This window comes from Achroia grisella, unplaced genomic scaffold, assembly GCF_030625045.1.
Source record: "Achroia grisella isolate CSIRO2021 unplaced genomic scaffold, CSIRO_AGI_Agris_v1 utg474, whole genome shotgun sequence".
Classification (NCBI taxonomy): Eukaryota; Metazoa; Arthropoda; class Insecta; order Lepidoptera; family Pyralidae; genus Achroia; species Achroia grisella.
The window spans coordinates 2599706-3137344 of NW_026712878.1; the positions used below are offsets into that span (position 1 = coordinate 2599706).

The 537639-nt window shown below is 33.0% G+C and overlaps 22 protein-coding genes across 28 annotated transcripts; 13 read left to right on the plus strand and 9 right to left on the minus strand.

Annotated features, from left to right (window-relative positions):
- Positions 1-344: 344 nt before the first annotated feature.
- LOC131845509 (rho-related BTB domain-containing protein 1) lies at positions 345-11460 on the minus strand. Its single transcript, XM_059194576.1, has 18 exons — positions 11278-11460; positions 10125-10228; positions 9403-9486; positions 8862-8975; positions 8428-8635; positions 7896-7988; positions 7266-7421; positions 6771-6856; positions 6334-6460; positions 5350-5487; positions 5089-5112; positions 4343-4456; positions 3908-4078; positions 3269-3456; positions 3057-3117; positions 2525-2658; positions 1627-1748; positions 345-487 (listed from the first exon to the last, which is right to left on the minus strand). Exons 1-18 carry the CDS (start codon positions 11455-11457, stop codon positions 345-347), a joined length of 2247 nt encoding a protein of 748 aa, XP_059050559.1. The 5' UTR covers positions 11458-11460.
- A 1750-nt stretch (positions 11461-13210) lies between these two features.
- LOC131845449 (uncharacterized) lies at positions 13211-33055 on the plus strand. Its single transcript, XM_059194514.1, has 28 exons — positions 13211-13694; positions 14002-14152; positions 15594-15753; positions 16521-16784; positions 17498-17711; positions 18002-18155; positions 18754-18922; positions 19384-19548; positions 20013-20156; positions 20957-21056; positions 21822-21926; positions 22485-22607; positions 22997-23084; positions 23343-23501; positions 24060-24617; positions 24708-24816; positions 25127-25199; positions 25491-25542; positions 25760-25814; positions 26795-26876; positions 27922-28007; positions 28649-28891; positions 29699-29740; positions 30512-30928; positions 31596-31636; positions 32147-32221; positions 32678-32726; positions 33009-33055. Exons 1-28 carry the CDS (start codon positions 13276-13278, stop codon positions 33053-33055), a joined length of 4344 nt encoding a protein of 1447 aa, XP_059050497.1. The 5' UTR covers positions 13211-13275.
- A 2208-nt stretch (positions 33056-35263) lies between these two features.
- On the plus strand, positions 35264-40232 carry LOC131845501 (myrosinase 1-like). The gene is made up of 6 exons (XM_059194568.1): positions 35264-35289; positions 35584-35702; positions 36327-36997; positions 37585-37893; positions 39295-39533; positions 40091-40232. The coding sequence occupies exons 1-6, from the start codon at positions 35264-35266 to the stop codon at positions 40230-40232; spliced, it is 1506 nt and encodes a 501-aa protein (XP_059050551.1).
- A 1039-nt stretch (positions 40233-41271) lies between these two features.
- On the plus strand, positions 41272-46758 carry LOC131845478 (ubiquitin-like domain-containing CTD phosphatase 1). The gene is made up of 5 exons (XM_059194539.1): positions 41272-41574; positions 42122-42303; positions 43107-43242; positions 44371-44582; positions 45853-46758. Exons 1-5 carry the CDS (start codon positions 41403-41405, stop codon positions 46177-46179), a joined length of 1029 nt encoding a protein of 342 aa, XP_059050522.1. The 5' UTR covers positions 41272-41402; the 3' UTR covers positions 46180-46758.
- A 22575-nt stretch (positions 46759-69333) lies between these two features.
- LOC131845538 (chorion class high-cysteine HCA protein 12-like) lies at positions 69334-72472 on the plus strand. Its single transcript, XM_059194608.1, has 2 exons — positions 69334-69605; positions 71041-72472. Exon 2 carries the CDS (start codon positions 71536-71538, stop codon positions 71968-71970), a length of 435 nt encoding a protein of 144 aa, XP_059050591.1. The 5' UTR covers positions 69334-69605; positions 71041-71535; the 3' UTR covers positions 71971-72472.
- A 45578-nt stretch (positions 72473-118050) lies between these two features.
- LOC131845507 (uncharacterized) lies at positions 118051-135300 on the minus strand. The gene is made up of 12 exons (XM_059194574.1): positions 135041-135300; positions 132578-132808; positions 130489-130656; positions 128103-128228; positions 125545-125673; positions 124602-124760; positions 123892-124016; positions 122882-122989; positions 122184-122253; positions 121710-121840; positions 119179-119356; positions 118051-118803 (listed from the first exon to the last, which is right to left on the minus strand). Exons 1-12 carry the CDS (start codon positions 135119-135121, stop codon positions 118051-118053), a joined length of 2259 nt encoding a protein of 752 aa, XP_059050557.1. The 5' UTR covers positions 135122-135300.
- A 453-nt stretch (positions 135301-135753) lies between these two features.
- Positions 135754-141993, plus strand: LOC131845492 (epsilon-sarcoglycan). 3 transcript variants are annotated; one of them, XM_059194558.1, is made up of 10 exons: positions 135754-135779; positions 136516-136658; positions 137611-137753; positions 138208-138356; positions 138635-138766; positions 138969-139143; positions 139447-139697; positions 140152-140223; positions 140715-140819; positions 141300-141993. In XM_059194558.1, exons 2-10 carry the CDS (start codon positions 136523-136525, stop codon positions 141730-141732), a joined length of 1596 nt encoding a protein of 531 aa, XP_059050541.1. In that variant the 5' UTR covers positions 135754-135779; positions 136516-136522; the 3' UTR covers positions 141733-141993. The 3 variants fall into 3 exon arrangements, with proteins under 3 accessions (XP_059050541.1, XP_059050540.1, XP_059050542.1); XM_059194557.1 differs by lacking the exon at positions 135754-135779 and adding an exon at positions 136056-136342; XM_059194559.1 differs by lacking the exons at positions 135754-135779; positions 140152-140223 and adding an exon at positions 136057-136342.
- Positions 141994-147159: 5166 nt separating this feature from the next.
- Positions 147160-178111, minus strand: LOC131845582 (beta-alanyl-bioamine nonribosomal peptide synthetase ebony). Its single transcript, XM_059194665.1, has 17 exons — positions 177965-178111; positions 156800-156925; positions 155891-156038; positions 155073-155206; positions 154447-154623; positions 154016-154242; positions 153442-153718; positions 152864-153031; positions 151867-152025; positions 151271-151410; positions 150702-150792; positions 150038-150250; positions 149476-149617; positions 149046-149188; positions 148605-148751; positions 147934-148091; positions 147160-147468 (listed from the first exon to the last, which is right to left on the minus strand). Exons 2-17 carry the CDS (start codon positions 156918-156920, stop codon positions 147328-147330), a joined length of 2586 nt encoding a protein of 861 aa, XP_059050648.1. The 5' UTR covers positions 156921-156925; positions 177965-178111; the 3' UTR covers positions 147160-147327.
- Positions 178112-189197: 11086 nt separating this feature from the next.
- Positions 189198-205853, plus strand: LOC131845552 (cilia- and flagella-associated protein 58-like). The gene is made up of 19 exons (XM_059194623.1): positions 189198-189371; positions 190376-190504; positions 191272-191365; positions 192660-192795; positions 193111-193288; positions 194006-194125; positions 194627-194821; positions 195447-195568; positions 196030-196169; positions 196880-197018; positions 197382-197431; positions 197944-198122; positions 198527-198736; positions 199038-199188; positions 199507-199631; positions 201003-201160; positions 202890-203007; positions 203853-203919; positions 205248-205853. The coding sequence occupies exons 1-19, from the start codon at positions 189288-189290 to the stop codon at positions 205415-205417; spliced, it is 2565 nt and encodes an 854-aa protein (XP_059050606.1). The 5' UTR covers positions 189198-189287; the 3' UTR covers positions 205418-205853.
- A 1068-nt stretch (positions 205854-206921) lies between these two features.
- On the minus strand, positions 206922-312178 carry LOC131845554 (C-terminal-binding protein). The gene is made up of 14 exons (XM_059194627.1): positions 311913-312178; positions 274289-274326; positions 227688-227929; positions 223960-224022; positions 221729-221856; positions 217451-217710; positions 214655-214786; positions 213484-213683; positions 212684-212783; positions 211813-211943; positions 211036-211191; positions 210152-210316; positions 209570-209659; positions 206922-208113 (listed from the first exon to the last, which is right to left on the minus strand). The coding sequence occupies exons 5-14, from the start codon at positions 221809-221811 to the stop codon at positions 208051-208053; spliced, it is 1380 nt and encodes a 459-aa protein (XP_059050610.1). The 5' UTR covers positions 221812-221856; positions 223960-224022; positions 227688-227929; positions 274289-274326; positions 311913-312178; the 3' UTR covers positions 206922-208050.
- A 426-nt stretch (positions 312179-312604) lies between these two features.
- On the plus strand, positions 312605-320395 carry LOC131845553 (E3 ubiquitin-protein transferase MAEA). 3 transcript variants are annotated; one of them, XM_059194624.1, is made up of 10 exons: positions 312605-312652; positions 312883-312968; positions 314797-314949; positions 315686-315829; positions 316141-316270; positions 316839-316975; positions 317617-317755; positions 318494-318669; positions 319102-319266; positions 319706-320395. In XM_059194624.1, the coding sequence occupies exons 2-10, from the start codon at positions 312930-312932 to the stop codon at positions 319799-319801; spliced, it is 1179 nt and encodes a 392-aa protein (XP_059050607.1). In that variant the 5' UTR covers positions 312605-312652; positions 312883-312929; the 3' UTR covers positions 319802-320395. The 3 variants fall into 3 exon arrangements, with proteins under 3 accessions (XP_059050607.1, XP_059050609.1, XP_059050608.1); XM_059194626.1 differs by having other exon boundaries at positions 315686-315823; XM_059194625.1 differs by lacking the exon at positions 312605-312652 and adding an exon at positions 312659-312792.
- Positions 320396-326298: 5903 nt separating this feature from the next.
- Positions 326299-344191, minus strand: LOC131845498 (zinc transporter ZIP13 homolog). The gene is made up of 8 exons (XM_059194564.1): positions 343534-344191; positions 332251-332364; positions 329489-329779; positions 328760-328929; positions 328028-328148; positions 327247-327332; positions 326815-326884; positions 326299-326679 (listed from the first exon to the last, which is right to left on the minus strand). Exons 1-8 carry the CDS (start codon positions 343715-343717, stop codon positions 326504-326506), a joined length of 1212 nt encoding a protein of 403 aa, XP_059050547.1. The 5' UTR covers positions 343718-344191; the 3' UTR covers positions 326299-326503.
- Positions 344192-345146: 955 nt separating this feature from the next.
- Positions 345147-364316, plus strand: LOC131845479 (F-box/LRR-repeat protein 2). 2 transcript variants are annotated; one of them, XM_059194541.1, is made up of 11 exons: positions 345147-345517; positions 349770-349938; positions 354877-355032; positions 355935-356084; positions 356825-356985; positions 357729-357834; positions 359060-359261; positions 360098-360265; positions 361093-361147; positions 361907-362055; positions 362741-364316. In XM_059194541.1, the coding sequence occupies exons 1-11, from the start codon at positions 345428-345430 to the stop codon at positions 362874-362876; spliced, it is 1542 nt and encodes a 513-aa protein (XP_059050524.1). In that variant the 5' UTR covers positions 345147-345427; the 3' UTR covers positions 362877-364316. The 2 variants fall into 2 exon arrangements, with proteins under 2 accessions (XP_059050524.1, XP_059050523.1); XM_059194540.1 differs by lacking the exon at positions 345147-345517 and adding an exon at positions 348620-348829.
- A 22-nt stretch (positions 364317-364338) lies between these two features.
- LOC131845480 (protein TRC8 homolog) lies at positions 364339-376199 on the minus strand. The gene is made up of 2 exons (XM_059194543.1): positions 375752-376199; positions 364339-366753 (listed from the first exon to the last, which is right to left on the minus strand). Exons 1-2 carry the CDS (start codon positions 375996-375998, stop codon positions 364988-364990), a joined length of 2013 nt encoding a protein of 670 aa, XP_059050526.1. The 5' UTR covers positions 375999-376199; the 3' UTR covers positions 364339-364987.
- A 13698-nt stretch (positions 376200-389897) lies between these two features.
- LOC131845516 (protein glass-like) lies at positions 389898-406838 on the plus strand. Its single transcript, XM_059194587.1, has 10 exons — positions 389898-389958; positions 394925-395152; positions 397329-397537; positions 398497-398611; positions 400101-400235; positions 402269-402676; positions 403240-403457; positions 404217-404300; positions 404688-404792; positions 405183-406838. The coding sequence occupies exons 2-10, from the start codon at positions 395003-395005 to the stop codon at positions 405253-405255; spliced, it is 1497 nt and encodes a 498-aa protein (XP_059050570.1). The 5' UTR covers positions 389898-389958; positions 394925-395002; the 3' UTR covers positions 405256-406838.
- A 4091-nt stretch (positions 406839-410929) lies between these two features.
- On the plus strand, positions 410930-426492 carry LOC131845497 (protein O-GlcNAcase). The gene is given in 23 exon segments (XM_059194563.1): positions 410930-411103; positions 411231-411282; positions 412167-412395; positions 413006-413110; positions 413867-414029; positions 415919-416047; positions 416943-417086; positions 417399-417513; positions 417988-418073; positions 418845-419038; positions 419196-419580; positions 421440-421527; positions 421606-421645; positions 422245-422337; positions 423140-423325; positions 423421-423595; positions 423755-423808; positions 423964-424148; positions 424666-424754; positions 424875-425014; positions 425137-425285; positions 425459-425630; positions 426365-426492. Coding segments are annotated over 23 exon segments (3168 nt in total). The 5' UTR covers positions 410930-411036.
- Positions 426493-428445: 1953 nt separating this feature from the next.
- Positions 428446-437350, minus strand: LOC131845519 (leucine-rich repeat-containing protein 40-like). 2 transcript variants are annotated; one of them, XR_009357638.1, is made up of 5 exons: positions 437166-437350; positions 436377-437077; positions 435389-435728; positions 434230-434369; positions 428446-429114 (listed from the first exon to the last, which is right to left on the minus strand). XR_009357638.1 is itself a non-coding variant. In XM_059194590.1 (4 exons), exons 1-4 carry the CDS (start codon positions 437298-437300, stop codon positions 434301-434303), a joined length of 1245 nt encoding a protein of 414 aa, XP_059050573.1. In that variant the 5' UTR covers positions 437301-437350; the 3' UTR covers positions 434102-434300. The 2 variants fall into 2 exon arrangements, 1 of the variants encoding a protein (XP_059050573.1); XM_059194590.1 differs by lacking the exon at positions 428446-429114 and having other exon boundaries at positions 434102-434369.
- A 722-nt stretch (positions 437351-438072) lies between these two features.
- On the plus strand, positions 438073-449263 carry LOC131845514 (negative elongation factor A). The gene is made up of 11 exons (XM_059194584.1): positions 438073-438282; positions 440036-440290; positions 441255-441432; positions 443460-443633; positions 444149-444256; positions 444806-444918; positions 445431-445595; positions 445964-446050; positions 446694-446858; positions 447671-447770; positions 448636-449263. The coding sequence occupies exons 1-11, from the start codon at positions 438073-438075 to the stop codon at positions 448899-448901; spliced, it is 1821 nt and encodes a 606-aa protein (XP_059050567.1). The 3' UTR covers positions 448902-449263.
- Positions 449264-456259: 6996 nt separating this feature from the next.
- LOC131845529 (uncharacterized) lies at positions 456260-464421 on the minus strand. Its single transcript, XM_059194599.1, has 4 exons — positions 464151-464421; positions 463195-463335; positions 462394-462547; positions 456260-456656 (listed from the first exon to the last, which is right to left on the minus strand). The coding sequence occupies exons 1-4, from the start codon at positions 464274-464276 to the stop codon at positions 456580-456582; spliced, it is 498 nt and encodes a 165-aa protein (XP_059050582.1). The 5' UTR covers positions 464277-464421; the 3' UTR covers positions 456260-456579.
- An 838-nt stretch (positions 464422-465259) lies between these two features.
- Positions 465260-466254, plus strand: LOC131845545 (uncharacterized). The gene has a single exon (XM_059194615.1). It carries the CDS (start codon positions 465273-465275, stop codon positions 466242-466244), a length of 972 nt encoding a protein of 323 aa, XP_059050598.1. The 5' UTR covers positions 465260-465272; the 3' UTR covers positions 466245-466254.
- Positions 466255-476887: 10633 nt separating this feature from the next.
- On the minus strand, positions 476888-477874 carry LOC131845551 (zinc finger protein Xfin). Its single transcript, XM_059194622.1, has one exon. The coding sequence runs from the start codon at positions 477872-477874 to the stop codon at positions 476888-476890; it is 987 nt and encodes a 328-aa protein (XP_059050605.1).
- Positions 477875-516679: 38805 nt separating this feature from the next.
- On the plus strand, positions 516680-530155 carry LOC131845542 (probable sodium/potassium/calcium exchanger CG1090; the record flags this gene model as incomplete). The annotated part of the gene is made up of 15 exons (XM_059194611.1): positions 516680-516857; positions 517437-517633; positions 518237-518347; positions 518746-518887; positions 519541-519651; positions 519991-520168; positions 521144-521290; positions 522919-523016; positions 523747-523850; positions 524308-524442; positions 525400-525481; positions 526099-526263; positions 527736-527838; positions 528889-529019; positions 529956-530155. Coding segments are annotated over 15 exons (2082 nt in total), but the record flags the coding sequence as incomplete, so codon positions are not given.
- Between the last annotated feature and the right edge of the window lie 7484 nt (positions 530156-537639).

Below are 537639 nucleotides of genomic sequence, written 5' to 3' on the forward strand. Positions count from 1 at the left end.
TCAGAGCGGCGGATGGTGGGCCACGTCCGCGGCGCGGCAGAGCGCGGTGGTGACGTCAGCGGCGGCGACCGCGGCCGCGGCCTCCCCCGCCGGCCCCGCCTCCCCCGCGCCCGCGCTCCCCCCGCTCTCGACCGTGTACGAGTGGAGTGAGTTACCTCCAGTAGGGCAGGTGTCAGAGCGGCGGATGGTGGGCCACGTCCGCGGCGCGGCAGAGCGCGGTGGTGACGTCAGCGGCGGCGACCGCGGCCGCGGCCTCCCCCGCCGGCCCCGCCTCCCCCGCGCCCGCGCTCTCCCCGCTCTCGACCGTGTACGAGTGGAGTGAGTTACCTCCAGTAGGGCAGGTGTCAGAGCGGCGGATGGTGGGCCACGTCCGCGGCGCGGCAGAGCGCGGTGGTGACGTCAGCGGCGGCGACCGCGGCCGCGGCCTCCCCCGCCGGCCCCGCCTCCCCCGCGCCCGCGCTCTCCCCGCTCTCGCGCCGACCCTTGCCTAATGTAACACCATACTTGTTACACTGACAAGGGCAATGTCAGAGCGGCTATATTAAAACGTCCGCGGCGCGGCAGTAGCGCGGTGGTGACGTCAGCGGCGGCGACCGCGATGCGGCATCCCCCGCCGGCCCCGCCTCCCCCGCGCCCGCGCTCACCCCCCGCTCTCGACCGTGTATTTATAAAGTCGAGTTACCTATTATTAGGGCAATATATCAGAGCGGCGGATGTCAGAGGGCCACGTCCAAACGGCGCGGCAGTAGCGCGGTGTGACGTCAGCGGCGGCACGCGGCCGCGGCCTCCCCCGCCGGCCCCGCCTCCCCCGCGCCCGCGCTCTCCCCGCTCTCGCGCCGACCCTTGCCTAATGTAACACCATACTTGTTACACTGACAAACAATTAACACTATATTAAAATTGGTCCCAGAAATTACAGTATTTTGTTGGCTATCTTTTTTGCTGGTAGAAAATATGATGCGGCATTGAGCTCACCTTTTTCAGCAACCTTTAACCGATCTATAAATTTATTTATAAAATCGCATACACTATTATTAGTCAATATATAAAATAAATTTAATATGTCAGATGTGCTACCCCAAACGGTCCAGTAAAGATGATTATGTACCCTCGCGCCTCTCAGAGTAAATAGGTTCGCATGTAAAGTAAATAGATAAAAAGGTTTATTGTCCCAATTTACACAATATTTAAAATTTTTACCCAATAAAACTTTTTTCGTGGTTTGTATACCACCCTTAACTGCCAAAGTAGTACTGCAAAACGGGCCCAACCGCTGATATCATGGTTAAATGGTAACAGGATCCTATATCCTCCACCCTTCATCCGGTGACACCTCGTGGTTTAACGTTTGGTAATTATTGCCATCAATAGAGCAACATCAAAAAAGGAAAGGCCATAGACAGTATATTTTTATAGAGCTATCTTACACTAATAAATACTATTTTTACAGATTAAATACCAACGCAACCTTTGCCCTGTATTACCGTTTACTGCCATGTAGCTTCTCTTTCCTTCAACATGGCAACATCAAAAAAGAGGATACCATAGACTGTTTGTACTCGTATAGAATCAAATTGTTAAATAGCTCTATGAAATTGTCTTGAGAGATTAAAAATATATATTTACTTGTAAAACACAGGCATCCTGTCTGCTGGCTGGCCTGCAACGAGGTTGTGGGTCGTATCTCCTTCTGTTCTTTGGTTTGTTCGGTCACGCACTTCTGATAATAGTCATACTCTTTGACGTACCTGTAAATATTATAAAGTTATTTCCATTAATACGTACATATTATATAAACATATATTTACTATTTTAATATTATCATGCTCTATATTCTTGCGTTTCTATTATATGCACCTACATATACTATTATGATTAATGAAAATCTTAAAACAATCCTATTGTAACTAATATAGCGATAATAACTTTCTTTAATACTAACAATAGTATTAGACAGAAATAATACAAGTGTAGGAATAACGCTACATTTATAATATTTCTGTCAACACTCGAGACCCTTCCGTTAGTAACTCTCCAGATAACATACATTTCAGTTCAGTGTACAGTCAATCCACGTTACGACTGCGCGTAGAATGTACGCGTTACTAATAAGCACCATCAAATAAACTTACTAATGTGTAAATAGCACAATTATTACACCTGTGTACTCACTATCTAGATCCTACAATAAATTAATTATTTAGCGACACTTCATCACATCATACACAACGGTACAATGAAGAGGTGATTATCACCACGCTACACTATTAAAAATTAAAGAATAAAATGTGTTATAAGTCAATTTATACAAAAAGAGCCTAGTCCTAAGATAAGTAGAGCTTGTGTTATTAATAGACAACTGATTAAAATGACATTACTCAGTAACAAAAAGCTATATAAAACACTTTAACTCAGACCTATACAAGCAATCATACTCATACAAATATTAGTATCGAACCCGCGACTTTCAAAAGGCGGTGGGCTAAACCGCTAGACCACTGAGGTGTTAGAATAAAGCACTGACCAGACTGGCGGCCAGCGGTTGTCCGCGAGGTAGTCGCGCGAGGCGAGGCTGAGGTGACGAGCGCGGCACACACGGTCGTACGCGCCGCACAGCCGCCACGTGCACCACTCGCCCAGGTGCACTGCGTTGTGCAACTGACGGACGGACAAAGTACACTCAGTTTGCAAATGCACCAAGTGCCAAGCCATTACAAAAGAAAACAAAAAGTAGACATATAACTCCCATCACTGTCTCTTTGATGGCAGAACAAAACGTACAATCGACAACAGCGGAATCTATTTTTTATATTGAGGGGGTCCAAAAACAGGTCCAAGAACCTGGGGGGGTCCAGGGTAAGGAGGTAAGGATCCAGGGGGTCCAAAAACCTGGCAACAGCCCAAAGGGCTGTAGCACAGTGACCCTGACATACATACACATATAACTTCCTTCGCTGTCTCTTTGATGGGAGAACAAAACATACTATCGACAACAGCCGAGCCTATTTTTTAACTGGGAGGATTTGGAAAACTCTACTATACATATTGAATATTACCTTAACAGGCTCCAACAAAGATAACGCGATCTCAACCACTTGGTCATCCTCCCCACAGACTCTGTAAAACACAGACAGACGCATCATTAATATCCATTATATATGAATCATGTGGCTGAAATACGCGAGACGCAGCGACTTTACATATATCTAATATATACATCAACTAGTAATATGAAACAGTCATAATGACAAATAATTATAACCATTACCTGTCCTGATGCTGCAGCTGGTCAATGACCCTGGCTTCCACTAGATTCACCAATCGATTCATGCACAATCGATTAGCCAACTCGAGTAACTCGAGACATCGGATCGGTTCCACCATAGGTATCTTATCCGAATATATGTAGCAGAGGAGTATGTGGAAGGCGTACATTTTCACGCCCGGGAACGATATCTGAAACATTTTTTGTCATATGTAACTGGAATTTTTTTGTTGAACGCTTTTTCTAAAACTTATTTTATCTATATTTTGGGAACAGATGCTATTCATATCAAATTAAATATATTTATTCAAAGCTGAGTTTTTTGTCAGTTCTTCTTAACTCGAAATCACTCCGAACTGACGTATCTACGTACTTATAATAGATCTACTATTACAAACTCTTATTATATGTGAAAGCTACGGTCAGTTCAGAGTGCTTTCGAGCTTAGAAGAACTCACAAGAAATTCAGCTCTTATTCTTTTCAGATGACCTTGTACTTGTTTACACAAATATGGGTTCATTTTTAAATTGAAATAGGAAGAATAACGTGTGCTATTGCAATTTTATCAAAATTGTGTGTTACATCCATATAAAAATAGACCTTATAAAATAAGCCATAAAGTAATAAATTGTACCGCTCACCACTCTGGAGGTGCTCTCCCTAAAATGACCTTGAAACATGGCTTTCATAGGGTCACAACGGGCCATCAGTATAGCTTTGTGTGCAAGATGTATCCCATCGTCGAGATCAAACGTCACATCGGCGAATAGATTACGTTCTACGTACATATCGCGAAGTCTTTGGGGTAAAGGCTGAAATATAATAAAATATAACAATAAAATTTAATTTATTGGGAGCCTCGTGGCTAAGAGATCGTAAGATCAAATCTGCAGCATACTAAAATAAACTTTTATTTATTTATTTATTTGCTTTGAACAGTGTTACGCTGTTCTAGGACTGACCCGACCCACCACGCCGCCATACGTCTAGATATTTTAGTGAACAAGATTACTCATGACACTCGTGTACGTCGTGAATGTGTAGTTTCCCTTTAGTATATACAATTCTTCACTAACCGTATGAAACTGCAGCATAAATCCCTTATCAAATAGCAGATGTTGGTCGAGAATAAACTGACTCAGCTTGGTCAGCTCGTGGAAACCAAGCAGCTCGGCCGCCTGACGAATTTCCTGTACCCAATAAAACGTCATTCTCAGTATCATCCATTCAACTTAAAAAAAAAGATTTTATAATATTGAAATTAATTTTAGACTCGTACGCTCTTTTGCGTCGTCTTCTATCTCGCTCACACAAATTAGAATAATTGCTAGAATGAGATGTTCTCTTCTTATTCATACGTGTATATTTAGCGATTGCCTTTTGGTCTATCTTAAAGTGTTAAATTAAGTTTTATGTCTTTTAATTTAATATTAAATTTTAATAAAGAAAATCATGATGAAAGAAAATTATAAATTTAGATATGAGAAGGTATTTAAAGGTACACAAGCGGATAAATGCAGTGCTGGCAGAACAATGACTTTGACGACAGTAATTTAATTATTAATTATAACTCGTCTCTAAGTTAGAATAAAGATTAAAAACAAAAAATAATGATTTTTGAAAAATTTATTTTTCGTATAATGCACATAGAGTAGGTAATTCTAATATATGAAATAATATTGAAATGTAAATGCGATATTTATACAATGATATAATAAAAATAAATATAATGATGTACCTATCGATTTTAAAAATAATAAAAACAATGAATTATAAAAAATAATAATGTTTTAATAAATTCTATTATAATAATAAAATTTACCAGCATTAATCCAATAGCAGCGGACTGCGAAACAGCATTATAATTGAATTATTAAAATTATTATTACTATTAATAATACTTAGAATATGAGGAAATATTTATAGAATATAAAATAAAGATAATTTTGTACCATTCTATAGTATTCATATATCGGAAGATACAAATACCCTGAACATTTTTCGCTATTAAAAAATACAGAGTAACAAATTTTGAGTTGCCATTTCGGCTAGTTTTGTAAATATATCTAAATAGTTGCCATACCTGTTGTTTAAAGGCACTGCTGTCCAATGTTCCAGTGTATATAAAATTGATGATTTCCTGCATAACATTCTGTGATATTAACTTGCTCATGGTCACAATTGTCTGTGTTTGTGACGTAGCATGCTGGATCTTGTCACACTGAAATGTTATGTTAGGGTTAATTATTATAAAATATTTCGTGAATAAAATTATTCTTTTGGTTCGTATTGTAATATCTCATATATAATGATCGTTGTTACGAAAAATAATAATAACACTCAGTACTTTGTCATAATGACTGTTCGCGCCACAATCCGTTTTAAATGCACACCTCGTGTAATAGACAAAGATAGCCATACTTCACGATCTAGGACCGAAAGGAGCCGAGTACATCCGAGCCTCTGCATGAAAGTAATATGGCGAAATCAATTCGTTCGCTTCCGAACGTGTCTGATTAACGCCGCGTATGCATATTTTACTAATTTTATAATAGAAAACTATTATCACAGTGTATAAACAATTATTATGCCGTGCGTGTTGTGTGGTTTTCATCAAGCCATGTTTGCTCATAACTCCTTAATCAATGCCCGAATCGCGATCTGAGATCAGTCACATTGAAAAAAAATAATAATTATAATCTTGAATGACCTTATGTCAATAACATAGACTGTAAAAAGTCGTCTGCGTAGGTAACTTAAGTCTCACGAATTTCAACCGTCAAGCCACTTTCTTTGTAATATGTATTTCGGTTCTAAGGTGCAGATTAGGCAATCAAATTACAATAAATTTATCTTGATGGTTTCCAGCAGAACTGCGTGGACGTCAAGCTGATATGATACGTTGTTAGCAATGGGGTCATTAATCCACATTTGTAACAATCCCTCGTCCCCCCGGAGAGAGGACGTATAATTTTTTGACAATCCCTTGTCTCTTTCCCCGCAAAGAATATGTATGAATTTTTGACTGTAAGTCTAAAATTAAATTAGATATTGTTCTACTACTAACTTTGACGACTCGTATTGCGTTTATGGCGGGGTGGTTGACTTCTCGATACAAATCTGGCGGCTTCTTACAGCTATCGCTCAGCGGCAGGATTTGACACGACGAGCGCCTTTTTATCTGGTCCCATACCCTGAAAAATACATAAAAAAATTATGGCCAACCTTTGAAGTTATTTTTTTATCTACTAGCTGAGCTATAACAATTGTTTAGTTTTTTGTTTGTAAATCAGTTGGAATATAACAAATATTAAAATTATATGTGAAGACTACCTATATCCGATATTTGCAGACACAACTATACCGTCAAAAATCTTAACATTCAGAGTATTGTGTTTGTTACTTTTATAAAGTCCCCCAATAGTAATTATTCTCATATATGTACTATACAGAGATAACAATTACATATTTATCATATGAACAGAATAGATTTATTATATTTACCTCATCTGCTTGGCTTGGTCTTGCCGTATCAAGTATTCGGTGTCTTCATTGAATTCACCAGTAGTGGCCTCACCCATACTGCTCACCTATTAATAATAAATCCTTAATAAATACAATTCAATTTTAATAGACACCTGTTAGGACGCTCATTGTGTTCTAGAACATATATATAATATCTTTATATAGTATATAATGAAGTTATTTCCGCTGTCTGTTCGCTTAGATCTTTTAAACTACGAAACGGATTTTAATGCAGTTTTAATTTACACCCGTGCGAATCCGGGACGGGTAGCCAGTGATGTTATAAAGAATTATATATACATCACTTCTTTAAAATGTAAATGACAATATTGTAACTTACAACGCAAACAAGCAAGATAACAAGATTTACTTATTCTTGTATATTATTTATAGAAGGAAATTTTAAAAGGAATTTCTCCTGTAAGTTTATCATGTAATAGAGATATTGATACAAAGCGAGACAAATGATATTACCATACTGCTCTCACTGGAGCTCCGAGCCAGTTCTGCGGAGAGGCTGACGCAGTCAGTGGTGAGGAGCCTGTGGAAGGCTTCACAAGCCGCCGCCATCATAAATCGGTGGACAGGGAAACCCTTCGCTCCGCATATGATCACCATGTCCGAGAAATACTATGAAATTGATAACATATATGAGATTTACCTTAAATAAACTTTCTCATTTAAATTGTACTTTAGAACACAATCGTGGGTTAGAATCTCGTCGACAAAGTCTTCAGTATTACATTGTTAGGAAAAGGCCGGTCCCTGCCACCTCCAAACATCTTTATTCTAAACTTGATTAGGCCATGTTTTATTAGTGATGTCCAAATTGAAAACATACTGTACTACTCACACAATTTCATAGCTTTAGTGTACCACGATATCTGTGCCCCTCACTCTGTGTCTAAAATCTAACAAGTTTGGACTGTCTCATAGGGGACATATATATATATTGATTTTAATTTCTAACTACCTTTCCAATTATAGAAAACACTTATAAGACGCTTGGCTCTTCTTACAATGATCTCCAATATACACAATGCGTTACATTCAGAGTCAGTTTTTTTAGTAAATATAAGATTTCTTCTTTTATATTAAAATTACCTGTTGCCTCAGCAATGTGGTCATATTTTCCAAGTATATACTATTTACAACAGTCACCTCAGGTTCCATTGGTCGCGGTGGTCTGAACGGTGCCTAAAATAAAAATTATTTGGCATTATAAGAAGTTTTCTTTTTAATAGTAATTTATTTATAATAGTATACTTATAATAGTGTATTGTTATTTTTTGTACCTAAAATAGACCCTTGAAGGACACTTTAATTATATAAAACCCTACACTAAGAAATTACAATAAATCTACATTTAACTATGAGCAACTATTATATTGATATAACAAACGATTTAAAATATAAAATGCTAACTATATTAGCTTGAATGTAATCAACGCAACAAAAACCTTTGAAAAATAGCTTTATCTTCATGACGAGCCTGTAAATTAAACGCGTATTTTTTTAAATTTACTTATATTCCTCATATTTCATTGACCAAATAAAACATAGTACAAAAGATGAACTTACTGCTAGAAACATTATCTACATGTCAATCGTTACGATGATCAGAGAACTATAATACCTGTAAAAGAGGCCTCTGCACTCTCTTCAAATTCGTCATCCAAAACCTTTGTTGTCTTCGTGCGATCAAAGCTGCTCGTATCGCATTTTCGAAAACTTCGTTCACTCCGTAGTACGTGAATACTGATGTCTCATAGTAATATATACCAAACTCATGAGCTAGAGCTCGACCCTGATCTGGCATCACTAGATCACTTTTCCTTGGTGCTCTACAATTGAAAATAAAGAAGTAACCATAATTGAATAAAAGCATATGGGGCAGTTATTAGTAAAGAACAAAACAGTGAAATAACTACAATAGTTAAATTTTAACGTTTTTTTTTTGTATAATATAATATAATAAGCTAATGTGGAAACAATAATAAGTGTTATTTCGATAAGAATAGTATAAACTTGTCTTTTTTTTTAATTACTGTTATTGTTAGTAAAACTTACCGAATAAAAGGGCTACGATCTTTGCAATAGTTGAGATAAGTTTCATCTCTGTACATATAACGTAGATCATTCTTGCAGCCTACTAGCAGTATTGGAGTATTAGGGCAAAAACGTCTGAAAATAATAACAATATCTATCACACACCACATAACACCACCTAATTAATTCTCTCGCTGGACCACCAGGGCCATTTCAAATTGACCTTTATGACTTTACAAATAAGTACAAAACTATATATTTGTAAATAGTACATTCAAATTTCACGAAAATTTCAATATTGATAAACAATAAACTGAGTGCATTCCATTTAACATATAAAAGATCATTTCATTGATCATCTTTTAATAGTTTATTATAACTGTTTAATGTTAGCTCTCTTTTTTTTTTAATTAGATTAACAATATTTACTGCCGTTTATTTATTAAGAATGAAATACTTTATGAGAAGTACTGTAAATTTGTAAATTTCACATCAATAAAAATTATTGTTAAGAAGTTTCACATTTATAAATAGGAGTATAGTAAAATAGAATAATAATAACCTTATTTCTGGATACCACATGGCTCCACAATTCCTCAATGATATAGGGTTCGTTATAGAAAAACACAGTAGTACCACATCGGATCTGAAAACAATAAAAGAGTTTGTTGGATATATTGTTTTAATTACTACATTAATAACTATACTCTTCACACTATTTGAATTACAATAACAACAAATTCTTGTTCAAATAGCAGTGTCTTGTCAATGATATCAAATAGTGAGAAATAGACCTATGTTACTGGATATATAATAATAAAGCCTTTTTTTGTTGGGGTACAACTTTGGCAAAAGAAGCTTTATTATTATCATTATGTGGTTTATAAAATGTGTTTGTAAAACTCGGTTTGCCTTTTGGCATAGGCCTCCTCCAACTCTCTCCAAGGAACTCTGGTCTTCTGCAACCCTATTCTAAAGCAGTATATACAGATATATTGGTCATCATCATTGCCTTGCCTTTATCCCATTATTTGGGGTTGGCGCAGTATGTCATTCTCTTCCACTGCTCTCTATCGGTCGTCATATCTGAACATACTCTTCTTTTATTCATATCATCTTTCACACAATCCATCCATCTTTTCTTAGGGCGTCCCCTCCCTTTACATCCATCCACATTCATATTATACACTATCCATAAGACATGGTCCTCATTCCGCTGCATAATACAGATATATTGGTATATAGCTAAAAAAACTACATGAAATAGGCTGATATATTACTTACCTGCCATAAGCAAATCTTCTGTCTTTCTCATGATCACCAAATGTGTCCCACAGGCGTAACGAGACATTGACACCGTCAACAACCTCCCAAGATCTCTCCAACACCTATACAATAGACGTTTTATGGAGTACTTGTTATGCTATGTTCAATCACTAGATAATAATTTATTAATTAAGTCTTTCCAGAAGTACAAAGGACAGTCCTTTTACATAAGCAATTTAAAAATAAAATTACATATATATAGTTTATAATGTCATACAATATTCTATAAGGATGACATTCTTCCACTTGTAGAGGCATCATCATATTTTTTACAATAGAATATGATGGTTCATAACTCTTCTGCGAACTAGTTTGTTTGTTTAGTTCATTCACTCTCAACTCTAGTCATAGAAATGCAGAGTACTAGCCAGACACTATAAATAATTATTAGACCTTCAAATTCTGAATATATAAGTATGTTCTTATTATTTTTAGCAACTGATGAAGTACTCAACACTACAAACACTCTTAATTTTGTTTGTAAATGTACATTATTAAATAAACTAAAGAGCAGGAAACTGTAAATAAATTTACATAGTTTGTCTTCAGAAGTGATCTTTCACCACAGATCCTACTTCAGTTAGTAACTAGAATTTTAACAGAACTTAATTCTGTATTTATTTGCTATTATTGTTTACTTTTCTGCTTGTTTATATATTATTTAAAAGTAAAATGTGTTAATATGTAATAGACTAAAGCATCATATTAGGCAAATTGGCTGAAAATAAAAAGTTGAATCAAACATTTAAAATTACTACTGTACTACTGTTACTTAGCAACAGTAATGTCATATTTACAACTCTGGTGTGATGTAACCAAGAATAAATTAGATTTATTGCTGTCAACTTAAAGAATAACAAACTTCTTAGCATTCCATAAATTCAATGTGCGGAGAAGGAAACTTTGAGCAGTTCCCAAAACTTGTAACTGTCCATCCCTTTGCAGACATATGTCAACACTTATTCACCTTCGCCAGTCATGTTTCTCTCCCTGCCCAGCCAAAATAGTAGCCTACTAAAGCTGGTTTAGATACATGTACTAATATAGATGTCACACCATACTTATCTCCAACAGTTCATTCAGCAACAATGCAAGATTTCTTAGTACTCACATCTTTATATATCCGATACTGATCAATAGCCCAGACAGTGGGCACATGCGTCGTCATCAACTGGGACAGTGATACATGCTTGTTGCATGCGCGTGCGCATATGAGGCGAGTCTTTCCGACTGCCGTGTCGCCCACCACTACACACTTCACCAGCTCCTGGTGAGGCTGTTCGTTGTCCATGGTCTATATTTAAAAAAAAAGGAGGTGAGGTGAGTATTACAGCTGAGTGGTTTCTTACTGTTTTCGATCTAAAGGTTTTCATTTTAAATTGGGTATTTTGTTCAAAATCAAAATTTCTTGAAATATTTCGGTATATTCCATTTATCTGACATATTATTATATTCATCATCCACAAAAATAAAAATATATTACCAAAACTCGACATGATTATTATTATTAAAAATACTTTGGCGAAATGTTCCATATAAATAAACGACGGGAATATTTTAAAATGAAATAAAAATATTATAACATTTATATTTTCAAATCTTTATACCGGAAATAGAAACAATATTTATCAAAAATATAATGTCAGGAACGTCAAAACGCTGTCAAAACAACCGAAATTTTGACATTTCGTTAACTAAGTTCCATTCAATTAATTAAAAAATAGAAATAGCGTTCACGTTTTCTAAATTGGATTAAGTAAAAATAAATTATTATTACGGGGACTGCCCAGTGATTACAAGTTTATTTTCCGTCTAGGTACTATTACTGATACTGTATTGTACAACAATGCACTCTGCAAGCAATTCTAATCTATCGTATAACATCACCGACAAATTGACAATAATCCAACAAAAGACTTGTGTCTTTTGTATCACAATAACGAATGGCCAATGAATTAACAAAAGATTACTTGTAACAAAGCTTTAAAATTAGAGAGAATATCCTAACCGCAATAATAAAAAGATATATGAATATTAAATCTACTCACAGATTTTCCTTGCTAATTTTTTCGATTCTAATCTTGATGTGTTTTCATAAATTACACTATGATCACCTAAACATTTTTATATTATCTTGCAATATTACCAAAGATCACTGCACAAAAACAACTGCATTACGTCGTCTCGAATATTATCATTAAAAAAATATCGTTCCACGATATACACAGCTACGGAGTGAAGTTGATTTTGTAGCAATGCAGCGTCGTGCGCATGTTTAGTGAATGGACCCCTTGCGCAGCTCCGCAAGGCGGCTAAACAGGGCAAGTTCATTTTAATTTTATTATTGACAATTTCGTTAATGTCAACGAACTTTGAATGTGATTGAATTTAACTTTAGCTGTCTGAGGTGTTTGTCTCGACAAATTGCCTGTAATTACTAACTGAATCGATCAAATAGTTGACTTCCTGTTTTGTATTATAAGGATGCGTTCAAGTGTGTTGTATTTCGACAACAATTGAACAGAAGTTCATTGTATGAATTGAATTGAGTAGGTACTGTACATACTTTATTATTTAGATACACAATAAAGGGCAATGTACTGCTTGAAGACGATTTATTACATTTTGTTGTTAACGCCTAAAACGTTAAACGTTGTGGATTTTAAAGTATTTGCTACTGATGTTTTGGCAGGAGTTTTCAACTTAAGTAATTCAATAGAATATTGATATAGCAATTATATTTATTTAATAATAATTATGTATTATTAAGAAATTTACTTTCTGGTAATGATCTAGAAAGACAAGACTTAATAATTTCACCGGCTTCTAGGACAAATTTGTGATTACATAAAAAAAAAAAATTAAACATGTTCTAAAGATGTTAAAGTTTCTAGTATAAAAAATAAAAGTCAAAACCCTCGTTTAGTTGTAAGTACCTATCTATCTAGGTTGTACCTATATTGTACCTACACACGTTTCTCATTGCTTCATAATTATTTTTGTGACGTCTCGTCCATGTCATTCAGCATAAAATTGTCAACATGCCAAAAGATAAAAAAATTATTGATTTTACCAAAAAATTAATCAAACAAAATAAACAAAAATAGTTATGGCATACTTTGCGTTGCTTTGGAAAGCGAGGACTATAGAAAAATATAGGCAGAATTACGAAAATGAGAAATATAATTCGATCATGGCCGCAAACACACCGATACCAGAGAAATCGTTGTCGCAAAGATGGCGCTACTACCGTTCGGACACTCGCAAACGGATTTCAAAGATATTCAAAAGACTATACCCCGAAGGTTCCTCCATATCCCACTTTTTGCTATATTTGAAAACTGATTTGACAATTCCGAACTTTATTCTCAAGAGCGTACTTGGATTTCTTGGTGGCATTATGCTGACGTATCTTTGCTTCTTATTCTTGGTCTTTCAACTTTCTATTTCCCTTTTTCACGCGACCGTCGTGAGTTTTATTATTGGAGTACTGCTTACTTTGGGCTTGGCTTTTAGTAATAGAATCAGGTAAGTGTTGTTTTGTGCATCGTCATACTCGTGAACGGGTGGTGCTTGTGAGGACTAGTCCGTTAGGACTACGACCACTTATTAGATTCTTTCCTTTTGAAAAAAAAAACTGTATCATATGCTGGTGGTCAGAAGCGCGGATACCATAAAAATGTTGTATATGTACGTTTATTTTATAAACTAGCACTGTTTTACTAAGAGGTATTATATATTTTTATATAAAGTGATAGGTAATAATTTAAATAGAGAAGTAGGTACTAGTCATACTTTTTACTTTAGGATATTTTAATATGAATATTTATTACAGATGTTTAGTATTTCTTCTGATCCCCCAATTATTCTCTCGCGTGGGAAGGTACACCCTGACTTGTTATGCCTTAGTTCTGATTCTGACTGGTCCCGCCAAGAATACTTTGAAGAATTCAGAAATATTAACGGAGTCTATGGCGTGTCAACAGGTAAATGACAATTGCTAAAATTAAATTAGCACATACATGTAGTATCATCATGTCGACCCAGTCCTGGTCCTAGGTCCTAGAAGGAGGTGTTGCCGTTTTTTAGCTCTACTTCTATAGTCGCGTGGTCGATTTCTCGCCTCTGCGATGTTTGAGGAGAGTGGAGCGGTGGAGTTCTATGGAGATTTTCCTGACGTGTGAAAAATGTATGTCTACATATATTATGTAAGTATTACAAAACGTAGTCTAATATCCATAACACAAGCTTGCTATATGACACGAGATGTTCAGCTTGGAATTAGATGGCGCGTATAATTGTCCTGGTTATTATTTTGACCGTAATTAGATCTATCTATATAATGTAGATAGTATAATTAATCAGTGGTCCATAACCGACAGTCTGCGGACCATTAATGCTGCATATCTAAAAGCGTTTGAATTAGGAGAAGAAAGAATATTTTCGGAAGTATAAAGTACTTTTTTTTAAATATAAATTCTTTTTAAAGAACATACATAAAGAATAAATCTTTATTACTCGATATTTAGTGTACATAACCCACCAGTCTTAAAGCAGAACTTTTTCAAATGCTACCACACCGAAAGGTTAAAACCACTCTTCTTGATCAATTACCTTTTAGAAGTTGACCGTAATCCATGAAGTACCATGCTAGCGGTTACACTTTGAAACCAAAAGTATAATACACTTACTTTATTAATAAGACGTTTAATCTATATAAGTCTCAAATACCAACCTATACAATTCAAAGTTGTTTAAAGTACATAAATTATAGTCTAACGAAGTTGATAGCATATCTAAGTGAGGGATATTAAGTTATAATTTATTTATAATTCAAATAAGGTGTGCCTATTTCATTGACCTTTTCTTGCCACTAAGGAGTCTAAAAATACCAAATATTTATAAATAACGCCAGTTTAAAACGGTGGTGTTATTATAGATGGGGTAGAAAGGTTTTTTTTTGTTCATAATGGAATGGTGACATGCCTGCGGTAGCGGTGTTGGCGGGACACTATAGGAGAATGACAAGTTGAAGATGAAGTCAGATTATCCACTGTCTACTCAATCATGATGCATGTAACACTTGCGAGATGCTTACATTCAACAGCATGTATTTTATTTTAACTGACTAGGATAGGCAAATGATATAAAAAAAGTTCCCCATATATAGCACTAGTTTCTAAGTTAGGTTAAGCTGTATATGTCATCCCAATACCCCAAATTATAGTTATTTTCTTATTTGTAAATTTCGCGCTATATAAAAGGGATTAAATGCAGTCCCCGGGGGTTGTAGCCCCAGAGTCGATGCCAGGACAAAGGGGCTCGCCCGAGGCCCCAACCTGCACCAGGCAGAAGGCGAATGGCCCGGTTCTTGCTCATCGATAGGTAGCTATATCATCTCTATCGCTATCTATGTATTGACTACAGGTACAAATAAAGGCCACCGTCAACCAAATTAGATACTCGATGAGAAAACCATACAATTCAATGGGAAACTCCATAAATATAATTATACATAGACTGAACAACGTTAGAAGACAATTCAAGGCGATTTTACTGAAATTAAATCGATTGGTCTTAAGCATCCGTAAGTATTCACAAGACACGTTTAATGTATCAATTTCGGAAATAAGTACTTAGTCACTTGGTTGTTCAGCTAATAAATACTAATTGAAGTGAATGTGGGATATTACCAAAGATATTTTTAATAATAATTACATAGGTTGTATTCGATTCACAGAAAAAAAAAAGATTAACAAGAATCTAGATACGAAAATTTCAAGATCCGTTTATATTGAATTAAATAAATAACAGCTGTAGTTTTTATGTGTTATATGTTATTTATTTTGTATAGTAGTATCCAAAGTTTAGAACGGGGCGGTTTTGTTACAAACGCGTTTGCATGTAGTAATTGAAGACCAGTGGTTTGTCTCCCAGACAATGCATTGAATTATTGGGTTTTTGCATCACTATAGTACACATATAATAAAAGAGGAAAGAAACGTCGTTCATCAGTATTTACTACTTATTTTTTTTAATCTACTTTCTTAAAATTTACAAGACAGTATGTCTTGTGAAATTTGTATGTACCTACGGGTATCTGTTGATTTAAATAAAGTCTATATATCTATCTATGTAATTAGATTTCGGAGCGATGACAAAATATAATAAGGGGCTATATACTTTATCATCCCTCCGTACCATGTAATTTCTCTGTCATATCTCATACCTCAAATCGAAAGATAGCTTCCAAAGCAAGCTGCGTATCGGCTAAAGTACAACAGGTAGAAGTACCAATACAGACGAATTTGTACCAAATCAACCTGGTAATAGGTACTATATTTGCAATTACAGTAGAAGTCATACAGTCTGGATTCTCCTGGTTGAATTCATTGACAGAAATTTGCAACAAAAGATTTGGCACACCACTCGAAAGATGTAAGAAAGTCTTAAATGAAGGTATCGCACAATGTAAAAAGAGACAAGATCAAAATTCCAACTGGGATTGTGATATATCAGACAAAGCGAATATCATTTGCTCTAACGCCAAACGATATAATGTTATTTGTGTGTATGTTGATTATATCGATGGGAGTATTATTGCTACAATCAAAAAGAGTAAGTTTTATTTATAAAGGTTAAGTCTTAAATTATATCTTCTCGAATAGTGTGAGTAATCTAAAAAGATTATTAAAATATTTGTTTATTAAATTATATAGTACTAAATTGGGAATAAACACCTGTATCAATGACAAATATATAAACACTAGCTGTGCTTACGGTTTCACCCGCCTAAAATTTCTCCATTCAGTAGTTTTTGCGGGAAAGAGTAACAAACATCCATCAATACTCACAAACTTTCGCGTTTATTATATTAATAAGATGTAAGTTTCAGAGTCTATAAAAGTATAGTTTTGGTACACATCCAAACATTATTTTTAAAAGTTCCAATATCTAAGTAATCTTTTAAGAAATTTAGGACTACCTCATTTAACGCATTGGCCAAATCACCGATCATACTCATTTCTTTAGACTTTGCAAACCACAAAAAAAGAAAAAATAGCCGCCCCTAATGAGGTTAAAACTCAAGAACACACTATGAATTACTGCAAACGCTTTCTGTTACACAAGAGATATAGGAAAATAATTAGACACAATGTTTAAAATATCCTTAGAACTTATGTTTCATTGTATTGTCGTTTTTAATGGCACATTAATTGCAGGGTTGAAGGCATTTTCTAAGCTTTTGCGTATGGCGTAAGAACTTCTCCCAGCCTCTCCGTATCTTTTATTGTATTCGACGCGTTTTTAATGAAACATTAATATTCCAGGGTTGAAGAACTACTCCAAGCGTATCAGGAATATGCTCTACCTACAAATACACACCCACCATTCGTATTCATTCAGTAGTAACACCAGTCACTCCGCCAGCCAAGTGGCCGCTGGTATCGTAACTGAAATCAGGAAGAGAGCTGATCCATTGCTCACTTGGCTTTCTTGGAGTTCGTGCGTCACAAGCTTGTTTTTACTTCTTATAATATTCAGGTTTGTCGATTTCTTTTCTAATAAATTTTAACTAGAGCACTTCCAAAATTTACGTGTGTGTACTTATACTAGATATTTATATGTAGGTCTAGTTTTATTGTAAAAAATTGAATGTTTCTGGCGTTAATATAACTTACAGTAGGAAAATGAATTTTAAAATCCGTAAAAAATTTTGAGTTTATAGATCACAAACTAAAGATCGTTCCATTTATTTTTTTATTTTTTAACTTTTTACAACTAGTTGTGTCCGCCATTCCACTCGTGTGAAATTTGAAATTTCTGATTTTCAGAGCAAAATATTATCAACACATGTTCGAAACAAGGTCTCGCTTTGACAATCGATACATAACGAAGGAGATGCGCGATTTGGACTTAAAAAGATTGCGGCAAGGTAGAGATACTGTCTTACCTCTAAATAGAAGAGAACGCATAAAGTATGTTACGGTAAGAAAATGTTTGACTATTTTTCTAGTGCTCTGTCTCTTATGGAGTAGAACTAAAAAATTATCAGAAACAACCTTCGGCCTTCTTTCCATGAAAATTCACAATTTTTCAATTCAGTAGATGTCCGATTCAATTTCATTCAAAGCCTTCTGTAGCCAATCTCACTAATTGTTTTTTAAAGAATTTGTTTTTCTTTGAAAAATAATATCATGGTTCAGAGCAATCAAATACTGTATTGTCAATACATGTTCTAATTAGCTTAGAAAAGCCTTGTATATCTAACAAAATACTTAATCTAATACCTAATTTCTGTTTTGTAACTGGATACTTACACTATCCACAAGATAACAATATATATTATTTCAAACAGATATTATTGATTGCAAATATATTCTACTAAGATCATATCTGCAACTACTGGAAAGTCAGGCAGTATGCTAAACACATTAGATTTACAAAGGTCGTAAAATAAATGCAATAGGTTTTTAACCTTTTTTAGCTTCAAATAAAGAATACATTTGCTTATTAAATACATTACTGAGAATATATACTGACGTAGGTGTATACTTATAGAAAACTGTTTTATATTGATTTTCAGACGACCTCATTTCGACTTGTTACTTCAGAGAAAGTCTATATGACCAGATCTGCGGTATTCACGGCTATAACTACGTTCAAATTACTCATACACATGGTCGCTGATTACAGCTTGTTCTGGGTATTAGCTACTATACGACATCACGGGAAATTACAGACTATATTACCAAGTAGGTCAATTGTTAATAATACAATCAACAGCTCTTCATCTACGTCTCTTTTAATGAGTTGTTCAAATACAATATTGTAGGTACATGTATTTATGTTACTTGTGAAGTTAGTTGATATCTTTACGATTGTAAATGCCAGATAGAGTAATTAATGATATTGACAGTAATCGATGTGACTGTAAAATCATATATAAGAGTAGTTCTATATTATCTTTGCCATTTTAGTTTCCATGCGTCGTCTTTACGTCTAGCCTGTTTTTTCGTTTTTTAGTTTCAAGGATAGTAAATTTACACAGGAACACAGGATATATCAAAATTTGAAAGAAGAGTGGACTATTTCTTATTTATTTGACTTTAATAAAACTTTGGGTTCCACAAGTCCCACGTTGGGCGCCACTATAAATGTTATCGTTATATAACAAATCACACTAATAAAAACTCTAGAATACCATATGTTACAGTGGAAGCCCCTGATTCTGGAGTAAATATATCAGGAACAGGAAAAATGGCTGAGATGTTTCAATCTTTATTAAATGCCCTGAAAACTCCTTTAGAATATCAGCAAGCAAACGAGAATTGTCTGCCAAATCCTCATCCACCTGACTTGCAGCGATATTCGCAAATTGGTAAGCAAAATAATCACAAATGTATGACTTTTTTGCAAACTTGAAATATGATCTGACGATCTATCTAATCCTCCGATCGATCCCCCGTCTAATTAAAACGAGGATCGAAATTACGGTGGTCTGAGCCTAGGTTAGAACCCCTAACGGTGCCCTCAGACTAAAGTCGTATCAATCAGGCGGAAATTTGCCTTCAGCCGCTCCATAAGTCCTTCCATGGGTTTGGAGTGCCATTTGCACTCGCCCCCTATCGTCTGGTCGAACTGTAAAGGCCAGATGCGGCCAACAGCATTAGAGTAGTCCGAAAAAAAGACCTGTCTAATAAGACGCGCCTACTGTTGTCTGAGGATTAATATGTTATACCTCCTGATCTTTTAACTTTATTTTATAATAATATACCATCCTTTAAACCGATGAAAGCAAGCGTGCCTTTGCCTCAGTTATTTGATGTCATTAAATATTTTTAGGAATATTAATATTTCTTCTGTGGTTCTTTGCGTTATTCGAGCCGTATGGGCTTCGTCTGCGTCACGTGATCATGGGGCACTATAGGCCGGAACGTGCTAAGGCGAGAGCTGAATGGTTGTACAACCACATATTAAGAACGAGAGGTATTTTATTAATATGATTCCAATTAATATTATAAGATCATTTCATTGATATTGAAATGATCTTATAATTGTGTCTTAAACACATCATTAATAGTATAAATGTGGTGTTTGGATTTTAATTTATAATTTGTTCAGTTTTATACAAAGGACTAGTTTGTAATGCTGTTAGCATTCTCTATCTGCCAACTTTGTCAGTGGAGAGAATTTCAAAGATTTTTTTTAAATAGCGATTTAAGAGTTGTAAGATATAAATTTGATAGATAGCCTTTTTTAGATTTCTTAACATAGAAATTTGATTCTGAGATAAAACGAATCCTAGATTGACACATAATAGATCTTGTACTCGTATTGAGTTTACAATCATGTTTGATAGATGATTTTGCCCAATTATCTATGATCCTGTGTTTCTTACATCCTCATGAATTTTACTGCTATAGTCGAATGCATGGAAGATGCCCTAAGTACAACGTATGTTGTGACGTCATGCTGTTCATGTATATAGCCAACGGTTATGACCACAGAACAGATAGCTGTTCTGTGATTACTGAGTGACTAACAATCAGGTAGGCTGTTAGCTTATTTTTCATGTCGATTAAACAAAAAAAAAGTATATAAAATTTATGTGATTTATAAAAGTAGCAATAAAGCTTGTTGTTTCTAATTAAAAAATAATTAGTGCACTAAAAGTTAATAGCGTTAAACTATAACAGTACCGCAGCGCATGAAAAGTGCTAGGTCTAAGCGTTATAGGGTACATAACTATTACGTCTAAAAACCGTAAAATAAAGAAAAACTTTCAGGTGGTTTTATGAAATTCGCACGACGGAAATTACATCGTAAATATAAATATTGCACGGAAGAGAAATATACGTTTATAAAATGGCTGGAGACTCGTATACCGTTAGTAGTATTCGTATTATAATAGGTATTAAGACGTTAAGCTTATGGACTAACATACATAAATAATGTCATAATGATATAAATATAAATCGTCTCTGTTATCATGTCGTCGACACTGACGACGGCAATCTACCACGGTAGCGCCGATACACTACCCCCTTCAGCCAGTAGTCCTCCTCCATGAAGATGGGTAACATGTTGATGGGGACCCGGGCCACAAACGCCTTGAAACTCACGTTGTGACTCAATTCTAGTTGCGTCACCCTGAATGTCAGGTCACTATTGGTCCGTATATAGTCGACAATGTCCTGTTCCTTGGTGCTGTAGTGTAGGCGGGACAGGTAGGTACATTGCCGTGGTCGGTGTTACAGCACGTAACACTATGCTGTTACTCTATTTTTGTAAATACATTCGTAATGTACATAGAAAACACCAAGAGCAATACTGTTTGTATTGCTCTGGGTGTTATCATGCTTATGAATACAAATGTTTGTACCGTACGAGAAATCGAACTCACGATCATCGAAAGTAATGCATGCTAAATTTAGCAGTTTACTACCACCGAAGCCGTCAATATGGATTAAATGTCCCAAATTATATTTAATTTGAAATAATTGTGACGTATACATTGGAGGAGGAGTGGCAGCTCTATTTGTGACGTCTGTAATTCTGTAATTCTGTCATGTATACGACAATTACAACTTTCTATCTAGTGGGTCGTCAGTTTGAGATCCCAAATTCATAAAAAATATTGTTTTCCATTAGTTTTTGGTGGCTCCGATCCTTATTGGGCATAAATCCAAAAGAACCACACTGTCTTCTTTGTGGTACTGAGGAACATCGAAATGATGCCAACACGCGCCTTCAAAGGTACTTTTATATTTGATTGCTATTCGATAAATAGTTATATAATAACTTATATGTATTGTATGATTCTGTATTTAAAGTACAATTGAATTCATATTAAAATTGTAATAGGGATTTACTTTTTAAAAGATTTATTCCGATATTTCTGAGATATAAGAATAAAGATCGCTGGAAATATCTTAGACAAAATGGAAGTGAGATTCACTGTTTAATTTAACTTAAAGATACTTTTCTACAAAGAAAACGTTAATGTCCATTATAGTAATTAAATTTATTGTTTATTATTTCACAATATTTACCTTAACATTGATTCCTTTACTAGGCTGTTTTTATATTGTTTATTGTTATTTTATTGTTTACTAGGGTCTGTTCTGTACGAAAATTCATGTACAAAATATTTAGGTCTTAATATATGGAAAATTTGCTAATAAACCTAAACCTAAATCATACTAAAGTCTATTTTTGTATTTGTTAGTATCTCATTATTATATATGTAATTAGTGTGTTCTGCAGTTAATAGCGTAAACCATATCTCTTACTTCATATTTTCTTACCATTCAGGTGCAATTCCATCAATTGTCTTGGGATCTACTGTACAAGTTGTTTTGTAGATATAGGTCAACTGTGCACAGTATGTCTTTCCCCTAATGATTATGGAGACTTAAGCGACGTGAGTTTAGAAAAGTAAGTTAAGTTAAAAGACAATGTTTATTTTTGTAATAGAATAGAGGGTCCATTGCGCCACGGTATAGAGTAGAATTACAGCTAAAGATGAGTTTGGTTTCAAATGCATTTTTACTATGATATGCGCTCCAACTAGTGAAAATTAATTTGACTATAATTGCACCAAGCAATCTACTATACTACTAATACAACTAACTTGACAAAGATTTTTGATGAGATAATGCAATTACGATAAAACTTTAGAACACATAAAATGTGACACGAAGAAACAAATAATAATAATACAAAAGATTTGGAAGTGTGATCATCATTTCTCTAAAAATCGATTTGAAAGTACCCAACAAAATTTGGGAAACGAACTCATCTTAGATACAACCTTTTTGTTCAAGGGGTTCATCCGATGAAAGTGATGAAGAATCTGACAGTAAAGCAGGCAGTACAACACAATTATTAGACAAGACCACTGATGATATCAATGTAAGTTCGTCATTTTAGACAGAAACCTTAGTCCTCAAAAATGGCATTTCGTGGTATATAATAGTTATATAGTAATATCTTAAATTCATTTCGTAATGTCCTTGGTATTCTTGGTCCTTCATAACTACAGGCGCCAGTTTATACTTTCCATCAAGTTGACCGACAACTTGTGTGCCATTCAACATCTAAAACAAATTAATAGCGATGACTATTTATAATTTCCGATAATAAATTTAACATAAATTAATATGTTTTTAGGATGAGTTGCTACTTATTATAGAGGGTAAGAAAAGCAATATGTTACAAGAAAAAAGACAGATATTTAGTTCAATACAGAACGAAGATAGCACAGAGTTTTCCGAAAATACACCACTTCTATACGATAGCGGTGCAGTTTTTAATAAACAAACATATATTGTAAGTTATCACATACGTAAAAAGGTTATAATAATGCACCATAAAAAATATATTAAAGGGAATAATTATAAAGCTAAAATAAATAAAACAACAGGATTCAATAATGAAAATTATTTTATATGTCCAAACAAAAGAGATAAGACATTATCAATTACAAAGCAATTGCAATTACCACATTATACAATTCTATCACTAAACTTTAAATTGGACAAAACTTCTTATAATCAAAGAGGTATGTCGCAAACTATTTTAGCGCAGCGACGATTTCTAACCTCAGGCAGTTTTTCTAAAATATTACCTATGCGTTTAGGACAACTAAGTTATTATAGTATCGATATAAATAAAAATAATATTAGTATAACACGAACTTTTCATACTTTTAACGTATCTCAAAGAAAAGTAAAAGATAAATATAACATTACAATAAAGAAAAGAAAACGATTAACGCCAAAACATAATAAAAAAATGTTTGAAGATATTAATCTCTCACACTTTGGCTCCGAGCCTAGTTCTCACAATGATAATGTGACCAAAACACGGTGTAATAAATTTTATAAGTCATATAATGAATATTCTTCTACTAGCAATAAACGTGCTGTCATAAGAAGCGCTTTCAATATCACAAGTGAAGAAAATAAGCAACTAGATGACCAAGAATATGATAAGCGAGAAATATTTAACAGCAATATAGAAAATAAACATACTTGTTACTATGTACGTAAATTTCTAAACCTATGTTCCGGTTACTGGCACGGTATCAAGGAAAATGTTACTTCATGCAGTGATTTAATAAATGCATCAACAAAAATCAATCTTAAACGCGACAATGTTACAAAAAATTACAAACGTCGGAAAAAAAGTAAAAGTAACTCAAAAGCTACGACCAAATACAGAAGTTACGAAAGAAATGATGATGAAGAAACAAGGAAATATAGAATATCTGCATTCCTTGAAGAACAAGATTGGATTAAAAGACTAGAAAGGAAAAGATCTAAGAAAATTCGAAATAAGCGATTGAAAGTATTGAATGAAGGATTACGATTAGAAAATTTAAAAGAAAATTATGTTACTGAAACTGTTAAGAATACAAATTTTGATTACAACAATACAGTGTATGTAAGTAGTAGTTGTTAATTAATTTTAGAATGCTACAAAGCAAGTACCTGTACTGCTTTCTACAAATATATCTGTCTCAACCATTTGCAGGAAAACTTTAACCAAAACTTTGGAAATTTGCCCAAATTAGAGAAATGTGAAGTGTGTCAAGAACATATACCGAATTCATTAGTTGTTAACTCAAGAAATGAGAAGACATGTATGTTAAATTAAACTTATCTTCAAGCCCCAAGTTACTACTACTACTTACTAACGAGAATTTAGTCAATAAATTTCTTTCTTTAGTTCGTCTTATTTTGGTGTAATGTTTTTATTTCACCTACTTTCTATATGTATAATTTCTTACTACATCAAAGCTTTGGCTAATCTTCATCCTGAAAATCAAAGTCAACATATTTTATTGCCACAATTTTGATGATGTGTCACCATTTTAGATCCTACCGTTCAGTTTAGTACTCGTATATGTAAATCTGTACTTCCATAGAATAAGTATTAATATTTGCTTGCAGCTGCAGATATAACGAGACGAATGTCATTCTATAAATCAATAGGAAATGATGATTTCGATATATTGAAAAACGAGTAAGTATGCAATACTAGTCCTATACAATATACACCAATACAACAGTAGTCCAACTAGAAAACTAGCCCCAATAGATAAAGGACAATAAATATATTAGTAGGTAACCAGATATGTTTACGACATATAATAAACGGAGACACCAAAGACTGGCGTCTTTTTCTTGCTAATACATATTGTAGAAAACGTACTGGTGATAAATTCTTTTTCTTCTTTCGAGGACTAACTCACGCCTTGCCTAGCAATTATATAATTTTCACCAATTTTTAGCAATTATTTAATCTTTTTTACAGATTAAATCAAGAGCCTAATAGAAATTTTCCATCGTCAAGCAATACAGGCCAAGTATGTATTCTAATCATAACTAAATTATACTTGGCTTTTCATTAGTTATCATTCATAATATGTTAAATAGATATTTATTTTAGATAATATTGCTTTTCGCTTCGTTATACACCGTACATACACAAATACTTCCCCGGCCCTGTTTAATGTCGAAGTGGCTTTTAATTGTGACATTGATCTCAAAAATTAATTGAAATGTACTTCTTTCTAATTACAGACGATTCCAATAATGAGGAAAGAGGATAATTTGATCCAAAACGCAAATATTAAGAGTAAGAAAACGTCTCCTTGTTCTTTTAGTAGTGGTTTTTTGCTTTTAAATACAACCTATGGTTCTCCGATTATAGATATATCGTCATCCGTATCAAATAGTAAAGTCAGGGCTAATGAAAGATAAATCGAAATCTTGAACTTGGAAAAAACTTGACTTTTCATGTTTTTTACCTCCAAACAAAGTTTCTTTCGCACCTCTAAGTATAGCCTTACACTAACTATTATAGGAAATTTTAAAAGAGATTTGTATAATTATAGATTTATCGAAGAACGCTTTATGCCTTCAAGAAACTAGTGACAAAAGAAACAACAGTGACAATTTAAAAAGTAATGATATCAATATGGAAATTTCAGCTCAATCCAAGGAAACTCCAAACAGCAGGTTATGATTCTTCCAATAATTAATATGACGAAATTATTTTCAAATTCAATATTTGTTATACTTACATTTAATTTGTATAGTCATATAATTGAAATGATAAATTAAGTTATCCAAAACTATATTGTGATATTCAGTGATATCCAGTACTGTTACCATTCCGGATGATTAAGATATCATGCGAAAAATGTGTATTTACACATTTTAACAAACAAATAGCACTATCTATTTATAGTCAAAATATTAGATAAATATACAAACAACAAATTAAATAGCTAAATAAATGTAAATCAGTCGTAGAATCGAAAATTGTTACATAACAATGATATATTGTCAACACAAGTACTACAATAGTAAATAATACATTATGTAATATATATAATGTATTGAATTACAGAACAAAATTGTTAAAGAATCTGAAAAAAGTATGTTCAATACTTTTCTGCAAAGGGGACAATGAAAGTGCCTGTTATTTATGCAAGAAAATATTTAATAAAATTATTTTCGGTATGTCATTTAAATAAAGTATATTTTTAATATTAATCAATTTAAAAAAGGTCTTTAACCTGATGAATTCAATTTATATTTTTTTTATTATAGATGGTAGACATACATCGAATAGTAGAGATGTAAAATCAGAAAATAAAACTGTAGTGCCATCTCCAGTAGCAGTTCAATTCTGGTGCGTAAAGATTAATAAGATACATAGGTATGCATATAGATAATAATGTTTAGTGTAAAATATACATCACTTTTAACATGGAAATAGATAATATACATTTGTACAGTATAAATAAATTAAAAATTATCGCAGTTCTTGTATAAATAAAATTTCGAGTTAATGCATTATTGTATTTTAACATCCGAAATTTAATCAGAATATTAACAGTTTTTTTCATTGATTATTACATTTCCGTAGACCACAGCACTGTTAACTAGATTTTTCTTATAAAATTATGTATGTGATATAATGACATGGTATTATTTATTTATAATTACCTAAATTAGTAAAATTACTAACTTTTCATAATGACAGTTTTCTGCTTATTTAAGTAATTGGAATGACAAACAAACTAACAGCCCACCACAGGTAAGCGATGATAACTGCTCCATACACGAACAACACTACGGACATCACGTCATTATGTGACACCGGTGATACAATTGCGTTGCCACTCTACATTAAAATGCCACTTTCTCATGTCATTTCACTTCGTATTCACAATCTATAAACGAAACATAGATTATAATGCGAGCTGTTGGACCCTGTAATAGGTGAGACTGAGATATCCATGCAGAAAACTTTTATAGGTTAGGTACCCCGAATGAAAACACATTATTGAAATAATGAACTAACTGTGCCCGTAGTTAAACCCGCGTGAAATTTATAGCCTATATATTATTCTGATGTATAAGCCGTATTATTTTTATTTATTTATATATTTAAGTTTTATGAAAATCCGTTCAATAGTTAAAAAGAAACAAATATCCATCCATCCATCCATCCATCCATAGTCATACACTTTCTCGTTTATAATATTAGTTAGATTAAATAAAAGGATATAGCTGAAATAGTAGTTAACAATTTAGTCGTATAATATATATATATATATCGCACTATACGAGGTTAGTATATAATTGTTTTAGTTTCATGAATATGTATGCACTATTATTGAATTTCGAGTTTTTATACCTTTTCCTTACACTTTGTGCATTATGATCACCAGCGAGTGCCTATCTGAAGCTGGAACCAAACATCAGCAGCCAGAAGAGAAACCCCAAAGGAAACTAACACAGAAGACCAATATAACTGGTACTAAAATATGTATTTCTCATATAGTATAGGGGACAAACGAGTTTGCGGCTCCTGATGGTAATTGATTAGCGCCGTCCATGAGCACCAACAACGCCAGAGGAATTGCAAATGCGTTGCCGGCCTTTTAAGAAGGAATCAGCTCTTCTCGAAGGGTTTAAGATCGTATCGTAATATATTATTTTTGAATGAAAAGTTTTTAGTATAACAGACATCTCCGTAGGATAACAGTAGTCTCTGCCAAAAAAAGAAGAAATATTTTTCTAAAGTTTATCTCGAGACCATCGGTATAATAATAATAACATAAACTCAGACATCTATATATAAAAAAAGCAAGACCACCGAGACCGTTATATTACCTACTATTACTTATATTTGATATTTATTAATATTGATCATAATATACATAGGAAACAGACCAGTACAATACAATCAAACTGATGACTTCAAATATTTGTACCGTGTGGGGAATCTTCAGCCGACTAAATAAGTTCTTTCATTGGAGCCATCTGCACCGAGATCCTTAGATGAACCTGTAAACCCTAACTGCGGCCAACGGCACTAGAGTAGTCTAAAAAAAACTTCTTAATATTGTCAATATTCAATAGTAATCTTCGTAACATTATTTGTATAATAATTAGATGCTGAAGTGGAAGCCGCACCAGTTATATGTCACTGTGGTACACAATATACCACAACATCAGATAATGTCAAAAAAGATAAAAAAATCATTGCCAAAGTCCAGCTAGAGCAAAAAGAAAAGGCAACGAAAAAAGAGATGGCAGAAGATATAGAAGCTCAACCTTCAAAATTTCGTACCTCCAATTATGAAGACAGCAGGCCCGATGAGAGGAAAGAAGAAATTAGTGGGACCAGTTTTGAGAGTAAAATATATTTTTTTTTATATTACGATCATGACTATTATGCATATAGCCCATGTGACGGTAAACGGTTACCGTAGCCTATGGACACCTAAAACACCAGGGGTGTAAGTGCCAATTGTCGTTGCCGACTCTTAGGAAATATACCCTCCTTGAAGCATCCCATGCTGTAATCTTTAAAGAAAACCTCGTCAGGTTGTTCATTGAACAATCTAAGTGCATAAGTGTACGCAGCAGGAAGCTCTTACTATATTATTTTAGACATTATTTATAAATCTATGCTTGGTAATCGAGTAGTTTGATGTGAACATTTTTATTGAATAAGTGTTACTATTCTGTTGATGATTTTTTTTTTATTTATTTCATTATTAAGTATTATTGAATTTTCCACAATAGGCGGGCTTAATGCTATTAGCATTCTCTACCAGCCAACCTTAGAGAGTCCAGGCATACTCGAAGACGGTTTAGTTTACTTATTACTGTCATAGTAATACATTTACAAAGAATGATTGGTCGTATTGGACTAGGTGTTTTCTATGTATTTACAAAACAAATGTATCTATGTTTAACAGTCGTATAGTACCCATAACACAAGCTTTGCTTAGCTTTAAAGTTGATGGCGCTGTGTAAAATGTCTTATATATTTTTTATACTACTACACAACCGTAATCGTCACTAACTACTTGGATATTAAAATACGGACCATGAAATTTGTATTGGGTGCCTCATTAAATAGGAATAGAATAATTTGGGAGTGAAGAGAGCTCCGTCGATTTCAAGCCTTATAAATATTAAATTCACTTTTAACAGGTTCCAGCCAGATGTGCTTGTTGAGGAAATTAGCTGCTAATGGTATTTTTTTGTTTTTATATATTTTTCCCCCTATATTCGTGCCCTATTTTCGTGTATCGAATTTCTGTATATGAAATTCGATCTCCTTTTCTTAGTTTTCTGCGGTTTTTGCTCAATCTTTATATATAAAAATTACGTGTCACGTTGTTTGTTCGCGATAGACTCCTAAACTACTGAACCGATTGCAAATATGATTTGCACATTGTGTGCTATTTGATCCAACTTCAAAGATATAATAGCTTACATCTCAATTTATAGTCGCAATATTATTTTATTAAGGAACCGTAGCCAACAACATGTGGCCGAGTCGGCTAGTATATAATTTAATTAACTTGTAATTATGAATAAATTGGGAAGGCCTCCAGCAAGGTGGACCGACGATCTGGTCAAGATCGCTGAAAGGCATTGGATGCGAGCAGCGCAGGACCAATCGTCGTGAAGATCTTTGGGGGAGGCGTCATCATCGGACCTGATCTATGTCCAGCAGTGGACGTCTTCCAATGATGATGATGAATAAATTATTTAACCTATCAGATTTAAACACATAACGACGTCCTATGTATCCCGGAGTTTGTTAGCCAGTATTTGTTGACATATTTTGTAACACAAATATTTTTGGTTGTCCGAATTTGGCATCATATTATCTAAAACATAAAAAGGATATAAAATTTTTTTAAATATGAACGTGCTCATATTTTGGTAAATAAGATACTATATATATAATAACAAATTAAAAACTATTGACTATTAAATATTATTGCATTTTTATAGAAAACGTATGGAGCGAAATTTATGAATACACATCAGGGATTTCTATCAAATCAGATTCTTTAATAAGTAGCTCTATAAATATCAATGCATCTATAACAGACAACACTGTATGCAGCTACGTATGTATAGATAAAATACATGATAAGAAATTTAAAAAACCTAAATACGCAGTGGTCACTAAAGCCAATCAATGTACTACCACAGACAGAGCCAGGTTATGTGATGTTAGTACTATAATTGACGATTGGTGGAGTCCTATTGTTGAAAGGAAGAAGATTGGAGAAGTTTACTTTGAGAAGAAAGCGGGAGACTTTGAATTATTAAATAAGAACGCTCGTAACAAGAGAAAGAGCAGAGCAGCTGCTACTGATGGCAAATTTGTAACGTTTACAAGTAAAGCTCAAATTATTCCCAGAGGTAATTGTTACGTTACAATACATATGAATTTTAAAAGTATCTACGTAGATATCATTTAGTATTTTTAATCGTTAAATTATTAAAAAAAAAATACGAAATTCTTTCCTGGATTTTAATATGTATTTATCTAGGTGCTGAGGCAGTACATCATCCCTTATGGTACATAACAAATCATAGCGCAACCGATGTATCTAAAGACCTATTTACACAAAAAATAATACTTGCATTTATTAAAGATTTTTTTTATTAAAGAATTTAATTAATGATATTAAAGACACGAATTTCTACGATAATAATTTATAACTGTGGAATAGATATAATTTGGTAAGAACCTATATAGGTTAATAAATATAATTTCTAAAAACACTTGTATAAATAGAATTAAATTGCCTTAATGCTGAAGCAATATAATATTAATGCAATATGAATGCAATTTAAGAAAACATATTATGGATCTTGAGATTATTTGTTCAACTGGTATATTCGCAAATAAGGATAAAATAAAAATGTTAATGTTATAGAGTAGAGAAGGAGAACTGGATAATTTTGAGTAAGTTCTAATAAGAATTAAATGAATGGAGATTGAGCAACCATCATTATTGCATTGCTATAATATCAAATATTGGTTATTACATTAGCATTAATTTGTTTAATAAAATTATTTCAGGTACAGATGACATTCTATCGGCGTCACGTTATCTGCTGCAGGTAAGTTGCTTTCTCTACAATGTAATGGCAGAAATACTTTTACTTGGTCTTCTTAGGAAAATATAAACTAATTATTTATAACTATCTGTAATTATGTAGCTTTTGCTACGTGAATTAATGAAAAATAATCAAAATAGATACTATATTTTGGCTACCTCAGTGGTCTAGCGGTTTCGTATAGGTACTCTTCTTTCAATGATTGCAGATTCGATGCTCGCTATTAAATATCCCCAAAATTTTGTCTATTTATTGCTGTATAGTTAGGAGTTGGTTTATAGTCGCTACAGCTTTCTTTATAAGTTCTTCCGCAGGTTTGGAGTACCCTCTACACTTGCCCCCTTTTTTGTTCATAAAAGCTGTAAAGACCAATATTAAAATTCATCAAAATAAAAAGTGCCGGTCCTGATTAGTGGTGATCACTTAACATTAGTTTCTTCTATAAACCATCTACCTACGCCAAAAAAAAACTATTAATATCTATTTTTAATATCAAACTATTGTTAATTTCAGTCTCAGAAGTATTACAACGAATTGTTTAATGCGAAATATAATGGGTCGTACATGTATCCTAACGACGCGGTTCAGGTGACTATATCCCTAATTATATTTTACGAATTCAAATTTATAAATACGAAACAGTAGGGAAAAAAATATTGTTACAAAAAACTTACGTTCATAAGTGGCCAGAATGTCCCACATGAATAAATGATTTTTTATTTAATTTGATTTGATTTGAAAGTGTCTCTGTCTGTCTGTCTGTCTATTTGTTTGTTTGTGCCCTTATGACGACTAAAAAACTGAGCGGATCGTAACGAAGGTAGGTAGTAGCACAGATATCATAATATTATATAGTAGCTAGTAATTATAAATATGTCTCATTTATTTATGATACATAGGTAACAATTGGTGGTATAAATAGAGGTAAAAAAGAACTCCATGATAAATTTATAAACCCAATAGGTATAGAAATTTAGAATTAAACATTAATTTAAATTATTAAATTCAAATGAAGAATTAAAATTTTATTAATTCTTATTCCAGAATCTTGAGAGAAATCACTCGCCAAATGATATTCATCGCGCCCGCAAAAGTAAGTTATTTTTCTTATTTGATTGTTTTGCTATTTTATAATTTCTAAATTAATTGAAAACATAACAAATATTTACATATGTAATCCTTGCTGGACTGACTTTGATAAAATTTTGAAACAATTGAACTCAGTAGGTGGCTTAACAATTGAATGTCAGGTCTATAATGTATATATATATTTCTTCTGTATATGTATATAATTATGTTACTAGAACGATTTCGGCAATAAAAGACAAATTAGAAGTATTAGAATTATTTAATATTAATATTTCACTCTTTTTAGGTCACAGAAGTAAGCGACTGGAAGAATGCTATCCATCAAGAAAATAGTTAATTAAAATAAAATATAAAAAAAACTATTAAAAAAAAACAACGAAATAAGTGTGAATACGACTGTCTGAAGTCATAATTGCACACATCTCCTACAATAAGGGATTGAATAAAAAAAAACATTTCTTTTAAATTATAATATTATACCTCCTACCTAAATCCTAATTTAAATCTTTAGATTTGAAGCGGAATTTCAAAAGTTTGTAATTTTTGAGTTAATTCAATATTTTACTAGGTGTCCGATATATGAGTATATACTATTTTTGCATACTGTCAAGTGTGTTCATACTTACCTGCTTTAAGTTTGTTTTGGTTATTGATAATAGATTTTTTTTTTTATTATTTCAGTATTTTCATTGGTAACTTATATTGTTTTATCACATTTTACTGTCAATTGAAATATTGAATCTAATTGATTACTAGTCCCCATTATTAACAATTCATACCCTTCATACTTTACCATTCCACCTGGATGAAAATATCAGGAAATTGTATGATTTACAATATTACGCGTTAACTTAGAAAAAAATCATCAGGTTTTGTATAAATTATAATTCCTGGCCAAGAATCGAACCGGTGAATTTGATGATGTGAAAAACGCCGTTGTGCGTGTAAAACAAACACACGCTGTATAAAAAACTTGTAATTTTCTGGGCGATTATTTCACGGATCGGATCATTTCGAATTAAATATATTTGAGAATTCAATAAATATTAAATTTATTACAAAGTTTAAATATATATTTATTTAAATTTATGCTTATTTATTTTACTATCTACCTAAAAACAAAATCTCTTACCGGTGGTTCCTCTACATATACTTTACATTTCGCGTAAGTATCATCATGTAGTACCTATATATAAAAAATAAAGCACCTACAAAATACTGACTTGCCTCCACCTGGACCAGACGCTGAGTTCATGGATACCTCATAAATTTATCAATATGTGAGAACAGATAATTGAAATTATTAATTTTAAATTAAAATTCTTGTTTAAACATGTTTATTGCACGTAATTTTACAATCAAAATACATCAATACAAATACTAAATTGTAGTTGTAAAGGATCCAGACTACAAAGACTCTCTCAATCCACCACATACAATCTCTATTTAATTTAATTAAAAAAACACTTACTTGTTATGAACACAACTCATAACACTAGCGTCTGTTATTATTAATAATAGTACATTCGATATGCTATACAGGTATCATCAAATGCTAAAATGTTACAATTACCTAAATTTATTCCATTTTCATTTGGCCTCGGTGGTCTAGCGATTTAACATAAAAAGATCGTGGGTTCGATTCCTCGCACAAATGAAACATTTGTATCCATTCAAATTCAAATTTAAACATCATTTATTCATGTAGGATATTTTAGCCGCTTATGAACGTAAAATTTTTTATATTATCGTTTTTTCCCTACCGTCCAGATCAGTATATGTAGTAGTAGTATGCCCAATTGGATCTATATATCTAATTAATATATTATTAATTATATAGCCAGTTTATGTAACCAGCCCTTATCAAAAGTGCCGCTTTGGTTGGGACTAGATGGCCCTGTGTAAATTTATCAGGGTTATTATTATTCTTAGTAATTGGATTTGACACCATTATAGGGTTATTAACTAATAAAAAATTGTCACGTCAAACATTTATGAATTTGACTATACTCAAATTTATGTGGAAGTCAATTCCATTGAACAATAACATATCAATTACATTGTAGAGTCATTCTAAAACGCAGTTTTCACTAAATAACTTATTCTCATTCGTACATAACATTTCGTTTTAAGTTTATTTAAATTTTAGAATAAAATATACACGTACAAGATATCATTTTATTTGTGAAATGTAACAAACATACAGATATATACTCTTGCATTTATATCTAATATTAATATGAATCGATACATTTATAACTACGAAGACACTACTTTAAAAAATTCAGTTGAGTTTCTTGCCAGTTCTTCTCAATTTAATCTGTATACTGAACTGGATAGTAGGAAAAAAATTATAATACCAAAAAATTACATTCATAAGCGGCTAAAATGTCCTTTTGATTTGTTTTGACTATGTGTAAAATATAAAGAGAGCATATACATAAGTAGCGTATAAAAATCTAATCTATCATGTACAGAATAAGCCACTTCAATTAATACACAGTTATAGATCGTATCTTCAGTGCTAGAGATACCGTTGATATGATACGACCTTTTTTTATACTGTGGTAAGTATTTATTTATTTATTTTATTTACCTAACAAAATAACATACATGTTATATTTTTTTTTTTTTATTCAAACAAACATACATTGAAGCACTGTTAAACACAATCACTTATTTTTTGAATAACCGCTTATTCGGAACGCTGTTGTTACAAGAAGTACGAAGAAACTTGCATGTTGGTCTTTTAAATAATTTAATTGTAACTTTACATTTTTAATTTCAAATGTGTGAATACAAACTACCAACTTAATAATAAAATAGACTTAGCTTACTTAATTTATTTTATTAATTTTTAGTGCTATTTTTCACAATAATGGAGTATCATTGTCCAGCAAAATCCGCAAATTCCCTGACAGCTTCGAATTTGGAGCATCCACTTCAGCTTATCAAATAGAAGGTGGATGGTATGAAGATGGTAAGTTTAATAGATTATTATTGTAAACATACATAATAATATCTCTGAAAAAATCACACGCGCCAGTCCCAATTAACCTAGCTAGAGCCTGAGTTAGGGGTAGTAGACAACCGATACATATACATGAATATATATATTTTGTAAATACATATTATATATAGAAAACATCTAAACCGATACAATCATAGTCATGAGTACAAATTATGGACCGTGCAAGGAATTGAATCTTCGACCATTCGTTATTTTCGGACTACTCTAATGCTGTTGGCCGCAGCTGGCCTTTACAGCTTTACTGGATGACAGGGGGCGAATGCAGATGGCACTACAAACCTGCAGATGGACTTATGGAGCGGCTGAAGGCCAACTCCCGCCTGACGGATACGACTTCAGTCTGAGGGCATCACTAGGTTCGAACCTCCGCTCAGGCCGTCGTAATATCGATCCCCGTTTGAATTGGACGGAGGATCGATCGGAGGGAAACCATTAGTAAGGCGAATCGAAGTAAGGCGGATTGCTAAACCGCCTGACTATTGAGGCCGTCATAAATACATATACACTGTACACGATTAGATATAACACTCTTGAATACATTACTAGAAAACGAATGGCACTCCTATTTTCCAGGGAAAGGACTATCAATATGGGACATTGCCACCCACATGGATCCATCACAAATAAAAGACAAAAGCACAGGCGACATAGCTGCAGATTCATATCACCTCTACAAACGAGACGTTGAAATAGCTAAAGAACTTGGGTTAGACTTTTACAGATTCTCAGTATCTTGGCCTAGGATTCTCCCAAAAGGTCTTCCCAATCAAATCAATCAGGCCGGCATCGATTACTACAACAATTTAATTAACGAATTGCTGAAGAATAATATTAAACCTTTCTTGACAATATATCATTGGGACCTTCCATATGAATTGCAGAAGTTAGGCGGATGGATCAATCCGCATGTTGTAGATTGGTTTGTGGACTACGTCAAAATATTGTACGATTATTATGGAGACAGGGTCAAACTCTGGATCACTATAAATGAACCTAAACAGATATGCTATGAAGGATATGGCTCTACTTTAAAAGCACCAATGCTGAACGCAAGTGGCGTAGCAGAGTATATGTGTGCAAAAAACTTGTTACTCGCACATGCGAAAGCTTATCATTTGTATAATCAAAATTATAGGAAACTGCAGAATGGTACTGTTGGTATTTCAATCAGTTGCACATGGTTCGAACCAGCTTCTGAAACAATAGATGATCATCAAGCAGCTGTAGATGCTAATCAGTTTGATGTAAGTATAATAATAATAGCTGCAATTACGTCTGTTTTAAAAGTAGCCTATACTTATAGGTTCTGGAGATACGATCCATCTCCACGTCAAACTAAAAAGAGTCTGTTTGTCTGGAATAGTTTATGATACAAATAAACTGACAAACACACTTTTTTATCTATGTTCTGAAATACCGATATCTATAAAGACCCATATATAAAAAGACACTACACATGTATGGTCCTAGTTATACAGGATAGAGTGTAACAAAGGTTTACTGACTAGGGTATTCACCACAGACATAGTTTCTACCATTAGTAAACTCTACGTATTCTTCTTCTACCAGCAGGTAAACTTTGTAAATATTCACCTACTTAGATACCTCAGATTCTCACCTTTTTCAACTACCAAATACTTAGTTTAATAAGTGTTTTAGTCTTGCAGAAATTACATGATAAGAAGCATTTTAGTCCTAATAAATGGACACGCATGAGTGGCCGGACTGAATAAATATATCCAGCAAAATGACCATGTCAATTATTACATCCGTGACTACCATGTCTGAAAATATATTTTATAGAAATAATCATTATTTTATGTCTTTCCAGTGGGGCCAATACGCTCACCCAATATTTTCCAAGGCTGGCCATTTTCCTTTTGAATTAAAGAAAAATATCGCACTTAAAAGTGCTGAACAAGGATTCTCAAGATCTAGATTACCAGAACTGTCAGCTTCCGAAGTAGCCCTTATCCGAGGGTCTGCTGACTTCTTTGGTGTCAATACATACACGACTAAGTTAGCGTATAGAGACGCATCTCTGGACGGCTTGTATGCTGTGCCTTCGTATATGGACGATATGGCGGCTGTTGTAGTCGGTAATCCGACGTGGCCTCAAGCAAAATCTACTTGGCTACAGGTACTTTTACGCATTGTTATTTCGACAATCTCGGTCGTCTACCGGTTGGCATACCGCCCTTCTTCCGATGAAGGTACAGTTCCCTATAAATACTATACAAACATTTGTATTAGGAGTATCTATTATTTATATGTATATTGACGGCCTCGGTAATCCAGTGGTAAAAAGATACCGCTTTTATTCCGATGGTCGCGGGATCGATTCCTCGCACGGCACAAACATTTGTATTCATGAGTATGGTTGTTTGTATCGGTCTGGATGTTTTCTCTATATAATATGTATATATTTACTAAAAAAAACTATGTATTTGTATCAGTTTTCTAGTGCCCATAATACAAGCTTTAGCTAGCTTAACTTGGGTCTAGATAGCGCTGTGTGAATTGTCCAGGGTATACATGTATGTATTTCTATAAGTTATTTAATACCCATAGTTCAAGCTCTCCATAGTTTAGGACTAGATGACACTGTATGAATTGTCCAGGGTTATTTATTTATTAAAGTTTAAAATAAAGTTTAAAACTGATCTATCATATCAAAAATATTGGTTTTTATGATATATTTAAATGGATGAATAAGGAATGGTAGTTCCACATGCGCTAAAGGTATAAGCAACCGGGTGACTATGTAAAATGATAGTATAGTTGGTATAGGCACAGATAAGATAATATTACATAGTCTAGGCATGAAATAAGGTCAGTTAGTCCATTTTGGCGAATTATCACAAATTATAATCATAACGATGACTTGTAAATGGACCACGTTGAGGTCGACCTGTTAGGTTACATTGTTAGCAATGGGTCAATTAGACTCTATTAATAAATAACTTCTATTTATCTATCTATCTCTCAATATTATATTATTGTAGTATAGTAGTATTGTAGATATAGTCTTTGGCATAATTAATATTGTTCATAACATACTCTGTGCAGTTGACAGAGCCTGATTGTAAAATGGCGGGAACGGCCTAATTAAATGTGAAGCGCAAATTAGCATTTTATTTATTTAAATACAGTACAAATTGGCGACGAGTACAAATTCACGTGTGTAATTAAGTCTGCATTAATATTTTTTATATTTTTCATACAGAGATAAGACTTCGCTATTATACTAGACTAATTTCTAGTATACTAGCAAAGTCGTAAACACAACTCTATTTTTAACAATTTTCATCATTCTTGTCACTCCAATTTGTTGTTCTCACAGTAACTTTTATTTTATACTACTATGATGGCAAACAGGCATTCGGCCCATCTGATAGTAAATGGTTACCGTAGCCTTTACACGCCTGAAACAACAGGGATGTCACGTGCGCGTTGCCGACCCTTAAGAAACCTTAACTTGTCGATTCTGAAGAGTATCGTCTCTTCTATACTCAAATTGCATATTAACTAATACTTCCAGGAAGTACCTTGGGGTTTCTATAAATTACTAAAAGAAATTAAAAAGAATTACAACAATCCTGTTGTGTACATCACTGAGAATGGATGGTCGACGGCTGGAGGTCTATTTGACGACGATAGAATCCAATACTATAGGAATTACTTGAGTGTTCTCCATGACGCTATTGAAGAGGGGTGTGACGTCAGAAAATATACCGCTTGGTCTCTAATAGATAATTTTGAATGGAAGAATGGTTACACGTAAGTTTCCTTTTTTATGGATGACTATAGCGACTCGTCCTGATTTCGCACGGATGCACTAAAATGGCTTGCGCTGTACTATAACACGCTTGTATTACACATATAAACCTACCTCTTGAATCACTCTATCTAGGTACATCGTTTAATTTTAAACTTTAGGAAAAAGAAAAATCAACACGTTTTGTTTTGTTAGCGTTTAACTTAAGGTTGTTAGTTGTAAACCAGTTCATGTGATCTCTTTCAGACAACTTTTGGGTAGAGGTGAAAATACACAAGGTGGCGGTATGGTATTAATTGCAATTTCTAGTGCAGTCGCCTCTCAACGATTGGTATTATGGGAATGCAAGATGATACTTATCGATATTATCACCAAGGGCAAGAATTCGAATCCATACAGCGCCTACCCCCAATCTAAATTTTGAAACTTTACAAAATTATGTTGAAGATATTTGCGCACGGGTTTAATCATGATCATCAATATATCGTCACCCTACAGACACAGTTCGTCACTACTTTTACTTACAGCTTCTGTTTATTTTCTTTCTGTTTACTTCCAGTGAGAAATTCGGTTTGTACGAAGTGGACTTCTCGAGAGAAGATCGCAACCGAACACCAAGAAAATCAGCATATGTTTATAAAGAAATAATTCGAACCAAATCTTTAGACACTACGTACGAGCCAGAAATAAATACTGTCTAAATTTTATGATAATTACATATAAAATAAAGTGAATGAAGTATATGCGTAAATATTTTATTATTGTACGAAATGATTTCGGCCAGATCAAATGGGCTTCTTAAAATATGCACGATCGCAGTGATACGTCGTAATAATAGTCGTCATACTCGTGAGCAAGTGCTGCTTGTAGTGACTGACCTGCTCTAATCACTATTACTTATTTACTCTTATTTAGTTACTCAGTCACTTGGTTGTCTCTTTATTATTTTCATAATGAATTATTGCTAGTTGGTAGTTTGTATTCCCACATTTCAAATTACAAATGTTAAGTTACAATTAAATTATTTAAAAGTACCACACAAAAATATTTTGGGCATTCTTTTTGTGATGAATCTTCGTTCCGAATGAACGGTAGATTAAATTGAAAGTACCTAAGGTTTATTCAAAAATACATGCATATTCTAGTAATAGATTTTTTTATTATATACTCTTCTATTTTGTACTCACTTAGAAAATGAATAACCACTGAGCAAACAACCACTACGTTTATTGTACACTAGTGATTATTCGTTCAAATTAAAAGATGAAAAATTGACAAAAAGGATTATATGTAGTTATAAAAAAGTGCCATTTCTCTATAAATAATACAAAATTTAAACATTTGAATGAAATAAAAAAAGTGGATTAGTTTTATGAAAATGTTTCTATGCTCGAATTAAGATAGACTGACACATGTTAAATGTGTGACTCCAACTAAAATCTCGATAATACCTATATTATTAAATTAAGTCAACTACCAACTCTATTCGAAAGACGCCAGTACGCCAGTTATTACGTTAATGATTTCTTCCGTCTGCTACTAAACTAGTACAAATGAATTTGCCTCTACCTACAGAGTTTGTATATATAACCATGTGATTATAAATGCATTGGCTTCACGAAATTATAATCATGTCACCCAGTCACTGAGCAAATAATCACTAAGTTACATCTCGCTATTGATTGAGGTTCACGTCAATGTAACATTCTATCATTCAACGAGTCAATCATCCTTCTTGTAATCAGTATCAGTCAGTCGATTAGAGTTTGTCATTGAGTTTAGTTTGCTTCACTTTCCAAATTGTTTTGTTTACGTGCTAATCGTACTTTATGACGATAATTTTTATCAACTATAATTATTTTACATGAAAAATGTGTGATATAAACGACAACTCTTTAAAGTTGAGTGTCAAATGGAATGGAAAGGAATATGAAATACCGGAGTTTTCGCCTTCCGATTCGGTGGCTATGCTCAAAATCGCCATCGAAAATGCCACCGGAGTACGTCCAGAAAGACAAAAATTGCTAAACGTTAAATTTCAAGGTAAATATTACTCTTTTGTAATCATAAAACATGATGTCTTCATACTCTAAGCAAGGTTAGAACATCCTAAAAAGTTGTCAGAAATAATGCTAACCTAGAAACTAAGTCGTAATGAAAATTTTAATTAATGAAAGTTTTTTCAATGCTACTTGTTTATGTAACACTTCCGAGGCATTTACTAGCGCCAATCACATTCTGTGTCCTAAATATTTTACTAGAAATCTTACATTTTGTAGACATAAATACAAAATGCAGTTTTATGTGAGTATTATTATTTTTAAAATATGGTGGTGATTATTTTTTTAAATATGCTCAATTGGCGGCAAGCTGTAACCGTCAGCTATTTATTTGAGCTGGATCATGAATATTACCTTTATAAATTTTCATTCCGAATTATTAATGTCTGCCTGCCTGCATGCCCTGTAATTTCACCATTAAAACCGATAAAAGGCAAACTGCTTGATAGTAAATTGAGTACAAAGTCTATCTCAGTGAAATTCAATGTAGTCTAAATAGTTGTCTAATATTTTTATGTCCTTTTCAATAGGCAAAGTTGCGACAGATAACTGCACACTATCAGAGTTGAACTTGAAGCCAAATTTGAAAATTATGATGATGGGGTCCTTGGAAGAAGCAATTGAAGGGGCTAGAACAAAGCCGGATGTAGGTGATGAAGTTGTAAATGATTTGGATATTGAAGAAGAGGAAGTTGATGTTGAAAATCAGGAGGTATGCTTAATAATAATGTCAAATAGTATTTTTACTACCCTCAAATAATATTACTAATATTGTCTGAGTGTAGTAACTTTATGTTATATAAATAAATAAATAAAAATGTTAGTTTTATTATTTCCATAGACAAGAAAGATAAAATAATTACTGAAGTAATTGTCGGTTAAAATTAAAATATTATCATAATCAGATTTATGAACAAATTTATTTTTAAAACTGAACTAATTTGACAAAATATATTCAATGATTTGAATTTAATGAGTTACACAGTCATATTGTTTGTTCCTACTGGCACAGCAGTTATATAAATAAATATAAAATGCCATCAAGTTAATATGACAAAGGGATGTCACCTGTACAAGGACTTTCATAAAAATGTGATTTTTGGTAGAAGGATGTTTACAGCCTTATAGAAGTTTGTGCAAGATTTTGACTATTGAAAATCATATGATGATCAAAATACAAACTATGATATACAATTGTAGAGAGCAATTATACTGTATTTTATCAGATTTTTATTTCTTATTTGACTATTTTATTTAAACCAACCTTACAGTTGACGCTCCTGTATTCAAATTACTATACCTTTTATTTGTGCTGTAGCAATGTTTAACTGACATTACAATGCTACTCTGTATACTGAAGAAGTCCTTTTTAAAAAACATAAATGTGTCTTTTAAATTTAATACATGTTTGATACAAATATTTTCTAAATAAATTATAGTTTTACATCTACTCGGTATTAATTCAAATAAAACCTAACAGTTTAAATAACAAATAATATAATTATTTAATTTCAGATATACCTAGCCAAAATCAACAAAAGGGTTAAAGATTATAAAATAAACATTTTAAATGAACCCAGGCCTGGAAAGAAACTGCTTGTATTAGATATAGATTACACTTTATTCGACCATAGATCTGTTGCAGAGACAGGTATGTAAAGTTTTTCATGCCAGTATTACTAACAAACATTATTCCTAATTAAAATGGGGAATGTGCTTATATTAAGTGGCAACATTCTATAAACTTGAACAGAGCATTATGGACACCATACTATCATAAAACACCTAACGCAATAGCATTCATGTGTCGTAATTCCAAAGCACTAAGATATTGTTTGCAATCTCAAATATCCAAATAATGCAGTTAAAAATACAATTATAAATTTCAAATATGAAACATTACACATTCAACAGAAATATGACCACTTTTTAATAAAAAATATTAAAAAGTTTTTAAACTGCCACAGACTACCACTAACTCATAATTACTCTGTAATATATACAATTCTTATTATCTACACATATATAGCACTATAATAAATCGTCTGAAAATATCCTATAATATTTTTACTCTTGAAAGTCTTTAAGAGTAATAATTATTAAATAAAACAGTATTTTATTTTGTATAAATTTCACATATTTTATGCAGATATTATCAGACATACATTACATATATCAGAGATAACATTAATTTATCATAATTAACCTTTATGGACCATTTAATTAATTTCAAATTACTGGCTTGTTATAATATATTATTTATTAAAATTAAAAAATATATATTTTAGGGAACTTTTATATATTATAACATATTTTATTTTATTTCTTAGAATTTTCTATGTCGAAAACAATTTCAAATGTTTTACAATTATAGATATGAGTTGGTTTCATATTCCGTCAAGACTTAAACATTGTTTACATGACATTCCTAGCCATTAGGGCAACATAGGATAGGAAAATAGATCATTATATTATAAAATTTAACAGATGTGAATTTTGTACCTTTTTTTTAATACATGTGTCAACTTGAGAAACTTTCACCTTACACAGCCACTACTTACTGTGTCCCAAAACAGCTTACAAAGCAAGCCGCTTATAGCTGTGTAAGGTGAAAATTACTCATATATACATATACAATTTCATCAAAATCGGTTAAGCCGTTTTGGAAAAATATGGCTACTAATTATTACACGAGAGTTTTATATATATTTATATTTGCGATCAGGTGGACTGTCAGTTTTTTTGCCATTGTAATTACAAAAGAACTATATATTTTCAGGGTACGAACTTATGCGACCATTCTTACACGAGTTTCTAACATCGGCATATGAAGACTACGACATAGTAATATGGTCAGCGACGGGGATGAAATGGATAGAAGAGAAAATGAGATTGTTAGGGGTGTCCACGCATCAGGATTACAAGATCATGTTTTATTTAGACTATTTGGCAATGATCACTGTACATACAGCCAAATATGGAACCATTGATGTGAGTATATATCTCTTATTTCAATGTAGTAAGGTACATTTTTGGTACAACAGCCTCGGTGGTCTAGTGGTTAAGTTTGTGGTGTGTGGCCCCTTTGCTCTGTGTGTCAACACTCACCTGCACTGCTCGTGTTTCTCTTCCTGTCCAGCTAAATCTCAGCTTTAAATACATGCTATATATATATATGTGAGCAGCACTATGAACATCATATTGAAATGAATAAATAAATAAATAAAATAAAAAATATTATCAAGGGGATTGGGATTGTTAGTAATGTTAAATATTGAACCCATTGTCAGCTATGTACCATCCACGCCTGGAAACCATTGTGATAAGTTCCTGATGATATTGTCTCGATGGGCTAACCGACGTGATCTCATGCTCATCGTATCATCCTCCTCTAGTGTTCCGCCAGTTTTAACCCTGAGTGCAGGCGGGTGCACCATTCCATTATCATCAATTAAAAAAAAACATCACGTTATCATGTAATAACCCTGATACCTCATGCGCTATAATTCCATAGAACTGTTGCGACTTCATTGACAGCACTGCTTGCTGGCCGCTTATAAGACATAACTAGAACAGACAGAACAGTCTACAAATCGACGAATATGATATATATATAAAGACGGACTATATATTATATAGGAATTTTATAAATTATATTTTACTAGCTGTACCCGCGACTTCCTCCGCGTGAAATAGTGACCTTGACCAAATAATAAAATATTTAGTAATCTGACCCAATAAAAAAAGTTTCATCACTCTACCTTCCAAAATGAAAATTTCATACAGAATTCTATAATATTCAATCAACAGCCTAAAAAATAAGTTACAAACTTCTAGCTTTAAAAATGACGATACTTCCACACAACCTTACATCTCCCTTTTTAACCCCTTACAACCCTTTTTCTTTATTTATATTTTTTCAACAGCCTAAAAAATAACTTTCAATATCATCTCCTCTTTCTCTTACAACCCTTTTAAGCATTAAAAAGTAACCTATGTCCTTTCTCAGGATTTAGACTATCTGTGCAAAATTTTATTTAAATCAGTTCAGTAGTTTTGGCGTGAAAGCGAGACAGACAGACAGAGTTACTTTCGCATTTATACTATTAGTAAGGATTATTAAACAAAATCGCTTTTATTCATTATAGACGACAACCGTAACGGTCTCCTCGACTAGCAGACCGTACAAGAACTAAAATATCAAGCCTCTTATTGTGTAATTTCATTAATGATACATAAAGTATTCAATATTTAATTTCAGGTCAAACCTCTAGGTGTAATATGGGGCAAATATACTCAATACAGTTCTAAAAACACAATAATGTTCGACGACATTAGAAGAAACTTCATAATGAATCCAAAAAGTGGCTTAAAAATCCGTCCCTTCAGGCAAGCACACTTGAACAGGGATAGAGACAGGGAATTACTACACCTGTCTACCTACTTAAGGGATATAGCGCAATACTGTGATGATTTCGACCAATTAAACCATAAAAAGTGGGAGAAATACAAGCCGGATAAAAAAACGCAACAGGCCGGCAGCAAAAGGAAAGCGGAAGACAGTGCTCCGTCAACACCAAATGAATGACGCCAATAATATGTATATGTAATATGTACAAACCGACAAAGGCGCCTAATGGTATAAAGAAAGTCACAATTCCAAATACGAGAAACTTAAAGGCTCTCTATTAACGGATTCATAAGCAAACAACAATAAACTTAATGCTCTTATTTGTAAGAACTAAAACTGCCTGTATATCCATTTTAAACTAACAGTTTCTTTCATAATATATAGTTTGAAAAGAAAGAAACAAAAATAAAATAAGTAGTTTATCTGTATACCGCTATTTCATCTGTATTTTTAAAATAAAAGATAGCCTATGTTTCCTCATATCCAGTCTATCTTTACGTCAAATTTCATTAAGATCCGTTCAGCCTTTTACTAGTATAATGTAAAAATACACAAATATTTTTGTATTTATAGTATGATATAAATAAGTATAGGGAAATTGAGTTTTTTTATTCCTTTTTAAATAATTTGCAATATTTGAAATTTATTATAGGATTTATCGTATCGTAATTTGAAAATATATAAATAATATATTAGGATTTGTTTATATTTATTGTATTATGTAAATTCAGTAATTAAATTCCATTACTAGTATATAAAATATATACTATTATATAGCTCTAAATATGAACCTCCCTATATTCTCTATATATACTCATAATAACTCAATAACATATATCGATTATAAAATTAATATATTTGTTTACATTCAAATGTCAACTCTGACTACCCCACCTAGGGTTATAGTCGTGAGATTACTGTATGTAGCTATTGCATTAGTATATAATAAACATTATTTTTGTATCACAAACAAACAAGTATTCTTTAAATTTTGTTATTTACTGCATCACATTGGTTATATTTTAATAATATTACCGTCAAGCTAAATTAAGTCCTATGTCGGTGCGTTACGGTTGTCAGTCAAATCGCCTTATTGCTTACAAGACTGCGTATAGAATTAGTTGTACGTCAGTGTGTATATCCCAGAACAAAAAAACTGATAGAAACAGTATTATTATTATCTAGCTATGGACGCGGTTCCACTCGCGTTAAATTTCAATAAGAAATATAGCATGTGTTATTCTGACGCATAAGCTATATTACTATAAAGTTTCATCAACAAACCACAAAATTCGTTCAGTAGTTTTTGCTTGAAAGAGTAACAAACATCCATACTTACAAACTGTCGCGTTTATAATATTATTAAGATAAAGATATGTAACTGCACTACTGCTTTTTCTGTTCTGTGATATTGTACAGTCATATTTATGTTAACAATGCATGGTAGTGAACTATCTGCTAATGGAATCTTATTAAATAACGTATTAGTAAATTAATTGTCCTCAAAGGTTATAAAAAATACTTTATTCATTAAAAACATACAAATATAAACTTACAGTATTTTGTCACAACCCTCTCAAATTAACACTTAGGGGCTGTTCATAAATTTAGTCACACGTAAAAAGACGGGAGGGGGTCGACAATGAAAGAGTGACAAAGCATGGGTCACTCCCATCCCTTGTCATACTTTGTCACTCTTAATTTTCGTGACGTCACAATTAAATAAAATATAGCTAAATATTGAACACGAAATTGGAACTGTTAGTTTATTATACTATAATACGTATTATTTGTATATTATTGCAAACGATTTCATTGAATTCACTTAAAATAAAAACAATCATTGTAATCCAATACGGTACATACGGAGGCAGTATACACAATACTAACAGCGTTGCCTCTTAAAATATACATGCTCATCTTCTGGGCAAAGTAGCTATCAGTTCTCAGGTCACAAGTAACTTCTATGAGCCGCGCTGAAATACAGTTAAAAAAAAAATTACTTCTGGGCTACACGGGCAATTGTCTAAAAAAATCTTATATTATATGAAATTTTACCTATTAAAAAATATATATATAATTGAAAAATATGTGATGTCACACTAGATAAGAAGGAGTCTCAGAAATGTGACTAACTGTGACAAGGACGAGGGAAGGGACAAAATCTCATGTAATTCATCTATTTTATGGATGACCCCTAACTGCTGGGCGAATTCGTAGAAAACCCGGCTATAGAATCTCGTACCGTATATATTCAATTTTCTAGCATTTAAGCAGTAATTACTCCTGTGTGGGTAGTACCGAAAACAGCGGCGGCTTTACCCTTTGCGAGGCTCCGGGTGGCAGGTCTTGGCGAGGCCCTTTGTGGCCATATGGCTTTGTGGCTAACCATTGATGCGATTGAGTTATTCCAGCGTTATTCGAGACCCCAGGGATTTTCCATAAAAATCGTTCACATAGTTTCTTAGTATTTAAAAAAGATAAAAAATATATATTTGACCATACATATACCAAATGAATGGAAATTTTCCCATGATTAAAAAAAAATCAATGGTTGTTTAAAATTTGCTTTGGTTGATATGCGAGGCCCCGCGCGATTGCCCCGTTCGCCACACCCTAAGGCCGCCACTGCCTAAAAGTCGACTCGCCTAGCGTAAAGACTGGCCACCACCAGGCGAGTGAAAGTACGTACGATGTAACAACTCGTCCACGCGAATTCTCAGCTATTAAAAAACAGAGCTAAACAGTTCCACAGCAGGTTTTTTTATAGCCAGTTTTATGAATGTGTTAAGGTAGCATCTTGACATTGACGGTACGGTAAAATACAGTGCGTTATTTCTCTAATAATAATAATAATTAGCAATGTATCGCACCGCAAGCATTTAGATGCTACCTTTATGGAATAAAAAAAATAGTGTTCAAATTGAATAGCTTTATATGAAGAATATTAAAAATCTACTTACAATATCTGTCTTATTTACTCACACAGCATATGAAGAGCACGATAAACGATCTAGCATGTAAATATAGTATAATAATTATGTATTGAGCAAAGCGGTACAACGTTGTTTTTTTTTAACTATTCTAGTGGTGCTGACCAGAACTGCCATAGCTTCACCGGTCGAAAATGTGGGCGAGTGCAAACCTGAAATTATGGAATGGCTAACTCCCTCCTGACGGATACGACTTAAGTGTAAACGTACCCCGATTTAGGCTGTTTTTTTATGTATCTGAAATAGAAAATGGCGCCCGTTGCTTACATAAGACATCACCACTAGAGTCATCAAGACGTCGTTATGTGATAGACTGTACCACTGTACGCAGTGTACTTTAAACAAAGTTTTTTTCAGATTGCTTATGTAGTAAAACTAAACTACAATTAAAATAGCCTCGATTTTTTTAAATATTTGCTATAAAGTGTGCCAACAATGATTTCTCCGCAATAATCAACTAAGGGAACGAATCCTATCCAATAAAATTGGATTGCGCAGATTTACACCATATTGTAATCTTGAATTAAACTCTATATAATCTTATATTATAGAAACATATGTATTGACTCTATATTTCGTATCGATTAAAAACTATTATATCTAATATTGTTACCATCATTGTTATTATTCGGTTCAGTCTAAATTATGCTTTAAAATTTATGGAAATAGATTGGAATTCACATTGAGATTCGAATCCAAAATAGATCTTCAGTATGCACATTTGTCAAAAACATAAGTAATCGTTTACCAGCCACCTAATATTAAAGCCGTCTGCTTTGTTTAGTTGTATCGTTATATTAAATTTGTATATGTGAATGAGATTGTGATTCCTTTTGGCAATATAAAGACTTAATATTATTTTATTGTTTAAGGTGTTTTATTAATTTTATCTTTGCTTTTTATATTGACTCTCCAGTCATGAAAACACTGACATGACAGATCTGCACCCCCTCCCCTCCTAGAGGGGGGTGAAATGTTGAAGCCTTGGAGCGAACATCCCCGACATCCGATCTCCGGGGCAACAATCCCAGGGAACTGTATTTAAGCCTGGCTGGCAGGTACTGCTACCGCAGACGAGAGCTCCATCTACTATCTATTAAAAAAATACTAATAGTATAATAACTAATTAATATATTAAACAATTGTTTTTCTTTAGTTTTGTTCTTTAATTCTTCACAGAAATAGTATTAATATTTAAATACTTTTTCTATGGCAGTATTTATGGAATCAAAAACATACACTATTCAAAATGCCTACAATATAACGGTAATGATACCGATACTGCCATGTGGGCATACCAAAGCGGCACGGCAGAGACCATCCAGGAAACCAACAGTACGATACGAGACTTGTATGGCACAAGTCTCGTATCGTGCTGTTGGCAACCTGGATGCAATTAAGAAACGACCTTTGGTACGACAACATTTCCAAAGTTGTAGTACTTCGTACGAAGCGGCAAAAATATAATAATATACGAGAAACCAAACTGAGATCAAATACAAGATTTTAACAGATTTCATACTTCGTCGTACGACGCTAAATGTTTTAAGGTTGGCAACCCTGAGCCCGGCATTCATGTCACGCTAAGCTAAGATTTGGTTAAAAATCAATCATTGTGTGTGAACATCGGTGCAAAATAATACATATCATATTTTTTATTTTTTATTCATAAGCATGGGTACAAGCCCTTCAGCTGAAATAATATAAAATAAACGAAAGAAGAAAAATAACCCTATTTTATTGTGTTGCCACCTACAAAAATACCTAATACTTAAAAGTTAATGAAAAATTTAAATAATAACCTAAAGACTTATAGTCTATGTCTGGCAAGTTTATTAACGTAACGTAAAATAACTTTGTTATTCTTATATTAGTAAACATAAAAATTGTAAATTTTGTTTATGTATGGATATTTATCACATTTGTAGACTGGTTTTGTAGATCAGTTTTTTAGTTTGGCAACTCTGATGGAATGTTCTAACTTCCCGAGTCATTTCATAGGGATGTCAAAATAACGAAAATGATCGATTTTCGATATTTTGTGTAGAAATATCATATACCAAAATTAAGACACGCCCACTCGCACATGAACTTTCTGTATGAAATAAAATGGAAATTATGTCAATTTATTTAACATAAAGAAAGTCACAAACAAACTAGATGATTATTTTGCATTTTATTGTAAGTGATTTTCATCGATATAAAATTAGTGTCACTTTTGATAAAAGTAATGATAGCAGACATAAAATATTATGATTCTTGATTATTTATATACCTACATGTATATTTTCAATATATTTATTTTATATTGTATTACAATAGACAAATCACAAAATGAAATAATCGATATTTTAAACAAAGCTATTATAGTTATTTCGATTAGATATGTGCTAACTCGTAATAAACATGACTCGGGTTAACTTGAGTTAGAACAGATTTTTTTTTAATTTTTCTATTCTGATGTTGGCTGCAGCTGGCCTTAACAGCTTCACCGAACCATAAGGGGCGAATAGAAATGACACTCCAAACCATGGAAGGACTTATGGAGCATAACCATGGCTGCCGGTTAACTTCTACTATTTGATTATTTTTTTTTATATTATTCAATAACCAGCTCATATTTCATACATATTTAAAATGAATCCGAGTATTTCTTACATTTTATACGTCCATTCACTTATTAATTGTTTAACCAGTTGGTTATATATTCAATATTTTTTCGGCGATTCAGCAACACGCAAGTTTCTTGCTCGTTCTTCTTGTGATGAGACAGCTTTCCGAACGAGCGGTAGATTAAAAAATGTAATGACTATTCAAAAGTGCTTCAATGTAAGTTTATTTGAATAAATGATTTTCTATTCTATTCTATTCTATTCTAATGAATCCGAGTATTTCTTACATTTTATACGTCCATTCACCGGCGATTCAAAAACGTCCCAAACAAGGGATTTCCTCTTAAAATCCGGCATTTCTCCCAACTCAAATTAAGAGAATTCTACTCGAGTTAACTCGAGTTGACATATCTCTAATTTTGCACATTTGATTGAATTCAGCACAACTCGAGTTATCGTGTTGACACATCTCTAATTTCGATTGCATCATTCTGTATCCGACATTTATATAAACTCGCGCGCTTTGTCTCTCCAAAAATTCATCAGAATACTCTAAATTTACCATAAGTTCGTTTTGTTTTTGATCAAAAAACAAAGGAAGATGAATGTCAATGTACCTTTAATTAAAAATAACTCAAACACTCCAAAACCAGTCATAACATCGCAACCAGAAAATAAAACCTTGAGTCAGGATGGAAAGCAATTGCCGGTACAGATAACAGAAAGTATGCAGCCGCTGGTTGAAAAACACCAGAAATCCGAAGCAATTGAAGAGAACCGGAACCCGGCCTCAAGAGTTCCAGACGAAAATAATGATGAGTCCAGACGTTTGTATGTAAATTGCTTTTCATGGTTTACCGACTGTTTCAATGCTTGTTTTCAAACCTATGGCCAGGGCAATCTTCCTGAATGTCAATGTAATGACATGTGCTGTAGCATCACCGATTGTTTTCAGGACGGCTGCTGTGATGTATGTCAGGTTAGTGGCGATTGTTGCAGTTTAGACTGTTGTGCAGAATGTTTGCATTGTTTCAGTTTATTTACACAGTGTATTACTGGTCATTAAGTACATATACTGTTTTCAATTTACCTGTGATCATGGTGATTAAAACACTGCCGAAATATCACGAACACAATAAAAATAAGCCTTGATAAGATCCCAAGGTTTTGACTATTTATACCACTGAGTACATATCTTAAAATCTAGATAGCTTAGAGATTTATCTAAATACCTAACAATATAACTAAAGTTACGTACATATTTATAGTATAAACATTGTCGTAATTTATGCAAACATATTTTGTGGACCACGTGGTAAAGTACAAATAATATTCATAATTCATATTTTCAACTTTTATGTTAGAGTAGTAGTTATTAAATACTATATCAAACCATTATGAAATTGGAAATTACTATTAATCAAAATACTATATGGGATTAATACTATAATATAAATATATATAAAGTGGTGCCAAAATCTAGTTGACCTTGTAATATATACCTGCCACCATTGCATATACCAAGAATCATATATCTATCGCGTCTTGATTTCCATATGCCTACGTATAGGATGTTAGAATACTAGTTAAAATGTTTAGGTATCCAGTTTTATACCGTTATCGAGTTAAAAATATTACATTCATATCGAATTTTCTCTGATAAATCTTCAACTAGAAATTGATCTTTAAATGAAAACCTAAGTTCTAGTTATTGTCACATTGGTTTAAACATCACATCAGTTACTAACCTATTTCTTTGTTTTTCCTGTATCATAATAGGCATAATTAAACTTATATTGCTCAAATTTGTTATTATAAATCTTGTTAACAGTTACTTAATCACCAATGTTGACTTAATGGATGCGAAATATTTATACCTAAGGAATTTACTACACTAAACTTGTGATACAAAACAAGTGATATTGTGGACAGATACTTTTAAATGTTGTTTAAGCAAGTGGGAATGAAAATATACTCGTTATAATCAATGCATATTTTAAATTATAACAATAAAGTTACCATTTTTAATCAAGTAACTATATTCTTATGAACAAGTTACTAAAATTACCTATATTTCATCTCACATTATCTAACGTAATCTCATTCGTAAATTAAAGAGTCTGCTTATAAAATTAGTATTTCGTGAGAATACCCTGTATTCTCTTAGTATATCTTATCATTATGAAATATACGTACAATAAATATCAAATATCTAAACTTGCTATTAATATATTAGAAAGCGTACTGTTGGTGTAGTTGTTTCTACACCAAAAATAAAAGTTAAGATTGACCGACGCTATAAAACTTTCAATTCATATTTGTGATTTCCGATCATAAAAAATACTGATAGTATACCAAAAAATATACATGTGGACAAGTCAAGTGTAGCGTATAGCATGTCTACATTTATTACAACATTGCTTCTGAATATACCATCTCAGAAAACAGCCGCGATGGTACATTATTATTTAGTACTAGCCACTCGTCCCGGCTTCGCACTGGTGTACACATATTATATATATATATAACCATTCCATTCCTTCCTTCTAGAATCACTCTATCTATTAAAAACCGCTTCAAAATCCGTTGCGCAGTTTTAAAGATTTAAGCATACATAGGGACGGACAGACAGCAGACAGCGACTTTGTTTTATACTATGTAATGATAAAAGAAACTTTCGGTTTCCTTATCTTGATGATCACTATAATTTAGTTGGTTATTTCTAATTCAGAGAATGCGCCAATACCTACCGCCTCTACCAGTCTGTTCAGAAATTATTTAAAATTTTTTATTAGTAACAATATACAAATTCTAACAATAATAAATATAAAGTTGATAGTATTTATACATTTGTTCTTATGTATGTATGCGGCGATATGATGACGTAATAATATCAGCTGATCTATTTTATTTAATGTATAGCGTTATCTAGACTTTACGTGAATCTCTACCACCTCGACATTATTTAAAATATAGCCACCAGTATTTTGTCAATCAGTCCTCTAATAATAAGTATAAAGTTGACATTATTTGTGCATTTGTTATTATTATAAATAGTATTATAAGATAGACGTTATCTCAACTCTTATGAAATTAATATATCTGATTAGATTTAATATATGAAATCTCAGAAATAACGGAAGTTGTTTTGTTTGAATAATATATGTATAAAATGTGAATGAGGGTAGTATCAGTGACATCAGTGACACACATGTTTGAACATGTCTTTAATACTTAGATCATCCCTGTTGATATGCTATTTATTATTTTGTAACGTTCACTATAAATATAAGCGGTAGTCAGTGCCGGAATAAGTCAGGGTAGGAACTGTTGCCATGGCCTGGGTATTCATCAACTTTTTTAATGTACGTACATACTTTGGTTTTGGAATTCAGTTTTTAACACTTTGTTGACCGGGCGTTTTACACAGTAACTACGTCATGCCACCGGCTATTAATTGAATATGGATGTAAAACGTTCTAAATAAACTGTTTAACTATAAAATAGATAATGCAAGTACAATGATATGTCATGATTGGACATAACGTCACCGGTTAGCAAAGAGTTAAGTTTTAGTTTACAAAAACAACACATATGCATGTAAATAATCCTTTAGTTGGTTTAGACTGTAAGGTAATAATAATAATACCTTATCTGTGGTTTACTCTTAAAATAAATTTTTAAAGAAAATTTTTCGTCGATATTTCTGTATTGTATTTAGACAGGAGTGAATGATCGGGGCCCGTATCATTGGCTGCTCTTGCTACTAGTCTAATTTGGCATGGCGACAGTCACTATTCTGCATCTGATCGACAGTAAAATTCCGTTTACATCATAAACTTGTAAAACTATATGTTTAATTTGTAATTATTATATTAAGCGTATGTAGTATGGACACAATTTTATGTCTTCTGCGAGAGACATACAAAACTATAGTACTAAGACTTGTAAAATTAGTTAAGTAAAAAATTATGTTACCTATTAACATGATTTTTTATTCTTACTCATCACGAACTATATCAATTGTGTAAAATGTAATATTTTTATGAATTTTTATAAATGTAAGAGTTTCATAAATCGAATTTGTTTACTTAATATATTTTTTTAATTTATTTTATTTATTAGAAACGAACGGTGTTACAATTTAAATTACATTAATGTATGTTGTAATATTAAAGCTACTATAGGTTTCACTTAATTAACACAAAGTATGTAGTATTCTTTTTTGGAACTATTACAGGTTACATACATTAATTTTGATTGAATTGTATGTTTTTTATCGTTTACTTGTTCCTTTTAATATCACATATCATAACACCTTAAAGACTTAATTGTTGTGTATTTAATATGCATATAATAGTAGTATCTATATAGTACCTACATATATGTATATTGTAAGGTAGCAGTAGAATATAATAATGTGATATGGTGCTATGACTCAACAACGGTACATTGTTTTCCTATATAAATGTTTTTTTTAATGTTTATAAGTAATATATATAATAAAGATAATAATTGGTTTTATTCAACCTACCCTCGAAACTACAGCTGACGTTTACTAGGCTCCATAATACAACTACCTTAACCTAATGGTCACATTGACCTGTTGCTGGCTCACGGTCCAAGAGTGGAAATGATGGCCGAAAACGCCCTAGGCTAGTGGATCTAACCTTTCGATTGATGTGCGATAATTTGATAAAGTTTCTGCTTGGTCACCCACTGTTCGAGGAGAATAAATATTTCCGTCTGTTTATATTTTGAAAATGCATTATACATGTAAATATATAAAATATCAAAAACAATTTCAAAGTTTTTAATTCAACCTTTTTAATTCTTTTTACTAGAAGACGTAGTGATTTTACTCGTATCAAATCCAGTGTAATATTAATAGTGATCACGTAGACCACTTCAGTTGCTTCGCTTCCATGGTCCACTAGTTGTCTGTGAACCATAGGTTAAGAATTGTTACCCTAGACGGGTAAGTTAATAGTCGACTTAGGTCAGATATTACAATAATAAATAACCCTGGACAATTAACACAGCGCCTTCTAATCCAACAGTAACCAGAACTTGTGTTATGGGTACTAGACTAGATACACAGATATATTATTTTAAATACATACATAAAATATATAGAAAACACCGAGACGGTACAAACAATCATACCATTTGTTAAAACAGTAGTAGCAAACCTGCGGTGAGCAGTATAAAGCTCAAACCCCAGGCGCCATCCTCAACCACCACTGGTCGACGTCAAACGTTGCGTCGATGACGGCATCACACAATCGACCAGTGAGAAGCACCGCTCATCACGCGACACATATGGGCACCAATAAAAACTCCACCCCTATGTAATTTAAAAAACGTTAAGTTGTTGCAATAAACGCTTCATGAGAAGAGGTCACAGTTTCATTTAAAAATAGTCTTCCTTACCAAAAAACAAATTAACACCATTAGTATTTCTAACGGTCCAGATAAAAAGTACTTGTAATTGGAATGAATAAGCTATGAATAATAATGTTATGGTGGCGCACCTGCGCTGAAGGTCTATGTTGGCGGACATCAGTACATGGTAATAAATTGAGCATTAATTCTGGTCAGTTGACACATCGTGACGAATTTATCTAGAACTAACCAGAATAGTTCCGTATAGGAACCGCGTGGAGGTCGACCTAATGTTGCTATCAATGGGTTCATTAATTCCTATGACTACCAATCCCCTTGTAAATACATTATATATTACACTTTCAAATATATTATTTATGAATATTGTCATACCCTTCAATACTAACATTACATCCTTTTAAATGTCAAATTGTAATGTGTATTTTTATATTAATTTATTATTTACATAACCTAATTGTACAACTAAGAACCTAAAATTAAAAAGCTTAAAAATATATAATATGATATGATAACTAAAATATATTATTAAGGTCCCTTTAGGCAACGTTCCGAAGATACTGGCAGCTTTCCCTCTTTGAATAGCTAGACTAATTCTTTGTCCAAGGTAGCTGCCAGCTCTTCGGTCTTCTGTCATGTATGAATATTAATTGTGACAATTAAAATCGAAGGTGCAAAAGAGTTAAGCATAGGTGCATTAAACATTTTATTATATACTCATGTATTGATCATAAATTATTACACAGCGGTGCAATCTCTTGCGCTAACAGTATATGCTGGCGGACCACCGGTAGAGGATGAAATCAAGCCTGGTAGCCCATGGTCATGAATTGACCAAGAGGTTTACGAGAGGTTACGAGGAACCAAATTGAGCATAAATATAGGATTTTATCAGATTTCATGTTTCTTCTTCCGAGGCTAAATGCTTTAAGATTGGCAACCCTGGGCTCAGCATTAACGTCGCGCTTACGTGAGATTTGATTGGAAATCAATCATTCGGCATTACATCATCCCATCGGTACTAGATAATACGTAATTATATTTCATATTTTATATTTATAATTATGGATAGATACAAGTCCATTATTCTTGATAATTTTTATATTTTGGAAGAGTATAAAATGAATGTAAGAAAACAATAACCGTTATTATTGTATTTTCACTTACAAATATACCTGATACTTAAGAATTGAAAATGAAAATTAACGACATCTGTAAATTGGAAAGAATGTATTTTAAAGATTATTTTATTCACGTCCAATGAAATCTATGAAGTTTATCTATGATATAGGTATAGGAATAAATAAATAAATTATTCTCATATAAGTTACATTGTAATTTTTTAATTATCTACGGACATTTAGCAGTTTTTTATCATATTCCTTTTTGGTAATATTTGTTTAGTTTGGCAACTCTGCTAGAATGTTCTAGATTCCTGAGTCATTTCTTAGGGATGTAATAGTGACAAAAAAATCGGTTATAGATATTTTGTGTATAAATATCCTATATAAAATTTACATACATGGGTATATGGAATACTATAGAAATTATGTCATATTATTCAACGTATGTAGTTAAGCGCTTTCGAAATATACTTTTAATGTTTCTATGCATACCACGACTGTGGAGGATTGGTAGCATTATTTTATAATAAATATTTAACTACAAATTAAATCATAAAAAAACATTACTAAAAAATATATCACAAAACTCATGGAGGTATTTTTTTTTGTAAACATAAAGGAAGTCTAAAACAAATGAGATGAGCATTTTGTATTTCATTGTATCTGATTTTCAACGATATAAAATTAATGTCGCTGTTGATAATAGGTATAATTTCATATATTTATTTTATATGTGTTGTATAAATCGATAATCAATAATCAATATATCGACACTTTAGACAACCCTATTATGTATAATTTATATTCTAATCCACTGTTTTTCATTAGTCATTATTTTCTTTATTTTTCCTATTTAATAAGCATAACACTACTACACTAAACTTGTGATTCAAAACAAGTGACATGTATGACGTGAGTGATATGTAGTATCTATTGTAAATAGGTACTTTCAAGACATGTCGTTACATGTTGCGGTGTGTACCACGAATTATACTTTACAATATATATACCTACAATGCATATTTTAAATTATAACAATAAAGTTACAATTTTTAATTAAGTTGCTATCTCGCTAGGAACAAGTTACTAAATTTCATCTCATATTATCTAACGTAATCTCATTCAGTAAATTAAAGAGTCTGCTTATAAAATCAGTAGGAGTGATTTATTTCGAGTGAATACCCGGTAATCTTATCGTTATAAAATATACATACATTACAGTATGGATGTATAATTATATATGGATACCTAGACTTACTATTAATATATTAAAAAGCGCACTTTAGTGTAGTGGTACAGTTGTTACTACTCCAAAAAGAAAAAAAAATCTGACCGACGCTATAAAACTTTGTATTCGATTCATATTCGTGATTTCCGGTCATACAAATACCTTTCGTGTTTAATATACATTATTTAAATTATTAACCGGGTCTTAACACGAATAATTTTATGGCAAATAATATTAATATTTTACCGATAGTAAACCAAAAAATATTAGTGACATGTGGACAAGTCAAGTGTACTGTAGTGTATGTGGAAACACTAGCAGTTTATTATCTATCGTCTCGAGCCGAGCGTACACGGACCGCCGTGCGCAAGAGGGAAGGGATTCCCTGCGCAAGCGCCGCGGAGTAAAGACGTGGAGCTATGGCTAACGAGCCGATATTACGTCGATAACAACTTACATACAAGAAGATATAAATAACAAATAAGTGAACACTATATGTACAATATACCATGTCTACATTTATTACAACAATGCCTCTGACTGTACCATCTCAGGCGATAGTCGCGATGGTACATTATTATTTATTATAAAAGAAACGTTGGGTTTCCTCATATTTATGGTCACTATAATTTAGGTGCTCATTTCCAATTTAGAAAATCCGTTGTCTCTACATCCGACACATATACCTACCTACGCACTTATGTATGTATGGGGCTATATGATGATGTAATTATAACAGCTGATCTATTTTATTTAATGTAGTAATAAAAGGCTATTTACCAGTGCTTTATTCGTTATCTAGATTTTCCGTGAATATCTACCTCTATCAGACTATTCAAAAATTATTTAAACTTGTTATATTAATAAAAATATAGAAAATATTTAGAACAGTGTTTTTCAATTTGTGGGTCGCAAACGTTAGTATTATAAGTAGTATTACGAGATAGACTTTATCTCAACTCCAGGTTTTATGAAATTAGTATATCTGATTAGTTGTAATATATGAAATCTCGGAAATAACGGAAGTTGCTCTCTTCGAATAATATATGTATGAAATGTGAACGAGGGAAGTATCAGTGGCTGCACATGTTTGAACATGTCTTTAATACTTCGATGACCGTCGATCTTTCCTGTTAATATCCTATTTATTATTTTGTAACGTTCACTATAAATATATGCGACAGCCAGTGCCGGATTAAGTCAGGGTAGGAACTGTTGCCATGGCCTGGGTATTCATCAACTTTTTGAGGTACATACATACTTTGGTTTCGGAATTCAGTTTTTAACACTTTGTTGACCGGTTAACTACCTCATGCCACCGGTTATTAATTGAATATGGATGTAAAACGTTCTAAATAAACTGTTTCACTATACAATAGATAATGCAAGTGCAATGACAACTCGTGATTGGACATCACGTCACTGGTCAGCAAAAAGTTAAGTTTTAGTTTACAAAAACAACACGTACATATAGCTAATCCTTTAGTTGGTTTAGACTGTAATATTATCTTATCTGTGGTTTACACTTAAAAGACATATTGAAAGAAAACTCATTGTTACATATTATTGTGTTGCATTTAGACAGAAGGGACCGTAGCATTGGCTGCTCTTGCTACTAGGCTAATTTGGCATGGCGACAGTCACCACACTACATCAGGTCGATAGTCAAATTCAAAGACATAAAAAAACTGTACTTTTAATTTGTAATTACAGTAGACCCGCGGTAATCCGGCCCTGTCTTATCCGGCCCCCCTTGTAATCCGACATGGTCTATTATTTATTATTGAATCTTTTTTTGACAATCGTCGCTAATGCATGATTGAACAAGTTTTGTACGTGTCACCACTGTTATACTCGACGCGTAGGGTATTGTTTTGATTATGATTGCTTAGTTGAATTTGACTACTTCCATGTGATGAAGATAGTGGTGTTCATTGTTTACTGCCTTTTTTCATTGTGTATTACCTATCAGTTCAGAAGCGAAAGCACAAAACACTGACAATTCAAGAAAAATGTGATATATGTACCACCTAATTCATAACGAATCTTTTAGTAGTTGACATACATAATGAAGTAATATTTGTACTTCAGAGTGCATATACATACATATATAACATAGAACCTTATCACTGGACCTGTAATTTGTCGGATTACAAGGTACTCTTTTGTAAAAAAAATCCGGACTATAAGGGACCCCTAAGGCCCCTCTATGATCCGACACTACCCTGCAAAACGATTGTCGGATAACCGCGGGTCCACTGTATTATATTAAGCGTATGTAGTATGGGCACAATTTTATGTCTTCTGTGAGAGACATATAGTAGATACATTTACTAAGACTTATAAAATTAGCAAATATAGGTAACATGATTTTTTTTCTTACTCAACACGTATACTGTATCAATTGTGTAAAATAGAATATTTTTATGAATTTTTATAAATGTAAAGAGTTTTATAAACTGAATTTATTTACTTAATATGTTCAAACTTAGGTAATTAGAGAAAAGAGTTTGTATTTGTATATTCTGATACTATCTATTTTCTTTACTTTCTATTTTCTTTTGACTTAATACATTATATTTGTGAGATTGTATCATAATAACCAGACGTATCATGATTACAATATAAACTGAGCAATAACTAAATGTTTTCTTGTTAACTGTGACATTGTTTCAAGCAATTGTTTGCATCTATACATTAATTAATTAAATTAAATTAATTAAAGTAAAACAATTTTTCAGTGAAAACGTGGTTACATACCTACTGGCTATTAATTTTTAGAACTATTACAGGTTACATACATTATTTTGATTCAATTGTATGTTTTTTATGGTTTACTTGTTCCTTTTAATATAACATATCATAATACCTTAAAGACTTAATTGTTGTTGTACTTAATATGCATAATTATAATATCTACTACTATAGAACAGAATAAATAGAATAGAAAATCATTTACTCAAATAAACTTACATAGAAGCACTTTTGAATAGTCATCACATTTTTTTTAATATACCGCTCATTTGGAAAGCTGTCTCATCACAAGAAGAACGAGCAAGAAACTTGTGTGTGAACAATTTAAGTTTAATTATGTTAATACAAACTACCGATTAGCACTAATTCAATTAAATAATCAAATAGAAAAAATACACAATAACTGGTTAAACAATTAATAACAGATATCTATACAATACCTACATATGTGTGTGTGATTTAATTGTTGTTGTACTTAATATGCATATAATAGTAGTATCTATATAGTACCTACATATATGTATATTGTAAGGTAGCAGTAGAATATAATAATGTAATATGTTGCTATGACTCAACAACGGTACATTATCTTCCTATATAAATGTTGTTTTTTATGTTTATAAGTAATATATATAATAAAGATAATCATTATTTTTTATTCAACCCACCCCCGAAACCACTGCTGACTTTACTAGACTTCCTTGTACAACTACCTTAACAATTAAAGAAGTTCTAATTTTTTTGTAAATACATACATAAAATATATAGAAGGGTATTTTATATATATTTTATGTATGTATTTACAAAAAAATTAGAGCGGTACAAACAATAATACCAATAGTATTTCTAAAGGTCCAAATAAAAAGTACATGTACAGTGTGAATACAAACTACCAACTAGCACTTCTTCAATTTAATACTCAAATAGAGAAAATATTAAATATACAACCAACTGGTTGAGATATAAGACTGATTTACTAAGAGTAAATCTGTCGTAGTGCATGACGTGATGCCATTAAATATAAGACGAAAATTTTAGTTACATTTTATCTGTCAAATAGTTGTGTACTAATAATGGGTAAATCTAGTTTTAATTAATAATTCAACACTATATTCATATGAATATATTATGGCGGACTCGTTTACGCTAACGGTAAATGCTGGCAATTGTATGACCTATTATTGAATTAATATTAGGTTATTTATTATTACTACACTTATTCCGAATTGAAAACTAGTGGAATTTTCATTTCGGTAAATTTTAATTTATATAATTTTTTAGTTAAATTAATGTCATCTGTCAGGGATTACTGTCATTGATACTCTTATTACGTTTTCAAAGGCGAGATTATTGAAAAGTCAAGGATTAATTTTTATATTTTTTTTTTATTGCGAGGAAAAACAATAGTATGTTCTCTATGTAACAAGACACACCCAAAGAACCTTCTGTGATATTTATCTACCATCAAAAAAATATCAAATTACACTTTTGAATCAGAGAACAAGGTGGTAAAATTAAATGTTGCAGTAAATATGTGCTTAGGTACAAACAAAAAACATCTAACAGTCATAATATTATCATAATATAAAGAAGTATACATTTTATAGCAAAATACTACAAGATACCAAAAACAACAATGAAATATTTCTATTAATATCCTATCGCGACGCGCATAATCGACTGTGTATAGGTCAAGGTTAAAGCCATAAGCGTAGAGCAATAATCTTAACTTATCACCAAAAAACAGGCATATTCATTACATTAACACTAGATTTAAAGACAAACTTCCTGTTCCTAAGTAAGTATTGATTAGAAGAAGTTAATAGGTATTTTATAACAATGGGTATAACATTTTACAATAACATATCAAAGGATATACTTGAAATAGGTACATTTAAATAACTTTAAAAAATTATATTTATCGAGCAAAGCCTATTACTCACTAAACGGTTACTGCAGTTCAAACATAGTATTTCATTTAATGTTAACAACATATTAAATAATAAATAATGACTTTTAGAAAAATAAATTCAGTTGAGTTTCTTTCCTTTGTTCACTTATTTACTGTATCGCCTTACTAGCACCACAGATAATATAATATTACATACTAGCACACTTGACAAGTGGACATACATTTTTTTATAAAATACCCAACTAGAATACCTACCGTCTGATTAGATCTAATTTAACTGTAGTTAACGTATTAAAAACTAGCTGTTCCTGAGAATTCATCTGCGTGGAATGGACAACTAATGTTGAATTTCCATATGAACTTCCATCCCCAATTTTATTTTATTCAATTAAAAGTAATTTTTACAAACGTTTAATGTCATATTTATAAATAATATAAGATTAGTTATATTTAATCAGCACCCTAATAAATTCAAGCTTCTAGCATTTAAAATGACGATACATCCTTTCATCTCTTTTATCAGGGTCTAGTCTATCTGATAACCAAATTACATTAAAATCGGTTCCGTAATATTAGCACAGATAAGATAATATAATATTAATAATGATAACGATGTTTTGGAATGTAACTGTGTTCCTGATGTGTCGTCGCGTGCGCGGTGTTGATATGCCATGCCGCGTCGCGTGTATCCAGTAGGTAGGTATTAAGTAAAACTACGTAGTATTGTTATTTGTGGTAAAACGTTGCAAAATTTCAAATATTTACATTGCGCGGCGTCCAAACTAACAATCATTAGTTATTATATTTGTGAGAAAATAATCTGCCAGCTGATTCAGATCGTTCATCTGAATCAGTTCATTTTGATCCAGTTGTCCCTTTCATCCTGTGCATATGTATATTATATGCTATGTAACTCACGTCAGATAAAGTGATTTATCTCACTACACTGGTCATTCCATTATTGAATATATTCTACTATATCACCTGTATATACTTGGGGGAAGGAGACTGTTAGTGTAAAATATGTATATCTACATACCTAAGTTATTTTATTAGAATGGAAAATTTGTGATACATGTCAATGGATATTTTATATATATGAAAATTCAAACTAGCGACTAGTGGTCTGTATATGACAGTCCTCCGCCGCTATTCTGCATTGCTGGACTCATGGAGCCAGTAGCTGCTCCAAGTGCCAGCGCCACACAGCTCTCTGGTTGGAGTACTTCGTATAGATACTTCGTAGTGCAATCGTCCCAGTCTATCCACTATGTTGCCAAATCCCCATTTTGGCCCGCGTACAGAGTAACTTCTGGCCTGGACCTGGTTACCTGTTACATATATACATTTGTTTGATTCTGCTACTGCTAGTGGTGGTGTGGTGCGGAACACAACATGGAGCTTCGTGCTAACGTCTCGATTTAACAGCAGCTGATATGGTGTTCGCCGTTGGTGGTCGGTGTACGTCCGTGTCGTGTATTAATGGTCAGAGATAAATGGGGCAGAGAGGTACCTTATCGTTAAAATTCTGACCGTTGACATTCAAGTCATTAACAATTAGTGACATTCAAATTCCTGAGATATAAACGTAGATAGAATCGTCCGTTATCTGATACTGACGTATGTGGTATTCTAAATGTAGTGAACAGTTCTTCAGAAGTAGACTAGTCATTCTGGGACATCCTGAGACTTCAACAGCAGTTGAAGAAGAAAGAAAACTAGGAGAAGAACGTGAGCGATGTGAGGAAGACAGACGAAGGCAAATTACTAATGGTGATGATGATTCTTGGTTGATTACTGGTTAATGATTTCTGGTGATGACCAGGATACTGTTGTGTTGGTTTCATAATTGTTGTTGCGTGTGGTTCAACAGTACTAATACCTAGTTGTTTCCCGGATTTTGTAAACTATTTGATACATTGTTGTGATGGAGATACTGAACCACACTTACAAGGCACACCAATGGTATCTTGATGTGCCTTGTAAGTGTGGTTGTATTTCATTCGCAGTGTGTAGCTATATCTAATGTATTCACACAATTTCTTAAAACTACAATGTGTACTTATTTTATTATTGTAATCTTGATATGAATTGCCTAACATTTGAATACCTACACTATCTCATTTCGATGCTAATTGTATAGGAAAAATTGCAATTTTGTATGCCAATGCAATTAATATTTTCTGTTATTATTATATTATTGATTTAAAATATATTCCTTTATTCGTTAGCTATTAGATGACGTCCTCATAATCATTTTAATAAAATATTACTGTACTACTATTATTGTTATTAGTAAGTTATTTAAGAGTAAGTGACTCTTCAGAGAGTAAGTGTCAATTAGGACTAGAATTAAAAGTATTATAACTCAAATAAATTTATTGATAGATACCTAATTGTATTTGGTGAATAACTTTTATATTTTATTTTATAATTATACCTACATATTATTATTTATTTAGAGACATTTAACTATAGGTACACATATACATACATACAACAAATGTACATGTGTAAGTATGAATATACTTATGTGTACTTACACGATCTCAATAACTAACATCTCTAAAACAATTGCACAATTTGTAAAACTAACTTGTATTATTAAAAAAATTACATATATGTGTAGTCTCTGAGTCTAGTCTAATATAGTGTCTGAAGATCTATGAACAATCTCTTTCTGCTCAATAAACCTGTATCTCTCTGTCTGATACATTAATACTAATATCAGAGTTATTGGAGAAAAATATTATTAAAGAAAACAACAAGTATTGGTAACAATCGACGTTAAAAAAATATAAACCTTTCATTGAGGTTACTTGCTACAACAAGAGTAATATTTATAATACCAGTAGCAGGTTCTGTTACTCCTTCTGTTAAATAATTTCAATATAAATTGATACGTAGTTCTGTAATTAATAATCTCCTTTTGCTCAACGAATATCTTAGACATGTGATCTTTATAATTCTATCTAATACAAAATTAATACACATATAAGAGTACCTACTGTTTTAATAGATATATATTTCTATAACATTCCTAATGTTGAGTTTTACTTTATATGTGTACAGATAAAAAGAAAATACGGTGCTTTGATTGAGATATATATATATATATAATAAACCTTCCTTTTGAATCACTCTATCTATTGCTAAAAATTGTATTAAAATCCATTGCGTAATTTAAAAGATCTAATAGCGTTCTAAATTTGTATATAATTATATGTTTTGTATGTTTTTATGTATAATGTAAGAATATTATGTACAATGCAATGTTGTGACAATAAATATATAAAATAAAATATCATAATGATTGTTAAATATTATTATTTATTCGATGTTTCCATTGTATGGCTTTCAAACTCGGAGACAAATTAGACATTACCTATGTTGCCAGATTTTTATAATTTTCAAATAGGGTTGTAGCACGATCGGATTAATATTTTTACCTATTTTTACTGGTAATTTTCGTCATTAATAAACAGACTATAGTCGTATTTTTAATTAGACGAAGCTAGCTGACAGTAGCTAATGTCACATTGTAAAATAATGTTGCCATATTTAAAGTAATAGTGATGCGTTCAGTTCTCAGTTAGATGAATGAACAATGAGTGTGAATAGTTAATCATTACAAACTACAAAAGAAAATTGTATAAAAGTGCTCTGATATAAGTTACTAGTAACTACAATCAGTTTTTTGACGGCTTATTACAAAGCGCGCGGCTACTAGTGCCAACACAAATCAACGTCGCGAGCGTCTGTCGCCATTTTGTTCGTAATTCGGCTTCTAACCTCTGGTCTGAGAGCACCAATGTTTTTTTTTGCGCTCACGCTGTTTTATTAAGTTTTTCCTCATGTTGTGTTTGTGGTAATTGTTGGGTATATTGTATATTTACTATATTGTTTCATACAAAAATATGGATCCTCAACCAAGCACGTCAAGCCAAAGCTTGTCTCCAAGAAAGACGTTACCGAAAAACTTATGATACAAAACGTCTACAAATACGTATTTGAGAAAGCTGCTTCACTATTACCTATTGAGGCTCCCAAAAAAACAAATGTATTTCGAAAAAGCTGACATTTTGGGAATTGGTGTGACCTCAGTCTACAATGTATTAAAATAATACAAAGTGAACAGTTTAAGTCTCCGGAGAAACGTGGAGCGAAACACTGTTTCAAAGATAAATTATTATCAATTTTTAGACAGATTTATAATTAATGTCACTGAAAGCGACAATGATTTTTTTATCTGATGATGAATAAAAACAAATTTTGTAATAAGCACAGTTTTTTATTTTTATTACCTAACTATATTATGTTATATATTGTTATATTTTGTACATCTATAGTTTCAATTACATTATGAATTGTAATTAGGACAGTCTTAAAAGTTTCCACGCAATTTTTTCTTTACGTTTAAAATACTCGGTATTCAGTATAGGTAGATACAATAGGAACATAATCGTCGTAAACTCGTTGGTATGTATAAAGCACGGCTAAAATTCAAACCCCGTACCCGATATCGGCAGTTCGGCACACTAACTATTCACTAGACTATCGAGGCTATTCCATTAATTCAGGAGTTTTTTCAATGATTCACTTTGTCACAACACTATTTTTATTTCATCAAATACTGACAACACAGTAAACGTCAGTTGACTTCGTCTAATTAAAAATATGACTATAGTAATATATCGGTATTATCCAATAGAAAAATTGTTTATCAATATGTATTGAATATGGTAACAGTATGGAAAATGGAATACATTTTTGCCACAATCCTAAAATGTCTAGGGACGTCCCATACCTACAAGTATGTTTCCCTACTCATTTAAGCAACCACTCATCTGTAGTATTCATATGAGTACCAGTAAAGTATCAATACTAGAGGTGATACGGAACGTTATATTGTTGAATACCGGATCAACTTTAAAAAGGAATAGTCGAATATTTTAAGCTCTTCTATTTATATAATCTTTAATCTACATTTACTTACACGGAACCTAGTAAATATAACAGGTATTCGATTTCCTGTCCTTGTGCATTCCGAATAGGCTTTTTTAAGTCATCTATACACAGTTTCATGAAATTTTTTGAAATTTTCATCAAAATCGATTAGTACTTACTTAAATATAAATTAATACTCCACACTATAGTTTCGATTTAAGTAAATATGCTTAAAGCAATCAAAGTATCATAAGAAAAGGAAATTAGGATTCTTAAACTAAATTCTGGGGACATTCGACATAAAATTTGGAGGAATATCACATAGTCACCTGGCAATACTGTGTAGCTGTCATGAACGTCAAAACATTCCAATAGTTTCAAGTTGGTTTTATTTATGTTTTTGTTTGGTTGAACACACGTGTGTAGAGTAACTTTTATATAATAGTATTTTAAAGATCTGTTTAGTTATGTTAATTATTTTTGTTAAATGTCTTTGTTATCTTAAACTGGTTTGTCGCCTGTTTTTCTTATACCAACTTAAGTAGGTAACTCAAATGCTCAAACTTGATTTTTTAGTTATTATTATCAGTGACCATTGACAATAATGTATTCATCTTAATAATAGCACAGGTAAGTCACATAACAATCTTCATTTACGCACAATGTTGTGTAAACTTAAACTAAATAACTATTTTTATATTTATAATAATAATTATAATTATTGATTTCGACATATAACGCCTCTGCCATGTGGGTGTTGACGGCCACAACACATTATTATTTACTAATGTGGCCGTTATCGTTACACTACCCTACTTTGTAAAATATTATATTTGAGTTCAAATAAAGAAATATTAATATTAAAAAAATCGATGTATATTTTTTTTAATGTTAGAGAGTCCTGAAGTACTAACAATCTACCATCTTACAATAACTTTATCTAAAGACTTCAGCATAAAATATGTAGGAATTAGGTACCTTGACAAATAGAAATTAAACATAAAAAATACTTCCTTATTTTTTTAAGTACTTGGAATAGTTAATAAGTTAACAGTGCAGGTAATATTTTTTTTGTTAATTTTATTAAACAAATAAAATTAACAAAAAAAATATTACCTGTATCTGTTGTGTTTATTGTCTTATTTTTTTGGATGATATTAACTACTTCAGCCGCAATTTGATACGGCTAAAGTTTTAATTGTTTAATGTGTTCCTCTGGAGGGGAGATCATGTAATATTAAGTAGTGGTAGCAGATAAAAAATCCTGTAAATGTATCCCTAAAGTATTAGTAATAGAACTAGCTTAAGCTTGGAATTTGTCATCCGGGAGGATTTTACCGTTACCGTTACAGTTACCACTTTTATAAAAAAAAATTAATAAAAGTGGTAACTGTAGCCTATATACACAGATAAATTGTACTACAGGCCGCCATGATGCCGCTAATTATTTGCCATCCAGAGGATCAAAATATCATGCTCCTTGTCCTATAATTTCACAGATACAAAACACTAGATTCTACCATTCTGAAATGTTAAACAGTCTTTATAAAGAGGAACATTTCATTTAAGTTGTAAAGAGTGGCAATTAAATATTGCAATAATGATAAAACAACTTATTTATTAGTATTACAGGTTACCCATTGAGAAACTTAGTTCATAATTAATTTTAATTTTAAGTTTGCACAATATTAAAGTTATATTACGAGACTATATGTGTGTATATCAAAAGCATGACATATTAATTGATTATTTAGTAATAAACATGTAAAACAGGAAAAAACAAAATCTCATCAAATACAAGTTATGATTTCATATTATGACTCACTGGCTGTTTGTTTTTTGTGCTCATGATAAACAGTATTTCCTTATGAAAATGTAATAGACACTTTCACATTCAAGATTCAAGAAGTACAATATTAATAATATTGTACTTCTAATCATCCATATCTAAGAAGCAATAGAAGTAGCAGAAGAGAGTGGTAGTGGAAATAGTAGTATTAGAACTAGAGAACTAGTAAAAGAGATACCATAACACTAATTTATGTTTATATTGCCTTTTTCACAGAGCATATGTGGCATCAGCATCATTGGAGTTTACCACTCAGCATACATACTTAACACACATGAAGAAAGAATTGTTTACGGTATACTGTAAATAATACAAACTTATAACAAAAAGCCATATGTATATGTCTATTTATATACCTAATTAATGATATGATATGCAACTTTCAAGGTTGACATAATATGTTATGTTCTAATAATTAATTAAATATATGTCTATTAAATGTCAAATTATAATTATAGAATATGTACTTACATTATTTATACAAATAAATAAAATAATATTTTACTTCATAAATATATTGAAAAATTGCAGTCTTGCTGTTGAGGAAAACAATTAAATATATCTGATAATGTAATGGGAATATTATATTAAAATTATATAGAATATTACTTATTAGTTGCTAGAAACTAAACTACGAATTTAATTAAGAACAGTGTCAGAAATATAAGAAAAGAAGTCTTCCTCAATTTTATTTTTATTATATTTTTTAATATGGCGTCGGGTAATAAAAATGAACATATTATCACAACTCAACCAACAAGCAAAGTTGGTGATCTGGAACATCCTGAAACATTAATATCAGAAGAAGAAAGACAACTAGAAGAGGAACGTAAAAGACAAGAGGAAGAGAGAAGGAGACAAGATAGTATCAGTGATGATGCATTGATTGATTGCTGTTTTGTAATTCCTGATGAGCAGGATACATGTTGGTGTCTTCGTTTGCTCTCAGACTGTTGTGTATGGTTCAACACATGCAATAATTCTTGTTTCCAGGAATGTGCAAATTGCTTGAGTAATTGTTGTGATGGAGACACTGAAAATGATACTGGACATGGTGATGGATGCTGCAATGGAAGTAATGATGAGGGTGGCTGTGATTGTGGTGAAAATTGTTGTGATTGTGGTGACAATTGTTGTGACTGGTAAGCGTGTTTACAATTCCTGTGCAAGGTGCAATATAATCACAAAGAAAGACACAGGATTATATGATTGCCCCTTAGAACTTATATGGTACTTGCTACGACCACGTTCTATTAGCGCATTGACTGCTACACCCCACTCTCTTTGGTAATGTGCCAATCGTAAGAAACTGATGTCCCACCGCGATGTCAGACTTGATAATGTGAGCCTAGTCTTAAACTCAGAGTCTATGCATAGACTCACTTCCTGCCACCTAAATGTTAAATTGTTTATTTTTTTGTTCACTCTTTCGCGCGTGCTTGTGCTTACGAATCATCTCAAAGAAATATAATGTGAAGTCAAAAATAAAATTATAAAAGAAAGTAAAATCTTTTATAATTTTATTTTATATTTTACAGGTTTTATTATCCAGAGACATGTTTAAGATTTTTAAATTATCAATAAAGTTTTTGCAGTCATAGTCATTTGTGTCCGCCATTTTGCAATGTTAATTAATTATAAAAAAAGGTGCTAATTGAAAAGATTGAAGAACGCCGGAATGAGTTAGCCGACGGCGACCGTAATCTATTTCTCTTTGTCTACATTAACTTGCACATTCCTTCCTGCGTGAAAACATATTCGCACGCGTGCGAGAGTAGGTATGGAAAGGCAGCTATTTTGATATTGTTTTCTTTTAATTGTACAGGGTAAAAAAACATTTTATACCAATGCAGTTTATTTTAATGTAATGAGGAATTCGTTACATATTGCATATATTGTTATTATTATTTTTCATTGTTTTAAAATAAATTCATTACAGAAGGTTCTGTCTTCGTCCAATAATTATGACAATAATTTTAATAATATATTAAGTTATGTACATATACAGTTACTGTTTAAGTATAATATTTTTATAATAAATATTGTAGAATCAATACTTTTATAGTTAAAATTGTTTATAGTTTCTTTTATGTTACCTTTGTGTGGTTTGCCAATTTGTAGTGTAAGAAGAGTTATTTGTACATAATTACATAGTACAAAATTTACACATATAGCTTTTTAGGCATAGTAATGTAAACGAGATAGGTAGACTATTATACGAAATTTATACGAAGATTATTATACAAAAACTAGAGTATTGTATTTTCAACATATTAACGAATTTACTAAATTTGTTTTCATTCATCTTTGATACGTTTGAGAAAGAGACAGTTTGTTATATATATATATATATATTATTCTTAGTAACTTACATGTTACTGTTCGCGTGTATACCTATGCTGACATATTAAATAAGATCTTAGATGAGATGTCAAATTTCATGTTTTTTTTTATTACGGCTTAGCACAAAGTGCTTTCAAACCAAAGATGATTATATATTTGTCCAATAACTGTTTCAGAAAGAGGAATGATAACCGAAATTATTCCAAGTGAATTAGAAATATAGATTATTATTATTAATAAATGAAAATATATTGTAAATATTTTATAGATATTGTATAATAATTTTAATGTTTAATTATTATATTCAAAAGTATTAATCTTCCTATTATTAATATAGGATAACAGAATATTTATAATTATGTGCCATGTTACTTATAGCACCTCGGCTCAAATAGAAATGAGAATGGAAAATAATATTTATACTTTTAGGCCAAGAACAGAGTACTAAAAGAGTATTTGTTTGTGATGATTATGTCTACGCTAACAGATGTGAATGAAATAAAGTTAAATAACTTATTGTGGGGATCTTACTAGTAATTAACCGTAGACCAAAAGACTTGGAGGTCGACCTAGCAGAGTATATAGGTAGAAATCGGGCCAATAGTTACGTAACTAAGGATTTTCTGCTCAATGAATATATTAGACATGTCTCTCTATATGACACTAAATTATATACTAATGTAAGAATATGTTTTTTTATATAATTGTTTCCATAACAATAGTACAATGTATATTACATGTTTCGTGATATCTGTTCAGTATAAATTAAATATGTGTTGAGAAGGAACTGGGGCGAGTATATTATAAGTGTGTGTGTTTTTTTTATGAACATGACACTATTTCTAATGTATAAAATAGAATATGTTCATATAATTTGTGATAATATGAGGCGAACGGATTATGTCGGTCTCTACATAAGGTAGACCTAAAAATGTCGTTTGCCTCACAAACAAAATAAATGTAAAACCACAGATTACCTTCTTAACAATAGATTAAATGTATTGTTAATAATACCGCCCGAATTATTATTTTTTGTCATTATTAGCTAGAAGCCTATGAGACATGAATATTAGTGTCTCCCTCTGCAACTTGTACACCCATATCTGTGTACACCCATGATCTATATGTCTATTACAAAAAGGCAAGAACGGGCTTTAAAATACTTCTATTACACTTCTATTTTTTATTATAATTAATGTACAGTATTCATAGTGTAAGAATAGATGTGTGATTTGTAAATTATCAATTTTTTTTTAATTTGGAATTTGTTTACTTTGTTCAAATCTTTAGCAATTATAGCTCTGCTCTTCTAATTATCAGAATCACATTATTTACTGGTTTCTCTTCATACATTACATGCTTCGTGGTATTCTAGCATAATATAATATCCAGACGTCTCATGTGTGAATGTATATAGCATAACAGCAATTTTTGTATGGAAACTGTGATATGAATGATTTTTAGAATGGCTAGTTTTAAACAATTTGCATTTTTTATTTTGAAGGATTATATGAAAACCTTTTGCTTAAAACGTATTTTTCTGAAATGAGCACTTCTTTTTTGAATAAATTCCTATTTTATCTTGATTCAATTATTATAAGGGCAGTGTAAACGGTTAAAAATGTTATGATAATTGTTCTGTGCTTTGTACGTGTAGGTATTTGTACCTACACGCAAGACATTTTAAATTAGACTAGGCTGTACGATCTAAGGATCTTTGCCTGTTCAATCATTAAAATGGAGGTAGACGAATATGAAAAAAGAAATTTTTTTTTACCTACACGTTGTTTAGAAGCACAGAGCAATTATGATTTGTCATAATATACGAATTGTAGTTTGTGAGTGTTGATTTATATAATAAATATAAAAGTGATCTTCATTAGGTGCTTAATAAATTTTTATGTAACTTAAATATAACGTTAACAAAAATGAATATTATTTATATGTAGTAGATATAGATATTATATTTAATTTTCGAATTTATTCATTATATTTATATTCAAAGAATAATAACTATTACACACTGCCTACACACGTCTCTGCAATCAGAAGTAATTCATTGGAGCATTAGTGAGGTTATAATTGTCTTGGCGGGAACACTAATATCGGTTTCATTTCTCTGTGGACGAGTCGACCTAGGAAGCGATAGTGGCCGTTCCCAACACTGTTCAGAAATTGCTCCTGATTGTAGTGTCGTGTTACACTGTCACGTAAGGTTTATTATTATGGTTGTAGTACATACAAGTACTTAATAAAGAGTATTAAACCCTAAACTATTTTTCTGTTAAATGAATTTAATTTTATTTCTATTTATAATTTTATATTTTACGGATAATATACATATGTGTTATGATAATAATTGTTTTTTTTAATAACCCTGATTGCTGTAGTATCACTGCGTACTTTTTTTTTCACCCACCTGCGCTAACGGTTTACGCTGGTTGAGCACCAGTGGAGGATGATAAGATGAGCATGAGGTCAGGTCAGTTAGCCCATCGTGACAAATTCACCAAGAATTTATCACTATGGTTTCCAGGGGGAATCGCGTGGAGGTCAACCTGACATGGTACATTGCTAGCAATGGGATCAACAGTCCTCATTACTAACAATCCCCTTTCCCCCCATCACTGTGTACTTGTCTACTTACATATTTTGGATGTATCCAATCGAATCAACGTAAGAAATAATATTACTGAAATAGTAAAAACAATGAAAGGCTTGTAAAAGTATACGCAGCAACTTTAAAACAAGGTGTTGGTTATGCATAAGGACAATAGGAAGACATTAAGCATTTCTGTAATAAAAAAAAAATAAAAGGGTTTTTACAAAAATCGTATCTTTATCCTGAAAATATCCCATGATATTAAATGAAACAAGAAAAATCTTACTTCTATACTTTAGAATTATACTTTAGAATTAGTATGAGATGTACCTAGATGTATTTAAAATAAAGATTCAAAACAAATATGGTAAAATTTAATATTTAGCTTACATGGATGATATTTTCACCACATTTTGAAAACAAAGCATAACTTAATAACTACAAGACCTAGGACTATAAATTTGAGTATTTTTGTTAGATAATAGGTCTCACTACCCCCATAACCCGTTGGTTGAGTTCACTACTTACGGGACACCTGTATGTGAAAAGCAACGTGGTTAATTCCTAAGGAATTCACCATACACCACATTCACAACGAATCTGAGTTCCCGCTCATTATATCATTCTCCATTTGTGCCCAAATATTTTAGTGCAAGCAATAGCACTATTCTATATTCATTCATTAAAAAAAACGTGATTAAATATGTCTTAAGATATCGAGTGAGTTCGATATTTCGATGTTAAGTGAATACTGCGAATATACATAACACATAGTTCAGTCAAGAACTCGACACTGTCTTAACGTGTAACCTACTGCTATTTTTATTTCTTGTTAACAATTCTAGTTCCTGTTAACTCAATATACTTCCAGTTGATTTTAGTGATCACAGACTATAATGTATTCATCTTAATAATAGCACAGGTAAGTCACATAATAATCAGAATTTTCGCGTAATGCTACAAATGATTAAATATTAGCTGACCCGTGCTCACTTAATTGGTCGGTCGGTCAGGAAATAAATCATAATACTAAGGACTGTGATTTATTTCCAGACTACCAATTCGAATAGGTAGTTCCAACACAACTAGCCCTACGAAAACTTCTGCTGTATCAAATCGCAGCTGAAGTCAATACATGTTAATAAAAAAAAATAATGTCAGTGAAACAAATAAAATAAATAAAAAAAAAAAAGAATAGGTAGTTCGAATACCAGTTTTGTATATAAAAAGAATACTTAAAGAAATATCACTCAATAGATTATGGATTAGCGGTTCTATGCTCTTGTCGTTTTTTTTTTCATTATTTCATTTATCAAAATAGGTATCTGCAATTTTTTACTGGGTTTTTGGCTGTGACAGTCAAAAATGTTTTTCTTTATCTAATTAGAATGATGAAGAAGTTGACGCACCAACTGATGCTATGAATCCGTCGCCTATATACATAGGTATAGATGTATATATAGATAAAGAAAAACATTTTTGTCTGTCCCAGCGTAAAACTCAAGTTGTGAAACAAAAGTAATCAGAATTACGTTAAACGGTTAATGATTTCAAAATACTACAACTAGAATATGTGGAGAATCAAAATGATGACCTATTGCTTTTGTGGGAAGGTTTTAAATACTCTGTATAGTTTCAGTAAGTGTAGATAATATATGTTGCTCTACGGATGCATTATGTCATCCCTTTTATCCTTTTCTTGTTTTGGTATATGATCTCACCAAAGAAAAACTAGTTCAAATATTTATCTATTCGGCTGCGTCTTCAAGAATTTTAGTCGTTATGAATTTTATTTTTTATAGATGTTGCAATTTATTTCACTTTTATATTGATATACCAACTTACAAATGAATGTACCCACACAGTTAGCGAATGATATATTAGTGCTATTAAAAGAATATAATACATAATGATTTATTCTATTCTATTCTTTTAATAGCATTAAAATATCATTCAAAATAAAAAAAATGTATGTTCATGATACTATAATTATCATAATTCTGGGTTTATTTCGCTTTGTTCACAGTGTATTTTTGGCTACAAAGTCAATTAGGTACAGCGTGTATTAGTACTCAAAACACCTATTTAAAACAAGTGAAAGTCATAAACATCCTCGAAAGTATACTATAAAAATCAGAAAGTCATCTTTCTCAACATGTCTGACGAAGGTGAAATTGACACAACCTCTTGTTGGTGCTGCGCTGATCTCGTTTAAGATCAAGAAGAAGATGATGAAAATCAAGAAGAGGATGACGGAAATGAAGAAGAGGATGACGGAAATCAAGAAGAGGATGACGGAAATCAAGAAGAGGAAGGAAGTGAACAAGAGGACGATGGAAATCAAGAAAAGAAATCTAAAAAAAAGATAAAAGTGATTATAAAAAAAAGAGGTGGAAAACAGTCTGCAAGGGTAAAGAAACGAAACGTAGTCAAAACTTGTGGACAAGTCACAAGTTTTTGTATTCCTTTGATCTGTTTTTCTTGTTGTTGTGACGAACAACCAGAATCGTAGCGTGCCTAGGCGGGGTCCCGTATAAAAATTTGTTTGGGCGCCCTTACGAAGGGTAAAGATTTCTCACAAACAAAAAAAATGCATAAATTTAAAGGAAATATTTATTCATCATAATTATCTTCTTTCATAATTTTTGCAAACAATTTGAATTAAATATGCACTCTCCTTGTCTTTTTTCGGCAAACTAATTTAATCTATAATTTATACCTGATACAGGAAAAAAAAATTTGCTTTTTTTGACTTTGGTCATTTGTTAAATAAAAAGAAATTCGATAAGTTAATTTTTGCTTACGCACGTTGGCCCGGGGTTGGAGGGGGGGGGGGGGCATATAATTGATACGGCGTTAGCTACGCCTCTGAGAGAACCCACAAATTAATCCGACAATGGATGTAGAGGTAGAGGTACTGGAAAAAAATCGAGTTACCAGTCTGTGTCGAATATTATTTATTCTAGGTATATTAAATATTACAATAGGTATGTGACACTTGAATTCTTAGGTAGTTAATTTTTTTTATTCTGTTTATCCTATAGAGAAATGGCAAGTGAACTGTGCCTATCAATACCTAATAATATTAAGGTAATTGTTATTATTCATTGTCAAATATTTAAATTAAGAACACTTTAACTGTATCGGGTATGAAATTTCGTATACGGATATGAAATTATTTCGGAACATCCGTTAGTTTCGGATAATTTTGGTTACGGATATTAATGAAATATTATTACTTGATAATATTCGAAATTTAAATTAGTGGTCGTCAGCGCCGCACAATTAGCTGAAGTTCTTGTTCTTGTACCTACTACATTTAAAATTTGTATATATATATATATATATTTATAATAATAATAACTCTGGACCATCACACAGCGCCATCTAGTCAGAAGCTAATGAGAGCTTTATTTTAAACACATTTACTCTTTTATGTTGTTACGTTATATAACAGTACAGAGTATAATTATGACTATTTATTGCAAACAATGTGCCTAATACATTCCTTTAAGCTGTTATATTTAAATAACATAAATAATATACAACAATACGCAGAAGTGAAATAATTATATGTATAATACAAGTACATGCTTGGGAATCCGGGGCAGATAACTAGTAAATAATAAAACTGCGTCTGTGTTATACTATAGGCGCCTAATAATCCATAGGTCAAATATGATTTGGCAAATCTGCGGTATATGGCGAGTTATTTTAATATACAATTTTATAATTACACATATTATTACTAATGCAGCAAGTACTACCACCGCGTCAACAATTATTTTTATGAAATGTGCCAGAATAAAATTAGCACAAATTGTATTGAACACATTTCCTTATATATACATATAACGACGGCCTCGGTGGTCTAGCGGTTTAGCATACCGCCTTACTTCCGATGGTCGCGGGTTCGATGAATCGATCGAATGTGTATGATTGTTTGTATCGGTCTGGGTGTTTTGTATGTATGATATGAGTGCATTTACAAAAAATATCTATGTTCCCTATTAGTTATCTAGTACGCAAGCTTTAGCTAGCTTAGCCGGAGTCTAGATGGCGTTGTGTGAATTGTTCTGAGATTATTATTATTATTATTATATAAAGAATACCTATCTATTTTTTTATGTATATAAGGAAACGTGTTAAAACAATTTGAGCTAATTTTATTACTAACACCCCGTCCAAATACTTACGCAACGCACGCAACGCACCTCGGGGATATGTACCTAATGGGTATACGAGTACCTGTCAAACAGTGAAAGAATTTTTAAAATTGGCAAAACTTAAGGTTACCCGAAGAAATTAACATACAAACTTTATAATGTTAGTACATAGTACAAACTCTGCTTAGCTTAGGACTAGATGGCATTGAGTTGTCCAGGGAATAAATTTATATGCGGCTAATCTATTAAAAAAAATTGTCTGTGGTATTCTTACTCGTGGCAAATATGGTCCCATTAATAGTACAATATCTCTATCTTAAATAATATAACACAAATTGTTGTAGGTTTCATTTTTTATGATAAAAAAAAAGATGAGACAACTTTCAAATGAGCGGTAGATTAAAAAAGGTAATGATTATTCAAAAGTGTTTCAATGTAAGTTTATTTGAATAAACAATTGTCTTTTCTAATACGATATTGTAAAAGTTTGCTACATATATGTATATGCATTTTAATATGGATAATTCTAGTAAAGAAATTGGTACTTACACTTCCCAAAGTATTATTGTGCCAAATGTATTGTAGCATAATTATTTAGTGTCTCTAATAATTGTAGGTACCTACTTGTATATTATTGTACCAGAAGTTAGCCTAACTGACTTAAAATATTGGACAAAATTTATATAATTACAGTGCTAATGAGTGAACTTGTTACTTGTAGGAACTGGCCAGTTCCTGTTCTCTCTGATCTTTATGACTAATGTATTATGTTACTCAAGTAAATATTTATTTAGTATTTTACTCTTGTGTATTAATTGTATTTAATTTTTATTCGCACAGTATTTTCAAAAATGTAATGTAAGTATAAATGAGCAACAGGCGAGTTTCTTGCTCATTCTTCTTGCCTGAATCTGCATTCCGAATGAGCGGTAGAATACAAAAAATATTACTATTCAAAAGTATTATTATTTATGTTAAGTTTCCATTATAATTTTTAAACCATTTTTTTTTGATAAATTATATTTGTTGATACATAAATTTGTTTCATTATTCGTTCTAGGACCTACACTCTTCTTGATATATGTAAACAGTCTATGTAATATGAAAATACAAAATGGTAAAGTAATAACTTTTGCGGATGACACAGCTATTTTATTTGAAGGTTCTACATGGGAGGAGGCTAAACATTCAGCAGAAAAGGGTATCTGCCAAGTAGCCAATTGGTTGGACTACAATATATTGACATTAAATTTGAATAAAACGCAATATATAACTTTTTCGATGAGAAATAATTTACAACCTAACATAAATTTTACATTGAGAATGCATACTTGTGATGTTTCTGGATTTACTAACTGCAACTGTTTTGTTCTTTCTAAGATAGATAGTCTTAGGTACCTTGGAATTGTAATAGATCAAAATTTGAATTGGAAACAACATATTGAAACTATAAAATCTCGAATGCGACAACTTATACCGATTTTTAAAAGAATTAGATCTCTAAAAGATAAAAGGTTAGTAAAACTGTGTACATAGCTCTGTGTCAGTCTATATGTACATATGGCATTTCAGTATGGGGAGGTGCCAGAAAAAGTACTCTTCTGAAAATAGAAAGGGCCCAAAGATGTATTCTGAAAGTGATAAATTTTAAACATTTTAGATATTCAACAACAAACCATTTAAGGTATTGAACGTAAGACAGCTTTTTATCAAAACTGCTATACTTAGACAACATACGTGTTTAGATCCTAAAATTATATGTTCTGGTAGAAGATTGCATGAGGTATATAGGGTTCCTACATGTAAAACAACATTTGCTCAAGGTTTTTCTTACTTCTTAGCACCTTTCTTATACAATCACATCTGTAAAACTGTACCGCTGAAAAGTATGTCGAGACATAGATGTCGAAAGGCACTGAATGTATTCTTGAATAAATTGAATTATTGTGGAACTGAAAACCTATTAAAACTTGATGTATAAATGGGTAAGGGTGGCCTATAGAATGGATAATTAAAATAATTTAATGCTAAAAAAATAAAAAAAAAAAGCAAATATTGTCCATTCTTGTGTCCATCTGTCTTTAGTGGAATATTTACATTGTATACGTGTATACATATATACATTATATATGTATTGTATATACATTTATACATTGTTATGTTATAATTAATAGTATCTTATTATGTAAATATATATCGTGTATAGAATGTGTCTTACATATGTGTAAGAAATATATTGTTATTATTAATAAATTGTCTGGTAGTAGTATTAAGTTTCTTTTTATGAATTAGTCTGTAATCCGCATATTTGTCTGTTTTTTTTTGCATATACTGTTTGTTATTTACCACTTTGGATGATCACGCGCTTATTTCATGTTGTATGTGAACAGTAATAGAATGTAAAAATCAACTGTAAGTGAATACAATAGAGCCTATATTTAAATGTATCATTAGTATGAACCGAGCTGGACATTACCTTGCCGTCAGTTTTTTTAGCACGGGGGTAGTTTTCTTTCTTTGGTACTGGTACTGCCGTATGCTTAGTTTATTATGTATCCACTATAATTCTGCAAAATAAGGGTTGTGTCCAATTTAACATACAAATTATTATCTAACTACTTAGAATTGATAATTGTTTCATCAGCATGCATTTAAATAGGACTTAAATTTATTTTGTTACCGCACTATGTCGTTATTATTTGTTTGTGGTTTCATATTATTTGAATTGTTTAACTATAAACTAAACGTGTACAAAACGCTGCTGTATTTACTAAGCAATTTTATTTTTGCAAGAATATTGTCAAGGCAAGTTCAATAAACAAACAAACATTATTACCACAGATAAGGTAAAATTATGTATTAAGTAATACTAACTGATTAATAAACTTGAAAAGTCTACCAAATGTTCTCCAATGGTGTTCTATGATATTTAGTAATATTTATTCTGTGGTTTCCGTATGAGAAGAAATAATATATCTACCTGCTACGTTATCTACATATTGTGATTTTTTAATTTCAAACCATATCAAAGTATTTATTTACATGTAATATAATATATAATAATTTATTTATATAACTTAAATGCACAAAATAACAAGGCAAAAGTAGATATAGGACGACACACCATGTCATGTGACGAAAGCATTGCTTGGCGGCTGTAATAGGTCTAATTACTAAAGACAATCTGGTAGGAATAAATAAATATTTATTCATAAAATTACAATATGAATAAATGAATTTGAACTCTCTGAGAAGAAACTGAACTGATATTTTTTTTAACATAATATTTAGAAAATATATGTATAGGTGTAATGTCTATATATTATACTACCAGTATAATATTATAGAAATGTGTCTGTCTGTTACTTTTTTAAGACCTTACAGCTGAACAAATCTTAATATAATTCGACATGAAGATAGGCGATATTTTATCACAACATATTCTTCCTCTATTTGCTATAAAATTTATCTGAGCATATAAAAACGTTAATCTAAAAAAATACTTTTGTTGTTACGAAATTTGAGCGCATTTGACCGCAATCTCATCTGATGTTAAATGATGATTCGATCTAAGCTTACAAGTGTTACAAGCAAGCTCAAATAGTAGGCACTATTACTCTACTACTCACTCTTGACTTTTAATCCAATCTTGTAAGAGGCAGACATCAAACAATTTGCTAAGCTCAAGAGGAAACGTCACTAAACATCCAACGGGGTTGTATCATGCGTAAACGAAACATCTCCTTTGGAAAGTGTAGACTATCTTGAGGAGATAAAAACCATCGCTCCTAAGAATATCTTTCAATTGGTGTAGATAGAGAATTTTCAAAAAGGACGAGCACAATACATATGTATATGCAGGTCGCAGGTTATTATTATTAAAAAAATACTATACCTGATTTACACTCAATTAAAAAAAGAGGCAGCAAATATCAACGTAGGGAGAGAGTTGTACTCCTTAGCTGCTGGCATAAGGAAAGATGATGCAAATGCTTGATACGAGCATCAGGGATGTCAACTGTATTGAGTGGAGCCTCTCTCTACATCTTGTTGTATGGTTGTGGAACAGTGCTGGAGAACAAGGTTATGGAGTTTCTGAGCACATTGATCAAAATGCAACCTATAGAACACCGATTTACAAGACACTTTAGAATAATTCGCCACGCCTCATTCTCCACCACTCCTCCTCCTTCTTCAATTCTACCTGTAGCTCCTTCTCCACCCCTATTGCTAGCATTGTACAATGGTACAATTTAAGCAAACCTGCACTCGATCTTGGAAATCATAGTGGTATATTATTATCGTTGAATTAACTATTCTAACTTCATGTTCGTCCTATTTTCCTCCACTGATGCCCAGCGAATTCAGGCGCAATTACATATTCATAAAAAAACATTTACTCAAATCGATATATCGTATGGCACATACATCGATTAAATTTGATATATCGATATTAAATGAATAGTCTAGTCTATAATGGAATGAGTCTAGTCCACAGTGCTTATGTTCTTCTTTGGAACATACACGCATTGTAGTAATTTTATATATTATAGAAATTTAATATATTTAAGTTGTTTAAATTTTATTCTGTTGATCAAATTTTTTGTATATAATATAATAAATACCACAATTATTTTAAACTGTTTGTTGCCTGCTTTTAATTACTCAAATTTGATTTTAGTTATTATCAGTGACCAAAATACAATCATAGGTAAGTTCATACTATAATTTAAATTTACGCATTATGTCATTAATCAATTCAAACAAATCAAAACATATTTAATTTCAGAAATAATTTAAAATAAAATCCTGTAAAATGTTTCACAGATATCATAGTTTTATACTCTATAATTAAATAATTATTTTGACTATTCTGTTTTGATTAGTTTGCGTAATTGCACATCGTCTATGAATAGAAATCTAAAACTCTAAACCTAAGTATGTGTATGTGTAATGACATTGTGTGGTGGACCACGAATATTATTATTATTGTGTACTCTATTTACATAAAATCAGCAACAATACTATAAGTATAATGAGATAATAGAGATAGATTGGTAGATGATACAAGGAGCCTGCAACGGAGTACACAAGTCTCAACTCGTCATTCAATCATCATCACAATAACTTCTGGTTTCTCAGTAAAAATATATCCTCTTCCGTCCTGTGGGTTGCTAGTTATAGTCAGGGCTGACTGAATAGGATGAACACTCAGTCGATCCCTATATTATGTCCTAAGATGATGAAAATAATTAGAGAACTTTTCATCTCTATATGTATAACAATACGTGTTGTAGTTTTATTTTATATATATGTGGATAAAAATTAAATATAGATAAAGACTTGGAATACAGCGATATATATTATAAACGATTATCAATACACTGAAATAGAAACAAAAATGTACAATAACAGAACTACAAATTTAGAATAAAAAATACATTTCTGATTAGCTAGTTGATTTATACAATTTAAATTTCATGCCATTAGAAATATATTTAAATGAAGTAAAACGCCTAAAATCATTCTAGGCGTTTTGCTTCATAGACGTTCTGCAATTTGATTTTTAACTTTAATATATTTCTAGGCGTTTAGCTTCATAGACGTTTTGCAATTTGATTCTTAACTTTAATATATTTCTAGGCGTTTAGCTTCATAGACGTTTTGCAATTTGATTCTTAACTTTAACTTTAACTTTTATATTTCTAGTGGTAACAAATTTCATACTAATTATTATGACATCTTATATAGTAGATTATCTCACTAATATAATAAACGTGAAAATTTATGAATATGGATGAATGATTGTTACCTACCCTTTCGTGCAAAAACTACTCAATGGATTTTGACGAAATTAATATAGCTTATACATCAGAATAACACATAGGCTATAAATATCATTGGGATGAAATCACAGGCACAGCTAGTAATTTAAATATCATTGTTCCATAATGTAGAAAACATAATGTTTATTTTCCCTTTTCACAGTCCTTTTTGGCATCAGCATATGAAAGTGCACTATATAAAGTAGTTAACGCACATGAACCAAGCGTCACCAAACGCATATTGAAAACTAGACAAACTCAAAATTTTTAACATGTCAACTGAAGAACTTGAGTTTACTGATTTAACTGATTCGGTGGTCATAACTGAACCAACCAGCGTAGATTTAGTTTTTGATGTTTCTGCACCAACAATAGAAGTTACTACTAGTATAGGAGAAGAGGGAGCGACAGAAATCATATGGAACGACCAGGAGACGTGTACTTGTACGCCTTTATGCTGTGCTTGTAGTTATAGTGAAGAAGAGAGAGCAAAACAAGCTGGCACTCGTAAAAGGCGTTGTTGCTGTCGATGCTGCGACGATTGCTGTCGCTGCTGTGACAATTGTTGCAAGTGCCTTGTTACGTGGCTTTGCTTTTTATGTATATTCTGCTCCGAATTGTGAATAAAATGTATTACAATTTAACCACAATAGAAGAAAACATCAAATTACAATAGAAGTTACTAGTATAGGAAGAGGGAAGGAGAGAATACAGATGGAACGACCAGGACACGTATACTTATACGCCTCCATGATGTACTTGCAATTGTTGTGAAGAAGAGACGGCAAGTCAAGCTGGTACTCAACAAAGAGATGGTTGCTACCATTGCTGTGTCGATTGCCAATAGTCAACCAAGAGTCAACCTCCCATTTATTAAAATAGTTAATTTAAAACATAAAATAAAATAAAATAAAAAAAGAAGTCGATGACGGGAAACGAACCCTGAGCGTCCGTGTGGTAGGGTGATACACTGCTAACTAGGTTGTTTCGACGTTATTGTTAACAATGAAAAAACTATATTATATATATATATACATATATAATATAAGTTTCACGTGGACTTTAAAAGGCTTATTTCTTCGAAACTACTGGCCATTCTGAAATAATACTTTAGGGTTTACATTATGGGAAACTTCTACTACACGGAGTCTCGTCCCGAATTGAATTTCCCACATCGTGCCTTGTTAGACCTTTTACTAACTACGCAACGTATTTTAATGCAGTTTTTAGAATCTGATAGTGATTCAGGAGAAAGGATTATATGTATAATACAAGTACATGCTCGCGAAGCCGGGACGGATAACTAGTAAATAATAAAACTGCGTCTATGTTACACTATAGGCGCCTAATAATCCATAGGTTAAATATGATTTGGCAAATCTGCGGTATATGGCGAGTTATTTTAATAGACAATTTTATAATTACACATATTATTACTAATGCAGCAAGTAATACCACCGCGTCAACATTTATTTTTATGAAATGTGCCCGAATAAAATTAGTAAGTTGTGCTAATTTTATTGTATGAACACATTTCCTTATATATATATAACGACAGCCTCGGTGGTCTAGCGGTTTAGCACATCGCGTTACTTCCGATGGTCGCGGGTTCGATTCCTCGCACGCCACAAACATTTGTATTAATGAGTATGATTGTTTGTATCGGTCTGAGTGATTACTATAATAATAATAAGTGCCCATTATAAAAATATTCGGGTTTTATATACCCACCTTTTTACACGTGTCGTTTTTAAGTGCAGCTGCATGTAACGATGGCTCGAAGATCGCGCAGCAGCGTTTCTAATGTTACACGTGCAGTGCGACAAGGATAGTGAGTGTGTCTAGGAAGTTGCAAGGATGGTGGCACGTGTAGAAAGTAAGTCAAGCGAAGTACGATAGGCAGAGCTGTAGTAGCAGTTGAAGCAGCTAGTTTGATGTGTAATTTGGATGTTGCGTTGCTTAGATTCGTTGTGGTGAACTGGCTGCGAAAAATGTTTGAGCAGAACTTGGCTGATGAAATGGAGTTGACGCTCTATTCGCGGTGTGTCGCTACTGTTTGGCGTCAGTGTTAGGTTTGTGATCTGAGGATATGATGTCGTCATTACCCTCTATAACGATGTCGTCATTACGTAAACTTGAATAGCAGTGTACATTGCCAGTAATTTACGATCGTACACGCTAAATCGCCGTTGTGTATCGCTCATTATTTTTGAGAAAAAGGCCAGTGGTTTCCAACTTCCAACTTGCAAGCGTTGTTTACTTTTTGTTGCAGGATAACGCCTAGACTTGAGTCTGATGTGTCGGTGAAAAAACGTAACGAGTTGTGTACTGGATGCGTGAGAGTTGCAGCGTTGAGTATGCTTTGTCGGCCTTGCTCCAGTCCATGGTGCTGGTGATTTGTCATTATTCTTGTTATTTATTGTGTAGATATTGGTTGAGGAGATATTGGTGTTCGGCTTGATCGATGCTGTCCCTTCTGGCGACATTGTTTGTTGCCATAGTGGATGTTATATCATAAGTAAATTGTGTTCTTTTTGTAGCTGCGCGGCGGCTAGTCCTTATTTGATGCCCTGGTTTGATATTCCTTCGCCCAATGAGACCAGAAGTTTTGGCGAAACTAACTCTTCGACTCCATCATAGCGCTTAAGTCGATGAGCAGGCACCTCTATGAAGTCATGACTGACAAGCGCGGTTAGCAGACGGATTGCCAGGAAGTGTCCTGGGTTAATAGCAGTGAGGTTGTGCGGATCTGAGGATGTATGACTTAAAGGATATGAAAACAAAGGTTTTTAATTTGAAATAATACTGTGCTGAATACATTTTCAAAAACGCGGTACAAAAAAATATTACAGCATGGAATTCTAACTTCTATAAACCACCAAAATGAGGCGCATAGGATGGTATAAAACTAAAATAAATATAAATATAAAAGTAAAATTAACATTCAAATTTTGGCTATTATCTGAAAAGATCTCACATAGTGTGCGTTTGCGATAAATATGCATGAGTAGACGAGTCACTGACGAGTTCCAAGTGCAACGCGCGTGTCTCTAAATAAATAAGGGTGCATATGTATTCTACACTAGAATGCATGAAAGGTAGACTTGAAGTCATACGATTCGTAGGTAAGACCCATAAGCGGGACAGGAGTACTGCCTCCCAAATGTTTACAAAATATGCAATCGTATTCTATAATTCCTGATAAAGTTCTGTCGCCAAAAGGCCACAATGTTTCCTGGAAATTAAACAGAAACGCTTGTGGGGCTACGATAGCAAGTGTTCACGACGAAATAGCAATAAAGTAAAACTACAGTTAAATTAAAATTGAATGATTCTTGTATGAAATAAATTGAGGGGAAGTTACAATTTGAACACGAAAGTAATTTAATTTAATTTTAATATTAGACAATAATTTTAATACATTATATTTATTATTTAAAGTAAGAATATTTTCAAACAACATGTAGGTACTTATTTGAAGATGATTCTATTTGAGATAAATGAAGTAGCGATATATTTGATTCCCTCAACTCGTCAACAATAAAATACCCGACTGTCGATAAAAATAATATTTTGGGCCACATATAGTACAACCGCGCCTGAGAAATTAACACCACGACTTTACCAAACTCTAGTATTTCCTAATAATGTTAGTTGTAACGTGGTTGATTGTTGTGAGTTAGTCTTGGTCGCAAAAAAGGAATACAATGTGAAATTTGAAATTTATATACGCGTATTTCTCAAAATAGTGGTATATATAGAAGATGGTAATCTTTTTGAAGTTATCACGTTCTCATTTTTAATCTTTATAGATATGCAAATATGTGCATTATCCCTGTTTTTTAAATAAAAACAAAAGTCAAACAATTATACAACCCATCTGATGGTAAATGGTACGTGCGAATTGCTGACCCTTAAGAATCTTTAATACCCTTCTTGAAAAGCTGTGTACTGTAGTCTCTCAATACCTAGGCAGGTAAGTGTACGTGGGAGCAAGTTCATCTAAATCCATTAGGTACATACTCGTGAACTTGTTGCTTGTAGGAACTGGCCAGTTTCTGTTCTCTTTGATCACTATGACTAATTTACTATGTTACTCAAGTTAATATTTATTTAGTATTTTACTCTTGTGTATTAGTTCTATTTAATTTGTATTCATACAGTCTTTTCAAAAATGTAATGTATGTAATTATAAAAGAGCAACAGGCGAGTTTCTTGCTCATTCTTCTTGCCTGAATTTGTATTCCGAATGAGCGGTATAATACGAAAAAATATTATTATTCAAAAGTAATTTTATTTATGTTAAGTTTGTCACTTAAATATGTTACTTGGTTGTCTCCTATAAAATTAAATTAGATAATCATTTGCTTTATAATTGTATTTAAATATAATCAAGATAAAGCCCATACTATTGTAATTTTTATACCATTTATTTTTGATAAATTATATTTGTTGATAAATTTGTTTTATTAATACCACAAATAAAATAATATTATATATTAATACTGTTAATACTAACTAATTAATAAACTTGGAAAGTTTACCATGCGTTCGCCAATGGTGTTCTATGATATATAGTAATATTTATTCTATGGTTATCGTACGAGAAAAAATATACCTACCTGCTACATTATCTACATATTGTAATTTTTATAATTTCAGACCATATCCAAGTTTATTTATTTATACATAATTTCAAAGCAAAAAAAAACAGGTAAAAGTAGATATGGCAGACTTAACGCTTTACATAGATACATCAAATAAATATTTAGGTAAGTTATGTATTATGTAATACCTATTGTAGGGGAAAGTACTAGTACCCCCAAAGGGTGTACAATGTCAGGTCAATCATAACTTACTAAGTTATGTATTATGTAATAGATACCTATTGTAGGGGACTACTAATAGTCCCAAAAGATAAACAATATCATCACTGAAAATGATTGGGAATCAAAGCTGCTGAATTTGTCACGATGGGTTAACTACTCTGCCTGTATCCACCCCTGGTGCCCCGCCAGCATACATACGTCAGGTCATATCATCACTGTCCTGTGACGCCCAAGTCACTTCTCATGCGTTGTTATACCTGAGGGAGCACTGCGTTCAGCATTTATTCTAGAAACGTTGAAGTCGACACATCTCCAAATAGTTCTCCATTTATTATTACTCTAATAGTTATAAATATTCTTTTTATTATACGTTGGAATAATCTTATCTTAAATTAAGTTAGAATATATTACATATCTATTGTATGTTGATCATTTGAATTATACATTGTACTTAATTGTACCGATTTTGTTTGTAACATGCAGATTGTAATTATATAGCGGTATTTATATTTAGTAATCTGATGATAAGAAATAAATGTATTAATCTGTGTATTGTCTTTTAGAGTATAATATTATAAATGTAGAAGTGTGTCTGTCTGTTACTTTTGTAAGATTAAACAGCTGAGTGAAATTTAATGGAACTAGACAAGAAGATAGGTTATCTTTTATCTTAACATAATTTTTCATCTATCTGCTGTAAAAGCTGTCTAGGCATATAAAAACGTTATCTAAAAAAACTTTAGTTATTACGATATTTTAGCGGATTTGATCGCAATCTTATCTGATCTTAAGTGATGATTTGGTCTAAACTATAACATGCAAGCTCAAATAGTGCGTATTTGTTTTGTATTGCCTATTCGACTTGTAAGAGACAGGAATCGAACAATCTGACTTTTGGACATTTTGCCAAGCTAGGAAACGTCACACATCCTATGTGGTTGTAGCTCACTCGTGCATAAACGAAATATCTCTTTTGGTAAGTACGCCGTCTATACCAGGGATTCCCAAAGTGGTCGATATCGATACCTTGGGGTCGATATTGGTTTCCTAGGTATCGACATAAACGAAAACTGAATTTGGGGGTCGACCAGGTCTAAAAATCGACACCTATTAAATTAATACAAGTTCTTATTGAAAACTTTCAAGATAGGTAGGTACTGTATTGTTTATGTTGTGTCACGTGTTCTAAGAATAATTAATATTTTTGTAGGAAATAGCATTGTTTAGTAATGTAAAGTCTCAAGTTCATACAAGATGTCTTTCAGGCGCGTTTTGACTTACTCTCTATTTGACGCTTACGCGATTTAATACGAACGAATTCATGAAGAAGTCCAAACATGTTTCTGATATTTTACTATTTAACGAGCTTACACTTAGGTTGAAAGTTCATTTGCGTTTTTAAATTCGTTGGAGCTTGAACGATAATAACTCATATAAGTAGGTACACATTAAAAATTTAATTAATTAATTAGCTAAATTAAGTGAAGTAAAGTGACTGAAATGTGGTAAACACAAGATATCTACAACATATTTTATATAGGTAGGTGTAAAAGTATTTGTAAAAATTACTTACATTTAGGTAAGTACCTAAACTTTGAAGTGTTCAATTTGCTTTGGTTTTCGTTCTTATGTTGATAGGTACCTACTTATCTAATACGAATTTTCTATTCCTAATTACCTACTACAGTTGCTTACCTAATACAGCTATCCAAGTTTATCAATAAGTAAGTCGGTAATACCTAACAAGAATCAATTACATGGGTGTGATAAAAGATAGTGTGCAAATTTAACAGGTTATAATTGTTTTTTATATAGGTAGTTTTTATTCGCAGGATTACTGGGAGTTTTATGATGGCGGACAGGAAAAAAATGCAGACAATACAGTTTATTGTATCTCCATCAACACATCGGCAAGTGTTGAACTTGCCGATGTGTTTCATATGTGAAAAAGAATTCAGTTAAGGATGCCACGAAGCCTTCAAAATTGAATGACCACCTATCAAGAGTTCATGCTGACAAAAAAAGTAAGCCCTTGTCATTTATTCAAGCACTTAAAGAAACATCAATTTTATGGAGGTACTTTTTACCTCCATAAAATTGATGTTTACGTCATCATCTATTAAAGACGATGGTGGTTTACGAGCGTCCTATAATTGAAGGAGCCGCTTATCTTACCAGCCATTGCGGAGGTTTTTAACAAACACGCGCATGATATTTTAAAGAATACCTTTGAGCAATAACACCGTTCAGAGACGCATAGATGAGGTGGGACGCGATGTGGAAAACATTTTATGCAAGTTCTTACAGCCCAAACAGATTATCTCTCCAGTTGGACGAGTCTACATTACCCGGCAATGAAACTCTGTTATGAGGATATGTTCGATTCCTCAAAGATGAAAATATGTGCCAAGAACTGCTTTTTCCTACATATTTAGAGACTGACACCAGAAGAGAATCGATTATTCAGGCCGTGGCACATTTTTTTACTGACAAAACTATTCCATGGAAGTACATTGTTTCTGTTGCGACTGATGGTGCACCGTCTAGGGTTGGTCGTCATAGTGGTTTTATAGCTCACTTAAAGCGACAGCTACCTGATGTTCTGGTCATTCACTGCGTGATTCACAGGCAGCATTTAGTAGCAAAAAAGCTGAGTCCTAGTTTGCATAAGTCTTTACAATATGTAATAAATTATATCAACAAGATTCAAAGCAATTCTTTGAACTGTCGGTTATTTGCTCAGCTATGTGAGGAAAACGATGAAGTATTTACTCTATTACTTCTGCACACTTATGTTCGCTGGCTATCAAGAGGCTCTTGATTAGAAAGATTTTCAGACGTTTTTGAATCTGTGTTGGAGTTTTTACAAAAAAAAGATTAGAATTTGAAAAAAAATCTGAACAATTGTAAAACAGATATTTATTACTTGACTGACATCTTTGGAATGTTTAACAAAGTTAATTTGCATCTGCAGGATGACGATCTTAACTTGATTAAAACAAAATCAATAATATCGGCCTTCGTGTGTAAACTAATACTTACTAATATTATAAATGCGAAAGTAACTGTCTGTCTCGCTTTCACGCCAAACATACTGGACCAATTTGAATGAAATTTGGTACGCAGATAGTAAAGAATACAAGGAAGGATGAAACTTTTTTATTGTGTAAGATTACTAAATATTTTTTCATAATTTGGACAAGGGCACTATTTTAGGCGGATGAAGTCGCGGGAGCAGCTAGTCCTTTCAAGATTCAAGATTCAAGATTCTTTATTTGTAAAACATGCGTGATTACATAAGTAGATGATATACATACAAGGAATTTGTCCGACATGTTTAGCCTAGATGGCATACAATATATTTAAATGCTACAATAAAATATTAAATTTAAATGTTAAACAGTAATAAAAAAGAATGATGTCATAATAATACAAAAACTACAACTTAAGTATATGCACAATAATATAAAATTAATAAAACATTTCGTCAAATTTATCATCTAAAAAGTTTGATATACTATAATAACATTTGTCAATCAACAACCTCTTTAATTTATTTTTAAATACATTATTGGGAAGGCTCTTCAAGTATTTAGGTAACTTATTATATATTTTAGGTCCCATACATAATATACTGTCATGCATAAGCTTTGTCATAGATTTTTTAATACATAATTTATCAATGTCACGTCGATTGCGATTTACAATTTCAGAAAGTCGTGGAAATAAGTGCTTGTTTATTTTAACAAATACGCATACTTCATAAATATATAATGATGGTACTGTTAATATGTTATGTTGCTTAAAATAAGGCATACAGCTGTCAGTAGTTTTAAGTCTAAACATGGATCTTATGCACCTTTTTTGAGCTTTAAATGCAAATTCTTTCTTTGTCGAATTTCCCCAAAATATAATACCATACCGTAAAATCGAACCAGCAATACCATGATATGCAGCAAGTATACTCGATTTGTTTACGGTTGGAACTAACTTATGCAAAGCGTAAGCAGAAGAACTCAGTCTTTTGCACACATCATCTATATGCGCTTTCCAGTTCAGTCTTTTGTCAATTATGACTCCTAAAAATCTTGTATCCTCCACCGTTTTAATTTTATTGTCAAGGTAACAAACATTAATATTATTATTTAATGGTGATCTCTGGCTGAAATGCATAGTACTAGTTTTATTTAAATTTATTTTTAGATTATTGTTATCTAACCATTTTACAATATTCTTCAAAGCTTGGTTAACGTCATTTTCATATTCATCTTTATTTTGACACTCTATTGTTACTGTACTATCATCTGCAAATAGTGACATATGTCTATTAGTTATTTTGGGAAGGTCATTTATATATATAATAAACAACAATGGACCCATGACACTACCCTGTGGAACACCATATAAGATAGTTCGTTGATCTGAAATATAGTTTTCTTCTAGTTTAAATTTGTTGTTTATTTTAGTTATTTGAGTACATTGTTTTCTATTTGTAAGATACGATTTTAATAAGTTTAAAACATTGCCCCGAATTCCATACGTATATAATTTTTTTAATAAAATTGTATGATCGACATAATCAAAAGCTTGTGTCATATCACAGTAAATGGAGCATACCGGTATATTCTTATCCATGTTTGTTAAAACTACTTGCAAGAAATCATAAATTGCCAAGTTGATATCTTTATTTTGTCTGAAACCTTTTTGTTCTGATGTTAAGATATTTTGTTTTTCGAGGTAGTTATATATTTGTAAATATATATATTTCTCGAAAACTTTTGAAAATATTGTAGATAAAGCAATCGGTCTATAACATTCCATACAATATTTATCCCCCTTTTTAAACATTGGAGTTATGACAGTAGTCTTTAATTTTTGTAGAAAAATACCTGAGCATATGCTAAGGTTGATAATATGACTAAGGTGTAAACATATATATTCTGCAACAGTTTTTACAACCTTTGTAGATACATCGTCAATGCCTACAGTATTAGTATTTTTTAAGGATGCTATAATTTTTAATATATCCTGGGGTAGACTGGGGGCCATAAACATTGAATTTTTACTTGTTTTTATGGTATTCGTTACTTGATTCCCTGAGTTTGGATTAGGTGTAATTTTGTCAATAATAAAGTTATTAAAAGCATTTGATATATTCTGTGGATCACTAATTACTTTGCCATCTTGCTTCACTGTATTCATGGAAGTTTTTGGCGTGTTTAATTTATTTTTATTTATTATTTGCCAAATCGTCTTTGGTTTATTGGAAGACATATTTATCCTATGGTTATTTTGTGATAGTTGAGTAAGATTGATAATTTTTTTGAGTATTTTAGAATACTTTATTACAGCTTCTTTATTAGTATTTGTTGGATTAAATCTGTAATGCCATAATAGATTCCTTTTCTTTCTACAGCAAGCTTTAATTCCTCGTGATATCCATTTTGGTTTACTGAACATTTTTTTTGTCGTCAGTTTAGTTGGGAAGCACAAGTCATAAAAAAGTTTAAAGTAGTCAATAAAAATATTATAGGCTTCATTCGGGTCATCTGTAATGTAAATGTCACTAAATTTGAAGGATTTTAAGCATTCTATAAATTTAGTCATATTGTCCTGGCAAAAATCTCGTCGCTTAACTCGCCAATATTTTAATGTGGGAGTTCTTTTTATTCTACATTTCAGTAACTGGGAAGTATGGTCAGATAGCGCAAAATCTATAACTTGCGATTTACACTGATTATCTAAATTGTGAGCAAAATTGTCAATACATGTATTGGTTTTTAATCTCGTGGGCTGCCGTATTGCTAATTTGAAATTATAAGTTGAAAACAAACATTCAAATTGTAAAACGATGTCACTCCCCTTTAATATGTCAATATTGAAATCTCCCGCTATAATTATATTTTTGCGTAATTTTTTACTAATTAATTCCAGTATATGTTCAAATTTCTGAAAAAATACTGATAAATACTTTTGTTTTGGAACTCTATAGATGCACACAATAACAGTATTGTGTTTTATCAGGTCAACTGCACAACATTCAAATATTTCTGGTATGGAAAGTTCAGTTATTTCAGACAGTGACTTCCATTGAAGTCCATTTTTTATCAAAATACATGTTCCGCCTCTTTTAATGTCCTTTCTGATTTCTTTTAATATCCATCCGTCATACTCGTGAACGGGTGCTGCTTGTAGGGACTGGTCTGCTCTAATCACTATGACTGATTTCCTCTTATTAATTGTTTAACCAGTTGGTTATATATTCAATATTTTTTTCTATTTGAGTATTTAATAGAATTAGTGCTAATTGGTGGTTTGTATTCACACACTTAAACTTAAAAATATAAAGTTATAATAAAATTATTTAAAAGAGCAACACGCAAGTTTCTTGCTCGTTCTTCTTGTGATGAGACAGCTTTCCGAACGAGCGGTAGATTAAAAAATGTAATGACTATTCAAAAGTGCTTCAATGTAAGTTTATTTGAATAAATGATTTTCTATTCTATTCTATTCTATTCTATTCTGCAATAACTTGCAGCCATTTTGAAATTAGGTATATAAAGGAACTTCTCATAACCAGCCATAATAAAATGTTCAGTGATACATACAATGTCAATATTAATATTTTTCTGCAGTAATTCATCTAAGCAAACAGTTAAATTATCAGATTTATTGATTAATCCTGCTATATTCTGATGTAGTATGTATATATAATTATTATCGAAAAAAAATTGTCTCAGAAATAAGTTTATTACTATCGTCAATACTATTGATAACACAATTGTAGCCATATGAATTGTCAGAATTTTTTTGCAAAGCGTTAACTAAATTATACAAGTCATTAAAAATAACCCTAATGCCATGATCATTTATAGTCCCAGTATTGTATGCATTAAACATTTTGTGATCATATGACAAATTTAGATTAGAGTCAATAATGTACGCATATTGATATGTTAGTGAATCTAAATATAATAAGCTATTAAAATTTTCAATTCTCCAATTAAACATATTTGAAATATTATTACATCTAAAGGTGGGTAAACAAATTATTATATTTGTATGGTCTATTTCTTTAAGCGTATTTCTTATATACAAGATTAGATTGTAATTATCGGCTGTTGTTTTGAAGTCCTCTTCTCCAATTAATATAATACAAAAGTCTTCTAGTGTGAAATCCTTTAATTTTGTATTTAAGCCATTTAGTAGAATTTTTATTCCACAATGTGGTGTCACATAATGTTTTATTTTAAAGTTTTCAAATGCATTCTCAGCTTTTGATAATATGTTATTAGTATTATTGGTACTTAATATACATAGTTTGCGTTTATTGTTTTGCTTTTTTGCAAAGTATGATTGATTGTCTTCTCCATTATTTTTATCAATATTTTTCTCTCTCACCATGTTTTGCGTAATATTTTCTGGTGTATTCTGTTCCGTTTGAGATTCCATATTTTGAGGCAATATTTTACGGCATTTTCTTGGTGTGGCAGATTTTACTTTAGATGCAGACCTTTATAAACAAAATTTCGGTAGAAAAGAACAGTATAGAGAATTTTCAAAAAGGGCGAGCACAATATATAGTATATGCAGGTCACAGTGCTACAGGTTTTAACACCTGATAATAGCCCAAAACCTTCAATAAAAAAGAGGCAGGAAACACCAACGCTGGGAGAGAGTTGCACTTCTTAACTGCTGGCATAAGGAAAGATGATGCAAATGCTTGGTACGAGCATCAGGGATGTCAACTGTATTGCATGGAGGCGCTCTCTACATCTTGTTGTATGGTTGTGGAACATTGATCAAAATGCAGCCTATAGGACACCGATATACAAGACACTTTAGAATAATTCGCCACGCCTCATTCTCCAACTTCAGCTCGTTCTCCACCCCTATTGCTAGCATTGTACCATTTAAGCCAACCTGAACTCATACTCATTTCCTCTACAAGAGGTGAGAGAACTCAACCTCAAATCATAGTGATTAATTCACTATCGTTGAGTTTACTTTTCTTACTTCCCGTTCATCTTTTCCTCCACTAACGCCCAGTGAATTCAGGCGCAATTACACATTCATAAAAAAACATTCAATCAAATCGATATATCGTATAGCACATACATAGATTAAATACGATATAGCGTATAGCACATACATAAGTAAATACGATATATTGATATTAAATAAATAGTCTAGAAGAAAGTCTAGTCAGTAGTGTTTATGTTCTTGTTTGAAACATACACGCATTGTAGTAATTTTAATTATAATAGGTAATCGGAATTTCATATTTTTTAGTTGTTCATTTTTATTCTGTTGATCATTTTCCTTTGTTAAATACCAAATAATAAAAGTAATGTTTTAAACTATTTGTCACCTGCTTTTAATAATTTAAATTTGATTTTAATTATTATCAGTGACCAAAATATAGTCGTAGGTAAGTCATAGTATAATCTAAATTTACGCATTATGTCATTAATTAGTATTATACATATTTAATTTCATAAATATTTTTTAATAAAATCATGTAAATTGTTTCATAAATATCATAGTTTTATGGTCGACAATTAAAGAATTATTGTGACATCTAATTTCTATTTTGATCAGATTGCCTAATTGCAGACCGTCTATGAATCAACCTACAAACCTAAAACTCTGCTCAGCTTGGGACTAGATGACATTCTGTGAATTTACCAGGCATATTATTATTATCGTGTGAAGTACACAATTTACCTATACAAAATCAGCAATAATCTATACATATATACATATAAATAAAATTGAAGTGTCTGTTTGTAATATTGAAATAACCGTTTATTACTACATGCATATGAATATAAATACGGCACATACACCAAAATATCATTTTTTACAATTTTTGTCTGTCTGTCTGTCTGTTTGTTCCGGCTAATCTCAGAAATGGCTGGACCGATTTTTACGTGATGTAATAAGGAGTAACATAGGCTACTTTTATTTTAGAAAAATAAAGTTAAATACCACGCCGACGAAGTCGTGTGTACAGCGAGTATTAAGTATAATGATAACAGAGATTGATTGGTAGAACGTAGGAATGAAGATAATATTTTAAGGAAGGTGTTACATATGAATGTGAATGGTTATAAGGGCTGAGGAAGACCGAAAAAGAGATGGATGGAAGAAAGATGATATGGTAAGAAAGGGAGTAAATAATGAGATGACTGCGAACAGTGATGAATGGAAAAGGAAAACATTACGTCGACCCCAAATAAATGGGATAAGGAAGAAGCAGATGATAATGAGAGATTGATTGGTAGATGATACTAGAAGCCTGCAACGGAGTACCTAATCAAGTTTCAACTCATCATCACAAAAATTTCTGGTTTCTCAGTAAAAAAATATCCTCTTTCGTCTATAGTCAGGGCTGACTGAATAGCAAGAACACTCAGTCGATTATATCCTAAGATGATGAAAATAATTGGAGAACTTTCTTCTATTATACATATTGCAGTTTTATTTTATACTATGTAGATAAAAATAAAATACAGATAGACTTGAAGTACAGAGATATGTATTTTAAACGATTATCAATATATTGAAATATAAATAACAGAACTACAAATATAAATACAAATCTGGAATAAAAAATACATTTCTGATTAGCTAATATATTTATACACCAAGATTTTTTTGTTGTATGTTTGCGATGGCAGTACCTATATTGCCAAGATGTTTTATTTGTCTACTTCATGAAAGAATGTAACAGTAACTTCTCTAAAGTCTGATCAAAAGCTGGTTCGTGATAGTCTTACTATTTTCATTATGGTAATTGTTGATCGTCCAAAGGTTGAAGGTCCAAAGGTCTCTCTGGATGATTGGTGGAGAAAGTTACAAATCCCGTAATTTTGAAACGACATCCTTCCTTGAGTAATTTAAAGTCGTGTTTACTGGAGATTGATCCACAGAAGTAGGTACAGCATGAAAGTCTCTATAACCTTTACATTCCGCATCTTTTTTGTTTTAGGCGTCTTGCTTCGTAGACGTTCTGCAATTTGATTTTATTAGAAACTAGCTACTCGTCCCGTTTCGCCCGAGTGTATATCTATATAAAACTTCCTCTTGAATCACTCTGTCTATTAAAAAAAACGTTTCAAAACCCGTTGCAATTTTAAAGATTTAAGCATACATAGGGACGAACAGACAGCGACAGCGACTTTACTTTATACTATGTAATGTAGTTATAAAATATGTAAGTTAAAAAACTTTTATATATATTTCTAATAAAATGAAATTTAAATTTTATAGGTACCAATTATAACAAGTATAACATCTTACATTGTAAATTATCTCACTAATATTATAAACGTGAAAGTTTATGAATATGGATGAATGTTCCTTGTCTACTCTTTCATGCATAAACTACTGAATGGATTTTGATGAAAATTTACAATAATATAGTTTATACATCAGAATAACAAATTTCACTCTGGTGAAATCACAGGCACAGCTAGTAATTTAAATATCATGATTCCATATTGTAGAAAACATAATGTTTAATTTCTCTTTTCACAGTCCTTTTTGGCATCAGCATATGAAAGTGCACTATATAAAGTAGTTAACGCACATGAACCAAGCGTCACCAAACGCATATTGAAAACAAGACAAGCTAAATTTTTTTAACATGTCAACTGAAAAACTTGAATCTGACGAGCTTAATGATTTAACTGAATCGGTGGTCACAACTCAACCATCCAGCGGCGATTTCGTTTTTAATATTTCTGTACCAACAATAGAATTTACTAATAATATAGAAGTAGATGAGGGAACAGAATACACAAGGGACGACGAGGAGACGTGTACTTGTACGCCTTCATGCTGTGCTTGTAGTTGTTGTGAAGAAGCAAAACATCGAAGAACTCATCGAAGGAGTTGTTGCTCTCGATGCTGTCACTGCTGTGGCAATTGTTTCAAGTCCATTGGTGGGTGGCTTTGCTTTTAATACTCCGATTAGTGAATTAACTACATTACAATTTAACCACAATAGAAGAAAACACAAAATTAAAATAGAAGTTACAAGTATAAAAGTGGAAGAGGGAAGGAGAGAATACTGATGGAACGACCAGGACACGTATACTTATACGCCTCCATGATGTACTGGCAATTATTGTGAAGAAGAGACAGCAAGTCAAGCTGGCACTCCACAGAGAAATGGTTGCTGCCGTTGCTGTGACGATTGCTGTTGCTCTTATGGCTACTGTTGAAAGTGCCTTGGTAGGTGGCTTTGCATTTTCTGTGTACACTACTCCGATTTGTGAATAAACAGTATTAAGCCACAATTGCCACAATGCGTAGTAGTTCTGACCCAACAAATTAGGTACGAGTTGGGATCTGGCCAACACCTAATATTTCCGACTACTCCAGTGTTTCCCAATGTGGCCCACGCCACGCCACAGAGGGGAAATTTCATTGATTAAAACTAAAAACTTCACGGCACACTTCAGAGCTTCAGAGCACAAAAGTACTTCCATTATGTGCTACCTTGGCGTAGCGTGTAGCTATTATGTGCTGCTACGCACGCCACTACCACCACGCTACGCCAAGGTAGCACATAATGGAAGTACTTTTGTATTCTACCGCGAGTGCTGCAGTAGTGGGGCCCGCTCTGTTTGTTTAGAGTCAACCTCCCGTCTTTTAACTTCTAGCTTATAAAAAATGTTTGCATTCAAATATACCCATTGAGAGAGTATTGCGTTGACCACAATGTTGTCAATTGTCTAATAATTCGAAGATAACAGTTATGTAAGTAAAAATAAAGTAAATTGTATATATATTTATTTTGTAAATGTCATAATAGTTTAAGATCCGAATCATTTACTGTTGCAATTTTTCACCGATTTAATTTTTTTGTTAATTATTATATAATCTAATCTTTCTTAAAATGATATCAATAATATTAATGAAATATTACTGAACCTAACATTAAGTGGTAGAGTCAACAATAGGTATAATTTTTATAAATAATATTATATTTATAGTATCTTATCTGTTGTATGGTTTCCGAATTTGCGATGTACGGAGTTATTTTTAATTTTGTTATATAATTACACACATTAATACATGTAGATACTAATTTTTATATTATCCTTAATAACGATTGAGGTCGGTCTTTTTTTTATTGTTTAGACCAGTGTTTCGCAAAATTTTTGGAGCTATACCCCACACTAACCCACCCTTAGCCTTTCTAAAATTCTTATGTTTAGCTTATATAAGATTGCTCTGATCATTAAGGTTTATTTTATTTGTAACTCCAAAAAATATTTATTTAGTATTTATGTTTTTCTCTGTTCTTACTAAACTGAATTAGTAATTTGTATTCTCAGAATATCTATAAAAATATGAATTTCAACATCAATTGTGTAAAAGAGAAACAGGCGAGTTTCTTCCTCGTTATTCTTGTCTGAATCTGCATTCCGAATGAGCAGTAGTATAAAAAAACAATGACTATTTAAAAGTATTTATGTTGAAATTTTTATACAATTTGTTTTTGTTAAATTATATTTATTAATATCTACCTACATTAATTCAATTTATTAATACAAACTGATTAATAAACTTGAAGTCCTGACGTTGGCCAGTACTGTTAAGTTTATATTATTATATATATATTTATTTTGTATAAAAATTTGTTTCATTAATTCGTTTTCACATTTACATTAGCCAACGGTAAATCCGTTGGCTAATGTAATATACTAATGCTAATATATAAAAAAATAGACCAAGTAGGTCTGTTTCTTATATACCATTTATTATCTTAATATTATATATTAAGTAATATTTATTATTTTTATTTATTTCAGGCAACTTAATATTATTATATAACAATATTAGCCCATTTTGTATATGGTACAATTTAACTTTTGGGAACTGCAAGTTGTTATAATTGTATTTCAACAGTACGGTTATTAGACAACAATAAAACTACAGTTAAGTTTCAGGAATTGTTTAATTATAATCACACCGACCACAAGTATACATAAAATGACTAGACAATAGAGAATACAACGATAAAATAGTTGAAATTGCTCTAAGAGTATTATAGACATAGATTTAGACAACATACTTTCCTATAGCTTTTGTCACTATAATGTTACAACGCATATTTTTGCATAAGGGCCATCCTTAAATCACACCATACAAATAGGTATCATGTTTTTATGCCACCCCCGTTTATCACAACTGACATGTCTCTGTTACCTCCTGATTGTGACAAATTAGACACAATAATAAATACGGTCTATCTACGTTTATTTTATTTTTATTTTTCCGGACTACTCTAATGTAGTCCTCTGTTGTCCGCAGCTGGTGTTACAGCTTCACCGGGCGATAGGGGCAAGTGCAAATGGCACTCTAAACATTATGAAAGGCTTTATAGAGCGGTTGAAGGCCAACTTCCGCCTGATGGATACGAGTTTAGTCTGAGGACATCGCTAGGGGTTCCTGGACACGTCTTGTTAAATTCTTTGTCAAAACCATCTTGATAAATTTCTTGTGAATTTGTCACGATAGCCTAACTGTCCGGGCCTCATCCTACTCTTATCATCATCCAGAAATCCATAAAAGCAGGAGAAAGCACTATTCCATTTTCATCCATTTAAAAAAAATTAGGCTACTCTTCCACCCTTAAAGGTTTTCTAGATTTCATGATTATTACGCGAACTTTGTGACTCCTCTAAAGCCTTGTTATATAATATTACACTGTTAAAATAATTTACGGATGGCCCATTACTGTAAACGCTATACATATGGACTTCTCTAATACAAACGTACCTACTCTAAGCGATGATCCAGGAAAGTATATTAAGTAATAATAAATAAATAATTATTATGAAAGACAATAAGTGTGAAATGAGCTTAACAATAATAGATCTATACATAAAATAAACATATGAAACTTTTATTTTCGCACGTAAAAGAGTTTTAACCCTATTTTTAATTCTCTCAATTTTGGTGTTCATTTCGACGTTTTTTTTATATAGAATAACATTAAAATGTAGTAAAACTACGAAGCACCCGATCATGTAGATTCGGCTTCATTTGATAACATGTAGGATTAGCATCACAGCCAACACAGTGGCGTAACTACATCTTGTTAGAACCGACGTTACTAAGCGTTGTATCTAAGACAACAAACTTCCTACATTTTATGTCAATTTAAAACTACATTTTTACGAGTTACTTTATTAAGATAGTGGTATCTTAAGCGTTTTACTTTAACATATCTAACCTCCTTTGAAAGATAGATCGGATGGAACTCTTCCTAAAATATGAGTTTGTGTTTTAATGTTTCACTCAAAATAACTGAAGATATTACAATGAAATTTTCATAGAATATGATATTAAAAAAGGGTCAACACAACATATAGATTAAAGAAAGCTGGATAAATATTCAGTTAAACACAGTTTTTATGGTTGTTTACAAATTATATAAACGAGATTTTTACGATGATAATATTAAATATCAGATGCTTTTTAATTTTATCATGGTAAATATCTCAGTTATAGAATGTATCTATCTATAAATTATTAATAATTAAGCATAAATTAAATTCTATAATTTTTCAATACGCCACTTACAAATTTATTATAAATAACAGATGGCGATGGATGATTTATTTTTTTGGCGTTTTATCACCATCGTTAAAACGACGCTCTACAAATGAAGACGTTTACAAATTAGCGGGTACATTAATAATTAAGCGTAAATTGATAATCGTTATTTGGTGGGCGAAAGGGAGATAAAACTTTATGAATTTTTCAAAACGCCACTTAGAAATTTATTAATTCATTAACCAAATAATAGATGGCGCTCTACAAAGTAACGGCCACTGGTTTTTTTTAGTATAACATTTAATTAAGTGCCTTAGCTTATACTTAAATTTATAATTTCATAAGTTTCTTTACCCGCACTAATAAATTAGTTATTATGCTTTACATCAGGTACTTATTAGGACTAACTTCCTATGTATAGTATGTATGAGTAGTGTAAATTTTTATATGTTACCCCTGTGGCTACTAATATCTAATATATGGGTTAGGTGGGCTGTTATTTTCGATTATAGACAATATTGAGATCTAAAGAGCTTTCAATGCAAATTACTAAATTCTTTTGTTAGCTAAATCCAAATTATGTATATGCATTTTTTTCTTTCTATAGCAAAGACTGCTTTTGCAATAAAATTAGAATATCGGATATTTAAAATATATAGTATTATTCATAAAAAATCGTCGTTTCATGCCGTTGTTTCGTTTGAATGTTGGTCAAAAGTGCGACGAAGTCTGACGGAATTATAATGGGATTAGTGTACTTTTTTGACACGTGGAAAAATAATTTCTCAATGTGTCAAAAACAATATTCGTACTAAAAAGTACCTATTTACGGCGTAAAATATATAATTTGAAGTGAGTCTATAACGATTGAAGTGACATCACAAGTACAACAAAACAGCAAATATATTTTTTTATATAGAAATATTAATAAGCATTTTTTTATAATATGAACTACATATTCCTACACCAAAACCATTCTAAATAGAGAACAAATATAAAGAATCCTGAAAAAGTAGGTATTTGTTTTTTTTTATTCATTTATAATTGTAATTTGCTATAAATACAAAATTCTTTATTCCATACAATAGATATTTATATAATTAACTACTTAAGCATACTAATAACTTGAAAATTATAAACACGACGACATTACTTAGTACGTAATAATTAATTTATAATAATTGTTTTATTATAAAAACTGAATATAAATTCACTGGTAAATTATATTACCCTGTGATATTACTAGATTAATTATCAACTATATATATATATTTTTTTAATGATATAATGACAGTAATAAACAATGAAACATCGACTAGAAGTCGATGTTTCATATGAAATGAAAATTGGTAAAAATATTCCAATAAATTATTTACAAAAAAAGTAAAATTTCAGCTATCGAAGTATTCATGATGTCACGCTTTTCTTCTATCATTCACGTATAAAAATGTTTAAATATTAGAGTACATCATATTTTACATTCATTAAGTAAATAATCACTGCGTCTTTATAGGTGTGACGTCACAAATGTGCATGTGAATTGACGCGTTAATATTCGATATTTAAAATAAAAATTTTAAACGAATTAAATATTATCTTTGGCTGTTATTATACTAGCAAGTGCAAAATATAACACTTTAAAATTTTCTCATCAAATCTGTTACGGTGTATTTCATAAAAAATGTATCCAAAATAGAAAGTGTAAACGCGTATTAAAATTTTGCAAAAACTACAATACATTAAAACCACAGATAAAAATGAACTCTTTGGTAAAAAATCTTTGGTTAGTCACACGTGCTGAATTTTATTTTGCGAACGTTAATCCTAAATGTGAATTCAAAGTATGAAACTCGCGCGTAATTATAATAGAGAATTACGAACATGTACATATGTATATAAATTTATAATTAAAACTATTTTTTTCATATTTTTTTCTCATTATATCCACTAATAATAGGTTTATTTTGGAATGTCATAACAATATTCCCCTGTACTATGATACGACTATAGATATATTTGTCTATTATTTCTATTAATAAATAGATTTATATTAAAAATAAAGACTATACATATCGTCGGTTAAATAGAAAAATTGCAGTATTCAAAATGAACTTTTGTTTACAAGATAAGCTTTAAAAGTTTTTTTTTAATTTATTTAAATTATTTTTTCCTTTAGTTTTAAATTTACACAAAAGTTGTATATCATCATTTTAAAAGTATTTAGATAATGATTAAGACAACGTGGTTAATTTAATTGACTTAGGTACATATATAAATGGAGGCAACTCTAGCTTCTAATTTTGAAAAAAAATTATTTTTAATCGACGATATGTAGTTTCTGAGTATATACCTACATTACACACGCGGCACTAGAAACTTTGCTATGAAAATATTAAAAAGGTATGCAGACTAACCTGTTTTTAACCTATTTTATTACTGACGGCTGATGTATACCTCTCTGTATACAGCACAACAGTCATCACGTTATCAAGTGATGTCCGTGATACCACTCTTGTGTGGCCATATCGAAGGACGAAGTTGTGCTTTTTTACAAAGCCGACCTCGGTAATTATTTAATTATTTTTTAAAATATTAATAGAATAGAATAATCTAATATGAATGTATCATATTTAAACTATTGACTATAGAAGCTTCTAGATGCACCTAAATAATTAAAATGTAGATTATTAGTCAGGTCATTATTTTTGAAATGACATATACTATAAATAAGGTACTAATATTTTACTCATACTAGAAAGGCGTAAGAACTGCTATATATTATATTTTTATAACTTCTATGTTTTATCATACATAAAAGGTTTTGGATGAATCGTATGTCTCGTCACCGTCATATGCTTATGTTGGGTATTTATTTACAGCAAAAAATACTTCAATACTTTTTTATTTTTTCTCATAAATTTCTACGACTTTATCTGGATCTACTCTTGTCTATCTGATCTGATCTAGACTTGGATCTAGCTGTCGAAACATATGTATTCATGTACATTATGTATTTAAATTATAGTGACTATAGAATTATTTATTTATGTATTTATGTATCATAAGCGTAGAGATTATCATTAATCTTTACCAATGAACTTACTCTCGTGTAAGTACGGCATTATTGCTAAATATGTTTTTTTTTAATATGATAGGAACTTTCCACTTCAAAGAACGTCTAGGTATCTTACATTTATGTATTGAAATTATAATTAAAAGAACTTAGCATGAATAAATTAAACTAAATAGTTTTTAACTCTAACGATGATTTCCGTTATATCCTTACATCTAAATATGATTTTTTTTTAATGGCAGGAACCTTCTATATTGAATGAACACCTAAGAGTCATACATAGTTATGTAGGGTATAATTCTTTAAAAATACGGTAAGGACTTTCCATACTATACGAACACTCATTATTATGTATTGAAAGTATGGTTATAACATGAATTTGTTATAAAAACCTGAATTTACTTTTAATATTCTTTTTAACTCAACGATAAATCTCGTTACATGTAAATACGTCCTTTTACATAAGAAAACAAAAAATATTTTTTTTCTTTTTCGTACTTATACGTTATAAATATTTAAAATATGAAAGGGACTTCACGTATTAATTGAATGTGTATTACCATGTATTGAAGTTATGGTTTCATTATTAATTTATGGTAAATACGAGTATATATCCTTATTACCCTTTACAAATATTTTTACCTCACCGATGAATACCGTCACATGTAAATACGTCGTCATACATACCTAAATATTAGTTTCTTTAAACAAATGGCGGGAACATATTGAACAAACACCAGTTCTTATGTATGTAAATTGTTAGGTACAACATAATTTGTGATAAGAACCCGGATTTACCATATTTATTTTTACCTCACCGATGAACACCATCACATGTAAATACGTCATCATATCTAAATATCAGTTTCTTTAATAACTTTTCATATAGAACAAACACTAGTTATTATGTATTAAAACTATTAGATACAGCATTAATTTGTCATAACGGATTTGGCATATTTTTTACCTCATCGATGAATATCGTCATTTCTAAATGGCGGACAGTTGACAGTTATTATGTATTTATACTGTTAGGTACAAAATTAATTTGTGGTAAGAACGCGTAATAACTATAAATATTCGTTTTTTCCACACCGATCAATACCGTCACATGTAAATACATCGTCGTACCTAAATATCAGTTTCTTTAAATATATGACAAGGACTCTCCATGTTGAAATGGATGTATCTTGAATTTGGGGACTCGGCGACTGGCTCCGGCTGGACTTCAGAGTCCTCAGGCTTGGTGTGTTTAGGAGACGACTCCGAATAGAACTCTTGGCGGAAGTTTCCTGAAATTGTAGTAATATAATATAATAAATAAAGGTATTATAATAACCTCTATCAATAATAATGCAATTCAAATTTGGAACTCCAAATATATTAATTATATAATATTATTATAAAAAAAAAAACCTCTCAATATTAATGAATTCAAAGTTAAATTTCAACTTTGGGGCCATACATGAATTATGTCATATGTTAAAGGGAGATGGGATAGGATAGACAAAGTAATATATTGTATGACAAGGGATCCTAAATTTCGTGACCTCAAATATCAAATTCTAATTTAGCTAAGTTGTAAAACACGAAATATTAACGATATAAATCGTAAAACAGTTAAAATTTAATACGCGAAATCACACCAAAAGAGGGTGGGGTCTCATAAATTTGACCAACTGTGACAACAACGCTAGGACGACATACATCATAATTAGACAATAATGCAATTTTTTTAATTAATCTTAAAATATGTAAAGTATGAACTGTACCACGTAAAAGACATAAATGACAAATAATAAACAAAAAATACTTACAAAAAGCATCTCACATACATCTAACTGGAATGCAAACAAAGAAACTCACACAATAAACAATACATAAAAAAAACTACAATTTACATCACGACATCTAAAATCTACAGATAGTGCAACAAAGCGCGTTCTACTCGGACTAAAAAAAGGTATTATTTTTTTATACGTTAACGTAAAAACAGCTGCTGCAATAGAGTAAATAAATGTATAGAACAATATTGAAGCTATTTTTAAAAAATAATTAATTTAAGTCTTGAAAAAGAGTAACATTAATAACTTGATAATTTAAAGCATAAAAGTATAAAATTTGGACAGAAGAGAGAAAAAGAAAAAACGGCGCCTTTTGACAGCATAATCTCAATCGAAAACTTACGCAGTTAAAAAACATTACTCAAGTTTTTAGTTATATACAATCGAATGTCTGTATCAAAGAAAAATATGTTAAATATTTTAAAGAAAGTAAAAAAAAATTTACTCAGATCAAAAACAAATTTACATCACTAAAACAAAATGGAATGAAAAAAATCATTAATACGTGCGGAATGTTATTATGTTTATTAACGACAAACACACCACAATGTCGTTCTCAATTACATATAAATACTAGCAGTGCATTACGTACTTACAAACATTAATATTGAATTTGTAACGCCTCATACATTTTCATACATACAAAATAATATAATGAAATTTCAATATTACAGTAAATCATTTCTGTCAAGATTTATTTCAAATATTATCAAAAAGGTAAATATTCTATTTCAAAAATATCTAAAAATTATTTTTTAACCAATTGGTAATATAAACTTTTCCCTCTTAACATTTAATGCGTCATCTGTAGATGTGTATGAGGCCTTACAAACAATACACAATTAAAACATAAAACAGTCTTAAATTATACTAATGACTATGAAGATCAATTAAAAAATAATAGTTTTTCAATAAAAACATTACAATATTTACATTTCACAGTAAGCATTGTATTTGGTAGATAATTAGGACTTAAAAAATAATTAAACCTTGTTTAATGTACATACACGAAATAGGAATTTTAAATATGGAATACGAACTACGTTTGAAAATCGAACGTTTCCATCTTTAACGCGCCAAATAGACGATAAACTCCACTAAAAATTTCCTTTGCCTTAGGCTTTGAACTTAAAAATTGGTTTGAACATCTACATTACAGTTTTATTTTAATAAGAAGTTGCTTTATGCATTATATAAAATCCATCAATTGTCAATTATTTTATACTTAGCTGTTCTCACTAAACATCACCGTATGTATACATAATACAAATATATACATACATATATAAAATACCTACTTTCTAATGACTTGTACAAAACTAATTTCATTTTAGATGTGTATACAATTCAAGAGCACTTCATTGTAAGCGATTTCAAAATATATGAAATATATACTTTCCTGCTACGTGAATCTTATATAATTCTGTCTTTCAAAGGGGTCTCATAACAAAATTATATTTATTACAAGTTTAACCATTTTATGACTTTCTAATTGTTGATATCGATACAGTAACTGATTTTAATATTACAATTTGCATAGGTTGCTTCAATTCAGTTATAAATATGGTGTGAAATCCGTTATATATCCAACCATAGACACTATTAGCCCCTTACACAACTAAATAAAAAAAAACAAAAGAACAATTGGAGTTTAATGTCTCATTCAGTTAAATTAAAAAAATACCACGAAAGAAAAGGACAAACAATATAATAGCTAAAATAGTTTATAAATAAGGGCTTTTCAAATACAAATCATCAGACTGTGTTTCCTACTCTATTTATGAAATAGCCTAAAGGCACTATGCCTTTTTATGCCGTTCGGTAAGTAAACATAATGTTTGGTAACAACAATTATGTTTATTCGGTTGTTGTTGTAATGACGCCTTACTTAATGAATACCAAGAGATCCTAATAAAAATCAGAAAATATTTAATTACAAATTCGAGAGATACAGCTTTTAGCTAATACACTCGTTGCCACAAGAATATATAGGGAAATACAGATACCATTCTTAAACCATTTGTACACAAGGGACAAAGATGGATTCTGGATTCTATAGGTGTTATATATCTAGTACAGCGCTGGCACCGCTATACCTCACGGCCTCACGGCCACTTGTATTTAATAAACAGTGTGTTTATAGCAGTCCTTGGCTTCACTTGCCTCTCGCATACACTACAATAGGAAAGCACAATCTGAGTTCTCAGGGTACATACATATATACATAAGCACTAAAAAAAAAGAAATATTTGGCCTATTGTCAGGCGTTACCTGTAGCACTGCGACTCACATAGATCTATTGTGCTCGCCCTTTTTCAAAGTACGTTATTTGGGCCCATCAAGGACAAGAGTTGAAGGATATTCTTAAGAGCGATGGTTTTATCTCCTCAGGATATAGTGTATACTTTCCAAAGGAGATATTTCGTTTATGCATGAGTGGGCTACAACACATAGGATGTGTTCTCTTCTGCTTCGCATTATCTGCAGATATATAAGCACCAAATATCATCCAAGTGGTTAGAACTATTTGCTAGAGTTGTATGTAGAATGAACGAAGCTTGCTTCGTAAAATTAAAAGTAAAAGCACGAGTTATAAGTTTCTCTCTGCTGACCCCGTAAGGTACTTATTGTAGAGATATGTAGAATTACTAGTTTTCTTTCCTTCTTTTAAACATGAACAGTAAATGACATACAGAAATAAATGAATTTAGAACAACTAATAAAAAACATAATCATATTATTAAAGCAAAAAGTGTTATACATATATACATTTATATATTCATTATTTGATTTGCAAACATATATACATATAAAAATATAATATATTTTCATATATATTTGTTGTGTACTTATTGTGTTTATATATATAGATACATATATCTATATATTCCGCGTGGCGACGAGTGCATTATAAAAATGAGTGGATCATAATTATCTTATAATTATCCGCTTGAGCAGCACTAGACTAGATTTAAGATAAGCATTTGGTATTTGTTCTTACATTAGCATAAAATTAGCACACTTCAAATTTCAAACCTATACAGAGTTACTAAAAGATTATATACCAAAAGTCAGATAGGATACCAATCCAAACCACTTTCATAATGAAAAATATTGGAATACAGTAATCAAATTTTTAACTCATCATCTGCTTCTTCCTTATTCCATTTATTTGGGGTCGGCGTAATGTTTTTCTCTTCCATTCATACCTGTTCGCAGTCATCTCGTTATTTACTCCCTTTCTTAGCATATCATCTTTCACACAGTCCATGCATCTCTTTTTCGGTCTTCCTATGGCCTTATAACCATCCACATTCATATGTAACACCTTCCTTAAGACATGATCTTCATTCCTACGCATTACATGCCCATACAACGACAGACGATTACACTTTAACTATTAATTAACTTAAATTTTTTAACTATCCATACTAAATTGGTTACTCAAATGCGCAGTTTCTATGAATGATTTAAAAAAAATTGTGTACAAACCTTGTACTACACAGTCCGGCCGCTCAGAGTTTGCGTTTCTGCCAAGCCGGGAATGGACGAAGTTGCAATAATAAGGTATTGGCCTTATTATTTTTTCATGAAACAGGTTGGAAATCTAAAATCAAATGTTGTACTACATATCGGCCGCTCCGAGTTTGCGTTTCTGGCAGGTCGGGATCGGATGGACGTTGTAACTTTGAACATACAATTTATGGTAAAATTTTAAATATCATTTATTGGCCTTAGTAATGAGAGAAAATATTAAAAATTTTAAGTATGTTTTTGTAGTGATGTGACCAAATAACCTTAAGACTGTGCGGTTTGATGTGGTTGGACTTTTCAAAACTTTTGTTTTTATATTTGTTAATAGTTAATAATTTTAGACCAAAATTAATACGTTTATTGTACGTTGGAATAATTATTAATTTTTTAATGTAAGTGTATTTTAATGTAATGTAAGACATTTCACTCGTTAATAAGGCAAATAAAATATATTTAAAATTTTACCGTAAATTGTATGTCAGTTCAAAGTTACATCGCCCATTCGATCCCGATCTGTCAGAAACGCAAACTCTGAGCGACCGGACTTTCTTCATATTAAATTGATCACGCAAAGGGAATTTTTGAAAAATTGTATGAATTTTTATACCTTACTTTCGATGGCCGTAAAAAAAAGACACATTTTTTTAAAATACATATACAATATACATAGTAAACACCCAGATCTATACAAACAGCCATACTCATGAATACAAATATTCATTCTATGCGAGGAATCAAACCCGTGCCTATCGAAAGTAAGGCGGTATGCTAAACCGAGGCCGTCAAAATACACAATTAAATGACACCAACATGAGTCTTAACTGCTTAAATATAAGGCACGAAATAAACACGAATATCATATATGTGAGGAACTATGAAGTTTGAGATATACATAACAAATAATAAAGTGAATTAATAAAAATACCCAACCAACTCCCCTGCCGTATCGAAGCGCAATACTTTACTGTGTTTACTTGCAAAATAACTTAATTAATTAAAATTTAATTCTGAACATTTCATACAGAGGGTATGAACTATATTATATGTCAATATTCAAAAACAATTAATGCAATTTTCAATATAATCCAATGATTCCTATTGTTTGTATCGGTCTGGGCGTATTCCATGTATAATATGTATATAGTTATTCGAAATCTACCTTATACCTATTGTAAGCACAGACCATTATTTTAGAGCCCGTTAGTTTCTGTTCCACACAACAACTCTCTACTCTATTTCACACAACTGACCGTACTGTGGCCATACCGCACGCGTTGATTCCTATATTAAAATATTTTAAAACTGAATGTGAAACCTACAGTGAAATAGTGAAAGCTAGCGAAAATATCATCGAGACGCTAGCCTGTGTTAAGAAACCCAAGAAATCCTCAGAAGTATACAGGTACGAGACAGACGCTTCCACATATAGTATTTTTCCTAAAGTAAGATTATTAATTCCAGTCAGTAAAATGACATTTCCAGTGTTGCAGGTATTTAGTTCCAAATAAATAGTGATGTGGTAGAATCGAGTTTTAACAATTAAAAGTTAGTCGAGATTACATTTTCTTATTCAATATCAAATTGCCTTTTATATAAATAAAAATTCTAGTGTTAATTCCTCTGAATCTTTTTATACACTTTTTCCCAGCTTTTGTAATAATGTTATAGTGAGAAATTTTAATATTCTGGTAAGGTATTTCTAAAATCGTAATTTTTAATATGGTGTGCATTAAATATTTAACAATAAAAAAAAGCTTTGATACCTAATAAAATAAAGCATGTCTAAATGTCTAAGTCTATTGATTGCCGACCATCACTATTATAGCGGGTCACCCTTTTTTGCATCAGTGACAGTTGCACTTGTCATTTTACTGACTAGAATTAATAATCGTACTTTATTTTTAAACTTTCGTACTCAATATACATTATTTATTTATTTATTCATAACAATAATTATTGTGTCAAATTTCAAAGTCTAAATCTAAAATATATATTTTAGATTTAGATTTTATGGCAAATAAAGGTATTTAGCTCCCTCGACGTTTCGACTAGGTTGTCAATGTAGCGATGTCAATGTAGATAGGTGACAGCAGTTTTTTCATCTACCATCACTGGATTGTTCAATGAAAGATCGCGACACACAGCACTCACGTTATTCGTACACTTATTGACTGTTAAGACCCCGTTAATAATATAATTAATAATATGTATTTACGAAAAAACATATGTATTTGAATCAATTATCTAGTACACATAACACCAGCTCTAGTTAGCTTAACTTGGAACTAGATGGCGCTGTGCGAATTGTCCTGAAATTATTATTGTTATATAAAATAAAGCAGAAGTAATTTTAGAGATATCTACTTCGACCTGAGTAGTGATCAATATTGAAAATTGTTAAATTGTCATTGAAAAATGGCACATAATGTAATGGTGCAAGATTAGGATTCGTTTTGCTATCAGTTTTTATTAACTTAACTTATTATCAGTACCTTCATATTGATGGACCGATGTCGACTAGTTCAAAACACATCAATATATATACAAAGGTGGGGACATAATGATATTTAATCTCTCGTATGGATACGAGCTTTATTATGTGAACATTCTTGAATAATACTAGCCGTACCATACTGTACCACCTGCGTGAAATTTATAGTATACATTATTCTGATGTATAAGCTATATTACTGAAAATGTTCATCAAAATCCGTTAAGTAGTTTTTGTGTGAAAGAGTAATAAACATATATCCATCTATCCATCCATACTCACAAACTTTTGCGTTTAAAATAATAGCAAGATCACAAAAAAAAATACCACTGACATTTTTTTCACGTTTAAACAGCTTATTACATTCGAATGAAATTTGGTATACAGATAGATCATAACCACGATTTAAACGCATAGGATATTATATACCCAAAAGGATGCAGGTACCGCCGGGGATTTAGCTATCTTATCATAATCTGTGAATATCACTATGACAAAACATATTCACATAATGCCCGTAACTTTACTTGAGAACTTTTAAGCGACCATTAGACGATAAAAAGGTTTAAAGAGTTGATAAGTTATTTCTAATGTCATAAAAAGAGCTATCAGATCTATTGTCAAAATAACAGAACCATAAATTTACAAATTTTGTTAAAACATAAAAATTTGAAAGATTGATTTTGTTCATTAAAATTATTTCATAAACAATATTGCCAAAATGTATACATAAAAAACCAGTAAGTTGTGTGTTCTTTCCTACATTTTCAAGATTGTTTTGAAAATACATAAATTTTCAAGACAAAATATTTAGTTGCCGTTTTATATCACTCATTAAATATATATTTGAAACAGTATACAATTTTATGAAAAAATATGGCAACACTGTCCAAAATAGATGCAAATAAGTGAACGTCTAATGGACGCCTTAGTAATATTTCATTAAACTACATTACGTCACGTTACACTACTCTATGATTATTTTGCATTTCTAAAACAGTTACATAAAAAAAAATATTTTTCATGTAACTGTACAATTTAAATTATTAAAAAATACAAAGTGATAAAACAATAGTTTACAAAATAAACGAAATAGTTGGTCTATAAAATACATGCATGTCTCTTATTGAGATTTAAATAACCAATCAGTCATAACTAAATTCTTGTACAGACTAGTTTTTTTATTGAGGGTTTTGGGCTATCATGTTAGGTGTAACACTACAACCTGCATATATCTATTGTACTCGCCCTTTTTTAAACTTCGCTATCGATATTCGAAGATATTCGAAGGATATTCTTAGGAGCGATGGTTTTTATCACTTCAAGATAGTGTCTACCTTCCAATGGAGATATTCGTTTATGCAGGAGTGGGCTACAACCACATAGGAAGAATAGTGGCGATTCCACTTCTGCTTTGTAAAATCTGCAGATTGTTGTACTGTACATAAAACTAAGTCGTTTATTAAAAAAAACAGACCGACCAATTTACATCGCGCAAGTAGCACCAATCTATTACACACACATTAACTATAACGTCTAATCTACATAGTGAGATAAAAACACAGTTAAAATTATACAAATAATTCTAACAGTCATGCAAATAAAATGGTTATTTTTAATGGTAAAAATTACCACATATTTAAACAGCTATGGTAAATATTACCATTGTCGGTACAACCAATAAAACGGTTGAATCTAATTAGGAAATCACAATGCAAGATACACTATAACATTAGTGAACAAAATAATTATGCAGTGGAAACACTCACGACGTACAGCTCGATGAAAAATTAATTTCAATAAATTAAATCAAACACGAAATTATCTATGGAATGTAGCAATATCAAAAAAAAAACAATAAATTCTAAATTTGATTTTGATTTTCATCGAGCTCGTGCCTTGTCAACAACATTCGAAAATCGAATCACAAACGTCATACAGCTCAGGAGGTGCAACAGTTACTCAAGCCACTACAACCGCAATTGACCTTCGGCGCCCTCCGCCTGCAGAACCCGTAGCATTTCAAAGCCAAACAGCACAACCCCCCTTTTTTACTACCGTCCGACTTACAAGACTCTCTACTATTTAGCCTCTGAATCTCAGGTACACCCGTATACCTGTCCTCCGTCAACAACTTATCGAGTCTATGCTTCAATTGGGTAGGAGAGACGCTCCTGTCTCGATTCAACTTAATCGATTTAGATTCGATCATACTCACACCTAGAACGTCGTCTAGTTCGTTCGCGATTTCCTCAGCGCTGGACGCCTCTTCGACGTCGGGCGTATGAGAATCGATACTCTCCGGCGTATAGGGGTCCATGCACGGCCTCACAAAGAGTAAGGTGTTATCGATTTCGTTAACGAATACGCCGTCGTAACTCGAGTAGTCGGCCGTTGTGATTTCGACGTGGGGAATTCGGAGGATTTTCTCGTTTAGGGAACCGGTGCGCGTGCGTTTCGGTCTGTGGTCGTCCGTCAGGGTGTCGGGGTTACTAGAGAAGAGGGTTTTGCCCTTTTTGCTGGCGTAGAGGTCGGGGTCTGTGGGGAGGCGGGGCAGGGCGCGGGGCGGGCGCGGGGGGCGCGGCGGGCGCGGGGGGAGGCGGGCGGCGCTGAGGCAGAGGGCGCACGGCAGGCCGCCGCCGCAGCACGCTACCGTACCTCGGTCACTCTGCAGCATCACGCGCAGGTAGATCGGCTGCAATACAATTACATCATTCGCTTTTCAGTTAGCTGTCAAAACGACTTGAAGTCCTGCAATTGGTCCTACAGATGGGGACCTGTGAGACTTCTCACAGAAGGGGTTTTGAGCCCGTCGCCACAAATGGGACTACGGTGTCCGAGTCCAATAATTGGCTCATTCGCAAATGAGAGGATAACTATATTCTATTAGACAATATTGATTATTGCTGGTAGCTTATCCACAATTTTTATATATATTATGTTATTGCGATAACTGTTTTATAATTATTAAATTATTGGATTGGAAATATATTATTACCAAAATTTGCACCAAAGGCTGAGTTCCAATGTTATATTGATATTTTGTCTAGAGATTATTATTCTTATATACCTTATGGTCCCCCATGCAGGCGGTGTCCCCAATGACACCGTACTCGTTCCGTTTCCTGGCGGGCCCCTCCACGAGCCGCCGCAGTTCGGTCGAGAGCGCGTCTCCCGGCTTCGGCGATCCCTCCGACTGGTTGCGTACCAGCTTCCGCCGGATCGGGGAGTGTTCAGACTCCGCTACCCTACAACGGGCTTATTTCCATTACATTCAATCGATTTTGAACCTACTGCACAAAGCAGAAAGTCGTACGATTTTTGTACTTTGTACTTGTGCGCCGTCATCATTGTTTTCATAACAGATCGTTTCAGTCACATCAAATTTAGTTCACGTTTGGTCACCAAACATACCACGTGTGCTCATCTACCATTTTACCATTAATTACCATAAACAAAGGATTAACAAAACCATAGCAACCAAATATTCATATAAAACTACAAATATTTAAAATATGGAATGTCGTGCCAGCCAGCGGCCCGAATGTAAGGAGTCCTGTACAGTTATATTATAAAGTACAACCATTTGACTATTTAATTCTTAATATATTTAAAAAGATGTGTACTGTAACAAACCCGTACATAGAAATGGTCCTTTCAAGTTTCAAGCCTTTTTGAATTCCCAAAAATAGAATTCTACATATGTTCTACGCAAATCCATAAAATAAATCTTGTATGCCGTATTAGTAAATGCGCGAGTTCAAGTCAAACGCGCCAGGTTAAAATGATCCAAATCCATAATGTACGGAAATTAGTAAATAATCGCAATGTTTTCAGACTTATTTCAAACATCTATGTAACTTTTCCTAATTTTTCTTTCCGCAAGTGGACATAAGTTTTAGAAAACAATAAAATAAGAATTTATTGGTTAAATAGTTATTAAGTTAAGGCGTGACTAAGGATAATGGAGGCTAATTTTAGTGGCCATTTAATATTTATATTGTACTTACATTAAATATATAAATTAATCATACATAAATATACCCATTGGGTGCAGTGTGCATGCTAACATCTATTTGTGCATCATTATTAACAACAAAAAATCAGCTCTTGTACCCTTTAAAAAACATTTCATCATAACATGATAATGGGATGGGTGACCACTACTACACTGACACCAGACGCGGGCTCATCTAAAAATATGAAAACTGATTAATTAACCGATGTATCAAGGAATAGCTTAACTATTGTATTTTGAAATACAAAAAAAATATAAGATCGTTATGTTGTACATAAAAATTATGCAGTCATTTTTATTAATCAATACAACCTTTATTTGGTCCTTTGAGCGGGATTACAAGCAGTTGTTTTTTTTAATAAATCAATATTTTCCTTTATATGTGCTGTACATATATATGTATATCCATAATACATTTAGCACACCAAATTACTGTCAAAGATTTGCTTTGTTTGTTTGTGAAGGACTGAAGGCAGAGTTTGTAGAGAATGAAGGAGATAGCATGATGAATACAAATAGTTTACTATTTGCGTTTGAAAAAAACATAAATGTATATAGTCCGCCCTTTCATAAATACATAATACTTATTCAGTCAGTCAGCTATTCACGTCGTTGTGTTTGACATGAATTCATAATTCCATTTTTCAATTATGTGATTTTAGATGGTTATGTAGCGATATCACCTAGTACTTAATATTTTTAGGTTACAGCATACACACAAGACACCCGTCCTACCTTCCACATAAAACTCACCTTAGCAAACTGGTTCATATGAAATTCAAGATAAAATATTTATAGAACACATTAATTTTTAAAAAATACAGTTGTAGCAAAAAGGTATTATAATATATTTTTTTAACTATTCTTTCTTCATAAAAGATTTATAACTGTGTTAATAGTTCTACATGCATCACATGATGATGTTAGATCCGTGCTGCTGTTCATAGGCTTATTAGTTCTATATGTTATATATAACAGCAGTTATCTATATATACTACTTTTCATCTGATAACTGCCATGTTGTTTGCTATTCTATTTTACTAAAACAAATACATTTATACATTTTAAATTTCAATACAATTTGAATTACATATTACTTACATTCTATTGTAATTAATAAATTTGAATTATTTATTAATTACAATCTTTCTTCGCTGATAAAATATTGAAGGTATATGATTTTTTTACCACTTAAGCACATCGAAATTTTCCATCATTATTCCGTCGTCCAATTAGGTTGCCTACTTCAGTACAGAACTGGCAAGAAATACAACTACAACATTTTCTGTATGTATGTACACATATGTGTGTATGGTGTTTATCGGCTCGCTACTTCAGTATAGAACTGACAAAGAAACTTAACTAGAACATTTTCTGTAGGCAAGAAACACAACTGGTATATTTCTCTATGTATATACAGATATGTGTGTATGGTTATCGGATAACTACTTCAGTATAGAACCGGCAAGAAATACAGATGGAACATTTTGTGTATGTGTGTATGGTGTTTATCAGCTAGCTACTGTCTTAAAGAACTGGTAAAAAACACTATTTTTGTATGTATGTGTGTGTATGGAGTTCACCTGGCGTTGATGGCTTGCTGCACGCTGGTGGGGTCCGCGATGCTCTTCCTGCTGACGGCGGCGGGCGGCAGGCACAGTGCGTCCAGCTCGGCCACGCTGCCCTTCTTCTCCAGACCCTTGCCCGGGCTCGACTGTTGTCAATCAACCACTTGTTAGTGTGAACCCCTCAGGAAGGGGATGTTAGTAAGAACTTGACAACTAATAACCCCATTGCTAGCACAAGTTAGTTCGATATTTAGTGTACAACACACTAAATATCGAACAAACAACCCCTTCCCACTCGAATGGGTATTGTTAGTATAGTATTTGGACTAAAAACCCAATGTACCATGTCAGGTACACCTACATGCGGTTCTTCTGGAAGCTATTGTAGTAAATTGCCATTTGCCAAAATGGGCTAACCGACCTGATTTCATGCTCATCATATCGTCCTACACTGGTGCCCCGCCAGCGTTAAAAAAAAAATAGTTTTACCTGTCCTCGAGCCGGACTACCATCAGCGGAATTGCGACCGCTGCTTTCGCTAGACTCTGCCACAGACTTCCTGCAATACACAATAATTTTATAACAATCCATAATATATTGCTTGAAGGAAAGTAAAAAGCGTCATGTATATACATGAACTGCATCACAGGTATACCTAAAGCCATCTCTCAATGGTCTAGCTAAATCGCTAAAACATAGTCTTAATGCCAAAGCCACTGGAAGTAAGGCTGTGTGTACGCACAGCCTTACTTCCAATGGCTTCGGGTTCGATTCCTCTATTTGGAAAATTTCAGTACGTAATTAGTTAGTTTTAACAGAATGCCGACAGTATGACAAATTGACTTCTGCTACAATACCATACTGCCACTTCTGAGAACTAAGATCATAAGCCTCTTGCGTCAGTAATTGAATTAAAAAGAGTAAATGAAAAAAGTAAAGGATTACGTTAAATATTTTTTGTTGATAACATAACATGTGGTATAAAAACTTATTTGTCACACTAAACACCGTCCTCCGGCCATTAAAAGTAAACCCTCTTAGAAATGTATTATGTTCTTTCTCTTTATTTCAATTTACGAAAATAGCACGAAAGAAAGAGACGAAATAGTTTGTTAGCTAAAATAAATAGGCTTTGACAGATATGGGACATAGCTATGTATATCTCTAATAAATATCGACCAGCGTACCTGGATGAATGCAAATGTCTATTATCCCCAGTCCGACTGGTGTCCTGGTGCTGGACTAGAAGGCGCGCTGACTGAGACAGCAGTATGCGGTCGCACCAAGCTGGACATCTATAACAAATTATTAGTGGTCCCATTTATTTCAACCGTTTCATGGAATAATCGAATGGCTTGTATCCATACAAGCCTACATATCGTCACGGCGTAATAGAGAGGTAATAAAAGTAATAAAATGTAATCAGTTGTATGAAAAATCTCTTACTACACGTCTATTGATGCAAACTGTTTGCCGTGTATTAATATGGCTATGGCAGATATCGTGAAAGAAAAAATCGTACAACAAAATTATCGCACATAAAATACTATATAGTCATCATTATACTGTATCAGATTTTTCTTAAAACATAAATCATTACATACCACTCTTCATATTTAGCAGTATATATAAATTATACATTTAATCCTTCGAGCCGGATCTAATAGCAAATCCGAAGCAAATGAATGCATAATTAGTCTTTCTAGTTTGATTAGGTTATTGATTAACCTATCTAACAGGTTACTACTACTCTATTTACATTAAATTCTTACAAAAACTATTCATATTTAATTTACTTAGTTTTAACTTAATACAAAGTTTTATGGATTTTTATGTAATTGGAAGGGCAAATAAGCTAATATTTCTTCCAGATCAAACGACCCGTTGGTAAGTGGTAACCGTCGTATATAACTATTCTGGAGTACTAATACGTCATGCCTCTAATCCTGTAACATCACTAATGTACGAGTATCTCACTCCTCAACCACATCATCCAAAGCAAACTGCCTGGTGGCTGAAATATGTGCAATTGAGGTACCCACGTTTTAATAAAAATCTGGACATATTATTTAATTAGTTTTCATATCAAGTACGCAAAATCAAAGAATTCTACATTCAGTGTTAGCATATTTTACACATAGAACAATACAGATCACAATTATAATAGATATAATAAATGTCATATGAATAGTCATACCTGGTCTTCATATAATGCGTAGGTAGATGTATATCCTCCTCAAAGGGATACGACGGTGGGAACTTTACGGGAAATTCGTATAGATGCGGCCGGAGTGCTTCAAGCTCTTTGTCAAACCTTTGTAACTGAAAATACAATTTATTGCTATAAAGATACAGGTGATTTTTTAATAATAAAACAATTCATAAAAAATAATCATTTACTCTATCATCACTTAGTGAAGTTAAAACAATATTAATAATATTTTTATTCAAATAAATATTTCTGAATAGTTATTTCTTTATTCCACTGTTAAATTTGTAATGCAATGCAGCAAAAAGGACGAGAAACGGTCTTTATAGCATATACGTAAATATAGACAAAGAACGGGAAATAGTGCTCGCGACGTCAGCTTGCGCGTGCCCGAGTCCATCAGGCGTGCGTGCTTTAGAGTCTTTTTATAATAATTTATTAATATTACAAAATTGAGCATTGCTGACTATGGAAAAGACATAATTATAGAATTATTGAAATATTTAAAAGTTTTAAAGGGTCTTTGGAAAATAATCTGTGGAATCAAATTTTAAAAGAATGTGATTAGAAGAAGTAAAATGTGACAACAAAAATAGTTAAATAAAATCACCACGATTGCTCGTACTGTCTATCCCGCGCGATCGAGCGTGAAAGAATGTGTATGTTAAGTCAGCTATAGACTATACAATACAACGTACCCATGGTTCTCTGAAGATCTTCTGGTGGTCTGCATGAGCGAATTCCTTCTTGCCGATAGTCAGTACTATACGCTCGTCGGTACCTCGGAATTGAAGCCGCGACGCGTCAGCGCTGTTGCCGTTTTGCATACGAATTGATGTCAAATCTTCTGTCACTTTCTGTTGAACGTATTTATCTATTAGTGTTTTATCACTTATTTTCAAATTAGGAAAAATCGTGTGAAAGAGAAGGAATATAAAAATACGTTTTCAGATGTGTTTATAATTAATAATCGATGTTCGATATAAATTGGAATCATCCATACTAATGTGTTTTCTATGTATATAGAAGTATATAGTATAGATAGTTATAGGTACTAGACAACTGATATAAATAGATATTTATATCAGTTGTCTAGTACCGATAACACAAATTCTGCTTAGCTTGGGACAAGATGGCGCTGTATGCAATCCTAAGACACAATTATACTATCTCCGGTAGGTATAGTATGTTCACAAAAAGCAAAAAATCACAAAAAGGAAGTGGGCACACTAAAACAGGTAGACGCCGCCGGAGTCTCAGTGGACTGACGATACGAATATCGCTACTCCAGCAATAGCCGCTTCGTCGGGATACCTTGGAGTTTTTAGTGAGTAGGTGTCTCGCAGTACCCGCTTATCTCTCCCGGGACGGGCATGGGCAGTCACCATGAGCTATTTTCTCCAAATAAAAATAAAAGTGGCTAGTATAATTTATTTATTTATTCATTATTTTTCCATCACACAAATATTATAAAGTCGATTATACATTGGACCCCGCACTAAGCGAACCTGTATCGCGGGAGTTCACAAAAAAATGCCCGATGATTAGTAACTATTACAGATCAGTGAGTAGAGTAGACTTGACATATCAGGCGAATGAAAATATTTTAGTTTGATATATGTATATAATAAACTTGAGTACCTTAACGACACCGCCGGTGTCAGTCCTGAAGTTGAAGTCACCAAATATGAAGTACGGGGCTGCATTCACGTCCGAGTGGAGGTGGCGTAACGTGTGACGTAACGCGCGCCGTCGACTTCGGCAGTACACCTGCACGAATTAAGTACATACATACAACTATAATGATATAATAGACAGATGATAAATTTAATTTTTTGATAATTTCAAAACCACAAAAACGAGGTATATTGTGAAAAAGAAAATTCATACATTGATTGAAAATTTCATAGACAGTGAAAAAAAGTAATAATAGTGGGTAAATATCGGTCAACATATAGTAAACAACCTTGGGAAAAACATAGTAGTATTGAAAAACGTAGTAATGATAATAATTGATGGCATCGTGTATATATATTCATTTATTGTCGTCACCATCAAGAAAAAGAAAGGAAAAAATTGCATTATGATGGCACACACATTCATATAACCAATAAATAAATATGTATACATTATACAGACCTATATATGTACATTATATATAGTATATATATTTTATTAATATTATAAACGCGAAAGTTTGTGAGTATGGATGGATGTTTTTACTCTTTCACGCAAAAACTTAACACTTAACACGGACCCTGACCACGGCTAGTGCAACCTAGTCGAAACGTCGAGAGAAGTAAATATCTTTATTTTGCCATAAAATTATTTACGTTATGGTGTTGTAACATTGGAATCTTATATATAAAATTCTCGTGTCACAATGTTAGTTACAATACTCCTCCGAAACGACTTGACCGATTTTTATAAAATTTTATATGCATTTTTAGTAGGTTGCATATTTTTCATACCCCTAAGTCCTAAGGGTTGTCCACCTTCAAAACAGATAGTAGCCGATACTCAGATCTCCTGAATATACCTATAAAACTTAAAACCCACAAATTTTGTTTTTTGCACTAAATATTTGTTATATTTTTATATAATATGACATTAAAAAATACATGCAACCCTAAATTTTCACGCTTCTATCATTACCCTAATTTTTTAATAGCGATTTTTATATATATGGCAAAACAACGTTTGCAATGTCAGCTAGTAAATAAATAAAATAATAAATTTCATTTGCTAATACATAGGACTTTGTATTTCAAATAATGGGTACTTATACAGTCATTATTATCTTCAATTCACGCTACGCTATCTGACCTATGGTATGGGAATAAACACATGGCCGTACGTAATACTACTATATTATCGAGACAGACATCGCTTGCACAATACACGTCAAACCCTTATCACATGTCTGCAGTTTCAATTAAACATAAGTCCCTGTATCTATCTATATACTGCTATAACAAAGCTTCATTTGTGTGGAGCAGTGGTTTCCAAACTTTAACCTTTATACGTTATAGTCAATTTATTACTTCTATAATTTTCGTATTGAATTTGTTTATACATAATCGTTTCAATAACCCAAAACTTTTAGGGCTACTTCATATTTTGTTAGTTATACGAGTATTTAAAAAATAGAGTACATATCTAAGTAATCGTATTATTAAAAATCCGCTATTATTTTTAATTCTCTAGTCAATTCTTGGTCATCTACCACTTTCTGTCATCTCTTCTCTACCCAAAGTTTGTCTAGAAGACATTGCTTAAGCGTTAAGACCGGCTTTTGTACATTATTACTTATCTTTATATTCTTTGTAATTCACTTCTGGTACAATAAAGAATTAATCAATAAAAATATACAATTTAATATATTAAAGATGTTAGTTTCACTCTTAATTAAGGACCTAAGCTGTTATATTAAGCATTTTTGTACAGTTGTTTACAATTATCACATTATATGGTCTGCTCTTATCACTACGACTGATTTCATCTTATTGTGTTTTTATATTTGAGCCTAAATAAATTAGTGCTGGTTGGTAGTTTGTATTCACGCGTTTCGACTTGTAAAATGTAAACTTACAAGGATTGTTTAAAAGAGCAACACACAAGTTTCTTGCTTATTCTTCTTTCTTCTTGTGATGAGACAGCTTTCCGAATAAGCGGTAGATTAAGTGCTTAAATTAAGTTTATTTATATAAATGATTTTCTATTATATTCCATTCTATATAGAATAGAATAAACGTGATTTTTACTCTGATAATATTATTTGTAATATTAATAAAGACTTTTAAAGGTCGAGATGTGCCTTTTGGCATAAAACTCCTACGGCTCTACCCTCCGTAACCCTATTGAGGGCGGACCCAGAACTTGTCATCTTTTCAACGTGTTCTTTATTTAAGAGCTCTTAAAGGTTTTTTTGCAAAGATTACATTATATTTTAAGAATTTTGAATATGCCACCTACTATTCAATTAAGAACATAATAGATATCTTGATTTACGTTTAATTTATAGTCATTTTATTATAATCAATAAAAAGCATGTACACATACAGCCTGCGAAAACCTATAGACAAAGTATAGCAACCCTGGTAATTCAGGGCACGGTAACCGATTACGATCGATGGGCCGTATGCCTGTTTGCCAACGGCGTAGCATTAAAAAAAAGGTATAGACAAAATTATACCAACTGAGGGAAAGGGCTCCATGGCAAGAAGATTGGACGCGTCGTGGAAGAGGTGGATGTTGACGAACTCGACGGCGGTGCCGCGGATCATCCAGCGAGTCCGCAGTATACCCTTACGGGACCACTTACACTGCGGATATAAAGTCAAAGTATAAATTATTCATTCACATAAAATTCTTGTGTTCGTTTAAAAATCCTATAAAACGACTTGACCGATTCTTATTAAATTTTATGTGTAATCAACGACCAGTAGGAGGAGGTTTGTTTTTACAATAGTGTAGAAATAAAAAACGAATTTTGGCGATTTATGGAAAAAGCTGCATAATTTTTTTTATGGATGATAATGCCATTCCATATCATCCTTAAAAAATTATGCAACTGCGTCCATAAACCGCAAACATGCATATGCACCCGCCTGCGCTAACGGTTTACGGGGCACCAGTGCAGGATAATAAGATGAGTATGAGTTCAGGTCAGTGAGCCCATTGTGACAAACACACCGTTTACAACAATGGAGGTCAACCTGACATGGTACATTGCTAGCAATGAGTTCATTAGTCCACATTACTAACAATCCCATTCCCTCAGATTGCACCCTATTGTTATTATCTATACATATAAATAAAATTAGAGAGTCTGTTTGTAATATTGAAATAACCGGGTTTTCTACATGCATATGAATATAAAGACAGTACTTACACCAACATAACATTTTTACTACTTTTGTCTGTCTGTTTGTTCAGGCTAATCTCTGAAATGGCTTGACCGATTTTGACGGGACTTTATTTTGCAGGTAGATGTAATAAGGAGTAACTTAGGGTACTTTTATTTTAGAAAAATAAAGGGAAATTCCACGCGGACGAAGTCACGATAGTACAGCTTGTTATACATATAAACCATCCTTTGGAATCACGCTATCTATTTCTAAACATTTTGTATTCATGAGTACGATTGAATGTGCCGGTCTGGGTGATTTCTATATATATGTACATATATATAATACATATGTATTTCCGAAATAAAAAATTTTTTACAATATTTGTCTATCTGTCTTTTTGTTATCTGTCGGCTAATCTCTGAAATCGGTGGACCGATTTTGACGGGACTTTTTTTGGCAGGTATCTGATATATTACATCAGATACCTGCCTTAGGAGTAACTTAGGCTACTTTTATTTTAGAAAAATAAAGTTAAATTCCATGTGGACGAAGTCGCAGACACAGCCAGTTAGGTAATATAACTCATATAACTACATACAAATTTATTACAATACATATCCATTCAACGTCGGTGGCCTTACGATTTATCACTGCTGGGCATTTCCAACTACTATTGTTAATAGCATTCAGGGTCTTCATTATTATAATAATAATATCCCTGGACAATACGCCACTAAAAAACCAACTGCTCAGCGGAATGAGCCTAAAGTGACTCTGAAAATTACCCCAATGTGTACAAAGTCTGCTGACCGTGATGATGATGGTTTTGTCACGGTACAAAAGAAGAGGCACACAAAGAGGGTCAATCGAAACCATTGTGGCACAGCACTGACAGGGCCCAACTTCTTGTTACGTGCCGCAACACCGACCACGGCAATGTACCTATTCCGCCTACACTACGCTACCAAGGAACAGGACATTGTTGACTACATCCGGACTAAAAGCAACCTGACATTGAGGGTGACGCAGTTGGAATCGAGCCACAACGCGAGCTTCAAAGCGTTCGTGGCCCTGGTCCCCACCAACATGCTGCCCTTCAAGAAGGAGAACTATTGGCCGAAGAGGGTGGTCTATCGGCGCTACCGTGGCAGATTGCCGTCGTCAGTGCCGTGACCATAGAGACAATTTTATTTTTCATATTTTATTATTATTTCTTATGTATGTTAGTCTATAAGGCATTTATAATATGGGCCATGTAGCCTGAATTAAATAAATAAATAAATACACACGTCACCTAGTCCCAAGTTAAACAGAGCTCGTGTTATACTAGGCAACGGATATAAATACTTACAGTATTTATTTTTGTAACTACATACATAATATACATAGAACACTCAGCAAATGTTCTGGATTCCTCGCATTCGAACTCGAGACCATCGGAATTAAAGCGGTATGCCGCCGCTAGATCACCGATGTCGGCAGATTAAGTTACGACCTTACTGACAATTTAAACTAACAGTTACGAAATATCTACATATTTCATATACATATATTACTACGAAAAACTTCGCTCGCAACTGCAATCTCAAAATGTTAATAATAAATTGCAAACCTATTTATTTTATTCGTATATAGAAAAACAGTTTGTTTTCCATTACACTATTCGTGTATGAAATGAAATAAAACGTATTTATATGACAAAAAAAACTTTGATGTAATAATGAAAACTTACTTCAGGGAAGAAGTGCTGGGGGAACTTTGCTTTCTCTTTGGTGGTAACCTTCTCAATGTTCCCGCTGTGAATCTCTTTGCCCTGCACATCAACGTATGCCTTCAGATCAAAGTCCCAGATCTTCAGGTCTGTCAGCGAAGAGTGAGCGAAGTACATGTTGCCGAGAGCCTGCGAGAGTACAAAACAAATGCTTTTTATAATCAAACTAACTGACGCGGCAAACGCTGTTTTGCTTTATAAATTAAATCACTATTATAAAATAGGGGTAATGATAGAAGAGTGAAAATGTAGGGTTATATATTTCAATGCTAAATAACAATATATTAAAAATAAAAACATTTGACGAAAACATAAAATTTTTGGGTTGAGCCAACCTTAACAATTAGGGTTATGAAAATTTGTTATAAACCTATTCTCAGACATACTTTATACGTAGTATTACTGTATACTATATACATATAAAATTTCTGAAAAAGGGCGAGAACAATAGATCTATGTAGGTCGCAGTACTACAGGTCTAAAGCACCTGACAAAATCCCAACCCCCGGTATAAAAAAATGTATGGGAAAATTAATGAATTCCATACACAGTGATTAATTTGTATATTCTACAAATTTTGGATGTATGAGTAAGGAAGATATTTACAGTAAATAAAGACAACATTAGCATTCGATTTATTGTTACGAAGTTATATATACGAAGGTATATACCGACAAATACACACAATTTACCCGTACATAACAGATGTGACCTGAATGCAATCATTAATAAATTACGTAAAATCAATATCGCATGACGTATAAAATATTCAGATACTCGTACTTAGAATGTTAGAGTAGTGGACAACTTTAAATGAAATGTATGTACTTATTTAAACATTTTATGAACAATAATCTTTTATAAATAATTTTATTAACAAATTTCCCAATTCCTATAAACAATACTGTATTTGGTCCTTCGAGCCGGAAGAGTCACGTGTTTTATATTCATACTAGCTACCCGCTCTGGTCTCGCACGGGTGGTACTACATGTATTTTACATATAAACCAGCCTCTTGAAACACTCTATCTTTTGCTAAAAACTGCAACGTTACAACGACTTAAAAATGTAGTTACAACGATTATTTAAAAGAGCAACACCTCAGTTTCTTGCTCGTTTTTGTTCATCACAAGAACGAGAACAGCTTTTCGATTCAGCGGTAGATTAAAAAGACATAACTATGACTATTCAAAAGTGCTTAAATTATTTGAATAAAGAAATTTCTATTCCAATGTGGCAAGTGGTATAAATACTGAGTTTGAGTGCAATAACTGAGTTTCAATTAAATTTGTCCAAAAGGAATTAATTAAGGCTGACGTCAACGGAACCGACCCTATGACCTCTGTCGCCGCTACCACTTATGTCGGTTAGAGTAATTAAATTACGCTATCCTTGGTGTCAGCATTGTTAAACACATGTTATTCCTTGTTAAACAATAAAATCTTTTCCTTTTTTTAAGGACAGTAATTGAAATATGGAATAGTGCACTCGCCAGCGCTAACGGTTTCCTCTCGCGGGCACCATAGGATAAGCATGAGGCCAGGTCAGTAAACCTATCGTGGTAAATTCATGAAGAATTTATCATGATGGTTTCCGCGTGGAAGCCAATCTGATATGGTACATAGTAATGGGGTTATTAGTCCACATTACTAACAATTTATAATACAAATCACAAAATCTACATAATATAGGTATTAGTTATATATGTAGCAATAAGTATTCCGTGATTCGCTCGGGAAATTATACATCTGTGTATGCGTAATGGTTTGATTGTTCATGTACAGTACATAAATAAACAAACGCTAACCGCAATATAATTAAAGTACCTGTTTTTATTGTGAACATTAATTACAAAGTAATCTAATTACTATAACTAGTAATAAAATTCAAATTTTAATTAACTTCCTCTACCAAAAAAATCGCAATTATAACAGCATACTACACACTCCCACAACAAATCTACAGTCGTGGTGAGCCGATTGCAAAATATGGATATAAAAAAGAACTTATAACACGAGTCTTTTTGCATCGGGTCTTAAAAATAACTCACCGTGAACTTCTCCGGTGAACTAAAGTCTTCGTCCAGGAACGTTCTGATCTTGTCGTAGAGCCGCAACTCTGGACATTCGCAGAGTCTCTGCACAAAGTCCTTCACGTATTGCATTGACTTCTCGTAGGCTTTACCGCCGACCTCTTGTAGATGTAGCGCAATGAACTTCGGGTCCATCCGTGAGACCGCCTGTAGAAACTCTGATGTCCATATTGGGAGCATTACCGATGGCTGCGTGACAAAACAGCAAATATGTTATTTTACTTCAAAAACTGTTATATATTTACTAATGGTTATAATATTAATAATAATTGACGGCCTCAGTGCTCTAGCGGTTTAGCACACCGCTTTACTTCTGATGGTCGTGGGATCTATTTCTCGCACAGTACAAATATTTGTACTTATGAATACTATTGTTTGTATTGGGTGTTTCCTATATATTTTTTTTTCTGTGACTATCCTGCAGTCAGACGGAGAGTATGAACAGATGTGGTGTAAGTGCTACGTTATGTTACGGTACTACTTTCCTATATAGATTGCGTATATATTTACAAAAAAATGTATCTATGAGTATGTATATCAGTCGTCTAGTACCCATAACACAAGCTCTGCTTAGCTTGGAACTTGGGATGGCACTGTGTGCATTGTCCAGGGATATTATTATTAATATAACTTTTTATTGCATACATAAAAATATACAATCTTACATTAATGCACAAAAGGTGGCTTTACCGCTTTAAGCAATCTCACACAGACAACCTATCATACATATATAAACCAAGAACTTTTAAAATTATAGTTTAAACCCTATCAAAATTTGTAGTCTGGTATAGAAGTAAACTATAATTAGAAATGGATATTAAAATGGATTGTAAAAAATGGCTCTTAGGCGTGTAATTGTAATGTGTACTATAAGCCTATATTTGACTGTATATATTGAAAACCAATGTGGCAGGGGAGCGAGTACAGCCGTCTCTGGGTTTAATTTTTTTTTTAACATTTTTATTCTTTCACTAAAGATCCATTTGGATAAAGACAGATGTTAATAAAGGCACAACGTTATATTTCTTTCAAACTTTCAAATTTACGATACATTTTTTTAAAAAGATGATAATGGCATAGTGCATTCGCCACTGGTGGATGGTAATATAAAGATGAGATCAGGTCAGTTAGCCATCATGTCAAATTCACTATGAATATCATGATAGTTTCCAGCAAGAACCGCATGTAAGTCAACCTCATATAGTACATAGCTAGTAATGGATCATAAGTACATGTTATTATCAATCCACTGCTGCCCTACCAACATATATTGTTATCACATACGGAACCACCATTCAATACATATCCATCAAAAAACCACAGGCATTTGTGGTTTCTATTGTATAGGGCCTTAAAATCATTTTATGATTGTATATTGATCACACACATTTCAGGATAAATACTTCAAATAGTTTTTTGTATAATTTATTTAAGTATGACATAGCCTTGATGGTGTAGTGGTTTAGCATCATATTTGTCTAATGAGTGCAGGATCAATATCTTACATGACACAAACGTAAAATAGATGTATGTTACATCCACTTAAATAATTTCACAACTAAAAAAAGTATTAGCAAATAAATATACTTTAATAGTAGACACTTATTTTTTTTTAATTTTTAAGTCTTAGAACAATCTTAATGTTTTATTGAACATGTCAATTTCTGAGCTCCAAAAACGATAATAATTAATGTAATAAAAAATATTTTAATATTACAATTCAAACATAAAATAATTTAGGAGATTTTAGCTGCTTATGAAAGTATATATTTTTATATATTATATTTTTCTGCCTATTATTAATTTCATTATTTCATTGATATTCTATAAAAAAAATTTGTCATGACAATTAGAGTGGAGGTGCCATAATTATATTTCTGATTTTCAAGAATAATAGTAGTTAGTAATAGTAGTGTGACATTATCCACTATAACAATCTTTTATGTGTTTTTATTATTTATTTCCTGTTTTTCACTTCTACTTAAATATTATAAAAAACTATGCTAAAGAAACTATTTTATCTCCATAAAAGCAGTAGCATAACATAATATTATTTTAATAAATTTAATTTAATAATAATATATCACACCAACAAGGTAACTATTCTAAATTTGATATATAATAATCTATAATAGTAAATAATATTGCACTGTGACAGATGTACCAAAGAACAAAGTCATATCACAGGGATTCTATTTTACTCTTTTGGTTTGAAACTGTAAAATATCAATTTATATATTTATAAGAGAACTAAAAGGTACATCATCAAGTACAATCTACTAGGTCAGTATATAAATAACATTTTAAATTTAGAACACTTATCTCTTCTGGGCAGTTAATATTCAGGCAAAGGGCCGAAGGCAAGAAGGACCTAATGCCTATTGCAATAGAAAGGTATAAATATATTAATGTAATGCTTACTTCCTCAAATATAGATCCAACGTTTGCAGTCACAAGTAACAACGGCACTTTATCCGATCCCATTTTTTTGAACTTCAACATGATATAAACGATATATATGCGAAAACGATTGAACCACAACTACGAGGTTAAACGTTCACAAAGCCTATTTTCGCTGTTTTGGCGCGCTAACGCCCTATCTGATGCACTTCTGATTACATTATTGTTGATACGTTTGATAGTTCTTTCGTAAATAGCGATATTCGTCCGAAATCGCAAAATCGTTTTATACCGTAGCCCTTTTTGACATATTTGTCAATGAATGAGTGTCAGTGACATATTTTACACCCACATCCGCACATATAAACAGTGTTTTAACCGACTGATTTAAAGAGTCATTGTGCTTTTGAAGATTAAAAATATAAAATATCAGTGTTGTAATGTTCACTTTTTATTTCTATCTAACACTGCTACAAAATATAATACTTGCAATATTTTATGACTGTAGTATTAACTAATACATTGTATCTACTTTCATGAGAATATAAGAAGACAGATTATATAAAATTAAGCGTATAGACAATAGTGAAACGGAACGCAGAATTCAATATTTATGACGCCTCTATTCGGTTGGCTTTTAACAAATGACGTCTGTATAATTTTACGTCACGCCCTGTTTTCAGGGACGAACTCGATATTATTTTTGACATTGTATACGGAAATACGAATATTATTTTAAACCTGTGACAACTTTAACGACGTAAAGAATAGATTTTTAATTAGATTTATTGCTACTATTACTTGGCTCTGTGACAATAAGAAATTCTTTAAATAATACAATATAACTAAAATATTCCCTAACAATTTGTTATAGAAGTATAGTGCTTCAACGTACTACTTTATAATAGATATTTTACTATTTATTTGTACATATAGATAGAAAATCGTGTCTATTATATTTATAATATTAAAATTAAACCATCCGGTTTTTTTTCAGGTTAAACTAAATTTGTATATGTCGAAGGTGTTAAATCAGTATTTATTTTTATGAACAAAAAAATATGTATGTTCAAAATACGAATAACTTTGATTAAATGTAGAATAATCCTTTATCCCTCTCTGTTTAGCGATGGGCGTTCCTTTTACTGCACATGTGCGATACGTATTCAGTCCATAACATTCGCTAGGTACTTACATAGTTAAAATAGAAATCGATCGCCTTGTTTCTATTCTTGTGAATTAGGTCGAATTTTTTCATTATAGCACGTGCTCATAGTATTTTTGAAAGATGGAAGAATTTATGTAGGCGTACATATAAGAACCGTGCGTTTGTATTTCATATCTTTCGCTCAAATATTTATATTTACAGTGCATTTATCTGTAGAGCTCGTTCAATAAATAAACAAATATCAAGATTGTGTAGTAAAGTATATTCTATATTTCAAATGTTGCCTGTTGACGTAGTTAATAAAATTACACATATTTTATTATTTTAGACCTAAAATGAATACTCTGAAATTAATACCAATTATTGCGGTGGTGTTAGTAGCCGTATCATCTACTCACGTACATAATGCTGTTGAAACTGAAATGTTTGCTATACCAATCAGTCCGAATTTATTTAATTGGACATATCAAGGTATGTAACCTAATTTGTAAAGTCTAATTTAAATATAACATAAGAGCTAACTAATCTAGTATATTATGTAATGTAGGTATGTTGCTCTTAATAATTTCATGTTAATAAATATAATAATATTGCAACATAAATAAAAAATTTTGTTCTAATGGCATTAACTCCGTTCATGTTGCACACGCTTACTATTGCTATCGGTACTTGTATACACATTTTCCGCCACCAGTAGCGACTACAAAAAAATCACACATTGCGTTTATACATATATTTTTTAATACTTACCTATTTAATTCATTTTTCGATACCTGATAATTTTCAATTTGTCCTTGTCAATACAACTTCAATATTTTAAATTGATATAACCACAAATACCACTGCTGTATTTTTAAGTATTATATATGCTGACTACCAGTACGATCAGCATATATTTATATTCCTACTTTTTTACCTTTTACTTATATCGCAGTTCACTTGTATACTACAAAAAAGTATTTAACAAATTTTGATCGTTGAATAAAAAATGTTTAAAGAGAAGAATTTTGAATGTTAAAATTTAAATTTAATTTTAAATTTAAACGTTGTTTTGTGATTTAAACAAGGAATTTATCACTCCACTCATAGAACAGTGTTGATATTTCCTAAAAAAACCTTATGGCATGCGTTTCTAATTATAATTACTTTATTTTAATTGTAAAGTATTATTATTGATTTAAAATGTTATATTAATCATAATACTAAATTCGCATGCGTAAATTTTATAGTTTCTGTATATTCTGCCTATGGGCGGGATATACAGAAAATATAAATTTTACCATTAGCCACCCCTCTATATTCAGCAAAATAAAGTAATTGATTTATTGATTGAAGTATTATCTAATTAACAGTTAATTTTTGGATTGTTATAAAATTATGTAAGAATACTTAAACTAATAAAGTGTACCACTGTTGTTTCCAGAATTTGACCAGCAGTATCGTTTCCATGCATCACTGAAGGGCAAGCCGGAGCTACCATCTTGGCTCCGGTATATATATAGCGGAAGACACCATTCAGGTTTCATATTTGGGACTCCACCGAGAGGAACTAAGATTCCGATTATGGTAAAATTAGCAATAAAATGCTTGCTTTAAAGTAAACACTTACAATGCTCTTGTTCAGTGTTAGTACAATTTTGAAACAATGTTAAAAGTAATAGGATTAGAATCTAAGTAAATGATAATCTTTTTATAGAAAAAAATCTTAAACACATAAAACTTAACATTCATAGCGCTGACAATGTTATCTAATTGAACAAAGAATGAGTGCGTAGCGATTTCACGTTGACTGTCGCATGCCTAATCCTTGTTGATGTGTATTTACTTCGAACAAAATTTATTTGAAAGATCAACACGTAATTTTCTTGTTCGTTTTTCTTGCGATGAGTCTGCGTTACGAATGAGTGGGTAGTAAAAAATACGAGTATTTAAAAGTGCCAATATTAAGTTCATTTGAATAAAGCTTGTTTCTATTTCTTTATTCTATTTATTTAATAAAATTTTCCGCTTTTTATTGCAGCTAGAGATAATAGGTTTAAACCGCCAAGATTATGAAACCCGCCGTGTCCTTATTACTTTAAAAGTCCAGCCAAAAGAGAAGATGGCGCGTCATGAAGTTGAATTGAAGATAGATAATCTTAATGTGGAAGATCTACTTGATGAACACAGGTGAGAAAAATATTCAGAATTATATTGATTAACTCCGATGTTGACCACAGCTGCACCTGGCCAAGTCGGGAATGAGTACAGAACTATAAGCCCAATGAAGGATTTATGGAGCGGTTGAAGGGCAACTCTTGTTTTCGGTCTGTGGCCACTTCTAAAGCTTCGAGCCTCGGTAACTAATATGACCATTTAAATAGTATAGGAGATCGGTTGAAGGGGAATAAGGTATCGATCGGAGGGCAACACAAGATAGACTACAGCTCTGAGTTTTTTAATTTCAGAATGTCACGTTTAAAGGATATATTACGGACGAAATTGTGGACAGAGAGCAATCAAGACTTATACACTACTTTTCTGGCATCCGCAATAGATTTGGGTGCTAGATTACCACTAAAACCAGAGGATGGAGAAGGGTATGTATAGAAGAAATAGTACCGCAAATATTAAATTCTTATTAGCTTTAAATTATAGTCTCTGTTTCTAATTTTATATTGATTGACCATTGGTAGCACTAGTCTATCTACTATATCTTACTTAGTATAGGTACTGATTTTTTTTTTACATTTCTATTGTATATTAGAGTCGCAATACTATTAGGACGAATTACACTTCCAGGCTCGTTGTACGCCTCGGCAGTTCCATGCCATTTTCTACGGAACTAAAGAGGCTACGTGAAGAGGTACGGCCATTGTCTCGCTTACCAAGCTGCCCGAGGGAATACAAAAGAACTACGGTCGAGAGATTATTTCGAGATGCCGGGTTGACGTTGGATTGGTGCAGTTTTGAATTGGTAAATAGTTGAAGTTTTATGAATATCAATAATACTTTAATATACGATTACCATTGTGTATAGTGTGTGAGTTTTATATTAGTAATAAAAATTTGCTGCTTATACGTATTTACTAAACTAGATTATGGAAAATAGACTCAGTGTTTTTAAATAATTCTTCTATATATCGTAGGTTTTGAATGCTAATATACTGTAATCTAGGGTGATTAGCAATACCTTTCACATTCTAAGAGTTATATAATTTTATTTTTTTAGTTTTACTTGATCTGTCCCTGTTTTAATTGATCCATATACATTTTTCAGTACAATACAATCTACAAAGACCGTACCACTGAACATTTGGAATACTTAACCGAAATACCGAATACCAGCAAATCGGCAAAGTCATTTAAAGCCCTGGATACACGCGATGAATGGACGGCACCGAGCAAGAATGAGCTACCGTCACGAAGCTATACGAAGCAATTAACAGCAGCTGTCGCAGTACCACTTTTGCTGTTGTTACTGTCAATAGCTGCTTTAACTTCAGTGGTGTGTTTCCATTATGCTGCAGTGTGAGTGTAATTTTACTAATATTATAAATGCCAAAGTTTGTGAGTATGAATGGATAGATGAATGTTTACTCTTTCACACAAAAACTACAGAAAGGATTTTCATTTTGTAATGAAACTTTACGATGATATAAATTATACATCAGAATAACACGTACACTGTAAATTTGATGCCATCAAAACCGCGGGCACAGCTAGTATTTAATAAATGTAATTTCGAGTATTTTGTACACTTCGATTGGTTTACGCGTCTAGTAATTGTAACGTATTAGACGGCGTAAATATAATAATTATATAATCTTTTAAGTATTTAAAGTTTCTAAACCATTTATTCGAACAACATGCGGAATTTAATATGTATATATTCTAATCATGACCAGCGCCAGAACAATAAACTAATTTCGCCACCAACTATACAGTTAATAGTTATACTATACTCTTATTATTTTATTTCCAGAAGAGATCCAGAGTCAGAATATTTCTTGGAAAATATATTTCATATTTGTATAGAATACAGAAAAAGACGAAGGTTGGCTTCATTTGTCTAAATATAAGAGATTTTTTCACACTAATATTAACAAAAACTGCTTTCTCCATATTGCAACTAATGTTACGCAATTATAATTAAAATAAATATACTACACTTTCGTAGCATTAGAAATAGACTAACCATTACATCTCTAACATTTAGGAATTTATATAAAAATAATAATTTAAAGTAGAAAATGATGTAATGAATTTACTATTAATCTTGTAAGCAGTTTCCAGAATTAATACTATTTTGCAGACAACACTAGTTAATTGCATTTCAGCCAACATTACTAATTAATAACAAAAGCACTTTTATAATTTGTCTATATCCTTAGACCTCAGTTTTAAATAGACGCTTTAAATTAATTCAATAATGTTAACCTCGTATCGTGGATCAGCGATAAAATTCTGTTAAGTAGTATAAATTATATTTAAGGTAACCAGTTTACCACTAAAGCCGGATATAAATATTTTGTATAATATTTCCAGAGCCCACAAATCTGCTAAAGTGGAGTTGTGTAGATATGGGACAGGCAACTCAGAACAGACTCAAGTCGCCGCCGACAACAACAGTACCAAAAGTCATGGAGTCAGGTAAATGATATAACTCTCTATATTTCATTGTAATATATATGGACTATATTCCACGCCCTTGAATACGTCCCTGTTTATCCGCACTGACAATTTGCAACGCGGTTCTTTCGGCCTAAACGGAAACGCTCAAAATGCCTACGCCGAAAAAGAAGTGAAAATATGCACTGTAAATAGCCAAATAATAGGTTCTAAATTCTTTATATTCAATAAGATACAATAACTATAGCAAATGCTACGTGACTTTATAAAGGACATCAATAACGAGAGAGCAAAAGATCACACCGTGTCGCAAATTCTTTACGACACACTGACTAATGTCATGTATAAAACAATATAGTTATTATAAAAAATATTATTTCATTCACAATTAAAAACCGCGCTCTTGTCGGTGGAGATCTTAAACTATAAAAAAACTTATATAAAATAGTTTAACTTTCATTTTTCTTGGTGTTAATATATATTTTTTAATCTATATTACAGCCCAAATAACAGCCTGGCTCGGCCGTACAGTCCTAAATCGACCACGAACATCGCTGGCAGCTACAACCGCCCTCAACCACCTCCATATCTTGGTTCCACCAATAATTCACTTCACCATAGAAAATCTGGCAACACCGACAAAACCCCTTCAACTAGCGGCCACACACCGGAACACCGCGGCCATCTTCTAGAAGAATCTTTGAAATTATTAAACGAAGCAAACATCAATTCGGAATTTGAAAAACTTCCAATATTAAAGGACCCAATACTCGATTTAGCCGATGGTACAGAAGACTACGTGCCTATAAAACCAGATTCGTCCGGATATATTCCGATAAAACCGGATGCAACCGGTTATATCTCGATGAAATCGGATTTGGACGATATTGATGTCCCTGACTTGACCAAGTTTGGAATCGCTGGTCCTATTTGACACGAGATCTCTACTGATGGGAAACCGCCCGTCAAAACTTGGTTCTGCTAAACGTATTCGCTTTTATTGAAATAAAATTATATCATTTTATCTAATATCATTACTAAGATATAGATCTAGTCAATTGCTTTATTTTAGTCAATATTTATATTATTAAATTAAGATTAGATATAAAATTGTACACTAAAGGCCCGTAACGATTTTAAATAATTTTTATAATGTTAATATAAATAAAATTAGTATATATCTATTGTAGATTCAAATATTGTTTAATTATAGGATAGAAAATTGTAAACTAAAGGACGGGCCTTTAGTTTACAATTTTCTATCCTTTTAATATAAATAATATTAGTATATATCTATTGTAGATTCAAATATTGTTTAATTACTGGATAGAAAATTGTAAACTAAAGGCCCGTAACGATTTTAAATGATTTTTATAATGTTAATATAAATAAAATTAGTATATATCTATTGTAGATTCAAATATTGTTTAATTATAGGATAGAAAATTGTAAACTAAAGGACGGGCCTTTAGTTTACAATTTTCTATCCTTTTAATATAAATAATATTAGTATATATTGTAGATTCAAATGTTTAATTACTGGATAGAAAATTGTAAACTAAAGGCCCGTAACGATTTTAAATGATTTTTATAATGTTAATATAAATAAAATTAGTATATATCTATTGTAGATTCAAATATTGTTTAATTATAGGATAGAAAATTGTAAATAATTTTAGTTTACAATTTTCTATCCTTTTAATATAAATAATTTTAGGATATATTGTAGATTCAAATGTTTAATTACAGGTTAGAAAATTGTAAACTAAAGGCCCGTAATGATTTTAAATGATTTTCATAATGTTGATATAAATAATTTTAGGATATATTGTAGATTCAAATGTTTAATTACAGGATAGAAAATTGTAAACTAAAGGCCCGTAACGATTTTAAATGATTTTTATAATGTTAATATAAATAAAATTAGTATATATCTATTGTAGATTCAAATATTGTTTAATTACTGGATAGAAAATTGTAAACTAAAGGCCCGTAACGATTTTAAATGATTTTTATAATGTTAATATAAATAAAATTAGTATATATCTATTGTAGATTCAAATATTGTTTAATTATAGGATAGAAAATTGTAAACTAAAGGCCCGTAACGATTTTAAATGATTTTTATAATGTTAATATAAATAAAATTAGTATATATCTATTGTAGATTCAAATATTGTTTAATTATAGGATAGAAAATTGTAAACTAAAGGCCCGTAACGATTTTAAATGATTTTTATAATGTTAATATAAATAAAATTAGTATATATCTATTGTAGATTCAAATATTGTTTAATTACTGGATAGAAAATTGTAAACTAAAGGCCCGTAACGATTTTAAATGATTTTTATAATGTTAATATAAATAAAATTAGTATATATCTATTGTAGATTCAAATATTGTTTAATTATAGGATAGAAAATTGTAAACTAAAGGCCCGTAACGATTTTAAATAATTATTATAATGATAGGGTATATTGTAGATTCACATGTCCATAAATTATAGGATGCTACGTAACATCTTATTCCTCGAGGTTACGAACGAGTGGTATCACGAATATCACATGATAACGTGACATAGTGCTGTTCATGTATATAGACGACTGTTACCATTTACCATCCAGGTAGATCGTCAGATTTTTTACTGTTCCAATTAGCATAATAGAAATTCTAATCTAATACGTGTGACAGGTGCAAGAGACTTTCGCGGTCGTACTTGGTTTTATAGTAATTCGGAAAAACACGTATATGTAATGAACTATTTGTAATTATTCAATACATTTGTTCGTAAAGTGGATCTAATTTCACCGGTTTCATATCAAATCAACCAATATCTTTATTCGTATAGGTCTATAACTGACTCTTCTGATATGTCAAATCTACCATCAGTTCCAAATACTTCGAGATGAGGAGAACTGATAAAAAAGTCCGCTCGTATTGTTTTCAAATATGGTTGTACATGTTTACAATAATACAGTTTCATTTTTAAATTAATATTTGGGAGCATAGTGTGACTATGCAGCATATGCTATTGCAATTTTGTCAAAATAGTGTAGTGTTTGTTACCCGAACACGCCAGTCTCCACAAGCAGCACCCGTTCACGAGGATGACGGATGAGCCAGCCATCCAGTTATGATGAAATAGTTATAGAATACATTTAATAATTATGATGTAATAGATAAATATTTGATTATAGATACTATTTATAGTAAATACTGTCTTAGACGTAAGTAATAGGTATATTTAAATTACTATTTATTAACTTAAAGATAATATATGTAATTATGAAGGACTTCAAGCTTCGTTCGTTCTAGACTAGACTATAGACAACAAAATAACTTTGTGTCGATTTGTAAGTTATGTCACATGATTTTCGTTGTTTGATCCCTTCCCAAATGTTTGTCACAAATGTGACCAACTGTGACAAGAATATCCGAGTTGGTCACATTTGTGACACTCTCCCTCTCTATTGTGACATCATATAAAATTGCATTATATTACGTTAATTTGAATTTCAAGCGAAATTTGTAGATATATAAATGTAGGTAGATGTATAAATGTACGAACAATTATAGATTTTAGATGTAATGAACCTAGTCAACTATCTAGTCGATTTTCAATATGAATTATAATATACAATATTTATTAAACTAATCTTCGCTAAAATTAATAACTAATAAACTTGTTTCTTATTACCTGTGTTTTTATTGAATTTGTTTAACGATAAACAGTACCTACTATGCACTTCAGAAATCGCTGTTTTCACTTTTTGCTGGATTTCCCTAAGGCTCCATTGTCACTATTGAGCATTATGTCTTTGTAAGTATAATACGGGTATTATACTTACAAAGGTCGGGACTTTTTTATGTAATTGAATGGCAAACAATCTGACTGCCCATAGATGGTAGCTTTTTTTTATTTAGTGATAATTATTATAATAATAATTTAGTACCCGCCTGCGCTAACGAGATTGTGAAGGAAGTTACCTCCGAACTTCTCTGAACTTCTCACTTTAATAGAGTACCATAGTGTTTTAAATCAAAGCCTTTTATATTTAGTTGAATGTTTATTTATAAAATATTAACCAACTAACAATATTAATTATAGAGATACTGATCTTTTGTGCGCGCGTGGTTTTTTCCAATATCTTAACCTCGCTAGTTGTTTTGACAGTTGACCTGTCATCGCATTACTTTTATTTATTTATGAAATCCCTATAAAGGGAAAAACTGAACTAAAAGAAAAATATTATGGAATGGCCACAGATATATTCAACATATAGTGGTATCCAAGTAAATAACTTAGTATAATCACAGATAATATAATATTACATAGTTTCCAGTAAGAATTTGTTTATGGTATTATATATTAAGGATGATGTATATTTAAATAAAACAACATATAAAAACCAATAGTGTTTACTATAATAATTTATAATAACTATAAGACATACATAATATTATAAAACTACTTACATACTATGATAGGTAGGTAATTCTATAATCTTTAATAGGAATAATTTAAAAATATCTTCTATGATATTTCGAATCTACCGTCAGTTCGGAATGGTTTCGAGATGAGAAGAACTGACAACAAACTATCACCAGCAGGCGTATTATGAACTCCTAATCAGGTCAGTCTATGAACTGCCTGGAAACTGGAAACTGACTGGATTTGAAAGAGTTCATAATACGCCTGCAGATCATTATAATTTATTACCTAATTATTATAAAGAAACAAAAGTTGTTTTTGTGTTTTCATACGAAAATACTGAACAAGGTTAAACTAAGGACAATTCACACAGCGCCATCTATTTCCAAACTAAGAATAGTTTGTACTATGCTCTCTAAACAGCTGATATAAATAATAAATATATACATAGCCAGTACTATCTTAACTCATCAATATGAATATTAATAATAATCCAGGACAATTCATAGAACGCCAAGCTAAGCAGAGCTTGTGTTATGTACTAGTCAACTTATAGAAATACTTACCTAAATATTTTTTTTGTAATTACAACATAATATACATAGAAAACACCCAGACCGTTACAAACAATCATACTCATGAATACAAATGTTTGCACCGTGCTAGGAATCGAACCCGCGAACAATGGAAGTAAAATGATATGCTATACCGCAAGATTATTGTACATAATGTAGTGTTATGTATTATTTTGTACTTAATTTAGTTATTTGAAAAATATGACCCACACATATGCCTTTGTAATGTTTTGTACATAGATCATGAATAAAATATATTTAATACTTCTTCAAACTATGATTAATAGAGATCTAAAATATTAGTCAATATTATACATATAAAAGAGATCTAATAATATTAGTAGATAATATGTTGTCCAGTATCTATAACTAGATGTTAGTTTTTTATGGATAATGATGAAATTTTGCTTCCCTCTGCCCTAATGCCTGAATATACATATAAAATTCCATAAAAATCTGTCAAGCCGTTTCAGAGGAGTAACTAACATTGTGACACGAGAATTTTATGTATACATAATACACCAACATAAACTAAAATGTAAATGAGAAGATATGACAAAAAAATGATATTAGGTTACGGTTCAGGAGAGATTGTTCTCTCATTCTCTGATTGAGTCTATACGTCTATACGTCTGAAGGAGTCAAGAAAATCTGAAACCTTTTGCATAAAACGAGTTAAAAAATGATACGAAACATATGAATACGACGGTTGAAAAGAATAATAGAAATTTATTAAATTTTAGTGAAAATAGTAGATAAATTTTAATGAACACACTATTTTCTTAACTTCTCATGTTGTAATAAAGAAAATGTTTTAATGTGCGATATATTGGTCTGGAATGTTCTTAATATCAAATTACACTATAGGAAATAAGTTACTACTAGATAGAGAGCTTGGGAAATCACATATAGCCAAACTAAAAACACAGCACTACGAGGCGAGACACTATGTAATATGTGCCAAGCTAACGCTGAAGATTTTCGAAAGTCTGAACAATTTTCACAAAGACGAAAAAGTTCATTAAATCAAAAACAGCAGCTCTTTCTGTTACTATACTACATTATCTGTTCTATTACTATAATCTACCTATATACACATATTCAAGTATTACACACCAATAGGAAATACGAAAATAATAATTAATATCACATTAAATACAATACTATTTTAAAACTAGACTAACTTACAACAGCAGTGTTGCCAACTTCGGCTTAAATTGATCAAAAATATAGGATTTATCTTTTTAGAAACAAAATTTCACTGGTCTATTTTTATATTAAACTAAAAACAATACTTAACACTCCTCCAGTTCTTAAGAATGAGAACTGGAGAAGTGCTCCTGTTGTATTTGGTTGTCCCTAATCCTTTGTATATTCGTAACTAAGGGACTTAACTTGTCCCGACGGAACATTGAGGTTTATGTCAAAAATATATTGGATGTCCCTTGAAATATAGAACGGAGGGCAACCAAAGCTTTTAAATAAACCTTTAAATTACGAATAAATAAATATATTGATATACTAGTCGACGGGTTTCCAACAGACGATAGCTCTCATGTCATCAGGTGCTTTCCCGAAGGTCCTGTCTCCATTGGGATCTACGTACTGGTTGATTTGATAGTCGAGGAGTGTTTGGAAGCCGAGCACGTCAGTTCCTAATTGCTGTGAACAAAATGGTAGACGATAAATATTATGGTATTTATTACTTACCTTTACACCGTACTCTTTGACTGACTTTACATGTACACTCTTTTCTCCAAAGAAAGAAAAGGCAGCTATTGATACTCATAGTAAATAAATTGAATTGATAGAAAAGAATATTTAGCACACGTACTATAGGAGCTAAGTAGACACTACAGCAGACTTTAAGCTTCAGAAATTAAAATTTCATTTAGTGCTAACAAATTGACAGAGGTTTGGACGCTTTTGGCTACTGTAACATATTTATAATAACCAAAACCGTGATCTACAAAATTGCTACACACTTAAAACAGAGTCCATGTGTGTATTGTTAATTTATTATATGTAAATTTATTGTATATGTATTGACCAGTCGCTACAAGCAGCATCCGTTCGAGAACATAACGGGTAAGCCAGCTATCACTACTTAACAATAAAATGATTTACCTGCGTCAGAGGACTGGTGTTTGTGGTGAAGACGCCCTTGAACCGCCTGTCCCTAGCGATCCTCATTGTGGAGTGTTCCAACGCCCTGATTGCAGCCACGTTGTCCCGCGGTGACAGATCAGAGTGTGTGGCCATCATAAACGAGTGGAGAATAGCACCTGGAGTTTTTTGATCAATTGTTAAAATAATACTCGTAGGCAGGGGGAAAGGGAGTGGTAGTAATGTAGTCTACATTACTAACAATTTTGCAGAAGTTCATTTCATTACTTAATGGATTTACATTATTTTGTTTCATTCCGCTTTAATTAGCATGTATGAGACCAAAAATATGCGTCAGTGCGGAAACCTGATCATTGCTACTGGAAGCGCTACGAAGTTCTCTATTGGTGATCAAATTCCGACCGTTACTGAGTCTACACCCATTTTGCGGGACATGTTTCGTTTCTATACGAGGCATCATCAGGCATTGAATAGAGTTCGGAAAAGGCCTGGTTGACTGTTCAGCAACAAAATTGCAAAAATTGTTCGATGTGTGTAAATCTCTAAGTCTCATTTGTGCATTGTCGCATGCAAAAATTGTTATCAGTATATTCTTCTCCGATCAACTCTCAGAGCTAAAGAAAGACCAAGATTTCCAATTATCTTATAAGTACACTTCCTTCTAAACTTACCTTTGCCTTCTGGTAATACAGTATCCCTTACAGAACCTTCGACAAACTCCAAAAAACCCATGATCTTAGCCAGTCCACCAGCTAGTTCAATTTCAGGTTCATCTCGAGCGTCAAAATTAAGAGCCACTGCTACTGGGGTATTCGTACCTGCATCAGAAGGTTTTTAATTAATTAGTCTCAAAGTGGATTTGTCTGAGCAACGACCAAGATTCTAGCCTATACTTCTTCGCTGAAACTACATTTCAAATACGGCGTGTATTAAAAAAAATATTCGAGATTATTTCCATTATACTGTATAAATATATAGTCATGTCAGTATATTTCTTTTATTATTATCTACTTCCTTTTATTACTATCTACGAGAACTTTTATAGCACGAAACACCTTTATTTCTATATTTGTGAATAAAAGTTGTAATATATATATATATTATTTACTTACCATCTCTCAGCACGATACTGAGCCTGGCTTGCAGCAGAGCAGCCCAGCATGCGTCTATACAGTGCGCGTAGTCCATCGTATCAATCTCGTGTTTCAGGAACTGTTCCAACTCAGCCTTCTCGTAGAACGATGACACTATCATGCTAGAAACAAAGGGTAGGGACATTGTTCATAATTTTGTCTGCCTTAAATATTTCTTCTAAATAAGCAGAAACACTAAGAATAAAGTTAAAACTATTCTTATCCAAATTTATAAAAAGAAAATATAACTTTTTTTCAAATATGGTCCGTTTTTTAAATTTCTAGAAAGATTACATAAAAATTGAGTAACGTAAATTGTATCATAATAATATCTACAAAGTGCGAAACCAAGACGAGTCGCTATAACAATCTATTTTACGTAGCTAACTAGACTGACAGACATACTTACTCGATAACCTGTTGTTTATCTTCATCCTTCATTAACTCAGCTGAGAACTTGGGCTCATTGCTGTCTTCACCGTTGTCTGGACTAGTACTCATATTAGCAAGTACCTCTCCGAGGTTAGCTGCTCCCAGGAAGTCACTGATTTCTGTAATTAATATATGAAATTAAATACTATCATGACTATTACCCAATATTGTGGTAGGCATTATTACATGTAGATGAAATGGGGAACGGAACATGCCGTCATTTCGCTGGGTATCTTTCTATCGAATATTGCAGAGATAAAAGGCGTGTTGTATTAAATTAATTTGAAGATTTTGTCAAAATTATATTAGTATCGATCAGATTTGAAGTTAGGACCTTTTGGTCGAGTCAAAGGGTAGCAAACAAAGTCCACAACAGTTCCGTGTCTCTGATTTCTCCAGTAATCCTAGTTACTCGGGAATAGCAATATACAAGGCCTCTGTAACGAGAGCAATACTCATCAATTTCTTACTATTCTACTTATACTGATCAGTTATATATATATATACTTATTTTATAACAAAAGTTACTTTAAACTCACCGATATAGTATCCTTTTTCCCTCAACTTTGTGATTGTGTAGATGGAGTTGAGAGAATTTCCTCCAAGTTCGTAGAAGCCGGCTCTTACAGACAGTGTTCCTCTGGCAGCTCGCCCTAATACTTCTCCCACAGTTTCGAACAGAACTTTAGCTGCTTCTTTCTCTTGATCATCTACTCCAGTATAGTCAATATCTAATGCAATGGCTGTGTCCTCTGGAATAATTATTTGAATCATTGCAATTTATAAATCTCAACTTCAATTTCAAGATTTTAAAATATGATTAATTTAACTAAACTCTTGATTTTATAAATTTTTAATTTTAAATGCAATTATTATACATATTAACTTAGACTGATAGCTGTGTATGAAAATGATCTACATCTCTTAAATTCTTTTAATTCATAATAATGTAATTAAATATCTTTTTATAAATAAAAATAACTATTATGTCAAGTAACATACCATGTATAATACTTAGGTGCTAAGTGCATGTCTCACTACCGTACTCCGCTGTAAAGTGCGTTTCATACTCTTACCGAATCACTTTAGAGCAGTTTACTGTTAATATTCCACTTTACCTAATTTATCTATATTAATAGTTACTTCAGACCAGTCCAAAAAATGTAAACGTTAGTTTTTCAAAATTAAATATTAAATTATTACCATTGTTGTTCGTATTCTCGTACATTTTCAGCAATGCTTGTCTGTCCACCTTTCCATTAACCAATAGAGGGATGCTCTCTATCACGATTACCTAAAACATTTATAGTTAAAAGTTACTTAAAACTGTCACTTTAATTTATTGTAAATATACATATATAGTGAACTTTGTGTGTGGCATTTCTGAAAGGATACAGAATTTTGGATGATATATTTTCTTGACGGTTTCGGTGGTCTATAGATTTATCACACGGGTTGCGGGTTCAATTCCTCGCACGGTGTATACATTTGTATTTATGAGTATGTTTGTTGATATGGGTATGGGTGTTATCTATCTATATATATTAAATATGTATGTGTAATGTTACAAAAAATATATAATATTCCTAGAAAACACCAAAACAGGCACAAACCATCATAAACATAAAAACAAATGATGGTATCATGCAAGGAACCTACAACCATCGAAAGCAAGGCGGTGTGCTTTCGATGGCTGCGGACCACTAGATCACCGAGGCCGTCAATATATCGACGATACTTATAAAAAAAAAACAATGAAAAGGCATAAAAACCTGCGGTATCATGTAGCTGGTCAGCGAATTCTTGAGGCTAGCTTCAATGTGATGGGCGGCGATGCGTGCACTTTGTTCTATTGTGACGAAGGCCAAAATTTCAGGGTTACCACGCTCCAAGCCGTAGCACAACACGACGCCTGTTGAACATAATAACTGTTGTTTAAATAATCATGATTGGTTTATTGCATGTTTTCTTAATTCGACAACTCTTGGGGAAATCCAAGTCTATTATTGTCTTTAGAATTGGCAACGCTCGAAGGATATCACGACATATGACGACATGGAATCCATTGTCTACACTTTTAGCTTGTTTGCTACTTCAGTAACACTCACTCTGTTTCTGTCTAGCCTCTTCAAATTTTATTTAATGTCAGCTCTCCTAGTCATTCTTCGCCAGGCTCTTTTGTCCTGATTCATCGAGTCGTATACTTTTCTTTAAGTCACTATCGATAATTGCTATTCTAGTTACATAAATAAAAAATCTAATAAATACCTTACGACCAGAATTATCTACTCTGTATTCAGTAGTACCTAGACGAATTTAAGCAATTTGATGTTCTTATATATGTATGAACATGAATATATCAACTTACACTTTTCAATACCAGCCACTGCAGCAACAGCACGGTCGACCTCCTGTAAGTCGACCCTGTGACCTCTAATTTTGATCTGAGAGTCAGTACGACCAGCGTAAAGAATGACTCCCTTCTGTAGGATCCCGAAATCTCCAGTGCGATAAAGACGGCTAAAATCTGTAAATATTTCCAAATTTACGGTTCTACATCTGAAAGCTAGATTTTCTTCCTTATGTCATTATCAACAGACTCAGTGTTCAGTAAAAACTCGGGAATGGATTTGCAGGAAGGTTTTGACTAAGATTCAATATTATCGTTAGTAACAGCTGCAGAATATGATGACGTTTTATATAATTTAGCGATATACATTTAACTGACTGATGATTATTGTTGCTTCGGTACTAATTTGGGTATGGGTTATTGTTGCTTTAGAGCTGATTGATGGTACTATACCATCATGAGTACCAGAATCACATTATGTTTCAGTAGAAGACAAATAAAATAAAATCAATACATTAATTATATTACATTAATATTTTCTCAGGCATAGAAAACTTTAACGGATGATAATGGCTAAGATGATAATGGAGAGAGCCTAATTGGCTCTAGCTTCGGTAATGATTTAAGCTGACGGGACAATGAGAGAGTAGAGGATGATAAGATGAGATCAGGTCAGTTAGCCCATCGTGACAAATTCAACAAGAATTTATCACGATTTTTCCCAGGCAGAACCGTTTGGTAACCAATACGATATGGAGTATAAATGGCACTTAATTATATATGCGTCTTGTATAGTATATCTTTAATGTCATCTTATAGAGAGACACAGTAATCGTGAGTATAAAAATAACACATTATTGTTTCTTAGTTCCTACGTCATTATTTTAAAGATCAAGGACTAGCCAAATTAAATAGTATTATAAATTTATTTGCTTCTACTGTGTTCTAGGTACTTGAAAAAGACCCAGAAAAGTTACCTTTTCTAGACAAACTGGATAAAATATAAATTACAAACCTGGATGATCTGCATGTGGGTTGTCACAGAATTTATCAGCACCCTGGGCACCCACGTATCCAGCAGCCAGATTATGTCCAGCGACCCAGACTTCTCCTGGTTCAGTTTCACGGGATGGGTTCATTTCTTCATCTAGGAGGTACACCGAACAATTGTCTAATGGGGAACCTTTTGAAGAAGAAGTAAAAATAATATTTGTTAAAAATTCATTTAACATTTCCAATTTATTAATATTTTAATAATATTTTAAATAAATTTCAGTTAAATTTTTTATTAGTTATACGATCTTCCTAGCATAGTAGTTAAGAATTGCTTAAATGCAGGAGGGATTGCATTTTTGCAAGCATTTTATATATTACGTTGATAACAATTTGCTTTTAAAAATGGGCCATGATATTTAGGATGGCACTTCCACTTGTTTATATAATAAATTTTAGGTATTATAAATAAATAAAACTTTTTAGTAATACTGTCGTCGTAATATCAAAACTACACAATAAATCATAACGCTTTTGTAACAAACAGGATCAATAACAGTTGGGAGATATTATAAAATTCTGTTTAAAAAAGCAACTTACCAATAGGAATAGTGTTAAACAAGTCCAATTGACTTATTTTATCCAATACATAGTACGTGACATCTCCCATCACTTCAGTACTACCATAGAAATTAGCTAGTTTGTACCCATCATTATCACTGAAGTACCGAAAGAATTGTGAAGTTAACTCTTTACTCAAAGTCTCCCCAGAACAGACCCAAAGTTTCAGATGCTGTAAAGGCCTCTCTGAAGGTTTGAGGGACAGGTACATTAGGATTGATCGGAGGAGAGTAGGCACTAGTACCAAACGTTCAATCTGGAACAAATAGTCGAATGATAATTGCACATTTCAAAATAATAACAGGTTTAGATTTTGATAATTATACGAAGTCAAATCTTAAATCAAAGTCATCAACAGTACAAATAGGTCAAATTATTGTAGTAGGTATTTGTGTATTGTACACAAGCGCTGACACAGAATAGAAAAAGAGTAAATTGTCGAAAGTTGAAGTAAATATTGGCATCGTCTGAAAAACCAGTCTGTGGCATGGTGTAACTACTTCTAGTAGTACCATAGTAGCTACTATCAGTTAGAAGAATCTAAAACACTAACCTGATTTTCGGCTAAAACTCGCACCAATTTCTGTGGATCCCTAGTGGTCTCCTTTGGTAGGATTAACAGTGTTCTACCGTGCAAAAGAGGGCCCCAAATTTCACAAACAGAATCCACAAAGGTCAAAGCAGTCTTCCATACGCAGGTCGTCTCTGTAGTGGAGTAAGGGAACGTTCGGAATTGCCACCAGAGTCTATTGCATATTGCCGAATAAGGAAGACGAACGCCTGAAAATATTCATATAATGTAAGCCGTGACACGGTGATATACCCAAATTCCTCAGAGCGAAATGCTGTACTAAGTGCATGACTATATCAGGCAATTTTGGTTCTAAGTAGTTTAGTTTGTAAGTTCTGTTTGAGTGTTCAACCATGGGAAGAGACAAAAAATTTAAGAAAATCTTTTGAAATTTTACTTTATTTAAATCTTACCTTTAGGCACACCTGTGCTTCCAGATGTGTACAGCACAATAGCAATACTGTCAGTTCTGGACTGAGCCAAAACCTCTTCATTTTTGACCTCTTCACCAGACAGACCACTGGCTTCTTGAATCAATTCCTCAAAAGATATCAGTGGGACACCACTTCCTACGAACATAGCTGGATTTGCTGGAAATGAAAATTAATACTAATTATTATAACGAATTAATAATGCGCCTGATAGGATCTTCAATTCCATACAGATTGTTTATGGAGAGCAAGTAATTAAGTGACACCGTCTTTGTCTTACTCACCCACAGACCGCGTCTGGAGAGTTTAAGCTTAAGCGGAATATCAATTAACAGACAATGGTCATCAAAAATTCTGATACTATATGTATATCTATTAGCTATTATAATTTTCCAGACAGTGGGCCGTGAAAATAGCAAATAAAGACCATGACATCTTAGTCATCTGAAATGGTAGCGTATGACTGGTATCCTGGATGTCACATGATAACGTAAGGTCCGCAGTATGTACTAGTTTGCCATTAAAATTACATAAAAATCCCTGGAAAAATGACTATAAATTGCATATTATGCAGGTTTTGATAGAAACATAAGTTTTTAATTTCTCACCACTGTCATCATAAACAACTAAGGCAGGTTCAGCATCTTTCAATATGTGTGAGATCCTCGCTTGGGGGAAGCTCGGTTCCATTGGTACATACGCCGCTCCAGCCTTCCATGTTGCTAATAAAGTTAAGACTGTGCTGAAAATACATATTTTCTTTTTAAGCCAGTCTTCAGTTAATAGTCAATCGGTTCTTAACACTAATAATTTTATGGTACATAAAGATACAGAAGGATCTGTCAACCGATTGTGTTTCTCGTAATTTTGAAACATGAATCAGAATATTCCAAAGGTCATCTGGAATGGTAAGGAAAGAGTGGTATCACGAGCGTCACATGGTAACATATTGTATATGTCTATATATAAAGTATCTAAGATACGTTTACCACATACTTATTACTTACGTGTACTGTCAGATTGTTTACTATTTCAATTACATTAAAAAAATATATAAAGTCACTATTCTCGTCAGTCCATTTCTCAGTTTTCTTTTTCTAAATAAAACGTCAGATTTTAATACAGTTTCGCATAATTTCAAGAATTCTCCCTGGATGAACACTATACACCCATGGCAAGCAAAGCTTATATCAAAAATTTCAAAATTCAAAATATCTTTATTCATGTAGGTCTCTTACAGACTCTTATGATATATCAAATCTACCGTCAGTTCAGAATGACTTTGAGACGTGAAGAACTGACAAGTAACTCAACTATTCTTTCAAATAAATGTTGTACATGTTTACAATAATACAGATTCATTTTTAAATTCAAATTTCATCGCTAGCAGTACATTATTAAGAGTTTGGTTACTTTGGTAACTTACTTATGTGTGGGCTGCATGCAGACTGCAATAACATAGTCACCATCCCTGTTGGTGCCGGTTGGTCTGGCGTGAGCAGACAGTGCTTTCGCCATGGCATTTGTCTGAGATTCCATCTCCGCATAACTGATTCGAACGTTACAGGTTTCATCTATAACAATATATTTATTTTATATTTTTACTTTCTAGAAACAAAAAAGCAGTGAATGTACACGTGAGTGAATTGAAGTATAATAATAAAGTTAATATAAATATATAAATAACTAACTAAAACATGTATATAGGTATACATGTTTTAATTTTTCATTATTTCACAGGAGTAATTTTTTATACATTATTAAGTTAGCTAAAAAGTTAAAAAGAAATGAAATAGCATTATCGTTTCAGTAATATTATTTTAGTGAAATAAAAAATACTGTGTTAAATATATAATATCTACATATATCCAAACCAATTGAATCAATTCTACAAATAGGCCACAACACAATCATGAATGACATCTCTATTGAGACTTGTTATCTATTGTAGGCGCTGCCATACGTCATCTACGTAATAGCATAGAATTTAGAGGAGAGCACCTAATTCTAAATCCTATTATTAATATTATAAACGCGAAAGTTTGTGATATGGATGTTTGTTACTCTTTCAAGCAAAAACTACTAAACCGATTTTGATGAAACTTTACAATAATATAGCTTATAGGTACATCAGAATGACATATAGGCTATATATTTCATACGGGTGAAACCGCAGGTACAGCTAGTATATTATAAATGGCCCTGGCTCTAAATACTGCTATGATTACGGATAAACTGAAGAGCAGCGGGTAGATGGTAAATAAAATTATGGGCAGACATATTCTACCTTCACACGTCTTCGTTTGTTGCTATTCCTAATGCTGGGGTAACGTACCTGAATACATAAGTGCTGTGTCTTGACTGGTGGCCAGCCGTGCTAAGTGACTCGGCAGTGGTGCAGCCGGCACTGCCGCCCGCCCACCAGCTACCACCGAGATGCGAGGCAGAGATCCCATTACAGCTGTAACAAGTTCATAACTTTAAATTAACTATTTAAGAATTAAATGGCGAGTTCCTCGAAAAACAATCATTAAAATACATAACTACTTACATACTATCACGACTGATATCCCGGATAGGGTAATCAGTGGTATTGTCAATTGTTTATATTATATAAACACAAGATTTTCCCTGGCTATATTTGTATCCAAGTTGCCAGAAGGCAAGCATGCTGGCGTCGCTCATATAAATTGTTGGTTTAACTTTTACATTTTTTATTTTTAAAAGAATAATTTCAGATTCTTCCATTTTTTTGTAATTAGAGTTGATTTTTTTAAAGGAAAATTATTTATTTATCTACCAACAACATACACATTCAAACATGTATCTCTGATTACTCTACGGTTGAGAGTATTTATTTGTGTATTTGTGCATTGAATTTATAACAAATAAATACAACAATATTATGTATATATAAATAAGTTAATTATAGACAGATATCAATTATAATAACACGATACTTGCAAGTAAATAACACCGCATATATAAAATTACTTTTTTAAGACTACAGTGCGGCCAGTTCGTTTCTGTGTACATTCAATCTAGACTGGTAGCTTCTATTATAGGATTGTTTAATAATATTACTAACATATATTTTTTCAAACATACTTAAAATTCATAAATTATTTCTATATATCATATATATTATAATCTATTTTACAGTGTATTTATATTCCTTCTATTGTATATGTATTTAGGCGTCAATTACTCAATTACCACTTTCCATGGACTAAAACGTATTTTCTATTGTCATCTAGGCAAAAAATAAGTAATTAATAGAATTAGCAAAACGCGAATTTGATTCCAAGATTCGTGACTGATGAAGTTACCATTAACAGGCCTATATAGCCGCCACCTCCTAATTGTAGGAGCAGTCTTTGATTGGGATAATTGTAGCAATTGGTCCACAATTATTGACAATTACCACGCCGTCGCCACTTTCAGGGAACAACTATTGTGTACTAGCAAACGCGTGCAACTTCGTCTACGTTAAACAAGCAATGTTAAAGTTGCAAACCCAGTTTCGCACAGATGCATTACAAATCTTTGAAATTACCAGCTTGTTGTTGTTGCATATTAATAATGGGTATATTAACATGCATGTATCTATACATATAATTAAAATTGGAGTGTCTGTTTGTAATATAGAAATAACCGTTTTTTGCTACATGTATATGAATAAATATATGGTACATACACCAAAATAACATTTCCACAATTTGTGTCTGTCTGTCTGTTTGTTCAGGCTAATCTCTGAAATGGCTGGACCGATTTTGACGGGATTTTATTTTACAGGTAGCTGATGTAATAAGGAGTGACTTAGGCTACTTTTATTTTAAAAAATAAAGTTAAATTCCATGCGGACGAAGTCACGATAGTACAGCTTGTTATACATACAAACCATCCATTACAAACCATCAATCACATTGTCTATTTCTAAACATTTTGTATTTTTGTATGTGTTGTAGTATGATTGTGATTGATTCGGATTTGGTGATTTCTATGTATAATATATATGTATTTACGATAAAAATACCTATCTATTGGTATCACTTATCTAGTACCCATAACACAGGCTTTAGCTGGCTTAACTTGGGTCTAGATGGCGCTATATGTATTGTCTTGAAAAAAAAATTATAAATGCCATATACTCTTATGATTTATTATACATATTTAAAAATTAACATCAACACATCTTAATTTTTAAAATTTTGACAATTATACTTAATTCTAAAATGGTTTACTTTTTTTTATCTTAAGAATCATTCCTGAATTGTCTTTAACCTCGTTGTCAGGTTTTCCTTACGAGCATTGAACACGAGATATTAATAAATAACTTAATTAAGTAATTTATTGGTACCTATTTCGTGTTGCATTCTATTAGACGTAGTGATGCCAGGATGCGACATGAAATATCCAGTTTGCTATTGTTCACACTCAATTTATTATACTTTGTTGGATTCATGGAACTCTTTCTGATTGTGGACCGTGATGGATTTCATGGTATCGTTAAATATTTTATTGATTGAAGGTTTCTTTGTAACTTCAGCGATAGTCAAGTAGTTTAGATGATATCTCAACAATTTACACAGCGCCATCTAGTCCTAAATTAAGACAACAACAACTGATAGTTTTTTTTTAATACATTAAATGAAAGCACCCAGCTATTACAAACAATATACTGAATACTTTTGAATACAGAAATTTGTACTGTGCGAGGAATCGAATTAGTGACCATCGGAAGTGAAGCGGTGTACTAAACCGCTAGACCACTGAGGATGTCATATTTACCGAAGAAAACTTTGTACTAATTCGTCTTAGTGGATCTCTTGTCTCGTATTCATGTTTTAGTATACACACCTATATGGTGTAACATTTGTAGATCACCATGTACCTACGCGTAGGAAGGCAATTTTTTTTTCAAACTATTGTAATGCTGTTTGCTGCTGGCCTTTACAGCTTCATCGAACGATAGGTGTCGAGTACAGATGGCACTCAAACCCGCGGATGGACTTATGGAGTTGTTGAAGGCAACTCTAGCCTGACGGATACGACTTTAGTCTGAGGGCACCGCTAAGAATTTGAACCTCGGCTCAGGCCGTCGTTATTTCGATCTCCGTTCGAGCTAAAGGGGGATCCATCGGAGGAGAAGGGGGGAGGACAAGCCGTGGGCGCAACTAGTTCAATTATAATTTTATTACATAAAATGTGTAAATAGTCTGTAATGATATTTATGTAAATTGAACAGTAGTATGTAATATTTTGTTATCTGTGACAGTAGTAAACGGTTTATGTTAATAAATTCTTCCTTATGATGCAACCAACTGGTAATATAACATCATATGCGGTAATTATGGGTGTAAAGTACAATAATAATGTGTGTATGGAATGCAATGAAAGTATTAAATGTTAATGGAATCTAGAATGTCGTATCCCATATTTTATCTGTACGATTAAGTTAATATATACCAAAGATTTTCAATTCAGATATAGGATTAGTCATGTTAGTGGCATGTGATTTCCGTAAAATAATATTCTTTGTCCAATGATAATTGAATAATATTTTTTTCATATCGATATTTCCAATCGGCTCATCAAGTTTTTAGCAAATTTGTTGTTGAAATCTGTTGACGGGAGAAAACTGTACATCCAATGAGGAAGCTGTCTCGTTTTACTTTACTGTTTTATTTATTTATTTAGTTTTTCGCTTTATGTATAAAATCCCAGGCATTATATATATGTATTGTGTAGTGTATGATTTTTCCTGAGATATCATTTTTATTATTAAAATACGCAAAATATACCACAAAGATTACACGTTCGTGTTAACGTAGGTCAGTGAATTGAGTTACTTATTATCAATGATTATAATTGGTCGAAGATGATATTGATGATAATAAAGATGTGATCTTGACCGAAAATGCCGCTTGATTCTATAATTAGTGCTGAATAATTTATTTATGACACTAAATATAATCTTAACGAACGTCAACAGAGATTATAGCGGGTCATATGACTTTAAGTCGGAAATGATGTCACTCATAGATACTGTGTGGATAATTACCTATTTAAAAGTATTTATAGTATAAATGATATATTTGTAATTACATTACAAATTATAATATATGTACATTGGCGTGAATAATAACAGAGGACGTTATAAATTTGTGACACAGCAAAATGTGTATGTATAAACAATATTGACAGTCAACTTTCTTTTTTTTAATGCTTTCAGTATTAGATTTTTCAGCTTACGAGTTAATAGTAATATCTCAGGATACATTACACAGCGCCATCTAGTCCCAAGGTAAGCAGAGCTTAACACAACCTGGGTACTAGACAACTGATATCTATAAATACATAGATTTTTAGATATAAGAAGGGAAAGGGTTATTGAATTGATTTGTTAGCAATGTATGGTCAGATCGACCTCGGTTCCCCCATCGTGGTTAATTCCAAGTGAATCTATTATGGTGCATCAATCTATTCTCGGAGTTACTTTGCGTGATCGAATCAGAAATGAGGAGATCCGCAGAAGACCCAGAGTGACCGACATAGCCCGAAGAATTGCGACTGAAGTGGCAATGGGTAGGGCACATAGCTCGTAGGACAGATGGCCGTTGGGGCAGTAAAGTCCTCGAGTGGCGACCACGGACCGGAAGACGCAGCGTGGGAAGGCCTCCAGCAAGGTGGACCGACGATCTGGTCAAGATCGCATTTCGCATCGCATCGCACAAGGCATTGGATGCGAGCAGCGCAGGACCGTTCGTCGTGGAGATCTTTGGGGGAGGCCTATGTCCAGCAGTGGACGTCTTCCGAGCTGCGATGATGATGATGATGATTCTATTGTCATCCGTAACATCTATATGTACGGAATATTAATTTATTTGTTTGTAATGGATTATAATATATGTATAAATGTAGTAAAAACCCCGACACGACAGATAATAATTGACCTTTATTATCCGCGATAGAAATATATACAACCCTATAAAATATTTTCACCTATAAAATATTTCAGATACACGTGTGAAAACGTGGCAGTCCATTAGTCACTGGTAATTAGAAAAATGTGGGTACATGATCACTCTATTCTCAGTATCTGCCGCAGAATATCTAATTGACGGTACTTAAACGTGTTTAATATTGCGCAACACTGTCCAGTAGCCTTGGTGTTTACGCAATGTTCGTAACAGGTGCACTGCGTGCGTGCTGTTATTTTCTTATCACGTTTCCTTTAGGTATTCAGGAAATCCGATGATTTAATTTTTAGTGGATGTGTGGTGCTCTATTATAGGTGGATGACTGTGTTATGTGTAAATAACGCGATGACTGCGAACAGGGATGAATGGAAGCGAAAAACATATTACGCCGACCCCAAATAAATGGGATAAGGAAGAAGCAGATGATGATGTTTATATGCTCTATGCGCTATGGGTATGATCTGATGAGTCTTTTTATGTGTATTAGTGTTCGAAATACGATCATAATTCATTTAACATTCAACAATATTTTAGACAAACTAAGTCCGCAAACGTTTTTTTGTTATATAAATTAAAATCGATATTTAAAAATAGTGGTTGATGCTAGAAGAGAAGAAAATGTAGGGTTATATGTAATTTTTAGAGCCACATTATAAAAAAAGACTGTGTAATAAATTGTGTCCTAAAAATATAAAATAACGTTAGGCGTCGACGACCCTTGTTATTTAGGGGTATGATAAATAAGTAGTAGCCGATTCTCAGATCTATCAGTTAACCCTTAATTCGATAGTGTACAGTGTGACGAACAACTAATTTAATGAAATCTAACTACATAGTTTCAAAAAAAATACGTGTGACAATGTCCGCTGTGACGGACACGTGTTTTATCAAAAACTGTACAGCACTAATTTTTGTTAGCTTTTTTCTTGTACTTTATTTATATCCAAAAATATGACCACTAAAATAATCTATACAAAAATTATATTGTATGGTAACTAAAATTGTGACATGAGAATTTTATATACGAGTCTGGGTGTTTTCTATGTATATAATGTATGTATTTACGAGAAAAAATATCTATGTATGCATATCAGTTATCTACCTATAGCTTTATCTAGCTTAACTTAGGACTAGATGGCGTAGTGTGAATTGTCCTGAGATTATTATTATAATTATATATATCAGAATTTTTATTCGAAAATCTGTTCCTTCTCGTGTGATCGCATATATATTTGATTAAGATCTGACGCTGTAGTTTTTGAGTTATCTTAGTAACAATACGATCGAAATCGTTTTTCTCGTGTACTGAACACATTATTTTTATTATAATTACTTGTCTTCTGTATTTTTTACATACATATTTGTTTAGATCCGTAACAACGTACAATCAGACGATCTAAGCCGACGTCAAATTGTTTCTCTATTAATTATTAGTTTTTATAATGCGTTCATGACTATATTTCCGTATTGTGATGACGATAGAACAATACATTACATTATTACTTTGATATAACCCATCATCTTGATGCAATAATAAAATAAACTGCAGTATTTACCTCCATTAAAAGATCTATAAATATTGTATTTTTTTTTTATCAAAATTATATAATATGCTAAATAATACATAACTAAATATGTGTAGTGGTCTAATCTATACATATAAATAAAATTGGAGTGTCTGTTTGTAATATTGATATAACCATTTTTTACTACATGCATATGAATAAAAATACGATACATACAACACTTTTTAAAAAAAAATTCTGTCTGTCTGTCGGTCTGTTTGTTCCGGCATCTCTGAAATGGCTGGACCGATTTTAACGGGACTTTTTTTGGCAGGTAGCTGATGTAATAGGGAGTTACCTTAGGCTACTTTTATTTTAGAAAAATAACGTTAAATTCCACGCGGATGAAGTCGCGGGAACAGCTAGTATAAAATATATCCAGTATATAATATACTGATATGCTAAGAAGTTGACAGTATTCTGTCAATCAACAATCATTTCTATCAAAAAACAAATGTCGAATCACATCTTCAAGCCTTGGCGGTTTAATTAACTGAGACTCATTAACCCATTTTATGTTTGTGGGCATTGAGTTAAATTAAATTAAATGATGATAATGAGAGCCTCGGCAGTCTAGAGGTTTAGCACACGTCAACAGAAATTGTGAAGCAGAAAGATGCAGAAATTGTGTTCTAAGAACACAATTTCTGTTAGTATTAACACTTGTTAGTTGAAACACGTCTATATTAAACAAAAAATTTAATAAAGACGTCTTTATTGTCTACTTCGGTGAATCTGTTTGGAAGTAGTATATTAAAAACTATTAATCAAGGCTTACTACAATGACCAACTATTAGTTTGGATTACGGATAGTCTGAAGGATTCGTTTTTGCGTGAAACGTTAACGTTTGTAAACTGCAATACCAGGGTCAAAGTGTTGTTAATTTGCTGGAAAATTGTTTTGCAAAGAAAAAACCTACAACCGTTGCAAAAACAATACGTAACATTAAATATAATACAAATTAGTATAAAAATAATGTATTTTTATCACTTTTTGTCCAGAAACCATTTGACACTAACGGACATTATTTTAAACCGAAGTAAACTGTGTACTAAGTAGGTACCAGTATCTCACATATTATAATTAGGTATATTATAATGAAATGTTGTGTTGGTAAAGGATGGAAAGAATTAGCTGGAAAGATACAATAAGAAATTAAGAAGTACAGCAAATGGTTAAAGAAAGGTCACAGATAATAAATATAATACAGAATAGGCGGGGGAAAATGTTGGGGCACTTGATACGACACGGTGAACTTATGAATAATATTTTCGTAGGAAAAATTTAAGGGGAAGCGGAAGACCAAGACATCCATATCAAAAGTTGGAGTAGTATCGTGACCTAAAGAGATTGATGGAAGATCGTCGAAAATAGCAAGATCTCCACCGCCAAGATTGCGGCTTTTAAATATGTATTAATTAATGGCCAGTCACTTTATTTCAATGTCTTTAATATTTATTTCTCCAACTTTGATAGACTCGTAGTGTCATGTCAAGGAAGAGGAATTAGGAAATGGTATTGGCGTATGAAAACCATAACAAATTTTCTGATTGATTGACTACTAATGCCATGTTTGTAATTCCGGTCGTACCCGAATATCCATGAGAGCCAATTATGTGTATTAATTATTCGGAAGTAGGTAGTAAGTAATAATGTAATATTTTATTTCCACCTCACACACCTGTTTACGCCTTGAAACCGGTTAACTTAAAAATAGAAATTGCATTACTTTCTTAGTGCGTAGAATACATTTTATAAACAAAACAAACAAATATACCGCTTCATTTGCCATGATTGATACATTAAAAAGTCCTAATAACGAGCTACTCGAGTAGACATACTCTAATAGACTATTAAGTAAAAACAATATAGGTATGTATCATAACTAGGATCAATGGACAATGCAAATGAAATAAACATAGGCTGTACGCAAAGATTTGCAGATTTTGCCAAGATTTTGAAGAGGGAACGCCACTACAAATCTTATATGGTTGTAAGATGTTCGTCTCTCTGATGTCAATGGTTAGGTAAAAATGTAAACAATATATGTAGATATTTAATATCTGTAATTTATTTTGTAACTTGATCTAATTTAAATATTTTTTATCTGTCTACATCAAATCATGACTAGATACTTTTTAAAAAAACTTGTCTATATTAAATTTTTTGGTGCTAAATTTCATGGATAAATTGGATCATACAAAAAGTTGCAAACTGTATCGAACCTTGAACGTCTGAAGTGAATGTATTGTACATACAAGGTTTTGGTAATTATTACATATGGGTCAGTAACCTCAATACAAAATCACAGACAATTGACAAAGGCCACAGCGTCAAAATCCAGTAGTCGTATGCGTATCAGCTATATTACAGCTATACACACAGGACTCACCTGTAATTCAATAGAATGGATAAATCGTCAGCAATGTGGACTGGGTCCATTAGTCCCCAATGCTAAAAATATCATTAAATAAAGTCGGGCTCAATGCAATCTCCCCTGGAGGCTATCGAGGTTAATTGTGTGTCACGTTGGGCAGACATACTTGCCATACGAACTTCACCAGGAGCTACGAACGGCAAGTATATAGTATACTGGAGGCATTAGGGTCTGGAGGTGTCGTGCAGATCCGTTTTCGGACTATTCTAATGCTATTGGCCTCAGCTGACCTTTGCAGCTTCACCGGACGGTAGGGGGTGAGTGCAGATGGTACTCCAAACCTGCGGAAGGACTTATGGAGCGGCTGAAGGCCAACTTCCGCCTGATGGAAACGACTTTAATCTGAGGGCACCACTAGGGGTTTAAACCACAGTTCAGCCCGTCGTAATTTCAATATCGATTGCATGGATCTGGTACCCCATCAGCGCATTTACGGATAACGTACGCGGGTCCACCATTCCATTATCATAAGCCTTAATAATTTTCCATTCTCAAACCAACTATGAATGAAATATCAGACCAACTTAATTAATTTTATCGAGTTGTTTTCACATAAAAATAAAACATTATTAGGTCGGTATTATATACCTATACCTATTAAAATCGTTAGACAGTTACAAGCAGGTATTTTTATGCATTCAAATGTATTTTCCCATAATACATCAAGGTTGTTTATATTTAGCACAACAGCCGGTCACTCACCGTCAAATGAATGAGATGGTAAACCTTAAAGACTTGTTCACACTGAAACTACATGACCATAAAAATAGTGAGAGTATAAATGATACTACCCGTACTAGCTTTACTAAGCTATGGTGCGTGGTAGTAATTTGACGACCTCGGTGGTGTAACGGTTTAGTACAATGCCTTAATTCCGATCGTCGCGGGTTCGATTGCAAAACACAGGCAGCATTTGTATCATTTAACCAGTTTATATATTCAATATTTTTTCTATCCGATTGTTTAATTGAATTAGTGCTAATCGGTAGTTTGTATTCACTTAAACTTAAATTGTAAAGTAAGAATAAAATTAGTTAAAAGAGCAACACATAAGTTTCTTGCTCGTTCTTCTTGTGATGAGACGGCTTTCCGAATGAGCGGTAGAGTAAAAAAAATGTGATGATGATATTCAAAAGTGCTTCAATATAAGTTTATTTGAATAAATGATTTTCTATTCTATTCATGATCGTGGGCTAACTGATCTGAATTTATGCACTTCCTATCATCCACCACTGGTGCTCCGCCAGCGTAAACCGTTAGGGCACCATTCCATTATCATCTACTAAAATAAAACACAATCTATGGGACTACATGGCGTAGTGCGGATGGGTCCAAGGTTATCATTATTATTATTATTAATAATAATTGAAATAATAAATAATAATTTTGAAATACAAGATAACCTCATATGTCCGTCCTTATGATACAATGAAATGTCATCAAATTGCATTGCTATCGGATCAGCACTTTGTTGAGAAGACTAACAGAGTCACGGTCTCGCATTTACATTATCATTATGAACTAGCTTTTACCCGCAGCTTCGCTCGCATTGAATAAGAATATTTGTTTTTTTTTTATTAAAAATTCCAAATCCTACGTTCATTCTAGTACCTCTAAGAACATGTGTACAAAATTTCATGATGATCGGTTCAGTAGAGTACGAGAAGGCGTAACAAACATCTCTACTTTCACTTTAATAATATTATTAGGGATAACGGTCACAAAACGTGTCATTGGGTCAGCGGGTTGTTTTTTTAAATGTAATTAAACGATAACTGCATTCGAAGCGTACAGTGTATTATTGCAAGTAAACAATATCGAACCTTGAATGTTCGCTTCCGAAGTGAATGGACACCGCAAGGTTTTTGGCAATTAACTTGTGTGAATACGGGTCACCAAGTATTTGATCAGATTTCAACTTTATAGAGACGAACATAAAATCTATTTTTACTATTCTCATATTTAAGTACACAGAGTATTGTTAAAATATTTTTAAATAGCACCTATTTTATTGAGACATCTACTAGTATGTGTGTGAACAGGACTTTAGTATGTATCTAAACAAAAGGTATGCATAATCAATATTACAATAATTATATTGTTATTATCTATATTACTAATATATTATTTAATGATGACCTCAGTGACCTAGTGATTAAGCACAGGGCTTTACTTCCGATGGTCGTAGGTTCGATTCCTCGCACGAAACAAACATTTGTATTCATAAGTGTGATTGTTTGTATTGGTCTGGGTGTTTTATATATTATGTATATCAGTTGTCTCGTACCCATAACACAAGAATGAAGCAGTTTGTGTAAATTGTCTAGGTTTTTATTCATTACAAGCGTCTTTACATCGTCTTATGTTTTTCTGTCATCTCTTTCAATTGTTTATTTAAAAATGAAACTATAATAAAAATGAAACGCATAAAGCCTCTTTCCATATTTCTTGTGATGAGACAGATTCCCGAATGAGCGGTAGATTAAAAAAAATTTGATGACTATTCAAAAGTGCTTCAGTGTAAGTTTATTTAAATAAATTATTATCTATTCTATTATATTTTATTCATATTATATATAGCCCACTCAGCAAAAATATTCGCATGACGAAATAAAGTGGTTATATTTCAAGACGCAGTTTTTTGTACTTCCTACATATATTGACTTATCTGATATAAATCATCGCATTGAAATGAAAAACAAGTTGTACACAATATGCGTACATGGAAATATATTTAATTAAAAAAAAAAACAACACCACGTTTATTTTTAATTGTAGGTTGTAGATCACAACTGAACCGAGTTGGAAATTAATTATCTGAACAATTTATGTTTATATATTAATATAAAAATACGGACTTTTATATTAAAAATTATTAGTAATATACAATATTACAAATATTGCAAAAACCAATGTATTATAATTATTAAAATATAAAATTATAATAGTAACATTGTTGGGAATTCTTGCGTTCAGTCTTTTGTTTTTGAAATATGTCAAATTATAAAACGTAATTATTTATATAAAAACTATAATATCAGCAACAAACATTAAACTTGAATATTTTTAGTCATATATTTTTTACTAGCTGTACCCGCGACTTCGTCCGCGTAAATAATGAAAAAATATTTAACTCAATTAACACAATATAAGTCAAATAAATAAGTTTCATCGTTTTAGCTTCAAAAATGATAAAAAGTAAAAATAAATATTTAATCAATAGGCTAAAAAATAAATTTCAAACTTCTAGCTTTAAATATGACGATACATCTATATAACCTTGGATCTACCCTTTTAATCCTCTTGCAACCCTTTTTCACATTAAAAAGTAACCTATGTCCTTTCTCAGGATCTAGTCAATCTATGTCTGTTTCAAATTTCAATTTAAATCGGTTCAGTATTTTTGGCGTGTAAGCGAGACAAACAGATAAAGTTACTTTCACATTTATAATATCAGTAAGGTATTTAATAAACTAACCCTAAAAAGACAAAGAAAAAAGTTTAATCGTTCTAGCTTCCACAACCACACAAACAGCAAATTTCCACAATAACTGTCATTCTCTATTTTATTTTACTACCCCCCCTCCCCCTAAGAGTAAACATTTTACAAACATTGAATATCATATTTATTGATATTTAAACAACAGCCTAAAAATGAGTCTCAAACTTCTAGTTTTAAAAAATGACGATTCTTCCATACAGCCTACCATTGCAACCCCCTTACAATCCTTTTTTCACATTCAAAAGTAGCCTATATTCTTTGTCCGGGTGTAAACTAACTGTGTACCAAATTTCATTTAAATTTTTATTTTGTTTTGGAGCGTAAGACTGACAGAAAGACAAACAGAGTTACTTTAACAGTTATAACATTAGTGGGGTTTTTAAAAATCTATCCCAAAAGAACCAATGAAAATAGTTTCATCGTTCTAGTTTCAAAAATTACGAATTTACATAATAACTATCATCCCCTACTTTATTTTACCCCCTTAAGGGTAATTTTTTTACAAACAATGAATGTCATATTTATTTATATTTAATCAACAGCCTCAAAAATAAGTTTCAAGCTTCTAGCTTCAAAAATGACGATTTTACATAAAAACTTGCATCTCCTATTTTAACCCCTTAAGGGTATTTGTTTTTACAAACAATGAATGTCATAAGTATTTATATTTAATCAACAGTCTCAACAATAAGATTCAAGTTTCTAGCTTCAAAAATGACGTGTTTACATAAAAACTTGCATCCCCTATTTTATTTTAGCCCCTTAAGGGTAATTTTTTTACAAACAATGAATGTCATATGTATTTATATTTAATCAACAGTCTCAACAATAAGTTTAAGCTTCTAGCTTCAAAAATGACGAATTTACATAAAAACTTGCATCCCCTATTTTATTTTACCCCCTTAAGGGTAATTTTTTACAAACAATGAATGTCATTTTTATTTATATTTAATCAACAGTCTCAAAAATAAGTTTCAAGCTTCTAGCTTCAAAAATGACGATTCTTCCATACAATCTTTCATCCCCCCTTTTAACCCCTTACAACCCTTTTTTCGCATTAAAAAGTAGCCTATGTCCGTTCTCAGGGTCTAGACTATCTGTATACCAAATTTCATTCAAATCGGTTTAGTAGTTTTGGCGTGAAAGCGAGACAGACAGACAGAGTTACTTTCACATTTATAATATTAGTTTTTGTCGCAGCACAAAAATATATTTTTATCGTTTCCGTACAAATAATAATTTTACAGTATTAATCTACAAACCAACATTTTGTTTCTTACAATCAGCTAAATAATTTAAATAGTTCCATAATATATGGCATAATGAAAAGGTCATTTATTTTATAAAAAAGACAGTTAGTTTTTATTTTAGTGAAAAATAAGAAAATTCTATTTTGATACAACAACCATATATTTATTAATACCTATACTTTATTAATTTTGTGTTAATGCTTTTTAAATAAACACCCACACATTATTTCTGTATAATCTACAAAAATGGGTAAATAATTTAATTTCGGATAGTGCCACACCACAACATTCTTTAAAAAATGTAAATAATAAAATTTGAAGAAATTGTGATTGTACTGAACAACTTAAAAAGAAAACTTAATAGTTTTTTTTTAAGTTGTTCAGAACAGGGAAACAACATTTGACATTTATTATTATTTAACATTGGATATTGACTTTAATTTTTGTAATTTATATTGTAAAACTTTAAGTTGGGCTAAACTGGGCTTGTATCCAGAGCCGTAAAACAAATTGATAAAAAAAATCGCCAAATTTGTCTCGCAATCGGCCAATTTCAGGTTTAAAGAAAAAACACATACACACGATATACGATTTTATCATAAAAAAGTGTCAAAAACAATATTTTCACTAAACGTCAACGTCATGTTTCCGGCAAGATCTTTCGTTTTACATTATGTTATCTGTGGTTTTGTTCTCTGTGATGGATACCTTATTGGCGCAAACGCACGCGATGTGTTGATTGGTTGTTAGCTAGTGAAATGAAAAGATGGCGAATGGCGCAAACGCACGCGATGTGTTGATTGGTTGTTAGCTAGTGAAATGAAAATATGACGAATAAGGATTCAACCGCATAAAGATAACCTTGTATTTACATTTTGAACCCCTTACAACCCTTTTTTCGCATTAAAAAGTAGCCTATGTCCATCCTCGGCGTCTAGACTATCTGCGTACTAAATTTCATTTAAATCGGTTCAGTAGTTTTGGCGTGAAAGCGAGACAGACAGACAGACAGACAGACAGACAGACAGAGTTACTTTCGCATTTATAATATTAGTAAGGATTACATTTATACCTAACTAAACTAGTGATGACTACGCACTTATGCGTTACAAATCTATGAATTTCTCGGCTTGTTCTATATTATAACACGCATGTATTATACATATAAACCTTCCTCTTAAATCACTCTATATATTGCTGAAAACTGCATTAAGATCCGTTGCGTAATTTTAAAGATATAAGGGAACAGACAGCGGGGGCACTGTTTTATACTATGTAAAGATATAACTTTGTGAGTTTTATTTATATTAACAGAAAACAATGGAGATATTCTCCATTAGATGTAATGCATTCTCCTTCATCTTAATTTTTTTTTTAATGTAAAAGTGTGAAGGTATTCACCATAAAGTGCTAATGGTATATGCTGGTGAGGCAAAAATGGAGTATGCTTATATCTGGTAGCCTATCGTGACAATTTCACCAGGAAGCAAACTGTATGGTTTGTATAGGGAAAACGCGTGTATTTTAAGAATTGGTGATGTATTCTATCAGGTCGACTTGATAGCCATGGGGTCATCAGTTCCCAAGGACTTAATTTGTAATTAAAGGCCAAGGTTGTAATGCAAGATAAAAAAGTCTTTTAAAAACTAAATATCTTCTCTTCAAACTAGTTAGACGAGTGATTGGTATTTCATAACTATTTACCTAAGTTTTTTTTATACTACGATGGTGGCAAATAAGCATACGGGCCATCTATCAACCTAAGTACCAATATACATAGTTCAATAAGTGATTGAATTATTTATCCCTTACACAACCGGTTATAATAATGATATGTAAAGAATAATATGGAAAACTTTATATATGCGTATATATAACGCACATACGTAATTGTAAACAAGCATTTTTTAATAGAGGTTTATGAACATACGGACTTATAGGTGTGTTCATTTCCTCCCATTAAATACTAGCTACTCGCCCCGGCTTCGCACGGGTGTACATGTATTATACATATAAATCTTCCCCTTCAGTCACTCTATCTATTAAAAAAAAACCGCTTCAAAATCCGTTGCGTAGTTCTAAAGATTTAAGTATACATAGGGACGGACAGCGACAGCGACTTTGTTTTATACTATGTAATGATAAAGTAACCGAAAAGAGGTTAATAAAAAAATACATTACATTATTTTTTTTTATTCCTTCCTCGTCGTTTTTAAATGTGATCACATATCAAGACCGCTAGGGAGGGGGGTGTAATCATATTTTGAGACTTTATTAAATAATATGGAAATAATTTTTCATTAAAATGTTCTTCATAAATGATTACTGTGTTATACGAACATTAGGTTCTACAATGTGACGTTAGTAAACTTTGGACCTTCCACCCCTTGTCACATAATGTTGACCCCATAACGTTTGACGTACTCGTAATGTTTTTTTATTAAATGCTACTTATGAAACTTACCTATTGTTATTAGTGTAATTATAACTTACTATCTTCATGTAAGCTTTTTAATTTTAAATAATAAAAATGCTTAGATAGTATTTTAAATTAAAAAAAAATGCAAAAAATACTCGTTTTAATTTTGTTCTTCTTGTGATGAGTCTCGTTTCCGAATTAGTGGTAGAATAAAAAAAATATGACTATTCAAAAGTGCTTATATTGAGTCTATTTGAATAAAGAATATTTCTGTTTCTGTTTTATGTTTAAGTAATTTTCTGTTTTAATCCATCATCAATATATAGTACCAATGAATGTATATAATACGTCGTATTTTTGTAGTAAAATTATGTATGACTAATTGAATAGATATGTTTATTTTATCATCACGTAACTAATGAATATACCTGAGCAGCCCTATTAATCTTAGTCAGGACAATACATAATAAGTAAGTACATATTAATATTATCACTGAATAGGTAAAAACATGTCCAACATGTGTTTAAAGAAGACTGTCAAGATTATGTCGAAATATATAGTGAACTAGCTGTAAGCGCGACTTCGTCCGCGTGGAATTTAACTTTATTTTTCTAAAATAAAAGTAGCCTAAGTTACTCCTCATTACATCAGCTACCTGCCAATAAAAGTCCCGCCAAAATCGGTCCAGCCATTTCAGAGATTAGCCGGTACAAACAGACAGACGGACAGACAAAAAATGTATGTACCGTATTTATATTCATATGCGTGTGGTAAAAAACGGTTATTACAATATTACAAACAGACACTCCAATTTTATTTATATGTATAGTATGTAAGTGAGCTTTGAGGCATCAATAAAGATCATAAAATTTTACATTTAACTTACTTAATATTGGGGTTGGAGAAAGTTTTAAGTACCTTTTTATTGCTATCAATGAATTTTTCGCTTTCTCGGACGAAGTCTCGATACAATAGGAAGGTAAAAAAACATTATTACAAAATATATAAGAAATTATTTATAAGAATAATTCTTAGATCGAGACTTTTTTGTCTGTAACTTTTAGAGTCTGTGCGTACATTAATCGCTAATTTAAGCATATTATAGTTTCCAGGGGAAACTACGTGGAAGACTACCTGTATGTGTACTAATAACCCCATTGCAAACATAGTACATTGTTTGCAATGGGGTTATTAGTACACATACTAACAATTCCCTTCCTTGCGATATATGTAATAATATGTATATTATATTTGGAGTATTCTAATAGTTTTCTTTATTTTTATTCTGAGCTCTCTATATCTCACTATAAAATTAAGTAAAATTTTGCGGTCAAATATAATTGTACAATTAAAACAGTATCTTTTACTCTAAATTCTGTAAGAAAACACCTTGAAATGCCCTGAAAATCGCCTTGATTTTGTAGGTCACAGTCAGAAGCGATTCTGTATCACTATTTATGAATATATAATGCGCCGGCCAATTAAATATTTATAACTAATAATGTTGAGTTCGGAGTGCTGATCGTGACCTACAAATCAAGGCAATTCAAGTTCCCAGTATCGACAAAAAATGACAATGAAAATCTTTAAAAAATCATAATGCGTCGATTTATCTTCTTATATATAAAATTCTCGTGTCACAACGTTAGTTACCATACTCCTCCGAAATAGATTTACTGATTTTTATGAAATTTTATATTCATATTATGTATGTCTGAGAATCCGGTACTATTTATTTTTACTCCTAAGATAAGTTTTGTCCAACTCTATTTTTTTTTATCATCCCGACATACTACTTTAGGTTTATTTTATTATGATTTAGCATTTAAAAATATATATAATAAACAACCTTAAATTTTCACCCTTCTATCACCAACCCTTATTTTTTAAAAGCAAATTTAATTTATATAGCACTTCAACGTTTCGGGGTCAGCTAGTAAAATATAAATTTCAGATAAACATAAATTTAAACGTTGGAAGTTAAATTCCACGCGGACGATGTCGCCGATAACAGCTAGTCTAAAATGTATGTAGAGTCTAGACTTGTATATACGATTGTTACTTTCGATCAGGTGGGCTGTCACTTTATTTACTATTCTAATTACATAAACAAAATTATCTACATTCTCAAAATAAATCATAATAATAAAATAAGGGAATAAACCTCAGCATCCATTGCAAATTGACTCATTAAAATTAGAGCAAAATTGACGTCATATAAGTCCACAAAAATATATAGTTTGCGTCATAAACAAACAATATATACGACAACTATCGAATTGAGTTACGCACTTATAGAATTCAGTGGAAAACGGGACTTTACATCTGAGCTAAAATTGTCAAAGCTAACTGTGTACGTATTCGTAGACAAAGTTATTGTACACAGTTGTGTACAATAACTTTGTCTACGAATCAATATTTTACCTTACTACATACGTTACCATTTATCGACTAATCATTACATAGTATAAAACAAAGTCGCTGTCGCTGTCTGTCCATCCCTATGTATGCTTAAATCTATAAAACTACTCAACGAAGCTACTTCAAAATGAAGCTGTTTTATTTTTATTTTTTTAACGTAGTTTGAAGATTTTTTTTTGTTTTCTTTTAATAGATAGGGTGATTCAAGAGGAACGTTTATATTTATAATACATTATAATATAATATAATATAATATAATACAATATAATACATACTCGGGCGAAGCCGGTTCGAGTAGCTAGTAAATTATATAATCATATAATAAGGATTATTGCATAAAATATAATTTATTCCTTTAATAATATATATTGAAAATTAAATCACGTTTTTTTACGCAATAATTAATAATTAATTGCAGAAGTAATTGCAGAAGACAGTGAAACCATGTTATTTATTCTAAGACCTTTGTTATCTGTATTTCACGAATACAGAATTTAAATTTGAAAAGTTTCAATCGACAACTACGAGTTATATGACATTGACCAACCTTGATCTTGGCACAAGTTATCTCGTACACCGCTCGGGGAGACTCGGGGCGGGTTTTCAAGGTTCTATTACACTTGACAATTAAATATTTTAGGGCTGTGAGAACAAAAAACAGAGCTGTTTAAACTATGCCTCTAACACAATAACTTCTGTACATTTAAGACTGATGTAAATAAATTGAACATTCAAAATATTTTTTTCAAATTAATTTATAAAAATACAGTCGAATTGAGAACCTCGTCCTCCTTTTTTGGAGTCGGTTTAAAAGACGTAAATTATCCCCCCCGCGCTGAAATAACAATTTTTTCTGTTGGTCTGAAGTTTTCTTTTTATTTTTGTATAATAATAAAATAATAGATGGTATCATAAAGATGTTTTAAATATTACTGGTGACCCGTACCGGCTTCGGACGAATGCATTACAAATATTTGATTTTCTCGGCTTCTAACACGTGTGTGCTCGTATTATACACATAAACCTTCCTTTTGAATCACTCTATCTATTCTTAAAAAGAGCAATAACTTCGTTATGTTTTTTTTATAACACAAGGACGAAACGAGCATGCGGCTCATCTGATGGTAAGTGTTTACCGCCGCCCATGAGCACCCGCAACCCAGGGGAATTGCAAGTACCTACATTGTCGGCCTTTTAAAAAGAATAAGCTGTTTTCTTGAAGATTTCCATATCGTATCGGTTTGGAAATACTATTGCTGGAACGTCTTTCCGCAATGTGGTTGGGCGTGGCAAAAATAATTTAAAAGATATAATCGAATAACGGCAGCCACTTAGTTTTATATTATGTAAAAATTGTCTTTTCATTAGTACCATTGGTACCATCAATATAGGAAGGCTTAACGAATACAGACACGAAGTCGCGGGCACAACTAGTATTTACCAGCATAAATAAAGATTAAAGTTCTTAAAAACATCATTACTATTTACATAAAAATATATTAATGTACTTTAGTGACCCTCGGTATGTTTGATAACAAATAATGAGTCATTTGGTCGTTTCGCCTTCTCATTTCCTAGTACCACGTCTACCGTTGCTGAGAATGGGCAAAACCCATACGGGCTCATAGTAATACAAAAACCCCGTGTGATGAATGGCTTAAAGTGGCGTTAACATTTTTTAATGATTATTTGAATATGTCAATCATAAAATTCAAATTCATATATAAAAACATATATGTACTATATGTGTATAGTTGTGCCCGCGGTTTCACCCGCGTGAAATATATAGCCTGATGTTATTCTGATGCACAAGCTATATGACTGTAAAGTTTCATCAAAATCGGTTCAGTAGTTTTTGCGTGAAATGAATGAATTTGTGTGTGTCTTGAGTACAATCATACAAAACACACACAAATCCATTATATATTAATCATGAATAATTAAAATATCTCTTATTATGCAATTTACCGGCGCAACCACGCGATATAAATAAAGATGATAAAAATAGGTACCTACGTATTGAGATTTCAACCGACTTCAAAGTTGGAGGAACTATTTTTATTAGTTACGATATCTGCAATTGTAAATCGATATTGTTGATGCTTTTTACAATATAATATATAACTTTAATTACAATTTACATAGCTTTTTATAATATCATAACGATGTAAGTTTACTTTTATATTTTATATTGAAATTTTAAATACTTTTTCGAAGATTTCATTTTTAGGTATATACCTAAAATTGAAATAATATCTACTACCAACTTATTACATAATACATATAAAAAAGTTAAGTAATTTGAATAATAAAGCAACGAAATTAGAAAATATAAAATAAACATATTAATTCATGTTTAGGGTTTAATAAATATTATTAACATTACTTGGCCACATATATATATAATATTTTGTGTTATGAAGGTATAAAATATTTAAGCAATTCACATTACATTATTAAATAATACCAATTTCATTAAATAATAAATATATTTATTATTTAAGAATCAATTAAACAGCGTCAATTTTAAATATAACGTAAAATTTCATTATTTTGGTATTATCTAATTTCGTTAAATTTTATGTTAATTTCAAATATTTTATATTATAATTGTTTATACTATAGATATTTACGTATAATTATTTCTACAACATATATACTTTTATAGCAAAAGGATGCTAAATTGTCACAAATTAAAATAACGAATATCCAAGCAATTTACCATTCAATGTAATTCGTTAGATTACAATGATTGCTTTATTTTTGTGATTGTTAATATGCCTCCAATATTAAAATAAATAAATGCTGCTGAGAAATTATGAAAAGAAATTAATTGAATATATTTTAAAAATAGAATATATATTTTTGTAATTTATAAATGTATAAATACGTATTTTTAAAAATCTAATGTTTGTACTTACACTTCTTTGATATCCACTACACCACAGATTAAACACAAACACAGAGAATCCTGTACTTTCTTTCACTGTTGCAACTATTTCGCGGGAAAACGCGCGTTCGATATTTGAAATATCTTTTTAATGCAAGTGCATCGGCACTTATACGGTTTAACAGTGAACTGAGTGGCGCGGCCGGCCACAACCAATTTATATATAGTCCTGGCGTACCTAATTGTTTGCTTGCTACAAGCGTCCTAGAACAGCGCACGTGCCTTACCTCCAGAGATTGAATTTTTCTCTTTAATATTTTCAGGGAATATAATACTATGTAGTCGTATACAAATTATAATACTTACTAATATATATGTATTATAAATGCGAAAGTAACTCTGCCTATGTGAATAAATAATTCGTATGATTGTAACAATTGTTAATCAAGCTAAATAAATAACAAAAACTCGGGGACACGCAGTTAAAAACACACACAGTAATCTTACTAATATTATTATAGCGAAAGTAAATCTGTCTGTCCGTCGATCTGTCGCGCTTTCACGCTAAAACTACTGATCCGATTTAAATAAAATCTAATACACAGATAGTCTAATCCCTAAAAATGGACATCAGCTACTTTTTAATGCGAAAAAGGATTGTAAAGGGTTGAAAGGGTACATGAAATGTTGTATGGAAATATCGTCATTTTAAACCTAAAAGCTTGATACTTATTTTTTAGGGCTGTTCATTAAATATTAATAAATAAGACATTGAAAGATTGAAAAAAAAAATTCTTAAGAGGGTAAAATGTAATGAACTTTCAAAGTTTGTATGGAAATTCGTCATTTTTGAAGCTACAACATATTATGTTATCTGTGCTACAACTATGAAACATTTTTCTTTGATTTTTTGGGTTAGATTAACTCCAAGACCACTATTCCATGCAGACGAAGTCGGAGACATAGCTAGTTGTAAATACATAATAATAATAACTAAGAAAACAAATACAAACCACACTATGGGTAAATTAGAAAATGTTAACAACGTTACATTGAGGTCTTGTGGCTAACATTAATCTTATAGCAATCTCGTGTGGAGTATTATTTAATAAAATATTTTTATTATTTTATCTTATATTTTAATTAAATCATATTTATATATATAGCACAAATTAATAATACGTTAATTTGTGCTATATATCCGCCCTTTTGATACAATACGTTCATATATCTATAACATCAATGAGGAATATCCATTTATCGTATAAAAGGAACAATCATACAGACAGAAATGAAATAATATTAATTAGTTATATAAATATTATTTCTTAAACATACGACACTCACAATTACAATCGACTTAATATAAAATGATCACAAAACACACACAAAACAAAAACGTAAAACCATTACTAAGAATTATAATGAAAAAAAAGAACACTTCCTAATTTATAATAATACTAGCTGTCCCGGCAAACGTTGTTTTGCCATATAAATTAGTAACGCCATTTAAATATAGGGATTGGTGATAGAAGGGTGAAAATTTTGGTTTGTATGTCTTTTTAAACCATATTATAAAAATATAAATAAAATGTTAGAGGTGGACAACCCTTATCGCTTAGGGATGTGAAAAATAGATAGTAGCCGATTCTCAGACCTACTGAATATGCATACCTAAATATTTAATAAAAATGGATCAAGCCGTTTAGGAGGAGTATGGTAACGAACATTGTGCGTTTTTACTCAATAGCAGTAGTCTATTGGAGTATTTGTTCGAGTAGCCCGATATTAGGGCTTTTGAATGTGTCAATCCTGGCATTTCTTGCTGTTGTCTGTTCGCTTACCTATATCTTTAAAATTACGCAACAGATTTTAATGCAGTTTTATCGATTTGTAGAGTGATTTAACAGGAAGGTCTATATGTATAATACATACGTGTTATTGTATAGAACAAGCCGAGAAATTCAAAGATTTGTAATGCATCCTTGCGTAGCCGGGACTGGTCGCTAATAGTACATATTTTATAATATATAAATAGTACATATTTTATAAAACGAATTTCTAAAAAACATTACTTTATTAACTTGTAGTTGACTGTATAATAATAATAAGAATATATATACTTATATGTATATATATGACAGAGAATTACGTAGGTATGATTAAAGAGAGAAAGCTTTCGGTCAGTGTTTATTCTGAAAAACAGTTATCATTGTATATGGAAACAAAATATACGTTTTCATCTTTAAAAAATATCTATTCAGTAATTTTTTTACTCGGCTCAAAAAGTTTTCAAAATTGACTGGTAAAGAATAGCGCCTACAATAATTGGGTTATATATTCAATATTTTATCTATTTGAGTATTTAATTGAATTAGTGCTAATTGGTGGTTTGTATTCACACACTTAAACTTAAAATGTAAAGTAATAATAATTATTATTATAATTTCATAAATTCGAATTTAGAACTTTCGAAAAATTCCTCCGTTTATTATCTGTGGTATGTAATATTACAGATAAAATGTAATACTATTCAAGAATATGAATCTTTTATCTGTAAAATTTATTTGAATAAAACATTTATGAAGGTAATCATTTTAATTAGTTTGCCTTGTTTCATTATTACGCATAATTACATAATTATTGCCTGCAACATAACTTTGCAGGCAATAATTGACTAGATACCTAGTTATAGGGTTTTAATATTCAATCAATACATTAAACTATCCATAACTATATATAACTATAACTATAACTACATGACTGTAATATTTAATCAGATATTAACTAAGAAGTTTTTATAATAATACCATATAAAAATTACTTTTACAAATAAAATTATTATTATTATTATGGTTGTCTCATTTTCACAGCTTTTAGTAGTTTTCTAGTATTTGTATCAGTTATCTAGTACCCATAACACAAGCTTTAGCTAGCTTAACTTGGGACTAGATGGCGCTGTGAAATGTTCTAAGATTATGTTCTATATTCAATGCATCCATTAAACGAATCTGTAACTATATATAATTTTATAACTATGACGTGGTCGTGTGGAATGAGTAATATTTAAAATGTCCAGATATTAACTAAAAATGGTCGAGCGCAGTGATTTTATAATGAAATGCTGCTTATAAAACTGGTCTTTATCACTACGACTGATTTAAAATTATTATTATTATATTTGACCCAAAAAAATAGTGCTTGTTGGTAGTTTGTATTCACACGTTTCGACTTGTAAATGTAAACTTACAAGGATTATTTAAAAGAGCAACACACAAGTTTCTTGCTCGTTCTTCTTGTGATGAGACAGCTTTCCGAGACGAGACGAGTGGTAGATAAAAAACAAATGGTTTATATAAAAGTGCTTAAATTAAGTTTATTTGAATAAATGATTTTCTATTCTATTCTATTCTATTATTATTATATATTATGCCATATCATAATATATAATAATAATATAGTAATAACATAAAATCTAATGAATTACCCTCTTCTTATGGGAAATGACATGTACCTAATAACATATAATGTCATAACACTAATAAGTAACCAAATGAATAGGTATATGTTACCCGTTAATTAAAAAAAAAAAGAAAATGTTAGATTTATTTTTCAACGTATTTTCTTCTTTGTTTTCAATCTGTAGAATTTTAAGTACATATATATGTATGTGAATATATTTTGATAACTTACAATTCAAATAATAACTAAGTATATAATTTAAAAAAAATCTATGGCCAGTATTTTTTATATTTATAAAAATACACCATAAAGTTACGTTTAAAATCTTTTGACAGCCGCCGATTAAAAACTTTTGTACCAATTTCACAGTCTTATTTTGACCGGCCGATTTCGAAATGTTTGCTTTCAGCAATAAGGCCGCTTTATTGTAACTATACATGTTGTCCTTTAATATATTGTTTATGCCTTTTTCTTTACTGTGTGTTACAAACAAGGTATCATCATCATCATCAATCAAAAAAGTATATTTTATCTAAAATGTGTTTATACCCTAAGCTACCTAATACTATGTAATATTATTATATCTTACGAGATCTGTGTTAATATCGTGGTATTAAATTGTCAACTATCATATAAAATGCACTTAGATATATATACACAATTAAGTTCCAATAATTTACACGTTGAGGAAGTTTCCTTATTCATCTTAATTAAAATGCTATGTCTAACACTACTGTGAAATGCTCTGCATTTAATAAAATTAATACTAAAGGGAAATCCCAATATGTTCCAATGATATTTTGGGGTAAACCCAATCGTTTTCTATCACTTTTGCTATTACTTGATATTTATAACGTTGAAACTGCAATATATTTTCGTTATAATACTGAGTTAGTCCAGTCACATAAAAACATTAAAAAAAAATGTAATTTCGTGGAATACAACAAACTTGTAGAAATCGGGGTGCAAGTATTTATGTATAGATAAATACTTGCACCCCAATAAATAGAACTTTAAATCCCAACTCCTAATTTATGACCCTAACGCACTACCACCTACAATAATAATACAATGTGGCAACTAAAAAATATAAAATATATTCTGAGGGTTTAATACTAAATAAAAAAGAAAAACAGAGTATTTTGTAGAATATGAGTATTACTGCTTTAAAATGCACTACGTAGGTATTTACATTCCGGTTCAGATATGGCACAGATTACTTAGAAAGCGACAGATACATATACATTTACATGTATCTGTCGTATAGTAAGTAATCTATAATATGTACATACTGTAGGGGCTACTGGCGATATGTTTTGGCGCCAAATTTTATTTTTAAATGTAGAATCAATTAATGGCTTTCCATTCTCCACAGCCAGAAAGAAAGTATAATAAAAGGACGAATTTTATTCTAACATTTCCCATCTCTCTATTCAATCATTTACACATTATAGCAAATGTGTAAATAATATAAGTTGCAGATACGCAGCGGAGCATACAAAGTACTATGCAGTTGACGCAGATATACCTACGTCATTAGCGATATTGTGACGCATATATCATAAATGACAAGTACTTACTATGACTAGTATAATATATAGCAAACCTCAGCTCGAAGTTTGTTTATTCATTCATCCAAAATTCAGTTACTAACTAAAAATTATAAAAGTAGAGGTTGGGGCGAATGGCGATGATTGAGGTGATAGTTACCATGTTAGGTCGACCTCCAAGCAGCCCCCCTGGTAACTATCGTGATACATTCTTGTTTAATTTACAACTGTCCTCATCTCATGCTCATCTTATTTACCTCCTCTGGTGCCCAGCACGCGTAAACCGTCAAGGCAGGCGGACCTTTCCATTGTCATCTATTTAAAAAAACTCATCATGTGTAGAGCGAACTTTTGCTCTACACATGATGAGTTCATTTAGTTTGGATGTAGTAAGGCCGCTTTACGGTGTAGTAACCCTAGTAAAGCGGGATGACTAAATCCCAAAATGTCGTAAGTCCATACGTGACTGCCTCCAATATAATTGTATTGTCTATTCATATTTCTAACAATCTCCAGTGATGAATAGAAACACCGATAACAAACCAAAATATAAATTTTGGTTTGTTACCGATAGACGACTTTACATAGATACCTTCTTCAAGATAGATTGAGTTGAGTTTTCGAACGCGTAAACAAATCTTTGTATATTATTATACGTAGGTATAGCTATTTATATCTCAATTACGTCAGTTTTATATAAAAACCTCATGAAAAAAGTAGTCTACCCATTTAGGAGCTATTTACAGACATACACACATAAACTCTTTTTTATGTACCCACGTATATTAAACCACAAGTACAAATAAAATATGCACTACTAAGTTATTCTAAACACACCAGAAGACTTGGAGAGCCGCTCTATCTTAATGAAGGTCAAAAAATTACCGGTGGCCTTATGCTTCTTTGACAAAGACACACAAATAAAACAACTACGAAACAAAATATTCCATTTAATAATTGCACTTGAATACTGTTGTTAAATTAAGATCATTTATATTTATAATAATATGAATCTCAGGACAATTCACACAGCGCCATCTATACCCAAGTTAAGCTAGCTAAAGCTTGTGTTATGGATACTAGATAACTGATACAAATACATAGATAATTTTATTTTTCGTAAATACATACATACTATACATAGAAAATACCCAGACCGATACAAACAATCATACTCATGAATGTAAATGTTTGTGCCGTGTAAGGAATCGAACCCGCGACCATCGGACGTAAAGGGGTATGCAAGACCGCTAGACTACCGAGGTCGTCAATGTACATTTCCATTAATATGCATTGATCCATTTATTTTTTTGTAATGGATGACACTGCAATGATACCCTGCTGTTACTAACAGTATAGGCTAGAGAGGTACCCGTGAAATATTATAAGATGGAGGGAAGTGATTGTTAGTAATATTGACTTCATTGTTAACAATGTACAATGTCAGTTTGACTACTAAGAAGATCCCCTCGGAAACCATCGTGAAAAATTCCTGTTGAATTTGTCATGATGATCTATCTGACCTGGCCTCATGCTCATTTTATAATCCTCCACTCGTGACCAGCGTAAACTAGTATAGCTGGCGGGAGAACTTTTTTAATTGATGATAATGGAATGCCATTATCATCAATTAAAAAAAACAATCCCCTCCCCTGTTTTTGTACTGCCCGTAGAATCCGTCATACGTCATTTCAGAGGACTGGATGAGATCAGCATAACATTTCCATACTCTATATTTTCACTGCCATATCTCATTCTTCAGATACGCAGTTAACTAAACTGTTTTGCGGTGAGCTGAAATACATAATCCAGAGGACTTTATACGAGTACAAAGTATAAAAAATATATATATCGTTTATTGTCCTTAAAAAACAATTTAATTACAATAATACAGTGTTGGAATGAACTAGTAAGCATAGCAAAGTCTATGTCTAGTGCATCCCAGGTATTACCATAGGCGTAGTACGAGTATATCTTTGGTAAATATCTATAAATTAACTAACCACATAAGCTCCATTGAAGGAAGATAGGAATATCTTATATATAAAATTCTCGTGTCACACTTTTCGTTCTCATACTCCTCCAAAACTGCTTGACCGATTCTCATGAAATTTTGTGAGCGTATTGAGTAGATCTGAAAATATATTTTTCTATTTTTCATCCCCCTAAATGTTAGGGGTAGTCCACCCCTAATTTTTATTTTATTTTATGGCAAAACAACGTTTGCCGGGACAGCTAGTAATAGAATAAAATAGACACTTCTTTATTAAATTCAAATAAACTTAAATTTAAGCATCTTTGAATAGTCAGAATTATTATTTTTATCTGCCGCTCATTGGGAAAGCTGTCTCATCACAAGAAGAACGAGCAAGAAACATACGTGTTGCTCTTTTAAACCAATATCGTAATATTACATTTTTAAGTTAAAATTTTTGAATATAAACTACCAAATATAACTAATTCATTACGGTCAAAGTATTAAATACATGATGTGCACGTTGCTTCACCCGCGTGAAATTTACAGCCTATATGTTATTTTGATGTATAACCTATATTACTGTAATATTTCATCAAAAATCATTCAGTAGTTTTTACGTCAAAGAGTAACAAACATCCATCCATACTCGCAAACAATCGCGTTTAAATTTTTAATAATTATACATAAACAATTGATTGAGTAATTAAATAAGATCGGTTTAGGATTATTAATCCTAAACTAATCCAGATTTTTCTAAAGTCTGTCTTTATTCAACATAGTTAATAAATACAAATTTAAACATCAAATTAAATGTGCAAACCCTAGCCGCGGTTTCAACTTGACTAAGAACCGCAATGGCATAGTGCATCGCCCTTAATCTACTGGTTATACAGGTTTAAGTTTACAATTCCATTACTTTTTTGCTAGTAAAGCAAAAGCTAACTAAGGGTTAACTTTGTATTATGTGCTCAATAAATATAGGCTTACCAAGACCAGAATAGAGAAGTATGGATGCGTGAAGAGGAGGTCTTTGCCCAGCAAAAAGAGGACAGATTAAGATATTAAAATAATAACGTATTATTTACTAGCTACATTGAAAACAAAGATACTAAAACTAAATTAGTTAATTACTGTAGAAATAATTAAACTTTAGTAATAGACAACAATTTTTTGGTCATAAGTACTCGCAAAATTTTACAAAATGATCAAAATCAATAGATAAACTATTTTAGCTACTACTTTAGAACTTGTTTAGCTTGTCCGTCACTATTTTTTACTAATAAATAAATTGCGGTTTATTACTAAAGTTTGGTAGTCACTTTTGTTTTTTTTCATTGTCACTTGTTACAGGGCCACCTGTCATAGTATATACAGCCTACATTACTAGGTTACAATATTATTATCGATAAGTATTTTTTTTATTATGTACACATATAAAAAGTTTTTGTTTCCTATTTATAATATTGATATAGAAAATGTATAGTCAAATCATATACATATAAATATATAGTGATTCATTAGTAACTAAATTATATGAATTCTTAATTAACTGATAAACTTTTAACAAATAATTTAATAGGAACTTTATGTTTTGATTACGCACGAGCAAAGCAAAAATGTTGTTTCATTAATTTTTATTTCGAGTACACATTTAGGTGGTATTAAAAAAATTACGCAATTGCCGTATACAATTCTATTATTCTTTGTCTAAAAGTAACTATACTCTTTGTTGTATAATAGTAGATTTGCGTGTCAGTCTGAAATGCGAGGTTATTTTGGCAAAATGTGCACAAAGCTGCAATAACTATAGCCGTAGATTACGTAAGTTGAATGACAAACAAACTAACGACTAATCGGAAAGAGTCAAACATACTCATACCCTGCATAATAGTATTAATAAAAACTAACGATCCGTCCTGACTTTGCACGGGTGGATATGTAATGATAATAAAAGTAATAACCCTGGACAATTCACACAGCGCCATATAGTCCCAAGCTAAGCAGAGTCAGTATTATTATTTATTATATTTTTTTTGTAAATCCACACATAATATATATAGAAAACACACGGACCGATACAAACAATTTTACTGCCGAATACATCGTGCCGTGTGAGGAATCGAACCCGCGAATATCGTAATTAAGGCGGCGTGCTGAACCACTGGACCACTGAGTGCTATTTATGTATACAGTCGACATTTATAGCCATTCAGTGAGACAAAAGCGTGTTTGACACTTATTAGATTATTTTCTTTCGACATTATTGCAATAGCTGGTGATAACTACATTCACTTACAGACACCTACTTGAATTTAAAAATGATTTTATATTTTTGTATTCATATACAAGCTTCTTTTAATTTGAATGGCTTCTATCAAATGAGGTTTCCTTGACTATGTTCGCATATTTGAAAAGCTGAGTTTCCTGTCAGTTCTTCTTAGCTCGAAAGCACTCCGAACTGATGACTTGACATATCATAAGTCTGTAATAGACCTACATGATTAAACATATTATAATTTGATTCGAGTCCTCGAGTGGCGACCGCTGACCGGAAGACGCAGCGTGACCGACGACCAATTCAAATTCGCTGGAAGGCGTTGGATGCGAATAGCGCAGGACCAATCGTCCTGGAGATCTTTGGGGTGAGGCCTTTGTTCAGCACTGGACGTCTTCCGGCCTGAGATGATGATGATGAATTTGAAATAAAAAAAAAATCACATGGCGAGTACAAAACCGAGGGCACAGCTATAAGCAGTCGGCAATAAATTAGCAACGATCAAGCTACAGTTTAATAGTAAGAATAATTGGTGTACAACAATAAAAGTGAATTGAATAATGGAAAAGATCCGCTAGGGGGCACTGCAGGGCTCGTCCGTTGTAAATCAAATAAAACGACTATCAAAACAATTAATATATGAATATGTCATTGAAAGTTGTTGTTGGTAATTTAACGTTATTTGTAATGAACAATATATATGTACAAAAAACCAGGGATACGCAGTTAAAAAACCCACACAGTAAACTTACTAATATTATAAACGCGAAAGTTTGTGAGTATGGATGACTGGATGGAGGAATGGATGTTTGTTGTTCTGTCAGGCAACAACTGCTCAACGGATTTTGATGAAACTTTACAGTAATATAGCTTATACAACAGAATAATACACAGGCTATATATAATTTAAAATTTGTAATGTAAATTGGGCGAAATACGATGATAAATTTAAAGTAAGCGCGATACAGACGAACGAATTTCCCTAAATGTATGTATTTGAATGCAAAGTAAGGCGGATTTATCGCCATCTGTCGGATTCATTAGGTTTGTTATATGTTTTAATATTATTGGAGAGTTAATTGCAAAATTATATATTTTTAATTAATTAATTATTAATTTTCACGAGTTTATTTAGTACTTTTCGGATTTGCACAATATAAAAATGGAGAATGACGATGATGGACCGTTCGGGGGAGCCCTGAAAATAGGCTCCGAAACAAGCGAAGCAGAGAAAGAGTTTGAGAGAGTAAGTAAAACCATATCTTCTTCTGTTTACGTAAATGTAATACCAATTATCAATTAAAAATAATTGTTGATAATGGAATGATGCACCCACCTTCGCTAAGTATTTACACTGGCGGGGCACCAGTGGAGGATGATAAGATGAATATAAAGTCGCCAATAATTTATCACCACGGTTTACTCGGGAAACCTGGAGTTAATCTCACATGGTAAGTACATTGCAAGCAATGGAGATGTTAGGTCACGTTACTAACAATATCTTCCAATGTATTTATATTATAGCTAGGTGAAACATTTAAAACAAATCATATTAATGCATATCTTATTATTGATAGTTTTTTTGTAATCACTGTAAGTACTGTTACTTGTTACAATGCATTAGCACTAAATTTTTTTATATGTACTTATCAAAATTTTTTAATTACCTAATACGTGCGACGTCTTACGCTAATTAATTTATATAGTCAATTAAATACCAATAAAATTAACTTGCATATTGTGTATTCATTTTCTTCTCCTCCCGTCCAGTTCAGTTTACAAATACAATTGTGAAGAACTCACAACAAAACTCAACTGAATATCTCTTTGTTTAAATCCAATTTGTTAACATTATATACCTTTTATTTCTCGGCGCAAAACCTAATATCCTATGTTATTAGAGAGGTTATAGAGTCCGCGCTACATCTATAGAACCTCCACAACTTTGTACATGATAAGAACATCACCATAGCAACCAAACATACAGCCAACGCACCGTGGTAACAAAACGTATCCTTTTTATTATTATTTTGCTTTTTATAATTTTCACGAGTTTATTTAGTACTTTTCGGATTTGCACAACATAAAAATGGAGAATGACGATGATGGACCGTTCGGGGGAGCCCTGAAAATAGGCTCCGAAACAAGCGAAGCAGAGAAAGAGTTTGAGAGAGTAAGTAAAACCATATCTTCTTCTGTTTACGTAAATGTAATACCAATAATTGAATTGAATTAGTGCTAGTTGGTAGTTTGTATTCACACATTTCAACTTAAATACGTTACAACAACATTATTTAAAATATCAAACGCAAGTTATTCATTCTTCATGTGATGAGACAGCTTTCCGAATGAGCGGTAAATTCGAATTGAAAAACAAAATTGTGGTGACTATTTAAAAGTGCTTCAATGTAAGTCTATTTGAATAAATTATTTTCTATTATTATTCTAATAATAAAGTATACCTTCATGACTGTAATCCCAAATAGTATAGACAGAAGCATTGTCAACAATGCTTCAATCGACATCTTCATCTGTCGGTGAATGTAACATTGCATTTGAATGCTCTTGTCAACTCTTGGATTAATAATAATAATCCTAGACACTTCACACAGCGCTATCTGGTACCAAACTAAGTAGAGCTTTTGTTATTGGTACTAAACTGATATAAATACTTAAATATTTATTTTTTGTAAATATATAGAAAACATCAGATGACAAAGTCAGGCATACAAATGTTTGTATCTTGAGAGAATCGAACCCATAACAATCGGAAGACGGTGATAAACAAACTGTCTTATAACTACTAATGTAGTATCAATTTTTTTTATTTCATTGGCCTAGTGATATATTTATATTAATACTTGAAGCAACTTTGTACTTCATTTTAGGAATATTTTGCGTACGGAGGAGTATGAAATTTCGCACACCTATAAGTTTATATAGAGAAGTGCAGAAAACTAATATATTTTTAAATAAGATAAAAATACATTAAATAAGTAAAAAAAAAACATTACACACATTACCGCGTATTTGAAATCACCAACGTCAACATCACACTTCTAATATTATTTGTCTATGACTATGAAACATAACCATAGTGTAAATGATTTATGATCGAATTTCGACTATTGGACGATAACTAGTGTAATAAAATTTATTCACACATTAATTAACCAGGTTCTAGAAGAAATGAGGGAAGCCGAAGGTCTGAAACTTTACACGGATGTTTACACGAAGCTCTACGACTCCTATTACAAGATGAAAGATGACAACGTGGCCCATGTGCAAGAAATTGACGCCCTTCACGTATGTATGGAAATTAATCTTTACCACAAAAATTATACCACTTTCTGTTCTTTCTTAGTTACAGTTATGTTATCTGTGGTTATAGGGAGTTAGCGTGTACGCGATATGTCCTAAGAAAGTCCTAAATATATCTACAGATAGATACTTGTAGGAATCAGTTTTATTACAGAGTACGGAGGTGTAATTTAGGAATAGCAATGCATCAATGGCAAGGTATCAAGTAAACGACATTTTTTTTTAAATAGGTGTTATTTTGCGGAAGTCCATTACACTGCTTAATGAATTTATAATAGGTACTTTATTTAATTCAGCAAACATTAGCATATATGAGACCACTCATGCATTTACACTGGTAAATGAACGATTCAAGTGAAAGAGCGTGAGGATGATTCTGTCCTCGAACCGACAATGACATAAAGTTTTCCGATCATTTCATATCATACAATTTATGTCGTTATAATCTTTTTTTTGCATATTCGTCCGGTTATCATTAAAATGATGCGTTCTATAAGTCCTTCCGCAGCTTTGAAGTGCCATTTCTACTCGCCCCCTATGGTTCGGTGAAGCTTTCAAGGCTAGCTGCGGCCAAAACATTAGATTTGTTCGAAAAATAAAAAAAAACTGTTTATTCCTGGTAACTCGAATCAACTCGAGTTATGTTTATTACGAGTTAGCACATCTCTAGTGTATGTGTTCTTTTACCCAAAATAAAGTTTTATCATCTAAAGTAATGAAATGAAGTGTAACAATGAGTACTAATTATGTAGACAAAACTACGCCGCTTCGATGACACCGTATCGGATTACCTGGCAGAGATTACAGACTCCCATAAAACTATTGAGAAACTAAGAGCTGATATTGGTAAGTAATACAAGATATGATAATAATAACTGTTTATTGCGCGCATTTATACAAAGAACAATAAGTACAATAAATAAAGACAATAAAAATGTTTTACAACAGGCGGTCTTACTAGTATTCGCAATCTCTTACATAAAATTACATTATATTTATTATAATACCGCTATGGCAACCATTTAACATCAGATGGGACGTATGCTTGTTTGCCAACATCTTATATATAAAATTCTCGTGTCACAATGTTAGTTACCATACTCCTCTGAAACGGCTTGACCGATTTTTATAAAATTTTATATGCATGAATAGGAGGTCTGAGAATCGGCTACTATTTTTTATACCCCTAAATGATAAGGGGTAGTCTACCTCCAACATTTTATTTTTTATTTTTTGTACATTTTTTTTTATTAATATATTTTTTATGTGTCATTAAAAATACATACAACCCTAAATCTATCTATCTATCACCAACCCCCATTTTTTTATAGCGTTATTAATTTATATGGCAAAGCAACATTTGCCGGCACAGCTAGTAGGAGTATAAAACAAAATAGTCGTAAAGTATAGACTAAGTTTCCAAAGCCATGTTATGGAACTCATTTTTTTTTCGCTACCCTTGTCATCAAGATCGGCTAGCTATTTTAGTTAGTGATCTGGCAAGAAATTCAACTTATTGACCTTATCACGGCCCCGGTGGTCTGACGGTTTAGTACATTGTCTTACATCCAATGGTTGCGCGTTCGATTTTTCGCACTGCAAAAACATTTGTATTCATCAATATGATTGTTTGTATTTGGTCTGGGTGTTTTTATGTATATTGTACGGGCAACCGCACATGCCTGCTTACTGTGCAATACACAATTGCCTACACATGCAATTTCACTTCAATACATTTCACCTCATTATATTTATTTTAGTAATAAAAATCAAAAAAGTGTTCGAGTAGCATTCAACCGAGGCGGTTTTATTTAACAAAAACCCCTCATCAATCAATCAATAGCATTATCACGGAACTGTGGGCTTAAACCCCCACATATATTATGTATATACTTTATTGTACTTGCAACATTAAAAATAAAGATATATGTATTTTAAAAAAATCTAGATATATATTTCAGTTCTCTAGTACTCATAACACAAACAAGCTTGTGACTAAAAGGTGCTTCTAACAGTTTGTTACTTCGAATTCTGTAACAAGAGTGCAGCATATTTTTTTTAAATATACAATGTACAAACAGGGCCTTTAATATTTTATTGTATTATAGATCTATCATGAAAATATCTCATTGTAATATAGAGGAAGCTAGAGCGCTAGCCGACGCGATGCACGCAAGGGAGCTGATCAGCGTAGAAAGTCTGGAGACCATGAAGAGAACCGTGACTAGGCTCGAAAAGGAGTTGGATGCAAGGAAACGCGCCGGCGACGAAGATGCGTGAGTGTTTAGACCTTTTTTCACGGTTATTTACTACTAGCTGTCCCCGCTGTTTCACCGGATTAATTTCAATAAAAAATATAGCTTTTGTGGTATTCTCATGCATGAGCTATATTACTGTAAAGTTTTATCAAAATCCGTTCAGTAGTTTTTGCGTGTAAGAGTAATTACTTACAAACTTTCGCGTTTATAATTTTACTAAGATAGACTACTGATTGCACTACTGACAAACACTGGTTTAGTTACTGGTGGCCCGCCCTGGGTTTGTCCGGATATTAAACCGGGTAAATAAATATAACCTGTCTAATTTCAAAGTGGAGCCACATCAGCTGTAAAAGAGAAAGAGAAATTTGAGAAAGAGAAGGCGCGTCTCCAAGGTGAACTAGACGGTGTGAAGCTGAGGCTCTCCAACGCTCTCAAATATGTGGAAGAGTTGGAGAATAAAAATACGGCCGCCGATGAAAATATTGCCAAACTAGAGGAGCAACTTGAGGTAATATAATATAGACATTGGAAAACTTTAAACTTCGTAAATGGTTGGATGTTTGTTACTCTTTCACCGGCCGGGTTATTGGGCTCCCTAAAATATTGTAAACATGTATAATATTAATTTGAAAAGAATACGAGCTGAGTTTCTTGTCAGTTCTTTTCATCACGAAAGCATTCCGTGACTGTAGATTTGACATAGCATAAGAGTCTGTAATAGACCTACATGAATAAAGATATTTTGAATTTGAATTTGGATGGTCGAGCGCAGTGATGGCTGGCTCATCCGTCATACTCGTGAACGAATGCTGTCTATAGGGACTGGTTTGCTCTAATCATAACGACTGATTTACTATTATTTAGTAACTCAACCAATTGGTTGTATATTTAATATTTTCTCTATTTGAGTATTTAATTGAATTAGTGCTAGTTGGAAGTTTGTATTCACATATTTCAACTTAAAAATGTAAAGTAACAACTAAATTCTTTGAAAGAGCAACACGCAAGATTCTTGCTCATTCTTCTGGTCATGAGACAACTTTCCAAACGAGCGGTAAATTGAAAAAAAAATGGGATAACTATTCAAAAGTGCTTCAGTGTTTATTTGAATAAATTATTTGTATTCTATTCTATTTATATCTGGAATTTTAAATAATAATATATTGCAACCATATTAGATTGCGTTATATAATTCAGTTGTACATAACAGTGTAATTATTTGTAGGAAGCAGATAATAACACAGTGCGGCAAAATCGCCTGGTGGATCATCTGAAAAACGAAAGTGTGAGCCTCAAGAACGAAGTGGAGAGTAGAGGCACCACAATTGCAAATCTAAACGAAAGGGTATGTTATACAGATTACGTACATTAATTAAATTACCTTTTTACATAAGTATAAATTCAGGTAATTAAGATTGATTTACTTTCCGGTGATGGACCTGCCGATAACAAACCAAATTAATACGAGAGACGGCGATACATTCACATCCCGTTGTATTTTTTTAAATTAATGATAATGAACATCTATATATGCCGTACTGTACACATATCCCCACATTGTCTTTTAAGTCATGAATAGGACGACTAAGACGTAAACACATACGGAAACTGTTATATATATTTTTTGTTAACTGTAAAAAATATTTTATTATTATATAGTCTAAATATAAGATGATTCTAAGAGCTGTAAAACAATCAAATAACAAAAAACCTTCCGCTGAATAAATGAATTAACAAAATGAAATATCAATCGGATCACATTTGTCAAATTTTTTTTTCGTTGTAAAGTCATTCGGTATACATTTTTAAATCAGTTTTTTGTACACTCGCCTATTCAAATATTCAGGCGACGAAAGCAGAAAAGGCAATTGAACGTCGCGACAAGCAACTCCGTGAGACTGGACACAAGCTAGAAACCGCCCAACAGGAGCAAGAGGCTGCGTCCACCAAAGCCGCCCAATTCAGAGAACAGCTGGAGACCACCAATATAGAGTTTGAAAAGACTAAGCAGAAACTTAACAATACTACAAAGGAGTTAAAGGTAAAATTTTAAAAACTTAGTAATCGCCCCAATTATTAAATAATCAACCATTCGGGTTGAATTTTCAATCATTGGGGCGATTTGAATTTAAACTATAAGTTTTAACATTACTAAAGTTCTACTGTTGAAGATTTATATCCCTTGTGTGTCAAATAATAATGGTAGTGTCTGCAATGTTGTTTTTTTATTTATTTAAAGCAAAATTTTTATACATAGTTAAAAAAAATATTCGCATGCAGAATGCCAGTACTTTTCTAAATTAATCTCCTCTATATAAACTAGTAAGTGTAAGAAAATTCATACTCCTTCGACGGCGCAATATTCGTAAAAATGTGTACAGAATTTTTGATGAATCTATTAATGCTACACCATTAATAGATTACATTTCAGGAGCAAAAGAATTAAACGAACTTACATTAACTAACGTGTATATAATGTATTGTAAGTTACATTAGTAGTATCACGAGCGTCACATGATAACTTGCTGACCATAGTGTTGTTCATGTATATAGGCGACGGTTACCACTTACCATCAGGTTAAACATTAAATTATAAGTTATGCAAATTAAATAAAAAAAACGCGAGTGATATTTAAATAAATATAGAGTACAATTGTTATTAGTAGAATATGATCGACGATGGCAACAGACTTCGCAATGAGGTTTCCAAGTTGACCAAACAGGCTGTGCAGCAGACGAAGAAGTACCAACTGCTTGAAGGAAATAAAGCCAGTGTCGAGTCAGAACGGTACACATTTTTGTTAATTTACTGTATTACAACTAATAATAATAATATTGATGTTAGGTACCTCACTTGAGAACCATACTTGGGAAAAATACTGGCGAAAGCTGAGTAAAATAAATCTTAATAATGATAATTCATTTATTTGTCCTATCAAAGCGAGCCCCATCTATCTAAGACGAATAAAGATCAATTGCCGAATGCGAGTATCAACTACACTTCAAAATGCTATAACTTATTTGTTAATTCTTATTTATTCCTTTATTGGTGATAAAGTTAAAAAGATTGGTTAAATAATATCAAAAGTCCATATAAGGTCACCAATAGGTCTGAAGCTGCACTTAAAAATGTTGTAAAAATTGAGAAAATATAACGCAGAATAAGTTGCGCGGGTCGGCTAGTATAGATAATATAAAGGAGTTCGCAAAGGCCGGTTCACAATATTTTTAATATTCTTTCGTTAACAGAGAACGGCTACGTCAACAAGTGAGTGTAATGGAACGGGAGATAATGCTCGGCAAGAAACAAGCGGAATCTGACAAGAGAGAAATAGAGAATCTGAATAGAGAGAAGGACATACTGAACAAGAATATGCAGAAGATACAAAGTGAGTCTAATTGTCATTGATATCCTATTCTGTCACTAAGTAATCTGTTTTTACTTCAGTTCGGAAACATGACCACCGCTACTGAAAGCGTAACCTTTCCCATTAGTGATCAAATTCCGACATTGAATCTACACCCATACTGTTTGAGATGTAGTCTGATTGCTAACAGTCAAGGAGATGTTTCGAAACTACATATATCCAAACTCTATTAATTGCCTGATAATTCCGCGTTTAGAGGCGAAACCATATTGCAATATACTTAAACCAATATCCAATAATGAACTTAATCACTAACTGGGAAGTACATAACCTTCTAGTAGTAGTGGTCAGGTTTCCGCACTGAATATATGTGGTCTCACACATACAAATAATAGCGGAATTAAACAAAATAATATAAATACATTAGGCAATGAAATGGACTTCCTAAAAATAACAACTAATTTGATAAAATATAATGAGTCTATCTGAAAATATATAGATACAGAACATATAAACCTACGGTCTCGAACGTTCTCCCAGACAGGGTAGTCTGAGGCATTGGTAATTGGAACACTTGAGATGCCCATATTTTGCATTCTAAATGTTTAACCTATTATCTGTGATTTAACTGTGTTGTTTTTAATATAAAACAAACAAAGAGCACTCTTAACACGATGTTGCCAAAAACTCATTTGCTACTAAATAATTATATTGTTAATAATAAAAACCAGACGAAGCAATAGAAAACCTTCAAATGCTACATCTACAAGAACAGCGCCGTAAACAGCTTGAGCACGAGCTGGAATTGAACGCAACGCAGATCAACAAACAGAGACTGCTCATACGACAACTGGAGAAGGACAAAGACAGGTATCCTTCATCCATTATCACACATATCGCAAATTAAAATTTCATCATGACCATCTCCAGGAATGACAGTCCTCCACCGTGCATTTTGAGTGCCATCTGCACTTGACTCCTAACGTTCGGTGAACCTATAAAGGCAAACAGAATTTGAATAGTTAAAAAAGCCGAATGCATATTTCAAATTCATACATTTAAAAATTACTAACAAAATTTAGTTGGAGAAGATCAGAAACTTCCAGAAAATAACGTTTACTTTCCTAAAATGTCGGCAACACACCCGCTAACTTGGATTCTGCTTTAGCCATTACTACTATAAACTATTTTCATATAAAACCAGCTAAATAAATCCCTAATTATTTTAAACAGGATGCTGGAAGAAACAATTGCATTGAACGAGAAAGTCGACGAAATATCAGGTAAGGTTATCAGACGTCGTAAGGTAATAAGTAAATGATTTATCACTTTGTGGTTTAATACATGATTTATATTCTATAATATTACTCCATGGAACATGGGGATATCATTTGAAGATAAAATTCGCTAAATAAACTTAAAAAGATAAACGTTGCAATTTGAATAGTAAAACTCGAAATTTTAACTATTAATATCTATAAGCAGCTGTCCGGTACTGACTTTATAGATGGCCCCTTACGGCAATTAAAGATTTTTTTAAGTTAAAATATGTAGAAATAACCCATAGTATTCCATTCTTCGTCAACCATTTAGCATTATGTGTGTTTAATCTGGGTATAAAATTTTAAATCCTTACTACTTTAGTATACACCCTAATATTGAACGCCATTGTTTCGAAAAAAGTTAATATAGAAAGATAGAATTTAAAACTCTGAGTAATAAGTATTTACATAATGTTTTATTTTATTTCTAATAATATGTAAGTCTTTTAATACCCTGCTAATATTACAAACAGAGGAAATACGTCTCCGTACCGCTGACATCTTGGATTTAAAGAAAGCACTGCGCGAGGAAACGATCAAGACTCGAAAACTGTCAGTAGCGTTAGATGGAACGCGGGCGGAAAGAAATATGCTGCATAAGAACTACACGGAGGCTCTGGACGAAATCCAAGACCTTAAACAGAAACTGAAGGTACACTCAGTATAATAACATAAATTTGATGTATGTTCTTGCGAAGGAGTCGCACCATGACCTAGTTACTATATCCAATTGTGAAATTAAAATCTAGCACCCAGTTAAATGCACCTGAAATTTTCGTGTTATCTAACTGTTTAGGAAGACCTTACACCCCTCCCAAAACTGTAATATAAAATCTACATTCAGTCAATGAAAGAAGTAGACCTGTATATCTAGATTTTTTAATATATACTCGATGCTTCTCTAGGCGTTTTGTTTTATTCTGTTGGTAATAATAAAATATCAAGCTCAAAATGTACTTGTATATAAAAACCTTAATTCAGCCAATGAAAGAAATAGGCTTCACGGGGAGTTTCTTTACATTTTTATGTTATGTACTTACATAAAAAATATTTCAGATGCTAGCATATCAAATTGAGCAGCTAAAAGAAGACATTAGTGGCAAGGAGACAGGTCTGAAGTCTTGTGAGGGTACGCTCGCCAAATGTAACAAGAAAAATGAACAGCTACGGGCAGAGGTGCAGGGCGGACTTGCAAAACTCTCCGAAGCCAGAGCGGACATAGCAGCCCTCAGACAAGAGGAGGCCAGGCTGAATAGAATAGTACAGGTTTGGTAACAAATGCAAAAATCATTTCCAATTTTTTACTTCTTTTTCTCTTTTTTATTTTTGTACACTAAATCTGACGATAGCAATCCCATCCTACCCAAACTAAATAACAAAAAACAATAATCAACTTAACAGAATACGATACCAACCAAAATAATGTCATGTCATGTCTCCTTACCTATTATTACACTGCCTAATCTGCACCTTACAGCAGCAACACATCTTAAACACCAACCTGCTTGGCGGCTAAAATAGGTGAGACCCAGGCAGACTTTGAGAAACTCTCTGGCAAACTCTACAGGAAGGAGATACTGCTCGAGCGAAGCTGATGAAAGAGCTGGAAGGTCTTATGAACGAACGTGACGTGGTGGGAGCACAACTCGTGAGGCGGAACGACGAGATCTCACTCCTGTACGAGAAGATACGAATTTTGGAGGTCACTTTACATAGAGGTGAGGCAACCAGTATTCTGAATATGACCTATTTACAAAAAAATGTTCTCGATTGATGAATAGTTTTTATTTTAATCCTGGACACTTCACATAGTCCATTCCAGTCCAAGTCCAAGGTAACCAGAGCTTGTGTTATGGGTACTGGACAACTATTAAAAATACTTAATTTATTCTATTTATAATAGTGATCTATTTGTAAATATGGCTTAATAATAATAACAATAACTCTGGACAATTCACACAGAATTGTCGAGTTGTTATTAATATTATTTTATCTATACAAATGATCTATTATCATCCAAATGCTATACTATGCAGGAGAGCGTCAATACGAACAGAGAGTAGAAGACATCCGGTTGCTGCGACTAGAGATCATAAGACTACGCAAGGAGAAGAATCTACTGTCCAAGGGAATAGAGAATATGACAGACTTACGGCTCGAGGTAGCTACTCTCTACTTTGTCACTGATTTATTTGATCAGAAATATTATCAAATAGCTACTAGTACTCCCTGTAACTTTATACACGTGTACATTTGTGAAGCGCCATCTATTGATGTTAAAACAAATGACAACGATATCAAAGCCACACATTTTCGCCACATTTTTTCAATTTAAGGTAGCATATTAAAATATTCGCAAAATTAATTATTGCTCCATTTTATTTAAAATTGATTTAGCATGCTACGTCACTTCCAATGGTCGCGGATTCCTCACACGGTACAAACATTAGTATTCATGAGTATAATTGTTTGTATCGGTTTGAGAGATATCATTTGTCTAGTATACATAACAGAATCTCTACTTAGCTTGGGACTACATGGCGTTGTGTGGATTGTGCACAGATATTATTATTATTAAAATTTGATATGAAGATAGGCACGTGTATATATATTTTTTTAAGAAACAAACGAAGTCACGGGTAACAACTAGTCTAATATAATTTTGCATGGTAGAAACTATGAAACGTTGCAATTATTACTTTTAATAAGGTAATTAATTATACAATTAAATATCGTGATTGATGTTAATAACGAGAGTGCTGCGGAGTGATTAAGTTTAATTTTTAACAAATTACCCCATCTATTGTTGCGCTACAACTAATTTGTTGTTGATTTATTGAGGCTGGAGGAGCAACTCGACTGTTTAGCACCACCGGTTTACTTCCGAGGGTCCTCGTACGGTACAAACACTTGTATTCATTATAACTATGATTGTTTGTATCTGTCTGGGTGTTTTCGATGTATATTTTTTATAATGGAGGATAATGGTATGTTGCATTCGTCAGCGCTAACGGTATACGATGGCGGAGCGCCTGTGAAGGATATCATCCTAAGGAATATCCTTCACAGGATATTCCTTAGGATGTGTAGGATGTGTAGGAGTGAAGGATAAGCGGGAAGTTAGACCAGGTAGCCCATCGTGACGAATTTACCAGGAATTAACCTAGATGTCTTCCAGGGGGGACTTATTTACTATTTATTTTCCGTTACTAACAATCCCTTCCCCACTCTACGTATATTAAGTATGTATTTATAAGTATTAATTTATCTAGTACCATTAAACATTAGCTTTTTTATACTACTACTATTGTGGCAAACAAGCATACGGCCCTTCTGATGGTGAATGGTTACCGTAGCCTGTGAACGTCGTAACACCAGGGGTGTAACGTGCGCGTTGCAGACCCTAAAAGCTTTGTTTAGCCTGTGACTAGATGGCGCTGTGTGAAAATATTATTATTATTGTTATTATCCCTTTTCTAAATATCTCGGTTAGTTCTAGGCTCTAGGTTGCTAATTTAATTTCTATTTTCAGGTATTCAATCTTGAGCGAGAACTCGGCCGCGAGAGACTGCGGGTGCGGGCGTTAGAAGAAGCCCTAGAGACACCTTTGAACGTGCACCGCTGGAGGAAACTCCAGGGTACAGACCCTGAGAGCGTGCAGCTTACACAAAAATTGAGAGTGACGCAAAAGTTAGTGGGTTTTTTTTTATGTAATTGGAATCGCTAATAAGCTGACGGCCCGCCTGATAGTAAGCGGTATCCGTCGCCTATGTACACGAATAATACTACGGACATTAAAAAACTTAATGAAATATTATAAAAAAGTATATCTATCCGTTTGTTTGTTACGTTTTTGCGACTAAAGGGATTTTTATCTCTCACAGTACATATGTCATGTCAACAAAGTATATTATGTAAAATGTATTTTAATTGCTATAAAATATATACCTAATATATATTATTAATATTCGCCCGCATGAAATTTAGAGCCTATGTGTTATTCTGATGTGTAAGTTATATTACAGTAAAGTTTCATCCAAATCCGATCAGTAGTTTCTGCATAATAGAGTAACAAACATCGATCCATCGATTCATCCATACTCACAAACTTTTGCGTTTATAAAATGTGTAAGATTCTTTAAAACTAGCTAACCCGGCGCATCTTCATCTGCATCACACTTATCATTATATATCGCCCAATTTACATAATATTGTTTTAAATTGTAACCCATAATGTTTTTCCGATGTATAAGCTATATCACTGTAGAGTTTCAAAGAAATCCGTTCAGTAGTTTTTGCGTGAAAGAGTAAAAACATCCATACTCACAAACTTTTGCCTTCATAATGTTAGTAAGATTATTTAAGACTAGCTGACCCGCGACTTCGTCCGCATGGAATATAACTTTATTTTTCTATAATATAAGATTTTTTCTAAAATAAAAGTAGCCTAAGTTACTTCTTATTACATCAGCTACCTGGCAATAAAAGTCCCGTCAAAATAGATCCAGCCATTTCAGAGATTAGCCGGAAGAAACAGACAGACAAACAAAAATTATAAAAAATGTTATTTTGGTGTATGTACCGTATTTATATTCATATGCATGTAGTAAAAAACGGTTATTTCAATATTACAAACAGACACACCAATTTTATTTATATGTATAGATTATTGATGAACTAGCTGAACAGAAGTGATGGATAGTAAGTAAGTTTGCGTTCAGATAATGTCCATTGCGTGTCCATAGATCTACTCGTGCCAGCGTCATCACAAACTCTAGTGTAATAGCTGACACTAAGCACGGGTCAGATCAATCGGTACATATTTTTTGCATTGTATTGTTATAATCAGTCGCGTAGCCTCGTGAACTTCATTGGTGTTAAGTCGATTGTGACTGCAATAAAAACATGGATTAAGGAATACCGAGGCCACATGACTCAATAAAAACAAAGGATTAATCAAAGACCTTATACCAGAACGAAATGCAAAATACTTTTTTACAGAAATCTAGGTATAATAATAACCCTGGACATACACTGCCACCTAGTCCCAAGTTAAGCAGAACTTGTGTTATGGGTACTAGAGAACTGATAAAAATACTTTGATATTTAGTTTTATTGTAAAGACATAATAGGCATATAAAACACCCAGACGATACATAGAAATAATTATACGCCTAAAGACTAGACAACTGATACAAATCTATGTATTTGTATATTTAATTTTATTGTAAATACATATATACATTATATATATAAAAAACCCTGACCGATTCAAACAATCATACGCATGAATACAAATATTTGTACCGTGCGAGAAATCTAATCCGTGACCATCGGATGTAAAGTGGCGTGCTAAACCACTAGACCACTAAGGCAGTATTTATCGTTACTGTTATATTAAAAAACCGGTTGTTACCAGGAAAGTGCTGGCACAGAGTGAGATGCTGGTGTTAAAAGACCGCGAGTTGAAGGAAACGCGAAATCTCTACACTGCTGTAAAAGACATGCTCGCTTTGCAGCCAAGTCCCGAGATACAGGTATAAATAATAAATTATTCCCTAGTTTCACTCGTTATTTATATTATAATACTAAATACAACGAGTGAAACCATGAGGTTTATACATATACTTGCTACTCGCCCCGGGTTCGCCCGAGTGTACATGTATTACACCTATAAACCTTCCTCTTGAATTACTCTATCTATTAAAAAAAATCCTCAAAATCCGTTGCGTAGTTTTAAAGCTTTATGCATACATAGGGACGAACAGACAGCGACAGTAACTTTGTTTTATACCATGTAATGAAATATCTGCATAAATAAAGGGAAAAATTTATTGGTAACCTGACTTATTAAATTGACAGGTAGAAAATGCCACAATATATTAAGTCCGCTAAATGTACTTTCATCTCTGAACACATCCATTAAAGTTATCTATAAATTAATACGTGAAGCAAAAACTTTGTACCCCATTACGAAAATGCACGGACGAAGGAGTATGAAATGCCGCACGCTCATAGTTTATATAGAGAAAGAGAGCAAAATGCTAATATTTATTTTAATTATGTACAAAAAATACATTAAATCAATAACAAAAATATTAAACACACTACCATGCATTTGACACATACACGCATATATTCTTTTATTTATTGTCAAAGTCTGTGGTCAAATTGAGAAAAGATTGTCTTTAATATTATACATATGTCTTACTGAATGTCAAACAAAAGCATAATAAATTCACTAATTACAATATATTTAAATTATTTATGGCCGAATATCGACTAATGGGCGACCACTAACATAAATAAAAATAAAAATAAATAGAGTAATATGTTATGAGTTAACTTGTAATTTTTTTGTATTATACGTTTTTATTTTCAGCAAACATTAAATCGCACACAAAGGGCGCTAGCGCAACGGACTACGAAGATGAAATGTTTAATAGCGGGTATGTATTCAATAGTAAATCAAGCGTAGGACTATCCACAGATATGTGGAGTAACGACATACGTAGGGTTGCGGGTAATAACTGGAAATAGAGGGGCTAAAGATCGTGCTTTGGGGGAGCCCAAGGCGCGCCACTGAGCACGGGCATCTGCCTATGTACAGCAGTGGGCTAATGATGATGCACTCAATTACTTGTATGTTTAGAGTTCGAGGGACTATTGGGTAACAGAAGAAAACCACCGTGATGGGTAATGTGCTAACTTCAAGGTCATATCATCCATCACTGGTCTACAATAAAAAAAGCTCCCCAATTAATAAAAAAAAGCTCTACAAACATTACTTTTGCAATATACAGTGAATGACTTTTTAGTGAACAGGATTTAACAGCTAAAATATAATAGTTTTAGTTTTATTATACGTCTAGCGTTATTATTAACAATCAGCATTTGATTAAATTTGATTCGTCAGCAAGAAAGTTTATTAATGAATACCACGAGGAAACAGTGGGCATGCCTGTACGCCCGGAGCCAATTTCGTTTCGGGGAAAAATCCCAATAACCCCACGTCTGCGTCACTATAAGGAAACATAGTGTACATTTTTAAATTTATGATCTGGAGATGACGTTAGTAATCAGTGAGTAGGTAATATCAGTTTTAAATCAGGTGGAATGTTGGGGATAATACTTCACTGCTTTAGATAGGTTTATACACAAATTACAACATTATAAGTAGTTAAATCACACCTAATAAATATACATGTTAATAATACCTATGTACATTAGCATTAATTCTGTAAATTGCGCGGATGGAGGAATTTGAAATTTATTACTATACACACTATTTAAATACAATAAATCAAAAACTCACTATGTATTAAACTACATATGTATTTAACACACAAGAATTATAAATTATATAAGAGACAGACGTGCATAGCAAAAAATTTTCATTTTCATTTAATAATGTCGGACATCTAAATATGTAAACAATTCATAAAGGAAATTTCAGTTCTTCTCAACTAAACTGGACGGTAGAGTAAATAAAAAATTGGATGTTCTTAAATGACCAAAATGTCCTACTATATGAATAAATGTTTTTTTTTATTTAATGATAATATATGGCGAAGATAATTATTTATGTACATAGACATAAATAATTATCTTACTATAAAATAAATGTACTTATTAGTTGCTAAGCGTACATTTTGTAAACTCCTGGGCATGTTAAGCATTTTTGTTGATCAAGAGGCAAGTTCTTATGAAGAAAACAACGGTAAAATAATAATATTCAAATAAGCATACAACATTTGGAAATATATAATTGTTGCAGAGCTAAGTATGCGAGAGAAGCAAGTGGCAGATTTCAGACTGGAACTCGACCGAGTCAACAACGAACTGCAGTCGTTCAAACAACGATACTACGAAATAAAAAGAGCTCTGGACGCGGATGAAGCGAGGCGACTTCGTGTACCGTCACCACCACAAACTGTCCAACCCTAAGCTAATGAGGACTGTCTTCACCTCCATTTGTTATTACACTATTTGTATCAATTGTCTAGTATCCAGAAAACAAGCTCTGCTTAGCTTGGGATTAGATGGCGTTGTGTAAAATTGTCCTGAGATATTATTTCTCTTTATTTATTTTAATTATCAAGGAACTACCAGGCAAATATTGTTTATGATACTGAACCGCTTTCGTCTAGAAGCAAGGTGAAATCTAATAATAAATTATATAATTCAAAGTCAAAAGGGTCCTGTGCTGTCACTTAGAAATAAGGTGCCTTTCTGACCGGGTCGGCGCATTTGTTTCCGTATGACACGTTGGTGAAGACTGTCTGTACCGAAATGAGTCAATCGGGAAGCTCTTATTTTAGTTAAAAAAGTGTATACACTTTATATAAAGGGAATTTACCTTCATAGTATTACTTGAGAACAAGACGTTTATTACAGCTCTTAAATGGTAATATCATGTTTATATAGAATCTGTACAGATTCGACCGATGGGATCAGTCGCCTAAGCATGCAAGGTGTAACTGAAAATTAACAATTAACACAAAGACAATTCTTTATTTTGAGATATTACTGTTTAGTGCTTCATATTATGATAGACGTAAATCCACCGTAACATCATACCACTAACCTGATTTTATTTGAAATTTTCCATGGAGATGCCATTTTTCTGTATATATTACTTTATAGTATGTATAGTAATATATTCCTTTTGGCAGTTTCGTTACGCGATTTTTTAATCTATCCACACATCTTACGAAAACCATGAGTACAGTAACCTTTTCACTAATTAATAACAATTGTTTGTTTAGCCATATCTATTTTCCCTTAATTCACGAGAACTAATATCAAGATACCAAATCGGGTACGCTATACAGATTTTATGGCAAAGTACCCACTTTTATTATTTACTAGATTTTGCGTTCTGTTATAACCCAGTATATTCAGATAATGAATGGATCTCAAAAGGAGTATTAAATGTAGCTCAGTATTAAAAATACAGTTATATATTTGTTTATATTATATATCAATTATAATGGAGAAACTAGAAACCGATTTTTTTAATTTTCACAGTACATTTCATATTCTATCAGAAAGCGTATTGTACCCTTTCTAAGAATTTTGAGAATATCAGAGATTATTGCTGATGGTAATATAGTTATATGTCATGAATTAAATAATAAAGATGTTGTATGTGTCAATATAAATGTGTTCAAATTTACTTGTAATTTATCTACATGTTAGTGTTAATATTTATTTTTATATTATATATATTTTGTACAAAATGTATAATTATGGTCTAAATATTTTTTAGATATATTACTTGTTGTGCCAACTTGTTGTTCATGTTGTGCCAACTGATATCTCAACAGGCCCTAATTTTGAGTGAGGTGTATGTGTTGCAGTGATCTCATATTAATTATTATTGTTTGTGTATTTGTACCATTTGCCACTGCTAAACAAGGGCGAATCAAATAAAATAAAACACAAAAAGTAATTAATCCGAAAACAATAGTTTTATTTAAGAACTTTTTCACTTTCTCATAAAATATACACATTGTTTTTGTCATTAAACTAAACTGTAAGTAAATACTAATTTTAAATACCGATGTTCACGATTTTAAAACAGGTGGTTATTAGGTAACGCGCCCATTTGTGGTGTTCATGTACAAATTCGTCACTTAAACTCTATTTAGAAAAAAAAAATATATAATCAAAGAAAGCATGATTTTGTACATTTCGTAATAAAAAAAAAAATCTCGAAGACCTCCTGTTTTCTCGTTAACAAAATGTGATGATAGAATTCTACTACAGTCCATTGTTTGATACTTAAAAATAAGTTCGTATGCATGCGGGTGTGGATCTTGGACCTGAGGTGACTTATCGAGCATGAAATGCGATCAAATGCTTCACGGGATGTTCTCACGCTGTGCGGACGTGACTTCACCGTCCTGCGCACCACGCCCGTCACGCCCGCTACAATGTGACGCCACCGTACCACTGGTCACACTAGTCTCGCCGGCACACATCGGCCCGCGACTGTACACGCACTTTACATATAACAGTATTTATATATAGCTGTCCCATCTTAGGAAATACAAACACAGAATCAACTATCGCTCGATAACGCACCGTTTGCATTGAGACGCGTCTACACGTACAAAAAAATCCTCATACAAAATTACCCTTAATTAAAACGAATCTCTTGAATCACACATTTTATACTTTCCTAGTATTCAACCAACCACACACACGTAAAGTTTTTGAAGCGTTAGCGACGATAGCGTTTACTAGCCTTTATTCGCGTTTACTCATCGTTTATTTATAAGTTTTTGCTGTTGATGTAATTTTTTTATTGTCAAATGATAACCTGAGCACATTGGTTCGCGAGCGAGCTTGCTTGCATGCCGAGCCGAGTCTCCGTGGGGAACAGAACGTTAGAAGCTACGACGACACCTGTCTGCACCGGCGCCTCAATGCAAATGACGCACACATTATATATCACTCGTTGGCTTACGATTTAGGTACTTATGACATATTTGCGTGGAATCAATAAAACTATTGTTTGTATGTTTGTTTAGTCGCTCGGCGTACGGTACTGTAACGTAGCGTATTGTCGTCGCCTAGTGGACGTCGGAGCTCTCCTTACTGAGCTGGTGATTCGCCGGGTCCGAGGTGTTCATTGGCTGTGGACAAAAACATTAAGATAAAGTAACATCTATGACAGCTATTTGGATAAAAAGACACGAAGGTTCGACAGTAGACAAAATTTTGTCCGTGATGATTATTTTACATTTTTACACAATAACAAATCTAAGACCTAGATAATCTTCCACACACGTTTTAAACCATTGCTGAAAATAATTCACATTACGAACATACCCTTTCACTTAACTTGGAACTAGATAGTTCTGTGTGAATTCTTTTGAAATATTATGACAAACTCGAACCATTGGTTTTGCGATGAGATACTGCATCTCTATGCATTTTCAACAGAATATATCGAAGAATGTTCTGAGGAATTGTTCTGATCAAAACCAGCTACTGTTTTTCCTCATTACACTACACTTTACCCTTTTTTCCCCGCCGTTGATGCCCTCGCTGTAGGTGGCGGGCGGCGTGTGTGGCGGGTGTGGCGGGTGTGGCGGGCGTGGTGTGTCCGTACGTACCAGTGTGATGGGCGGCTGCTGCTGCGGCGGCGGCGCGGGCTGCGGCGGCAGCGCGGGCGGCTCGTGCACGGCGGTGGTGGAGTGCGCGGCCTGCGCGCCGGCGCCGTAGTAGCCGCCGTTGATGCCCTCGCTGTAGGTGGCGGGCGGCGTGTGTGGCGGGTGTGGCGGGCGTGGTGTGTCCGTACGTACCAGTGTGATGGGCGGCTGCTGCTGCGGCGGCGGCGCGGGCTGCGGCGGCAGCGCGGGCGGCTCGTGCACGGCGGTGGTGGAGTGCGCGGCCTGCGCGCCGGCGCCGTAGTAGCCGCCGTTGATGCCCTCGCTGTAGGTGGCGGGCGGCGTGTGTGGCGGGTGTGGCGGGTGTGGCGGGCGTGGTGTGTCCGTACGTACCAGTGTGATGGGCGGCTGCTGCTGCGGCGGCGGCGCGGGCTGCGGCGGCAGCGCGGGCGGCTCGTGCACGGCGGTGGTGGAGTGCGCGGCCTGCGCGCCGGCGCCGTAGTAGCCGCCGTTGATGCCCTCGCTGTAGGTGGCGGGCGGCGTGTGTGGCGGGTGTGGCGTTGATGGGTGTGGCGGGCGTGGTGTGTCCGTACGTACCAGTGTGATGGGCGGCTGCTGCTGCGGCGGCGGCGCGGGCTGCGGCGGCAGCGCGGGCGGCTCGTGCACGGCGGTGGTGGAGTGCGCGGCCTGCGCGCCGGCGCCGTAGTAGCCGCCGTTGATGCCCTCGCTGTAGGTGGCGGGCGGCGTGTGTGGCGGGTGTGGCGGGCGTGGTGTGTCCGTACGTACCAGTGTGATGGGCGGCTGCTGCTGCGGCGGCGGCGCGGGCTGCGGCGGCAGCGCGGGCGGCTCGTGCACGGCGGTGGTGGAGTGCGCGGCCTGCGCGCCGGCGCCGTAGTAGCCGCCGTTGATGCCCTCGCTGTAGGTGGCGGGCGGCGTGTGTGTGTGGCGGGTGTGGCGGGCGTGGTGTGTCCGTACGTACCAGTGTGATGGGCGGCTGCTGCTGCGGCGGCGGCGCGGGCTGCGGCGGCAGCGCGGGCGGCTCGTGCACGGCGGTGGTGGAGTGCGCGGCCTGCGCGCCGGCGCCGTAGTAGCCGCCGTTGATGCCCTCGCTGTAGGTGGCGGGCGGCGTGTGTGGCGGGTGTGGCGGGCGTGGTGTGTCCGTACGTACCAGTGTGATGGGCGGCTGCTGCTGCGGCGGCGGCGCGGGCTGCGGCGGCAGCGTAGCTCGTGCACGGCGGTGGTGGAGTGCGCGGCCGCGAGCGCCGTTGATGCCCTCGCTGTAGGTGGCGGGCGGCGTGTGTGGCGGGTGTGGCGGGTGTGGCGGGCGTGGTGTGCGCGATGGGCGGCTGCTGCTGCGGCGGCGGCGCGGGCTGCGGCGGCAGCGCGGGCGGCGCGCGCGGCCTGCGCGCCGGCGCCGTAGTAGCCGCCGTTGATGCCCTCGCTGTAGGTGGCGGGCGGCGTGTGTGGCGGGTGTGGCGGGTGTGGCGGGCGTGGTGTGTCCGTACGTACCAGTGTGATGGGCGGCTGCTGCCGCGGCTCCGGCGGTGGTGGAGTGCGCGGCCTGCGCGCCGGCGCCGTAGTAGCCGCCGTTGATGCCCTCGCTGTAGGTGGCGGGCGGCGGCGCGGGCTGCGCCAGCGGCGCCGCGGGCAGGACCGACGCGCCGCCCACGCCGCCCACGCCGCCCACTCCGCCTACGCCGCCCACGCTGCCTCCCAGGAAGTAGTCCTGCGTCACGACCGCACGACGTTATTACACAGTCCAAGTATAAGTGTACTTCGATATCATAAAATTTCACTCATAGTTACAACATTTATAAAATGGAATTGATTTTAATGATCGGTATGCTATTTCATCGATTGAAAGGAGTATTCAATAACATTGATCATAGAATATAATAATAATAAATTAAAATAAACGAAATAAAATTATAATTGAATGATACTATAATTAGCAGTTCTATATGCAGCAACATGTTTTAAATAACAATAACAAAGAAACAATACCTAATGTATATTGGTATTATTCACAAAAATGTTATGAATAATGCAACGATAATGAATCACGATTAAATTTGACAAATTTATTAATTTTCTACTAACCCGCACTATCTTTGCATGGGTACATTCATATCTTAGAATTTAACATTTTATAATATATTATAATTAGTTTATCCATCACAAATATCTGCATTGAACTCTGTTGTATAATGTAAAGGCACATTAAGCGATTCTTAACTTTCCACTGAGTACTGTAGGATTACTAACAGATACTGTGCTATTCTATCAAAACACTACGCCATATAATTGATGTGTGAGTGTGTGAGATTTATCCAGCTAAAGAACTTATTAGTAGAATTAATACTAAAGCACTCAGCTGATAAATGAAGGATGAGGTATGTAGGTATAAAATGGGTGTGGAGGCGGTACGGATGTGGTGTCCGGTACCTTGTTGACGCAGTTGCGCAGGCAGTCCGGTATGCGGCCGACGATGGCGCGCCGTATCTCGGAGGCGGCCATCTCTCGCAGCTCCTGCGCGGACGCGTCCGAGTAGAACGCAGCGTGCGGCGTGCACAGCACGTTCGGCGCGTCCTTTAACGGACCCTGCGGACCCACACGATACATTCATATCTTAATACATATGAAGCAAAAACATTATACACCCTTTTATGAAAATCTTATAGTTCGTTTACTTACATAGAGGAGTTCAGAATGCTAATATTTTTTGTTTACATTATGCAAGCAAAATACAGTAAAACTTGGATAATTAAGAAACCTCTATCATTGAGAGTCATTTCCCTGTATAAGTGAGAAAAATTAATCTGATTGGGAAAGGTTTTGACACGTTTGTATACAAACATTTGAATGTGTTTTGCATAGGCTTTGTTTGTCAGTGTTATTTGAGGTTTTTTCACCTCTAAAAATGGAATAACCGTACATATCGACCTCAATAAGCGGGAGCCTCCGTAAATGAGACAACTATAATTTTAAAATTGCTTAATTGGAAAACTGAATTAATGGAAACCTATAATTAGTACATATTTCTTAGCCTTTGAGATCCCAATTAACCAGGTTTCACTGTACATTAAATCAATAAAAAAAACATTACACAAATTACCATGTATATGCCATATATACTCTTTTGTACATTTACATTATATTTTTGTATAGTCTGTAATCAAATTGAGAATAGATTAATAATATTAGAATTAAAATAATTCATACCTGGAACACGTTGAAGGGCTCGTTCTCGTGCACATCTAGTGCGGCGGCGCGGATTCGACCCTGCTTGAGTGCTGCTGCTAGCCCCTCGTCGTCCACCAGGCCGCCGCGCGCCGTGTTCACCAGGAACGCGCCTGCAACCGTACCAATACATATCGTGAGCTATCGTTGTTAGTCAAGTAGCTATTTCTTTAATATCTTACTTTTATAAACGTAAAGCTTAAACAAGATTTTGTTTAAAAAACAGTAAATATAGATAGACAAAAATAATCTTCATTCTAATAAACTTAATAGAAAGCAATTTTGTATTTTTTTAACAATATTTCATTTTACATTTTGTATGTGTCTATGTGCAAATCTACCAATAAAAACAAACAAATAGCATCAATTCACAAAAGTAAAAGAATAAATAATTTGTTACTTGAGTAAGTAAAATAAATCATAGTAAGTACAGTCCTAGTATAAGCTGGAATGAACTCAATATGTGTATGTAATAACTTATAACGAATATTGACAGCAGGTCAGTGACATGTTAATAAACGCAAAACATGTACACATTGCATTGGGTAATGTTTAACGTAATTTTCCTTTAGGGCAGAGCCTTTTTTATACCACGATGGTGTCAACCAAGCTTACGTCCCATCTAATGGTAAACAGTTACTGTAACCTATGGACATCTGAAACACCAGAGATATCAGAACGCGTTGCCGACCTTAAAATTTTGACATGCTGTTTGTTGATTTGATTTTAGTTTCTGCTAAAATGAGTTTGAGTTTGAGACTAATAATAATGCTAAACTGTACTAAAACTAAAGTGTAAATGAAGTAATTATGTGTATACACAGATAATGTAATAGTAAATTTGTACAACATACCTGGACGCATTTGTTTAATAGTAAATTCATTGATGAGGTGATGATTGTGTTCGTTTAAACTGCAGTGCAGTGATACACAATCACTCTGGAATAGAAGGTCCTGAAATCATAAAATAATTATAGGTTAATTTTACCTTATTAATATTATGAACGCGAAAGTTTGTACAGATGGATGCTTGGTACTCTTTTACACACTGAACGTATTTTGATGGAACTTTTCAGTAATATAGCTTATACATCAGAATAACATATACGCTATAAAATACACGCGGGTGAAACCGCGGACACGGCTAGTATATCAATACTTTGTTACTGCAAGTAATATTTACTTAATATCAAAGTTTCAACAAAAATCAAAATAAAATTAATGTGCTTTATCAATATTTTTTTTACAACCGGAGTGGCAAATAATTTGATAACCCACCTAATGGTATATCGTAACCATCGCCTATATACATGTACAGCATCACGGATATTGTCATGTAACCCTCATACTTTAGAATTCAGAGGAGTAAACTATCATGCCTTTATCTTACTGCAATATCCAATCGAAACAGCTTACAAGGCAATTTGGTTGTTGCTGGAGTAGTTTAGTCAGAATAAAATAAGTATAGAATAAAAATTATAATGTTTTTGTTTTTATTCAAATAAATTTACACTTAAGCACTTGTAGTCATTACTTATTTCATTAATCTACTGCTCATTTGGAAAGCTGTGTCATCACAAGAAACTTGCGTATTGCTCTTTATCAGAGGTGTATCAACACAGACTACTTTGTACGTAGTTTAAATCAAAATTACCTGCAAGGTATAAACCCTGGTGAGCCCGAGCGACTTCTCGATGCCGTCGGGCAAGTAGGGGTCGTAGAAGATAACGTTGAAGCCGAAGGCCTTCGCGCGCAACGCGACCGCCGAGCCGATGCGGCCCAGGCCCACGATGCCCAGTGTGTCCCCGCGGATGCGAGCGCAGCCGGCCGCCGCCTCGCGGACCTGTTCCGGACCTGGAAATATCGTACCAAACGTATATTAATACTTTATTTAAAGAGAGCGTCGTGACCCAGTGGGCTGTTATCCGAAGGCATAGACTAAAGTGTCGTGAGTCCGTAACCATCTGATTGAATAAAACTTAACCTTATATTAATAAATTTATATTTATGACTGATAAAAACTTGTGTGTTAATAAAGGAATCACCCCAAGTTGTATTAAAATATAACCTGCGAAATGTGGGAGTCAATTGATAATGCCTCTGTCTATTTCATCTGGATCTATACGCCTCGACTGTTACAATCGAGGCTTATATAGTAACATATACTGTAAACATACATTGCTACTTTATCGAAAACATTAATATATAACTAGTACACTACATTTATTATACAGTAGACTCGCATGCCTATATCGTAACTGATGACTGACTTAAGTACACACTTTCTAAATGCACTTGGATACTTTGTTCCCAATTCGTCTACAAGTTATGAAACTTAAACATGACAAAAAAGAAGCCAAGGGAAATCATTCTACAATTAATTGTAGTGACACGCTGCGGCACCAGCTGAGTGGAAACCTTTTCAGCATAGACGATTATTAGTTTTTAAGTTTTCTTTTTTACTCTGTACTCTTTTTTATGCTGAATAAATGATTATTATTATTTTATTTATACTCTTTATTGCACCAATTACAGAACAAAAACAAAAAAAAACAATTAAAATGGAAAATATACACTGATACAAAAGGCGGTCTTATCGCTAAGCAATTATTATTATTAATTGCTTCAGTTATCATTTTATTTCTAGTTTCACATCCCTTTACTTCTTTGAATTTTCTAATAAACGTTATCTTCGCATTAAGAGACTTGACTTCATGCTCATCCTTTCTCCGCTGATATCCCGTTAGAGTTAGTGCAGGCGGTTGCGTCATTCTACATAACCACCCATATAAACAAAATACTGCATCTTGGCATTAACAAATTACCTGTGAATTTTTTCCCTTCCCGCACCATGTTGGCGAGCCAGTACGTCCGCCGGTACAAATTCAATATGAGACACATCGTCGTGTCCGCTACTTCCTCCACGCCGTAACCCGGCACATTACATACAGCTATGCCTGAAATAAACATAAAAGTACACATTATTAATCAATATAACTTACACGGGTTACACACAATTGAACAGAGTTAAACCTTATACAATATCTGTTTAATAATAGAAATAGCTTAATTCTACCGCTCGTTCTGATTCATCCAAAAAAAAATTTTTTTAATACAAACTGTAAAACAGTAATTTTAGGTTTAAGAGTATTATTATAGCTACTTAAGTAACAAAATACTGATCAAACACCACCTCACTCTCTTGTATAACGGATGAGAATATCTTAGTAAATCAGGTCAAGTTGACCTCCACGCGGTTCCCCCTGGAAACCATAGTTTTAAATTCCTCGTGAATTTGTCACTATGGGCTAACTGACCTGACCTCATTGCTCATCTGGTGCATCATCTTATCATCCTCCACTGATGTGTCGCCAGCGTAAACCGTTAGCGCAGGCGGGAGCACTATTCCATTATCATCATTAAAAAAACAATCACGGAAACACCTCAACCGAAACATAGCTTACAAATGCAAACTGAGTGAGACTGGGTTATCTCAGATGAAAGCCTATCTCTATAATATTATCTGTCATAACAATTTGATACTCAGTAATGACATCCCATACGAGGCTTAATCTATTTTGTGACATCCTTAGAGCTGTTCATATAATAAATAAAATTCTGTTATCATTTTCATCAGGTAAGCCGTCAAGTTGTTTGTCATTCCAATTATATTAAAAAAAAACACGGCTGACATTTGTCGCAGTCACAATTCCGTAATTTTCATCCACTCGGGCGTGGGCGTGCGCACATTATAACATGACTAAGCATATTCCATTAGAATTGACGTGAGTTGATAACAGTGACACCATTGTCACGTGGCCTGACAAACTCTCACAAATACGAAAATTTTCAATACCTCTCATCTCATCATTATCATCAATCAACAAATGATGAATACTCGCAAATGAATAAATGATTAATTATCTGTATGTCATCAGTCATTCACACAATTTTAATCTTGCGATAGTGCCTTAACATATCAAATGAAATGGAATTATCAATTACTTCTAGATATATAACGGTTAAGGTGACCTTTGTGCCGTTGTAATGTAATTGAATGTATTAATTAATGAAGATTTCATAAGTGTTGTTGTTGTGTTATTGGAATGGACAATACAAGCTGACGACTCATCTGATCGTATGCGATAAAGTCGCTAATAAACATAAACTGCACCACACACATCGCGTTACCATCTAACAAACCACTGTTATACCACTCATGCGTTGTCATTTCAAATAACTAAGATATCATGCCTTTTATCTCCATTTGACGAACTCGGTGGTCTAGCGGTAAGCACACCGCTTTACGTCCGATAGTCGCGGGTTCGATTCTTCGCACGGCACAAACATTTGTATTCATGAGCATGATTGTTTGTTTTCTATGTATAATATGTATGTAATTACGAAAAAAAATACCTATATATTTGTATCAGTTATTTAGTACCCATAACACAAGCTTTAAGTAGCTTAACTTCGGTCTAGATGGCGCTGTGTAAATAGTCCTGAGATTATTATGATTATTATTATTATCATCCTGTAAGTTCACTGTCTAACCTGCACATTTCAACCGAAACACAGCTTACAAAGCAAGCTGTTTGGCATCTTAAATATCTCAGGTCCACATGCATACTACTTTTTACACTCTATCTCAGGTAAATTTCTCGTTATAAAACCCATCATAAAATTCAGATGATAGTAACAATATATCAACTGCTTATTTTTATTTATTTAATGATTTTCTTCCTTTTATTTTTTTCTTGTTACACTGACTAATTAAAGAACAGAAACTTTCTCACCATTGTCTAACAAGACATCGTCTATAGTAGTCATGTAAATGTATATTTAATAGTTCTGGCTTGTAATAACTCATTAACTTCTCCTTAACTTTGTCAGTAGCAAACTTCTAGAAACTTTGAACTATTACCAGTACAGTACAGTGGACACTGTTCATATCTTATTAATTTATACATGACTTGGAAGTTTGAAACAACTAACGACACCTCGGAAGGTTTCAACCTAGACGTTCTATGTTATACCTACGCGTGGACGAGCATTATTCACGAACTATGTAAACACGGTATCCACTGAATACCAGCGCTGTGGCAATTAAATTTTCCAAGTGTAATATGGCCAAGGGAATTAATTGTAAAATTACCATTAGCGGAAAATAAACATGATTATCATTTTTTCATGGAATCCATTCAGTTTAGTAATCACTTGGGCGAGAGCGTAGACACAAGCAGTTCATTAAAAAAAATGATTGGCAATCAGACATAACCAGCGCTGTTTACTTTATTTTAAATCCGTCTATATTTTGTACCCAGTCATTTGACGTAGTAGGTATGACATACTCTATTATTTAAAACTGGAACTAGGTCTGCAGCAAGTAAGCTGCTTTATATCAGAATCTAAATGACTATGTAATTTAAACAGATTGCCTTAAAAATAGAGACACTTAGAGAATTATTAGAAATTAAATTCGTCACTCACAAACTTCACAATAATTTCGTCATATCCGTGTCACTCTTTACGTCTATACTAACGGTTACCACTTTCCACAAAGCAGACAATCAATTTGCATTCCAGTTCATAATAAAAACACAAAAATAATATGTACTCACCTAATTCTCCAGCGGCTTTGACATCAATGTTGTCGACCCCGGAGCCTATGCGCACTATAATCCTCAAGGTCTTGAACTTCTCTAGGTCCTCCTTGGTGAGTATGATCGTGTGCCACATTAGCGCACCCACCGCCTCGTTCAGCACTTTCTCGTGGATCTCCGACGTGGACTGCGCGTCGCAGAACGCAACCGTGGCCACGTCCTTCAGTATCGGCATCTCGACCGTGCAGTCCCGTCCGTCTAGTAATGCAACTAGGGGCCTGGAATAGAAAATATCAAACGGGTTATTACACAACGGTATCAAATCAAATCAAGTCAAAATATCTTTATTCATCTAGGTCTATTACAGACTCTTATGATATGTCAAATATACCGTCAATTAGGAATGCTTTCGAGATGAGAACTTACAAGAATCTCAGCTCGTATTCTTTTTAAACACGGTTGTACAAACTTACGATAAAACAAAATCATTTTTAAATTCAGTTTTGGGAGAATATAGTGACCACCAGCATATGCCATTGCAATTTTGTCAAATGCAAATACTATAACTCTGATGTTCAAAACTGAAACATAAAGACGTAGACCAAAAGTTTTCGTATACTAGATTCAATCAAAATAATTCTGTTTACAATAACTAATATTTGCTAAGGATGAATTTTTATCTTTGTATATACATTTATAAAACTCAATCCAAGAGCTTCGTATTATACTATTTCGACCTTTTTTAGACCGTTGGTCAGTCTATTGTAACATTCTGTCTACACACTGACATCCAGGAACGTGAAACGTTATCAGCTTCGAGCCAGTTTTAATTCGTGTCTCAGTAAATAATCTTCAAACAGTAGGCAATATAAACGCAAATAAAACTGATAAGATCAAACAATGAAATCATAATGTCGTTCGACCTTCGCCATATATACTATACTTGTTAAACATTGTACCTCATTATCTGGAATCGTACAAGTAGTTGGCATTATTAAACCTGTAGTAAAACAGTAGGTATGAAGCAAATGCCAATATATAAATAGATATGTACTTGTTTGATTGTGATATTAAAAGATTATATATTTTAGAACTGTGACGTCTGCACTACCTACCAGTTTCTGCTATACGACCTATATGTCAAATTTCATAGTGATGGTAATCAACAAACTATGTCACTTTTGTATCTATAATATTAGGATGAAATGTATAATAAAAATACACTTTCTTCAATTTAACGTGTCTTCGTAGGAAACAGTAAGGCTTTAAAATTCGAAAAAAGGAAGACAATATTAAATTAATAAACACCTCGAACGACAATTTAGATAAACAGTTATGCCGTATGGCTATCATAAAAAAAATTATCATCAAGCAAATACTCTCGACTTTTCCTAGAAGTATGTATTGCTTCTCGATATATAATTTAATATATCGTATTATCAAAAATACAATATAAACTATTCTAAAGTCATTGAAGATATTTGAAAACTTTATAATAACATTAATAATGTATCAGCTTCAGCTGCGTGTAATAATAAATTAATCATAATTATTAAATTACTATAACATGATTTCGGTAGGTGTAACATCCTTATTACGGTAGCAAACAATTTACATACTGATTCACTACATTATAATTTCATGTGCAAAAAACTGAATAGCCTGCCTTGTTCAATTTCAGTTACCAAAAATAAATTTATGATTAATGTTTGCTATGTAAATAATTTGTGTTTATAAGAACATACGTTAGGGTTCCGAATCATGTTACAACGAGAATTTAGTCCTTTTTTTGTTTTAATTAAAAACTTTTATTAGTTTGACTTTAGAATAAAAACATAACAGTCAATTTCTTATACGTTTTTCATAGAAAACATTTGAAGATATTTCGAGAACAAATTGAGTAAACACAACATTTATTGATTGTACAAAGTTGCTCGGGGCAGGTAATATTAGTATAAAATACATAAAACTAGCCAGTACAAAATACAATATCTATAATTTATTTTAAACTTTATGCTTCTAAATATAAAATCTAAATTTGTTCTTAAGCTTTCAGTAGTGTAGTAGCGAAGCAGACTGTAGACGGTAACCTAGCCGCGAAACACCGAACTGTTTCCACGTGGTTTTTGTGTCGCTGACCGCGCCGTGCCGCGCCGCGCCAGGCAACGTGTGCCAAGGTTGTGCATTGATAAACACTCGATTACCTACAGGTTATGTAAATAAATATGTATAACACGTAACACTGCTGCACAGGTGACCAACGAACGTATATTTTCAAGAACGAATATAATATTAGGATCTAATAGAAATATTTGATACAAAATATACATTTTTTTTTTAAGATGAAAAATGGTAAACGTCATATACAAAAATACACAATGAACACAAAATTCACTGCATCTGATTTGTTGGGTTGCTTGCATATATTAGTCTAGAAGTTACAACGTATAATTAGCATAAATTGGAAATTGATATCAATTGAAATCTGAATTCATTTCTTAACTTCAGAAACTTCCAAAAATGTTCTACAAGTACAGAAAAAAGTATTAAAATTGAATCGAGTGTCGGTAAATTTTGAATTCGACACTTCTAATTTAACAGTTAGTATACTAAAACACTAATCTACTCTGCAACGATAAATTGAAAATAAGTTACATTAATAATAATCGTTCATATAGTAGTTCTGATTCAATCGAGTATATACCAAAACTTTGAGCGTTGACATCAACCAGTGCAAACCGGATCTTTGCTTGACACGACTACATATACATTAACCTCATAAATATAGATTTATATAGTCTGCGCAAATATCTCAATTCACAAACAAGCTATATCGACAAACACATATGTATATTGACAAACAAACACTATTTCGCATCAAACCTGTTCAAAAATTTTAGTCGAATAAAATATTCGGTTTAAGTTTGAAGTTTCTTAATTTAAGAGCGTTGAACCTAAAAGACTCAAGTAGACAACATCTACGATATATTTGCAGTACATATTTAGCAATTAACACAAGCGACGGGACAATTTAAATCGATTATATCCAAATACAAACTGACAATCAAATTGAGTAAAATCAAATAATCTTGGACTCTCACGACAAAGTGAACCAATCATGGGACAGCGTCGTAGCGGGTCCACCCTGCGTCGCCTATAACTCTCCTATAATTAAAGCACGCCAGTGCGATTAAACTAATAATTTAAACTTTCGTCATAGCGGAGCAGAATTATTATTATTGCCGGCAAAAGTTTCAGCAGTGAAACGAGAAAGTAATTCCGAACGGTGAAGGAGTTTTCAGAAATTCCAAACTTTCCCGGGGCAGACGAAAACAGATTTGGTGGCAAACAAAGAGGCCGCTATCGGCCGAGGTGGGAGAGGGGACGTGGGGGCGCACGGGGAACGAGAGGATGCCACGTAGAAGGGGACAACCCCTTCGGGCAAGTTTTGATGGAAACCAAATAGGATTAGCGCGAGAAAAGAATAAGTGGAGTGAACCCAATAGAGGTTGGACGTCGCTTTGTTAACTTGCCGCCTTCTCCCGACAAGAATGTGAATTACCGGGACCGAATAGATTATGATCCCTGTTAAAATGTTTGCAAGTACAACAAAAGTATCCACTCTGGGCATATTTACGAAAGCAATGAATAATTAAGAATAAAAGGCTACGGTTTGATTAGTTTAATAACGTATTATTTACCATAATTATGTAAGACGTACAACTATTACTATTCATAAAACTCTATTATTAAACAGTATTAAATAGGTATATATTTCAATTTCTAAAAAACTATTAACTACAGCTAAATGAATTAGGTTGGGAAAATGCATTTAACTGTCTACTGGAACAGGAATGTTTTTATTAAATCCCATTTTGTAAAAAATATTGGTAATAAATAACGCTCCTTAAAGAATTCTTATTAGTGATCAATCTTCCGATGTTAGCAAAGTTTATACCCATAACACGACACCTGTTTCGCTTCTAAGTAAGGTATCATAAGACAGTTAATATTATAGATCGGAGTTTGAAAGTCTAATGTCTTTCGCACGAGAGGGACCGGATTGCTAGTAATGGAGTTCCCATTAGTCTATAACTAACAATGAATCTCGTCTCCGTAATTGGAATGTTTACCGATCAAATCAAAACAACATACGTACAGCGGGTTGATATCTGAATTAGCTCGTTAAGGTATTGTATAACACCCACATAAATCTCTTTCTCTTATAATGAAATCAATGTGATCTGATTTTTTTATGGATTTGTTTATAATAAAATAATACAATGAAATGCCCACCTTGATTGCAGGGGTCCGTTTGCAATGGGACCCCGCATGCTATCCATACGCGCTCTCTTTGGCAGCATCTTGCGTTTGTCCATTTAAAGCGGCAGAGCCGCTTTAGTCACCGCTCCGCAGCGCGTCACCTGCAACAACGCAATATAAGACTTTATTAAATGAAATTAAAACATATTTTAAGCTACTTAAAATTATTCAGCACCTGACGGTCCATCAGATGAAATGTGATATCCGTGCTCTATCTACATTAAAGCACCATAAAAGGTATAAAAATATATTTCTTCAAATAGATTACCTTAGAAATAAAGAAAGAATGATAAATGGTCTATTCAAAAGTGCTTAAATTAAGATCATTTGAATAAATGATTCTCTATTCTACACCTATGGTAAATCAAAACTACTATCAGGGGGAAATGTAGTTTCATACAAACTCGAATAACAACAACTCTTAACAACAAATTACTCTACTATATTCTGCGTTGCCATTCCTGAATTCCTGTGAATGTGTCTATGACGTGAATAGCTAGTTGTACAATATATTTAGAAGTATTGTAGGTGTACATGTAATTATTCGTATGTTGAACAAGGCATTTGAATTGATTAACTAGTAACACCCACCAACATGTAAAACTTATTACATATACATTACTACTAACACGCCAAATCGAATACACAGAATTATGCACTAGATATGATATCCAATCAGAGCTGTATTAAGTGGGATTGAAGTTCAATTAACGGGTGTTGAACCCGTCATGTAGCTTGCATATATACAGACAGTAAACGTGATCGTGTTTATATAACTAACTACATAATTACATTTAATGTCAGGTTAGGTGTTTAATTGCAAATGTATCATTTACAATTTTTTATTTTATGAAGACATTTTTCGCCATCTTCCACAAAAAAAAATTTGTCGTCGTTACCATATTTTCATCGTAATGCAAAAATCTTTATCGTAAAATCTAAAACGTCTTTTAAACTTTGAACTTCAAAGAAGTCTATATTTTTTTTAATAAATGCAATTTAATGTTAAAGTGCGAAATATCTGTAATAAAAAAAAATAAAATAGATGAATTATTTATAGTTTAAACTCTTTATTGTTCTTCTCACAGAAAGTACAGTTACATACACAATTATGTATAAGAAGATAATAACATTGGGCAATAAACAAGACAAAAAGGCAACAATATTATATCAGAAGACGCGAATCCATAATACCTATATTGAACTGTCCATTGTACGATGTCGTCAGAAGACAAAGCATGCTATTTACTGAGAATATGGAATTAACAAATTTATGTGCTGAGCAATAAGTAAAATTGTTTTTACACCTTCAAATTTTCAATCCTTGAAATGTTACAAAGAAACTTATTTAAATAACCGATAAAGAAAAATAGAACGATTTTAAAAAACCTTTCAGGTGTAGAGAACAACGTTATCAGTGATTAATCTGAATTACATATGTAAATATATATAAATAAATTTTAATGTCCTACCATAATCGCACAATATATAACTTCTACAGATGAAACTACAAAGGCAAGCTATGGCCGACAGCATTACAATAGTTCGAGAAAAAAAACACGTATATTTTCGATAAACGTGCATATCAAACAGGATTTATTTACTGTGTGTACGGCCTTGGATTTGGACACAGTGAAGCCAGTGTCCACTAATCGATCGATCAAGCCCGAAAATATTTTGACACATCAGCGATAATGTTATCGACCGGACTTAACACTTTACCAGAAACGCACTGATACGGACACACCTATTATTATCATGTTTAGGTGGAGTTAGACCTAGCGAATATTCCTCCACTTCCTACTTCTATAATTTTTATTTTGCGTAATTTCATTCATTATTTTAGAAATATTATGGAAGCATTCTTTCGTTAACTTCTTACTGAATCGTTTGTGGTCCGACTGAACATTCTGTTTCGCCCAGTTTCATAAGTACAGTTTTAGTGTTAACAGTAGGTAAATTGACCGAAAATAATATACAAAACAGAAGTTACATTCCTGATTTTTTATTCTTTAAAATATTACCTTTATTATAATAAAATTTTCAGGTTAGTTATATTTCTCATTGAAATATATAATTAAACAATGACTTATAAGGTAGTTAATAATAGATTAGGTAATTAGATAATTAGTCTCAATTTTGTAACTCTTGTTCCTCTAGTCGAACTCCACCCTTATATATATAAAGGAGCATCATGTACTCACAATTGTAATGTCATTAGTGTGGATGTCGGCTCAGTCTGGGCGGTGGTCGGTCGCATACTTTACCTGAGGCAAAAACATAACTTTGAATAATCACTTAATTTTTTTATGTAACGTTAATAGCAAACGTCAGAATATATAAACTAACAGCAATACATAACGTCATCATATAATCCCTCAAGCGTTGCCTTTCCGGAGTACTAAGGTGCCTCTGTACTCCTATAATTTCTTTGACATTATCTCACCCTACTATTATTATTATTGTATTTGATTACAGATAGTATTTGATATAATAAACAGTGCAAAAATTAGTATTTAATAGCTTTGAAAGAGACTTTTTTAACTGTACACGCGAATAAAATCTCTGGCGTAGCTAGTTATTGATAAATCGAGTTCTTGGTTTAAAAATATCATATTTACTTAATCATAGATTTAATAATTAAGAACCCCGTAATGGTATTAAAAAAAATATATATATAAACATTCACATATTTCCTTATCAGCCCGATCGGGTCATCAAAAGATATTAGTTTATTGTTTTCGAAACAAAATCTCTTTTCAATATTAATAAAATTAGTACTACATCAATACTAAGTTATAAAGTCTTAAAAATTAATAAAGATATTCGTACTTAAACCGCTTTATAAGTTACTATTCTCTGTATAATAAGGTACATATAACAACGTTGTTATATGAAAAAATATTGTAATAAACAACGTCATATGAAATATGAAATTAATGATACTAAAAAAAAACTTGAATTACTTTTGAATCAGGTAACCCTAAAATCCACAAGTGGTTGTCAATTATGTGGTATTGTCATTTTTGTTTTAATATAATATCTTAGAGGTAAATAAAAAGCATAGTTTAAAACTACAACTACAATTTACAGTGCCGTCTTGAAAAGCAAAAACATTTCAGCGTAATAAAGACACGTTACAACAGAATAATATGTGAACATAATAAAAATTCATTTACTCTTCGCAATCGATAGTATAATACCTCTCTAGGTAATGTGTTTATGTATTGGAAAGGGCTTATGGCAGCGAACAAGTAGGTAAACAATCATATTACATTACGCGCCGCCACGTACTACAGTGTTGAGGGGAAAGACGAGAGGTATTATTATCACGGCGCGTGTTAATTGCTGTTGAAGTATATTTTGATTCGGAAAAGTGAAAGTAGAACGATATAGGGGTAAATATCCCAACGCTTTACACTAATCGAAATAGGATTCATTTCGTATTGCCTACACTCTAGTGAAGGGCAGGCAGGCTATTGTTATTAATGGGGCTATCGGTTTCATTGCAAGCAATATGACCAGGCATGTTGACTTCCATGCGATCTCCATCCCAATAGGAATTAGTCACGAGGGCCTAAGTAACATGATCTCATCTTCATTATTTCAAAGCTAAAGATGTTGCAGTAGTTACTAGTTACAAAAAGAAGCTTAATATAATTATAAGGTTATATTACTGCGTTATACAATATGAATTCTATTACAATTTATGACTCCTACAAAAATGATATACACCTATGATATGCGAGATCGTGCCCAGTGGCGTGCTTTCGAAGAGCAGTGTCTTGCTGTGAGCTGCAATAGCGATGATGATGAAGATTATATAATCACATTTGTAATATGTACAAATAACATAGACAAGAGACAAACGAATGTATCTTATAGCGATTATAATATACCTATATGTAGAAAGATCATATTTGCTACGTTGAGAAGTATTGAGGTTCTTTGCAATGAGGACACCTGTTATCTCAGTCAGGGCTGGATCGTGAATTTGTGGGGCCCTGGGCTAAATCTATTTAGGGGCCGACCTAATTATATTACTCAACTAAAAAAATACACGGACCAAAAACAAGCAACCAGAAATTTCTCGTTACTTTCGATGGACGCGCACTTACATCAGTTGAGTGATCTCAGGTTTACTAATCTTATGATAGGTTTTTTAACATTCTAGATATATTTTAATATTCTAATCATAGTGGGGACTGGGGGCCCTTCGTATCCTCGGGGCCCTAGGCCCTCCCCAATTCTATTATTTATTAATTATTCTTCGACATTAAGTTCCGTTACAAATATTATATACAGATTTTGTAACTATTTTTCATTGATTTTAATAATCAAATCACTTATAGAGCATTTTTATAAAAGACATGTAGTTAGTTTGCATTTTCACACGCTACTGGGGACATTGCTGTTGAATAGTAAGAAAGCATTTGTTTGCATACGTCACAAATAATATAATAAATAATTACAGCCGAACCACGCCATTTATGTTAATAAACCGATGGCAGATAAGGACATGTACATAACATGAAACAGAGATCTATATATATAATATTCCTTTCTCTTTCATATCTGTAGATATAAACATGTAGTATGAAGCTGACAGGTTTGTTACGTAGTAAAATATTTTCAATATCTGTATTAATCAATCGATCAACCGGTGTCAGATCTAGCGTGAATGTTGGAACGCGTGGCGATACAAAAAACAATACGACTTGATACGTTTTACAATTAGAGATAGTAGTAGGACCTCAATTATTAATATTACGTATGTACAGTTTATATGATATCATGTTTTGTAGTTATATTAATAATAACAAAATTGATCTTTAATCGTTAGGTTATAGGATACAATTTCAATGTCTTAAAACATAAAAAAACAGGCGACTCAAACACACAGCTTAATCTTTATATACGTTTTTTAATAGGATATACATCAGCCCTGAATTAATAAGATTACATTTATTTATCGATATCACATTCTTTGCCATTGTTAAAATTCTATTTTTGGACAAGTTTGCAATAATTTTTGAAACAAAATCGGAACGAAAGAATTTCAATGTTACCGTTAGATAAATATCATACACAATATTATGAAACTAACATGAAAATATAGACTAGACTGGCTCTGCAACCGTGGCAGGTGCGGTTAGCCTACCTCTGTCTATGGGGTTAATTTACTTTGTTAACGAAGTTTATCAACACTTTACAAAAAGAGTTGTTACGAAAAATTTGTGATGTGTTGTATGTAAAGAACGTCCCAATATAGATGTTGGTTTAACTACATATAATTTTTAATATATACTCATTTATAATACAGTTTTAATGTAACATATCAGCAGGCAATATTCCAAACAAGGCTTTATTGCTGCGTTGGTGCGACCATGAGGAAAAATTAAGGAAACACAGCGTGAAAGTGGCAACAAGCCGGTATGACTAACTGACTGAATACATGATCGGTACGGTGGTGTACTCTCTCTGAGCAAGGTGGAGATAACAACAGCCTCTGCAACCCTACATATGTGGGACTGTTGTGAAACTACATAAATAAAAAAATATGTATACAGTACTAGGTATTCTCCTCTACTTAACTATATTCAAACAAGTTATACAGGTACATTTCTTCCACAATAGTTTTATTTTTACCCCAAAAACATACCCTATACATACACATTTAATCACTTTACAAATCATAAACCCTAAAAATACTTGTCACCGTGGCCCTATAACAACAATAAGTACTTTTAAGTTACAGTCATACATCATGACATTTTAGTCCCCAAGTATGAGTGGTAAAAACAGATATTACAAACGTGGTGTTGTTCATGTAAATAGCTGACAGTTGCCATTTAGCATCAGACGATCCGACAGCTTGTTTGCCGTTCGACTTACATATAAATATATATATGTACTGATCAGTATCACTCACCAACGCTGCAGTTGTGACGTAGTCAGTTCGCAATCACCGATCCATCGGCGTACCGGCATTGATGTGACTCCGGCCGCGTCCGCGCCGCACTGGACGCAACGCACCACACACAACAAACACACTGTCACTGACACTGACACAGCACGACTGACAACCGCACGTCACACCAGCACTACACTGACAGAACCGACCGGCGATGCCGTCCGGTCGCACAGCACTCACTGCACGGTGTCACTCAACACCTGGAACAAAACAAAACAACGGTTAGGAATTTTGCAATACATGACATGCTGCCCGCATGTTGTCCGGCCGTAAAGATGCTATCATTAGAACAGTGTTTAACGAAAGCATAGAATCTGGTGAAGTGCTAACAAAATATATATACATACAAGAGATGTGTTATGAAAATAAGTAATAGTTGATTTTTATAGAATACAAGAAAAAGCATATAAAAGGTCGACTCGATTTAATACCTCTGGTATTAAATAATAAGATAATAGCATAATGTGCGTATGGTGACAGTGGGTGTTTCCTACGTATTAAAAAGTAGGAGTATTTATATCAGTTGTCTAGTATTCATAACACAAGCTCTGTTTAACTTGGGAATAGATGGCTATATTTTAATTGTTCAGGGAAAGTGTATATATAAAATTATTAAAGAATTACTACTAGCAAAGTTATACACGTATAATTTAATGACAGATATAAAAGTCTGTATAGAGGTTTAACATCCTTTAACGAATGTATTTCTTTTGCCGATACCGTAAAGAAACAGAATGTACTACTCAATATTAATTAAAGAAATACTCCTCATTATACTAAAATATACATTAATGTATGCCTTTCAGCCATCAGAATCAATAACACAGTTATACCTACATATAGATATACAGCAATCAATAGCCACTATGCGCGGAATAGTCTCACGTCTGTTTATAACAATACGTAGACACTGTTGACAGTTAGGGTTGCCAACTATACTGTTTTAAACAGTATTAAACTGTTTTTCATACTTTTGTTCAAGAGTAAAAAGTATAATTTAGACTTTTTACTCTTAAACAAAAGTATAGAAAATACTCTTTTCAGCATTTACTGAAAGAGTTTTTCAGTAATGAATGCCAAGTGTCGGGATAATATAAATAGAGCATTTATTAACTTAATAAATAACGAGCTCCTCATTTATTTTGATTTCAATTATAATTGTAAAGATTGTAAATTAGTAAGTTTTGCGAGAAGCTCTAAAAATATGTATTTAAAACAATAAATAAATAAATTACCGTTCATTTTTCTAAAATACTGTTTAATATTTTTCAAAGACCTGAATATAAATTATTGTAAAAAAAGTTGGCAAACCTACTTACAGTGTCTGAAGGAGGCGTCAACATAGTAAGTTGCACCGAAACAGCGGCAGAACCAACATAATACTTTACGACCCATAAAACCAGGCGGGCAACACTGTCATTTTATTGCCCGCGTTACCTGCATTGTTTCCTTAATACACAAACTTATGTCTGAGCGATGGCAGACGTGATGACAACAGTACAAACATAAGGGGTTTACAGTGAGGATTTGCATTGTGAATTACCGCATGTGTGTTTGCGGGCAATTTAAGTTTATGTGAAAATGTTTTATTTGCATTTGAAATCCCTATATGCAATTAATCTCCTTGAATTTCTCACCTAATTCTGTCGCGAGCAGTATACTTCGCAAGCTTTATTACGACGTGCAGTGTAAGTTTTGCAACGAAAACTATGGTTTTATGAATAAATAACACAACAGACCACGAATGTCAGTAGGAATATATTTTGTGACGTCCATGGTGATGTCATATAATATAGGCTTCGGTTGCCATTTTCCAATCCGACGAACTTGTTTGCTATTCCAGTTTCATAAAGAAAACATTTGAGATATATCAGAAATAATAAGAACAAAATAATGTAATTCCTAATTAGAAGTAAACTCTAATGACTAACATGTCGAAATAAATCGTGTAACTTTTGTGAAATTAAGAAACTTAATTTTCTTTCATGAATTTGGTAGAAATACTAAATGATAAAACACAATTATTATTTCAGTAATATAATTAACAATAATTTCAACAAAGTTCGGCAACAAACAGACGACTAACTGTAACTCATTGTTTTAGTAATTATATTAAGTTAATAAACGCCAGTACAAATTTTAACAAAAAAAATACTAAAAAAGAATATCATTTATTTTGAAGTAATAAAAAAATGAAGGCTACTAATTATGTACGTGATAATAGTCATAAATAGATTGTCTTAAATAAAGTGTATGGACAAACGATAAACACAACAACTGTTCACTTCCATCTTGAAATCCTGAGAGCTATACGAAAAATAAAGACAATTCCCATACTATTTGCATTTGGAACGAAACTGCACGTCCTAGCGCACTCCATCTTGCGTATGCATGTCATTTCAGACGATATATTATTGTCTGAAGCGATATTCATGCAAAATATAGCGTCCAACATACACTTATGTATCCAATGAACTCTTTATTTACAGTTACAGTTCGTTTTATGAAATGCTATTACAATAAAAAATTGCTCCTTTTTATTATCACATTATTTGTTTATTCAATTTGAAACATACAAACAAGATATATATACTACATACGATATGTATGGACAGTCGATTTTAGTTTCTACTGTACCTTAAGAAAATAAAAAGTTGAATATTACCTCCTAGCAAATAGAAACTAAAATTCATTGCACGTTCTGTTGAACATAATTATTCGATAGAGCTGACAGTCATTAAAGCGGTCCAACTTGACATGGGTCTGAAATCTGAATATTATTATTATACCTTAGGGGTTGCGGAGTTACAATTACAATCCCTTCGTGTAGAATCCGGGCACGCTGCTCGAGTGAGCTCCCAAGACTACCAGCATACCGATAAAATAGTCATTTAACAGATTTACTATTAACTGGCGGCCCGTCCCAGTTTCGCACGGATGCAATACAAATCTTTAAATTTCTCCGCTTTGTCTATATAATAACACGCATGTATTATACATATGAACCATCCTCTCAATTATTTCTGAAAACTGGATTAAAGTCCGTTGCGTAATTTAAAACATATAAGTGAATAGTTCGTTTTAAACTATGTAGAGAAATGTCAAATAAGGACAACATTTCTTAAAAAGATAAAGTTATTTGGCGTTGCCGTTTTTGAAATACATAATTTATATTACAATAAAAGAACTAAGAAACTATATTCATACTAGCCTACATTCCATCACAAACAAATAATATCGTTATTTACCATGTCGTAACAATAAATTCTCCTAAAGAGCAAGCGATAAATATTAGGACTTTAGACCACTCCAAGAATTGGAAAAGCGATGTTAAACATTGCACAGAATAGTAACACTGTTTTCTTTCCACGGTAATATATGCCTATAGAATTAACAAACTAACAATCCTATTACCAAAGTCATTAAAGTTTATTATGGGATTGACAAAGTTTGCAAATATTTATGTGGTAAATGTGTGTGTCTCTAATGCATTTCGCACTTTTTATTGCTATGCAACATCGCTGAAAAACTTTGCCGTATCAATAAAAACTAAATATATAGCATTCATATCTAATTGCTGTATATAATGAATATTACCGGAAACCCAGAGAACTACAATTGCATACTACAGTTACATATTAAAATATTTTTTTAGAACCAAATAAAAACTAACAATCTTTTTTAAATAATTCCCAAATTAAAGATAGGCATCAATACAAAAAAATAAAAATATGTCATTTGAGTATTTTTGTTGTTGTCAGCCCTAAATCTTCGTGTCGAATGCGGAAGTTATTGACCGGCAAGATAGTACGATTTAACAGATTATTAGTAGACCCTATTGCTGTAAAAACTTTTAGTGCAATTAAAAGATAAGTGTTTTTGAACGATGGACGTTTGAATGCGCCGTAAAATAATAACAATTTATATTATGAACATTGGGACTTGATGTCTCAATTTGAAGATAACATAGATGTGATTTTTAAATTGTAAGCGTCATCAGAAACTATTTAAAGAAAGCAAACTAATAGTATACATAATTATAGTCCGCAATAGAAATCGCTAAGATTTACGCAGTTATTCATAAGACTGCTAAATGTCCTACAAACATATTTTAACTATTGAACTGTTTTAACCTAATTCGACCTAATGACGGTGCCAAAACATTATAATGGATGATCATCATCAGCCCACTGCAGTCCACTGCTGGACATAAGCCTCTCCCAAGGCACGCCACTGGGCACGATCTTCAGCCCTTCTCATCCAGTTACTACCCGCAACCCTACGTAAGTCGTCGCTTAGCTGCGGGGCGTACCACACTACGTTTGCCAATTCGCGGTCTCCACTCTGGAACACGCCTACTCCAGCGAGCATTGGTTTTGCGACAGATATGACCAGCCCACTGCCACTTCAACTTACAGATGCGAAGAGCTATGTCGGTGACCTTAGTTCTCTGGCGAAGCACTTCGTTTCGGATTTTATCCCTCAGAGAAACTCCAAGCATAGCTCTTTCCATAGCTCGTTGAGCGACTTTGAGTTGGTGGACCAGTCGTATCGTCAGTGTCCACGATTCGGCACCGTAAGTCATAACGGTGCCGAATCGGGTACCGAATAACGGGTAGGACGCACTGGTTATATATTGGTCTTAAGGCTTTGTGGTAGCGACGACAAGAAGACTTGACGAAGTTTCCCAAATGCCGCCCAGCCTAGCTGTATTCGTCTCTTGGCCTCCCTCTCAAAGTTGTGTTTACCTAGTTGCAGTGTTTGTCCTATATAAATATACCCCTGCGAATGAATGCGATCATTGAACATGATCTTGGTTTTGTCCAAATTCATCCGAAGACCGATGCGTTGAGATGATTCAGCCAGGCCGTTCAGCATCTGTTGTAAATCCTGCAGCGATTCAGCCATGATGACAATGTCGTCAGCAAATCGTAAGTGAGAGATGGCCGTTGACATTAAATTAACAATTCTAAACATATCCTCCAACGCATTAAATAATTTAGGGGATATAACATCCCCTTGTCTTACACCACGCTTTAGGTGGATATGCTTAGTCTGCTGGGTTTGTACTTGGACGGTCAAGCGTTATAGAGACATCTCAACACTTCGATGTATCGCCAGTCGACTTGGCATCGCTGCAGAGACTCCAGAACAGTGTCTCGATAGAGTCAAAGGCCTTCTCATAGTCAACAAAGGCTAGACACAGAGGTTGATTATACTCTTCTGTTTTCTGTATAACCTGCCTTACTGTGTGAATGTGATCTATGGTGCCATAACCACTTCGAAACCCGGCCTGTTCCGGAGGTTGAAACTCATGATTCGCGCAAGCCGATTCGTGAACTTGAAAACAGCTTGTATATATGGCTTAACAATGAGATGGGCCGATAGTTCTTCAGTAGGGTTTTGTCTCCCTTTTTGAAGAACAGAATAACTATGGCCCTACTCCATGCCTGTGGAGTTCTCCCGGTGGAGAGAATTGAAGAGTTCCCGAAGTACCTCCAGCCTTCAGGAGCTCAGTGGTTATTCCGTCTTCACCTGGGGCTTTTCCATTTTTGAGCTGTTTAAGAGCCATCACGATCTCGTCACGACTAATTTCGGGCATCTCCTCAGTGTAGTGGCGTGTCAGAGGAGCTCTGGAATCGACAACAAGAGATTCAGGCCGATATTTGAGGCGTACAGTTCTCCGAAGAAGTCTTCAACTTCCGAGAGAAAAGCGGTAACCGTCCCTGTAGATGTGGTTACCTTCGACAAGTGCCTTCTTTCCAGCTGTTGGACGAACACTTTTGATCCCCGATTCTGCTCAATTGCTTTTTCAATTAAAAGTGTATTTGAGGATCGGAGATCACGTCGTACCAATTTAGAAATTTTTTTATTCAATACCCGGTGTTCTGGTGATGTTAGCGTTGAGGACTTGTCGCGTCGATGTTGAATAAGCTGCAGAGTCTCTCCCGAAAGTCTAGTCCTTTTTCCTGTACGCCTCTTCTCGCAAAATTTCGTGCCTTCATCCTTGAGGCAAGCTATTATAGTATCGAGTCTTTGGTCAATACTGTCTGTGGTTTCCAAAACAGCAAACCGGTTTTCCAGTTTTAATTGGAATGCTTTAGAACCAACAATGGTTTGGAGCATATTTGGCCGGAGCGTCGACTTCATCAGGCGTATTCTTTCCAGCTTGAGATCGATATTCAGAGAGCCACGAACTAATCTGTGATCGCTTCCGGTTTTAAACCTAGCGATCACAGAGACATCTCTGAATATACGCTTCTTATCCGTCAAGATGAAATCGATCTCGTTTTTGGTCATAGAGTCGGGGCTCTGCCACGTCCACTTTCGTTGAGGTTGTTTCTTGAAGAAAGAATTCATCAAGAACAACCCCTCTTTCTCTAGAAAGTTGACGAGCATTTGCCCCCTATGATTCCTACTACCAAAACCATGTGGTCCCACAGCTGTCGATTCGCTGCCGGTTTGGATTCCCACTTTAGCATTAAAATCCCCCATAACAACGTTGTAGAATGCCTTTGAGGTGTTATGTATGGCCTTGGATATGTCTTCGTACATACTCTCTACTTCATCATCCGAGTGTGCCGATGTCGGTGCGTATACTTGCACAACTTTAAGGCTATACCTCTCAGTTAGCTTTAATACGAGATACGCAACCCTATTCGACACACTGGAGATTTCTACAACATTGTTTATTAGGGTCTTATGGACCAAAAACCCGACACCTTGGGAAGGTTGTTCTCCCTCCCTGAAATACATAAGATGGCCAGATTCCAGAGTCATGGTGTCCTCCCCCTCTCTTCGGACTTCACAAAGACCAAGAATATGCCATCCTATATATTTCAGTTCTTCTTCCAGTTGCGCGAGGTGTTCATCCAGTCGCAGTGTACGTCCGTTATACGTAGCCAGGGTCAATGAGTGTTGGCGGCCTACCGTAGCCCGGGGATTCTTAGCACCCCTTATTGCCGTTATGACCGCCGCCTTGGCCAGGAATAGCAGAGCGGCCGGGAACTAGGGGCCATGGTTGTGTAGGACCTGTCATGGGAGGAATGTGCCCATAATCGCCACGCTGGGCATGCGGGTTGGCGATCGCAGTACACAGTTTCTCGCACCGATGACGCTATATAATGGATGATAAAAATATAAAATCGTTACAAAATTGTCGATTCATTAGAAAGAAAGAAAAGAAAATTGTTTATTTGGTACACTGAAAATAATTTTTAAAATTAAATTTACATTTTATATTAAATTATTAAATAAAATTTACCGTCGCTCGTAAAGCTAAAAATAATTGTAAGAGAAGTTTTAAACGCGTATGCAATAAAACTCTATTAATCAACTTGATGGCGGCTATTCCAAAGCAACTCACGTATACACATCCCCAATTCCGCGATCGGTATTCCGCCTCCACAAACTACTTTAGAGTGCGCAGACTTCGTATTCTGCCAGCTAGTGTTACCATACACTCAAATTTATGCGGGACGTTTCAATTTTATAATCTAACATTTTTTAAAGCAACTATCCATCCTATTAATATTATGCAAGATAAAAGTGGCAAAAAAAAACAAAGGGCAAGGGTGTCAAGAGATTGTTAGCACTAGGGTGGTAGTCAGGTTGACATCCACGAAAACAAGTTCAGTTATTATTTTTTAATTTGCAATGATGGGCTTTGACTTATCCTATCATTTCCGAATGGTACCCCGCCAGGACATCGTCTAGGCGCAGGCGAGTTCACCACTCAATGTATTAAAGTCCACTAAAATGGCAATATTTTGTTAAACGTGCCACAACAACACCACTATATCAATAACAAACAAACGACGACAAGCCAGCCAATTTTGCCAAGACTATAGCGACCGAGAAGAACAAATTACAATCACATATTGGTTTTTCAGAAAGCGGCGCCTTTGGCTCGATCTTGAGCGTTCTATACTCAACACAATTTAGATAAGTGCTAATAATTTGCTAGAATATTACGACGCACACACTTGCATTCACTAGTAACATGGTAACATTTTCTTATATAGGTCTTTTAGCTTTAACTTCTTTTGTACCTTATTTTTGCGTGAATATATCTCTGCCCATTACTTTGTGTCCAGTATTATTATGTTTATTATACTATTTTATTATTAAAAGATCCATAATTATCTTTGTGAGCAAAATAGTTAATTAACAAATTATACAGGTTACTTGAAATATATAAATATTAAATATATATGTACATAAGGAGGAATATACTGCATAGTAAGGCAGAAGTGGTGCTGACCTCTTCGCCTATACGTCAAGCAGCACTCAACACATCTGCTTATAGTCTTGCGACTAATCGTCCATTAAAATAGAAAAAAAACGATTACTTTAAACATACTGACTTGAAATTAATTTCAAATATTTGTGTCTCGAAAGCTCTCGCTAACATTGGTTACACTATTGGAACCCCCACATCCGAACAGACAGATATGCAATCCATCCGCAATCAGTTTAATTAACGTTTTCTTATCTCCTATCTCTTGAAATGGGTTATACGAAAGCAATAAGCCGATATTAGACGGGTCGTTGTACTATCGATTGCCGGAGGTATTAGAAAGCGATTGTCTTGCAGAGGATCGACGTTAGAATGGTAAAAGCTTTATCTTGTGTGATCAATGACAACATAATGTATGATGTACGATAAAACTATATTGACCTAAATTCATAGTGAACTTGAAAGTGTTTTTGCTGATAATAATACAATTTACATTAATAAGAACACTTCAGACAAATAATTTAAAAGAACATCGACACATTGCTCCTAACATAACAATTATCAAAATTTTAGGAAAGCATTTTCAAAATTCTATTCAATATACATATGTCTACCTTTTATTTACTTCATAGCTTTTAGATTTAGTACCACTATAGTACAATACAATTATGTCAGTATGTCAATCTTTATAATATAAACATAGACAGATATTTATATAATGAATATTGTTCTTGTTTTATAAATAGAGAGAAAAATATGTCTCTATGCACGCAGCAAAGATGACGTGTGATCAAACGCATACAATATTTTTCTCCGAAACGGATAAAGTAGTCAGCTACAAGATGATGCGGGTTTTTATTTATTATCTAAAGCATTCCGCGGCTTTGTTCGTATGCAATTACATAGATATCCGTTGTCATGTAAAGCGCAACAACAGCTAAGCATGAAATTTATAAATGGTTAATTTGCGTGCCGTTGCTTCTTTTTAGAGAAAAAAATGTATGCAGTGATTCGAGATTAACGCAATGTCACGTAATTTTTTTAATATTAGACATTCTTTTCTAATCGAATGTAATATTGTATAGAATACACTAGTACTAAATAATTAACTAAAGTAACATTAAGAATATAACAAAAAGCAATTTTCAAGATTTACACCTATCTCCAATCTACCTTAACATTATTCTTAATGATATCTCAAAATGATAAATCCGAAAGCCAATCTACTAGCCTTTAGAACTATTTGGAACAAAACCAATCAATAGCACTAACCCGTTCGTTGGGCCCTTCACCGCAATTGATATAGTATACCAAGACCGCATCGTATCAAATATCTGCCGCTCTTTCAATGATGACGATGACGCACGTGTAACTTCATTGCAGACTAAGAAATAGAGAACGCCTTTTACCGGACAAAGATCTCACAGTAAAAGTGGGGCCTTATCGGTACTATGATGGATATCGGGTAACAGTGGTCGGCTTTGAAAGCTAACATGTGGCGATATCTCATACGTATAAACCTTGATAAATTGGAAATGGTTATTGATGGGAAGTATATAAACTTTCCAACAAAAGCCGAATATAGAAATAGAACAGATTGTTTTGATTTATTCTTTAAATAATTAAATAGTCTAAAAATGTTCAATGAAATATCTACACAAGGTAAATAGCATTCCAATAAATAAAAAAAAATGGAGGTCTTTTGTTTTTATTTGAAAAGTATTTCTGAATTCAGAAAATCAGCAAACATTAATTACAAATATACTAAAACGATAATATTGTACAAATTTAATAACATTTTGAGTAACACACCACGGTGGTCTATTCCATGGCTGTTGTATGTGGTTACCTCATTTTCAGAATTAGACAATTTTAATAAATTTTCGTATGGAATGGGTCTGACAGATTTTCTGGAAAAACGAATGTCAAGAAAATTTTCAGAAATATGTATAGCCCTGTCAAAAAATACATACAATGGTAAAGGTCACCTTGTGTTACTACAATAACATTTAATGTCAAACCTAATTATTATTGAAATTTCTGTCTATGACAGTGCGTTCAGGACATGTTTATCGATAGGCTGAAATTCACATTCATTCTGATCACGACAATGCATACTGATGAGAATGAAGATGGTACATTCTCCGCAGCAGTCTCTAACCAATTTCTAAACGAAGCCGAATCGTTCCGGTTGAAATGTCAGCCCAAGATGGCGATAATATTCGCTGAATATTTAGTGAGGCGTGGAGACAAGGCGTCCCCGTGGAGTCGGCCTGCAAGGGCGTCGCACACAGGGTAATTTACGGTTGCATTAGCGATATCGGCCTACCAGTAACGCTACAAATGGTGTAGATAATAATTGCAAATGCATGCTGCATATAAGCCGAAACGCCGGACTTACAGGTAGGTGCATTATAAAACAACAAATCTAATTCGCGAGAATTCGAAATGATATTCGCATCGAATAACATTAATATGTATATAAAAACATACTGACACCCATAACAAAAGCCATTACTTCCAAATAAGTTAATAACAAGACAGTCTCTGATAAATACTTTGTTTATATTGTTCAGAGATATATAATTATACATATCTGGGGCCATGAATAACTAAGTACAGAAACCGAAATTACTCCATTCATTTAATAAAAACAAACTGGTAAAAGTTCAACGAAAATATAAAATAAAATATAATGCAATGCAACGCATAATACCGACATGATCGCCCTATCCAGTGGGCGAGATAACGGTAAAGATAACTAGCATTACGTCAAAGGGGAAAGAGAGAAGATTAGACATAACAAATGGTTTTTAAAGGCCGATTCATGCAATACTTTTATTTCAGCGTTCCATTTCTAAATTTACTTACACAATTTTTACTGCATACACTTCCATATTCGTTACCATCTTATTCACAGTTCACGATCTAATTAATGTATTTTTTTTTTATCCGTAAACATCTCGAGTTACTGAACGTACATTTTATAATATACGCGGTACATAATTATATCCTTATGCTTACTGACATAAATACGACATCGATTTTTTTAAACAACCTATACATATGTGTACATTGTCGTCATGAAATTCGGCATACGAACAATTTATATTCGTATATACATGATGGAGGTTAGCGCACAAACCAGCTTTGGCTATAGATGTAACAACTTTGACTCAACTTGTTAACAGACACGGTCGGGGGCAATTTTCGCAAGATTGCGCCCAAGTTCGCGGTTCGTATTAAATGTAATAATCTCAGTTTGACTGCCTGCTACGTAATAATGTATATAGCTTTAAATGTCACAATATTAATATTTGCAGACCGTTCACAACGTATGAAGTCAGTCAGTGGTTCGACGTAAAGAACGATGTAAGTGTGTACATCAGATGAATCATACTGAAAAAAATGGCTATTAATAAAAATAGATCGATGCATTGAGGGACCATAAAAAAAATGTATGAAACATGTATGTACAAATGTACATTCGCTACATACATGTTTCATTCCTTTAATGTATTTAAAGAAAATTAACAATTTCTCTAACCTATGTTCACTTTATTTTCTGTCTAGTCGATGCCATGTTCTGCAAAGAACATAAATAATATAATTGTAATTTGTCTTTTAATCATGCCATTGAAAGAGATTCCGAAAATACCAAATAATCCCCACCTAATTTATAAGAATTCCTGTATAAAGATTCCACCGTTTTTATTGTCGTACACCAAATATAAGTTTCAATTGAAGAATCTTTAATATTTACAATGTATTAAGAAAAAATCCTTTAACAAATTGAAATACAAACAAACAAAATACAAATCTCGATTTTACATAAAAACAACACACACACACAAACACACACAAAATAAATGGGACAACATTAATCACTCCTCCCAACTTTCGCACAACAAATGTATCACACTGATATGTAAATCACGCAAAATAAAAACTAAAGCAATACAGAACAAAGCCGGGCCTGTTTATCTTACAAGAGAAAATCTTGTTTGCGGTGTTGTTTGCGTAAGTCCGAAGGCCCTGAAACTTGGGTGGGTCCGTCTAAAAGTCGACACCCGGCGCGATAACATTATTCCCCTTTACTATCGCCCCCACCAGCGAGTTGCGACCGTAGTTCGGTAGTTACACATCCAGCCGCCAACTTGCAGCGCATAGATCAACTTAATTACCTACTGGAATGGTCGCAAACAAACGACATATAAAGTTATCTGGATGGGCGGTGGGAAGCAGTGTCCTAACGTGGCGGAGAAAGTTTAGTCTCACAAAACAAAAATACATAGTTATAGGTGTCTAAAAATCATATTCTAAAAGTCATTAAAAGTCTTAAACGTAATTTAGTTTTGGAAACCGTAGTTCGTCCTGTCTGTGCATTTAAAACTTTACATGAAACATCTTTGTTTGTTTTTGAATTAAATAATTTATGTGTTGGACAGTGGAATATAATTTATTTGCATACAGAAAACTCTTAAATTTGCCAAAAAGTGCCAATAATTATAATGATTACTGTATTCGAAAGTAAGTATGATTGTTGCTTCTGAAGATTTACAAACAACAGAAAATTGCATTGCTTATTAGCATCTCATTATGATTACATTTGAATTGTGTTAAGATGGTAACTTTACCATTTGGATAAACATCGACTACAGACTGATATCGATGCAATTATCAAAGCGCGATTTATCAATACAAATATTTATTTCAACTCGCATTCCAACAATGTAACAGTCTGCACTAACGTAGATTTGAAACTTCATTCAAAAAACGTATAAGAGTTGTCTGTGAATAAAACTAAATGGCATCTTGTAATACTTGTGAACACATCCAGTGTGTGTACCTCCACAATATTTAGTTTCCGAGTACGAAGAGGGGAGGGCGAACTTGCCGAACTGCGCAGACCGTGCCGGGGATGGGGCCGAAAGCAAACTCACCCGAATAAACTTTCTCTTGGAGGCCAGCGGGGTAACTTGTGATGTGTCATAATTCTACATATAGCGTAGATATATGGAACGTCTGAACGATTAAGTACAAGGCACAAGCGTAACTAGATCAAATTATATGGAGCATATGCTTTGTTTAAGCAAACATTTTTGATTACTCTAGTCGTAACCCGTTAATGATATGGACAGATTGTGCTAGTGGCGATATGGATTCGTAAATCTTTATTTTCATACGTTAGATAAATTAAGAAATGACACCGATACAATCCGTCATCATTGATAGAACTCGCCTAATTATCGATAAAAGTATGCATAAATATTAATAGTAAAATATGTGCTGAGTGCACATCTTTTACTATTACTATTAATCAATATATACGAATTTCGTCAAAATCCATCCCGTAATCAAGTAGTAACAGACATCTTAACAAACTCTCATAGGTTAAGCTTTTATTTAGTGTACATTATTAAACACAAAATTTATCCATTAGTTAATAATTAATACTATCCGACGTATTAGAATATAATATTTAAAAATTTCTTTTAACATTTTCTACCATTCGTGTATAGTACCTATGTTTATTTGTAAAGAATTAAACGTAGATATGTATAAATTGGGAAAAAAAAACTTTGAAGCTTAAATTTTCTATTTATACACCTGCTCACAAGCAAACTAGTAACAGAGTAAACCAAAATTAATATGTTTTGATTAAACGGTGGACTTCTACAGTTTCCACAAACCCGAAGAAAGTAAGAAAAGCGTGACGTATATCTATGAAAAGATAAAACCGTCATTGCTGTAAAAGGATTACATATTTTAACGACTGGGAAAAATATGGCACGGCCAGCTAGATTTACGATGTCATTGAAACACTGCAGGGTACAGAAACCACGAGATAGGAGTCTACATGGCGAAACGTTCAATGGTACAGATGCCATAAAACTGTCCAATCGGTATTGGACATTTGAATTCATAGCCGGCTGTGGAGTTGTTTTTGAAAGCTATAATAGCTGAACTTTTTTTGTCAATCGAACGTTAACCGTTTACCATAGCACAAACGGTTTAGTTTCCGCTTAATATATTTTGAATATGCAATCATAGAAATCCCGTTAAAATAAAGAACGACCTAAAAATATGTTTTCAGAGTTTTTACGTACCTACTGTGAATTTTATTCAGTATTTTTCAGAATGGTAATGGACGGACTCAGAATGACACTCCGTCCGAATGACAGAATGGTAATGGAGATATATTTCTTGCTTTTTACGACTAAATGACTGAACGAATTTAAATAATAATAATAATAAGTTTATATACACTAGACAGTTACAAAATTGACTTTACTAAGTTTCTATACCCAGTAGGTATGTATATAAAATACAAGTAGTTCTTAAAAACCATTCAACATTAAAAAAAAATTAAGATAGATTAGATTGTATGTAATAGGCAGTTTATTTTAATAAACTTCAAATCCTGTGCATTATCTAGTGTATCACAAAATAAACCAACGGATCTACAATAATACAGCACAAGTCAATAATCCCATCCTTAGTCAAAGATATATTAATGAGGACAGTGGCATGGGAATCTAAATTGAAGCAATGTCTACATAGTCAAATTGTATGTACGTATACCAGATGTCGTTTGTATGCATTGTATCACATCGTATCTCAAGTCCCGAGAGCAAACTCCAACATAATTCGTACAAATTAGACAACAATCCTCATTTAAAGACATTAAGAGTAGAGGCTCGCAAAGTTATAATGAAATTCACGAGCAATAAAACTTCCCTTTTGACTAACCCCTAGATATACATTTGAGGATAGGGTTGCCTCAGAGGCTCACTCACAGAACTCAATATAATTAAAACTCAATTTTAACTTTCTAATTTTATCGGCTATAAATACTTCTACTTCCCAATATAAAGTTTTAGGGACTGGGATTATAATATACTTTTAATTACAATGACTCAATTTATGATGTGAAAGGATTCTTTCATAAAATGTCAAATAAACACTTTAGCTATTCCGAATAATGACTATAGTTTAAATTTAATTACTTTTAATCATTTGCTCGAGCTTTATAGATCAGTAAAACATCGGAGAAATTATGTCATCGACTATAACATTTTGAAATCGATATTTCTCAACATTAATTAAAGATATTTATTTAATGAAGATGCCTCTCTCCCTTTAGTCTTTCTAAAAGGCATATTATCTAACTCGTATAAGGGGTGCGGACACGAAAACTAGCGCAGATAAATTATAATGTATGTATATAGTCGTTTGTCATTCTAAATATGAGAAAACGAGGAAAGTTTTACGTGTATGTAATTTCACAATAGTTATACAGTATCTTTTTATTCTAGTAGTATGGTCAACGTTTATACGGAAGACTAAGAATAAATATAAGAATAGGAAGACAAGTTTTCTTTTCTAAATATCCTTATTTCTTTGTATTTGCAGTACAAATTAGACTCATTAAAACCCTGTTATTAGTGGGTTTATAATTTATAAGCTCAGATATAGAATTAAATAGCGAGTCCTATACGCCATGTGGCAGCCCTTAGGAGAGTCAAAGTTATGAAACAGAAGCGAGGCGGCGGGCAGACCAGTGCCAAACTCAGACAAAGAGAGACTAACTTCCATTAAATCTTTTGCAACTAAGTTTCGCGTCCCCGCTGACTCCTGTCTGTGCAGTATCCATATCTACCATAGTATAACGAATTCAAACTTGTATGCGAGAAATATTATTTCACTGTCAGTTATATAAACATTTATTCTAGCTGTATTATGAATAAGAATTCAAGATGCAATAATTATTATATTACATTGAATACTACGGCTTTAAAATATTTTTTGCGTTTTCAGTAAACCAAATATTATACCTACTACCTACTTTAAAGGTGAGATTGAAATAAAATAGAGCTGAAATTTTCACAAAACTTAATAGATCTATCAACAATTTAATACGTTTATTTTATATCTGCTGTAAATAAACATCCTACGCTATGTTTGCTGAGTCAGTAATATTCCTCAGCGCCCTCGTAAACCTCTTAACTACATCAATGTTGCGTTTCATTCTTCCAACTAACATACATGGTGAACTTTTAATTTTAATCCTCTTGTAAATGAAAACTTAAGCATAACACATATACACATAGATTTTATAATATAATACAAAGTTTCCTCGAATTCTGGGAAGGGAAATTCGTGTACCATGTTTTTGTTGAACACGTACAAGTTTGTAAGCAGCAACGCCAGTAACTTTCCAACTAGACTATGCTGTACCTACTTTATACTTCGCATTTACTTTTAATTATACATTCACGACTATTATGCTTAAAGGAGATCACGGTCGTTTCGGATTAACTTTAAGTTTGACACTGGAGAGTCAGTCAAAAATATTAATTGACACATACATTTTCATTTCGGCCAGATTAGAAGTTACTAACTTTAGAATCTATATAGTACTCCTATTTAGTCCCCAATCACTAGATTATGTAAACCACTAGACGCTGCGAGGCTTTCATAGCACATTTATATTTATAAGCCGGATATTTGCCAGCTAAATGCTACGCGTCTCTTATTTAAGTGGGCAACAGTGACCTTGGAATGAAAATTAAATTAAACACTATTTTAAATAATAAGCTCTTAAATAACATTATCTTCATAAATATTCCGTTTATATAATGTATATAAATGAAATTCTATCTATTCCACAAATAAAATTCTATTATTTCTTGATTAAAAAGAGCTGCATTATTTCCAAAGCACTACAGTTAATAAAAAGAACGTAGATACGGTAAGTAAAAGTGTTGGAAAAACGAACTGTAAACATAACAAAGGGTATTAGATAAAAGGAAAAAGAAATGCACTAGAAACGAGGTAATATTCATAACGTGATATTTACTATTGCGTGATTTCACTTCACGGAACTAGTAACAAACCTTTATGTAGAGGCAATAGAGTCCAAATTCGATGAGCATACAATATGTAAAGTACTTTATTGAAACGCAAACTGAAGAATTTAAAACCGTGACAAAATCAAGGGACCGTCTACGAGCGTGTAGTCGCTTCAACACTTAACTTAGTTACAACACGATACCAGGGTTGACAACCACATCTTTTTGATACTATTCTTACTTTGTATAAAGGAGGTTAAAATATAAGACAAATTTAAGGCCATTTACTTAAGACATTCACTTTGATAATCGAAAAATATTTTATCACTATCATTACCGTTCGTTTACTTAAATGAGTTAAGTAAAATTAGCAAGTAACTAATCTGGTTATTGTTTTTATATTGAACAAAGACATTCAACCTCACACAATACGTAATTGCATGACACTAACTAAGAATGACCGAAATCGAGTTTTTTATGTATTTTTCATGATAGGCTGATTCATACTAAAACATGTGTTTTTAGATTAATAGCGAGATTATATTTATTTTAATAAAATAAAAATGCAAAACATATCATCAATTCACCATTATAGATAGAACACCAATCAGGAGCACGTAATGTCACTCTTTCGCAAACAAATGACTGTCGTACAAAGTAGGTACTATACAAAGATCTACCATATTTATTTCTGTTTCGCGCTATTTCTAAATTAAACTTATCACATTGTTGTTAAAACCTGATGAAAATTAATTATTGTCCTACTATTGCGCTAGTAGAAAGTACCTTCAACCATCATGGAACAAAGATTCAAGGATCAAGGCAAATAGTTCTAAGCAAGAGCTAAATTGTATTTTTTTTTAAAGCAATTAGTCCCTCATATTATTTAAGTTTTTTTTTAAATATGAATTATTCTGTGTAAAGATAGATTGTCGTGGAGTCTTTTTAAAGAATCAGTCATCATGTCTATTGTGGGTGCAATTATCAAATTTTTTCCTATTACTAAGATGAAAAAGTCCTCGTACCTCGTACCGAAGTCCAATAAACTCGTACGGTTGGCATCCCTGCATGATATATTCACCGCGTCGAGTTCGCTACGAAATTCGTACTTTGGGCGGAGTTAGATATTACGTCTGCACTTATTGTGATATTAGAAACCCCAATTCGCCCGTGCGGAACGACGGGGTCAGTCTACTGCGAAATGACAAATACCAAGTTTCCGCTGATATTTCGAATGTTTTCAACTTCATTTGAATTTGTCGATATTTTTTAGATGTTATATTTTAATACGTCTTACACTCACTTTAGTACATTTAACGTTTAATCTGTTATACATAACTAGAAATCTATTCATTTTTTATGAGTCAATTCGAACATTGACAATTAGTTAATAGTATTATAGTTTGATTATGGGTAATAGTTATTATAGTTTGATTACCACTTTCTTTTATTTATTAGGAAAATAATACAGTAATATATCTCACATTTGTATTGTTTTTTATTCTGAAACATCTATAATTTTTTATATTATATTACTATCTACACACTTCTCTTTACAGTTAATTTCCATTGTGAATGTGTATTATCGTCACATTCTTCTGTGTAAAATCTATCGTTTCTACATTATCATAGGAGCAATAAATCCATTATTAAGCAATAACGACGACACGTGTATACCAGCATATTTCTTTTTATTTACATTTGTTACGTATACATCTTACACAAGTTACAATAAGCAGCAATTTGATACCGCTTATATTACCGGCATTGTATTACGAATTAGCGTTAAGGTGGCCGTGTTATTTCTGCTGACTGGACTACTGTGAGCGGTAACTGGTCGCGTAAACGGGACGGGGCAGGAGCCGCTCAGCGTGAAGCGGTGGAGAGCGCTCGATAGCGCGGGGACGCGCACCGGTCGTTCACCTCGCCGAGCGACCACCAGTGTACCGGACCGACTGCACCACGTAACTACATTTTAACTGTGAACCGTTCATTTGCCAGTTTTCAAAGACGGCCTTTCGACGATCGATGCTTTGAAAACGCATTTTAAGTCCGACGAGACTCGAGAAACTCCTGTAATTTTCAAACGGAACATTTCCCATTCTGTACTTTCAAAGTTTTATATCTAGGGTTGGTTGTTGGTTTGGGATATATAGTATAATAGCAATATCTATTTACTTATTGTCTCATACCGATTTGTATTTATGAATAGTAATGAATTTAAAGACTATATTAGTATAATAATACCTATATAATTCCATTAATCTAAGAGCTCCAATAACAATTGTGTTCAACCTAAAAATGGATCGGATTTATACATATTTTGTTAATGTTGTTTCTACAAACAAACTATACTACACTCAATTACAAAATCTGAGTATCTTATTCAGTAACTTGACTAATTAATACATGAAATATGAAAATAATTACAGTACCAATATCAACAAATTCAGCTATATACATGGTATACTAAAAATATTCAGCGTCACAAGATTTACAGAATTAACACTAACCACATAGAGTAAACATGTTGGCAAAGAAAATGTACAAAGCACGTCATTCACAAAATATTTACGCCAATACTAAGTAGTTGACACAGCTATTAGGCAGATATGGGAGTAAACAGACACGTCATGCTGTATCGCATAACTGGAAATTGTCGCTGTGCTAATAAAAAATGTTTAGGGTTGGGCGTTTGTATTAATATTTTTTTTATTTATAAAACTTTAATGCACACAGTACAATACACAATAGTACATTTGACGGACTTAACACCATGCAGTATTTTCTACTATAGTCAACCATAGGTATTGCTTAGAATAATTGTTATAATAATTGAATATTCTAAGGGAAATATTTTCATACCGTACATTAAATTCAATAGCTTTTTCAAAATTCGAATCCCGGAAAATCACCCACAATCATTTTGAATGTCGCTTTTATAAACAAAAGATTTAAGGAGAGATATATTTTATGGTTGAAAACAAGAGCGTATAAATAAATAATAAATTTTAGAGTGTACAAATAAATTCTCATAATAAGATACTTATTTTAAATTAGGATATCCCCACTTCCATTTAACAAGTAACAAAGTATTAATTATTTAAAAAAGTAGATAACTATATATTTTTTATTTCATTGCATATGTATTGGGCTAACAATATGTAAAACTTGTCAAAATTCAGAACATTCGAATAGACTAAAATAAAATAAAATACCCAATAAAGGATCAACTTATTTTTTTGTATGTAAACCTAATAATTTTATTTGCGCCCTACATAAAGAATAGAAGCACTATGATAAATGATAAATTATGGTATTTACATAAACAGTTTGTACATTAGGGATGGTGTAATATCTACTACACGCCCGCCCTATTTAAATGGTTGTCGGATGAATAAAAAATATTACAGATACATATATATCATACAGGATTAGTCGTAAATGCGAACGATAGCTGGAGTACAAGGGAACCGAATTCAATAACAAAGTGAAAAATTTTACAATGCCGCGCATTTCGTATGAAAGTTATAATTTTTTTTTATTTCTCCATGAATACTAGAAACGACATTTGGTATGGTGCTTTGCACAGTAACCATTTACAATAAATTTTTGATTGTGTCAAGGTTCAGTTCTATTAGTCAAACTTATCATCCCAATTAGTAAGTTCTTTGTTACGTTTTGAAGCCTCAGTAACACAACCAATCATCTTATGTATCCAATGCTTTCATACGTGCCAATAGAAATGAAGAACATACGCTACTTTATCCTTGTAATATCATTGATTTGACAGTAGTAGTAGTAAGTTCTTTATTACATTTTTACGCCTTAGTAACAACCAATCATCTTATATATCGAATGTCTTAAATCAATTAGCTTTTATAGAAATGAAAAACAGACTACTTTCTTTACTGGTCAATCATAAGCACGGAAATAAAATGACGAATATAAGAATATGATTCTATATTTAAAAAAATCTTTTAAACGACACCCAGTTCTTTTTAACTACGCCACATTTCACCGTAATATAACGTAACATTTGCAACGAGCGTGTAGTTTAGGGCGTCCGCTTTTAGTAGATTGCTTTTTTATTTCGGAGCGCCGTACTGACTGTACGAATATTAACATTATAACCTCCAATTCCTTTCCAATGATGTAATCACTAGCCAGAATTAATTGATGAGAATTCAAAGAAACTGTGTATAAGTTTTGCCCGAAGTTATTCTGGGCAAAAGGGTCTAAAAAAAACTGTATAAGTAGCAGAAAGCGAAAATCCTAAGCGATTTATTTAGACCGACGTTATGACAGCCCTGAGTGAAGCATCAGGGGTGTCATAAAGTCTGTTTAAACCGATTACTCACAAATAGAATAGTAGTTAACCAAAGAAACAAAATTTGTCAGTTAATTTTTCAAGTTATGTTTTTAAAGCTTATATTTCACAATAATATTGTTATATCCACATACGGGAATTTAATGAACTACAACAACTTCTTATTTCGTTGATTGGGATAATTATTTTAAACTCATACGGAGCTCTTAAAAGTTAATATCGTTCTAGAGTTATTTAATTTCATTACATGTATACGAAACGTAGACTAAGTTAACTTATCAAACAAAAGAAGTATAAACTAACAAGCATAGGTAATAAAAACAAACAAACAATAAAGCTGTTATTTTTAATATTCTATTACACGTACACTGTAATAATGAACCACAATTTGTTGAAATCATCAAGACAATCAATTACCAGTCTTATGTAAACAGACAAAAAGTGCACAATACAACAAATTATAGGCGTATATAGAAGGCGGGAACCCCCGTAATGCGAACTGGTAATTATATTATTGCCTGCGGTGAGAGATCTAAAACTAGGGTGTTTGTGTGTGTTGTGTGTGTGTATATATATGAGTATGTATAGAAGGGCAACAGGCTAGAGATTAAAGTAGTCTTTCTGTCATTCAATATACCGCGACAATCTTGTACACAAAAATAAAGTTAGTCAATCGAAACAAATCTGGAAGTTCGTCATAAGCATGTAGAGAATGAGTCATTTATCTATACATCTATACATATAAACAAAATTGTAGTGTCTGTTTGTAATATTGAAATAACCGTTTTTAACTACATGGATATGAATACAAATACGGTACATACACCAAAATAACATTTTTTACAATTTTTGTCTGTCTGTCTGTCGGTCTGTTTGTTCGGGCTAATCTCTGAAATGGTTGGTCCGATTTTGACAGGACTTTTTTTTGGCAGGTAGCTGATGTAATAAGGAGTAACTTAGCCTACTTTTATTTTAGAAAAATAAAGTTAAATTCCACGCAGACGAAGTCGCGGGAACGGCTTGTTTAGATATAAAATTCGTGTACTAAGTTCATAAAAACATATTTTACATATGCGTAAAAACTCATAGTATACAAAAACATACCACTATAGTGGTGACTCATATATTATATAAAACAAGAATTTTTTATATGAAAATATCAAAAATTCTTTTTTTTTTAAGTTATCGCAAAATATGTCACAAAAATTTGTTGTACAATATTATGGAACATAGGGTTACTCTATAATATATAGTATGGATAAATTTGCATCGTAAAAAACAATCCTAACTATTATATTATATCTTATCCTATATATTATAAACGTAAATGTTGTTACGTTTTCCGGCCTTAACAAATTAAAGAATCGTTACGAAATTTGGCATATACTTCTAACAGTTTGAATGTTAGTATAGGCAACATCTTAACTCCTGTGAACTTGGCACACGATATTCAAAAATCGACTTTTTTTTTTAGAGTTCTGACATCCTTTTGAATAGTTCTAGAGTTCTTTATAATCATTTTAAATAGTTCCGATGTTTAAATTAAAAAAAAAACAAATTTTAAAAAATCGTGCGCTAAGTTCACGCAGCGCACGAAATCACGAAAATCACAAATTTCTTCGGAGTTCTAGCTTGCTTTACAATAGTTCTACAGTTCTCTATCAGTTATATCAATAGTTCTAGCGATTAAAACGAAAAAATCTATTTTTGAAGTTCCGCCGCGTCCAAATTATAATTCATATAAGAAAAGATCAATTTCCGACGCGAGTTCTAGCCGATCTGATAATAGTTCTGGGCAGCATTCTCCGAGTTCTACAGAAAAGCTTCATAACTTTTTCCTGGAAAATAATTATTTTGCAAGTTATAGCAAAATATAAATCGACAAAAAAAAAAAAATACGAGTTCCAGCTGATCTGATCGGAGTTCTGGGTAGCGCTACCTGAGTTCTATCGAAAAGTCTAGTAACTTTTTCGTGTGAAATAATTATTTTCCAAATTATCGCCATTTTTTACTTTTCAAGACTGACTTGGAGGAGAATTTTTTTTTGACGAGTTCTAGTCGATCTGATCGGAGTTCTGGGTAGCGCTACCTGAGTTCTATCGAAAAGTCTAGTGACTTTTTCCTGTGAAATAATTACTTTCCAAATTATCGCCATTTTTTACTTTTCAAGACTGACTTGTAGGAGAATTTTTTTTTGACGAGTTCTAGTCGATCTGATCGGAGTTCTGGGTAGCGCTACCTGAGTTCTATCGAAAAGTCTAGTAACTTTTTCGTGTGAAATAATTATTTTCCAAATTATCGCCATTTTTTACTTTTCAAGACTGACTTGTAGGAGAATTTTTTTTTGACGAGTTCTAGTCGATCTGATCGGAGTTCTGGGTAGCGCTACCTGAGTTCTATCGAAAAGTCTAGTAACTTTTTCGTGTGAAATAATTATTTTCCAAATTATCGCCATTTTTTACTTTTCAAGACTGACTTGTAGGAGAATTTTTTTTTGACGAGTTCTAGTCGATCTGATCGGAGTTCTGGGTAGCGCTACCTGAGTTCTATCGAAAAGTCTGGTAAATTTTTCGTGTGAAATAATTATTTTCCAAATTATCGCCATTTTTTACTTTTCAAGACTGACTTGTAGGAGAATTTTTCTTTTGACGAGTTCTAGCCGATCTGATCGGAGTTCTGGGTAGCGCTAACTAAGTTCTATCGAAAAGTCTAGTGACTTTTTCCTGTGAAATAATTATTTTCCAAATTATCGCCATTTTTTACTTTTCAAGACTGACTTGTAGGAGAATTTTTTTTTGACGAGTTCTAGTCGATCTGATCGGAGTTCTGGGTAGCGCTACCTGAGTTCTATCGAAAAGTCTAGTAACTTTTTCGTGTAAAATAATTATTTTCCAAATTATCGCCATTTTTTACTTTTCAAGACTGACTTCTAGGAGAATTTTTTTTTGACGAGTTCTAGTCGATCTGATCGGAGTTCTGGGTAGCGCTACATGAGTTCTATCGAAAAGTCTAGTAACTTTTTCGTGTGAAATAATTATTTTCCAAATTATCGCCATTTTTTACTTTTCAAGACTGACTTGTAGGAGAATTTTTCTTTTGACGAGTTCTAGCCGATCTGATCGGAGTTCTGGGTAGCGCTACCTAAGTTCTATCGAAAAGTCTAGTGACTTTTTCCTGTGAAATAATTATTTTCCAAATTATCGCCATTTTTTACTTTTCAAGACTGACTTGTAGGAGAATTTTTCTTTTGACGAGTCCTAGCCGATCTGATCGGAGTTCTGGGTAGCGCTACCTGAGTTCTAGCGAAAAGTCTACTAACTTTTTCCTGTGCAATAATTATTTAATAATAAAATTTCCAGTCTTGAAAAGTAAAAAATGGCGATAATTTGGAAAATAATTATTTCACACGAAAAAGTCACTAGACTTTTCGATATAACTTAGGTAGCGCTACCCAGAACTCCGATCAGATCGGCTAGAACTCGTCAAAAGAAAAATTCTCCTACAAGTCAGTCTTGAAAAGTAAAAAATGGCGATAATTTGGAAAATAATTATTGCACAGGAAAAAGTTAGTAGACTTTTCGCTAGAACTCAGGTAGCGCTACCCAGAACTCCGATCAGATCGGCTAGAACTCGTCAAAAGAAAAATTCTCCTACAAGTCAGTCTTGAAAAGTAAAAAATGGTGATAATTTGGAAAATAATTATTTCACAGGAAAAAGTCACTAGACTTTTCGATAGGACTTAGGTAGCGCTACCCAGAACTCCGATCAGATCGGCTAGAACTCGTCAAAAGAAAAATTCTCGTACAAGTCAGTCTTGAAAAGTAAAAAATGGCGATAATTTGGAAAATAATTATTTCACAGGAAAAAGTCACTAGACTTTTCGATAGAACTCAGGTAGCGCTACCCAGAACTCCGATCAGATCGACTAGAACTCGTCAAAAAAAAATTCTCCTAGAAGTCAGTCTTGAAAAGTAAAAAATGGTGATAATTTGGAAAATAATTATTTCACACGAAAATGTTACTAGACTTTTCGATAGAACTCAGGTAGCGCTACCCAGAACTCCGATCAGATCGGGTAGAACTCGTCAAAAGAAAAATTCTCCTACAAGTCAGTCTTGAAAAGTAAAAAATGGCGATAATTTGGAAAATAATTATTTCACAGGAAGAAGTCACTAGACTTTTCGATAGAACTTAGGTAGCGCTACCCAGAACTCCGATCAGATCGGCTAGAACTCGTCAAAAATAAAATTCTCCTACAAGTCAGTCTTGAAAAGTAAAAAATGGCGATAATTTGAAAAATAATTATTGCACAGGAGAAAGTTAGTAGACTTTTCGCTAGAACTCAGGTAGCGCTACCCAGAACTCCGATTAGATCGGCTAGAACTCGTCAAAAGAAAAATTCTCCTACAAGTCAGTCTTGAAAAGTAAAAAATGGCGATAATTTGGAAAATAATTATTTCACAGGAAAAAGTCACTAGACTTTTCGATAGAACTCAGGTAGCGCTACTCAGAACTCCGATCAGATCGACTAGAACTCGTCAAAAGAAAAATTCTCCTACAAGTCAGTCTTGAAAAGTAAAAAATGGCGATAATTTGGAAAATAATTATTGCACAGGAAAAAGTTACTAGACTTTTCGCTAGAACTCAGGTAGCGCTACCCAGAACTCCGATCAGATCGGCTAGGACTCGTCAAAAGAAAAATTCTCCTACAAGTCAGTCTTGAAAAGTAAAAAATGGCGATAATTTGGAAAATAATTATTTCACAGGAAAAAGTTACTAGACTTTTCGCTAGAACTCAGGTAGCGCTACCCAGAACTCCGATCAGATCGGCTAGGACTCGTCAAAAGAAAAATTCTCCTACAAGTCAATCTTGAAAAGTAAAAAATGGTGATAATTTGGAAAATAATTATTTCACACGAAAATGTTACTAGACTTTTCGATAGAACTCAGGTAGCGCTACCCAGAACTCCGATCAGATCGGGTAGAACTCGTCAAAAGAAAAATTCTCCTACAAGTCAGTCTTGAAAAGTAAAAAATGGCGATAATTTGGAAAATAATTATTTCACAGGAAGAAGTCACTAGACTTTTCGATAGAACTTAGGTAGCGCTACCCAGAACTCCGATCAGATCGGCTAGAACTCGTCAAAAATAAAATTCTCCTACAAGTCAGTCTTGAAAAGTAAAAAATGGCGATAATTTGAAAAATAATTATTGCACAGGAGAAAGTTAGTAGACTTTTCGCTAGAACTTAGGTAGCGCTACCCAGAACTCCGATTAGATCGGCTAGAACTCGTCAAAAGAAAAATTCTCCTACAAGTCAGTCTTGAAAAGTAAAAAATGGCGATAATTTGGAAAATAATTATTTCACAGGAAAAAGTCACTAGACTTTTCGATAGAACTCAGGTAGCGCTACTCAGAACTCCGATCAGATCGACTAGAACTCGTCAAAAGAAAAATTCTCCTACAAGTCAGTCTTGAAAAGTAAAAAATGGCGATAATTTGGAAAATAATGATTTTACAGGAAAAAGTTACTAGACTTTTCGATAGAACTCAGGTAGCGCTACCCAGAACTCCGATCAGATCAGCTGGAACTCGTATTTTTTTTTTTTGTAGATTTATTTTTTTTGCAATAACTTGCAAAATAATTATTTTCTAGGAAAAAGTTATGAAGCTTTTCTGTAGAACTCGGAGAATGCTGCCCAGAACTATTATCAGATCGGCTAGAACTCGCGTCGGAAATTGATCTTTTCTTATATGAATTATAATTTGGACGCGGCGAAACTTCAAAAATCGATTTTTTCGTTTTAATCGCTAGAACTATTGATATAACTGATAGAGAACTGTAGAACTATTGTAAAGCAAGCTAGAACTCCGAAGAAATTTGTGATTTTCGTGATTTCGTGCGCTGCGTGAACTTAGCGCACGATTTTTAAAAATTTGTTTTTTTTTAATTTAAACATCGGAACTATTTAAAATGATTATAAAGAACTCTAGAACTATTCAAAAGGATGTCAGAACTCTAAAAAAAAAAGTCTATTTTTGAATATCGTGTGCCAAGTTCACAGGACCAACATCTTATCATGGTGACGTGGACGAAATTTCTTGCAATCACTAATAAACTATACCTACATATAATATATGAATAAAACAGCATAGGTAAGTGGTACCTACATAAATATGACATAAGAATAAAAACAGAATAGGTAAGTGTACATCACTGTTCCGTGGTTTCCCAATGTTTTGTGGCGGAAGTACAAAAAGACTTTATTCCGCTTCCATCGCTTAACTGGATGCACAAAACGATACCGAGCGCACGCCGTACTCCCGACAACACAAAGGGCGTAAGCCGACGACAGATGTGTACGTTTTTAAAATTAGAAAGTGCATATGCAAAACGACTTTTAACAAGGAGCAATCGCAAAATTATGTATAGGGAAAAGTTTGAAATTAAAAAGGACGCTTGGAAAGCGCCAACAAGGCGGAAGAAAAAACTTAACCATCTGGTCAACTGACCTATCAAATTATGAATGAGTACTCTAAAACATTAAAAAAAAGCGCGGATATAAAACGACTTTTAACAAAGACTAATGATTCTTAGAATAAAGTGAATCAAAAATATGACACAAATAACAAATGTTAGTCTTTTAGATCAATCGTTTGATTCATGTCGATGGAACACATCTTTTTCGAACAATGAACAATTTAATTGCCTATATTCCTACAAACGCCCTAATGAGACGCCTGTGAATTTCTTTGTCTCTCAAACTGCAAAGTTTCCCACGCGAATAACATCGATCATGCCTTATTCAGACGAACATTTTTACATTTTTCATAAATGAAAAACCGATACGTCCAACTTCCCAGGACTAACTTTTAAAACTCGAATAATTTAATTCTGACGCCTTATACGATGCGTAGCTAAATACTGGATCATTATTTTTACAAGCCATTATTTGACTTGCTTCGTAAATATGTGTCTATCTTTCCAGTTCATTTAAAATCAATTTTTCAAACATTTGATCGAACTGAAATTTTTTATCATGCGTAATTCGGATGACATTGCTTTTTATAAGTGTTATACTAACACAGACGTTGATTAAAATCTTTTAATTAATTCTATTAATATTACTAGTAGTGAAAAGCTATGTCATAGTTATTATGTTTGTCTTGTAACCACCATAACTTTAATAAAATCTAGTGTCCAACCCAGACAAGATTAATTCAGTCACGTTTATAGAGCATTTTTATGACCTTCAATAAATAATTACACACCAATAACTTGGTTTATTATTATGAGAAACTAGAACGAACATCTGTTCACTAAGAGCCAAATCAATTTAGGGAAGTTCATTTTCTAAATTGGATTGATCGAAAAGCAAATTCGATCCGAACATTTTATGCAAACAAATGTGATTGCTACACCCCTGAGGACGAAGGGTGCCAAATATACTATATATTAAGTTCTATGTACCGCATATATGTACGTTAATTCCGATATTCACCCGAATTGGAACCCAAGATGGCGTCTGGAATGGCGTCAAGTGTCATGAAAGCTTACTCAGCTTACAGCGCTCATAAACAGTTACGGCCAATCGGTTGTGCAAGACTGGTTTTATACGCCTCACGCTGTACATTCCCTCCGACCCCCCTTAGTGGACAGATTTAGTCACGTTCGCGAAACGAGTCGTAAAGATAACTAATGATATACGATAGATATTGACACTTTAATGTGCAGGCTTTTAATGTTACGGAGAATTTAATATTTGTCATAGCAATTATGGAGAGGTGAGGTTTGAAATAACATACAATATCATGCAATTCAGTAGTTTTAATGTTGAAAATGAAATCAATACCCCATTATAACATTAATAGCTGTTCGCTACTCACGTATGTTAGTTACTTCTACTTTTCGGGAGATTTACAACCTCTATAAGAATCTCTATTTTTTTTTAATAAAATGCTCCCCAAGAAACTCTGATAATTTAGCTACGTAATTTCGTGAGTAGTTACTTACTACTATAAGTGAAAGAATTTTAAATTAAAATCGTTTATTTTTTTGGTTATTCATTACAGCAAATCTCGCCTTCATCATTGTACAATTTGATTTCGATAACACAAAAGTATTTCTTATTATACAATCGGACACTCGTATGATGTATGAACAGTGTACACACCAGAAGCACATGTGTCAGAAAAGGTTAGAAGTCTGCCTGTCACATAAGCTACGTAGGTGCCGGGTTTTAATACTCAACATGTGGCGTTGAATTGACTGTTTTATTTGAACGGCACGCTTTACGAATAATATATTTTATTTACATATACATGTCAATCGCTTCGTACATCGATGTTGACGAAGGAAAGTGTTAATTAAACACTGTTTTATTGATGTGCTATACATACACTCAGTCAGTCGTCTAGCTGTATCTAGGAAGTTAACGTCCAAATTACAAATCCGGTAGTTTTAGTTTTTGTACGGGTGATAATGGAATGATGGATAAGTTATTACTATATAATACGCTGGCGGAACAGTAAAAGTTATCTGGTATACTACGGTTACGATTGAATTTCATATATAAATTAGTCTCATTATATGATTCTCGTGATCTTTATCGTGTTTACTCTTTAAGCACAATACACAATGGGTATCAATAATTGTCAAAACTAGTACGGTTAGAAAATAACCTATGCAATACCGGCTTTGTGTTACTTGGCAACCCTAGTCATAGGTACCATTATGATGTTATTGCGGTACTATTACTGTTGAGTTAGCAACACCCAATTGTTTGCATAGAGATAATGTCAAACGATTACGATATTAGGAAAACTCATAAAGTATGCATTCAGATAGATAAGATACGAAATAACATTGCGTATAAATTGAAGCATGTCCAAAGATGGATCTAGACCAAGGGGATCCCCACACCAATTTTTATTTAGTGTAAACATGCAAACAATATTGTAAAAGCATTTATTTATTACTGAAGCAATCTCAAACAATTGTTAACGTTGTTCTTCTAGTCTAACTTCAGCATAACATAACCAGACTTTGCCGCTAGTTCATATACATTCTTTAACAGTATTTAACACATACATAAATATACTTTGCACATGCATACAAAGTAAAGGAAAGTGCACGTCGTGAATAGAATGCAGTTGGGAGAGCAAAGATCGCATTCGTGGGTAAGTCACAAGTGGGGGGGCGGGGGAAGCAGGCGGCGAAGAGCGCACCGGGTCATGGGTCAACGCACAGGTCACGCAAACACTAGCTAGGAAAAGCTTTTAGAGCCTAGTGATAGTGTCTGAGTGGGAATGTAGTAGATACATATTACTAGACACGGCATCTATTATTTACTCAAACCTATTATCCATTATTATTTACTACTCGGTGGTCTAGCGGTTTAGCACACCCGCCTTACTTCCGATGGCCGCGGTTTCAAATCTCGCACGGAACCAAACATTTGTATTGATGAGTATGATTGTTTGTATCGATCTGGGTGTTTTCAATTTATATCTATGTATTAACGATAGAAAATGTAAGTATTTGTATTAATTATTTATTATCCACAACACAAGCTTTAGCTAGCTAACTTGGGATCTAGAAGGCACTGTGTGATTCGCCCTGCGATTATTATTATTTACTTAAATGAGCTGATCACCTGACGAATAGTAAAGCTAGGGAATAAAATGGGTAGCTCTACCCCAATCTTTAAAGTTACTTTGACACTACTTTGTAGTACTGTTATCTACATACTACAAGAATGTTGACCGCTTTCTCGAATATTGCATTGTTTGTTATATGCATATTTTCGACTGACCGATTTCGAGAACAAAGCACACTGACCACTTTTGATACGTGACACGACAGTATCTCTTGGTTGACCGCTATGCGCGACTCGAGCGACTATACAATCGAACGGCCGCTGTTGCTAGGCGCCGAGCCGCTGCGTGAAAGCTAATGAAAGCGGATCGCTTTCTCGCGTTTTGTCTTGCGACATGTTTGTTGCCGGTGTGGCGACAGTGGTAGATATATATGGAATTATTATTAAACAATGGCCCCATAGCTGTGTGTGTAAACCGTACAGAGATGAATATCTTTATGAGACTTGACACGTTTAGTGTTACCTAGGTACAATAGTAGTTTTCTAGATAACCCTCTCCTCTACGCCATTTAATATTAGAAACCAAATGTTTCTTACATGTACTGGACAACTTAAATAACAACACTTTGTATTTGTTAGTATAAATAATACATACATAATATACACAGAAGATATGCAGATGAATACAAACAGCCATACCCAACCCAAGAGTACAATATTTAACTTAAGCAGTCTTCAAACATATTACTATAAAAAAAGTTACTATAAAACCACTGAGACACTACAGAGCACCAGAATCATCAAATAGTGCCCAAAGTTACGAATTTTGCTATTCTAGCCTTCTAACCTACTCTACAATAACCTTTGCATGATAGAATATGTGTAATTTTCCTGCAATTATTGTCATTTTTCGCGGCACTACACCTTCAACATACCACAACACACCTACACTATAATTGTATATATACGTCCCTATAAAGTCTTAATGTTGGGGATATTAAAAATCCTGCCCTCTGGCGGACGCGGCGCGCAACACTAGTGACACATTCGATCGCGGGAACGAACAGCGGTTACGGCGGTCATATTAAAAACTTGGTGCAAATTGGCGGATTTTTGGTGTATTTGGGGTGAGTATAGGGACAATTTTATATTTTATTTATTATTTCGTGTACACAAAAGTGATTAGATAATAGGCATCGGCAGAGGTATATTTATAAACGCCCTGAACCAGCGATTTTAACGCGGGGTGAAGAATAGGTGACGAAATTATTACCACCGAATACCACTAATATACATAAAATTAACAGAATAGAATAAAAGTATTCCTAAGCGATAGAAAAATAATTTTCTTAAGACCATTATCATAAAAATCCATATTCAAATTACATATTAAATTCTTCGGAAATGGCTAGTTTGTATATGTAAATTAAATTACTTGTAGATTTAATTTACAAGTTGTACCATAAATGATCACGACGAGTAGCCAAGATTACATAAAGGCAACTATGGTTATGTGATCGCAGTCGGAAACACACAATCGTTGGTAAGACGTACGATCATCCACTCACCAAGTATTCAGGCGAACAATCATAAATCTTATTGCGCTACGTTAGGGACCGAATTTGAATTGTTTAGTTCGCTTTATTGCCAACTGTACAACTCTACAACAATAGTTGAGAGTAACATTGCACAAGTTTCGTGCATATAATGCTACAACGGGTTTTATGCAGCTCGTCTTCAGGGATTATGGTATAACAAACCAAGTATAGAGATGGCAAGAAATTTGAAATTATTAACAGTCAACATTTTCAAGTTGTACTTTATTAAGATAAAGGAAAAACAAAACATACCTTTTTATAACATAAATAGAATAAAAAATGTTAATAAAAAGTATACATCAATAAAAATACAGATTTTATAAAACCAAGTTTTTAAGCTGTACATCAAACGAGCACAAGTCTTTGTCTCTTCAAAAACAAACATAAGAAATTTTAAAAACAAGTTATCAAACATCAATAAATACCTATATAAAAGTAACTAAGAGACATTAGAAGCGATATCAATGAAAAGAGAAAATACAAAAAGAAATAGTCACCATATCTTTGTTTTGAGTACGGTGATGAAACGAGCCTGCAAGGCAACGAATAAAATACACTTAAAACATGCACAGAATAAAAAAATCTAACCTAGATAAGTTTAACGAACTTTCATACCAGTGCATGTATAGTGAAAATACAAAATAAAAACATATAAGGAAAAATAAAACCTATAAATCGTTCACGTAGTAAACCGCCATTAAATAGAAGCGTAGACAAAATTCAACTGAAATAATAAAACTTTCCTTACTTTCTACAATGAAACTCGATCCGACGTCGAGTTACCAGGCGAGGTTGGGGACAAAGCGACCGCAACAGAACTTAACCCCGATAACGCCGAATATTTCATTCGCGAGCGAGAGTGTGTAGAGTTGCCTAGTTGGGTCACTTTCAGCATAAACGCTTAGCGAGGTGAACGCCCCTCGCGCTGAATTACTTTACATATTACGGCGTGCCCAGGACAGGGTTATCACCAGTACAAATTTATACAAACATAACTTAATCGGAAAAGCACTTTTTGTTGTGGCTACGAATAACTTAAAAATTTGACAAAGTTTAAGTTACAATCATAAATAGTCGTCTCTACATTTCTCTGTTTACAAAATGCCATATAATAAAAAAAGAAAAATAAACTATGCCGAAAAAAGGAATAAAAATTTGATGAGCCACGCTTAACACTTAGGGTATAATAATTAGTTATAACCTATTCTCAGACCTAATGAATAAACATATAATATAAAATTTCATCAAAATCGATCAAGTCGTTTCGAATGTGCATAAACACGAAACCTGTGGCACGAGAATTTTATATATTAGATAAATAAGCTACCTAATTATAAATTTATTCCCTCTATATGAAATGAGATTGAATGCGACGACCCTACACCTCGTAGCCGGCACGTGGACCCAGCCCCACAGAGAAAGTGGGCACGACTGCGATTAATTCAGCTGATGTATTACGTTACAGGCAAACTTTGGGGGACTTTTTTTTTATTAAATGAGATTCTGAAACATTGCAGTGGTGACGCGGAATACAGATTATGTGAGACGCAAGTTTTTCGTTTCTTGCAAGAGTCATAAAATATAATGAATTATTTTGCATAATTAACGTCTTCCTAAACTAAGAGCCATAGCTTCTGTACAACGTTTACAGATACTTGTATAAATAACAAAGCTATTTTCTTAAAATATTAACGGTGTATATATGTACATAGTTGGATACTGTATTTGTAATACTGTGTATAATATGTTAGCGTATCAGTTTTCCTGTTAAGGTATACTCCTATATAACTTATCGTTATATTAAGGAAGAAAACTATGTAAGTATTCCTTAAAATAATGCTAATTAAGATGTATTACATCGTATTATTCGACCGGGGCGACTATTTAAATCTTTTACTATATTACTAGAAATAAAACTTAATGCAATAGATTTTACGACTTATGATGTTTCAAAAGCATTAAAAAAATAAATTAATACAGACATAAACGCAACCTAATATCTAAAAGAAATAAAATACAAGTATCTAAATTATAACGAAACGTCTAGGGGAGCGCGGGGCTTGTTGTAACAGGGGTAAGTAGTAACAGATTTTTTTAAATAGGTATTTGAACTTTATACACGAATTTTTTTTACTTAATCTTACAATTGTAACGCGCCACGCCGTTCCATCATAGTCAGTGTCCCGCCAGGCGGTGCAGTGAGTGAGTATGTGCAAGCGCTTTGCTGTCGCAAGGTAACGTATAATTTTACTTCCGTAAATATTTGGTTAGCTTTACAATTTTCAACTAATTGGAGATTTTTGTATTTTGTTTGATGCTTAAATATAACTATTTATGATGTCGTGTAACAGTTTTGGAGATTACTAAGTTGATTTAATAGTTTTAGTGATGAATATTGAAAATTATACCTTGGGGCTAGTTGTAACAAAATCGTGGGGTTTGTTGTAACATGTTACAACTTGCCCCCAAATTACCGTAAGTTACTGCTATTATTTTTAGATAAAGAAAAAGCAAAAAAAAGATGATAAGGGTAAGGGAAAGCAAAAGGGGAAAGGAAAAGGTAAAAAATCTGCAAAAAATAAAGATGAAATAAAAAGAGTTAAAAAAAGGATTCTAAGTTCAGATTCAGAATCTATTGTCTTATTTGCGAGGAAGCATATAGTCATTCAAAAGATAATTGGGTTGAATGTATTGTATGTAAGATGTGGGCACATGTAGGATGTGTCACAGGAAATACTATTTCTTTTGTTTGTATCAACTGTAATTCAGACGAAGACTAAATTCTTTAATAAAGATCATTGCAAGGCTGATTATTCTAAGATGTAAGGTAGAACTAAGAGATAATTACGAGACTTAATCTGGATGTTTATAATTTAATTTACTGTGATTTTTAAGTGCCATATTGATATAAGTACCTACCTAGAGGAGTACACAAGTACGAAATAAAATAAATAGTTAAAAACTTAAATTTTTAGTTTGTTGATTATATAAAATGTATGCTTCAGTTAATTATTATAAAATCATTCAAGATGTGAAATAATTAAATGATTAAAGTTATCATATTTTTATTTTTTATTGTTGTTACTACTTGCCCTATTAGATGTTACAACAAACCCCAACCAGGGGGTAAATTGTAACAATTCCCTTTTTTGAATAAAAAATTATTTGTGAAAGAGTTACCTGTAGATTTGATTTTTTTTCGATTTGGTTTAATAGAAGAATAATTAGAGTATCCGTCAAAGTTTAGTTAGTGGTAATTTAATCAATACAACTCAAGATATATCATTATTTTTAAAAATTGTTACAACAAGCCCCTCGCTCCCCTACACTTTTTATTCTTACTATAAGACAACATTTGAAGCACTTTAAAATAACTTCAAATTGATATCTTGTTTCAATGCGAACTTCGCAGCACTGTTTCTATTATTTGGTTCATTCAACTTTATTACGTCAACTGTGCTAGTAGAAAAAACGGGTATAACTAGAGGGAGCCCCACGTTTAGAAGGATCTGATGTAAACACGTCTTGAATATATTAAATAATTCCGCTCTGAGTTGTAAATACTCACCACATTAATAAATGTATAATCCATACCAATACTAATAATTACGAAAATATGTATCTATCTGTCTGCTACGTTTTAACTACTAAACGACTGAACTGAATTAATGAAATTGAATTAAATTGAATATTACAATATAGCGACGGATATAATCTACTAATTATCTCTAAACGAGCAGACGACATTAGAGGTAACCGCTAGTGTTGTAATGATTATAATCGACTGATTTTAACTCCGTCGTAACCATCAATAGTTAAGAATTTGATCATATTAGTTTATTAATGGCACTATGTAAATCACATAACAAAACACAAAAGACTAAACAATAATTACATCTAATATTAAATTATCTAATAATAATAATAGTTATTTCAACAAATTGCTTAATTATAGAATGATAAATGAATGTGACTTGAGAGACTGTAACTGTATAATTTAGTATAAACTAATTGTAACTTTCATCAGAATAGAAGCATATAAATGTTTGCATATTTTATGTATATAAAATAAAATATAAAAAAAAATTACCAGATTAAAAAGTATATTCCTGTCACTATTCTGAATAATACGCGTATATGTACGAGTAATTAGCAAACTATCAGTTAGCTAAAAGTTTACCGATGTCCGTTCTCATAATACAGTTTAATTTCACGTTAAATTCCATTTAAATTCGTACAACCGTTAACCGGTAACAAAGAGACAGAGAGGCACACTAATATTATACTAAAATGACCAAACTTTCACACTTCTAGTATTGTTAAATTTTAAACGTTTTTAAGGCATCTACAATAAGAAAACATTATAATTAACGATTTTATTACTTGGCGTCTAATTGGCTAGCCACATAGTAATTAGTTAAACTGTAACATGCAAATCTGACAGATGTTGAAATAAAAAGCACAAATATGCAAAGTCATTGTATTTAACTCGATGATGAATTGCTTCAAAAACGAATAAGTTATCCACTTACGTTATCTACATTAACTAAGAAACTATCTTAGCACACGCGGACAGTTAATTTATATCAATTGGAGATCTCCAAATTATTATATTACGGAATAATAGTTGCCCGCCTGGCTTTGCTTGTGTAGGAATCAACGTAATATAGGCGAAATAAAATCTTAATATGAATGGAAAGAATTAAAAAAATTACTTTATCCCTTACAAAAATAACTTCATAATAGAGAGACTACACTAACAATAAACAATATACTCTCGTATGATAAATATGCTACTGTATTGGTTCTTGATACTATCGATGCGGCGCCACAATACTAGTAGCACAATATATAATAGTTCTAGTTTTTCTTCAATCATCAGACTACAATCGATAATTTATAATAACGATAAGTGACTATGCCAAACACATACCTACATGGAAAGATTACACATCTCTAAAGCAACGCACACAGTGAAAGAGTTGCTCATTTGCATACGCTCTCGACCGCACCGGCGACGGTCATTCACACCAACTGACCAAGCCACCGAATGTGGACTGTGGACATAGGTAAATTTACATGTGTTCCACTTCACTTACAATTTTAGCACATACACACGCAAACAGTAATGAGACAAGACCACAATACTTAACAAAATACAGTAAAAAAAATTATTTAGAATAAGAACATTACGTCCTCCTCCACAGATTCATTTTGTTTTAATATGATACAAGTAGGCCTGACAAAGTAACAAAACACGACTATTGCGCAAGGTAATTCGTCAGTTTATTGCGCACGTATTTATTACATTTTCTTATTGTACTGTCATCATGTAACTAGGCGAATATAAAAACTACATTCGTTAAAATTCATCCAGCAATCCAAAGTACACTTTGCATCAAATATATTTTACACCTTAAAACCATACAAGAATAATATAATACACTTATACAAATAATATGAAATACACACAGCCATACAACTATTTAAGACAAATACTATTGACGGTTTTTAAACATTAATTATGTTTGAATACGGTCAATATGAGCCCTTAAATAATCGATTCCTATTGAAATGGGGTAATTCAAGAACCGTCAATGTGTTGAATGAAGCCTACTAAACATAATTCGAGGCACGCCACCAACAATTTAAGCCACATTAATATTCATCGCGCTTAAAACACATTATATTTCTTTCATTGTATTCGTACCACCTGCAGTAACAACATAAAATAGCTAAACACATACCGCAATAAAAGGACAATTATAAACCAGTATACTTACTCACCATTACAGTCATTATTTCACAATTACCGTCGCACCTTGTGCGAGTGGGGGACTTGGGCGTTTCACACTATGTGCGGTTCGAACCACGGTGAGAACTGCAAATATGCTCGTTTCCGTTTTGTGATTCCAATTCACACCAATGTGGGTTTTTTTTTACTAGTGGTTGCTCAGACGTTTTTTACCAAAATTCATTTAAGTTGGTATGTTTTTAAGGGTTTATTTTCAAAGACTAAATGTGTTTATGTGTGTGTGACAAAAGTAATAGTGGATGTAAAGTTTATTTTAAAATAATTGAATGTATTTTTAATCATTGTTATAAAAAAATACTATTATTCAGCATGCTTTCTCTATATAAACTGACTAGAAAAATTTTATACTCCTCTGTATGCGTAATTAGAAACAAATGTAAAGATTTTGTTTCCCGTATATATTATCTATATAAAAGATAATATATAGATAAGCGTCGGTACAAAAACAATTATATGTGCTTTTTTAAATAAATAAAACCCTCTTTGGAGTTAATTTATCACTATGTTTTACACCATTTTCAGTTCACAAATTCCCCACCGAAAATCAACATCACTATCACTGTCGTACTGAACCCAATGCAATGTGAAACGCAACACTTAAAAAAAGAACCGGCCTATAGGTAGCTTTTACAATGGTAAACGTTTTGATCTAATTGATCTACTTTTTAGTTTACTTTCTCGAATTTACTTTTACCATGTATCAAAATCACAACCAAAGTGGCACATTATAGTTTGGAGTCGATGTATTTTTTATCTGTCTTCTTTAAATGATAGACAATTAGTTTGTCAATCGACGAAATCACATTAGGAATACATTACTTCTTGATTAGTAATTAACATTAATTTTTCACTGCAAGATACTTTAAGATATTTTCTAAAGAAAGAATATTACAGTTTCAGTTCAAAATATCCTTTTCATCTGTATCTACAGTAACTGCAATGTTTGTAGAATGAACTACATTTTGGTTTCAAAACAGCTTTTGTCTAAATATGAAAATGAAGCATTAAAAAGTCACATACATATAATTACATACAATGAAATAAATAACTCGAACTGAAATATAGCGTATTTATTTATATATGTAAATAAGACCGACAAAACTAATGAATTCGTGTCTATTTTAATTATATGTGTAATATTTTGTACCAGAGGCCTAATACAGTAAATGACGTGCTAAAATTAATTGACAATTATAATGCATCACAAGTGAACGATCAAGTGAGCAGACAACATCGAAATGCTTCTCCGAATGATGGACTTTTGACTGTTAAAGACAATCCTCACGGCGCTCTCTTGTGATTTGCCAAAAGTTGCTGTGTTTTGTGCAATGCAATTCTCACTTATTTTTAGCTATAATAAATAATCTGACAATTTTACTTGACTAAATCTGAAATAATTTAAAAAGATAATTCAACACGAGCCGGAAGCCACAGAAAACAAACTGGCAACAAAATAACAACGTGCAAAAAGTAAAAGCAAACTATTTGTGAAACATCCTCGTTATTTACAACCACGCGTAAATCGCGAGACTGGAGCGACCAAACTTTGCGCCTGGGTACTTTTTAATTGATTCGCTTAGTTATTACACAGTTCGCAACTGTAACTTTGCTGGCACCGTAGGTATACTTTTGTTGTTTTATACCTCAACTATTGTCTGAAAGTTTAAAGTATATTATAAATTACTTGTTTTACTGCCCGCATCGGTTTTAAATGCCTTTATTAAAGACACTGAGGCAAGGACATTTGGTATTGTTCTTGATTGATTTTCTTTCCAATATTTGTAAATTCCGATAACAATTTTATAAAGATTTTTAAACCTAATTGGGTTCATTAATTGATTTAAAAAAAAACTTAGTTGTCCTGATTTTCACAAACGCTACATAACAACATTTGTAAATAATAATTGAAATTTTAAGTAACAGGTAACACATTTCACTTGTACTGTGTTGTGTTACTGTGTGCTTTGAATAAATTTTACTGGCGATTTCAATGCGGGTATCAAATTAGTCGTATAGGACAATTATGCATTAAAGGTTCAGTGAGTACGAGATCGATAAAAATTATTACATATTATCACATTCTGAACATCCAAAGACGTTGAAACAACATACATTGTACAAAGCTAATTTCGATTTCTTCACTTGTATTTTCATTCCATTATTACAAGCATTTCAGTTTCCAGACCGGTGGACACGTCGTAAATATTGTCGATTTCCAATTCGCGGTATTCGTCCATAAATTTATCTATACATATAACACATTTCTATAAGTATACGTATATGAAGTAAATTCACAATATTGTAATCGATGTTATTAATATTTACTGATAACACCATTAGTTTATATTTTGTTCATATACCTACATGTTTCCACAATAAATAACAGCATGTATATAGGAACTTGTGAGCTCAAAATAAAACCAGATTACCAATTTCTTCCTCTACCTATCTAGTGATAGATACTTACGGTATAGATAAAAAAAATACTAAGTTTAGTCACTTTCGTAACTTGCCTCATATATAGCATAATATAATAATAAAAAATAAAAAGAAAATATCAACATCTTTGTCGAGGGCACTGCTATCAATAGGTTAAACACTGCATACGTATTCTACAATTCCTAACGACAACATTAACATTGAATAAGAAATAGTATAGTAATTAGGCTATACGTAAGACAAACCACAGACTATATATACATAAGTACGTTTCGTTCTATGTAATTTATAAAGGACATCAAGATAATATTCACTTTTGATGTCGCCCCTGAGGGCAAACGCTTAGAGAGCGAACGAAGGACAGTGGTGAAACGAAACGTTTTCCTGTTTGTCACATCTCCCTACAGGACTCGCTCGGGTAACACGACACCCAGTGAATCGAGGCGTAAGGGCGCGACCCTCCCTCTCCTATCTGCGACGTTCTACATACAGGATCTGCGAAACTGAGCACATTATATAGAATTACTTGTCCATTGTGTCGATTAATATAATAAAACCATAAGAAATTTTAGTTACTACTGGGTTTTCTCAACAGTAAACATACACGTAAAGATGATATATTTTCAGAGAAAAAATAACATAAATCCAGTGTAAGACAATGTATAATTACAAAAAAAAATCCATATTATATGAAATCAGTAACAGTAAAAATTCGTACACTAAAATTACTAATTCAAATTACATTACCACATTAGAATATTTCTATTCTTGCAATATCAATATCCTACATAGATATAAACATAAGAACTAATGCCGTGTAAAGTAGTATTTCAGAAAAGGCGTGATAATAAAATATTTAATGCGGATTAACAATTCAGAACACGTTTGGGAACGAAAACTTTTGCTTTGACGACGGAAACGTTATACGATTTGTAATTTTAATATTGTATTTGCATAATTTATGACGAGCGAAAAAGAAGCTGTAGCACGTGTATTTAGAATGATCGAATATGGTAATATTAGTACATAAAGATAGTGATGACATTATTATGATGGAAATAAGAGTTTTGTTACAAAATTGTAAAGACAACATTGCATCCGCAGTTAAATGAGGGGCACGACTTAAACGTTTTTAATATCAAAGTCAATGGTTGTAAAAAGAGAGGACGACCGAAAATATAGATGGACTGTGTAAAATGATAAAAGGAGAGTAGGCTCAGATATGATGGAATTTAAACTAATAAGTGATTTTATCGAGGAATTGAAATAGGAAGTAGAGAGAATGAGTCCTATATACTATAGCATCCAAAAATTGTCATTGTTCGATTAAACAATTTATGCTATTAAACCATGTAGTTGATTTACTTTGCATGTAAACATAGAAAGAATAAATTTCCTATCTTTTGATGCCTACCGGGGTAGGTGCTGTCTTTAGACACAATTGTTGTTTCTTTCTTCATAAGTCATCTCATGCATGCACGCCAGATTCAGATTACATACTCTTGACTTTATGACTTATCTACATAATACAAAAACCTAGCCCACTATTCCGCATGTACAAATATTGACAGAGGGATACATATTACATCAAATATGACATACAGTAAAGTATCCTTTAAGGCATTACCGCCTTCTGGTTCTGTCAGACACGTCGGCCTCCTTTCTATTTCTATGCATAAAACATTCGCCCTCCATCCGCAAGAGTCAAATACAGCTGTATCGACTGACGCATGGCAGATATATCAAATATTTATCGTGCATTTAAAATAAATAAACTGAACATATGCTTCGTCCAACATATTCCAATGTTATAATATACACTAAATTACAATTATTATACAGTTTCTACTGTACAATTAGATGTGTAAAAATTAGTATTTTGTGGTTTTTCGTCCTCCACTAAAGCGCTATCATAAAGTCCAGAAATTGATGACAAATTCCTCAGGATAAGACAACAATAACACACTTAATTGCTTCGACTTAACTCCAACTGACTTCATTCGAGAGAATATTATATTGAATAAATTGCAATTAATGTCAAATAATACTACATTTGTATTTAATTGTAATTCAATAAATATAAAGTTCTGAAATTGAACAATTTCTATTTAAAAGTTATATAAAGTTATCTTGATTGCTTAATATGTCAACTAATAACTACTCGGTAACTACATTCATATTACTTATGTCGTAAAACTGACGACATTTATTACGTTACGTCTGTGGAAAATACGCACATTAATAAGAAAATCTTTCCTAACAATACGAGTACTCATCGACTTTATTATACGTTCGATTAATGTCAATCGATTTACTTAAAACCAGAATACGGCAAATCAAGTATCTACTTATTTTCTTACCACGGTACACATAATATGTAATATATGTACATCACATCAGTTATGTACAACTGTCAGTTTAATTAGGTAATATTAAAAATAATATAGTAGGATTACTTTGAGGTCCAATTAAAACGCTTCAAAAACTTACCCTACCAAAAAAGTATTGATTACCGAATATTACGTAACTAAAAAAATAAATATTATTATTCCTACAAATTCATTTTGTGAAATAATTCTCTGAGTATGGACAAATACTATCAAATTAGTATTATTAAAAATTTTTAAATACAGTAAATATTGAAATTAAATTTATCAAATAATAATAAACCAATTACAAGAATACCAAATTCATAACTGATAAGACAAATAATGTTGACGTTGAGTCAACAGTAGAGGATATAAAGATAAAATATAGGTTACCAGTTCAGTATGTAAAACATAATAATTTGTTTTATTACAATTGGCAACCCTACGTCGCAGTACATGACCGCATAGTACGTACACAAGATACTGCAGTATAAGCGTTATTCGAGTAAGTAGTTATCGAGTCGGCAAACGTCGCCGGAGATCACGTAGGGGACCGGTCGTCGTGAGAGCGCGCCTCCGCCACGGCCTGTGTTAAATTACCGCCATTCGAGTCGCCCGCCGATCGTGATCGTAAAAATGTGCAAGCTAACGGAAAAACTGCACCATATGTTGGAAATACGAATAACTCACTAAGCCAACTTTATTGCAACAAAATTTCAGATAAACGCGCGCTTGCAACGCGACTCGCTTGTCGTTACTGTCGGTGCCGATTAATGTGATCAAACAACAGGCGTCGGAGGAAGATTGTATTGCAATGTATGGTACACTAGTTGCAACCCGTAATTGCATCTGTTTTTTGTCGAGATCACAGCCGATGTCCTTTCAAATGAGCAATCTCGATCTCATATTAAACATTTTTAAGACATGACAGAACTTTACTATCTATATGAGCCGATTGTTATCATTAATTAATGTAATAAACCCAAATGGAGGCTTTTCTGGGATTGAGTATCGAGTTTAGGTTTTGCTTAACGCACTTTTCGAGCAACCATAATCCATTTGGGTGCACGACCCCGTATGGGGGCGAGAGAAGGTCAGAACATCTCAGCCGAGGGATTATATAAAGCTAATATTATTGTTATTTTAAAATGGCGGCGTATTTTTTTACGGGGGAAGAGCAACTGAAAGATTTATGAACCGAAACTTGAGTGGGATTGGAAATCATAAATCACTGTCCGATAATACAATCCATAATCCTTTCGGTTCAACAATTGGAATTCTGCATTTGTTACTAACTCGACTTTATCCACCTGGCAGCGTTACTTTTTTCTTCATTTCTCACTATCAGCATATTCACGTTTTGGTATTTCTCATGACAAAAGAATGCCAATTACTTTTATCTAACATTAGCTGCTACGGGCGACTTTTTCTAGATTTTTTTATAAAAGAGCCATTCGTGTTTGTGATACAATCTACCTTCACGACAAATTTGATAAATATTGTTCAGTCGTTTGGTCATGAAAGGAAAAAAAAACATAAATTTCTGAAAAACTAACATTTATAACATTCATATGAATAAGTACATTATATTCCTTTCAATTAAATTTAAAAAATTATAAATACTCATCTATAAATAAGAGAACATTCTAAATTAAAATATTCCATCTCTATATTTGAAGATGCCTCCTACGAGATACAAGATAATTATCAGTATCAATTCAACAGTTGTAAAATTAACCTTGACTACAAACTGAACTCTCGTTTATGCTGAGCGTATAGGTTTTCTAGTTATTGAGATAAGCGCGTATAAACAGATTATATCGCCGCAACTTCAAAGATACCTGCGACAAGAGTTGAATAATAAACTTGTTTGAAACTAACGTTTAAGATACATAGAAAATCAACTTGCCTAACATGTTTACCTACTATGCAATGTGTCATTGGATTTATAATATGTAAAATTCAAAGAATATTCATTTTAATTTCTGCACAAAATTACGTAGCAACTTACATAGATATATGAATAAATTGCCTCAGTACAGTGCTTCACACTAGATAAGATTAAAATTTTATTGTGAATGTCACATTGAAGTGATGACCATGCGTGGAAAATTATTCATATGTAGTGTATGTAATACGATATATAAATTGAACGATGTACGCATACATTCTCAGGACTGGGCATCCATTCAGCAGTCACAAAACGAAACTACATGTCATTTCATCTCAAGATGCGCCTCTTGCCACAGATCCGAGGGGTCACGGGTAGGCGGGGAGGGATGCCGAGCCGCCCGGCAACTGCGCCATAACTCGCTGCGCACGTACAACCAGACAATCGCAATTATTATTAACAGATATACGTTTAATGATCGTGTGTTCCGCGCTCAAACGGCCCGATGTAATTTTAACGTGGTCGACGCGAACGATTGTGGTGTTTACGTCATTAAGGCATTCGTGTGAAAATCGCTTAGAGTACAGCGGTGAATGTGTCCTTTTGGGGGTGGGTGTTTGGGAAGAAAGCGCCGGGTGAACGAGGGCGGCGAAGGGGGGGAAAGCAAGACGAGTTCTTGCGGAGTGAGTTAGCGTCGATGATTTGTAGCGCGGTTAGCGTTCATCTAGCGGACTGTCGAGACTTAGAGTATCATAACTCATCAGACAAAGACGAATCGTTACGACAAGCGATATTAGTGCCATGTGTCACCGATTGTCACCGGCTTATGGCGTGCCATGACGTTGCGCACTTGCGCCGCCATGAACCCGCGTGAACAACCGCGTGGCGTGGGTAAGTACATTGCCACGTGAACAAAATATCTCAAATTCCAGAGAAATGCTCGCAAACTAGTTTAAATGAACATTTCTTTTTTCTATACTGAGAGACAATACAAATTCCATTTCGTAAGATATTCTTTACAAATATTGTAAGTTTAAAAATTTGATAATGAATGTATGATATAAAAATATTGGCTTTGATATACTTTTATTGGAAAATAAACATTAATGTGGCAAATACAAGCTAAATATAGAACGATGGCGAGATCAAAAGCATGTTACCCTCACGCGCGACCCGTCTTCAATTTAATATCTAATCGCAGTTGAGGTAATTCTTAATAAATCTAGTTTCAAAGACAACTTTTTATATTTATAAACGCATAATGACGTTTTTACCCCGTATAATAAATTCACAAACAGTGGAATAAGTAGGTACATCTGTAAAAAGTAATCAAACGCCAACAATTTATTTATAAATATAATAAATATCGACTTCTAATCCTGATAACTTCAGTTTAAAAATATTTTGATTAAAATAAATCTTACTTTGCAGTCCAAGTTTACGTTCCGAGTAACCACACAACCTGTAACAAATAAAAACATAAATGAATATACAATAACTAATAATAAAAAACAACGATTCTGTATTTTCACAAGTACAATATTAGTTCACACGAAATATATATTTTACCATTCTGGGTGCGAACCTCCTTTACAGGACAAAAAGTAAATATAAATACAAAAGTAGTAAATACCGTGCTATTTATAATCTTAAACATATTTAATTTAGAGTCCATATTACATCAAACAGGTATTTTAAATTCGACGCCTTCATTATTTTCTCGTAATAATAAAAATAGGGAATTGGATAACACAAAAATAAAACGTGGGAAGATCCCGTTCGTTAGTCTTTAATATTCCGTGCAGCCTATATAATTTGTAAATAAATAATCAAGGCGTCCTACTGCCCCTTTTTCTATTAGATAACGTACGACTAGGTCAAATATAGTCATGAGAAAATTGAGTTTTATTTAAGACAAATTATTGTAGAATGTAATGTCCGTATACTAAAAACTCTACCATAAAAATGTAGAAAATTCATTATCTTTATTTTTTATTACAAATGTAACAATCTGCTCAGTTCTATCACCTACGTAGAAAAGACTTTCATACACAGATCTGACGATCTAAAATATTCATTAGGAAAATTATATTGGCCAACAACCCACTGTTGTCAGAATAATTAACTTCGATTATAGCCTTTTCACTAGCAATTTGATGAGAGTATTATTGATATTACTTTATTACGGAGTAAATTTAATCAAGTATTTCCCAAGTACTTTCAATCACCCACGCTTGCTAGTGACAAATGTCATTTATCAAGTTCCGAAATGTAGTGTCCTCACCCACTGGACTGTACTATTTCAGGACGATATTATCAAAACTTGTATGTCGTGCAGGACTTAATAAAATACGTCATTATCTCACCGCCATTGCTCTTTATCTAAATGTACACGGGTGCAACAAGAGTAAAAAAATAAGAACAAAAACCTTATGCCTATCTGTGTCGTCAGTGTGGTAAAAAGTTATAAAATCTTTCTCTTATGACGAGATCCTTACCTTATCAGCGATGAGACAACGATGTGTTGTTATTTGTTAATAGTAATAGTGACCGTATTATGCTATGATAGAATAGTTAATCCATTAAAAAAGAATGGATCGCTAAGTGGTCATTGTTAAATTTATTTTATGATAGTATTCTATTAACTATTTATATTCTACTGGCAGTCGTTTAACTTTAATGAGATTTTAAAACCACTAAATATAGTAAGCCAATTGCGTTATAAAAAGACGAATATAAATTTGGTATATTAAAACCGGATCACAAACAGGATTACCAGATTCTAAATAATCATCCATATATGATGATAATATTGCAAATACACTAATTAAGTAACCGGAGTGACATCCGTTACAGTTTTATATGAACTTGGCATGTTTTGCTTGGTTTTGGACTTGAAATTTATAATCAAATTTTGAAGCTTCTTTTTCCAAAACAGATAAAATATGTAGGCGAACTTTCCATATTATATTAATGTATAACATAAAATTACTGTAAACTTCATATATTTACATTAGATCCTCTTTATCATAATCCTATTTAATTAATTATAAACTTTGAATAACCAAATATCAAATGTATCATATCTCTGAAATTAAAGGTTGCAAAGAGTATTTACAAGTTTGGAATAAGTATTTAGAATCACCTTCAACACTGATTATGTCATTTCTGATTGGTTTATAGAAATCGTGTCATACTATTATTTCTTCAACGAGAAGTATCATAATTGTTATACTGCCAAAAACTTACACATCGAGAATGGTATCAGTACAAAAGAATAACTCGCAAGAAAACCCTACACCGAAACCTGCCCAGATGAACATGATAAAAGTAGGCGTAAATATCCTTTCCTTATAGATTAAGGTTCGTCTAAAAAAATATTCCCCATTTGTTCAAATTAAATATATACTTTATATTTACAGTCTTTTCTTGTCGTATATATAGCGCAGTCGGCCGGTGGTGATACGAAGCGTCATTCGACCTCCACGAAGGCCGGGCCCGGCTTTTATTGATTTTTTATGCGCATTGTCCATTTCGTTCGTCTACCTACAGCGACGCCCTCGCCAAGCGGCGGCTAGCAGGCGACATACCAAAAAGGAACACTGGGTCATATCAATGTACTTGTACACTTCAAGTATTTAGTTTTAAAGAAATACCATCTTAATTTGGTAAACAAAATGATTGTTATCTACCCACTTAACAAGAGCGAAGGTTCTTATTATTCGACTTTATTTATACTGCGATGTAAATTGTAAGTTATAAGAAGCAATTCAGTAGCTACAAACTTATGTAGTTTAACATTGCTACTACTACTAGCCAATTCTAAACGCTCTGAACAAATTTTGCAAATATTGAAACCTCCTTTCTTTTAGAAAAAAAAAAGTAGAACTAATTATATTTCCAAAATTAAATTAAGAAGTTCTATAAGTAAACTAACGAGCATAATTGACGCGGTAAGCTCTCTAGGTAAGTTGCCAAGCTCGATATGCTAAACAAAGTTTATCACAATGACTGACTACTTACTCCTTTGGTTATTGCAATCGTGAGCATTTTATCCTTTAGTTACATAAAATGTCAGTTAGTTTATTAACGATTATCACAAACAACATCAAACGAATCAAATTATATAGTTAGAGGATGATAGATAAAGGAGCCACGTGACCTATAATTACTGTTAGTCTACATAAAAGCAATTAAATGTAGATTCATGGAAAACATGATGAAAACAAAATTAATTCTCCAATTACAATATTCAGTATACCACGACGCCGAAACTACGACATTTTATAAGGACGAAGTCTTCTGCGCGAGAATCAGTCATTATTTCTGCCGACAGCAGTTTCTTTGCATATTCAGTTCCGATTTGAAGAGTATGGCAGTGGGATTCTTTGAGACTAACATGAACTGTGATAGTGCGATCGTTACAATGATATTGTGAATTAAAGATATATTATAATAATTTTTTTTTTAAGACTTTTATCTGTCACCAAGGAATTGTTAGTAATAAATAATATTAATAATAATAATTTCAGGACAATTCACACACCGCCATCTAGTCCCAAGTTAAGCTATCTAAAGCTTGTGTTACGGGTACTAGATAATTGATACAAGTACATAGATATATTTTTTTAGTAAATACATACAATATTGGTATATATGTATTTTCTATGACCATATAATATATTATATGGTTATAGAAAATACCCAGATCGATACAAACAATCATACTCATGAATACAAATATTTGTGCCGTGCGGGAATCCGCGTCCATCGGTGTGCTAGACCGCTAGACCACCGAGGTCGTCAATTAAATATTGGCCCCATCTTTAGCAATATATCATGTCAGATTGCTTTCCACGTAGGCCGCTCTTGAAACCATCGTGGTTTATATCTCGTAAATTCGCCTTGATGAGCTACCTAATCTGACTTGATGCTTACCCCTATGATCCTTCACTAATACTGCACTAGAGTATACCATTAGCACAGGCGGGTAAACAGTTTCATATTCATTCATAAAAAAACTCCGTCGTCAGGTCGAACCTATCGGAATGTTATCATTATACCTCATATATGTATAGCATACCGATAAGAGCACTATTATAAAATGTAACTTGGCCATAGTTCAAAGAGTTAACGCCGTTTCATTCAGTGCCAAGCGCAATATTTTTAGATGGGAGTGACAAGCAACTTTGGTGCGCGTAATCGCCTAAATTTGTCTCGCACTGCATACGTCCGTGCAAATAAACATAATTGAAAGGCATTCAAAGTATTCAATGTAACTTATTCATTTCACCCGCAAAGTAATGTACAGTCAACTAACTCTTAAATATTAAATGTATTAGAATAATATAATATTTTATGTATAAGATGTATAATATAATATATACATTATACATCGTACAGTGAAAACTCTTGATAAAAACTGCCACTGTATCAAATATCAATTTATAAATCAAAACATATACAATGATATACATATATAAAGAAACTTTTGTTGAATATACATAAAAAACCATTAACGTCTAATTTATAAAGACAAAAAAAATGATCATTAACAGATCGGTCACTACATACTGCTCTATAAAACAATTACATTATCAGAGAAATACAGTAAAACTTTTGTTGAATATATAATAATAATAATAATATACATTTATTGCCAAAACCATTAACGCTACACATTTATACTAATTTATAACCACCTCATTTGAGCAGTCGATGGGCTTAATCACAAAGAGAACAATACCACAACATAATGTAACAAATGATCATAAATAATAATTAAAAGCGATCCGCAAGTCGAGACTACAGGGCTGTACTGTCTATCTCCTTAAAGAGATTTTAATTGCTTATTACTGCATATACAATTGAAACCTCCTCTATAATTATAATTAACGGATTTGTGTGTTTACACAACTTCACAGAGACGACCGCGATGGACAATTTTTTGAATAGACTCTTGAATAATTTAGTAAACAAATGACACATTTTATGACTTGCGAGTTTCCTCCAACATCTTGTAGAATGTAAGGACATAAGATCTTACGAGGTCTTACGAGGTCAATAGATGAAATTATATAATTTAATTACCTACTTATTATTAACAGCTATGGTTATCATTTTAGTCATTAACTGTGCACTTTTGATCATACGATCATTCGATATCTTCCCCATTGAAAGGTATTGAGTCACATCCATAAACTTCCTACAACATATTTAATGTTGTCCGTACATCTAGACTAGATAAGATTGGGGAACGGAAGATTGATTGGTAATGGTCATAGTAATAGGTATTGATACTGTTGCTCCAATTACTAGCAATATATCCCGTTAGGGCAACAACCTCGTAGATCATTCCATTAGGCTACCAGATTTCATTCTTATCCATTCATCGGTCACTTGTCATCCATTACCCGTTCCATCATCAATGAAAAAAAAAACATTACTATAAAGCATTGGTTATACTTACATGGAATAAACCAGAAATGTACTAAAGTTGTCGGGAAGAAATTGCTTAGCGTCCAGACGGTCTATTACGCTTAAGTATTTATGATTACAATATTATTACATTGAAGTATAAAAGTGTACAATGCAATAGCAAAATTATTATAATAATATTAACTTACGACAGCATTTAACAACGTTATTTATTTACGTTGCGTTACACAATTATAGTTTATTAATTAATTCACACACAATATGCACCTTTTAGGCTTTGCAAAGTGGAATAGAGGCGGACGTTTTAATATTACTAATTATAAGCATACAATTTTCTCCGACGCAATTAACAAACATAAAGATTCAAATATATCGTGCTTGTTTCGTATATCTATCACTACTGGTAGACTTTTTACAATCGACTTGGTTTACATATCGATTGTTAATTATTGTCTCCAAGATTCTGCGGTTGGAATTGGTGTCTCGTTGCACCTTCTGACACCCACGGAACGCATTCCAGTGCACTGACTCATGGAAACATTTCTAGTGCGCGTAAATATCATCCATTCGGTGCCGTAATCTTCCATGGTTGTGGTAAATCCATAAACTAGTTTCCAATTTCATCGAAAAATATTAAGTATTTTTCCAATGTAGAATGTATTAAGAATTTAATAGGCTAATAATTAAATTATGATGGAATGACGACTACGGAATAATTGATCTGTAAAGGTATTTTTTATAATTGCGTCTGTTTCACCATTTTTATTATAACTGGATTTATTAGATTTCTTCTCCTATTTAAGACAGCGGAAGAAGTGTTATAAAATGTATTAATATAACATTTTTGTAATTTATAAGGAAGCAACGTGGAAAGTTTCCATCAGCATAGAGGCCATTGAAATAACCGTGACTGAAAAACTACCTTATACGATTCGCAGCTCTATAATTCAACAATTACCTCCAATGTTCAGACTACACCTTTTGTATATAACTTTGACATTACAAGACCGGCGTTCCGTTACGCATTAATTTTCCTCAACCATATTAAGTACACAACAGCCAACTAAACCAATATGAAATCATTCAAACCGGAACCTAAGGAACGTTTTTCCTGTTGCTCTCAGTGTACATTTTTGAATAAATATTATACAAACGGGTTCAAGGTAAGAGGATATATTACTGAATTGATTAACATTTTAAACAGTCATTGCTAGCCGGGTCCGAGTATGTCGCCATAAGAATATATTACTTCACTCGCTGAGCCCGCGACTTCGTAGCTGTATAACATTTTTCTACGTTAAACGAATTCGAAAAAAAAAACAATATTTGAAGTGAAGAAAACATTATACTAGTGAAAACCTCTGAGATAGAAGCACATAAACAGATAAAACTTTTAACAAATAGTTTTGGGTTCTATTAGTCTTACAAAATCTTTAAATAATAAAAGGTTTTCTCATACAACTTTCATGTACATGAACAACGATTAATTACACTGTTTTTATTTGTATAAATCTGTGTTTCACATTTATCTAAGTAGATATTAGAATATTACTTGTGTTACCAAAATGACAAGGAAGTACAGAAATCATAACACGGTTTGTTTCGTATATCGTCTAATGCCCCTCCTCGCATTTAACTCTGTCAAAATACGCCGAAAAGAATCAACATCTAAATAGTTCTAAGAATTCTTTAAATGCTTTAGACAAGAACAATGGCACCTATTATTAAGAGTATTTTTCACTAGATTAATGACTCATTGGCAAGATTGTAATATGAAAAAAAACTAGATAGATGCCTTTACTCATTACTAAGTTTATTCAAATAGTATATTTATTAGGCAATAACATATGACCATACAAAAATCGTTTTATATACTGCAATATTCATAAACAGTAGCAAGTTCCCACTCCACTAAATAATACATTATATAATTATCACGTACCTACATATCAAATGTCACATGCTTTGTGGTTCGTTGGATTTTAGTCACTATTTAAATGTTCCAACGTATCGGAAATAACCTTTACCGCATTACTAAATCTGTCTGGTACTTCGTCAATGATTGACCGAGATAAGTGACCTAATTCTTTCTCCGTCACCGATACTACGAATTTCTTATTTTCATATAGGTAGATAGATAGATCAAGGCAATACAATAATGATAGTAATTGTAACAAACTCACAACATTTAGTATATTAAAACTACCTAAGCGAACTTTTGTTCGTTCTATAAGTTTAAGATCATGTATGCTTTCAATTAGAAAGAATCATTAAGAAAGGCGCCTTTCTAAATTGAATCAAGTAATAATATTATTATTGCTTGCAAACAAATTGCCACTGCACTTAACAACTTGTTTAAAGTGAAACGCATATTTAGCGATCCCTCATAGCTAGCCATGCGCTGTCATTCCTGACCTGAGCCCACTGCCAAACCGGTCTAGCAACTAGCCGAGCGCCTCGCTATTGAAGAAAGTAGTGGCGTAGGTCGAGTTTCGGGATGCTTCAGTACTATAAAGTGCATTACACTTTGTCCTTTCATTCGCTCACAACTATTACTATAGTGACTGAAAATATTGATTAATATTATTTCCTTAGAATAAAATAGAACAGAATTTCATTTATTTAAATAAACTTACATTGAAACCCTTTTGAATAGTCATCACATTTTTTTTAATCTACCGCTCATTCGGAAAGCTATCTCATCACAAGAAGAATAAGTGAGAAACTTGTGTGTTGCTCTTAGAAGAAATTATTACAAATACTAGAGATATTGTTAGAGAATAACAATATCTCTAGTATTTGTAATAATTACAATATCTCTAGTATTTGGAATAATAGAATAAAGTGTTAGAGAATAATCATTTATTACAAAATATATTTACAATAAATCTATAATAAAATTACAATGAAAAAGAAATGACTTTGTTAAAAGAATAATAAATTCCGGAACCCCTCTACACAGATTCGGGAAATTCTACCAATGTTTGTAAACAAATTTATTTTGATGTTTACGTTACCATAAAGTCTATTAATTAAAAAACAACAAAATAATCTGTTTACAATGAGCAAATGTGTATACTACGCAAAGTGTATTATAATTCCTTCTCTTCTTTAAGTCTATTAAACACAGTTATCCGTAATATTTTAACGAAATTGGCCTAATGTTTGGTAAATAAAGAAATTAAATTGTACAAAATCGTCTGCGTGGGTCTGGTCTATTTCTAACGCTTCTTTTGTAAGCTGTGTATTTCAGTTGAAAGGTGCGATATGGCAACGTAATTACAGGGTACGGAAGCATGACTTCTCAGTCTTCCGGAATGGCAGCCCATCAGAGGTAACATGATTAAATAATATCAGTTGTAATATTTATTTCTATAGGCTTATCATTCAAATTCTTTAACTTGTTTGCCACTTCAGTTAAAATGAAAAGAACAATAAAACCATAAGCAAGCACAATTCAGTTGACTTGTTGTATTTTTATGACTTCTTTATCCTTTACCTATTTCATTCTGGCATCGCACTGTTCAAAGTAAATTATTCATTGCCATCTATTTTCCCCGTTTTCCTTTTAGATAAGAACGTTGTACTTTAGCTGTCTAAAACAGTTTCAACTTGATTTTCAAGCGATTGGAAAAGGAATGATTTTTAAATACGAGTGTATTTTTGTTTAGTTAAGGTTCTCATAAAAACTTGTGGCGACCAGATACATAAGTTACATAACCATAGACTCTTTAGAGAATAATCCGACTTTGTTTTTCTTTGGAAATATTTAAAGTTTAGTTACACGTGCATTTGAAAAACACAAATACAGAAAATTTCTATATTTCTAATTTCTTTTTTGGCAGATAACTGTAATAAGGAGTAACTTAGGCTACTTTTATTTTAGACAAATAACGAAGTCGCAGGAGCAGCTAGTTCCAAATAAAGTTATTAGATGCGCCTTTATATAGTATATTTTCTATTCTACCGGTAATTCAGAATGCAGATTGAGCAGAGATTAACATTTCAAATCAAAAGGCACATTTTCATGTAAAAAACTGGCAAGTATACCACAAATATACTTTTAAGAAAATTTATTTAAGAAACCGTGTAAATTCGAAATTCGAAATTTACCTTGTGTATTTTGGATACAAAAATTACATAAAAACAGCAAATACATGTATATTTCGAAATAATTAAGACTTGTTGGTGTCAGATGCGTAAAACCAGTAGTGGTTGCAAGCAACATGTGTACAACCGGTAGGTTTGCGCAAATAAATTGCGTTTAATTTAGAAAGTGAGACAAGGCAGTCTAATTCAATTTATTTGAATATTGTTTATTCAAATGCATTTACTTGATTCGGTTAGACATAAATACAGGCCTACTGCTCTTAGAGAATAACTAATTTTAACGGAAGTAAACAATTTCCAAAAATTAACTTTATTCAGAATTCCTATAAAATATATTTAGTATACCTACTTGTATTTGTTTATTTAACTTCAATGTAATAAAAAAAAATGTTTACATATGGCGGACTTAACACCAGCGGCCTTATCTACCAGTCAACTATGAGTGGTGAGAGAAAGATTGTTTTGGCGGTGCACTTATATGAGACTTGTCAAAAATATAATAAAATATATATAAATATACAGATAATTACTATATATGCATACATACTTACATTAAATATATTATAATCAAATTATAATATATTCCAATTTAACAGAATCTATAAGAATAGATTTCTATATTTCACACAATACCACGTGACTGACTAGCCTATAAAAATACTATAAGCTGTTATACAAGTCAGCTTCATCACATTATAGCAACAGGTGGCAACAGTCATATTCAATAAACTACGCAATATTAATAATCATAATGTATATTGCGATAAAACTAGTATATTTTATGCTCTAATGGAAATTCAGTGGCCCATTTGGGCCCCATTCTATTAATTTGCAAATTTAATAGATATAATGTACACTGGCGTAAAGTTATTATATTGTGAACAATCTGCATTTTTAAATATTTTAAGTGATGGGTAAGGTCTGTTTACTATTTTACAGTTTTTGTAATAGTTAGCAAATATTAAAGAAATGCATATGTATGTATTTATTTTCTTACATTTCGATATGCAAACTGGAAAGACATAATTAAGTAAAGCGTTGTTTAAGATTTGTATTCAGTATAGTTATATAACTTTTTTTTAGAATTTAGTTTGTGTAAAATACAGAAATTCCATAATATAAATTACTCTTTATAACGTTAGGTATTTGCGTGTGAAAATCCCATCATATAATAATAAATATAATCACTATAGAATGTTTACGTATTACAAAATTAGTAGCATAGTATTGGTATCAGTAAATGAATTAATAATTTATCAAACAGCACCGCATTACAACGATTCCAACCAAATTATAATAAAGATATGACATCATACATAAAATATTTCTGCTTGATATCAACAGTCACGTAGTGGCATTATTTGTAAAGGGAGTCACGTTTCGTTATAGTTAAATTCACACGGTGTAAGCATTATTGTTACTTTCTGTTGACTCATCTTTGTTTCAGGGCTAACAAGTTGTTCGCCGAACTATTGAAATGTTGCATTTATGATTTGTTTAGTCTGCAATAAATTGAATATTAACCAGAGCGGTGTCATCGTTTTGTGGCACATATTTATGTATGTCAAGTTTGTATCTAAAACACATTATTATAGTGTTGGAATACTTATCATGAAATTGAAAACAAAAGTAAAAGACAGAAACTAAAAAGTAATTTAAAGCAAAGCATATTGTAGTGTATTAAAAACGTAAAGTCTGTAATCGCATGGAATTATGCTCTAACAAATTCATCAACTCAGCATAAACATTCACATGAGTAAACAACTTTCAAACTAAATTGAATAAAATGCACAATGGTAGCTTGAGTCACCATAATCTAAGAAATAATCTGTGAAAACCCCAGTAGCCGAAACCACTTATTCCAAACTTGTTAAATTTTATGTGACAACACAAACTGTAAGTAAATCTAAAGAACCCTTCAGACTGCCTAGTAATTAAAGAAGAAAACTTCATAAAAGTGATACAAAAAGAGAGAGAGAGATGTTCCCCTTTTAGGGTAAGCAGTAAAATTACCAATATGAAAATTACAGTAATCATCTTTACAGAGTATAAAATATCTGTTTGGTTAAATCTTTCAAAATACACAACGGATTTTAATACAATTTTCAGCAATAAATAAGAATAATTCAAAACTCAGGTTTATATATATAATACGTGTAGGTGTAGGTACCCGTGCGAAGCCGTGGTCTGTATCTACTTCTAAATAAAATAAAAAGTAAATATTTTACTTTAAACAAAACTTTTAATCTTCACAATAATTGTTCCGATGGGAAACGGGAACGATTTTATCAACACGGATATGAGTACGTAACTGCATGTACAACTTCTATAATACAGATTCTACATAAGTTACTGTTGAACTATTTATTTTATTGCCAATTGCACCTAGGTATTTTATATAGAACTAAACTTGCTTCTTGAGCAAATAACTCAGTGACCTTACTGCCTTTTTTCAACGTTGCGAAACACACTTCATTATATCTCTATCTTCACGCTATATACTACGTCCACCTTGACTAATTTTATAGAATATACTTGTAAAAAATAATTGTACAACTTCGTTAATTACTTCTTGGAAGCTATACGAAAAATATTCTATATTTCAATAACAAATGCCGTAACTAACTAATATGTTTTTGAACTTATTGACATATAAACAAAAATTCAGTTAACAGTTACAGTAGGAAAATGGCAACACTCGACACAATAAGGAAACTGCACATATCGTATAAATAATAAAACTACTATTTATACCTACATATTAGCTACAAATATATAAGCGCTGTTAAACAGCAATATTTACCCTAAATTCATTCAATAAAGTACCACTTCCGGATCCTACCCGATTTCTAAAAGCGGGTTATATTTACATTCTTAAATCCTCCTGGGTAGAACTCCAAGTGTTAAGATGCCAGTTATTGCTACCCTACTGTTACCAATCCTTAAAAGGAAAATATTGTACTACTTTGTCCTAACTGTGCAAACATTATGCGAAGCAAACATCATATAAGTAGGTATCTATTATAACCTGGGTTACCTCAAGGTCACTGTACGCTTCCGAACCCAACGAACCCCCCGAGACGACAATGCGCCCCGTAAATAAACAATAGAGGACGCGGTTTACAGAAATCCCGCTATTGTTTACTACACAAAGTGAAGTTGACACGACAAACGTACCTGATAGAACGCTAGAGTCGTATCCAACAATCCAGTGGATGCGATCCGAGAACTCAGTGCACAAACACGACACAAAAGGCACCTCTACTTGTCCGGTAACAATAATAACAATGGTAGACGCGTGAATTGGGCACGACGGCGTCTGATCGCGCGGCGCGTTTATCTGTCGGTGACAGCGAGCGCCGTCGCCTCGAATAACAATAATGAGGCGACTAATTATTATTATTACCGCTCGGCGGACGCACTCGTTCGTTGTACGTAGGTTGGTGGCGTAATCGGTGAATTCCATATAATCGCGACGCGCACTCACACACTTGCGGTGTACAGCACGCCGATCCCCGCCGCGCCACGTGTGTTGACGTCGGCGGCTAGGAACAGGTAAGTGTATAAAGAGCGCGTTGGCGGCTATGCCGCGCGTATCGATCTCGCGATAAATTCGATACGGTGAGCGGTGATTGCACCGCTGGAAACGGCGGTCGCCTTTCACGTCGGGAAAACGCAATTTACTATCGTTGCACGCCGCTGCGAGTTCGTGCGAAATGAATTGAGTGCTATACGTCAGTAATGCCTATTGTATGTGGTATCGAAAGCGGACGCGGTGCCATGCGGCCATACGAACCTTCTCGAATGCCGAGATAACACGTGTATTCACTAACGGTGAGAATTACGCAACGACGAGCGATAAAACGTAATGTACGACTTATGTATGAAGCAACGCAGATGAATGATAGCTTTACACTGTAGCACCTGAGCGAAGGTGACACGAGGTCGCATGCCAAGGGGCCATAGCATTTCACGGGCACATAATCCAATTTGGCGTCGGCCGCGCCATTTCTAATCGCTTTAATTGGGGAACGCCCTAGCTCTAATTACAGCTATCATTGCTTGTTTTCGGATGGTTTTGTTAATAAATTAAACTTCAATTGAAATGATAAAGATATCAACACTCCACTTGTTGCGAACGCATATACGATTAGGTTACGAAACTACATACATTTAACTTTTCAAAGTGAATAAAAGTGAATGAACAAATGAATATACTACAGGTAAATATTTTTACAACGCAATGCGACGTATTCTCTTAAATAGTCTAATGACTATAGAATTGTTTGCTCTACTGCTAGTAATGAACTATCATCATTGTCAATTAGTGAATTCGAGGGAGGTGGGAGGGGTTGAATTCCATTATCATTACCAAAAACCTTCTCTTTATTTTTCTAGTGTCATGGACATACACAATCATACATTATTAAATTTTAAAATGTGTCAGTATGATGATGACTAACAATACTACTTAATTATATTATTATTTTTATTCAGTCACTTCGCTTTAATTTACCAAAATATACTTACTTGGAAACCCTTTGAGCTTGACATAAAATTACGATTTAAAGGCGATAGAAAACCAAGCGTTCCAAGTCGATTTGTTTTTTATTGTAATTTGCGCAGCAGCCGTAACTAGCCCGGAAATCGGAGTGGTCGTCCAAAAATGACAAAGCGGCCGAATCAAACCGAACGCGGCACAAAAACGTCCACGTCAACAGAATGAGCTGTCTGTCGAACGCTAGCACCGCTGCAAAAAGTGAATAATGGCGGCCGTCGGCCGGCAAGCACCAACTCGTCGCACAAACGCTATTTCGAGACACGTTTTCCTCTTAGTAATAATACCCACGGCTACTAATAATAATAGATGTGCACGCACAAATACTAGAGATAACGATTGCGCTGCAAAAATGTCCAATGCAAACAAGCTCAGTTGCGTTGAATTTGTTTTACATATATATTTTAAGAAATCGTCGCATGAGTGGGTTTCTGTCTCATCTATTTCAGACGCTAAATACATAGTTTGACTCCGATGTGCATTACGGATTAAAAATAAAAATAATTATATTATAGGGGGCGGAGGCATGATACCTTACTCCTCTGTAATAGCAACGCACGGGTATCACATGATCACGTGATGCCAGTGGTGGTGTTCATCTATAGGCGACGGTTCTTACCATCAAATGAGCTGTCAGCTAGTTTGTAGTTCTAGTTACATATTGTGAATATGAGTAGTGCAAAATAGCACAACGTGTTCTCTCTCCAGTAGCCAAAGAGCACACAAGGTGAACGTCTCTATGAAATATTAATGTTAAAGGAAAACAAAACCCTTGCTCAAAATATGGAAACAGATTCAAAGGGGAGATGCCACGCAAATTAGGGACGCATTAACAACAATTCCGAATGACATTAAAGGAGCTCTGAGGTTGTATTTATTACCGCATACGACACGAACGTCTCGATACTATAATAGTTGCCAAGTTGAAAGACAAAGTACAATGTTATATGCATACACAGTATTTATTGTTGTGAAGAGTTCCTCTAAGTTGGGCAAAGGATTCCAAAGTTAAGCACCAACTTTCCGGAGCGATCCTCTCGTACATACGTGTGCACTAAAATATAGTTCAAAGTAGGTGGAACAGACTCTGTCGAGACTAGAATGTTTGCGGATCACTGCCAGCGACATGTCGAAACTAATCGAAGTATCAAGAACTTAACATATTACATTCAATTATAGGATTATAATAATACATACGAAATTTTAATTACATTAACATTATTGAATGTCTAAAGAACTATATATATTATTGATTAATTAAATATGAGGTATGTACTTTTAATTAATATTAAGTTCGTATATGAAGAAACTTGTAAGTACATCGTACTCTACAGCGAGCAAGTAATTTCTTTAGAGTGTATAGAAACATGACCCCTGCGAACCCATGTGAACGAGTCGGAGCTCCTTTCTCCTCATATATTTTATTAGGTATTGAGACCTGTACACTTCTTCAACATTTAACCTTAATACAAAGTTGCGGGATGATGTATAATTTATATACATTATTTAAATGAACGGGATAAAGGATATTAAGGGAAATCAAGGGAAGGGAAGGGAAATTAGGTAGTGACAGACTGATAAGGGCGACAAATGTATAAATAATAAGTAAGGGCATACTTTTCAAATAGGCGGTAACTATAATAAAATTTAGCACTATGCAGAGATGTACACATATTGAAATGTTCACAAAGCAATAATATTATTATTAAGATATGTTTTAAGATCTAACGCTTTAACGTGCTTTTATTGTAAACCAACGCTACGAATCCCGATATATCAGAGAACTACTTAGCACTACAGATAAACCATTCATTATACGTTCCTCACAGACAATACACAGAAATCTGGCCTTCATATCTGTCATCGTCCTATTGTGTTCTGTTTTACCAGAAAATTGCATTTACTATTTAGGAAATTATATCTAAAATACAAGATATATTTGTATAATCTATTCATTTGAAGCTTTCCAATAGATATTGAATGCCTTTATACTATGATATACTAACGTTTTATATGAATTAAGTTATGCCGTACACTATGACGTAAAATGAAATCACTGTTAAACTAAGAGCATCGTAGTCTCTTTACACCATAAACGATGTAATAATTTAGTATATGGTTTATTGCTAGTATGAACTCAGGTTAACCTTTTTGTAACCAGAAGAAAGATGTTTGCAGCAATATACACAAAAATGGACTAATGGAAACATAAAACATTGGATTAATTAAAGATTGAAATTACTTAGCATTACTCATTTTAAGATCAAATGTCTTACCCATTGTAGAACGCATTTGGAATAAACTCACCTGTAACAAATAAAATATTATTAAATTTCGAACCAATCAAGTTTATGAAATGTTTTCGTGAGTAATCATATCAATTTGTTTATTCACTGTTGTGACAGGTACTTTATTATAAGAAACACTATTAAACCGAAAATCGTTGCTTTAATGGCCTACCATACAAGTATTAAAGTGTCATTAATTGCGCCGACAGCAATTTTCTCATCCGACATATAAATATAAAGGAAATAAGGTAAGTGAAGACAACATCAATAAATATCAAATAACTAATAATGAAAATTGTGTTATACGAGACGAATTTCTTAGCATTCCATGGATTCGTCGTACAAGTGCCGGGTCCATCGTACGACAGTGAGAAAAACTTGAGCAGATCTCGATACTTGTAACATGACTATAAAGTTAAGAGAGCCCCTTTCCAATGCCCATTAACAGTTACCTTATAAATAAAGAACTTACGAGCAATAATTGGGCTCAATAAAATTACAATATTAATTCACACTATAATGTATGTTACATTCTAAGTTGAGTTAAAACGTATTTTTTATATAATGTAAAGGATATACATAATAGTAATATTATGTATATCATTCAGTTGGGCAAGTGCTAGAGGAAACTCAAGGGAAAATGTAGACAGTATAAATAGAACACGTTCTATGAGCGGATAATATATATTTTTTTCGTCCCTTCTATTGACACAGATGTCCGACAAGGGCTCTGTCAATCACCAATTCCTATTCCACGCTCCTCCCGCATCTTGACGCATATAAATCCTCAATTCCTATGAATCGGAAAACTTTTACCAATCCCTCATAGATCCGTTCACGAACCTTATAAATGTGTTCGACAAAAGCGATGCTGTTGTTTTATCTTGTATAACTGATAGGTATAACTTGGCTACAGTCAAAGGAGTAGGTTCTCAAAAGTCAGCTCACATCTCGTCCCGAGGGAGCCAGGGTGGGTGGGAGGCGTGAGGTGAAAGACGAGTGATGTAGGGTGGGTTCCAAGGTCGCCGCCCTTGTCTACGTAACCTGACTACGACCTAGCTGTGTCGCCGGGCCTCAAGTTGCGATTAATATTAAATAGTTTGTAAGAGAAATAAAAATTATATTATTAATTAGGGTAAACATGCGAACTTCGTTATGTATACAATTTTATATTACTGAACTAAGCCTGGTTGTTCAGTTATTATTGTATAATGAGGGCACATTTTTTTGCAAGTTTGTGTGTACGCGAAGAGTATTCGCCAGAGGCGCTATTTACAGAAATCTTTCATTAGTAAGGTACATTATTGAACTCCAGTTTCTAAATGAATTTCAAATTTAAATTTATTTAACGGAAATTACGTGCTTTATATCCATTTATATTACTTTTAATAACAAGACATCTTTTCACTGCTAGTCGAAACGTAACTGTACGTAATTACGTAAATGTCAACTGTAATATGAATAGAGTAACAGAAATATGAAACTGCCTAATGTTATCTAATTATACTATTTGTTACGTATTAACGCATAATACCGTAATTGTCAATTTCGGTTAAAAGTTACATAATTGATCTAACTAACAAAAACAGATACATTCAATTTATAAATCCATTATTGCACAATATTTACTTCATACACGGCGTGAAATGGAATTATATTTTTACTAAGTACATAATATTTTCCCCGTACTATGGACTCATTCCTTAGGGATGTCACTTTGCCTATTCGAATTTTCCTTAATTTAGTCCAATTTCAAAGGTCAAAGTGTATTTTCCAATGAAATGACTAACCAAACCAATTTGAACGTAATTTTTTTTTCCTAAGGTTTGTTCAACTTAGAATGATGTGAACACATAATTAGAACAGTTGTGAATCATTTGTTTATTTTTGTACTTTGACTAGCCATTACCGGCGGTTTTCTTAAGTAATATAATAATGTATAATGGTTGGAAAAGAATTGACAAGGACTTACATTTTTCATATTTTAGCAAGGAAGGATATAAAAATTGCTAGAGTCATTCAATGTCAAGAAACAACAAACGCAATAGAACAGGAGACAAGCCAATATGTAATATTTTAATGATAATGGTAGAGACAGTGAAGTGACATATATATAATTTGTTTTATAGTTTTGATTACAGAATACAAAAAAATAAACTTTTAAAAAAACTATATTAAAAGAATTTCTCAACATAATAACAAACTAAGATTAAACAACATAAAAACAAGCAAACATAAACAAACCGTCATGACTTATCTCTGTGTAGGCAGAGTCATTGTCGATTATCGACGTCCCATAATGGCAGAGATCAAGCCCTCTCTCTCTCTCTGCTTCACCCGAATTAATTTTTGGTTTCTCTAACGAAAGCACCGTTAGAGAAACCAAAAATTAATTTCACCGGATAATCAAGTTCGAAACATAATTTGACACAAAAAGTTCTCATCTTTGAGTCGGCCAGATTAGAGCTCTTAACTTTTTGTGTGTAAGTAAGTTTAATTGACCACTAAGGTACGAAACTCTCAAACAAATTACTAACAATTAATTAAAAACTTGAGCATATGTGGATTCTTCCTCAATCCACGTCAACTGAGAATATATGTACTTCAAAATATATTACTATAATCACTATTTACCTAACCTAGTAACATACTAAGTCACTTAAATAAATTTAATTAATAACTATGAATAGTCAGAATTTATTTACATAACACCGATTAAACATTGACTCTAATAATATCATATCTACAAGTAGTGACATGCAGTAAACTACAATATCTGGCACTACAGTGGGTGTCATGTTCAGAAAGACCTACATTTAATTCCAAATCAATCGCAAAATTAAAAATTGATTTTACAAGTTTTTTTTTTTTTATTAAAATGGCATACAAGCTGTCGGTCCACCTAAAGATTAGTGGTTCTTGTATATTAGTGGTAGCTTATATACAAGAACAGCACCACGCATATCACGTCATCAAATGACAACCATTTTACTATCATACGTTACCATTTCGATGCGACTACGATGTCATATACCTCAATACCCTGTAATTTCAATGCCTTATCTGACCCTTTAACAGAAACACATCTTGCAAAGTAAACTGCTTAGCGTCTGGAGTAGATGACATACATGTCTGTGTACTCTCATGCACTGCTATTCCGGAAGACAATGTTACGACTCTTCGCAGTGTAATTTCTATGCTTTACCTCATCTTTTAAATAGTCATCGAAATACATCTCACAAGATGCTCATCTAAACTGCTTGGTGGCTCAAATAGATGAGACAGAGATACGTCTACGTGACGACTTTGTATAAAGTCCACTTCAATATATTATTCTAATTCTTTTACAAACAACAGGCTTTACTCCCGTTCTGTGATATTTTTATCACTATTTGTACTACCTACTTCATAATAGTTTATCTGTAGTACATCTTTATTGTTTTTTTTTTTCAAGAAAACCTACCTGCACGGTCTGCACTTCTATCGGCGTTTCACGTCGATGACTGCAACCGGTCACAGTGCATGTGAATACATAAATTGGTATGCTAACGAATGACTTTTTTTATTTTAATTGGCAAGTACGGGCGCGACCACCTGGCGCTTGGAACCAGTTTAGTAAGAAGCGGTTGCGTTCAGCGCTAAGGAATCCGATACAATGGGCTGTTTGCACTTATTGAGAGAAGACGAGAAAGCAAATGCGGGTTATTTTAAGTTAATCAAGCAACTTAGACTTTATTACGTTCTACTTCAGAATTACAGGAGTTTTGTAAGAGAATAGGTACAATTTAATGTAACTTTTATCAGTGTGTAACGGTAATAATGGTATAACGACAAACAACTTCTGTTTGATAAAAAGCTCCACTGATTGCAATATTAATCAAATATCAATCGATACACGTTCATGTAACTATTATGCCACATTTGTTAAGAAGTCATTTGTTATAATGAATTTTAGCGATTATTTACACTATGCAATTCTACATACTTTCATTACATGTAAATATATATGAGACAACAATATAATAGCGACAACACACCTCTATATAAGGTAAAGTCTCCGATGCAAAATAATAGGAAAGAAATATACATCCTCTGAATACAATCCTCAATCTTCTACGGCTCTTTGTAATATAAAACAAAGAAAAACAAAATCATATCGACTATACCCTTGTAAGATACAGAAATTGTTAACGCAACACTTGACTTGCCCAACGTGGCAGCGGAGGACGAAGCCTACCGTCGCGTCGTCTAACGAATTATTTATTGGTTTGATATCTGTGTTTCTCCCACTACAGTGTGAGTCAAAAATATAAATTAACACACAAAGATTTTTTGTGTCAGCCAGATTTGAACTTAATACCTTAATACTTGTATAAATAAGGATAGTAAACAACTAGGCCACGGCGCTCTCAAAAAATTCTATAACGTATACGTGACATATGTCGGGGGATATTTATTTACTCTTGTTATCAAAATAAATATCACGTCCAGTAAATAAGCACTATTAATAAAAAGCTGATAGGTTATCAACATTAATGCATCATGCCTGTTTGGCTTCACGTTATAAATAGTGTCCTCGGCATAAAAAGTGGCCATACCACCGACACGGTTCAGTAAACTTCAAGTCTAATGTTGTCTCGATATCGATGAGATGTCGTTAATTAGTATGAAAATCGATGCGACGACTTGGGTGAGATCATGAATATACATTTATCGATTAAATATTAATCAATACATACACTCAATAATTTACATTATTAAATAAAAAAAATGGTAATACAGCTAAGTCAGAAAAAAACAGATAAACAACTTTAAAGTTTACTAGTTAATTTCCATTAACTCCATCTCCACTCCATTAACCAGATTTTTGCGATATATTTTGACTGCCTATTCATAAACACTAAAACCTACTAAATATCCCATTTTTAGTAGGTTTTAGTGTTTAAATTGAAAGTGATTTGTAACGTTCTCTCAAATCATATGAAATTAAAGAATAGCACGTTTTACGTTTACCAGAGATATCTCTCATAAATTTTGTGTGTCACACACACATTTGTGTATCACATTTATTTAGTGGGTCATTGTTATCAAAATTACCTTTTATCTATAGTTATATAAAATACTACAATAACAAAGTGATGATTATAGTTGTATATTAGTATAATAATTATTTATACTTTATTATATAATCACCTTAAAGAATTAGACACATGCAAACAAGACATAGCTACTACAGCTAAGATTTGTATAGAAATTATTCGTATATAAAGTATCTAAATAACTATTAACAAACATTGAGATTAGAAAAAAATCTTCAAAATTAGTGCAACTTCTATACAACTATGAGGCTAACATTAATGACGTTTTAACAAAATACATTTATTTATTTATTTATAAAAAATACATATTAAACTGTATATATGTTCCTAAATAAATAAACATAAAATATGTTCCTAAAAACACATCTACATTCAGAATGGAATATTCAAAATTCCGTGAACTGATACCATTTATACGTGTCGATCAAAGCGCTCAACCCTTCCTAACGCGTTAACAGGATATTAAAATTGGTGTTCAATTTCACTTTGTAAGCCAATTTATATAAATAAATATTAGCATATTGGACTGGTCTTATATACAATGCGAGTAACATATTAATATATCAAGACTTTAAATAAAATGTTCTCATATAGGCAAAAACCGTACCAGATGGAGGCAAATTGCGAGGAGATCTGTCGCCAAGGAGAACAACGAATACATACCATCATAAAAACCACAACCACTCTATCAAGAGTAAACTAAAGAATAAGAATATTAAGAATTAGTCCAGAGCAGGTTATAAAGACCATTTTACATTAATCACAATGATTCATTCCATATAAGCTATCAATGGAATCGTATTAATAAATTAATATTACGCCCTAAGCGCGAGAAACTTATTAGTCAGTGGATCATAAATAATGGTGCATATTATGATTAGAGCAAAGAAGAGTTTTAAATACACGAACAAGTAATGAGAGTTGTCAGTTAGTTAAGATATATTTTAGGTATTTATTTCAGACTTCGATGTCGAAATATAATCGAAAGGTATTATAATAAAATATTAAGTTTTAATTAGTAGTAGTAGTAATTATTAAATATATTATTAATACATTATTATTATATAAAGGTATATTTAATAGTACTTAATAGGCTTACTATTTTTGGCATTGTTCCCTTCTGTAATTAGTCTTACCGTGTATGGAAACAAGAAAGTTTCGAAGATTCAGTCTCATATAAACTCATAGAATACTGAGTAGCATACACATTATATATATCAAATGTATTTATTTCGTATACAGATAAAATAAATACTAATAAAAAATAATCCAATTACTATGGTAAAAGGCCTATATTAACACATCGACACAGAAAATATTGAATAATAACGAAAATAAACAAATAGGCGTATTTATTGCAAACTCAAAACATTTCACAGCAAACTAAGAGAGATAATGAAATTACAAAATAGGCTAGACTTCCTAATCGTTCACGGCGGAGACCTAATGAAGATTTACGATGGAAGTCGTCCACAATGCGATGGCGCGGACGCTTTGAAAAACAATTCCGTGGCAACGGATCGCAGTGCCCGTTTCGCTTACGTAGGCAAGCGTCAGTGGAAAAATGTCGTTCTCCCTTAGATAACATAAAAGCGAGCCAGGCTAACACGTAAGCAGAATTGCGAGAAACGTTTCTATTGTAATGCTCGTAGTACAGAATTCACTCAATATAACGCGACAGTCAGCTTTCCTTCGAGGTATTTTGTATAAGAACGGACAATATTTGCATATTCCTGGAACTTTATGATTGTTATCCGGCATCGTTTGTTTTATAGTGGAGTGTAGGTGTTGAAAGTTGAAACTAGGAGGAAAACTACTAACCGGGCGACGACGTTACAACGCGACAAATAAACCAATTGACCGTTTATGGGGGTCAAATTTGAACTACAGCTCCGTCAAACTTAAATTGCAAAAATAGCTTCGATTTTTATTAAAAATTATGATTATGATTTTGATTATGATTACACGGACAAAGCCGCGGAAAAAGCTAGGTAGGTTGCTATATGGGTATTAACTTTCCACAATAGATTTTCAAAATTTATTTAGTTCTTTCATACGTTCACGATTAATACTAATCTAATATAATTGTGAACACTGAAGTAAGGTCAGTTTAAGAAGACTTTTTTACAATTACTCGTATGTTTCAACGATAACCTTTTGCCATAAAGTATTGGAAATATTGGAACACTGTGGACACGAAATTAGATTGTGTGGCTTCATTGTAAACAACATTGGTACAGTAGCGTATATATTATACAATTTCACAGCCAATTAACTTTGAATGAAATCTGATTCCGAGAAAATATAATAATATTTTCTCTGAATCAATTCTAATTTCGGAATATTTCCTTAATGTAAAAATCTATATTAAAAATTTAATATAAAAGTGTAGTTGAAATAACATATCAATTTACAATAGTGTAAATAATTGTTTATTAGTTCAATCGAATTCATTCAATACTATTTACTTGAAAGCGAAACAAACATTCATCCATTCTCCCAAACTTTCGCATTAATGGAATAGATCGATAGATAAAATCTCTACTCCTATCAACTGAGACATATTTCATAATATTTGTATACTATTGAGATGTAAAAAGCCACTTCACTTGTAAATACAGACAAATGTAAAAACATACTAGTATTTAATTTTTCGGGAATATTCCATTTAATGCGTAGGCCGGACGTAAAACCATTTATAGTAAAGCCGCTTCAGTTAACATTTAAAATGTACACGCAGTGCGGTCTACCTAACCATTTTTGGTTGTAACTTTAAGTGTGCAATTTTATCACATGATACGTATACATTTTTATTTTTTTGTTACACTTATGTGTCTATAGATATGATTGGGGGTCAATGTTTAATAATCATTTTATACTAACTAATATTTTAAATACTGTTTGTTTAACGCTTAGGGGTTACCTAACTAATCTTCATACTCAATATACTAAGTAAAATTTGTAATCGAGAAAGACGTAGTTATAATTTTTTTATATCTTTATTGAGCAATAAATGTGTTCGTCACACCGGCGTACTCTTATATAAGTAATTAAAGACCTCACAATTTTTAAACGGCACTATAACGTAACAAATCTAAAAACCAAATACCCATCTACAGGCCCAAAATTCAATTAATGCGGACAATGGGCGCATGGTCAATTCCTTTGACAGGCAATGATCGACTTGTATGTTGTTATGGACACGGAATTCCTTATATAGATAATCTCAACTAAAAATAATGCGCTACGAATCTTCATAAATAATGTTTCTCTGAGTCTCTCGTAATCTTTGATTTCGTTTTTTATTATATTAATAAATATATCCTTCCGTGAATAAAGTTATCTTCGTAAACCTATTAGCAACATACTATTAAATGAAAATAAATCGACAAAATTACGCATATTTTTGAGACGAGGAAATTTACAGCATAATGAAATCCGCTAGCACACTACCATCAACATTAGACGTGTTTTATAATCAGCGGAGCAATGTACGTAAACAAAAGAGTGGCGTTCACGCGTAGGATCTCATCAACAAAGCGGTCGCATAAATTGTCTCAGACCTTTTCAAACAAGCCGTGTTGAAGCCTAGTTCGCCACGGCCACGCCGGCTTACGTTCTGTAGCTGACACACCATTCTGCAAAAACAACGTGCCTCCGCAATACTACAATAGGTGGCTGAGTCGAGCGGTTTCCTCCCCCCTCCATAGCGCCACCCGACACCTCCCCCTCCGCGCCGCTCGCGACTTGTATGAGTCAGCACAGAGCTAGATCAAATTCGACGTTGCGCGACTTTAGTGGCTTGTTTTTCGACAAAATCTACGCTTTTTCTTTTAATAAAGCAAGGTAGCAACGGTGATATTAGCCGTAATAAAAACAATATTCATAGAGGACACAAACCAGCGCAAAGAATACGTACTATAACAAAATCGCTAGTACACAAGGTAGTGAATATAGATCAAATCCTTTAAAACTTAAGAGGACGTTTGAAAGATGTTATAATAAAATAAAAGAATCTTTACATAAATAATTCTACAACAGTTAATTGAGCAGGTACTTAATCCAATTTCTAATTACTGGGCTACAAACAAATCTATGTAACTATTGAAGTTATTGAAGAGTAAGTAAATATATTTTATTGGTAAGTGTGTAACAACATTTAGAAGCTGTTTGTGATGAGGCTAAACATCTGGCACACAAAAGAGCGAGATAACAAAGCGTTCAAAAGGTGAATAACATTGTCGGAAACGTACTCGCGCCTCGCTTTTCGATACAAAATAAATCCAATTAGCCATCCCATCTCGCCGGCTTTCATTAACCGGCGAATAAGCGGAAACTGTAAAAAAAACCGGGAAAACGGGCTTCGCGAAAACGGCTTACACAAGACGCCATTAAATACATTTTAATGATCACGATGCGGTATAAAGCGGGTGTTTAATTACTTTTAGTGTACGATAAAATACCTTGACGCCTAAAATGGTCGCTAGCAATGACGATAGACGGTTGAAATGTAACACACACCATCATTTAAAAGGAAAAAATGAAAAAGCCGTCGATATAATGAACAGAAAGACATGGTTGGTTCAAAGATGTACCCTCCCTATTAAAAAAAAAAACTAAAAAAAGCTTATTAAAAAACTATATTTTCATACTTCAACTTTCAATACGAAATATCAGCAATGAAATTACTGAATGACACAATAGAGGCAAAATACGTGGTTGGTTTCGTTAATTAGAAAAGATGCACGAGAGAACAAATAGAAGCTACATTGCCAATCAGATACACATGCATAGATAACAACCTTACAACATACCTCATGCATGCTATGTCGACTAAAATTGATACAACAAAAAGAAAATAGTGCCAACTATGAACTTAGCACAAGCTATAAGGAGATCAACCGACAATAATAATTTACTAAATGTATCTTGGTACTGCGTGCGTGAATGCTAGTAAAATATATTCGTTGCATTGCGGAGACCTATTTGGTACCACAACTTTTTTTTCTTGTGTATTTTCTTTCTTTCATTATTATCTGACAAATAATATTTAAGAATAATATTAGTACAGAACTTGGTTATTTGTTTTGTTAAGACTATCTCGCAGAGGATGTGCCATTAGTCTAGCATTCCAGCGTTTCAGTGTATAACCACGTTCAATAGAAACAAACAATAGTTCCGAGCCCGCGCAAATTATTCGCATGTTGATAAAGCACTGGGAACATTTCTAACGGTATTGGCTCACATGAGAATTTTTAGCTTTAATTAGTGTCCATTCAGTATGTTAATCAGCTATTGTGCGGAGGCTAATGGGTTTTCTATACTGATATATAGCACAGTGTCGTTAAAAACAAACGCATAGCTGTTCATTGCCCCGTCATTCTCAAAGTTATTGGCTATTAATACCATTTGATGGGTCAAACCTTTATTTTCGTTTTAATAGTAAACTAAAATGTGTGGGTTATTATATTTAGAGTACGTCGTCATACAAGGCTCTATCTATACTCTATGCTCTAGTAATATACTTAAGATGGTATAAAATAAATCTGAGACGGTGGTAGTCCCCTACCACTTTAAAATCTGGATACGTCAAGTGTTGAGATTACCACCAGCAGCATTGGTAGTGGTTCTGACTACGTCATCTGGAATAACAGTCGTAGCAGTATACACAGAGTATATAGATTATATATTTTTATCATCATTATCAACAGAAAGCTACCACCAAAGCTGCACAGAGCATTAAAAAAATATACCTGACATATGAATATAAAAAGCATATGAAGTAAATCAATAAGCAAAGACTTAATCGACTACAAAAGCACTTCACTATCTGGCATTAATCATACATAAATCAAAACTTGTCACTCCTTCAAAATGTGCGTTTTTTTTTACACAAAACAAGCACCAATTTACATACAACAATGCGTCTATGTAATGGATGAGGTCACATCACCACAAATAAATTAAGTTGTAGTGGCAAAAACAACTCATATGGACACGATTATATATTTAAATTAACTTTAAATCGTGGCAGTATGCTGTCATGTTGTCGTACGTAAAACGTACCTATCTATTATAAATTTAATAGGCTGTTTTACAATGTCTTGATATTTATAGAAATAGGAACTTTCCAATGTGAAACAATCGAAATGAGGTCAGTATGAAAATACTGCTTTATCGAGTATACGGAAATCCCATCAAAAACATAAATGTGAAATGATAGCCGAGTTTAATATTATGATATATGCCTTGATTGTTGACTTCTACGACAAAAGAGATGAGATCTAAATGGGTGCCAAGTTCAATGGTCTGTCCTGAAATGTATTTATAACAATATAAAATATCATTTCTTCTTATAACTTAGGATAATATACTGTAGCCTAAGGTCTAACTTGGCTAGTATAAGTTGAAATAGAATCAATTAAAGTGAAAAATTGTAGTAAAATGATAATTACCTATCTGCATACCAAATTTGTACTTCCTAGGTCATCTGGAAGTGGGTTATAATTTTGATCTATAGTTGATCAGTGATAAAAATGACGATTTTTGGACATTAATATCTAAATAACCGTTTGAGATATGTTTATGAAATTTGGAACACATATTTATCTCGCAAGTCTCAATATATCAACCAAATTTGATTTTTGTGTGAAAGAGTTTTTGAGTTATGAGGGGGTCTGCTCCAAATGGTTCGTGTAAATATACACACGGTGCTGCAGGCCAGTTTACTTGAAACTCGGCTTGACACGCTACCGCGTGTCTAGATAGGTGTTGAAGTAGATCACGTGGTGAACCTTTAATTTTTTTTTATAGGTGATAATTGATTATTTACACTGTCGGGGCACTAGTGGTGGACGATAAGATAAGCGTGAGGTCAGTTCAATCAGTTCATCATAACAAATTCATCAGGAATTGATCACGATAGGTACCACGGGGTTTCCCCCTTGGAACCCAGTGTGGAGGTCAACCTATTTTTCTAACTTCTGTAAAATCTGTCAGCCCCGGGGGAACCTAACGTACTGCCAAAGTACAACCGACAAAAAACTATAAGTTATACTCCTCTCCCGAGCACCTTTAGAGTTTAGAAATTAGCATTACAGCACTTATTTTAATTGGATCTATTTCAAAGAACAAAAGTAGAAAAAAGGAAATTCTGAATATTATGTGTAAGTTTCACGACAAAACGGCTGAAACTCAATTAAATTTAATTGATTTGTTAAAAATACATACGAAATCGCGGGTTTGTCTATATAATCGAAATTTTAAGATACTAGTATCTTCAAAACCATAAATTTCTATTATTCGTGTGCAAAATTATATACATACCAAAATTAAAATACAAGTCATAATTTAATATTAATAGAGGCTTTGAACGTTATTATAATATATTCTGTGGCTCTGCTTGATAAATATATGCATACCACCACTATGGCCGTTGTTTACAGAGTTACGGTGCATGGCAAACAAGTTGAACAAAATCATTGACACCTAAATAAATTGGGTAGATAATATATACGCCATGCTTCAACTGAATAGACTTTATTGTTCATTCTTCGACTAGTAAATATGAAACCAAAAGGCATACATAATTCTAGGAAATAATTCTCGACTCTGGAAAGTTGCTGAAATCTTGAAAATAATTACCCAAAGCCAAATTAAAAAAATATATTACTTTCCCATCTCCTACGTCAGCACGTTTAATGACCTCACGTTCTAGTGAAACAAAAGAGAAAAATGTAAAAGAGAGAAAGAATTTTAGACTTGTTCATATTAGCAGGGTCATTCCTAATGTCCATAACAACGTGACCGAAGGCATAGCAAGTGGTCCAATCTGGAAATTAAATTCGATATTATATCATTGGATTTCGACCCTTTCATGCCTTTAAAACAGACATTAGTAACATATTAATCATTTTATAGCAAGAACTGATATTTTTAGATATATTCTGTTTTGTAGTACTTTAAACTGGATTTGATTGAAATAAATATTAAGATTAGATTCCAGAGGAGACCTATTGTTCTAATGTAACGCACATTTGGCTTGCACTCAAAAAATAATAGCACACCGGAATGGACAACAATTGGCAAAGCAATTGCTTGGCCTGGCTTTTCTGGACACATCCGTGACATCATAGTCAATTTCAAATTAAAAACGTTGCCAAATTAAAAGTACTCAAATACTCAGACAATGTCATACTAAGCAGACCACTTCATCTAATACGCCCTAAAAAAATTCATCTCATTTTATCTCGAGACTTTTTAAAAGCTTATTCAATTAATTTAAGTGTCGTAGAGCCTTTTAAATTAAAATGAGATTCGTTCGTATCCTCCATTTCCCAAACCTGAGCTCGTAGCGACAGCTTTCAGCAATTAAGATCATAAAAAAGTACATATTTACCATCAAGGTTTAATATTTCTTTATTCATAATGTTCCTAAAATACAAGTTGACACTTTTAATCGGTAAATTGCTAGTCGACGATCAACAATCGGTCAAGCAGCTTGGTATAGGGTTATATTTCGAGTTTTTAATTTTTTGCACTTATTTGTTTGTGTATTGTTCTAATCAATCCTATGACATTCTAGTAAAACTAGGGATTATATATTATTACTCCCTCATCACATCCACAAGGATACTATGTGATCTTTATTTATGACTTTTCAAAACCGCCGTATTAGTTTACGTGATGACATTGAAACAAACTGACTATTATATGTACAAATTTATAACGATCTTATGGAGAAATAAAATCACTAATAACATTTTTTGGACAAATAAAAAAAAATGTCATGTGCTCATAGCTAATCTCATTAAACGTCAGCTAAAACATTAAACAGTAGGTATAATTACCGTATATGTAGTTTAATCTTTATTAGCTTTGACGAACACACTACCACTTAATTACATAGTTGCGTAACAGAGATCACTAATTAATCTCGAAGGGCGATACATCCCTCTCGAATTCTCCTTTGTGGTAAAATCACAATACCTATTTGATCACAATAGGTACATGAATGCTTTGTGCGACCAACGTACCGTGTGAATACAACTAAGATTCTATCAAGGCAAGGTAATACAAACTTAAGTATATCTCATCATAATTTTACAGTAATGTTCCCTCTATTGGATTACATTGCTGTTTGTAATGCCAAAATTGAAACTTGGACAAAATCCGCCGATTTTTTCCCGAATCCAAGAAAATTCCTAATAGGTTAAGACTTCGCTGGTCTAGTTTACTTCCGATGGTCGCAGGTTCGATTTTTCGCAAAGTATAAACATTTGAATTCATAAGTGTGATTGCTTGTATTGATCTGTGTGTTTTCCTTGTATATTACGAAAAAATGTATGATGCATTTCTATCAGTTTTCCCGTACCTACCGAAAATACAAGTTCTGCTTAGCTTGGGACTAGATCGAGCTGTTTAAATTGTCCTGGGGTTATTTTATTTTTACTAAATATATTGTATTTATTTGTGATTATTTTAGCGATATCTTCGTTAATTCCTAAACCGATGTTATTAATTTCATATGAAATAGAAGAAGCCCGCAGAAGACGAGTTGACAAGGGTGTGTCCTCAATAAGACATGACTATCATTTACCCATGAAGTTAATCAAATAAAAATTAAAGGTTGAACCGATTTGTCTTATTCGAACTTGAAATCAATTTTGCTAATAATGTCGATTAATAAACTGAATCTAACACAGCCGTTACACACATAACAATGATTTCCACTACATTTGTATAAATATTCACACAATAGTACACATGTGTTTAACAATCTCCAGACAACAATGTATATTTTGCATTTGTTACTATGCAGGCGCGAGCTTATCACCAATTGTAATAATACAAAACACGTAGCTCCCAACGAATAATCAATATGACATCATTTCGACAATAATACGAGTCCGTTGGTAATTACAATTTTAATAGGTCGGTCAGCGAGGGTTGCCACCCCCGATAGCCAGGGGCAGGAGGGGGGGAGTCGATAGGGGGAGGCAATAACGGCCTGCAGCACAATAAAGCGGTGCTGAACTCGCGTTATACCGTTAGATAATATTGAACGATTGTATTGGTACGCGATTTCGAAAATCGGTTCGTTGTTGTAAAAATGAAATTACTTGCTCCGACAGTGTAATAACTGCTATTTTAAACATACATTGTAGGTACATATCGAAATGCATAGTGCAAATTGGGAGATAAATTGATATAACAGGAATAGTAAACGTTACAATATCCAGAGACAGAAGTTACGGAGCTTAAATCGATTTCTGAGGATGAGCACAAATCTACCATGGGAAATGCGTCCCTGGAGCGTAGAGTGCAGGCTAGGTCCAATATAGTGCCTGACTGACTTTGATTGCCAATAGATAAAATTGGCTGCACTATACAGTAGAGGTGAGGAAATGGGGGTCTATACATAATATAAGATTAGAAAATAACTAACAATTTAATACAATCTACAAGGCTGTTTAATACAAGACTACACATTGTACAAAGATTAGATCAACCGGTATTATCCAAACAATCTTTGCCATTTTGAAAAATATTAAGTTTTCTATATAAATAATAAGTATGCCAGTGATAAAAAATAGTAAATAACTAAAGTGCGAAATAAAACATTTAATACTGAAAGCTAAGTAAAGCCTGACTACTCCCCTGAAACGGAAAGCAAAATCGCGTGATCGGTGATGGCTTTTAAACTTTTTATGGTGTTTGTGAATGGAATCAGGCGTTCGTTGTAAAACGAAATTACTATAAATAAAACAGTTGTACACATCAGCGCATTGTTTCTCTCTATAGTATAGATATAGATTCAACATGGAAGGACATCATAGACGATCTTTCGTAGAGAAAATAAAAATAAAATAAGGAGAAGAAAGTTTGGTTTAAAATATTTATTTGTTATAGTTCAGGTTCAATGTTCTTATTAAAATTATGATGCGTGTTCTTTTTTTACTTATCTTTCAGCTTCCGTATATGACTCCCGCTCCAGTCATATACGGAAAGAGCTGACTATTACAATGACTATTAAAAGAAATCTTTAATTATTGTAATAAATCTGTTTTTTCTCAAGAGGGCTCACAGAGAAGCAGTCATAAAAAGACAAAAAATAGGTATCAAAATAATATAAAATTTATAAAAAGAATGGTGGACAAGCTGCCGGCAAAACCGTATTTATCCACAGTGAAACAAAAATGCAAATATCATGCACCCTTACTAATAAAATATAGGTTTTATTAGTAAGGGTGCACTTCTATTCTAACAAAATAATACATTTAATAAATGAAGAAGAATATTGTTCGAATTAAAAGAACAAAACAGTTCAAAAGCTATAATAGGTTAATTAAACGTTTGACGTCTTCATGAATGAGGGGTATAGTGCTGGGAAATTAGCCCTTTGACAGAAACACGCAGACAAAAATTGCTTGTAAAAACTAGTCCCGGAACAAATCTACCGATTATTGTAAACGAGTAAATCGATGAGTCGATCGCCGAGCGAGTGAGCCGGTTGTATATATATATGTACATATGTGTATACATACGGCGCGAACGGATGTGGTCTGTGCACACACCGGTATTTACCGAGCCGACTCATGGGTGTCATTATAAAACGATTTATAATAGTCGCGATCGCATGGAAAAATGTCTGGGAAAAGTAGTGCGCGACGCTCCGGCGGGCAACAATAAAAACAAGTGATGTTCGAATTTGTATGCAATCTGTGTTCATCAGACATACGTTTTAATTCATTACAATAATAATTGTAATAAAAATAAACGTTTGAGATTTAATAGATTACATTTAAGAATGGCATATGATTAAAAATATTAAGAGAATTTTCGAAACTAATTTGTTTAGTACATATTTAGTACAATTAGTTTTTAACATTACTATTAACTAGGATTAACACGACCAATTGCAAAATGAATAGTTGAATCCAAATATCAGTTTTGAACAAGATATCCTGTATATTACACAAAACTTCCAATTCCATACAAAATATACAATTTGATTAAACCATGTGTCACATTCGGTTAAAATGACACCTACAATGAAAAGTAACAGTTAGATATCATTTATTATCTACACCAATATTATAATCACTAAAGTATTCGTCTGTCTATTTGGTGGTTACCTTTTCACAACAAAATCAGCGAACGGATCATTACCGTAGAAATTACCCGTATCATGAGAACGGACATAGGCCATCTTGCATCTAAAAATTGGCAGATAAATCACGGGAAACGGCCAGTATTACATATACGGTTAGATTGTTAACTTTCACGTCTTTGAGGCTTACCTAATGACAATGAAATTTCGCATTTACGTAACATTCGGGATGCAGATGGACATAGATAGACCAGTACATCATCGTGGGCAGACAGATCGGTATATTCATATCTATCTCCACAGATATGATCTATACATATATCCCGATCAACCATGATAACGCGAAACAAGTCAAGGACAGAATCTAACCTACATATTTTTAACCTTAAATCTTTTACGGTCAAAAGAATAATCGCCAACCCTATAATGATCAGTGTAGGATATATCTGCGATAACGAACTACAGTAGGTATATTTATCTCGCTATACACTGTATAGGTAACTATTGCTTTGTGGATATGCCGAAGCGATCCGATCCTCTGTATGCGATATACGTGTTGCTATGTACGTACATATACACTCTGAAGAGCAGGTATATCACATAAGTATGCGAATTACCAAGAATTGTTTTTCTATACGCTCTCATTAATAATTTAATAATATTTTATATTACAAGTTACACTTTATAGTAACAACGTATTAGTTACGTTTAGTCTATTTTTTGTTCTTTAGTTAATTCTAAATATTATTGTTTATATTATTTATCTTTTTGAGACACAAAATTAATTTTTACATAGTATAAAATGAAATCGCTGAGATCTTTTAAACCACGCGACGAATTTTAAATCAGTTTTTAACAATAGATAGTGATTTATGAGGAAGCTTTATATGTATAATACATTTATACCCGTGCAAAGCCGGGCAGAGAAGCTAGTAAATGATAAATTGCACAAACGGAACTCTATTCATATGTTTATAGCTGTGATTAAAATTTAATTGTGCAAAAAATAAAAATAATAAAACGACTAAGACTGTTATTTTATACTTTATTTATTTGGCCCGTGACACATACTTCCATCAACTATCAGCGACAGATTTGAGGTTGTCGCACTATCTAGCAGAGAAAACACGCACTCTCCTACGCTACGTTACTTCCTTTTAGAAACAAAAAGAAACATCTTTTATTTAGGTCATTCATTGTATATTTGACCGAACTGTCGTTTTTAGAATTAAGAATACAAATTTCGGACTTGGCAATATTCGGCTAAGTGATTTTAGTATCTTTTTAGTTAGTTTTATTTAACTGTGTTAATAAATTTCCGTCATAATTATTTGATTGCAATGTTTTAATACCTACAATAGTCATATAGACAAAGTAAAAATGTATGCAAAAAGGGAATAATTCAAGCCAAACTGACGAGTATGTGGGACGGCGTTAAAAACGTTAAAAGTCAACGGTGTGCATAACTTTTAGAACTACATGTAGTTTCATGCGATTTTTGAAGTGTTATTGTTATTATATGATAACATATCGCTTTGAACGTTTATGCTGTATCTACGATAGCAAATTTCAAGGAAATTGAGTAATATACGTTGATAGTCCTCATACCTCGCTATAAATGATATGACGGATTTAAAAACCTATACATAATATAAACATCATGAACAATTTTACTCACATTCATTATCGTCTACATTTTACCATTTTAATTTTTAATCCATACTAATATTATTAATCAGAATATATTTCTGTCCATCGATTTGTTGTTTTCTCAACATCATCTCTTCACATCTAAACAGACTTTAATGAAAGATGACATGTAGGTAAAGTTATCATAAGGACAGACTATTTTTTTATGTCAAAGAAGGATCTAGAAGGGTCTGATACATGTGAAGATATATTGCTGTAGGCGAAGTCGCGGGTAACAGTTGTGCCAGAATAAATAGCACATGTTGTGGTAGTACAATGACACCGCGTTACACGAATCATAAATCTTAATTACATAAACCGCTCAGTTTAATAGGTCTCACACTGCGAGCGTAATATTAACGAACTGCTACATTTTAATCGGCGGGTTATATAAAAAGACTACACAAGAGTTAAGCTGTTGATATGCAAACTTTCATCCCCTGTTTCAATCTCTTTGAGATCACTTATCTAGATAAAAATAAGCCTATTTCCACGCTCGTGATACAATCTATCGTCACATCAATAGTCATTAAAATGTATTCAGTATAGTTATCAAAAGTTAATAAAACAGACACTTTTGAAGTTACACTATTTGTATGGCTTAACATAATCCAATTCATTATATTTGAATTCTGAAGTAATACCAAAGTTACCATTGTTACAGTATGAACTCTAGTAATATTAATGAAAACATTCCTACTTTCATTAATTCTGTTTGTTATTAACAATTCAAAATTTGCCTTTGTGATTTTATTAAACAAATGAATGAAACTTGCAAAAGAATTTGAGCAAGAGTAAAACCCAACTGTAAACAAATACAAAAGCTAAATAGGTAAATAATGAAAGGCACAACTTGCAAATGAAATCCATTCAAAGTTTTCAATTCAAACTTAGTTGAGCGAAAAGTCAGTACTAATTTAACTTTTCTGTGGTATGAACAATGTTTCTTCAATGTTCCAGTGTAAACATTGTTGTGCAAAATGTTTGTGTAAAATTACATTTTTTCTATCTTTCTTAAGTATTCCAATATTGTTATCATTGTAGTAGACAAAATGAGTCAAACCTCAATCACACTCTAATTCCTTTTTGTACTTGAACTTGTAATGCAATACAGTAAATAACATTTGTAGTTACAATTAAATTAAAATTCTTACTTATCCTCCTCACAGAAAAAAACAAACATTTACATACACTATTATGTACATATATATATAAATATGTATAAACATACAACAATGAACAACAGAAAGATACAACAATGGGTGGCCTATTAGCTTAAAAGTGATTACTTCCAGTTCCTTCTATGATACAATATATACACAACTTTCTGAGTTCAAAAATAATGTGTAATAATTTAAATTTACAACATAATATAAAATGTATTAAGAATGGTATGATTCATTTGTAACACAATAAATGAATAAAACAATGTATTATGATTAAATAATCAATAGGTTTATTCAAATAAACCCAGACTGAATTTAATTACTTCATGAATAAACTAAATGTTATCAGTGAACCTACACATAAGACAAGTGGGGAAACCACACAATAACAGATAAAGACAAAAAAAAACTATCCGAGTTACTTCTGAACTCTTTGATTACTAAAGGTTTTAAAAAGCAATTAATTGACACCTAATTCTCAACTATACTAAAATACTCATCAATCTTATCTCCCTAAATAAAAAATAAGTGAATGTAAAATTATTTGTTATTCATTCTAAAGTTCTTTTAAGTCTTAATTAGCAATATTTTCCTTTTCTTGTGTCTAGAAAAATAAATTTCTCAAGTTTTACAATAGAAGTTCAATAAAGAAACAATTACAGAAGTTCACTAGAACATATATTTAAATTTACAATACAGTGTATGTAAATATTAATTTGCAGATATACTAAACTAATATACAATCAAACAATTCTACTAAGTAAATATAAGAGTTTTCTCTACAAGACTTTACTAACACCATCATCACTGTAACAATCCACTATTTATTCACTGCAAGGAAATTATTTTCCCATAAGAAAATATATTGGCTATGCTACTAATCTGCATATTTGTAAAATTAAAATACTAGCCATTATAAAGCATAAAATATTATAGCATTATTTAGAATTAAGTAGATTTTTTACACAAATTCATTACATAAACCTTTTCTATTGGATAATAAGTAGACATATTCCTGAATTAACGTTAAATGTTGATGATTTAGATATTAAAATAATTACCTAGTCGACTATTAATTAATATTAGTGTAACAATAATATATGGTTAATAATTCGTTAGAGGTTATAAGATTTTGTATACCTTTTAAAAAGTTCAAAAAGCACTTTTTAACCACAAAAGCAGAATTGCAAAATATATCACATACAAATTCACAACTTTAATTTACTTTATTTATCTTATAATCACAAAACTGCGTCACAATCAGATAATCCCAAATTTTTGGAAATAGGTCAAAGGCTGTCTATCTTAGGGTATAATTATATGGAACGAACTTCTAGAAAGTGGGATCACGACCAACACGTTTCTTACGAAGCCAAGTTGTGACGCGTCGGCGTCGGTGCCGCGAGAATGTCGCCCGTCAGCCATCACATCACAGCACCGCGCCGCGCCGCTACATGCTACCGCTATGACGCTATCACAAACTAGCAAATTACTACTCGAGTGTATCAAAAACAGCATTCAAAATATCAATCAACCTATTAATACTCTTAAAACACTAACTACAATAGTAAATACAGAAGAAACTCACCGTAAATAGGCTGAATCCAACAACAAAGAATCTCCAGCCACGCGCTCCAATTAAAGGGCACACACAAATCACGAAAACACAGGTTATGCTGCAAATTAATTACACAAAGCAGTTTATTTTGTCCACAGTCAATATGTAATGGGAATTATATACGTAGTTAATAGTTTTTCGGTGTATCAATCACAAATCCAAGAAAGTATAGCGAGAAGGACCGCCAGCAACGTACAAAATGGCGGATTTGCGTAACGAAAGTGACGCGCTGACGCGCCGACAAAACCATGGACAAAAATCTTTCGTCTATGCTTCCATTCGGATGCATTCGCTTTACCTAAATTAACTGTTATTTTAATTTTAAAATTGTTTACCCACGTACAAATTATTCAAATTAGAAGATACTTATAAAACTGTTTAGTAATACGCTTTCTTAACAAAATTCATCACAAAATTATTCAAACAAAAACTAATATACGCAATGTTTGCTTAATAATAATGCTTTCTCTAATAAATAGTATTATAGCTATTCTTCATTAATATTATTAAATTACTAAATAATAGAGATATATTTTAGTTATTTAGAAACATTAAAATTATTACCGTGTACGTTTTTACTTCCATTATACATGTTAATTGAATATTTAGAATTGTCTATGATGAAATAATTATTTTCTGCGCAGTGATTATTTACTACAAATATTTTTTGTCTGTGGTAATCTTATAGAGTAAAAATTAACGAATCGAAGGTTTGCAATTTCTAATTTAATACATAATAAAATAAATTATATTAATTTATCTCAAATTGTTCCATAAAATTTAGTGTAACAGAATTTCAATATGTGGCCGTGAAATTCAGAGCGATATTCACCTCAATCTTTTTGCATTTGTTAGTAATATTTTGATGTCTTGACGAATACAAATGGCGTGCAATCAGCTGAGTTTTGTTTTCATTTGAAGAATTTACTGAAATTTTCAGGTGATCGCTTTTGGAGGACGATATAGGATTTCAGTTATAATCTAAACATGAACGAGCTGAAGTCGCTTGAGCACGCTACTTTGAAGGTACGTAGATGACAATCGTTGTCTTCATATTTTTTCAATACTGCCTTTGTTAGAACATCAGTTCCGAGGGTAATATGCAAAATTGCTAACGTTACGCTTATTGTTTCCTATTGTCTTATTGAAAATAGGATAATAATACAAAAAAAAATTGTATATATGACTGAAAATGTAATATAATAAATAATGATATGTAAGTATCTTCTAATTTGAATAAGTATTACTACTATACTGGTACTGCTATTTTCACAATTGTAACACCCACTTACTTTATTATATTTAGAGAAAATAGAAATGCTCATTTTTTTAAAATAAACAATTGTTTATACCTGAATTAGACATTAATAAGCAGTATAAGTACTATAATGACAATATTGCAACAAATATGTTATTAAATTACAAAAGACTTGTTCATTATGTTATTCTGCTCCTAATCATATGGGATTTGAAATCTTATCTCAAGTATCTATTTGCCACAAAACTTTTATGTTAAGAATATAAAGGTTTGTGTAAAATGTAATTTTTGGCCATAAATTAATTTTGTTTCTTGAAAGCTAATATGATTACTTTAATTATATTTTTCCCTAAAATATGTACTTTATTTTAATGTTAGTTGCTATCTGTTTGAAATTTAACTTTTATTCACTCTTTGATAATATTGCTTTCTGTAGTTGAAAGAATCATTGATCAAATATGTTATTAGTTTATTATTACAAAAACTATACCAAAAGAAAATAAAATACTTTTCTTTTTTTATTAATATTATTTAAATATTATTAATTTCTCATCCAACTTTATGGATCTTATTGTCACATATTGCACAACCTCAACCATTTATTCTTAAGAGTTCTTATAAGTTTAGCTACAATTAAAGGATATAATAATGATATAATAATTCATTTAAACTTTAGATATTATTTCAAGTTGAGGTAAAAGTAGAATATAACAAGTTAAGTTTTTATTATACTTATATATATATAAGTGTTTGACCCAAATTTTCAAATACACCTGAACACACAGATGGGCATAGACAATGAGAATTAACACAAGCACTACAATGTCTTTACCAATAGTTTTCACTTCATGTGAACTTCATTTGTCAGTTAACATCAAGCTAGATTGGTAACACATTCAGATAGTAATTAATCTTAAATAGTTATTAATCCATACTAATATTTTAAAGTGTTGGAAACTGTCTTTTTTTCCCTTTTTACGACTAAATTGTTGAATGGATTTTAATGGAATTTAATGTGTTAATATATTGTTTCATGAGGAGGAGCATACGCATATATATATCATACATATAAAAGCAGAGGAAAATGTGTGTTTTAGCTAGCTTATAATATATATGCAACATTATATTAAACTTAGTTTGCCAGACTTGGTCACATATTGCTGTAGCTCTGTAGTTGTAACATTGGGGACAATAAAAGATATCCTATCTATTAAGCTGTAGCAATTTACTCAGATGTAAGTCTTTTTAAAATTTATCGCAGACAATCATAACACAAGATATAAATCTTACATATAAAAAATCCTGTATAGTAATATTCTCTGGTATTCCTTTGTTATTATATATTTTGGTGACAGAGTTATGAATATATGACATTGTGTTATTTAAATTGTGTGTTGTGATGCAACTAGCATCAAACACAACTCGTAATTTATCTCTGGTACTAGCCTCACAGAATGCCCTGTGGCATGGAAGTAACTAATGTTGCCAACTTTACTTTTTAACCTTTGACCTAGTTTGTGATATTCCCGCGTAATGTACATTATGTAAATTCAATTTTTATGCAATGAACACAGTATAAAAAAAAAATTGATATAGGTTCCATATGAGGTGTTCAACAAACGCTACCGTAACGCTCAACGCGTCCTCGACGTAGAAGCGAGGCAGGTGGGCAGCGCTGGTTGCGAGCTTGAAGGCGCCACCAAGAAACAGGCAACTACTGGAGAAATAGATACATTGCTAGGTGGAATGGTAATATTTTAACTAAAATTTAAATGTAAGCCTATGTCACAGTCTTATCCATTTCAGCCTACAAGAGGAATACTGTAAAAAGCTGTTGTTGTGGGTATTTCAGGCCCTTCTTTTTCAGCCACTAAGAAGCTTGATTTGAGTGAAAATAAAAGAGGCATGACATCTTATTGGGCATTCATAATTGCTCTGATGAGAAATGTAATAGTTTTTAAATAATGTTAAATTTTACATGCCTAATGAGGCAGAACATAATGGCATATTCTACAATGCCAACCAATGTTAGACCTCTGGAATGGGAGACGGATGACAATGCTGTATATATGTATGGATTTGTGTTCAATGGAGGCTCATTATTTCTGTTGTCAAAGACAGACGGATGACAAGTAAATTATGTTTGTGTTCAATGCATTCGAAAATTAAGATATCGGTATCGAAAAATAAGATATCACAACAAAAAGCCACAATAATTAACAGCACAAATTGTATGTTAATATGTGTATTGCAAAAATGTTGGCCTGAGTTGGCGGGGGAATATTAGGGAGGCACGATTTTTTAGTTTTAGCCCCGCCTCGTAGAAATAGAGATCAGCGCAAAACGGGGCAGCTTCACCAATTTATCTAGTAGTACGAGATATATCTGAGAGGAATGTAGTAAAATAGAATTGATCATAATTAACGAGATATCATCTATTTCTAAAAAATATGGCATACATAAATAAATTCTTTTGGTTTACCAGGTGGAGAAACTAACGACAATGAAGCGAAAGGCTTCTGAGGCTATCAATGAGGAACTGCAGGCGGCCATGGTATGCAAGAAACGTCTGGAACATTTGAAGGAACAAGCGCACGCCATCACTGAACCCAGCACTCCTCAAGTTAGAGTATGATATTTTATTTTGTCTAATTTAATTTCAACCGATTTTAAAACTGAAGGCGAAGAATGAGGTATGTAGACATTATAGCGTTTAACGAAGCCAAAACATTGAATATTTATACATGAGTAGTTCATAACTATAATTTATATGCAAAAACAAAACGAAACTGATGTCATATTTTTTTGGGTTCATTAATATTATTTTAAAAATTACTGATCTGATAAGCATGAAATTGTAACAATTTCTTGCTTATCAGATCAGTAATTTACGCATCTATAGCGACGACTAAAACATACTGAACATTTTGAAAATTTCAGACTTCCTTGAACCAGTGGCGTAAAGTGCGCCTGGATCGAATGCTCGTGGACTATTTCCTAAGGAATGGGTACTACGATTCGGCAAATAAGCTGGCAGACGCTAGGTCCTTGAGGGACCTCACCAATGTTGGTAAGAGAAAAAGTTAGATTTTTGAGAGTAATCATATTGAAAAGCATATTGAAACCATGATGTTAAGTAACTCACAAAGAGAATTTCTGATATTTTATTTAATAAAATACCAAGTTAAGCAGAGCTTGTTATAAGTACGTGGGGGGACTTGACGGGGGGGGGGGGGTCAAAGGGCGACGAGGATGTGTGGTACCCACAAAAAAATCCCACGGAGTACCTACGACAGCTACCGAAACTGCGGCGGTGTTGAACCACCCTGTAGATGGATGTAGTTGTTGGGGCGTCCTATTTTGCCCTACTCTATACACGTATCGATACACGCGTACGCCTCCGAAGCCATTTCGTTGGGGCGCTTCCTCAAGGCGAGCACCTTGGTCCCAACTGGGGATAGGGGTGGGGCGGAATTGGGTACGCCCCTAGCTCTAGGCCGTACTCTTCTGCGACGGATTAGTGCATCGGTGAGACTCCCTCTATGCCGCCACCTTCTTCGAGAAAGTTAACTCTCTATGGGTTAACCCTTAGCGAACTAGCACTATGGTCATATAACTATTATAACATCTATTTGCAGATATATATGCAGCTGCAGCGGAAGTGGAAGCAGAATTACAACAGCAGCGCACCGCACGCTGCCTGCAGTGGTGTGCCGACAATAAGTCCAAATTGAGGAAACTCGGTTCAAATATGGAGTTCAAGATACGGATACAGGTAAACTGAGTAAATATACACTGTGTTTTAAGAGTACTTACGCAAGTAACTATTTATTTACTACTGTACACTTTGCTATTTGGCAGCATTCACACAAAAAACTTAAAAATGTTTTTCTGAACATTTGTTTAAAAGAGCAACATGCAAACTTCTTAAATACTCTTCTATAATTCAGTAGCATCAAAAACATATTATGACTAATCAAAAGTTCTTATATTTACACTGCCCTATGAAAATGAATACTTAAATTAAATTTTCAACACTATAGATGTTTTTTTTACGATGGTATACCGTTGGTATTCATATATACTGGCGGAGCACAAATGGAGGATGGTTATAAAGGGCGCGAGGTCAGGTCAGTTAACTAACCATGGCAAATTATCCAAGACTTCAGAACACTGGTTGTCAGGAGGAACCGCGTGACTATTAAGCTGACAGTACATTGGTAGCAATTTAAAGGGGTTATTACTTTATATTACTAACAATCCCCTTCATATCAATTTAACTATGGGGTAATTTACGTATATGAATTATAGGGAGGTGTATGTTGTTTAATAAATGAATCATTATTAGGTAAATACCATAATACAATTCTAATTGGTGATGGAGAAAATATTTATAGCGTTGTATACTGTCTTCAGGAGTTCATTGAGTTGGTCCGAGAAGAGAAACGTCTGGAGGCTGTCCGCTACGCAAAGAAACACTTCTCCACTTATGAAGAGGGACAACTGCAGGACATACAGCACTGCATGGGCATGCTCGCCTTCCCTAAGGATACAGGTATGTTATTGGATGATGATGCAAATTACTACTAGCAATGTACATTAATGGGGCACCAGTAGAGATGATGAGATGAATGGGAAGTCAGATATACGGTCCACCTGATGGTAAGTAATAATAATTATTATTTATTTCCTCAAAAATACAGTGCAAAAGACAGACAGATGATACTATTTTTAATTATCAATTTAAACAGTATCATCTCTTGCCATAGCAATGGCATGCAAAATATTACAGTTTAAAAATTATACATAAATAATCTATACAGAGAGAAAATAATAATAGTAAAATGGGATCACTCTAGTCGATAATTATATATTGTTAAAAAAATCCTTCAAATAGTAGTAGTATCAGTCTGATATACATGAACGGCGCTACAAAGAGCATTATGAAGTTATTAATAGGGGCACCAAGGGAGTTCAAGGGATGAGCCTGAAGTCAGATTCGTGGTCCGCCTGATGGTAAGTATCCATCACTAATATATATTAGTAATGGATACTATCACCATCGTATATATGAACGGCGCTACGGAGATCATATTATAAAGTGACGCCCGTGATATCGCTCATGTGTTTTCCTTGCATTGTGTTGATGAAGATATCATACCTATAATGTCATTGCCATTTCTCAACCTACAATTGGAAGATGGCCAGATTGGAAGTTCTTTCTTTCCAAATATTTCCTGTGAAGAATAAAGACTTATATTATTATTATATTTAAGTTGTGTTAATTTTGTAGAGGTGGAGCCGTACCGGTCGTTGCTGTCGGGACGTCGCTGGGAGGCTTTAGTGCGTCAGTTCCGGTGGGAGCACGCGCGCCTACTGCACCCGCAGCGACTGCCGGCATTGCCTGTAGCTCTGCAGCTCGGCCTCGCCGCACTCAACACGCCGCAATGTTACAATGAGGCCACCAAGGTACGACTGGACCTATTGATGTTCTATGTGATACAGCTGTGGGTGTTTAGTTAAGTTTACTAAAGAACTTAAAAACTTAATAAATTTAAGTTTAAAATAAATCTTGTATATAAAACGTGTCACAAAGTTAGTTACATACTCCTCTCATACGGTTTGACCAATTTTTATGAAATTTTATATACATATTCAGTAGGTCTGGGAATCGGCTAATATCTATTTTTCAAGCCCCTAAGTGGTTTTGGAGGTTTAACCATCACTTTTCTTTTATTTTTGGACAATAATTTTTTATTATGTGGTATTAAAAAATACATACAGCCCTATATTTGTGCCCTTCTACCATCGACCTCTATTTTTTAATAGCCATAGCGATATTAAATTATATGCCAAGACAAGGTTTGCCGGGACAACTAGTAGGTATATAATATAATGCAGGTGTCGGCGTGTCCGGCGTGCCAGCCTCCTCTGGACGCGCTGGCGCGGGAGCTGCCGCACGCGCACTGCAGCCACTCGCGGCTCGTGTGCCGCATCACCGGCCTGCCGCTCAACGAGCACAACCAGCCCATGGTGTTGCCCAACGGACAGGTCTACGGAGAGAAGGTACTCTTACACTTTGACAAACACTGTCCTTTTTTTTTAATTGGCATTTTCGGCTACTGTCAGGTGCTAAGACTGTAACACTGCGACCTGTATAGATCTATTGTGCTCATCCTTATTCAAAGTTCGCTAAAGGAGAATTGAAGCATATTCTTAGGAGCGATGGGTTTTATCTCCTCAGGATATAGTCTATACTTTCCAAAGGATATTTCGTTTATGGATGAGAGGGCTACAACCACATAGGATGTGTAGTGACGTTTCCTCTTCTGCTTGGCAAAATCTGCAGATTGATGTTAAGCTAAGGCCTAATTACGCCATGTGCTTATTCAGCTTGCAGCTTATTTAACTTGAAATAAACTTTAAGTAGAATTCATTTCTAGACAGTAAAATCATGTACTTATAATCTAAAACGGTATAACAGTGTTCAAATTTATCTTTACAGGCTATAAAAGAAATGGTGAAACTAGGATCCATTGTCTGTCCGAAAACGAAAGAAGTATTCTCAATGAAGAGTATCGAGAAAGTATATGTTATGTAAATCATATTTGTATATAAATTCGTTTATTGTAGTTACTAAGTCACCAACTATTGTTCCAGTTATGAAACGACATATTTTTGATGTAATTCTTTATATAATTTTCATTCCGTGATCATTGATAGCGTAATGTGATAAAAAAGAACAAAAATATTGCGTGCATTGGAACGCGTATTAAAGAAAATCAGTAAACGAACATGTCTTGTGAATGTTGTATTGTAATTATGATATTAAAACTTGTATTGAAAGTGCTTAGAAGTGTTTGATTAATGTTCTAAAGTTTAAAATCAATTGTGTTTTGTTCTGTTGCTTTGGAATCTCGTAAACTTACATTTATTACTTACTTTTTCAAAGTGTTACAATAGTGCCATTCTTTTCACAAATCGATTTGTAATGCACCGCCCACATGAATCTCTGTTTGTCCTGACTTTGGTTGACTGAGAGAAAATGCCTCTAGGTGGACTTAACGTCCGCCATGTGCACCTTTATTTGTGTATTTGTGCATTAAAGTTTTTAAAAATAGATTTATTTGGTATCAAAAGGCACTTTTACAGATTCTATCAGCAGCTATTTGTATTATAGATTCTATTAAAAATTACACAAACATTTTTAGACAACACAGAATCTTATTTATGAAACGCCAGATTTATTTCTTAATGTGTATCAAAAGCCGCTAAAATGTTATTAAATTTTTAATCACTCGAAAGAAGCAAAATGAAAATCTTATGGTAGATTTGAATTACCAAAAAAATGTTGGTAGGTAAGTACTTTCCACCTAATTTTTATTTAAATTTTGTTATTCTTTTGTTGAGGCAATCTATGCAATTTTCTCTAATCATCACAGTGTCTTTTTGTTATTCCAAATTTTCGACATTTGCTATTGCTATTAGACATTTTTAATTCATAGAATTGAACGTCCATTTTTTCAATTATACTCTGACCGTTATACTGTAACTGTTATATAATGTTTGATCATGTAACTTTTATCCCTTAGCGTCCAGAACTCAAGTTTTGAAGAATTTTATAGTTTTTTATGCAAATCTTTTATAACATGATAGTTAATCTAAGGCACTTTACATTTATTTTAAAAGCCAGTACACCAATATGCTTTATAATTCAATGACTGTGGTAGACAAAATATCGTTTTATTTTTAAGGACTTACGGTATTCATAAGAGATCATGTGATATGTCATGTTATAGACCAGCAAGGCAGTTTTAGATACAGTAAGATTTTTTATTTATAAAGAATTACGAAATTTTTTTCAACACACTTGCTCGTAAAGTTTATATAATTTCACCTCTTTTTTATATTTAAACACGCGTACGTTATAAAGTTGACGAGTGAAGTTTATTTCATAAAACAGCCAATCAGTAGTCAGGGCGATAATTTAAAAAAGTAAAACCGCGGGAACGTAGTTGTGCATCGCAGTTCAAAATGAACAAAATATAATATCATTATTTTTATTCTGTTTCCTCGCAAGTATGTTGAAAAACATCGTACGGTATACGTGCTCATTTAACACACTAGACTCTATTACACCCTTGGCTTCTCTGGCTGGAATTCCGCCTCGTGTATTATAACAGATCAAAACGCACTTTTATCGTAATAAATGCCACATAGTGTGCATGCTTTACGTAATTTAATATTTATGTTATGTATCCTTTGCTCTGGTCTGCTTCACAGGATTAAAAATTATTTATTAAATAAACATCTTAATATTGTGAGAATTGCACTATTTTCGTACGTTGTCAAGTTTATTGTCTTCTGTATTATAGTTTTAAAATATTCTCATTGTGTCATAATTATATTTTCTTGTGCATTGAGAATTGGAAAATAAAATAAATTAATAAGTGAATTTCTTTTATTGCACTTAGTAGTGTGTGTGTACATAAACATAGATAATTCCTTATTGTATAGTATTATAAAATCCGATATTTGTAAATAAGAGCTATTATATGTTTTTATTTAACAACAGAAGTGAAAACAGTAATTTTTAGTATATACCCACTTGTTCAGTGCTAAGCAAAGGTGGAGCGCTAGTTGTATAAAATTCAAATTAAAATAACAAAAAAATGCAATTATTCTCTCAAATATTTTAATGATTTTAACACTTTTCTCTTAAAATATATTTTTTTACAATGTCGTGAAATAATTAACGACTTAGAATACTCATGAATGGCATATTATATCACAATATATTATTTATAATCTCTACACACATGTTGCTTAGCAAATATAAATCTAAGGATTCAAAGTTTATTCAATACCGTCATATATATAAACAATATGTTATTATTATATATTTTGACGCATTAATTCTGGATGTTCTATAGCTTTTAATAAATATCTTATAAACATGCCTCATTTAAATTGAATGAAATAAAGGATTTGCTAAGCAACTTACATCTAATATTTTATGTATGTGTATACTAAAATGAAATGCATAAATGTTGTACAAACGAAAAAAAAATTGAATATAATAATAATATGTAACAACTGACTAACATTGTAAAATATACATTTACATAATATTTACAGGGAAATATTACGAAACACTATCATATCGTAGTGGAGTTTGTACTATCAACATATACATCTTATATAAATTGGAAATGTTAAAGTTTGAATCAACATGGATTGACGTTTACTCAATAGATATTTTATTAAATATTGTACAATATTGGTGCGGATGTCCAAGAATCTACCAATTTTTGGTACCCATATAGGATGGCGTTAAAAACAAAAAACACTCAACAAATACAAACAATCCTGAATACAAATGTTTGTATGTATGGAGTTACGTTATATTAATGTATGGAGTATGTAGACGGTTTATGTGAAGTCTATGATGAACATGAAATGTAGGTAGAAACAGGATAGTAAAAGTGCTATTTTTTATGTATCATAATGGAATGGCGCAACCTGCTGCACTAACTGCGGTTTAGGCTGGCAGAGCACCAGCGTGCTGGTATAAGCTGGCGAGGCACCAGTGGCGGATGATAAGATGAATATGAGGCCAGGCCAATCAGTCCAACGTGACAAATTCACCGGGAATTTATCATGATTGTTTCCAGAATTAGTCCACATTTATTTAATTATAAATGGGTTATATAACGGTTTACACAAAACCGTTAGATAAAGCGGATGCACCTTTCCATTTGTACCTTTACAAAAAACAATTCATGCGTAAAAATTAAATTTGCGGACACCTACAATAATATCGCACGGTAAATTATAACAGCACCAAATCACAATCATTCCAGTAAATATGAAAATAACTCGATATCATCAACCATCAGTTCACTGCTGGACATAGGCCTCTTCCAAGGCACGCCACTGGGCACGATCTTCAGCCATTCTCATCCAGTTACTACCCGCATATATGATATCCATAAAAATATTATCTCTTTTTGACAATATATTAGTAAATATTTAACATTTCGGCGACCTATCTACGAGTATGACTAATTTCTTACACTACCATATATTTCGAGTTTTGTACAGGATTTTGGTAATATTTTTTTTACATTTAATTAGTGGATATTTTTACTCTTACATCTAAATAAAATATCAGTTATAAAACATGATACATATGTAAAATTGACGTGTTCATGTTTTGTCGTTGATTTTTTATATCACCTGTTTACAAATAAAGCTACTAAAAACATTAAAAAATCGCTTCATAAACTGTATTACTGGAACATACTCCGAATTCATCTCTTAATTGAAGTGTTCTATGTATTTAATAGTTTAGTATATATGTCAATATAATAGTGTATAACAAAAAGAATACCACAGCGCCATAACCCCAAACTAAGCAGAAACTTTACTATTTATACTAATCGACTTCTACATTTTTTTGTAAGTACATAGAAAACACCCAGACTAATTCAAATACATGAATAACACTTGTACAGTGCGAGAAACGAATCTGCGACAATAGAAATGTAAGGAAACGTGTTAAACCGTTACCCCCACGATGGTCGTATGAATTTATCGTAAACAAGTAACTATTTTCACACTAAACAGGCGATATATTGCTCTATTTCATTACAAATAAATATAATAAATGAATTTTATTGATCTAACAATTATTAATATTAATAACAGTACTGGGTTTGTGGTAGTACACGTCAGACTGAGTTAGTGGAGATATTTCAAATGACACTAATGTACATGATTATTATTTAAACAGCCTCAAATAAAATAATATCTTAAATTATAATATATTAAAGTTCATTATATAAAATTAACAAGTTCAATAATCATATAAATATTTTATATGGCTATTGGACACTGAATTACATAAACGTGTTATTTATAATTTTTACGTATATCTGAACATACCCACACACTACGTGGCCCTCTTTGTTTTTACAACTTTCAATCCATTCCCTCCCCCTGCTTATCGCCCTTTTTCCGAGGACTACTCGTATTATACTTATTTAAAATCAATAGAAAGTTACAAAAATAGTTATTGTCTTATATTAATTATACTTATTTATTTCAAGAAGGATTTCATTTGACGCACACGTCTCTCCTGGTGTTTTAGGCATCCTTGGGCTACGATATCCGTTTACCTGATAAGCCAGCTAGCTAGCCTCATAGGCTGAATGCTACCACAATTGTGGTATAAAAAAGAAACAAACAATTGCAAAATTTTACAAAGCGTGATATTTTGAAGACTACTCTGAACGGATCACGTAGTATGGGTACGTTTTCTAATTCAAAGTTGTGATGTAAACAAGTAAATTTACTGTATATTTTATAATTAAGTTAATTACGCACCTAGCATGCATTGTTACATCTTAATTATATACAACAAATGTTTGTTAGTTTGTTGAGCATTGCTCTATTATACTTAGCAATAGAAAAGTACGCAAGGTACCTTTTATATTCGTATTTCATATCTAAACGTACACAGTCTAATATTCGAATTAATAATACTAATACTTTGTATTTAAATTACTATTGTTTAATTGCTAATGCCGTGTTCAACTTGTCGAAATGTTCAAATAGCAAATAGATGGAATTTCAGGTTGAATCCCAAATATTATAAAGTATAATTTGTTCGTTGTTATATTATTATTCCTTTTACGACTTCTTAGAGTATGTAATATATGTACAAGAGTTGTTGTTCAATCATTACATAGTATAAGTCGCTGTCGCTGTCTGTTTGTCCCTATGTATGCTTAAATCTTTAAAACTACGCAACGGATTTTGAAGCGGTTTTTTTATATAAATTTAATATATATATTACAGAATATACAAATATTAGAATATATATATAATATTATATTAACCTTCATCTATATGCGCTTTGAACATTTTTGACACTAGACAACTACAACATTAGCAAAGAAAATGTTTTTTATGGTGCTATGTTAGAAATTTTAAATATCAAAACTCTATTATCAACCTGCTTGTAAAAAGCGAGAAAAGAACTGTTATTTTTAATTGAAGCACCATTTTCATTAATCAGTATGAAGAACAATTATTTATATATTTTTCTTTAATTTTCTGGGATACAAATATAAATCCTCATTCTGAAATGTCATTCGTGATAATACATTCGTTGATAGACATTTCAAAATCAGTCTCGTTGTATACCAATGTATACATCACCCGTATAAGTTCTGTACACTAGAATATCTATATTATATTAATATACAATAATATTTTGTGATATTTTTTTATAAACAAAATTATTTATAGACAACGAACATGTTGAAATATGGCTTAGTCTAAATCGCACCAGATTATAAGGGTGAGTTCACACGCATTACTTATTTAGAAAGATCCATCTGTCACCACATTGTTTTAGTAAGACCTCAATAAATAATTTTATATATAGACTATTTAACATTTTAATGTCTTTTGTATTACAAAAATTGTATACTACCTAAAAAACAAATGTATATAATAATTATTTAATTTCATTCGTTTGTTGATTATTATTAACGTTTCAAAATCCAGCCTGTCACCACCAACAAAAAAATACTTTTCACTTTAAATGAAATACTGTAAAAATATACGTATTTAATAATAATAAAATATTTATGAGAATGACTGTAAATTTGTAAATATGATGTCAATAAAAATAACTATTATTATACCGTGTGAACCCAACATAAGGCCTCTGTAGACGAGAGAAACATTTTTAAGCTCAAAATAATACATTATTTACATGTAACTTTATAGCACGCAATTCAATGTACTATTGTGAGGTTAGAATTCTTTTTGACAGTATTTCATTAAACCTGAATTAGCTTTAAATAAATTCAAAACCTCTCTTGAATAATATTTATAGAGCAAAATTTATTACACGCTAAACAAGTACTTGAATGACAAACGTGCATGGCAATAGTTGTTCATGCACGGGATTTTCATTTAATGTTGTACATAGAAACCTATATAAGAGTACAATGTAAATATACTTTATTTACAATTGCTATTAAAAAAGAAATTCAGTTACAATTGCTATTAAAAAAGTCTCAATTGGAATCTGTATACTGACGGTAGGGAAAATTAATAATAAAAAAAAATACGTTCATAAGCGGCTGCAATGTCCTACATGAATAAATAATTTTTGATTTGATTTAACATGACGTCACGGAATTGAATATATATTCTGTGGAAAGTCTCGTCTGCAGAGGCCAAAACAGTCTCGTATAGGGGGCGTAGTTGTAGTATGGTGCGGCGCTTACCCGCAGTAGTACGTCATAGCGGCCATGAGTGCAACACCTGTGAACAGTGCCGCGAGATGTCGCAACGACTGCCAGCGATCGTTCTCCCGCTGCAGTTCAGGGAGCACCGTCACCAGCGCGATGTGTAAGAAACCGCCGGCCGTGAACGGTGCTATCCAGGACGTCTTCGCTTCTGTGGGTCATGGAGAAGGAATAATAAGAATATGTTTACCCTTAAAACAAACATTTGCGCGTGATTTCCGTGGTTCATGGAATCATTTTCCATTAGATTGGGATTAATTCTTTTTTCTGCAGAAAAAAAAATTACCTATGGCATTGTTGGCTCCACTGCAAATAACTGCCGTCATTGCTCCGATCAAACCCGCAGATGCCGTTGCCTGAAATATAATAGAAACAGGAATACAGTACAGCTGCCTACCTCGTTGGATATCAGGCGTGAAGATGGGTAAAATATGAACATTATTCTGTAATTATATTTATATAATCATGTATGCATCAGTTGACCCAACATTAAACATTTTAAATGTAACAAAAGTATGTATAACTTGCATTAATAAAAGATGTCACAATCACGAAAACTAGTTGGAAATTAGCAATAACTTAAATTTATCAATTTAAAACTTCAAAATTAGCGAAATTATTCATCAGTATACTTCATAAAAGAAGTACATATCGTACTGATAACACCTTTTTTGAGTCCGTTGGTCAAAATAATAGAAATAATTTAATGTTAACGTACCAGCTGCGCTTTGGCGGCCTCCCACCGCGAGAATCCACTTTTCAGAAGTATTGCAAAATCTCCCACCTCATGAGGTATTTCATGCACTGTAATTAAATAATAGTTTCTTACTGCCTTATTTAAGGAACATGGTATAAAACATAATATATAATATTCTAATGTCATAGTTTGTAACAAAACTGCTTTGACTGATGTTAAAAATAGAAAATATTAGATTAAATTATTAAAATATATTACAACTATATATAGAACAGCTATATAACTAACTAGCTGACCCGCGCAACTTCGTCTGCCTCACACTTACATGACGTTTATTAAAAAGTGTCATTCTGATGTATAAGCTATATTACACTACAGTTTCATCAAAATCCGTTCAGTAATTTTTGCGTGAAAAAGTACCAAACATCCATTCATACTCACCAACTTTTGCGTTTATAATATTGTGCCTACACTTGTAATATTTCTGTCGACACTTGAGACCCGTCCATTAGTTTACGTCTCCACTAACATAGATTTAAGTTAAGTATAAAATCAGTCTACGTCCCGACTCCGCGTCGACTGTACGCGTTATTAATAAGCCATTTAGCACATTACCAATAAAGTTAATAATGTCTAATAAATAGTACAATCATTTTACCGGTACACTCGCTACCTACATACTACAATAAATAATATATTATGTAGCGCCACCTCATCACAACATATATAACGCTACAGTGATGAGAATAACCACCGCGCTACAATATTAATAAGATTAAGATATATAATTTGCTTCTCTTACCGAGTATAGCGAAAGTGGTAAGGAGGCCGACTCTGAATCCAACGAGGAAGGATCCGCCGACGGCCAGGCCGTGCGTGAAGTTGTCTATGGAATTCGCCATTAAGTTTAAGTAGCCAGCCACCTGAAACGGAATTGTCAGTCAATAGTTATCCTATATTGAGATCTTTATTTGGTCTTTTTTATATCACTATGATGGTGGCAAATAAGCATACGGCCGATCTGATGGTAAACGCGTAGCCACGACACTTGAGAAATGAAAACTGGAATAAAAAGTTATAGCCTATGTTAAAGGCTACATTGCAGCAGTGATTTTTGCTAATTGCGTTGAACGAACACTATAATTTGTATACCTGAGAATGTATTCACTTTTTATTTCTGCTTCTAATTGTTACACAGTTAATCACTCTTCCATCTTTAATTATTGTAAAAATAAATAGGAGATTTAAAGAAAAAGTGTATTATAAACAGTGCATCATTAAGCAGAGCTTCTGTTATGGCTACTAAAGAACTGATACAAATACATAAATACATTTTTTTTGTTAATACATACAAAAAATAGGAAACACCCTGACTAATACAAACAATCAAACTCATGAATACAAAATCTTTATACATATGTATACGACCCCGCGACCATCGGAAGTAAGACGATGTGCTAAACCGCTAGACCACCAAGGCCGAAGCTGTCAAAATCAGTTGGAGACAAAACAAATGTACACATGTGCCACTAACCTGTTTCTTCCCGGTCTTCTCCTTGGTGGCGTGGAGCGCCTTGTCCCTCGCCTCTCGCAATAGACAGCGTCCCATCCAGCGGCTGCCCGGACCTCCGCCTCCGCCTAGGGCTCCGCTGGCGCCGCGTGCTCCGCTTCCAGAAGCCCTAGCGCTGCAGCACACACCCTCTCCTGCAATTTATTTAGAAGAGGGGACTGTCAATACATGATGTCACCATTCCAAAATCTCTGGTTAAATCAGGGTGTAATTAAAGATGGTTTGTTTAAAATTGTGTAATGCGAAGAGTGGCTTTTAATAATTGGTATGATAATATTAAAATAACATTGGTCTTAGAGTAATGTTATACGTATAGCCTGTAGCACTCAATAATATACCTTTACAGTAATGAAAGAATTTTTTAAAGCGGATATTACCCCGAACAAGCAAACATACAAGCATTACCTCTTTATAATATTAGTATATAGATAATTATAGTTAGAGATTACCTGTTGTGGGGGGAAAGGGGATTTTGAGTAATGTGGACTGATATCCTCATTGCAAGCAATGTATCATATTCTCCACGCGGTTCCCCCTGAAAACCATCGTGATAAATGCCTGATAAAATTGTCACGACAGGTTGACTGACCTGACCTCATATTCATCTTATCATACTCCACTGATGCCTCACCAGTGTAAACCATTAGCGCAGGCGAACGCATAATCCAAACTCATTTATAAAAAAAAACCAACCTGTTGTATTGTTATTGAAGACACAAGAATCATACAGCTGCTTGGCGGTGACTTTTCCATTCCCACCACATATGCCTTCTCCCTTCCCTTTACCACGCTGCTTCCTTTCCACTTCTAACAGCTTTTCGATCTCTTCTATCTCTATCTGCTGTATTGAACCATTCTGTTTTTGTTTGTCATCATCATCATCGTCTTCAGCTTCGACTGTCGCGAAGAGTTTCTCCACCACTATGAAGACCAACATTCCGAATAAACACCAGAGGCCGCATTTCATGGACACATGTTCGCCGTCTGTAATACAAAAGTGTTGATGTATATCTATTTATATACAAGAGCTCCTCACATAAATTATAATAATAAATTTAAGCATTTTATTATAAAAAATACTACATGTATTTTTGCCATCCATGTTCGTGAGGAGAAATAAATAAATAATATCATTATTATTATTATGCCAAGTGTAATGGCAAACCCAGGATTTCCTAATGATGGTCCAGGATAATGAACCAACCTAGGATGGCTCATCCGAGGTTAGCGTTATTTAATAATGCATGGGATTTCATGCATACTTAAACAACGCTATGCACATTTTATTCGGACTACTCTAAAGCTGTTGGCTGCAGCTGGCCAATTTACACTCAGCCTGAGTGGGCAGGGAAGTGAGCAGCGCGAGAGTGTAAACACCATGCCAATGGCGCTAACACTCGCGCAAGTGGCAGTGTGTGTTTACATTCAGCTCTCTCGCTCAGTTGTCGCCCGGCAATATTTCCGGCAGCGCGAGTGGCAGGGGAAGCGGCTGAATGTAAACGTAGCATAACAGCTTCACCGGACAATGAGGGGCGAGTGCAGATGGTACTCTAAACCCGCGGAAGGACCTATGGAGCGGCTCAAGACCAATCTGACGGGTACGACTTTAGTCTGAAGGCTAGGGGTTCGATTCTCGGTCTAAGCCGTCGTAATTTCGATCCCCGTTTGAATTGGACGGAAGTATGAGAGACATTTGTATTACAGATTTATAGAGCACCGTTGGTAATCTATAAGCCTACAAAATCATAGCTTAAAATTGCACTGTCATGAGATAGAGCTATGAATAGATGATCTATTGATACATTTATCTAAATCCAATATTCAAGCATTTGTTCCAATCAATAACCGCAAACAAAGAAATTGCAACTGTTTACAAACATTACATACCTACAATATTTACCGGTTCATTGTCATGACTATGTATATAGTAGCGATGTTTTCCTCGTAGTGGCGTTGAGGTTTTGTGTCATTGATAATTAATATATAATGTGAACTTTATTGAGTGGTAATAAAGTCGTCGATCATAGTTATCTAATAAGTAAAGTTTTGTGTTCCAAGTGATAGTGATTAATAAATTAGGTGTCGAGGCGCCGCGTCGTACGAGGGCCGACTCATAATGTATGTAAACATAATTTTATAACAGTTACAATGTTGCGTCCGATAAAATAACGATTACTAGTAAAAAGTATGAATATAATTGATAACTTTTTAACAACTCATGCTATCTGTCTGAAAAACATAAGTACATTTCGTTTTGAGAGGCTGTTACATTATTTAAGTACATTGAAATATAAAGTTGTATATGTCGCTGATCATATTATTATGTAACATGGCGAATTCTGAAAAAGGGCGAGCACAAAAGATTTATGTAGGTCGCAGTTCTGCAGGTCCAAGCACCTGACAATATCCTAAACTGTCCAATAATAAAATAATAATCTGACAGAGATGCTAGAGCCTTCGAATCTCGTCTCAGGGCGGCCGTAATCTCGATTTCTATTTAAATTCCACAAGTCTTCCACATATTCTTTTACTCAAGACTCAAATTCCACAAGTCTTCCACATATTCTTTTACTCAAGACTCAAGGAGCAGTTGAAAGCCAACTCTAGCTCTCATTTTATACAAGTTACTTAGAGATATCGTCCTCGCTCACTCACACACACTCTAATAATTTAAGATTTTTTTTTATTGTTACTTTCAATTTGAGTCTGTAGTCTGTACTTATAATTTGATTGTCATATCAATAAATATTTATTCATACATGAATAGTATATGTCTCTATATTTATATATGTATTACTTGTTATAGAAATTTAAATATATATATTTTGCTTTGTATATTTTCTTGCCAAGTCTCATAAATATTAGCGCACCGCCAACAATCTTTGTCTGCACCACTCATTGTTGACTGGTAGATAACGCCGCAAGGTGTTAAAGTCCGCAAAATGTGTGTAAAATGAAATATTTGTAACTGTGACGTGGTCTAGTGGAAAGAGTAGTCATGCTCACTAAAATGTCCAGACATGCGGCGGCGTGGTGGGCCGGGGCATTGGGCTCCCTAAAAAATGGTCGAGCGCAGTGATAGCTGGCTCATCCGTCATACTCGTGAACGAGGGACTGGTCTGCTCTTATCACTACGACTGATTTAATCTTATAGCATATTTATATTTGACCCAAAAAAATTTGTGCTGGTTGGTAGTTTGTATTCACACGTTTCAACTTGTAAATGTAAACTTACAAGTATTATAAAGAGCAACACACAAGTTTCTTGCTTGTTCTTCTTGTGATGAGACAGCTTTCCGAACGAGTGGTAGATAAAAATAAATTCAAAGGTGCTTAAATTAAGTTTATTTGAATAAATGTTTTTCTATTCTATTCTATATTTGTAGAAGAATTTGTTAATATTCTAATTCAATCAATTAATGGATAAAGTTATTGGCAAACCAACTCAACCTTACCTGGTGTTGACTTCAAGTCATTCTCCCATGCCTCAGGCAAGAGATGCAGGAAAACGTCTCCAAGTAGCCCACCCACGGCAAAACTCAGCAGTATCCGTAAAGTTGCAGCACCAGCTGAAACAAAGACATAATAGTTTTTTAATGATATACAAATTGCAAACAAGCTTACGGCTGACCAGATGGACAGTGGTAACCGTCGCATTGTCTATACATTGTATTTTAAAGTATTTGTAACACAATGTAACGGTGAATTAATTATTAATTAGTCAAATTAAAAACTTAAAATGGATACTTCATCTTCGCTGGCATATTTCTAATGAATTGTGTTGATATAGTGACAAAATTTGTATGGTAAGTTAAACCTGTTGTATGAATTGTGTATATTTATTGAAAATTAATTTAATTTTAATATACACATATGCATTTTTATAACGATGTACGTATTTTAAAAAATAGTGAGGATACTCTAGGGTACCGCTTTTCTTGTCAGTTTAGGCTCTAACTTCCAGATCTATAACTAACTCTATAATCCCAACTGTCGGTAGATTTAACTTTTCATAAGTATCTGTAATAGATCTACGACTTCATTCATAAGATATTTTTATTTAATTTCATATAGTTGCAGTACACAGCAAGTTCAGACAGAAGATTCTTAGTTTTTATAATGTTCTCAGATAAAATCATTGTGGTAGAGTCAGTAGCTTAATTATGTTACGCAGTGGCCAGGTTTCCGTACTGAATATTCGTGAGTATTCACATGCTAATCGAATTAAACAAAATAATATTAATGTATTAAATCATTAAATATGTAACAATTGAAAATCATTCGCAACTTGTTTGGAAAATAATGCAAGAGGTAATTTTTATATATAAAAATTAAGTGTCACGTTATTTGTCCGTGATGGACTCCTAAACTATAGAACCGATTGCTCATTTAATTTGCACATTGTGTGCAAGTGGATCCAACTTGAAAGATATGATAACTGACATCTCAATTTATAGTCGCAATCTTATTCAAGAACCTTAGCCACAGCAACGCGTGGCCGGGTCTGATAGTAGAAGTATATAATCTAGTATAAAACAACTGTTTAAACTACTTACTACTTGAACTAAACCATCGATCTCACGTAAAACGCAGCTGCAGCTCATCTATTGTTAGCTGTAATTCTTGTCCATTTTTTTTTTCTTTATATAAGGTAAACTACTGGAAAATATTTCACCTTAACTAGTTAAGCAATAGATAACTTTATTGCAGGTGCAGCAGTTCTCTACTTATGGCCCAGGAATCGACGAATCAATGTAAGTTAAAAAAAAAAAATACCCTCTTTTATTGTCTCTTAAAACTTTAAACGCTGTCAAAACTATGTTTTCACACCTTGAAAAATATATCTATATACGATCTGTGATTGGGAATATCTAATCTGAACACTATTTAAAAAAAAAGAAATAAACATTTATTTATTTTTTCCTTCGTCCAATACCTAGTTTATTGTCTTTACTAAAAATATTTTTTATTTTTATCAGATGAAGTTCTTATGCCGGAAAATGATATTTTTTTTGACAATTTTGCGTGTATCTTTTAAATAAAAAAAAAAATTCATTAAAATATTTCATTTTTTATATGTAAAAAAAATTATTGAAAAAAGGCCGTTTTTTGCCCGAGGAAACCCATGTAACCCCTTAAACTACTTACTACTTGAACTAAACCATCAAAGTTTTTGAATACGACCCCATTTTTTTCTTGGTATCCTGGGATGGACTTACAAAGATGACTTTCTACTGCGCTAATTGAACGACAACTCCTGTCTGACGGCTACAAGGCTTCTGAGGGCACCGCTAACCCCGTTCTGGCGCAAATGTATGTTCTCGATTTACCAGCATAAAATCAGGATATCGGCCCCCCCTAAAAGGCTGAAGTTTGGGGCCTCGGAGCAAGCCCCTTTGCGGCATTGACTCTGGGGGGCAACAAACCCCGGGGGACTGGATTGAAGCCCTTTTATTTGGGCAGGAAATATATAACAAAATATTTAGGGTACTGGGATCATATATACAGTGTTATACAGCTAAACCTAGCTAACTTAGGGACTAGTGCCATATGGTGGTTGGTGGTTTTTTGGGTTTATTTTTATTTTGCGACTACATTAGTAGAGGAGAAAAGATAAAAGGTGGTAGGGGGCGCTAGAATAGAATAGCAAAAAAGAATCCTGTATATACGGCTTTTAAAAGCTTGAGTCCTTGATGACTCGTAGAAACATGACATCATATAATGTATAATACAAGTGATACTTACATAATATTTTTATCAGGGCTTATTATTTAATTGGTACTTGTGATTTGTTATTGATAACATCGATTGCTTTAATCTATATAGGATTATGAAATGTTGATTCATAGCTATGTACAACATTACAATTTTTAAAATAATATTTCAGGACAATTCACACGCTGTCTACTCCCAAGTTAAGCAGAGCCTGTGTTATGAGTTTTGGTTAATTGATACAAATAAACAGATAATTCTTGTAGAAATGTAAAGAAGAAAGACTGGTATACGGCCCATCTGATATACAATCTGGGGGTAAGGTGATTGTTGTTGTTAGTAATTTGGACTAATAATCCCATTGCTAGCTATTGACCTCCACGTGGTTTCCCCTGGAAACAGAATCGTGATAAATTTATGGTGAATTTACCACGATGGGCTAACTGACCTGACCTCATGTTCATATTATCGTGCTCCTCGGTGACTCGCCATTGTAAACCGTTAGCGCACCCAATACATTATTATCCATAAGATTATGCTATTCGATATGTGTACATACTAGTATACTTTAGCAAGCTATAACGCACCAGTTCTTATTTATGTTTTACTATTGTACAAGTCTGTTTATATAAAGAATAGTGATTACATTTAGTTAATTATAAATAAATAAAAAAAAAAAACTTATGATTATATGACATACTCGTAGCAAGAATAATTAATTAGTGATAAAATTAATTACGAAAACATATTGCGCCGAAATCTGAAACACGTGGCCCAATTATCTGTTGTCTGATTGGTTAATAAAAAAATAAAAACATTGGCTCAGTTTAATTATATTTACACTATCTGACCCGCGCAACTCCGTCTGCATCACACTAACTTGACATTTATCATTATATTTCGCCTTGTTATTCTTATGGAAAAGCTATATTACTGTAAAGTTTCATCAAAATCCGTTCAGTAGTTCTCGCGTGAATGAGTAACAAAAATTCATCGATACTCGCAAACTTTCGAGGCAAAATAAAAACTAAACTATGGACGGTCGACTTCTGTCGTGCATAACTTAGGCCTAATTATTTTTTATATGAACCTGTGTAATATTTTTTTAAAGAAATCATATAAACAAGTTATTGTTTGTATACTATTTTTAATAATTTCTCATCATGTACCTGAATATAATACTACCTGAATTAAAGGAAACCAATTTTTGTGACTTTTTTCATAAACTTTTGCAGATTGTAATATGGGTTTTATTTTCGTTTAGTTCTTATAAGGGTGCTGCCACCAGAAGTAGGCTAAAAATGTTATTGCGTGAGTACCTCAGTGACACCTATCAGCCAAGCAGCTTGCTTTGTAAGCTGTTTCTTTTGTAGGTTACAAATTAGGCAGTGAGTTTACAGGATGACATCTTAGTCTTCTGGAATATCAACGCATCTCCGGTGTCACATGATAACGTGATGTCCGCATAACATAATGTAGGCCGTCAGTTTGTTTGTCATTTCAAGACAAAAACATCGTTAATTGCTGTGGATTATACATCTGCATGTAGCGACGTTGTTAAGTTGCATTCTTTGTTAGATTCTAAGAGAGTTGGTGTAATCGGTCATCACAGAAAGACAAGGTCAGGAAGTTCATATTTTATCTAAAAAAAGACATTATCAGTAACGCCGTTAGCTCACGTATATGTAGATAAAAGACATGCCGACATGTCCGATAGGGTGTTCAGAGAAATTGGACATATTTTTATGTGTATTTGTAGCATTTTAATCCGGTTAGTAACTAGTGTTTAACAATGAATTATACTTTGTAATATCTTTATCAGTCATAATTCAATCGCCTGCTGAAACTGAGGCAAATATTGAGGTAATTAGTTTTAGCTTGCAATGGGGCGGGTATATTCTTTGTACAATAGACTATTTGTACAATAGTCTTAGTCTTAGAAATTTTAAAAAAGCACTTCTATTGATACATTATAATATACCCATAAGTGGCCTGTATTCCACAGTTGGAATATCATTCCAAATGTTGAATACAGGAATACAGAATTATTTTAGTCTATGATCTATTTTATAAGCTTTATATTTCAAATACCAAATTTATTCTAAATTATCTCTGATTTCTATTGTTCCTTTCGGTTTCCCTTCCTGGCCCTAGTTAGTAGTGTTTCTTTGTAATATATTATTATATACAATATAATATATATCTTACAATTCCCTGGTTTCCTTTGGGATTCCAATAGGACTATCAGTCCATATTACTAAAAATTGCCAGGTTGACTTCCACCTGGTCCGCCCTGCAAACCATCATGATAAATTAATTAAAACTGATTTGACCACAATCCAGTGCCATTCTGTTAAAATTTAATATAGTGTAAAAACCTATAAGCACTGTATGCCACAAATAAATAATTTCTTGATTGATCTTAATCATTTGATCATTCGAATAATCCCCTTTCCGCTCCGCGTTGCGTCAGCCACTGTGCCAATTGTAAAGGGTTAAAAATTCTATATTTAGATATATTCTCATAAATAAATTAATATGAAACCTTGTATCTTTACAACCAGATGGGACCCAATGTAATATACTCCATTGTGCATCGAATCGTGAAATTGTCTATACTCGAACAGGCGTAAATGTGCGTGAAATGATTGCACTGTTATCAAATGTGGTAAGTGGGTGGTACAAAGCGTCTTCACACGGCCTTGAAATAGGAAGCGATATCGTAGTGGCGAACACTCTAGATGGCTTCCTAGTAGTTCCAGGGTAGCTTTTATGTAGACAAATTATTATATTAATACGTGATGCTTTTAGGAAAATTACGGGAACGAAGGAGTATAAAATTTAGCACCATCGAAGTTGATATTAAGAAGGAGCAGAAAGCTAATCTTTAGTATAATAAAATTTTAAAATGACAATGAAAACGTAAAAAAAGACACTTGAGCATTCGTTTGATGGACAAACATCATATGTTCTTTTTTGTCTATAGTGTTAGATAATATAACGTTAACAAGGTTCAAACTGAAAATTTCGAATTTCGATCACTATTACATATTTATATCGATATCATCGCCGATTTTAGGGCCATGTGTAAATACTATTACAAAATCCCCCTCCGACCGATCCCCGTCCAATTCAAACGAGGAACGAAATTACGACTGCCAGAGTAGAGGTTCGAACCCCTAGCCCTCAGACTAGTTTGAGTCAGACGCGAGTTGGCCTTCAGCCGTTCCAGAAGTCCTTCCGCGAGTTTGGAGTGCCATCCCCACTCACCTTTTATCGTCCGGTGAAGCTGTAAAGGCCAGCTGCGGCCAACAGCATTAGAGTAGTACAAATATTTGTTTTTAAGAGAACGACGGTGGTTTAGCCATGTTTTCCTATTCATAGTTCGATCCTCGCATGAGACAAACATATTTATTTAAGTAGCTCTAAAGTTAAGGATAACTGCTTCAACGATGCATCTATTAAAATGGGTAACCTCCTAGAAATAGGTATTTCTAAACTGACATTGACACCGTGATAAGATTAGAAACATTTTAGAGGACTTAATAGATTTCACTGCTGTTTAGTAACACCTATTACTATGTAACATTGTCGAAGATTGCTCAATGTTGGACAACTGACTGATTTCCACATTGATAAAAGAAAAACGCTTAATCTGTTTAATGTTTCCCCAATCAAACTGAGAGCATTATTAACAATGATGCAGCTTACGCCACTGTAATAGAGTTTATTATACATTGTTTCAATATAAGCTCACGCGTAGGAGGTTTTTCCCATCTCACGATTAGATTAGTTTCCGCTGAATATTACGAATAACAACGAAAAAGGATTTCATATTTATTTTCACTTATGAGTTGACAGGTTAAGTCAGATACGTCTGTGTATCACAGAAAAGTGATTAGAATGGAATGGTATACCATGGAGGCTCATAGCATACAAGAATATTGGAACTTCTGATAATAAGTTTATATCTGGCCAGATAGAAGACATTACGATTAGAATTTTATATTTAGAAAGTGTGTATTCGGTGTCTTCTATTGTTCGTGAATTTCGCTGTTGACATATTGTGAACTTGTCTATACACATTATTTTACTATATTCATTAATTCCTACAAAGAACTGCATAGACAAAAGAGAATCCAAGCATATAAAAAATATACATACTAACGAACTCTGCTGAGTGAAAACGAGTACAACGATATTTTCTAAATTAATGAAATTTAAGATACTTGCAACCGTTTAGTCGTGAAAAGGTAAACAATGTGACGGACACACTAGCCTATTTATAATATTATGGAATGGTATTATTAGCAATGGTAACTTGTACTAACATTGTACCATGTCACTCTACGCTGTACAAGAAATTATCCTGGTTAATACCTGGAAAACTTACCATGACGGACTTTTAGACCAAATTTCATCTTATCATTCTACGGTTCTACATTGATACCCCGCCAGCGTATACATCAACATCCGTGATACTCGTGAACGGGGACTGGTCTGTTCTGGTTACGAACACTGATTAGACTATTTGCTTTTGACAAAATTGCAATAGCATATGCAGGTGGTAACTCTATTCTCCCAAATTTGAATTAAAAAATGAATCTATATTATTGGAAACAATATTTGCAAAGAATACGAGCTGAGTTTCTTGTCAGTTCTTCTCAGCTCGTAGCACACTGAAATGACGGTAGATTTGACACATCTCAAGAGTCTGTCATTGACCTACATGAATAAAAAATATTTTAGTTTGATTTGTACATCGTTAGTGGAGGCGTGTGCATGATATTAATTCAAAAACCTCAATGTTCCTCAATAAATGTTCACAAGGTTTTGCTATGAATTCAACTATTCTGCTATCTAACCGGCACATTTATTCATCAACTTTAAAGAATGATTCATTTTAATTGAACTAAATGACGAAACCATGCGACTATTGCATTGCATGAACAATCCTGCCAATACATACATTTATGTATGTATTGTTGCGATTAGAATTGGATGTTCTTGTATAAAAGTATATACGTTTGTCATAATCTATACCAATATATATAAAGATGAAGAGACTATTCTGTTTGTTTAGTTAAAAACGCTAATCTCAGGATATAATGGTTCTAATTTAATAAACATTTAATATTGCCCATTTATCGAGTAAGGATATTAAAATTTCATCATAATCTAAACAGATATTATGTATTTTATGTATACATAAAATCTATTTAGATTTTTTTTGTATGTAAGTACTTATATTCAGTCGGTCTGAGAATAGGTATATAACTACTTTTTATACCCCTAAGTATTCGTTAATTTTTTTTTATTTTATTATGATTTAGCATTGAAAAATATATACTACCCTTACCCTTAATTTTCACTCAACACCAACCCCTATTTTTTAATACTGAATTTAAATTATAAGGCAAAACAACGTTTGCCGAGTCAGCTAGTATTGTTATGTAAATATTGCTTGCGTATTTTTTTATAAAACTACAATTTTATAATGTATAACATTTCTCATTAATATGATTAATGAATGTTTTCCTCCTAGCAATACGAAATGACAACAGTCTGTAAACAGGTTTTTTTCAATTACAGGAAAAACTAAGAAACGGGACAAGAAATGTCATTGTGTATATTATAAAATGATGTCGCTTCCGCAGTCTGCTCGCTTAAATCTCTTAAACTACGCAACGGATTTTAATACAGCTTTTAGCAATAGATAAAGAGTGATTCAGGAGGTAGGTTTAACTGTATAACACATGTGCTGTGTGTATGTAATAATTTTAGTTAAGTATCATAATATTTAAACAAAGAAGTAGGCAGTGTTGCGCAATTATAATACAAAAGAAAAAAACCAATATAAATAGAATTTACAATATCGATATCAGCTATTTGTGGTGTAAATTTTAGAGTTTCAGAGATCAATTTCGCACAATTTCGGTTCATCGATATTAACATTTGCATTTAAAAAAATAATTCAATGGAAATGTTTACAAAGATATACATAAATAAGTATTTATTATAGATTATATATATATATATATATCTGTACAATCTGTACAATGCTAGTTGTCGTTTAGTTGTGAAAAGGTAACAAACAGATACCCTTTCGTATTTATTATATTAGCACAGAGTATAATTTTTTTTTTGATGATTCATGTACGTATATGTAAGTCTACAATTGTATATGTATGATAAGAGCCACAATTACATGATGATTAATAACTATTTTTAAATAATAATTGCTTTAATTGGTTTGTGGGGCAGAACATCAGTCTCATATCAATAGAGTCAATAAACCTACTTTTTCTTTTACCGCTCCAGAAAAAGTAGGTTTATTGACTCTCCGATCGATGCCCCATCCAGTTCAAACGGGGATCGAAATTACGACGACTTGAGCCGAGGTTCGAACCCCTAGCGGTGCCATCAGACTAAAGTCGTAGCTCACCTGTCTGCTGATGAACGGGTGCAGTAAGTTGTATTAATATTGTTATTCCCTATATTGCATTTCGTATCCGTCAGGCGGGACCAGGACTTCGCCGCTTCATAAGCCCTTCCACCGGTTTGGAGTGCCATCTACACTCGTCCCCTAGACCGGTGAAGTTGTAAAGGCCATCTGCGGCCAACAGCATTAGAATAGAAGTTTGAAATATTCATCTTTACATAATCGGTTTCAATTTAATAATAAGGAAATTCATCACAGCACATTAGTCCTTAGTTACACAGGACATTATAAAATTTAGAAACAGATGGATACATTATAGTCTTTATAAATACACAATATTATGCAGTTTTGAATAGCATAATATCCTAACATAAATGTGTATTTATTATTACTTCATTTCAAACTTGTTGTTACTAAGTTTATTTTATTTTATTTTTCTATTACAACATATATCACAAAGTATATATGGTTTCCTTATTAACTAATCTGATTACAGCTTTCTTGTGATATAATCTATTATAGAAAATTTCATTAAGAACCATACAACCATTTAGCCTTACAGTGAAAACATAAATGACAGACAAACACACACTTTCCCTTTTATAATATTAATATGGATCGCCTACGAAGACAATGTCAATGGACATTTAAATATGTGGAATTATTTATACATTATCAACTACCTAATCTGTGTATTGTATAGTAACATTGATGTATTTAAGATAAATAGATTAGATATCCCTTGCTACAACACGATTGTAATCCTATTTGTGTGACAGCAATATATGATAAGCAACATTGTTACAAAGTTTCTTTTATTTGTAGAACTCCTTATATCACCTCAGATATCTGACAGTGATGAACTATTAGAATATGTAAAAACACTTGATAAGTGAAATCTATGGTACTTTGTTTTTAACTATTCTAATGTTATTGGCCACAGCTCATCAACTGCTAGGGGGTGTGCACATATGTCAGTATACATCTGCGAAAGGACTTAAGGACCGGATGAATGGAAACTCCTGCTTGGTCACTGCATAATTAAATATATATATACATATAAAAAAATTGGAGTGACTGTTTGTAATATTAAAATATCCGTTTTTTACTATATGCATATGAATATAAATATGGTGCATACACCAAAATAACATTTTTTACATTTTTTGTCTGTCTGTCTGTTTGTTCCAGCTAATCTCTGAAATGGCTGAAACGATTTTAACAAGACTTTTAATGGCAGGTAGCTGATGTAGTAAGGAGTAACTTAAGCAACTTTTATTTTAGAGACAAAGTTATATTTCATGCAGACGAAGTCGCTGGTACAGCTAGTACAATATAAATACAGTATCTGATACTTCTAACTGTATTATCACCATATTTTATTCCGCAGGGAAACCATTAACCATTCATTTCTATTTCAAGAAATCTTTCTTTGTGAATGTAGGAACAAAAAAAAATCTAAGATATTCAACAATTGATGATTCTAGTACATTAATATTTATGTTTAATGAATGCCTTAGAAATGGGAGAAGAATAAGCAGTAAGTTATAAAGTGATATAGAATGCATTTCATGCATCCTAAACTACTTACTACCCCGCTTCACACAGGTCTACATATATTACAAATATATAAACCTTCCTCTTGAATCACTCTATTTATTAAAAAAACAATTCAAAATGTGTTGTGAAGTTTTAAAGATTCAAGCATACATAGGGACGGACAGACAGCGACTTTGTTTTATACTATGTAATGATTAGTTAAGTTAGCTAAATCTTGTGTTATGGGTACTAGATAACTGTTACAAGTATATAGATTTTTTTCGTAAATACATACATATTATATTGAGAAAACACCCAGACCGATACAAACAATCACACTCATGAATACAAATGTTTGTGCTGTGCGAGGTATCAAACCTGCAACCATTGAACATAAAGAGGAGTGCTAAACTGCTAGACCACCAAGGTTGTCATTTTATAATTAGATGTGAATATAATGTTCTTGATTTATAGCACTTCAACTTATACATCAATAACTTAAAGTTGTGACATTAATTTATTTCCTCAACAAACAATAGAACATAAGTGGCAACATGTTACAGTATAACATTAATAACAGACACTTATTTTTATTTTTAGACAATTATTTTTATATTACTATTATATATATATTTTTTTATATTATTTTTATATATATTTCTATTTTGTTAGGATATCACAATGTTTTCTATACTTTGTATATCAATCAATTACCCAAAGGACTGTTGTTCAGGTAAATAATGTAGGTGTGTTGCTTCTAAATATTATTAGTTATAGAAATTTGTAACAATGCACATAAAATTGATAATTTATTAAAATAAATTAATAAAGTTTTACTAAGTATTAATATGTGCTTTTGATTATTGTGTATTGTATCTAAACAGGTATTCATTCATTCATATTGACATTAAAAAACAAAACCGCGTCTTTGTTTTGGCATTCTGTATTCAAATGATGACATGTAAAATCTAAAATTAGTACCAAGTCACAAACGCGCTTCGTAAAATATGACGGACAAACACAACAAAGACAAAGAAATACTTACATCCGTCCTTGAAAGTAGCCGTCTCATCAATTGGGATGATGAGAAGTGGCAAGATTCCACTAAGACCCACCAGCACAGACGCAAGAGCCGCAAATAACCATGGATGTTCATCGAGCTCTTCGACAATGTTGAAAAAATATTCGGGGACAAAGCCCGCCAAAACAGAGCCGCCTGCAGTGCTCATTTTGTAATGTTTTTTTTTCGTAGTATTCAAAGTTTATCACTATTCACTGGCCAGTATTATTGTAAGTTCGTGTATTCTTTAGATGTAGCAAATAATTAATGTTCCATTTTTTAAAGCTGGCGACCGACAAGATTCACACCGCACGCTGAACTAAATCGGTAATAATCACAATCAGCAAACCGGAGACGTTAGCAGGTTTCGATTTTTAGATAAAAGATGATGTCCAGACGAACTAATCTACACTGAGATTGAGTGCGTCTGTAACAGATTCGCTTTTCTATAATTTACCTCTACGATACGAACATTATTGTGATAGCAACATTGTTTGCATTTAATCTTCTTTTTATTACGAATTCAAGATATTTTCTATACGTATTTTTTGGAAAAATAAAGTGCTGCGCAGAAGACAACAATACAATATGAAGAATTTAAATTGACTGTGTTAGTTTGTTTGGTTTTGCTCACTATGCGAATAAGACTTATTTTCATTTCGACAATTTAATTGACAGAAAAAATGACATCCTGTCATTCAAACTATCTTCGATGTTTTTAGTGTTGCCAATTGGCAATGAAATATCCCTTCTCAACTAGAATAGGTATATCTTATATATATAAATTTGTGTTTTTTTTTTATAACACAGGGGACAAACGAGCATGCGGCTCACCTGATGGTAAGTGATTACCGCCGCCCATGAGCACCCGCAACACCAGGGGAATTGCAAGTACGTTGTCGGGTTTTAAAAAGGAATAAGCTCTTTTCTTGAAGGTTTCAATATCGTATCGGTTCGGAAATACCATTGCTGGAAGGTGATTCCATAATGTGGTTGTGCGAGGCAAAAAGTTTCTAGAAAACCGCACGGTGGAAGACCGCCATTCATCCAGATGATCAGGATGGTATTGTGTAACATAAATTTAAATTAAAGTTATTATAAATTTAAATATGGAGTGGGGGGTATAATTTCTTGCAAAAATAGGTGGAAATATTTTATTCATTACTATTTTGAAAACAATATAAAATCCTCGAGCCTTTCGAATTGATATATATTTTTTTTATTTGTATGTAGTTTATTCTACATAGTAGCAAAAACTAAACAGATGTGGATAGATCTTTTTGCAATCTATATTTAAGCATTAATTATATATGAGGTAAGTTTATTTAACATTGCCCATTATTAGTATATTGGTTGTTTGTTTTTTATCTTCATTTAGTGATATAAACTCTTATCACACACAGAATGTAGATAAAAAAAGATTTTTTTTCTGGAACTTGATAGTTTTAATAAACAGCTAAAAAAATATCCACCCCTCATATCGCCTCCTTTTACGAAGTCAGTTAATGATAAATGTTACTGTGACACGAATGCAATACGAATCTTCTTGGCAACTACATCGTCTCGTAGCGCCCAGTTGAAGCAAAATGCCGCACTTATTTTGGTTTGCCAATTTAAATGTCTGATAACATATAGGTAGTGCGTGTCGCAACATTGCTATAGTCAATTTGAATCACATTTGTACTATAGCTCGACAAATGGATAACATGAAGTCGGTTTAGTTAAGTCTGTGAACATTTGAGTTAAAATAATTTCGCACCAATTGTGTGAGTGAATAAAATAGTTTATGTAAAAGATTATAGGTATCTGTACGTTTAAGAAGTGTGTGTATTGTTAAATAAGACAATTGTATCGTGGCCTGTAAATTAATTAATTAAACATGGATTCCTGGGGCATTTTAAACGTAGATACAGCCGCAGCAGCTATATCTAGAGATGATATGTCCAGTTTTCGACGAAAAAAAACTATGGTAATTATTTTTAGAGAATAGTAAGAAAAAATAAATATTAATATTAACGTATTTTGCTAATACACTGAAGTTATATTAAGTAAGATCCGTAAATAATTACTTATTTTAATAATTCTGAGTTGGAATTAATATATATATATAAAACATTGTAATATTTTAATCTACACTTATATTAACGTTATTTTATTTAATTACCACGTAGTATTATTTTGTATTTATTTTGAGTAGACCGAAAATTATTTTATCGTAGTGGGTATGTATAGTACCTATATTTATTTATCGTAGTAGGTAAATAAAAGTAAAGGTCCAGACAGAAGTTTATTTAGATCAGTTAATTCTACATAACAAAAACATTATTTTATATATTTAAAGAAGAACATGTACCTATTTATTAGTATAATCTAATGTAATACAAACTTAGCTCAGTCAAATAGTGTTTTTGTGCATTGGTTTTTACCAGATAAAACGCCTATATATAAATTCGGATAAACAATGTAAAAGTATAAAATATTGTTACATAAATATATTGAATGAAATAAAAAGAATAAATGACTTCAAATTGTAAAGCTATGTAATAAAAAATGTATAGGCAATGGAATTTAAAATTTAATTAAAAATATTTATGTCCTGTACATTACCCAAAGAATCAATAATACGCAATTTTACGGAATTGTTTGTGTTTTTCCAGCAAAGAATTGATTAACGATAATCGACCGAAAAATACATACTTTAATTATTTTATATATTAGGTAGGTACATTAGGGTTTATTTGTTTTCTTTAATGTTTAGTTCATTCATGGCTAGTTCAATCTAGTCCAAACGTCAAATGAGGTAAATTTTCACGCGAATAATTTTATGAATTAATGCATTATAATAATTATTCGTGTTGAAATCCGTTTAACTATATTAACAATTTGTAGCTATCGCTCTCGAAGCTTATTTAAAAATCTTTAATCACAGCTACGGTTGTATCAAAAATAAGATAATTTTCCCTTTTAATAAAACTGATATTTGAAGCATTTGTCAAAATCTGTATTAAAATTGGTTTGTGTACAAAATACAAGTTTTATCAACTTATATAGGTATGTACTAGTATTTTTTTAGGATAACTGCATTATCAGGCATCCTAATTTGTTACCGTTAAACTGCAAAAACTACTGAACGGATTTTGATAAAATTTTACAGTAATATAGCTTATACATCGGAATAAAACAGGCTATAATTTTCACACGGATGAAACCGCAGGCATATCTACCATTATTATATATCGTATATAATAGAATTCATAGGAAATTTATAAAACACACATGAGGTCATCGAAATTATAGGTTGATAGGTATATTTTATTCTATTTCGGAATGTCTGGAACGCAATATCTTAAAATAAAATTATACACCTGTGCAATACAAAAATCTAATTAAAATGTCGAGACGGCGTAAACATTATAAAACAGTGAATCGTTTCATACAAATGAACCGATTGTCTGCGATATGACTCACACAATCAGGAAATACCTTGCAGCTTGCCAAGTTATATGTCTGTTTAACACCGACGAATTCGTAATCTTTCACTACGATTCAAACGAAAATTGTGGAAAGTAATTGTAATAGATTATAATTTACTTTATTCTAATCAATAAATACACACACACATACACTTTGCAACGCAGAATAAATTATAAATAATGCAGAGTATATAAGAAAAGAAGAAGCAAATACAACATACACAAAATTTCATACATAACGACCACAGTGATTAAAACAAGGTACAACCACAGATAATATGGTACAACTAAGTGTATTCTTTGTTATTGGAGTCAGACACTGGTTTTCAGTTAAATACCTACTTTAACTACATGTACAGGCCTTTTTGTTTTTTTTAAACATTCTGAAACTAACTGGTAATATTCTTTTGTTTTTCTAAAGTGATCGACTATGTTAATGTTGATTAAATATTAATCGGATATTAAAGAATTGTACTTTATCACGTACTTTCATTCGTAGTATTATGATATAAATATATAATTATGTGATAATTAGTTATGGAATCTATTTTTTCTATTCTTTAAATAACACTAGTTGTCTCATTACGATTATGTTCTAAAAGCAATCATAATAAGTATGTACCTACGAGTAACAGTACCATATTTTTTCACCTTACCAGACTTTTACGGTACTAGAAAGTCGAAGCAAGAGTTCAAAGCTCTGAATTGATAGATCTCTATAATAGAATTTTCTATTATAGATTTCCAGTTTACATTCATTTCGTAGGCACTAAGAAATTTTCTCCTCAATAATATGACATAATGCCTTTTTTCTGTGGAGGCAACGACAAAAAGTTACTTTCTTATGGTAAATAATACAGAAATAATTTATTGATATTAACAAAACTGTTTATGTTTTGCGACAGTGAAAATATATTTGGCAATATCCCAAATACTATAATTGTACATTTTATTGTTTTTAAATAACTTAACTTTTTAACTGTCATCATGTATTGCTCTTATTATATTCTTTACAATGTTTTAATTTTAATATTAAGAAAGAATTTTTTTTCTATATTGTGATCAAGCTTGCGGTTTGCCTGGTGGCAAGATAGCATCTCTTTTTATATATCTTTGCAATATTAGATATGTAAATTGATGCGGATAATTGTGTCATAAAATCTTTAGTCATAATACACAGTAATATCAGTAGCAGTGTCAGTATGTTATATTAAAATGAAACCATAACACGGCGTGACTATTTGGCAACTCAAGTAGTTGAGTAAACTGCATTTAATACTTGGTATCAAGTCTCCTTCTGATATATATAATGAAAATTCAAAAAACAAAAGAGCGTGTCCAACTCTGCATGATATTTGAAAATTCCCGCTAATTTTCTTTCATCGAAGCTTTGTGAATTCTGTTCATTTTTTATATATTACAAATTAGAACGTAATTTTTAATGTAATACTAGTTAATTTTTTTACAATAATTTGTATATATTAAATATTTACACAAAAAAAGGAAAAAATCATACACACATCCCAAAATACTTCCTCTGCGATCTGTAGCCACGGCGCACCCAGATGATTCCAAATTTAAACACAGCGTTCTACATTCTACCTCTGTGAACTTTCCGTGCGTATGAAGTAAACTTGCTATGAATGTGTCGTAACCTGAAAACTGCATTTAAAAGATTGCACTAAAAGTGGTTAATTTGTGAAAATATCATAATGGATATACCGACGGATGTTTGGGGACAGTTGGCGTTAGAAGCTAGCCAGGTTTATTTGACTGAAGGTGGAGTTAGAAGCCCGTTCGCTAGTACGGTAATATTGTAATAAACATTACAATTTATGTACTTTGCAAATAAAACTTGCTATTTATAACACACTAACAATACTATGATTGAGTGACCGTAGAATATATGATGCCAACTTTAATAAACAAGGTTATAAATAACAAATATTAATAGATAACTTCTATTTGAAAAAAGAATAATAGTAGGTAAAGATTATTTAAAAAAAGTAAGATTACTTATTGATAATAACAAAACGCTACTGACATGTTACGCATTGAAACAATATTTTAGAATATAGGTACCCGTGTCTAAGCGGACAGGATCGCAGTAGGAATTTACCATTTCAAAAAATAATTTAATATAAATATACAAGACATTGTTATAATGGCCTCGGTGGTGTAGCGCTTTAGGACACCGCTTTTTCCCACAGTGACAGGTTCTCTCACTAACGGTACAAACATTTCTGAATACAAACGGTGACCCCCCTCCGATCGATCCCCGTCAAACGAGGATCGACATTATGACGGCCTGAGCCGAAGTTCGAACCCCTAGCGGTGCTCTTAGACTAAAGTCGTATCTGTCAGGCGGGAGTTGGCCTTCGGCCATAAGTTCTTCCGCGGGTTTTCCTATCGTCAGCTGAAGCTGTAAAAGGCCAGCAACAGCATTAGAGTAAAAAAAAACGGTGAATACAATTCATGCGTGTGATTGTTTGTATTTGGTGATTTTTATGTGTATAATTCTAAAAAGAATAGCTTAATATTTATATCAGTATGTTCAGTGTAGTATAATGTTTAGTGCCCATAACACAAGCTCTGCTTAACTTGTGACTAGAGTAAAATTTAAACCTATAAAACGCACATTTTGGATTTTGCGATTCAATGAATGTTTCGCAATGGCGATGTGTGAATTGTTCAACGATAAAAAAATACCTAGCTGCTTTAACATATTAAATAAATATTTTTTTACAGACGATAGAGAAACTGCCGGATAAGGTTTTATTAAATATTTTCTCGTACTTGACGCACAGAGAAATATGTCGTATGGCCACAGTATGCAAAAGGTGGCGAATGATGGCATACGACACCCGTTTATGGACACATGTCAGTTTACGACCGGAGATTTCTGGTTTACATGTGGGTAAGTAAACTTTATGGCGACTATATTTCAATTACTATAAGATTTAAGATATTTTATATTTTCTCAAAAGAATAAATATCATTTACTTAAATAAGAATTGCTATACAATATTATGAACTAAAAACCAAGAGCATGCATACAAATGGTTCTCATAAAAAGTAAAAAGATTTCGAGAAATTGTACCCAATGTCACCAACTTTAATAATATAGCAATGATTTGTTTGTAATATACACAAATTCAATAGACAGGTTTTAATTATATATCGATAATTGGCAAGGCCGTAATTATGTACATTATTATTTATTATTTTAGTTTACATTAATTATAAACCAAATTAAAATAATTAATATAAACTTATAATTGCAAGTTTACATTAATGATTAAATATAACCTTAAATAAAGGAACTTTAAAAATATATTTTGCCTTTTTCTGAGCTCAATGTATTATTAAAACAGGTTTAAATATAACAAATTAGCACTCGTCATTGTAGTGTCAAATAGATATAATCTTCCTGATTTAATAGCTATTTGTGTATACTTGCAACACTGGCAAAATTTTAGCATAAATAACTGACGTCACATCATTAATGCGTCCATCAAAATCAAATTATGTTTATTAATTTTTAATATGAAATCAGATTATTCTATTTCAATATTTGTGACTTTCATAAAAATATTTACACAATTTATACAGCGCTAATAGCTGTTTTAAAATATTTAAGACAAAATGTCACCTATCCAGTGCTAATTAATTAAACTAATTATTGTAGTAGATGTATATTTCTCGTGAGTTAGATTAAATAAAAATAAATTCAGTTTTATCCTTGTAATACACTAGCGATTCCTCCTCGGCTTGTTCTATTTATTCTATACTATAACAAGCATTTATTATACATACCTTCCTCTTTAATAACTCTATCTGTTGCTGAAATTCGCATTGAAATCCGGTGTGTAATTTAAAAGATATAAGCTATCTGCGACGCCGTCGGCGCCGGCGACTTTGTTTTGTAGTACCTACATCTTATGCGCTCCCAGTCCCCAACACCTAGTCTGGGGACCACTGATAACACAAATGAAATTCCAATATAGTAAATAATTTATCTAAAATGTATGAGTTATGAAATCTATGTATTAAGAGGCCTTTCACATTTTTTGGCCTAAAAGCAGGGTCTTTGGGGTTCTGGTTCTAAGAAATTAAGAGTCGGATATACATTTTTATTCCTGAATTATATAGATAGATATCTAATCTTAAAAACTACATCTTTGAATTGTTAATTTTCTCTTTGTTAGTCTTCCTAATTTCTAAAATAGTTTATTCAAAAACGCTAAGAGACAGAAGTTTGGGGTCGTCGTTCATTAATAAACAAACATAAACTGATATGATATCTGTACTAAAACTTGATAATTACTTCATAAATTGAGACAGCATCGTCCTTTTTTACAAAACACATTTTCAACTTAAATATCTAAAAAATTGATCATAATGAAACCCGAAATTTCAACAAAACTTTGCCATAATCATTTCTAATTTTCTCATAAAAACAACGAAATTTTTGCATAAAAAAAACATAATAATAAAGTTAATATACTTGTAAATTAGAAATAGGAAAAAAAAAATATAAGTTTCTAAGAAAAAAATAAACAATAATAATAATTTAAAGTTGTATAAATTCCGTTGCGCCAAAAGTAAATTCTCAGTGCTGCGCTAGCGCTCGTCAAGGTAGGATCTATGCTATTTTTTACGACACCGCTACGATAAGACATTCGTAAACATTTGTCAGTGAACATTAGTATAGTGCGACTAAACAATTTTGATAATTTAAGTACACATTTAATTAATTTTGCTAATACATACTTATTTCTACGAATATTAATTTAAAGTTGTTGTTAAATATATATATATATAATATTTATTTTAGCATGCCAAAACAAAAGTACAGTTATGATACAAATAAATTCTTTACCTATCTGCTGTTTTCAGTTGAAAAGCACTTTAACTACATGGTATTTCGTTTTTTTCACACTAATGGCAATTAATTGTTAAAATTAAAAAAGAGAACGTTTTAGTATTTTTAAAAATAACGTTTATCTGATTAGAAAAATATTAAGAAAATGTAAATCAATTTTTTTTATGTTTATTTTGTAGATTTTTTCTAAATTAAAATAGGGTTATTGTTTATAAAAATACCATTATTATTTTTACGTACATTTGTCTTGTGTTATATCATCTAGTATGCAATGTGGATTGTAAATAAATTACCAAATTATATATAAATTATATTCCTTAATGTTTAGAGATACTTTATCCAATTTACTTTATTTTATTTTACACAATACAGATATTTCTAAATTGCAGCCATTCTGTTATACAAAACTGTTTATGACTTTCATTACTGTACAATATATGTCAAATAATTATAATTGTACGTGTTTTTAAATAACTCAACTTTTTAACATTATAAATGTTTTTATTATATTCTTTACAATGTTTTAATTTCGCCCGAAATGAATATTGTGATATATAGGTTATCGCGCGTTTAAAGATCCTTTGTATATATTGGGTCGTTATATATAAACCTTCCTAATTGAGTCTATCTATTCTGTCTATTAAATAACAACGAATCAAAATCTGCGTAGTTTTTTAAGATCAAAACATACATAGATCTATTACATGTGTAGATGATATTTTAACCGGAAATTGAAGCCGTTAAAATGGTATTAAAAAACAGATCAGTTGGAATCATCGGTATTCTTGGTATATAAGCTGTTGCCCAGCTAACGTACCGGTTATAATTTTTGGTAATACAATTACATTGTCTTTCAATTTTTGTATATATTAAATATTTACACAAAAAATGGGATGCCATACACACATGTTCGGCGGGCTTAAATTTCATGATTGGATCATGCTTTTGAGAAATTCCTTTAAACACAGAGTTTGAGCAGTTAGTCTGGGAAAACTATCTGTGCTTCCATAAAAATGAGCTCTCAAATTTGTCAGTAGTTTTAAACTTTCAATTAAAGTACATAAAGACGATGGTAATGACACAGAAGTCTTTCAGAATGGATCTCCGAGCAAAAGTATAAAAGTAATCCCGTTAATGAGAGCAGAGGTATTTGACTGAAGGTCTTTTAAGGTTCTATCCAAAATCTCTATAGCTCATGGTGATTTCATTACATATAATCAATGAGGCGTCTTGTAATAATTTATAAATAGGATTTGACCGTAGAATATATGATTAATAAACAAGGTTATAACAAATATTAATAGATAACAAAAAAGAATTATTTAAAAAAATCAATAATTGATAAACCAAGAACGAGACATAAGCATTGAAACAATATCAGAATATATGCGGCGTGTCAATGATGACAGGAACAGCAATGAATTGCTGATTTAAGCTTTTTTTTTAATATAAATGGCAAACATTATTATGACGGCTCTCCTGATGGAATGGGTAATCGTCGCCTATATACATGAGCAGTTACCTACAAACATGTTCATATACATATTGTTTCCCTCATGCGTTGCCATTCCTGAAAACTCGAGGTGTTATTACAACCCTGTACCCTGTAAATTCACTACCATATATATACACATGTAGTCTATAAAGTAGTCTATATAGATAGATATACATATACACAGATAGTATACCCTGAGAAAGGTCATAGACTACTTTATAGTGCGAAAGGTTAAAGGCGCGGAGATGAAAGGTTGTATAAAAGTATCGTCATTGTTTAAGTGAAACAAAGAAACTTTTTTAGGTTATAATCTAAATATATTTCCTTTATTTGGTCAATTTCATTATACCACGCTGACGAAGTCGCGATGTGTGATACACGATAAAAATATATATATAAGGATGGGACATTTAAATCAAAACAAAGATTGAAAACACAACTATTATATATAAATAAAATAATTATTTGCTAAGTATAATATTTAGAACAAGTGAATATGGCAATAATGTATCCGACTCTAATAATAAATTATATTGTATTAATATGTAAGAAAATTAATTTGTAAATTTATGTCATAGTAATTTCATCTTCTTATATTATCCCAACTATTTGTTACTCATATTACTTAAGGTTTTGGCTTTTATTATGTACAAAAACCAAGCATCCTGACATCAACCCTCTAGGAATAAAAATAAAAAAATATGGTCATTATTAGCACTTTGACAATTAAGATAAATACAATGATTTATTTTAAAAAATCCAATAAGTAGTTATATATCACTAGTTAAGTAGAAACATATGTACATTATTATATATATAAATATTACAAGGATTCAATTAATTTATACTAAATTAAACCGATTAATATAAACGGTTATTTGCGTCTGTGTGATGTATATGCTGTGTGTGTGCGTAAAAATCCATGCGATTAAACCTAAAGTTGAGCGGCATCATTTTGTAATAGGCCTCTTAAGTATAAATAAATAAATTTTACCTATACTAGTTTGACATCTACGGCACGGCAGGGCATTATTTCCGCTCCGGGAATCAATAATTTTTAATATGAAATCAGATTATTCTATTTCAATATTTGTGTTACATAAAAATATTTACTCGAATTTATGGTGTTAGCTGTTTCGAACTATAATTAGTGTATGAACTTGTTCTACATTATTATTTTACAAAAACATAATAATTTATATATTAATAAGAGATGCAAAAACTTTGCACCCCTTTTTACGAAAATTGCGCGATGGAGGAGTATATTTCGTTCACTTATGGTTTATATAAAGAAGTGCTAAATGCTAACATGTTATAAATTTTTATAAAAAAATAATGACAGCACCATTTCATTATCATTACATAAGAAGAGAAGAGAGAGAGAGAGAGAGAGAGAAGCCAGGGCGAGTTGCTAGTAAATAATAAAAGAAAACCTCATAAAAGGTACATGTGTAATAAATAATAATATATTTCAGGATCTCTCGAGTCCCTGTTGGCATTAATATCGATACGGTTCGGTCCGTCGTTGCGATACATCGAGCTCCCAATAGAGTTGATCACACACACGGTGCTGCACGAGTTGGCGGCGAAATGTCCCAACCTGACGCACATGCTCCTCGATTTCAGTACCGGTAAGTTTATTATATATCTTACTAATATTATAAACGTGAAAGTTTGTGAGTATGGATAGATGTTTGTTACTCTTTCATGATGACTAGGGCCCTCACAGGACACTGAAAATTAAACAAGCATATAGCAAAACTAGGCCTATGCACGACAAATATCTGCAGATTCTGCCAAACTGAAGAGGAAACGCTACTACACATCCTATGTGATTGTAGCCCATATCCTGCAATTCTTTTCCCTGACGGGTCTAGGTAGCGAACTTTGAAAAAGGGCGAGCACAATAGATCTATGTAGGTCGCAGTGCTACAGGTGTTACAAACATCTGACAGTAGCCCAAACAACCCAAAAAAACTCTTTTACGCAAAAACTACTGAAGCAATATAGTATACATCAGAATAACAAATAGGCTATAAATTTCATACGAGTGAAACCACGGTCCCAGCTAGTATTATAAATGATGTATACAATCTTTCATTATTTACATATATTGTTAACCGGGTTTTAACATGAAATAGAAATAGAAATAATCTTTATTCAAATAAACTTAATATAAGCACTTTTGAATAGGCAAGTTTTTTTATTCTACCGCATGAATAATTTTATGGTAAATAAAGGTTACTTTCTCGACATGGGAATAGTAGTTCATCCACGGGATTTTCACTTAATGTTAAACATATTAGACACTTACATAAGTACACAATGTAACTAAACTGACTTTTAACAAAAAATAAATTGAGTTGAGTTTCTTACAACTTCTTCTCAATTGAATCTGTAAATTTTGACGTTCATAGGCTAAAATATCCTATACGAAAAAATATTTTTGATTTAATTTGGTTGATTGGTCGGTTTGACCTGGTTGCTCTAGTTGTTTAATAATATAAATAGTGTATATTAAACAATTTTTCAGCTATGCAACTTCACGATTTCTCTGAAATGCAGGCGTTCCCCACTAAGCTTCGATACTTGTGTATCTGCCTCTCGGAGGTCATCTTCATGGAGGGCTTCATGAGGAAGATTTACAACTTCATCAACGGTCTTGAGATTTTGCATCTTATAGGTGAGTTTTTTTTTAAATTAAGTACAGATTATATCTTTGTATAATCTTATTAGCGAGTAATTGTTATTAGAAATAGAATTAGTGTTTATTTCAATAAACTAAATATGAGCAGTTGTGAGTAGTCACATTTCTTTGATTCTACCACTCATTCGGAACGCAGACTCATTATAAGAAAAATGATAAAAAAAGTTGCGTGTTGCTTTTTTGAATGAATTTTGTTTAAAATTACATTTTTAAGTATTTTGTGTGAATATAAAATACCATAAAACTAAGTTGATATAAATAAATACATAATTTGAGTACAAAATAAATTAGTCATGATTGTTGTAATTCTCTCATTTTTTTAATAATATAAAGACGTGTTTGTATATGTATAATAGATATTTATGACTATAACTCGAATTTTACATCTTTCTCAATTTTTTATGGAATGTAAAATTGATGTTTGTGTTTGTGTGTTTGTTTTTATCAAAGAAAATTATCTTCATTGGTCTACGTCTATTGCATTATCCTATGTATATTATTTATGTATTTACAAAAAATCTATGTATTAATACCAGTTGTCTATGTCTAGTACCCATAATGTGTTATGGGTACTAGACATAGACAACTGGTATTACTAGGTACTAGAAGCTCTGCTTACCGTGGGACTAGTTAACGCAGTGTTAATTGTCCAGGGTTATTTATTTATTTATTATAAAGACTATTTCTATTATTTTTTCGTTTCTATTTGTATTCAGGTACATATGAGAAAATAGAAGAGGAAGAAGAGGAAATATACGAAGTGATAAACGTACACAAACTGAAGTCGGCGACGCCCAACCTGCGCGTCATCAACTTGTACGGGATCAATTTTGTGGACGATTCACACATCGACGCCTTTAGTTCTAATTGTATACAGGTGAGTTAAATACACATACCTACTCAGTATTAACACAGATAACATAATCCACTATGTAATATTGTCTTATCTGTGGTATTAACATCGCATCTGGGGAGCTACCGCCGTATCTGCCGTACCAATTATACGGGCCCCCGGCGCCAAAATTAAAAGTCATAAGTTAAAATTAAATAAATATTTAATTTTAACTAATGACTTATAATTTTATGCACTTTTTTTTCTTTTGTGAGAAATTTTAAGGTCGGTTTTCGTAAGGGCCCTTACGAAAATCTTATATGGGGCCCCGCCAAGGAACGTTACGCTTCTGCAGTAAAATTCGACAACACAATTACGCATTTAGGAAATAGATTGTACCTGCATAGATTTAAGATAATAGACTCCGATCACTGCCCGTGTGGTGATGAAACATCGCAGTCTGTGATACATGTTATAACGGAAAACGGATTTTATTATGAAAATGTACTAAATATGGAAATAGCAATATTTTTAAAGTTTGAAACCTGGAAACAATAAATTACAAGAATAAATAGTATAAATATTAGTGTATAATTAAGGTATTATACGTAACGTACAATAAGTATAGTAAAAAAAACATCGCGTACAGCTATAACCAGCTCGGCATCGTACTGCGGCTGTGCGCCGTGCAATATTGTGAATCTGTGGCACATTATTTTGAGCGGGAAAATATTAAAAAAAATCTATTACAAGACTCCGTTACTTTTTAACGAAAGCTTTTCTTCCAGTTGGAGTGCTTGGCGGTGAACTTCTGTAACAAAGTGACAGGCTCCACAATGAAGACTCTGTTCCAGCGGTCGCGGAGGCTCACCTGTCTGCTGATGAACGGGTGCAGTAAGTTGCATTAATTTTGTTATTATTAAAGTGAAAAGCAGTGGAATCTTAATAAAATATGTTTACTAAATCAAATTATAGTTTTACAAAATGACAGTGACATAATATAATCGGCAGATGTTTACTTTGCAACGTCAGTTCCAAACACAGATAACGTAATATGTTCTAAGAGTTATTGCCTATACCATGTTTTTTTTTATACTACGATGGTGGCAATCAAGCATACGGCCCATCTGATGGGCTACCGTAGCCTATGAACGCCTGAAACACCAGGGGTATCCGGTACGCGTTACCGATCCTTAAGAAACCTTATTATACCTTTCTTGAAAAACCCCATGCTGTAGTCTCGTGGGAAAACCTCGACAGGACGTTCATTCCATGATCAAATATTATGTTGTATGTGCCTAAACTAAATTATTTGTCTATTTTTTTCCACTGTCCTATATATATATAAATTTAAGTAAATAATTTATGAATTACGTACCCACTTACGTAATGAATATGTTTTAGAAATCTGGAGTATAATTAATTAATAAGATAGTATTAATTAAGAAACTGTTAATTTTTAAATAAATAATAGGTATATAACAACTATAATGGCTAAAGTGCCTAACTTAATTTTTCTTTGTTCTTATTTTCTATCGTTCTTTCAAGAAAAATTTTACTTATTATTAGTTCAAATCTAGTCGACACCCAAACTTACTTTCGTGTCCATTTTCTATTTCTGATTGTCTCTCCGGTGATTGAAACAATGTTAACAAATTGTGAAACAGTTGTGAAGGTGATGATATATTATATACATATTAGCTGTCCTTTGCAAACATTGTTTTGCCATATAAATTAATTATGCTATAAAAAAATGGGGGTTGGTGGTAGAAGGGTGGAAATTTAGGGTTGTATGTATTTTTAATGCCACATAATAAAAATTTAAAAGTAAAAAGGATTGTCGAAAAAATGAAAAAAAACCTTAACCTAAGGGGTATAAAAATTAGTTTCTATTCTCTTGAATCACAAAATATCTATTAAACACAAAACTGTGACGCGAGATTTTATATATCAAAATCCGTATTATACATATAAACCTTCCTCTTGAATCACTTTATCTATTAAAAAAACTTCTTCAAAATTAGTTTCGTAGTTTTAAAGATTTAAGCATACATAGGGACAGACAGCGACAGCGACTTTGTTTTATATTATGTAATGAAGATATATTTATAATTTCCAGATCTCCAATCAGAGTATGTGATGCAAGTGGAATGGGAGAAGTCCTCGATCCAGGAGTTGGACGTGACGGCAACCGACCTGTCCACCGAGTGTCTCATCGACATGCTCACCAGGATCCCCAACTTGAGGTTCCTGTGTGCCGGCCAGATCAACGGCTTCAACGACTCGGTGCTGAAGGCTTGGATGGAATCTGGAACTGCCAGGTTAGTGGCCATGGAATTGGAAATAAACTATAGTTACTGAAGATTACACTATACAACTATTTTATTAAAAAACAGGAATATTTGTGTATATGTATATTCCGAAATTAAAAAATAAATTGGGAACAAGGAAGTCAAAAGGGACATAACAAAGAGATGTAAAAATAGACAAATCATTTATTTACACTTTCAAAACACATACTATAGAATATTTAATAAATAAATATTTAATATAATACAATTATAACGATACAAATATTTACGAGCTTCCAGAAACATATATTGTAATAATAATTATAATTATAAACACATATAACATATGTTGTTATCAAACACGAAAGTGACAAAAAAGCTGTCACATAATCGGCAAGTTGCACAGATTCTGAACCTCAGATTTTTTTTTCATTTCCTAGACGATTTCAAAACTAATGTATAGTTTTTATTATATATATAATAAAAACTATTTTTTTTAATTATTACAATAAATTTTACTATGTAATTAATATTAGGTATTCTATCTTTACTATCAAATATCTCAATATTATTATTTTGTTGTGGATGCAACACATCCGGATATTCAGTTTCGATCAGGCAATTAATAATATTAAAAACTATTATTTATATGTATTCCGTGAATTTTTGTAGGTAATGAAGTTCTATTTCGATGAGGTTTATTAAATAATACAAACAAACGTTATAAAGCTAAAGTCTATTTTAGTTTGTGGAGACACAAATGGAAGGGTGCCGAGTATTGACACAAATATTACAAATAAAGCAATACCTCATAACATCATATATAACGGTACACTGATGAGGTGATAACACTGCAATATCTTCAGGAACCTGGTGGCGCTGGACGTGGACTCATCAGACAACCTGTCGGACGAGGCTCTGCACCGGTTCCTGTCGCGGCACGGCAGCCAGCTGTGGGGGCTGGTCCTCAGCGGGATGCCCCACATCACTGACCAACTCTGGCAGAGTGTACTGCAACTGCTTACCAATGCCAAGTTAGTTATGTTTTATTTTGTAATATGTCGTGAAACATGATCTAGCGATTTAGCACTTCGCCTTACTTCCGATGGTCGCGGGTTCGATTCCTCGCACAGTAGTATTTGTATTCATAAGTGTGATTGTTTGTATCGGTCTGGTTGTTTTCTATCTATAATATGTGTGTAATTGTATCAGTTGTTTAGTACGCATAATACAAGCTTTAGCTAGCTTATCTTGGGTCTAGATGGCGCTGTGTAAAGTATCTTTAGATTATTGTTATATTATAATATATTTATTATACATTAACTTGTTAAATATTTTCTTTAAATGATGTGTAAAAAGCACTGAAAAAAGTTTAGAACGTTGTTAAAGTCGTATTCTATGGGATCTGGTTTTACTAGGCCCACTTATTTTGGGGTTGGTCCTTCTGGTCAATCTCTGCCAGAGCTTTCTGTCCTGAGTCGTCATGGATGTTTTTTAAATCAAATCAAATCAAATAATTTATTTGCAGAATACAGTGCTTAAAATACCTCGAAAATGCTGAATTAGAAGCGCGAAAATATATTTCGAAATTGTATGCATTACAATAGTAAAGCATACAATTTTCAGTCATTATTGACGGCCTCGGCGGTTTAATACATACATACGCAATACGTATTATTGCGTATGTATGTACAAAAAAAAACTGTATTAGTTATATAGTACCCAGCTCTGCTCAGCTTGGGACTAGGTGATACTGTATGAATTGTTTTGAGATATAACATTATTCAAATAGTATAGTGTTATCTGTAACATGCGTATGCTATGTAACTTTTTATATAAAAAGTATTACGAATGTTTACAGGATTCTCATTATGGGAACACAAGAGCGGCTCGGCGTCAACATTCACGTTGATCAGGTAACGCCTGCAGTTTTTAAATATGCAAAAATACACTACTACGGCTCTAACATCAATTGCTCTTCGTTTAGTTAAGGAGAACAATTTCATTACAATTCTTATGGATGATAATAGAATGGTGCACCCGCCTACGCTAACGGTTTACGCTGGCGAGCACCAGTGGAGAATGATGTGATGAGCATGAGGTCTGATCAGTTAGCCCATCGTGGTAAATTCACCATGAATTTATCACGATAGTTTCCAGAGAAGTGAAGGTCAAACTGATATGGTACATTGCTAGCAATAAGGTTATTAGTCCACATTACTAAGTCCCCTTTGCCCCATTCGTTTAAATTTTTAATTCGTACTTGTAATACTTGATGGTCTGATTTTTTTAATAGTGATTACTTACTCAGAGGGCAATGATGTCTAGTATTTTATTTTGTGAGTGTTTGTAGTATGTTAGTTGTCAGGTTTATTGTGAATTTTATTATAATGTACATTGTACTGTAAATACATACATACAAACATATTACTGAGTTTCATCAAAATCCGTTCATTAGTAACAAACATCAATACTCATAAACTTTTGGTTTCACGTTCTTTCCCTTATTAGTAAGATTATTCCTTAAAGGACGACATTTGTACAAATACTTATTTGTCTTTTTTAAAATTAATAAAATGGTAATTAATTAAATTAATGTAATGGTTAAAACATGCTAACTTACTTAGAAAATATCTTTTAATACGTTTTTATAATTGTTTTTTTTTTATTACTAGTTGATGGACGGCATAGCAACCCACTGCCTCAACCTGGAGCGATTGGAGCTCCGCTGGGACCCCGAGAACCTTCGTTTCAGCGACAAGAGTCAGAAGGCAATAGATATACTACGTGTCAAGTGTCTCAAACTCAAGTGCCTTGTTCTCAGGTGAGTGGAATTGGTAACTTAATTTTTACGCAATTAATTTGGTATCATATTTGAGGGTCTCGATGGTCTAGCGGTTTAGCACGCCCTACTTGCGTTTGTCGCGGGTTCTATTCAAACATTTTTATGTAAGACTATGATTATTTGGTAGTCTAGGTGTTTTCTACGTACATTATGTAGGTATGTAAAAATGTATTAAGTATTTAAAGTAATTTATTACCCATTATATGACTGGCGCAACTTTGTCTGCATTATTCTTACTTGACATTTATTATTATATCGATATATCGACCAATTTCCATAATCTTTTTTTATTTTCACCAAAATACGTTTCGTAGTTTTTGCGTAAAAGAGTAACAAACAAAGCGAAAGTTTGTGACTATGGACTTATAGTCTCAAATATTCGCTTTTGTAATATTAAGATTTATATATTATATGCTAGCCCCCCTAGGTGAGGAAGCGGAGGGGGGGGGGGGGGTGAAGTGGCGGGGGCGGTTTCGCACAGGTGTACATGTATTATACATACAAGCCTTCCTCTTGAATCAATCGATATATTGCTAAACACTGTATTAAAGTCTAATGCGTAGTTTAAAAACCTAAGCGGCAAGGACAGAACATGCGACCTTATTTTATACTAAGTAAAGATGTCGTTCGATTTTTTATGGCTGAATGAAACGTATTGTTGCAGTGATGGCCGATACTATGAGATCGTGAAGGCGAACTTCGAACGTGCGGACCGCACCACCGTCGTCCGCACCTCAACCAACTGCAGAGTCTCCAACTATTACTTACTATCAAATTATAAGGATCTCATATTCAACTAATATCACACTAGCTTCTCCCGTGGTCACACCCTTTATTAACTGCTGAAAAAAAGGATGTAAGTTTGACTTGTCTATGACGTCATAGCTCCTAAATTAATAGACCCTTTTATGTTTTTAAGTTTACATCATAGATGGTTCTAAGATACAATTTATTTATTATAAGACACAATATTATTTTTATTTATTAAAAATGAATGTGTATTTTTGCAATCATGAAAATGAGAAAGAAAAAATTAATTCTTCAAAAACAAATAATACAGTGTTGTACAAGTTCATTGGAAAAGAGCGGAGTTTCTTGTCAATTATCCTTAGCACGAAATCACTCCGAATTGACATTTTTTTATACTATTATGGTGGCAACAAGCATACGGCCCATCTTATGGTAAATGGTTACCGTCATACATAGAGTCTTCAAGAGACCTATATGAATAAAGATATTTTTATTTAATTGATTTAGAATATTTTTTGTCTCGGGAGTTATTAAATTTTTTTATTATATATTCTTTATTTAATGTAAATAATATCTATATAATTGCAAAATCTGTGACGTCACACTAGGGAGAAAGGTGAAGAGGTCCCGCAAAAATGACAATGATGTATGCGAGGTAATTTATGGAGAGGCCCAGTAAGATATATTGGTCTATGACTATATTAATCTATCTTCACATAAATACTGCATCACCTCATTGGCTGCGGAGATGATTCTGCCGCCGACAAAAATGGAAATTTTAGGGTAATTAATTGAAGTTCATTTTGTATTTATTTTTATATAATAAATTTATTAAAGTCAATAGGGTCCTGCCCAACTGCTTAACGCTAAGATAATACATATGGTGCTATATTGTTTACAATATGCAATTTTTTGGACGTCAAATGAAATAGGACATGATTCCGACTCCTAAAATTTTTGATTCCAAACTGAAACGAATTGTCTGTGCAAATGTTATTGAAACAAAATATTGAAAGCAACTTATTTCTATGTTATACTATTTTTAAGTATAAAAAAATACTTTTCGTGTAAAAATGGGTGAAGTATTAAATCATAATTAATTACGTGCAAAAACAATACAATTCTTTTTTTATTTTATTGTGAAAAATATTTTAATATTGTTGCTAATATACCGGATGAATTTAATTACCGTTCGGAAATAGTAATACTATCAAAAATAATATATCATATACAAAATAGATGCATGGCATAACGAGATGATGGCAATTTTCTATGAAAATATACTACAAACTTCCACACTCCCAAGTTTTTTATGTACGTCGTGCTATATATACTAACAAAGTTTTTTTAAATAGTAAATATTACTGTACTGTTCTTTGGTTGTCTGGAAAATAAGATTTTTTTAAGTAATGACAAGCTTATACTGAATATATAAAATATTATTTGTCATTTTTTAAATTTCAATATCAGTCAAATCGTTTAGTGTTTGTTATAATCTTTAGTTATATCTTATGTATCTATTTTGACGCACGGCAAAAAAAAATCATCCGGTAAAAAAAACATTGACCAGATTTTGACTATTTTATACTTGTTTTACTGTTAAAACTGTCAAATTTTATATACAATATATTATTGAAAATAAATAATTGTATTTTAATTCTCCACGTCTGAACCCGCCTCAATGAAAAGAATATGACTGCTAAAATAATAGTTTATTTACACATTTTTTTTTTCATATGAGAAAAATTACTATTTTTATATAACATATATATTTTTTTATTAAGTTACAGTCAATTATTAAAAGCTATTTCTAAACAACCTTAATATTTACAAATAGCTTCGAATTCGTCTAATAATATAATTTTCAAAAACAGTTCGAACCACATTTTGTTAGCACTTGAAAATTTTAGTCGAAATCTTGTAACATTGTACAGTAATGTGTTCACAAGCGCGTAACCACTAAGCTTAACAACATGAGACACACAGCAAAAACAAATACTCATCCAGCACGAGACAAAATCAACTCACCACTTCAAATCACAGTTTTACCTGATTTATGTATAAAAAAAAACAATAACTTACTATACATAATTAAATTACCACTCAAATTAGTGAATTTAAATCGTATTTAATCTAAGTGGTACACGTCCTCGTCGAGCAGTCATCTCACACCTTCTCCCAGTAAGAGATCCGGCTCTTCCTCTAGGATTAGGTTCTGATTATTACTGTTTTCCTCATTCCCTGCATCTGAATTATCTTTATTCGGGTCACTGTCTATCTTGTACAATATATCGTGGCACAGTGGACACCTGTCCTGTACGTATAACCACTTCCTCAAACACACACCATGGAAATAATGGTTGCATCTGGTTATTTTCGCTGAATGCATCTCTTGGTAGCATATAGCGCAGACGTCGTCCAGCATGCTGAGTTGATCAACGGATGCTTCTCTCAACGAATTAATTTTATTGACTGCAGTCCTCCGTTTCATGAAAACGGACCAGCCCGCTCTCGCTTCACACCAAATGTTGAAATACGCGTGTATGCACATCATCACTGCACGAATAGCACCCCCTGATTCGAATAGCAGTATCCAAGCGCCGTTGAAGAACAGGAAAATGCCGAAACAGAATTCGATCGTGTTCCCGAACGCGCGGATGTAGTACACATAATCATCAAGCTGCTCCCAAAACGTACTCCTGTACGCATCGATCAGGAAAAGTGAGTATATCATCAAACTCACTATCACTTTAACTATCACTTCTATACTAAAAGCGCTAACAGCGAGTAACCACGTGGAGATAGTGTGTTGTGACCATAGATAAACTAGTAATGATATGGGGAAAATAATGAGAAAGGCGCATACCCCCAAAGCTCTAACGTGTCTATGAGTGCTTGGATTGTGAGACGCGCTTAGCGACATAAGCATTGGATTCACAATGTTGTGCAGGAAGTGTAAAAGAGCTGTGAACAACAGGCAGAAATTTCTGCATAAGCGGACAAATCTCTTTTCTGGGTTTAGCGACGTCAATCCCGTCTGCAATGCTAGGATATAAAAGAGGATTGCTGATACAGTTCCAATACTTTTGTCCTCTTCCTCGTCCGTAAGTAGAATCCATTGGAAGAAGTTGCCAATGTAGTGACAGAAGAACGAGATCACTGAAGTCATACCCAGAACAGCCGTTATAGTTTCGCAGCCCGTGACTAGAAGTGATTTAGCCATTGAAGCAAGTGACTGGACCGCTAATAGGGTAGATACTTTAAGGCCTTCTTCGGCATCGTCATCATAATTGTCCATAAGTAAAAGTATGGCGTGTTCAGCCACTCGCATCACCCAGAACACTCTCAAAACACACGGTACGTTTAGTCGCATCCATTCCATTTCGACCAATGCTGATAAACCATAGTTGCTGACGAAAAGGCGTCCGTGTTGGTATCCAGAATATATGACTTGGATAACGTTATACAGCGATGACCAGAGAACATATTTGACGAGAAAGAGCGGCAACAATGCCGAGAACACTGGGGAATGGTGGAGTAAATTTGGTGGAACTGGCAACATTGCTAAAAAGGACGGGGCCATAAAGCTAATCGGGAGCAGCTTTTGTATAGTGGCTTGTCGAGGTCCTAGGTGGACATTTCTGAAGAGGACGGCTAAAGTGAATTGTATGGCGAAATTTTGTATGACTAACACGCCGGGTCCATCGAGATCAAGTAAATTCTTCATGTTTAAGTTGAGTATGTCTTCTAAAATGCTGGTGCCGGGCTGTGCGGCTGACGTAGCTAATGTCAGTGCTTGGATTTGCTTGATGGCGGAAACGTTAGTCCAGTAGGAGACGAAGACAATCCCGACTGACATGAGGTAGAGGTACACGATGATCAGGTGCTTCGTGTACAATACGAATATGCACAGCGCTGACATACAGCCTGGAAAATAAGAAAAAAACTAAATTTAACAGCAGAATAAAAATTACAATATGTCAGCAGGGGGCGGCTTTGAAATCTAGACTGTTATATATTGCTGACAATATTATGTAATTGATTACAATAAGAATGAATGTGTAACGATTTCTATCTTGATTATCGCATGCCTCTTACTTGTTACTGTGTATTTATTTATTTAAACTAACATTTATTTAAACATTGAAATCACAGGGTACGGAAGAATAGCAACTAAATCCTCAAGAATAGTTACACAAGATGTACCCCAACTGTTTCTAATACACTTATTAGAAACAGTTGGTATAAGTCAAATCTACTGTAGTTCTAAATGTAGTTAAAACCGAGAAGAATTCACCAGAAATCTCTAACTCTTTTCAACTGTGATAATAATAACTATATTATCCCTGGACAATTCACACAACGCCGTTTAGAGCCAAGCTAAGCAGAGCTTGTATCTTGTATTAGACAACTGATAGATAAATAATATTTTTTGTAAATACACACATAATATACATAGAAAACATTCAGACAAATACAAACAATCACAGCCATGAATACAAATATACATGTATATATAGTAAGATTGATAGTATTTGTTTGTTAGTACTGTGCGAGGCATTGAACCCGCCGTCATTGGAAATAAAGCAGTCTGCTAAACCACTAAACCAGTGAAGCCGTCAAATGATACATAATTAATATAATTTAATATAAAATAGTGTGTAGTTTTTTGTTGTTTAATGTTTCTGTATACTACATTAGAATATTGTATAATAATGTCTCAAACTCGAGCACTATCGTTTCTCGCTAACTACCTCCTCTGTCAGAGCATTAGGTCGGATGGAAGAGATCTCTTTCAGAGATAATCCCATGCTTGTTGTAATTTTTTGTAAATGTTTATTTTTAATGTTACAAGTGAAATAAAGTATGAAGTAAAAGCTTAATTTTTGGATGATAGTTAAAGTTGACGGCCTCGGTGGTTTATCGGTTTAGCACACTTAACAGCCTTACTTCCGATGGTCGCAGGTTCGACTCCTGGCATAGCAAACATTTTGTATTCATGAGTATGAGTTTTTGTATTGGTCTGGGTGTTTTCTATGTATGTATTTACGAAAAAATATATATTTATGTATTTGTATCAAGCGGGGCTGTGTGAATTGTCATAAAAAAAAATTAGGCGCTACAGAGACCAGTTTTGAGGCAATAGTTGACAAACAAAGTACTGCATGTATCTATTTACATATATCAATACTTCTGATTTTAACCTTAGAACGCGTTCCGTTCATCGCACTTTAATATATGGTGTGACTAGTGTTTGCTACTATTGTATTTAAATCATAAGATAATTAATTCTAGGATGAACTACATTAAATAGTGAAAACTATCATCACTTTATTTGAGTTTCATTTTAGTTATAGGTGTGTTTATATCAACTACTGACCCGCTTCGTATTCGCAAGGGTTATTTCAATTTAGACAAAACCTCAATGAATTATATACAATATAAACATCAGAAATCACTCTGTGCACGGATGATAACCGCATGAAAATCCGTGCAGTAGTTTTTGAGATTATTGCAAACATGCTGACCAACGCGGCGGATGTTTTCATCTATAATTAATATTATAAAGCTGAAGAGTTTGTTTGCTTGTCTGAACGCCCTAATCAAGAACTACTGGTTCGAATTGAAAAATTCTTTTTGTATTGGATAGTTCATTTGTCAAGGAAGACTTGAAGTTATAATCATTATGCTAAGACCAATAGAAGCGAAGCATCAGTGAAATATGTTGCAAAAACGGGGTAAAATATTCATATTTGACAGCTTCCGTTGGGTGCGCTGCGAAAACGGTTCAAGTTACCCAAAAAATATGTATGAAGTGTTTTTGATAACCACGCGAACGAAGTCGCCGGCACAACTAGTTTAAAATATGTATAAACGATATAAAATATGCCCAACACAGATGTCATTATTACACCAATGTAAGACTAAAAAAATGAATAACAGAATGGTAATTTGTCATTTTTTGTCTGGCCTAACTGATCTGATTTTGTTCTCATCCCATTACCCTTCTCCACCAGACCGCCAGTGTATATATACCGCAATAGCATAGTGGAGAACGGGATTGTTAGTAATGCTGTGACTGTTGACTATATTGGTAGCAATGTACCATGTCAATTTGACTACTATGCGGTTCCCCCTGAAAACCATCATAATAAATGGCGTGTTCTCACGATGGGCTAACAGACCTGACCTCATGTTCATCTTATCATCTTCCACTGGTGCTCAGCTAGCGAAAACCGTTAGCGCTGATGGGTGTACCCTTCTATTATCATCCATCTTTATTAAAAAATACGTACACATATCGTGGAAAATTTATTTGCCATGTTTGTAATATACGTACGAAGTGCAATTACAAGCAATATATACCTATTATTCTAAATTGAAGTGTTCAATCAATGTGATACAGTAGCGTGTAACAGCAATACAAAGTAGCAATAGTAATTTGCTTAAGGAGCAAAACACTGAATTTCAGCTATGACCTCGACGATAAGAGTTATTAAAAAAGTAATCCGCTCTAATATAGATAATACAAATAATAAATAGACGACTAACTTTACAAACAATGATAAAAGTAACGAGAAAACTATCCATTTGTGTGCTAAGGTTTCACGCAAATACACGCTCGAAATACGACGGAATCACTGTTGAAAAAATTACGATGAACGTTTCATAGAATAATTTGCACAATAATATACCGCATTTGCCAGTAAAATTACAAATTTTGGGAATACCACTCAAAATTTTATAAATTCATTTTACAAAATGGTATTCTTTTTTTTTTAATTCAGTATTATTTAAAACGTGTAATACTTTGTTCATATTGCAACAACATCTACCGCAACGTAAGCAGGGAAGAATGTCCCCAAAGAAGGGAATTATTTCAACGTAGATATATATCTACTTTACCACTTACTATTAAATTAATTCATTTAGAAATAAAATAACAGACGGGGTTGTTATATTAATTTATTTTTGTCCTTTGATTATCATCAATAGATGGCATCTATATATGTATAGAAGCACGAAGATGTTCAAGTAGTGGGGACACCCACTACTTGAACAATAAAAGCAAACATATTGTACACGAGTGAGCGTATCGGTAAATTTTACACGTATGTCTTACGTAGATACCAAAATCTTAACGTCAATTTGCCAAACACAAGGGGAACTAGTTAATGAATAAACTCAACTCAATGTCAAGATTTGTTAGACCGACCGTGAACCGCTACTTGACAAATATTTACAAGGGAAGGTCGCCTATGCGAACTCTCCAAAATTAAACTTGGTTATACAAATAAAAAATCAAATTCAATCGCGACATACTTACAGTCCAATAAGTTTTTACAGGCAAGAGAAGAGTAGGACGATAGAAAAAAAATAATAGGCTGATGATAAAAAGAATAATGCAGGAAATGATTGGCTCTTTACTGCCATGGATAGAGAAGGCTTCTACCCGACGGAGCATCGTAACGAGAAAAATAAATAAACCAAAAACATAATAAATGTATGTTTGTATAAGAATAAAGCTATATTATACTGTTTTAGAGACGCGGTCATTATTTATACGTATAATTAGGAAAAATCACGGGATCTTATCTCTATATCTCAGGGAACTCAATAAAAATAAATGAAATGACAAATTTCAAGTTTGTTTTTTCCATTCCTGCCTGTAATGCTTCATGCAAGCACGTCTTCATCATGATGGAGCGCGTATGGAGCAAGGAAAGAAACCGAATGAGTATTTCTTTAGTAAAAGCAGAGTTACAATACTAACAAACTATCGAGAGTTGGTAACCTTGAGGCAGACTTTTTACAAAGTCCACCCACCAAAACTTCCTTTGTAGGGCGAGATGTAGTGAAATTACAGGATGTGCTGCATGAGGCCTTAATTCATTGTAATAGTATGTAACAACTGTTGCTGCTAATGTGTGGATAATGAATTGTGCACCTGCCTGCGCTAACAGTATACGCTGTAGAGTCACCAGTGTAGGATGACAAAGCATGAAGTCAGGTCAGTTAGCCCATCTTGGCAAGTGGCAATTTACCACGATGGTTTCCAAGGGAACCGCATGAATGTCAACCTGACATGGTGCATTGCTAGTAATGACGTTATTGGGTCACATTACTAACAATCCCTTTCCCTCGTGGTCGTAGCTCCTGCGTACTATTAGACACTTGTCGAAGCGTTGCTTAATATTGATTTCATCAGCGCTGCTTACCCAACAGACCGACTAGGCGACAAGTGCGAGGAAGTGATAGTTTAGTAGAAACCTTAGTTAAACAGTTAAAGTTTGTATGTATCGAGAATTAAGTTTTACAACAACTTAAATAATAATCATCTCAGGACAATTCACACAGCGCCATCTAGACCCAAGTTAAGCTAGCTAAATCTTGTGTTATGGGTACTAGATAACTGTTACAAGTATATAGATTTTTTTCGTAATAAAAGACAGATACAAACAATCATACTCACGAATACAAATGTTTGTACCGTGCGAGGAATCGAACCCGCGACCATCTGACGTAAAGCGGAGTGCTAAACCGCTAGATCACCGAGGTCGTCAAATAGTTCAGTTATTAGAACTACAGCATATTAGCAGAACTAGAAATTAAGACAGATGAAGATACATACAAGAGAAACAGATACATGAAAACAGATGTATCAAAATTGAGATATCATATTCATTCACTATTCCATTAAAATACATTTAAAAAATACGTTAATAATGTATCAAATAGGTCGCTCTACTAAGGAATTGAAAAACAATTTAATTGTAGCCACCATTATAACCGGCACGACAGCTGGGTAACTAGCTCATATACCAAGAATACCGATGATCCCAACTGATCTGCCAATACCACTTAAACGGCTTCAATTTCCAGTTAAAATATCCTCTACATTTGTAATAAACGTATGTATGTTTTGATCTTAAAAAACTACGCGGATTTTGGTTCGTTTTTATTTAATGGACAGAATAGGTAGAGTGACTCAAGAGGAGAGTTTAGGATATATAACGTCTCACTACTGAACACGGATCTTTAAATGCGCGATAACCTATAAATCCTATGACCAGGCGGGCGAAGCCGCGGGCGGTTAAATAAATAAAATGCTTATTTTTGCCACGATGTACGAACTAACCCCATTTTTTACTTATTCTTTCATCCTCCACTGATGCCTTGTCATCGTATACCGTTAGCGCAGGTACACCATTCAATTATCACCCATTAAAATATTACATAGCTGTCGGCTTTATTTATTTAAGATATTACAAGTACAATTATTATTAGAACGGCCGTCGAACCCGCGTTTATGTTTACGTATCCACTGCACTACAAGGTTAATCCATTCGGATTTCGCCTTCAGTGAGCTGTGCAAAGTGGCATAGACACAACGATATTTTATTGTATTAAAACAGAGACTGTATGTGGACTTAGTAATGTCGTGAAAGGATATATTACCCTCTGAATGTTTTATTTATCTATAGGAACTAATAATAATAAAGCATAGCCCGTGCTCAGTAGTCACCAGCTTATCAGGTGATATGTGGACATAATTTTAATAACCTAAGACAATTTACACAGCACCATCTAGTCCCAAGCTAATATAAGCTGTGTTATATATTAGACAACTGTTACAAACTGATTTTTTTTTAATAAATACATACGTTATATACACCCACACCAATACAAACAAACAAATGTTTGTACTGTGTAAGGAATCGAATCCGCTACCATCGGAAGAAAAGCGGTGTGACCACCGCTAGACCACCAAGGCCGTCAAAGTAAGGTCGTTTGATAAGTGTGAAAATGTGTCTGTCAACATATTATGTACAAATATAAACATACTACCGTTATGTTTAATCAGCTGAATAAAATACATGAAACTAGTTTGTATGATCATCAAGATCTAGTTCAATCATTGCAATTTGGGATGTAAGTTTATATGAGGAATTAATTCTTTCTCAATTGAGGGATATAAAATTCAAAACAATCTTAATTAGCCTCACCTACATGAAGTACTAATTCTAAGCAGACAAAATAATGGGCTTCGGCTAGTATAATAAATTTAAATGTGTGTCTGTTTGTTGCAACTAAATGCTGAATATATATTATAGAATTTTCATGGGAAGATGGATTTTGAAGGACAAACTTATATAGAGATATATTTATTTATTTATTTACGTCACACTAAGTGAGCTAATATTGTATACACGAATTCACGCGGACAGTGACGCAGTATTTATAACTAGTATATAATATGCTGTTCCTGAATTAACAGATTAAGTTTACATGTATAAATTCTCAATTCTCACATAACTAGCAGTTACACAAATAACACCCTATGAGTGAGTTGATGAGTTTCTATTAGATGGTAATACTTACATAATAATATTTTGTTGTTATAATGAATGTATTATTAACTCATTATAAACAACACACACATTTGTTAAATTAATAATGAGTGAGAGAGAGATTATTATAAAATTTATGTGGTACCAACAAGTAAACATAAATAGAAAAATGAAACAAATTTTCTTAAGAGTGCAGCAAAATTATTGAACAATACTATCACTTTCTCTCTTCTATACGGAGTTGGTACAAACACATTTTAGTATTTAAAAAAATGTATCTAACCATTGCTAAATAAAACCAAATGAATAAAGAAATTCTTAGCCGATTGACTGCACTTCACTTGCACTTCACTAAATGCATAAAAAGTTTAATTGTCTACAACAATTAAGCTTATTTATCCATTGTTAGCTAAACTCTGTTAGCCTTTTTTCAAACCTAACAGAGTATACATGGTGATTTGGCACAGACACTATCCAGCACATGTATTATGCATGTAAATCTATGTTAAACAAGGAATAGTATAATTATCACCAGTTCAAACAAACAAATTAAGTTAACAATTAAACAAAAAAAATTATCATCGAATATAATATAACAGATACAGTCAAAATTTAAAACCTTGATCAGTTAGTAGTCGAAATTGATATTGTAATGATTCCTAGATTACAGATATCACTATTTGATAGTGATATTCAGGATCATTATCTATAATTACACCACCTAATAAAGTATTTATGACCAATTTAATAAAGTTATGTCAATTCAGTATTTCTACATATCATATATGGCAAGATATCTTCAATTTAATCAATAAAAAATCTAAATATATATTTTGTTGATTTATATTTTGGGCAAATGTGCTTATTCAGTTGTACATACTATTTGAGTACTAATAATGCTACAAAAATGTCTTCTCTTTTTTATTATTTTATACTTGCTATGCTCGCAACTTCATCCGCGTGTTATATAGACCTTGACCAAATAAAGGAAAATATTAAATAATAATGTAACTTAAAAAAAGCAAAGAAAAAATTTTTATCCTTCTAGCTTCATAAATGATGATTTTCAATAAAAATTTCATACCTATTTTATTTTATAAACTTTGAATGTCATATTTTTTATAAAATATAAACAGCCTAAAATGTAAATTTCACACTTTAAATAAATATAAAACATAAGTTTCTAGCTCTAAAACTGACATACTTTGATACTAACTTTCATCTGCCCTTTCAACCCCTTATAACTTTTTTTTCAATTAAAAGTAGCCTATGCACTTTGTTAGAGTCTGGACTATCTCTGTACTGAATTTGAAAATATCTATATTCATGTAGGTCTATTACAGGCTCTTCTGATATATCAAATCTATGGTCAGTTCAGAATCATTTCAAGGTGAAGAGAACTGACAAGAAACTCAGCTCATATTATTAATCTAACAGTACATAGCTAAAAGTGGGGTTAATACATTATTACAGTCGACATTATTAATCATTAATTTCTTCCTGCCCATTTACCATTGTATATATTAATTTCAAATCTTTTTGATCTATTAAGAATAGATAATAATAGTTCATGAGTCTAAATACTAATACTAGTGTTTAAGGATAAACTTGAACCTTCAGATATATAAATAGAGATAGATAATGCTCAGATAGATACTAAATTACGACATTGTGAAATTAATGAAGGCGTTTCATAATATCATACTGCATACTATACTAAAATATTTACATTTTTAAATAAAATCAGCTCTGGAAAGGTTGTTTCCAGGATTATGTTGAGTTGTGGTCCACATTGACTCACTTTGTAATGTATGTAAATTGTTGATCGTATTTTTTATGTCATTGTTGTTGAGTGAATTGTCAGTTGAGTGAAGATGATTCAAGAAAATTCTATTCTATTTTGTAATTTTAAACAATCACACTTGTTTAAAATTATAAAATAGAATAGAATTTTCTTGAATCATCTTGATTCCTATAATTTGGGAAGTCTGAACTCAACTTAATGACCTACATTAAGTTGAGTTCAGATTTCCCAAATTATATGAATGAATATGATTTAAAATTATAAATACACTTGTTTAAAATTATAAAATAGAATAGAATCTTCATTCATGTAATTTGGTAAATCTGAACTCAAGTTAATGTGGGTCACTTAGGTGTTATAATTAAATTATTTATGGTCAATATTCCAAATTTAAACATAGTTTAAGTAGATTAGATGGTGTCATAGGTAAAAAATTACACAAAGTGCATGAAGCTATATGCAGTATAATTTAGGTAACCATTTATAATAAATGTAAGAGGAGGGAACTGATACCTAAAATACAAGTTTCTAGTTAGTTTAGGTACCAGGGAACAATTTAAATTATAAGTATTAGATGCAAATAAATTATTATTATTATGCATCATATCTATAAATTTCACAAAATATTATTCATCATAAATTGATCAAGCAACCAACGATTATGTTTATGAAACGCTGATTAGGTAGGTACTTATCATTTAATGAATGGTGGACTTTAACGTTTGGTTATCGTGCCGACACAAAAGGCGAATTTCTAAAACAAACTTACCTAAACAGCATACTATAAATTTCAGCAGTGTGAACAACAACGCGTTGTAGAAATTCGCATCGTAGTAATGGGCGTCCGTGTCGAAGGCATCGACGTGGTCCATAGTCACGTTGATTAGTATTGACATATCCTCGCCGCCGGACACCGGCAGCCCGAGGCTTATCTTCAGGAATTCATCCACCACAAACAGCGGTGGCACCCTCAGTAGTACCTCCACCAGGGCCAGGGCTCTCGACCTCAACGACATAATTCATTTATGCAGCCCGTCTCGCCCGATATCACACTCAATGTCGCCACCGCAACTGTAATCGACGATTGGCGTACACACCCTAATTATTTTTTGCATGAATTTTGTTATTTTTTTAGAATAATTTGTAATCACGTAATAAAATACGAAAATAATGACTGAAATTTTTGCGATAATAAAAATTTGACATTACAATTTGCGGTGTTGCCAGTATTTGCCTATTTTTAAAGAGTTTGCCATTGCATTATACTGTGTTCAGAAATTGTTTTGGTCGCGATCCTGCGTATACTATTTATGAAAAGATGAAAATGTAATTTTTACATTCATTAATAATGGGATAAAAGGTTCTGTATTCTGTACAGTATCGATAATAATTAAATAGGATATAAATACCTATTTTAACTATACCTAAGTATGCGAGTACCTTATTGCAATTTCAATTCTCGTTCACAAATTTTTGATTGGTAATGAATAAATTAAATAATGTTAAAATAGAGCAGTAAAAAGGAATTTAAGTCGGTTAATCTGTTCTAATTTAAAAAATATTTTATTTTCCCATTTGGTTACTAAATAAGGATAACGTATTTTTCTTTGTATATTTATGTATACTTACAGACATTTAATATGTTATTATGCATATACCTACTGGGTTAATTGTAAATAATATACCACTACTAAAAAAGAAATATTGGATACCAAGTTATTTTCAACTTTTCCACATTGCTTCTATGTTTGCACAAAGATGCCGCAATTATACTATGATCCTTCGTTATGTGGTCGATAATGATGACTATTACTTTGATTCTCAGTTCATATCTGTCTCTACAATCTATAGTTAGTGAAGGCGGGAACAACTGGCATTTGCATCCATGAAATAAAAAAATGTCTGTGACTGGGGTAGTCTGTGATGACAATCATAAAGGCAGTGGCACTCAATGAGGAAGTAGCCATTATTATTGCTAAAAGTTGCATATAGATGGCGTGATTGGTATCGATGGAATTCTTCATAGTTTTGCAAACGTTTTAAAAAACAAAACTGTGTTTTCAAAAATGTTTAATCAATTTTTAAAAAGTTATATATACATGTTAAAATGAAATAATGCGTTTAGAAAAGTAATTTTCATATATTTACTCATTTTGTTATTTTCCAGTACTTAATTACACTTTAATCAGTGCTAATATGGGGCTCAATGTTTTCAAAATGCTTTCATAGATGGCATTGTCGTCATTTGTATCGGCCTAATTAAATGTCTTTTTTATATTTTCCAATAATAAGCACTTAATATATTATTATTGTAAATTAAACATATAAATTTTTTTAAGTAAATTAAAAATAGCCGAACAAGCAAGTAATACTATTTCCAATAATACTTATGTATGAAGTGTTGTCATATTAAAAATAAATACATGTATTATCGATTTTTTTGAATAATCGATAACAGGATTTTATTACAGCGCATTATTCGATGATGCTTTTAATGAGTCGTTGTGAACAGTAAATTTTCATTATTATGTGTTATAGCAGTGTTCCGTTTCAAAGAACGGAATATAGTAGTACATTATTAGTGTCGTTGGTTATTTACATTTGTACTGAATAATCGATTACATAATAATTTAAAATATCGAGTACGAATCGTAGCTGTCTTCGAATACTGGCAACTGGTAAGATTAAAATAGTATTTAAAAAAAAGAGAGAAATCGACCCTAACTCGAATACCATAAAGTTGATTTTCCTTTCTCATTAATATATCATAGCAGTTTGTTTTTAACTTGCGTATGACTGTGGTATGATGTTTAACGTGTATTGTTATTGTACGGTGCATACATTTCAAAAATTATATTTTAATGTAGGTACATACATTTCATACATGTCAAAAATTATCTTTTAATGTAGGTACACACATTTCATGCATGTCAAAAATTATCTTTTAATGTAGGTACATACATTTCATACATGTCAAAAATTATCTTCTAATGTAGGTACATACATACATTTCTTTCATACATTTCATACATTTCAAAAATGAACTTTTTATGTAGGTACATACATTTCATACATGTCAAAAATTATCTTTTAATGTAGGTACATACATTTCTTTCATACATTTCATACATGTCAAAAATTATCTTTTAATGTAGGTACATACATTTCTTTCATACATTTCATACATTTCAAAAATTAACTTTTTATGTAGGTACATACATTTCATACATGTCAAAAATTATCTTCTAATGTAGGTACGTACATTTCTTTCATACATTTCATACATTTCAAAAATGAACTTTTTATGTAGGTACATACATTTCTTTCATACATCTCATACATTTCAAAAATTATATTTTAATGTAGGTACATACATTTCTTTCATACATTTCAAAAATTATCCTTTAATGTAGGTACATAACACCCCATGTCAGACCCCTTGTATTTGGAAGAAACTTAAAAATAATGCCAAAAATATTAGATGAATATATTTTTAATACGAATATTGTTTTATTTTTGTTCATCAACTTTATCCCTCACTAACAATACTAGTAGTAGTACATAACCTGGTTTATACCGCTAAAGATATTGAAAGATATACGAGTAATTCAGAATGTTATCAAGTTCAAAATAAGCACACATTACTTGCTTAGATAACAGAGTAATATTACTCGTAATAAAAACATTTGTAACACCCATATGTATACTACGTATGTATGTATAGTAAGTACTTACGCTGCGGCGCCGTGAGACTCGTCTACCTCATCTATTAACCAATAGGAGCGCGCCTCTCGTGTTTAACGGACGATATAGTAGTAAGGCAATGAGTGTCCCAGTGACATCATTATAATATTTTCTCGTTAAATTTTATTGTAATATACACAATTTCGCACTAAATAACGTGTTACCCCGTTACACATTTCTAATAATGAAAAACCTAGACCAACCCTGTTCACTTAATCTTACAAGATCTGACTTTAAAAATTACGATATCCTCATATAGCCTTTCATTTCCCCTTTCAATACTTTTTCGCATTAAAAAGTAGCCTTTCTCAGGGTCTACATTATCTGTCTACCAAATTTCAATTAAATCAGTTCAGTAGTTTTGGCGTGAAAGCTAGACAAACAGACAGACTGAGTTACTTTAGCATTTATAATATTTGTAAGAATATCGCTATTAAAAATAGGGGTTGGTAAAAGACGGGTGAAAATTTAGGCGTGTATGTATTTTCAATGTAATATTATAAATAAATAAAAAATTGTCCATAATACAAAAAAATATTTTTTCGGGGTAGGCCACCCCTATGACTTAGGGGTATAAAAAATAGATAACAACCCTACCTCAGACCTGGCAAGTATACATATCAAATTTCATCAAAATGTGGGAGAAATATGGCAACTAACACTGTGATACAAAATTTATATATAAGATATAGCGGAATTCTCATTAGGGAAAAGAGGGGTACATCGTAGAATACATGAAGTATATACCAGTAAATTAATTGTAGCTAAAACCGGTCTCTTACACATAACGATTGAAATAAAAAATCATATAGCCCGATTTTGATACGTACGAGTATAAAAGTATCAAAATCGGGCTATACGTATAGCGCAGACGCGTTACAACATATCAAAAAAATAGGCATGGAATGTAAAATAAACCATAACATAATAGGTATATACATTGGCACATAAGCCATATCTGCAGAGTGTCGGCTAACGATATTATACCTACACATTTACATTGAATCTTGAATCGTCCCTAATGAGGTACACGATACAGTTACCTACATATCTATTATATACATATCTTTGCAAAACAGATGTCATGTAGACTGAATTGACTGCCATCTATTTTCATGCTTTGTTACTAAGCACCCACTAGTAATCCGAATTGCTTCAGATCTAGCGACATCTAGCGGCTACGGTGGCGAAATAAAATAGCCCGAAGAATAGCCCGAGTTAGGAAGGAACCATTTTCTAGTATGGGATGGGGTATCTGTATGTAATATTATGTTATCTGTGATAAAGGTATATTTATAGTTTTATTTAAATGTGTACTTCATACCTACTAATGTTAACAATTCTTAAGTAACTAAACGGCTAAACGGATTGTAATGAATTTTAGCTTGAAAATGTATTGTATCACAACTTATGCTAAGTATTAAAAAAAAAAACGAAGTTGCGATAACAGCTAGTATTTATTTAAATAGTATGTACTGTGTATTTACAGTAGGTAGATATCAGTCAAAGTGTGTACCTACCCAATAAAATATATCTCTATTAAAAATTTCAAACGTTGGCAGCGGAAACTTCGGAAAAGCTCGACATAATCGATTTCATTTTGTACGGCTTCTAGTAGGGCTTCTGAGAAAATTAAAAACCGACCCGCCATTGTGAGGTATTGTCGAAAGCTTTGAGGGAAAGCACCGAGACATTTATTTCATAAGCAAACCTACACCTACTTGCGGCAAAAACAATAAAAGTCCATTTAATTTTTTTACGACGTCAATTAAGTAATATGTGGTCACAAAGATGCAATTAATTAAATTTCTACAGAAACTGACTGATTTATTGAATAACTAGCTACTTCTAGCTAGCGTCCCGGTTTGTAAAAAATGTAATGTAAAAACCTTCCTCTTCAATCATTATATATTTTAAAAAACGCTTCAAAATCCGTTGCGTTGTTTTAAAGATTTAAGCATACATAGGGACAGACAGCAACTGTTTTAAATTCTACTTTGCCATTAAACTGTCTGAAATGTCGTCGAATAATGTAATATCCCAGGACTATCCACACAATGCCATCTATTCATAAACTAAACAGAACTTGTACAAAAAAGTATCTACCTATTTCTACCAGTTGTACCCCTAATTAAACAGCCGATAGAAGTACTTTTTTATGTAAAATGTATTGATAATATATTCCCAAAATACAAATATTATTGTTACAATCATGCTATGAATATGAAAATGTATTTGTATGTTGGGAGAATCGAACACGCGGCCATCAGAAATAGGTACCCAAAGGAGTGCTACAACGCACCAACGAATGAGTAAGTATGACCTACAAATATATATATTTACTATATTAGTGTATTGTAGTTTGTAAGAATTATTCTCATTATAAGTAGGGTTACGACGATTTTCCGATTAAGTAAGTAGGTATGCCATTTGGCTGTTGCAGTAGGTACCAACCCAGTTTTAAGATCTGCAAATAAATCAATGAATACATAATCCATACGCATGAATTAAAAAAAAAAGAAATAAGTTTCCATTACCCTGGATGGCGCAGCCTCTAATATTCTCACGAGATTGGGTGAAGATTATTTTTTCCTATGTATTTAGATTGCAATTATAATATTCTATAACGCTTATAACCGGCAACTATAGACTTATAAACACGCTGTGCTATCCTAAAATGACAACAATTACATTCAATAATACTGGCCATATGAGTAATGATGTAAGTATAAAAAAATAAAACCTAATAATAATCTGTGGTTGAAAGCCGCAGCAACACTCTGTGTAGGCACGCGACTGGCACGCGTCCTTATGTCGTCCCCCTTTGCCGATTAAATGCAAATCAATAGTTAAGTATCCAAGAGATAATTTGAGAATCCGTAATAAAATATTGAATTACACACATATCTTTTATTTACATTTCCGATTGAGCGTTAGTATCATTTTACATCGCCGTTTAGTCGCTCGATTAAAATGTTATTGTTTTTCATGGGAACTTGGTAAAATGTTATCTTTGCAAATTATAGAGGGAGATCTGTGGGGTGGATTGCTCTTATTGGGTTTCAGGAAATAGTTACTAATGAAAATAATTAATTAGCAGTGATTATAGATACGCACTGCTCGATTCAAGTATATTCGGCGAAGGTAATGTTTTTAAAGATGCAATAGGTAGCATTATCTGGAATTATGTTTGTTTCATATAATTTTTAGTTATTATGTTAAAATGACCCCTTCACATTCACGAGTATGACGATATCCAGTTATGATTCGTCTAATTCGACAGTCTATAGTGCAGCATAGAATGATTAATAATAGAATTACGAAATGGTATCTCTGTTTGTCCTTCGATGTATGACGCTTATAAAGAAATATTATTATTGATAATATTATGTATGTAAAGTGTTGTAGCAAAAAAATAAATGTTGATAGTTTATTAATTAATTTAGAAATTGGTAGGTAGGTAATTTACATTTTTGGGCATGCTCCTGTAAACCTATTTTTAAATTAATTACAATAAATAAAAATCGGTTAAATTAAATTGTAAGTAAAATTAAGAATCATATCTAGTTTAAATCAATTCAATAAGAAAACCCCTAGAAAATGTCTTATATGTTATCTATGTTTCAGATAAAACTCAACAAACCACTCTGCAGTTTGGCGAGTAATTCAGTAATCTATCTTCTATAATAATTAGGTACATAAATAAATAAAAAGATATAGGCAATCGATTCCCATAATCCCCTTCAGAATTGTAGGAAACTATTAATTATATCATAACAAAAGGAATAAAGATATTGTACCTACAAATACCCAATGTTGGTATGAAACATTCACTGACCTCATGGTCTCCCCTAGTCAAACAGATACCTGTTTAAAGATCAAACAATATAAAAACTCAACACTTGCGGATTATCCTGCGGGCAAATACAGGTGGTATGTTGCATTGATCATTATGCGCTCGGGCGGTTTGTTTGTACAGAGTTTATCTGTTTAACCGCCTGCTAAAAGGTGGAGTTCTCGCAAAAAAGGAACGGATAGGTACTCACATTGTTTATAGAATTTGTAGGCTTTTACAATGGCAACAAATTAATTATACTAGGTAAAAATATGCTGAAAAATTTGAACTTGTGAATTTCTGATAAAATTAACTACTATTGTTGAAGTATTTCTACTATTCATAATACACTCATTTTGACCACATATATACACACATACATACACGTACACAGAACCACACTGCGTCGTCTAGTCCCATTTTCATTAGAGACGTTTTCATCACAGATATTTACTTTATAAATATATGTTTATATAGAAATCACACAGACCTAACAAATAATCATACATAGGTATCAGACCTACTACCATCCGAAGTAAGATCGACGAGCCAAATTACATACACTACCATGTTTCTACAATAGAACTTTAAAAATGGGGGAAAACTGTCATTGTTCCAGCTTATGCTGTAAATACTATAAATGACGTAGTGCAGTAACTTGAATAGAATAGAATAGAATAGAAAATCATTTATTCAAATAAACTTACATTGAAGCACTTTTGAATAGTCATTACATTTTTTTTAATCTACCGCTCGTTCGGAAAGCTGTCTCATCACAAGAAGAACGAGCAAGAAATTCATTTGTAACATCTTTTAAATAATTTTATTATTACTTTACATTTTTAAGTTTAAGTGTGTGAATACAAACCACCAATTAGTACTAATTCAATTAAATACTCAAACTGTCATGCTCAAAATGAAACTGTCATGCTCGCTATAAAGTTCAAACTTGTGGCGGCGTGGTGGGCCGGGTCGATGTGTTCCTTCTAATATGGTTAAGTGCAATGATGGCTGGCTCATTCGTCATACTCGTCAACGGGTGCTACTTATGGGGACTGGTCTGTTTGGGTTGCGAACACTGATTAGACTATTTGCTTTAGCATATGTTGGTGGTCACACTGTTCTCCCAAATTTGAATTTAAAAATGAATCTTTATTATTGTAAACATGTATTAATTTGAAAAGAATACGAACTAAGTTTCTTGTCAGTTCTTCTCATCTCGAAATCATTCCGAACTACGATAGATTTGCCATATTATAAGTCTGTAATAGACCTACATGAATAAAGATATTTTGAATTGAATTGAATAATTGTTCAAACTTATAATTTTGTTATAGAATATTGTTTCGAGTTGACACAAAAGACGTGCTTTGTGTAACATGTACCAAGTTGCGATTGGTTAATAACTTAATAGAATACAATATTAATGCTACCCCTTTCTAAGTAAATGGGCGTGGTTAAACAAAAGAACAAAGCTCTGTCTATTTTACTTAGGGCTTTGTTACTGTTGTCTAACTACTATAGTTAGACGGAGCTTTGAAGAGATCACTACGGGACCAATTTTGTCGTAGATATACACTAAATGTATCAATCAACTTACTATGGGTGCATACTTATAGGTTTTATATCCTTTTGTATGTAGGTATGTTATAATTATAATGACAGAATGGACAACATTATCGCAAATATGTAGACTTCGTTTAAAATATCTGTAGGTACAAATTACTTCATACAATATTATACTTAGAACATCATATTTGACTTACTAGGCATGCAAATATACTTACGTATTGTAGATGTAGTATAATATTAAAGTATACTATAATTAAAATAATAAAATAAAGTACAATATAACTGTCATATTTTTTATATTATCTAGTGAGATGTTTTGAAATAGAAATAGAAAATCATTTATTCAAGTAAACTTCATTGAAGCACTTTTGAATAGCCATCACATTATTTTTAATGTACCGCTCATTCGGATAGCTGTCTCATCACAAGAAGAATGAGCAAGAAACTTGTGTGTTGCTCTTTTAAATAATTTTATTCTTACTTTACAATTTAAGTTTAAGTGTGTGAATACAAACTACCGATTAGCACTAATTCAATTAAATAATTAAATAGAAAAAATATTGAATAGACAACAACTGGTTAAACAATTAATAAGAGGCAAGCACCCGTTCACGAGTGACGGATGAGCCAGCCATCAATGCGCTAGACCATATTTTAGTGAGCCCAATGACCCGGCCCACCACGCCGCCACAAGTCTGGTTTCACAAGGTTTTTCACAAGAATTTTAGTGAGCATCACTACTCAAAACACCTGACCACGTCATAGCTACTCACAATTGCCATCTGATAGTTATAGTATTCACATTTTACATAAGAATGCATGCGGCCAAAAATACAAAAACCGCTACGCTTTCATATTTCCAAAATAAAAAGCAATGAGATAAATAAATTATAACGTTGTATAATAAACTAATTATTTACTTGATATGTTGTCATCAATGAATTCGTCTATTCTGTAATAGGCTTTCTTATACAAAAATTGTTTAATATAAGATTTGAATTGCCTCTCTGTCAGATTTAGTGCATTTCTAGCAGTTTATTATAAAATCTTACGCAATTACCATAGAATGAATTACTGACTTTGTTCAGACGACATTTAGGTAAAATTAGCTTATTTTTATTGCGTAAGTCTCTACTTGTACAGTCTTTAAGTTTTTTAAAACTCTCTAAATTCTTCCGTGTATACATGATATTTTCATAAATGTACCTATTGTGAAGTAACGGTGAGCTTTTTGGTAAGATCTGGGCGATCAAAAACTTTTTTCCAATGGTGTATCGTTTATATTTAGATACTATTCCAAAACATCCCTGTCCAATCTGTATTTTCAAAAAATAGTTCACAGGGAGAGTGGTTGGAATATCGAGGTTTCTCCGTGAATCTGAAGACACTTCTACACTTTGGAAGGAGCTCGGCTGGCTTTATAAGACTCGTAGAGCCGAGTCTTATAAAGCCAGCCGAGCTCACAACGGCCCATATCAGAGACTAAATGCAGAAAATACTGTATGTTACAAACTTGTGCCCATTGATTTCTACGCATTTCTCTCTTTTTTTATATAGTATAGGGGACAAATAAGTTTACGGATCACCTGATGGGAAGTGATTTCCGCCGCCCACCTGCACCCGCAACACCAGGGGAATTGCAATTGCGTTGCCAGCCTTTTAAGAAGAAGTAAACTCTTTTCTTGAAGGTTTTAATAACGTATCGGTTTGGAAATACCATTCCTGGAAGATAATTCTACAAAAATCATCTGGATAACATCGTGGTATACAATATCATAGCTGACTGACCTAACTTCATGCTTATCATATTGTCGTCAACTGGTGTCCCGCCAGCGTATACCGTTAGTACAAGCCGGTACACAATTTATGGAATTGTGATTAAAAAAATTAATCATTAAAAAAAAAGAGTCTAGCCAGACTGAACACGCGGAGTTAATACCATGCGACGTGACGTCACAGTTCCTGAGTGTCACGTTACAGGAGCGGACACGACATCCGACACTTCCGTTTCCGAACGATCTACTTTCCGACAGGTGAAGTGATCGATACAGTATTTTACTCGTAAAATAATAGCGCCAAATTTTTATAAGACTGTTGTATTTATTATAGATAAAATATCATTGAGATAAACTTTGTAAAAAGTCGTCTGCATAGGTACCTATCTCAGTTTCACTACTGAAGCTGCCATGCATCTATCTTTGTAAACTATGTTCCAGTTAAAGGGCGAAGATAAGACAGTGAAATTACCGGATATAACGGTATAAGATTTTAAACCCCGGAATGACAACATATTGATAACGGATATTAAACCTTGTGCTGTATGTTTTAGTATCGTATCGGTATTCGAAAGTAACTTTGCTGGAAGGTGGATTGCAGAATCACCACAATGTGGAATTTTACAAACTCTTAAATAGTCCGCAAATATTTAAAAATTAGTACATATTTAATTGTTAATGACATCGCTACATATGTAGAATGATAAGTAGTACGTCCATGAATATTACACCCTTGAATAGCTTACTACCCAAGAGATCGTGAATTCTAATCTGTCCAACATCAAACAAAAAAGACTTTGTTTATGATACTTTTGACTGACTTTCCAGTGAAGGTAACACCGATATCAAACCGGAAATAACCCGACAGTTGGCGGCAAATTCAAATATACCGAAAGAAATGTGGGTATGTTGCGTTCATCACATCATTGACAGTTGCTATTACCTCTGACTACCCGAATTGGGATAATAGTCATATATCATTATCATTTATAAAAAAAAAAACATACCGTATGTTGTTGTTATTTTTTTATTATAAATGAGTTTACGCCTGGTCTTACCTCATCTGATGGAAAATGATGGCAAGACCCAGGATGTAGCGCGCTTACCCAGAAGAAATCAATGCACCATAGATTTGTAAAATCCGGGGTTGTATTTCTTCCGGGAACACATAACCTGGTAGTCTCTTCCACTCTTTGCCCAGAATATACCTATTTGCCATAGACTTGAGGGTAGTATTTCTATGGGAACACGTAACCTGGAGGTCTGTTCCACTCTTTGGCAGAGCGTATTAGAAAAGACGACGGGAACCGCTCAATGCGAATGTGTGGAATTTACGCAACTAAGATGAAATAGTTATTTAATTATATATGAAAAAAACTGATACATACGTCGTGGGAGGTAAGACCACCTGCAGACTGTCCCCATCTCGCAGGCATCGCTGTTCAGTGAACTTCAGCGCTCCAAGTGGACTGTTGGCATGCGTAACCCGTTCCTCATTTCGCACGGTGTCACTTGTGCCGAAAAAAACTTTCGCACGATCATTTTTAGCCTGTTTTTGTTTGTTATCGTAGTTTGTTGGCTTCATGGCGATGTTGTGACGTGTAGGATAGAGAAGGATACAAATACCACCTGTATTTGGCGAATCAAACTCAATAGTTTTTACTATAAATATTACTATAATATGTAATAAAAAAATATATATTACGCTTACAGGGAATTATGGGTAGAGATAGAGGAAAGAAAACAGAAGGAAGAGGAAATATGGATAGGACGTAGCATGTGACGAAACAAACTATGTTAAAGAAGAATTTATTTTTGTTATAGAGAAATATTGGGTACGAAACGAAAATCATATATTATTAAATTTTATACATTTGTTCGTCTAAATGCTAAAAATATACATAGAAAACACCCAGACCGATACAAACAATCATAAGCTCTAACCCGCAAAATACCAAGGCGGTCATATATGAGCTTATTTGTTTATTATTAGCTATTCCCGCGACTTCGTCCGCGTGGAATTTAACTTTATTTTTCTAAAATAAAAGTAGCCTAAGTTACTCCTTATTCTATCAGCTACCTGCCAAAAAAAGTTCCGTCAAAATCGGTCCAGCCATTTCAGATCTTAGCCGGAACAAACAGACAGACAGACAAAAATTGTAAATAATGTTATTTTGGTGTATATACCGAATTTTTTTATTATGAATGTAGTAAAAAAAGATTATTTTACAAACAGACGCTCCAATTTTATTTATATGTATAGGTATACTTTGCGTGATTTAGAAGCTGATGCAGATTGTAGCTAGTTCATACATAATTTAAGAGCCGCGCTCTTATCGGTGCAGTTCTTGCCATTTTCCATCAATTTCTTTAGTTGCTGATACGACACGACTCCAACTTTTGCGTTCATTAAACTTAACTTTTAATTTCTAAAATCATTTTAAAAAGACACAATCAATCGATTCAATAAAGTATATCGATTTACAACATGTATCATTCGTTTAACATAACGTGAGACATCCAGTCTGCATGTTCCACACGCTTCATTACCGCTACCTGGGTGGCCGAACGCCGTGCGTTACCCGCCGTTCACTTAATCGATATTGATATTTGTATCAAGTTAATTCAAAGATACGTCCCCCTACGACAGTCTGCACAACTAAATATGAGAGGAACTTATAATAATTATTACTCTGTAGAATTCATACAGCGCCATCTAGTCCCAAGTAAGATGATCTTTTATCATGGGTACCATACAATTGATAGAAATACTTAGATACATTTTCTGTAAACGCATATTAAAATTCAAATTCAATATATCTTTATTCATGTAAGTCTATTCAGACTACGTCAAATCTACCGTCAGTTCGGAATGATTTCGAGATGAGAAGAACTGAAAAGAAACTCAGCTCGTATTTCTTTCAAATTCATACAAAATATACCTACAAAGAAAACACTCAGACAAATACAAACAATCATATTTGTTGCAGATAGTCTAGACGCCGAGGAATCGAAGGCTACTTTTTAATGCGTAAAAACCGTTACTTCAAAATGGAAATCGGTTATCTTTAGCGGTTGAATACTTATTCGTCATCTTTACATTTCACTAGCTAACAACCAATCAACACATTGTTTGGGTCCATTCGCCATCTTTTCATTTCACTAGGTAACAACCAATCAACACATTGCGTTTAAACATATTAAAAATAAACATAATGTATTGATCTTGCCGAAAACATGACGTTGATTTAGCGAAAATATTGTTTTTTGAACTTTTATGATAAAATCGTATATCGTGTGTATGTTATTTCTTTAAACCTGAAATTGTTAAATTTGGAGATTTTTTTTATTAATTGTTTTACCTATAATATATAATAATAATAATAGGTTTCACAATATCAATAGGAAATACAAGTATCAAATAATAATAAATGTCAAATGTTGTTTCTCTGCCTCAACTTATTAAAAAAAAGCTTAATAACAATTGATTCTTACATTTTATTATTTACATTTTTTGTGCATGGTAGAAAAATACTTAAAATATCCTGACCTATTTATACAGTATTCAATGTGTTAGATAAGATCTACACAGAAATAATAACAATGATCAATTACAATACATTACTTATCAAAATAGTATCGGATTTTTCGCTAAAATAAAAACTGACCGCTTTTTTATAAAACAAATGACTTTTTCATTGGCTACATCGATATTAGGTGACAACTATTTAAATTATTCATGTTTTTTTTTAGTCAAAATGTTGGATTGTAGATTAAAACAGTAAAATTATGTTTGTACGAGAAACGATAAAAATATAGTTTAGTAGCCAACACCCGTGTGGAAGGGCTCTCCAACGAAATGATGAGTTAATTTTTTAATCGTAGTCTAGAGCCATGAGAACGGACATGCCTTTAATGTAAAGGGGTTGTAATTTAATTAGTGGGACATCGGTGTTTTGTTGTACAGTGATTTCTGTGATGTTTAAAAAGTATTTTATAACTTTTATTGGTTTAATTGGATGTCAATTTGGATTATTGATTCATAAGTTGGTAAGTAAACATTAGTTTTTCGCGTGATAACAGTTCGAGCTAATATTTATTCTAATTCAATTAAATAGTGACAGTTAACATTAACAATATCTGTTGTAGGAATAACGTCACTGCTTTTTATATAAATAACGTATGACATACGGTTTTCAAAATAAGAAATTTGGTTTAGGTACAATATAAGGACTTTATATAGGTGTAAAGATAGGTAAAAAGAAACGTTTACCTAAACCAAATAAAAAAACTGCGAATACTCATATAGAATAATATTTAATCTTCAGTTTGATATTCTTAAATCATAAAATATAATTTATAATGCCTAAAAGGATATAAAGAATATAACTATAACGTGCTATCACATGCTCAGTGAATCTGACTAAGTAAGTACTCGTACCTAATTTTTAAGTTTTTAATCGACTTAGACAATCTGTTCCCAAATCTACTACTTTTATAATCAATTTGATATTTTAGATAATTTTGCAGCTATATTATGCAATCGATAGGATAAAATCCGATTCTATTACGATTGTACATGAATATTTATGATAATTTCTGAAATTAGTTGCGAACATTCCAGAGTCCTCTCTATACTGTTTCCGCTTCAGGCAGCCGACGACAAATTATAAAACATTCTTGTTTATATAATATATGCGATAGTAAAGTTTAAATTTTGAATAAAAAATTTTAATTTCATATACAAATGCGTGTAGGAGTTATGATGTCAGTTTGTGATGTCATTCTCATCGGCTAGCGAAATTATAATGATTTTAGATAACTTATTTTAAAAATAAAATAACCATTCTTTGCCAAATACTTATCTATTTACCTATATTATAAAAATTAACTAAGATAATAAGGCATCTATGAGCTCCAATAATCTTCACGCAAAGTCGTCTGCGTGGAAATATCTGATCTTACCTATTTCTGCCATCTCAGCTTTATTCTGTGACCTCTCAAAAGCATTTGATTGCGTTGATCATGAAACACTCTTACTCAAATAAAGAATATAACTTACGGTATTAGATTTATGAAGCACTATGCATGATGAAATACTTTTTATCTAAATAATAGAATGCAAGTTGTCATATATATTGAAATAAATGGTGTAAAGTCTTTTTTAGGGAACTAGTGATTAAAATGGGTGTTTTTTAGGGCTTTTTCTAGGTCCTTTCTTATTTTTATTGTGTTACATAAACGATCTTCCTTATATGGTAGAAAAGATAGCTGACATAGTTCTGTTTGCTGATGATACTTCATTAGTATTCAAAGTCAATCGACATATTGATGATATGGACGAAGTAAACGGTTCTCTCTCTTATGTTTTAAAATGGTTTACGGCAAATAATATGCTACTAAATGCGTATTTTAAACATATAAAACTAAATGTATCAAATTTGATTTCCCAATGTAATGCGCCGGTAGATTCAAAAATCGTATTGGACAATAAATAATATATTAATTTTGTTGACAATATGTATTTCAAAAATAAAAAGGAAATCACATTAGATTCTAAAGTTGATTCTACAATGTAATCTTGTGCATGGTAGAAAAATACTTAAAATATCCTGACCTATTTATACAGTATTCAATTTTAGATAAGATCTACAGGGATGTAATAACAATGATCAATTACACCACATTACTTATCAAAATAGTATCGGATGCCGCTAAACGGCTGACCGCAAAAACAAAGCCCCGCATGGCTACTCGATATTTAGCTATTTCCATAGCATTATGTCATGTATTTTTTTAGTGGGGCAAAGCAATTGATATAAATACAATATTTAGTTTTACACACCCGCGTGGAAGGGCTCTCCAACGAAATGATGAGTTAATTTTTTAATCGTACTACTGCCATGGCGCATGCCTCTAATGTAAACTGTAATTTAATTAGTGGACATCGGTGTTTTGTTGTACAGTGATTTCTGTGATGTTTAAAAAGTATTTTATAACTTTTATTGGTTTAATTGGATGTCAATTTGGATTATTGAATATAGTAAACATTAGTTTTTAGCGTGATAACAGTTCGAGCTAATATTTATTCTAATTCAATTAAATAGTGACAGTTAACATTAACAATATCTGTTGTAGGAATAACGTCACTGCTTTTTTATTAGTAACGTAGGTACGGTTTTCAAAATAAGAATTTTGGTTTAGGTACAATATAAGGACTTTATATAGGTGTAGATAGGTAGAAACGTTTACCTAAACCAAATAAAAAAACTGCGAATACTCATATAGAATAATATTTAATCTTCATGATATTCTTAAATCATAAAATCTAATTTATAATGCCTAAAAGGATATAAAAAATATAACTATAACGTAGTGATCACATGCTCAGTGAATCTGACTAAGTAGGTACTCGTACCTAATTTTTAAGTTTTTAATCGACTTAGACAATCTGTTCCCAAATCTACTACTTTTATAATCAATTTGATATTTTTGATAAATCTATATTATGCAATCGATAGGAAAATATTTTATTACGATTACATGAATATTTATGATAATTTGAGTTGCGAACATTCCAGAGTCCTCTCTATATGTTGATTATCAGGCAGCCGACGACAAATTATAAAATATTCTTTTATATAATATAATTAGTTTATATGAATACAAAATTTGACATTTCATTACAAAAGGAGTTAACACACAGTTTGTGACGTCATTCTCATCGGTAGCGAAATTATAATGATTTTAGATAACTTATTTTAAAAATAAAATAACCATTCTTTGCCAAATACTTATTTATTTACCTATATTATAAAAATTAACTAATATAATAAGGCACCTATGAGCTCCAATAATCTTCACGCAAAGTCGTCTGAATAAAATATTATTTACCTATTTCTGCCATCTCAGCTTTACAAGTTGTCTGAGTTAAACGGTAAGATATAGACACGAACGTGCACAATGTAGCAGTAAACTATGTTACTATAGTAGTCATTCATATTGCGGTAATACTAATAATAATTACTAATACCACAGATAACATAATATTACACTAATAATAATTACTAATACTAATAATAATTACTAATACTAGTAATAATAATAATTAATGTAGAAAACATTAATTGTAAATAATACAAGATCCAGTTTTGATCTATACATACTTGGCTCTACATGATATCGATACCAAGTCTGACGTTCTACTGAGTATTTTCTATCTTTCTTTAAGTGGTAAATTGGCTGTCTTAGTCAGAGATTGTCCATAGCACGGATAGATGATAGATAGACGGTAGGTACACTGATAGTCTTGTCAGATTTAGCTCTATGTTAGATGAGATCTGTACTGTATTTTTTGTAGTGGTATTCTTGAGTAACATGACTGATTTAATCTTACATAGATCGGATCTTATGTAGGTAAAGATAAGTCTAGTGGATAGATATTTTTATATAGGTATTTGAAATAAGAAACTCCCCGATACTAGTGGTATCCTATATACATACCTATTTACAAGAACAGCAAGACACCCGTGATATTACTCTATATGAACAGCACTACGGATATCACGTTATCACATCAGTAGTAATAGCTCTCACGCGTTTCCAAACCAGAGAAATAAGATGTCATGCGTCGTATCCTATATTTTCATTGCTTAATCTGCACCCTACAACCGATTGCTTACAAAGCAAACAGTGTGGCTAATGTGTGTGAAATAGGTAAGACTGGGTATCTATCATGCATTGAATCACTATTTTGTATACAGGTACAATCAGTATACAGACTTATGGCAATAATAAATGGCAAGAAACTCAACTGTTTTTTTTAATGCCAGTTTGTTTACTTATATTTTCTAAGAATAAATGAAAATACCGTGCATGAACAACTATTGCCATGCACATTTGTCATTTAAGCAATTCAGGCTAAACAGAACTCTCTTACTAGAAAATAGATTATTTTTTTTGTAAATCGATACATAATAGACCGACTCCCTAACAACATGCTGCCCACTTTCATGAAAGAGGACTACTGGCTTTAGGGGGTGATCTGTCGGCGCTACCGTGGCAGATTGCCGTCGTCAGTGTCGTGATCACACAGACAATATCAATATCTTAGTTTTAAAATATTATTTCATATGTATGTTAATCTATAAATTATTCTTAGATGCCTGAAATAAATAAATAAATAATGTACACATAAAACATCTAGACATATAATCAAACAATCAAACTCGTAAATACAAATCATATGTACCGTACGGGTAATCGAACCCGCGACCATCGGAAGTAAGGTGATATGGTAAACAGCTAGACCACTGAGGCCGTTAAAAAGAATAACTCAACATCGTTGTTGTAAAAGAAAGGGGTAGACGGAGTAGAATGCTTGTTTCCCACCTACGTAGTATAAAAAAAATAGAAAATGGGAAGATGATATTAGGAGGCCAGTATGAACTCGCAAAGCAAAGGATAGCTATGGAAATCTTTAGAGGCCTATATCGGAAGACAATCTGTGCCGTTTTTCGATTAGTTACATTTTACATAATACTAGGTGACCCGTACAACTTCAACTGCATCGAATTATAACTAACATATTGTTAGTTATAATTCGACCAATTTACATATATATTTTTAAATTGTAGACTATGTATTATTCTGACGCTATATTGTTGTAAAGTTTCATCAAATCTGTTTGGTAGTTTTTGCGTGAAAGAGTAACAAACATCCATCCATCCATACTCGCAAACATACGCGTTTAACTCATATTATAGTAATATTTTCATATCCAGATGTTATTACTGTACTTAACAGTAATAAAGCTTTTTATTTTATTCATGTACTAGCTGTGCCCGAGGTTTCTTTCGCATTAAATTTATAGCCTATTTGTTATTCTGATATATAAGCTATATATTGCTGTAAAGGTTCATCGAAATCCGTTTAGTAGTTTTTGCGTGAAAGAGTAACAACGTACCCATAGTCACAAACTTTCGTTTATAATATTAATAAGATTGTCATTGTTTAGGTACATGAAAATGCCAGCCCGTAATTACAAGCGCCGGAAAATGAACTGAGACGCATCGGGTGGCTGTGATCATGCGCAATGGCGGGAGGCGGAGCCATGGACTGCTATGTGCCGAACAACCCGCAGTTCGGGCTGGCCGACTGCTGTCAGGGCTGCCACGGCCTCTGCTGCGACCCGCTGCAGCCGTGCCTCCAGTTGAGGGAGTTCCAGGACGAGGGGTGCTGTCAGGTGGGCCCGTGGTCGATGATACTATTTATGTGACCCAGTGATTTATTTTTTATTTTTCCAAAATTAAAACTAAGGACGAACGCTAATTGTGTGTTAAATTCTAAGTAATTAAATAACATAATTTGTATTTTGTATGTAAGAATATTACGGATTTAGGTAAATCTGGATTGGTGTAACTGGCTTTAAAATAGGTCTACCTGTGGTCAATGATACAATTTATGTGACCCCAGAGATTTTTTTCCAAAATTAAAAGTAAGGACTAATGTTACATTTAAAGTTATAAAAAAAAACTAATTTGTATTTTATGCCTAAGAATATTACGGAATTAGGAAAGAGTGGATTGGTGTAACTGGCTCCTAAATAAGTAAGTACCTAATTCAAAATTATCAAAAATATAACTTGAATTTATAATAACTAACTAACTCTACAAATATGTTTTTGCCATATAAATTAAAATCGCTATTAAAAAATTGGATTTGGTGATAGAAGGGTGAAAATTTAAGCTACATTAAAAAAAATTGATAAAAACGATGTTAGGGGTGGACAACCCTTATCACTTAGGGGTATGAAAATTAGATAATAGCCGATTCTCAGACTAAAATTCATAATATTTCATAAAAATCGGTCAAGCCTTTTGGAGGACTATGATAACTAAGATTGTGACACGAGAATTTTATATGTAAAGAATAATATTACAAATACACATAATATTACGGAATTACCAAAAAACTGGATTGGTGTTTCCAAAATAAGTAAGTACCTGATGATGACATTGCCTTGTTGTATGTTACAAATTTATATTAATATTAAGATGTTAATTTATTTTTTATTATTGTCTATTACCGGAATGGACTTTGTCGAAAGTCATCCGTGCTAGGTCTATTTCACATATTCCAGCCAGCAAGTAGCTTGCTTTGTAACTGTCCGGTCGACTGGCGAGATATGGCAGTGAAATTACAGGCTACAGTGTATAAATGCGGGACAATTACAATAGTCCATCGGGGTGAACGATCAACGAAATTCTTTCTATGTCAGTAAATTTTCGAGAAATCTTGTTGTTGAAAAAAATGTCTTTGGAAAATAAATTATCCGTGAAATATAATAATTTCAAGTATAACAACAATATTAATCGTTTTTTGCAGATTCCATAGCTTAAACACAAATTAATTAAATAAGTCAGAAATTAATATTTTGCTCTATAAACTGAAAAGGGACTAAGTAGCGTGTGACTACAGCGCTGACTTCTAGTGGAAATACAACTAGAATATATGTAGTAAATGTACATTAACTTAATAGAATAATAAATATTATATTTAAATTACATTACATAATTATTAATACATATAGGTATTATACTCATGTTGTTCTACACGAATTTTGTGACGTATTTCTAAAAATTCTGAAAGTGGAAAAAATTTGAACCTAAATTTATTTTGAAAACTCTTTTTCATTAGGAACTAAGTTTTGAAAGGAAAATTCAGGGCTCAGAAGATGTTTCTCACATATCTATTGTTTGTTTATTCAATTAAAGAATATGCGTTTTAGTCGTGTAGGTACCTACTCTAATACGTAGGTACATCAGTCATCATTTAAAAGAAATCGATTTCTAAGCAAAATAAATATAAAAACTTAAAAAAGGGGAAAAAAAATTAAAGGAGTCTATAGAAATAAATAAAATTGAAGAGCCTGTTTGTACTTTCAAATTAACATTTTATTTATAACAGGTATTTATATGAAAAAAATAATTTAAAATATTTTTTATAATATAATAGGGAGTGACTTCTATTATTTTAGAAATTTTATTTCAGTTCCACATGTACCTACGATAGTCACCTATAAAAGTTAAGATTAAAAATAGTTATCCTTACTAATATCATAAATGCGAAAGTAACTCTGTCTGTCTGTCTGTCTGTCCCGCTTTCAGGCTAAAACTACTGAACCGATATATATGATATTTGGTACGTAGATAGTCTAGATCTTGAGAAAGGACATAGGCTACTTCTTGAAGCGAACGAAATCGCTGGCACAACTAGTTCCATATATTTCGTTACTTATTAAGCAGCGAAATTACAGGATAACAGACATAATTTCTTAGTCCTCTAGAATGGAAACACTTGAGTGGTATCATGATATAGACGGTAGGTTTCTCCATGCTAATTTGTTCTACAAATTTTAGCAAGAAAACGAGAACTGCTGTCCAGAAAATGGAGAAGAACTAAATGCACTGGGCGACTCGATCGCTCCGTGCGACGTCAATCTCGGAGACGGAGATGTGAGCGGCGCGGACGCTGGGTGGGCCGAAGACATGGGATCCTTCTCACTACCGCCACTGGAGCTCGACCCCTTACCCTCACTATTCCCGTTCTCACCCTGTTCTGGATACAAGTGAGTACTGTTTCTATCTAAATTTCTTTTTAAATTTAGGGACTTTTATACAAACTAAAAGTACATGGCCTACCACTAATTACTATATTACCTCACAAGTGAAAAAATTGTCTTAGCCGCACCATCTGAGAGATCAGCTAAAACGCTTATGGCATCAACATCCAATATATAGTATTTATTCTATGGTCTGACGTTATTATATGTCGTACACTCTCGTTCCTGACACACTCCATCAGCAAATTATATACATTCTTTATTCTACTCCAAATATTATATATGTATATAATATAATATCATTTAATAAAATATTTTAGAAATAATTCTAAAATAATTATAAACTTTGTAACCAGCAGCCATACTTTCTATATCTACGTTACCTTCTGTCTGTCTATTATCTGATGTGATGAAAAACTTAATTTAGATTAAGAAAAATGCATCCGTGAAAATATTTGGAAATTGATATCGATTTCCAAAAGTTCCAAAAGTATGGAATAGATGTACAAGATAACAATCAGTAAAATTATTTCATAATATTTATCATAATAATTGGATAGAAAAACAATAAAAATAAAATCATTGTTATAGAGTACAATTTTATTAAATAATCGTTACTAGATGATAATTAAAATGATGACCATAAAGATTTCAGTTAACTTATTGCACTATACTTGCTGACATAACAAAATTTACAATTCATACATCTTGTCATCCTCTACTGGAACTGTTAGCGCAGGGGTGCGCCATTCCATTACCATACATTTAAAAAAACCACCTGTCAGGAACATAAGAGCTTTCCTTTCCTTTAAATAGCATAAAAATAGATTAATTAATCATCACAAAACGTACAATATAAAATAAAAACTAAAACATAACGTTCCAATTGAATCCTACTACTTTTTGAAGTTAGTTAAAATGAGTTCAAAATCAGAGCCGGAAAATTAATATCCCGGTCATCCCAGCAGGAACAATCCGGGTGAATGCCGGGAGAGGGGCGGGGGGGAGGCGGCGGACGTCCTCCTTTCTCTCAAGCACGCCGTTGTCCATGGCGACTGCGCTGAGACGGTCCACCCTCAGGTAACAAGTCACTTTCACTCCTATACAACAAACGAAAGGTAGAAAGGGACAGATGTGTTTATATATCCTTCTTTGTTCAACGTTTACAGATGTGTTACAGCCGTCTCTGTCTAATCGAAGGGGTGTTTCAAAAGGGGAAATTTGTATAGGAAATAGGTAGGGAAAATCCGAGGGCGTAGTTTCTGTACTAAATGATTGTAATTAATATAGTATTGAGATATGATATGGCTTCCATTTTGTATAGAATATTATGTTGGGATTCTTATAGGATTTTGTATAGGGTACAGTCTTTAAACATGTTACCATGTTTATTTAACGTACTTGTTATGAGTACGTATAGAAAATTAAATTTATGTTAAGACCATAGGCGATATATTATAGGTATTCAGCTAAAATATATGTATAGGTTTTAAAAAACACTTGCGTCATAATCATGGTTTTTCTGTATAGGTATAGACAATAGAATCTTTGAAGATAAAACATTCTCTACAAATAAAATTTGATCTAAATAGAGCTGTATCCTAAACTATGTCTCGAAACATATGTCCTCTTAATTATATTTTATGAACAATTCACATAGTGCTAACTAAAATAAAAGCTTAACTTGTGAAATTTATAGCCTTTATTATGCTTGAAAACAAAGATAACTAGAAAAATATAAACATTCATGGTCAAGGATAGAAAAAAATGTTTGTATCGTGTGAGAATCGAATCCGCAACCATCAAAGCGGTGTGCTTAACTGCTAGACCATTGAGTTCGTCCATTGCCTAGTTTGCATAGTGAGTACTTATCTAATTTGCAAAAATTTAAAAATACAAATTAGAATATCATTTATCTAAATATCATAAATTGTGTATATATATATAATCATAATATAATGCAACAACTTATCTCTGCACAATCATGACTGGTAGAAAATGCCATTAGGTGTTAAACTATAAATGTATGCATTAAAGTTATTTAAATAAAAATAAATAATATCATAGAACTATAAATATGCAGACTATACACAAGTATTTAATTATTTAAAATTGTGTAAATTATTTTACACAATTTTAAATTTATTATTATTATATTGTAGTTAGTTACATTAACTAGATGTCTTTCATACAGGTTCATAATGAGGACGTAAGGACACCAGCGACATTCCTATATAATTGTTGAGAAATAGAAATAATCTTAAAATTAATATAAGCAATTTAGAGTAGTCGTAGATATATTTTTTATTCTCATCGTAAGTTCTTCACAATCATTACATTACTTTAAAGTTTCATCAAAATCCGTTTAGTAGATTTTGTGTGAAAGAGTAACAAACATCCATATCCATCTATTCATACTGACAAACTTTTCGAATATCTTATACTTATTAATAAGATTCCTATTATTCTTACTGAAGTGTGTAATGTGTTGTTTTGATGTAATAAAGATTTGAATTGATTTGAAATTTGAGAGAGGACAGTCAAACAAACCGTTTGTTATTACTGACAGATGATGGTGAACACCGGCGGTGGATACCCGTACTATGAGCATTACGGTGGCACCCCCATCTTCCCGACCATGAGCGTCAACGTATCCATGAACATGACCATGCATGGATGCCCGCCAGATCAGCTGTGTTCTCAGGTAAACTATATTTATTAAATTTTTTATTGATTACATCTGTGTGCCCTAGTAAGTGGAGACAAAATTGGTTCGTGAATGGGATACAACACACAGTGGTGTAGGTATATATGATTATTCTATAGGTGTTGTGTTTATGTTGATTATTAGGTATATATAGTAGCATTTAATATTTTTTATAATATAAATGTCCCAATTCTATAGGAATTTCTTACTACCACGCTATTACTATCTAACTGTGTTATTTATTGTAGGTAGGTATAAACCTATTACGTATCTTTGCAAAAAAAATACTATTAGGTATCAGTAGATATAATATCTACAGTTAATCTACCTTTAAGAATTAGTTATTAGTTATTGGTCTCTAAACTTCTTGGTTACTTGAACATTATTTCTTAACACATACAGCAAAAAAACCAATCAGTTAATTCTTAAGGTCCAGTGGAAAAATTGAAAAAATAATAATTGGTAATTCTTTATGGGCATCGTTGATTGGGATTACTTCTCCTTTCTTTCTAAAATTGGTTCTATACAATTAGGTATAAGAGGTGTTGTTGGTTGACATATTCAAAGATAGCTACAAAATCATATTCTTAAATAATTTTTATATTCATAGAGTTACAGCCAATATTTATTATTGATCAAAAGTGAATTCACTGCAGCCTACCACAAAATTATTTATTTTTAAACTTTCGAGTTTAATAATAAATAATTTTATTTTTAAAGAGGGATTTATGTACGTCGTTTCGACTAGGTTGCATTGGGTCACAAACTAACAGCGAATATCAATATTGATAGGTGCCGGCAGTTTGTTCAACTACCGTCATTATATTGTCCGACGAAAAATCGCGATAAATAAAATAAATATAACAAATATTACAGTAAATTACCGTATTATTCTTTTTGTAATATTTTCTGCCAAATTTCTTGCCATTCCGTCTGTTTGTAAAACAACGTTCTGAAGCTGTGTAGTTAGAATTTAAACGTAAAAGTTAAGATTTTATAATAGAAACATTTTTGTGTACTTTGTACGACTTCGGAAAACAAACTTACGACTTTGAGGATAGTATCGACTACGGTCACGTGACCATGGCGTGTAGACGTGAAGATCAAGGATATTACGAATATACTCTGATCTCAATAATAGGTACTTCTGTTCATTGATGCTGTTGAGGACATTTGGTCCAATGTCTGCGTACTATATAACTTTTAACTAATAAATTAGTTATAATAGTTCCCAATCAATACTGAAACACTATTATAGAAGCATAGCTCTATAAGAAACATCAGGGGGATTTGATGAAATTGTAAATCGGGAAGCCAGAGTTGTGTGATATAGCACTTAGACTTATAACTTATATCCTATAGTTATTATATTTCATTGGTCCCTCTATTACCCTGACATTATATTATATCTCAGGGTAATCAAAGACAGTGTATCAAAGATATAAATTGATACAAAAACAATTCTTTTGGTGGTTAGAAATTAAATTAAATTTATTCATTTACTATTTATAATTATTAGATTAGATTAGTAAGTATTAGCACGTATTAGTAAGGAATAGTAAGTAAGACTAGATTTTTTCCAAGGATGATAATGTAATGATGCAACCGCCTGCATTAACGATTTAAGCTGGCAGGGCACCAGTAATATGACCAGATAAAATGAGCATGAAGTTAGGACAGTCGGCCCATCTTAAAAACGGCAATTTACCACGATGGTTTCCAGGAGGAAACGCATGGATTGCTAGCAATGGGGTTAATTCCACAGTACTAACAATCCTCTATCCCCCAGTAAGATTAGATTAGATGTAACCTCACGAACTTTGGGCTCTATAACTCGATGTAGTAAACCACTATACTGTAACACTCTTTTTTCTTCTTTTGCCTGGCTTTGGTCTCATTTATTTGGTTTCGGCTCGTCTGGTCAGTCTTCACCAGGTCGTTCTGTCCTGGGTCGTCTGGGTTGTTATTTCTCAATAACAGACATCCATGTGATGAAATAGAATAATAATAAAAACAAAGCTTCCTTACAGGTACAATGGAACCAAAACGCAGCGACACCATCAGTGAACGTAGTCTACCCTCAAACACAAAATGTCATCAGTCCAAACACGTACCCTTCAGCCACTTACTCATTCACAGCTGACTTCAGAGCTCCAAACCAATCAGATCCATTAATAACCGCGACGTCCACCTTCAAACCATTATTGCAAAACTCCCAGAAGTCCAACAATAATTATGCACTGTTCCAACAAAAGCCGAACTATCAATGTCAGAAGCCACCTGGACAAATTATGAAGAGGTCCCCATCGAAATTGTATATGCAAGATGGTCAGAAAGACCAGAATATGGGCGGTGGCTATACTATATTGAATCAAGGACAGATGTATCCTCAGGAGCATGGATACACGACGTGCGTGAATGCTTCAGGTAAAGTCCAGGTGAGTTTATTCTGCTTCTTTTTTTTTAATATAATTGTACTTGCAAACATCCACCTGATGGTAACTAACTGTCGCCTGTATTCATCCACAGACATCACGTTATCACATGACGCCCGTAATACCACTCATGCTTTGCCATTTTTGAAGACTAACATGTCGTGCCTCTTATCTTGTAATATCAGCTCTGTCTTATCTTGTAATATCAGCTCTGTAAAAATAGGTTATGAAATTATTTATATGTAGAGCTCATCCGCGAAGAGTTAAGCTATTACTGTATATAAGTATTTTAACTGTTGTTTATTACCCATAGCGCAAGTTCTGCTTAGTTTAGGACTAGACACAGACAATATCTGCACAGATATATAATTCTAGCACTCTCCCAAAATCACGCAGAAAGCAACATGAACATGGATAGTTGCTAATCTTATAACAAAGTACATACATGCTAACATTATATATCTATTTGAATTCGACACGCAGTTAGATTATATTTTTATTTTAGCACAGACAGACAGATTATAATCTATTTTTTTTAGAACACAATGTTGTCTCTATTATAACAGGTAGGAGCTCTAAGCGGATGCTCAGAAGACGACGAGCAGAAGCCAAACTTGTGTCGTATATGTGGTAAGACGTACGCTCGACCCAGCACTTTGAAGACCCACCTTCGGACGCACTCTGGTGAACGGCCGTATAGGTGTGGAGACTGCAACAAGAGTTTCTCTCAAGCCGCCAATTTAACCGCTCATGTCAGGACTCACACGGGGCAGAAACCCTTCAGGTATGATTATTTTAGGTTCAAGTTATATTAGGAAAAGTGTTTTATAAGAAGAGTGAACATTTATAAATTTGCTCCTATCCATTAACATCGCATATAGCTATGACGCGCTCGTGATCTTACTGCCCAAAAGGATCATGAGCGAGTCATACTGTGTGTGGGTTGCACGCCGTGCAATATTGTGAATATGTGGCGATTTACGCTTTGCGAGGAATAATAAAAATTACTTCTTAAAAAATGTTCAAGTTGAGGTTCTTACCAGTTCTTTCTCAACTGTCGCTAGCGGAACTGGACGGTATAGTCAGTGTCAAAAAATAGGATGCGTGCAATAAATAATTTTGAGTATTGAGTTTGGATTTTTATCATTTAGCATCGATAATTAACTCCTTTTAAAGACATATTTTAAACTGTATGTAGTCTGTATATCACACTACGACAAATAAGAGTGGAGCTACAATGCAACTTTTAGTAAAATCGGGGGAAATGTAACGTAAACCAAGTTACCAGATCGATATATTTTAAACATGTTATGCTACTATAAGAATAATAATTTTTATTCATAAATATACAGTACAATTTAATACATTTAGCCCTGTCTTTCGATATAGGTAAACAAACTTGCATCACGAAAGACAATTCCCTCCAACATAGGTACTATAAACATTATATAAATAAATAAATACAGAATAAAAATAACTAACTGTATATAGGTATATTGATTTCTTATTAGAGATTATTATTTATGTTCTATTTGATTGGCAGGTGTCCAATATGTGATCGACGCTTTAGCCAAAGCTCCAGCGTGACTACGCATATGAGGACGCACTCTGGAGAACGACCTTACCAGTAAGTATTGATTTTTACCAAATTAAGCCAATAAAAATGGTTCTTAATTTGGATGCCCGTTTGAATTGGACGGGAGATCGATCGGTATTAGACACACGTTTGATAACGTGCAACCGTAATGAAAACCACATTAAATTATATTTGATATATATAGCATATACAGCCTTGGCCAAAAGTAGAAGTAAAAGTATAATCCAAAATATTTAAAATTAGTATTCACGTTGCTAAGTACCAGTTACGTGTAACGTGCAACCGTAATGAAAACCACATTAAATTATATTTGATATATATAGCATATATGTATATCCACTGAATATTTCCATCAATCGGAGGGGATATCTATATGTAATAAATATAATATATTTATATGATATAATTGTTCCACAGATGCAGATCGTGCAAAAAAGCGTTTTCTGATAGTTCAACGTTGACCAAACACCTCAGGATACATTCTGGGGAGAAGCCGTACCAGTGTAAGCTATGTTTATTAAGGTAAGATTTAGTTATTCTAACATATAAAAGAGTCAGAACCTATTTTGATGAAATTTTAATGTATACTCGGTAGGTGTGATAATAGCTATCTATTTTTGTATACCACCAAGTGATAAGTATGGCCCACCCCAATAATGCTTCTTTATTTTTCCTGCATTAAAAAATACATACAACCCTAAACGGCCCACCACGCCATCTCTAGTACGGATTTTATAGCGAAGATGATTGTTTTAAGTTACTCCACTACGATATATCAATCACCGTATTCAACCATTACAATATTCAAATTATTGTAATATGTTACTAATAAATTTATAACCTATAGAACTCAATTATAAGAAATCCTCGGTATATGATAATAACTTTTCTAATATCCTTTCTCGTTGTCAGGTTTTCGCAATCGGGCAACTTGAACCGACACATGCGAGTTCACGGGAACATGGCCGGCGGCATGCTTGGCTGACACATGCAGAGTTGCGGACTGCATTCATACTACATGTAAAAATACACAAGCTATCGATATATCGGTGGCTAAGCCGTTACGAGTACCACTTTGTTAAAGAATAAATCAGTGCTGTAGTTAAAAGAAAAGAGACCGAAATATGAATATAAAATAATCAAGAAACTGCTACAACTTATAAGTAACAAGAAAACGGATACATTTCGTGCTGTAGCAATTAAAGCGCCATTTAGGATCAACCGTTACCAGTACCACTTTTTTAAAGAATAAAGAAATCAGTGCTGTAGTTGAAAGAAAAGAGACCGAAATATGAATATAAAATAATCAAGAAACTGCTACAACTTATAAGTAACAAGAAAACGGATGCATTTCGCGCTGTAGCAATTAGAGCGCCATTTAGGGTCAACTATACTTTATATACTAAATTTACAAAAGAAGATTAAACAAGTTGCCAGTACACGACTGTAAAAATACACAAGCTATTGATATCAATACCAGTACCGTTTTGTTAAAGAAACCAATGCGATAGTTGAATTAAGAGAGATGGAAAACTTCAGTCAATAGCTGCTTCTACATGATTGTAAAAAAAGTCAAGCTATTGATATACCAGTGGCTAAGCCGTTACCAGTACCATTTTGTTAAATTAACCAGTGCTATAGTTGAACTTAGAGAGACGGAAAACTTCAGTCAATAGAAGCCTCTACGCGACTGTAAGAATAATCAAGCTATTGATATATCTGTGGCTAAACCGTTACCAGCACCATTTTGTTAAATTAACCAGTGCTATAGTTTTTTTTTTTTTAGGGTTGATAATGGAATGGTGCACCCGCCCGCGCTAACGGTTTACGCTGGCGGGGCACCAGTGGAGGATGATAAAATGAGCATGAGGTCAGGTCAGTTAGCCCGTAGTGCAAATTCACCAGGAATTTAACACGATGGTTTCCAGGGGGAACCGCGTGGAGGTCGACCTGACATGGTACATTGCTAGCAATAGGGTTATCAATCCACATTACTAACAATCCCCTTCCCCCTCAGTGCTATAGTTGAACTTAGAGAGACGGAAAACTTCAGTCAATAGATGCCTCTACGCGACTGTAAGAATAATCAAGCTATTGATATATCAGTGGCTAAGTCGTTACCAACACCATTTTGTTAAATTAACCAGTGCTATAGTTGAACTTAGAGAGACGGAAAACTTCAGTCAATAGATGCCTCTACGCGACTGTAAGAATATTCAAGCCATTGATATATCAATGGCTATGCCATTATCTACTGGTATTGGCAAATTTCAACAAAAAATGGTACTTCATTTTGTTAAAGAAACCAGTGCTATAGTTAAACTAAGAGAGACAGAAATCTTCAGTCAATAGCTGCTTCTACACGATTGTAAAAATAGTCAAGCTATTGACATATCAGCTAGACCATTACCAGTATCATTTTGTTAAAGAAACCAGGGCTGGGAATTGAGTTTTGAAATAAGTAATAATATTATAAAACATCGAATTAATTTGTTTACCGTGCGGAATTAATAGTAATTGTAGTTTGACTACGTATACATATAGGGAGTCACACGTACTTTTACTTTATATAGCGTACCTACAAATATAATTTAATAAATGATAATTTTCTCTGAACGGCTAGAAAACATAAATATGTATACTACATAGTTATAAATTGTAAATATAGTTTGCTAGTTTTTATAAGTACCTAATATTTATAATGTATTTATATTAAATTTGTAACTAATGCACTTTGTTCCTAGCTTCGGTTTAGAAGTATAATAAATATAGATCAGAACTATAACAAAAATAGAGATTTAAAACGCTTTTTTATTGGGATTTGTTTGCAGTTATTATGAGAGGGTTGTAGCATTTGCTACTCTTGTTTGCTACTCTACTAAGTTAATTTGACACTGGACAAAAGACCCTATTGACACGGGCAGATAGTTTTTTGTTATTTGGGGTCTGGGTTATTGTCAGTTGCTTTGGACCTGTAGCACTGCGACTTGCGTAGATCTATTGTCCTCGCCCTTTTTCAGTGTGCGCCACCTAGACCCGTCAGAGACAAATATTGAAGGATATTCTTAGGAGCAATGGTTTTTATCTCCTCAGGATAGAGTGTAAACTTTCCAAAGGAGATATTTCGTTTATACATGAGTGGGCTTCAACCACATAGGATGTGTAGTGGCGTTGTCCTAGCGTGGCAGATAGATACCGAATAATGTGTGGTAGGCACATAATACTTTGATGGTAGGATAATTGGGTTTTATTAAATTGTATTGTAATATAAATGTTGATACGTACTTGTTAAATACCTCGGGATATACAGGACATGAACCCAGATTGTAATTTTATTTAGACTGTATGAAGCGTCATTTTCGTTGAATAGTTTCAAAGTGCATTATTACTGTTTATTCATTTGTAAATATATAATTAAGTTAATGTTAATATTTAGCACGTCTTGCGCTGATCTAGTCACTGCTACATGAAATATTTAGAAGCAATTCGTTTGTTTAGGTGTCCTAATTATTATAATGCGTGTTAATAAAGTTAGGATAATTCACACAGCGCCATCTAGCTCGAAACTAAGCAAAGATTGTATTATTGGTACTAAACAGGGATACAAATATTTAAATATTTTTTTAATTATTACAAACGCACAGGTAGGTTGCTGATATATTTTTTTACAAGGGGAAATGTTCATACAGAACCGCCCGTCTTGAAGAGGTGCGGCGGATACTGTATAATTCTTATCCATTAAATCCCCTCGGTCTTCTTCATAAAACTACGATTGATTATAGGTATATCTACCTATCTATATCGCTGCGATAAATTCTAAGAACTATATATAAGTTTTTTTACAATTGATATAGCGCCATCTATTTCCAAGCTAAACAGAATTTCATAGAGATTCTTATTGACGTTATGTTGTCTAACGTCAAAAAGGAACTACAATAAATATTTTTCGATTATCAAAAAGTCTTCGGCAACACCGCTTTTAATATGTAATTGTCTTCTCTAAATGATGAGATTTAGAAAAAAAACTATTATTTGAATAGTTTTTTTTCTAAATCTCATCATTTAGAGAAGGCAAATTTAAGTTTCTTTGATTAATTATTTTTCACTTCAACTATATTCTATTCTATGAGGTGTGTAACCAAAGACGTATATAATAATTAGGACAAATCATAGGACTATTTTGCAAACTATAGGACAAAATAGTACCTAGATGTTATTATTGTCTATGACTACCGGTTGACCAGTATTATTCAATAATAAGACACATTGATGTACCTATATGTAAAATTGTAATAGATTATAAGCGAAATAAAATGAAAATCAGATTGTTATGTTTTTGTTTCATTCGACAAAGTAGATATAGGTAGATAGTTTTTTTTTATGTTAATTGTTAACCACACCCTCCTAATAAGAGTTGCAAGCTCGTTTGTTTGAAAGAAAAAACTGTTAGGTCATCCTAATTTATATTTTTTTATTTTAATTTTAATTATTTATTAAAACTTTAATGCACAAATACATAAATAAAGGTACACATGGCGGACTTAACACCTCGAGACATTTTCTCCCAGTCAACCATTGGGCAAACAGAGATTCATGTTGGCGATGCATTAACAAAATGAAATTCAAATCTAAAAAAAAATAAAATAATAAGAAGATCACTTTAATATGATTAAATATAAATACATATGCGAATATACTTATAAACTATAATACATAATATGAATAAATAATTATACACATATAAATATAACTACATACACGTACGTACCTACATACATACATACATACAAATACACATACAATTATAAATTTATACAAATCAACAGGGAAAATCAGATACATAGAGGTGGTTGGGTGGAGGAATAATACTATAATTATATACAGGAGCCTACACAAGTTCTGGAAAATGTGTTTGCGTAATTTGGATTTGAATGTGAATTTTGAAGAGCTGGACCTTTTAAAAATGTCAAGTAATTTAACATTAACTCGTTCCAGTGTTTAATGGCAAAATGTAAACTTTGAAAGATTTAGAAATAAATATTACGATGAGTTTTAATAAATTTATATAATACTTTTCATTATTTCACTTTTATTTATTTATTTCCAGGAAACGTGGAGAAGTACAATTCCTAAAAGACGGACGAAGGTTACGATAAGAGATAAATCCCCATGAAAATGAAATTTGGTATTAAGATACTCGGGAGAGTTAGGATCGTATAGTAATGAATAAAATAAATTTACACAAGAGACGAACAATTCTTCGTTGGCGGATTGGAAGCCAATTAAGCTGAGAGCGGTATAAAGAGATATGGTCGTACTTACGGAGACCGAAAATAAAACGTATGCAATTATTGAGAAGACGATCCAATTTGTTTAAAAGGTCCTCATTCATGTCCGAGCAGCACACATCTGCATAATCAATAATGGGTAGTACCAGGGACTGAATAAGTAAGATCTTAGTACTGGTAGGAAGGAAATTTTTAAACCGGTATAAATTGCGCAAGGTGTACGTAACTTTACGACTGACCTCATTGACGTGATTATTCCAGCTAAGGGTGGTATCAATCGTGAGACCAAGGTCTTTGACATGCGTGCAGTAAGGAATAGACATTTTATTAAAAATTATCGGAGGAACAGACGTCAGGCTCGTTTTGCCGAGTTGTCTCGAGCTTCCCAAAATGATTGCTTGGCATTTGCTAGGATTGACAGTCACCCCGAACCTAACCGCCCAGTCCTCAATATAGGCAAGAGCATCGTTTAATCGACTTACAGCTTCGGATATTCGTTTTTTTTTTAGTATCTAACAAGTATTATATATTTTTGATTAAATGTCCGAACATGGCACTGTAAATCGTCTGCGTAAAGATGGTAAGAGCACTTGAGATCATTAGTGAGGAAGTTAATAAAAATATTTTATATTACTGGGATGGCAAATCATAGCCAAGGAACATAATACCTATTCTAGTAGTGCTCAATATTTTTTATCTATGTAATTAGTTACACTACAAGCGGTTTCGTGCCGTTTTAAGTGATTATCTCACATACAAACAAATACAATCAACCGTAACCAGGTCATCTGCACTCCTCAAGGAGGGTGTAGTAGAGGCCGTAGAGAATACCCTTTTACTCCGCCTTAACTTTGATGGCGTCTATCGCCCCAGGGCACTGGATAGAATATATATTTATTTTACTCTTTGATAGACTGTCTTAGCTGATCTTGTAATATGTTATTGCTCTCTGTTGGAAAGTTGTTCTGAGACAATATAAACTTGTAATTTATTAACATGGATGTCGCCTCGCACAGATTAGATGATATATCTGACTCGAAATTTTGGACGAACTTTCTTATTCATTTTTTAAAGTAGTAAGAAATATTTATTTTGGTAATTATGAAAATATACTTAAATACCACACCATTTTCATAAAAACATAAATAAAATTGGTATATATGCGTGAACCGGACCGTCGACGTCGTAGTTTGACGTTGACATAATGACATTTGTTTGATTCCATTTGACAATTTTGACACATCATGATTTCTCCTCAGTAACATTTCTATGTCGGAGTTAAAGTATTTCAATATTTTATCATCGTAAACGCTACCGGCACTATAAAGTTCCGTATACTTTAAATCACTTTTGCACAAATTATATTTCCTTATTAGCACCGCTGCTAATACCATTCCGTTAGAAATAGGAACGTTGGAAGTTTCCCACTCACAAATAGTTATTGTTTGCTGTAATAAATTACGGAATTAGTTATTAAAATGACTGAATGTTCTTCTGACGAACCAAGTTCTACCAGAAAGGATTTCATCTGCGGGGTTGTTGAAGGTTTGAAATTCTAGAGACTTTATTTGACTCACTCGCTATTTCTACACTTTCACACAAATCTCATATAGTACATGTATCTATAAAAGCTAAGTTTATAAAGTGAATGACCTAAGCTCATTTATTACAGGCTTTTACGGACGACCATGGACCACAGAACAAAGGAAAGATCTATTTCAGAAGTGAGTACACTATTACTTGCTATTTATTTATTTAGAAAATAATTTTGTTTTGATTTTTACAATTTTGGAAAATTTATTTGTTCTAAAACTATTTACAAGATTTATGTTTACTCTTATCAATAATGCATGTTTGTTTAATGCATTGTTGCTATTGATGTATATAGTATACATATTGCTAAACTGTGTATAGTACATTCATCCCTGCCTACTATTATATTGGATTATACAAATTCCTATTAGAAATTCTTCAATGTTTGGTGTTAGTATGTATGGACCATTGAAACCTGTAATCACATTAGATGAAGGAATGTGGTATTTTAAATGATATGATGTTTTGACCAAAACTTAGCCCAGCCGTCTATACAGCTCAGCCAAGTTTTGGTCAAAACATATCATAAACACATAAATACTGAACAATATCAGAAATGATATTGATATTTTTGATTGCAGTCTGCCGAAGATCACCAAGTTTTCAAAAGTATCAAATTTTTTTACATGTTTATATTATGTAATAAAATATGTTATGTTATAAATTGATGTATATATGAATGTATACTGTACTAAGTTGCAACACCGATTTGGATATACTGTAATGGTGTTGTAATATTGAAATGAATAAATAAATAAATAAAATAAAATATTTAGGTTTTACCATTGATATGAAAGAATAACAAACCAGGGGGATAAAAACTTGTTTTTATTTTCTCCAATTGTTTCTTATGATTAAAAAAATTAAAACAAATAATTCATACTCTATGCAAATAACAAACAGTCTTTCTATATGGAAGATTGATGCAACTTTTCACTCAACAGAAAAAAAAACACTTAAAAGTAATGTAAATATAAGTAATATTATGTTAATAGAATTATTAAAATTATTTTAGATTGAAAAAATGGGGCATGGACATGTATGTCTATGCTCCGAAAGATGATTATAAACACCGAGCTTACTGGAGGGAACTGTACACCGTGGAAGAGGCTGAGCATTTGACATCTCTCATCTCCGCTGCCAAGTCAAAGGGCATTATATTCTGTTATGCATTGTCACCAGGCCTGGATATAACATACAGCAGCCAGAAGGAGATTACCACTTTGAAGAGAAAACTGGAACAGGTGTGTATGTTTTGGTTTATATTTAGGTGTATAATTCATGTAAATTAATTGAAATATACCGAAACCAGGCCAAGCCGCTAGCTTCTAGTGGTCGTCCAGTTGTCGAAAGTGGTAATCTACCACTTTTTCGTTCGTTACCAGTTTTCATCAAAGTGGTAGATACCACTTAGAAGAGAAAACTAGAATAGGTTGTTTTGGTTTATCCACAATCATAATTGAAATATCCAATTCATGCAGTTTCTCATGATGTGAATTAGGCTTTCGTTAAGTTTTTCCATAGATATCTTTAACTATACTAGATAGATACATAGATAACTTTTTAAATGAAATATTTTATAAAAGAAATCATAAAGTACATTTTGAACTTAATAGTAAAAAAGGCTATTATTATTATAACTAAAATATGGGATGAGAGCAGTCTGACTTGGTTTGGAGGCGTAACAAAATTATAACTAATTCCATAGATAACACTCTCATTCAAATTCAAATTTAAAAAGAATTATTTATTTATGACTGCTGCTTATGAACATTATGAATGAGTATTTTTTTGTAATTTAATTTATTTAAATATTTTTTTTGTAAGAATTAATGTCTCTAATACTTTGAACAGGTGTCACAGTTTGGCTGCACATGTTTTGCTCTGCTATTCGATGATATTGAACCAGAGATGAGTGAAGCTGACAAACAGATATTCCAGAGCTTTGCCCATGCACAAGTAAGTTTTTCAATACCATTTTGTTTTTTTATATATACATATTTTATATTGACAAAAGTAATAATTTAAAAAAAATGTATAATATTAAATATGTAATTAATCAGAATCATTAAGAACACTTGGTGTCACTATTCATTTTAAACATCTTTTTCATAAGTTTGTCAACATGTAATAATTCTAATAATCTATTGTAATAGTGCCACTTTCTCTTTTGCTATATTTTTAACTTGAAAACAAGTGTGTAACATAATAAGGAACTTCAAATATACAGAATTTTATAAATATTAAATCTGAAGTGCACCTTCACCATAAAATCTATCCGCTAACTCTTTGTTAAAAAGTGTTCAACATTTTACTATTAAAATGTCCTATCATTTTCTTTCACATTAAGAAAATAATTTGAAAGGAAAATAAAAGTGAATTTAATAACAGATATAGTATTATGTTTAATTTTTATAAGTAATAAACTGTGACGATTCATACAACGCCATGTAGTGTCACACTAAGGAAAGCTTGTGTGATGATATTTTATTACATAATACACATAGATAAACTAATAATACAAACATTATCATGAATACAAATGTTGTTACCATGTGAAGTATTGAAACCGCGACCAACAACATAGTGTTTTAAACCGATAGACCATTGAGGCCGTAAAATTCATACACCCAACTTGGTTACTATGCATATAATCAGGTAAGTTAAGTATTAATAGCGTAGGTCTGTGATAGGAACGTTCTTATATCCCACCAGGTGTCAGTGACCAATGAGATCCACCAGCACCTCGGCTGTCCGAGGTTCCTACTGTGTCCGACCCAGTACTGCTCGACGCGTGCCGTGCCCACTGTCAACAGCTCAGAGTACCTCAACACCCTCGGCACCAAGCTGTCACAACAGATTGACATCATGTGGACAGGTATAAGGTTTATTTTTACTGACAAAAAACCTTAGCATGTGTAATTAGGCGTCTTCTAATCAAATTTATGGGGTATTAAAGGTATTGTTAGTAATGTTGGACTGTCGACCCCATGACCATGTACCATGTCAGGTTACCTTCCACGCTGAATCCCTTGGTAATCATTGTGAAAAATTTCTGGTCAATTTGTTATACAAATACCCTAATAGGAATCGAACCTGCGACCCGCGAGTAGTAAGAAGGATCCAGGGATTTCTAAACAAGTTTTAAGTATATAATTCATGTAAATTAATTGAAATATACCGAAACCAGGCCAGGCTGCTAGCTTTTATTAAATCCAGTGGTCGCCCGATTGACGAAATTCAACCATAATTAATTTAACATTCTTTAAGACTATAGACAAATAATATTAAAAATAAACAATATTAATCTATTCTCCATTTGACCACAGACTTCAATAAACAAAAGAGTATGTATACGTGTGTGTGTGTCAGATACATGGTAGTGTATATAATGTCTTTTTAGGGATCTAATATATTCAAAATTTAAAAAAATATTAGCATTCTATATTTCTTCTCTATATATATAAACTATAAGTGTGCGAAATTTAATTTAGTTTTCGTAAAAAGGGCAAAGTTTTTGCTTCACGTATTAATATATATATATATATATAAACACATGTAAGCAAATCACGTTTATGTACGGACAACAATGCAAACATTACGTATGTAATAAATATCAGCGTGTTAACGAACTTGGCGTCAAGTTTTCCATGCATGAGTCAATGGTGTGATGACGTTGGTATCGTCATTGTGTGACGACATGCTATGTGGTAATTAAACCCATCAATGTTTTAAACTTTTTTCGCCGTTATTTATAACCAGCAGTAACCCGTAGACGATGAATGACGTATTTCCATACGAACTTTCAGCCCCTATTATACACTGTAATTATTTATACCCTATTATACACTATTATATATACTGTACTTATTTATATAAAAAAAACATCTATTAAAAAGAGCAACACATTTATTTATATTTAACTTGTGATGAATCTGCATTCCGAATGACTTCGTCCGCATGACTATTCAAGATGATGAATGATTTTCCATACAAACTTTCATCTACCATTTTATTTTACCCCCTTAATGGTACAATTTTTACAAACTTTGATAGCTACATTTATTTATATTTAATTAACAGCCTAAAAAATAAGTTTCAAGCTTAACTTAACTTAACTTCGATACTTTCATACAATGTTTGATCTTCCCTTTCAACTTACAATCATTTTTTCGCATTGTATATTAGCCAAGACAGCCAAGCCAGTGAAATCGGTATTATCTGTATAAAATCGTAAGTAGTTTTCTAGGGAGACCCGCATGGAGGTCAACCTGACATGGTACACTACTAGCAATGGGCTTATTAATCCACATTACTAATAATCTTCTTTTCCCCTTTAGTAAACGATTCCTGGTTGAGTTCCATTTTTGGAATTTACTCGTGATTTTTTTTTACCAAATAGGTGGCAAACAAGCATACGACCCATCTGATGGTAAACGGTTACCGCAGCCGATGGATGCCTGAAATACCAGGGGTGTCACATACGCGTTGCCGACCCTTAAGAAACCTTTATATACCCTTCTTGAAAAACCCCATGCTGTAGTCTCTAAAGAAATCCTCGACAGGTAGTTCATTCCACAATCTAAGTGTACGCGGGAGGAAGCTCCTCTGAAACCGCACTGTCCGAGACCACTTAGGTTCTAGCGTGTGTGGGGATGAATTCCCTGTCGATCCACATCGAATAGCAAGGATGAGGCGTCCCAAATTTAGTGCTCTGAAATTTTATAAAAAAACACTGAATTAATTAAATACTTAACATTATTGCAGGTCCAAAAGTCATATCCAAAACCCTGACTACGGAATGTATAGAGGAGATAACACAAGTACTGAGGCGACCGCCGGTCATCTGGGACAACCTCCACGCCAACGATTACGACCAGAAAAGGATCTTTTTGGGTATACAATAGAGTTTAATATAAAATAAATATGCACTATTAATATATAATGTCTAGTATTACCACAATAAATATAGTCTTAAAAGTCTTTGAAAAGTCCGAGCGAAAAGTGAAGGGTTTTACGAGGAAAATTGTAATAAAAGAATTTTACGTCTTTACAGAACAACTATTATATTTAGACAGCTTTTGTGACATCCTTTTAAAAAACAAAAAACAAATTAATTTCTTCTTTTTTACACTCTCATCTAATTTTCACACGCTTGAGAATTATTTCTATAACTTCAGTACATGATAAAATGAATAATATACGAAACTAACTTAACAAGTACTTCGCCTTAACAGAGAGAATTTATGTTTATCAAACTTTATTTTATTTAAGGCTTTTGTGACATCCTTTTAAAAATCAAAAAACAAATTAATTTCTTCTTTTTTACAAAAAGTACTAGAAATATAAGTTTCAGAAGAGAATTAAAAAAAAATACACTATACAAATAATTAATTATATTTTTTCACTGGATAATCCTCACGGCGTCGTTTAATACAAAGCAGAGCTTGTTTTATGGGTACTATTTTTTTTATTGCGGGGTTTGGGCTATTGTCAGGTGCTTGGACCTGTAGTACTGCGACTTACATAGATCTATTGTGCTCGCCCTTTTTCAGAGTTCGCTACCTAGACCCGTCAGCGACAAGAATTGAAGGATATTCTTATGAGCAATGGTTTTTATCTCCTCAGGATAGTATATTTTTCCAAAGGAGATATTTCGTTTATGCAGGAGTGGGCTACAGCCATGTAGTGACTTTTCCTCTTCCAATTAACAAAATCTGCAAATCGTTGTTGAGTACAAACTGTAAACTGCACAAATGTTCGCCTTATGATCTAAAGTGTGCAAATACAGGTCCATACTGTGGCCGGTCGCCGGAACTGATCCCGCTACTCCGCGGCGTGCTGACGAACCCCAACTGCGAGTACAACGCGAACATGATCCCAATATGGACGCTCGCGCACTGGGCCAGCTGCAGCTTGGATGCGCCCGCGCACAGTAAGTAGATACCAATAATTAAAAGTAATTTGTATATCTGACACACAAATGGTCCTGATTCTAATATAGCCGACACTGAAAACTATGTCATTTTATACTTTTTATACTATGATGGTGGCAAACCAACTTACGGACTATCAGAAACACTACCGACCTTTGTTGTCGACCCATGGGGTTTTTCAAGAAAAACCCCATGCTGTAGTCTCCCGAGAAAAATATAAAATTAATGCAAAAACCGAATTAATTTTACAGAATTATTTCTGCTCTGTACTTTTATGTCTATACTTTACGATAATTTATTTATTTACATAGTGGAAGCTGTATCGTGGGACATAAAGTTAGAGCGTGAGAGTGAGCAGGGTGTCTGCGATGACGAGGCACCCTTGACGCTCGGCAAACATGTCTACCATCATCGACAGGCTCTAAGGTAATGTATAATCATTTTTATTATTACGTAATATAATTCATACAACTACATACAATTTTATTACAATACATATCCATTAAACCTCAGTGGCCTTATGATTTATCACTGTTGGGCATTTCTAACTATATAATTAATGGTATTAGCGTTTAGGACCTTAATTATAATAATAATAATATTCCTGGACAATACATATACCGCCATTTAATACCAAGCTAAGCAGAGCTTGTGTTATGGGTACTAGACAATTGATATAGATATTTGTTTGGCAATATATACATAACTAGCTGTGCCCGCGGTTTCACCTGAATCAAACCTGCGACCATGGGGAGTAAGGCGGTGTGCAAAACCCCTACACCACCGAGGACCTGAATTTAACATTTTGTAAAAAAGTTACATTAGCATAACCAATTCAGTTTAATGTATTTTTTTAACAAATAGATGAATGGGATAATACAGACATATTGTAACTTTCAGGCATGCTATTAACGAATGGTTACCAGAATTTTCGATACCGAAGACTGCTCAAGGGCCTATTATAAAAGCGCAGCCTTCTGTTCCCGGTAATTATGAAATTTTGATATATTTTTTTAAACATATAATAATTAAGAGCGAACTTATGCCAACACATATATGTAAAATGTGTGCTATAGTTACTAAACAGGATTATAAGTTTTTTCAGTAATTCTATAATTGTATTTGCTTCCTAGTCAGATGTTCGCCATTTTGTAATGATAATTTTAATGAAAGGCGCTAAAATGCGCATGGCTGAAGAACTCTCGTTCTTTATCTACTTACATGCTTATGTTTTCTCTTTTCTGCGTGAAAGCCGATTCCCGCGTGAAGGATTATCATGTCGAATAAATAACTAAATGGTGCACATCTTAATATGGAGCAAAGACATAATTGTATATATAATATATATATAATTTATAAATCTTAAATGTGTCTTTGGACCCACAACGGCCCGAATGAGAGGCCAATTGCGGAAAATGGAGTCCAACCTACAATACAATACATGTGTCTTTGGAAAATAAAATCTATGGAATAACAAATAAAATTTTACAAGAACCTGAAATGAATTGAAATCTCGCGCGAAAGAGCGAATACAAAAAATAAGTATATGTAAAGACACACCACGTCTGCGCGCAGGCTATCCCGCGCGCTTACGTTGATCAATAATAACAGGCGTCAAACCACGTACGATTAAAGGACGGGGCAATTTACGAGCGGACGGCGCGCGCGTTTTATTCTCGTTCTTTTTGTCTATTTTTCTTGCGTGAATGTGTGTATATAAAGGCAGCTATTGATTAATGAATGTATGTTGTACACAGCGCCTCCGGTGCCGATAATCCCGATCATGCCGTCCGTGAACACGTGCATGTCGCTGATGACGGGCACGAGCAACACGTGCACCACCAGTACCGCCGACATGTCGCCCGCCATCCCCACCGTGCACACCAGCCAGCTGCAGGCGCTCGCAGACGTCTGCAGCGCCACGCCAGACCGGCCCATACTCTCCACGGGGGTCAGTACACCGTACACATCATATAATACACACCAGCCAGCTGCAGGCGCTCGCAGAACTCTCTGTAAACATAGCCTAAAATAAACGTGCGAAGGTTTTCATATCCATTGGATCAATATTTAAAAAAATGGTTTCAAAATAATTTGTTTTGTTGCAGATATCTCCCATAGAAACTTTCAATCCGGTATCAAATCCTGTAATGAACTCATTGGTATCACCAACCAAAGTGATACTAAATGAATCAATACCCAACCCAATTATACCGATGGCGAGTTCAAATATATCTCTTCCATCTGAAATACCGGTTTCGACACTACCAGTACCAATACTCGGTATTAAGGTATTAGATGACAATATTGAGAAAGTGGATCAATCAATGAATGAGAAAATTGACGAATCTTTATCCAATGATTCTGTGTTGGAGAGTGCGAGCTTTCTAGAGGATATGAAGAAGGATAAAGAAGAGGATACGATTATTGTGGATGACGTAGAAGGAGGATCTATTGAGGAGCAACAGAGAAATGGGGATATGAGTATTGGTGGTGAGTTATTTGTTTTTTTTTGCCATAACTATGTATTCAAATGACTGTCGGCTGGATGGTTACCTTGTTAAATAATTATGAGTAATCATAGTACTCTTAGGTACTTAGGTACTCTTAGGTATTTCTAGAGTAGTAATACTCTAAGAGTACTCGGATGATGGGTGAGTATAGTCGTATTTTTAATTATACGAAGCTAACTGACAGTAGCTAATGTCACTTTGTAAAATAATGTTGTCATATTTAAAGTAATAGTGATGCGTTCAGTTCTCGGTCAGATGAATGAACAATGAGTGTGAAGGGTTAATCATTTCAAACTACAAAAGAAATAATAGAAATAATATTATTTCTATTTTACAATAAAATTGTATAAATGCGCTCTGATATAAGTTACTAGTGGTATGTAACTACAATCAGTTTTTTGACGGCTTATTACAAAGCGCGCGGCTACTAGTGCCAACACCCATCAACGTCGCGAGCGATTTTGTTCGTAATTCGGCTTCTAACCTCTGGTCTGAAAGCACGAATGTTTTCTTTTGCTCTCACGCTGTTTTGTTATTGTTTTTGTTAAGTTTTTCTTTATGTTGTGTTTATGGTAATTGTTGGGTATATTGTATATTTGCTATATTGTTTCGTACAAACAATATGGATCCTCAACCAAACACGTCAAGCCAAAGCTTGTCTCCATGAAAGAAGAGACCATGGATTGCTTTAAGCGTTACCGAAAAACTAATGAGACGAAACGTCTACAAACACGTATTTGAGGAGAAAGCTGCTTCACTATTACCTATTGAGGCTCCCGAAAAAAAATAATGTATTTCGAAAACAGCTAACATTTTGGGAATTGGTGTGACCTCAGTCTACAATGTATTAAAAGAATACAAAGAAAATGAACAATTTAAGTCTCCGGAGAAACGTGGACCGAAACACTGTTTCAAAGATAAATTATTAACAATTTTTCAAACAGATTTATGACAATTTTTCAGACAGACGCTAAAAGCGACAATGATTTTTTTATCTCATGATGAATAAATAAGCGAAGTTTTTTATTTTTATTACCTAACTATATTATGTTATATATTGTTATATTTTATACATATATAGTTTCAACTACATGATGTATTGTAAATAGAACAATCTTAAAAGATTCCTCGCAATTTTTTTCTTTATGTTTAAAATACTCGGTATTCAGTATAGGTATATATTATAGGAACACGGTCGTTGAAAACCTGTGCCCGATATCGGCAGTTTGGCACACTAACTATTCACTAGACTAGACAATCGAGGCAATCCCATTAATTCAGGAGTTTTTTCAATTATTCACTTTGTCACAACACTATTTTTATTTCATCAAATACTGACAACACAGTAAACGTCAGTTGACTTCGACTAATTAAAAATACGACTATAGTGTGACTGTACTGCGCTCTTTCTTAAGATAAGAGATCCCTTACCAGCAAAGGTACGATAATAATATGCCTGGACAATTCACACTTTTATTGGGACTAGATGATCTTTATCTAGTCCCAAGCTAAGCCAAACTATGTGTTATGCGTACAAGACAACTTATATAATTACTTGCTTATTTTTTTTTTAAATAAATGCATCTGCAGAAAACACTTACGTTGATGAGAGGTTTCGTTAAGTAATAAATTAGTGCTAGTTGGTAGTTTGTATTCACACATTTCAACTTGAAAAATGTAAACTTATAACGATAATTTAAAAGAGCAACACACAAGTTTCTCGCTCGTTCTTGTGATGAGACAACTTTCCGAATGAGCGATTAAAAAAATAGTTATGACTATTCAAGTGCTTACATTAAGTTTACTCGAATAACGGATTTTGCATTGTATTCTAATTAGATACACCGCAAACATTAAGCCCGAACCGTCCGACGGCGACGGAGGCCGGCCTCGAGCCGCTGGACGTGGACCCGCCGTCGGCCGCCACCGACCCCACCGACCACACCGACCACACCGACCACACCGACCACACCGACCACACCGACCCCATCGACCACACCGACCACACCGACCCCGATGTCATCATGAACGACGGCACCAGCGAGGTATGTTCACTAAACGTTAGCATTCCCGATTTTTATGTCATTGGCATTTATTTATTTCTTCAGAATAACTAAGCTGCCTTTACACGATAATTCTTTCACACGCAATCGAGAGTGTACCTGATTTAACGCGGAAAGCCAGCGAGCGCAATGTGTGATTGTATTTTATGGTATTTTTCTGTAAGCACTCTTTCGCGCATGCACGTATGTTACAAGTCATTTCACTTTCTTTTAAAATCTATCTACTATAATCTATCTACTTTCTTTTAATATCTATCTTCTATTTTATACCATACTATTTATTTTCCAAAGACACGTTTAGGATTTTAAATTATAAATAAATCAATAATCGTCTTTGATCTATAGTCAGATGTCTTCCATTTTGGAATGATAATTAATTATTACAAAAAGGCGCTACAGTACGTACGATTGTCGAACGCGATCTGGCGGCGCGTGCGGTCTTTGTTCACATTTACATGCACATTATTTCCTCAATAATGGCCGATTCACGCGTGAAAGAGCGTACGTCCAATCCAAATATATACGTGAAAGAAGTTGTAGACCGTCGCTAGATGTTACATAATAAGATATACATGTTTCAGAATGGTTCTATGCAGGTGGAACCCAGTAACAGTCCACTTAGTACAGATATGATGGTTGAAACTACCGAACCTTTGGACGGGGCTGAAGAGTAAGTCAACACATAATATTTATTCTTCTAATATATAAAATTCTCGCGTCGCGGTTACATGTTACCATACTTCTCCAAACGGCATTATCTCTTCTGATTCTTATAAAAATTTGGGTAGGTCTGAGAATCATACTATATTTTTCATATCCCTCAATGATATGAGTGCCCCATCCGCCCCTTAATATTTTTTTCTGACAATCAATCATTTATTTGATATATAATTTTCTAAATTGCTAAATTATGGTGATACAAGAAATGTAGAATTGATATGTGTTTGCAGGAGGAATATTGCAGTGGTTGATTTGTTTTAAATTGAAATAAAAATAATATTTTGAATGTATTGTACGTTGATTTTAATAATGACACCACGGAATGTTCGAGGAGTTCAAAATTGTATATAAAAGAACATCGATGTTCTGTGCCTGACGTTCGAAAGTTGAAATTTGAAATTTTATTTTTAAATAAAGTATAAGGCTATTTGCGATCGCAAATATCATGCTTGGTTCTATTTTGACTGTGGAACTTTCATCGTTTATCGATTGATTAATGAAGCCGTAGAAGAGTGAATCCGTAACAAAACATTATACTATTTACTTACGTATTTTTTGTATATATTTATTATACAGAAGACATCCACTATAATATAAATGATATTTATTTTAGTTTCATAGTTTAGTTACAAATTTAGCATTAGGATATTTAATATGGGCATACAAGTTCTAAGGATATAATTCTAACGCCGCAGCGGAGTATTGCCGCAAGGTGGGCAGGTAGGCGAGTGTGACGAGGGTGGAGAATGTGGCGAGGGCGGTGAGGGTGGCGACAGTGGTGACAGCTCCCACTTGCTGTGCGCGGAGGACCTGGTGTTGCTGTGCGACCTGCTGTACCTGCCGTTCGAGCACGGATCGCGCGGGCTGCGGCTTCTGCATGACTTCCACTGGCTTGCTTGCCATGCTGCCAGCGTTCTGCCTCGCCCTGATAAGCCCCAAGAGGTCAGATCACTCTATTTATTCATATTTTTTATATTATTTTTTAAAAATTCAAATATGGAACACGATATTCGAATGTCTTAATTGTGGGTGAGCAGACGAGCGAGTGGATGCGGCGACGGGCGCGGTTCGCGTGGTGGACGAGACGAACGCGGCGGCTGGCCCGCCGCCTGGCAGCCGCCGCCAACGGCGAGCTCACCGCCGAGCTGCAGCCCTACGTCTGGGAGCTGTGCGCCGTACTCGCGCTGCTCGACGGCTTCGTGCGCTGGCTCGGTGCGTACTATCACAATGTCGATCCTAACTGCCGAGCTGCTGTACTATTTTTAGCAAAATCCCTGTAAAATTCTTTTATTACACTTTTAGCCATAATTACACTGAGTTCTATTATTATTTTAGTAATCATTACGTTACTTATGTTTGATTTTGTTTCAGAATTGGGCAAATTTCCTCCAAATATTGCTTCGTACACACAAGGAACTTACACATGTAAGTATATTTTATATTTCAAAGGGCAATTATGCATGCGTTTCTGTCGAGCACTTATTTTAAATGATGACATCGACTGAGAGAGTCAAAATTGTTTATCCGGCTCGATGGACTAGCTTGGAAATGATTGTTCGCATGATGGGTTTTATCGACAGGGTTCTCGAAGGGGTGGCGCGAGGCATTCGAGAGCGGCGCGCAGGAGCCTTGGGTGTTCCGCGGCGGGCTGGCGGCCGACCTGCGCCGCCTGCTGCCCGTGGAGGGCGCCGCGCCCGACCCGCCGCGCGCCCCCGCCGCGCTGCCGCTGCCCCTGCGGCCCTACGCCGCCCGCGACGAACGCGCGGTACTGCTCTCTCTCTCTCTCTCTCTCTGTGTCTCTCTCTAGCGGCGGGCTGGCGGCCGACCTGCGCCGCCTGCTGCCCGTGGAGGGCGCCGCGCCCGACCCGCCGCGCGCCCCCGCCGCGCTGCCGCTGCCCCTGCGGCCCTACGCCGCCCGCGACGAGCGCGCGGTACTGCTCTCTCTCTCTCTCTCTCTCTGTGTCTCTCTCTAGCGGCGGGCTGGCGGCCGACCTGCGTCGCATGCTGCCGTGGAGGGCGCCGCGCCCGATTCGCCTCTCTTTCTCTCTCTCTCTCTCTCTCTCTCTCTCTCTCTCTCTCTCTCTCTCTCTCTCTCTCTCTCTCTCTCTCTCTCTCTCTCTCTCTCTCTCTCTCTCTTCTCTCTCTCTTTTTCCGCAACAATATGCTACATTATGTATATAACACATGTTACCATATTAAAATATCTATAAATATAAATACCTTTGATGGTATTTTTGAGGCTGGGATAATGTTTAGTAACCCTTTCAATTTTTTATTCACAGGTATGCGCCATTTGTCACAAGACATGTCGTGACGGCTCCGACTGCAGTGACCTATTCCCTAGCGATTTACAAACATTACCTGCTGATAGGTAAGCGAATGATTTTCTATATTTAACAATACATTTCTAATGACATAACACATTTTTTTACATGTATGTATTCATGTTTGTATGGAACAAATTATTTGAGTTTAAAATTTTACTTTACAGATTAGTAGTTCCGTTCCTTACGTTAACTCCTGAGTTATGTATGGTGATCGAAGACGACCAGGAATGCCTATTGAGAGATTGCGACAACGCTGATGGCGAAACGAGCGACTGCGGCGTCAAACATGAAAATAGAATTAATGGTACGTAAATAAATTCATCTCAATTCATTGTAAGTGATTATTGGAGTGGTCATTCGTTCTTTCTCCCTTTATTTAAAAAATATACATAACAGGAGTAAATATATAGATTACTTTATTTACAGGAACGAAACCAGAGATAATTGGTTACGCATGCGCAGCTTTGAATAGTAAAGACTTTTACAAAAAGCAGGAGATCGCATGGATACCAGAGATGTGCAACAAATATCCAGAGTCGCTGATGGAGAGAGAGGATCTCAGTCAAGCAGCCAAGGTTTGTAGATTTTACATATCTCATTAATTTTGGCCATATATTTTGTTGTGAATAATGTTATGACAAAAAGGTTATGGCCCAGATCATATGGAATATCATGTATTCAGTTCAAGTTGAGAGATGTTTTTTTTATTTTCTAAATATAATAGCGTCTCTCCTTCCTTGGTTGGCAGGACTGCATCTGGCACTTCCACCAGTTCTCGCGGCTGGAGCGCGCGCCGGAGAGCGTGACGAGGGCGCACCCCGCGCTGCTCACGTGCTGCGTGCTGCCGCCCCCCGCCTGCCGCGACCCCCTCGCGCCCGCCCGCCTGCTCACCTGCCTGCTGGCCGCGCTGCGGGCACACGGTCGGTACACGCTCCCCGCGCTGCTCACGTGCTGCGTGCTGCCGCCCCCCGCCTGCCGCGACCCCCTCGCGCCCGCCCGCCTGCTCACCTGCCTGCTGGCCGCGCTGCGGGCACACGGTCGGTACACGCTCCCCGCTGCCGCCCCCGCCTCGCTCCCCGCGCTGCTCACGTGCTGCGTGCTGCCGCCCCCCGCCTGCCGCGACCCCCTCGCGCCCGCCCGCCTGCTCACCTGCCTGCTGGCCGCGCTGTGGGCACACGGTCGGTACACGAACGCGTTGCTCACGTCTCTCTTGCCACACGGTTCGTATATAATCAAAAGCTGCTGTTCACTACTCCACTTGTCCAATCGCAGAAGGTATGTACACACTTTGAAATAATCGTTGAACATAAGACAGGTATGTTACATAATCATAATTTTAAAGCGTATCTCATTAAAGTAGCAAAGGAGGAGTTACCTGAGTTAGTTCGACTAAAATTTGTAAAGCTATGAATGGAAATAGCTTGACATTTTTGGTACTGATTACTTTTGCTACGCGATCTGTACTTATCTACTCAGTACTATTATCAGTATGATTAAGTTTTGGTAAGTATTAAAATGTAATCGATTACTATCCAGTAATAATACTCTTATAACAAAATGTCAATTTCGATTTGACTTTATGCATGGAAAATCGATATCTGTGTATATGGATGTATACACGGGTATGATACCACGTGTCCACTTGTATTTGCAGGTGCGAGCGGCGTGCACGCGTGTATTAACGCGACGGACCACTACCTGCACCAGTTCTACAGCAAGCTGGGCTTCGTGGAGGTGCACCGCGGCGGCGCGGGCCGCGTGTACCTCGCGCGCTCCTTCTAGCGCCGCGTGCTGCGCCCCCTCCGCCCCCTGCGCCCCTTCCGCCCCCTGCGGCCCCCGCCGGTGGTCCGCGCGCCGCCCCCCCCGCGCGCCCCGCCGCCGCCCCGCCCCCCGCTGCGGCCGCCGCGCCCGGCGGGGCCTGCGGGACCCGCGCGACCCGCCACAAGGAAACACACGCGGAAGCAGAGGTAAAACAAGTGAACATTTGGTATGCAAATCGTGTAATCTGCAGTATGACTTTAGACTATAGAATCGTGATCAAATTGAAATAGTGTGGAATAGATTTGTTTTATCATAAATACTATCTATTAGGATCCCGTATGCTTGGAACCTATGCCGTATAAAGCTCCTAGGGATGTATTTCGTTCCTATAATCCACCTTTTTAAGAGATGCGCTAATCGAAGTCCAAGAAAATGGTAGTCGCATTTGGGAGCAATCTAACAAATGGACGACTGTATATCAGCAGCTTAAATAAATGAACTTTTTATTTTTATGTTTAAAAAAAGAATAGAGTTTTTTCGTGTTTTCCTTCTTACATGCCGCTATATTCGTATTCTCCTCCTCTAACCTATTACAATATTCTGGAGATAAAAATGAGTGGTAATAATTGCACAAAGCCGTGGTAAGCGTTTTACTTATATTTCTGTGACATTTCTATTTAAATAGATTTGTAACATACACTAAAGAATCATTCGACATATTTTAATTTGATTTCGACGCAATCGTGTTCTGAAGGTAACCTGTTTGAAACGTTTATTCTAGTCGGTAATTTGAGAGAGAAAATTTCAATATGCAGAGTACAATGGGAACATTTCTAAAAAGTTCTTAGATGATGCTCGTTATTTTTTTAACCATCTTATCTAAGCATAGGAACAAGAATATCTCCCATACAGATGACCACTGAGAGAGATTTTAAAATATGCAGAGTACAATGGGTATATTTCTATAAGGTTCATAGATTATGCTCGTTTTTTTATCAACCACCTTATCTGATTTTTTGTTTAGGATCCCAGTTGATATTTTTGGAAATGTTGATACACTATTATACATAAATATCTGCAATAATAATAATCTCAGGACAATTTACACAGCGCCATCTAGACCCAGATTAAGATTTGTGTTATGGGTAATAGATAACTGATATAAATATATAGATTTTTTTTTCCTCAATATATATATGCAATAATATGTAAAAAATATAGCAATAAACAGTAAATACAGTTAATATGTAGTCTATAAAGTAATAGATACAGTCTATAAAGTAAAATACAGTTGTATGTATAGGATATTATTTACCACTTATACCATCTCAATATGAAGGTTGCTGTCAAATTATTTGATTTCCTTTGTACAGGGTATATAGTATTTGAATATAACAGAACATAATCAAATTTATTACAACACATAATAATGATGAGCTGTGAACATCATCATTATTATGTGCATCTAAATAATTATAGCAATAGTTGTTCATGTACGGGATTTTCATTTAATGTTAGACATAGACACCTATGCCTACATAAGTGTACTATGTAAATAAACTAGCTTTTAAAAATAACAGTTGAGTTTCTTGCCAGTTCTTTCCAAATGAATCTGTATACTGAACAGGACAGTAGGAACAAATGAATACAAAAACATCCGCAAGCAGTTAAAATGTCCTACATGAATTATTTTTGTGTTGATTTGATTTATATCAAATCAATTGTAATAAGCGTTTGGTGTTTACATTACAACAATTATGGAATTTCATGTCCCCTGATGTCATTCATTCGTTGATAAGAAAAATATACTTACTAAATGCAAGTATACTCTATCGTGTAAACAGGCCCTTAAAAAACAAGTAATTTTGTATGCTCTAGGATTAAGACATGAGATACTTTACAATATATTTTCATAACAACTTTACACGATATATGAGCTACAATAAAGATATTTGTAAAAACAGTCATCACTTCGGTCACAATATAGTTTTGTAGATTCTATATGGAATCTATGAACTTTCTTAGTACTTAAATGAAGACTTATTTAATGCAGTGAAGTAATTTTGGTGTGTGGAATATATTTTTAAACTATTTAATTATAGAATTGGATACACGAAATTCCTTAATTATTGTAATACATATAACCAATACGGTACCCTGTATCAGGGAATGCTGATAATGTGATAGCACTTCACAATATCACGAATATGTCATCACACTTACATCAGCAATTTTATCACTCATCACAGTACCTAAATATATGTCCAAATTATGGACAAAGAATAGGAATAATACATTAAAGGAAACTAGAAGGAAAACGAACTCATATTTTCGAATTTAGACAAATAGTAATGTAATTTGGACTCTAATATCCGCATTTAACGCTCTCACCTGGACTGTTGTGTATCATTTTAGATTACATAGGATTTAGAGGTTCTCTTTTTGAATATCCCTCCTCTCTCCAACTATTCAAAGGTCAGTGGTACAAAGTAGATACAATATTTTTACCTAAATGCGGTATTTCTGAACCAATATTGCGTCATTATATTTTGTTACACGCAACGTTAGCATGTATGCAATCACTTGTCGATAGATTCTTACTTGCTCAAATCTAGCATATTCTTGAATGTTCTCGTATGTAACCTGTAGGCAGTGTATTAAAAATACAATTAGATAAGGATTTGCACTGACCACGTGTAAGCTCTAAAGTTATTAAAAGGGGGCCAGTTGGTTCTACAGAAATAGGCAGCTATTATACGAAATACTGCCATTACTTATTAATTCAGATTAGATGGAAACATTGTATGATATTAAGATAGACTGTAAGTTAGTAATTGTTGAAATTCAACATTTCTGTATAGATTCGTCGTTGGTATCTAAAGGGTTCACAAGTTTTTAAAAGGTTTATTTAAGATTTCTGATTTTTATTGCCCGATATAAGTCACCATAAATTATATACAGAGTGGAAACTTGAGCACTACCTCAAGCTGGAAAGTTGTATTATTCTAACAAAACTATGAACACTGCAAGTAACATTTGTTTTAATAACTGCAAGGTGTTTATGTTTAAAATAGACATATTTTATCCATTCTAATATTACTTCAATTTCAATGCTCTGCATAAAAACACGTTATAAAAACACCTCTGAATTCCTTTTGTTTCCTAAGAGCTTGGATTAACTATTTTCGATAATCAAAAAGCAAACAATCTCTTTAAATGAACAATAATCTAACTCGTAAGTCTTAACGATAATATTGACAGTATTATACAATTATCATGTTTCTACACATAGCTTTCCAGGATGAGCACTGGCCGAAAAGATTTCACTCTGAATATTTTTACCTCCTGTGCAAGCAAGCAACATAAGCATTTATAATGTAGAAGAATTTAATTACTATAAATAATATTTTATTTTAAATCGTTTTAATCAAACAGTGCATTTAAAATTTATAAACAGGATTTTGTTTTGATTTCAATTAGATTGGTATGTCAATAAAATCCTTCCTATTAAAACTTAAAATGATTTCTTCCAGTAAGTAATAAATAGTTATTAATTCCCCTTTTTTAATGTGGACCCGTTGGTTTGGATAACATTTCCTCTAAGTGGACTTTTTAGATGAATTCCATTCAGTTGTTTTGAGATTATAACTATTAAAAGTTTATGTACATTATAATAATATAATAAAACTAGCAGAACGTGTTTATCTCAAAATAATTGTATTGGAAACACTTGATCTGATATCCATATCACTGTATATAAACACATTAATGATAAATAATTATTCCTAAGGTATTATAAATGTCAATATGCTATAAATATTTAATATTACAATAAATATGACTATACAATGTATATTGCATTGATATCTGCTTCTTTAGTTACTTATATACAGTTTATTAAGGTAAGATGTACCCGATGATTCTTTTGACGTTCGAAAAATGTTAGAACGTATTCGCTATAATAAGTAGAACCAGATTTATAATGAATACGAAAAGATATAAATTTTCTTTGAAAATACTATAAAAAGTTCCGCCTCCATGTCATGCAAGTGTGCTGTACATAACGGACGCGGTGCTATACACGTAAACTTAAGAATGTTTCTGTTATAGCGAGTAGGGTTACTATATTTATATTTTCTTTTTACTTCATCAAAATAACTCGGGATTATTGATAATTTTTGAATTACGAGTCGCACCAGAAATAATAATTCTAATATCTTCCTTTAACCGTTTCATGATTAGGTTAGATTACAATTAACATTTATTTATTTATAAAAAATTAAGAACTTTTAAAATAATGAATAAACACTCAGCCAAATATATAAAAGAATTAAAAATAAACATTTTAATATCTATGGAGCTGTAAGCAGCTATTTCTGCCATATTTTTTCTACATGATAAATAAATCATTTGGTACATTAAAAACTAAACTGAATAATAACTGATGATTCAGAATATTAATTTAGTTTAATTTTATTATAGTAAATGTTTCCTATTTTTTACACGCACAATTATAATTAAACAAATGTAGTAATATTTATTTTATAGAGATTTATTTATACTCCATACGTATAGCTTAGCTGTAGTCCCTGAGTTGGTGTTTTACGTGTCTACCAAGTATATATATATACATACATATACTAAACAACATTTATTTAAAAGAGCAACACGCAAGTTTCTTGCTCATTCTTCTTGTGATAAGTCTGCGTTCCGAATGAGTGGTAGAATCAAAGAAATAAGTGTATTCAAAAGTGCTTACATTAAGTTTATTTGAATAAAGATTGTTTCTATCTCTATTTCTGTATGTATATATTACAAATTAATGTCATATTTTTATAGTAAAAAATACTTATCAACAGGTAACATTATAACAAAATGTAAATTGGTAAAGACTAGAATTTGCTTCATGTCCAATAAAACGAATACGTATGTGGTTGTACTTTATGAGACGTAAAGCGTAAAACACACAAGTATGTTAACATCATAAATGTTGGTAGAATAATGTTTATTGTAATATAAGGTTTGGATGACGCCTAGTCAAGAATTGGTAAAGACTGAGTAACGTGAGATGGATTGTACATGTATATTGTGATAATGTAATATATTGATCGCTGGTACATTCTTGATCAAATATTTGATAAAAACATTGGTTGTAACGAAATGATATTACATATAGGACTAGAGCCACAAAACAAAGAAGTAGGTTTTTGTTCTGTCTCTAGAACTGTGGTTTGAAACATTTATTCACAGCTGTAGGCTCTAGTAATTTTAGTCGATAGAAACGCATATTTTTTAAGGTCATTTAGAAAGGCAAACAAGACGGTCCACCTGATGGTAAATGGTAGCTATCGCTTATACATAAAGCACCACGGACTTCGTAATGTGAAGTTCATACCACTCATGTATTCCAAGATGACACGATATCATATTGGAATTTTACTGCCTTATTCTTTATTGCACTATAAAGAGTGTACAAGAGGCGAGCTTAATGCCATATGTCATTCTCTACTAGTACCACCTTATCTCATCTTTAAACGAAACACAGTTTACAAAGAAGTTGCCTTGAGGCTACAGGAAATGGGAGAGACTGAGGTACCCACGCAAATTTCATACAATATCTCTGGTAATTTTGATCGATTGAAAATTGTAGATCATTATCGTTATATCCAGTGTATAAGATGTCTATAAGATGAGCAAATCTAAAGTTGTAATAATATTTTAATCTTTTATACTATACCAAGCAGTTGTTGTTGTAAATGAGATGTATAAACATTTAAAATTATATTTAAATGTTTTAAATATGGCTAATGGCAACACGACGCCGGAGCCAAAAGAAGAGAAAAAAAAATGTTTTAAATTTGACGCGTTCATTATTTATACGTACAATTAGGAATTATCACGGGTTCTTAACATAGTTTAATGAAAAGAAATAAAGTGTGATAGGATCTCATTTTCCTAATTGTATGTATAGATATTACAATGGTTTATTTTTTCAGGTCCATAGGTCTGTGAAATCTATTTAATCACATTACTTTAGGGCCAACCCAAATTGTCAATGTATTTAATTATATGCATTGCTGTATGGAAATACAGAAAAATGAGAAAATTTAATATTTCTTATAAACAAATCTTAAACAGTATTGTATTGTTTTTAATTATATTTATTCTATAATTACAAACATTATTTTAGTTTAAACGGGCTATTTACCGTGTTTATGTTATTTATAAGTACTAGCTATTTCAATGCTTTTGTAACAACGGTAATTTATTTAACGGTATTTTATTCTAGGTTCCATTAATCGGAAAGTTTTGTTAAAGAAGAGTATTCGAATATTTGTATTCTTGTCTAGGAGTGACAGCGAGACGGAAAACGGGAGAAAGTGATTTAACGTCCGGTAGCTAGATTTCTTGAAAACAATTTCATTGTATTGGTATCTAAAATTAACACTGTATAGGTTTAATGAAATTTCTTTATTTTGATTCGTTTATAACTAAAATAAAACATGTAAGTGTGTCTTGTCATAATTGTACAAGTTAAGCAATTAGTTTGAAAGAATAAGATGCAGTAGAAGCAAAAATAATTATATTTGAGCTTGATGTCTTTATAAACAACAATTTGAATAGTTTTTTTTCCTTATACATGATTCATTTAGTTAGAATTCTTGTAAAAGAATGTACGCTAATTACAAATCATTTTTAGCAGTCAACAGTTGATATGTGAAAATAATAGTTTATTGAGTAACATTGCCTTTTTACTATCGCTACCAAATTGTCACTTATTCAAATATAGAATTTCAAAGTATAGAAATAAATGCCTATTTTGCTATCGCTACCAAATTATCACTTATTCAAAAATAGAATTCGTAATTTAAATTTCAATGTATACAAATAAATGCCGAGTTACACGTTTGCCACTTTTTATAGACCCCAAAGCACTACAAACGCTTTTAAGACACTGAATGTGACAGTGTGACAATGCCATAAGGTGATTGTGGCTTATATATTTTTTATACCTCTGGGTATTAAGACCGCCATGTACAACTTCAATTGTTTATTTGTGTATTAAAGTTTTAATAAATAAATAAACAAAATATATTTTTTACGAAAACACGTACCTACACTCATAGTATAGTTTAACATAAACTTTGAAAAACGTCTGCAATATTGTGCTAGTTGCTGTGGCAAGTGTGTAAATCCAGCATCATAGTTGTGTTTTGTGGTTGTACCTATTTATTTTCACTGCAATCCATAGTATTTGTAAGAGATTAGATTTAAGATACAATTATATTATTTGCGTTATTATGTAACCGTCGCGAGTTTATTAACGGATATTATTTGTTATATTTATAAAAATAATTTATGGTGCCGGCCGTCGCGATGATAAATCAATAAAACATTAAAGAAATATTAATTTTTTTTATTTATGTAACTGTGTTTAATACGTTGAAGACCGCATTAAAAAATCGTATATCCACGTAGGGATCATTTTTTTTTTTGTTAATTACGTTTTTTTTTAATATGATAATTTGTGGTAGACATTATTTAACCCCTAGATTTATTTCAATTAAAGTGCCCACGGGTGATCACACGCTAGTCTTAACGTGTAAATTTAATTTCATTGCGGTGAACATGCGGTCTTTAACGTGTTAATATTTAGACCGTATTCTAACAAAAGAAAGCTTAGTATAAATTTGCTATCCAAAAGTTGTTAGTAGGAAAGGCCTACCGAATTACTCAAAAAAGAAATTTAGTACCTACAGAATAAAGTATAATATGGGAGATTACTCTGCTGCTTCTCGCCTGCGCCTCATAAGTAGTGCTGCTCTTTCTTAATCAACTGTTACAGACTTAACATTCGATGTGGAAAGCTCCATTAGTTTCTGTTTTATCTCTGATATCTGCAAAAAATATTTACATCAGATTATCCTCGATCGAGTATATAGAGATTGTATAGGGGCGCATACAAATATCCTTACATCCTCGTAGTTTGTTACTCTTTCACACAAAAACTACTAAAAGGATTTTGATGAAACTACAGTGATATAGCATATATATCGGAATAACATATAGGCAAGAATTATTATGTAAATTGGGCACAATATAACGATAAATGCAAGTGTAATGCAGACAAAGTTGCGCAGGTCAGCGAGTCATTCATATGATTTTATTCACCGATGAGAAAAGACAAGAAATGTTAAACAAGACGATTTCTTCACTGGACAGTTCTCTGCCAACAGATTGCCTCAACAAATCTGCTATAGGCTTGGTGAGCCGATCGCAATATTTTCTATGATTAAGAAAATATCCTCAAGATAAATAACATTACAAATAATAATTAATAGTAACTAAACTAACCAATGCACATCGCCACACAGCGCCATCTAGTCCCATACACAAGAAGACAGTAAGCTCAGTTTCTCATTTGGGAGCTGATATGCAGGTATATACCACTACCAGTATAATATCTTAGAACTATTCACACAGCGCCCTTTAGAGCTAAGCAGAGCTTGTGTTATGGATTCAGGGCAACAGTTTTAAATACATGCATTTTTTTGTAAATACATATTATTATATAATATAGAAATTACCCAGACTGATATGTTGTATCGAATGTTTGTATTCCGTCCTCTCTAACTTACTTCGCACTTCAATATAACTCAACTGGTTAAATTAACTGCTAAACGTGGATGTAACAGAATTACCCATGCTGACGTACTACAAAGTCCCTCTGGGCGGTACGCATTTTTTTATTATTTCTTACACAATATGCTAAACTATAATAAGAGTTACCAACGAAGACTTTCTACAAAGTCTCTGCTTGGTCTTTCTATTTTTTTTTTTATTCTTAATGCATAATAACGTGTGCAAAAGGCGAACATTATGCCATATGGCATTCTCTACCATTCTCTATTCTTACCTTTTGTATTTCGGTCAGCAACGCTTTCTGTTCAGTTCTTGGAGTCATTTCCTCTCTGTTCAAATCGATGGCTTCCAAATTAGCAAACAGCTGTTTTATCTTCATAGCCAAGTGCACGTCATTATTACTCTTCCTCGGTACAGTTGGTTTGGATTTCCTTATCAATTTCTGTCTATATTTATTTGGGAGATCCTTCTCTATGTCCTCCCTATTAAGGAGAACCATGTAGTCAGGGTTGGTGTCGTAGGGGTAGTTCTTTGCTTCCAGTTTGTATGTCCCATCAACAGATTGCTGACGGATTCTGTATTCTTTACGCCAGTTGCGTAGAAGTTCAACGTTTCTAGAAATTAAAAAATATTATACTCCTTACTAATCTTACTAATATAATATTATCTTATCTGTGCTAATATTATAAAAGTGAAAGTTTGTAAGTATAGATGGTTGGATGGATGGATGTTTGTTACTCTTTTACGCAAAAACTACTGAACGGATGTTGACGAAACCTAACAGTAATGTAGGTGATACCTCAAAACAACATCTGTTTCGAAACTTTACAGTAATATTATACATCAGAATAACACTTTACTATAATTTAAGAAGATATGTAAATTGGCTGAAATATAAGCATAAAAACTTCAAGATAGAAACTAAACATATCGTAAATTTGAATCTGGCCGATATATATTACAAATTTATTTCATAACGACACGGCGACGTTGACAATCATAAAGGTATAGGTACTATATTATTACTACTAGCTGTTCCTGCGACTTCGCCCGCGATTTCATTTCAGAGATTAGCCGGAATAAACAGACAGACAGACAAAAATTGTAAAAAATGTTATTTTCGTTTATGTTGGTACCATATTTATATTCATATGCATGTTATAAAAAACGGTTATTTCAATATTACAAACAGACACTCCAATTTTATGTATATGTATAGATAGATTATTTTTATGTTTGTATTAATTTCGGAAACATACTACCTTCTATCCTGCAGTATCTTCTCTCTGCGTTCAAGTAAATCCTTATACTTCTTTAAAGCCAGATCTTTCAAGTAATTCCGCTTCATTCTCTGATCCTGCTCAACCTTACTGCTAACACGCGGTGGACTAACGTATTTTGAACTTTGACAATACGACGGTAAAGTCTTAAATCGACTTTTCGCCAATTTCGGACACTTCCCCTTTATTTTACCGTAGCAGTCGTCATCCGAGTCATCGCAGTCTTTCTCGTTTAATTTTATTAATAGTGTTTTCTCTTTTAATTTGTCTCCATGTATAACAGAGTTGTAGCTTAGAACTCCTTGACTATTTTCTGTTAAATTCACGCTGCTTAATGTATCCTCGGATCCTATATATGATTGCGCAAACATATTGTCTACGTGTTTGTCGTATAAAAATTTAAGAATCTTGGAAATTCCAGCATTTAATATATCCCTCGGTGGGTACATTATTGGGTTACCTTTCAATTGTAGTACTTTCAGGTTTACGGTACCCAGTTCATGAGGCAATACCGCCAGTTTATTGTTTTGTAACAGCAAGTGGGTGAGATATTGATGGTTTTGTATAGTTTTGGGAATGTCTGTCAATTGATTGTCCCGGAAATCTAAATACATAAGATTGGGTAGAGATGGAAAGAAGTCATCGGGTATTATGGTTATTTTGTTATTTTGGAGATATAACACCTTAAAAGAATAGGTAAGCTATTACATTCATTACTACAAAAGAATAAATGTAGTCAAAATAAGTAAATTACCTACTCGAAATACTTACATTTAGTACATTATTTTTTATTGTAGGTATACAATCCAAATTAGATAATGACAAATTCAATGTTGTCTCTTTATTTAATTCCTCGTCATATACATTAGGTGGTGGATTAAAAGAAGAGGATGTTGATTCAGACATTGTTGCTACGAATAATATTTAATCAATAAAGCATATATCATTTATTTTAAAATATTTGAAAATGGCGCGTATATGTAAGCTAGGACACACGTAGAGCCTCTAGATGTCGCCACCATGTTATTACAAACATGAAATAAATATACCGGCTATTTAATGGTTCAATCATTCCATTAGAACAATATTCACAATAATTTGTTTAAAAAACTTTTGAGGAACTTTTTCTATATTAATTTAACTTAAATTCTGTAAACTAATTATAATTACATTCATTTGCTGTTTACTACACATAGTTCTTTTTCCAGCCTGTTATCATCACAGATTGACTGAAGACCGTTATAATATAATAGTGCCCTCTGTGGCAATATATTGTATTATAAATTTATAACAGTATTTTCTAAGAAAAGCAAAAATACAGTGAAAATTTTAAATTTGTTTAAATGTTTATACTAATTACACAACGTGAAATTTATAACAATAATTCAGACATTAAATGAATTTGTAACATCCTGTCAAAAAGGTCTTACTTATACAGCGTCCATAGTTCCATTTTATATTGTACGTATTGCATGATATACACTTCTTTGGGAAAGTGCTAGAAGTATTATTAATAAGAGAAATAATATTTTAACATGACTTGATAATTACATGTTGTTCGACAGAATTGAACTCAATTTTATGTCACTCATTGGATCACTGATCTAGTCGTTGAATGCCAAATACGTCAATTGAATTGAATCTCTCCTGTCATTCACGTCACTAGCATAGTTACAAGATGGCGAACGTTCGGGATAGTGACACATCTTTGTGGCTCCACAATAAACTTGGAACATCGAACGATTCATGGACAAGTGGTTCAATTTGTACACAATTAAACGCTGAAGTTTTGAAAAATATCAAGGATTGTTTTCCAGATTTACAAACACAAGTTAAACTAAAATTATTGCTAAGTTTCTTTCATATCCCGCGCAGAAATGTTGAAGAGGTAACTTTTCTCTTTGGTGTTTTATGGTTTGCGTAACTGTATTGTATGTTTCGTCTCTGTCTTTTAGATGTAGCATACAGTTGGTCAGACAGAGATGTACTGTTATATTGTATGTAGTAATAGTTTTATTTGTTGTCATACAATTTACATGATAATAATTCAACAAATTTATGGTTTTAAATATTAAATTCGCGGTTTTTGTATTAAGCAATTGTTTTTAATAAATATGTAAATTCTACGTAACATATTTTGTCCCCAGTTTTTATTATTAAATTAGTATAACAATAATTTTATCTCGTATCTCAGCATCTTCCTATGGATGTAAAATCAAAACATTGTTTGTATACATACATTTACATATAGACAAAATTTCCGGCTGCGTTAGTTTCTAATAAAATCTATCATTTAACACTGTGTAAACATATGCTGTAATTATAACCTATAATTCATGGTGTATCTCAAGGTTTTCATATTATGGTGTAAATTATTAATAACAATTTTATTATCATATTCTATTAAAACCTATCAGTTTTAAGTATACATTCTTTTAGAAATTTGTTTAATTCCATAATAAATATACTCATAGATGCTACATATTTCAAATATTAACACAGTAAGGACAGTGAACCGCTAAATTTCTTATTTTGAATAATTTAATGTTAATGTAACTCATAAATTTGTTCTTTCATATTAAATGTGGTTGTACAAATAATAGCTGATATAGTATTTGCCTCTTGAATGATCCATCAGACACATCTATCCTCAATTGTCATGTCCATCAAGATTAAAATCAACATGGCACAAAAATTTTATACAGTCCCCAATGGTTTTGTTTTTAATTTTATGATTGTTACATTATTGTTTACATTTTAATATACCTATTTAATAATACATCTGAGTCATAATTATGATTTATTGTATATTTATACCAATTCACAAAATTTAAAAAAAGTGTCGGTTTGTAATTTCAAATTAATAGCTTTTCACTAAAGATGTGTCAAATTCATTGTGCAGAGGGCTATATATTAAATTTAGATTGTTTACCAGATACTACTATTGTTGTTTACCATTGTTGATATATGTGATTGTGGGCCTTATTGATACAGCCCAGGGGCTGGATATGAAGCTTTGGGTCGTATTTTTGAGGAGACTGTATTAAAGTATATTTGGTATTTACATATATAAATTAATTAATTGAAAGGTGTGTGTCTGCACAATAAAATTATGATGTAGGTGTTTTTCAGCATTCCTTCCCTCTCTACTGTAATTCTAAAAAACAAAATTGTTTAGAGATATATTGTGAAACATGTATATTTGTTGCCTTTGGACAAAATTTTATCAAGTTTAATTTAATTATTGTAGAAAATAAACAATCTCTTTTAGACAAAGTGAGTCTTTATATATGTGTGGGTGTGTAATAGTTTTTTTTTTTTTTAATAAAAAATCTTGCAATTAGTCATATGGACTATAAGTAGATGTGATGTCTAGTAAATAACAGGTAGAGTGCCGTTTCCAATACAGCAGCACCTTGTTCTAAGTCAGCCTCCTGTCTGACTATCTTTGTCAAAAATCTGGCCTTTACTCTAATCGCGAAACATTTTTGTATTGTATTGTATGCAATTTTGTTTGGGTGCCTGTATAGTCGTAATTTGTATTTGTTACAGTATTCATTAATTAACCATAGAAATAGCTAGCAATTTATAGATCTCTATATGTCTGTATGTAATATTAATGGTATTTGTCTCATTTCCAGTGGAAAAATGAACTCGAAGAGATTATTGAGGTTGCCGCCGTCGACTCTGATTTGTGGGTGGCGATGCTCGCCGAGGTTCTCAAAACATTTCCCTCGGCGGGAACTCTCAATACAGAGATAGCAGAGTTTGACGAGACTCGCCCAATATTCAGTGACATGATTGGAGAACTGAGGCGGGCGCTTGCCAAACATTCAGACCTAGGATTATTACCTCTTGAGTGCCTATATTTAAATAAGAATGCTTTAGTGTCTGTGGTAAGTTGAACTGAATAATTAACAGATTAGTTTAGAACAGTTTCCCAATGTAGCGCCCACACCCCAAGGGTGGAATTGATTTTTAAGGGGGCAGTTTAAAAAAGGACTTGACACACAACCTTCTCTCTCCTTTTGCATAAGAATTTTAGAAAAGCTATTGTAGGGCATGGCACAAATAAAGTTGTGGAACACTGGTTTACAAGTTATATAAGTGTAATAGTTTTAAGATGTAAATGTGTTGGCAATTAGTATAAGATTATATTGTTGAATTGAATAAATAATATGTAATATGACACCACCATTTACTAATTCAAGGTAATTACTAATAATAATTAGTTAATTACTAATTTACTAATAAGCTGTGGATGGTAAATTATGATGGTTTGTCTAGCTTTTCTTTGTATATTATTTATATATTTACAAAAAAAAATGTCTAGTAACACAAAAATGTCTAGTTACAACAGTTGTCTAGTAACACAAGCTCTGCTCACTTTGGGTAGATGACATTATGTGAATTGGGCAGGAGTATTATTTTCATAATTATTATGTCATATGGTGACACTGTGACATATTGTTTATACCAAATACTAAGACTATTGTATTGACAATTGCATATGCCTGCTTACTGTGCACTACCTACTAGTAAAAAAATTAGTGTTCAGGTATAATTCAATCCAGGCGTTTTTATTTAATGAAACCCCTGATCAAGCATTAGCATCAATCAATCAATGTCACGAAATTGTGGACTTAAACCACATATATGCGAAATTTTATGTCAATAAGTATAAAAATAATTTATTCATGTAGGACATTTTAGCCTCATATGAACATCAAGTTTTTTGTATTTATATTGTACATTACACTACTCACACTATAGTAGTACTTTAGTAGATTACTACTAAAGTAAACTAAAAAACAAAAAAGTATTAGAAATTACATTAACATGATTAAATTTAAATTACAGGTAGGCCAACAGGCAAATCCAGTGAAACATTTCACATTGAAACGCAAACCAAAGTCAGTAGCTCTTCGTAGTGAACTCCTAGCGAAAGCAACAGAAGTACAAGCCAATCAAAAGAAGGCGCAGGCGCCTACTGTCCCCGTTCGGAGTAGGGGCATGCCCCGCAAGATGACTGATACTAGTGAGTTTTAAAGTACAGTAATATTCTGACTAAATAATACAGCGCATATAACATCTATACTATTATTATAAAGTTGAAGAGTTTGTTTGTTTGAACGCGCAAAATAGTTCCTGAGGAACCAGTAGTTCCTGAGGAACTACTGGTTCAAAATGAAAAAATATTTTTGTGTTACATAGTCCATTTGTCAAGGAAGGCTTTAAGCTATATAACATTACGCTACGACCAATAGGAGCGGAGCTGCAACGAAAAATATTGCAAAACGTGGGGAAATTAAACGAAGTTGCGCGAGTCAGCTAGTAATAAATAGGGAGCAGTGTATTATTTTCTAAATAAATAATATAGTGCATGTAACATAATCAATTTGGCAGCGCTGTATTATTTATTAAATATTTAATACAGTGCATATAACATAATCAATTTGGCAGCGCTGTATTATTTATTAAATAAATAATACAGCGCATATAACATAATCAATTGCAGCGCTGTATTATTTATTAAATATATAATACAGTGCATATAACATAATCAATTTGGCAGCGCTGTATTATTTATTAAATAAATAATACAACGCATATAACATAATCAATTGCAGCGCTGTATTATTTATTAAATATATAATACAGCGCATATAACATAATCAATTTTGCAATCAATCATATAACATTACAACAGGCATTCGACCGCGTGTGGCACAAAGGCTTGTTCTATAAATTAAAAACCTCATTACCGAACACCATTTATATGCTCTTAAAGTCCTATATACAACATAGGATATTTCATGTTAAGTATGAAGATCACCTATCAGATTATTTTGAAATAAAAGCCGGAGTGCCACAGGGTTCTGTCCTTGGCCCAGTATTGTACACAATATATACTGCTGACCTTCCCACTACTAATGGTATAGTTACAGCAACATATGCAGACGACACAGCAGTGCTGTCATGTAATAGAGACCCACATATTGCATCTACAGAGCTTCAGAAGCATCTGAATGGAATTAAAGAATGGTTGAATAAGTGGAGAATTCAAGTGAGCACCACAAAGTCGGTCCATATCACATTCTCATTGAAAAGAGGAAATTGCACACCAGTATCCTTAGATGGAACTATTTTGCCACAACAAACGGTGGTAAAATATCTCGGAATGCATCTGGACAGAAGACTTACTTGGAGAGACCACATAAAAGCAAAAAAAAACCAAGCTGATAGAAAACTTAAAGACATGTACTGGCTGATAGGTAGACAGTCTAAATTAAGTCTGGAAAACAAACTCCTCATCTATAAGAGCATCATAAAACCAGTGTGGACATATGCAATGGAACTATGGGGATCAGCTTCACACTCTAACATAGAAATTCTTCAGCGCTTCCAAAACAAGGCATTAAAAACCATAGCCAGAGCTCCTTGGTTCATAAAAAACATTGAAGTACATACACATCTAGAAATTCCAACTGTAAAAGAAGAGATACAGAAAGCCTGTGGAAGATATAAACACAGATTAGCCGGCCATAAGAACCAGTTAGCTTCAAACCTACTGGATATAAATAACTGTCCATCTAGATTAAAAAGAGCTCGCCTTGCCAACATCTAAAGAAAGAAAGTAAATGAGATGGCACCTTACTGGAGGGGCCTCATCTCAAAAAGCCAATAACTTCAAAAAATCTGATCATAGCCGGAAGGGCTGATCGCAGATAGAGAGAGAAAAAAAAAAAAAAAAAAAAAAAAAAAATATATAATACAGTGCATATAACATAATCAATTTGGCGGCGCTGTATTATTTATTAAATAAATAATACAGCGCATATAACATAATCAATTTTGCAGCGGTGTATTATTTTCTAAATAAATAATACCGCGTAAATAAATAAATAATAAATTGCTAAAGACCAATATAACCAATGCACTAATGGTGTATAAAAACAAGGAAGTACATGATTATACATAAATCCTACATATGTAAACAACCTGACTACCAACTTAAGTCCTATATAAAAGCCATGTACTTAGTGTCCATTTCTTGTTCACCAGCACCACTAAAGGGTCTACCGTCACGGTGGGCGGGTCGCAGTGGTCGAGGACTGCCGCCTCTGCCACCGTTACCACCGTTACCACTACGAGCGCCGCCGCGCGCTGGCATCAAGCTGCTAGATATTACAGAACAGCCCGCCACGCACGCGCAGATCAAGAAGCGAAGGAAGCTCGGTATGCCGTACATTACTCTCCTGCATATAGAAATATAAATCTTAGTTTAAATATTAGCCCCATTATAAAAAAAAGAATAAATAAATTTTGATTAAAAATAAAAAATAAAATGTTAGGGGTGGACAATCCTTATCACTTAAGGATATGAAGAATAGATAGTAACCGAATCTCAGACGTACTGAATATGAATATAAAATTTCATAAACATCAATCAAACCGTTTCGGGATAGTATGGTAACTAGCATTGTGACAAAAGAATTTTATATGTAAAGATATACTTGAGCATATTGCAATGATCATTACATTGTTGTCACAATCATGGTAATTTCCGTTGCGGCAATAAGCCAGAAAGGTACTCTTTTGTTTCACAAACAGACTTTGTGACACAGAGAAACTCATGCTGTGAGTAACAACTAACAATTTTATATTAAAACAACCTACCATTAATATAATGACAAAATTCTCACTGGAATTGTGGCATTTATATACATATGTATTAATAAACAATTTTACAGAAATGGAGGAGGGATCAAAGAAACCGCCCGCGGCCGCTCCCCCTTCACCGCCTGCCGACTTCGCCAAAGGAACCTTCCCCACGCCGAAACAGGACGAACAACCAGCCAGTATGTATCTATACATCATAATTTATTTACTTACTATTATACTATTAGCTTTTATCAAATACTTGCAGGTATGAAAGATATTATCTTTTATTTCTATACAATGTGTAGTAAAGATCGCGTAAGGTTTTACAACAAACTATCAGAGTCAAATGTCGTGTTGTGTATTTATTTATTTTAATTAACATTTATTCTAAAGAGCAACACACAAGATCCTCGTTTGTTCTTCTTGTGATGAGTCTGCGTTTCGAATGAGTGGTTGAATAAAAATATATGACCGTTCAAAAGTGCTTGTATTGAGTTTATTTGAATAAAAATTATTTCTATTTTTATTTATTTTAATGATTTAAACAAACACTCAATAGGACAAACCCTTACTATCATTGCTATGATTAAATAAGTACATGTGTATTTTATTTGTATTACATTATATGGCCTGAACGTTCAGTTTCAGTCAGTGTAACTTGTTTTGAAATGTTCTGGATCTCTATGGTAGATGGCCATAAATAATATTTATTAAACAATATAGTATAACCGTGTTATGTACTGTAGCGAGTGCGATGGAGACGTCCGTGCCGCAGTCGTCTCCGCCGGCCGCCGAGCCCGCGCCGGAGCCCGAGCCGCGGCCGCAGCCCGTCGTCTCCAGCCCCATACTCGTGCACCAGGTGAAGACCCAACGCGCCCTATTCCTGTGGCTTGATGTGGAATGAAGCCAGTTTGGTTTCTAAACTTCTGAGGGAAGAAAATTATAACTCATAAGGATTTACTAGTCCCATTGCTAGCAATGTACTAAATAGGCAGGAGGTCGAGTTCCGAGTGGATCCTCTCTGGAAACCATCCTGGTTAATTCACAATGAGCCACTGACCTGACTTCATTTTCATTCCATAATTTTCCACTGGTGCCTAACTATCTGATTCTTAGCACAGATAGGTTGGATATTATTACATATATATACATACAAAAATATGAATCCCTAAAAAACCTGTTGTCTGCGACTATTATTTACGACCTCAGATACGGCTTCTGATAGTTGTGGGTTCGGTTCCTCGCACGATTAAAATATTTGTATACAAAACTATGATTGATTGTATTGTTCGTAGTAGATGGCGCGGCGTCAATTGTTCAGGGTTTATTATTATGTTGTTATTATACAGTACTTAATTTTTTTTTTAACAGACGACGGGAGCGAAGCCTCTGGTTATTGGGCAGCAGCCGAAGCTATTGATTGCTGGACAGGCGGGCGGGAAGCCGGTGCTGTTATCTGCTCAGAACATCCTCAACACATCCGCTGTCATCCTGCAGCCGGGCGGGAAGGCTGTGTTATTACAGAATATCAAGCCGGTTTGTATAGTTTTCTATTACATACAACAAAATTCAAATCTGTACTAATCAAAATCATCATTAAAATTATTATTTAATAATTATTAATTAAGTTGATATTTTAAAAAATGCGTCTCAAAAAATATATAATATGTACAAAAAACTTTAAGACTTTTTGTCTGTCTATTGTTTTTGTTAATCTCTCAAAGGGGATGGACCCGTTTTGATTGAACTCTTAATCGCAGACAGCTAATGTTTTGAGAATTGAATTAGAAAACTTTTATTTTTAAATTATTTTGTTTAATAATAAAAATACTTAATTTCCGCGCCTCGAAGTCGCTGGTAAGAGGTACAAAGTTTTTGCTTCACATATATATATGATGTTACAGGTGAGTCAGGTGAACCAGTCAGTGGTGCGGCCTCCGCTGCAGGCGCAGACCGTGCAGCAGCCAATACTGCATCACCAGCAGCAGACGGTGAGCATACTGAAGAATCATATCAACTATGATATGATTCTACTAACATTCTCCTCTTAGTGAATATAATATAATATAAGAGTGGTGCTAGTTAGGCAAATGATAGGTACGACATTTGAGTGTATACTGTCTCGTTTATTATTAAAATCAATGCTTCTATACTACTTACTAACGACATTTATCCTTACAATAATACACTATATATCATATCATCAGATATATTATGATACATAATATGAGTTGTCTAACATTATCCTTGTTGTGAATAGAATACACTATACGTCATATCATCAGATTTATTATGATATATGATATGAGTTCTCTAACATTCTCCTTATGGTGAATAGAATACAATATACATCATATCATCATATTTAGTTGCCGACAAGTGTTTCGGTTTAGTATGTACTACCATTTTAATATAATTAATTTTATAACAATATATATGTACATAGGAGAAAATCGAAAAAATTAAATTGAATTATAGAAATGCTTGGCGGGCCGCATAAATATGTTTAACGGGCCATAAGCAGCTGGCGGTCTGTTTGTCGCTCATCTTACAACCTCTAGGTGGTTGATAAAACCTAAATGAGTAATCCTACAACTAGAAGAGACTTTATAAGATGTGATTAATCTATTACAGGTCCAGATATCGCAGCCTGTGCAGCAAAACCAAACTGTACAAGCCGCAGGCGTGCAGCCGGTGCAGTCCGTGCAGCCGGTGCAGCCGGTGCAGCCGGTGCAGCCCGCGCCGGCGGCCGCGCCGCAGCCCGCACCGCTGCTGCCGCGTAGGGGACTCTCGCTAACGGTAAATACTACCTTTGTTACAGTCATATTCCAATATAATGTACACAGCGCGATATAATTCCAATGATATCCCAATATAGTGTACACAGCGCCATATAAATCCAATAATATCCCAATATAGAAAACACAGTGTCATATAATTTCAATAACAACCCAATATAGTGTGCACAGCGCCATATAATTCCAACAATATCCCTATATAGTGTACACAGTGCCATATAACTCCAACAATATCCCAACATAGTGTAAACAGCACCATATAATTCCACTAATATCACAATATAGTGTACACAGCACCATATAATCCCAAGCTAAGAGTTTTCACTATGGGTCTTAAACCTAAAATAACAAATTTTTATTTATTGTAAATATATTGCTACCGTTTTACATCCAATGATTGTGAGTTTGATTTCTCTCACGGTACAAAAAAATATATATATGGGTATGATTGTTTGTATTGTATATTATGTATGTATTAGCTACCTGCCCCGGCTTCGCACGGGTGTACATGAATAATACATTTAAACCTTTCTCTTAAATCACTCAATATTGTTGTAAACTACATTAAAATCCGTAGCGTACTTTAAAGGATAGACAGACAGCGGAAGCAACTTTAATTTATACTATACTATGTAAAGAATATAATAAGTATATATGTCAGTAGGTTAGTATCCATAACATAAGATCAGCTTAGCTTAGGACTAGATAAAGCTGAAATAACCTTTAACTGTTTATAGAAATCACAATGTAATGTAAACGTATATTAATTCAGATAGTCACAAGTTATAATTGTGAATGCTATGTTTGTTTCAGCGTGAACAAATGTTAGAAGCGCAAGACATGTTCCGGAACGCAAACCGAGTCACGCGGCCCGAGAAAGCTCTCATACTTGGCTTCATGGCGGGTTCGAGAGGTAAAGTATATTTAAATATAAAAAGGTCACCAGTTATGGGCTTGATCTGGATTATATTTATATATATTTAAATAAAATAACAAAGCAAACGTTTATCTAATTTAATTTTATATGAGACAAGACAGTTGACATATTTAAGTTGCGCGCGCAGCTTCGCATGCGCGCTGCCTATACAATATATTTATGTACGTATACAGCCATAAGGCCGTAACGGTATACTTAATATTTTACTCCGTTTTAACTTTAAATATTGGTAGTATTCTATAGCTTTTGTACTATATTTTGATACCGTCTATTGACGTTAATGATACGACAATAATAGATAAATTATCTATACGATGCCATCAATTGTTTTACACTATATATAATGGCCTATGCGTCTGTTAAAGACGATTTATGCCGTAATGGTTCGTGAACAGCTCTTTTCGTAGCTGTATAAACTGATACGATTGTTTTATTAGTAAACTATTTATTAAAATAGTATTCATTATATATAGCCTAATGATTTAAACAATTAACTAAACTACTACTTATTTAATCAATTTGAAGGCCTTTTCTCAGCCTATATTATGTTAACATGTTTAACAACCTATTCTGTGAAGATTTCATTCTAATTTCTTCAGCCGTTTTAACGTGTAATCTTAATAAACTGACAAGAACTTTTCGCCAATTTACAGTATTTTAAGATTTTACTTATTGAATTGATTTTTAATTTACATTTATTTATTTCTAATTAAATTACTTACTCATTAAATAATGACGAACGAATGAAGGTACAAGTTCTATCAATAATCTAATATATAGATCTAATATCTGTAGAAGCACATGTACTAATAAAATTAACCACTCCAATTTAAATTTCCAGATAACCCATGCCCTAACCTCGGTAACATCGTTACAATAAAACTATCGGAGAACATCGAAAACGTACTGCAATCTGACGACACCTACCTAACCATGCTGTCAGAGATGCACTTCCAAATGAACTACAACAACGGCCAGTGGACCAGACTAAAAAAATACAGACACATAGACGGTATGGTGCCGCAGAAGATACCGCCCGGCTCCACTGTGATATCAGCCAACAACCAGCAACCGGTTGTGTCAATAGGCAACCAGAGTGTCAGCTAAGGTATCTAGTATTTTAGGTTTTTCTCTAGTATAACGCTGAAGAATGATTTGTTGTATGTCCAACGAAATGCCTTATCAACGCTTAAGTTCTAACATGACGAATGTCAATAGTGAAGAGAAATAGAATAATAGAAATAGAAATATTTTTTATTTAAATGAAAACTTAAACTTTATTAAGTTTATTTACACGTTTTTGTATAAGCATATTTTTTTTATTCTACTCATTACAAGAATAATGAGCAAAAATCATGCGTATTCTTCTTTTAAATAAATGTTCAGAATTATATTTTTAAGAATTTTATACACACTACACTCCTTTTTAATAACATTAATCATATCTACTAGTTGACTAGTACCCATAACAGAAGAGCTTCTGTTGAGCTTAGCTTGGATCCGTATGGCAATGGGTTATTATTATTTTATAATTTGGGACACTTCAAAATAATTTTAATAAATAAAGAATAATCAGTTATTAGTACGAAAATGCAACGACCTCCACTCCTTTTGCATTCAATTGTGTTAGAACTTAAACGATGTTTATGTAAATGCCTTTTGTGTCTATCCACTGTGTAATATAACCTCTTGGAAATTTAAGTAAAAAAAGTATGTAAAATAACACTTCAAATAAAGGTAGGGTGTAATTTCGTTTATTTATTTAGTGTTATTTAAAGTACATAAACATTTAGGATAAAATTCTCTGGATTATAGTGAAAACTGAGTCAAAGGCAGTTATAAATAATCAGAGAATGAGGCAGTTACAAACATAATAATAAATAATCAGAATGACAACAAAGACATTCCTTTATATTACTTATAAATAATGTCATTAGGTCAGTAGTAGCGCTTCAAGAGCACTGTCTGATGTCGAAAAGATATACTCTACCATATATGCAATTACAAAATTACATTAGTACCTATATGGTAGTAAAGCCAATTTCTTTAAACCATATCCACTTGGAGAAGTCGTTAACATGTATCATCTACTTAAAATCTCAAGAGGTTCTACTACACGCTGTTTTAAATACTTGCTGAACAATTGAGATTTTATAAATATAGAAATTACTCCTCTTGTTCATAAAAACCAAAACGTTATAAATATTTTAATTATTAAAGTGTATTGTCGCTTTATTAAATTTAAGAAAATAGCTGGAAAGAAAGTACAAGACAGTTCCATAAATAAATATGTTTATTAAAATGTCTATACAGACATTTTTATACCTGTCTTTCTTCCGTAAAGCAGTTTCGTTTGTACGCTGAATTCCAGTTTGAAAATGAGATTGAAGTCAAAAGAGGGCTGGTTTTCTGTGGAATCCTATTCTTTTGGAATTGCATACATGAACGGTATCACGAGCATGATATGATGACGTGATGTCCCTAGTATTGTTTATATATATAGTCAATGATTACCTCTTACCAGGTCAACTTGTTCTTCCAGTTACATAAAAATGGTATATTTTGCGTCTGGGGTTTTTATGAAAAAGGCAGGTTATTAAATTCAATACAACAATGGACTGACATCAGTGCTATACTACATATTGCGATTTCATATTACTTTAAAGTTCTCAAGTTTGCATATGTTTATTTTGTATTTGTTTACTACTGAAGTAAGTATGTACTTACAGCATCAATTTTCAACAATAATTTTGCTGTATTTATCAATGCTGATATAAAACGTACATTAATAATGAAACATAATAAAATAATGGACATGACAACCTTTTATTTAAATAAAAAATATTGGAAACCTTAAAAGCATAATATGAGTCAATTTTACTTTTTAAATAACCATGTGGAATTAGAAAATTATTATTTATGAAAATTTACAGATATTGTACATTTTTATTTTATTCAATTAAGTGTTATTTTGCGTAAGTACATTTCATTGGTGTTATTTTGTTTAATTCCGCTATCATTGGTATCTTAGAGATCACAAATTTCCAGTTTAACCCTCTGACCATTGCTGTTAGAGCTTATTATTGATCAACTTCCTAGTTAACTACCATAAATCGAAGTCTGTGCACTGTAACAGTCAAGACTAGGTTTCTAATCTATAGAAATTGGATTCTAAACCAGGCAATAGACAATTCATAGGAATTGTGTATTGCCTAGTTTGTGATGATGCTTATTTCCAGAAACACGCGTCGCATGTAAATGGTCGCAAATTTATCACTAATAGGGCTGATGAATAATGTTCTGACCTCCATATTGATTATTTGTGGTCATAAACGGTAATGGTAGCCGAGTTAAATGAATTAATACTAAGTCAACCTGTACTTCAGTAGTGAACTCATAACTAGTTTTTTTAAACGCTACTTATTGGCTGGGGTTTATCGATAGTACGAAGCTGAATTCCAGTACTAGTGTACACAATGCTGAAAAAACATTCCTCAATTAAAAAAGCAGTAAAATTATTTTCACGTTTTAAAAAAATATGTATTTATTAAAACCTGCAGACTGCACGGTCACGTGCTAAATTTAGTATGACAATTTAAATTTATTTTCATATTTCGACTTTATTACTTAGTGACAGCGGTTCAGTTTCGGGTGTACTCTATTTGGATTTTGGGTCCTGAATACCAAATCACATAAAATAAAAAATCATTTATTCATACATTTTCATTCATATATATTAATACATTTATATGTAGGACATTTAAGCCGCTTATGAACGTTATTTTTATTATATATTTTATCCCTGCCGTCCGTCCGTCCTTTACAAACCGACCCTAATCAATATGTAGTGTTTATACATTTTGTTAATGTAGAATTATATTGATTTCTTAACAGAATGGTAATATGAAATTGCAATATTTTTGTAATATATTCGTAATAAGTACTGTTATATTATGTAAAAGTTTATTATTAAGAAATATACGTTGAACTCCCACACGTTTCGTTATGACCAATATTTAATGAATTATTACTGACTGTGTCAATTTTGTACACTTTTGTCCTATTACATTATAGTATAATAATAAATAAATATGTAACAGAATAGTGTACGAAAGTGATTTCTCAAGATTGGTATGAACGAACGGAATTGTGTTCCAATTTTTAATTTAAGTTATGATTTGTACTGGCTGTGAAATTACAGAGAATATTGGCTTAACATTGTTATCTTCGGGAATGGCAACGCATGAGGAGTATTACGTGCGTCATGTAACATGATAATAACGCTCTTCGTGTATGTCGACGACTGTTGTCATTTACCATCAAGCAGGTCGTTAGATCCTGTGCCATTCCAATTACAAAAAAATAGAAGATTAGTCGTCGTAGTCGAGTAAAGTCTTAGTCAAGTCGATAGCAGAGTCAGTATTCATTAAACTGAACAACTTTCGCAACGAAGCGAACTGAAAAACTGATAATTATTTTTATAATGTGGTGAAAATATTCTGTTTACGTGACCAATTTAAAGACTTAAATTAAAGTTCAGATTTCCATTTTGTGGAAAATGGTTCAGTTTCATAAGTTCAGTTTATCCGGCTTGCGTCTTGGTATACCGTTTATGCCTAAATCGGATAATACCCATGTTGTATACGACACTAATTAGTTACTAGATGATATAAAAGAATAGCTTAATAAATTAAAAAAGAAAATTCAATTCCGTTTGATTCTTACCATATCACTTACTTTTAAACGTGTTCACACAATATAAATTAAACTGTTTCCTCAAAGTTTCCGTTTCTGAAGCATGGATTTTGACTTAGTGTTATAAATGCTTTTGTTATTTAAACTTGAAGTGCTTATAAAAAGTACTAAGTTATAGTATAAATATATTATTATATTCAATTAAGCTATTACCAAGTTTGTTCTTATGTAAAACTTGCTATGTTTTTTTCTTTCATCTGATTTAGTGTTATTAAAAACATGTAAAGATAAGTGTCATACGCTGTAATAATGTTAAAAATATTTCATATATATATATATATATATATATATATATATATGGTATAATATTACGATAATAATGATAATGTTACTTTTTTGGAAAGATAAGATTAATATCTGTTATTTACAAAAAAAATATTGAGCTCAAATCAAATCCGTTGAAAAATACTTATTAAAATATTAAAAATAATTTACCATAAGGAAACGCCACTACACATCCTGTGTGGTTGTAGCCCACTTATGCATAAACGAAATATCTCCGTTGGTAATACTCTATACCGAGGAGATAAAAACCATCGCTTCTAAGAATATCCTTCAACTATTTTCCCTGACGGGACTAGGTAGCGATCTCTGAAAAGGGGCGATCACAATACATCTATGTAGGTCGCAGTGCTGCAGGTCTAAATACCTGACAATAGGCCAAAACCTTCAATAAAATAAATATATATATATAATCGGTGAATAGTCACTTCTTGTTGTTTATATCCAGTGGTTCCTAAAACATTGTACTAGCGTATGACACTTACTAAAAAAATTAATAATATACGACCGATAGTGTCTTTAAATGCTAAGAATTTTAAAAAGTGATCTCACTATAGGTGAATGAAGAGTTTACTGTTCAGTATGTTTTCTAGTGCCAAAATAATTTGAACTTGATTTGTAAGAAACATTAGATAGTGTTAGTCGAAAAGGGAAAGCCACTGAACTGAACAACTCACTAACATATATTGAGTTGTTTAGTTTCATTAATAACTGAACTTTACCGAAGAAGCAAAGTGGAAAAATTAATTTAATTTTTTTTATGTTAAATACTATTATCATATTTCCACTTTGTTTTTTTTAAAGTGATTCAGTTTCATTTCACTTTCAAACTAAGCTTTAGTCTTTTAGTTTTTTTCATACCCTTTACGACTAGCTCTGTCTTTTTTCAAATATACATAATATTGCAAGTTTTTTTACCCGACTGCTAAAAGAGAGTAATGTTTTAAGTGTGCATGTATGTTCGGATCTTTGGCGCAACGTGTAATGTAATATGCTTTTGGTGGATTTTAATGTATGAGGTATCGTTACATTTGTCTTAATTGTCAAATTACTGCAAGCTGTTATAATAACAGTGTAAAAGGAAATTATGAACAACCAGAAAATTTTAAGGAATGGATTTAAAAAAAAAAACAGTTGTCTTCATGTGGCTGTACCTGTTTGTTTAGACAAGTATGATAATGCTAAGATGTACACATAAATGTACCTGACATCATACGACCTAAAACTGATATATCATCTCAAACTCACTAAATTAAACTAATGATAATTTATTAAAACCCTATATATAACTTTAAAAATTTACTCAGAAAAAAAAATAGGGAATAGTTCTTAAAGCAAAAATCAAAATACATATAAATTATTCATATAGTACATTTTCTGCCACTGTTATGGACAATTCTATCACCTATTATGCCGACTGTACTTTGTAATTGTTGTTTGTACTGCACACCAACAACATAAGAATATGTTTGTTCCACTGCAAAAGTGTTTTAATTATGTTAAATCACGTAAAGGCCCAACCGTAAATTTCGTCACACGTTAAGTAGGAGTGGTAGGCAGCGTGACATTTTGTGACAAAGTCATACCTTGTCACACAATGTCACTTTTCCGAACGCCTTCCACCGCGTCTTAGACGTCCACGTCTTAAATTTCGTGACGATAAATTTAAACTATTATTGAATAACTACAAAAAAACATAATATTTAATGAATTTTCAAAATATATGTCACACTAGAGGGGGTGGTCTCACAAATGTGACCAGTGTGACATTATCATGCAATTCATGTGAGGGAAGTTATGGATGGGCTCTAAAAGCGTTGCTAGTTAATATGCTGTAATAGTGCCTAATAATTTGTAATAACGACTATGTATTTAAATAACCGATAGCAGTTTTATATTAATAAAATAACGGTACTTCCTAATATATATATATACATATATATAAATATTTACCATTCACAAATTTTGTACGTTTATACACGAATAATTACAATACAAAAATGTCCGAATCCATCTTTTACAAGTGATATTTTTTTTTCATTACAGATTAAAAATATTTTGTTATACAATAATGTAGAAAAGTAAACTGTTTCTGGAAACTTTAAAGTTTATTATCAACAGAGCAAAATGGTTCTTATATTTATGTACATATGGAAGGAAATGAATCGGCGGATATATATTTTTTTATTTATGACATGTTCCCCTGTAAATTATTCAGTTTTGGTTGGAGGGAGGCAGATTTTGTAATAATAAAGATCTGTTTATTTTAATATGCCTAAATCGTTATTGTCTCTAATTATGTCCCATATTAATTTTTAAATGGTCAGATGTGTTGTTCATTAAAAAAAAGTTAACCGTCATAATTTTTAAAGATTAAAAAACTTATTTTACCATTATTGTTTTGTTACTTTTCTTTCGAATAACTGATTTAGATCGAAAGAAAGAAAAGAAACATAGGTAAATATTAAAATTGTTTGAAGAAAACATTTGTGACGATTATGGGTTTATTACACTATCATATATAAGTGGGGTTCTAACATTGCATTTTTTTTATATTTTTATCGTTTTGAAGTAATTTCTTACAACTACAAAGATGAAGAGGAAGCGATACCGCATATATTTAGGTTAATCCTTTAATCTTGAGCAAATAAAAACCATCGCTCCTAAGAATATCCTCCAATTTTTATCCTTTATGACACTGAAAACGCTGCAGGTCTAATAAGCGCCTAGCAATAGACCAAACCACTAAATAAAAAAAAAGAATCATAAACCAGGTAGCAAAACACTGGCGAAGTTAATTTTAAACTTAATTTTTCCAAATAATAAATACGAGATATTGAGTATTATTAAAACTCTTATAAGATATTGTTTCAATGCTAAAACTAATTATTTAATTATATTTTACCATGAAGCTGTGTTTTATTGTATTTATGATAGTGTAATAAGTTCATATCACAGGCTTAAAACACTGCTGTATATTAAAAAAATGGAAAATGGACTCAAAACTTTTAACTGTAAAGTCAATTTTCCCTTTTTTTTCTGAGAATTAAGTTACTGCAGTTAAGCATGCAATAAAAAGATAAACGTACTGATGGGGCTTGTCAGTAAAGCGCGAGTGGGTGTGAAAGTGGAAGGCTTTTGAGAGTGTTGTCTATTTTAAGTATTAAATTAGTTTTTGTTTGTTGTACGATATGTTTTTCTATAGATATTTAATATTCACAGTGTATATAGTAGATAGTACAAAAATATTAAATGAAAACTATTTAAAACAGTTTGATATTTTTATTTAAAACCTCTCCTCAGATTATAAATACAGCGATGGACTCGGTTGTCTAGTTTAGCACGCTGTAGTATTTCTAATGGTCGCGGGTTCGATTTTCGCATGATACAAACTTTTGTACTAATTTATATGATTATTATATATTGTTTGTATTGGTCTTTTCTACGTTGTGTTTACAAAAAATGTGTTTAAGTATATCTGAAAGTTGTCTGCTGAGTATGGTACATCTGCTTAGATTAAAGTTCATTACCGAAAGTATGTATCACTTCAGAACACCAGCACTAATATCCATATTTTTTTGGGAAAAAAATGTCATACAAACCTTTTTTACGTATATTGCACGTTTTGAACACATACAGTACAGAGTCCAAAGAAATACTGTTATAGAAAGAAAATATTTCCAATATCATAGCTACGTGGAAGTGAGAAAGTTTAGGTTATAAAAAATTTAAAGATAACTAGTCTTAATTACAAATATGTTTTTACAGCGGATGTATCAACAAGTTTTCTATACGTATCCACTATGGGCAGGCACCGGTATATTACTGTAAAAAGATAAACAGATTATTGACTAAATAGCTCTATTATTATATATATAAATAGTAGATATCGCTCGGTTACAATAGTACAGACAATACTACTTTAAAAATAGGTAATAGATACTTAACAGGTTTTGTATACTATTTTATCTATAAAAAGCTACAGTACAGTATTCACGTGCGAAGCTAGTACAGGTTGGTAGTATAAATAGAAGTAAAAAATCTTTGATAATATATTATTAAGCTTGCTATCTACATAGTTCGACTGCCTCGGTGGTCTAACGGTTTAGCACACCGCTTTAATTCCAATGGTCGCGGTTTCGATTCCGCGCACGGTACAAACATTTGTATTCATGAGTATGAGTCTCTGTATCGGTCTGGGTGTTTTCTAAGTTTGGGGTTTCTGATTAGTGTAGATATAAAATAAAAGTTCGACTTACGGTTGATATATATATTGTCCCAACACGTAAACACAGTTACACTTAGACAGGAAGAAAGTATATACAGTAGAAGGAGAAGAAAGTCACAAGCACAGTAAAGAAATAAGCACAGAATGAATATAAGCACTAATGAATAAGGTGGTATAAATGAGAATAAGCAGAGCAATATCAATTACAGTACGGCCGATTTATCAAGCGAGTAGCGAGCGTTCCGCGTCATAGATAGTTCTCGACTGGTTTGGTAAGATCGAATTGAATGTGCGCTCGCGCTGTTGGCCGGTTTTTCGGCGCGCTGACTACCTACATAGCGAACAAAAGAGTTGTGACGTCAACCTCTTATTGAGCGTTTCCACTGCACGCTGCAATTGTACTAGACGAACCGGTACGGTTTAATATTGATAAAGTGTAAATAAATATTACGTATATATTTATGTATAAGTATATGTATATTGTATATAATTAAGGTTATTATTATTAAATAATTATATGTAATAAATATTTGTAAATAACTGTAAATAAATTTATGAAGCTGGGTATTTATGTGTGGGAATCGCCTACACCACCCCCACCAGAGACCGTCAGGGGCGATAAAAATTTGTAAACTTCACACGCCGCCCAGAGCGAGTGATACGGTCTTTGTGAACTTCAGGCTGGGGTTCCTCGTCTTGTTCTCTAAGAATGAAAGCCGGTTTTAATCGGTCTATAGAAACCGTGATTATTTTTGTGGAGTATTTTAAAAACTTTATCTCCTCTAGTTAGAACCCTATGTGGGCCGGAGTAAGCGGGTTGTAGTGAACCACGTGATGCGTCCTCACGTAGGAAGACGTGATCACTGGTGGTTAATTCCTTGTGGATGAAACATTTTGTGGTGCAGTGCCGCGAAGCGGGTACCGGACGTATGTTTTCAGCAAATTTTCTAAGGCGAGCGGAAAATTCTGATAGTACTGTGGCCTCAAAAAATTCGCCAGGTAGTCTTAACGGCTCGCCGTATACTAATTCTGCCGACGAAGCCTGTAACTCGTCCTTAAATGCGGTTCTTACACCGAGCAAGACCCACGGCAAGGATTCTGTCCACTGGTCATTAGCGTGACATACTATTGCCGCCTTGAGTTGCCTGTGGAAGCGCTCCACGAGACCGTTGCATTGTGGATGGAATGCGGTCGTCCGTTTATGCTCAAAACCAGTCATTTTGGACAGACTTTATTTATATTAATGGGTTTGATTGGTTTTCGCCACAGTCTCCGCAGTAATGTCTTGTATCGGTACTGCTTCCGGCCATGAAACGATCTACGCCAGTAAACAATACCGATAGCCTTTGGCAGCGGACCTAAGATCAATATGAATCTGAGTGAATCTCGCCCGTGGTAGTTTAAAGTTGGCAAGAGGGGAATTGACGTGCCGATTAATTTTTACACGTTGGCACGAAATGCAGACGCGTGCCCAGTCCCTACAATCTTTCCTAACACCTGGCCAAACGAACCGTTCCGCTATTAATTTGGCGGAAGCTTCTTGTCCAGGGTGGCTAAGGGAATGCAGGCTATTAAAGACTTGCTTTCTGAAGGGTTTTGTTACAAAAGGCCTGGATGTCGCTGTACTGACGTCGCAGTACAAGGGTAAGCGACTTCCAGGTATATGTAGTTTTTCGAGGCATAAAGATGATCCTTCCTCTATGAGTTTTGCTAACTCAGCATCGGTGACTTGACTTTGGGCTAAGAGGTCGAGATCTACTGGGCTGCTCAATTCATCAATACGCGACAGAGTATCCGCGACGACATTGTCCTTGCCGGATATGTGCCGAATGTCGGTGGTGAATTGAGAGATGAAGTCCAGGTGCCTATACTGCCTAGGCGAGCAGTTTGTCTTCCTTTCGTGGAATGCAAAACTGATCGGCTTGTGGTCAGTATAAACAATAAAGTACCTGGCTTCGAGCATGTGACGGAAATACTTTATAGCTTCATAAATAGCCAGTAACTCACGATCGTAGGGGGAATATTTTTCTTGGGAAGTTGTTAACTTCCGGGAGAAGAAAGCTAAAGGTTCCCACAGATCGTTTTTATACTGCTGTAAGACAGCACCCAAAGCCTTATCGGATGCGTCCGTCACCAATGCTAACTTAGCACTGCAGTCTGGGTGGGCTAACAAAGCTGCGTTAGAAAGTCCATTCTTACAGGACTCAAATGCCGATAGGGTGTCACCTGATAAATTGATTGGGTGTAATCCTTTTACAGCCCCAGTCAGCAACGCGTTTAAAGGAGCTTGAGTTTGGGCAGCTTGAGGAATAAATCTCCTATAAAAGTTGAGCATGCCCAAAAATCTCCTTAACTGACGTACGTTGGTGGGGGTAGGGAAGTCCCTTATGGCCTGCACTTTGGAGTCCAGTGGTTTGGTGCCATGCTCGGAGATATTGTAGCCTAAAAAGGTTACCTCTTTAGCTCCGAAGACACACTTGGACGTATTAACCAGCATGCCATAGTCTTTTAGCCTCATGAATACCTTACGGAGGTGATCCTCATGCTGTGCCTCGCTCCTGGAGAAGATTAGAAAGTCGTCGAGATAGCAATATACGAAATCGAGGCCTCGGGTCATCTCATCGACAAATCTTTGAAAGGTTTGCCCCGCATTCCTAAGACCAAAGGTCATGAAGGGAAATTCGAATAACCCGAATGGCGTAGTTATTGCTGTCTTCGATATATCGTCAGGACTGACAGGTATCTGATTGTATGCCTTCACGAGATCCAGCGTACTGAAGACTTTACAGCCTGAAATGCTGTGTGAAAAGTCGTGAATATGCTTAATCGGATACCTGTCAGGCACTGTACGAGCGTTAAGCAACCTGTAATCCCCGCATGGACGCCAACCGTTGTCCTTCTTTGGCGCTAGGTGCAGAGGCGATGACCAGGGGCTCTCCGAAGGCCGGGCTGTGCCGCTGGTGATCATCGACTGAAATTCCTGTCGCGCTATTTTAAGTTTATCGGGGGCTAGGCGACGGGGTGAGCTAGATACTGGAGGGCCTGGTGTCGTGCGGATATGATGGACGGTGTTGTGTGGTATTGTGTGATGTGTACCAGCTGGTCTAGTGATATCTGGAAACTCATCAAGAATTTTATGATAACGAGAATCACCAGTCAAGACCTTTACAGAGTGAACATTTTTACAATCTACAGATGTGGCAACAGAAAATATAGATGTAGTATTATCTATCAGCTTTTTATTGCGGCAATCTACTATTAAATTATAAAATTTTAAAAAATCTACTCCTATAATAGGTTTGGTTACATCAGCAACTACGAAGCGCCAACTATAGTCTCTATGCATACCAAAATTTAAAGTTAAATGTACATAACCGTATGTTGATATAGTTGAGCCATTAGCTGCACACAACTCGAAGTTAGTAGGGGCACGACGGTCACGCAGCGCCGACCGGGGGAAGACACAGAGGTCGCTACCAGTGTCGACCAAGAACTGTAACTTCGAAGATCGGTCGGTAACGAAAAGGCGACCAGTAGTAGAGGATGGGCAATCGTCAGCCGCCATTACCGACTGCCCATGGAGTTTCCCGCCATTTTAAAGTCACAGGGGTGGATACAGTGGCTGGCCTTATAATTTACTGTGGTACCAGCAGATCGGGAATTTGCGGTAATTAGACTGTGACCGCGATTTTGACCGAGATCTACTGCGCGTGGTACGTCGAGATGGTCGTTGCTGGTGCTGTTGCGGAATGCCTCTATTAGTCGTCAGCGACTGCATTTGCCTACGAAGCTCCGCGACTTCCCTTTTAAGGTCACTGAGGTCCGTATTAGAGGAGGCCTGGTTCATAGAAGCTACCCTGGGCGACACTACAGTGAGGTCGTTTACCCGGTCTGCTAAATCTGCCAAGTCATCCACGTGAGTAGTGGCCGGCTGTCCCGCTAACACCGTCTGGACACCATGTGGGAGACGACTGATCCATATGGTCTTTAGGAAGTCGTCCGGAACGTCAATACCAGCCAGTCCCTTTAAATGGCGAAGAAATTGGGAGGGCTTCCGATCTCCTAGCTCCTCATGCATCAACAACTGCTTCAGCTTATTTTCGTTTGATGCCGTCAGCCTCTTGATGAGCTCAGCCTTGAGCTTGTCATATTTCTGCGTCGCGGGAGGACTTATAATAATATCCTTCACCTCTCTAGAATATTTATTGTCCAACTGGCTGATGACATAATTGAATTTTGTAGCGTCGTTGGTAATGCCGGAAATTGAAAATTGTCCCTCCACCTGAGCGAACCATATTTCCGGTTCTTCGGGCCAGAATGGTGGTACACGGACGGATACTTTATAAACCTCCGCTCCGTCGCGACTTGCACGGGAAAATTCTCGTCCGTCAATATTCTCGTCAGAAGTGACAATGGAACTGCGCTCTCCGCGTTCCACAGCGCCGTATTGTGTGCCTTCTTGTGCGTCTTGAAATTCTTTATTCATGTTTAAATACGGGGTCACCAGTTTGGGGTTTCTGATTAGTGTAGATATAAAATAAAAGTTCGACTTACGGTTGATATATATATTGTCCCAACACGTAAACACAGTTACACTTAGACAGGAAGAAAGTATATACAGTAGAAGGAGAAGAAAGTCACAAGCACAGTAAAGAAATAAGCACAGAATGAATATAAGCACTAATGAATAAGGTGGTATAAATGAGAATATATCAATTACAGTACGGCCGATTTATCAAGCGAGTAGCGAGCGTTCCGCGTCATAGATAGTTCTCGACTGGTTTGGTAAGATCGAATTGAATGTGCGCTCGCGCTGTTGGCCGGTTCTTCGGCGCGCTGACTACCTACATAGCGAACAAAAGAGTTGTGACGTCAACCTCTTATTGAGCGTTTCCACTGCACGCTGCAATTGTACTAGACGAACCGGTACGGTTTAATATTGATAAAGTGTAAATAAATATTACGTATATATTTATGTATAAGTATATGTATATTGTATATAATTAAGGTTATTATTATTAAATAATTATATGTAATAAATATTTGTAAATAACTGTAAATAAATTTATGAAGCTGTGTATTTATGTGTGGGAATCGCCTACAGATATAATGTATTTACAAAAAAAATGGTATCTATCTAAGTATTTATATTAGTTGTCTAGTACACAACAAGCTCTGCTTAGCTTGAGATTAAGTAGATGGCGCTGTGTGAATTGTCTATGGGTTCTAATACTCTTTGAAGCAAAAGTTGTGTGTTAGCATAGATATTCGGTTCTCTCGGCCTACAGCATAATTAACTAGCGTTAAAATATATACATATAGAACAAGAAATACCAAAAAGGTATGCGACTTCCGGTACAAAACTGATGAAGCTCCTGAGACCTTCCCTATTCTTGCTGATGAGAAACTCTGCGATGGTGACCATAAAACCCATCACGACGAAGCCCAGCATGTACCACAGGTATACTTGAACTAACAGCGAATTTTCCTGTGACACATACCAAGGAAAAAGTTAGGACGCCGAAGATAAAAAAATACAATAAATATGTTATAATGAAAATTATAATAAAGTAATTAAACATTTTAAATTGTAGCGCGGTGGTTATCACATTACCACTATAGGGTTACATATCATGTGATGAGGTGTCACTACTTTACATTATTTTAGTCATTTAGGTAGTATCTAGGTAGTGAGTATACAGATGGAATAATTCAACTATATTAGGAAGTTTATTTGATGTTCTACATGGCTTATTAGTAACGCGGATTCGTAACGTGGATTGGCTTGTACTGAAGGTAAATCTAAGTTATATAGACGTAAACAAATGGAAGAGTCATTTGTGTTGAAGGTATATATATAGGTACAAAAGTAATTAACATTATTTATATACATATTAAAATCAGAGGCAAGAACGGAGCAGTGGGGGGTAAACTCTGATCGGCGAGTATACTGTGAGAAATCGGCCTCAATTTCACTAGACACACAAGACGATCTCCAGCTCCTATAGTGCCCCTGATTTCAAAATTGTATTTAGACTATTTAAACAAACAGAAGTGTACTCACAATTCTAATACCGACTTACAATAAGAAGTATATGAGCACGTTTCAATACTAGGCATAAAAAATATACTAACGAGAAACGAAGCCAGGAGCAGCAACAAGTTTGCCATTTGGAATAACGTCACGAGCAATAGTTTGACGGAGTCAATCATAGCGCGTGATGGGCAATGTTTTCTAGATGATTCTGTTGTCATCATGTCCACCAGGGACCCAGCCTGTTTGAAATTAATCAACATATTACGCCGACCCCAAATAAATGGGATAAGGAAGAGGCAGATGATGATGATGATGATGATATGATAATTTCTGAATATTTTATAATTGTTGCAAAAGTTGTTTGCAATTTCCATTGCGTTATTTTAAATAATGAAGAATGTTTACTTTTGTAAAACAGTTAACATATTTATTAATATGTTAATTGTTTTACAAAACTAATTTGTCTATTTATTAATGTCAAAAACGAAATTGAATATGTTTTACCGACTCCAAAAAGGAGGAATTCTCAATTCGAATGTTGCTGAATATTTGTTATTGACATACATAACATACCATACATAATATAACATACATAACTCCGTCACTAAATCGATTTGAAAAACTTTTTTATTTGAAAGTGGACCACTTTCAGATTGTTCCCATTTTTTTTAATCGGTTATTTTGTTAAAAATGTTATTATTTGCGAATTGAATCTTATTCATCTTTCGGATATTAATTCGAAAACTTTGAACTTTTCTGTCAGTACCTACTTAAATTATAAGAAAAGAGAACTGGTTTTGTTATGAGGAAGGTAGTTTAAAATAGACACATCAAAGTTTTGAGAATTTCTTGATTTTTTGTTTCATAGGTATTTCATTGTTTAGGTCTTCCTGAGTGACAGACTTTATATACAAAAATCATAAAGAAAAAACAAAATGCACTACTATTTCCTGAAATTCTTAGATTCATAATTTAGATATTTGTGTTAGGTATACCTACCTATATATATTTGTGAAATTAATAATACCTGCAAATAACGAAAATATCTACATACCAAACTAATAAGAGATATCATTACAACAGTAATTCTTTTTGATAAACAGCAGCAGGAATTATTTTCACATAACATCAATGTCATTAGATTGTCCATTATCCAAATATTGCAGTAAAAAATGAACATATACGAATAGCTAATTACACAATTTTACTTGATAAAATCATTATTCAAACATTTATTATTCCAAAATATTGGTAGGTTTGAGTTAATATTTAATATACATATTGTTGACAAATAACACCCACATCATCACTTAACATCAGGTGAGATTGCGGTCAAACGCGTTCATTTTAACATAAAAAAAAACCTGTCAAACTGAATGTACGTCGCAAATGAAGCTTAAATCAATAAGGTCCCTACTAAACATAAAAATAATATATTTATTCATTTAGGTAACTCCGTACCTACGAAATGGATTATCATAATAGGAACTGATACCTAGGTAAATTATTTTTAAAATAATAAAAGAAATATTTTATACTTTTATACTATTCAAGCAACAAAACTCTAATAAGACGATTGGATACTGTCCATTACAATCATTTTAATTTACTTTTTAAATTATCAAAATTGCTCATAGACAATAGATACGAATATATTCTTTGATAATTTAGAAATTAACAGAAAAGAAAATGATCCGTAGAATTCATATGATTTTTTATTTTTTGTCGACTTTAGAAATTACTCAAGCTTGCCAAGAAGGTATATTTATTTATTTTGTTTATTTATGTGTACATTTAGTAGTAGTAGTACTTAGTATTTAGTAGAGGCTTTGGTCATCATACAGACTAATATTGTAGGTAAATATACCGCAGCAACGATGTATACAAAATTAAATCTCCGCCATTTTGGGTTCTTATCGACAGACTTATATATGTTTTATGGTATTATACTCGCCACTTTTCGAAGAGCAATACAGACGTGTTTACTTTTCTTGATGTAACTTGTCGTCATTGCAATGACGGTTAACCTGATGATGTACATATGCGCGTGTCATCATTTGGTAGGTATTTGCCATGCGTTATTATTCCAGAGGACTAGGATGTCATGTCTCCTTATCTAGTATTTCTTAATTTTAAAGAATAATTTGCTTTAATTACAGTTGAAACACCAAGCTCTATGATACCCGTCACAATATCGTCAGGTACAGACGTATTTCATGATGTTGATTTAGAAAAATCTATAGCAAATGTAGAACAGATAGTAGCGGCAGCAAAACAATCCTACGTAAAAGGCGCTATACCCTTAGATGAAACTGACAAATTGTACGATGAAATGGTAAAGAAAATACACGATATTGTAGTAATGATGAAGAATCCTAACAATGCTTATAAATTCTTGAAAGGAAAAGGTATAGACAGAATAATTATTTTAAATATGGACGTGCCACATGAAAAATTAAGAACTCAACTTTTGGTATTATTAAATACACTTTTCGACATTGCTCCAACAACTGCTAACGCTGTAATACCAATAAATGTTGTAGACAAATTATTAGATATTTTCGAGAATGAAGACAATTTGGCACTAAAAGCGCACGCATTAGACATACTTTATGTATGGTTACCAGAGAATCCTAAAGTTCAGGCTAGAGTAATGAAATTAAAAGGCCTAGAGCCATTTTATCACCAAATTTCCAAGCTAGACACCAATGTCGTCCACACTCTGTTAGATCTCTTCAACAAAATCGTTAAAGAGCATTTGGAGATTCGTAGTAATATTCGACCAACAAGTAAAACCGATTCAGACAAATTGATTCTATATCAGAGAATTGGTTTGATTGAACGTTTGTCCACAACGCCTGTTTGTAACGGTCTGCTGAATATATTTCAGACTACGTGGTCTTATTCAACTAAAGATAATGATATTATTGTACCGATTCTAAACATAATGACTAAGGTAAAACTGTTTTGTTTGAAGAATTTTCAAGGCAATCCAAAAGCATTAGAATTATTTAATACTTTACTGAAATTTGTAACAGATGATAAAACAAAGGAATATTTAGAGAGTTTTAAATTGAACGCGAGTGAAATTGAAACGACTTTGGTGGAGTATGTTAATTCTTTAAAACAAGTAAACGATGAGTTGTAATTATTATATTTTAGGTACTTTAGTTTAGTTAATAATTATTCAATAAAAATTAAAAATATATTAGTATATTTTAAACAGATTCTATATGGAATCTCCGGCTAATACGCTCGTAGGTACAGCTTATAGTTTTTAGTGGGTAAGAATCCCACACACCTCATCACCCCCTTAACGGGGGCTATTATTACCTATGTGAACTATAACAGCAATGTTAACAGTTTTATTATAAAGTAATATTTTAATGTAGTTGAAATAAGTAATGGTAAGCCGTAACCGTCGTCTATATACATGAACAACACTACGAACATCGTTATCATGTGACACCCGCGGTACCACTCAGGCGTTTCCATTCCAGAGAACTAAGATGTCATTATCCCACTATTTCACTGCTTAAACAGCATCTTACAACGAAAACATCGCTTCCAAAACAAGTTTCTTAGCGGTTGAAATAGATGAGACTGAGGTGCCCAAACAGACATTTTACAGTTGATGTCTAGTAAACATAACTTGATAAAGTATCTAATACGTAATATAAAATTCTAGAGTGTTTATAACAAAACTCCCCCGAAAAGACTTGACCAATTCTTATGACTTTGGTATATTCAGTAGGTCTGAGAATAGAACGTAAACTATTTCTAATAACCCCTAAAGGATGCTCAATCTCAATCTTTTTTTGGAACAATAGTTTGTGTTTTATATCGTTTATGTTTGAGCACTAAAACATACAACTCCACATTTTCACCCTTTGTCGCGTGCAAGCAGCAACAAAACTTAACACAAAAGGAGCGTTGTGATTAGAGCGCACACGCATCCAATTTAAATTCGCTACATAACGTACAAACTTTAAAATTCTAATTCATCGAGGCAACGTACTTTTGTTCACTCAACCAAATAGTAATGTACCTAATATATTCAAGATAGCAAACAAAATCTATAATTTCTACACCCCGTAATCTGCTGAAACCATCAACACCTACCATCTATCATTCGAGCCGCATCACCACATACCACTCTTCTACCATCAAACACAATTTTTAATAGCAATATTAGTACTTTATATGGCAAAACAACGTTTGCTGGGTCAACTAGATACAGTAAATAGTTTGATATCTCTGATCGAGTCGTGAATATAAAAAATGTCCCTCGGTGTGGTCTTATACATATATAAACCACAAATAATTTCGATAGCGCATTGTGTAAGCTTCTATTTAGGGTTCAGGGAGTTATACAATACGCGAATTGTATTGTGGATATACGGACGTATCCACAATTGTTGCAATTTGATTTATTGGGAACATGAACATGTTGATTGGTGAATGAAAGTGTTTCTATTAATTCGCATAATGGCTTTTGGTTGTACGAAATTCTCAAACTACTTATATTGATTATTACTAATATCATTAGCATATTTTAAGACCAGACATATTTCTTGCGTATACTAGGACATACGTATATAATAGATGTTATATCTCCTTAAATATCTATAGTAATAATTGAATAATACGGTTTAATTTATCATCTACCTGCTGCTCTCCAGTTTACCCGTGATAAGCTGGAGTAACGAAAATTTATGAAAAATAATAAAACATGGAGAAATTAGAACCGATATTGTAGAAGTGAAGGCCTCCTATATAGCTAACATTTTTTTATCGTGTGGAAAACATCTTCAAAAGACCCTCTCCCCGCTAGAAGGGTAACAAGGGGATTTGTGCGATTCTTACTCACTAAAAAAACTACACGGTGTAACCTACAAGCGCCAATGCCGGAGTCGCGAGGTCGCATTAGCACCATATAGATGGTGTAGGGCACCTATATAGTTAGTTAGCACAAGTAAAATAGTAATAATCATTATTATCATTATTAAAAATCATAGCAATAACGTATTATTGCAATATCGTCTCTGATTTGAAAATCTTTTGTAGATGCTTTAAATACTTCTTTATACTTTATCTGTGGTTTCTGGTATCTGTTATTTTTTAAATTGACAATAAATAGATTGAATTGTGTCGCTAATAGATATTGTAACCACAATGTATTCACACGACACAGGACCGTGGATCAATGATCATTAATGCAATGACAAATCATGCACCATGGGTGGCCGCCATTTTATTTTGTGTATGCTTCCGTCTTCCGAACGGAAAGTTGCATCATTAATTTAATGAATAATAGATTCATATGATTTAGATATTTATTGCGTATACAAATTATTATATTTGTCCTAATAATATCATAATCGAAATATACTGAAAGTAATGATAGGAATACTACTAATAAAGTGGTATATATATTTTTAAAGGATGACGTGATGTTGTTTTCCGTACATGTATAGGTATAACCACTAGGTAGGTTACATAAGATGAGTCGTAAGTTTGCATTCCAGCTATATTAATTATATTAATTATATATATATTCCAATAAAAATACGAAATATTGTTAACATTGTTATAGATACAGATATTATTTTTGACAGAAATTGTTACATGCGTAATAAAAAAAAATAGTACTATATATATATATATAGACACCACATATTTTTTTAATAAACCAATGCGTGGGAGTTTTACCAAGGTGTCTTAATAAAAAAGTTAGGTCGACTAAACAAACACAACGTGTCAAATCGATCATGTTTTACGCATCACAAAAAGGCGGGCATTCATGATCTGTCAAATGTCAAAAAGCGCGCCAACCTGCGCAAATGTGACCCCCTGCATAACCAATTGCGCTAAAAGCCAGGTATCTATTGCGTGAGAATAAAATTGTAACTTTTTTTCCTTTTTGAAGTTATGAATGAACATTGTAGTGTAATGACCACGGTAAATAATCCTATTTGTATTGTAACGCAATTCTTACCAATCAATTGACGTTACGTGTAGGGTAACCATTGTTAATGGTATTTCTTTCTATCATGGAAATTATAAAATAGTATAAAAAATCTTTATCACATTTTGAAGCTGTATCATAAGAAGTACGAGAATGAAACTTGTGTATTGTTTTTTTCAATAATTGTTTAACTTTACATTTTTAATTTCAAATGTGAATACAAACTACCAATTATCACAATTTCATTAGAGTCAACATATTAAATAAAATACCAATTGGTTGAGCAACTAAATAACAGTAAATCAGTCGTAGTGATTCCTTAAATTAACTCGTACTATAGTTAACATTATTTCCTTGTTATTTATATCATTATTCATACTTATTCCTATTTGCATATCATTACCTACCATTTCCTGTAATTATATCTTATATCATCTTGAGGCATTTTCTCCCAGTCAACTGGGCAAACAGAAATTCATGTGGGCGGTGCATTATCAAAATTTGAAATACAAATGTAAAAAAAAATATGTTTTAGTTAACAAATTAATTGTACGTATCTTCTATATGTACGTGTATATTCTATCTGTCTATCTATCTATCTAAACTTTTATAACTTGTTAGGACTATCCACGGTTTACAAAAGCGATGGTCACATTTATTAGACAGTACTACAACTCAGGTAGCTAAGTTGTAGGCGTGAGCCACCTGACCGAGGTTCCCAAGCCGGTCGGACCCTCATTGTGATAGTTAACTATTTGTTAATGCTAATTTATTGCCGTCCGCTACACTAAACGCCAATAACTGATGCCTTGAAACTATTTCATTATACATTTTAGAAGATACCAGAAAGGCGACGGGTCTTGTACTCACAGATTAGCTAGTTTTTCAATTTAATCTCTAATAAAAAAATAATATTAAGAATCCGCCAAATGTGCTACCTTTTGTATTATTTACATTGAAGTTAAGTAAATAAATAAAAAACAAGTAAGTATTCTGCATAATTCAATTCATTTTTCTAAGATTTTTTTTTAATTTGATAAAAAACCAAAACCGTAAGGTTCCTACGTATTTGAAATATAAATGAAATTACTGGATAAGTGGCAAGACATTTTAGTTCTCTGAAAGCAAGGAAGATAAAGAGTCGTATTATGGTTGTCACTTGATGACGTGATATCCGCACATGATGACTTTAGAATCTAATTGCATAAAAAAAACCTAAGTGTATCTTAGTACCTAGATGTGGGTAATAAATATATAATTTTATTAACAAGTAATGTATAGACAAGTATAAAAAGAAATAATAATTTAATATTATACTGCATAGGTACTAATAGTTAGTACATTATTTAGACAATTTTCTTAATTAAGCAAGTTTAATGTAAATTTTAAACAAATATTTATCCTATCAATTTATTTCATCCTATGTAATAAAAATAAATTTTATTTATCTTGGAATTTTAGTACATAAATACATTAGTATTTACGAAAGCACTATACAAGTGCGCCTTTCAGTTGTATAGTAGGCAAGGCTAGTACACAGTTATTATAAAATTAATTATAAATTATTAATTCATTCTTAATTTAAGAGCTACGCTCGGTCGGTGTCCGTGGAGCTCTTGCCACTTTCCGCAATCTTCCATCATGCTTTTTAATTCTTAATACGACACGACTCCCATTTTAAATTATATATATATATATATAAATTAACTCGTCCTCCTGTATTCTCTTCCGCTTGCTGTGCCCAACAGTGTCCATAATTGATCTACTTTTAATTATACCTATCAATGCTTTACTGTAAAATGATGGAATGCAATGCTTAAATAAGTAAAAATATATGAAATAAAAATTCTGTTTTTTCAACAAATCGTCCGAATGTCACGACTATTCACCCACAAACAATAAATGTTTACATTGATATAGGTCATTAATTTTGTCGATCCGCGTTGAGTTTCCATTCAGTCCAGTTGCCACCTGCAAATGCAACAAAATCCCTTTTTTATAACCCAATATAAGTATGATAGCTACAATAAATTATCCATTCAGCAAATTTGTTCGAATCGTAGGCGGGTTAGGATTTTAATAAATAAAACACATATTTGTCCGGAGATCAAAAGTTTTATCTTAAAAAACCGGCCGGTCACACCTATGGCGGGTATGTTGACCGATTTTTTTAAATATTCTTTATTGTTAATATATTTTTTGTCGTGGGAACGAAAGGCAAAATAGACAGTGAACTTTTGCGTTCTATTTAGAAAAAAAAAAAGCATTTGTAACTAATATTGAAACAGTTTTTTTAAAATTAGAACACATTACAAGATTTTACACGTTTTTTTATTTACTCATACCTAACTAACCTACTATTAACCTCCTAAAGGTTGTATTTGCTCTGGGTACTAAACCATAAACGAATAAAATACATTTCTTTTGTTATCATATAGGTGCCTAACTAGCTATGCCCGCGACTTCACTTGGGATAAAGGGCGAATGACGAATTTCTATACAAACTTTCATCCCCTATTTTATTTTGCCTCTTAAGGTGAGGTGAAGTGAAGGCTCTCTTTTTTGTGTTATATTTATTGTTGTTATATATGTTATATTTATTTATATTTAATCAACAGACTAAAACATAAGTTTCAAGCTTAAAAAATTAAGATACTTCCATACAACCTTTCGAGATGAAAGGTTGTATGGAAGCTTCCCTTTCAACCCCTTAAAACCCTTTTTCGCATTAAATTTAGCCTATGTCCTTTCTCAAGAACTATATTAGACTATTCATGTAAATCCTCATTTCATTTAAATTGGTTCAGTAGTTTTGGTGTGACAGCGCGACAGACAGAGTTACATTCACATTTGTAATATGTATTAGCACAGATAACATAATATTAAGTACATAGTATTAGTAAGGAAGTAAGGATATATATGTAGTACTAGCTGATCCCGCGACTTGACCGCGTGGAATTTAACATTATTTTTCTAAAATAAAAGTAGCCTAAGTTACTCCTTATTACATCAGCTACTTGCCAAAAAATACCGTCAAAATCGGTGCAGCCATTTCAGAGATTAGTCGCATCTAACAGACAGACAGAAAAAATTGTAAAAAATGTTACGTATGTACCGTATTTATATTCATATATCAGTAAAAAACGGTTATTTCAATATTGCAAACAGACACTCCAATTTTATGGAAAAATACATTTCGTATTTATCTCGAAGGGTAGTAGAAATCAGCTCGTGACCACGGCTAGTGCAACCTAGTTTAAACGTAGAGAGAGGTAATTACCTTTATTTGCCATAAAATTATCAGTATTAAAACCCGTTTAACTATATGAATACTAAATGCGAAAGTTTGAAAATAAGTAATAAATGCTTGTTATTGTATACACTATACACAAATTAGAGATATTCCCACGTCGTATATCGATATTTGCCCCAAATATAATTGTATCTGTAACATTTCATACAATTCGGAAGTCCGTTTAACAGTTCTCAGCATGTGTTCCGTTGCATCATTTTTTTTTCAAAATGGCGTCTTTAATTGGGTAAATGGAATGTTGTCATTGCGCCCAGCATGCAGTCTTTGAGCATTGATATCTATTTTTAATTTATTGTCGCTTAATTATTTAAATATTTGGATGGATTAGATCCTTCCTTAGCTTCCTATATTGTTGTCCTAAATAGTATTGAAGTGAAAGAAGTTTGCATGGCGAATGTTTGCGCGGGAGCGTGGATACCTACTTATAGATACATATCTACTTATTGGGATGTACTCGATATCGCTGACGATCGTGTTGATCTAGCGGTTTAGCACCATAGCTTTACTTTCTATGGTCGTGGGTCGTTTCCTCGCACGATACAAATGTTTGTATTCATGAGTATCATTGTTTGTATCGGTCTGTGTGTTTTTTATGTGTTAAAATATAAAAATATGTGTCTATGTATTTATATGAATTATCTAGTACCTATAAAACAAGTTGTGCTTGTCTTGTGACTAGATGTCGCTGTACCTGTAAATTGACGTGACATGCAAACCTTCACGCTACCAGCAAATAGGAGCCAATACAGTATATAGAAATGTAATAGAAATAATCTTTATTCAAATTATAGTGTAATAAAATCAAACTATGACTATTCAAATTTGCTTTTGAATAGTCATATTTTTTTATTCTACCACTCATTCGGAAAGCTGACTCATTACTAGAAGAAAGACTACATGCTTGTTGCTCTTTTAAATAAATATAGTTAAGTAAACACACATTAACCAGGATTAGGCATGCGACAATCAACAAAGAAACCGTTATGCACTCAATCTTTGTACATGTACGTATTTACAAAAACAATGTATCTATGTATTTATATTAGTTGTCGACTACTCGTAAGAGCCGTTCAGCTTAGCTTGGTACTATATGGCGCGGCGTCGATTACTGAGATTTTATTATAAAACTAGCTGTTCCCGTGACTTCGTCCGCGTGGCTTTAGTTTTAGTTTTCTAAATTAAAAGATTTTTCTAAAATAAAACTAGCCTAAGTTACTCTTTATTACATCAGCTACCTGCCAAAAAAAGTCCCGTTAAAATAGGTCCAGTCATTTCTGAGATTAGTCGGAACAAACAGACAGACAGACAAAAATTGTAAAAAATGTTATTTTGGTGTATGTACCGTATTTATATTCATATGCATGTAGTAAAAAACAAGTTATTTCAATATTACAAACAGACACTCGAATTTTATTTATATGTATAGATTAACAAAATCATGAGCACACGGGCGAAGTTAGTGTATTATATTCTTTGAAATCACAAGTGTGCCATCGATTCAAGATCGAACACAAAGCAATAAAGTCAAAATATTTTGCAATAACAAATTATTTTTATTCATCCTTCGGACAAACGGACGCCGGAAGTCCGTCCTTTAGAAGTCTTTGCGTAAGTTTTTTTGATAATAATAGTCAAGAATGAATGATATATCATTTATAACATTGGGCATACGGAGGCTATTTGTAACCTATGAACATAGATACCTAATACTATTATATTCTTTGGAGCTCCGTACAAAAAATCATATATTGTATAGTTCATAAAAAAAGTTTAAAGAAATATTTGGAATGATTTTCTGTTCATTCCATATTTATAATTATTATTATAAAGACTCTAACATTTCGGAGAATAATTTGGATGATAGAGAGTTCTTGTCTATGTTTTCCATTTGAAAAACGCGTGAGTAAAATGGGAGTTAAGTATAGATTATACTTAACTCCCAGTTTTACCCACGCACTTTTCAAATTGAAAAATTTAATTTATATCTAAATTAGTAATTGTTATGACAAATATATATCTACTACTTAATCATCATTGTCATCATCATTTCAGCCCGGAAGATGTGCACTGCTGAACAAATTCCTCCCCGAAAGATCTTCACTACTACATAATGGATTTATATGGTCTGGGTGTTTTCTATGTATAATATGTATGTATTTACGAAACTAATAAATATGTATTTTATCCGTCGTGTAGTACCCATAGCACAAGCTAGCTAGCTTAACATGGGTCTAGATGGCGCTGTGTGAATGGTCCTGAGATTATTATTATTATTGTTTTTTTATATTTATATTATATATCTCCCTTTAATAGGGTTTTGTGCGACTTTTACCCCATCAAATAAATTACCAAACAATGACTGTATAAATGATGAATGATGAGGATTAAGATTTTTAAACGGAAGACAAAAATTTGCGGACTATTCTACAAATTTATTATTATTTTTTAAACTTAAGAAAAAATATTATTACATTATTTTGTTTAATTCTGCTGCAAATAGCACGTGTTATACAACGAATATTTTATACGGAAACTTGACTACCGTTACGACCTTCTCAAATGGTGATTTCTGAGATCGATTTCAGAGAAACGTTTAAGTAAATTTGTTAAGATTTTGTGTAAATTAAATTAAATACTAAGTTACAACCCCGATGGGGGTAATTAGTGTATAGAAACACTACTCGCACGGTCCTATCAAGTCCCCAAACTAAGCTTGTTATGTGGGTATTGAATAACCATTAGACATATTATTTTCTATAAATACACAAATAAAACTACCAGACCAAAATCTTATTAATATTATAAATACCAAGTTTGTGAGTATGGATGGATGTTTGATACTCTTTCCCACAAAAACTACTCAATGGATTTTGTTGAAACTTTACAGTAATATAGTAGGTATATGCATCAGAATAATATATGGGCTATATTTTTGATTGAAATTAACGCTGGTGAAATAGCTAGTAAACATATATAAATACAATTGTCCGGATTTTCTCGTGAGGAGAACGGCTATTAATCTAACGGTCCATTTGATGTTAATTAACAACTGTCCCTATATATACTACACTACTGTTCACGTGGTTTTGGCAGCATGAAATTTATAGCCTAAGTGTTATTCTGATGTATAAGCTATATTAAGGTATGATTTCATCAAAATCCGTTCAGCAGTTTTTACGTCTATTCATCGATACTCACATACTTTCATGCATAGTATTTGATATAAGCCTTCAGATATTGAATATCAGACTCATAACCGTATTCCTCATTTATTTATTACATTACTTTAATAACTACATACATAATGTACATAGGAAATACTCAGACCGATATAATTAATAATTCTCAGGAATATGTGTTTGTACCGTGTAAAGAATCGAACCCGATACCAAAACATTAGATCGTGCTACACCACTAGACCATCAAGGCCGTCACTACAAAAGGACATGAAAAAAGATTGAAAATAAAACTAAGTACAAAAGGCGATCTTATCATTAATGACATCTCTTCCTTATACCATTTAAAGAGAATTCACAAACAATAAGTCGACTGAAATTTTTAGACTTGCCATAAAATAACCCTAAAAATTACTATTATAACCCTAGACATTTAACATAGTGCTATTAGTCCCAAACTAAGCACAACTTGAGTTATGAGTACTAGATAACTGATATATATACCTAGATTTTTTTTGTAATTACATACATAACATACATAGAAAACACCCAGACCGATACGAACCATCATACTCATGAATACGTTTGCATCGTGCAAGGAATCGAACCCGCGACCATCACAAGTAAAGCGGTGCAAAGTAAAGCCTATTCATTAGGCAGAGCGGGTGAGATCCCTACATAATACCTATTACGATTGAAAAGAGAAATTGAATTATTAGTATTGGGACTATGAGCCCATTGCTAACAATACAGTAAACCGCATCAGGTTGACCTCTACATGGTCCTCCTAGAACGTAGCCAATCCCTTGAGAATTTATCATACAAGCTTTATCCACTTCCTTTTATACTCCACTCGTGTTTTATTACTTGTATCATTAGTGAAGGCGAGATTGTTATTCAAATCACTAAAAAATGACTTCCATAAACGAATGAAAGAAACTGCAAATTATTCGAAAATTATAATTTATTTATTTATATATCTATTTTATTACTTTTCTTAAGTACGTATAAAATATACCTATACATTTATTTTGTTGATACAGTACATTTGTGTAAAAATGTTTTAGTATTATATATATGTATACCAAATTATGTACAAAATTACATAGATTAGTATTAAATAGATAGTTAAGTACAATATTTAAAAATATAAATGAATATATAGAGGTATTTATTTCTTTGTATCTACTATTTTTGTACAAATATCTGCATTTTATTTGATAAACATACAACAATAAAATTATTTTATAACAAACTATCTTGACGCTATTTACAATATTTTTTCTCTTAAATATTATCAAAAGGCCGTCGACACTAAACAGCCTGAGAAACCATCAGTAACCGTACAAATAAGGGAAACCGCCAACGTGCGGCACGGCTGAAAGAGGTACGAATACTGGCATCATTCTCTCCGCTTGCATATAATGAGTTCTCGTGTGTTTCTTCAAATGGTCACGTCTCCCGAACTTCTTTCCACACGTGGGACATGGAAATGGACGCACGCCGGAATGTATTCTTTTATGCCTCGTCAATTCTTCGTTTCTGGTAAACGTTTTTCCACAATTTTTTTCATCACACTTATAAGGTCGCTCGCCTGTATGAATACGGATATGCCCTTTCAGTTGTCCGTTATTTGAGAAACCTACTTGACAATGTGGACACTTATATTTCTTTGGACGCTGCTTTCTTGCATTTAAGAGTTTCGCTTCATTTTCTTGTTGTAGTATTCTAGCATACTCTAATTCCATTGCGTATCCTTGTGCTAGAGATTCTAATAGAAGAGGATCAGTTGGTGGAACTCCTAATGCTTGAGCTATTTCAGCACCAGGAAGATAATCAGGCATGTATGATGGACTGTACATATGAGGATGACCTATAACAGTAGCTGGTATAGGGGTATGTGTATAGGAATTTTCGGCAGGAGCAGGCAGTTTATCACATTCCGTTTTATTTTCTTTTTTCTTATCAGCTTTTATTACGTCGGATCCTTGTAGAAGTCTGTCGCAACATAAACTAAGGCTTGCTACGGGAGATTCCAAATCTTTCGGTGCTATATCTTTGCTACAACTTTTCTTATCTTCGTCACTATCAACGGTCGTAGTCGATACTGTTGCATCTTGGTGAACATTGGCATCTGCCTTCTTATAAGTTCCACGGATTTTTCTCAATCGGTTCTCTCTCTTTTCCTCCAATTTTCTTCTCTTGTTGTCTACATCTACTTTGGTCGTTTTATTATTGATTAGATCTTGATCCTTTTTTTCATTATCACTAACATCCCATGGCCTAAAGAGCCTAGAGTAACTTTGTTGAATGGATAACATGTTTCAAGTAAATTCACAGTATTGTCACACGCGATCAAAGTCATCGACTGGGCCCCTTTTTCAGCCCAGCAACTTTTATATACATTCCTTTAACAATAAATTTAATAAAGGCGCCCAAAAGTAGAGGGATAGCCTATGCCATTCAATGGACGAAAGAGACGAAATATTTTTCAATTGTTGCACACTTGAGGTTTTGTGAAACTTTTTGTTTATAGTATAACATTATTCATCTGATTTATTACTTTATTCCGCAGTCTTACGGTCGATATTTCGTGGCGTGCGTATTGTCGGTTATGCTTCTATTGTGCAAGCGCTGTCATAGTGTTTGAGATAGGGGTGTGTATTGTTATTTATGTTGATTTTTGTGCGTCGTCCGGAGGGCGGGCCCGGGGGCCGAGCGATATGCTTGAGTGGCCCTACAGCTGCAACCTTGTTTGTTTTAATGGTTTCTGCAATTGTTGCGGTTCCCGACATATTCCTATATTACATATGGCGGGTATATATGGAGTTTGTTTATGGGAGACTAAACAATTTTGTTCTTTTGTTACAGTTATAGGGAAATGTTCGAATTAATTTACTACAGCTTTTCAAGAGCTTTGCATCATATGCATTAGAATGATTCTAGTGCATCAAGTATTACAGAGAAATTAATACTACGATTAGTTGGCATCGTCGTTATGAGAATTGAAACATAATTTGTAACAACCACTACAGACTTCTAAAAAAGAAAAGTTTGCACAATTTCACACAATTTTTTTTATTTAAGACTAGGTATGCGGTTAAATATGATATATACACTATGCAAACAAACTTGCAAATATGCGCGCAGAAAAAAAATATATTCCTCTAATTTATACAAGGTTTTATAGTCCGATAGTATATTTTTATTAAAAAAATATGGTGTTATTAATAAAGTTACATTTTATTATTGCTGCCAAACTGATAAAAGACATGTCGTTACTTCTATAGTGACCAAAACTAATAACTACAGATAAAATACTTATCAACATTTCTTACCTTTATTTTTGTTTAATAATGCTTTTATTCATGATCATGACCATGGATACAAGTCCTTCAGTCGTTTTTGTATACATAACATAAAAATTTAAACAAACTTAGAAATTTTACCTTTAGTTTAAATCGGCTTTCCCGCATTATCAAGCCCACCTCAACTAAAACAAAACATTGTTTTGTATGGAATTGTGCATTTTTTTTTCAGAAGTATAACGCATATATTAATTCGTGACTGACTTCTGAAAAGTGCGGTGCCTAGTCTTATAAAAACTATTGTATTATAAGTAATTGCTCTGTGATTGTAAGTTTATTTTCTGTAAGTAAACGCAATAACAATAACCTATAAACAATTTATGGAGTTCTTTTTTATTGCCCAAAAATAATGTTGAAAATTGCAAATGTATAAGAAGATAGAATGACCTCGATCAATTTCCTGGTTTTATTATAAAAAGCATTGCTGTCGGGTACCACACAATTGATTGAATGAATCAATCTAAACAAATCCAGTTATAATCCTACACAATACTGCTTGATTGCTCTATAGTTTGATATGTAAGTATTCCATATTCAAACAAAATTTTGGAATTGGCGCGAACTGTCAAAAACCACAGACTAGGATGATTGATCACGCGGCAGCGATGCGTTTCGAAGTTTTTAATATTTTTGTTGTGTTATGCCACATATTGCATAAAATAATTTTATTATTGTGATCTTGTAAGTTTTAAATATCTGTGATTAAAACAAGAACAAAGTATCAGTATAAAAAGTATAATGTTTTCATTTCACTAAATATTTCAAGTATTAAGTTGACAAATGAGTCTCCGACTCCATATTACGGAAAATACCTAAATACAGTTTTAGACATATTTGGCTCAATGGTAATTTAAAATATTTACATGCAAAAATTTGTAAATATTTCTACTAGCTTAAGCATCAAATGAAAGAATTGATTCTATTAAAGATTACATGAAAAATATAACATTGTCTCGAACGAATATTTTTTGAGGAATTATTATAAACTGTCACCAAGATACATAAAATAATAATTGCATTTAATCATCAATCATCTGTAATATACATCGTCTCGACCAGCAACATCGTATATTTACCCGCAACACTCTTCACTAATATATTAACTGCTATATGTTATATTCTAATTGAATTTTAATCATATTAAGCAAATATATAGGTACTTTCGATTACCTACGTCGTTCTTAGATAAATAAGCTATTGTAAGCTATTGTTCTGAATAGTATTTTTCATGGAAATAAATCTGACGGTCCACCTGATGGTAAGTTGTGATTGAGATGAGAGTACGAATTGAATATGTTTTAACTTATTAGATTCAAAAGTAGTTTGAGTTACTACAATAATATTTTGAACGTTCCTATTTGGCTACGTAATCCCAAATATATACGTACTATTAGAAGTAGGTTAATATTTATTTAAAAAAAATAATTGAAAACAATATAATGTAATAATAAGGTACCGTTAATAAGCATAGATTTTTTTATCTGACTACAACTATGTAATATTATGTTATCTGTGCTACAACTAAGTATTGTAGCTCTCAGCAATTTTAAGTTCAATTGAGGAATGTAACAGAACGATTTTCCGTAGTTAATTATTTTTTTAAAAATTCAATACAACAATCAAAAAATTACAATGAGCGATCACCAGAAACCCCTACTATTATCAAAATAATAACGAACACGGTAAGGCTCGATTCGTCAAGATTTTGACAAGACGCCTCTCGAATGTTTTTCATAGTTTCGTGTTATTTTTATGCTTAGCGAACTCCCGCCTTTGGCTGCCACGGGGGCGAATGATCGATTCCACTTCATTTTTTCCATCTCTTTGATCTATCGATTAAATCTGTCACCTATAGATAGAGATTAGTTGATTTTAAATGTTATTAAAACAAAAAAAAAAGGAATTCAATCGAGTTTCATAGCAGTTCTTCTTAATTAAATCTGTATAGTGAACTGGACGGTAGGCAAAAAAATATTAATACAAGAAACTTGATGTTTATAAGCGGCTTAAATATCCTACATAAATAAATTATTTTAGATTTGATTTGACTTGATTGATTTTTTCAATCATAAAATCTGAATTATTAATATCAGAAATCAGGTGGCAATAATAAAAATAAATATACAAGCCATTCATTCTGATAACGCGTAACTATGTAATATTGTCTTATCTGTGGCGTAACTAACCATTTTGTAGTCGATTACCATTTTAAAGGGACTTATTTAAATATATTAAGATGCATTTGGAAAAATGGAAGGGAGTCTATTCTTCCAATTTTAGAATACAAAATAACACGACGATTAATACTTAAAATAGCTTTAGAAAATAAACATGATTTGAATTAGCATTTATTTGTTTTACTATTATATTTTTGTGTTATAAATAAATAGTGAAATTTGTCATGAATGTCTCTAATTTAACATTTTAAGCAAGTAACAATTTAATATTTTAAGCAAGATGGCGTTGTATAGCCAGTATAATACTTGTCAACAATTGCCTATTTAATATTTTCGTAAACATTATAGATAGATTCGATAAAAAGGTATCATATTTTTTATGATACTAGTTTAACACAAAAGAACTGTCTTTTCTTTCTTTTTAAAATTGGGCATGATTGTAGAAAATATAATACATAAGATAAGAAAGGAATACCATTGTTTGTGAGAATAATTTATCACCAAGAATATTCTCTTTAAAATTGAGTGAGATTGAAGAAGACATAGAGATAAAATACACATACCTAATAATTAATGTATTCCTCCTCATACGATTCTAAAAAGAAGATAGCAATCTCGTTTTAGGATCAGTAAAGAATTGCACACCCAAATTCACTGATCCATTAAAAATCAAAAACCTATCAAAGTACAATGCGGTCATTCAAAATTGATTCATGCACTCGGAATGCCTTAATTTCTTTATGAAAATCGTATAAATCTCAAATATAAAGAATCGGAGATGATTCTAAGTACCTTTTAGTAGAATTTCTGATATCCGTGACGAGTTCATAATATTTTTTTTAATGTTGGAGTGCTCTATTTTTTTTTTGATGCATTGTAGTGGTCAATTACTACGGCTGTCGTGAATGGTGCAACTTTTGTGAATGGACACGAAAAATATGTAACTATAACAGGGTGATCTAGTTTTGTCGATAATAAAATATTACTTTATTAAACCAAGAATATGTAGATATATGTAATTTCTTTTTGTTTTAATAAAACACTTGATACGACTGTATATTTTTATTACAATTTTGGTAATAATTGAAAAGTTAGTTATATTAGAAAATATTAGTTTTAATAGAAGCGGAGGTATCAAATGTGTCTGATGAGTGAGAGGTGTTAAGGGTTTTAATGAGGAAAATTCGGAGATAAAATAAAATGCAACCAGTATGACAGCGATATATAATAGAAAGTAACAAAAAAGATAAGTCAAAGAATATATTATTACAAAATTTTAAAATACTCGTAGTATAAAAACTTATCAAGGAGTTCGCTACAAGTACAATACAATACCTTTGTAACAGTGGATTTCAAATTGACGCTGTAAAAATCTTTCCTCATAAAAAAAATTTTCGTTTACTATCTCTCTCTTTATCATAATATTAGTAAAGAAAAAACAGTTAAAGTTAGAGTTACGGAATTATTAGGCCACGACGCGGCATAGGCGGCGCATCATCTAATTGTTTCTCAACATTTAGTAATCCCACTGTATATTTAAAATATTCGCGACAGTCATGTGTGGTCCATGTTTGAGGAGAACTATCGCCAAACCTCGTAATCTGTGACAAGAACAAAAACGGCCATAAATCCAAAATGGCTGACATGTCATTGTGGCGAGGCCCATTCACAAACGGGCAGACTACTTGACGCCGTCCTGCGTTTTCAATGCAATTGAGTTATTTAATAGTGAATTGGTTACTTATACTTTACGACTTTTTTTGTTAAATAAATTAACACGTTCGTGTTGAAGTTATTTCAAAAATCAAGTTATCATATAATTTATTTTATTTTAAATTATAATTGAGAAGACAATAATAAACTAAAATTGTCCCTCTCGTACCCGGCTCAAAGGTTCCCATAACACTGGCAGCGCTAAATTGCTGGAGAAATCTTTTTCTTTATTTTTCCAAGCGGTAATATATATTTTTTTAAGGTAACATACTGTTCTTCATGGAATCTCAATTAAAAATTAGTATTTACAATACTAATTTTTACTGTAACTAAAATTTTGATTAGCTTAAAATATGATTTCTATTCTTTAATTATAGGTAAAATTAATATCACAAATACGAGTAGATTAGAGTAAAAACTAATATTTAATTACACAGAGGATTAATATATTTACCTACATGCAAGAAGAAACTATCACCAAATAAGAATAAAAGATGCATTGTACGATTTCCCAGGCGTTGCATAAAAATTAAAAAAAAACCAGCGACAATCCAATAACAACGTCACCGCAACAAACCGCTAATCTCGTCAGCGGGATTGAACCCCCATCGTTCGGTAATTGTGCACGAGGGTCGACGGGGAGGAGTCTCTCCCCCTTCTAAGGCAACATGAGGGGCCAAAAATTAGGGTTACGGAGTTAAATTATTATTACATTTTAAGTTAAGCTTCTAATGCTTATAATTGTGTCATAGAGTACTTGTAGGATAACAAACTTTAATTCAATTATAAATGCTATTTTTTAAGGTCCTGAACTGACTTAAAGTACATATTTAAGTCAGTTCAGGAAATAGCTAATTTGAGTGCTGTTTTTTTCATGTATTATATATAGCCGTTAGCGGTAACCATTGACTATATGTATATACACTACATATATAATACATGAACAGCACTACGGAAGTCATATTAACATGTAACACGGATATCTCATGCGTTGAACACTAAGGTGTCATGCCTTTTTTCCTATACTTTCTTTAAAAAACATGGATGAATTTGATTAAAACTTAATGCAGTGAAACTACAAATAATTATTATTGCACAGAGATTTTCAATTAATCATGTAGGTACATTTAAATTAATAAAATATTTTTCATCATGCAAATCGACTAGCAAGTTCACGGTACACCTGATAGAGAGTTGTTATCTTACCTATCAAGTAAATTAAATAACTTATAAAACAAAGGTAAATAATCTACACGGACAACTTCGTACAAATTCTACTTCGGTGATAGATTTAATCTAATTGTTTACAGTTTTTTTAAAACGGATCGATCAATCTATATTTTGATAACAATGCTTACAAACCCTTTAGTCAACATTGAGACATATTATAATGACAAATTGTGATTGATGTCTAATATTTCCGCGCGCAGTAAATAATGAGCCACAGCTTCTTTTCATCCCAAGATAACTAGAATAACAACCGAGATGAAATCGTAATATTAAAATGTGAAACTATAAATGCGAAAATAACTCTGTACCTCTATCTGTCTCGCTTTCACGCCAAAACTACTGAAATTTGGTACACAGATAGTCTAGTCCCTGAGAAAGGACATAGCCTACTTTTTAATACGATAAAAGGATTGTAAGGAGTTGAAAGGGCAGATGAAAGTATCGTCCTTTTAATGCTAGTAACTCTAAACTTATTTTTATGATGTTTCTTAAATGTAAGTAAATATGACAATTAAAGTTTGTTAAAATTTTATCCCTAAGGGTGTAAAATAAAATAGACGATGAATATTTGTATGGAAAATCGTTATTTATGAAGCTAGCACGACGAAACTTTTTTCATTGGCATTTTTTGGGTTAGATTATTGAATATAACAGCTAGTTGTTAAAATAGAGAAGGAGGAAGGAAGACATGTTAAATAAATAGTAAGTACGTTAAATTCACAAGACAACAAATTAACAATAACACATGGACACTGTTTAAAGGTAGTAGGAATTTGATGGGTTTTTTTATGAACGTTGTTTTTAGTCGTTGTAAAAGTGTAATAAACGATTGCATATTTACAACTAAATTGATTTTAATGAAATTTGACATGAAGTCCGCTGTAGCTTCCGATGCAGGATATTTATCTTGATACCAGTCGTTCTTCTAAAGTTTTTGAATACCGCTATGTTAATGTCTACCTATGTACTCTACATCACAGATTCTACCAATTTCCAATTCTTTATATCGATACAATATATTTTCTAGATGCTTATACAATATGAATCCTTTTATTTCTCTTCTAACAAAATCAAACATGCCAAAATGTCTGTCAAGTCTCGTCTCGGTTACTGGTTGCTTCGTGACATCTGTACAGACAACTAGACAACTCGACAAGATGCGAAAACGATCAAACAAACAAACAAGTCAAAAGAAGCCGGCGGCGCTCCGCCCACGCGGCTCTTGAAAGTGATATAAGTGTGTTATGGAGCGAAAGTATACACTGTACATATAATTTTGATATTTGAATATAATATATTATAAATATAATATACCTTTCTAATTTGTCCTTTAATTGTTTCATTTGAATTGCCTTGTCACTTATGTAAATAATACTTTATTTATCGTTATTCATATTTATAAGTTGACATTTTCCTACTTTTCATATGTACTTATAACTTTAAAAATATATTTAACCTCGTTTAAATGATTAACTTGTAATTTATGCAATGATAATGAAATTCAACACAATGTAAATAGTTAAGAATAAATAAATAGAAAATATAATGATAAGAAGTGTTATATTTAGTGTAATGTTATATTTTTTGTATAAAATATCTTTCTGATTTATATCTTTAATATGTTGTATTTTAATCCTCCGGGATGGCAACACTTTTTTTTCGGACTACTCAATTTTTTTTACAGAGCGACTGAAGGCATTCTCCTGTGTGGTGGATACGACTTTAGTATGAGGGCAACGCTAGAGATGCAAACCTTGCCTCTGGTCGTCGTAATTTCGATCCCCGTTTGAATTGAACTGACCGTTCGGAGGGATGACTGGTACCGCACGATGACTTGATTACCGTGGTGCTATTTATATAGTGTAAAGGCGATTAAGACTTATCACCAAATGATCATTTGTTTGTTCTGCGAGTTCATTCTAATCTTATAAGTATTATAAACGCAAAAAATTGTGAGTATGGATATGGATGTTTGTTACTCTTTCACGCAAAAAATACTGAACGGATTTTGCTGAAACTTTACAGTAATATTGATCAGAATAATTTATAGGCTATAAATTTCATGCGGGTGAAAGCAAGCACTGCTAGTTACATATAAAAATATTATTATAACAATATGATCAAGACTGTTTGTTCGCACCACATACAAGGCGTTACCGAATATAACCGATTGATTCTGCAATAAGTAAATAACAAACAATGCACCCAGTCGCCAGTCGGCACCCGCAAATGACACTCCAAACTCACAATAGCCCCTCGGCTTTGTCGGCAACTCGACACCGTACATAATTTAACAATAAAAAAAACGCAACTTTATCAAAATTGAATCGATAGTGGATTCTCATATCATATATTAAATACATACCTACAATATACCGGACCTCTATCTGGTATCTATAAATCTGGTACCTACAAACTACCGGAGCCTGTTCTAAATCTGTCTAAAAAAAGATTTAAATGTCGTACAAAACACTTCCTTTGTAAAAAAAGCACATTATAAAATTAAAGAGTTCATTAACGATAATAATGTTTTTGTGGAAAAACTTAAAATTCATTGGGCTGACAATATTATCTGATTGCACTAAGATTGAGTGCGTAGCGGAGTCTTTATTGATTGTCGCATGCCTCTTACTTTGTATTTTGTAATTATTTATATAAAAAAACATCTATTCAAAAGAGCAACGAGAGACACAAGTTTCTTGTGATGATTCCGAATGAGTGTTAGAATAAAGAATATGACTATTCAAAAGTGCTTGTACTGAGTTTATTTGAATAAAGATTATTTCTATAGCTTGAAAGCAAAAACCGAGTTAAACTTTGTACGGAGTTGTTTGCGTGGGTACCTCAGTCTCGCCTATTTCAGCCGCCCTGCAGCTTGCTTTTTGATTATGTGTTTCATTTAGTAATAATTCCTACAGTGCCATCCAGTCCCAAGAAAATTAGAGCTTGTGTTACAACTGATATAAATATATAGATAGATTTTATTGTAAACTAGCTATCTGCCTCGACTTCGTACATATAAACCTTCCTCTTGAATCACTCTATTGCTAAAAACAGCTTTAAAAATCCGTTGCGTAGAGAGTGAAAGAGACTTCATTTGGTACTCTGTATAATACATAATATACATAAAAAAACATACAATCATACTCATTAATACAAATGTTTATACCGTACGAGGTCGAAACCGTGACCATTGGGAGTGTTACTTTACCATTACATAGCATAAACAAAGTCGCTGTCGCTGTCCGTCACTATGTATGTTTAATCTTTAAACCTACGCAACGGATTTTGAAGCGATTTTTTTAAAAGATAGAGTGATTCAAGAGGAAGGGTTATATGTATAGCTAGTAGCTAGTTACATAGTATAAAACAAAGTCGCTGTGGCTGTCTGTCCATCCCTATGTATGCTTAAATCTTTAAAATTACGCAACGGATTTTGAAGCGGATTTTTAAAAGATAGAGTGATTCAAGAGGAATGTTTATATGTATAATACATGTACACCCAGGCGAAGCCGGGGCGAGTAGCTAGTTTATATGTATAAAGATAATTTCTATTCTGTTAACAACATGTAGTTTACGTTAACAAGCAAAATAACTTGTCAATAACTGGTATAACATTTCACTTACATGTCAATAAATAGAGATGTGCCGATACTTTGACGGTGCCGCTACAAAGTCGCCGCGCCCCGCCCACTCTACATTACCATCGTCTATTCCTTCATTGTCGTCACTTGAAAGCGTTTGATGGTATAAATTAGTTTAGAAGATGTCGGTAAGTATTTGATGTGGCGAATTTTTGTTTGCCTTTAAATATATTGTTGGGCAGAGGTTTGTCACAGGTGCGTTACAATTTGAGTTGACTGCATGAATTGATGACTTTTGATTCATTCGGACATGTTTGGGTGTACGCTTAGTATAATAGTTAGGATCATAATCTATAGACTGTCCAGAGATATAATTATTATATTAAACTTTTAAGAATATTTTATTTATAGGAAATTAGATTTAGTTGGGATGATATGCTGTACATTCTAGAATAGAATAGAAAATCATTTATACAAATAAACTTAATTTAAGCACTTTTGAACAGTCATAACAATTTTTTTTAATCTACCGTTCATTCGGAATGCTCTCTCATCACAAGAAGAACGAGCAAGAAAATTGTGTATTGCTCTTTTACATAATCCTTGTAAATTCACATTTTACAAGTCGAAATATGTGAATATAAACTACCAACCAGCCCTAATTTATTAAGGTCAAATATAAAAACACAATAAGATTAAATCAATCGATGTGATAAGAGCAGACCAGTCCCTACAGGCAGCACTCGTTCACGAGTATGACGGATGAGCCAGCCATCACTGCGCTCGACTATATTTTAAGGAGCCTAATGACCCGGCCCACCACGACGCCACATGTCTAGACATTAATCCAAGATATTTTTTGACAGTATGATTGGATGAATGTTTGTTAGTCTTGCATGGAATATACATAAAAAACATCCAGGCCGATACCAATTATGGGATAACAATAATATGACGCACTATCATGTTCTGTATTCATTTAGATACACAAAATAAATATATTTCTATAACCATCTGCAGATCTCATCAAAATGCGGGGAAGGCAAAAGGAGCCGCGCACACAGCCATCAATGTAAAGTATATAATGCGAAGAATAGATAACAAATGATTTGTATCCGCCATAGAGGTTGTGAAGTCGCGTGGAAATTCGCTATGGGTTTGTGATAGGGATGACCGCATGTGGGGTGTGCTTGTCTTGGGGTACGACGGTGGTTGCAACCGATTTCGGTAGTTTAGGGTGGTTTACCATAAGGTGATTAGAAAGAGGTTAAAATCAATATTTCAATATATTTTGAACTATACATTTTTGCATTAAGTGTAAATAATAATAATAAACAGGACACATACCTACACACACCATCTAGACCCAAGTTAAGCTAACTAAAGCTTGTTGTTATGGGTACTAGATAACTGATACAAATACATAAATACATATTTTTTCTTACGTATGTAACATAAGACACATAGAAAATACCCAGACCTATAGAAACAATGATACTCATAAATACAAATGTTTGTGCCGTGTGAGGAATCCAACTCGCGATCAGAAGTAAGGTAATGTGCTAAACTTCTAAACCACCCAGGCCGTCAAAATAATAATGTTTGTCAATATTATACTATTAATTTAGTACACAATTCGTCTAGTACTGAAATATTTTGTACAAATTCGACTATGATTCCTCTGTTTTACTAATTATCCTATTCATTCATCATTATTTCAGTGATCCGCGCAACTTCGTCTGATAACTGGACTTACTCTTACTTGACATTTATCATTTTATTTCTTCCAATTTACATAATATCTTTTTAAATTATAGCCTATGTCTTATTCTGATGTATAAGTTATATTAGTCATATTTATTTACGAGTATATTTAATCAACAGCCTAAAAAATAAGTTCCAGGCTTCAACCTTTTAACAATACTTCCATACAACCTTTCATCCGTTTCACCCCCTTACAACCCTCTTTTTGCAAAAAAGTACCAAATTCACTCAACCAGTGTTTTGTGTATTTAATATACCAAAACTCATTCAATTCATAAATTAGTTGAGTAGTTTTGGTGTGAAAGTGCAAAAGACAGACAAAGTTACTTTCGCATTTTTTTTTCTCATCTTTTGGCCCCGGCTACTTTTGCCTTTAAATATTAGTATTTTTTTTTCAACGTCAAAATCAAAGACCAACAACCTATACATCCATATTTGTATAAATGAACAGCGGCGACTGTCACATGTGGCCACATAACAATGCCATATGAGATATTGACTTTTCAACGCGCAGCTGCCGCCACAGATGAAAAAATCATATAAAACACTGACACGGGCCAAAATATGCCTTCGAGATTCTACTAAGAGTTCGAGCTCTTCAAAAGTTATAAAAAAAGAATATCGAAAACATAAACTTCAAATTATCTATTTCTTTTGCTCGTTTTATATCATATTGAAATATGTAGGTATTGCTTTTTTTTATTTTAATAACAATTACCTAGAGAATTGTTCTTTTCTCTGATATTCAGGTATGTAGATAAAATTAGTAGAATTTAATATTACTTATAAATTTACCGCAGCGTTGGAAGATGTCTCCAAAACGTTATTCTTCGACTTGAACGGGCTGGGCGACATTAACTGCGAGTATATCAATCACCTTGGATTTGCCGACAATATCGTGATCATAGCTGAGACCCTGAAAAACCTTAGCAAAACTTAGTTGGATGCGAGCAGCGCAGGACCGATCGCTGTGGAGTTTTTGGGGAAGGCTTTTATTCAGCATTGGACGTGTTTCTGATTGAAATGGTGATGATGATGAATACTATAAAGGACATGTATATTTCAATTTTGTATTTGAAAGTGCAATAAAGAATATATATATATATATATAAATGTCTGTCTGTTTGTTACCTTTTCACGGCTAAACAACTGAACGGATCGTAATGTTTCACGTGAAGAAATACTATATCATGACTCTCTGTATGTCGTATAATAAATTAACTATACAGAGCTCCTATTAACTCTGTATATAATGCAATGTAATATGTAATACATTATTACATTAATTACATTAAATTAACTCGCGTACTGAAATAAGGTTACACTATTAACCGTTACACTTTCTAAAAATACAAGAATCCTTTCCATTATAACGTCAAATAATTATTTTTAAGTAAGTATTATCGTAAAACTATATTAATATGAACAGACAGACACACCTGCTCATCCTTATCCATTGAAACGTAAGTGTCAACCACTCAATACAAGCAAAACAATAATAAACAGTCTTAATCGGCTTACAAACAAAACCCTTAAACACAGTTAAACCACTCAAAACCAAGTGTCAAACGTTTAAGACGACATAATGTATTTAAAAATGTAACCCAATTTCGTGAACGCAATATAAAAAAAAATCATTGTGTAAATACATTGCTCTCTTTGTAACATCCATAACCTTTAAATACATGAAAATAGAAGTCATTTTCCATTAAAAACGGCCGCAAATATGTTTGCAAAACCTTTTCATATCGTTGACGTGTACTATTGAAGATAGGTCTTTGTGTTCGCCAATACAATAGCTAATGCAGTCATGAGCTTTTCAACATTGTCATTTATACTAAGTACTTGCATCAGTTATCAATATATTACCATAATACAACACCAATATGTATCTCAACAGTATAGGAATAGAGGTGATTATGCAGCGAACAGGGTATTTGTGTTTGTAAAAATATTTTCTTGCAAACTACGTAATTGAAATTTTGACTTTGTTAAACCGTGTGACGGGGCGAGATTGTGTGACGAATTGGCGGACAACGCTGCTAATTTGCAACTCAGCTTGACGTTATTGAGAAAGTTGTAACTGCGACTTTCATATTAAGTTCTTTCATCATTAATGTATCAAATATTAAGGACAGATCTATGTTTTTATATGTATAACTTGTTTGTAAATGATAAACTCAAAAAATAGATTTAACTGTTTTTAGTTATTCCCTCACTATATTAGCTAATATATATAAAATTTTACAGCTTTCTATCGTGATCATCCTAAAAAGATGGTAGAAATATCCACGCAGAAATGAAATCTAAATTGACCATATACAAGCACTTTTATTATTATATTTATGTTATAGAAAAGCGATATGTTAATGAAAGTTAAAAAACCGTAACACAATGGTCGCACAAATCTTTCATTTTTAAAATAAATTGATATGTATGAGAAATCTGGTAACAAATCTTAATGCATTTTAACCACCTCAATCAAATTAGTTTTCCAACAAAAAGTATAAATATAGGTCCATCTTTATTCATACTACAAACAAACGCGTAGGTAACGTATAACTGCCTTTTCGTGGTGACTTAAAAGTGAATGCACAGTTTCATACAAACATTATTTTACTGAAAGTTTGCTATGTATAACAAAGCACAATTATTATAAATTATTTTTATTAATGTTAAGTTTTTCGATGCTAGTATAGGAGTTATTAAATTTGTCATGAATTATTTATGTAAACATTTTTTTTTCTAAAATCCTCAACCGCACATCTGTTCCGCCACTCCCATACATTTAGCGATTTAAATTGCACATCGACGCCCCATACAAAGTGGTTGCGCGCACAATTAAACGAAACTTGCGGTGGGAAGCAAGCGGCGCGGCGGTCACAATCCAAATGTCGCTAGTAAATTGCCTGACATCACTTTAATATTAATATTATTGGAACTCAAAAATAATATTTTACAAAGTTGGGTATTGTAACGATAACAATCACATTACTAAATAGTACTGTGTGCTTTATATTAATTACATATTGACATATTACTAGCTGTACACGCGACTTCGTCCGCATGGAAAACTTTATTTTTATAAAATAAACGATTTTTTTAAATAAAAGTAGTCTAAGTTACTCTTTATTACATCAGCTACCTGCAAATAAAAGTCCCGTCAAAATTAGTCCAGCTATTTCAGAGATTAGCCGGAACAAACAGACAGAAAGACAAAAATCGTAAAAAATGTTATGTTGGTGTATGTACCATATTTATATTCATTTGCATGTAGTAAAAAATTGTTATTTCAATATTACAAACAGACACTCCAATTTTATTTATATGTATATATAACATAATATGTCAGGAGAATTCACATAACACCATTTAATCCCAAGGTAAAAGGGAAGAAGATTGTTATGAATGTGGACTAATAACTCCATTTCTAGTGATGTACCACGTCACCTTTTCCTCGGTTCCCCCTGAACCATCCTGATAAATTGCCATTTGACATGATGGATTACCTGACCTGACTTCATGCTTATATTACCATCCTCTCTCCTATCCTCCTCTGGTGCCCCGCCAGCGTAAATCGTTAGGCGTGTGCATCATTCCGTTATAATCCATAAAAAAGATATATTGATTAGTATTCATTATTTACCTACTTAACTAAAGTGGCCAATTTATTCAGTTCAACTTAGTGAACATACGCTCTACAGTTAGACGGTGTGCAAAACCACTAGACCACTGAAGGCGAATGCGCACACACATGTAAATTTGGAGCTTTTGTGTACTTACATGCAATCGTAGATTGTTTTTGGCAAATTAAAAATGAATATTCTCGTTTTCATTGTAATTTAAATGTTGTATTCACAAAGTTGAGTTAAATAAATTGCCTATTTTAGTTAAGTAAATAATGAATATTAATCAATATTTTAAGTTTATAATATAATTTTTATTTATTAAAGTTTAATAGTGACTTTTTCAAACTTTTTTTCATTGTAACTTCCACGTAGTTCCCCTGAAAACATTTGTTGATTTTTGGTGAATTTCCCACGACTAACTAATATGCCTTCATCTTCTTTATACTCCACAGGTGCTTCGTCAGCATATAGATACAGTATTTGCAATAAAACAATACTTTACTGTATAATTTTTAAATAATTCCTACTTGTAGTAAGCATCATGTCAGAAATAAACGCATTGGCGTTTATTTCTGACAAAAGCATTGGCTTTTACCACACATAAGATTATTTTGGTCGTATCTGTGCTAATACGAGTACACTCTTGCTTGTCTTGCTTTGACTTGATCCGTGTGGTGACATCTATTAATGTTATTAAAAACTAAACGATATGTTCGGTTTTGTGTGACTCTACATTTTTATGCCTACCCCTCGGCAGATGGCGCTAACAAGAAATTACTAAGTCTTAATAGAATTTTTCGTTTGACACAAAACTAATAAGAATCTAGCAGGTTTATAAGATGCCTATATCGATTTATAAAATATAAGAATATACGTATATATATAATTAAAGTAAAATATACAGTATGATACAAATTTATTTATTTGACTTATTTTTAAAGTTAATTATTCATAAATCAGGAAATTAATATCACTGGCATAATATTTTTACATTTGTTTCAATGTACAATAACAATATTATCTTGTTTCTGATAATAGTATGGAACATAGGTATGAGAATATTACATAGTTTTGGTAAATATATTTCTTATAGGAAATGGTCTGCTCTAATCACTATGACTAATTTAGTCTTATTTAGTTACTTAACCAGTTTATTGTGTATTTAATATTTTTAAAATAATGAGAAAGTGCCAATTGGTAGTTTGTACCCACATTTTAGCATAAAAATATAAAGTTATAATAATTATTTAAAAGAGAAATACGCAACTTTCTAGCTCTTTCTTCTTGTGATGAGACAGCTATCCGAATGAACGATAGATTAAAAAAATATGTATGACTATTCAAAAGTGCTTAAATTTAAGTTTATTTGAATAAAGAATTTTCCATTCTATTCAGCTGCAAATCAGTCTCCTTTTATATTATATTTTAGTGGTGAGTAAATGGTTACAAAGTCACTTTTTATATTCTGTAAGCGCTTAGCGTACTGTTGTTCTAACAGTTGAGCAACTAGTCGAATTAGGCACTTTTTATATTTTGTTTTGGTGATGAGTAGGTGGTTACAAAGGCGTTTTTTATATTTTGTTTTAATAGTGAGTAAATGGTTGCAGAGATGCTTTTTAAAATTTATAGACTCTTAGGCTAGTGTTGTTCTAACAGCTGAGCAACCAGTTAAATTAGGCACTTTTTATATTTTGTTTTAGTAGTGAGTGAGTGGTTGCAGAGATGTTTTTTTACAGTTTATAGACTCTTAGGGTAGTGTTGGTCTAACAGTTAAGCAGCCTGTCGAATTAGGCACTTTTTATATTTTGTTTTAGTGGTGAGTAGGTGGTTACAAAGGCGCTTTTTATATTTTACTGTAAAGCAAACAAATTAATGACACTTTTGTAGCGACTGCCGCATCGTGTATTGATCTGATACAACAGTGACGTCAACCGTTATACCTATTTACGTATAATATAGAAATTAATACTGACGGCCTTGGTGGTCTAGTTGTTTACTTCCTATGGTCGCGGGTTCGACTCCTCGCACAGCACAAACATTTATATTCATCAGTATGATTGTTTGTATCGATTTGGGGTTCTATCAGTTATCTAATACCTATAACACAAGCTTTAGCTAGATTAATTTGGGTCTATTTGGCGCGGTGTATTGTCCTGAGATTATTATTATATTCATCGTACAAATATGTCTATATGTTAATACGTGAAGCGAAAAACAAAAAAAATATCCTTTAAATGTGTGAATACAAACTACCAACTACCGCTAATTCATTAGAGTCTAAATATAAGACAACTGATAGAAATACTTGCATATATATTTTATAAATATATTATATATAGAAAACCCAGATCGATACAAACAATCACACACTTGAATACAAATGATTGTACCGCGCGAGGACACCAACGCGCTACCATCGAAAGTAAGGCGGTGAGCTAAACCACCAGACCACCGGTCAATTGTAAGATTGGTATCCCGGTATGTCATACCGAGATAGTGACATTCATTTCACCTTACCCTAGCCATGGCGACGTTATGACGCGACGTGACGTCACGGTGATCTCATCATTCCTATTTCATTATGCCGAGAGTCCTACTCCTAGGGTTGTCAACTTTTCCTGACAAAAAAAACGTATCAACGTTTGGATAGAAAAAATAAACTATTAGGGAAAAAAAGTATTTTTCAAATTACATGTTTTTATTGCTTTAACAACGTATTTTTGTGTGTTTTTAACACTAGAACTGTGACAAATGACACAACTCACAATTGACATCGCACATTTCGTTCAGTAATTACAAATCGTTAAGTACCCATAATGAGTATTTTGTTTTAAGCATCACAGTAAAGGTTGGAAAGAAAGTATTTTGCATACTTTATTTATATGTAAAAGTATAAAGTATACCAAAAACAAAGAAGGATACGTTATTATAAAGTATGGTTGACAACCCTACCTACTCCCCATGGCCTAGTATTGGAGTATACTGTTTATTGATTGCAAAGCTCTGTGACTCAGTTCGAAACTGTGTCTACATTTTGTCTAACTCTACTATAAGCCTATAGTACATAGTAAGAATGCTTTCATTTGAATATATAAAATTAATATATACAAATTGGTTGCCATTTAGAACGAACAGTTTTCCATTAAATACATATGCATTTTGTTCCTCTGTTTGTTCTTGCTAATCTCTGAAACGGTTAGACTGATTTTGACGGGACTTTCAGCTCAGATAGCTAATGTAAAAAGAAGCAACTTAGGCTACTTTTATTTAAAAAAAATATTTTAAGAAAAATATATGTAGTTAAAACACAAAAGACTAGTGTGGTAACACATTGTGGAATCATCTTCCAGCAATGGTATTTCCGAACCGATACGATATTGAAACCTTAAAGAAAAGAGCTTACACCTTCATAAAAGGCAACTTGTAATTTCCCTGTGTACTCATGGGCGACTGTAATGACTTACCATCAGATTACCCGTATGCTCGTTTGTCCCATATGTTAAAAAAAACTAGGATTGATTGTAGTAATTATTGCTGTTACAAAACGAATTCAAATTGTAAATTGTAATTTCAACTGTCTAATCCTTCAGATATAATCGTAAATTTCTATTTTAATCTCTTTAAGAAACAATAGCAATAATATTACGTAACAAGTATTCGTTTACCAAAAACTAATGATATTTTATTTACTTATAAAATATTCCGACTTCAAAAATCAACATAGTGATAACATAAAAATCTAAAAAAAAAAGAATCAGTATTTAACTTGAAAGACATATATGTACGTATATGCGTAAAATACAATTGTTAGGTTTCCAATAAAAAAAAAAGCCGCCATAATCAATATTTTACAATATCGATGAATATTCTAAATTTCTGGAATTTACTTTCATTATTTGTATCAAACTATAATTGAAATTGTGATTTAAGTTGCTTAAATTTAAGAATTATCAACATGTTCATTTTAATTAAAAAATCAATAATAATTAAATTATAAGTGTTAAATATTATAAATGACAAGACTATTTCGAAAATATACATCGTTATCGAATATAGAATCTCCTCATTTTTGTTGTCAGTTAAAAACATAAGTTCACTGTTACAATATAACTCTTATGAAATAAAAGATAAAATCTAATTTAATTTGCAACTTAGGCGTCAGTGTGATCTGTATTTCTGTCACGTAGATGCCGACAAACGGCTCTCGACTACATTTTCAGTGATTAAATCTAGATTAACATCTTAGCGGAACGAAGGATTTTATGTTTATATTTGATTTTTGTACTGGAAAATGCTGGGAGCATTTTAGTTAGCATTTTAGAGCAAATAAATTATTTCTTTTAAAGTATTCACATATCGTATAATATTACCTACGATATGTGAACACATTAAAAGAAATAATATTATACATTAGATTAGATTAGATTTGACAGCCTCGGTGGTCTGGTGGTTTATCATGAACTATCTATTTTATACAAATAATCATTATAGTACCTACTGTATTTTATTAAAACCAATATTATTGCTGTTATACCTGTAATTTACAAGTATGTTTCAAAAGGTCGTATTATAATATTAATTATGACTAAGGCGAGAATTCTATAATCTTACTATGCTGTCGTCGGAGGAATTCCGAATTAAGTGTAAATCGTCCTTATTCCATCTTCATCTGATACATATCTATAGTAAATAAATTGATTATAAAAAAACCAATTAAGTTACTTGCCAGTTCTTCTCAGTTGAATCTGTATATGGAACTGGACGTAGAGAAAAAATATTAATACAAAAAATTTGACTTTCAAATTAACTGCCTAAATTTTTATACATGAATAAATGATTTTTGATTTGATTCCAAAAATTATTTATTCATGTATAGATAGATAGATAAAAGTCTTTATTAATATCCAGATAACACACACAAAATTAAATTAACAAGTGTAAGAAAATAACACATAAGAATAATAATAATAAAAAAAACACAACACTTTAACTTACACATAAAATAAACATTAAAATACATATTAGGTGCCACAGGGATACGAAAGGAAGAAATTTTTGAGCTTGTGAACAATTTGCTCGACGAACGAAACAAACAAACTGATTTTTAGTAGCAGCCCAGCTGTGGTACGATCGCGTGAAGCGACATCTTCACTTAACAATCTTAATGTTACCTAAATTTAATAATATAGCCAATTTATGTCTAGAATAAAGTATCTTCCATATAGCAAAAATAGTTTTAATTTAGGTTCCATAGATTAACCTTCACATATACACAAATTCTCACTTTTCCGTAATAACACTGAGCAGTTTTCCTACCTGCGTAGACATATTAAAATTCGGTCCCTGAGGTAACTCTATAAGTCGTAGCGTATCGTAGGCATTTCGTAGCACGTCGTAAGCCGTAGCGTCTCGTAGGATCTTTAAATAAATGACGTAGCTCACGTGGAATTGTTTTATTTTTGGATCATGGATGGCTCTACGCAACATCTACGCAGGATCTACGATGGTTAGTTGTAGCAGTAACACGTACGTGTAATACATTCTCATTTTGTTTATTTTTACCACTAAGTAGTTTACTTTGTTTGTTTCGGTTGAATAGTTGAAATATGCCAGTGAAAATACAGTATACGGAGGTATGATACATTAGGAATGGTAACGTATAAAGGGTAAAATAACTCGCCTATAGATCAAAAGTGCATTTATGAGAAACCAATGGTAATAATCTGTTTCGCAGAATTATGCTGTAAGGCCTCTGCGCTCCGAATACTGGATTTGCATTTGGAACAGTTATTCTTAATTCATTACTTTATTCATATTATTATTTATTTTAAACACATTTTCTCGTCTTCGTTTCTGTTATACCCGTTTTTATTTCCGGTTTATAATTACTTAAAAAAATAATCAGAGAATTAGATCAAATTAAAACTGTATTTATAGTTGATCTTTATATATTTTTTAATTTTCAGTTAAGTTAATATATTTCGTATGCCTTTTTATTTATATTTTAATTTAAAGTTCTAGTCAATGTAATTTATTTATAAAGGAAATTTTTGTAGCCACATCTTGTTTTTATCAGTGCCCCACCATCCAGTTCAACATTAGTTGAGAGGAACTAGGAAGAAACTCAACTAGTACATATTTATTTAAAATCAGTTTTATGACATGTATTTTAGAATGTTTATACTTATGTTTAGTATATTTAATATATTAAACATTTCCTTTATAACTAACGTCATACAGCCGTATTCGTAATCATTAACAGTGTAATGATCTATACCCAAGATGCATTTCTATAAACGATTACTTTTTAAACTAAGACTTATAAATATAACAAAATCATTAGTTTCGGATTAATTTCAGATCTTATTACATTAAATGAAAGGTGTCACAAAAGGAATACATTAAACAAATTAACAATAACTCCTAACAAATGGATGGCAATAGACGCCGCCGTGTCTGTCCTTCCGGCAGCTCTGAAACAATGCTTTGAAATCACCATTTTATATTCAGGATTTCATCAAACCATTTGCAACCTTAACTCATATGAGTAGGATCCATATTTGTTGCCAGATGTAAGTTTAAACGATTTTGTTAGTGGTTTGAAGGCCAAAGGAAATTGGACTCTACTTTTTATACAAATAAGGAATACGAGAACGTTGGTAGTAAAATATTGTCGTATGTATGAGTGTAGCGACGCGCAGTCGCTCCAAGCTGCCGCCAGTTAGCTCGATGGCGCCACTGCGCTCGGGTGTATTCTAAAACCTCCCATACCGGGACACTCCGAATCCAGTCAATTGTGCGAAATAATCCCAAACCCCATCGTAGTCAATTCCCGCCTTCCATTTTTGAAATTCCATTATTATTTTTAAAATCGGTGCAATTGTAACCGGCCAGTTCGTAGTGTTGTTAATCAAAAAGGATTAATGTTATAAAAAAGAATATTTGATGTAATATCAAAATGTGTGGACTTGAGGTTTTCGGCTAGCGTCAGAGGCGCCGAACGTTTTGCCGCGCCGTGTCAGCCGTATATAAGTAAAGTTACGTAACTGTTCGGCCAAAATCGATAGCCCGGGCGTATAAATAGCGACCTTACGATTGAGAACAGCTGGCCGGCAGCCAGGCACCATGCAACCTACGGTGAGACGTTACTTCTATTAAATTAGACATTGTATATGATGATTTACATATAAGTTAATATAAGTTGTAAATAATTAAAGTATTACTTCATAAGAACTCATTTTAGTTACTTTAAAGAATTTCTTATTACATTGGTTCTTCAAGATTTATTCGATGATAAAGAGATATTTTTGAAAATACTTAACTTCTGTTGATTTCAGATTGTAATCAATATGTAAATGAATAATCAATTTATATGTTAATTACAAACTGATATCAAATTAATTTTTTTAATATCCTAAATATACACCGCGCAGTCACGTGACGATTTAATAGCTAGAAAACAAAACATTATTATCTTATTTTAAACCTTGTCCTCTGTTATTAAGTTTTACAAATTCTTAATTTTCAGTATTCATTCCATAGAATATTCGAGAATAATAATAATACAGCACTATTATTACACAGTACGAAAATAGAAGTGGCTACCTTCCGTATTACATCCAAAATAAAGAGCATACCTAAGAGATTTAAGCATTTTTAGAACCAATAAACTTATATCAGATGAATTATGAACTGTGCAGTTCCATCCTCTTTAGTTGACCTAGTTACTTCATCTAAATAGTTACATCATCCATACTCTCAAAAAAATCTGATCTGATCCACAAGAAAAATCTTTCAATATATATTGCGTACTTGGAGATGAAAGAAATATGATATGTTTGCTCTCTGTTCGCCATATTGGATTCAAATATTCTCAACAAAACACGGATATGTCAAGTGTTGCGTTCACGGCAACGTGAATTGACTAAATGACCCTAAATGAGTGACGTATTTGTCACAGTCACAAAATGTCACCTACGACTGTCTGATCTTCCTCACCCCCCTAGGGGATGAAGGTTTTTTTTTTTAGAATGAAAATGTATTGATGCACCCGCTTGCGCTAATGGTTTACGCTAGCACTAGTGGAGGATGATAATATGAGCACGAGGTCAGGTCAGTTAGCCCATTGTGACAAATTCACCAAGAATTTATCACGATGGTTTCTAGGAGGAACCGCGTGGAGGTCAACCTGACATGGTACATTGAACAATGAGATCATCAGTCCACATTACTAACAATCCCCTTTCCCCCTGGGAGGTGAAGGTTGGGGCCTCGGGGTGAACCCCTTTACCCCTGCGTCTACTCCGGGGGCAACAACCTCCGGGTGGTTAGATCAAAACCCCTAGGAAAAGTATATATAAGAAAACCACTTAAAGCTTACTACGCGTGTTTGTCATAATTGGTGACAGATTTATTTTTCTTTCTTATCCTGTTTTGTTTTTTATATTTAGTTCACGGCAACGTGAATTGACGAATTGACCCTAAACGAGTGACGTATTTGTCACAGCCACAAATGTCACACCTACGTCAAATCGTTAATCTGAAGTACATTAACTATGCAGACGCCCCTTGCGTTTAAAACATGTGCATGTTTATCGTGTTTTAAAATATGAATTTATTTATGGATGATTGTAAAATGTATAGATTAGAATATATTTATTACAATACACATCACGATACAACAATGTCAACGCTCACAGCAAACAAATAAAGAGATTACCAGTAAATCTATATAACACAATGAAGAGGTTTTAACATGTACATAGGTCAAATGTTAATGAAATTAGGACTCTATATTCTGTATTTAGCCTCGCATTTGGACTGTTGTTTTTAAGGGAAATTTCTATATATAGATTTTGTGACAGAAAATTCCAAGTACACAATTTTTCGTACACAAGTGTTGCGTAGAGGGGATAGATGATACTATGAGAGAAAGAGAAAGACTAACAACGACAATGCAGAGAGAGGACAACGGCAGTCGGTTGAAGTTTCTCTCCTACAATCTATTCTAGCACACATTTTTTATAACATTTATACCACGGTAATGGGATACAAGTATACAAGTACACAGCACATCTGATAGTCAACGGTTACCGTAGTCTATCTACGCCTTCTTTTTTTTTTCGAACTCTAATGCTGTTGGCCGCAGCTGGCCTTTACATCTTCACCGGACAGAACGGCGCGAGTGTAGATGGCACTCCAAACCTGTGGAAGGACTTATGGAGTGACTGACGGCCAACTCCCGCCTGACGAATATGACGTTAGTCTGAGGGCTAAACTAGGGTTTCGAACTACAGCTCAGGTTATCGAAATGTCAATCCCCGTTGGAATTGTTCGGGGAAAGAGTCTATATGTAGAGCCGAAATACTATGTTAGAAGCACAAAAACTACCCGGTGTCTTTATAGGATCACTAGCTGATCGCGCAATTTCTGCGTGATATTTTCCCAGTTTTTGTAATTATGAAAAATAATTATTGCTCCTCTGCTATTAGTCGTAACGTGATGTTATACCGTCTATAACTTTGATTAATATGATATATTAGGCATTCTGATATTAGTATGTTCAAGTAATAGTTCAAGTAATCAAAAAAATTTTCAGATTTGACAATATTCACACACTAATAAGTGTACTCTATTTAAATATATTTATAATTAAAGTACCTAAACACAATCGTGCGAGAAATCGAACCCGGGACCGTCGGAAGTAAGGCGTTCTGCTAAACCGCTAAACCATCGAGGCTGTCATAAATACAGGTCTGTAATGTATAGACAACGACCTGTTGTTTTATTATGTGTATAGATGTGATTTTCTTTTGTTTTCGATGTATATGGTTTCAATACGGGTATCGAATGTCAGAAGACTGATGAGGTAGTTCGGCGCCGTTGTAATATTTGCATTTACTCAAGTTTATTGTCATCTTTCAGCCTAGTGCAAGTAGGTTTATAGCTCAGAACCCAGCTATAGTGAACTGACGGTATCTGCGACTAAAACTAGTAATACAAGGTTGAAATAGGGGGTGAAAGTTTATCCAAACCAGCATACACTTTCAAAAAATAGGGGGTCTATTTCAACCCCTTTTAGGATATTTTTTGGGATAAGAAATAACTGACATTCTCTCTTAATACCATTTATCTTAATAGACAATTTCATTGCAGATACATTCAGCCGTTTAGTCATGAAAGTTTATTATTTCATAATGTTTATTTATTTATATTGCATGGTGTTTAGGTATATTTGTTTCCCATGGTTCAGTGAGCTCTACTAGTATTACACTTTTAGTTTATTTCAAATATAGAAATATATCTGGTTTGGTTCATGAAACACCTACTTTCTGTATAAATGTTTCTTATTATTAAATGGTACTACTATGTAAAAAGGTTACTGCTGGTTACTTTTGAATAGTAAAGTTGTAATAACGGCATCCATGAATTTAAATGGCCGCTAAGCCCTCAACAGCGAACGAGGGCACGTTCTACTCTACAAGCCCGGAATGTTTGCACCATTTATTGTTAGACCAGCGGAAATTCAAAATCGAAGCAGTTACATCTTTTAATCGTGAAGAAAAAATAACTCTATTTTATTTGTTTGAATATTCATCAGACAACTAATTATTACCCGTAACTTTGTATTCTTTTTCTTCTATAAATTTTTCGTCTGTCTTGGTGACATAATCTATCTTCTCCTCAGATTTCATAAACAATGGTCCAGGCATTGATTCGTGAAAAGGTTAAAAACAGACAGATACAATTTTGCACTTTTAATATGGATGTATAAAATAAGAGAGCACATTTAAATGAATTCGCAATCATCATCATCATCATTGCCTTGACTTTATCCCATCCTATCCCATATCGCATTATTTATGGTCGGCGTAGTATGTCCTCTTATTCAAATTTTTTGCTAGGAATACGGTGTGCACATTGATCGCTATCAACCGTCATATCTGAATCAAATGAACTCAATGTTGAAGTGAATAAATAATGTACCTATTAGACATGAATTGATCTCTGATACATGACCAATTACCAATAGGTCAAACCAATTAACGCCAATAGGAGATGATTCTATTTGTTAAACTTTGTTAAAAATGTCTTTCTATTTAAAATTCCACGTGTAATCCTGAAAAATACTTTGCAATAGTAGTCGAGTTTATATAATTAATAACAAACAAACTCACAAACTATCGCGTATATAATTTTAGTAAGATTTCATTATTGACATTTACTTTGACTGCAATTATTAATTTTTAAGTTTTTTTATTGAATTGACTTGGTAATTACTTTGATTTGACGGTCCAAATGTAGAACGGACTTGTTTCTTTAAAAGTTGTACTTCAACCCTTTCACCCCCAAAATCCTCTTAATGATTTCAGAAGGCGATAATAATTACACATCCGTATATTTCTGTCTATGTATATATACGAGTTTGTAATGTATATCCACCCTTATTCTAAGTAATTCCTGGTATATGCTTTGTTTGAACCTCAAAAGTACATTTATAGGAGATTAACTGCGCGTTTGAGGGGATGTTAGTTCGTCGAGAGCTGTTAGCGTAGCCCAGTTTTATTTAGGGCTACACAAGTACTGCTATATACTTTAATAGTTACCGCAGTTCCTCGATAGAAATTCGCATATAAAATTTAACAAGTGGTAGGGGCAAGTTACTACAGAGTTTTCTGAATTGAAATAGAAAATACTCTTTATTCAAATATACTTTATATAAGCATTTTTGAATATACATATTTTATTGATTCAATCAATAAAAAATTACTATTCAGAAACCGCTACGCTCTCGTTCCTAGTGCAATCAGATAGTAGGTCTATTGTCAGCACTATGAGTTGTAAGTCTTTTTCCATTATATATTTTTTTTACTTAAATATATATATTTTAAATTTTAATTATTAATTTACTTAAACTTCTTACCCCTTTAGGTAAGAAGTTTAAGTACACAATTTTTTTTTTTATTTAATATCAATGCACAAAATAAAATATAAATATGGCGGATATAGCACCTTACGGTTTTATCTACCAGTCAACCATGAGTGGGGCAGAGAAATATTGTTGGCAGTGCACTAATATAAATGAGACACGTCATAGAACTATATAAGGCAAAAATATATAAATTTCTATATAAAATAATAGGCATGAATATGTATGAATTAATGCTTAATGATCTGACAATAGAATCGACAGCCACTAATTGGAATTGAAAAAAAAAGGAGTAACAGAAACAATATAGATATATTAAAAGAGAACGATAGGGAAATAAAATGAAAATGTTAAATAGACAGAAGGGAAGTAACGAGTTTAAATATATTCCCGCAATTAACGTTTGATAGAAATTCTACTCGTGACGGTTTTGATGTTAATTATAATGGTTTATAATATAATACAATGTACAAGTCGCCAGTAATGGTCGACCCGTGTTCGAATGTCCTTGACAATTACTGTTATAATCGTATGGTAGCAATTAACTCCACTTAAACGTCTAACTACATAAACTTTATTGTAATTAATGTCTATTAATTCATCCTTTTTGGAACTCTATATAATTCTACTGAATTTATATAATATAATATAATAATTATAATCTCAGAACAATTTACACAGCGCCATCTAGACCCAAGTCAAATGCAAATATATAGATATATTTTTTTTGTAAATAAATACATATTATACATAGAAAACACCCAGACCGATACAAACAATCATACTCATGAATACAAATGTTTGTGCCGTGCGAGGAATCGAACCCGCGACCATCGGTCGTAAAGCAGTTTGGTAGACCGCTAGACCATCGAGGTTGTCATTTGTCAGTAATGTCTCCCAATCAACCTCTAGTTTGTATACAAAGTGATACGCAATTATATATAAAAAATAATTTACACTAATATAATAAATGCCACAATGTCACTTTGTTACTTTTTCTAAATTGCTGAAAGAATTCTAATGAAATTAGACATAAATATAGATTATTTCTCGCGGAAGGATGTAGGTTATTTTTCGTTTTACTTCGTCTGCAGTTAATATGTTTAGACTTTCATCTCCTTGCATATTACTCGTATTTATGAGGCCAGTTCAGTCGGTTGTCCGTCCGTTCAATAACAATTCAATCATTTACATAATTATGAAAACTGTAAATAAACAAACGCATTACAATAAGTATAGAAGAATGCATATATTTACTACTAGCTGTACCAGCGATTTCGGAATTTAACTTTATTTTTCTAAAATAAAAGTTGCCTAAATTACTCCTTAATACATCAGCTACCTGCCAAAAAGTCCCATCGATTTTGATGGGACTTTTTGGCAGGTAGCTCCAGCCATTTCAGAGATTAGCCGGAATAAACAGACAGACCGACAGACAAAAATTGTAAAAATGTTATTATGGTGTATGTACTCTATTTATATTCATATGCATGTAGTAAAAAACGGTTATTTCAATATTACAAAAAGACACTCCAATTTTATTTATATGATTTTAGTTGTGAAAATTCCATCTCCTATCGTTCATGAATTAACATGTAATACAAGCACTTTTGAATAGTCACATATATTTATTCTACCACTCAATCAGAACGCAGACTCATCACAAAAAGAATGAGCAAGAAACTTGCATGTCAAGTTTTTGGAGTCAATCGAAATCGGTTTGTCTTCTACTTTTCATGAAATTACGAAGTAAATCCGATCCTATCTTGATTAGATTCATGATAACCGTTTTTCTGACCACACTTCGGTTGGTGTTTATGAAAAGTCCTTGTAGACGCCACGAATTGGTGCTTAGATACAGAAAATAACAGCGTAGAAAGGTCGGCATTAATGTTTTATAATAACAGTCCACCTGTAATTATTAGTTATGTTCCGGATATCCGTATCCGTATCCGTACCCGTTACTTTCTTCGTGGATCTTTTACCTTATTAATTTTCAATTGATAGAATGAATGGATAGGTGACTAGTAGACCCGCGAAACTTGGTCTGCATCACATTTACTTGACATTTATCACTATATTTCGTCGAATTTACAGAATATCTTTTTAAATTATAACCTGTGTTATTCCGATATATTAGCTATATTACTGTAAAGTTTCATCAAAATTCGTTCAGTAGTTGTTGCGTGAGAAAGTAACAAACATCCATCCGATCTATCCATATATACCCACACCCTTTCGCATTTGTAATATTAATAAGATCAGGTAACATTATAGAACTATTATTAAAATTTCACGTTCAGAGATATTTTTTATTTCTAACTAGCTATACTCGCGATTTCTTCCGCGTGGTATTTAACTTTATTTTTCTAAAATAAAAGTAGCCTAAGTTGTTCCTTAATACATCAGCTACCTGCCATAATGTCCTGTCAAAATCGGTCCAGCCATTTCAGAGATTAGCCGGAATAAACAGACAGACAGACAAAAATTGTAAAAAATGTTATTTTGGCGTATGTACCGTATTTGTATTCATATGCATGTAGTAAAAAACAGTTATTTCAATATTACAAACAGACACTCCAATTTTATTTATATGTATAGATAATCTAATATTTGGTATTTATATATTGCAAACGATACATTAATCACTTTTATATAAAATCTAATTGAAAAATTGAAGTAAATTAATATCCGTATCCGTGGATCTTGATACCAAATATCCGTATCCGCGGAAATACATTTTTAACCGTTCGTCACATACTAGTTATTATTAAAAATAAATGACACAGAAATCTAACCGATAAATTTGTCGTTTTTTACAACATTTGTTTCATATAGACTATAAATAAAATTCTGTAAATAAACGACGTAATCATTTATTCATATGGATAAGACATTTTTACTACTTATGTACTCGTTTGTACGTCATCATTTATTATCAATTCTATCGTACATTTCGGCTAGCAACAACAATCGAGAAGAACTGGCAACAAAACTCCATGGGTTCAGTTTATTTTTTAAACTAGATGTTACTTATAACTTCGTCCACATGGTTTTAACTTTTTTTTTAATAAATAAAATTTCTGAAATAAACGTAGTTACTCGTTATAACATTAGGAAGTGTCTCGTTATTTCAGAGATTAGCAAGAACAAACAGACAATTTTTTTTTTATATTTTCTTCTCAGACATTCGTCGTACCAAATGAATGAAGTTAAATTATGGTAATGTATCCAGATTATAATATTATATATTGGCAAATTTTAAATATTACTAATTTAAAATGAATTTACACACAGACACTTCCATTTTATTTATTTATTATATGTATACAATGTAGTTATAGTATTTTAACACAGCTTTCAGAATGTGATGTATATATATCATATAATATATGTATAATTCATTATTTATACATTATCTAACAACAAGTTGTGATGTAACACATATATATATTTCAATGTAGATAGACACACATGTAACTATAATAACTGATAACCAATTACCATCTATTATACTGTAATTTTATTAGACGCCGTATCGTCATAATATGACCGCAGTCATGTGTAGAATACATATCGTTATAGATAGATAGATAGACAGATAGATTATTCACCAATTATATAATATTTTGGTGTATAAATATATACAGCATAATTGAGGTATAAAACATAAATGTACTAAAATAAATTCTTTATAGACCGAAAAGATGAATAGAAAACTCAGTATAAAGCTATAAACAAACCTGCTACGCTGATATTCTATAATATATATATATATATATGGAGATATACTTGATATATATAATATGTATTTTATGTATATTCAATAAACTTCGAGCTTGTTAATAAATACGTGTAATCTCTCATAATCTTGTCAAAATCCATGTAACCATAGTGTGTATAATTATAAATCCTGATAGAAGTAAAACCAAAATATCTTAATACATAAATAAATTACGAATAATATGTTATATCTAATTAATGTAGGAATGAAGATAATATCTTAAGGAAGGTGTTACATATGACTGTGGATGGTTATAAAGACAGAGGAAGATCGAAAAAGAGATGGATGGACTGTGTGAAAGATGACATAGTAAGAAAGGGAGTAAATAACGAGATGACTGCGAACAGAGATGAAAACATATTACACCGACCCCAAATAAATGGGATAAGGCAGTAAGTAGCGGATGATGACTATAAATGCGAAAGCTTGAGAGTATTAATGGATAGATAGATGTTTGTTACTCTTTCACGCCAAAACTACTGAACGATTTTTGATGAAACTTTACAGTTATATAGCTTATACATCAGAATAACATATAGGCTATAAATTTCATACGGATGAAACCGCAGGCGTAGTTAGTTATGTTATAAAATGTAATTGTATATCTCGGTTCGTTACATTTACACTACTATAGGAATGAAATTTGATTTGATCTTTTATGGTCCAAAAATGCAGACAAATGCATATTGACTAACTATGATATAGTGATTTATCAATGAAGTAGATATCCGAATTATTAAATAGACAATTTTAAATATGTAGTAATGAACAACATTTATTTAAAAGAGCAACACGCAAGTTTCTTGCTCTTTCTTCTTGTGATGAGTCTGCTTTCCGAATGAACTGTAAAATAAAAATAAATTGTTATTTATATTAAGTTTACTTGAATAAAAAATATTTCTATTTAATTTAAATAGAATTACTTATATGGTTTCTCCTTTGTATTCCCTCTTACATTAATATCCTACTAATTAATTCAGTTTGAGTTATAAAGAGAACATGTAAAAAAAGGTAACGAAAAGATTTGCACAGTTCATCAAAACTCCGTCCAATCCTTTGACATAAAATCCCAAGTACAGCAAATAAAATTGTTTCGTTTCAATCGGCTCATTCTTATCACGTTCGCGATACGGCCCAAAATCGTATGACAATTTATGCAAACGGAATCCTTAATGGTTGAAAAATCTCCCGTTGTGAAAAGCGTTGATCTTACGTTCGACAAATTTCGATTCGATCATTTTAATCTTAACACGTGAGTCATAAGGATGAAATTCCATTGGCCGGGCTATTGTAAGGTTTGTGGAATACATCCATAGTATTGATCGCGGAGTACTACGGTTGTGTGCGTCAGAATTGCCATTCAAACTTGCACCGTGGTAATCCCTGGCATTTCCGCAGTTATGTCTACATTTATAAGGGATGGAGGAGGCAGGGGGTGTCAAGATATTTTGGTATATATTATGTGTTCTATTACTGTAATGGACAAGGACAGCAATGTTAAAAGCTTTATAAGTGCAGTTGATAAATTGGAATGATACATATATATAGATGTGTATGGATGAATTTGTCTGGCTGTTACTGGTACCTATATAACTTGTGTATCATTGTAATCATATTTGGTAATTGTTGGACATTACTAAGGTTGTGCATCATTTAAAAAATATATTAGCAGTCTGCACCCCTTCTCTATATATACTATAAATGTGCAAAATTTCATACTCCGTCCGCGCAATTTTTTTTTTTTTATATTATATATATAGATAGACAAAGTCTTTATTCGTATCCAGACAACACGAGTACAAAGAAAATTCAATTAACAAGTGTAAGAAAGTAACACATAAGAATAATAATATTTAAAAAAAAGGCCGCATAGGTCGAACTGTAATTAGTAATTAGTGTTTTAACAGATTTAATTTTGTATATGTTTTTTTTTGCTACTAATGTTTATTCTTCTGTATATTGTTTCATATTATGTATCTATACATATAAACAAAATTCGAGCGTCTGTTTGTAATACAAAATTACCTTTTTTTACTACAAGCATATGATTATAAGTATGGTACATACACCAAAATAACATTTTTTACAATTTTTGTCTGTCTGTCTGTTTGTTCCGGCTAAAATCTGCAATGGCTGGACCGATTTTGACGGAACTTTTATCGGTAGGTAGCTGATGTAATAAAGAGTAACTTAGGCTACATTTATTTTAGAAAAAACAAATTTTAGAAAAATAAAGAGCATGAGGTCAGACCAGTCGGCCCATCATGACAAATTCACTTAGAATTTATCAGGATGGTTTCCAGGAGAAACCGTGTGGAGGTCAACCTGACATGGTATATTGTTGGCAATGGGGTTATCAATCCCTATTACTAACAATTCCCTTCCCCCAATACGAAAGGGTTGAGCTACTCAGTGAAATTATTATACCTTGTGTGTGTAGGATACACATACAAGGTTGATACAAATTAAAAAAAAGTTTTATCTATCAACTTGGTAACTGAAATAGATGAGACAGATCTCTGTCTATATCTATAAACGTAAAATAGATGGTCTAAACTCAAAATTGTAAAATTCATCTGATCTCTAAATTAGTTAACTCTAGTACCTAGTTGACAGACTCAATAGTCTAGCGGTTAAGCATGCCCCCTTACTTCCGATGGTCGCCGGTTCTATTCTAATTCTCTTGTCAGGGTGTATTCTATGTACCTATATTAAGTATATATTTACAAAAAAAATATCTATATATTTATAACGGCAGTACATATTTATAACAGTCTAGTATCTGTAACACAAGCTCTGCTTAGCTTAACTATCTAGTAACAGCAACTGCTATTAGTAGATATCAGCTACTTTCCTACGTATATAGGGTTGCCAGGCGTCCGGATAAAGCCGGATATAGTTAGGCTTTATGATTGCGACCAAAATAAACGGTGTCCGGCTTGTCCGGCCTTTGGTAAGCATTTTACCTCTTAATCTTATTATTTTTAATATTATAAATGCGAAAGTTTGTAAGTATGGATGTTTGTTACTCTTTCACACAAAAACTACTGAACGGATTTTAATGAAACTTTACAGTAATATAGCTTATGCATCAGAATAACAAATAGGCTAAATTTTTAATTGTAATTAACCACGGGTGAAACCGCGAGTACAGCTAGTTATATATAATTTATGAAAATAAATAACTATTTTTATTTTTTAACTTAAACAGAAGAAGTTTTGTTTTTTTTAGATATGCAGGTTCTGATTACATCGTACTAGAAGTGTAAACTAAAAGGAGGGTCATTAAATTAAATTATAATCCTATTTATTATCTCTATTTGCATAACTACATAAGTTATCGCTTAATTAATTGGATGTTTACCAAAAATTAATGATTAAAAGGTCAATTACAATCTTAAAACACTTGTACATGTGTCTATCATTTCAGATTGTAGTAAATGAAGAGTATATTAGCGTTATAATATAGGTGTGCAATTAAGAAGACGTACCAGTAGTATAAAATAGAAAACAATAATATTCCTATTTGTAATAATCAATGGTACAGATCTGAAAATATATTAGTACCAGGAATATTTAATAGTGAATGGGAGACAATTTAATCAATTATAATTCCAAAATCAGTAACAACTCATAATATAACTATAATCTGTCCTGTAAGACTCGACTGAGTCAGGTGACGTCAATACATTTCGAGAACATTCCAAGATCGCAGCCCATCGTCTGTTACAGCCCAATAAAGTAAGCTCGTGTATTGTACAGAGTACAGAGGAGGCAAATAGCGTGAAAGTGGCGCTATATAGCTTGTACAATCTTGTACATCGCCGGATTGACTACTGTATTACGTAGCTCTGATGTACACTGTTGGCCAAAAGATTTGAACCCACACTAATCTTAGTAAGATAAAGAATGAATACATTAGAGGAAGTATGAAAGTGGCACCGGTGTCAGAGAGGTTGAAGAGTAATCGTCTATCATGGTATGGACATGTAATGCGTATGAACGAGGATAATATTTTAAGAAAGATGTTACAAATGAATGTGGATGGTTATAAGGGCAGAGGAAGGCCAAAAAAGAGATGGATACATTAGAGGAAGTAAATAACGCGATGACTGCGAACAGGGATGAATGGAAACGAAAAACATATTACGCCGACCCCAAATAAATGGGATAAGGATGAAGCAGATGATGACTAATCTTAGTAATATCACAGATAAAATAATATGTTAACGCGAAGCTTTGTGATTATGGATGGATATGGATAGAGCACTTAAGTTGCTTGCTAGTTCTTCTCTATTGACTATCAATTAAGTTCAGTATACTGAACTGGACGTTGTGTGAATAAACCAGGGTTGTTATCTTATATATAAAATTCTCGTGTCACAGTTTTCGTTCCCCTACTCCTCCGAAACGGCTTGACCGATTCTCATGAAATTTTGTGAGCATATTGAGTAGGTCTGAGAATCGGCCAACATCTATTTTTCATCCCCCTAAATGTTAGGGGTAGTCCACCCCTAATTTTTTTTTATTTTAAGGCAAAATAACGTTTGCCGGAACAGCTAGTTAAACAATAAATTTGACATTCATAAGCGGTTAAAATGTCCTACATGAATAAATGCTTTGATTGCGATTTTATATATGGATGGATAAAAACTCCTGATCGGATTGAACGGATGAAACTTTACTATATACTTCTATAGATTATAAACCAGAATGACATTCTTTCTCTCTCAGAATAACATAGTATGTAAAATTGAATGAGAAAGTGTGTACTGCATGTACCCGTGTCTATATTATATAAATAAAAAACACCCAAATATTTTCTGTATATATTATATATATGTATTTATAAAAACGTATTCAAGTACTTATTTGTATAAGTTGTCTAGTACTCATAACACAATCTATGCTTGGGACTAGGTGGTGTAAACTGTCCCCTTATTATTATTTATTTATATAATAATTATAAAACTAAATAAATTTATATAGTTAAATAAATTTAATTTAAATCGACGAGTCATAAATAAGTAAACGACAAACACTTATAATATTGTTGCAATACAATATGTGTACCATATATTTGGGCGTAAGTGTACCACAGACAACGTAAATTTGCCGAATCTCTCCCCAAGGAAAACCCTTACTAGACACTACCGCACAACATGACAATTCTCTACATAAATTATTTAGTTGAATCCACTTATCAGTTTGATAAATATGCGCAATTTATTAACTTACTAAGACGCATGTCAAAAATACATTGTGACGACCTTCGTGCCTCTTATTAGTTGCCGTTCCTGGAGATTAACCTTCTGCCATAAGTGTTTCATCGTTTTCTACCGCCTGCAGCTCCATTTATAAGCTGATTCTTCTTCTATGTTTGAAATGGCTGCCACCAATTTTGATCGATGATTTTCATGATGGTAGGATATCATAAAAGATAATTGATGAATTTGGGCAGTTGAAGAAAAGATGTTCCGGAGTTCCTTCATCTATTCTTTAGAAATATTAAATGTAGAAGAGCAGACATCTCCCAAGCGAAGGCGATATTTTACAGAAGTAACCAATTTTTCTACTTTCCGAAGTTGACCATGGCTTATTGGCGCTTGGATTTCTCCGTAATGTTTCCCACAAGCTGCATTCAGCTCAAAAGTTGAGACTGTGTTGAAAAAAATGACACCTGAGTCCTCAGAAATGATCAACGCTTAAAGTGATGAGCTTTTATGTAATTTTATTTTGTATGTAAAGTTTTAAATGTGGTATTTCTATTTGTAGCAATATTTCAACAAACTATTTTGACGTTCAGTTTTTATATAAATTCAGTGACGTCTATGGTATTCATCAGATTATCTTCCAGTTACGTAAAAAAGTGATCTCAAAAAAAAATAATAGCTACATTCTCGAATGAATCAATCTGTCGATTGATTTATTTAAATGAAATTGCTATCGCGAGTCATTGCCGCCGGCTGTATAATAGATAAAAACAAGGTCGACAGCGGGAGAAATTAAATGAAGCCAGACTTTTATTTTACTTTTATTGTGCTTTTATATAGAACATCAGGATCTGAGACTGATTTAATTTGTTACTGAACTCGAAGTGTAGAAATAGTTAATATTTTGACCGGATGTGGTGTTATTGGTACGTATATTTTTTTAATGGTTGATAATTGAATGCTGCACCAGCATTAACGATTTACGCCCCGCCAGCGTAAACCTTGTAGAATGATAAGATGAACATGAGGACAGATCAATTAGTCCACCGTGGCAAATTCATCAGGAATTTTTCACGACGATTTCCAAGGGGAACCTCATGAAAGTCAAATTGACATATCAAAAAACCGTCATTACGGACATCACGTTATCAACTTACATCCGTGATACCACTCATACGTCTTGCGGGGACTGGTCTGTTCGGGTTACGGACACTGATTAGACTATTTTCTTTTGACAAAATTGCAATAGCATATACTATTGATCATTCTATTCTTCTTTTGAATTTAAAAATGAATCCGTTTTGTAAACTCATTGTAAAGAATAAGAGTTGAATTTCATGTCAATTCTTCTTTGCTCGACAGCACTCCGAACTGACGGTAGATTTGACATATCATATGAGTCTGTAATAGACCTACATGGATAAAGATTTTGAGTCCAGAAGACTAAGATGTCGTGCCTCATATTTTGTAATATCAAAACTATCTATTATAACATGTACCTGAAATACTAAATCTGAATCTGATGATTGAAACTGAAATTCAAAAGTTGACGTTCTTTGTCACATCACAACAGAGTAATTTAATAATATCAATAACATTCAACTTTATTTAATTTAGATAAATGTAATAGTAGAATATAAAGTTTGTACACAGAGCAAGCTGTGGCTACCTGTAAATATATATATATATAACAGTTTATAGACTGTTACATAGAAGCACGACATATTGTATTGATGTTATTATACATATGTTGATGGTCCCTAAAAGTAAATAAAGAAATAAATATTAGTTTACGTTAAATATTGTAGTAGGTATTAACAAAACAATTTGTACTGGAATTAAATTGAAATAATTTTAAATCTCCGAGCAAAATCTATTTACCAAGACATATTTCAGTGAAATCATAATTTCTCACTCAATAAACTCCAACATTTATTAGGGTTGAATTTTATGACGAATTTACGTCTGAATCGTAACCTTTTATGTCCCAAGTACTCTTCCAAATAATAATAATAGAAAGACGATATTTACTACCGACCTATAAAGAAATTTATTCTGTATCGGTTTCAGCATAGCTGTCATTGTTTCCAGCTAGGAATTAATGTCATTTTATTACTGATAATTATTACAGACGATTTTATTTGTGGCTTCTTGAGTATTTTAAACGGAGTTGTCTATACATGTTGTTTTTTTTATTATGTAAATTTTTTTTCAAGACGGCTATTCAGTTGTCTGCAGTCTGCAGTTTTATGCTTCTATAGATTACGGTGACTATGTACCAGATGGGCTGTATGCTTGTTTGCCACCATCATAGTTTAAAAAAATTAGATAAGTCAGATAAGTGTCGCTAATATAAAAGTTCTCATAAATACAAAGGCGAATTTAAGTGCACGTTTGTAACATTTTGAAACTGCCAATAATTAGCTACAATTAAAGAAATTTTCTACAACAAACGTAGTCTAAATTACTCCTTATTACATCAGCTACCTGGCAATAAAAGTACCGTCAAAATCGATCCAGCCGTTTCAGAGATTAGCCGGAACAAACAGACAGACAGACAAAAATTATTAAAAATGTTATTTTATGTATGTAGTAAAAAACGGTTATATCAATATTACAAACAGACACAGCAATTTTATTAATATGTGTGAGCAATACATACGTATGTATGTAGATTAAGATGTTATTATTATTATTATTATTAAATATTGCTTTTATTAAATAATTTCGTTTATTTACAGAGGATGCGTAGGCCTCGCCGCCACCGGTGGCTGACGGTCTCCGTATTCTTCATCGCGTACTCTGTGTTCCAAGCGGCGATGACCTCGTCAACAGCATCGGAACCAGCCAATGACGCCAACCCTGAACCGTCGGAGAAAAAAACTACTCCCATAGACAAGGAATTAGATAAAGGTACTTTACTTACTTTTTTCTGAATTAGTATTGGAACTGAATTTTATGGAAACCGCAAATTTTTTTACGATCACTTCAGACGTTCTGTTTAGTCGTAATTGTATCAAACAAACAGACAAGTAACAACCTTTATTAATTAAAAGGTTATTAATATTAGTACGTACGCATGTATCCTCTTGATATATCCGTATTTTCTTATTGAATATTCCCAATTACTTACATACTCGTATAATTGAAGTATAAGAAAAATAGTAGCAGCTACGTGCTCGAAATTATCTATCGCTCCATGTCAATATTGTTAATATCTGGTGTGCTAATTCCGATTTGCAGTATGAGATGTGTCTTTTAAAATGCAATATTTTAACCATTTGTAGTATCAATGCTATGTGTAGTGTCAACAGGAGGGGAGGAGATAAGTGTGGACACACTTATCTCACTCTCTATCTCTTTTGACACTTATCCCCTATCCTAGGGGTATGACGGATTATTCTCTGATGTTCATATATGACTGACACCACTTTTTTATAGTATCTGGGATTATATAACATTCAAAATCATGTATAAATCAAATTTTCTCAGCCTCTACAAAAGAAGAAAAAATATCAAATGAGGGAACTGATGAAAAAAAGGAACCAGCAAAAGAAGAATCCAAAGCAGATGATAAAGACGAAGAGAAAGCGGAGAATACGGATAATGGGGACAACGAGGAGTCTGCTGTAGAAGAAGAGGAAGATGAAGATGATAAGAAGAAAATGAAAGATGCAGGCTATAAAGAGGTTAATAGAAAATATCTAAGCTTATTTAAGGAAATTGTCTTAATAATACAAAAGGCTTTATTAATAGAATTCATCGAGTCTTAACACGAATAAATCTATGGTAAATAAGGTCAACTCGTGACTACGGCTGGTGTAAACTACTCGAAACATTGAGAGACGTATTTACCTCATTTACCACAAAGCTATTTGTGTTAAAATCCAATTATCTAAGTTAATTACGAGTATGTATACTAAACACAAAAGTTTAAAAATAACTAATACAAAATGCTGAACTTTCGCGGAAGGGAACGTAAATGGTATCGCGATCTTTTAGGTTTTAAGGTGAAATGGTGAAATCCTTGTTAAATAGCATGAAGTGCAAAGAAGAAAACTATTTGGTAATTCACTAAAGTTTACTTGTAACTATATTTTCACCCTGCCTTCCGATGGTCACAGGTTCGATTCCTCGCACATATTAGTACTGCAAACATTTGTATTCGTAATAGTGATTGTTTCTTTATGTATTTCTACTACCATTAGGTCTTCCATTTCATTATAATTGATTTATAATGAAATGGAAGACTTAATGGTATGCATTTTAGGTTTCTATTTTTTATATTCCAGACTGAAGAGACTGCCAAGATTAGAGAGAAGGAGAGACAGGAAAATTTACGACCAGCGGTCCCAACCCTCCATCCACTTAGAGATAACTGCACACCGCCAGCTATTGAACAGGTATTATTTTAAATATTATAAATTTTAGATTAGGGATAATAATTGCACTCATCTGTTTACCTATTTCTACCGCCAAGCAGCTTAAAATTAAAGAATACAGAGGTATCATGATCATAGGTCGGAAAATAGCAATGCATGAGGATATCATGTTCACATTTATTTTATCTTAATAAATATAAAGTTAAATTCCACAAGTATGACGTCGCGTCGACTAGTTCACATCTAAAAATATGTATAATATAAAACAAACAAATTTAACAATATTAAACAAAACGCCAATCCAAGTAATGATAAGTGATATCCACCAAATAAACACTGTACATCACAAAACCACATCTCATATTTTGTACTGTACTTACACAATATTCTTATCTCGCTATTTATTTTGTTTCTTCCAGTTTCCAAGACCTTTGATGGGCCAAACCGCTCGCAGACACGGCGGGCTTATCATCCATATCTTGGTTGCCGTGTTCACGTTCATCGGCCTTGCCATAGTCTGCGATGAGTACTTCGTGTCCAGCCTTGACAGGATCTGTGAAGGTCAGGTTTTTTACAGTGTAACTTAAACCTTTATATTTTTTTACATGGACAATAGCACTCAATTAAAAATGACCAGTCGTATGCTTTCAACTGTAATTTCGAAACTAATATTTGTGACTTATTTTTCTCTAGAATAAAATAGAAAATTATTTATTCAAATAAACTAACTTACATTGAAGCACTTCTTAATAGTGATCACAAATTATTTTAATCTCTTCCTCCTACGGAAAGATCAATCACGAGAAGAACGAGCAAGAATCTTGCGCGTTGCAATTTTAAATAATTTAAAACTGTATTAAATTTTTAACTTTACATTTTTAATTGTAATGTATCAATACAAACTACCAACTAACAGAGAGAGAGAGAGAGAGAGAGAGAGAGAGAAATAAGATGTATATTTCTAGAGAAGTAACATTATAAAGAACAAGACTGGACATATTCTGCGTTTTCCTAATGCTTGCGTAATTTTTTGTTTTTGATGATATTAATTTAATGTTCTATATTCTATAATGGCTGATTCATAAAAGGTCTGATTAAAATAAATTAACTGATCTCGAAGTATAATGTTGTTTTTTTGCTATCACATCAACATGTACATTTATATAATAATGCAGAGACGTATATGATTACATAAATAAATAAATTATCCACAGAACTGAAACTGGCGCCTGATGTGGCCGGTGCTACGTTCATGGCGGCCGGCAGCTCGGCACCAGAGTTGGCTACTGTTGTCATCGGCGTGTTTTGTGCTCAAGATGATATCGGTACGTGATAATTGAGGAAACTGACTGCCGATGCAACTTTATATTTGTATAAAATAAACCACTATGGTTGAAGTTGAAGGGAGTTGTTTCTGCAAAATTTTGCTGGGTCTGCAATGGCTCTATCGTTCTCTTACTTGATCTTTGACAGCAAAATTCAGATACGACGGCTAATAGGAACCGGTGGAAGATGCCGATACTGCGCCGTTCACAAATATTGGTTAATACAAACATGGACTAAAACAAGTAAATCGAATTCATTCGAAAGACAACGATAATATCTCTTACAATGTTGAATTCATATATCTGGTTTCGAAGGTATATAATTTGTTTTTGTTACAGGCGTGTCCGGCGTAATAGGTTCGGCGGTGTTCAACATAATGTTCGTGATATCGGTGTGCGCGCTGTGCGCCGGCACCGTGTCGCACCTCAACTGGTGGCCGCTTTGCAGGGACTGTTTCTTCTACGCCGTCTCCATACTGGTCATGCTGTGCACCATTGCTAACGGATATGTGTCTTGGTAAGCCTATCCATGCCTCCATCATCATCATTCTTACATAGTATAGAATAAAATCGCTGTCGCTGTCTGTCGCTATGTAGGTATCTTTAAAACTACGCAACGGATTTTGAAGCGGTTTTTTTAATAGGTAGAGTGATTCTAGAGGAAGGTTTATATATAATACATGGACACCCGTGCGAAAGTCTGTCTGTCTATTTCTAAATTTATTACTGTCGTAAAAACAAGCAATATTAAAATTCAATAAGGGAAAATCTTTGTGATTGGCGCTCACGCTCACGAGCTCATCTTTTTCTTCTCTATATAACGAACTGAATTTTCATATTCGAAATCGATCAAGGCAAAGTACTATTTTTGTTTAATCATCCAAATTATAGTTTTTATTAAACTTAACGAATAAATTCAAGATATTAAAAATAACTAATTTTTACATCCTGTCATTTACTATTCACGACTTAAACGGATTGTAATGAAATTTACCATAAAGGAGTATTGACGAATGTAGGCTAGATTATCTTTTATTTCAAGGATTAAACTGGGAAGGAGTAAATTATTGTATCTAGATATAGACATGTTGTTTATTTATTTATTTATTTCGAAACCAAAACCACTAGTCCTAAATGTCTGGTGAATTTGCTACAATGCACCAACTGATCTTCCCCTAGTGCCCTGCCAGCATATACTGGTGCCAGCACAGGCTGGTGTATTCCATTATTATTCATTAAAATTTTATATGTCATTATTATTATTTACATACATTTTAATTCATATTATATTTAATATTATTTTCCTTCAGCGTCAATATATATCTGTTATTTTGTTTTACTTTTCTCCTGCTTGCATCTTACCTGATACGATATATAAATCCTTTTTATTTAAATCCCTAAGGTTGCCTTGAAAAGATCGCTTTCAGCAATACTGCTGCCTTGTTATATCTACCTATATTCTCTCTAAAGTTTTCAATTATTTTCTTTGCAGGCCGGAAGCTCTATTCATGCTGATAATGTATGGCGTGTACTGCATCGCCTTGCGCTTCAACACAGCACTGGAGCAATGGGCGATGAAGCTGCCGTTGCCGTTCAAACTGCCGACAAGGGAGGAGCAGGCCGCATTAGTTACTTACAAGTAAGTTTTAGGAGTTAACCGGTATTGCCAAAAACAATAGCATTTGGTTAAAAAAATTACATAATAGTGTATAGTAAAGTCTTCGAGTGGCGACCACGGACCGGAAGACACAGCGTGGGAAGGCCTCCAGCAAGGTGGACCGCCGATCTGATCAAGATCGCTGGAAGGCATTAGATGCGAGCACCGCAGGACCGATTGTGGAGATCTTTGGAGGAGGCCTATGTTCAAAAGTGGACGTCTTTTGGGCTGCGATGATGATGATGATGATGTTGAAAAAAATAACATCAATATAAATGTACTAGTTGAGTTTATGACGGCCTATCTATATTCACTGACGGTCACAGTGGTCTAGCGTTTTAGCACATCGCTCTCACAATACATACATTTGTATTTATAACTATGATTATTTGTATAAATCTGAGAGTTTTTATGCATATTATGTATTTACAAAAAAAAATGAACTATGTATTTGTATCAGTTGTCTAATACCCATAACACAAGCTCTAGCTAGCTTAGCTTGGAACTAGATGGCGCTGTGTGAATGTTCTGAGATTTTAACTTTAGTATGATATGATTTATAATAAATAAATAAAAGGAAGATTAGATAACGAGGAATGCGTCTCCAGATGAATTAATTAATAAATATCGAAACATACTTTCACAACTATAACTATCTCTTTAGTTTACTGAAGCAAATCGAACTCGCTACTTTCCTTTACTTTCATTCACGTAACTTTATCTTCACCAGTTTGAAGATAAAGTTACGCGAATTTAATGGAAAATGGAAATCAGTGTTTTATATTTTACAATTACTTTATTTGTATCACAGTGCCGCAAGATAAATGTATGTAATTATTCTAAATTAATTACAAATCAAAGCTGTCTGCTTACTTTGTCTTACATATTTTAACCGCCAAGTACCTACTATAGTTTGCTTTATACGCTATGTTCGGTTTAATACATTTACATTAAAATTTTGTTTGTTAATAATATAATAATAATAATAATAATAATCTTTATTAAATTCAGAAGGATCGTTACAATATTATTTATACAATAGGTACACATTTCAGACAATATCAATCCTTTCAGTATTTATGTGTAGTCCTAATAATAATAATATAGTAATATATTGAATATATTTAGAAAATACTCAGACAGATACAAACAATCATATTTATGAATACGAATATTTGTACCGTGCGAGGAATTGAACCCTTGAACATCGGAAGTAAGGCGGTCTGCTAAACTGAGACCGTGGGCAATCCAGGCTTATGTAGATCAGATAGTAGACCAGTTTAGGTCATTTATATCAAGCAAAAAAAGAAAAAATATAGATTTTTTTACTATTTCGACTAGCACCTATAAATCTATTACTCGTATTTTTATATTATCTTTTTCACAGTCATAACATATTCATATAGGACATTTTGGTCTCTTATGCAAATCGTACTTTATATATAGATATACAGTGCGAGACATCAAAATTAAAAAAATAGTTTTATACCAGTTTTCCTATAATCTAAACTTTTTCAACACAGCTTTATTAAGTTTCAGAGAATTACTTATAACTGTCATGAAATCATGTACTATTATTATTATTAACTTAATATACTTGTTATTTCTAGGAGCGCAGGTGCCCAGCCCCCAGCTAGTGCGCCAGGAGTCGAAGGCCAGTACACACAGATGGAAGGACAGACCAAAGAAACACCAATACAAAATGCACGTAAGTAGCTAGTAGTTTCAAAACGTTTAACAAATTATGAGTTTCCTCACTACACTAAAAAAGAAAGTGATAAAAATTATGAAATGCGTCAATTGACTTTTCTCGTTCAAGACTTAACGATCTTCAATAGAATAGATTATTAATTATTAGAATAGAATAGAATTGTTTATTAAAATAAACTTACATTGACGCACTTTTAAATAGTCATTACTTATTTTATCTGTCATCAATATTTATTTAGCTCTTCCGTAACACTAGTGAACAATTTTGCTTCGGGGACTGAAGTGTTCAGGTTACAGCTGCCGATGGATTAGCAGCCTTTATATTATATTATACATTCCTTCAACCGCGATCAGGAGCGCACGCTTTTTAGCGGGAAAGCCAGCGCGCGCATTCGGAAGTTTGCGCACAAATACATAATGTATTTGAAAGTGTATATGAAACATACATTGTACATGGAAATCATCCAGACCGATACAAACAATCATACTTATGAATACAAATGTTTATATCGTGCGACGAATCGAACTTCAGACAATCAGAAGTCGGTGTGCATCTAATCACTAGTCCACCGAGGCCGTCAATTAAATTGTAGATAGAATTTGACTTACCATAAACATCTGTATTAGATATGAATTTGGATCGGTTTTGGTATGTCAAAGAGGTTTACTTCCTTTCTTTTTTTCTGAGATTAATTGTTTTTTTTTAATAAGATTTTTTTAATTTCCAGCATACCACCCAGATGGCGCATATGACAACGCGGCGTACAACGCTGACCCTACCCAGGCCTGGGACCCGAATGCTATGTGGGACCCAAACAATGCTTGGTCAGAGGTAAAAAAAAACTATAATCATTCCACTGGTATTGCCGAGTAACTTTTTCAAAAGAGAGATAGCCTATATACTATTACCAGCAGTCCAGCCAGTTTGTTATAGAGTTTCTTTTCGAACGAGTTTTCCAGCGTTTTGCATATGCTTATGTCCTTTATTTTCGTAATCTTCTTCCAATATATATTAAGATGGTATCGTTTTCATCGCAATATATGTATGAGAAAGGAAGGAGATTTATTGAGAAGGTTGAGGAAACGGTATTTCTTAGTCGGTCTTCTACCATCATCGCACTAAACTATTATACATATATTAATTATAGTAAGTCAGGTCAGTCAGTATAGTCAGGTCAGTTAGCCCATCGTGACAAATTCACTAGTAATTTATCATGATAGTTTCCAGGGGGAATCTCGTGGAAGTCAACCTGACATGGTACAAGTAGTAATGTTATTATCTACAGCAGTCACAGCCGGCCGCCGCTCCTCCGTCAGCTGGGTGGAACACGGAAGGCTACGGAGCTCCGCAGCAGCCGGAACAGACGCAACAGCAATCTGTGCAGTCGCCTACACAAGCACCGCAACCCCAACCAGCACCACAGGTACCTACAGCAATATGATAGAAAACTACACTCCCATACCACTCACTGCTAGACTGGTAGCTCTGGTAATCTGGTCGACACTAAGTTTTATAAGACTAAACTTCTCTTAGAACCTTCTTCATAAAACCAAGCTCCAATTGCCTGGTAGCACTAGCCTATACCAGCCTACTAGCCGAATAGTCAATACCAGGCTTTAAAGATATATCCGAACTCAATTCACTACCTGATGATGCCTCGTTTAGAGACGAAACACGTGACGCAATATGGGTGTAGATCCACTAACGGTCGGAATTTCATCACTAATAGAACGTAACGCTTCGAATAGCCCTGGTCAGGTTTCCGCACTGAATATTTGTGGTCTCCCACATACTACTTGTAACGGAATTAAACAAAATAATATAATTCATTAGGTAAGTAATGAGTTTCTCGGTATTTAATGGATGCAAAATCAATACGAGCTAAAAGTCAGGCTTTCTCAAAGACTATTTAATCATTTGCATTCCCGAGTTAGTACTACTTACTTAGGTATTGTCAGTTGCTTGCGATTTCAGTTGCGTAAAAAAAATATTTTATATCTAAATTTCTTATTATAATCCTTGTAATTACTTATAGTAAGTATGGCAAACCGCTCTAATATCTACAATTGAATGTTTGTAAAATATTTTACAATTACGTAGTTTCTACAGTAATAACGGATATAATTTTTTTATAAGACAACTGCACTAGCGACTTAAAGTAATTCTCTAGTAATTCAGCATATAAATGCTGCATGCATATAAATGCTGCAAGCATATAAATGCTGCAAGCGCCTTTGGGTCGGGTACGAAACAGAATAATTTTACTTGATGTCTTGTCAATTATAAATTTTATTGTATAAATTAATTAAATATTTTGTTTGATATTACGTAGAGAAATATATGTTTAGTGTTATGAAGTCAATGATGTTGATCATTTCAGCCCGTTCAGCCGGCATACTACAAAGCGAAGGAATACAATCCTGAGACTGCCGTCGATCCACTCGTCAAGCCAGTTGGTGCAAGTAAGTAACGCGACATTTTTTCCTCTTACTAATATAAATTTAGTTTTCTTTGCGTTTGAATAACTTTCCTTATGAAACAATTGACAAACATTCCTTACAAAACAACAAACTGGACTCACGGGGGAGTCATACGAATGCCACAAAGACCAACTAGGGACTAAAGGATAAAACTAGTAAGAAACGGCGAATTTGTCCCAACAATAAATACCCCTTTATTTTCATTTAGTGTTTTTGGCTAAAAATGTAGATTCGTACTACTCAAATACAGGACAGAAGGGTTTGGAAATGTCAGGTAATATTATGTTATCTGTGGTAATACTATCCTTCTTTAGTCAGCACAAACCCTTAACCTTTACTAAGTAATATTATGTTATCTGTGCCCTTACCTTTGGTTCAGATATATTATATTATTTTGTACACACAGAATGATAATGTACATATGGCGGACTTAATGCCTATGATATTCTTTACCAGTCAACAACATACACTCTCTGATCGCGATTTTGTTTTAAAACCAATCACTGTATTCCAGGCAATAGAAAGCATAATAAAAATAAAACAGGTAAGAAGTGATTTTTCCTAATTAGTTAATTTAATTTAACTCCGGTATTATCCAGACAATCTGCAACTGGCGTGCTGGTACGTGGCGTTCCCGATCCACTGGTCGTGCCGTCACACGATGCCCGACTGCCGCGGCCGCTGGTACCCCATCACCTTCATCATCTCCATGCTCTGGATATCCTTCTACTCGTACTTCATGGTGTGGATGATTACGATCATTGGTAAGTATATTTTATTGTGTACATATATTTGTAATATTTACTAGGATATAAATAATCAACAGTGTTCTATTATTTTTAAACCTTCGTGTTTAGTACACATTATTATAGCTGCCCCGTGTATTGTCTCTCCATAGGAAACGTGTTGCTAGGAAAATTTTCGTAACAACTGATGTAAATACATTTTAGATACATTTTTTTTATAAAAACATATATTATTATTCCTGATTTTTATTCATAGTAATGTAGGGTCCTACACTAAGGACTTCTAAATATATATAATTCAAAGGTGACTGACATAGTGATCTATCAACGCACAGCCCAAACCACTAGACAGATCGGGCTGAAATTTGGCATGCAGGTAGATGTTATGACGTAGGCATCCGCTAAGAAACGATTTTGATTAATTCTACCCCCAAGGGGATACATTAGGGGATGAAAGTTTGTATAAAACTTTGTCAATTTTAAACCGATCGGGCTGAGACTTTGCATGCATAAAGTTACTATGACGTTGGTATTCCCTAAGGAATGATTTTGATAAATTCCACCCCTTAGGGGATAAGTTACCGCGAGCGAAGCCGCGGGCAAAAGCTAGTTTAAATTAAAACTTGAGTATGGACTGTAACTTCGTATAATAATTGAAATACAGAGAATGAGATGGAATATTGAGCGCGCGTGTAATATTCGGTGGCAAGATCAGAAGCGAGGGTCGGTCGGTGTGGTGCTATTGGCACCCCTCTCGAGCCGCCAGTCGCCAGTCCAGCGAGCCGACGATGTCCGAACAGTACTCCCGATCCAGTGACATTGCGAGGAATTGAACTAGCGACTATTGCAATAGATTGGGTATACTAAACCGATAGACCACAAAAATCGTACAGTAACACGACTAAGTAGTCGTAGTAACGGAAGTCCGTTACTACGACTTTTTCCGTTTCCCTTTTTTGTGCTTGATATGTTGTCATTCCAAGTTGAGGCTACTATTGGTATTTGCATCAGTTGTCTAGTCCTCATAATACAACATCTGCTTATCTTGGGACTAAACGACGTTGTGTGAATTGTCCAGGGTTATTATTAATACTGTATTGTAACTGTGGCCTATATACGTGAACAGCACCACGGACATCACATCATCATGACGACCGGAGTTCATGCCCACGAATGGGCGTAAATTTGTACTGTATTTTTTTGGCGATCCGCAGCGAACACAAATATATAATTTTGTATTTATTTTGTATATAATCTATTAGCTTATATATAATATGTATCATATATATGTGTTATGGTATGTTTATATATTAAATTATTTAAATTATACCACCTTATCGTCTTTGATCAGCGCGATAGTTAACGTTATCTGCCAGAAAATGTCGTAAGGCATTAAGACCGCAATGTATACAATTTTGTAATAATAAATAATTCAAGTGTAGTTTATGTCAAGACATGTCTGAAAGTTCTTTTTAAAAACAAATTTTCAGGTTATACCTTGGGAATCCCGGATACAGTAATGGGTCTGACTTTCGTAGCAGCTGGCGTCTCCGTTCCAGATGCACTCTCATCGCTCGCAGTCATCAAAGAAGGGTAAGGGTGTTTTATTTCTTCGTGTAAGTGTTTCTGGTGATGAGTTCATTACACATTAATAATATGGGGAAACTCTGTGGATGCTACTAGGGCATTTATCGTGCAAAAGAAATGTATAATATATATATATATAATAAATGTATAAGAGCTGTGTGTGATGCCAGAGTAAGAGAAAGTTGTCGATCTCTTTTTAAAAAATTAAACATCCTTTCATTGCCATGTATGTATATTAAAGACATTTGTATATTTGTAAGGGAACATCCTGACTATTTTAAGAAATTAACAGACACAACACTGCGAGTAACGAGACCTAATGATAGACTATACACACCAATGTGTCGATTAGACTTACATAAGAGAAATATATACTGTATGGCAATCAAAGTGTACAACAATCTTCCAAGAGAGATTCAAGAACTGGGGTCTCATACGTTATTCAAACGCAAACTAAAGAATTGGCTGTCACTTGGTAATTTTTACAGTGTCCAAGAATATTTAAGTAACACAAACACCTTCACGTAATTTGCATGCCTGTATGGTAAATATTGCTGATCAATCAATTTCATGTAACATCATCTTAATTATAATACTGTACCAATATTTCGCAAATAAATTATTTCATTTCATTTCACATTAGTATATTACAATGACACTACACCATTACAATACACCGCTTTACTTTCTATAGTCGCGTGTGCAATTCCTCGCACGGTACAGATTTTTGTATTCATGAGTATGATTATTTGTATCGTTCGGGGAGTTTTCTATGTACATTATGTGTGCATATACAAAAAAATATATCTATATATTTATATCAGTTGTCTAGTACAAATAACACAAGCTCTGCTTACTGTGGGACTAGTACAGGTACTAGTCCAGGACGCTGTGTCAATAGTCCAGGGATATTTATTATTATTATTTATTACAATGGATCTTATAGCAGCATATGACGCCATAATGCGATGCCATTCCGCAAGGCTAAAGCGTTATTCTTCCATACCCAGTAATTTCTCTGCTATTGAAGTTTTAAAAAAAAAATACTTTGTACAGATACGGCGATATGGCCGTGTCGAATGCTGTGGGCTCGAACGTGTTCGACATCCTGGTGTGCCTGGGGCTGCCCTGGTTCATCCAAACCGCTATCATCCAGCCCGGCAGCCACGTCAATGTCATCAGCAAAGGTAATAGGAACACAAAAAAATGTTAAATAATGAGACATTTTTTTTTGTGTTCTTTCACGCATTATTGCGCGTATTTAATGTCATTTCACTATTAAAATTTTATTTTACATTAATAATTATGTCTTTGCTGTCTGCATTTATGTCTGCTTTAATATCAGCCATTTTGCAATGGTAATTAATTATTACAAAATGGCGCTAAAACTTCAAGGACGCGGGAATACGTAAGCTGACGGCGCGTGCGGTCTTTCACGTTTTCTTTGACTACATTTTTTCCTCAGTGAAAGGTTATTCGCTCCTAAATTAGTGTACGTATAAAGGCAGCAAATATATATATATATATAAGTAAGAGCACAGACAACAAGTTAACATGTGACACCTTTGACTAATATGTTATGCCTCGATACATACTATGTTATTTTTATTGTCATATCTCATACTCGACATGCAGCTTACCAAACAAGCTAAAGTAAGTGAAACAAAGTGAAAGAGGACAATCAAAAATTATAAATTGGTAAATTAATTCAATTAAATTCAAGAGCTTAATATAAACTAGATTAGAAATTAACCGCATAATTTTGATGATAAAAATATTTTTAAATAAAATTTAATCTCAACTAAAAACAAGAAATATGTAGGTGGGTAATTTTTAACAATAAATTCATTAAAACACTACGTTTTCTAAGATTTAACAGGATGCTTATGAAAAATGAATAATATATAGTTTGCACATTTTCACACAAAAATAGTTTTATTTTAATTGAGAGTTTACATAAGCGGACAAGACCTTCAAAATAAATCTAACAATTAAATTGTACAATTCTAAATATTTACAAATATTAAAAAAAAAACTAGTTACGCAGATTCATATAAAAAATATTTTCCTAGTAACGAAAGCCTGAATAAACTATAAATATATATGTATTTGTTTGTGTACAGGCCTGATCTACTCGACGCTGTCGCTGTTCTCGACGGTGGTGTTCCTCGTGGTGGCGACGCACGCCAACGGCTGGAAGCTGGACCGCAAGTATGGGGCCGTGCTCATGGTGTGGTATTTGCTGTTCATCACACTGGCCAGTTTGTATGAACTTAACGTCTTCGGAGATTTCAACAAGCCCGACTGCATCTCCATCTATTAATATGTAAACTTTAAAAAACGTTCAGTTACAATAACTGCCATTCTTGTCTATGTTGCGGTTCAGTTTTTAAAAATAGAATCGAAAACAACAGCAGACTAAGGAAAATATTTTAATATTATAAAAACATTTTTTTAATTAGAGCTATTCGGTTTAAAATTAGAACAGCAGTGCTTGAAAACATCACATTAAATTATAAAAATTATAAGGTTATTTTACGTTTTCAAAAAAAGAACAAACTGGTTATTCTTATTTCACTTAAAGAAACTATAGGTAGGTGTTAAATTTATTTCTTATTATACTTTTGTATAAAAAGCTAATGTTTTAAAATTATTATTTTTTAAGCGTACCGCTTAGTGATTGGCATACTATTGGAATACTAGCAATTGATTAATGATTAATTGAGCACAGAACAAAAAACTACATGCAATAGTATAGTTTGGCCAAGACCAAGATCTTCATTCTATATAATTCGAAATTATGTAGTTATTACAAACAATCAAAATGACGTCTTGGATACCATAGATCTTGAGAACTGAAGAAGAGAGATAGTATCTCGGGAATTAAACTTTTGCTAGCTAAATGTTGGTACTTAAATGAACTAAGTGTAGATGATACCTATACGTAAATAGGTTAGAAAAATCTGGATGGCCAACGTAAAAAATGGTGTAGTTCCGCACGATGCACTATTTCTTGTGTCTCCAGAATGGCTGGAACACAAAGAAGTAGAAATAAAAAGAGAACGCGTATTAGAAAGAAGAATGACTTCAGAAGAAAGTCATAATTTCACTGGAGAGGTTAAATTTAAAAAGTTTCAACACAGCTCAATGCCATTTGCTCTAGTTTCTTGTTCTGTGCTAACATTAGTGTTATGGAAGTAAAGTTTCTGTTCCTAAATTACTTTTCGTCCAACTATTTAAATTTAGTTTATACTATTATATAAGTATTATTAGATTTAATGTTTTCTAACGCCATGTCTTATGATCAGTAAAACATCGATGTTATTATCAATTGCGTAATATTTGTATATATTGTTCTATTCTCTTGCTATGCTCATCCAGCCCCGGATCTAGGGTGAGGAAACACGGGTCTATACCTCGGGCGGCAAGTTCTGGGGGCGGCTTTTTCACGCGGAACTTGGCAGATGAATATACAACTCATCGTTTTTGATGCATTCATGACAACTTGATGACTGACAGATGGACGGACAAATGGGTCCATCCATTTGTCCGTCCATCTGTCAGTCATGAGGACAAATTGTTTGTGTTTAATGCATTTGAAAATCATGATATAATCGTTAAAAAGTCACAATAATCAACAGCAATACTAATTGCATAAATTGTATGTTAATATGTATATTGCAAAAATATTCGCCGGACGGAAAAGGCAGGGAAGGGTTGGAGCATTTTTTAGTTTTTGCTGCGCCTCAAAAAAATGAAGATCCAGGGCTGCACTCAATAGATATTTATTCAAAGCTACGCTAAAAGGCATTGTATAAATTCATTATCAAAATTATTTTAGTGTCACACATAACTTGTTAATAAGTATTGGTAACTAGATACATTCTTATATACAATTATATGTTGATTTGCGATGATCTGACAAAATTTCTCAATTTAATTGAATGATTTGTTATTGATTACATAGTTATTTATTAAACAATGAAACTATTCGATAGTTGAATTGGATTCGTATGGGAAACCCTATCATTAGCGAAAGCATGAGGTTCCCTGGTTGTGATAAGAGTGGGGGTGTGGTAGGATTGCCAACTTTTTTTGACAAAAAAACGTATAAACTGGTTTGAATAGGAAAAAAAAAGTATTAGGAAATATAAAAGAAGTATTTTTCAATTTGACAAATATAACAACTCACAATTGGCATGTAACATTTCGTTCAGTAATTATAAATCGTTAAGTTCCCATAATGAAAATACTCATTATTTATTATAGTTTTAAGCATCACAGTAAAGGTTGGAAATAAAGTATTTTTGCATACTTTATTTGTATGTAAAAGTATAAAGTATACCAAAAATAAAGTAGGATACGTTATTATAAAGTATGGTTGGCAACCCTAGGGTGTGGTAACGCTTGAATATTATGCACCCCGCAAACCTAATCACTGCGACTCGCTTATTCGGTCTACACATATTTAAAGATAAATAATGTAGTAACAAGTCTATATATTTAACTTTAATACTTAAATTGGGCAATGAAAAAGTTACAGCATAATATACCTACATGTCTATCGAATAATGGTGCTTGACAGAAAAGTCAAACAAATAATTTTTGCAATTTATTTTATTTTATCTTTCAAGATATTTTGATTATTATTCATGAAATGTAGTGAATCTCTTATCTCGTATATTAAATAAATATTATATAATATTTACATACCAAATTATATAAATATTGTAAAATGTATCTTATAGAGTTTATAACCTTATGACTTATGCTGTGTATTATTAAAATAATAGATAAACGTTGTCTATTATTAAAAAGGCTTAAGTCATGGCATAAAAAGGCTTATTATGAATTTTATTTGCAATATTTAAAAGTCTAGATTTCTTGCAATTTTATATGGAGGAGAAAATACGAAAAATAGCCATTCGTCTAGATATCTAATAATTTCAATTGATCTTGTTAAAATCTTGCTTTCATAACACTGATAGCAATGTTAAGAAATAAAATCAGATAACACACAAACGCCCGTGGTAGAGAAGGCCATATGTCTTTTACAATAAAGAATAAAAAAAACCTACAATGAATAAAATATTTGGTAAACTCCATCTAAAATAATAATGTAATGACATTCCACAAGCGATAGATATATCACGTGCTCTTAGATCTATCATGAAGGATTATTTAAATGTCTTATGTATTTACATATTTTTAACTGCAGAACATATTTATAAATGGACAAAGCTTTGTTTACATGTAGCAATTTTATTATTTGTGATAATGTACTAGTCGTTGATAAAGCTAGTTACTTACTTCACTAACCATAGAGTAATGTCCTTTATCGCTTACAATATTTAATGATAGATGTATAATAATAATACTATAGTTAAGTCCGTCATTTAATGTTAATTTGAACTCAAAACATCGATTTAAAGACGAATTATTCGAATAGATAAACTGCATTTTTAGCAATTAATATTTTTAGTGATATTTTTATAGGTAAAGAGCCCGGTAAGCAATCAAACAATTTCCCAAACTCTACGTGTTTGTCAAAGAATTTTATTGTCATCAATTGGTTTCAAATACCCATACCCGTTAAAGGTTATTCTAATAAAAAGTTGGTTTATATGACAAATATGTTTATGCATACTTGTTAAATCAATCATAATTTAATAATATTATCAACCGTTGTTGTATGTATGTTTTGTGTACATGTATAACTGTTTGGGAACGAAGGATATTAGCTAAAATATTACAAATAACGTGGAGTTTGCCTATAGATTTGACCTTTGATGGTTTACCGGACGATAATTATAATGAATGAACATTCCATTTCCAATTTAATTGCAACACTCCCCTAGATCTTCCATCTAGCCAGCGAAAGAGCTGTCTTTGAAGTTCTACCTGATCTTCAGTTTATGTTTTCCAAATACTATGTGAATACCTCTGAATATTTCATTTATTTATTACCTATATACTATCGTAACCCATTCCGACTCTGTGATCTGTTTAGCTGTTTAGGTAATATAAATGTCACTTGTATTTTTGTGAAAAAAAAAAGTAGATTTAAGGATCTCAGTATAACTGAGTACGGATAATTTAAAATATATAGTTAGTACACTGTTAGACATTTATAATTATAGATTATGTTTATGAAAACTAAGCCAGGCGTCGTCTTCTCTCTCTCTCTCTCTCTCTCTCTAGCAGAGGATATAACCAATGGCGTATATTTCGCACTATTCCTGGAAAAAGGAAGTAAGTGATTTTCACCAACTTTTCAGGAGCTTAAAAAAACTGTCCTATATTTTTTGTATGAGTTCTAGAAATAAGTTTCAAAGAGAAAATCGTAGGTCACAGTTGCCTTCAACTACATGTGTTATTTAATTTAGGAACAGCTTCATGTACTTCCAGATAATCTAAAAAAACACGGTTACTTCTGTATTCCACGAAACACAAAGAACATTTGCAGGGGTAACTACAATTATTGCTTTTTTGTTATGTATTTTCAAATATATGAACAAATTTAACGCTACTTACGCCTTTATACTCTTCTATATTTCATTATAATCTAGAGTTGCAAGTGTAATTACGTTGTTATTTAACGGAAAATCATTTTTTGTACATCGAGTTACGTATTTCTAGGGAGCTATTTATTTTAGTTTAGTTAGTGTATTTATAAAAATAGCTTTTATAATGCGGAAAGTAACTGAATATTTAATTTGTATCATGTAATACCTACTTCTTATAGTAAATAGTCCATTATGTGCCTGCATGTAAGTCAAGAGTATAAATATAGGGACAAATTAATTTAGAGAATATGAAAACAAGCAGGGTTATTATTAATTTTTTATTATTTTTAAAGAAATGTTTATTGCCTCCATAATCAGCTTAATCAAAAAATGTTCAAAATAGTGATATTTTTATTATTTTTATTAACCTCCATTATCCTCAACTTCGGAATCGGACTCTGTGGTAGCAGATTTAGTACTTAAGCTCTTATAAAACCTCTGATAGTGTGGTGGTATGTTATTATCTTAATATAGATTCATCAAGTCTTTGTATATATTTTAGGTATCGGTAGCGGCGCATCATACTAATGCCTGATTTCAGAAGGCTCGCTGTGTGCAGCTCTTTATTTTATCATAACTCTTCCGCTTCTATTTGTCTACAATGATTGGTGTCTCGTCAGCGAATGCGTATTTTATATGGAATTTCCCCGAACATTGAGGATCTGCCGAAATCTTTTTAATTTTACTCCAACTCGTGTACTAAATATATTAAGTCCTAACATATGAAATTTGTAAGGGACTAACCTAATTACTCCCTTACAAAACGCCAACTTCAGTTGATTTTTCAAAATATAATATATTTATTTAATCAAAATATAGTCCATTGCTATTTATGCACTTTTGCCATTTGATAGGTAGTTTTATTGATCCCTTTACTAAAAAACCATTAGGACGGGAATCGATAAATCGGACTTGAATTTTTTCCCTTGCAAGAAATTATCCAAATTTTGAAAGAAAGCAGCAAGATCCGGGAAGTACGGTGGATATATTGGACATTTGAAGCTCTTCTAATTTCGTAACTTTGTCCTGAAGTAGCAGTGGCCTACGGTGATTGACCAGTCTCTGTTGTTTAGCAACTAGCTTTTCCATCATGGTTTGCAATTGCTGACAATACACATCTGCCGTAATCGTCTGACCAGATTTAAGAAAGCTGAAGTGAACAACACAGGCACTAGTCCACTAAACGCTCACAAGTAACTTTTTTTGAGTTTGAATTTTCGCTTGGGGCAGGATTTGGTTTGTTTGCTAGGATTCAGACATTGCGATGAGTGTTTCCGATTATCGTACAAGATTCACTTTTCATAATAGGTAATGATTCGATTTAAAATCCCTTCATTATTATGCCGGTTGGCTAATGTAACGCAGCAGTCTACGCACGTTTGTCGATTTGCTCCATTCAATTCATGATCCACCTTTCAAGCTTTTTCACCTTCCCAATTTGCTTCAAGTGGATTGAAACAGTTTTGTTACTAACACTGCAGCCTGCAGTTAACTCGGACGTGGTTAGCGATGGATCCGCTTCCACATTAGCCTTTAATTCTTCATTATCAACCTTGGACTCTGGCTGCTCACGGGGCTTGTTTTGCAGATCGAAATTTCCAGAACGAAAACATTGAAACCGAAAACGCAGTGTTTTCTTTTGCGACACCATCACCATACACATTATTAATTCTTCGAGTCGTTTCTGCACACTGGTGCCACGACGGAATTCGTACTCTTAAAAAACGCGATAATTTATGTTTTCCATTTTGTAAACTGAGTGACGTAAAGAAAAAACCAAAGATGGAAAAAACATATGGATTACGGTTTTCGAAAAACAAATGCAAGAGTAAATAACTGTACAAATTTGAAATTTGAATTCCTGGCGAAAGAGGAGATATTTGAGATCAAAGTGGCCAGTACGACAAAACACCAATTTCATATGTAAGGACCTAATATTATAGTACCATCTCTCAGAGGTTGGAGTAACATTTTTATAATCTAGGTTTTTCTTAATGCACTATAAGTATAAGCGATACATTTTAGCGCAATTATACTTTTCATTTAGAATTTATCTTTGTTAGATTGCGGAGATAATGCGATTCTTTATGTGGAAACATATTAATTTGATCAATAACATTTTTGGTTTACTACTTATTTTGATTGGTCTATTAGTATGTTGACCTTGCTGATCAACACAAGTTGAAATTATGATGATTAGTACTTTAATAGTTTTTAGAAAACTTAATCTTAATATAATATTCTAAGCGCGAAAGTTTGTAAGTATGGATCTTTGTTGCTCTTTCACGCAAAAACTACTGAATGGATTTTTACGAAACTTTACACTAATATAGCTTATGCATCTGAATAACACAGGATATATTTTTTATTGAAATTTAACGCGGGAGAAACCGCGGGCACAGCTAGTAATTTATAACAAAGTAACGTTTGCGGGATCAGCTAGTATCTATTATGAGCAGTGGGAATTAATATTGAATATTATTGCTAGCAGTATAAGGTACATTCAGTTCTACGCGGTCCATCCTGGAAACCATCGTAGTTAATTCCTATTAGATCTACAATAAGATTCACTGCCAATTGTATATTCGTTTATCCATATTTAAAATAGAAGTATACTTTTTATCTATTGTTTTTATATACACTTCTATCAATTCGCTCTGCTATGGATTTACCATAGCAAAAAGCAGTCTAAAAGCAGATCTATTTTTCTATCATTTATTATTACTATTCCTGGCAAATTCACCTGATCTCCTGCTCCTCCTATCATCCATCATTGGTGCGCCGTCAGCTTATACAATTAGCTAAAAATAGTTTATTTTTTACTTAATTTTAATTACATGAACGTATTCTTAATTTTTTTTCTTGCATGTATTCAAAATTACCCAACATCAGGTATGAAATGTTACGTGTAATAAAGAAGTAACTACAACTACACTTTACGCATTGTGAAGTTTTGCTGGGCGGAAAGTATGTAACAATAATCACACATAAACTATCAGCTAAAAGTTTCGTAGAAGAAGTAAGTAATTAGAATTACACAATAGTCCTAGATTGTAAGATATAGGAACAAGTATTTAAGTATATTTACGTTATACATTTTTTTGTAAATCTTCTTTTAAAATTTACGTAAATACAATTATGACTTTATGAGCGGGATAATTGTCAAGCGAATAAATGCAAATATGCATACTTCTATTTTATGCTGGAATTTTATGTTTTCTAAAGTCGTAAAATTTTAGTA

Coding starts and splice junctions, on each gene's coding strand:
- LOC131845509 (XM_059194576.1), bottom strand. CDS start 11,457: ATGGACAACGAACAGCCTCACCAGGAGCTGGTGAAGTGTGTAGTGGTG. Junction 10,229..11,277: donor AGTATCGGATATATAAAGAT/GTGAGTACTAAG, acceptor TCTATTGTATAG/GTGTTGGAGAGATCTTGGGA. Junction 488..1,626: donor AGGATGCCTGTGTTTTACAA/GTAAATATATAT, acceptor GTGTTACATTAG/GCAAGGGTCGGCGCGAGAGC.
- LOC131845449 (XM_059194514.1), top strand. CDS start 13,276: ATGGCATACTTTGCGTTGCTTTGGAAAGCGAGGACTATAGAAAAATAT. Junction 16,785..17,497: donor TATTGCTACAATCAAAAAGA/GTAAGTTTTATT, acceptor TTAATATTCCAG/GGTTGAAGAACTACTCCAAG. Junction 18,156..18,753: donor AACGCATAAAGTATGTTACG/GTAAGAAAATGT, acceptor ATTGATTTTCAG/ACGACCTCATTTCGACTTGT.
- LOC131845501 (XM_059194568.1), top strand. CDS start 35,264: ATGATACGACCTTTTTTTATACTGTG. Junction 35,290..35,583: donor CGACCTTTTTTTATACTGTG/GTAAGTATTTAT, acceptor ATTAATTTTTAG/TGCTATTTTTCACAATAATG. Junction 37,894..39,294: donor CAAAATCTACTTGGCTACAG/GTACTTTTACGC, acceptor TAATACTTCCAG/GAAGTACCTTGGGGTTTCTA.
- LOC131845478 (XM_059194539.1), top strand. CDS start 41,403: ATGTGTGATATAAACGACAACTCTTTAAAGTTGAGTGTCAAATGGAAT. Junction 43,243..44,370: donor TAGATCTGTTGCAGAGACAG/GTATGTAAAGTT, acceptor ATATATTTTCAG/GGTACGAACTTATGCGACCA. Junction 44,583..45,852: donor CCAAATATGGAACCATTGAT/GTGAGTATATAT, acceptor ATTTAATTTCAG/GTCAAACCTCTAGGTGTAAT.
- LOC131845538 (XM_059194608.1), top strand. CDS start 71,536: ATGGCGTCGGGTAATAAAAATGAACATATTATCACAACTCAACCAACA.
- LOC131845507 (XM_059194574.1), bottom strand. CDS start 135,121: ATGTTGAAGTTCAAAAAAATGGGATCGGATAAAGTGCCGTTGTTACTT. Junction 119,357..121,709: donor CAGCAAGCCATCAACGCCAG/GTGAACTCCATA, acceptor AGCCCGTTGTAG/GGTAGCGGAGTCTGAACACT. Junction 118,804..119,178: donor CCTGCATGGGGGACCATAAG/GTATATAAGAAT, acceptor ATTGTATTGCAG/CCGATCTACCTGCGCGTGAT.
- LOC131845492 (XM_059194558.1), top strand. CDS start 136,523: ATGAATACTCTGAAATTAATACCAATTATTGCGGTGGTGTTAGTAGCC. Junction 138,357..138,634: donor GATCTACTTGATGAACACAG/GTGAGAAAAATA, acceptor TTTTAATTTCAG/AATGTCACGTTTAAAGGATA. Junction 138,767..138,968: donor AAACCAGAGGATGGAGAAGG/GTATGTATAGAA, acceptor TTACACTTCCAG/GCTCGTTGTACGCCTCGGCA.
- LOC131845582 (XM_059194665.1), bottom strand. CDS start 156,920: ATGGGATCTCTGCCTCGCATCTCGGTGGTAGCTGGTGGGCGGGCGGCA. Junction 153,719..154,015: donor GAGTTTTAGCCGAAAATCAG/GTTAGTGTTTTA, acceptor TATTTGTTCCAG/ATTGAACGTTTGGTACTAGT. Junction 150,793..151,270: donor CCAGCTACATGATACCGCAG/GTTTTTATGCCT, acceptor TAAATGTTTTAG/GTAATCGTGATAGAGAGCAT.
- LOC131845552 (XM_059194623.1), top strand. CDS start 189,288: ATGGAGAATGACGATGATGGACCGTTCGGGGGAGCCCTGAAAATAGGC. Junction 191,366..192,659: donor GAAACTAAGAGCTGATATTG/GTAAGTAATACA, acceptor ATTGTAATATAG/AGGAAGCTAGAGCGCTAGCC. Junction 198,737..199,037: donor GGCTGAATAGAATAGTACAG/GTTTGGTAACAA, acceptor CAAACTCTACAG/GAAGGAGATACTGCTCGAGC.
- LOC131845554 (XM_059194627.1), bottom strand. CDS start 221,811: ATGGACAAACGCAAGATGCTGCCAAAGAGAGCGCGTATGGATAGCATG. Junction 217,711..221,728: donor AACGGACCCCTGCAATCAAG/GTGGGCATTTCA, acceptor TTTCTATTCCAG/GCCCCTAGTTGCATTACTAG. Junction 211,944..212,683: donor TATTAAACAAATGCGTCCAG/GTATGTTGTACA, acceptor GTACGGTTGCAG/GCGCGTTCCTGGTGAACACG.
- LOC131845553 (XM_059194624.1), top strand. CDS start 312,930: ATGAACGAGCTGAAGTCGCTTGAGCACGCTACTTTGAAG. Junction 316,271..316,838: donor GAGGGACCTCACCAATGTTG/GTAAGAGAAAAA, acceptor ATCTATTTGCAG/ATATATATGCAGCTGCAGCG. Junction 318,670..319,101: donor GTTACAATGAGGCCACCAAG/GTACGACTGGAC, acceptor AATATAATGCAG/GTGTCGGCGTGTCCGGCGTG.
- LOC131845498 (XM_059194564.1), bottom strand. CDS start 343,717: ATGAGCACTGCAGGCGGCTCTGTTTTGGCGGGCTTTGTCCCCGAATAT. Junction 332,365..343,533: donor GGCTACTTTCAAGGACGGAT/GTAAGTATTTCT, acceptor TCTTTGTTTCAG/CTGGTGCTGCAACTTTACGG. Junction 328,149..328,759: donor AGAAGACCGGGAAGAAACAG/GTTAGTGGCACA, acceptor ATTCCGTTTCAG/GTGGCTGGCTACTTAAACTT.
- LOC131845479 (XM_059194540.1), top strand. CDS start 348,734: ATGGATATACCGACGGATGTTTGGGGACAGTTGGCGTTAGAAGCTAGC. Junction 349,939..354,876: donor GATTTCTGGTTTACATGTGG/GTAAGTAAACTT, acceptor AATATATTTCAG/GATCTCTCGAGTCCCTGTTG. Junction 356,986..357,728: donor TTAGTTCTAATTGTATACAG/GTGAGTTAAATA, acceptor CTTTTCTTCCAG/TTGGAGTGCTTGGCGGTGAA.
- LOC131845480 (XM_059194543.1), bottom strand. CDS start 375,998: ATGTCGTTGAGGTCGAGAGCCCTGGCCCTGGTGGAGGTACTACTGAGG. Junction 366,754..375,751: donor ATTTATAGTATGCTGTTTAG/GTAAGTTTGTTT, acceptor CTTATTTTCCAG/GCTGTATGTCAGCGCTGTGC.
- LOC131845516 (XM_059194587.1), top strand. CDS start 395,003: ATGGCGGGAGGCGGAGCCATGGACTGCTATGTGCCGAACAACCCGCAG. Junction 397,538..398,496: donor TCACCCTGTTCTGGATACAA/GTGAGTACTGTT, acceptor CGGTCATCCCAG/CAGGAACAATCCGGGTGAAT. Junction 404,301..404,687: donor TCTGGAGAACGACCTTACCA/GTAAGTATTGAT, acceptor ATTGTTCCACAG/ATGCAGATCGTGCAAAAAAG.
- LOC131845519 (XM_059194590.1), bottom strand. CDS start 437,300: ATGTCTGAATCAACATCCTCTTCTTTTAATCCACCACCTAATGTATAT. Junction 435,729..436,376: donor AAGATACTGCAGGATAGAAG/GTAGTATGTTTC, acceptor TTTAATTTCTAG/AAACGTTGAACTTCTACGCA. Junction 434,370..435,388: donor TGCTGACCGAAATACAAAAG/GTAAGAATAGAG, acceptor TATTTTTTGCAG/ATATCAGAGATAAAACAGAA.
- LOC131845514 (XM_059194584.1), top strand. CDS start 438,073: ATGGCGAACGTTCGGGATAGTGACACATCTTTGTGGCTCCACAATAAA. Junction 444,919..445,430: donor GCCCCATACTCGTGCACCAG/GTGAAGACCCAA, acceptor TTTTTTTAACAG/ACGACGGGAGCGAAGCCTCT. Junction 447,771..448,635: donor CTTCATGGCGGGTTCGAGAG/GTAAAGTATATT, acceptor TTAAATTTCCAG/ATAACCCATGCCCTAACCTC.
- LOC131845529 (XM_059194599.1), bottom strand. CDS start 464,276: ATGTTCATTTTTTACTGCAATATTTGGATAATGGACAATCTAATGACA. Junction 463,336..464,150: donor TGATATCTCTTATTAGTTTG/GTATGTAGATAT, acceptor AATTTCAAACAG/GCTGGGTCCCTGGTGGACAT. Junction 456,657..462,393: donor GGAAGTCGCATACCTTTTTG/GTATTTCTTGTT, acceptor ATCTTTTTACAG/TAATATACCGGTGCCTGCCC.
- LOC131845545 (XM_059194615.1), top strand. CDS start 465,273: ATGATACCCGTCACAATATCGTCAGGTACAGACGTATTTCATGATGTT.
- LOC131845551 (XM_059194622.1), bottom strand. CDS start 477,874: ATGTTATCCATTCAACAAAGTTACTCTAGGCTCTTTAGGCCATGGGAT.